The sequence below is a fragment of the Equus caballus genome, chromosome 16 (genome assembly GCF_041296265.1).
Source record: "Equus caballus isolate H_3958 breed thoroughbred chromosome 16, TB-T2T, whole genome shotgun sequence".
Lineage (NCBI taxonomy): Eukaryota > Metazoa > Chordata > Mammalia > Perissodactyla > Equidae > Equus > Equus caballus.
Window position 1 is genome coordinate 42,015,696 of NC_091699.1, and position 530,088 is coordinate 42,545,783.

General features: G+C 38.5%; 8 protein-coding genes, 2 long non-coding RNA genes and 2 pseudogenes across 24 annotated transcripts; 7 read left to right on the top strand and 5 right to left on the bottom strand.

Annotated features, from left to right (window-relative positions):
- Positions 1 to 336: 336 nt before the first annotated feature.
- On the top strand, positions 337 to 63,906 carry DENND6A (DENN domain containing 6A). Of its 5 annotated transcripts, XM_070237331.1 has the most exons (22): positions 357 to 689; positions 6,950 to 7,466; positions 12,006 to 12,085; positions 14,700 to 14,738; positions 14,837 to 14,879; positions 29,042 to 29,154; positions 31,979 to 32,059; positions 33,073 to 33,178; positions 34,258 to 34,337; positions 35,650 to 35,712; positions 36,507 to 36,562; positions 42,552 to 42,674; positions 43,162 to 43,257; positions 45,453 to 45,547; positions 56,124 to 56,189; positions 56,278 to 56,342; positions 57,172 to 57,261; positions 59,325 to 59,378; positions 59,485 to 59,594; positions 59,796 to 59,898; positions 61,113 to 61,187; positions 61,660 to 63,906. In XM_070237331.1, exons 3-22 carry the CDS (start codon positions 12,008 to 12,010, stop codon positions 61,789 to 61,791), a joined length of 1,668 nt encoding a protein of 555 aa, XP_070093432.1. In that variant the 5' UTR covers positions 357 to 689; positions 6,950 to 7,466; positions 12,006 to 12,007; the 3' UTR covers positions 61,792 to 63,906. The 5 variants fall into 5 exon arrangements, with proteins under 5 accessions (XP_023475979.1, XP_023475980.1, XP_070093432.1 ...); XM_023620213.2 differs by lacking the exon at positions 6,950 to 7,466 and having other exon boundaries at positions 374 to 689; XM_070237330.1 differs by lacking the exon at positions 6,950 to 7,466 and having other exon boundaries at positions 394 to 689; positions 31,982 to 32,059.
- A 2,533-nt stretch (positions 63,907 to 66,439) lies between these two features.
- On the bottom strand, positions 66,440 to 66,811 carry LOC111768484 (ATP synthase F(0) complex subunit C2, mitochondrial pseudogene; annotated as a pseudogene).
- A 17,425-nt stretch (positions 66,812 to 84,236) lies between these two features.
- Positions 84,237 to 104,631, top strand: ARF4 (ADP ribosylation factor 4). The gene is made up of 6 exons (XM_001489867.6): positions 84,237 to 85,531; positions 94,257 to 94,337; positions 94,810 to 94,919; positions 99,444 to 99,515; positions 101,149 to 101,274; positions 103,395 to 104,631. Exons 1-6 carry the CDS (start codon positions 85,465 to 85,467, stop codon positions 103,479 to 103,481), a joined length of 543 nt encoding a protein of 180 aa, XP_001489917.1. The 5' UTR covers positions 84,237 to 85,464; the 3' UTR covers positions 103,482 to 104,631.
- Positions 104,632 to 114,505: 9,874 nt separating this feature from the next.
- On the bottom strand, positions 114,506 to 121,348 carry PDE12 (phosphodiesterase 12). Its single transcript, XM_001489974.6, has 3 exons — positions 119,648 to 121,348; positions 118,029 to 118,107; positions 114,506 to 117,525 (listed from the first exon to the last, which is right to left on the bottom strand). Exons 1-3 carry the CDS (start codon positions 120,953 to 120,955, stop codon positions 117,083 to 117,085), a joined length of 1,830 nt encoding a protein of 609 aa, XP_001490024.3. The 5' UTR covers positions 120,956 to 121,348; the 3' UTR covers positions 114,506 to 117,082.
- Positions 121,322 to 342,463, top strand: DNAH12 (dynein axonemal heavy chain 12). 3 transcript variants are annotated; one of them, XM_023620217.2, is made up of 75 exons: positions 121,322 to 121,782; positions 129,614 to 129,755; positions 130,418 to 130,615; positions 138,181 to 138,262; positions 138,481 to 138,507; positions 147,364 to 147,553; positions 151,490 to 151,562; positions 152,162 to 152,320; positions 152,538 to 152,733; positions 153,521 to 153,709; positions 154,260 to 154,416; positions 155,082 to 155,173; positions 176,483 to 176,661; positions 179,873 to 180,008; positions 184,880 to 185,005; positions 185,957 to 186,091; positions 186,435 to 186,628; positions 187,160 to 187,403; positions 197,382 to 197,567; positions 198,253 to 198,453; positions 200,143 to 200,337; positions 201,807 to 201,928; positions 202,022 to 202,304; positions 210,051 to 210,170; positions 211,502 to 211,658; positions 211,891 to 212,063; positions 214,734 to 214,886; positions 215,166 to 215,405; positions 215,732 to 215,977; positions 216,295 to 216,414; positions 221,599 to 221,708; positions 224,656 to 224,839; positions 224,973 to 225,113; positions 228,011 to 228,094; positions 228,676 to 228,864; positions 233,973 to 234,092; positions 235,819 to 236,007; positions 237,611 to 237,762; positions 239,988 to 240,126; positions 241,238 to 241,404; positions 244,321 to 244,576; positions 246,266 to 246,565; positions 247,080 to 247,258; positions 248,601 to 248,793; positions 257,989 to 258,150; positions 260,426 to 260,620; positions 263,765 to 263,898; positions 265,186 to 265,348; positions 266,029 to 266,109; positions 266,467 to 266,643; positions 268,624 to 268,755; positions 272,924 to 273,013; positions 273,650 to 273,790; positions 275,698 to 275,939; positions 276,981 to 277,128; positions 277,433 to 277,578; positions 291,624 to 291,838; positions 292,594 to 292,786; positions 293,693 to 293,885; positions 297,452 to 297,624; positions 301,753 to 301,893; positions 313,134 to 313,292; positions 313,460 to 313,604; positions 322,646 to 322,796; positions 323,016 to 323,269; positions 323,478 to 323,618; positions 327,903 to 328,040; positions 329,383 to 329,616; positions 329,895 to 330,083; positions 332,131 to 332,234; positions 333,411 to 333,615; positions 338,582 to 338,719; positions 339,181 to 339,272; positions 340,828 to 340,895; positions 342,184 to 342,463. In XM_023620217.2, the coding sequence occupies exons 1-75, from the start codon at positions 121,746 to 121,748 to the stop codon at positions 342,372 to 342,374; spliced, it is 12,090 nt and encodes a 4,029-aa protein (XP_023475985.2). In that variant the 5' UTR covers positions 121,322 to 121,745; the 3' UTR covers positions 342,375 to 342,463. The 3 variants fall into 3 exon arrangements, with proteins under 3 accessions (XP_023475985.2, XP_070093433.1, XP_070093434.1); XM_070237332.1 differs by lacking the exon at positions 121,322 to 121,782 and having other exon boundaries at positions 129,656 to 129,886; positions 266,467 to 266,647; positions 268,628 to 268,755; XM_070237333.1 differs by lacking the exons at positions 121,322 to 121,782; positions 185,957 to 186,091 and having other exon boundaries at positions 129,656 to 129,886; positions 266,467 to 266,647; positions 268,628 to 268,755.
- On the bottom strand, positions 125,877 to 129,585 carry LOC138918028 (uncharacterized). The gene is made up of 3 exons (XR_011426846.1): positions 129,476 to 129,585; positions 127,513 to 127,626; positions 125,877 to 126,173 (listed from the first exon to the last, which is right to left on the bottom strand). It is a non-coding gene; the product is annotated as an uncharacterized lncRNA (long non-coding RNA).
- LOC102149020 (non-POU domain-containing octamer-binding protein pseudogene) lies at positions 192,374 to 193,791 on the top strand (annotated as a pseudogene).
- On the bottom strand, positions 326,047 to 343,003 carry LOC111768322 (uncharacterized). The gene is made up of 5 exons (XR_011426845.1): positions 342,897 to 343,003; positions 342,434 to 342,586; positions 337,478 to 337,802; positions 326,539 to 326,623; positions 326,047 to 326,364 (listed from the first exon to the last, which is right to left on the bottom strand). It is a non-coding gene; the product is annotated as an uncharacterized lncRNA (long non-coding RNA).
- Positions 343,004 to 343,819: 816 nt separating this feature from the next.
- ASB14 (ankyrin repeat and SOCS box containing 14) lies at positions 343,820 to 404,968 on the top strand. Of its 7 annotated transcripts, XR_011426842.1 has the most exons (12): positions 343,840 to 343,955; positions 344,546 to 344,687; positions 346,959 to 347,012; positions 347,420 to 347,553; positions 347,651 to 347,809; positions 350,479 to 350,724; positions 353,192 to 353,363; positions 353,832 to 354,375; positions 356,286 to 356,439; positions 357,155 to 357,355; positions 367,295 to 367,511; positions 372,221 to 373,526. XR_011426842.1 is itself a non-coding variant. In XM_070237337.1 (11 exons), exons 2-10 carry the CDS (start codon positions 344,566 to 344,568, stop codon positions 357,331 to 357,333), a joined length of 1,764 nt encoding a protein of 587 aa, XP_070093438.1. In that variant the 5' UTR covers positions 343,820 to 343,941; positions 344,546 to 344,565; the 3' UTR covers positions 357,334 to 357,355; positions 364,223 to 365,781. The 7 variants fall into 7 exon arrangements, 4 of the variants coding, with proteins under 4 accessions (XP_070093438.1, XP_070093437.1, XP_070093436.1 ...); XM_070237337.1 differs by lacking the exons at positions 367,295 to 367,511; positions 372,221 to 373,526 and adding an exon at positions 364,223 to 365,781 and having other exon boundaries at positions 343,820 to 343,941; XR_011426844.1 differs by lacking the exon at positions 356,286 to 356,439 and having other exon boundaries at positions 372,221 to 373,188.
- APPL1 (adaptor protein, phosphotyrosine interacting with PH domain and leucine zipper 1) lies at positions 360,287 to 394,181 on the bottom strand. 2 transcript variants are annotated; one of them, XM_023620227.2, is made up of 22 exons: positions 393,976 to 394,181; positions 389,148 to 389,246; positions 387,851 to 387,910; positions 386,997 to 387,068; positions 384,910 to 384,997; positions 383,378 to 383,419; positions 382,756 to 382,814; positions 379,803 to 379,949; positions 378,835 to 378,917; positions 377,938 to 378,096; positions 376,925 to 377,113; positions 374,522 to 374,564; positions 373,195 to 373,251; positions 370,351 to 370,442; positions 369,749 to 369,931; positions 368,351 to 368,403; positions 367,322 to 367,496; positions 367,189 to 367,225; positions 366,414 to 366,560; positions 365,780 to 365,830; positions 365,401 to 365,490; positions 360,287 to 364,300 (listed from the first exon to the last, which is right to left on the bottom strand). In XM_023620227.2, exons 1-22 carry the CDS (start codon positions 394,027 to 394,029, stop codon positions 364,154 to 364,156), a joined length of 2,127 nt encoding a protein of 708 aa, XP_023475995.1. In that variant the 5' UTR covers positions 394,030 to 394,181; the 3' UTR covers positions 360,287 to 364,153. The 2 variants fall into 2 exon arrangements, with proteins under 2 accessions (XP_023475995.1, XP_023475996.1); XM_023620228.2 differs by having other exon boundaries at positions 393,668 to 394,000.
- On the top strand, positions 404,867 to 415,671 carry HESX1 (HESX homeobox 1). Its single transcript, XM_001490323.6, has 5 exons — positions 404,867 to 405,022; positions 413,434 to 413,712; positions 414,214 to 414,413; positions 414,691 to 414,792; positions 414,889 to 415,671. Exons 2-5 carry the CDS (start codon positions 413,556 to 413,558, stop codon positions 414,985 to 414,987), a joined length of 558 nt encoding a protein of 185 aa, XP_001490373.3. The 5' UTR covers positions 404,867 to 405,022; positions 413,434 to 413,555; the 3' UTR covers positions 414,988 to 415,671.
- A 47,158-nt stretch (positions 415,672 to 462,829) lies between these two features.
- Positions 462,830 to 527,092, top strand: IL17RD (interleukin 17 receptor D). Of its 2 annotated transcripts, none has more exons than XM_023620232.2 (13): positions 462,830 to 463,118; positions 502,008 to 502,065; positions 506,198 to 506,323; positions 509,482 to 509,600; positions 510,157 to 510,277; positions 512,221 to 512,265; positions 512,372 to 512,523; positions 513,610 to 513,675; positions 514,898 to 514,952; positions 515,413 to 515,523; positions 516,319 to 516,503; positions 518,883 to 519,819; positions 520,809 to 527,092. In XM_023620232.2, exons 1-13 carry the CDS (start codon positions 462,993 to 462,995, stop codon positions 520,919 to 520,921), a joined length of 2,214 nt encoding a protein of 737 aa, XP_023476000.1. In that variant the 5' UTR covers positions 462,830 to 462,992; the 3' UTR covers positions 520,922 to 527,092. The 2 variants fall into 2 exon arrangements, with proteins under 2 accessions (XP_023476000.1, XP_023476001.1); XM_023620233.1 differs by having other exon boundaries at positions 462,841 to 463,118; positions 516,340 to 516,503.
- Positions 527,093 to 530,088: the final 2,996 nt, after the last annotated feature.

The window sequence follows — 530,088 nt, forward strand, 5'->3', positions numbered from 1 at the left end:
AAATGAGGTAATATTTGTAAAGTTCTTGCTTGGCACATTAATTTGGGATAGAGTAAGTGTTCAATAAACGTCTGCCACCGTCACCATTATGTTTTAATAATACCTTATAATTATGAACCGTGTCATTCCAAAAATAGTTCATTCCCTGGTCGTTCGACTGCGAAAGACGGTGCCCACCGTTTCAGTCTTGAAGAGCTTTAAGACAAGGAGGCCAGAGCGGGCTTCTCAATGCCTGAGAAGCGCTGGCGCGACGTCCCCACTCGGGCGAGCAGGGCACAGGAGGACCTGCACTGAGCCGGGCTCCCAGGGTCACGTGCGCCGCGGCCCCGCCCCGGCCCAGCCCGTCCCCCGCGGCTGCGGCTGCGGCAGCGGCGGCTGCGCGTGCGCGGAGCCGAGCGCGCTCTGCGGCGCGGTTCGCGGTGGAGGCGGCGCGAACGGCGAGGGGGCGGCCGATGGCTCTCCCGGGCCTGGCAGGCTCGGGACTCAGCTCCCGCGGGCCGTTGGACGAGGCGGAGGCGGCTGCCGAGGAGCACGAGGCGCCGGCCGTGGTGGCGGCGGGCGCCCTGCCGCAGGACGATGAAGAGGACGAGGGCCGCGGCCGGGGCCTGCTGCGCTGGGACGGCTTCTCGGCCTGGCTGCACTGCGTGTGTGTGGTGGGCTTCGACCTGGAGCTGGGCCAAGCCGTGGAGGTGAGCCCGGCCGCACCTTGTCCCCGCGCCCCGCCCCAGGCCCCGCGCCGGGGTGTCCCCAAGCCGAGCGCGTGGCCCGCGGGTCGGCCGGCCCGGACCCCGGCCGCGGCGCATCGGGGCGTGGCTTGCCGCCCCTCCGCCGGGCAGGGCCGGGCTGCGGTCCACTGGCAGTTCCCGTGGGAGGACTGTGGGCTGCGGCGGGGGGTGAAAAGTTCTCTCTAGGCTCCCCCTAAGTACTTGTCGATGTTCGTGGTGGTGGTGTTTTCAACCCAGTGTCCTAGGCATAACGAAAATAGCGGTACTCGGAGAAGGCTGCAGGCAGGATGTTTGGGATTTTTTTTTCAAGACGCGAACAATGCCTCTGACATATGGTGAACTCTAAGAGCCAAACGTCAACCAACTTTTTAGACTCATAGATTGTTTGGGTTACTTGCGGTAACTCTTAGAGCATTCCTCTGTGCCTGAGCCAAAATGCTTATTTCAGCATGCATTTTCTCCTTTTCCTCCTTTTGTTCCTCATTTCTGTTGTTTCTTGATGTTGCTTCTGAAACAGTTGGCCTGAAAGCTAATATCAAGGTGAACATGGGGGAAATGGTTTGCTCGTGAATCTGTCAAGTTTCCCACCTTTATGAAGCCTTATCGAAAGGTCTTCGAATCTTACCTATTCTTGACATTGTTTAAGGATCCCTTTCGTATCAAAAGATTGCTTGTCTTTATGTATACAAGAAAAACGTTATCAGATGGAAGTGTGTTCAGAAGGTTTTGTTTGTTTTGGTGGCGATGACAGATTTTAATGAGCCATCTCATTCTGACTTTAGTGGCATAAGTTGCCTACAAAAATTGGCCAAGGAGGTATTTCTTAATGCGAAGTTACTGCTTTTGTATTCAACCTGTGTTCTATGTTTTATCATTATGTGGTTCGATACACATTCAGTTTCCACTAAGATCTAGGCATTATGCTGGTTGCTGGGCATACTGATGTGAACAGTATACTCTAACCTGTGTTTATAGATTGAGACTACAATTTAGAGGACGACCAAGAATTAATCACGGTATCACATAGGGCCAAATGCAGTACCTGGCACCTAATGGTGTTCAATGAATACTTGTTGATATGGGCCCTGGTGGCATAATGGTTAAGTTTGCGCACTCTGCTTGGTTTGGATCCCTGTTGCAGACCTACACACTACTCATCAAGCCCTGCTGTGGCGGGGTGCCATATACAAAATAGAGGAGGATTGGCACAGATGTTAACTCAGGGCCAGTCTGCCTCACATAGAAAAAATACGTGTTGATAGAAGGAGTGAATACATGAACAGTTCTTTATCTTGCTGAGATAGGAACAACAGTTCCCAAAGACTTTGAAGAAGAGATTTATAAGCCATCTATCATTTACATCGACATGTTAACCTGAGGGTATATGTATAGCAAAATACAATTTAGCCAGAAAGCATAGGATTGGGTTGTTGTAGTTGATTGCATTTTTAAATAGCAAAAGGAGATCCCTGTGGGCTGTCATCATATGGGACATGGTTTATAACATGAGTGTTTTTCTGACCAAATAAACACCACTTAGCATAGTTGAGGTGCTCTGACTGTGAATCATTAAAGGACTTATTTGAATTTCACTTCTCATAGTATATGCTGCTATATGGAGTTTTCTTTAGGTCACTAGTTTTTAACCTTTTTTGCATCCTGGACCTTTTAAAAAATACGATGAACTCTGTGAACTCTCTCCGTTAGGAAAATGCTTACTAATACAAAATTATGTAAATGCTTCTGTGGACTCTGCGGGTCGTCTATGGCTTTTCCCCAGATTAAGAATCACTAATTTTAGAAGGTGTAGGTGGTGAAGATTCCCCAATAATGAATCTAAAGAAATAAATATGTTAAGTGAGATGCAACACAATTTAATTTTGTTTTGTTTTCCTGAGAAATGTAGAATATTACACCTTGCCACTTTTAAAATGAAGAAAAAGGAGGGGGCTGGCCCCGTGACCGAGTGGTTAAGTTGGCGTGCTCTGCTTCGGTGGCCCAGGGTTTCACTGGTTCAAATCCTGGGCATGGACATGGCACCGCTCATCAAGCCATGCTGAGGCGGCATCCCACATGCCACAACTAGAAGGACCCACAACTAAAAATATGCAACTATGTACCAGGGGGCTTTGGGGAGAAAAAGAAAAAATAAAAGGAACACAAATTAGTAATTAATGTAATAAAATAGCTGAAAAATATATTTCACTTCTGTATTATAGCCATATCCAGGTCAAAAATGGACTGGAGGATGGCTGAAATGGGACAAGAAGGTGAGTGTAGACTTGTGTTGGAGACGTGACATATAGTAGCCCCAGCCCTGCTTCCTATAATGCACAACCATGAGGACTCAATAGGGAAATTAATTGAAAAATAAGTAAAAAATTAAGTTTGGACAGTAATATCCTGGAATTCACCACCTGTCTTATCAAAAAGGCAGTCATTGAATCTTAGACTTGGGAGAGACTTAAGAGTCTATCCTGCCATGGCAGAAAGTACCGTTTGCAGATTTTAAACAAATGCATAAACGGTGCTGCTTATTTAAGCTTAAATCCGTACTACAGAGACAGTGTAGTATACTGATCAAGAACTCAGACTCTAGAGTTGGACTGCCTAGGGTTGAATATATGTGACTTTGGGCACGTAACTTAGCTTGTCTGAGCCTCACATTCTTCCTCTGTAACAGGATAACAGAACCTATATCATGGCCTCGTTGTGAGAGATTAGATAAGTTAATATTGGTGAAGCATTTGGAACAGTGCCTGGGACCCAGTAAGACCTATGTAAGTGTATTTGGGAAGCATTGAAATTCCCTTTTTTGTTTTCAATGGTGAGAACCCTTAACTTTTGTTTTGTGAATATACGGCCTTTGGATCTTAGTTTTCTCACTAGAAAATGAAGTTGAGGAGCTGGCCCAGTGGCCGAGTGGTTAAAGTTCTGCACCCTTGGCTTTGGCGGCCCACGTTCACAGGTTCGGATCCCAGATGCGGACCTACTCCACTTGTCGGCCGTGCTGTGGAGGCATCCCACATGCAAACACTGGAGGAAGATTGGCGCAGATGTTAGCTCAGCACTAATCTTCCTCAAGCAAAAAAAGAGTAAGATTAGCAGTGAGTGTTAGCTCAGGGCAAATCTTCCTCACCAAAAAAAAAAAGAGAGAGAAAATTAAGTTGAGGTGCTAGAATCTACTTTTTTCTAAGTAGGGGAACTTTTTTCCCAGTGTAAATAAAAATCTAATGTGGTACCTCACTGGCTGATCTGGTTGAAATGGGGCCTGTGTGTGTATATTTGGTTGTAGACCACTGAAACTAAGCTATAGCTCAAGCGGAAAGGGAGAACTTGCTGTAAGACCACAGAGGTGTTTCAAGATATCCAAGGTACAAACCTAGCGGGGCTTCAGAAAATGGCTAGAGGCCAGAACCAGGGAAGCCTCTTGTTGATGCTCTTGTTTTATGGATTTTGTTCATGCTTCATGCTCCCTGCCAATTGAGTTCCTCTGCTTCTGTGATCTTTATGGTGGAGAAGTTGGCAGTGAATGTCACTCTCATTCCAAATACCAGAGGAAGATACTCAGGCCTGGTTTGGGGCAGATTCTCACTCTCATACAGTCAGCTGAAGATTTGGGTCGTTGGGGGAGTGGTCTTTTGGGGGCCGTGTCCTAAGTGAAGGGGGTCTTTTGAGCTGGGAAGAGACTGCAAAAGGTGTTAACTGTGGGAGGTGTGCTCAGTGTCTTCATTTTCCCCCGAGAGGTGGTCTTAAAGCATTACCACGTAATACAAGTGTTCTCTGGAACAAGGTTGGAAATCCCCTGGATTTTATGTACTCTATGTCACTTCTAGCTCTGAAATTACCTGATTATATAGTAAAGCCTTAATCTTCTGAATCCAGAATTGCCTCATTTATTCAGTTTTTTTCCTGATTAATAATGGTTGCTCCTTGCTGTAAACTTGGCAAGAAAGAAAATTATAAACACCACTCATAATTATACTCAGAGACAAATACTGTTAATTAATATTTGGCATTTTGTTAATGCTTTTTTTCTTGACATAACTTCTTATCAGTCAAGGATTAATTTGATGGTTGGAATAGAAACTCTCTCAAATAAATTTCAGTAAAGAGAGATTGATTGTAGGGGTCTCTTGGAACCCAGTTGCAGGAAGCAGGGGTGAACCTCCTGGGATTTGGAAAGCCCCAGACTTTTGCCTCTGTCCCTCCCGAGCTGTGTGGTTTTTTGTCTCTGCTTCTCTTTGCATGTCTATTCTGTTCTCCATGCAGAGGCTGGTTTCCCCTGCCAGAGTCTCAGTTTCCTCTCCCCCACTTCACTTGACTTTGGGTTACTGTGGTACTGATTTTAGCCAAATTCTACTTTTGCAGATTCTGGAACCAGGCTGAAGCTTAAATCAGATACTGAAATTTCTGATCGGCTCAGCATGGGTCAGGCACTCCCTTTTGTTCTTTCAGCTGTGGTTAGGAGACAGGGTTTCCCTAACAGTAGTGGCCATTAGGCTCCCCCTGTAAAAGGAGGCGGGGACCCTGTTCCAAAGCGTGGGCTGGGCAGCAGTCTCTAAAACAGGTCTACTGTAAGAGTCTGCTTTGATTGGTAAACATTCTTGTAAACAGTGTGCCAGATCACTAAAGACTCTTCGTAAATATAATTTTATGGACCATAATCTAACCATTTTCCTTAATTTGGGTATTTAGTAGTTTCCTTTATTCCCCCTTCACATTGTAGAGTTATTTGATGCTTGTATACACATCTTAGAGATGCTCTGCATTTTTGAGGGCCTTTAAATCATGTGAACTCAGAGAATGTCATCAGAGGTTGCCATTTCTGTAATTTGAAGTCACCTCCTGAAGCTCTGCAGTCCTTGATTTTATAAGAATTGAGGCATCATTGGTGGCTTTCCCCCTCTTGAAGACTATGACCTATCAACTTTTGGGACAGAATTTCAACCTGTGAAAAGAGCATAAGCTTTGGGGTTTTGAACATCAACTAATTGTCTGATATGGGGCCAGTTTCTTCAATTCTCTGAGTCTCATTTTCCTCAACTATAAAATGGAGGAAATAATATCCTGAGAGTGTTGTTGGAGGTTTGAAGTGAGATAATGTGTGTAAGAATTAATGCCTGTCATTAATGCATGCCCAGTATGGTAGTCCCTTTTTATAGATAGTGAACTTGTATGTTTAATAATCAATGTGGGGCTCTTTTTGGCTATTGCCTCAATCCTATTATTTTGCCTTAAATTGATTAAAATATGTATATATACAGCTTTTGATGTGAATCACAAGCATTTAAAGCACTCCCTGAGAATCAAGTTTATTAGATTTCATTTTGCGGATAATCTATGGCGTAGCCTATTTGTATGTACGTATAGTTTGTATTTCACCTCTTACTGAAAAGAATTTCAGGCCAGTTAAATTACGTATAAAAAGCAGGACAGTTTATCATGAATATATTGTGTCATAGATATCATTCAGATTACTGATCCCCCTGTCCCCCTCCCCTTTTTTTAAACAAATTGAAGATAAAGCTCTGCTCTGGGGTGAAGGCAAACTTTTATGACCCCCCCCCCTTTTTTTTTTGCTGAGGAAGACTTGCCCCTAGCTAATATCCATTAAAACTAACATTGGTTACCAGTCTTCCTCTTTTTGTATGTGAGCCACTGCCACATCATGGCCACTGACAAATGCATGGTGTAGGTCTCTGCCCAGGAACTGGCACATTGAAGTGGAGCGTGCTGAACTTAACCACTAGGCTACTGGAGCTGGCCCATTTTTATGACATTTTTTAAAGAGTGGTTTTAGCAAAATTGACTCTCCTTTCTTTCCCACTTCTGCTTTTTTGAGTCACTGCTGGGTGGAGGCTAGAGTAGTCACCATAGTTTTCTTTATCTTAGCAAAGTTCCTTTTTATTTTTCTGAGAGGCATAAAGGCCGTTGTTTCCTTTGTTTCTTTCCCCCTTAAACTGGGTCATCCATAGCCTCAGTGTTGATCCTCAGCAGGTTTACTGTGTTTTTGTTTTTGTCTTGTTTTCGTTTTTTTTTTTTGAGGAAGATTAGCCCTGAGCTAACATCTGCTGCCAATCCTCCTCTTTTTGCTGAGGAAGACTGGCCCTGAGCTAACATCCGTGCCCATCTTCCTCCACGTTTTTTTTTTTAAAGATTTTATTTTTTTCCTTTTTCTCCCCAAAACCCCCCAGTACATAGTTGTATATTCTTCGTTGTAGGTCCTTCCAGCTGTGGCATGTGGGACGCCGCCTCAGTGTGCTTGGATGAGCAGTGCCATGTCCGTGCCCAGGATTCGAACCAACGAAACACTGGGCCGCCTGCAGTGGAGCGCTTGAACCTAACCACTCGGCCACGGGGCCAGCCTCAATTTTCCTCCACTTTTTATATGTGGGACGCCTACCACAGCATAGCTTGACAAGCAGTGCCATGTCTGCACCTGGGATCTGAACCAGTGAACCCTGGGCCGCCGAAGCAGAACGGGCAAACCTAACTGCTGTGCCACTGGGCTGGCCCCAACTACTGTTTTAATCGAAATGGGTGTTACGTGTAATTGTGTGTTGCTATACTGTCTTATTGAGACATTTACTCAGCAGATATTTATTGGGCAACTACCATGTCCAGGCACTGGTATGTTCTGGAGATAAAGTCCTGATCATTCCTCCCTTCATTGAATTTACAATCTAGAAGGGAAGGTAGTCCATTAAACAGTGAGTGCGTGATAAGAGGATTTGCAAGGTACTATTAATGGCCTTTCGATTTCCTTGTGAACTAGTAGCACTTTATAGTAGCTTGATGTCGTTCTATGATTTGAGATTTAAAACCCTGGTGACCTCTTGAGCTTATTAGGTGCCCAGATTTTACAAGGCTTCTTTGGTGTTATTAATCTCTGATTTGATTATGAAATTATGTAATCCCAATCTGGGACATTCTCCTGTCTGGTTAGTCCATTCGTAGACGTTTTATGTTTGTATTTACTGTGATGAATGATGTGAAACATGGACAATTGTATCTAAACTTTACTCTTTTTGTTGAGAGAAATGCCTCACTGTTCATTCCATGTTCACACTGATCAAGTTTTCTGGTAGCATAATTTAGATTAGATCTTGAGTGAGCCAGAATCTTAGCTGGAGGCTCAGCCTATCTTGATACTGTGATGTCAGGCTATTTTTTCCACTTTTTGAAATAACTGAACATTTTTATTGAAGTATAACATACACATAGAAAAGTGTACAAATCCTAAGTCTATAGTTTGGTGAATTTTCATAAAGTGGCTTTATCATGTCACTACCATAGAGATCAAGAAACAATATTAGCCCTGCCCCAGAAATTTCCCTTATGCCCTCTTTCAGTCGTGACCTATCCTTTTTTCCCCCAGCCCCTGGCAATAACTAACCTACTTTCTGTCTCTATGGAGTCTCCTGTTCTGTACATTTCATATGAATAGAATCATTTAACATGTGGCTTTTTGTGTCTGGCTTTTTTCACTTAGTATAATGTTCTTAAGGTTCATCCATGTTGTGCTATGTGTGTGTGTGTGTGTGTGTGTATCTCAGTACTTCATTCCTTTTTATGGCTGAATTTATATCATTATATGGGCATATCACATTTTGTTTATCCATTCATCATTTGATAGAAATTTAGATTGTTTCCACTTTTGGGCTGTTTTGAATAATGCTGCTGTGAACATTCATGTGCAAGTTTTCGTGTGAACATATGTTTTCACTTCTCTTAGACATATACTTAGGAGTGAGATTGCTGGGTCATACTTTACTCTATGTTTAATTTTTTGAGAAATTTCTAAACTGTTTTCCAGTATGGCTGCATTTTCACATTTCCATTGGTAGTGTATGAGGGTTCTAATTTCTCCATATCCTTCTCAGCACTTGTTATTGTCTGTCATTTTGACTATAGCTATCTTAGTGGGTATGAGGTGGTATCTTACTGTAATTTTATTTGCATTTCTATAATGACTCTTGATGTTAAGTATCTTTTCATGATGTTATTGGCCCTTTGTATATCTTTTTTGGAGAAATGTCTAATCAAATCCTTTGCCCATTTGAACATTGGGTTATTTTACTTTTATTGTTGAATTGTAAGAGTTCTTTCTATATTCTGTATACTAGACCCCTTAGCAGATGTGTGTATTTTCTCCCATTCTGCAGATTGTCTTCCCTTTCTTGGTAGAGTTCTTTGAAGCACAAAAGTTTTAAATTTTGATGAAGTCCAGTTTATGTTTTCTTTGGTTGGTTCTGCTTTTGGTATCTGAGAAATCATTGCCTAATCCATGGTCATAAAGATTTATTCATATGTTTTCTTCTAAGAGTTTCATAATTTAACTCTTACACTTGGATCTTTGATCCACTTTGGGTTACCTTTTGTACAATATGAAGTAGAGGTTTTACTTTTTTTTTTTGAGTTCATAATAGTTTACAACATGGTGAAATTTCAGTTGTACATTATTGTTGGTCCGTCACCATGTAAGTGCTCCCCTTCGCCCTTTGTTCACACCCCCAGCCCCCTTTTCCCTGGTAACCACTGACTGAACTGTTCTCTGTCTTTTTTTTTTTCTTTAAGATTTTATTTTTTCCTTTTTCTCCCCAAAGCCCCCCTGGTACATAGTTGTATATTCTTAGTTGTGGGTCCTTCTAGTTGTGGCATGTGGGATGCTGCCTCAGCGTGGTTTGATGAGCAGTGCCATGTCCGCACCCAGGATTCGAACCAATGAAACACTGGGCCGCCTGCAGGGGAGCGCGCTAACTTAACCACTCTGCCACGGGGCCAGCCCCTGAACTGTTCTCTTTGTCCATGTGTTTGTTTATCTCCCACATGTGAGTGAAATCTTATGGTGTTTGTCTTTCTCAATCTGGCTTATTTTACCTAACATAATACCTTCCAGGTCTATCCATGTTGTTGCAAATGGGATGATTTTGTCTTTTTTATGGCTGAGTAGTATTCCATTGTACATAAATACTACATCGTCTTTATGCAGTCATTGGTTGATGGGCACATGGATTGATTCCATGTCTTGGCTGTTGTGAATAATGCTGCAGTGAGCATAGGAGTGCATAGGTCACTTGGGATTGTTGATTGGTTTTACTTTTTTTTTACACCTCATTTTGAGATAACTTTAAACTTACATAGAGTTGAAAAAGTAATTCATTCAGCTTCCTCTAAAGTTAACATTTTACATAAACATAGTACAATAATCGAAAGTAAGAATATAACATTGGTATAATACTATTTACTAAACAACAGAAGTTATTCAGATTTCACCAGTTTTTCTACTAATGTCCTTTCTCTGTTTCAGGATCCAATCCAGGTTCTTACATTGCATATAGGTGTCATATCTCCAAAGTTCTCTCCAGTCTGTGGAAGTTCCTTACTCTTTTCTCTTATTTCATGACCTTGACACTTTGGAAGTGTACCGAACAGATATTTTTTAGTATGTCTGTCAATTTGGGTTTTTCTGGTGAGTTCTCATGATTAGTCTGAGGTTATGCTAAGAGTATCCCAGCTGTGATGTGCCCTTCTCAGTGCATAATATCAGGGAGTACATGATCCTAAAATGTCTTATTATTGGTGATTTTAACCTTGATCACTTGCTTAAGATGATGTCTATCAGGTTTATCCACTGTAAAGTTACTATTTTTCTCTTTGTAATTAATAAATATTTATTTTGTTTGAGATACTTTGAGACTGTGCAGTATCCTGTTTCTCAAACTTTGCCTGCTAATTTCAGCATCCATAGGTGGATCTTTCCTGCAGTATTTATTACTCTAGTGTTCTAATAATGATTTTCTATTTTCCTTATTCCTTCTACATTTATTAGTTGGAATTCTTTTATAAGGAAAATTTGTCCCTTCTCTCCCATCCATCCATCTATCCATCCATCTCTCTGTCTGTCTGTCTAACAGTATGGACTCAAGGATACTTATTTTATTATTCAGGTTATAATCTAGTATTATCATTATTTATTTTGTTGATCAAATTTTTTCAGCTTTGAGCATTGGCACCTTTTTTTAGGTTGGGTCCTTTGTCCTTTAGATATGCCCTTATCTTTTTTTTTTGAATACTTCCTTTCTTTCTGGTACCACAAGATGCACCAGCCTCATCTTATATTTTTTCCTGTCCCAATCCTGTAATCAGCCACCTCTCCAAGGAGCCCTGATTCTTTTTACTGCAGAATGGTATTTAGCAATCAACATCTGAGTATTAGGTGTACTCATTGCTACTGGGGTGTCATTGCTTTAATTTTTGTATTAAAAAGTCTTTTAAAAGAGATAGTGTATTTAATATATCTTAAAATGTTTTTCAGTCAACTTTTAAAAAATTACATGAGATAGAACCAATTAAAAAATATAGACTTGTTTTTTTGCCTGTAAACAGTTTCCCTTTTCACTTTGAAATGCACATTATTGTCTAGTCATTGAAGACATAATTCTCATTGGGTTTAGAATTCATCCTCTATTTAAGGTAATAATGATGTTTTTATGTGAGTTAATGTTTATATAGGAGATCAAGGCAGATCTTTCTGGGGAAATGTAGTCTCTGCTAGGCCTGGGACACTAGGTGGTATTGTGCATTGGAGACAGACACTGAGTCACATGGCAAGAGGCAGGCACTCATTCACGCACAGCTAGGGTGTGTGGCAGACATGAATTTTTCCCATGTCCAAGTGATGATAGCAGTAAGTTAACTGATATTCCTGATTTTCCTCTTCCTGGGACCGTGATTACTCCCACACTGAAGTGGGAATGTTGGGGTTATGCGGGGGCAAGTGGCAGACATACCTTTGAAGAGAATAGCTCAATTTAAAATGCTTTGTAATGTTTTTTCCCAGGATAGTCATGTGTCACTTAATGATGGGGATATGTTCTGAGGAATGCTCTGTTAGGTGATTTTGTTGTTGTGCAAACATCATCGACTATACTCACACAAACCTAGATGGTATAGCCTACTGTACACCTAGGCTGTATGGTACCAATCTTATGGAACCACTGTTGTGTGTGCAGTCCATCATTGACCAAAACGTTGTTATGCAGCACATGACCATGTATATGCTAATATGTTTGTGAGGCACATTTTTTCCTATCATATCGTGATGTGAAATATTTATGCTATGTTATCATTTTTAGGCCTTAATAATTATATCAAATAAAATGTAGTTTTTTCTTAGCCACCTCTCCTTTGTTATAACATGGGAGATCTAAACATAGGTAACAGAACCAGGGTGACATTAGCTGATGTTCTCTGTCCCCCTTTGATGCCTCCCAGGAATGCCAGTGTCCTGGGGGACAGAGATGCCTGGACTTGAGCTGTGGAGAGAGGAAACTTCAAGTGAGAGGCATCTCCAGGTACTGGGGCCAATCTGTAGTTGATTGATTCCTGCATAGGTATCAGGAGCTAGCTGACTAAACTAACAGTGATTGCCCAAAGTTATATTTAAACTTTTTTTTTTCAAAATAAAGTATATACATAGATAATAGTTCCAGTAACTGGCAATCTGTGCAGTTCGAGCTAACTTGGTAATGGTTACTTTTCTTCCTTTTGTTTTTTAAATAGGGAGTTTAAGGTTTTAGAATTAAGTATGGATTTTTCTGATCCTAAGTACAGTGTGGTCATTTAGATAGTTGTAGCATATAAATATGCATTGTTTCTTTTTGTGTATCATATCTATTCCAAAATAAAACACTGAGTAGTCCTAACAGTACATTAAAATGAAATTCTAGAATGGTGTTTGACAGTCTAGTACAATCAGAGTTTTTAAAAGGCAAATTTGATAGGTTTTGTAATTCTTATATCCTTTTAGCTTACTTAAATATCTATAGCATATATAAGCCCCTTAAATACACATGTATACACGTATGTTATATATATTTAAGTTATTCATATATATGGGTAAAATATACTGACACTTTTTTCTGTATTATCATGCTGGTATTTTAAACCATGGGACACCAAAATCCAAAGGAACCACTGTGATGTCTTTGTGTAACAGGAAGTGAAACTTTCTATATTTGCTTTTGATTTGATATTTTAATTGCAGAAATGAAAATCTGAAGGGCACTCACATAAAACTGATTTTAGAGTTTGAAATTAAGCTATTATAGGCCACTAAACTTACCAATATGTTTTAGACCAGCAAATTCCAGGATGACTTAGATGTTAGGAGATTTTCATAAAATATGGCTAAATAGTTTATCAGTTTGCCATTTCTACTTTAAATGTAGCAAGGTAAAATGGTCTCAAGGTGAGGCAGGGGAGCTCTGTGTACACATAAAGAATTACATATTATTAAATACTGAGTTGTTGAATATAACTAATTTGAGGGTATATCCACTGATTGAAGAGATTTTTTTTAGCGTCTACTATGCACAAGCGACTGTTCAGGTGTCAAGATAAAGAGTGGTGAACAAAACAGACCAGGTTCTTGCCTTCATGAATTGTGGAGACAGAGGTTAAGTCAGGTTGGTCAGAACATGGGATGCAAAGCAGAGTAAGTAGAGAGAATATTGGCTTTGCTGTCATTTTCTGTTCCAGGAATGGTGGGTGGTTTTCATGTAACATACAGCTCTGTAGATTCTTCCCATAGCCCTAGATTGAGAGGGATCGTGTGCAACATTATGACTAGGGGAGAAACAGGGCTGTGACTGCGCGTTAATGATTGCTACTGTGGGTGGAGTGAGGAACAATGGCTTATATACTTGGGAATCAGGCAGACCTAGGTTTAAATCCCAGCTCTGGCACTTAGTAGACAAATTTTGGGAGAGTTATTTAACTACTGTGAACTTGTCCACTCTTCTGTAAAGATGCGGAGAATTGACAGAGTTGTGAAAATTAAAAACTCCAGACAATATTTATTCTCCCCATGTTTTTTCTTGCCTTATTTTTACTTATGTGTAAAATGGGGATACCGCTGTTAGCTTTGTGTATTCTCATGGAAACTAAAATGAAATAGATGAAACTACTTCAATATGGTTTATGATGTGATATTACTATATGTTATTTCTGGAAATGGAAGATTTTCAGGCTCTTAGGCAGCTCTGGGGAATGGAAGAGCTCAGATTCTTCTAGAAGTGGGAAGTCTTGGATACCCACATTAGCAACCTAACTAATATAATTTAGCTACTCTTTTCTCTCTTCTTTGTTATCAGCTGATAGCTAACCTGCTGCTCATAATACCGTTTCTTCTTCACATTCCCAGGAGAATCTGGATTGGCCTTTTTGAGCACTGGGCAGTTTTGGGCAGAATTTTCACACCCACTCGCATCTAGGCAGTTGGTTGATTGACCTGTAGAGTGGGTCCCCTTGGGTCTGGTGTTTACCAGTGCTTGTTCCAACAGTAGCTGTTCTGTCTCAGTTGCTTCCTTTGCAGGGGCTGTGGGGCAGGGGTTTCCCTCAGAAGGTGGCTGTGGTCACTGCAAGCACTAAACCAACCTGTCTAGGAAAATGCAATGATTGTTTAAAGGTATTGGAGGCAATCAAGATGGGCTTTATGATGAGAGATGGCCTTTGAGATTTCTTAAACTGCAGATGATTATTTTTTCGTTTTCCCTTTTCTTTTAATAAGTAGTTAGTGATTTGTATTACTTCTTGGAATCAATTGAAAATTATTATTTCTTGAAGTAGCTCCCAGCTGATATATCAAGTTCTCGTTAGATTTTCAGCTTCTAAAGAAAAGATTCAATAAACTTTGAGTTATTAGTAATTTAGTTGGTAAATTATTCTTGATAACTCAAGATTTCACCAAGTTTTAGAGATAACTTTGACTCAAATTTTTTTTTTTTTTTGCCTAATGTAAATCCTACTCAGTTCTCCCAGCTTCTCGTAGATTTCATTGTTAAAGTTTGTGAACTGTTTCTTAAAACTATTTGACCACAACCAACTAGTATTTTAGAAGTACCTAATAATGTTTGTAATATACGCTCAATGTCTTTGTCTAACAAAATTTAACTCTTTTTCTTGCAGGTAATTTATCCTCAACATTCCAAACTTACTGATAAAGAAGTAAGTAAAAATATTGCTCTGTATAGTCTACTGTTGTACTTCTGTTTGTTTTTATTGGTGTGTTTGTCAGCATATATACCTTTTGTTTTCTTTTTCAGAAAACCAATATTTGCTATTTGTCTTTTCCAGATTCAAATTCAGGTAACTATTTTTTCATGTCGTTTTTCTGTTCAATCTTATACGAAGAATACTGATTATACTCTTAATATGTGAAAATCGATTGAAATAGCATTTAGAATAAAAACTCAATTTAGTCTAACAGATCAGTGATTTTGGTTAGTTCTATTTGGTTATTCATTAATAAAGCATTAGTTTTATTAATGCCTAGTCATGTCTTGTTGATTTCAGTTGGTTCAACTTTTAGAATAGCTGTTATGTTGTAATGAGGTAAAACATCTTGGAGCAATAAACTGTTGAAATAGTAAAAAGATTGATAATCAGCGACGTTGGTATGTTTGAAGAGTTATAGTAAGTAGTTTACTTTTAGTTCAGGATTTGGGAGCTTGCCAAGAACTATAAAGGCAGTGAGTTTAAAAAGAAAAACGGTGAATCTGGCTATGAAGCATGGCCATCAATTACTTGCGATAATTTATATGAGTTAATATATGTAAAGCACTTGGAATAGTGCTTGGGATATAGAACACACCATATAACTGTTGGCTGTTATTATTAAGCTTGTTTTCTGCTGGTCTCTTTCAAATTCTCCCTTTGTGTGGTCCTAATTGTTGAAATCTTTCAGGTTACTTCTTTTGTTTCCCTTTCAAAATAGCTTTTCAAGCTTATAGTGACCGGAACATTCAGCTTCTTAGACCACACACAGAAACCTCTGAAGCAAAGGCATTTCTGTTCTCTTTCCTTTTCTGGGTACTTCTATATCCTGTTAACTTAATTAAGTTAATCTGATTTTAGAGATTTGACATTTTAATTTTTTAAAGCATTTTCTCCATTCCTATATAAATGCTTTCAGAGTTTTTTCCTATACATTTGGAACTCAGTTTTCATGAAATATGTAAAAAAGAAGTGATATCTTGGTAAAAAAAAAAAAGATGCCTTTGAGAGATCCCAGTAGGGCTTTTGTTCTGACCTGGAATTAATGGAATCTTTTAGTATGTTTTGACTATTAATGAAATAGTGATAGAGAGGTCTTCTAGGATCTCTCCTCATTTCAGATAACGTTTTCCTTACAAAGGCCACACATGCAGTTAGTCCTAAATGTGATGAAGTTGGATTGGACTTGCAGGACTCAGGGTGAGCTGAACTGTGTGGATTGCAGGATGAACTGACTTTGTGTTGTTGGAGCCCTAGTAGATTATACTGTACACTCTTCTCTTTCAGATCAGAGTTGGTTTTCGTGCTTCTCTCTCTCTTTTCACCTCTCTACATGAACATCAAGGCTAAGAAGTTAATTATATGGTATTTGGATAGCCTTTTTAATTTCTACTTTTGTAGTTAGTCTCTCTGTGTATCATTTTCATGTTGGAAGTTAAACTCAATTGTAAATCAGTGTAAATCATAATTTTTTTTAATGGAAGGCTCTGCACAGACACTATTTATTTATGTAGTTTAACTAGAAAGAGTCCAAACATCCTAAACATAGATCCAGGGTAACAAACACCCTGATGAACATTAGTTTTTATTTTAAAAGCCAACTTTAGAGTGTATTCTGTATTGTCAATGTTGCAATAAAAGCGTCATTTTTAGAAACACGAATTGGTTGCTGAGAAGGATGCCTATACCATGTGCACTTCAACACTCCAACGATATGGTGGAGGAAAAAAACCAGCATAAAGGCCCAGAGCAGCTGCTGTAAATTAGTATTTCTTTTCCTCTCCTATTCCTTTCTTTTCTCTTCTCTTCTTAATTCTTCAGGTCAGTCATCACATTCAAAGTCTTACGTCCCCACGTAATCACAATGATCATGGCATTGAACAGCTGCGGTGTGGAAAATACTATTGAAATGAACATTCTCCTTGAATTGAAATCCTGGTATTTCGAAAATAATCTCCAGTTTATTGCTGCCACTTCAGTGATATATTCAGCACTTTAGACTAAAATTCTTGGCACAGGCAATGCCCAACCTGTTGTTTATACCTCTGGGATGAGGAATCACATGAGCAGCAGGCAGAGCGCGTGGAAGCCAGCCAGCCCTGTGAGCTACGGCTCCATCCAGTCTGTCTGCACGGTCATGGCGGGAATGGTGACGGGAAAGAGCTGACTGAGGGGCGGACCGCATTGTCCCTGGAAAGGCCTAGCCTTACCACCACCATCCAAATCAGAATTTATTCAATATTATAGGCATTTGAGTGACCTAAAGATGTTTTGTAATGCCTTTTTTATAAGCTACACATCAAATGAAATGTGGTTCATTTTATTTGAAGTATGGTTGGTACTTAGGAGTAAAATCGACAGAAGGTTTTAAAAACAGACATCTTGCCATCTTAACAGATGAATATTAATCTAGACAGCAAGAGACTGCATTTTGTATGTATTTGAGATCACTATTCTCAGTTGTGATTATCCAAACAGTTTGTTTCAGTTACATGTTTATTAAATGGAAGTTTGGGATTAGTGTGCCAACTTTGAAATGGATTTAATTTTTCCCAAAAGAGCTTTTATTGTTATGGAAGGAAATCCGGGCATACTAGAATGGTCTTTAGGAAAGAGTCATAATCTGAGTTTCGTTTCCTTGGCGCACACTTAAAAATAAGTAAAACAACATTTAGACTCTACGGCAAGCTATACAGATAAAGAACAATGCTTTTGGGATTCCCAGTGGAATAATTTGACAGTCCTCTGCCTCCTCCATCCTCTACTCACATACACCTTAGATCCTATGACTTTAGAAAAATTTTTGTTTGGTTTGTTTTTAGGTTTCAAGTTCTTGTTCCATTTGAATGGCTTTTATCTTTAGGAGCCTAAGTTTAAAGTAATGTCTTCTCTCTGATAAATATTTGTCAGATTTTTTTTCTCCTTCTTGTTTACCATTAACATAATATGGATGTAGGTGTTCCTGAGGCTTAAGCAGTGGTGGGTACCTAAGGACTGAAATCACTATGTTTTAATCATGTCCAGAGAGAAAACTCAGCATTAGTAGAGAGAGTTTCAAGTAATTATGAATCTGAGGAAAAGACTAATTCTTGCTCTGGATGGATTAGACATGCAGACAATATTTGTCTCACCCAGTTTCTTCTCTGTAAACAGCGGGAGCATCGTCATGTGCTTTACACTTCCCAGTGGCAAAAGCAGTGCTTCTGACACTATCTGTATTGAAGGGCCAGTTGGATTTTTTTAAGTTTCTAATCTGTTGTGGACCAGTGCTTTTATAAAATGCAGTTTAAATGAATTATTAGAAAAACGAAAGGGAGAAAAACCAAAGAAATGCAAAATAAAAGTCCACATTTGTCATGGCAATATCAAATTGCTATAAGGGTTTTTGATTGCTTAGTATCTGTTTGGATATCTATTTCATCATGATTTAGTAACAAGAGTTTGTGGACCGGCATCAGTCTGTGGACTACACTTTGAGAAGCTCTAGTCTAAAGTCCTGCTTTTCAGCAATTTCAGCTCAACCACTCTAGTCCTAGGGAGAGTGATTACGTAGAGCCGAAGACCAAGAGATGGGGCTAGCTCTTGAAGTCTCATGTTTTATTTTAGTATTATGCATTCTGATTCACTCTGTAGCTGTGTTTGTACTAATATAGAAGTAGTCTTTAAAGTTGTCTGTTCTCTTTAGGCAAAACATTTAACCTTTTTTCTTCAAATCTCTAAGTGATATTTTTGGTATAGGCACGTGCCCTCTGTTTACCTTTAGCTCTCCAGTCTTGGTTTGATTGGCAGATGTAAAAGAAGCTTGCAGAATACTCAGTACCCTTGAAAGTTTTAAAATGGGAGGAGAGCTCTTCGTGGCATACCACCTGACATTCATGTAGCAGGAGCCATGACTGAAAGGACTGGCTACTTACTTGAATGAACTGTATGGCACAGAGACCAGTGAGTTCAAGAACTCAGTGAGGGGTGTTTTTCAGGAGGACTTTTTTTTTTTTACTTTTTTATAGTAGTCTAAATAGTTTATAACATTGTGAAATTTCAGTTGTAAATCAGTATTTGTCAAATACCATGTAAATGTGCCCCTGTACCCCTTGTACCTCACCACCCTTGCCCAGTAACTGCTAAATTGTTCTCTTTGTCCATAAGTTTCTTTATATTCCACATATGAGTGAAATGATGTAGTGTTTGTCTTTCTCTGTCTGGCTCATTTTGCTTAACATGATGTCCTCAAGGTCTATCCATGTTGTTGCAAATGGGATGATTTTGTCTTTTTTATGGCTGAGTAGTATTCCATGGTGTGTATATACCACATCTTCTTTATCCATTCATCAGTCATTGGGCACTTGGGTTGCTTCCATGTCTTGGCTATTGTGAATGATGCTGCAGTGAACATAGGGGTGCATAAGTCTCTTTGTATTGTTGATTACAAGTTCTTTGGATAAATACCCAGTAGTGGGATAGCTGGGTCATATGGTAATTCTATTTTTAGTTTTTTGAGAAATCACCATACTGTTTTCTATAGTGGCTGCACCAGTTTGCATTCCCACCAGCAGTGGGTGAGGGTTCCCTTTTCTCCACAACCTCACCAACATTTGTTATTTTTTGTCTTGGTGATTATAGCCATTCTAAGGGTGTAAGATGATATCTAAGTGTAGTTTTGATTTGCATCTACCTGATAATTAGTGATGTTGAACATCTTTTCATGTACCTATTGGCCATCTGTGTATGTTCTTTGGAAAAATGTCTGTACATATCCTCTGCCTACTTTTTGATTGGGTCGTTTATTTCTTTGTGGTTCTTTGTGTGAGCTGTTTATATATTATGGAGATTAACCCCTTATGGGATATATGATTTGCGAATATTTTCTCCCAGTTGGTGGCTTCTTGTTTCATTTTAATCTTGGTTTCCTTTGCCTTCCAGAAGCTCTTTAGTCTGATGAAGTCCCACTTGTTTATTTTTTGTTTTCTTTCCTTTGAGTGGACATCGTATTTGTAAAGGTCCTTTGAAGGCTGATGTCCAAGAGTGTACTGCCTATATTTTCTTCCAGAAGTTTTATGATTTTCGATCTTACTTCAAGTCTTTGATCCATTTTGAGTCTATTTTTGTGTATGGAGAAAGAGAATGATCTACTTTCATTCTTTTGCATGTGACTATCCAGTTTTCCCAGCACCCCTTATTGAAGAGACTTTTCTTTCTCCATTGTATGTTCTTGGTTCCTTTGTCCAAGATTAGTTATCCATATATGTGTGGTTTATTTCTGGGCTTTCAGTTCTGTTCCATTGATCTGTGTGCCTGTTTTTGTACCAGTACCATGCTGTTTTGATTACTATAGCTTTGTAATATGTTTTGAAGTCAGGGATTGCAATGCTACCAGGTTTGTTCTTGTTTCTCAGGATTGCTTTGGCTATTCGGGGTCTTTTGTTGCCCTATATGAATTTTAAGATTCTTTGTTCTATTTCTGTGAAGAATGTCATTGGGATTCTGCTTGGGGTTGCATTGAATCTGTAGATTGCTTTAGGTAGTATGGACATTTTAACTATGTTTACTTTTCCAATACATGTACATGGAATATCTTTCCATTTCTTTATGTCATTATTGATTTCTTGCAGTAGTGTCTTATAGTTTTCCTTGTATAGGTCTTTCCCCTCCTTGGTTAAATTTATCCCTAGATATTTTATCCTTTTTGTTAGTATTGTAAATGGGGTTGTGTTCTTGAGTTCTTGTTCTGTTACTTCGTTATTAGAGTATAGAAATGCCACTGATTTTTGTACATTGACTTTGTATCCTCCAACTTTGCTGTAGTTCTCGATTATTTCTAATAGTTTTCCAGTGGATTCTTTAGGGTTTTCTATGTATAAAATCATATCGTCTGCAAATAGTGAGAGTTTCACTTCTTCAGTGCCTATTTGAATTTCTTTTATTTCTTTTTCCTGCCTAATTGCTCTGGCCAAAACCTCTAGTACTGTGTTGAATAAGAGTGGCAAGAGTAGGTACCCTTGTCTTGTTGCTGTTCTCAGCAGTATGGCTTTCAGTTTTTCCCCATTGAGTATGATGTTGGCAGTAGGTTTGTCATATATGGCCTTTATTATGTTTAGATATTTTCCTTCTATACCCATTTTATTGAGTGTTTTTATCATGAAAGGATGTTGGATCTTGTCAAATGCTTTCTCTGCATCTATGGAGGTGATCATGTGGTTTTTGTTCCTCCTTTTGTTAACATGGTCTATCACATTGACTGATTTGCAGATGTTGAACCATTGCTGTGTCCCTGGTATGAATCCCACTTGATCCTAGTGTATGATCTTTTTAATGTACTGCTGTATTCAAGTTGCCAGTATTTTGTTGAGGATTTTTTTTTTTTAAAGACTGGCATCTGAGTTAACAACTGTTGCCAATCTTTTCTTTTTTTCTGCTTCCTTTCCCCAAATCCCCTCAGTTTATGGTTGTATATATTTTAATTGTATATATTTTAGTTGTGGCATGTGGGATGTCACCTCAGCATGGCCTAATGAATGGTGCCATGTCTACGCCCAGGATCTGAACTGGCAAAACCCTGGCCGCTGAAGCAGAGCGCGCAAACTTAACCACTTGGCCACGGGGCCGGCCCTGAGGATTTTTGCATCTATGTTCATCAGTGATATTGGCTTGTAATTTTCCTTCTTTGTGTTGTCCTTGTGTGGTTTTGGGATCAGGGTGATGTTGGCTTCATAGAATGTGTTAGGAATATTTCCGTCTTCCTTAATTTTTTGGAATTGTTTGAGAAGAGTAGGTAACAAATTGTCTTTGAATATTTGGCAGCATTCTCCTGAGAAGCCGTCTGGTATTGGACTTTTATTCTTGGGGACGTTTTTGATTACTGTTTCATTCTCTTTTCTTGTGATGGGTTTTTCAGATTCTCTATTTCTTCTGTCAGTTTTGGCAGGTTGTAAGAGTCTAGGAATTTATCCACTTCTTCTAGATTGTCCCATTTGTTGGCATATAGTTTTTCATAATATTCTCTTGTAATCTTTTGTATTTCTTTGGTGTCTGTTGTAATTTCTCCTCTTTCATTTCTAGTTTTATTTGAGCCTTCTCTCTTTTTTCTTAGTGAGTCTGGCTAAGGGTTTGTGAATTTTATTTATCCTCTCAAAGAATCAGCTCCTTGTTTCATTGATCCTTTTTACAGTCTTTTTTGTTTCAATTTCATTTCTTTCTGCTTTAATATTTATTATTTCCCTCCTTCTGCTGCGTTTGGGCTCTGTTTGTTCTTTTTCTAATTCTCTTAAGTATAGTTTAAGATTGTTTATTTGAGCTTTTTTTTTTGTTATTGTGGGCCTGTATTGCTATGAATTTCCCTCTTAGGACTGCTTTTGCTGCATCCCATATGGTGTATTTTCATTCTCGTTTGTCTCCAAATATTTTTTGATTTCTCCCTTTATTTCTTCGACAACCCATTCGTTGTTCAGTAGCATGTTTAGTCTCCGTGTTTTTCTTCCTTTTCCAGCTTTTTTCTTGTAGTTGATTTCTACTTTCATGGCATTATGGTCAGAAAAGATAGTAGATATGATTTCAATCTTGTTAAATTTATTGAGGTTTGCCTTGTTTCCCAATATATGGTCTGTCCTCAAGAATGTTCCATGTGCGCTTGAGAAGAATGTATATTCTGTTGTTTTTGGATGGAGTGCTCTCTATATATCTATTAAGTTCATCTGGTCTAGTTTTTCTTTTAAGTCCACTATCTCATTGTTGACTTTTTGTCTGGATATCTCCTCTTAGGTTTGTTAATGCTTGCTTTGTACTTTGGTGCTCCTCTGTTGGGTGCATACATGTTTATTAAGTGTTATGTCTTCTTGGTGGAGATCCCTTTTATCATTATATACTGCCCCTCTATGTCTCTGTTTACCAGTTTTATCTTGAAGTTTCCTTTGTCTGATATAAGTATGGCAACCCTGCTTTCTTTTGTTTGCCATTAGCTGGGAGTATTGTCTTCCATCCCTTCACTCTTAGCCTATGTTTGTCCCTAGAGTTGAGATGTGTTTCCTGGAGGCAGCATATTGTTGGCTCTTGTTCTTTAATCCATCCCACCACTCTGTGTGTTTTGATTGGAGAATTCAATCCATTTACATTTAGAGTGATTATTGATATATGAGGGCTTAATACTGCTGTCTTATCACGTTTCCTGGTTCTCCTGCATTTCCTTTGTTTCTTGTCCCATATATTTTGTACTACCAATTTGATTAGGTAGTTTTCTCTGTTGGTTGTCTTCTTTCTCTCCTTGTTTATTGTAAATGTCTCTGTTCTTATTTTGTTTAATGGTTACCCTTAGGTTTGTGTAAAAAAATCTCATAGTTGAGATAGTCCATTTTCTGATAGCCTCTTATTTCCTTAGACTATACTGATTCTATCCCTTTCCTCTTCCCCTTCTAAGTTATTTCTGTCGTATCATTTTCCATCTTGTGTTGTGAGTTTGTGGTTAAAATGATGACATCATTTTTGTTTTGTTGTTTTCCTTTTCTTTATCCTTAATGTTAAAGTTAAGTGTTTACTAACCTGATCTGATAGAGAGCTACTGTTTTCTGATTATTGCCTACCTGTTCATCTCCTTGCTCAGGGCTTTGTAGCCTCTTTCCTGTTTTTTTTTCAGGTATGACAGCCTTCTTGAGGATTTCTTCTAGGCAGGATGATCTTCTGCCAGTGAACTCCCTTATCTTTTGTTTATCTGGGGAAGTTTTTATTTCTCCATCATATCTGAAGGAGATTTTCACTGGATAGCGTATTCTTGGCTGAAAGTTTTTCTCTTTCAGGATTTTGAATATGTCCTTCTACTCTTTCCTAGCCTGTAAGGTTTCTGCTGAGAAATCTGCTGAAAGCCTAATAGGGGTTCCTTTGTGAGTTATTTTCTTCTCCCTTGCTGCCCTTAGTATATTTTCTTTGTCCCTGACTTTTGCCAGATTCACTACTATATGCCTTGGAGTGGGTCTTTTTACATTGACAAAGTTAGGAGATCTGGAGGCCTCTTTCACATGGATTTCCTGCTCCCTCCCCGGATTTGGGAAGTCCTTAGCTGTTATTCCTTTGAACAAGCTCTCTGCTCCTTTCTGCCTCTCCTGCCTCTCTGGAATACCTATAATCCTTATGTTGCATTTCCTGATTGAGTCAGATATTTCTCTGAGAGCTTCTTTATTTCTTTTTAGTCTTAGTTCTCTCTTCTCCTCCCTCGGAAGCATTTCTGTAGTACTATCCTCTAACTGGCTGATTCTCTCCTCCATATTGTCAACTCTGTCATTTAGGGAATCTAGATTCTTCTTCATTTCATCCATTGTTGGTTTCATCTCTAGCAATTCTGATTGGTTCTTTATGGTTTCAATCTCCTTTGTGAAGAAGCTCCTGAATAAGTTAATTTGTCTTTCTGTGTTTTCTTGTAACTTGTTGAGTGTTTTTATAATAGCTGTTTTGAATTCTTTGTTGTTTAGGTTATGGATTTCTCTGCCTTCTGGGTTGGTTTCTGGGTACTTGTCACTTTCCTTCTTGATTGGAACTTTAATATACCTACTCATACTGCTTGGTGGGGTAGATTTTTGCTTCCTCATGGTGTTCTTATCAGATCACAGCTGCCATGTACCACCACAGGCTGGGGATCAGGCCCTGTGTATTCTGGGCCCGGCACAAGCAGGGGCTCTAGCCACTGACTGCTTTTCTCTCTGAGTGACTGATCAATGGCAGATCTGGAGCACTGGGCAGGCGGAGCGGTACTTTGCTTCCCCCAGCCCCTGCTTGTCTCTCTGAATGGAGCTCTGGGTGATTGCAGCACTGTGCACTTTCCCTTTCTCTGCCACTGCTGCCACACACTCTGCACCGTCCTCCGGACGATTCTGGAGCTGGAGTGCCGGGCGGGGATGGGGCGCCTCTCTCAGCTATGCACCTTCCCCTCTGGCTGCCACATTCTCCACACTGTGCTCTGGATGACTGGGGCTGGAGTACCAGGCGGGGATGCCTCTCTGGGCTGCACTCTTTCCCCTCTTGGCTGCCACACTCTCGGCACCATGCTTTGGATGAATCTGGGGCTGGGGTACTGGGTAAGGGCTGGGGCATCTCTCTCAGCTGCGCTCTTTCCCCTCCGTGGCTGCCACTCTCTCCGCACTGAGCTCTGGACAACTCTGGGGCTGCACACTTTCCCCGCTGCCATCGCCACGCTCACCACACCATGCTCCTGACGATTCTGCAGCTGGAGTACCAGGTGGTGAAGGGGTGCCCTTCTCACCTGTGCACTTCCCACTGCCACAGCCTGTCTCTCTCCATGGAGCTCCTGCGGATCAGCTTCTACTTCCTCCAGAGGATCCAGCCCCACCACCACCTTCAGGCATATGGTTGCATGGATCTCCCAGATGTCTTTTGTGATGTGTATATGTCCTCTGTTGGTGTATGAATGTCCTTTAGGTTATATGTTAGAGGGGAGAGTCCAGGGGAAGAGCTCACTCTGCTTTGATGCTGATGTCACTACCAGGACTTTTATTTTCTGAGTGAAGAAAAGAAGCTTTGGATCTCTGCTCCAATTGGCAGTGAAATAGCATTAAAAAGAAAGCAAACAGTTTTATTGAGAGATAATTCATGTAAAGTATACAAATGATTTTAAGCATATTCACAGAGTTGTGCAACTGTCACCACAATCAGCTTTAGAAAATTTTCATCACCCAAAAAGAAACTCCATACTCCATTTTCCTCCCACCCACCTCCATCCCCCCAGTACTAGGCAACCACCTATCTACTTTCTGTTCTCTATGGACATACCTATTCTGGATATTTCACATAAATCGAAGTAATCTTTTGAAGTCCATTTTGACTTGAAAGAACCAGTATGATGTAGTGGTCAAGACCACTAGCTCCAGAATCAGATTTCTTGGGTTTCTGCTGTTAAGCAGATTTGTTTGTTTGATGATTAAATAGCACTTCTGTGCCTTGATTTCCTCATCATAAACAGGAATAATAATGAGACCTACCTGAGAAGCATGAAGACCAAACGAGTTAATATATCTAAAGCGTTTAGAACAGTTCCTGGCGCAGAGTGAGCACTCAATGAATGTTAGTGCTGAACTTGTATATTGCAAGGGGAAAAAGTCACTTCTGAAATTATCACAAAATAATGAAAATAATTTTGACCTAGGATTCTATTTGATTTTTGTTGTAAGAACTTAGTTATTTGGAAAAGGATGATGGAGGAAGGTTACAGATTATCTTGGTTTAAAGAGTGTCGGATTATTAGTTCTGTTTTCTGGGCTAGTAAATGTTAGATTAATTAAAATGGAACTTTTCCTAAAGCCGAGCAGAGTTGCCGTTTCCTTAACAGCAACTTTATCAAGGGAAAGCATTTATCTTGCTCTTGATCAAGAACTCGTGTTAAGATCTGTTTTCCTTGGAGAGCTGTCATTTAATCTCAAAATTTGTGTAAGTTATTCCTTATATCTTGGTTTATATGAAGAAAAAATCATTTGTATTAAAAATTTTTCCCCCATTTTTGTGTTAATAATCAGAAGGTTGTGGTGTGCATAGCATAACTTCTAGATCCTTTTGGATCTTTGTAGATCTTTAATTTTCTTAGTTACTATATTGGGTAAGATGCTTGGAATTCAGTACAATTGTAGGTCAGTTGTGGAGTTTTATTTTAGAATCATTGAATATAACTGCTGAAAGTGATTATCTTATGATACTCTTTACTTTTGTTGACAAGGAAATTGAGACCTTGAGGTTAAGTGACTTCTGGAAGGCTAATTATTGATGGACCTGGGACTAAATCCTATTGATTGTAGCTCCTTTTTCTGCAGATCATAACTTTTCTCTTATGATCACATGTAATCGTTGCCATCTTTCACATGTAATCATTGTGTTGCTTATGTAGAGCTACAGTCTGTTGTTATATAGACAAACTGAATGGGTCATACTAACAATGTAGATTTAATTTTGATGAGGTTGTAGGGTTCAGGATTGCCCTGCCATTCCTAGGTATCGTTTTCCACAAGGCAAATGTACAAAATCTGGTTGCCAATCTTATCACGATAATGGTGAGGTCAGGATGGAGAACAAAGGTCCAGCCAGACCTTTATTTCTTTAGTAACCTTTAGTGTGTGAAGGGACAGAACTCTGAAACGTAAAATGGGAACCATTTACCTCAGTTCACGAAAACACTATGGCTAAAGCCTTTTTGACTTGGTGAACCAGCTTTCTGAACAATTCTCTACAGCTTGCGAGTGCAGCTGGTCACTGGAAAAGTCTCACAGCATGCCCATGATGTGGGAATGGAGCCAGGTGGATAGGGATTTAAGGCTATAGAAGCTTATTACTTTCTTTCCACAAAGCTCAGCATTCCTTACATTTTTCAGATCTGAACGTCTCTTAAAATCCATTGCATTTTCTTGTTCTATTTTACTATGTGTCTCAGAGAAATTAGTGTGTACTCCTTGGTGGATTTTTTCTGTCTTTCTTTCTTTCTTTTTTAAAAAGAAAGTTTTAAATGTCTTCTAAAGAGAAAAATTGAGCCATCAGTATATAAATCTGTTGAACTAAAACAATGTTAGGAGTGTTTTCCATCATCTCAGGTTTCATGTGTTTTCCTTATTTTTAGACTATCTGTTGTAACAAGAAACTGAATTGACCCACCCTCCAGTTCCCTTTATTTCTTCCCTCCACCACCACCACCAAAGAAATATTAGTTTTTATAATTGCATCTAGGTGTACATACTGACTTGCCTTTTAAAAAACTTTAACGTATTATTGAGTTTCTACTTCCTTTCTTGAGAATTTCGTCCCAATGAAATATAGGTACTTTTGTGTGTAATAAGTAATAATAACATCTTGAACACATTTTATATTTAATATAATCTTATTAGTTCTAAATATAGTAACTGGGAAGAATTTGAGTGACAAGCTTCTTCACGTGTCTCTTACTTTTTAGAGTATTTACATTTTTTTGTAATTATTGCCTGACAGTTTAGGTAAAGTTTACGTGTTTTAAAAGGTTCGCTAGTGGGCCGGCCCCGTGGCACAGCGGTTAAATTCGCACATTCCGCTTCGGCGGCCCAGGGTTCGCTGATTCGGATCCCGGGTGCGGACTGGGCACCACTCGGCAAGCTGTGCTGTGGCAGGCATCTCACATATAAGGTGGAGGAAGATGGGCACAGATGTTAGCTCAGGGCCAGTCTTCCTCAGCAAAAGGAGGAGGATTGACAGTCAATGTTAGCTCAGGGCTAATCTTCCTCAAAAAAAACCAAAAAACAAAAATCAAAAGGGTTTGCTAAAATGATTAAAATTTAAAAACTTTATTTTTAATGAAAATGATTAGAATATTATGGCTGTTACTTGGGCACTTTTTGAATCTGTTATATCTTTAACAGATTTCTTTAACAATTTTTTTTTTATGAGAAAGATTGGCTTTGAGCTAACATCTGTTGCCAATCTTCTTTTTCCTTGAGGAAGATTATCCCTGAGTTAACATCCATGCCAGCCTTCCTCTATTTTGTATGTGGGATGCCCCCATAGTGTGGCTTAATGAGCAGTGTGTAGGTCTGCACCCAGGATCTGAACCTGTGAACCCTGGACCACCAAAGTGGAGCACATGAACCCAACCACTACACCACTGGGCTGGCCCCTATTATGTCTTTTAAAAAAAATTGATTGTGAAATATAAAACATATGTTTTATACAAACACATTTGAAGGTCAAGAAATAGAACTTTGCCAGAACCTCAAAAGCTCCCTCATGACCCCTCTCAAACACTGTTTTCCTCTCCCCTCCAAATGTAACCACTGTCCTGATTCTTACAGTAGTGAATTTCTTTTCTTTGTAGTTTTATCACCCACTAATGCATCCCTAAATCCTATGGTTTAGTTTGCCTGCTTTTTGAAAAAAACTTTATATAAATGGATTCAAACAATATATGTTCTTTTGTATTTGGCTTCTTTTGCTCGTTGTTATGTTTGTGAATCGATATTACGTGCAAACAGTTTTCAAGAAATTTTAGTTACGTGGGGAAAATGGAATAGGAAAAATCATAAAGGGACTTAGGAGTTTAAGATGCATGTTTTACTAAGGACTCTGCCTCTAGCTAGCAAAGTTGGCTTTGAGCAAGTACTTAAACTCTCAGGATCTCTTTTTTCTTTTCTAAAACATGATTGAATGGGTTTAAATGTTTGATAGGACCCTTTCAGCTCCTACCTTTGATGAAACCAGATAAATAAATGTTATACTATGCTATCCTTAATTTCTTTCATTTTTGTTTTCATTAGGTTGTCTTGGAGATACCCAGTTTTGTTTCAGATTTCGACAGTCTTCTGGGAGGAGGGTGTCACTGCATTGTCTCCTGGATCAATTTGACAAAGATTTACCAGTTTACTTAAAGGTTGGAAAAGTAGTAATAGAAGAATGTCCGTGTGAGAGGAAAATTTAGAATTCAGTTACTCATGTACCTCATATAGCATTCAGAAATAGCTTGCTTTTGTTTTGATACTATATTATACCACTGAATTTCCTAAGTGCGTCTGATTCATAAGGATTAGGCATGTGAATGAAAGACTTTATAAAATTACTGTTCTTGAAACATATTGTAATGCTGTTGTGAATTATGGAAATTGATTAGAATGTTTAGGTAATTTTCTTTCATTTGTTAATAACTCTTTGTTTAGATGTGAAAGTGGGGGGGTACTCTACCAGTACATATCACCCAGAATTGAAGATTCTCTGTGGTAATCCCTACCTACTTTATGATAGAATTATAGTTGTCTCTTTCTGATTTTTTAATGAGCTTTCTTTTACAGTTATTGTTTATTAAAAACAATTTTAATAGTTCAGATGATTTCAGAGTGTAGGTTTCTGTTTGGTACTCTACAGTTACATCTCTGATTGCTTGAAGAACAGTTCTTTTTTTTTTTAAAAAGATTTTATTTTTTCCTTTTTCTCCCCAAAGCCCCCCGGTACACAGTTGTATATTCTTGGTTGTGGGTCCTTCTAGTTGTGGCATGCGGGACGCTGCCTCAGCGTGGCTTGACGAGCAGTGTCATGTCCGCGCCCAGGATTCGAACCAACGAAACACTGGGCCGCCTGCAGCGGAGCGTGCGAACTTAACCGCTCGGCCACGGGGCCAGCCCCAACTTGAAGAACATTTCTATCTGATGTTGTATCAGCACATCCAATATGAACTTGACATCATTTGCCTAAAATCAGCATTTGTAGTTTACCTCTCGGGTTCCACTAATGACAGGAACTCTCTTCCAGTTAGCAAAGATACTACCTTTGAAATATCTCTTATAGCTTTTTACTCCTTTCCATGATCTTCTGCGAATCACTATTGACATATTACTTCAACTGGTGATAAGTTACTACTTATTAGAGCTTTTTATGTCTAGGCACTGTATTAATGTGTACCTTATCTCATTAATCTTTCCTATGGAGTTCTGAGAGAGTTCCTTTTGCAGATGAGGGAACTGAGGGCTATTGAGGATAAGAAATTTGCCCAAAGACATCCTATCTCTTGTTTTTTCCAATGCAATATATCTTACTCAGTGTTGCCAGCTAAAGTGTACATATATATTATATAAAAAATAAATAATATCTAAAATGACTACCTATTGCTTAATGAATAAAGAGCTAATGATAGGTACCATTTCCTTGTTCTCACTTTTTGGGCCTTTCAAAACAAGACCTTTACCTTTCCAATTTCCAACTTCATCTCCTTTCTTTACATGTGCTGTATTTTAGCCAAACTGAACTATGTACTTTTTTTTTTTTTTTTAAATAGGAATCTTTTATTTTTTTTTTCTTTTTTCTCCCCAAAGCCCCCTGGTACATAGTTGTATATTTTAGTTGTGGGTCCTTCTAATTGTAGCATGTGGGACGCTGCCTCAGCGTGGCCTGACGAGCGGTGCCATGTCTGCGCCCAGGATTCGAACCAACGAAACACTGGGCTGCCTGCTACGGAGCATGTGAACTTAACCACTCAGCCACGGGGCCGGCCCCTGAACTATGTACTTTTTCCTGAGATAGCTTGTATTTTTCTCTCTCTGCATGTTTTTGCTCAAATTCCTGGCCCTCTAAATCTGGAATGTCTTTGTCTTTGTTTAAATCATATTCTTCCTTCAATGCCCAATTCAAAAACAGTGGCCTCCATGAAATCTTTACTGATTCCTGTAAGACTGAAGTAATCTTTTCCCTCTTGGCCTCCTCCTAACACTTTGTGCTTTCTTCATGGTACCCACCCCGCTATTATATAATAATAATTTTTGTCCTTTTCTTATCCATTCTTAGATTGTGGTCTCCCTAAGGAACTATATCTTAACGCATCTTTTTATCTTCTCTAACACAATGCCTTGTTCAAAGTAGGTGGTCAATAAATATTTGTTTAAATAATAACAGTCAGATAAGGAACTTGGTCAAAGTTTATTCCCTTAGGATATAAAAACTTCTTAAGTTTTTTGGAGTATAATTACCTTTCAAATTTTATGTTGACAAACATTCCAGTGTTTCATTATTATTGGGTAAAAATGTAACTGGCTATGCAAGATTCAGATTGGCATTTAACTCCTTATATTTCCTCTCTTGAAATTATACATTAGCATACCTCATTTTGTTAAGACTGATCCCTAGCCCAGAATTGTAGGCAGAATTAAAAAAACACTAAATAGGGGCTGGCCCCGTGGCCGAGTGGTTAAGTTCGCGTGCTCTGCTGCAGGCGGCCCAGTGTTTCGTTAGTTCGAATCCTGGGCGCGGACATGGCACATCAGACCACGCTGAGGCAGCGTCCCACATGCCACAGCTAGAAGAACCCACAACGAAGAATACACAACTATGTACCGGGGGGGCTTTGGGGAGAAAAAGGAAAAAATAAAATCTTTAAAAAAAAAAAAACACTAAATATAGCTTTGCGGAAAACATAGAATTTGTTTCATAACTTCTATTAACTAGTACAGATAGGGATAAAGAACATAAGCTGAGTAAGTTATAGGGAGAAAATCTGATTTAGTGCTTTAGTTGTGATTATTACATCTTTGGGCAAGTTAGCAGGTTTTTCTCTGGCAGTTAGTGTCATGAGTATTGTCTGTGTTGATGGAAAAGCGTAACTAGCTCTTTGTGTACACCTGATATCTCAGTTCAAGTTTATAAAGGAACCTGATGTTAATAACAAAGGATGGCAATATATGTATTTTTTGTATTTGTCACTTCTTTCATAGAAGGATCCTGCTTATTTTTATGGATATGTGTATTTCCGACAAGTTCGAGATAAAACTCTAAAAAGAGGCTACTTTCAGAAGGTAATTTTCATTTACACTAATAAAAATATTTTTATATTGTGGTTAGAAAAATAGAAACTGTTAGAATGAACAGTCTTTTAACAGTCTTTAAGTACAGATATTTTATCTGTAAACATACTAGAATTTATATTTTATCTTTGTTTTCTTAAGATTAAAGATACCTGTGGATTTTTAACTGCTATTGAATTTTGCCTTTCTTCTCTGTGCAAAAACCAGAAGAATCTGCTTAATTTTCACGTTTTAGAGTAACGGAAAGAATAAACAGACTGTAATATTGTTACAACTAACAAAAGCCTGCGGTATCTTTTTGAAGAGCCAATAAATATACTTCAGCAACATCTTAGTTACTGTTGTTTCCACTCTAAATGCATAATCCTTTTCTTTCTTAAAACAAAAAAATCAGTTGGTTCTGATTTAATCCTAGCTAACAGAGATGTGCCTTTACCTTCTGTAACCAGAATGTTCCCTGACCACTAGTTGATACTGGATAGAAGGGTAAAAAAGTAGTTTTCAAGAAAAATAGATTTAAAAAAAACGAATCAGCATAATCTATATCTGAAGTGATCAAACTATAAGGTCACAATTTCTAAATATGTGACTTTGACCATTGAACTCTAAAATATAAGTTATAGGTCTCAGTTTGAAACAGCATCACAATTTGCTCTTACTGGGAAGAGTTCAGCTGGCTAATTCCTGATATTGCTTTGCTAATGACAGTAGTAGCTAGGCTTTGAAAATTATCCATGACATTAGTCTGTTTATAGGAAATTCTTTTTCCTGGAGAGCAGGAAAATCTATGAATATGCCTTTATGCTCTTAAAGTATAGTAATAAGGTTAAGCTTTTTGTATTCTGCAACTGTAGTTTTGTGTTTGCTTTTAACCATCCATTGTAAGAAGCCTTATTTCAAAATCCACACGTTTTGCTAAATTTAGCTTGTAATTGATTATGTAAGAAATGACAAATAAATTTTAATCATTAGGAAATTAAAAAAACGTTTCTTTTTCCCTCTAGTCCTTGGTTTTGATCAGCAAACTACCTTACATTCATTTTTTTCACACCGTGCTCAAACAGATAGCACCAGAGTATTTTGAAAAGAGCGAACCTTATTTGGAAGCAGGTAAGTTAAACATTGAGTTAGGTGCCTTTATGTTGAGCTTTAAAAATTTTACTGGAAATGAGTGATAAAAATGAAGTTGGCTTTCTGGGGCCAGCCCCATGGTGTAGTGGTTAAGTTTGCTGTGCTCTGCTTTGGCAGCTCGGGTTCATGGGTTCAGATCCTGGTCACAGACCTACACCACTTGTCAGCCTTGCTGAAGCAGTGACCCACATACAAAGTAGAGGAAGATTGGCAGAGATGTTAGCTTGGGATGAATCTTCCTTAGCAAAAAAGTAAAATAAAATAAATGAAGTTGACTTTATGAAAAAATTACTTAAGAATTTTAAGGCTGTATGGTGGTCAAGAGATGTAAAACTATTCTTCTGGCGTCTTTACATATTAACACCAAAGATTATATCTTTTATTTTCTCCTTTTGTAACTTAGATGATGCCTATTTGTTAGAAAAATAATAAATGTCAAGTTGACATTTGTGATTCAGAGTACTACTAAACAGAAATCCTTATGTCGCTTGATACAGAGAGAGGCCTCTGCCAGGGGGTGTGCTTTTGTAGCTGATTTTAGTAGTAGTAAATGAATAGGAAAACTCCTTTTAAACCTATTATTTTGTTGCTTTCAAAAAATTTGTTAACCAGGGGCTGGCCTGGTGGCGCAGTGGTTAAGTTCTCACGTTCCACTTCTCGGGGGCCTGGGGTTCGCTGGTTTGGATCCCGGGTGCGGACATGGCACTGCTTAGCATGCCATGCTGTGGTAGGCGTCCTACATATAAAGTTGAGGAAGATGGGCATGGATGTTAGCTCAGGGCCAGTCTTCCTCAGCAAAAAGAGGAGGATTGGCAGTAGTTAGCTCAGGGCTAATCTTCCTCAAAAAAAAAAAAATTTGTTAAGCAATTTATATCTTAGACATAGGTGTATTTCTGGTGAAATGTAAGATATTTTCACTACTTTCACTTTTCTTTTACCTTTTATCTTCCATTCATCCCAATATATTTTTCCTGCTCTATGGAAAGTAGTTCTAATGTTCCATTTTTCATATTTTAATTTCCACTTATACTAAGAAAATATTTTATTATATTTTTCAGCTTGTAATGATGTTGATCGATGGCCTGCCCCAGTGCCAGGGAAAACACTACACCTGCCTATTATGGGGGTGGTAATGAAGGTAATAGCTTATATTTCATTTGTCTCCTTTTTAAAGAGCTCTAAGAAGTTCACACATGAGTTTTGCCTTTTAGCTTCCTGGTAACAGTCAGTCCTGTTACTGCTTTCACTTATTTGTCGTTGACGTGAAGAGTTACAGAGATACCACAGTTCATCTGGTTGCACAGAATCGTTAGTCACACAACTCCAAGTTCCACCAGTCCCATTTCACCCTATAGAGTTTGCGTGAAGGTGTCATTCTTATAGAATACATGTGAATGTAAATGCCACCTCCTAGAATTCTGCAACTTCATGGCCCTCCAGAGATGGGTGGTATTGCAGAACACTTGTAGAATTGAGTATGAATTAGTAAAAATTAAAAGAAATTAGGAAAACCATTGGTTCTTAGTCTTAAATGATCTTAACGTGTAATGTCAGACCCAACAGGTCCATCCCAGGGTGTTGTGCTCTATTAAGTTTTGTTGTTGTTTTTATTAAATGAATTAGCATTTTGCTCTCAGGCTTTATATGACATGTGCTCTAAGTGCTTTTGCAATTCATTTTCAAGTTGGACTTATTTTCGGCAATCTCTCTGTTTAGGTATACTCATTTCTGTAGGATCTTTGTTCTGTTTTTTCCCTGGGAAATTATAAAAAGTAGTACTCATAACTCTGGGTTGAGAATTCTCATGGTTTCCTGTGAGACTTATCCCATAGTTTGGCAAGCTTGAGAGGGTGTGTTTGGGTGTGTGTATATTAATGAAGCAAAGATGGGAACAATAAACAGGGAGTGGCATGAAGTTGATGTCCTTTTCTGTTTTTCAACACATGTGCTTCTCAGTGAGTTAGTGATTTCTATGTGTATGGGAGTACGGAGACCTTGGTTCACTTACCCTCTGCTGTGTTAAAAATAAATATGACATTAGTTAAGTTTTTTGTTTTTTTAAGACTTTACTTTTCCTTTTTCTCCCAAAAGCCCCTGGTACATAGTTGTGTATTTTCAGTTGTGGATCCTTCTAGTTGTGGCATGTGGGACGCCGCCTCAGCATGGCTTGATGAGCAGTCCCATGTCTGTGCCAGGATTCGAACTGGTGAAACCCTGGGCTGCCAAAGCAGAGCACGCAAACTTAACCACTTGGCCACAGGGCCAGCCCCTGACTTTAGTTTTTTAATCTGACCTAAATATTTTGTTTTTGTGGCTTTTTAGGCATTGCTGAGTATACCTTTTTAGTGGCAGAATGGAGCACTTCTGATTTTTCATTGTAGTAGGACTTGCAAATTAGAGAAAGGACGTTCTTTTGTAGCCAAGGTTAATTTTTTCTCTTTCTCTTTAAGGTACGGATTCCCACATGTCATGACAAGCCTGGGACAACTCAAATAGTGCAGTTAACTCAGCAGGTAGTATGGTATTACGGTAGAATAATCCAGCACATAAAGTCTCTTTTAACAGAATTTTTAAACTAGCAAATGCAGAGTTTCTTGGGCTTATGATATATTTCTGAATATTACTGAAATATCCCATTAAATAATTTCTTAGTGAATTGATAATAGACTTCCTAATGTTTCTCAGATTTTTTTTATTTTTCTTTCTCTGGTAGACACTGAAGAGAACTCAGAGTTTATACTGTAATTGTGAGGACAGGGGGAAAGTAAATATTCAACAAGGGTTAATTGTAACAAAACCTCTTATCTTAGAAAAGTAGTCAGCCAACTTCTGTTTTTAAGGAAACAGTCGAAAGGATTCTGTAGTTATGATTGCCTTTTGTTTTTCCCAAAGCTATATGTGTTTATGGGTGGGATTGAATTTTTCACCAGAAGTGTTTTGACTGGTGTATTAGCGCTTCCATTGGTCTTTGAATTGAATGAAAGTGGAGAGCAGTAGGTAAACTAATTTTGCCTAATATATATGTCAAGTAGTAGTATGGTAGTATTTCATGCAGTTGTGAGTTAATCTAGCATCTGACTGTTGGACTAATGCTTTATCTATGGGATCTGTGTTATCCTTCACCTTTTGCTGTCTTAGAGGAGACGAGTAAGACCCGTTCTCTTTGTGGATGCTCTTGGAGGAAGAGAATCTTAAAAGATACACAGGGCAGCATGGCTTAATGATCATGAGAAAGATAGGCATATTTTAAAAATCAATTTCTGTAAATTTTAATGACATCTTCTCTTTTTTCTTTTTTTCCTCTTAGGCGGACACACATATATCTGTTATTTTACCTACTGTTCATGAGGTGGATCTTTTCAGGTAAAGAATAAGAAATTTTGGTAACTGCCTTTTCTCTTTTGCTTTGTGATATTTCTGTGAATTTCTTTAGAAAATGAATGTTCTTATATGAAATGTGGAAGAAACTGGAAGAAAATAGTTATATTTGACATGTTATAAGTCAGTGGTTCATCCTTGACTTAATGTTATGAGCTTTGACAATTAGGGAAATTTGGATATAGATTGGATATTACATGGTAGAAACAAATAATTTTTTGTTTGGTTTGGTGTCAGAATGGTATTGTAATGATGTAAGAAAAATGCACTTATTTTTTTAAAGATCCATTTTAAAGTATTTTAAGGTGAATGCCATGAAGTTTGTGTTTTACTTAGAATACTTCAGTAAGAAAAAATATATGAAGTAAAAATGGCAAAATATTGTTAACTCTGGATGATATGTTTGTGGGGGTTCTTACAGTATTGTCTTTATTTTTTGTATGTTTACAAGTTTTAAAAATGCAAAATAAAAAGAGAGAGAATCTAGCACTGAAAAAAGAAAGAAGGAAAAGATACTAATATTTGTGCCTTAGCCAAAGCAGCTAAATAGGAATCTTTGGATTGGTGCCTGGGTTCGAGCTCCCAGATGTTCTAATGTGTAGCCCAGCTTGAGAAACCACTGCTCTAAACGAGCAATTACTGAATACTAATACATGTAATCAAGGGTCATGTGAAAGACTTAGAATGTGAGTTTTTTGTTGCTGTTTGGTTGTTTTTTTTGAGGAAGACTGGCCCTGAGCTAACATCTGCTGCCAATCATCCTCTGTTTTGCTGAGGAAGCTTGGCCCTGAGCTAACATCTGTGCCTATGAAAGTAGCTAACATCTACTCTCTATGCGGGATGCCTGCCACAGCATGGCTTGTCAAGCGGTGCATAGGTCAGCACCCGGGATCCAAACCAGCAAACCCTGGGCCACTGAAGTGGAACATACAAACTTAACTGCTGCGCCACCAGGCTGGCCCCTGGAATGGGTTTTTTTATTTGATTTTTTTTGGTGACCTTTAAACTTCATGGAATACTGCTTTAAAGATTGATTAGTTTTATATGCTAGATTTGTTTTATACACTTGGCCCTAGCACAGCCCAGTAATCCCACTTCTAGGTGTTTGCCCGATAAAAATGAAAACATATCCACACAGACTTGTATGCGAATATTTATAGCAACTTTTTCATACCAGCCTAAAACTGGAAACAATGCAAATGTCCATCAATTGGTAAATGGATAAACAAAGTGAGATACATGCATGTGCATGGAATACTTTATTGTTGGTGCCATTGAGTGGATTCTGACTCCTAGTGACCCTGTGTACAACAGAGCAGAACCCTGTCCAGTCTTTTTTTGGTGCCATCCTCTCACTTTCCAGCACTATATCAGATAGTACTCCACTGCTATTCATAGGGTTTTTGGGTTTTTTTAAGATTTTATTTTTTTCTTTTTTCTCCCCAAAGCTCCCCGGTACCTAGTTGTGTATTTTTAGTTGTGGGTCCTTCTGGTTGTGGCATGCAGGATGCTGCCTCAGCATGGCCTGACGAGCGGTGCCATGTCTGTGCCCAGGACTCGAACTGGCAAAACCCTGGGCCACTGAAGCGGAGCGCACAAACTCAACCACTCGGCCGCGGGTCGGCCCCTCATAGGGTTTTCATGGCCAATTTTTTTGGAAGTGGGTGGCCAGATCGTTCTTCCTAGTCTTAGTCTGGAGGCTCCACTGAAACCTGTCTAGCGTGGGTGACCCTGCTGGTATTTGAAATACCAGTGGCAAAGTTTTCAGTCATCCCGGTATGACAACTGACGGACGGATGGTGTGGTTCCCTTACCGGGAAACAAACCCCCAGCTGCAGCAGTGAGAGTGGTGAATCTTAACCGCTAGACCATCGCATGGAATACTGCTCAGCAATACAAAAGAAGAATGAACTGTTGGTACAGTCAACAACATGAATGACTCTCAGAAGCATTATGTTTAGTGAAAGGAGCTAGATTTTAAAGAGCTACTTACTGAATGATTCCATTTATGTAATATTTTGGAGAAGGCAAAAGTATAGGGGCAGAAATCTGATCAGTGGTTGCCTTGGGGTTGGGGAGGGAAATTGACTACAACGAGGATGAGGAATTTTTCGGGGTGATGGAACTCTTCTGTATCTTTGGTGAGGGTGAATTTTACTGTATGTAAATTATAAATCTTACTTAAAAACAAGCTACTTTTCTTTTAAAAAGTTAAATGTTGTAGCATTCTTAGAATGAAAAAGGGGAGTGTCCCTCAAATAAATGAATAAATATCACAGGAAAAATATACTAAGAGGGATGCATACTATTTATAGTTTTGATATTCGTTAAGGAGTACATTGAAGAATAAGTACAATTTGATTGCCAGACATGTTTTCTTTTGAACTACTGGGTCCAAGTGTTAATGCTTTTTTGTTTGTTATGAATTATCTTTGTTTTTGTGGTAATTAATTACTCCTACCACCAACACCTTTGATTAGCATTCGTCTCTTCTCCTGAATATGAATTACATGTTATTGTTTTTAAACTAGGACAAGTTAATTTGTTGTTTTTTAATTCTCATTGCTCAAGAGATGAGAAAACCAACCCTTGAAGATTAATAACCTCACAGAAAGATAGTACTGTGTCAAGCATTTAATATCTGATTATGGGGTTAACGCTTTCTCCGTGACAACACACTTTCACTTTGTGTGTAGAGCTTCCATCTTACATTTATTAGTATGAATGAGAGTTTAAATGTTTATCAGTTATATTGAAGGTGATATTTTTATACCGAGACTGAGCTTGAGAGCAAAGGACAGAGGCCTGGAAAGACGTGTGAGGTTGAATGACTGAGACACAGCTGAGTGTAGGGCCGCATTTCCCTTCTTTCCCCAAGTCAGGGCTTGTTAAGTTACTCCTGCTGCATGGACCATGCCTTCGGTTTCCGCTTGCTCTTGATCACAGGAGTAGTCTTCTCATTCAGTTTTTAAGTTGGGCATGGAATTGAAAGACAGTTTTCTGTCAAAAGAAACTGGCATTCGCTTGCCTAGAGTCAAGGACATTTTACCTCATGATATTTGCTGTTGGTTCTTTGCACAGCAAGAGGCATGAGTTATGTGTCCTTGTGTCCCCCATTCCCCACCTTGAGAATGAAGCAATCTTGGCTTTCTGCCCCACTGGCAGAGTGGACAACAGTTATGGGTGTTTCTGTGTTACAGAGACTGAGAAAACCTATCACCACATAAAATGTGCCTGATGCTCTTTGGTACGTGTTAGTTTCTTTTAGCTTTCAAGATTGTAATAACATGCTATATCTTTCAGAAAAGATTGAAATCATTCTTTCTTTTGAGTGAGTTTCTAATTTTTTTGTGGGGGATGGCTTTTTGAAGGAAGATGGAGCTTAGCATAAAGCATGGCACTACAGAGTTGGGGATCTAAAAATGGTGCTAAAAAAAGACCCTGTGATTTCCCTCCAGACCCCTCGTTTTAGTAATTCTACACTGCAGTTAATTTGATGCATACCACCAATATTTGTTAACGTTAGAGCTGGAGACAGGTTTCCTTTCTTTCTTTCTTTTTTTTTTTTTTTGAGGAACCTTAGCCCTGAGCTAACTGCTGCTAATCCTCCTCTTTTCGCTGAGGAAGACTGACCCTGAGCTAACATCCGTGCCCATCTTCCTCTACTTTATATGTGGGATGCCTACCACAGCATGGTGTGCCAAGTGGTGCCATGTCCGCACCCGGGATCCAGACCGGCGAACCCCGGGCCACTGAAGCGGAACGTGCGCACTTAACCACTGTGCCACTGGGCCGGCCCACCTTTCTTGAATATTTAATACTTACCTCCTCCCCAGTAAAAACTACTTTGTATAACAGATATTACTAGTTTAAATCAGAGGCTGCAGAGAATGCTTCATGTTGTAACTGTACTTTCTATTTGTGCCCTTACTGATAATATATTACTATACTCAAGAGAAAAAGTAGTTTGCAACTTTGATGCCTTAAGAGCATCCTACTATTAAAGTCAGTTGGTCAGATGTTTCCATATAGGTCTTTTTCATTTTACGTTTGCTTATTTTTTAATATTATATATATAAAATATATAAGATAAATGTGAATTATACATATTTTTAAAATTATGTATATACAGTACTGACCACTTTTCTGTAAATTTGTGATTATTTCAAAATTTTATATATATAATTATATATTATGTATGTGTATATATGTATACATGTATGTGTACATATGTGGGTGCGTGTACACACACAGCCTTAGAATGACACAGTGTAGACATCAAAATTGGGAAATTAACATTGACAAATTAATACCGTCTAATACTAAGAACACATTCAAATGTTACCAGTTGTCACGATAATATCTAGTTCAGAATCATCTGTTGAATTTAATTGTCATGTCTTTTTAGTCTGGAATAGCTCCTCAATCTTCCTTTCACTTTCACGACCCTGACATTCTTGTGGATTACAGGACAATTATTATGCAGGAAATCCCTCAGGTTAGGTTTGTCCGGGATTTACTCATGATTAGATTCAGGTTGTTTTAGTCACCATGGACAACCTCATCCACCCACTCTGACTCTGACACTCCACACCACGCTGCCCCTCCGTGCCCCTCACACTTCCTGGGCTCTGTCACCCCAAATCAGATCACCTCCACACATGTCCACCTTTCTCACCACATTTGGGTTCCAATAGCCCCACAGCAGGCCACCCACTTCATATGGGTGTCTGCCTTACCTTGCACAAGCCCTGACACCTGCTCTGGGCCAGCATAGCTCTCTTTCCCTCCTGGCAGAGATGCCTGCATGTTACCGTTTTCTGCTTTAGGATTAAATTGTTTAGGAAGGAAAGAGGAAGAAGAGCTGCTTTGCCTTATCTTTGAACTGTTTGTTGTATTTTTTGCACTTCCTTCTCATTTGTCTTCTTGCCTTTGAATAAAGTTAACTTTTCCTAATTTCCATCTCACAAATTTGTTTCATATTTTTGCACTTAAGTGTTGTTTTAATTTTTTTCATTTTCTTTCTGGTGTGTATATGTGTTTTCAGTCAGATAGAGTGGTTGTGATTTTTATGAATAGACAAGTATTTCTTTCTCTAATCTACTAGGAAAAATTGTTAACCTACCAGTAGGAAATGACTAAATAAGTAAAAGTTACCAAATGTCTGAAGTTAAGTAATGTTCCAGAGTTGTGTTCTGAGAGGCTTCCACCGAATTCCAGGGCTGCTATAAAAACGTGCAGCATTTCTGAAGGGGGAGGATCTGCCCAGGAAATCATTCTGTTGTTTGGCATTAGAACTCCCCCTTGTGATTTGTTTTCATCATTGTTTAATATTGAAAGAGTTCGCTTTTAAATTAAGTACATCCAGTCAACATCTTTCGGAAAATGATTTTTCTTGTTTCCTTCAAAGTATTTTGAATAGAAATGCAAATGTAACAAAGCATTATGGATAAAATAGATCTACCTTGTGGTACAACAACTTAATAATTATTTTATATGCTTTTACTATTTGTCAGTCATTCTGTGTGTCAATATATTGCATTTGATTTTGTAAAAATTGGAAGAAGTCAAGTTGATATTTTTATGTTGATAAAAGGGACTTAAATCTATATACCTCACCATATTCTAAATGAATTTGTATATCAAATCAAGGTACAAATAGCTGGAAGAATTTATATCAATGTGAAGTTTTTAGAATGATTATATAGGAACTTAAACAACAGGGTTAAGGTGCCAGACCGGTGGCATAGTGGTCAACTTTGTGTCCTCCACTTTGGTGGCCTGGGGTTTGGGGGTTCAGATCCCGAGTGCGGACCTCCACACCACTCATCAAGCCATGCTGTGGCAGCATCCCACATACAAAAAGTAGAGGAAAGTTGGCACAGATATTAGCTCACGGCCAATCTCCCCAAAACCGAAAAAAAACCCAGAGGTGAATAAATAACAATATTTCTGCTGTGTAAATACCTTTCAGGTGTTTCTGCCCAGTCTTCCTTCATAGTCAGATGCTTTGGGAGCTGGTGCTGTTGGGGGAGCCCCTCGTGGTCATGGCACCATCACCATCGGAGTCGTCAGAGACTGTACTGGCACTTGTTAAGTGAGTCTATTTGGTTCCTAATGGTTGCAGCACTTTCCCATCTGTGATATGTTTGTACACTCATTGCATTGATCCACACAACAACCCTGTAAGAAGGTAGTGCTCTTATAGCACCATTTTATGGATGAGAAAATTAATTCAGGCTCCATGAAGGCTGGAACCATCATTCATTCACTTACATGAAGTTGGCACTTGATAAATATTAGTTGTGTGAATGGTCAATGGCTAGCAAAAGTCATGTAACTAGTGAATGATAGAGTGAGAATTTTACCCCATTTTCTGCCCCGAGTTTGGTACTCTTTCAATATGCCATTCCACATTATGTATTTCCATTTGTCTTTTTAGTTTCTTGAAATGAGTTTACCATTTATAGAAATAGCTAAGTTATCCTATAGGGTGTATACTATGTGTACAGATGTTTTACAGTTATTGAGTAAGATTTTTAATTTCTGTGTCTTTTGTTTTATATGTTCTTCTTGCTCCACAGCTGTATTTCTCCGTTAAAGTACTTCAGTGATTTCCGTCCTTATTTCACTATTCATGATAGTGAATTCAAAGAATATACTACCCGTACTCAAGCCCCGTGAGTAAACAAAATAACTTTTATTGACCAAGTATTACTTTTATAACCAAATTGTGTAGAATTATGTTCGGTAATAATTTAGAAGTTTCAATTTTGAACTTACTGGCAGATTGATTTTGTAAAGGAAGGTTTGAGGAGGTGCTGGTAATAATTTCACATTTCAAGGGTCGGTATCTTACTTTCTTTGAATGATTTTCTTTATTAGTGGAAGGTGTACTGTTACTAACAGCTATCATCATGTACTTTCAGTTCTCTTTTCTTTCCTTACTTCAGGACCTCTTACAGCATCAGTTATCTCTTCTTGCTCTATAACTTCTTTTTCCTTCTTCCTCTTCATTGAATCAGCATATAAACATGAAAATTCTTCCCAATTTGTAAAAGGGGAAAAAATTATCTTACCCTTTCGCTTTTGGCTCCTGTTCTGTTGCTCACTTTCTTTTTCATAGCTAAGTTTCTAGAATAGCAACAAAAGTCTTCATTTGCTGTCTCTACTTTTTGCTTTTCTGGTTGCTTCTCAGTCCATTGCGGGTTGATTTCTCCATCCCCACTGAAGTTGCTCTTGCCAAAGTCATCAGACCTTTCTTGCTGCCTGACTCAGTGAGCACTTTATTTCCCTGTTTTTCCTACTTTCTCTTTCTTGTAATATTAAGCTTCAACCTTGAAAATATTTTAATCCTTGATACCACTCTCACCTGGCTGTCTGGTGGTGCATCTCAGTCTCCTGTGCAGACTTCTCTTTCTCTGCCAACCCCTTAAATGTTGGTGTGCTGCAGTATTGTGTTCTGGGTTCTGATTTCAGACTGATAATTCTTTCTGTACAATCTTATCTGTACCGATAGCCTCTGTTAACACCTCTATACTGATGACCGAAATTTATCTTCCTAGCCCAGATCTTTGCAAGGTTCAGACCTATGTATCTAGGTTTTTGTTGTTTTTTTTTTACCGCATTGCCACCCGGACATTTTAATGACACTCAAAACTAAACATGTTCAAACTGAATTCTTTTTGTCTCCTTTACTTCCCTGATCCCATGCCTCTTCCTATTTTCATGGATGGTACTGCTTTTCACTTAATTATCAAAAACCTAAATTGTCATAAATTTCTCCTTCTTAATATGCCCCACATCAAACTTTACAAAATTTTGTCGCTTCAACATCCTAAAATGTCTGTCGTAACATCTGTTTTCTTCTTGGGTCCAGCCCAGTGGCACAGTGGTTAAATTTGCTCGCTGTGCTTTGGCAACCCAGGGTTCGCCAGTTGGGATCCCGGGCGTGGAGCTACACAGCGCTTACCAAGCTATGCTGTGGCAGGCGTCCTACATGTAAAATAGAGAAAGATGGGCACAGATGTTAGCTCAGGGCCAATCTTCCTCAAAAAAAAAAAAGTTGTTAAAAAACAACATTTATCTTCTTTCCAAAGCTCTCTTCCCAGTCTTACTGTCTTCCGTCTTTCTCATATCTGCTGTTGCTTTTTCCTAAAGCCCTTTCCATCCTTCTAGGGCATCTTCCAAATTTCCCCCAGAGTGATCTTTCTAATAAGTACATTTTCATTTATGTGACATTCCTCCACTAGGTACTCTAGTAACTTGCATTTGCCTACAAGGTAACATCTAAACTTCTTAGCATATTAACTCGGTACTTAATGATCTGGCCAGCATCTGCTTATCTCCTTTCATTTCTGACTGTTAATTCTTCCTACTTTGTGCCCTAGGAATGCTAAACTGCTTGGAGTTCTAAAAAAAAGACCATGATCTCATGTCATTGCTTTGCACGTGCTGCTCGTTCTCCTGCATCACCTTTCCTTCCTTTATCCACTTGGCGAGAATCCCTACTCCTCTTTCATATCTTTGTGCACATGTCTCTCCTTGGTGAGGCTGTCCTTTAACCCCTGGTAGACATAGTTTCTCCTTTGTAATTATTGCACATTTTACACCACCTTCACTTTCTTGTAATTTCTGTCATCATAACTGGGTATGTACACCTTTCTTCCTGTGTACTTTTAGAAAGATCATGTCTTTTCATTTTTATATACCTAGTTCTAAACATGGTGCCTGGCATGTCGTTGGTGTGTGTAATATATTGAGTGAAGGAAAAGGTAATCTGTTTATTGTTCACTCAAAAGAAATTGTTAAACTATTCTCCACTGATGGAACGTTCATCTTTTTTTCACTTTGTTTTTGTTTTATTTTTATGTAGGCCCTCAGTCATATTAGGAGTAACCAACCCTTTTTTTGCAAAAACGCTCCAGCACTGGCCACACATTATTCGAATAGGAGACCTTAAACCTGCAGGTAAAGTATAAAGTTGGTGTTCTGTTTTTAGTATGTAATGTGGCTGAGCAGGTATATTTCTTCCCCTTTGTTTTCATCTGTTGGTTACTTTTTAATTATGTTGATAGAAGCCTTCTTTGAGGCAACCTGAATAAGAGCCTTTGGAGAAGAGCATAGCTTCCCACTAAAATATTCAGGTTCTTATGTGTAACCCATCATCCTCCTACCGTAAAATGCTCTTACAGTTTTATAAACATGGAATGAATTATACAAAATGAAACCTCAAAAATTGGAACTACTCTTTGTATATGTATAAGCCCAATTAAACAGGGATTTCAAACACTACTTGAATAAAACCTTATAGAAGCTCGAATTACTCAACTTAGCACAAAATTCTTGCATAGGTCTCAAAACAAGTATTATACATTTCTGTGCACTGATATTGATTAAGAAAGTCATCAAAAGGTCACGCTTTCCGTGCGAAAATGGTACATAATATCTTGCTCGTGGTAGCTATTTAACAAATGTTTTTTAAATGAGTAAACGAATTCTGAGGTTGGGAGTTTTGTTAACTTAGATGAGAATATAGTGGTACATCTGACATTCCTCGCTGGACATTCCTGAATTTTCCACTGAAATAGTGAGACGTGAGATATCAAAAATATTTTTTAATAACTTTACGATGTGTTACTTCTAAAGACTTTTCTTTTGGAATACACAGCTATGTTTAAAGTATTATTTAATAATAATATTTTATAAGCTATCCCTTCTGGTATATACATGAATCTAGATAGACATCTTAGAGTCAGGGAATAACATTTTTAATCACATTATTTACAAATATTGGTCTCAATCTTACACTGAAATCCTAAGGAGCCTTATGAAATAGAGGAAAGAACAAAGGGCTTTACCCTGGCAGTCAGATGTGTGGATCTGAGGCACAACAGCCCCTCTCAGCCTCAAATTCTTTGTTTGCTGGGAGGATTAAACACAGTGCCTGACTCGTGGCACTTTGTAAATGTCATGGTCCCCTGCCATTTTTCATTAGTGTACTGTCTGATTATTAATAATTCAGAGCTCAGCAGTCACCAGAGTCTTAGCTGTGAGAAGATAGGAAAAGAGGTTTTTTTTGTAAATCTTAATTTAATCTTGACGTTTACTTTCATGGTTTTGTCTTACTAATCTGGACTATTTGGTTAATAGTAATATAATAAACTACTGCTTATTGTTTCTTTCTAATGAAAAAAGGCTCTTTGTTGGGGATGTAAGTAGAGGAACTTTAGTGTAAAATCATTGGTAAAGTGGCATGATTGATAAGTCTAACTTTTTAAGAAACCACCGCACTGTTTTCCAGAGTGGCCCACCATTGTGAATTTTTACCAGCAGTATATGAGGCTTCCTATTTCTTCATATCCCTGTCAACATTTGATATTGTCTGTCTTTTTCATTACAGCCGTTGAGTGAGTTTGAATTGGTGGTTTTAATTTGCTTTTCTAGTGACTAGTATTGTTGAGCATCTTTTCATCTACTTATTAGTTGTTCATTATCCTGTTTGATGAAATGTTGATTTAAATCTTTTGCCTATTTTTAAATCAGGTTATTTGTCTTATTATTTAGTTGTAAGAGATTTTTATGTATTTTGGACACAAGTCTGTTCACAGATACCTGATTTGCAAATATTTTCTCACAGTATGCAGTTTGTGTTTTTGTTTTCTTAATGGTGTCTTTTGAAGCACAAGTGTTTAATATTTTTTCAGTTTTGTGGAGATATAATTGACAAATGGCACTGTATAAGTTTAAGGTGTACAGCATAATGACTTGACTTACATACACTGTGAAATGATTACCACAATAAGTTCACTTAACATCCATCATCTCATATGGATACAAAAGGAAAAAAGAAAAAGAATGTTTTTTCCTTGCAATGAGAACTCTTAGGATTTACACTCCTAACAACTTTCTTTTTTTATTTTGAAGCTTTTATTTTTCCTCCCAAAGCCCCCTGGTACATAGTTGTGTATTTTTAGTTGTGGGTCCTTCTAGTTGTGGCATGTGGGATGCCACCTCAGCATGGCTTGATGAGCAGTGCCATGTCCGCGCCCAGGATCTGAACCGGCGGAAACCCTGGGCCACTGAAGCAGAGCGCTTGAACTTGACCACTTAGCCACAGGGCTGGCCCCTCTTAACAACTTTCAAATATACCATACAGCAGTGTTAACTATAGTCACCATGCTGTACATTACATCTCCAGTACTTATTTATCTTATAACTGGAAGGTTTTTTTTTTTTTTAAAGATTTTATTTTTTTTCCTTTTTCTCCCCAAGGCCCCCAGTACATAGTTGTATATTGTTCGTTGCGGGTCCTTCTAGTTGTGGCATGTGGGATGCTGCCTCAGCGTGGCTTGATGAGCAGTGCCATGTCTGCGCCCAGGATTCGAACCAATGAAACACTGGGCTGCCTGCAGTGGAGCGAGCGAACTTAACCACTCAGCCACAGGGCCAGCCCCTGGAAGGGTTTTTTTTTTTTAAGATTTTTTTTTTTTTTTTCCTTTTTCTCCCAAAGCCCCCTGGTACATAGTTGTGTATTTTTAGTTATGAGTCCTTCTAGTTGTGGCATGTGGGGTGCTGCCTCAGCATGGCTTGAGGAGCAGTGCCATGTCAGCGCCCAGGATTCGAACCGTCGAAACCCTGGGCCACCGAAGCAGAGCGCACGAACTTAACCACTCGGCCACGGGGCCAGCCCCATAATGGAAGTTTGTATGTTTTGACCACCTTCATCCAATTCTCTCACCCATGACCCCCTGGTGACCACGCATTTAATTTTGATGAAGTCTGGCTTATAAATTTTTTTCTTTTATGGCTTGATCTTTTGATGTTTCTAAGAACTCATTGCCTAACCCAAGGTGACAAAGATTTTCTCCTACATTTTCTTCTGAACGTTTTATTGTGTTAACACTTACATTTAGGTCTATGATCCACTTTGAGTTGTTTGTTTTGTGTATGATGTGGATTAAGGGTCTAAAATCATCTTCTTTGCGTGTTGGTATCCACTTGTCTTAGTACCATTTGTTGAAAAGACTATCTTTTTAGCATTGAATTGGTTTGATATCTTTGTGGAAAATCAATTGGCCATAAATGTGAGAGTTTATTTCTGGTCTCTTGTTTCTGTTGCATTGATCTATATGTCTTGTCTTTACACCAAAATAATGTCTTGATTACTGGAGTTTTATAGTAAGTTTTGAAATCAGGTAATGTAAGTCTTCCAACTTTGTTCTTATTTTTCAAAATTGTTTTGGCTATTCTTAGTCTTTTGCATTTCCATATAAATTTTAGGATCAGTTTGTCGATTGCTGTGAAAAATCAGCTGGGATTTTGATAGGGATTGTGTTGAACACATAATCGATTTGGGAGATAATCACTATCTGAAAAATACTGAGTCTTCCATTCTGGGAACTTGGAATGTCTCTCCATTGTTTAGATCTTCTTTAATTTTTCTCAGCCATGTTTTGTAGTTTTTAGTATACAAGTCTAATTATGATGTTAGATATAGGATTTTCGTAGATATCCTTTATCAGATTGAGGAAATGCCTTTCTGTCCCTAGTTTGTTGAGAATGATTATCATGACTTGGCATTGAATTTTGTTAGATGTGTTTTCTGTATCTATGGAGATCATCATGTGGTTTTTCTTCTTTATTGATATGATATTAAATGATTTTTGGATGTTAAACCAACCTTACATTCCTCAGATAAATTCCATTTCGTCATGGTGTATAGTCCTTCTTTAACTTGCTGGGTTTGGTTTGCTAATATTTTTGTTGAGGATTTTTACATCTGTATCCATGAGGGATATTGGTGTGCAATTTCTTTTCTTGTGATGTCTTGCCAGTTAATATTCTTGCTCTGAGAAACCTCTTCAGGCAGGTGAAGTTAGCATTTAAAAGTAGGACCTTGGACCAAGGGAAGGGAGGGGACAATTTTTCTTTGTTAATTGGCCCTGATCTAGCATCTGCTGCCAGTCTTCCTCTTTTTTCCCCCTCCTCATAGCCCTAGTACATAGTTGTGTATGCTAGTTGTAGGTCATTCTAGTTCTTCTATGTGGGATGCCACTACAGCATGGCTTGATAAGCGGTATATAGGTCTGTGCCCAGGATCTGAACTGACAAAGCCCGGGCCACTGAAGCTGGGCACGCAAACCTAACCACTCAGCCATGGGGCCGGCCCCCAGGAGGGGACAGTTCTTGAATTTATTTTTCCAGATGGGGATGAGGGCAGATAGGGAATATTAATTACACTTTATTTTAAGCAGCCTACTTTAGAGAAGATATGCTGTGTTCTGATTATTTCTGTCACCAGCTTATTGGGACCATTTTGTCAGGTATCACTTTTCTACAGGAGAGTGATGGTGTTGTATGGAAACATTATGCTTTATAGATCCTTAGTAGTCATTGAGGAGTGGATGCTAGAGATTGTCAGTGTCCTCAGTTTGGTCCTTGTCCAGTTAGTAGAGGCGATACCTTGTGAGCAAAGGCACTAGGGGTGCTTCAGTGATGTTAGGCAAGACCATAGTGTCTGACTGTTTTGGGGACTAGTAGGTCATATGTTAGCACAGGTCTTAACAGAAGTGCAAAATTTCATTAAGTTTAGTGTGTTTGTGATACTTTTCCCCACTTATCTTAAAAATTGTTTTTATTGTAGTAAAATACATGTAATGTAAAATGTATCTTTTTAACTATTTTTAAAGATTGGCACCTGAGCTAACACCTGTTGCCAAATTTTTTTTTTCTGCTTTTTTCTTCCCAAGTCCCCCTAGTACATAGTTGTATATTCTAGTTGTGGGTCCTTCTGTCTGTGCTCTATGGGACACCGCCTCAGCATGGCCTGACAAGCAGTGCCATGTTCGCGCCCAGGATCAGAACCAGCGAAACCCTGGGCTGCCAAAGCGGAGTGCGTGAACTTAACCACTCGGCTGGCCCTTTTTTAACTGTTTTTAAGTGTACAGTTCATGCAGTGGCATTAAGTACATTCACAGTGTTGTGTGAATCACCACTTTCCCTTTCCAGAACTTTGTCATCATCCCAAACAGAAGGGTTTGGATTTAGTTCACCCAAATCCAAAATCCGTTAAACGATAACTCCACATTCCTCCCATCCCCAGCCCCTGGTAACCTCTGTTCTAATTCCTGTGAACTTGACTCGTCTCTGTACTTCATATAAATGGAATTATACAATACTTATCCATTGGTGTCTGGTTTATTTTGCTTTGCGTCATGTTTTCAAAGTTCATCCATGTTGTAGCATGCATCAAAATTTTATTCCTTTTTTTGAATTGTGATAAAACACATATAACATAAAATTTACCACCTTAATCATTTTTAAAGTGTACAGTGGCATTAATTATATTCACATAGTTGTGCTACCATCACCACCATCCACCCACAGAACTCTTTTCATCTTGTAAAACTGAAACTCTACACCCATTAGACAATAACTCCTTGTTCACTCCCTCCCCACCCCCCCCCCCACAGCCCTTGGCAACCACCTGTCTTTCTGTCGTTATGAATTTCACTCCTCTAGATATCTCCTATTAGTAGAATTCTCCTTTACTTGTCATTTTGTGACTGGCTTATTTCCTTAGTATAATGTCCTTAAGGTTTGTCTGTGTTGTAACATATGTCAGAATTTCCTTCCTTTTTAAGGCTGAATAATATTCCATCGTATGTATATGCCACATTTTATTTACCCATTTATCTGTCAGTAGATTCTTGGTTGCTTCCACCTTTTAGCTATTGCGAATAATAGTTGAATGAACATGGGTGTCCAAATATATATCTCTTTGAGTCCTTGCTTTTTATTCTTTTGGCTGTATACCCAAAAATAGAATTGCTGTACCATATAGTCATTCTGTGTTTAATTTTTGAGGAGCTACCGTACTGTTTTCATTTTCTGTTCCCGTTAACAGTGCACAAGGTTATCACTTTCTCCACATTCTCCCTCACATTTATTTTCTGTTTTTTTGATGGTTGCCATTCTGACGGGTGTAAGGTGGTATCTAATTGTGGTTTTGATTTGTATTTCCCTAATGATTAGTAATGTTGAACATCTTTTCACATGCTTATTGGTCATCTGTACATCTTCTTTGAAGAAATATCTTTTCAAGTCCTTTGCCCATTTTTTAATCAAGTTGGTTTCTTTTGTTGTTGTTGAGTTGTAGGAGTTCTTTATATATTCTGGATACTAATTCCTTATCAGATACATATGCTTTATAGATATTTTCTCCCATCCTGTGGGTTATCTTTCACTCTCTTAATACTGTGCTTTGATGCACAAAAGTTCTTAATTTTGATGAAGTCTACTTCATCTATATTTTCTTTTATTGCCTCTGCTTTTGGTATGACATTCATGAAAATCCATTTATCTTTTAATTATGAGTATTGGGTATATATCTTGGGGTGTTTATCTGCTCATTGATCTCTAGATGAGAACGATTGCATATGCTACACAAGTTATAAAACACTAAAGCTTCCCTAAGGATCCTGGCTTTGAAGAGAAGGTCAGTAAAACTGCAGAAAAGGTATGTTCTGCAGGACAAGCAGAGAAGGCACAGCAAAACTGAAATTGATAGCTTTACCAGAAACATATATTTAGTTTGGTTTTTTGGTGAGGAAGATTGTCCCTGAGCTAACAGCTGTGCCAGCTTCCCCTGTTTTGTATGTGGGATGCTGCCACAGCATGGCTTGATGAGCGGTGTGTAGGTCTGCACCAGGGATCCAAACCCATGAACCCTGGGCCGCCGAAGTGGAGTGCACAAACTTAACCACTACACCACTGGGCTGGCCCCAGGAAACATACATTTAGTTTTAACCTTGCAGAGGGATCATTCCTCCTGATATAAAAGGATTACTTCTGGTTGCACCTAATTTAAGTTCACCCAAATCTTACTGAGCGAAGGAATGTAATGTTAAGATGATGGTACTTAAGTATTCTTTAAAGAGAAAGTAATTCTACTAGTATGTATTGGATCAAATTATAAACTGATAATTTCTGACCAGAAATTGGGTTTGGTGATTTCACCAAAGATAAAATATTTGGCCTGAATGTGTAAGATTCTTATTCAAATAGGCAGAGGGGCAGTAATGATGTTTATTAATTTAATAGTGTTAAACCCCTTTCTAATGTGCAGTGTACATAACAAACATTGAATAAGTATTTTTCTTTTTAAAAATTGGCACCTGAGCTAACAGGCCCATCTTTTTTTTTGTTTTTTCCTTCTTTTCCCTGAAGCCCCTCAGTACATAGTTGTATATTGTAGTTGTAGGTCCTTCTGGTTATGCTGTGTGGGACGCCTCCTCAGCAGGGCCTGATGAGCAGTGCCGTGTCTGTGCCCAGGATCCGAACCGGCAAAACCCTGGGCCACGGAAGTGAAGCGTGCAAATTTAACCACTTGGCCACAGGGCCGGCCCCCTGAATAAGTATTTTTAATTAAAATAAATATCTGTAATTATAGGACTTTAGTTCATTTTCTGGCTTTTTTTCCCCCAGAGCCATCTGACCAGTATCTATTTAAATTTTTTTTTTGGTAATAGACAATGTATCTTTATAACTAATTTTCTTCACATCTATTATATACTACAGTATAAGAATTATGGTGGCTAGAGTTAGAGTTCAGTATGCGTCTTATACCTAATGAGGTCCACTGAATGAAAGGAGAATTGTGTGAATGAATGTTGCTGTACAAGTTGTGTTCTTGTCTTTTCCCTTTTTAAAAAAACAAATATAGATCCTACAAGTTTTTATTATTACCCAGAACTTATTGAATGCAAAGAGTATCTGAAACCTACTGCTCAGTTATTCTCCCCTCTGATATTCGTTTCCTTTTGCACAGTGAATTTCAGAAAATAATATGTTAATACACAGCTTTGGTACATGGAGGAGCTGAAAGTCCTTTGTGACTTGGAGCAGAGGGAAACAGAAAATAAGGACAGAAATACTTAGATTGATTGAAACCATTATAGTTTTGACACATGATATTCTTCAGGTTCTTGGAGTCAGAAGCAGATAAATGACTTGAATTTAGTTGTCTGTATAGTTAAATGTGTAAAATTTTAAAAAATTCTGCATTTACTAAGGGGAAAAAATTTTACAAATCTTGTGGTAAAAATCTACTCTGAAATCTGGAAAGCAAAACTACAAGGTAAGGTTCAAGATGAGAGAGACATTCTCATGGAATTAGTGCATGGGAATGGATAGAATACAATGACAAAGGAAAAACTGTGTGCTGATGAATCAAAAACATTTCGGAGTGTTTCTGGACTGTGTCCTGTTCCCTCTCAGTCTGTCCTAAAAGCTTCTTGGTTTTCTCTCCTTCACAGAGCTCCAGTAGCTCCCTCTCTTCTCTGTCCTTGCTGCACATGCCTTACTTCACGTTCTCTTTCTACCCAGGAACAATACTTTACAAAGCATATATTTTATCCTCTAGTATTTTCTCTCTTTCACTTCAGCCTCCTTTGTGCAGCACAGCAGCCCTGCTCAGGAGTCCTGTCCATCTGTGGCTCAGGCCTGTGGTTGTGGCATACACTGTCACCACCTGGTGGCAGTGAGTGTGTTAAATGCAGATTTGATCCTGTTATCTTATCATCCTCATCCACAACCCCCTATGCCCATGCTTTCAGTTTCTGTTACCGTATAGGTCAGACATCTTTATAGTTCCTCTTGGTCTGACCCTTGAATACCTCTCTAGCGTCATCTCCTGCCCCTTTTAGCATGCTCTCCATTCCTGCGTTTGTAGTGTAGTGGTTAAGAGTGATGGCTCTGGAGTTGGACTGCCTTATTTCAGATCCTGGTTCAAGCATGTTATCTATGTGTCCTTGGACAAGTCTTTCCCCTGTGTCTAGTTATGACAGAGCCTAACAACCTGTCTGAATGGGGCATGACCAAACAGAATGGATGATGGCAGTAAACAGCTGGAACTGGTGCATACCAGGTGAATATCAGTTTTGTCCATGCCTTAGTTTCTTCATCTGTGAGATGGTCATGATGAAACATACCTTTATTGTGAAGATTAAATGTGAAAATTTTTGCAGTGTTCTTAGACCACACACTTGCACAGATAAATATTGAATAAATGGTGACTGTTACAGTCCTTACCATTATTTACAACTCTTTAAGCAACATACTCTTGATGCTTCTAGATTTAACTCTTTATCTAAAAGGTCCTTTTCCTGTGGATAACTTTTTATTTCTCCTATAAGACTGCTTAAATATCACTTCCTTTAAGAATCCTCAGTAATGTTTCCACTCCTTTTTGGCCAGGATACCCTTCTCTGTCTCCACAGTATCTTCGTAATTCTATCCCAGCACATAGCCTTCTGTATTGTCATTTGTCTCTATTTGTCTTACTTCACCATTAGATTGTAAGCTTCTTAATACCAGGAATTAGTTGTTTTATTCTTTTGTACTTAGTGTCTTGCATTCACTAATATTTAGTGAATCAATGAAAAAATGTCTGTGTATCCATGATATTGACTTCTTTAACAAATGTCTGTTTAAAATTATTATTGGGACAATTGATAAAATTGGAGTGTTGACTGTATTATTCTGCAACTTTTCTGTAAGATTGAAATTATTTCAAAGTGAAAAGTTTATAAAAATATCTGTTTTAGCATAGTACATGCTCTTAATTTTTTTTTTAACAATATAGGATTGGAAGTGAAAATACTCTGTGTTCCCATAGTTCTACTTCCATAGATAACTGTAGTTAGTACTTGGATCTATGTAATGATTTAAACAAAAATGTTTTGTAAATTCAGAGGCTTGAATTAGATAACTCTAGATTGTTAGGTTCTCTTATGCAGAGAGACGGAGGATAGGGAAAGGAAAAGAGAAAGGAAGTCTATTAAATTTAGTGTGCTTATGACACTTTTAATTGTTTACCTTGAGGCATTTTTCTGACAGTTAGAAGGGTTGTTTAGATTGTAGCTTTTCTTGACCTCAAGACCAGAACAACTGCATATGCTCTACAGGTTGTTGGTCGCAGCCCTGCTCAGGAGTCCTGTCTGTCTGTGGCTCAGACCTGTGGTTAGGGCGTACACTGTCACTACTTGGTGACAGTGTAAGTTCCTACAATGCAAAAGCAGAATTTGGGGAGCTGTCAGAAGAAAACCTTTAAATACTACATCTGCATACTAATTTAGGGGTTACTTTCAATTCCATTTACTCTTAAAGGGTATTTTATTCATATTGGGCGCATAAATTTTCAATTTCGTGTGTTTGGCACAAAGATATTAAATTACAGATTGAGTGATGAAAAGGAAAACTTTTAAGTAATGGTGTATATTAATGAGAGGTTAAATACCCATTTTTAATATAATTTATGCAAATTGTTTCTATAATGCTGTAATAATCTAGTGTTCCTTTTATCCAGTTTTAAAGTACCAGGAATAAACTCTTGAATATTAATTGATATTAAGAAGAATACTTCAACTACAACATTCCCTGACTAAGAAATAAAGAGTCAATGGATTATTAATCTTATTAAATTCCAGTTTCGTGATATGTGAAATTCAAATAACTATAAGAATCTTTGTGGTGTTTCCTTCAGGTGAAATTCCTAAGCAGGTTAAAGTGAAAAAATTGAAGAACCTAAAGACTCTGGATTCTAAACCTGGTATTCACTTTTATCAATTTTTAAATATTTACTTAAATGGGTACTTGGGTCTTACTGTTTACCTTATTTTCTTATTTTTTTTCCTTAGGAGTTTATACTTCTTATAAGCCATATCTAAATAGAGATGAAGAGATCATAAAACAATTACAGAAGGTGATTGCTTATATTATTAATTTAAATTTCCTTGTTCAGGTATGCAATATCCAGTTAGGCCATATGTGCTTTCTGTATAATAATATGAAATAAGGTCTCTTTTTTGAACCAAAGCTTCATGAAAATCAAGAGACTAAAGTAGCAGCAGTTATGGACTTGTAATATGGGGCTGCAGCTACAAACTAGTGCCAATCTTCCTAGAAACTTGGGAGATAGAGTAAAAAGTCATGGACTCTATATGAGATAGCATCTAACAGTAGGGGATAGTTAGCATTTTGTTAAAAATATAAATAGTATTAATACACTAAATATGAAATAAAGATAGTCTTCGTTGTGAACTGATACTTTTAAGTATGGGATGAATGTCTTATGTTTTGCTCTGAGGATTCTTTTCACAGGATATTGCACAATAAACTTCAGATTAAATTACTTCAAAATCAAATTCTAGGGGTTTTTTTTCTTTTAAAGATTGGCACCTGAGCTAACAACTGTTGCCAATCTTCCTTTTTTTTTTCCTGCTTTTTTCTCCCCAAATCCCCCCAGTACATAGTTGTATATTCTAGTTGTGGGTCCTTCTGGTTGTGGCATGTGGGACGCCACCTCAACATGGCCTAATGAGTGCTGCCATGTCCGTGCCCGGGATCCGAACCCTGGGCCACCGAAGCGGAGCACACGAACTTAACCACTCGGCCACGGGGCCGCCCCACTAGGTTTTTTTAATATCAAGTAAAAATACATATATTTATGTAACAGCTGAACTTCTCTAATTATCCTTTGTTTTATATTCCCTGACACTAGAACATAGGTTCTCATTGTTTCCTCTTTTAAGGGTGTACAGCAGAAACGTCCTTCTGAAGCTCAAAGTGTTATTCTCCGACGCTATTTTTTGGAACTGACACAAAGCTTCATCATTCCGTTAGTAAGTTAACACATCTATTTGCTTAATTTAATGATTTCTTGAAGGATATATGAATGTTTTTCCCATTGACCGAAACCTTTTCTTCAGTTGTGTTTGGCCTGCTCGTGTGTTCAGAGATTAAAGTTAGAGCCCTTTGCAAGAGACCTAGACTCTTTGTTCTGGTATTAACTGTGTAACTTTGGGAAGTCACTTCCTCTCTCTGACCTTCACTTTCTTTAACTGTAAAATGTGGCTAATTGTGCTTTTCTTAAATACCTTTCGTGGTGGTTGTAAATCTTAATTGAGATAATTGTTGTGAAATATTATGTAATTATTGCATTTTGTACCTTAAAAGAAGTTTACCCTGGGGCTTCTTTCTCTGATGTTATTTTCTTGAGCACAATTTTATATAATATCAGTGAGACTGTAGCTCCATGATGACAGGGACCTTATCTATTCATTATCTTTTCTTCTGTCTGGCGTATGGTAGCACTTAGTAAATATTTATGGAATAAGTGACTAAATGATACGGTTTTCTATGAAATTTAGTGGAATCTCATATTAAAATACTAAAAGATAACTCACAGTATCAGGCAGTACCATGATATAGTCCTAGTCTGGAGACTGTATCAGAGAGATTCCGTGTGGTTATTAATGTAATCTATATAAACTATATGGGGGCAACCTAGAGATGTTTGCCATTATATTTTGGGCAGAAATAGTCTTTCTTGATCTGTGAATGTCAGTTTATTTTGTTCCATTTAAATCTGTTTAAGTAAATGAACTTTACGGTAGCGCTTAAGAGCATGAGCTGAAGTCATTTAAACCTGAATTCAAGTTCTAGCTGTGTGACCTTGGTTAGTTACTTAGCCTTTCGAAGCCTTGGTTTCCCAGTGACACCTGCCACATAGGATGGTTGCAAGGATTAAGAGATGATGCATATAAAATGTTGAGTACATTTTCTGGTACGTAGTTATTCAATAAGGTTAATTCTTATTATTAAAAATATAGTCTCTTGGATCAAAAAATGGGCTGGAGACATGAACAGACGTTTCTCCAAAGAAGATATATGGATGGCCAATAGGCACATGAAAAGATGTTCATCATCGCTGATCATCAGGGAAATGCAAATCAAAACTACACTAAGATATCACCTTACACCCGTTAGAATGACAAAAATATCTAAAACTAATAGTAACAAATGTTGGAGAGGTTGCGGAGAAAAAGGAACCTTCATACACTGCTGGTGGGAATGCAAACTGGTGCAGCCACTATGGAAAACAGTATGGAGATTCCTCAAAAAACTAAAAATAGAACTACCATACGACCCAGCTATCCCTCTACTGGATATCTACCCAAAGAGCTTGAAGTCAGCAATTCCAAAAGTCCTATGCACCCCAATGTTTATTGCAGCATTATTTACAATAGCCAAGACGTGGAAGCAACCTAAGTGCCCATCAACAGATGATTGGATAAAGAAGATGTGGTGTATATATATATATATATATATGCGCGCGCGCACACACACACACACACACAATGGAATACTACTCAGCCATAAAAAAGAGCAAAATCGTCCCCTTTGCAACAACATGGATAGACCTTGAGGGAATTATGTTAAGTGAAATAAGCCAGTTAGAGAAGGACAATCTCTGTATGACTCCACTCATATGAGGAATTTAAAAATGTAGACAAAGAGAACAGATTAGTGGCTACCAGGGGAAAGGTGGGGTCGGGGGTGGGCACAAATAGTGAAGTGGTGCACCTACAACACGACTGACAAACATTAATGTACAACTGAAATTTCACAAGATTATAACCTATCATTAACTCAATGAAAAAAATATATAGTGTCTTGGATTATCTAAGATTTAGTTAAATTTTTATTGAAAGTCTGACTTCTCAATTCAATCTAAATTCAGCTATATCTATGTGGGGAGTTTATATCATTGTTGATGTACACTGAAAGAGCATACAATGAAAAACTTGGAAACCCATTTCTTTTAAGTAGGTTTGTTTAAATGTTTTTGAAGACTCTGGGTGAAGACACCTAACCTTGATTGAGTTTTTTTTCTTGATTTTAGGAAAGATATGTGGCAAGCTTGATGCCTTTACAGAAAAGTATTTCTCCATGGAAGGTATAAATATATTCAATTAAATTCCTATTTGAGTTCTCTAACTATAATTGACTTCTGTGAATATATCCATTTCTAATTTTTAAATACAGTATGTCCTGTTTTCTAGAGTCCACCCCAATTAAGACAGTTCCTTCCGGAAGAATTTATGAAAACACTTGAGAAAACAGGACCTCAGCTGACCTCTCGAATAAAAGGTGATTGGATTGGACTTTACAGGTTAGTTGTTTTTTTTTCCTTTCTCACTCATCTGTAGAGCTTTATTTAAAAACAAAACAAAAGAAAAAACTGGACTTAAACTTACGCTTTTTTTAAAAAGTCCGTTGTTTCACGTGGTTCTCTGAGCTAGAGGTAGGAAAGGTATTGAGGAAAGGAAGTAAGTCATAATCAAACTTTGCTGTTTTTAAATTTATTTTTAAGGCATTTTCTAAAATCTCCAAATTTTGATGGTTGGTTCAAGACCCGGCGGAAGGAAATGACCCAGAAATTGGAGGCACTCCATCTAGAAGCTCTTTGTGAAGAGGTTAGAGAACAGTATGTTTGTGTGATGATTAATAACTTGAAAATAAGGACAAAATTATCCTTAGAGGTTAGAAGATTATACTCATATCCACTACTTATAAATAGTCATAGCTAACTTTCCTGGATCATGTGGTATGTGCCAAGGATGGGATAGGTGCTCTGTATAGATGATGTCTTTTAATCTTCACAGCAATTCATGGTAGTAGGTGTGTTATGATCTGCATTATGGGACATCTGGGATTATAAGTTAAGTGATTTGCTTCAGATCACATCACTGCTAAGTAGAGGAGCCGGCAGTGAGCTAGCCACTTGCACTGGCTCGTGAGAGCTCACTGTGTCCATCTCTTCCCAACTGTGCGTTCAGTGATCTCAGATTGGTAGCTTAAAATCAGCTACAGTGGGAGTATTACACCACAGAAATGCTACAAACCAGAGACTTTCCTGGAGAACCGGTTGTTGAATATTTACCAGCGTACCGCTGGATGGAGTCAGGATTCCAGTCTGAGCAGTCTAACTGCACATCTTTTCCAGTATGCCTTATTCACCTTTTCCAGTTACCATTAACAATTTTTTCCTGTATTTGGACTGACTTTTTATACTTTATAATTTGTTACCAGACTATTTTAAATTAAGCTACTTGTGGAAATATAAAGGATAGTCTCATTTTCATTTCTGTTTAGCTTGAGATGGGCTAACCTCATTGTTAACTTTCTAACCATAAACTGCTAGTGACTGTGATTTTGAGAGAAGGAATACGATGAAAGCAACCACAGATAAGCCCAAGGAAAGCTTATTTGAAGATGCAAAGTTTACATCCAGTAATATGTTCATGTTCCCTGTTATCTTGATTTGTTAGCTAATGTTCCTTATAAATTAAAGAACTCACTACTTGGGGTGGGGGTTAGTATTATACTTTGAATTGCAATTTTGTTTTTCTTGATTGATCTAAAAGGGCCATCTCAGAAAGGAATTTCTTACATTTTATTTTACTTTCAAATATCAGACAATGGTTCTGGCCAATATCGAAAATTATCTAATTAACATTGTTAGAGTAGCATGTATAGAATTATTCTTGTACTGTAATGCTATAACTAGGTTAAATACCCTGTTCTTTTCCTTCCTGTCCTTCCTTCTAAGTAGCCTCGCCTATTGAAATACAGGAGTTTGAAAATTATTTTGAGTATTTACTGATTTGGGATTTGTTTATTCTTCTAGGACTTACTTCTCTGGACCCAGAAACACACAGAAGTAGAAACAGTAGACCTTGTGTTGAAGCTGAAAAATAAGCTGGTATGTAGCCAAAACAGCCAAAGATCTGTGAAGATATTTTCCTCATATTTGAGGTGACAGTCCATGATGTATCACAGAGGTAGCTTTTTAAATGAGAGGACTTGAGATTGGTCAATTGATGGTAGATCTGACTGAAAATACTTGGTCACCCAAGCAGATCATAGATGCCATATTATTTCAGAAGTATTTACATGGAGTCTAATGAGCTCTACAAAAAACATTGTCAGTTATATTTAATACTACATGGTATGTGTAGGTATTATCTGTTAATTTACATAGAAACTTTTTTATTGAACTCCACATTATATGGTTTAAATGGCATGTTCTTTGCTTTTTTACAGTTTCTGTAAATTCTGGTCTGAGTCTGAAGTTTCCAAATCATTGGACCATTGAAACTGTTTATTTAGAGAATAAAATGTATTAATATAGACTCAGAGGATAACTTAAATGCTTGCAAATATTCTTTATGTAGTTGCAGGCGGATCGAGAGCATTTACCCGTGAAACCTGACACTATGGAAAAGTTACGGACACACATAGATGCAATTATCTTAGCGTTGCCAGAGGACCTACAAGGCATACTGCTCAAAACGGGCATGACGTGATATTTGCCAGGATATTCCAGCCAAAAAGGATTGTGCACCGTGATGCATACTGACATCTCAACAAGACGCACAAAGAGATCTCTCAGAGTGGAAAATAGCCGTGAATCCTGGCTACAGGGTGGAAAGACTGTACTGTATAAACAAACCTTTTTAGTGCATTATTTTTAAAAATAGATATCTGTGGTGGTTCCACTTTAATACTGAAACACCGAAAGGCATTTCTATATTTTTAATCATGTTCTAAAGTGCTCTTATGAGAGACCTGTGGGGCCATCAGTGTAAGTGATTCCAAACTGCAGTGCTGGCATTGCAGATATTTTTTTAAATTGGTGCTGCTTTGCCCAATCATGTTAAAAACTCAGGGGGATATAAAAATAACATTCACACTGGCTAATCTTCTTAAGCAGAAGGAGAAGACTGAACTGTCCAATTGTAATTAGAAGTAATTATTGCTTTTGTAGTGCCTTCCATTGTCCTATATGTTTCACAAAGCCCAGCTGCTAGTCTTGAAGCTTTTTCTTAACTTGATTGTCATAGTAATTTTATGAGGCATTCTTTTAAGTAACCATTGCTTAAAAATATGTTTCTTGCCTCCCACTGTGTTTATTAGTAGTAGCATGGTGTTTTGTTTTTTCTTCAATTGTCATGTAGGTTTCATTTCATTATTTCTGTACCATTTTCAAATTTAATCTTATCAGTTTGTCCAAAGGCAAGATGGCATCTAGTATTAATTATGGAAGAATTTATTTCGTGTTACCTTTTACTAATTGGGCCTGTTTAAGTTAATTAGCTTGGATGTCTTTCAAAGACATTCTAATTATAAACCTCATAATCAGCTATTTTTTAAACCGAACTATTCTTATTTCAAAGGCATTCATAAACCTTTTATGTGATAGTCATTTGAGTGATTATAAGATTGATTTCCAGCATTATTTGTTTGGTAGGGTTTTTTCTCCCAAATTAATATTTCTCAGAACACTTTCCCTACTGTTGTTTGACATGGGAACTTTTGCCTGAATCATTGTTATAGCTAGTTTTTTGTTGCTGTTTTTGTTTGTTTCTGTTTTGTTTAATCTATTCTACCTTGCCAAAAATGGAAGATTGTGGTTTGGTAGAGTAAGATTGTTTGATGTGTGTTTGAATAGGAGTATCCCACAGAAGCCACTATTTAAAATAGGCACACATGACACAGCATATATGTAAATAGCTGTGTCTTGCATTACCTTCTAAGTAACCAAATTCAGTTGTATGTGTTTGTGAAAGAAATGGCTTCAGAAGCTATCGTTGGTTTTCTGTTAATATAACTCTTAGGGGCGCCACTGACCCAAGAAAGGCACCTCGTGTCTGTAGCTGTGGTCTTATACCCAAGTGTGCCCTTTTCTCATGGATACAGTCTCTTGAAGCATACCTCACAGTCAGAGAGAGAATATGGCATTTGAAAGAAATTATTTGCCTTGGGTCATATAAGTTATTTTGTGAAACAACAGTTGTTCTTATGGAAAAGGGGCAACTACTTTTATATGCTAAAGTATTTCATATCTTCCTGGGGAACCTTATTTAGGTATAAATGGTCATCTTATTATTTTTCAAAAAGGTGTATTTTAATAATCTTACAGTTTATATGCAATTTGTGACCAGAATTTGAGTTAGTGTCATATCAAGGATCTTTTAAATTATACCACTACAGGATGTATCATTTCAAGTTTATTTTGCACAGCTAAAGAGTAGCAAAGGATGCCACTTACCATAATAATGGTATCTTCATAGTTACTATATTTAACTAAAACTTAACACCGTATCATACTTACTGGTTTATCTATTAATTCCAAATTATGTACCTGTAAAAATAACTGAAAATTTTATTGGGAACCTGAGAAAGACTGACCGGTAACTTAATTTTTGTGTTGTTTTCAGAGTTGTCTTTTTTTTTTTGAGGAGATATTGTTAAGATCTAAAACCTGCCACTTAATGTTTATCTGCACCAGCATCCGAAGAGATCATTGCTTTCAGGGTGTTACGTAATGCCTACTGCCTTCGTTTCAGTGAAAAGAGGTTTTGTGAAGGCATTTATGGTCATTACTGAAAACTGAATTAAAGGCCTTGGATTTTAAAGCACTTGGATGTCTTGTGTGATTTCTGAGTAAGGTTGGAATGCTTGAAAAAATGCATAGCAAATGAAACTTGTGCATTGTGTGATTGCTTTTCCTTCCTAACTTATTTTTTTTTTAGTTCAAATGAAAACCTTCTTCTGTTTACTTCACTATGAATGGATGAATAGTCCAGTTTAATAACAGACAGATCAATTAAATGATTTCATATCCTTCCTAGCAGTGTATTGATTTTATAAAATGTTCTGATGAAAATTTTCTAGCTTAGTAATCTAGGTATTGTTAAGTTCTCCTTCATTTGCTACTTTTTCCTTTTTAACCTTAAATCTCAAATTACTTTTATTTCTTCCTCTTCCTTTTTAAAAGTAGCAAGTGTATGATACTATTCTTTGAATTTTAATTTATTTAATATTAAAATATATTGGATGTTACTCCTCTTTGAAGTTACTGGTTAGTATCCATCAAAGTATACCATGAAATATTTCAGTACAGTTAAAAGAGATGCCATTAAAATGTATCCTTTGTTTCCATTTCCTCTTAATTTATTTTTGTTTTTTATACGCCCAAATTTTACTTTCTCCTTTTAGCATAACTTGGGGGGAAAAAGTTAATTGTTAGCTTTCTAATGTTAGTGTTCTAAAAACAGATAATTGAAGAAGACAAAAAGCATCTCTAATTATGGATAAATATCATTTAAATAAAATATATTAACTCACGGTAATGACTAAATTATTAATAATTTGATATCCCTTCATATATCTAAGATATAATACTTATTTGCCATCTACAACTTGGTTGAATTATGGTATTTATTATTATATCAATAGAAATTAGCGGGGCCAGCCCTGTGGCCCAGTGGTTAAGTTTGGACGCTCTGCTTTGATGGCCCATGGTTTCACAGGTGGGAATCCTGGGCGCAGACCAGATGTAAGATACAGAATGATGATTGCTAAAATTTATCCCACATTTAGCCATGTGTTAGAAAAACAAGTTTGAAGCTGATAGTTGGTTAATAAAATAAGCTTGTGACGTTTATTTTGCAGTTATACCAATGCCTGTCTCATGATACATAAGTGTTGAGGGAAGAACAAAGATGGCAGTAGAATTCTGCTATATCCTATTCTCCAGTGTTACTTCTGCACTTTTGGACACCAGCCCTTTTCTGTTTCCCATTACTTGAATGCCGTGCTATGCCTCTCCAAATTAAGATGATTATTGTCTGATAATCATAGGTTTCGTTTCATTTTACTAGTGCCAGCACTAGGCTTGTGGTCTTCTGTTTCTTTTTGCCTTGCCATTCTCTTTGTCATCATAATACCTTTTCTGCTTAGCCATTAGAAAGGTAAGCTTCGTGGATCTTTCATCTTTTTTCCTGTTCCTCATGTTTTTCCATATCAACCAGTATGAATACGTTGTAATATAAATTGCTTCTAGATTGATTGAGATACCTTTGAAAAATAGTAACTTTATATTCCAGAGTTGTCATAGTTGCTATTAAGTGAATAGATTTTTAAAGATTTTATTTTTCCTTTTTCTCCCCAAAGCCCCCTGATACATAGTTGTGTGTTTTTTTTTAGTTTTTTTAGTGGGTCCTTCTAGTTGTGACATGTGGGACGCCACCTCAGCATGGCTTGATGAGCGGTGCCATGTCCACGCCCAGGATCCGAAGCAGCAAAGCCCTGGGCCGCCGAAGCGGAGCGTGTGAACTTAACCACTTGGCCATGGGGCCGGCAATGTGAATAGATTTTTAGACTTCAGTAGGAAACGATTGATTTTGATTTAATGAAATGGGTAAATGTTTGTATAGCCAGAGGTTCTCGTGGTAGAAAAACAGCTTTATGGAGATATAATTGACATACAGTAAACTGAACACATTTAAATTGTACAAATTGATAAATTTTGACTTTTGAATACACCTGTAAAACCATCACCACAGTCAAGACAGGAACATATCAATTGTCACCCTCCAAAAATTTTTCCCATGCTCCTTTGCACTCTTTCCTGCTGAACAACCACTGATCTGTGTTCTGTCAATATAGATTAGTTTGAATTTTCCGGGGTTTTATATAAATGGAATCATACCATATGTCCTTTTTTTGACCTTTTTTTCTTTCTTAATGTCTTATTTTTTGGAGGAAGATTAGCCCTGAGCTAACTACTGCCAGTCCTCCTCTTTTTGCTGAGGAAGACTGGCCCTGAGCCAATATCCATGCCCATCTTCCTCTACTTTATATGTGGGACACCTACCACAGCATGGCTTGCCAAGCGGTGCCATGTCCGCACCTGGGATCTGAACCGGTGAACCCTGCTGCCAAAGGGGAACGTGCGCACTTAACCAATGCACCACTGTGCCGGCCCCTTAATGTCTTAATACAGTATATGTTTGTCTTCCCTCTGCCAAACCCTGAGCCAACCACTTTTCCCAGGCTGTCTGGGGATGTATAGGGAAAGGAACACATAGGGCAGATGAGACATGGGAGAAATAACTGTGGGAGGCGGAGAGGGCTCCTTAACATGGCGAAGAGGGTGGAAAAGGAGGGCTACCCTATGGCCTCTGGGAGGGCGAGGCCTGAATGGCATAGGAGAAGAGCTGTTCCTTCAGAAAAGAATTCCTGGCATAATGATGAGGTTTCCAAACATTCCCACTTCTGGCCCTGGAGGCAGCCATCCCAAACTGGCAGCCGCAGCCCCAGTGGACTTGGCTGCTATGTCAACGTCTCCTGAAATGGTGCTGATTTGGAAGTTATGGCTAGGGATAAGTGAGGTCGGGGCCGTGAGGCTGCCAAGCTCTTGAGGCTGTCATCTGTCAGTGTCTTGGGTCGTTTCGATACGGCTGCAGACAGTGGTTGGCTCAGCTGAGAGGTGCTCCTGACCAGGGAATGGGTGGAGACGAATTTGGTGTAGACGTACATTTTCAGGGAGTCAGGGGCTGTGGCAGGAGAGCTGCTCTCAGTGCGGAGTGGTCTGATTCCTTTCACTCAGCATAATGGTTTTCAGATGTCATGCATGTTGCATGTATCAGTAGTTCATTTTTTTAAGTTGCTGAGCAGTATTCCATTATATGGCTGTAACGCAAATTTCTTATCCACTCACCTGTTGATGGACATTTGGGCTGTTTCTAGTTTTCGGCTATTACAAATAAAACTGCTATGAATACTTGTGTACAAATCTTCGTGTGGACACACATCTGTTTCTCTTGGGTAAATGCGTAGGAGTGATATGAGTGGGATGGCTGGATCATATGGTAGGTGAATTGTTTAACTTTCTAAGAAACTGCCACACTGTTTTCGAAAGTGTGTGTACTAATTTGTCACCACCAGCCCTGTCTGAGGGTTCCAGTTTTTGCATATCTTAGCCAACACTTGGTATGGTCAGCCTTTTTAATTTTAGCCATTCTAATAGGCTTCTATTGTTATCTCATTTTGATTTTAATTTGCATTTCCCTAATGACCTGTGATGTTGAACATCTTTTTGTGTGCTTATTAGTCATCTGTAGATGTTTTTTGGTAAAATGTCTGTTAAAAATTTTGGTCACTTTTAAAATTGAGTTGTTTAATTTATAATGGTTGAGTTTTGAAAGTTTATGTATTCTTTTTCAGTGTTTTTTTTAATAGGGTTTTTGTCTCTAATTTACAATATTTCTTTTCTTTCTTTCTTTCTTTCTTTCTTTTTTTTTGATGAGGAAGATTGGCCCTGAGCTAACATTTGTTGCCAGTCTTCCTCTTTTTGCTGGAGGAAGATTGTCCCTAAGCTAACATCTGTGGCAGTCTTCCTCTATTTTGTACGTGGGATGTGTCCGCAACATAGCTTGATAAGTGGTGTGTAGGTCTGCACCCGGGATCCAAACCGGCAAACCCTGGGATGCTGAAGTGGAGCATGAACTTAATTGCTGCACCACTGGGCCAGCCCCACATGTATTCTTTTTTCTTTTAAAGATTGGCCCTGAGCTAACATCTGTTGCCCATCTTTTTTTTTCCTTCTTCCCAAAGCCCCCCAGTACATAGTTGTATATTCTAGTTGTAGGTCTTTCTAGTTCTGCTATGTGGGACGCTGCCTCAGCATGGCCTCATGAATGGTGCTAGGTCTGTGCCCAAGATCCGAACCGGTGAAACCTTGGGCCGCCGAAGCAGGGTGCGGGAACTTAACCACTTGGTCATGGGGCCGGCCCCAGAGATTTTATGTATTCTTTCATTTTTATTTTTATTTTTTTTTGCTTTTTCTCCCCAAATCTCCCCAGTACATAGTTGTATATTTTAATTGTGGGTTCTTCTACTTGTGGCATGTGGGATGACGCCTCAACATGGCCTGACGAGCAGTGCCATGTCTGCACCCAGGATTTGATCTGGCGAAACCCTGGGCCGCCACAGCGGAGCACGCAAACTTAACCACTCGGCCATGGGGCTGGCCCCCCCTTATATATTCTTGATACAAGTTCTTTTTCAGATAATATGGTTTGCAAAGATTTCCCCCCCTCCCAGTTTGTGACTTGTAGTTTTCATTTTGATAACAAGATCTCTTGAAGAGCAGAAGCTTATGAATTTTTACACATTCCTGCAGGGATTTTGATTGGGATTGTATTAAATTTATAGGCAAATTGGAGAGAGAAGTGGTATCCTAATAATAATGTCCTCTGATCCATGAACAAAGTATATCTCTCTATTTATGTCTTCCTTAAGTTGTCCCAGAAATGTTTTGTAGTTTTCAGGGTACAAGTCTTTCACATCTGTGAGATTTATCCCTAAGCCTATCATTTTTTATATTGTTGTAAATGATACCATTTTTAAAAATTCAGTTTTCAATCAAAAGTTCAGTTAAAAATGCTAGTATATAGTTGATTTTTGTGTACTGATCTTGTATCCCTCAACCTTACTAAACGTTATTAGTTCTAGTATCTGTTTTGGGGCAGATTCCATCATATTTTTGACCTAGAAGATCATGCCATCTGTGAATAAAGACTGTTTAACTTCTTTCCTTTCTGGATGACTTTTATTTGTTTATTTTTGCCTGATTGCAGAGGCTAAAACCTCCAATACAATGTTGAATAGCATTGGTGAGGGGACATCTCTGTCTTGCTCCTCATCTTAAAGGAAAGCATTCAGCCTTTTATTGTTAAATATGATAGTAGCTGAAGGTTTTTTGTAGATGTCCTTTATCAAGTTGATGAAGTGCTCTTCTATTCCTAGTTTGCTGAGAGTTTTTATCAGGAATGGGCTTTGGATTTTGTTAAGTGGTTTTTCTGAATCTATTGAGATAATCATATGATTTTTCTTCTTTGGTTTGTGAATATGATTGATGTGTTAACATTGACTGTCTTTTGAATGTTAAACCAACTGTGTTCCTGGGATTAACCTCATTTGGTCTTGATGTGTTGTACATTTAATTCAGTTTTGGATTTGATTTGCTAAAATTGTGTTTAGAAGTTTTGCATCTGTGTTCATGAGGGGTATTAGTGTGTAGTTTTTTAATAATATCATTGGCTGGTTTTGGTATCAGGCCTCACAGAGTGGGTTAGAAGAGTTTGTTTCAAGATGGCATTATTTCTTCCTTAAATGTTTGGTGGAATTCACAAGTAAAGCCATTCGGACCTGGAGTTTTCTTTGTGGGAAGGTGTTTTTACACTTTCAATTTTTTAAAAAAAGATACAAAGTTATTAAAGTTACCTATTTCTTCTTGAGTGAGGTTTTGGTAGTTTGTGTCTTTTAAGAAATTTCGCCTGAAATTTCACAATGATATAAACTATTATGAACAACAACAAAAAGAAATGTAAACAAATGTCACAAAACACAAAAGACTTTTATAAAATGTAGCAAAGAAGAACTCTCCTAAATAGCACCTAGCCCCAATGGATTAACAGCACAATTTCTCCCAAATTTTCATGAAGCTATAGAAATTGTCTCAGGACGTAATTCATTTTACAAGGCAATCTTGGTCTTAATAATTTGTGCATGAGAATTCTGTATAAAATGTCAAGGAATAAAATATGTATTGCTGAGGACCTAAAGAAAAAAGATACAAAGTTGTTAAAGTTACCTATTTCTTCTTGAGTGAGTTTTGGTAGTTTGTGTCTTTTAAGAAATTTGTCCATTTTGCCCAAGTTGTTGCATTTATGGGCTTTAAATTGTTCATAATATTCGCTTACTATTGTTTTAATATCTTTAGAACCTGTAGTGATGTGACCCTTCTCATTCCTGACACTGGATGCTTATGAATTTTGTTGATCTTCTCAAAGAAACAGGTTTTGGTTATATTGATTTTCTCTATTTTTCTATTTTTCAATTCATTGATTCCTACTTTTGTCTTTCCTTTCTTCTACTTACTTTGGTTTTAATTTGCTCTTCTCCTTTTTTTTTTTTTTTTCAGTTTCTCAGGTTGAAGCCGAGGTCATTGATCTGTGATCTTTCTTCTTCTCTATTATAGGTTTTTAGTGCTGTACATTTCCCCTAAGTACAGAGTCAGTGGCATTCCATAAATTCTGATATGTTCTATATTTTTATTCATTCAAAATACCTTATAATTTCCTTTTGTGTTTGATTCATGGGTTATTTAGAAGTGTTATTTACTTTCCAAGTATTTGTAGATTTTCCAAAAATCTTTTTGTTATTGATTTCTAGTTTCATTTTATTGTTGTCTGAGAACATATTTGGTATGATTTGAATCCCTTTAAATTTATTAAGGTTTGTTTTATGGCCCAGAATATGGTTTACCTTTGTAAATGTTCTGGGTACACTTGAGCACACAATGTATATTTTGCAATTGTTGGGTGGAGTGTTTTATAAATGTCGGTTAGGTCAAGTTTGTTGATAGTATTGTTCACTCCTTGCTGATTTTCTGCCTACTTCTTCTATCAATTATTAAGAGAGGGCTACTGAAATCTCTTGACTATAATTATAGATTTGTATGTACTTTGCTATGAAATCTATTTTGATATTAATAGAACTCGGGCTTTCTTTTGACTAGCAGGTTAGTTATGGTGTATAGCATGGTGTTAGCATGGTATATCTTTTCTGTACTTTTACTCTTAACCTATTTGTGTCTATATTTGAAATACTTTTCTTAGAGATGGCATATAGTTTGTTCCTGCTTTTTTTATCCAGTTTGACAAGTTTTGCCTTTAATTGGTGTGTTTATACCATTTACAATTAATGTGATTATTGCTGTGGTTAGATTTGAATCTGTTATTTTGCTATTTCTTTTCTGTTTGACTTATCTGCTCTTTGTTCCCCTTTTCCTTTTTATCAGGCTTTTTAAAAATTAATGGAATCTTTTTTATGATCTCATTTTATCTCCTTTGTGGGTTACTAGTTTTAACTCTGTGTTTTATCATTTTAGTGTAGTTACTTTACGGTTTATAGTCTACATTTTCAACTTAGTCTACTATCAAGTGATATTATGCCACTTTATGTATAGAGTAAGAACACTGCAATTGTGTACTTCCGTTTCTCTCTTTCCAGCCTTTATATTATTGTTCATGAATTTTATTTTTACATATGTTATAAATCCGATAATGCATTATTATTATTTTTGTTTAGTCAATTATCTTTTTAAAAGTTTAAATATTATGAAAATATTCTTACATGTATACTCTTATACTTAGCCTCTTTCAGTACTCTTTATTCCTTTGCATAGATCATTTGCCTTTTGCCTGAAGAACTTCTTTTAACATTTCTTGTAGTGCAGGTTTGCTGTTGATGAATTCTTTCAACTTTTGTATGTCAGAAAATGTTTTAATTTTGCCTTGTTTTTTTAAGATGATTTTAGATTTAGATTTCTCAATAGTCCTTTTTTTCTTTTAATATTTTAAAGTGTTGCTCCACTGTCTTCTTACTTGCATTATTTCCAGTAAGAAATATGATGTCATCTTTATCTTTGTTCCTATTTAGTTAATGTCTCTTTTTCTCTGGCTGCTTTTAAGATTTTTTTCTTTATCACTGCTTTTAAGTTATTTAATAATGGTATGCTGTAATGGAGTTTTATTCATGTTTCTTGTGCTTGGAGTTAGTTGAGCTTCTTGGATAGGTGGTTTTATAGTTATGATCAAATTTGGAAAATTTTTGGCCATTATTATTTCTTCAAATATTTTTTCTGTCCCCCGTCCTTTCTTTCAGAGACTTCAGTTACGCATGTGTTATGCTGCTTGAGGCTGTCCTAGAGCTAGCTCAGTGATGCTCTTCACGTTTTTGTTTTGTTTTATGCTTTTTTCCTCTCTATTTCATTTTGGATAGTTTCTATTGCTATGCCTTTAAGTTCCTTAGCCTTTTCTTCTGTATTGTCTAAGTGGTGTTAATTCCATCTAGTGTATTTTTCATCTTAGACATGGTAGGGCTTTTTTTATGTTATTGAGGTCATAATAGTTTATAACACTGTGAAATTTCAGTTGTACATTATTATTTGTCAGTCACCATATAAATGTGCCCCTTTACCCCTTATGCCCCCCTAACCCCCTTCTCCTCTGGTAACCACCAATCTGTTCTCTTTGTCCATGTGTTAGTTTATCTTCCAGATATGAGTGAAATCATAGGGTGTGTGTCTTTCTCTGTCTGATTTATTTCACTTAACGCAATACCTTCAAAGTCCATCCATTTTGTTGCAAATGGGATGACTTTGTCTTTTTTCATGGCCAAGTAGTATTCCATTGTGTATATATTTACCACATCTTCTTTATCCATTCATCAGTCACTGGGCACTTGGATTGCTTCCATGGATTGGCTATTCTGAATAATGCCTCAGTGAACATAGGGTTGCATAAGTCTCTGAATTGTTGATTTCAAGTCCTTTGGATAAATACCCAGCAGTGGGATAGCTGGGTCATATGGTATTTCTATTTTCAGTTTTTTGAGGAATCTCCATACTGTTTTCCATAGTGCCTGTACCAGTTTGCATTCCCATCACCAGTGTATGAGGGTTCCCTTTTCTCCACATCCTCTCCAACATTTGTTATTTTTTGTCTTGGTGATTATAGCCATTCTAACGGGTATAGTAAGGTGATAGCTCAGTAGTTTTTTGGTTTATTTTTTTTCTTAAAGATTGGCACCTGAGCTAACGTCTGTTGCCAATCTTTTTTCTTCTCCTCAAAGCCCCCCAGTACATAGTTGTATATCCTAATTAGGAGTGCCTCTGGTTGTGCTGTGCGGGACGCCACCTCAGCATGGCCTGATGAGTGATGCCATGTCTGCACCTAGGGTCTGAACTGGCAAAACCGTGGGCTGCTGAAGCAGAGTGCATGAACTTAACCAGTTGGCCACAGGGCCGGTCCCTCTCAGTGTAGTTTTGATTTGCATTTCCCTGATGATTAGTGATGTTGAACATCTTTTTAAGTGCCTATTCGCCATCTGTATATCTTTTTTGGAAAAGTGTGTGTTCATATCCTCTGCCCATTTTTTGATTGGGTGGCTTTTTTGTTGTTGAGCTGTATGAGTTCTTTATATATTTTGGAGATTAACCCCTTGTAGGATATATGATTTGCAAGTATTTTCTCCCAGTTTGTGTGTTGTCTTTTTGTTTTGTTTCTGGTTTCCTTTGCCTTGCAGAAGCTCTTTAGTCTGATGAAGTCCCCTTTGTTTGTTTTTTCTTCCGTTCCCCTGGCCCGAGTAGACATGGTATTCACAAAGATCCTACTAAGACCCATGTCAGAGAGTGTACTGCCTATATTTTCTTCTAAGAGTTTTATAGTTTCATGTCTTACCTTCAATCTTCAGTCCACTTTTTTTTTTTCTTCCTTTTTCTCCCCAGAGCCCCCTGGTACATAGTTGTATATTCTTTGTTGTGGGTCCTTCTAGTTGTGGCATGTGAGACGCTGCTTCAGTGTGGCCTGAGGAGCAGTGCCATGTCCGCGCCCAGGATACGAACCAATGAAACACTGGGCCGCCTGCAGCGGACCACGCGAACTTAACCACTCGGCCACCAGGCCAGCCCTATTAGTCCACTTTGAGTTAATTTTTGTGTATGGTGAAAGATAATGGTCTACTTTCATTCTTTTGCATGTGGCTGTCCAGTTCTCCCAGTACCATTTAGTGAAGAGACTTTCCTTTCTCCATTGTATGTTCTTAGCTCCTTTGTCAAAGATTAGCTGTCCACAGATGTGTGGTTTTATTTCTAGGCTTTCAGTTCTGTTCCATTGATCTATGTGTCTGTTTTTGTACCACTGCCATGCTGTTTTGATTACTATAGCTTTGTAGTATATTCTGAAGTCAGGGATTGTGATGCCTCCAGCTTTCTTCTTTTTTCTCAGGATTGCTTTAGCTATTTGGGGCCTTTTGTTGCCCCATATGAATTTTAGGATTCTTTGTTCTATTTCTGTGAAGAATGTCATTGGGATTCTTTTTTTTTTTTTTTTTGGAAGATTAGCCCTGAGCTAATGGCTGCTAATCCTCCTCTTTTTGCTGAGGAAGACTGGCCCTGAGCTAACATCTGTGCCCATCTTCCTGTACTTTGTATGTGGGATGCCTACCACAGCATGGCTTGCCGAGCAGTGCCATGTCCACACCTGGGATCCGAACTGGCAAACCCTGGGCTGGCGAAGTGGATTGTGTGAACTTAACTGCTGCACCACTGGGCCGGCCCCTGTCTTTGGGATTCTGATTAGGATTGCATTGAATCTGTAGATTGCTTTAGGTAGTATGGACATTTTAACTATGTTTATTTTTCCAATCTATGTGCATGGAATATCTCCATTTCTTTATGTCATCATCGATTTCTTTCAGTAATGTCTTATAGTTTTCATTGTATAGGTCTTTCACCTCTTTGGTTAAATTTATTCTACATATTTTATTCTTTTCATTGTGATTGTAAATGGGATTGTATTCTTGAGTTCTCTTTCTGCCAGTTTGTTATTAGAGTATAGAAATACAACTCATTTTTCTAAGTTGATTTTGTACCCTGCAACTTCGCTGTATATTATTTCTACTAGTTTTCTGATAGATTCTTTAGGGTTTTCTCTACATAAAATTCATGTTGTCTGCAAACAGCAAGAGTTTTACTTCTTCATTGTCAATTTGGATAACCTTTATTTCTTTTTCTTGCCTAATTATTCTGACCAAAACTTCCAGTACTATGTTGAATAAGATGGTGAGAGAGGACACCCTTGTCTCGTTCCTGTTCTCAGATGGATGGCTTTCAGTTTTCCCCCATTGAGTATGATATTTGACTGTTGGTTTGTCTTATATGGCCTTTATTATACTGAGGTACCTTCCTTCCAAACCCATTTTACTGAGTTTTCTTTTAACATCAGTGAATGCTGGATCTTGTCAAATGCTTTCTGTGTCTATTGCAATGATCATGTGGTTTTTATTCCTCATTTTGTTAATGTGATGTATCACATTGATTTGCAGATGTTGAGCCATCCCTGCATCCCTGATATAAATCCTACTTGATCATGGTGTGTGATCCTTTTAATGTATTTCTGTATTCAGTTTGCCAATATTTTGTTGAGGATTTTTGCATCTATGTTTGTCAGTGATATTGGCCTGTAATTTTTCTTCTTTGTGTTGTCCTTCTCTGGTTTTGGTGTCAGGGTGATGTTGGCCTTGTAGAATGTGTTAGGAAGTGTTCTGTCGTCTTCAGTTTTTTGGAATAGTTTGAGAAGGACAGGTATTAAATCTTCTTTGAATGTTTGATAGAATTCTCCAGAGAGGCCATCTGGTCCTGGACTTTGTTTCTTAGGAGGTTTTTGATTACTCTTTCAATCTCTTTACTTATCATTGGTCTGTTCAGATTCTGTATTTCTTCTTGATTCAGTTTTGTGAGGTGGTATGAATCTAAGAATTTATCCATTTCTTCTAGCTTATCCAATTTGTTGGCATATACTTTTTCATAGTATTCTCTTATAATCCTTTGTATTTCTGTGGTATCCATTATAATTTCTCTTCTTTCATTTCTAATTTATTTGAGCCTCCTCTCTTTTTTTCTTAGTGATTCTGGCTAAGGGTTTTCAATTTTATCTTCTCCAAGAACCAGCTTCATGTTTCACTGATCCTTTATACTTCTTTTTTTGTTTCAATTTCATTCATTTCTGCTCTCTTTTTTATTATTTCCCTCCATCTGCTGACTTTGGGCTTTATTTGTTCTTCTTTTACTAATTCTGTTAGGTGTAGTTTAAGATTGCTTATTTGAGATTTTTCTTGTTTGTTAAAGTGAGTTTGTTTTGCTATGAATTTCCCTCTTAGGACTGCTTTTGCTGCATCCTGTATGAATTGGTATGGTGTATTTTCATTTTCATTTGTCTCCAGGTATTTTATTATTTCTTCTTTAATATTTTAAATGATCCATTGGTTGTTTAGTATCCTGTTGTTTAATCTCCACATATTTGTCATTTTTGCAGCTTTTTTCTTGTAGTTGATTTGTAGTTTCATAGCATTGTGGTCAGAAAAGACACTTGATATGATTTCAATATTCTCAAATTTATTGAGGCTTGCCTTGTTTCCCAACATATCATCTATCTTTGAGAATGTTCCATGTGCACTTGAGAAGAATGTGTATTCTGCTGTCTTTGGATGCAGTGTTCTGTATACATCTATTAAGTCCTTTTGGTGTAGTTTTTCATTTAAGTCCACTATTTCCATGTTGAGTTTCTATCTGGACGATCTATCCATTGATGAAAGTGTGGTGTTAAGGTCCCCTACTATTATTATGTTGTTGTTAATATCTCCTTTGTCAGTAGTTGCTTCATGTACTTCGGTGCTCCTGTGTTTGGTGCATATATATTCATAAGTGTTATATCTTCTTGGTGGAGTGTCCCTTTTATTGTTATACACTGCCCTTCTTTGTCTTTCTTTACCTGTTTTACCTTGAAGTCTACTTTGTCTAATATAAGTATGGCAACACCTGCTTTCTTTTGTTTGCCATTTGCTTGGAGTATCATCTTCCATCTCTTCACTCTGAGCCCATATTTGTCTTTAGAGCTGAGATGTGTTATCTGGAGGTAGCATATTGTTGGGTCTTGTTTTTTAATCCATCCAGCCACTCTGTGTTTTTTTATTAGAAAATTCAATACATTTACATTTAGAGTGATTATTAATATATGAGTGCTTAATGCTGCCATTTTATCACTTGTTTTCCAGTTATTCTGTATATCCCTTGTTTCTCATCTTGTGTATTTTGGACTACCAATTCCATTTGGCAGTTATCTATTATGGTTTTCTCAGTTTTCTCTTTGTTTATCATTTGTGTCTCTGTTCTGATTATTTGTTTAGTGGTTGCCATGAGCTTTGTATGAAAAATCTTGTGGATGAGATAATCCATCTTCTGATAGCCTCTTATTTCCTTAGTCTAAGCAGCTTCCATCTCTTTCCTCTTCCACTTCTAAGTTATCATTGTCACAACTTATTCCATTTTCTGTTGTGAGTTCGTGGTGAAAATGACGAGATTATAGTTATTTTTTATGTTTTCCTTCCCTTTATATTTAATGTTATAGTTAAGTGTTTGCTAACCTGTCCTCCTAGAGAATTGCATCTTTCTCATTTTGTCTGCCTATTTATCTACTTTCTCAAGGCTTTGCAAACCCTTTCTTTTTTTTGAAGGCCTTCTTGATCATTTCTTCTGTGGGGTTCTTGTGGCGATGAACTCCCTCAGCTTAATTTACATCTTTCTATGTCTTCCATGTCTCTAATTATTTACGATACCATCTGTGTGAGTTCTGAGTTGGTTTTGATTGATTATCTCATTATTATGGGTTATGTGTTCCTGCCTCTTTACATGCCTGATAATCTTAGGTCAGATGTCAGAATTTTACCTTGTTGGGTGTTGGATATTTTTGTAGTCTTTCTTCTTGAGCTTTGTTCTAGAGTGCACTAAAATTACTTGGAAACAGTTTGGTCCTTTCACTTCTTTTATCATTTCTTAGGTGGGTCTGAAGCAGTGCTCAGTGTAGACCTAATTATTCTTCATTACTGAGGCTTGACCTTCTTGAGTACACTCCCCACTATGCCATGAATTATGAGTTTTTTCAATCTGGCTGATAGGAACAGGCATTGTTCCCAACCAACCCTGGACACTGTTCACTTTCATCCTTTCTGATTGTTCTTTCCTTGGCTTTGGGTAGTTTCCTCACATGCATGTGGTAATCAGTATGCTGCTGAATACTCTAGGGGAACCCTCTGCAGATCTCTTTCTGTACAAGAGTTTTTTCTTTCTGTGTTGCTCTCTCCTCTCTGGGATGTTTTCCTAAAGTTTGGTTACACTAAGCGACTTTTCAGCTCAATGAGTTCACCAGGTTACCCCTCTGTTCCCCTTTCTATGCTGTGGCCTGGAAACACTCTCAAGGCAGTAAACTGGTGCACAAGCTGAGGGCTCACTGCATTTGTTTTCTTTCTTTCAGGAATCGTCCTTCATTGCCTGGTGTCTAGTGTTTTAAACCATTGTTTCATATATTTTGCCTGGTTTTATTTTTGTTTTTGATTATTTTAGTTGAGAGGATAAATTTGGTTCTTGTTACTTGATCTTGACTAGAAGTGAGAGTCCTAGCAATCTGGTTTTAACAAGCCCTCCAAAGAATTCTGATGTTAAAGTTTGAGAACCAAATAGGTATATGACTTTTTGTGTGTGAAGAATACTGTCCCTGAGCTAACATCTGTTACCAATCTTCCTATTTTTGCTTGAGGAAAATTGTTGCTCAGGTAATATCTGTGCCAGTCTTCCTCAGTTTTGTATGTGGCATGCCACCACAGCATGGCTTGATGAGAGGTGTGTAGGTCCACAGCCAGGATCTGAACCGGTGAAGCCTGGGCTGCTGAAGTGGAGCATGTGAAGTTAACCACTACACCACTGGTCTGGCCCCAGAGATATATATGTTTAATCTTAGGTGTTTATTACATTAACACTATCAACCATCATTTACCATGAAGACAGGATTACATGAGTCAATAAATCTAAGTTTTGGAGTAAAAAGATTTTTGTAAATAAATTCTCTCATTTCTATGTTTTGTAGCATGGAAGATAGGTCATTAATTGTTAGATGTTTAAAGTATTTATACAGTCAGGATAGGTGGAGATTTGGTAAAGAGAGAAAGGTTTTGTGAAATAGCCATATTTCATTAATGTTGCTATGGTACATAGAAGCCTTTGACATTTAGCTGTAAGGTATCTAATAATTTCTTCAACTGTGAAACTTTTATAAATGTTAGATGGTATGTACAAATCTTAGTAGGATTAGTGGCCTCAAGCTATGTGCCCACCATAAAACCACTCTGCTTTAAAGCATCCAGAACACCCGAGTACCAGTACTGAAAGTTAGGAATGTGACTGCTGTAAATACTTTCAAGGAAACTAGTCAAGTAGTTGCATTCCTTAGTTTTAAAAAGTTTCCTGCAAGAAACTTTAAAATAGTTTAAGACTTAAGTATAAAATTGCTTAAGTAAGTGATGAAGGGAAGTGAGTAAGTAAGTGAATGTTGACTTAGTAAGTCAGGCAGACTTTATACTCTTCCAAGTGTGCAGTGTTTACCAAGATTATTAAAAAACAAACAAAACTCTGACTCCTAGGAAAGATGAGGGCAAAGATCCAGATATATAGACCCTCCCACAAAATCAAATGGAATAAATAAAACTTTTCTTTTTAAAGAAGACTTAATACAAGGCACCAAAGCTAAGGAAAGTTCTTAACTCCATGGCAGAGACTTTGAGTTGCTGAGAGGTAGCAGGTTGGGCCAAACTATCCAAAGACTCTGGGAATTCACATGCCACACCCTTCTGGAAGAGAAAGAGTATGGACAAGATTCTTTAATACTCTTCCTCTATTGCAGATAAATGACAGTGTTCAGTGAACGTGAACTTTAAGCAAGATCAGTGACAAACTAGAATTAGAGAATGAAGTCTAAATGGAGTTTACAGAGGTTGGGAGGAAATGAGAGCAAAAATTATATTATTGAACAACTAACAAGTGGACTAGAAACAGAACCAAGTCATTTTTGCAGAGAACAAAATGAATGACATGGATTAAATTGTTGAAAGTATTAAATGGGATAACGCACGTTAAGCACAATGCTTGGCCTAAAGTAAGTGCTCAATAACATTCATTGTTGCTGTTAAATATTAGCACTATTTATAGAATGCTTTGAAAATTTCAAAGGAGGTGATAGTTTCCTTAAGAAGTTTGCATTCTTATGGGACAATCAGCAAAAATAATTACATTATTAAACCTAAGGGACTGGAACATAAATATACACATGCATGACTGAAAAGATGTCATTTAAAAAAGTCAGAGATGAGGAAAACATAATACCTAGTGTAGTGTGTTGTTAATGAGCACATGCCTTATTTGGGGCAACCTTATAACACCTTCCTCAAAGTTGTTAGTATTAAATGAAGTATAGGACTTGGTACATGGTAAGCGACCAATAAACGATAGCAATTTTTTCCTTTGGGGCTGACTTTTCTCATATTTAAAAATAAGGCAGTAGCTATAGGGTTATGGGCATTGACATTAGAAGAAATGGTTTCTTACCCCAGTTGTACTGTTTCTTGGTTATGAGCCCTTAGGCAGGTTCTCTGTGACCCTCATTATCCGTATCTTTACAATAGAGACATTTCGTTCGTTCATCAACATCCTGTTTCATAGCCTCCCTTAGTTACTTAATGTGTAGCATATCTTAAATGGAAATCTGAAAAATCTATTCTAACCTTTCATTCGTTTTCTGTTTTTTTTTTTTGGTTTAGGTTTTGGAGGCTAGAGATAGACATCAGAATTTTTTCCATTTATTTTGCTTAACTAAACAGAAAACATGAATTAAGATTTGGAAGAAGTTATGAGGAAAGGGACCCATTTTCATTTGTCTTGAGGATTAAGAATCAATTTGAGAAGACCCTCAGAATCAGGTGAGCATTGTTTTAAGGAATTCTATATAAAACTCAAAACAGACATAAAGGCTACTTAAAGGCTACAAGAATGTTTTGTATCTAGCAAGCTTCCAAAATGCAATTTTAACTTATTCAACTGCTAAGCAAGCCTTTACATGTCTCTCCAATGCAAAGGAAGGTTCTTCTCAAGGGACATCGAGTCTTTAATTCCATTTAAGTTAAATCCTAGCAAAATGTGTGGATCTCTTAGGTAATTGCATAGACTTTAAGTTGTTACAAAATTAAATAGTATTTTGCTTCACGTCCGAAATAAACATTTCTATTAAATTACTTAAAGAGCAGAAAACCACTTGCTTTCCCCTTAAAAATCTCTGGTGTTCTTTCTTTCTTTTTCTTTTTGGAAGATTAATCCTAAGCTAACATCTGCTGCCAATCCTCCTCTTTTTGCTGAGGAAGACTGGCCCTGAGCTAACATCTGTGCCAATCTTCCTCTACTTTATATGTGGGATGCCTACCACAGCATGGCATGCCAAGTGGTGCCGTGTCCACACTCGGGATCCAAACCGGTGAACCCCAGGCTGCTGAAGTGGAATGTGTGCACTTAACTGCTGAGCCACTGGGCTGGCCCCTCTGGTGTTCTTTAAATGTTGTATATTTAATTACATTTAATTTCATCTTAAGAATGTTATTGGAATATTTTGATATTTTTAAAAAGGACAGATTAAACCTAGTCTATGAAATGGCTTTACCTTATCTACCTGAGTAAAGAAGTTTTTGCTCGTTTGTCCGAGGTCACTCCTGAGAAATTAGAATTTCTGAAGTGTTGTTCTACCAAATGGAGCTTTACTCGGCAGGCCTTCAACAATACAAAATAGCTTTTTTTTTTTTTTCTGGTGAGTAAGATTGTCCCTGAGCTAACATATGTGCCAATCTTCTGCTATTTTGTATGTGCGATACTGCCACAGCATGGCCTGATAAGCAGTGTGCAGGTTCGTGCCCAGGATCTGAACCCCAGAACCCAGGCTACCAAAGCAGAGCATGCGAACCCAACCACTACACCACTGGGCCAGCCCCAGCTTACTCTTTTTGAAACTTTGCAGATTTTTCTTTTTCATTCCCATCCTGAAGAATGCACCAGTTGGAATAAGCAACTACAGAACTGCCTAGGACAGCACTATTAGGAAATGAGATTAGATCTTTATCCTGTTAATGAATCTAATTACCGTCTTAATTTATCTTTGTTGTGAATTTATAAAACTGTAGCAAAGCAAAAGCAAAATTGGAATATCTGGCCTATGACCAGTGAGGGGAAGAGACAAAGGGGGATTTAAATATTTTTTTTTTTTAAATTGACTTTTCCAGTTTTCTCCATTACAAACAATGCTGTAATGAACATTGTTTGAAGATCTTACAAGTACCACATAGCAAATTTGAGGAAAAATTTTGTTATCATGAATTCCTGGAAGTAGAATTTTTGGATCAAAGAGTATGCACATTGGACAATTTGATAGATCAGTTAAATAAGTTATCTTACATGCACATGATGGAATGCAGCTCTTCAAAAGAATGTGTTAAGGGGCTGGCCTGGTGGCATAGTGGTTAAGTTCACATGTGCTCTGTTTCAGTGGCCCAGGGTTTGTGGGTTCGCATCCCGAGTGCAGTCCTATGCACCGCTCATCAAGCCACACTGTGGTGGCATCCCACATAAAGTATAGGAATATTGGCACAGATGTTAGCTCAGGGAAAATCTTCCTCAAGCAAAAAGAGGAAGATTGGCAACAGATGTTAGCTCAGTGCCAATCTTCCTCACCAAAAGAAAAAAAAGAATGAGTTAAATTTATAAGTACTGATATTTTTAAATGTCCAGGGTATATTATTAAATTGAAAAAGAAGTTGCTTAGTAGGATAAGATCTCATTAACATATATAGAGAGATGTTAGTATTTCACAGAGGAAAATCTGGAATAATCTATGTCAAACAGTGCTTAACTCATTCATCAAATTCAAAGATTATTTTTAAAATTATATAAGTAGTGCATGAATAAGTTCATCTTGTAAAAATAAATTAATACAAATACACAAACACTTGTACTCAAATCTTCAAAGATTTATTCATAAAAGCTCAAAATTTTAAACTCAAAGCCCATCCATTGGTGAATGGATAAAGAAATCATAGTATATCCAAACAATGGAATACTACTCAGCAATAAAAAAAAAGAATGAACTATTGATAAACACTGTAACATGGATGATTCTCAAAATCATTATGCTAGGAGATAGAAGCCACACACAGAAGATTACGTACTGTATGATTCCATTTACATGAAATTTTGGGTAGAGCAAAGCTATAGTGATTAGAAATCAGTAGTTGGCCAGGGGCTGGAGGTCAGGGAAGAGGATGACTACAAAGGAGTATGAGGGAACTTTTGGGGGTAATAGAAATGATTTTTTTTTTAATTGCTTGCTTCTTTTTTTTTTTTAAAGATTGGCACCTGAGCTAACATCTGTTGCCAATCTTTTCTAGGTCCTTTTGGTTGTGCTATGTGGGATGCGGCCTCAGCATGGCTTGACCAGTGGTGCTATGGTCTGCGCCCAGGGTCCGAACTGGAGAAACCCAGGGTACCAAGGTTGAGGGTGGGAACTTAACCGCTCAGCCATGGGGCCTGCCCCAGAAATGATGGATATCATGATTACGGTGTTGGCTACACTCCTGTATAGATTGTTAAAATTCATCAAATTGTACACTTAAAATGGTGGCTTTTATCGCTTGTAAATTATATCTCAATACAGTGGATTTTTAAAAGTACAGGTAGGGGCTAGCCTGGTGGCGCAGCGGTTAAGTGTGCACGTTCTGCTTTGGCGGCCTGGGGTCTGCCGGTTTGGATCCCGGGTGCAGATATGGCACTGCTCATCAAGCCATGCTGTGGTAGGCGTCCCACGTATAAAGCAGAGGAAGATGGGCATGGATGTTAGCTCAGGGCTAGTCTTCCTCAGCAAAAAGAGGAAGATTGGCAGCAGATGTTAGCTCAGGGCTGATCTTCCTCAAAAAAAAAAAAAGTATAGGTAAAGCTCTCTTTTGACTGTCACTTCAAAACGAGTTCCCTTACTCCCTGGGAAGCTCCTCCCTCTACACAGATTAAACAGGTAACCACTAACTACGACTATTGCAGATTGTACTCCAAAGTTCTTGTTCTGCATTTTTACACACACACCAAGGGAAATCTACATTTTTATATTACTTTACAGTAGTCACTATTTAGCTTCTTCTATTAACTGTACATTGCAAATCTTTTCATTAGAATTTATAGTTCTACATCATTCTACCTCCTGATAGTATACCATAGTATGGATATACCAGTTTATCAGGGCTCCCTCTTATTCCAGGAAATACAATGGAATATGAAAACGGACTAATCTTACCTTTCTAGCACTTTCGGGTAAGTGAGGGGGAGGAGGGTTGTCAATAGTAATATTAAATGTGAAATCATACCTACGAAGCGCAGTTACGGTTCTTTGAGCCTTAATTTAGCTAGTCAGGATGTCAATAAAGTATTTTTCACCAGTTAACCTTTAAAGAGAAAATGACATGACTAAGGTAAAGATGGAGGTTGGCGGCGCTACTAATCCTAAGCTGCACCAGCAGTGTGGAGGGAAAAGGTGGGAGGTGGCGAAGATTATGGGGAACTTGCTTTCTTATACCTTTTCTTTTTTTTACAAGAGGTATAGCTTATTTTGTAATCAGGAAAACATTAAGATCAGAAGTATTTCTAAAGTGAGGAAGTGGAAGGAATAAATCTTCTGTGCTGCTTCTGGGAGAGTAGAAGAAAAGCAAGCCTTCGTTGGGGGCTGCACTTCAAAAGCTGCAATAGTCGAAAGTCTCCCAGCTTTGTCGTCTTCACAGGTCAGGGATCTGACAGAGGATTAGACATGTGACCTGGCGTGGAGGTCGAAGGGTGTAGGCCTAGCTGCTTAATAGGTGGCCACAGCCTCTTCGCCTGCACGCTGGCTTTTAACCGCTTATCTCTTGGGAAAGCAGGGCACGCCTGCACCGCCGCGACTAGGGCAAGCGTCCGGCCCGCCGAGTGAAACGCGTCCGTGCGCAGGACCAGGGAAACGCCAACACGCGCTGCGTTTAACATGGGGGCGCCCAAAGGGCGGAAGGAACGGAGGTTCACGGCCTAACCCACAATGCACAGCCCGCCTTTCCGGAAGCAAGGACTACTGCCTCCTGGACGCCTTTACCCTGCGGCAGCGTCCCGCTTTGAGTCTGATTGGAGGTGACGAAGCGAGGCATTGTGGGATTTCGACTGTCTCCCAGTACGCATGCGTTCACTGGCCTCGCCCTACTCCCGAAGCCACGTCCGGGAGGCGGCGGCGGCCAGATACGCACGTCAGCGGAGCTGGCCAATCCCTTCCGTGCGCAGGCGCAGTGGTTCGGGCAGCACCGGAAGCGCAGGGGGATGGGGCAACGGTGACGCGATTCTGTCCGCGTTGGAGGGGCCGGGCCGCCGCCAGTCGCCGCGGCTGCCGCGTGACGTGGCACAGCCGAAGCCTTAACACCGGAGCCGGAGCTGCCGCGCCAGTCGTCCAGCAGGTCCTCGCTCCGTTAATTCCTGTCCCGGAGCTTCGTCTGACGCGCCGGCTAGCGAGCCGCCGCTGCAGCCCTCTCTCCCTAGCTCCTCTCCCCTCTCGCTCACTTAGCCAGGAGCTTGAAAGGAGGCGGCCCGGGGACGTCCCAGACCCCGTCTGCTCCTGCCCATCGCAAGTGCCACTACCGCCATGGGCCTCACGATCTCCTCCCTCTTCTCCCGCCTCTTCGGCAAGAAGCAGATGCGCATTTTGATGGGTGAGTGAGGGACCGAGAGGCGAGGCCAGGCCCCCGTGGGGATCGGGGAAGGCCGGGTGTCTACGCCTGGGGCGGCCTCGGGGCCTGTTTTCTTCTTCGCCCGCTGTGATGGGGGAGGGGCGGCGGGCAGGGGGTCGGGAGGAATTCTTCAGGGGGAACAATGGGGCGAAGGGGGGCTGCCGGCCCGGATCTGTCGAAGAGGCCGGGGACAGGGCCGGGGACAGATCTCCGCCTCCTGGGTTTGGCTTTCTCTCCTTATCTTGTGGAAAGCCGGACGAGACTGGGCGGAGATCTGGGGGAAGCGAACTCCGGGATCTCGCAGAGCCCGGAAGACACTGGCGAGGCTCGTTCTGAGAGCGCGAGCTGGCTCCCGTCTCCCGCGGGTGTGGGCAGCGGGCGGGCGGGAGGAGAGCGGCTGCAGCCTTCCTCCTCCCCCTTTCCCCCCTTTCCGTTCCGGGTGCGCGCTGCACACTCCAATGGTGTGTGAGCGAGCGGTCACCGGGAGCCGGGAGCCGGCTGGGGCAGGAAGTGACCGGCCCAGTGCGGTGGCAAGGGAGCGAGGAAGCGCCTAAGGTTTCGGAGGAGTCCGAGTCCTCCGCGCTCACTTCGCTCAACTTTCCTTCGCGCTGGATTCCGCTTCATGTTTTTTTTTTTTCCCTTATTAATATCCTTGAAAGCTGAGTTTATCATGAGTATGGTTTTTTGGGCCACTCTCAAAAACTAAATGTATTTGGTTTACTCTCTTTGGTTTTCAAACTAATTTTTATTTGGCTGGCTAAGTTTTAATGAAAACAAACTTTTAGAAACTAGTTTTTTTTTATTAAAGCCGATAACAGATTTTCATTAACTGAACATCGTAACGCTTAATTTTAGGGTAGTTTTGTTAAATGATAATCACAGAGATTTTTTTTTAAATTCTTTTGGAAAATAGGCTTAAAAAACCTCCCTGATTTTCAGGGTTGGTTTTGTGCTCAGCTGGGGAAGAAGGGGCTTGTCACTTGGTGATGTAAGCAACCCCTCCCCCATGTACTGTGCGCAGTGCCTACATCACAGCTGAGCTCCGTGGACCTCAATAATGCTAACAGGAGCCCCTCTAATTTTAAACATTGAAACTTGTTGGTTCATTAGTTTATTTTCTAGAGAGTGGGGAGGAGGTTTTATTTTCGAGTTCCACTACCACTGGAAGTTTCCCAAAGCAAAGTTCAGTAATATTTCAAGGTGTATAAAGGTATAGGTTCCTTTTTCACTTACTTGTTATTCTATCTTCTTCACAATTGATGAAACAATTATTAATGATTCATTCACAAGGATAAAATGTTTTCTCTTTCAGAGTTTCTCAGGTTTTATAAATGAGGAAAGAATTTAGGAGGGCAAGCATGTTATTTGAGCTTTAAAGTGGCCGAAAATTGGCAGTTTAAAAAAGAATCTGAAGTCAGTGGGAGGACTTTGGACTGTGGTAAATGAATTTCCAGCCCGTTCCTTAAAAGACATTAACTAGTATGTGGTTGTGTTCCTGGAAATGTAGCATGTTGGCTCTTTTACTTAAGATTTACTGTAAATGAGTTGCTACTTTTCATTTCCTTAGTCTTTTGTGATGGCTGAAAGTTGCAGAGGGAGAAGAGAGGTAGAATTATGCTATAAGCACTTTCCTATATTTACCGTATTAGGGGAACATTTCTCCCCCTACCCCCTCAAAATAATGATTGAAAGAAAACGGAAGAGAAGTATTTATCTTTGTGCATTTGTGCAGGGGATAGAAGTTATGATTTGGAATTATTCTTTTTATGTTAAATGTTTTATTTCTCAAGTTTGCTATTCTTATTTTGCACTTCAATTTCGGGATAATCAGGTTTCCTTGGTTAAAAACACTTCAGTCACACGGTCCACTTTTATAGTAACTCATCAAATGAACTGTAACCATATAAAGGGTATGTCCATAGATAGAGAAAGAGGTGATTTGGAAGTTTGGTAATTCTTAAATTTTTTTTGTCTAGCTTTAGGAGTGACAGCATAAATAATAGGTCACACTCTCTTGCTCTCTCTCTCTCTCTCTTTTTTTTTTTTTGAGGAAGATTGGCCCTGAGCTAACATCTGTGCCAGTCGTCCTCTACTTTGTATGTGAGAGGCTGCCACAGCATGGCTTTCAGAGCAGTTGTGTAGATCTGCGCCTGGTGTGCGAACCCTGAGCCACCCAAGCAGAGCATGGGAACTTAACCACTACACCACCAGGCGGGCCCTAGGTCACTCTTAAGGTGTCTGCCCCCATTCAAATATTAGAATTGCCAGTTGATGATTGTTTTTTCCATATTAATATTCTCTGGCAACTGTGTGTGCTTCCTTTTGCTTCATAAGGCTTAGATAAAATTTATGCCTTCTTGAGTTAGTGACTTTTTCAGACTGTACCATTTTAAAGTGTTCTTAAAAGGTAGCAGTTAGCTAATGAATCTGGTTTGCCAAATTACTGTGGAGGTGTTTTTAATTTTATTCCTATACTGGCTTTCCCAAAAGTTGAAGAAATTTAAAAAGGTGTTTGAAGTTACAGTTTGTGGTTAACTAATTAAAAAATTAAAAACCAACACAATGTGCCATTAATGTCATTTAAACTGTAGATTGACAGAAATTCTGTAGTAGGGTCTTTTAAAGAAGAAATCACTCATGTCAATGTTATTATTGTGCTTAAGTTCAAAGACAATCAGTTTTCACCTTAGTTTCTCATGCAGCCCTCTTTTATCCTATTTTAAATCTGATCTCTGTATCTTGATCCATGATAAGATATAATTTTGGTAAATGACTCCCCAAATTTTGTTTATATCTGAAATCACTAATGTATTCTGTAGAGGAATTATTAATTCCACTTTCTTTGAACTTGCAGGTTCTTTCCTGTTGCAAAGCTGAAAAAGCATTGCTTTCTAACTGATTGCGAGTACTAGTTATAGTTCTATATTGCCTTATATGTGACTGTGGTTTTTTGGGACCAGAGTAGTTCAGGAGAAAGGATACTTCATTTGCCAATTTGAAAAATATTATCAGTGTTTTAAATGAGGCTTTAAGCTAGAGTGGCATTTCATACTTTCCATACATTTTCCCTAGCATATTTGGTTAATTCATTTATTATGTAATTTTAAGTGTTTTGTCCTGATTCTAAAAATAGTATGTAATTTTTGTTAAATTTAGAAAACACAAAAAAGAATGAAGTGATAATTACCTGTAATTCCACCATTCCACTGTTATTAATATTTGTTATACTTACTCTCAGCCTTTTAAGAGAAGGCTTTTGTCCCTCCAAAATTTTACTTGTGATAATATAGTTTTGTTCTTTTGTTTGTTTGTTTTGCTGAGGAAAAGTAGCTCTGAGCTAACATCTGTTCCCAGTCTTCCTCTACTTTATATGTGGGTTGCTGCCACAGCTTGGCTGCCAACGAGTGGTGTAGGTCCACACCTGGGAACTGAACCTGGGCTGCTGAAGTGGAACACGCTGAACTCAACCTCTAGGCCACAGGGTCAGCCCCTAAGGGTTTTTTTTAATTAAGAAAAAAATTACATGGGGGCCAGCCTGGTGGTGTAGTGATTAGGTTTGTGTGCTCTACTTTGGTGGCCCAGGATTCACAAGTTCAAATCCCAGGTGTGGACCTACAACACCGCTCATCAAGCCATGCTGTGGTGCTGTCCCACATACAAAATAGAGGAAGATTGGCACAGGTGTTAGCTTAGGGCCAATCTTCCTCACCAAAAAAGAAAAAAGAAATTCACGTAATCCCAATTTAGTCGTTTTTAATATATTCACAAAGCTGTGTAGCCATCACCACTCTCTAAATTCTAGAACATTTTTTTCAGCTGAGAACAAAACCCCATATCCATTAGCAATCACTATCCCCTCAGACCCCCCCATTGCAACTGCTCATCTACTTTCTGTTTCCATGAGTTTGTCTATTCAGGATATTTCATATAATGAATTCATACAATACGTGGCCTTTAGTGTCTAGCTTCTTTCACGTAGCGTAATGTTTTCAAGGTTCATCCATATTATAGCATGTATCAGTACTTCATTTTTATGGCTGAATAGTAATCCCATTCTTAGGATATACCACGTTTTGTTTATTCATTCATCAGTTCATGGAAATGTGGTTGTTTCCACTTTTGGCTCTTAGGAAAAATGCTCCTGTGAACATTTGTGAACCAGTTTTTGTGTGGGCATATGTATTTAATTCTCTTGCATAAATAAATACTTAGTAGTGGGATTGTTGGGTCATATATTAGCTATGTTTAACATTTTGAGGAGCTGATAAACTGTTCCAAAGCAACTATACCATTTTACATTGCTACCAGCTATGTATGAGGGATCTAATTTCTCCATGAGACCTAGGGTTTTGAATATCTGTCATACTCCTCTGATTCTGGGGACATTTCTGAACTTCAAATGCTGTACCTGAAAAATGAAGGGTTATTGTGAAGATTAAATTAGAAAAATGTATGGAATCACTTAGTATTATCTTTGGAACACAGTAAGCACTCAACTTTAAATTATTTTTAAATTACCCTGGGAGCTGGCCCCCTGGCATGGTGGTTAAGTTTGGCATGCTCTGCTTCGGTGGCCTGGGTTTGTGGGTTCAGATCCTGGGCATGGACCTAGACTGCTCATCAGCCATACTGTGTTGGCAACCCGTATATAAAGTAGAGGAAGATTGGCACAGATTAGCTCAGGGCTGATCTTCCTCAAGCAGAATAGATGAAGATTGGCAGCAGATGTTGGCTCAGGGCTAATCTTTCTCAGCAAAAAAAATTATTATGAAGTTGTATTTCAGGCTTTCTTGTAGAAAATTTAAAAGATAAAGGAAAACAAGAAGAAAAATATCCTCTGAAGGTTTACCCATCTAAAAGGATACTTTTTTCCCGTAGTCTTTTTTGTTTCTGCATTTGTTTTTTCTCCAAGTTGAAATAATTGGAATCTGGCTTGTTTAACTTAAGATGTAAAGATTTCTTGCTGCCGTATTTTGGTAGACATACTTTTCAATGTTCGGCAAAGATTTTTGGGATCGTTTTGGTGCTAACACTTTGGTCAAAGTGCAGATCCAGTAAAGGAGAACAAGTAATTCCAGTATATCTTTGAATACAATGGCTTGTTTATGGGAGTGAAAGGGAGGGAGGACATTACTGCACTGTACAGATTAGAGTCTTATCTTGGCCAGTTGAGAATTGGTTATAGTTTCATTTTGTGGAGAAATCTCATTGCCAGATATTGCAACATTAAGGAAATGCATACTTAAGAAATGACTAAAGTGGCACGAAATTGTTAAGCCAACACAGGTTTGAGTAAAGAACTATCTAAAGAGTTTTAAGTGATGGTATACATTATTTTGTGCGTCTTAAATCTCATAATAGAAATACCTTTAAAAAAAAACTTCTGGTTTGCATTTATACAGCACTATTATTTTGGGTGCAACTCAAAAGATATCTTCGTAATTTTTAGAATTTTGTATGTGGCTGTGAGCCAATTAACTGTTTTCTTAGAATTTTCATTTTAAAAGTAATTTGTGGATGCTTAGAAAACCTATGGCTGCATTATTTTGTCAATGCTTTCTTCTTCTCTCTTTTTTTTTTTTCCAATAAAAGTAAGTATATAAAATATATTCAGGGGCTGGCCCGGTGGCACAGCGGTTAAGTGCGCATGTTCTGCTTCAGTGGCCTGGGGTTCGCCGGTTTGAATCCTGGGTGCGGACATGGCACCGCTTGGCACGCCATGCTGTGGTAGGCGTCCCACATAGAAAGTAGAGGAAGATGGGCACGGATGTTAGCTCAGGGCCAGTCTTCCTCAGCAAAAAGAGGAGGATTGGCAGCAGTTAGCTCAGGGCTAATCTCCCCCACCCAAAAAATAAATAAATAAAAGGATAAAATATATTCAAGGCTCTTAAGTGATTGTCTTTCTGATAGATAGGTGAGGAGGTGTAGCCAGCCCAACATTGTAATAAAGGAAATGGTGCTACTTGGGAAGTTTTTTCTTTTTTAATAGAAGTAACATTTATTGTGTTAAAAAAAAATCCTAACGATATAGAAGTAGAAGAATATTAATTCTGTGTACAAATTTAAAACTTTAATTAAAAGAAAAATTGGATTACCTATATTCTTTTTTATAACTTGGCATGTGAGTAGTTGTATAATCATAATTTGTCCTGGATTTCTTCCATCCTTGTTAATATTTTTGGATTTACATTATGTTTAAATGGTGGTATGAGGTACAGTTGGAGCTCCAGTGAGGACTTTCATATGCCATAGTTCTCCAGACCTAACTCTGGTGTTTTCTCTTTTCTTTTTTTTTTTTTTTTTTGAGGAAGATTAGCCCTGAGCTAACTACTGCCAGTCCTCCTCTTTTCGCTGAGGAAGCCTGGCCCTGAGCTAACATCCGTGCCCATCTTCCTCTACTTTCTATGTGGGTTGCCTACCACAGCATGGCGTGCCAAGCAGTGCCATGTCCGCACCCGGGATCCGAACTAGCAAACCCCGGGCCGCCGAGAAGCGGAACGTGCGAACTTAACTGCTGCGCCACCCGGCCGGCCCCTCTGGTGTTTTTTCTAATCAACACCTCAGTTTCTGTTCCTCTGACTTGAGCTTAATTGTACTTGGATTTAGTTAAAGCTGAGTTTTGCTTTATTTTAAAATTTGATCAAAATCACCTGAGGAGGACTTATGTTCTCAAGAGACTTAGCTTTTTCAAACAATGAAAAGATCATATCGTTCATCCCTGTTTTCCGTATTTTTACTGAAGATGCCAAACTTTAAGGTTCCTACTTTTGTTTCTTTGTCTATTTTTTAGAATTATGTTTTCTGATCTTTTTTTTTCTTTGAGGAAGATTGGCTCTGTGCTAATGTCTGTGCCCATCTTCCTCTATTTTATATGTGGGATGCCTGCCACAGCATGGCTTGCTGAATGGTGCCTAGGTACGTGACCAGGATCCAAACTGGTGAGCCCCAGGCTGCTGAAGTGGAGCACGCAAACCTAATCTCTATGCCTCTGGGCCATCTCCTGTTTTCTGATCTTTTTAATATTGTTCCATACTCAAAAAATGAAACACTTCCTTGTAACAGTTGGTTTTTCTTATGCCCATGGGTGAGGGTTTAGAGTGGGCTTCTGACTCTGACTACTAAATGTCATAGTTTTTTTGGAAGAATCAACCTGAATCCCAGTATGAAGAAGTGGGGCACAGAATTCGATTAGAGGACACAGGAATAAGAAGGCATAAAATGCCCGCGTTTCCAGAGAGATCTTCAAGCTACCTTTTTAGGGTACAGAGCAGAAATGGGTAAAAGGAGTCTGAATTGTCTGTGGCCTTTAGTTCTGTCTTGGACTAACTGATAAAAGTTAAACTTCTTTGCATAGGAATGTAAATTAGATAAGTGAGGTGATTTTGTTTTTGTTTTTTGTTTTTTTAAACTTGATAGATTTGGTTTTATGTGCCAAGTCATGCTTTGATTTAAATAGTAAAAAGGCATCCTTGCTGAAATCAATACTCAGTTGAATTGATTTCAAAATCTGTGATAGCATAAATCCAGGTGGCCAAATGTGATGTCCTTAAAATGGTGTTACATTCAATGGCATTATTAGATATTGACCTTCCATTTATGAAGGCTTTAGCAAACAATATAGAATATGCAGGTTTTGAGAGGTTCATACTTAAAATAAGTGTTTAATTTGCTTTTTGCTGTAATAAAAGAGGTATACCTTCTTGTTCTAGTATGGATTTTTTCCAAAAACAGGCACATTCCTCCCTACTTGTATCTGCTTCAAAGGAATCATTTTAAGAATTTAGACATTACTGACATTGGAGATGAATATGATAGGGCCATTTTTACAGCCCCAATTAACCACTCTTTTGTTCTCATTTCTGCACAGTTGATGTTGGAATGGATTTAGGTAGGGGTAAAATTGGCCTCACCTCCCTTGCTATATCATGTGACTAGGGCATAGTTATATATCCCCCCCTAAGCATCAGGACTTTTTACCCAAAATTTGCTCTTTATGTAAAAGGAATTTGAGTTTATGAATCTTAAAGATAATTCTTTACTCACTTGTTCTTATGTGTTCTGTGATCGAACTTCTTTTTCTTTTTTTGCTGAGGGAGATTCGCCCAGAGCTAAACATCTATGCCAGTCTTCCTCTGTTTTTTGGTGTGTGGGCCACCAGCACAGAATGGCTGCTAACAGAGCAGTGTAGGTCTGCACCTGGGAGCCAAATCTGGGCTGCCACATCAGAGCACGCTGAACTTAACCACTAGGCCACCAGGGCTGGCCCTGTGATTGAACTTATAATTTGTGTTTTTAAAAATGGTAGTACTTCATAGAATTAATAAGAATTTAGGTTGGAAGAGATCTTAGATTATTTGAGGCAGTCCTCTTATTTTGTAGTTAATTTCTTTGGCCTCAGTTTCCTAAAGTGAATTGTTTAAAGGCACTTGACTAGTTGGTGGCAGAACACATCTAGAGATTACAGCCTGACTAAGCCGGATACTCTCTTCTTTTCACTATACCTGCTGTCTCTAGGTGTAGAAAGAAAAATGGAAAGGTTTTCTATAGAAAATGTTGCTTTTGGGAATCAGAAATGAGGTAATTTCATTTCTAACTCGTTTGTGCTTTGACCAGTGAACTTTTGCTTTCAAACTATAAATTTGTTGTAAAATTATTCCTTAGTGTGTGCTTTGGGTCTAGATTTAAAAGCTTTAATGTCTCTTTCTAGTTGGATTGGATGCTGCTGGCAAGACGACCATTCTGTATAAACTGAAGTTAGGGGAGATAGTCACCACCATTCCTACCATTGGTAAGAATTTTACTGATGACTTTAATTGATATCATAATATATTGTAAAGTGAAATTGAACACAGTTTAATTTTGAAAGTCTCCTTTTCTTTTTTTAAGGCTTTTTTAAAGAGCAGTTTTAGGTTCACAGAAAAATTGAGAGGAAACAGAGATTTCCCACCAGCCCCCTGCCCCTACACATGCATAGCTTCTTCTCCCGTTATCAGTGTCACTCACTAGAGTGGTACCTTTGTTACGATTGATGAACCTACATTGACATAATCACCCAAAGTCCATAGTTTACCTTAGGGTTCGCTGTTGCTGTTGTACATTCTTTGGGTTTGGACAAATGTGCAATGACATGGATCCATCATTATAATATCTTAAGTTTGTTTATCTAGTAAGACTTTAAAAAAACAGTTCTGAGAGAATTGTATAAGAAAGACGTTTATTTTCTTAATGACATTATGCACAACTTTTTTTTTTCTTTGTAGGTTTTAATGTGGAAACAGTAGAATATAAAAACATTTGTTTCACAGTATGGGATGTTGGTGGTCAAGATAAAATCAGGCCTCTCTGGAGGCATTACTTCCAAAATACCCAGGTAAGCCATGCCATACATTTTTATAACTTTCCTTTATATGTTTCATACTCTGAAGTTTATCATCATCTACTGTTTAACTGGGTGTGTTGGTGTTTACTGTATGAGTTGGCATTCTTATCACTACTTCCATATTCTTCAGTGGACTCTCTCACTTCTGCCTCTGAAGGCTAAATTACCTAGGATGGAAGAGTTACATAGCCATCATAGTAATACTTTAGAAGATTGGGTGCAGGTGGAGGTGGTTCTCAAGATTGAATTAGATGTTTCATCAGTAGTTCTATTGGTTTCATTCTTAGCTTAGAAAATAAGATCTGTATAACTTTCTGTCTTTGTAGGTTTTAATGAATATAAGAAAATTAACAGTCCTTCATTTTGCCCAGTTAAGTGTTTACTTTATTAAAATACATTAAGAAAAAAATATTGAAGTAGATCTGCTTTGTTGATTTGTAAATTTTTAAAATATTATCGTGCAATATATATAATACCGGCATGGAAGAGACTTTAGTGATCTTGTAGAGCAAGAGTTCTCAAATCTGGCTGCACGTTAGAATCACCTGGGAAGCTTTAAAAATCCCAAAGTCCTGATCAGAACCCCAGACCACTTGAAGCAGAATCTTTGGGCATATAAACTAGGCTTCAGTAGTGCTTCTCAAACTTTAATATGCATATGAATCACCTGGGTATTTGTTAAACTATAGATAATTCAGTAGGCCTAGCTGAGTAAGGTCTGAGATCCTGCACTTCTGGCAAGTTGTCAGGTTGTGGTGCTGATGCTGCTGGTTCGGGACCTTACTTTGAGAAGCAAGGTTCTAGTACCATGTTTTTCAACACCAGCATTGTTGACATTCCGGGCTGAATATTTCTTTCCTGTTGGGTGAGGGGAGGGCTTTTGTTTACATTGTAGGATGTTTAGCAGCATCCTTGGCCTCTACCCCCCAAATGCCAGAAGCAAGCTACCCCCTCAACCCTGTTGCAACAATCACAATGTCTCCACATATTAGAAGATGTCCACTGGAGACAAAATTGCTCTGTCTCGAGAACGAGTGCTCTAGTCTAACTCTTATATATGAAGAAACTGAAGCTTGGAATGACTAGGAGAGCTGGTTCTTCTCCTCCATTTCTGTTTAACCTGATTCCAACTTAGTTGTGTTTTCTACCACGTGAGCGGTTTCTCATCAGTTTTTGTTTACTACTGGAGTAGATAAATTTTTTTTCTTAAGTAATGTGTGATATTACAAACATTTCAGGGGGCTGGCCCCGTGCCCGAGTGGTTAAGTTTGTGTGCTCCGCTGCGGCTGCCCAGGGTTTCGTCAGTTTGGATCCTGGGTGTGGACATGGCACCGCTCATCAGGCCACCTTGAGGCAGCGTCCTACATTCCACAACTAGAAGGACCCAAAACTAATAAAATATACAACTGTGTGCTGGGGGGATTTGGGGAGGAAAAAAGCAGAAAAAAGAAGATTGGCAACAGTTGTTAGCTCAGGTGCCAATCTTAAAAAAAAAAAAAAATTTCATATGTTTAAGATTTGCAGATGTCATTCTTGGTCTCCAATTATTATAACATTATATACAAGTGAGGTATATTTGTATGGCAATGAATACCCTAGCTGAGTGCTTGGAACAACCAGATTTAAGTAGTATGTCGGGGGCCGGCCCGGTGGCGCAGCGGTTAAGTGCGCACGTTCCGCTTCTTGGCAGCCCGAGGTTTGCCGGTTTGGGTCCCGGGTGCAGACGTGGCACCGCTTGGCAAAAGCCATGCTGTTGGAGGTGTCCCACGTATAAAGTAGAGGAAGATGGGCACAGATTTTAGCTCAGGGCCAGTCTTCCTCAGTAAAAAGAGAAGGATTGGCAATAGTTAGCTCACGGCTAATCTTCCTTAAAAAAGAAAAAAAATTAAGTAGTATGTCATGTTAAGTAAGTGGCATGCTTTTTTATTAAAAATTAGAATATTTCTGTTCATTAGCATAGCTGTGATAGAAAAGATGATATGAGTAACATGCTTTAAAAAACTTTATTATGGAAATTTGCATATATACACAAAAGTAGAATAGCATAATAAACTTGTACATATCTGTTACGGAACTTCAGTTATTAGGATATGGCCAGTATTGTTTAATTAATACTCCTGTCTCATGTACTTCACCTTTTAGGTTTATTTTAAAGTAAGTCATAGTCATTTCATTTAGGAAACATACTTTTGAAGTATATCTAGGTATGAAGTAAACCTTTGCTAATCTTAAGCTTTATAATTTTTGACCAAGAGTAACACTGGTCTTATCCTTAGGTTTGTTTAGAGTGCTTTGTAATTTACTTTGAGTTCTTGAGATTATGCCCATTCCTGGCCTCTGTGGATCACCTTAGAGTCAAAATTCCAACTTCTTCCTAAAGAGCTCATGCCTGCTGGCAAAAGCTTTATGTTACGTGGTGTAATCCCAGCCAAGCTCTTATAGCTAGCTGGTCAGTTCTTTTAGCTATAAAATTTAAAAGAAACTAAGTATGCCATTTAACCATGTTTCTTACTTATATTAACAATCCTGGACACAATGCATATTGTAGTAAATTCTTCTTCCCTCATTAGGTAATTCCAGTTATTTTGCTGTTTTACATAATTAAGTAAATATTTGGCCTTTACTCTTTTCTTATAATAATAGCCAGGCTTATCTTTGGAATCCTAGCTTTTCTACACTCTTTATTCTAGGCCATCCCAGGAAATGCATAATGTAGAATTTTTCTTTTGGAGGAAGATTAGCCCTGAGCTAACTACTGCCAATCCTCCTCTTTTTGCTGAGGAAGACTGGCCCTGAGCTAACATCCGTGCCCATCTTCCTCTCCTTTATACGTGGGATGCCTACCACAACATGGCTTTTGCCAAGTGGTGCCATGTCCACACCCGGGATCCGAACTGGTGAACCCTGAGTGCCTGAGAAGCGGAATGTGCAAACTTAACCGCTGCACCACCAGGCTGGCCGCCATAATGTAGAATTTATTCCTAAAATAAATCTCCCACTCAATAATGTTACTCTGGGACTGATAGCATTCTTTTTACATTTTAAAACAATAAAAATGAATTGTTAGTCCAAATAAAGTTAGATCCCTTTTAGAGGCATTACCTCTTCTAAAGGGGTACATCTAAAAAGGAATAGCCTTGGAATAGGAGGGAAAAGAGGATACAGCATTTGCTCAATGCCTGTGATAAGCCAAGCACAATGCTAGATTCTTTTATACCTCTGTGATTACATTTAATCTTTAATAAGCTCATAAAAAGTTGGTGGTATTTTTTATTTTATAGAAGAGGAGGCATGTTCAAGGATTAGGTAATTTATGTAACTAATAAGTAGTCCTAAGATGTGAATTTGGATATCTTTCCACTATGCGATACTGGCCATCCTAGCACCAAAAATTTTTTTCAAAGGTTGGGATGTTTCAAACGATGATTTCCAGTAGAGATAAAGGAAATAGGTTCGAAATTTGCTAAACCAAGGGAAGTTATGTCATTTAATGACTGTAGCCTAAAATAAGTGTTAGGTACCCTGCTAAGGTCAGTGCTGTGGTAATACTAAGGGGTAAATACAAAATGGTGCAGCTCTTTGCCTTCAGCGGTTTTAATTTAGTTAGTTGTATAAATAAGTAATAGTGTAAGAGTTTGTGATAAAGTGACAAATGATCAAAAATACTTCAGTGGTCAGGGTTGTGAGGAGAATAATATTTAGTCACTTTAGTATTAATAGGAATAGATTTTAGCAAAGTTTATAAAATTAATCTGCCCTCTCTTGCCAATTGAAAGTTCTACTTTCCCCTTTGAAAGTTTTTAGAAAAGTCTTAATTCAACTAATTCCTCCCCAATTCCATTTCTTTTGTAGAATAGAATTCTAATATTTGTGAATATCTTTAAGAATGGTTACTACCTTCCTTTTTGTTAAGAATTTTTTATTTGATCAAGTCAACCTTGAATTTTTCTTGATAAATTTTGCTTAAGACTTCCTTCCCCTGATTTTAGAGTTGGCAGTCAGCATTCTGGAGCAAGGCTGTCTTTTCCAGATGAAGCATATAAAAACTACTGTAGTATGGCCCCTCCTTCTTTTTATTTTTTTATGCTTTGTGCATAGCTTTGACTGAATAGCTAATTTAGTTAGTAAATTCATGAATCTTGAGGATCTTTGCTTTATTCTTTTTCCTTTTGTCCCCATTTTGTGACTCGTTACTTACACTTATCTGCACTTAGACATGCAAGGGCAGAGGGAATGAGAAAGAGATAAAATTTGTTCTTAGCGTAGTTGAGAAAAGTGATCAGTTGGTTAAGAGTAAATTTTTTTTTTAATTTGAAATAACATTGATAAATTACAGTCACAAATAGTGCCTCAGATCTGTTTTTGGTACTTAGAGCCCTGTTTTCTATTTTTTTTAGTAAGGAGACATTTTCTTTCTAAGATTTAACTCTTGATATGGTTTTGCTGCCTATACCTGTGTTTCATATTTAGTGTGTCCTTTAACTGTTATCATTTATTTAAGCAATTTTTCCCCAGGGTCTTATTTTTGTGGTAGATAGCAATGATCGTGAAAGAATTCAGGAAGGAGCAGAAGAGCTGCAGAAAATGGTAAGAATATGTTGAAAATGTATCCTTTCCAAGATGTGTTTTTCTGGGTGACAGTGGTAGTGTTAGTGGCTGGTACATTTTAACTGTGATTAGATTATACAAATGAACTTTTTGGAGTTGGAACCTTGAGGAACTATCATCACAGGTTCTTAAGAATGCTCCTAAAAATCACTTGTAGTGCTTTTTAAAAAGCTCACAGGAGAGTAGCTACTTCAGTAAGTTGGGAGGAAGGCCCAGCTTGATTTTAGAATGCTCTTTGGGTGATTCTGATGCATATCTCTGGTTGAGGATGTTTGTATTAGTCCGGTCTTTTATTTTGTAGATATAAAATCTATAGTTTTGAAACTTTTGTGACGTAGGAATCCTGGCTCAAATCTCTTGTTCCCAAGGTTATCGGGTTCCGTTTTCTCTATGCTGTGCCTGTAATATATACTTTGAAATGTTTTGTGATAGCAACCATGATAAAGAATGCCACCTGAAGGTAGTAGCATTTGGGTTGATGGTCGCATTTTGGTCTTCCCATATGTTGGATTAATGTTTTCATATATTCATATTGTTAAAAATACTGAGGGGGAAAGTTGTTGAGCAACCTTGCCATGGTTTCAGATATTTACTGAAGTGAGATCTTCTCCTTCATTGCTCCTAGGACTGGAGAGCAGTTTGTAAAACCATTGTGCCAGTGTATGAGTAATGAAGTCACTGGAGGTTTTTTGTCTAACAAGTTAAATATCATCCTTTCTACTCCTTTGTAAACAGCTTCATTGAGATATAATTCACATACCATAAACTTCACTATTTAAAATGTATAAATCAAGGGTTTTCAGTATACAATATTGTACAACCATTACCACAGTCTAATTTTAGAACATTTTCATCACCTCAAAAAGAAATCGTAGAACCATTAGTATTCATTTGCCATTACTTCCCCAACTCCAGCCCACAGCCCTAACAACCACTTACCTACTTTCTGTCTCTATACACATGCCTATTTGGACATTCATATAAATGGAGTCATGCAGTATGTGGTGTTTTTTTCACTTTTTGTTACTTTTCACTTAGTGTTCATTTTCCAGATTCGTCCATGTTGTGTCATGTATCAGTACTTAATTCCTACTGGCTTCTGCTCTTGGTAGTATTCTTGTATTTTTCATGATACTGCTGATGCCCTAATCATTTCATTGTTGTCCTGCTGTAGTCTTGTCCAGCTGGCTGGAAAGGATAAAAGTCCAAAAAGAATCATCATCTAAATACTTTTACTACTAAGTACCATAGATCTTGCCATAAGTATTTATTCCCATATGTGTTTGTTATCCTTGCCAGTCCTAACCGTCAATGAATGATCATGCAGGCTGAATGAATGACTTGCCTTAATGGAGTAGAGGATGTTTGGCTTGAAAAACAGTTTTGCATTACTTGAAGGCATGTGATTATTTGCTTTGGATTTAAAAATTGATGGATATGAGATTTAAGTTGTAAGAGTACCAGAACTTCATGTAGAGAAATGGGTTTGATATTTAATAATGTACTTAATGTTGAGTAAATGATATATATAGGAAGCCAATGTTTTACATAATTTGTTAGAATAATTGGATTCCAGTTTGGTAGTTGTTAATGTCTTAGTTTTTATTTCCAGCTTCAGGAAGATGAGTTGAGAGATGCAGTGTTACTGCTTTTTGCAAACAAACAGGATCTGCCAAATGCTATGGCTATCAGTGAAATGACAGATAAATTAGGTCTTCAGTCTCTTCGTAACAGAACAGTAAGTATTTGGAGGTTCAGATTAACCTCCTTACTCTTAGAATTTTAGGATAATTGTTTAAGCTTGTATTCAGTTTAAATATTTATTAACCAGTTGTCTCCATTTAACAGAGGATGTGCACATCATATAAAAAAATACAGTAATATATTCTTGCTTATACAAACATGAGCCCTTTCAGGCTTTATTTCATACCTTTATAAATGTATTCAATTTTACTTCAAAGTGTGTTGATATCGTCTCTATTTTAAAACTTTAAAAATATATCCTTTAAAAATCCAAAGGTTTAAATATCTATTTCATTTGATTTTTGTTAACTTTGTTCTCAAAATGTTTAGTATTGATAAAGATGTGGAAAACTACCATATGAGAATTGTAATATCTAAAGATTATTAATATTCTTACTTTTAAACCTTTTAGGTAGCTCTGCAGCAAATGTTTTGTAATTTGGTTTCCTTATTAAAACACCAATATTTAGCTGCCATATTTTAGATAATATTGTTTTCTATTGTTTACATGTTAACACCAAAAGCTTGTGGAGGGACCTATAATTATGGTATCAAACAAATTTTTTTTCAAATTTATTTTTTTGAGGAAAAGTAGCCCTGAGCTAACATCTACCCCCAATCCTTCTTTTTTTATTGAGGAAGATAGGCCCTGAGCTAACATCTGTGGCCATCTTCCTCTATTTTATATGTGAGACGCCTAGCACAGCACGGCTTGATAAGCAGTGCATAGGTCCGTGTCCAGGATTCAAACCGGAGTGCCCTGGGCTGCCAAAGCAGAGTGTGTAAACTTAACTGCTGTGCCGCTGGACTGGCCCTTAAACAAAATTTCAATTTAAAGTTATAAGAAATATTATACTTGTGCTCCAGTAGCTTATCATTTTAAATCAGTGATTTAAATATTGGCAAACACAATATACTGTTTTATATATGAAGAGGTATTATAAAGTATTAGTATGGCTTGTGCTTTACAAGTTTTTCACTAACTTGTCAACAAGGCAAATACTGTATTGTGGCATTAACTATGTAGACTGTTTGAGATGTCCCAGGACAATTTAAATAAGGTAAACTGTGAATGATACCAGTTTTCAATGCTGTGAAGATATGAATTCATGCTTTTTGGCAGCCTTCTAGATTACTGGGGTGTTTGGTATTCAAATAATAATTTGGCAGCATGGTATACTTGCAGTGGCCTTGCAACATTTAAAGCAAGGTCTTCCTACTAAGGCAAAGTACAACTGGTCAATAAAGAAAATTAATAAGAATAAGCTGTCCCTTAAAGGTAATTAAATTGCTTTCTAGGTCTTTTTCTTGGTACTTGTAACTTTTCATGGCATTTCATACAGTTACTGAAGATAAGAATCATTACCATTTTAAAAAGTGGAACATTTTGGGGCTGGCCTTGTGGCCTGGTAGTTAAGTTTGGCACGCTCTGCTTCAGTGGCCTGGGTTTAGTTCCCAGGTGTGGACCTACACCACTCGTTGGCAGCCATGCTGTGGTGGTGACCTACATACAAAATAGAGGAAGATTGACACGATGTTGGCTCAGGGCAAATCTTCCTCACTAAAAAAAGTGGAACTTTTTTTAATGCATGAGACTAAAGATAGTAAAATTATCTGAAAAGCTTGCCTTTAATCAGCAATCCCTGCTCTTTCAAAATTTTGCCTCTTCTACTCTGAACTTATTTTTATGGGAAACGAGGGTTATTAGGACCAGGGGGGTAGTTTATTAGTTGCCATGAATGTTCTTTTCAGATTAAATAGTGGTTAGTTGATTAAATCGAATCAATGAGTTGGAGTAGCTTTAAATATGAGAGGAGTTTTGTGAGAAGCAAGGGGTATGAAAACACTCCCAATCTGTACACTTACTGAGATCATTAAATATAAAACTAATGATTTGTGAGATGTAATACTTTAACACATTTATTTATGCTTAAGGTTGTATATATATATTTTTTGTTTCCTTTTTTCCTATACATTTATGGTAACTGTGGACTAAGTAATACCCCTGGGCAATTGGGAGAAAATATTTAGTTTATTTATTAAGAAATTTTAAACATTGTCGTTATACATAGTCTTATGTTAATCAAGTAATTTTGTGTTGTCCTTTCTTTACAGTGGTATGTTCAAGCCACTTGTGCTACACAAGGAACTGGTCTGTATGAGGGACTTGACTGGCTGTCAAATGAGCTTTCAAAACGTTAAATGAAACTGGATTCTCTAACCAAGGACATGTTTGATAGAATTGGTCTAGGCTTGTTACCACAAAATTAGTTTGCATCTTGGTTATTAAACAGTATCTGGGACTGGTTTGGGCAGAATATTACAGCGTTTCAACTTATTTTGTTGCCAATTATTGTTTACCAAGTATAATGTTGCTGTTTAGCAATATGCTTGGTTTTAAAGAAATTGTCCTGAACTTGGGAAAAAAAGTGTCCTCTTAATTTTACTTCCCTTAAGCCTAAATGCCTGGACATAGCTATTGTGACACCTTTAAATAAATCTGTTTTGAATGTTTTTTGAGCCCACAACAAATAATGTTTTAAAGTTATCCCCTTGCTACTTTACTGATACCTTTATCATTCCTGGGACAGTCTGCTGATTTTAAAACATGTAGCATTCCATTTGTATTTATTTTTCTCCCTTGCCAAAAAGATTTTCTAGTACTGCTTGAACCAGCCAGGGAAATGCTCCAAAACACTATTCAGATCTCTTGCACTGAGGAACTTATTTTTTTCCCCCATTATTGACTCTGGCTTCCATCAGCCAAGCTTACCTTGGTGTGGTTTGGATTTGATAGCTAATTAGTTTTGTGCTGGTTGCGAAGAGTTCATATTGAGATAATTTTTAATATTCAGCAGATTGTCTTCCTTTATATTATATCTTTTTTATGTTGCATGTTGCTTTTGGTATCAGCCTGACTCTTTGCCCAGTATATGATAGTTCTGCTGATGTTTTATTGTTTATTGGTGAACATATCTTCATTAAGAGTTTTTGGAAAACTCATCAAACTCAGTAAGTTTTCTTCATAATCCATTTGGAATTATTCCTAATAAAATGATAAAATATGTAATTGTGTGTGTTCTTATTGAGTCTTGAAAATGTTTGAAATAGATTTTCCTATTTAGCAAAGCTGATTTACATATTTTACATACTGTGAACAATAATGCAGATCCCAGAGAGTTTACTAATTGTTTAAATTGGAAATAAAATATGGGTTGCTGTCATGTGTATAACAAAGTGGGGTGCAACTTCAAAAATTTAGTTTTCTTCGATAAAATACCATTTTGATGCTGTACATTTCTAAAGTCAGATCAAGAGTAAAAAGCTGTAATAAAATGAATTGCCCAAAAAATATGTATGCATGTGTTTGTTTCACAGCTAATGGTAGTTTAAAAAAAAAGAAATTCAGGTGCTGTTTGCATGGCAGAATATAGACTGATGTGCTCTCCTACGTAGAAGAATAAAATTCACAAGTACTTTTCTTTTTAGTTTCACAAATTTCAGAACTTCTGCTGAAAGCTGCAGGTGACTAATTCTCAGTAAGGCAGTAAAGGTATATACCTCATGAATTATATCTATTAAGTTATTAGAGACTCAGCTGGACAGTCTTATGAGTATCTTAGTTTTTGTCTATAATGTTTTATGTATTTTATAAACCTTGCTTTTTTATGATTCTTAATTGCTTGTATGCATTGAGATAAATTTGTGGATTAAAATTTTCAAAACTAGATAATGCTTTTAAAATAAGGGACGTTTTTGAATTGTAAAAACAGACACTACTGGATCAAGTGAAAGGAAATTGGAATTAAGTAGTTGATGATTGTCAAACAGGTTACTAAACAGGTGTGTTTAACTTGTGTCATTTGAGGTCAGTGTACCTTTCCTCGCCCACTGGATGAATTCTCCTTTCTTCCCTTCAAATAAGAAAGGTCTCACTTCTTGTTGGATAAAACTAAGATACGGCATAGTATGTGTGGTTTTTATGGGGTTCAACTAGGAGATATAAGACTTCAGTAGGTTCAGTGTTAGGATCCTAGTTAAATTACCACTATTGTGTTCATTTAAAAAACTAAATCAGGTAAATCAAAGGTGCCTTCATGGGCTCTGAAGAGGGCATAAAGAGAATCCATATAATCTTACTTGTGACCTGAGGCAGCTCTTAGTACCATTGTTGGGAGTGACTACATTAAGAAACTAAAATTGCCTGATTTTCACTAAATGGGTTAAAAAAAAGATTTGCAGGATTTCTTAATCCTTTTTTTTTTAAGCATTAACTTGGCAACTTGGTGTGTTTTTTACCCCCAAGAAATTACTTTTTCTTTAGTCCTAGTGGTGGTAGTTTTTTTAAAGTCAAATTGAGAAGTTCCTGTTTTTTTTCAAATAGAAGTGAGTAAATGCTTTGGGGAAAAGTATAAATTTAGAGGTAACCCCTAGAATCCTTTCCCTGTTTTAACATTCTTTGCAAGCAATGCAAACATAAAATCACTGTCACTCTCCTGATTGATTGACATGTTCAGTACTCTTATGAAATACTTGACACTATCAAGAATGCTTACTGTTAACACAAATGTTAAACCTAGTGTTGGTCAATCAATAAGAGGTCTCTGTGACCTCCCCTATTATACAGAACAGTTGATTATATCCCTAGATTAAGAAGTATTCTGTCAAATAATTGCTAAGTATGTTAATAGAGAAACTGTAGAGGAATTGTTCCCCTCAGCATCAGAGTTGAGGATAGAGCCATTGTCTGGTTTCTCTCCCTTTTTCCAGTAAGCTTTTGTTGTTGTTGTTTCATAATGTTCCCCATTGTCTTTTGTCTAACTTAGCATTCATTTGCTTTTCTGTGATGTAATTTATTGCTATTTTGTTACATATTTCTATTTCCATGGGTTTTTTCCCCCTTTACCTTATCTATATTCTCTATTAAAAATAAAACTTAAGTAAAATGTTATCTTAATTTTCCAGAATATTAGTGTCTCATTCGTTGAGACTTTTCTTTAGCATATGTACAGAATTAGCTTCTATGTAGTAGTAATAACTTCCAGATCATTTACTGGAATCAGACTGTCTTAAAATCCATGATATCTGTAGCCATGTCCCCACTTTCATTTCTGATATTAGTAATTTGTATCCTCTCTTAAAGTCTGGCTAGAGGCTTATCAATTTTATTCATCTTGTCAAAGAACCAGCTTTTAGTTTAGTTGATTTTCTCTCTTGATTTCTTGTTTTTAATATCATTGATTTCTGCTCTAAGTTTTATTTTTTCTCTTCTTGCTTTGGATTTAATTTGCTCCTCTTTTTCAAGTTTCCTAAGGTGGAGGCTTAGAATGATTGGTTTTAAATCTTTTCTAATATATGAATTCAATGTTATAAATTTCCCTCTAAGTACTTCTTTAACTACATTCCACAAATTTTGATAAGTTGTGTTTTTATTTTCATTTAGTTCAAAATACTTTTAAGTTTCTCTAAGATTTCTTTTTTGACTTGTATTATTTAGAAGTGTGTTAATCTCAAGTGTTGGGGGTTTTCCAGCTATCTTTCTGCTGACTTCTCGTATACAGTCATGCTTCCCTTAATGACGGGGATACGTTCTGAGAAATGCTTCATTAGGTGATTTTGTTGTACAAACAAAATCATAGAGTGTACTTAGACAAACCTAGATGCTATGGCTTACTGCAAACCTAGGTTATATGGTACTAATCTTATGGGACCATTGTATATGCGGTTTGTCATTGACTGAAAAATCATATGGCTGATGACTAATTACATTGTGGTGTTAGAGCAGACTGTATGATTTCTATTTTAAATTTTCAGGGTGTGTTTTATGGCCCAGAATGTGGTCTGTCTTGGTGAATGTTCCATGTGAGCTTGAGAAGAATGTGTATTCTGCTGTTGTTGGATGAAGTAGTCTATAGACATCAATCATATCCAGTTGATTGTTGGTGATGTTGATTTCAACTATGTCTGTACTGATTGTCCGCCTGCTGGATCAGTCCATTTTGATAGAGGGGTATTGAAGTCTCCAGCTATAGTGGATTATTTCTCCTTGCGATTCTGTCAGCTTTTGCCTCACCACATGTTTGAAGCTCTGTTGAAAGGTACAGAGATTTCCCATATACCTCCCTGCCCCTACACATGCGTAACATCCCTCATTATCAACATCCCCCAACAAAGTGGTACATTTCTTACAGTTGATGAACCTATATTGACGTAGTCACCCCAAATCCATAGTTTACATTAGGGTTCACTCTTGATGTTGTACATTCTATGAGTTTGGACAAAGTATAATGATATGTATTCATCATTATAGTACATAGAGTATTTTCACTTCCCTAAAAATCCTTTGCTCCACCCATTCATCCCTTCCCTCACCCTTAAACCGTGGTAAACACTGATCTTTTCATTGCTTCCATAGTTTTGCTTTTCCCAGGATGTTATATACTGGAAATCATACAGTATGTAGCCTTTTCAGATGGGTTGCTTTCACTTTTTTTTTTTTTGAGGAAGATTAGCCCTGAGCTAACATCTGCTGCCATTCCTCCTATTTTTGCTGAGGAAGACTGGCCCTGAGCTAACATCCATGCCCATCTTCCTCTACTTTCTATGTGGGACACCTACCACAGCATGGCTTGACAAGTGGTGCCATCTCCACACCAGGGATTTGAACTGGCAAACCCGGGGCCACCAAAGTGGAATGTGTGAACTTAACTGCTGCGCCACCAGGCCAGCCCTTCTTTTACTTAATAATATGAATTTAAGGTTCCTCCATGTATTTTCATGGCTTAATAGCTCGTGTACCACAGTTTATCCCTTTACCTACTCAAGGACGTCTTGGTTGCTTCCAAGCTTTGGAAGTTGTGAATAAAGGAGCTATAATTCTGTGGACAGAAAGTTTCAACTGCTTTGGGTAAATACCAAGGAGCACGATTGCTAGATTGTATGGTACGAGTATGTTTAGTCTTGTAAGAAACCACCAAACTGTCTTGCAAAGTGGCTGTACCATTTTGTGTTCTCAGCAGCAATGAGTGAGAGTTCCCATTGCTCCACATACTGATCAGCATTTGGTGGTGTCAGTGTTCTGGATTTGGGCCATTCTGATAGGTGTGTAGTGGTATCTCGTTGTGTGTTTTCTGATGACATATGATAAGTATCTTTTCATATGCTTATTTGCCATCTGTGTATCTTTGGTGAGGTTTAGGTCTTTGGCCCATTTTTACTTGGGCTTTCTTATTGTGGAGTTTGAATAGTTCTTTGTCTATTTTGGATAACAGTTGTTCATCAGATAAGTCTTTTGCAGATACTTCCTTCCAGTCTTTGGCTTGTCTTCTCATTCTCTTGAAAACCATTTACTTTTAATCTATATATGTCTTTATATTTACAGTTAAAGTGGGCTTTTTGTAGACAATATATAGTTGGGTCTTGTTTTTTGATCCATCTGACAGTGTCTTATAATTGGTGCATTCAGACCGTTGACATTTAAAGTGATTAGTGGTTGCCCTGGAGTTTGTGATACACATTTACAACTAATCCGAGTTCACTTTCAAACCACTGTATGTTTCATGGGTAGTGTGAGTACCTTGTAACAACAAAGTAATTCTGATCCTTCCGGTTCCTTGTATTATTGCAGTCATTCACTTAAGCATATAAATATACATAAGTATACATAGTTAAATACACTGTTGCTATTCTTTTGAACAAACTATGTTAGATTAAAGTTTTTATTACACGTTTACTTAATCCTTCTTTGATGCCCTTCCTTTCTATATGTAGATCTAAGTTTCTGACTTGTGTTGTTTTCCCTCTCTTTAAAGAACTTAACATTTCTTTCAAGGACAGTTCTGGCAACATTCCCTCAACTTTTGTTTGAGAGTCTTTATTTCTCTTTCACTTTTGAAAGATAATTTTGCAGGGTACAGAATTCTAGGTTGGTGGGGGGGGGGGTCTTTTTCTCTCAATATTTTAAATATGTCACTTCACTCTTGTTTGCATGGTTTCTGAGACGTCAAATGTAATTATCTTTGCTCCTCTTTAGGTAAGGTTTTTTTTTCCTCTGGCTTCTTTCAGCATTTAAAAAATTTTATTGGCTTAGTTATTTTTAGGAAAATATTAGGAATGAAATACTAGCTTTGCATTCTTAATCTCATTAAGGTAATTAAATATTTAAATTTAAAGGCTAGGATATTAATATAAACATGGAATTGATTAGGACTTGGCTCTAAAATTACTCCTGAGTGTGATTTAAGCTCAAGTATATTCTTGATAAATTTCTTCTAGCATATATGTTGTGACATTATATTCAGGTGCCTAACTTAAAGGAAATTGTGACTACTGGAAGGTCACTTGGCTGCTTTTGTTTCTTACTGTGTTACTTTTAGGCAAATACCCCTTTATCTTAAAATTATTTCTAGAAACCGTATAAAATGTCTAAGTGATTATATTCTACTAACTGAAAAATGAATAGCAAAAGCAACAGTCTGGACTCAGGTACAGAATAATTAAGGCAGCTGTGCTAGACAGTAGATGCTTGCAAGGTCCTTCGTGTTTCCAGACAGTGGAGTCAGGTGCCTTCCTGACCTTGTTTTGGGGATTTCTGCACTGTTCTATGGTATGCTTTCGATTACACTGGGCATTTGAGTACTCACTTGGTGGTGTGGGGCTGAGCACTGCCATCTGCAGGCAGGGAGCTGGCTCTCAGGAATTAACCAGTAGTTTGGTGGCAGTGGTTCTTTTTTAGGCTGGGTTGAGTGCCATTCAGTAGGGATGTACGAAGCACAGACTGAGAAAGGTTTGCCTCCTGGATAGCCCTGAAGAGGGTGAGGGATGATGATGTTTAAAAACGGTGGGTACTCAACAATAGAAAGACAACTCAGTTTAAAAAGTAAGCTCCAGAGATAGACAAATGGCCAATAAGTACATAAAAAGCTGCTTAACATCATTATCCACCAGGGAAATGCAAATAAAAACCACAGTGAGATGCCACTTCACACTAGGCTAGCTGTAATCAAAAAGATGGTAAGTGTTGGTGATGATGTGGAGAATGCTGGTGGGAATGCAAAATGGTGCAACTACTTTGGGTAACAGTCTGGCAGTTCCTTAAAAGGTTAAACATTTTCCATAGGACCCAGCAACTCTACTCCTAGATATATGCCCAAGAGAAGTGGAAACCTATGTCCACTCAGAAACTTGTACACCAATGTACAACAGCATTCTTAGAAGCTAATAAGTGGAAGCAATCCTAATGTCAACTGATTAAATCATTATGAACTGATAAATGGATACATGTGGTAGTGTGTCCATACAATGGAATATTATTCATCATAAAAAGGAATGAGATACTGTTACATACTACAACATGGAAGAACCTTAACATACTAAGTGAAAGAAGCTAGTCACAAAAGACTACATGGTTGTATGACTCCATTTATATGAAATGTCCCGAATAGGCAAATCCATAGAGACAAAAAGTAGATAAGTGGTTGCCAGAAGCTGAGGGGGGAGGGGGAATGGAGAGTGACTCTAATGAGTATGGGGTTTCTTCTGGGGGGATGGTCCTTGTAAGTAGATTTGACATGCACAAAGAGCCCTTAAAGAGAATAAAGATCTATTTTGGATTGAAGAACCAAAGTATCATGGGATTCTTTCATTTAGGATGAAGAAAAAGGTCAAAAACCAGAATGCAAAAACCAGATTTCTTTAGGTATGTAATAAAAGGACAAAAAAGGGGTAATGTAATTCCATTATTTACAATACTTAAAAATTCTGCAGCTTCAGCAGAAATATTCTTTGGTTTAAGATACCCAAAACACTATACTTAACCTAGCTTCTCTGAGGAAGGCCAGTTTTATTTCTAAATTATTTTTATCCCTGGATACACCATTTCTCCAAACTATTCCACAGGGGAAATAAAGATTATATGCAATAAATTTCTTTTTACAAAGTGTATATTGTTCATCCAATATTAAAAAAATCCAACTAAATAAAGCCTATTCAATTCCCTAGTGAACCATTTTCAATTATAGAAAGAATACAAATGAAACCAGCAAAAATGCAAACTCGGAATACTTCAATACAGTAAGGAGAAGTACATTAGCAACACTAGTACATCATCAAAGTGATTTACTGGGCAAAATTGCTGGCATTATATAAACCCTTTGACAACACAAAATGGACAGAAGATGGAGATGAATGATTCAGTCTGTTTTTAGTGAAGTTTCTCAAAGAAATTGAAAATTGTAAAAACCTAACACTGACAATATGGACAGGGATTTTGACAACGTAGAGTTTGTCTTCATAGCAGAATGAATCCAGCTGGTAGCTCCTATTTATATTGAGGGTGGCATCAGCTAACTGAACTAAGATTGAGTATTTTTAAGGTCTACAACTTAAAAGTTACTTTATCACATATATAAAATGTTAATCATAGCAACTGGCTTCAATATGATTCAATACACTGTGAAGATGGCCAACTTGAAAATACTTTTTTCCATATTATAATTTTTAATATTATATTAACAATGGTTTTTTAAAGTATTTTTAAAGCTAATCTTGATTTTAAGGTTTTCTTTCCAAAACCTAACATTTTTAATAAGCAGAGTTGAGTCCTTTTTTTTTTTTTTACAATTATGCATTATAACTTGGTAAATCATCTTCAGCCACAGCTATCTCAGTTTCTCAGGAAGGAGTATTTAGGCATTCTTGCTGTCTGCTACTCTGCACCTAAACTGGAATTTAAAAAGTGGTAGGTAATAGTGGAGCCATGGCTAAGCCATTTAAAAAGCCAACGTTAATAAGCAAGTTCAATCTCTGAAACAAATCACTAAAGTAGACGTACATTTTTTAAAAATTTATTTTTTATTTTTTTGAGGAAGATTAGCCCTGAGCTAACATCTGCTGCCAATCTTCCTCTTTTTGCTAAGGAAGACTGGCCCTGAGCTAACATCCATGCCCATCTTCCTCAATATGTGGGACACCTACCACAGCATGGCTTGCTAATCGGGCCATGTCCGCACCTGGGATGCGAACCAGCGAACTCCAGGCCACCGAAACAGAACGTGCGCACTTAACCACTGCGCCACCAGGCCAGCCCCTAGATGCACATTTTTAAAGTGACTATTTTCATAGGCTTCTTATTCTGTCCAATTTATTTACAATCCAGGGCTTTGGTACTTTTTGCAATGTTTTTCTTCCCAAATCTCTTCAAAAGAAGCAATGAGACTGACCTTTCCAACTTGACACAAGCTTGTAAAAATAAGAAGGAATTGCTGAAGATGAGCTCTCTAGAAAAAAATAAAGGAGATTGGGTAATCCATTGTGAATAATGTAGTTCATGACTGCAACATAACTAGACTAAGCAAGTTAAAAATGCATTGGTAGGGGCTGGCCCGGTGGCGCAGTGGTTAAGTGCACACATTCCGCTTTGGCGGCCCGGGGTTCGCTGGTTTGGATCCCGGGTGTAGACATGGCACCGCTCCTGTGGCAGCCGTCCCGTATATAAAGTAGATGAAGATGGGCACAGATGTTAGCTCAGGGCCAGCCTTTCTCAGCACAAAGAAGAGTATCGGCAGCAGACGTTAGCTCAGGGCTAATCTTCCTAAAACAAAAACAAAAATAAAAACACTTCGGTAGAGATACCACTTCACACCCACTTGGATGACTATAATAATAATAATAAAAAAAATAAGTTGGTGAGGATGTAGAGAAACTTGAACTCTCTCATACATTGCTGGTGGAATGTAAAATGGTGCAGCTGCTGTGGAAAACATTTTGGCAGTTTCTCAAAAAAGGTAAACAGAATTGCCATATGGCCCAAGAATCCACCCCTAGGTATACAACCAAAAGAATTGAGAACAGGTGTTCAAACAAAAACTTGTACATGAATGTTCACAGCAGCAGCATTCACAATAGCCAAAAGGTGCAAACAACCCAAATACCCAATTGGATCAACAAAATGTGGTATAACCATACAATGGAACATTATTCAGCCATACAAAGGAATGAAGTCTTGATACATACGACATGCATGAGCCTTAAAAACATTGTGCTAAGTGAAAGAAGCCACACATAAAAGGTCATATATTATATGATTCCATTTATATGAAATATTCAGAATAGGGAAATCCAGTGAGGCGGAAAGCAGATGAGTAGTCGCCAGGGGCTGGAGGGGAGGAGGGAATGGGGGGTGGCTGCTTAATGAGTATGTGGTTTCCTTCTGGGGTGATGAAAATGCTTCGGAACTAGTTAGAGATGATAGTTGCACAGCATTGTGAATGACTAAACGCAAGAGAATCATACACTTTAAAATGGTTAACCGTATGTGAATTTCACTTCAATTTAAAAAATGCTTTGGTATTCTCATTTCAGAGTGTAGTACAGTTACTCTGAAGTTAGCGCTAAAAAAGTCACCCAAATTAATACAGCTCCAAAATCTTCAATAAGTTAAAGCATGTCCCTTCTCATAAAGTGGGACCACAGAATTTGATTACCCAAATCAATTAAAGTTCTTAAAATTTTCCTCTCCCCAAATAAAATCTAGATGTTTCCTTCTAGTACTATATTGAGCAAAATAATAAAATTTTCAAAACATTGAAATGTTTTTGAATTATGTTTAGAAAATTAGCATTGCTATAATTTTTTAGAGGAAAGATTTCCTCTATTGAGTTGTCATGTGGGTCGTGTGATAAACTAAGAGTGCAAACTTTTACCTTTCATTATGTATATGGGTTTTGGTTTTGTCTCAGTCAAATTAGTTTGCAGAGAATCTCTGCCTGTATTTTATAGCCGGAGAGTAAGAGATCTAACGGTGTCAGTTTCCGCCAGGGAGACCTTCCCACAGCAGTCTTCTCTGGACCCGCTCCCCTTGTATTATGTTCCTCGAAGATCGACCTCGGGACTGAAACCACCGCTTTCTAGTGATATCAGGCCTTAGTTCTCACAGAAAAAGTCATCACCCAATGAAATTCCTATAAATTTGAAACAACTGATTGTAGTATTCAGAATTTTAAAGAACATCACATTATAGCCAGAAATGATTTGTTTGCTAATGAATTATGTACTACCCATGTATATGTCTATAGTGGCAACTGTGCAAGGAGTTTATTTAATAGGATAATGTATGTTCTATAACATTCTTAGTTGTTTATAATCAATGATATAAAATTTTGGAATGTTAATTTCTACAGTAAGAACTTGTGACATCATAAAATGTCATTCACCATAGAAAGAGCTGCTAAACTTTCCATGTTTTATTAAAATTAAATGTACTAAAAAATCCAAATGTAATAGAAAAATTCAACTACACAGATGGCTTTAAACATTTAAACATTTCTCAATAACACTTATTCTGACTCATGGAAACAAGGAAATTTTGGTATGCTATTTATACAATTTTCTTAGTGTCCCCTACCTTTGGACTCCAATCATACTGACATGTTTGTATACAGTCATGTGTCGCTTAATGACAGGGATGTTCTGAGAAATGCTTTGTTGGGTGATTTTGTCATTGTGTGAACATCACGGAATATACTTACACAAACCTAGACGGTATAGCCTACTGTACACCTAGGCTGTATGGTACTAACCTTGTGGGACCAGTCCTATATGTGGTCCATTGTTGACCAAAACTCATTAAGCGGTACATGACTGCAATGGAGATTTACCAGAGTATATGGCACTTCACAATAATATTCTATTTCTAATATTCTGAAATGCCTCTATAAAATCTGATCAGTTTAGTCAGCAAATATAGGACCTGTATGTTTTTCTCATGAGTGAGTATGTCATGTTACAAGTTTTTCTTTCAAGATGTTTCTCAACTTTTTGCTTAGGAACTTTTTGTTTTCTCTCAAGAGTCCTGTCAACATTTTTTTTGAAAGCAGACCAAAACCAAATTTTAAAAAGGAAGAAAAAAATACATATTTTTCAAAAGAATGAGATTCTGGCTTTAATATATTATTTATGCATTTGTAACTGATGTTAAAACACTTTAAAGGAGCTGGCCTGGTGGTGTAGCGCTTAAGTCTGCACACTCTGCTTTGGTGGCCTGGGGTTCACAGGTTCAGATCTTGAGCATGGACCTATGCACTACTCATCAAGCCATGCTATGGTGGTGTTCCACGTACAAAACAGAGGAAGGGTGGCACAGATGGTAGCTCAGTGACAATCTTCCTCAAGCAAAAAGAAGAAGATTGACAACAGATGTTAGTTCAGGGCCAATCTTCCTCACCAAAAAACAAACAAACAAAAAAAAAACTTTAAAAAATGTTATTTAGGAAGGCACAATTCGGTAGCATCAATTTTTCATTTATAGCCTTTTCTAAACAAGATCCCAAGAAAGCGTCACCTTAATTTTTCCCGTCAAGTACTCTTAAGTACTTCAAGGTTCAATCTGAAGTACAGGTAAAAGCTTCTCAGTCTCAAACTTACTAAACTAAGAGTTAAAAATACATTGGATAGTGAGCAGAATATGAAAGTAAAGGCTACTTTATCAAACGAGAAAAGATCTTACAGCATTGGGTTTAGAGATTAAAGAAGTGGAACAAAGGCTCTTATGACTGGAAAATCAGAATTCTTCTTGAAGTGGGTAGGCTTTTAATATCTAAGCTAGAAATTAAATGAAATGCAGAAGTATGACATAACATTATGGCTATCCTGAACATCAAAAAAGCAACAGCTAAAGCATTGCAAATAAGGTATGGTGACAAGTGAATCAGAAAAACTTGCTGGGTAGGACACTAATCAGTAACTCTTTAACTTCTAATTTTAAAAAGTTTGGCTTCATATTTAAATTTTTACAGTATATAAATTATATATACAACGTTTTCCTGTAACTCAAACTATAACGCTCAAGTCTACAAAAAGAATAGTTTATGTCAAAAGCTCCACTACTCCTCTTTCTCCTATTTATAAAAACCAACAATTTTGAAAATATTGCTAGCATAGAAATGCTCAATGGTAAATCCAAAATTTCAAGCCCGTATCAGTACGCAGTTTCTCATAAAGTAACACATTGTGCTTTATTCTCTATCATATGGTCAAATACCCTGTTGATTTATGAACATTTTTCATGGGCAAGAGTAATTAAAGACAATGGGATCAAGTTGACTATGTTGCTATTCACTTTGAATACGAAATTGTGCTTACATCCTAAAAGTTAAAATGAGCTGCAATTAAGAATGACAATACAAATATGTCCATTTGTAACATCATGAAAAACTAAAATCCTAAAAATAAATGAATGAAAATACCTTATGTTAATTGAAAAATGAAAAATGAGAAGCAATAACAATGGATGATGGTATATTTTAAACTTCTGTTAAAGCTCCAAAAGTTCTATTAAATTACTAAGCAAATTGAGGTAGAAGTAGACCCTAATGTCAGCCTTCCATGTGTCGGAACTTCAGCCTCTCACCTTAACGTGTATGCATTTTCCCCTAATTATATAAACATGATTCAATTTGAAATGTGTGTTATGATAGAAAAACTACAGCATCATTCAAATTGTTTTTTACAAAATTCTTAATTACTAGCTAAAAAAAAAAGTACTTATAAAACATACACAATAATTCAACGTTCTTCCTGCCAGTCATAAATATATTTGTTTTTCCTCCAAGTGTAGGGGAAAAAAAGGGTAGAGAACTCTATTATGCAAACATTATAAACAGTCATGTAATGAAGACACTGGAACATAACTAGTAGGTTAGGATCACTTTACCTTAGTCTCTTGTTTTCCTCTTTGAAGGTTACACAGAAGCTTTGATTCATATGAAGTTTCCTACTAAAACTGACAAATTCCATTAAACACAAATCTACTTCCATTTTAAATCACATACAAGTGCTATGTGATCTGAGGGATGGGAAACACTGGGTAAGGCCTGGTGGGTGGTAACTTCTTCGTGACTAGGTAAGGGAATCACCTGTTCAACCTCTAAAGCATTTAAGTCAATGAAAATGTAATCCAGACATCCGTGAAAGCCACCAACATAATTCGTGTAAGCAGGTTCACCACAAGCACTTTTCAGTTTGAAGAAATGGGCAAGAGACATGTTGCATCGTTCTTCTTCCCCATTGGAAGCCCAGTCTTCATGATCCTCTGGAATGCTGCCATTGATGACAAAATGATACATTCCCGTTGATGGGGTACTATTAAAGTCCCCACAAAATATAACTGGTATGCCAGGATACAGATCACATGAGACATGTCTAATGTGAGCCAAGGCTACTGCCATTTGAATGAGACGAATGTACCCACCTATGAAAAGAACCAACATTAATGTAAGTACTTCTTAAAGTTGCTTTTAAGTAAAAAAATAAACTCACAAACTATAGTATCCAGGTGACATTCAAGACATATATTTGTGCGTGTGAGGGGGAATTGGAGGAAGGTGGTCAAAAGGTAAAACTTCCAGTTATAAATAAATATTGGGGTGTAATGCACAACATGATGACTATAGCTAACACTGCTGTATGGTATATTGGAAAGTTGTTAAGAAAGTAAATCTACAAGTTCTCATCACAAGGAAAAAACTTCTTTTTGTTTTGGTATCTGTTTGAGGTAATGGATGTTAACTAAACTTTCCGTGGTAATCATTTCCCAATATCTGTAAGTCAAGTCATTATGCTGTCAACCTTAAGCTTGTACAGTGCTCTATGTCAATTACGACTGAAAGAAAAAAGAGACACGTTAGTGTAAAACAGCTTTACTGACTTTAAGTTGTTATGTTTAAGTCACTTGTGAAAACCAATAAAACCTACCTTTGGGATGCCAGTAGAGATGGGTATTAGCAACACATATCTTTTTAGAAGAGTCCTGTCTCGACTGAAGAACTGAAACCTAAAATAAACAGAAAGTGCCATGAGTTCAGTTGCTATCTGCCAGTCTCCTGAATGCTTTTTTCCTTCCCTTACTGATAAACTAGGATTGCAATTATGAAATTTACCTTTGTTCTAAGTTTTAGAATATACATGAATAGGACTTAGTGTTAACAGTTTTGTTTTTGTTTTTTAAAGATTGGCCCTGAGCTAACATCTATTGCCAATCTCTTTTTTTTTTCTTCTTCTTCCCAAAGCCCCCCAGTACATAGTTGTATATGCTAGTTACAAGTCCTTCTAGTTCCGCGATGTGGGACACCACTTCAGCATGGCTTGACGAGCGGTGCCAGGTCCTCACCCAGGATCGGAACAGGCAAAACCCTGGGCCGCCAAAGTGGAGCACAAACTTAACCACTCGGCCACGGGGCCAGCCCCCTGAACATGTTTTAATAACAACCCAACATATACAGAAAAATGAAAAGAACACATTCTAGATGACAACACTAACGTCAGAGACAGTATTTTCACGTGGGTAAGCAAGCACAGGCTTCGGATTGAGGCAGGTCGCGGCTGGAATTTTCACTCTACCATTTACAGCAGTGGGACCCGGAGAGAGAGACTTTTTTTTCTAAATCAGCTTCCTCATTGGTAAAAAGAGACAATATCACCCACCTCAAGGGGGACTGCTGTGTGGATTCAATTAAATGAGCTTACACAGAAGTGTATGAAACACAGCAGGTGCTCAAAAAAGTGGTAGCTGCTCTTCTTACTATAAACAAGACCAATTACCTAAAAACTCTGGACAAGCACACAATGAACATGTTTTTAAAAACTAAGATAGCTTAAAATAGCTTAAGCTAAGTAGCATTTAACACCCTGTCCAGTGATGATGGAATATATAACTAACTGGGTAAGAATCCTGGCTCCACACTTGTGTGAACCTGGAAAAGTAAACTTGACCATTTCCCCATTTATAAAATGGGAAGAATGACATCTATAAAACGGGGATAGCAGGATTACTATGAGCCAAAAATTAAAATAATAGCACCTAGTAAAACATGCCAGACACTTAAATTTAGATATTTTAAAATGTGTCAAACAGTGCTTGGCAAGTAGTAAAAAAAATTAGCTATTACTGTTATTCTTGTATTTAGCATGTCTCTCCCACTAGATTGTAAGCACTATGAAAGTTCCTGTTTGCTTTGTTCAAGGCAACCTGCAGCATGCCTGCCACAGTGGAGATGTTCAGTAAGTATTTTCTCAAAGAATGAATGAAAGATAAACTTTGTGCTGAAGACAGGGCCAGCCTAGGTGGCCTAGTGGTTAAACTCAGCGCGCTGGGCTTTGGAGGCCTGGTTCAGTTCTCAGGCGGGGACATACACCGCTCTGAAAGCAGCCATGCTGTGCTGGTGGGCCACATACTAAAACATAGAGCAAGACTGGCATGATGTTAACTCAGGCTGAATCTTCCTCAGGGAAGAAAAACAAGCATCCCACCCCCCTCTCCTTCCAGGGCCCTAGAAATGGACAAGTATGTGAAGATACTGGCGCAGCCACTTTACCTGAAGGACAGATGATCTCTGGAGCACCCTCTCCTGCGCCGATGGGTACAAAACTAGTTTCTCCAGTAGTTCTTTGTGAAGCGGGTCGGACTCCAGGGCTTCATGGAAAGAAATGTCATGCTGGCTAAGGAGGCTGAACTTGGACTTTCGGTAGAAAGTGGCCAGGCCCTCGTGCTGCTTGATTCTAAACACGCCCTCCAGCCCAAAGGCCTCGAGGGCCGGTACCAAACTGTCTGTAAACACGTTGCGGTCAACCTCTTGCAAACAGATGAGGTCGGCATTGTAGCCCGTGAGTTCCTTCTGGATGAGGTTCTGGCGGTAGTCGAGCTCCAAAGCGTAAGGGGCACAGTACGGGTAAAGGACCGTCCGGGAGAACTCCGTCTGGGCGTACGTGTCGGCCAGGATGTTGTAGGAGACAGTCCGGATGAGAGCGTCGTCCGTCACCTTCTTGGTGTAGAGATGCCGGTGGTCAAAGGTGCAGGTGCCGGGCCCGGCCTCCACTAGACACACACTTTCCAACTCTCGGCTCGGCCCAAAGCGCTGCCCATTGCCTGGGGTGCAATGAAGCTTGAGCCGTAGCCCGATGTCGGCATTGGACGGCGTGTAGACGCGCTCGTCCACACCCGTCTCCGTCCAACCAGGAGAGGAAGAAGAGGGAGACAATGACGAGGGGCCCCCGCCCTCAGGCTCCGCCGCTCCGGGTTTGGCTTCCTTGTACCAGCGGAAGAGGGAGCTGGCGGGATCTCCAAATTCCAGGCTGAGCTTGGGGCACACCGGGAAGCCGGCCATGATGTAGCGTGGCAACTGCAGCTCGGTGAAGGCGGGCGGGTTGCGCTCCACCTTGTATTTGACGTCGCCAATCTGCAGCACCGCGCCATCCTGCCAGGCGTCCACATTGAGCACGTCTTCAGCCACTGCCTCCTCCCGGTAGTACAGCTTCACCACCGGCTCGCAGGCTGCAGCCGGCTCGGACCCAGGCCCCGCACAGGCCACGCCGCCGCTTGCGTTTGGCCGGTTCTTCCTGCTCTTCTTGGCGGCGGCCGCCTTAGCGTGGCCTTTGAGGGCGTTGGTAGCGATTCGGCTGAGGACCCGACCCAGCGGCTCGCTCTGGTCGCGCTGCATGTTCTTGTGGCTGCCGTCGGCTAGCGCGAACGACAGGCTTAGCTTAGGCTCCGAGGGCACACAGCGCACTACAGCGCGCTCCATCGAGCCCGTCCCGGTCTCCGTCGCCGCCTCGGCCCGACTGTGGCGCTCCACCGCCGTGCGGACCCCACGAAGCGCGGCGCGGGCGCTTGGGAGCCTCCACATGAACCTGGTAACCCAGCGGCAGACGAGACCGGCGGCCGAGCGGCCACCAAGCGTCAGGGGGAGACAGAGGAGCCGCAGCCGCCGGCTCCGGGACCCATTCAGTCCCACGACTTCCGGCCGGCGAGGAGAAAGCGCACGGTGCTTCCGCCACGCACTTTCGCCACCCGCTTACCTGCTCCTTTTTCCCATAGCCACGCCTATCTCCAATCCTTCCCAGAGAAATTTTTATTTTCAACTAGAGTCGCAAAGAGGGGAAATTAAGAAGATAGAAGTGCCAGAGGGAAATATGAGACGCAAGGGTTTTATCGAAAGCGCAGTTAGGGAGCGGAAGGGAAGGTGCTCCAAGCCGGAAGTGGCTGAGGCGGTGTCACGGGCTCCGCTGCCTGGAAGAAGGCGGGCGGCTTACCTGGACCGTGCTGCCTGCCTGTGTTATCCTCGCGCTGCGTGGGGCGAACAGCGCGAGGGCATAAGGAACTCCAGTCAGATCGCCGGCCGGCTCCAGGCGTGGAAGATGTTGCTCAATTCCTCCCCACTGCAGTCCCGACGCTGCCTGCCCTCTTCCGGGGTGTGGGTTGGCCGCAGCCCGGCCAGCGCCGACGCGCGGAGCTGAGCCTTTGTGGTAGCTAATAACGCGCAGTGTATAATAATTCGCACTTAGTGAGCGATGACTGTGCTTATATCGTCTTCTACAGATACGAGGTCTGGGCAGATTAAGTTACTTGCTCAAGGTCACACAGACGTTACTGAATGAATGGCTGGAGGCTGAGAAATAGCCAGTGAGTAGGAGGAAATGAAAAACGTAGCTTTACAGAAGCCAGGTGAAGAAGGTATTTCAAGAAACAGTAGTTTTGTGTTGAATATAATTAATATTCTGTGATTAACTGGAGGAAAAAAACCCTTGAAGATTCAAAGAACAAATTGAGAAGTTGCTTCTCTGGACAACTGATCTGCTTGTATGCACATTTTCTTGTCCTACAACTAGAATGTTTATTTATTGGGTATCCAATAATGAGCCATACCTTTTCCCCTGGCTTACGATGAGGAAAATAAGCCTTTTGAATTGTGTTCTAAAAGGATGAATTTTACCGTCATTTGAAATTTCTGTCCCCCTCTTCTCTCCGCCTGCCCACCAGGCATTTGACAAAGTGACTGGATATTGATGATATATATGTAGTCCAGGACTACAGTATAGGGATAGAAGTCATTACATTATACCAACTGACTAACTGATTAAGGAAGGAAGAAACTAAGTCTCAATACCTCAGTTTATTGTACCCACGTTAACAAATTTGCATTTTGGAATGGCATTTTTCTTATCCCCAGCATTTTCCTTCATGCAACTTTATAGAACTTAACCTTAAATCATCTTATTTAGAGAAAAGTAAAAGCACTATTAGAAAATGTGACTTTGGGCCAGACTCAGTGGCCTAGTGGTTAAGTTCGGTGTGCTCTACTTTGGCAGCCCCCAGCGGTTCCAGGTGCTGACCTACACCACTCGTCTCTCAGTGGCCATGCTGTGGCAGCGTCTCACATACGAAAAGAGGAATGTTGGCAACAGATGTTAGCTCAGGGCAAATCTTCCTCAGCCAAAAAGAAAAAAGAAAATGTGACTTTTCTTTAAGCAAGCTGATTTAACCCTGTGGCAGAGTGCTAATCCTGGGTGTAAGACAGATGCCTTAAAGGTCATACTGATACTGAACCTCTTAATCTCAAACTCGTGTGTCTGATGCTCAGTAAGCCAATCACAGAGACGTCAGTACCTGGAGATGGAGAAAGGTGTATTCAAATTGGCTGAAAGGAAAGGGTGGGAGGATAGGTTCTCTCAAATCCACTTTAACAAGAGAAGAAAGCAGGAGGTTTTATAGAGCTAAGGGGCTTGGCAGGAGGAGTTTTGGCATTTAAAGAAACAAAGGGGTAACCCCTGTTTCTTTCACTCCAGATAAGCCCTTGGGCAGTCTGACTTCTGGGGATCCATAGCAGTTGGGGGCTGGTTATCTGATGATGGTAACTTCCTTAAAGGCATTTTTTCTCTTCTGCAAAGCAAGTTCATAAATCCTTGTTAGCCTTGAGTCACCCTTCAGGTTAAACAGGAAAACAGCAAATTAATAAGATTAACTTCTTTTCATCTATGTTTGTGTCAGGAGCAAGATGAAAGGTAATCATTTTCTTATTGAATATTTACAGTAGTAATTAAATGCTTATTAAATTATTGAAGCCCCAGGTGCCTGGCTTCAATAATTCTTTTAGTTTTTTTTTCAATATTTTAATTTTTTTGAAAGGGTAAGACATACCCATAGTGAAAAAATTGTTCCACCCCTGACTCCTGTGCATACATGAACATTTATGAGTATATACACTTCCTCCCATTTCTTTACACAAATAGGAATGCAGTATATCCATGGTTCAGTACCTTCCTCTTTTCACTATCTTCTGTCAGTTCTTTCAAGAGAGGGTGTCTGAAAGTGTTCTGAAAGTGTCACAAATTCCCATAAAAAGTTTAATTTGAACTCAAGAGATTTGAAAATAATACATAAATGGTGAAGCTATATTTTTATGAGGGTAAATTATAGCATAATTATATACATTATAATTATACAATTAAAATTTGAAATTGGAAGACTGATCCAATACTGTGTTTTCCCTGATGCTAAAAGGAGAAGTGGCTAATAGAAATCATTTTATTCATCCATTCTTACTCCATTCCAAGAAACACAGGCTAACTTTCACTAGTCAAAAGTTATGATTGATAGAGTTCTTGTTACTGATACATATAGCTGCAAAGATTAGTGTGTGAAGACTAGTTTCTTGTGATTACCTTCACTTTGGTTAATAACATTGGCAGTTAACAGCATAGATCATTAATATACCTCTATCTTTTTTTACTTAAAGTCAGCATAATACTGTAGTTTTGAGTGATAGCACTCAGAAATTTTTGTAGTACCAGGTGATACCTCTTCAGGTTAATATGCTACTGCCTCATATATTCAAAATTTAATAATTTCCATTTGCTTTTTATTTAAGGGACCAATCTATTTTTTTGTTTCTTTAGAAATTTTTTCTAATTTTTACTTTTTCCCAGTTTTATTGAGATGTAATTGGCATATAACATTGTACTAGTTCAAGGTGTACAACATAATGACTTGATACATGTATATATTGCCAAATGATTACCACAGTGTTTAGTTAACATCCGTCTCCTCACATAGTTCCAAATTTTTTTCCTTGTGCTGAGATGTATTCAGCACAAGATCTATTCTCATAGCAACTTTCAAATATACAATATAGTATTGTTAATTATAGTCACCATGCTATCCATTATATCCCCTGAACTTGTTTATCTCAAAAACTGGAAGTTTTTACCTTTTTGATCACCTTCGTCCATTTCCTTCACCCCCTTCCTCCCCCCCACCTCTGACAGCCACCAATCTGTTCTCTTTCTATGAATTCAGTATTTTAGTTTCCACATATAATTGAGATCATACAATATTTGTCTTTGTCTGACTTATTTCACTTAGTATAACGCCCTCAATGTCCATGTATGTTGTCACAAATGGCAGATTTCCTTCCTTTTTTATGGCTGAATAATTTCCCAATATCTGTATATCTATATATCTCATTTTCTTTATCCATTTATCCATCGATGAGCACTTACACTTAGGTGGTTGTAAATAATGCTGCAGTGAACATGCAGGTGCAGATATCTTTTTGAGATAGTGATTTCATTTCTTTTGGATATATAGCCAGAAGTAGAATTGCTGGATATGGTAGTTCTATTTTTAATTTTTTTTATTGAGTTCATAATAGTTTACATCATTGTGAAATTTCACTTGTACATTATTTCTTGTCTGTCACCACATAAGTGCTCCCCTTCCCCCTGTCCCCACCCCACACGCGCCTTCCCCTGGTAACCACTGAACTGTTTTCTTTGTCTGTGTGTTTGTTTATATTCCACACGAATGAAATCATATGGTGTTTTTCTTTCTCAATCTTGTTTATTTTGCTTAACATCATTCCTTCCAGGTCCATCCATGTTGTTGCAAATGGGATGATTTTGTCTTTTTTAATGGCTGAGTGGTATTCCATTGTATATATATCCTATTTTTAATTTTTTGAGGAACTTCTATACTGTTTTCCATGGTGGCTGCACCAATTTACATTCCAACCAACAGTTCTATATGTTTCTTTTAATTTAAAACATTTATTGTAATTTATAATGATTACATTATGTGTTATATATTCAATCATGCATTGTTTAACAATGGGGATACATTTTGATAAATGTGTCATTAGGTGATTTCATTGTTGTGTGAATATCATAGTGTGTACTTACACAAATGTAGATGATATAGCCTACTACACGCCTGGGCTATATGGTACTAATGTTATGAGACCACTGTCATATATTCAGTTTGTCATTGACTGAAACATTGTTATGCAGCATATGACTGTATTTATACTACATAACATAGTATATATAATATATGATACAGTTATATCATTTAATGTAAGATATAATTGATGTTACTGTAACAGCAATCAAAAAATTAGTTGTTTTTTAAAATGTTTTGTCCTTTTTTGCTTTTAGAAATAAGATCTTTTTTTTTCTTTTTAAAGATTTTTTATTTTTCCTTTTTCTCCCTAAAGCCCCCTGGTACATAGTTATATATATTTTTTAGTTGTGGGTCCTTCTAGTTGTGGCATGTGGGATGCCACCTCATCATGGCTTGATGAGTGGTGCCATGTCCACACCCAGGATCCGAACTGACAAAACCCTGGGCCACTGAAATGGAGCACGCGAACTTAACCACTCAGGCATGGGGCCCACCCCAAAAAATTAGTTTGAAGAAAAGAAATTCAATCAAAGAACCTGTGTAAAACCTATCACGGTTTAGCTCCAAAAGAACTCAAGCATATGGACCCCTTTCTTTTCCCTGCACTCCCATTTTTAATTTGAAATGAACAATGAATAGTATAAAGCACAGTAAGTTAGTCTTGGGCCGGCCGGGTGGCGCAGCAGTTAAGTTCGCACATTCCACTTCGGTGGCCCAGGGTTCAGTGGTTCGGATCCCAGGTGTGGACATGGCACCACTTGGCAAGCCATGCTATGGCAGGCGTCCCTCATATAAAGTGGAAGAAGATGGGCACAGATGTTAGCTCAGGGCCAGTCTTCCTCAGCAAAAAGAGGAGGATTGGCAGCAGATTGGCAGGGCTAATCTTCCTAAAAAAATAAATAAATAAGTTAGTCTCATAAGTTCTATTAGCATCTTCAACATTTCTATGAAGAAGTAGAAGAAACTTTTTTTTTTATAATATTAGAGAATCACATTTTGGTGTCATATCCATAAGTGCTTTTAAATAATCAAGGCTTTGTGAAATAAACTTATCTGCTCTCGTAAATAATATTTCTAACCCTTAGACTCAGAAATAGAGCCTTTAAGGAAGGATTTTAAGTTGCAAATTAAATATGTTAGGTAGTTAACATATGTTTTCCTTTCTTTCAAACTAAACGATTTATTAAAATCCTGGCTGGCTCTTTTGCAGAAATTGACAAACTGATCCTAAAATTTATATGAAAATGCAAAAGACCTAGAACAGTCAAAATTACTTCTTTCTATAAAAGAAGAACAAAGTTAGAGGACTAACACTACCCAATTTTAAAACTATAACCAAAAAAAATTTTTTTTAAAAATAAAACTATAACCATTTGTACAAAAGGTAAATAATCAAGACAGTGTGGTGTTGGTATAAAGATAGACAAGTAGATGAATGAAACAGAATTGAGTGTCCAGAAATAAACCCTTACATTACGGCCAATTGATTTTTCAACAAAGATGCCAAGGCAATTCTGTGGGGAAAGGACAACCTTTTCAGCCAATGGTACTGGAACAATTCTATATTTATATGCAAAAAAATGAACTTGGATCCATATCTCTCACTACAAACAGAAATTAATTCTAAATGAATCAAAGACCTAAATGTAAAACCTAAAACTAGAAGAAAACAAAACATAGGAGAAAATCTTCATGATCTTATCTATCTTTCATAGATAGCAACCTCAAAAGCACAATCCATAAAAGAAAAAAATATCTTAAGTTTGACTTCATAAAAATTAAAAACTTTTGCTCTTCAAAAGACACCATTATGAAAGTGAAAAGAGAGGATATAGACCAAGAGAATATATTTGCAAATTATCTATCTGATAAAGGACTTGCATCCAGAATATAAAGAACTCTTACAACTCAACAATAAAAAGTTAAGTAATCCAATTTAAAAATAGATAAAATATTTGAAAAGACATTTCATCAAAAAATATATATTATCGGATCATAAGCACACAAAAAGATGTTCGACATCATCAGTATGGAAATACAAAACCACAGTGAGATACCACTATACGCCCACTAGAATGACTGTAATAAAAAAGACAGACAATACCAAGTGTTGACAAGGATGTGGAGAAATTGGAACCCTTATATATTGCTGGTAGGAATGTAAAATCTTTCAGCCACTTTGGGAAACAGTTTCACAGTTTCTTAAAAGGTTAAAGATAGACTTACCATTCAACCCAGTAATTCCACTTTAGGTTTCTGTCGATGAGAAATGAAAATGTATGTTCATCCAAAGACTAGTACAGGAATGTTCATGGCAGGATTATTCATAATAGCCCCAAACTGGAAGCAATCCAAATGTCCATCAATTAGTGAATGCATAAACCAAATGTGATATATCCATATAATGGAAGACTGTGCAGCAATAAAAAGGCATGAACTTCTGTTGCATGCTACACATGGATGAATCTCAAACACGTTATTATTAAGTGAAAGAAGCCAAACAAAAAAGACTACATAATATATGATTCAATTTATATGAGATTGCAAACCTACAGGGACCAAAAGCAAAGCAGTGGTTCCCAGGGGCTGGAGGTGGGAGTGGGGATTGACTCCATATGAGCCCAAGGGAACATTTGGCAGTGATGGAAATGTTTTAGAACTGGATCTTGGTAATCGTTGCACAACTCTTATAAATTTATGAAAAAAATTGTTGAATTGTATACTTTAAAATGGTGAATTTTACAGTATGTAAATCATACCTACATAAACCTGTTAAAAAAAGATACACATTGGGGCCAGCCCTGGGGCCAAGTGGTTAAAGTTCCACACACTCTGCTTTGGTGGCCCCAGGGTTTGCAGGTTTGGATCCTGGGTGTGGACCTACTGCACTCATCAGCCATGCTGTAGAGGCATCCTATGTACAAAGCAGAGGAAGATTGGCACAGATGTTAGCTCAGGGCTAAGCTTCCTCAAGCAAAAAAAGAGGAGGATTGGCAACAGATGTTAGCTCAGGGCAAATCTTCCTCACTCACACCCACAAAAGATAACATTATATTAGTCAGGGTTTAATGAGGGAAGCAGAAATAGTAGGTTATATATATTCCCTATATATCATATGTATGTTTGTATATATATGTGGATTCATTACAGGGAATTGGCTTAGGCAGTGGTGGGGGCTGGTTAAGCAAGTCCAAGGTCTGTAGGACAGGCTGTCAGGAACAGAAGATCCAGAAAGGGGACAGCAATTGTAGACCTAGCTGAACTGGGGCTCAGGGCATGTCTAAACCTTCTTTTTAAAAGGACTTTCACTGATTGAGCCAGGCCCACCCAGATAATCTCCCTAGATTAACAGTAGTTTACTAGAGACTTAAATTACATTTGCAAAATCTCTTCACAGCAGCACTAGATTAGTGTTCGATTGAATAACTGGTAGAAGGTGTGTGTATGATGTAAAGGACTGCTGTCCTCCCTTCAGTCCTTGTAGTTTAGCCTAACCAAATTGACATATCAAAAAACCATTACATACTTATGCAGGTATTTTGTTTTCTACAGAAAGAGCATTTGGATTTGAAAGCTATGATGATGTTTAATTTGTTCATTCAGTCAAATGATGTTTTTGGAGGACCTACTGTGTGCCAGACACAATAGTCTGGGCTGTACTCTCATTAAAAAAAATTTTTTTACATGGTGACTGGCACATACAAGAGGCTCAAATATTTGTTAAATGAATATGCCATCAATACACCACCAGGATTTATTCATCCTCCAATTTCATTTATGCACATAGTATTTGTATAGGCTATTATCATTTAGACGGAGTATCCATTGTGCAGCCTCAAATAGCAAAGTTTCACGTTTCTCTTTCCAAGAATACTCACAAAATTTACACACCTTAAACCTTTTTTGCCAAGGGATTGCTAAAGGAAAAGTGCTCTATAAACAAACACCACACGTAGAAACAAAATAAATTAGATTGTTGATTAGTTACAATATTTACAGGGAAGTACTATGGGGACGCTTGAAGACTTGATCCTCCTTTGAAAGCGAGTGTTTACGTAAATCTATTTTCCAACACATCCAAATTTCCGGTCTTGCGGTTTCCCACAATTTGAAGATTCTGATTCCGTGGACCCCTTCCGAGGATAGGCAGTTAGGTAAACAAAATCTCATTTACCCACCCTCCACTTACTTGAGCAATGAATTATTGTTGACAGGTAATCCTAATCTGTCGCAGCTCAGCAACTGCCTCTCCAGGCAACCTTCACGCGGTCTCTCCAGCTGCGATCGCGACCGTTCCCATGGCAACAACTTTGTTTCTTCGCTACAGGCGACCGCCAGGCTCGGCCGGGAGCCGCTGGGGTTTCTGAGGTTTCACTTCGTTTTCTGTCTTCCTTTCGCCAGAGAAGCAGCTCATTGAACGTTTTCCTCTTATCTGTGCAGCCGGGAAGAGGTGAAAAACAGCCACACAGGTACTTCCTTGTCCTCAGCTTTTCTCTTCACCCCTCTCCCAGGGCAGGAGATGGTGACTTCGGTGCCAGCGGAAATACTCTTTTTTCAGGCCAGGAATCTCCAAATTCTGTGGGCATCCACGACAAATGCGGTTGGTATCACAGCTGATTGTTCAGCATTTACATGACATTTGAGATTTCCTATGCGTTAAGAATGCCTATTTTTGCTTCATCGTAGTATCACTTTCTAGGAAGGTGGTAAGACTAAGATATGATACTGATGTTTAAAAATATTAATGATGTTAAATATCACCTTTTTTGGGAGAGGGATTGTGCCTCAACAACTGGATTTTGTTGTTGTGATTTGCATTTTAGGGAAAAATTTGAACCCAGAATTTGTAAGGCTATTTAGAAAGCATCGAATCCCGTTTCTTAGTTTCATCCATGAGGAAACTGAAGCCCTAATCAGGAGGTGACTGGCTTCATTTCTTCATAGCAAGTAGGTGGTAGAGCTCTGATGGAATCCTCCCCACTCATCTCAACTGCCATTCTTTAGACTAATACCATACTTGAGAGGAAAACCTAAAAAGGCCTAGAATTTTTGGCATTGATATGTAAGAGATGTTATGTATATATCGATGCCAGCTTTTCCAATAATGACTTTAAGGACTTTTTCTCCTCAGAGTATATTTTAATCTTCAGGGGACCAAGATGTCGGATTCAAACAAAGCTGCTATTGCAGCAGAAAAGGAGGCTCTGAACTTGAAGTTACCTCCCATTGTCCGTCCCCCTGAAGACATAGGTGTTGACACACCAACACAAAGTAAACTGCTGAATTACAGAAGATCCAAGGAGCAGCAGAAGACAATTAATCAGTTAGTGTAAGTAGCATAGTAGTAAATAATTCTCATTTGGAATTCAAGTGAAATGATTAGTGTTCAGGGCAAAATACCGCTTTCAAGTTCAATTAGGGACACAACTGAAAAAGTAATCATAATGGCTGTGAATGTTACATAGTGCTTATGCTAATCAGTGCTTACTCTAAGCATTGTTTTTATCGCTTCACCTGTACTTCTCACAACAACACTATAAGATGGGAACTATTGTTTTCTCTATTTTACAGATGAGTAAATTGAGGTGCAGAGAAGTTAAGTAACTTGCCCAAGGTACATAGCTGGGGTTTAGACCCTGACAGTCTAGTTCTAGAGTTCATATCTTTTTTTTTTTTTTTTTTAAAGATTTTTATTTTTTCCTTTTTTTCTCCCCAAAGCCCTCCGGTACATAGTTGTGTATTCTTCGTTGTGGGTCCTTCTAGTTGTGGCATGTGGGACGCTGCCTCAGCGTGGTTTGATGAGCAGTGCCATGTCCGCGCCCAGGATTCGAACTAACGAAACACTGGGCCGCCTGCAGCGGAGCGCGCGAACTTAACCACTCGGCCACGGGGCCAGCCCCCATATCTTTTTTTTTTGGAGGAAGATCAGCCCTGAGCTAACATCTACTGCCAATCCTCCTCTTTTTGCTGAGGAAGACTGGCCCTGAGCTAAAATCGGTGCCTGTCTTCCTCTACTTTATATGTGGGATGCCTGCCTCAGCATGGCTTGATGAGCGGTGCCATGTCCACACCCAGGATCCGAACTAACGGACCCTGGGCTGCTGAAGCGGAACATGCGAACTTAACCACTGCACTATCAGGCCGGCCCCTCTTGTGTTTTTTTAAAGATTGGGCCTTGAGCTAACATCTGTTGTCAATCTTCTTTTTTTTGTTTTTTTTTTCTGCTTTTTCTCCCCAAAGTCCCCCAGTACATAGTTGCTTATTCTAGTTGTAGGTCCTTCTGGTTGTGGCATGTGGGATGCCACCTCAGCGTGGCCTGATGAGTGGTGCCATGTCTGCCTCCAGGATCTGGACCTGCAAAACCCTGGGCCTCTGAAGTGGAGCACGCGAACTTAACCACTTGGCCGTGGGGACAGACCCTAGAGTTCACATCTTTAAGCACCACACTATTCCTCCTCTCAATGTGTTATAACCATACTGGTCCCTGAAAGTAAAACCAAGTAATTGGGCCTCCACAAACAGCATTGCATTTGAACAAATTCTTAATAACATATCGTGAAACTCTTGGACTTAAAATTTTTTCTATACAAAAGAAAATATAGTCCAACATCTTGCCCTTCCCCCCTTCAATTTGATGGAAATTAAAGCTAATTTAGGTACCAGTTCCAAAAGCTGTGATAAGGATGGTTTGGTTCAATTCGGCAATTACTGAGAATTTCCTAGGTAGTTGACGTGGGTAGGCTCTGGACATAAATAAGGAGAAAAAGACATTGATCTCATCTGTAAGATGCCAACCTAGCATTGAATTATAAAATGGGGAATTTCTCTATGGTGGATTTCTGCTTCTCTTTCTGCATTCTCTTTCCCTTCTTGGTCTGCCTTACTTATACATATTTTTACAACAGACTGTGTTTTACTGTCTGTTCCATTGTTGATGATCATATTGTTGCTAGTTTAATAATTTAAATTTGTGCTAATTTTACTTTACTTACAAATAAATGGGTCTGTTAATCATATAACATTTTTTCTTTTTTTTTTTAGATTTCTTTTTAATTTTTCCTTTTTCTCCCCAGAGCCCCCCAGTACATAGTTTTATTTGTTTAGTTGTGGGTCCTTCCAGTTGTGGCATGTGGGACGCCACCTCAGCATGGGCTGACAAACAGTGCCATGTCCATGCCCAGGATCCAAACCAGCAAAACCCTGCACCGCCAAAGCGGAGCAAGCGAACTTAACCACTTGGCAATGGGGCTGGTCCCCTCTTTTTTTTCTTGTGAGGAAGATTTGCCTGAGCTAACATTCGTTGCCAATTCTCCTCTTTTTTTGCTTGAGGAAGATTAGCCCTGAGCTAACATCTGTGCCAGTCTTCGTCTACTTTATACTTGGGATGCCTTCACAGCATGGTGGAGGAGTGGAGTAGATCTGCACCCGGAATCTGAATCTGCAAACCCAAATCACCGAAGTGGAGAGTGTGGAACCTTAGCCACTTCAGCCTTGGGGCTGGCCCCAATCATATAACTTTTTTAGATTTATATTTTTATTAGTCTGTCAATCATCTAATCATACTTAAAACCAAATTTATAAGATATGTTAACTAATGTCATTATATGTATTATTGGAGATCTTTATCCTCTCCATTTCTAAGACTCTACTCAATGTTTCAGTAGACTTAGAGAATAGAGAAGGGAGTTCCCTAGGAGTTACATATTGTTCTTACTCCAAAACCTTCCCTTATCTCACATTGCCATGTTGAACTACTTGCAGTTCTGTGAATATATTTTTCACAGTTTAGTGAAAAATAAATTTCACAATTGCTCTCTGCAATTTCCTTCACTGAAAAATATTTGTCTGCCTGCATATCTATACTAGTTCTCCCATGCTTAGTTTATGGATCACTTCTTCTGAAAAGCCTTCTCCTAATCTCCTTCCTGCAGCTTTAACTCTTTCTACATATTTCTCTCACATCAGTCAATTTATCAGATATTAAGTACCTACTGTTACACAGACACGTGTTACTGGGGAGACCATAGAGAACACAATAGAAAGCACTGTGTCTTTAAGAAGCTTATGTTGGGCCGGCCGGTGGCCCAGTGGTTAAGTTAGGGCACTCAGCTTTGGGGCTCAGGTTTCACTGGTTCAGATCCTGAGCTAGGACCTAGCACCGCTCATCAAGCCACGCTGAAGTGGTGTCCCACATAGCAGAACTAGAAGGACCTACAACTAGAATGTACAACTATGTACTGGGGGGCTTTGGGGAGAAGAAGAAGCAGAAAAGATTGGCAACAGATGTTAGCTCAGGTGCCAATATTAAAAAAAAAGCTTATATTCTAGTGGGAGGAGACAGACAGTAAACATGTTTAAAAAAAAAAAGAGTATGTTAACCTTTTAAATGATGATGAGTACTATGAAGAAATAAGATAGTGGGATAGAGAGTGACAGGGAAGATGTTCCTAGGAACATTGCAGGAAAGGCCTGTGGAGTTGATGTTTAAGTAGAGATCTAAAGAATAAGAAGCACATCGCTTAAATAAACATGGGAGCAGCACTCTAGCAAAGAAAATAGCAAGCATGAAAGCTTTCAAATCTGAATGCTTTTAGTGTGCTCTAGGAATTGACGAAGGCCCATGTCACTGGAGTATCAGGAGCCTGGGGAAGAGTGGTATCAGGCGAAGGTGGAGAGAAAGGTGGGGGGATTGTGAAAGGCTTTGTAGGCCATGATAAGGAATTCAGATTCTATTTTAAGTGCAATGGAAGCCACTGAATGTTTTAAACTGGGAAATGACGTGAAATCCAACTTAGGTTTAAAAACCATCACTCTGGGGGCTGGCCCCGTGGCCGAGTGGTTAAGTTCGTGCGCTCCGCTGCAGGCGGCCCAGTGTTTCGTTGGTTCGAATCCTGGGCGCGGACATGGCACTGCTCATCAGACCACGCTGAGGCAGCGTCCCACATGCCACAACTAGAAGAACCCACAACGAAGAATACACAACTATGTACCGGGGGGCTTTGGGGAGAAAAAGGAAAAAATAAAATCTTAAAAAAAAAAAAAAAAAAAAAAACCATCACTCTGGCTATTAGAAATAGACTGAGGAGGAGGGGAAGAGGACAAGAATAGAAGGAAGCAAGGAGACCAGGCAGGATGCTTTGGAAGTAGCATCGGTGGTTGGAGACAGACTGGAGACAGTGGAGGAGGAGAGAAATAGATTTAAAGGGATGTGTTTTGGATCCAGAGTCGATGGGACTTTCTGTTGGATTGGCTTTGGTAACCAGGTGGATGACAGTGTCTGTATTTATAGAGAATTGGAAGTCCAGGAGATGAGAGGAATAAAAGGCAGTAATTCTCTTTCGGAGTTGAGGTGGCTATGTGACATTTAAGGGGAAATATGTTAAGTAGGCAGTTGGACTTATAAGAGAAGACGTCTAGGCTAAAGATACAAATTTAGGGGTCAGCAGAATGTAGATGATTTTTAAAGCTATGGGGAATAGTTGAAATCACCTAGGGAGAGAGAAAAAAAATTGAGAGGAGGCAGAAGGAAGAGCAGAAGAGCAGGATGTCTTAAGCAGAGAGAACAGAGCATGTTGTAACACAATGTGTTGTCATTTATTTTCTTAGTTGTCGTTCTTTTCTACTTTAACATGCTTAAGGGCAGAGATCTCAACACAAAACACATTCTGGCATGTTATTCTTGGTGAGTGAATGAGCGAATGAAAGAATCTTTTTAAGGAGGAACTTTATCTCTTATTGTGTTTCATACAGATCTGCAAGTAGTACCTCTCTCATTTGGGTGCTTAATAAAAAATACTGCCTCAAAATTACCTGAAGCAGAGTGCTGTATTAATACTGAGATTAGAATTGTCATATGTTTTGTTTGAGAAAAATGCCTTTGGAAATAAAGGTTTTTATACCAGAAACACGTTTTTCTGGGTGGCCATGGATTTTGTGATTCTCTGTCCCTTGCTACCTCTACATGTTAGGCAATAGGAGTGTGGACTTGCCTGTTTCCAAGGCAGAGTGAGGTCTGTGGATAGTGAGACTTCCAGGGGTAAGGTAGGATGTAAGGAGTCGTGGGCAGAATTGGATCTCCTCCTGGAATCAGTTCCTGGGAACACTCGGCTGAGCCAAAATCATTGTGTAGCTTTCCAGAGTCCCAGGAATGAGCCACTTCTTCCGTGGTCACTACCTCCCTCTTGATTCAAACTAGCCTTTCTCTTCTTATGGCACATAGCCTCTCACACAGTCCTTTGAAATTATTTAGTTTTTGTGTGTTTATTTATTCTTGATATTTAACATGCAAAGCAAAAACAGAGTGCGAAAAGGCTCACTCTTATGTTCTTCTCGGTTCTTTTTATTTATAGCCATGCTCCAGAAAATTGTTGCTGTATTCAAGGGTGGCATTTATATAAAAAGAGATCAAGAAAGTCAGGCATATTTATATTGGGATAACTGCAGTGCAAGCCAACTGGTGCCAACTAGCATACCAAAGTATAAGGCAAATTCCTTGAAAGTATCCATCACTGAGAGCTGGGTTGTTGATGGAGATAATGACGCGTGAAGGGAAGTCTGGCCTGGGCCTTGATGATTAACAAAAAAAAAGAGAGGAAGGAGGATATTCCAGGCACAGTTTTTACTTTATGTGAAAAACTCTTTGGAATTTTAATTTAGTTGGGCTCAGAAAGATTCAGCAGGAAAATGTTGCTACTCAAACAAAGCGAATTCAGTTTTACGCTGCTTTAATAAATGTAGAATGTCTAGAATAGGGGAGAGAAAATTTTCACTCTGCACTGGTCAAACAACTCTGGAATTCTGGGATCACACTTTAAGAGGGACATCGATAAACCATAGTAGCTAGAAAGAAGAGTGACGAATTTTAAAACTACTTCATTTGAAAGAAGCTAATTCACTTAATGAGTGAGAGTATAGACTCTGGCATCAGACAGGCATGAATTCGTATCCCATCTCTGCAGCTTATTAGCCATGTGAATTTGGCAAGTCAAGTAACTTTACTTATCTTCACCTTCCTATATCTATAAGATGGAGATAAGAATAGTGCTTACCTCTTAGGATTTTTGTGAGAGTTAAATGAGGTCCATGCATATAAAATTCTTAAGCCAATGCCTAGAACATAATAAGGTCATCATAAATGCTAACTTATTGAGGGGAATAGTTGAAGGAACTGGATAGGTATCATTAAGTTTTGGAAGGGTAACATAGAAGAGGAATATGACTTTTTGTATATAGCTCCAGGGAATGGAAGTTACAAGGATACAACTCAGTATAAGGAATTTGTTTCTAAGGATATGAATTAGCTGACAGTAAATTGGGATACCTCAGAAAATGATGAATGCCATCCCCCCTCACCCTCACCTATCCCAGGGTACAACTTGATATTTTTGAGAGTATTCATGTATCAATTAAGGTACTGAACTAGACATGTGAGTTTTTTTCCAAATCCACTATTCTGATCATTCATTCCACAGATATTTATTGACCTTGATGGATGCTATCTATATAGTGTGGATAGAGCAGTGTGCAAAACAGACATGGTCATTAACTTTATGGAGAGTACCAGTCTATGCTTTTATTATTCCAGTGGCCATCTTTTCCCTGAAATTTCTTTTGCTTCTCCTCTTACCTCTCTGACCAAATCTCCTTTGCCTCCTTCAACTTTTCTTCATTCCTGTCATGCTTTGCATCATCCAATCTTCTTTCTCAGGTCTCTTTTCTTTTTCTTAGGTACTCTCTCCTTTGGTCATTTCTTCCAGTGTATTTAGCCTTTACCAACTTGTAGATTTGTCTTCCTAAAAATGTTCCTGTGCTCAGAAACTCTCAGTCACTCCCCATTGTCTATTGAATAAAAAAGCTTGCTATTTGAGGCTCTTAGCTGGGTATTCCAGTCCACTTCTCCAAACTTATCTCCATCTGGTCCCGTAGACTCTGGGAAACTGGACAACTCCCTACTCCTTGTCTTTTCCTTTGATCGTTCCCTTGCCTTCTTGTTTCCCAGGGTCTTTATTTTTTCAGATCCATCTACCCAGGAAAACCACATCTCAACCTGAAATTCTCTTCTTCATTTAAAGCTCATTGCAAATGCTAACTTTTTCACACAGCCTTCATAGATACCTCCAGGTGGGAGTGAACTTGTCTCTCCTCTGAACCATCAGGATCCATACCTTTCATATGGCACTCTGTTTTTTATCTTCTCACTCTTTTAGTTTATAAATTCCTTGAGATTTGTTGCTGCTGTATTTTAATAAAACCTAACCGAGTATCTTGCATAATATAAGCATTCAATAAATATTTGGTGACAGATGAATGGATTATGTGATGGTATAACTTTACTTAAAGAGGAAATTATATTTTATGGATGATAAATTCCTACATTCAGAACTGTTTATTGAGCCCCTACTATGTGCTAGGTACTGTTCTGGGCATTGGGGATAAGGTAATGAATAAAGCAGTCTACAACATGTAATATATCAAATGGTGGTAAATGCTATGAAACAGGCTAAGTGAAGGTAAAAGGGATGGATAGTGAAGGAAGTGCTGCTTAATATAAGTGGTAAGGGAAGGCTTTTCTGATAAGGTGGCATTTGAACAGAGAGAATACATAGAATGGCCCACTATATGTCAGGATTAATTTTAAAATTGTCAAGTTATAATTGACAAAATTTGATTTTTATTTTTAGTCTCATCCTTTTAAATTACACATGAATAACTTGAAAATTAAGGTCTCCTTGATAATGGCTATTGGGATTTGTTTCTCAGAAAATTCAGAAAGAAAGAATTCTTGAATATCTCTTCTTTAAGTATAGTTGAAAAAGTGTTCAAATTATAATGTTTTAATAATATATCCTAATGTTATATTCAAGAGTCATACATTTTTATAACTATAAATTTCAGAATTGATGGAGCCAAAAGAAATATAGACAGAACACTGAGTAAAAGAATACCTTCATCACCAGAGCCAGATTATCCTCCAACTGTAAGTTTATATTTTCTCTTTAAAAACTTTATCCTTATGATATTTCAATTCTTAATAATTTTGAGTCAATCTCAATATAATTCTTATTTTAAAAAGAATAATACATATATTTTATATTTTTACATATATTTACATATTTTTTTATATTTTTAATTAAAACAATTTAAATTACTTAAAAATTTCCATTTAATCATTTCTCATTTGTTTGCTTTTGACAGATGACCAGTGAAATTAAAAAGAAAGGAGTGAGTTCAATTTTTTATATTTCTTGTTTTGAAATTTCAAAGAAATTATTACAAAGTAGGTTCTTCTAAGAATACCTGCTAAGTCTCATTCTAGAAAGGAATGACATTTAAAAACTGAGGTTTTTATTTTCTCTGCCCAAAGGAACAAGCATGTCATGGATGACAATATGGGTTTTAAGAGTTATATTTTTGTTACCATTCCTTATTTGAGGATTAGTTATAAATATTTTAGTTCTTACTCCTAACAAATGGAAAAAAATGTTCAAAGTGGCAGTTATAAAGGAAATGCATCTCCCTTTTTATTGTCCTAATATTGATATAATGATAATTACTTATTGAGAATCGATTGTGTGCTAGCCACATGCTAGATGCTTTAAAAAGAAAAAAGACTGCATGGGTGACAACATGGGACTGTTGTCATATGATTGGTGGAAAGATGAAAACTTAACAGCAAAGGACATGGAAACTTGTGAAGCTGATTACTTAAAAGAGGAATTTATGTAGCATGTTCTCAGATGGGGGCACAGGGTTTCCAAGTTCCTTAAAGTTTCCTTTGGGGATAGAGGGCTGAGGATGCCTCCCTATGGACTGAGGATCTTTGGAAGAACCTCATTTTAGGTTCTCCAAGTTTTTTGTTTTTTTAAACTACTCTTTCTCCTCTCTCTGCCTCCCAACTTTTCTGGAAACTTTGGCTGTGAATTTGCCTCTTTACTAGGTGTAAGAATTGATACAAAATAATCCTAAAATATTTGTAAATATTTTATGTGACTGGTGAATTGCAAGACATGTTTGTGTGTATGTGTTTAGCATCCTCACTCTTCCTCCACAGTTCTTGCCTTCTAGTGTCTTGCAATCTAAAAATAGGTAGCTGAGGGGCCAGCCGGCGGCGCAGCGGTTAAGTTCGCACATTCCACTTCGGGTGGCCTGGGGTTCGCTGGTTCGGATCCTGGGTGCAGACATGGCACCACTCAGCAAGCCATGCTGTGGCAGGTGTCCCACATATAAAGTAGAGGAAAATGGGCGTGGATGTTAGCTCAGGGCCAGGCTTCCTCAGCAAAAAGAGGAGGATTGGCAGCAGATGTTAGCTCAGGGCTAATCTTCCTAAAAAAATAAAAAATAAATAAAAATAGGTAGCTGAGCATGAAAACAGTCATTCACTCCTGAACCCATTGCTTTTGGCATTCTGGCTTCTGGGAAGCCTTACCCTATTCCTGTGGGTTTGGATACATGACTTCTTTTTTGCTCCCAGTATACCTGTTCACCACTTTGTCATTAATGTCACCAGTGACCACTAATTTCCAAATCTAAAGGATATTTTTTCATTGCTTCTCTCAATAGACTTCCAGTTGACTTTTTAAAAACCTTTTTAGTATTAAGTAATTAGACACATGGATCAGTGGAACGGAATAGATGACCCAGAAATAGACCCACACAAGTACACCCAATTGGTTTTTGACAAAGATGCAAAAATCAATTCAATGGAGGAAGGCTAGTCTTTTCAACAAATGAGGTAGAGCAATTGGACATCCATAAAAAAAACAAAACAAATCAACAACAACAAAAAACCCCCAAACTTCAGACTAATCCTTGCACCTTGTACAAAAATTAGCTAAAAATTTATCATAGATTTAAATGTAAAATATAAAATTATTAAAAAACTTTTAGAAGAAAACACAGGAGAAATGTAAAGCTATAAAAATTTTAGAAGAAAACCAAGGGCTAGACAAAGAGTTCTTAGACATGCCACCAAAAGGCACAATCCTTAAAAGAAAAAAAACCCAATAAATTATTTCATCAAAATTAGAAACTATTGCTCAGTGAAAGATCCTAAGAAAATGAAAAGAGAAGCTACACACTGGAAGGAAATATTCACAAATCACATATCCACCAAAGGACTTGTATGTAGGATATATGAAGAACTCTCAACACTCTACAGTAAACAATAAAGACAAGCAATCCAAATATAAAATGGATAAAAGACATGAATAGACATTTTACCAGAGGACAGATGGATGGCAAATAAGCATATGAAAGATTTCAACATCATTAGTCTTTAGGGAAATGCAAATTAAAACCATGATGACTTATTACTACAGACCCATTAGAATGGCTAAAATAAAAAATAGTGACAATTCTAGCTGGTTTTTGGCATTGCTGACCATTCATTTCCTTTTTATTCCCTTATATTTATTCTTCTGGTCTTCTAACAATTATTCCTCTGTCATCTTCATGGATTTCTCTTCCCTGCCTGACTGTGGCCTGCCTTTCCTTGAATCTCCCTGGATTGTTCTCTCCTTTTCTGATTTCAACTACCTTCCATAAATTGATGACTCCCAGAGATTTTTATGCATAAATATGTCAAATTCAATTTGTCAAAAAAAAGAACTCATTAGCTTCCTTCATAAGACTCCTCTTCCTCTTTATTCTCTATTCTAGTTGTTGTTATCACCATCTATCCAGTCACTCATGCTTAAAACATCTGAGTCTTGACTTCTTTTTCTCCCTCCCTAACTACCCATCTGCCATGCAGTTGGTCCCCAAGTGCTGTGAATATTTCTCCAATCAGTTCTCTTCTTGTCTTAGCCTGAGATCAGGCCTTCATCTCTTCCCTTGACTACAGTAGCCATCAGTGGCTTCCCATAACCTATAGAATTAAAGCTCAATGTGGCATGCAAGGCTTTCTGTAATATGACCCCTGCCTATTCTCCAAATTCTCCTCTCACCATGCTCTGTATCATACTTTGTGCTTCACCAACACAGACTTGCTTATTAATCTTTGAGAATATATGACATTTCTCACCTCGCTGCTTTTGCCTGGCATATGTCCTCACCCTCTATGCTTCCTTGTACCTGGCTGTCTCTGATTCAGCTCAGTCATCACCCCCAGGAAGACTTACCCTTTTCCTATGGGTTGAGATATATGACTTCCTTTTTGCTCCAAGAATTTCTGTTCATTTTTATTATTTTACTTAGCACATTGTTTTAGGTATTCTGTTGATCCTCTTTTTTTGTTTTTTGGTGAGAAAGATTTGCTCCGAGCTAACATCTGTTGCCAATCTTCCTCTTTTTTTTTTTCTTGAGGAAGATTAGCCCTGAGCTAACATCTGTGCTAATTTTCCTCTATTTTGTATGTGGGTTGGCACCACAGCGTGGTTTGACAAGTGGTGTAGGTCTGCCTCTGAGATCTGAACCAATGAACCCGAACCACCAAAGCAGAGCATGCCAGACCCAACCACTCCGCCATGGGGCTGGCCCCTCTGTTGATCTTTTTATGTATTAAAGTGGTCTGTTTCCTAGTCTTGATGCTAGGAATTGCTTCCTAATCATCTCTGTATCTTTAGCAGCTATGGTGTTGAGTACCAGTAGTGGATACTCAATAAATGCTTGATGAATGAATAAATAGAAACACTTCAGTTTAGTACAATATAACAGATGTTGTGATAGAAGTATGAAGAGACTACAGTGAGGGCATAAAATAGGAAGTTTTCAAAAAAGACTTTGAAAGCACATAGTTTCACCCAGAATAGATGGATATCTTTTTGCTAAACGAAGAATACATACTTCAATTCTAAGGGTCAAATATAGATAGATAGATAGATAGATAGATAGATGGATATCTTTTTGCTAAACGAAGAATACATACTTCAATTCTAAGGGTCAAATATAGATAGATAGATAGATAGATAGATAGATAGATAGTTAGATAGATAGATATAATTGACATATAACATATATTTTTATTTTAGGAGATGAAAGAGTTAGAACACAAAAGGTGTAAGTTAAGGATGCGTAATTAGAATAATGAATTTCAAACTTCCTGTCACTATGTAGTCATGTAATAATTTTATTCATGCTTAGTTTTTTATGTATTTCAGAGCTTGACCCTGACCTACTTTATAGAAGTGCTGTAGATTTAGGGGATTGAGAAAATATCTTCCTTGTCCGTAATGAATTCATTTATTCATGAGATACTTAATAAATGTTGATTTATTCATCCTGTGCTAGATACTGAAGATTGATGAACGAGATGAACATAGTTTTTGCCCTTATGGAGCTTAAACTCTAAAGGGGAAGACATACAGTAATCAAGTAAACAAATAAATAACTAAAATAATTGTGATAAGTACTATGAAGGAATTACAGGTATTTTGATAGAGAGGGACTGGTGAGGGAGTGAGGCCGCATATAATGGGTGATTGGAGACGGCATCCCTGAGGTGGTAATATTTTGAGACCTGAATAATAGGAAGGAACCAGCAGTGAGAAGATGTGGGGTTGAGAATTTCCCAACAAAAATAACAGCTAAGTTTAAAATCCCCGAAAGAGAAAAAAATTTGTTATATTCCAGGAACTGAAAGAAGACCAGCCTAACTTGAGCATACTGACTTAGCTCATGGGAGGGTATAAAGTGAACTGAAGGGGGAGTCAGGGGACAGATTGTGAGGGCCTTGTAGGCTACGGTAAGAAGTTTGGATTTTTTTCAAAGTGCAGTGGGAAGTCATTGGAAGATTCTACTCATGGGAGTATTATAATTTGATTTATGATTTAATGATAAAAAACCACTTGACAGTGACATGAGAAAAACCACGTTGACACTTTAGAGAGTGGATTGTGGCCAGGGCAAGAGTAAAAAGCAGGAAGAGCCAGTTAGTTGTAGAAGACAGCAATCTAGGTGAGAGATGATTGTAGTTTAGACTAGAGTGATAGTAATAAAGCTAGAAGAAATTGATAGATTTAGGATGTATTCTGGATGTAGAAATGATAGGACTTGCTGACATATTGGATGTGGAGGAACCAAGGATGACTCTAGGGTTTTAGCCTGATTTTACAGGGTAATTGGTGCTGTTTATTGAGATAGCTAAGACTGAAGAAGGAACAGACTAGGAGCAGGGGAGATGGAGAGGTCTCGTTTGGCTGTTCTAGAGAGTTCAGGAAGAGCTCAGTTTTAGAGAAATAGATTTAGGACCTATTGACATATATAAATGATATTTATAGTCATGGGACTAGATGAGATCACCTAAGGAGGTAGGGAAGAGAAAGAGGGTGGAGGAGATCAAGTTCATTACTAGACAGATGTCAGTCCATTGATACAGTGAAGAATTGGGAACCATCACAGGACTTTTAAGATTGAGCAGCACATTAATGGAGTTGACATAGAAAATGACCCTCTGGAAGAATTTTGGAGGAAGCAACTAATTGAAAAAAAAAATTTAAGTAAGAGACAAAAGAAAAAATGTCCAATTAGGCCATTTGTTTTTTAAAAAAACTTTTTATTTTGAGTTAATTCCAGACTTACAGAAAAAAACATAAAAAGAGTACAAAGAATTACCCTATATGTTTTAACTATTCCCGTAATGTTAACATCTTGCTTAAAACAAGAATTACTATGGTGGTTGCCAAATAGTAATTTTTCCATCATTCCTTGTACATTTTTTACTTGGAATTTTGTAGTATGGAAGAACTTCATCCGTTCTATGTATGTATGTATGTATTTATATCAGTATGGGCTATGGAGTCTTATTTTAGCCATTGAGTTATAATGTGTTATAATTATTGTTGATTTTTATGTTTAATTGTCCCAGATTTGCCAGTGGGAGCCTTTCTGGTTGACTCTTGAGTTCTTTTTTACTTATCCCTTTTTTGCTTATTCTTTGAGCTCTGATGTTCTAACACAATAAGATGTTCTAGGCTTATCCTATACTTTTCCTGTTCTAACCCTGAAATCAGTCATTTCTCCAAGGATTCTTGGCTCTTTTTAGTAGAGTATGGTGTTTAAAAACCATGATATGAGCGTTATGTGTGTTCCTTGACACTGGATGTAATTATTTCTTGGCTCTCTCAACAGAAAGAGCTAGGAAATAATTTATTTATCAATCCTATCTATCTATCTATCTATCTATCTATCTATCTATCTATCTATCTATCTATCCATCCATCTATCCATCCACCCGGCCACCCATCCTTCTGTCATCTACCTATCTATCTTAAGAAACCGTGAGTTTATACTAATGCCTCCTATTCCAATTCAACATCACAGGGTTCATTCTAGTCTTTCCTCTTTCTGTATCTGTAGCTCCTTTCTCTGAGAATGAGAAATCTGGCTTTTATGAACCACAATATATACTTATTTTGTTAAATCCTAGAATACATATAAGCAGTTGTAAAATTGCTAAGTCATAACACCATGAAAAACCTACTCTCTATAGTTCAATATTTTTCTATAATTTTTTGTACTTTGCTTGAAGGTGTATAGTCAAAATACTATGTTCAAAAGTTACTTTGGTTAGTTCCACACCCCTTTCAGTGTGGCTATGTTATTAATTTAAAATCCAGTTAGGTTAATTTATTTCTATTTGTTTTTCATTTTTAGTTTCTTTCTTCCCCTCATCCTTATTGATTTTCTTTGCTTATATTTTGAACATGTGAAACAATAGCATGGTTTAAAAGTCAGAACTCCACCAAAAGGTATACTCAGAGAAGCCTCTCCCATCCCTTCTACCCTGTTCCCATCCCCGCATACTTTCTACCCATTCAAACCCACTCCCTTTATATAACCAATTTCATTAATTTCTAGTTTACCCTCCCAGTGTTTAATTTTTCATAAAGTAATAGAAATATTTTCTTATTTCCCTTTTATCTTACACACAATGCACCATACTATAAATGTTCTTTTGCATTTTGTTTAACTTAACAGTATATCCTAGAAGTCACTGAGTATTAGTTTATAGAGATCTTCTTTATTTTTTTTTCCAGCTTTATTGAGATATGATTGATGTATAGCATTGTGTAAGTTTAAGTTGTATAACGTGTTGATTTGACTTCCTCATTCTTTTTTATTGATGCACAGAACACCAATGTGTGGATATATAATAGTTTATTCAGCCACTCTCAAATGCTTCCAGTATTTTGCTGCAATGAATAACCTTGTGTACATGTGTTTTCATACTGTTAGAGGTGTATTTTCAATTTCTAAAAGTGGGACTTCTGGGTCAATATGGTCAATATGTAGTTTTATTAGAGGTTGTGAAATTTCTCCCCAAAAGAGTTGTGCCAATTTGCATTCCTACTCACAATTTATGAGAGTTCTTGCTTCCCCATAGTCTCACCACAGAATGTGGGGGTCATATGTTTTATTTTTTGTCAGTCTGATAGGTGACAAATGATTTCTCAGCATAGTTTAAATTTGCTGTCTCTAATTTTGAGTGAGATTAAATATCTTTTCATATGTTTAAGGGCCATTTTAATAAAATTTTTATTGTGAAATGTTGATTCATATCTTCTGCCCATTTTTCTGTTGGGTTTTTGGTCTTATTTTCCTCTAAATTTTAAAAATTGTAGTAAGATACACATAACATAAAGTTTACCTTCTTAACCATTTTTAAGGATACAGTTTAGTGTTAAGTATTTTCACACTGTTGTGCAGCCAATCTCCAGAACTTTTTCATCTTGCAAAACTGAAACTCTATAGTCATTAAACAACAACTCCCCATTTCCCTCTCCCCCTAGTCCTTGGCAACTACCATTCTATTTTCTGTTTCTAGGAAGCTGATTACTCTGCATACCTCATATAAGTGGAGTTATATACTATTTGTTTTTTGTCATTGGTTTATTTAACTTAGCACAATGTCTTCAAACTTCGTCCATCCCCTAAAGTTTTAAGCATTCTTTACAATTTGAGATATAGGTTGCAAATATTTTCTCCCAGGTTGTCAGTTGTCTTTTGACCTTTTAATTGTGACTTTTTTTTGCCATGCAAGCATTTTTATTTTTATGTAGTCAGAATTTGTCTATCATTTTTTCCCTTTTTTATGTGAAATTAGAATCATAGAAAGTTTTTCCCTATACTCAGGTTATAGAAGAATTTATCCATTTTTCTAGTCTTTGTATAGTTTTATTGTTTAATTTAAATTCCTGATCTATTTGGAATTTATTCTTGTGAATGGTGAAAGGTGTGGACTAAATTTATCTTCTTCCAAATGGCTAGCCAGTTGTCCCAGAACTGTTTATTGAAACCTTCTGCCTTTGCTCCAGTGATTTGAGATTCAGCATTTATCGTATGCTAAATTTTCCTGTGTACTCAATCTAGTTCTGGACTTTCTGGTTTTTTCCACGAGTCTATCTGTTCATCCACCTGTACCACACTGTTCTAGAGAGACTTTATAGTTTTAATGTCTTCTAGGGTTAGGCCTACCGTGTAGATTTTGTTTCTCAGTGATTTCTTGGCTGTTCTCGCATGTTTATTTTTCCACATGAACTTTAGGCTCAACTTGTCTAGTTCCATAAAAATGTATGTCAATATTTTTACTGGTCTTCCCCATTAAATTAATTTTTGGACAACTGAAATTTTCATGATGTTAAAATGTCTTTACCAAGATCAAGTGTTGTCTTTCCATTTGTTCATGTCTATTTTTGTCAGACTACTCATTGTTGTGGGGAAATTTATGAAATTATATCATACTGCTATTGTACCAGAATATAATCTCCAAGAGAGTGGGGGCTTTGTCTGTTTTGTGTACTACTATATCCTCAGCGTTTGGAACAATGTCTGAATATTTGTTGAATTAATGAGTATTTGTTGAATGAAAGAATATAGGTTAGACAAAGGATCCTTATTTTGCCTTGAGAAAATGAGGAGTATACTAAGAACATTAATTTGGTGAGAACTCATCACAAAGAAAAATGTAAAATGGTTTCTTTGTAGATTGTACTTTTGGATAAAATGTTTTTATTCTGAAAATGTTATTTCTCAGAATATTTTTATTCTCAAAAAACGTTGTCTTGAGATGACAGAGCTCAGGAGTTACTTTAAAATGCTACACCATTTAGAACATTTAATTTTTTCTTATTACGTTCTCAGTTCAACTATATTTATTTGAAGCAATGTGTAGAAAGTAGCCCTATAGTACCTATTCAGCAGGAATGGCTGGATCACATGTTAATGCTGATACCTGAGTCTCTGAAGGAAGGAAAAAACAGAGAAGAACTCCTTGAGAGTCTCATAGAGGAGGTGTCAAGTGACTTTGAAAAAAGCATGAAGAGATATTTGGGTAAGTAGCATTTAACACATGCTGAACTTCTCTTTCTCCCTTGCCCCTCCCAATCAAAAGTAGAAATATGAGTAATGAATAACGAACAATATATATTTAACTAATGTATTTCTTAGATATTATTTTTATTTATAGTCTTTAATTTGAGCCTATAATGTAGTCAAAATCTTTGTAATTTAAGGGCACTTTTTAAAATTACTTATGTGCTTATTAGCTACCAGCTTTTTGATTTTTCACTTTATCTTTGTGATTGTATTTATACTATTTACAGGATTGTAATAAAATATTAATGTAGTTGGGGAGATTTATTACGGATTTAATCTTTTTTTTAAATTTATTTTTTATTGAGGTAACTCTGGTTTAGAACATTATATAAATTTCAGGTGTACTTTATTATATTTCAGCTTCTGTGTAGACCACATCGTGTTCACCACCCAAAGACTAATTACCATCCTCATCTTACACATGTGTCCTATCACCCCTTTCACCCTCCTCCCTGCCCCCTTCTCCTCTGGTAACCACCAATCTAATCTCTGTATCTATGTGTTTGTTTGTTGTTGTTGTTTTTATCTTCCTCTTATGACTGAAATCATAGGGTATTTGACGGCTGACATTTCAATTTGCATAATACCCTCAAGGTCATCCATGTTGTTGCAAATGGCAAGATTTCATCTTTCTTTTTATGGCGGATTAGTATTTCACCGTGTATCTATACCACATCTTTATCCATTCATCATTGATGGGCACTTGGGTTGTTTCCAAGTCTTGGGTATTGTGAATAATGCTGCAGTGAATATAGGTGTGCAAATATCTTTTCAAATTTGTGGTTTTTTATTCTTCGGCTAAATACGCAGAAGTGGAATAGCTGGGTCATGTGGTTGTTCTATTCTTAATATTGTGAAGAATCTCCATATTGTTTTCCATAGTGGCTGCACCCGTTTGCGTTCCCACCAGCGGTGTACGAGGATTCCCTTTTCTCCACATCCTCTTCAACACTTGTTATTTCTTGTCTTGTTAATTATAGCCATTCTGTTGGGCATGAGGTGATATCTCATTGTAGTTTTGATTTGCATTTCCCTGATAATTAGTGATGTTGAATATCTTTTCATGTGCCTGTTGGCCATCTGTATATCTTCTTTGGAAAAATGTCTATTCAGATCCTCTGCCCATTTTTTAATTGGGTTGTTTGGCTTTTCATTGCTGAGTTATATGAGTTCTTTATATATTTTGGATATTAACCCCTTATCGGATATATGATTTGCAAATATCTTCTCCTAATTGGCAGGTTGTCTTTTTGTTTTGTTGATGGTTTCCTTTGCTGTGCAGAAGATTTTTAGTTTTATGTAGTCCCATTTCTTTATTTTTTCTTTTGTTTACCTTGCCTGGTGAGACATAGTATTCAAAAAAGATGCTGCTGGTGCTGGCCCCGAGGCCGAGTGGTTATGTTCGCGTGCTCCACTTTCGCGGCCCAGGGTTTCACTTGTTTGGATCCTGGGCGCGGACGTGGCATTGCTGAGGCAGCGTCCCACATGCCACGACTAGAAGGACCCACAACTAAAATATACAACTATGTACTGGGAAGAGTTGGGGAGAAAAGGCAAAAAAAAAAAAAAAAAAAGATTGGCAACAGCTGTTAGCTCAGGTGCCAGTCTTTAAAGAAAAAAATACTGCTAAGACCGATGTCAAAGAGCATACTGCTTTTTACTGTGTGTTCTTGGCTCCTTTGTGGAAAATTAGCTGTCTGTAGATGTGTAGGTTTATTTCTGGGCTCTCAATTCCTTTCCATTGATCCGTGTGTCTGTTTTTGTACCAGTACATGCTGTTTTGATTACTATAGCTTTGTAAGATATTTTGAAATCAGGGGGTGTGATACCTCCAGCTTTGTTCTTTTTTCTCAGGATTGCTCTGACTACTTAGAATCTTTTGTTTTCTCGTATAAATTTTAGGATTCTTTATTCTATTTCCATGAAAAATGTCATTGGGACTTTGATAGGGATTACTTTGAATCTGTAGATTGCTCTCGGTAGTATGAACATTTTAACTATGTTAATTCTTCCAATCCATGAGCACAGAATATCTTTCCATTTCTGTGTCTTTGATTTCTTATGGTTTTCAATGTACAGATCTTTCACCTCTTTGGTGTAATTTATTCCTAGGTATTTTATTTTATTTTATTTTTTGCTTTTGTAAATGGGATCGTATTCCTAATTTCTCTTTCTGCTATTTCGTTGTTAGTGTATAGAAATGTAACTGATTTTGTATGTCGATTTTGTACCCTGCAACTTTACTGTATTAATTTATTATTTATAATTCCTTTTTGGTGGATTCTTTAGGGTTTTTCATATATAAAATCGTGTCATCTGCAAATAGTGACAGTTTAACTTCTTCCTTTCCCATTTGGATCCCTTTTATTTCTTTTTCTTGCCTGATTGTTCTAGCTGGGACTTCCAATACGGTGTTAAATAAGAATGGCAAAAGTGGGCATCCTTGTCTTGTTCCTGTTCTTTTTTTTTTTTTTTAAAGATTGGTACCTGAGCTAACTTCTGTTGCCAATCTTCTTCTTCTTCTTCGTCCCCTCCTCCTCCTCCACCTCCTCCTGCCCCCCCCCCCCCCCCGCTAAAGCCCCCCAGTACATAGTTGTATATTCTAGTTGTAGGTCCTTCTGGTTCTGCTATGTGGGACACCACCTCAGCATGGCTTGGTGAGTGGTGCTAGTTCCGCGCCCAGGATCCAAACTGGTGAAACCCTGGGCCACCAAAATGGAGCACACAAACTTAACCACTTGGCCACGCGGCTGGCCCCTTGTTCCTGTTCTTAAAGGCATAACTTTCAGTTTTCACTGTTGAGTATGATGTTAGCTGTGGGTTTGTCATATATGGCCTTTATTATATTGAGATATTTTCCTTCTATGCCCATTTTATTCAGAGTTTTTATCATAAATTGATGCAATATCTTGTTGAATGCTTTCTCTGTGTCTATTGAGATGTTCATGTGCTTTTTATCCTTAATTTTGTTATTGGGTTGTATCCCGTTGATTGATTTGTGGATATTGAGCCATCCTTGCATCCCTGGAATAAATCTCACTTGCTCATGGTGTATGATCTTTTTAATGTATGTTGTATTCAATTTGTTACCATTTTGTTGAGGATTTTTGTGTCTGTGTTCATCAGTGATGTTAACCTCTAATTTTCCTTTTTTGTGTTTTCCTTGTCTGGTTTTGGTATCAGGGTAGTGTTGGCCTCATAGAATGAGTTAGGAAGCATATCCTCCTCTTAAATTTTTTGGAAGAGTTTGAGAATGATAGGTATTAAATCTTCTTTGAATGTTTGGTAGAATTCACCAGGGAAGCTGTCTTGTCCTGGACTTTTGTTTTTTGGGGAGGTTTTTGATTACTGTTTGGATCTCCTTACTAGGGATTGGTCTATTCAGATTCTCTATTTCTTCTTGATTCAGTTTTTGAAGGTTGTATGATTCTAAGAATTATCCATTTATTCCAGATTATCCAATTTGTTGGCATATAGCTTTTCACATATTTTCTTATAAACTTTGTATTTCTGTGGTTTCTGTTGTAATTTCCTCTCTTTCATTTCTGATTTTATTTATTTGAGGCTTCTCTTTTTTTTTTGATGAGTCTGAAGTAAAATTTCTTAAGTGGCTATGCCAGTGACCTTTGAGTAGATAGAATGTGAGAAACTGAGAACTTATTGAAGCTTTACTGTATCTGAGTTCACCTCCAAAGTAAGGCCAAAATAGTACTAAGAGCTTGATTTTGTTTCCAATAAAGAAATTTTTTTGTATACTCATTTTAATGCACAGTAAACTATACCATCGAATATCAAAAGTTAGAAACTTTGATTTGAGTAGGTTTTGCAAGGATTTTTCAAGAAGTATTCATTTATATATATATATATATATGTATATGTGTGTGTGTTTTAGTGCGGAGTGTTCTTGTGAAACCTCCAGTTAAATGGCTTGAAGATGAAGGTGGGCCTTTACCTGAATCCCCTGTGTAAGTAAATTATTTTAAAAACAGTATTGCATCTAGGGTTTGGTAGCAGATTGAAAATAAACTGATCTTACGTTCATGTCTACAATTGTGAAGCTCAAAGATATTTTGAACAAATCTAAAAACATAGTACTAATGTTTTTGTCGCCAAAGGTATCCTCAACACTGTACTTGTCTAGTGGTTGCTTAGACAGTTAGGGGAACCTTTATGGCTGTATAGTTCAACTTGGCCCTAAGTAAGCTTCACTGTATGCCAAACAGATTTCTCCATCTCTTCTCCCCACTCCTAAGGTCTAAGTTCGTTTATCTCTACCTGGGGTTACTGAGCCAGAAGTGGAAGTAAGCAGGGCATTCATGCCTGGCCCATCAGCCTGCCTTACCCTCAAATGATCTCTGTTCTCTCTGAAGAAAATTCACTTTTAAGATCTTGATGTATTTTTATTATATGCTTATCTCCCAAGGCTCCCATTGTTGACTACATTTCCCTCTTCTCAATCCCCAGTCTTTTCACTTTAATACTAATTTCATGTCATAAATATTATTTCCTAAAATTTAGAGTGTATTGTTTGAATCCTGTTTGACATGGTATTTTGCTTTTCCAGAGGCCTGGATTATTCTAATCCTTGGCATTCTAGCTATGTGCAGACAAGAAATCAAATATTAGCTAATTTGCACATTGTTCATCCAACTATGAAAATGTTACTGGACCTTGGTTATAAGACATTTGCCAATACAGTTTTGCTGGACTTAACAGGAATTAGGTAAAATCCCATGCTTATTAATTGACATTTGAAATTTGAATGTCTCCTGCTTGAGTTTTTATATTTTTGACTGTATAATTTTTAAAACTGATTGATAAATCTTTAGAACTTTTCTTTAGAATTAAAAAATTTTTTAATTTATCTTACTTGTTTCAACAATTGTGTATCAAGACCCATATCAGTTGCTTTAGGTCATTTTTATTTTTCTCATTAATAGAGCTAAAGGCCCAATTGATTGTGAAGCCCTGAAAACTGATCTATCACTACAAGCTAAAAAGGCAGAAGAGAAGATAATGAACACATGGTATCCAAAAGTTATAAGTCTCTTTACCAAGAAGGAGGCACTAGAAGGCATTAAACCTGAAAAATTGGATGCATTTTATAACTGTGTTTCCACACTTATGTCAAATCAGGTAAACACATTTTATATATTTTAAATGATAATGTTATTAAAATTAGTTTAATATTTTAAATAAAATTCTATTTAGACATAGTGATAATTATTTTGAAATAAATTAAGAAAAACATTTTTACTATAATTTTATTTACATAAAGTTAGCAGAAAAATGCTTCATTTCTGAAGCAATCTAAAATGAGAGGAAAGTCTAGAAGTATGTGTTAATATTATGAGGAATTATTGGGCTCATTCTTAAAAGCTATAAGGTAATTATCTGTAGCTTTATTGGAATATATTAATAAAATGACTATCCTAGTAAACATCTTTGAACTCATGAAATTGCAAGTTGATTGATTCTCATTTCATTCTCACTAAAATCTTGGTTTGAAATGTCATTGATCATCTTTAAATGACAAACAGAAAGAGAACATTAATTTTCTGCAATTATATTTATGGGCTCCTCAGATTTTTTCTATTGTAGAGATACAATTCTGGAAAAATAGTTTTGAATAAAAATTTTCCCTTGTGGTAAAGATCTTCAAAGATTTTCTGTGAATTTTGCAATGTATCTTTAAAAGGATAATATATATATATTTGATATCTAGTATGTGACACTGTAATTAATATACATGATTTTCTTTCTACCTTTATCCCCTTAAGAAACTATGATTATTTGAATGAAGATAATTTTCAGGACTAAATGGATTGATATTATGACTTAATTATAGACAATAGTTCACTGATTTTAGTTAAAGGTAGAATTTGTATTTTCTAATATAATAGTAATTTATGATGTCACGCAGCTAAAGGATCTCTTAAAAAGAACTGTAGAAGGATTTGTAAAACTTTTTGATCGAGAAGATCAACAAGGGCTGCCAATATTTAAGATGGAATTGACGTTTGATGATGACAAAATGGAATTTTACCCTACCTTTCAAGATTTGGAAGATGCTGTTTTGGGTTTGGTAGAGCGAATAGCTGAAACTCTGCAGGTATTCCTTCATCTTTATCCACTGGGTTTCTTTATATGGCTCTTTTTCAGAATTTTAAATTGAGTTGGAGCTCTATAAAGTGTATGTGTACATAAAATGTTATAACTTTTTGTTTTATTTTCATCCTCCAAGTTGTTTTAAGTTAAAAGTGCTTTCTCTTTGAGAAAATCTCCTGGCTGGAGATATAGTCCTTCTTAGAAATTTTATTATAGTTATGAGTTGATATTTTTATGTGTGTCTCATCTTCCCTACTGAGTTGTGAGCTTCTTAAGGACAAGATCCAAGTCATGTTTGCTCTTTCTAGAGCTTTCTAATATAATCACTTTGACGTTATAGTTATTCAACAAATATTTGTTGAATGATAGAAAACTAACCCAACTTAAGTTTTATATTAGACTACAAACTATACAATTTTAAATCATTATTTTTCATCAAGTTATCTTTTCTTGGGCCATTGAAATCTGAAAAGAATATTTAAAATAGAGTATAAGATCTACATATAGACCAATTGCACAATTATTTCATAAATTGTCATTTTTATTTATGTTAGAATGTTCAAACAGTACCCTCTTGGCTGTCAGGAACTTCAACACCTGTAAATCTTGACACGGAACTTCCTGAACATGTGTTACAGTGGGCTCTTGATAAGCTGAAGGTGGCAATACATCAGAACTTAGAAGGTGCAAGAAAACATTATGAGACATATGGTATATATGACATATAATATTATACCTTTTTTAATCATAAGAGAATGCCATTTTATTTTTACTAGAATTCGGTCAGATAATTGGTTGTTTGGGACTGTCATGAAAGAGCAGAGAGAGCCAGAAGTGAGAATAGGCATGGCTTTTGGTAGAGTCAAGGATCAAACCTGGGAAACTTGAATTCTATTGTCCAGTCCAAAGGGTGAATATTAACTGGAGCAGGATGATAAGGCCAAAAGGTAGAAAGAAGATACGTTAGAATAGGGAGAAAGCCAAATTGGGAGTGAAGGCAAGGTAATTTCTAAGAATAGTTTTGAAGAGCTTGCAGCTCAATTTTATAGTCTCCTCAAGTGTGTTTGGGGTCAGGATAAATAGTTATTTGAAGTTCTATTAACCAAAACCTTTTATTAACTGACTTACCTGTACCTATAACTTATTTTAAGATTATTACATACCCTATTATCTTTATTTTAAAATGTCTGTGTTTAACCTGGTTTGCTTGTTATGTCTATTTTATCTTATGCTGCCTATTCCTATTAACATATGTTAATACTTTATTAATAATAATACTTAATTGAATAGGCTACTCCATTCCATGACCATATAAAAAATACTTTATCTTTTTTAAAAGATATCATTGAGATTTAAATTAGGTTATTAATTTTCAGTTAAAAAATATAATTGGCTCCTTGATGGGACTGCAGTTGACCTGATAGAGACTTTTCAGGCAGAAGATCATACTTTTGATGAATACACAGAGGTAAGTGGTAATTCTTTTCTCATTGATGCCCTTTGAATTGCTTTTTAAAATTAGGCACTTTTTATTGTAGAAAATAAATGCTTCAATTAAAGTTAATAAAATTTCTTATTCAAAGCATTATTTTAGTAAACTTATAGGTTCACCTCATAATTTCTTTAGTCATTTATTTATTCATTCATTGATTCAGCAAAAATTTCTTTATCACATTGAGATACCTAGCAAGATTTTGGTGGTGCAAAAATAAATAATACATAAACATTGTCCTCAGGAGCTTATATTTGGCTTGTAAGCCAGACTTAGAAATAACAACTATAATATATTGCGATAAGTACTGGAATAGAGATATGAACAAAGTGTGGTGGAAGCACAGAAGAGGGAATGATTGCTTTTGTTTTGGGAAATTGGTGAAGGTTTCTTGAAGAAGTGAAAAGTGAGGTAGGGTTTGAAGTAGGTGTTTAAAGGTGGAGAAGAGAGGGAATGTAATGTGAACAAAGGCCAAAAGTGTTTAGAGGTGTTCAGAGAGCATCAAATGAACCAAAATAGCTGAAGAATAGATAACATAAGAATATAGTACACGGCAGGTTTAGAATATGAAATTGGAAATATGAGTTGAAGCCACATGGGAAAATCTTCAGGTATTTTTGCTTGAGAGTTTGTACTTTCCTTTAACGGTTTTTAGCCATGGAAGTAACATGCTTGGATCTGAAATTTGGAAAGATAATTCTGGCAGCAGTGCAGAAAAAAAACTGAATGAGAAAAGATTCCTACCTCATGAAGGGACCTTGTTCTATTGGTTGAAACTAGGCTTCTGTTTCATCATCTTCTCCCTTTCTATGACTGTTTAGATTTTATTCTTAATGTACAATTTAGAAATTCTAATTTTTTCCAACATTTCATTATGAAAATTTTAAACATACAAAGAAGTTGAAGGCATTTTATGAAGAGCACCACCTAGATTATAATATTTTACTATGTTTGCTTAATCGTATATTTATCCATCAATCCATCCCTTTTTCCATCTTTGATTAATTTTAAGGATGACTAACTTTTTAAAAATCTTTATTAAAGTTTAGTTTACATACAATAAAAAGTACCCGTTTTAATTGTACAGTGGGATGAGTGGTGACAAATTTATGCACTCATGGAACCATCACCAGAGTCAAGATACAGAAAATTTTAACCACCTCAGAAAGATTCTTTGTATCCCATCCCAGTCAATTCTCTCCAAACCTGACCTCAAACTGCTGACGTGCTTTCTGTTACTATAGAGTTTTTTTTTATTGAGGTAACATTAGTTTATAACATTATATAAATTTCAGGTGTACATCATTATATTTTGACTTCTGTATAGACTACATCATGTTCACCACCAAAAGTCTAGTTGCCATCCATCACTGTACAAATGTGCCTCTTTGCCCCTTTTGCCCTCACCCCACCCTCCTTCCCCCATGGTAACCACCAACCTATTCTCTGTATCTGTGTGTTTGTTGTTGTTGTTTTATCTTCCACATACGAGTGAAATCATATGATGTTTGGTCTTCTCCATCTGACTTATTTCATTTAGCGTAATACCCTCAAGGTCCATCCATATTGTCCCAAATAGCAAGATTTTATCTTTTTTTATGGCTGATTAGTATTCCATTGTATGTATGTACCACATCTTTTTTTGTTTGTTTTAAAGATTGGCACATGAGCTAACACCTGTTGCAATCTTTTGTTTGTTTGTTTCTTCTTCTTCTCCCCAAAGCACCCCAGTACATAGTTGTATATTCTAGTTGTAGATTTTTCTGGTTGTGCTATGTGGGAAGCTGCCTCAGCATGGGTTAATGAGTGGTGCTGTGTCTGCGCCCAGGATCCAAACCGGTGAAACCCTGGGCTGCTGAAGTGGAGCGCGAGACTTTAACCACTCCAGCCGTGTACCACGTCTTCTTTATCCATTCATCTGTTGATGGGCGCTTAAGTTGTTTTCAAGTCTTGACTATTGGGAATAATGCTGCAATAAACGTAGGGGTGCATATGTCTTTTTTTCTTTTTAAGATTGGCACCTCAGCTAAGAACTGTTGCCAATCTTTTTTTTTTCCTTCCCCAAACCCTCCAGTACATAGTTGCGTATTCTAGTTGTAGGTCCTCTGGTTGTGCTATGTGGGACGCCGCCTTAGCTTGGCCTGACGAGTGGTGCCATGGCTGTGCCCAGGATCCGAACAGGCAAAACCCCAGGCCCCCGTAGTGGAGCGCACGAACTTAACCACTCTACCACGGGGCCGGCCCCTGCATATATCTTTTTGAATTTGTGTTTTTGTGTTCTTTGGATAAATACCAAGAGTAGAATAGCTAGACCATATGGTAGTTCTATTTTTAATTTTTTGAGGACTCTCCATACTGTTTTTCATAGTGGCTACACCGGTTTATGTTCCCACCAGCAGTGTATGAGGATTCTCTTTTCTCCACATCCTCTCCAACACTTGTTATTTCTTGAGGTGTTATCTCATTGTGGTCTTGATTTGCATTTCCCTAATAATTAGTGATGCTGAATATCTTTTCATGTGCTTCTTGTGCATGTGTATGTCTTCTTTGGAAAAATGTCTATTCAGATCCTCTGCCCATTTTTTAAATGGGTTTTTTGTTTTTTTATTGTTGAGTTATATGAGTTCTTTATATATTTTGGATATAAACTCCTTATTGGATATATGGTTTGCGAATATCTTCTCCCAATTGGTAGGCTGTCTTTTTGTTTTGTTGATGCTTTCTTTTGCCATGCAGGGCTTTTTAGTTTGATGTAGTTCCATTTGTTTATTTTTCTTTTGTTTCCTTTGCCTGAGGAGAGGTAATATTCAGAAAGATACCGCTAAAACTGAAGTCAAAATGTGTACTGCCTGTGCTTTCTTCTAGGAGTTTTATGGTTTCAGGTCTTACATTAAAGTCTGTAATCCATTTTGAGTTAATTGTTGTGTATGGTGTAAGATAATGGTCTACTCTGATTGTTTTGCATGTGGCCATCCAGTGTTCCCACTACCATTTATTGAAGAGACTTTCCTTTCTGCATTGTATGTTTTTGGCTTTCTTGTTGAAAATTAGCTGTCCATAGATGTGTGGGTTTATTTCTGGGCTCTTAATTCTGTTCCATTGATCTGTGTGTCTCTTTTTGTGCCAGTCCCATGCAGTTTTGATTACTATAGCTTTGCAGTATACTTTGAAATCAGGGAGTGTGCTATCTCTTTGTTCTTTTTTCTCAGGATTACTTTGGCTATTTGAGGTCTTTTGCTTTTCTGTATAAATTTTAAGATTCTTTGTTCTATTTCCATGAAAAATGTCATTGGAACTTTGATAAGGATTACAATGAATCTGTAGATTACTTTAGATAGTATGAACATTTTAAATATGTTAATTCTGTCAATCCATGAACATGGAATATCTTTCCATTTCTTTATGTCTTCTTCGATTTCTTTCAACAATGTTTTATAGTTTTCAGTGTACAAGTCTTTCACCCCCTTGGTTAAATTTATTCTTAGCTATTTTAGATATTTAATTCTTTTTGTTGTGATTATAAATTGGATTGATTTCTTATTTTCTCTGTCTGCTATTTCATTGTTAGTGTATAGGAACACAATTGATTTTTGTATGTTGGTTTTGTACTCTGCAACTTTACTGTGTTTGTTTGTTATTTCTAGTAGTTTTTTTGTGGATTCTTTAGGATTTTCTATATATAAAATCATGTCATCTGCAAAGAGTGACAGTTTTACCTCTTCCTTTCCAATTTGGATCCCTTTTATTTCTTTTTCTTGCCTGATTGCTCTGACTAGGACTTCCAACACAATTTTTAATAAGAATGGTGAAAGTGGGCATCCTCGTCTTGTTCCTGTTCTTAAAGGGATAACTTTCAGTTTTTCACCATTGAATATGATGTTAGCTGTGGGTTTGTCATATATGGCTTTTATTATGTTGAGATACTTTCCTTCTATACACATTTTACTGAGTTTTTATCATAAATGGATGCTGTATCTTGTTGAGTTCTTTCTCTGTGTCTATTGAGATGATCATGTGATTTCTATTCTTCATTTTGTTAATGTGTTGTATCACGTTGATTGATTTGTGGATATTGAGCCATCTTTCTGTCCCTGGGGTTAAATCCCACTTGATTGTGGTGTATGATCCTTTTAATGTGTTGTTGTGTTGGATTTGCTAATATTTTGTTGAGGATTTTTGCATCTATGTTTATCAGGGATATTGGCCTGTAATTTTCCTTTTTTGTGTTGTCCTTATCTGATTTTGGTATCAGGGTAATGTTGGCCTCATAGAATGAGTTAGGAAGTATCCCCTCTCCTTCAATTTTTTGGAAGAGTTTTAGGAGGATAGGTATTAAATCTTCTTTGAATGTTTGGTAGAATTCACCTATAAACCCATCCAGTCCTGGACTTTTGTTTTTTGGAGAGTTTTTAAACTACTGATTCAATTTCATTACTTGAAATGAGTCTATTCAGGTTTTCTATTTCTTCATGGTTTTGTCTTAGAAGGTTGTCTGTTTCTGGGAATTTATCCGTTTCTTATAGGTTTTCCAATTTGTTAGTGTATAATTGTTCATAGCAGTCTTTTATGATCCTTTGTACTTTTGTGGTGTCAGTTGTAACTTCTCTTTCATTTCTGATTTTATTTATTTGAGCATCTGTCTTTTTTTTTCTTGATGAGTCTGGCTCAATAAAGATTTATCAATTTTGTTTATTTTTCAAAGAACCAGCTTTTAGTTTCATTGATCTTTTCTATTGTCTTTTTAGTCTCTATTGCATTTATCTCCACTCTGATTTTTATTATTTCCTTCCTTCTACTGATTTGGGGCTTTATTTGTTCTTTTTTTTCTAGTTCCTTTAGATGTAATGTTAGATTATTTGGGAATTTTGTTTGTTTCTTGAGGTAGATTTGTATTGCTGTAAACTTCCCTCTTAGTACCACTTTTGCTGTATCTCATAGATTTTAGTGTGTCGTATTTTCCTTTGTCTCCAGGTATCTTTTGATTCCTTCATTGACCCAGTAGTTATTCAGTAGCATTTTGTTTAATCTCTACATACTTTTGGCTTTTCCAGTTTTCTTCTTGTAGTTGATTTCTAGTTTCATACCATTGTGGTCAGAAAAGATGGTTGGTATTATTCCAGTCTTCTCAAATATATTGAGACTTGTTTTGTGACCTAATATGTGATCTATCCTTGAGAATGTTCTCTTTGCCTTCAAAAAGATTGTGCATTCTGCAGTTTTTGGATGGACTGTTCCATCTGTATCTCTTATGTCCATCTGATCTAATGTGTCACTTAAGGGCAATGTTTCCTTTTGATCTGTTTGGATGAACTATCCATTGAAGTAAGTGGAGCGTTAAAGTCCCCTACTATTTTGCTGTCAATTTCTCCTTTTATGCCTGTTAATAATTGCTTTATGTATTTAGGTACTCCTATGTTGGGTGCATAGATATTTACAAGTGTTATGTCTTCCTGTTGGATCCTGTTCCTTGTATCAATATGTAATGCCCTTCTTTGTCTCTTGTTAAAGTTTTTTTTAAAGTCTATTTTGTCTAACACAGGTATTGCCACCCCAACTTAGTTTTCATTTCTGTTTGCAAGGAGTGTCTTTTTTCATCCCTTTACTTTTAGTTTGTGAGTGTCTTTAGGTTTGAAGTGTGTTTCTCGTATGCAGCATATGCATTGGTCTTGTTTTGTTATCCATTCATCCACCCCTATTTCTTTTCTTTTTTTTTTTTTTTTTGAGGAAGATTAGCCCTGAGCTAACTGCTGCCAATCCTCCTCTTTTTGCTGAGGAAGCCTGGCCCTGAGCTAACATCCATGCCCACCTTCCTCTGCTTTATATGTGGGATGCCTACCACAGCATGGCGTGCCAAGTGGTGCCATGTCCGCACCTGGGATCCAAACTGGAGAATCCCGGGCCGCCAAAGCAGAATGTGCGAACTTAACCGCTGTGCCACTGGGCCAGCCCCTACCCCTATTTCTTTTGAGAGCATTTAGTCCATTTACATTTAAAATAGCAGTAGATAAGTATGTATTTATTGCCATTGTGTTATTTTTTTATGGATGTTTTTGTAGTTCCTCTCTGTTCCTTCTTCTCTTGACCTCTTCCCTTGTGATTTGATGCTTTCTTTAGTATTATATTTGGGTTCCTTTCTCTTGATTTTTTGTGTATTTATTATAGGCTTCTGGTTTGTGATTACCATGAGGTTCATTTATAATAACCTATGTATATAGCAATCTATATTAGGTTTATGGTCTCTTAAGTTTGACCTCTTGCTAAAAGCCCTATACTTTTACCTCCTCCTTTTTTATGTTTTTGATATATTTTTCTTCTTTTATTTTTGTGCGTCTCTTAACCGCTCATTATGGACACAGATAATTTTAGTACTTTTGTCTTTTGACCTTCATACTAGCTTTATAGGCTGATCTACTATTTACTGTATATTTTCCTTTACCAGTAACAGTTTTTCTTAGATAATTTCTTTATTCCTATTTGTGGTCTTTTCTTTTCCTCTTAAGAGGAAATGTTCCTTTAACATTTCCTGAAAGGCCAGTTTAGCGGTGATGAAGTCTTTTAGTTTTCGCTTGTTTGGAAAACTCTTTATCTCTTCTTCTGTTCTGAGTGATAACCTTGCGGGATAGAGCAGTCTTCATTATAGGTTTTTTCCTTTTGGCACTTTGAATATATTGGGCCACTCCTTTTTAGAGTGCAAAGTTTCTGCTCAGAAGTCAGCTGATAACCTTATGAAGTTTCCTTTGTATGTGTCTTGTTGTTTTTCTCTTGCAGCTTTTAGGATTCTCTCTTCATGTTTAATTCTTGACATTTTAATTATAATGTGTTTTAGTGTGGGCTTCTTTGGATTCATCTTGTTTGCTGCTCTCTGTACTTCCTGTACCTGAATGTCTGTTTCCTTCCTCAGGTTAGGGAAGTTTTCAGCAATTATTTCTTCAGATAGGTTCTCTACCCCTTTCTCTCTCTCTTTTCCTTCTGAGATATCTATTATATGGATGTTAGTATGCTTGATGTTGTTCCAGAGGTCCCTTTGACTGTCCTCGTTCTTTTTAATTCCTTTTTCTTTTTTCTGTGCAGCTTGGGTGATTTCCTCTACTCTTTCTTCCAGATTGCTGGTTTGTTTCTGTGTATCATCTACTCTGCTGTTGATTCCCTCTAGTGAATTTTTCATTTACATTATTGTATTCTTTGAGTTTTCATTGGTTCTGTTTATATTTTCCAGTTCTTTGTTGAAGTTCTCACTGTGTTCATCTATTCTTCTCCCAATATCAGGGAGCATCCTTATGACTATTAGTTTGTACACTTCATCAGTTAGATTGTTTATCTCTGTTTCATTTAGTTCTTTTTCTGAGAATTTGTCCTGTTCTTTTATTTAGAACGTATTCCTTTGTCTGCTCATTTTGCCTATTTATATTTATGTCTTAGGTAGATCAGCTGCATCTCCTGATCTTGGAAATGTGGCCTTATGTAAGAGATGCATTATGGGGCCCAGAAATGTCCTCCCCTCTCTTCACCTCATGCCAAATGTTCATGGAGTGCCCCTTGTGTGGACATGTGTGCACTTCTGTTGTCGAAGTGTTGCTTTTGCTGCAAGTGCATAGTTATGCTAGGCTGGCCCCCAGGCCATCTGGTTGTAAGGCTCAGCCATGTGCAGCTGCTACAGTCACTTTATTGGTTGGTGCAAGGGTGCAAGCCCCAGCACAGCTGGCTGCGAGGTCTAAAACACACAACCACTGCTGTTTTACTGTTAAGCAAGTCAGGCCCCCACTGTGGCTGGTTTTTAGGCTCAGGGGCTCATAATTGCTGCAGGAGTCCAGTGCAGCTCTCTGTGGCACATGGCTATTCTTGGTCCTCTCAGGAGCACAGATGGGTGGAGCTGGCCCCAAGCATGGCAGCGCACAATCATTTCAGGCATTGGAAGGTGGAGCATATTCCTTGTGTGGCTATTTGTGGTGGCCAGCAGCACAAGTCTGCTGTGGGCCCACATGCCCTGCCGATGCAGGCCTGTACACATGCATCACCAATAGGGACCCACTTACCCTGCCACAGAGGTCCCACACTCCCCACCTATGTGGGCCTAGAAGTTCACTGCAGGCTTGCTAATGGGTGGAGCTAGTCCCTTGGGTGGGCTGCCTGCTGCCTGACTGTGCTTGATTGCCTGAGGTGCTCTATTGGGAAAGGCAGACCCCTGTGCTAACAGGCTAGAGGAAGGAATCCAATGGCAGCTACCAATGTCTGTGTCAGCATGACTGAGCCAGGTCACAATAATGGCTGCCACCAGTGTCTTAGTCCCTGGGTTGGGGTTGGGGTTGGGCTCAGCCGCTTCCTGCATTTTCAAGATGCACTCCAAGCTTAGTAAGTGAGTCTCTTTTACCAATGGGCTGTGCACTTTTTTTTCTGGTGTTTTTGTGTTGGTTTCCAGATTGGGTGAATCTGCGTGTGGGCCATTTAAGAGCAGGGTGTTTTTCTCTGAAGTTCTATAGTTTTTCTGGGCATATTCCTCATTGATTTTCAAAGCCAGCAAAGCCAGGTATTATGGGATCTCATCTCAGTTCTGTTGAATCTAAGGCCTGGAATGCTTATTGTGGCATAGATCCACCACTGAGATTCCTGTTACTCCAGGAAAATCTTGGTACCTTTGAGTAGTTCCTGGCCATGAAATGCTGCTGCTAGGATGGATTTTTTTCCTCAGTGGAGCTGTATTTCTGCCTCTTCTACCTCTGTCAATGTTGTCCCTTGTTGTGGAGGTTCTTTTTCTTCAGTTTCCAGATCTCTCTCAGAGGAAATTGTTCCACAGGTAGTTGTAGATTTTTTGTGTCTGTGGGAGGAAGTGAAAAGATGCCCCTATGCTGCCATCTTCCAAACTCTCCCCCATGCACCTTCAGGAGCTTGTCCAGTTTTTCACAGTAAATATCAGAGAAAAATCCCCTAAGCTTCTGGCAAGGGGAGGGGAAAAGAAACAATTTTTGCTAATCTTTTTTATTTCTGTAAAGTCACTAGCAATGTCCTTCTTTCATTTCTGATTCTAGTAATTTGCATTGTTTCTCCTTTTTTCTTCATCAATGTAGCTAAAAATTTGTCCATGTTGATCTATTCAAAGAATCACCTTTTGGTTAATTTTTTCTATTATTTTTCAATATTCTATTTCTTTCATTTCCACTCTAAATTTTATTGTTGTTTAATTTGTTGTTAACTATGTTGTTTAATTTCTACAGATTTGTGAATTTCCCAAAGTTCTTCTGTTACTGATTTCTAATTTCATTTCATTGTGGTCAGAGAACATACTTTGTATTATTTCTATCCTTTCAAACTTATTGGGGGTCATTTTATGCTCCAGCGTATGTGCTATCTTGGAGAATGTTTTATGTGCACTTGAGAAGAATGTATATTGTTGTTGTTGAATATTCCCTACATATCTGTTGTCTAGTTGTTTTATGGTATTGTTCAAGTCTTCTGTTTCCTTGTTGATCTTCTGCCTATTTGTTCTATGCATTATTGAAAGAGGAGTATTCAAGTCTCCAGCTATTGTTGAATTATCTATTTTTTACCTTCATTTCTGTCATGTATTGTTTCATGTATTTTAGTACTCTGTTGATAGATGCATATATGTATATAAATGTTATATCTTCCAGATGGATTGACTTTTTTATCATTATGAAATATCCCTCTATATCTCTAGTAACGTTTTAAAAGTCTATTTCTAAAAAGTCTACTTTGTTTTATAATAGTATAGCCACACCAGCTTTCTTGTTGTTGGTTTTTCATGATATATTTTTTTCCAGCCTTTTATTTCAATCTATTTGTATCTTTGCATCTAAAGTGTGTCTCCTATAGCTGGCATATAGGTGGATCTTGGTTTGTTTGTTTGTCAAAAATCTTGTCTGATAATCTCTGTCTTTTGGTAGTTTTCATCTATTCACATTTAATGTTATTAATATAGTTAGATTCATGTCTGCCATTTTACTTTTTGCTTTTTATATGCCTCATGTCCTCTTTATTCTTCTACTCCTTCTTTACTGCTTTCTTTTGCATTAAGCAAATATTTTCTAATGAAGAATTTAAATTTCATTAATGATTTTTTTTCAGTTTTAAAGTTTTTTTAGTGTTTATTCTAGGGCTTATTGTAGATATCTAACTTAAATGTTTTTTAGATTTTTGCTAGCTTAATTCCAATGAGATATAGAAACATTCTTATATAGCTCTATACCCTTTTCCCACTTTTGGTGGTATTTATTGATATATATATATAACATATATTAATATTACAAACCCCAAAATACATTGTTATAATTATTACTTTACCATCTTTAGTCATCTCCTTAGTCCAATACAGGTTTGCTTCCACCCTTCACTGAGGGGCCCGAGTGCAGTGTTGCCCACCCTGGGGCACAGTGAAAAAACAGTGGTTTAAAAGGCACCCAGACTATATGTGAAGGAGATCCATTTACTAACCCTACAGTGTTTGCTAAACAGGCAGGGAACTGCCAGAACTCTCTCTGGGGTTGGAGTGCCACTTTTTGTGTTCTCCCTCTACCTTGATAGTGCAAGGAGGAGCATGGTCTAGGCATTCTAGATAGCCTGCCAAGGCAGTCCCAGTGCACTGTGAGCCCCTGCTCCATACCAGCTCCAGCCATCCCCCCAAGGTGGCCCCAGTGCAGCACACCCTAGGACCCCTCCCCCCAACCTGTGCCTCCTCCAGCTCCTGCTGTTCTGCCAGTCTGGACCTAGCCTGGCATGTTCTGGGACCCCCTGACCTGCATGCATACCAGCTCCAGCTGTCCCACTAGGGCAGCCCTGGCATGGAGTGCCCCTGAACCCCCCCACCCCCAGTTTGTGCCTCCTCCAGCTCTAGCCAGCTTTCCAAAGCTGCCCAGCACACACAGTCACATAGAGGATGCTCCTACATAGGCCACTCCCTCAAGACCAGGAGGGGTAGTTGCCTCATTCATAGAAACAAACACAGAAAGTCAAAAAAGAATTTAAGAGATAGAGGAATACATTCAAATGAAAGAATAAGATTAAACCCTGGGAAAAAACACAAGTGAAATGGAGATAAGTAGTTTACCTGATAAAGAGTTTAAAGTAATGATTGTAAAGATGCTCACCAAACTCAGGAGAAGAATGGAGGAACATAGTGAGAACTTCAAGAAAATGTTAGAAAATATATGAAAGAACCAATCATAGCTGAATAATATAATTACTGAAATAAAAAATACACTAGAGGAAATCAACAGCAGATTAGGTGATACAGAAGGACAGATCAGTGATCTGAAAGACAGAATAGTAGAAATCACCCAATCAGGACAGCAGAAAGAAGAAAGAATTTAAAACAATGAGGATAGTTTAAGGGACCTCTGGGACAACACAAAGCATACTAACATTTGCATTATAGGGTTCCCAGAAGGAGGAGAGAGAAAGGGGCAGAAAACTTATTTGAAGAAATAATGGCTGAAAAATTCCCTAACCTGAGGAAGGAAACAGACATCCAGGTCCAGGAAGCACAGAGAGACCCAGACAAGATGAAGACAAACAGATCAACACCAAGGCATTGTAATTAAAATGGTAAAAGTTAAAGGTCAAGAGAGAATCTTAAAGGCTGCCAGAGAAAAAACAACTAGTCACACACAAGGGAACCTACATAAGACTATAAGCTGCTTTTTCAGCAGAAACTTTGCAGGCCAGAAGGGAGTGGCAGGATATATTTGAAGTGCTGAAAGGAAAAAAGTACAACTGAGAGTATTCTACCTGGCAAGGCTATCATTCAGAATTGGAGTGATAAAGAATTTTCTAGACAAAGGAGTTCATTACCACTAAACTGGCCTTAGAAGAAATGTTAAAATGTCTTCTTTAAGCAAAAAAGAAAAGGCCATAACTAGAAACAAGAAAATATACAAATGAAAAAATCTCACTGGTAAAGGCAAATATATAGTAAAGGCAATGGATTGGCCACTTAAAGAGCTAGTGTGAAGGTTAAAATACACAATCAGTAAAATCAACTGTAACTACAACAAGTATTTAAAGGATACATAAAAATAAACAGTTATTAAATATGATGCAAAAAAATAAAACGTGGGGTGGGGTAATAAAATTGTAGTGCTTTTAGAATGTGTTCAGACTTGAGCAACTATCATCTTAAAATAGACTTATATATATGAACCTCATGGTAACAACAAACCACAAACTTATAATAGATACACAGAAAATAAAGAGAAAGGAACCCAAATGTAACACTAAAGAAAACCATCAAACCACAAGAGAAGAGAGCAAGAGAAGAAGAAAAGAGAGAAAAGCTAGAACAACAATCAGAAAACAATTAACAAAATAGCAATAAGTATATACCTATCAATAATTTCTTTAAATATAAATGGACTAAATGCTACAATCAAAAGACATAGGGTGGCTGCATGGACAAAAAACCAAGACCCATCTATATGCTTCCTACAAAAGACTCACTTCAGATCTAAAGACACACACAGCCTGAAAGTGAAGAGATGGAAAGAGAGAATCTGTGCAAATGGAAACAAAAAGAAAGCTGGAGTAGTAATATTCATATTAGACAAAACAAACCTTAAAATAAAGACTGCAACAAAAGACGAGGGCATTATATAATGATAAAGAGTTAAATCCAAGAAGAGTATATAACATTTGTAAATATTAATGCAGTAAACATAGGAGCACCTAGATATATAAAGCAATGAGTAAGAGAAATAAAGGGACAAATTGACAGGAACACAATAATAGTAAGGGACTTTAATACCCCACTTACATCAGTAGATAGATCATCCAAACAGAACAATAAGGAAACAGTGGCCCTAAATGACACATTAAACCAGATGGGCTTAACAGATATATACAGAACATTCCGTCCAAAAACTACAGAATACACATTCTTTTCAAGTGCACATGGAACATTCTCCAGGATAGAGCACATATTAGGCCACAAAACAAGTCTTAATAAATTTAAGAATACTGAAATAATACCAACTATCTTTTCTGACAACAATGGTATGAAACTAGAAATCAACTACAAGAAGAAAACTGGAAAAGCCACAAATACGTGGAGATTAAACAAAATGCTACTGAATAACTACTGGGTCAATGAAGAAATCAAAAAATATCTGGAGACAAATGAAAACACAACATACCAAAATCTATGGGATACAGAAAAAGTGGTACTGAGAAGGAAGTTTACAGCAAAACAAGTCTACTTCAAGAGACAAAAAAAACCCTCAAACAATCTAACATTACATCTAAAGGAACTAGAAAAAGAAGAACAAACAAAGCCCAAAATAAGTAGAAGGAAGATAATAATAAAAATCAGAATGGAAATAGGGCCAGCCTTGTGGCTGAGTGGTTAATGTTCCGCATACTCTGCTTTGGTAGTCTGGGTTCGAGTGTTCAGATCCTGAGCGTGGACCTACTCTACTCATCAGCCATGCTGTGGAGGTATCCCACATACAAAGTAGAGGAAGACTGGCACAGACGTTAGCTCAGGGCTAATCTTCCTCAAGCGAAAAAAAGGAAGATAGGCAATGGATGTTAGCTCAGGGCAAATCTTCCTCACACACACACACACAGGCAAAATCAGAGTAGAAATAAATGCAGCAGAGACTAAAAAGACAATAGAAAAGATCAGTGAAACTAAAAGCTTGTTCTTTGAAAAATAAACAAAATCGATAAATCTTTAGCCAGACTCATTAAGAAAAAAAGACATAGGGCCAAATAAATAAAATCAGAAATCAAAGGGAAGTTGCAGCTGACACCACAAAAGTACAAAGGATCATAAGAGACTACTATGAACAATTACATACTAAAAAATTGGAAAACCTAGAAGAAATGGATAAATTCCTAGAAACACACAACCTTCTATGATGGAATCATAAAGAAATAGAAAATCTGAATAGACTGATTACAAGAAATGAAATTGAATCAGTAATTAAAAACCTCCCAAAATCAGAAGTCCAGGCCTAGACAGCTTTATGGGTGAGTTCTACCAGACACTTAAAGAAAATTTGATACCTATCCTTCTCAAAGTAGTCCAAAAAATTGAAGAGAAAGAAACACCTCCAAACTGATTTTATGAGGCCAGTATTACCCTGATGTCAAAAGCAGACAAAGACACTACAAAAAAAGAAGATTACAGGCCAATATCCCTGATGAACATAGATGCAAAAATCCTCTACAAAATATTAGCAAACCAAATTTAACAATACATTAAAAGGATCATACACAATGTGAGATGCATAGATCAAGTGGGATTTATTCCAGGGATGCAAAGATGGTTCAAGATCTGCAGAACAATCAATGTGATTTGCCACATTAACAAAATGAAGGACAAAAATCATATGATCATCTCCATAGATGTGGAAAAGGCATTTGACAAAATTCAACACTCATTTATGATTAAAAAAACTCTCAACAAAGGGGGTATCAAAGAAACTTACCTCAACGTAATAAAGGCCACATATAGCAAACTCACAGCTGACATCATACTCAACAGTGAACAGCTGAAAGCTTTTCCACTAAGATTACAGACGAGAAAAGGATGCCCACTCTTGCCACTTTTGGTGAGCAAAGTGTTGGAGGTTCTAGCCACAGCAATTAGGGAAGAAAAAAGGCATTCAATTGGAAAGGAAGAAGTAAAACTGTCACTATTTGCAGATGATATGATACTATATATAGAAAGCCCTAAAGAATGCCCCTCAAAACTATTAGACCTAATAAATGAATTCAGTAAATTTTCAGGTTCCAAAATTAACATACAGAAATCAGTTTTGTTTCTACACACTAATAATGAGCTATCAGAAAGAGAAGTTAAGAAAACAATCTCATTTACAATTCCATCAAAGAGAATAAGGTACCTAGGAATAAATTTAACCAAGGAGGTGAAAGACCTGTACTCTGAAAACTGTAAGAGATTGATAAAAGAAATTGAAGACCACACAAATAAATGGAATGATATACTGTGCTCATGAATAGGAAGAATTAGTATTGATAAAATGTCCATACTACCTAAAGCAATCTACAGATTCAGTGCAATCCCCATCAAAATACCAATGGCATTTTTCACAGAACTAGAACAAAAAATCCTAAAATTTGTGTGGAACTACAAAAGACCCCTAATAGCCCAAGAAATCTTGAGAAAGAAAACAAATCTGGAAGTTTCATGCTCCCTGATTTCAAACTATACTACAAAGCTATTGTAATCAAAACAGTATGGTACTGGCATGAAAACAGACACATAGATCAATGGAATAGAATAGAGAGCCTGGGAAGAACCCTTGCATATGTAGTCAATAATCTATGACAAAGGAAGCAAGAATATACAATGGGGAAAAGACAGTTTCTTCAATAAACAGTGTTGGGAAAACTGGACAGCCACATGCAAAAGAATGAAACTGTACTGCTATCTTACAACACATGTAAAAATAAATTCAGAATGGATTGAAGACTTGAATGTGAGATCTGCAACCATAAAAGCTCTAGAAGAAAACATAGACAGTCAGTTCTTTGACATTGGTCTTAGCAATATTTTTTTGGACGAGTCTCCTTGGCCAAGCGCAACAAAAGCAAAAATAAGCAAATAGAATTACATCAAACTAAAAAGCTTTTGCACAGCAAAGGAAATCATAAGCAAAATGAAAAGGCAACCTATTGAATGGAGAAGATATTTGCAAATCATACATCCAGTAAGGAGTTAATATCCAAAATATATAAAGAACTTACACAACTTAATATCAAAAAAACCCAAACAGCCCAATTAAAAAATAGGCAGAGGATTTGAATAGAAATTTTTCCAAAAAGGACATACAGATGGCCAACAGGCACATGGAAAGATACTCAGCAGGGAAGTGCAAATCAGAACCACAATGAGATGTCACCTCATACCCGTCAGAATGGCTATTATCAAAAAACCAAAAAAATAACAAGTGTTGAGAGGATATGGAGAAAAAGGAATCCTTGTACACTGTTGGTGGGAATGTAAATTGGTGCAACCACTGTGGAAAATGGTATGGAGATTCCTCAAAAAATTAAAAATAGAACTACCATACGAGTCATTTCTGGGTATTTCTCCGAAGAAAATGAAAAGACTAATTCGAAGAGGTATATGCACCCCTGTGTTTATTGCAGTATTATTTACAATAGCCAAGTTATGGAAACAATGTGTGTGTGTGTGTGTTTGTGTGTGTATGTGTATAATGAAATCTTGCCATTTGTGACAACATGGATGGACTTAGAGGGTATTATGGTAAGTAAAATAAGTCAAAGACAGACCAATACCTTATGATTTCACTTATATGTGGCATCTAAAAAACAAAACAAATGAACAGAAACAGACTCATAGATAAGGAAACAAACTGGTGGTTACCAGAGACAGGATGGGTGGGGGATGGAAGAAATAGGTGAAGGGGATTAAGAGGTACAAACTTCTAGTTAGAAAATAAATAAGTCGTCGGGATGTAATGTACAGCATAGGAAATATGGTCAATAATATTATAATAACTTTGTGTGGTGACAGATGGTAACTAGACTTATCACGGTGATCATTTTGTAATGTATATGAATAGCCAATCACTGTGATGTACACCTGAAATTAATGGGATACTGTATGTCAATTATACTTCAATTAAAAAAAGGAAAAAAAGGGAACCTAACCTCAGCAACAGGTAAAGTCCTCCAGCTGGAAGCTGTGCGCAGAGAGAGCCCTGTGTTGTTGAGCGCACTAGTCTGCAGTGGAGTTTCCACCTTGCTGAGCTGAGAGCAGGGAGGAAGGGAGTAGTCTATGTTTAAACCCACAGATTCTCACTTTTCTTACCAAATTTTCGTAGATTTTCCTGAATAGATATTTCTTCATTTTTCTATACTCTTAGGACCATTTCCAGAGGCTTTAAATGCTTGTTTTAAAAATAATTTTCACCAGTTTCACTAGAGAGCAGGTCCAGAGGGCTTCTCATTTTGTCCTGTTAGAAGTTTCTTCCAGGTTTCTTTCTGTAATGTTTTTTGTCTGGCTGCTTTTAAATTTTCTTTTTTTGTTGTTGCTTTTCAGCTTTTGGATTGTGAAATGCTTTAGTGTTCTTTGTTTTGTATTTCTTCTGCTTGAGAAGAAGTAGTGTTGAGATTCTTGGGTCTGTGGGTTTATAGTTCTCATCAAACTTGGAAAGTATTCAGACATTATTTATTCAGTATTTTCTGTTTGTTCCTCTCCTCCCTCAGTTCTGGAATTCCAATTACATGTGTATTAGACTGCTTGATATTATTCCAGTGTTTACTGAAGCTCTGTTCAGAGTTTTCGGGTTTTTTCTCTCTATGCTTCATTTTGGATAGTTCTTTTGCATTGTTTTAAGAACTTATTTCTTCTCTGGTGTTAAGCTGCAGTTACTCAAGTAAAATTTTCATTTCGGATACTGTATTTTCCCAAATATTTTTGTGTTTTATTTTCTCTTTATTATTTTCATATTTTTTCACATCTTTGAATATATAGAGCTTTTTTGTTAGAGTATATTTCTAGTAGGTTACAGGGAGGCTAGCCTGCATCATTTCAGTCACCATATAGTGCTTTTCCATTTTTCCCCAACATTTCTGTGTTCTGCAAGTATTGCGCTTGTTTGGTTAAATTTAATTTCTAAGTATTTTATTTTTTGAAGCTATTATAAATTGAATTTTTTTCTTAATTTCATTTTTGGAGTGTTCATTTCTAATGTGTAGAAATACAGTTGATTTCTGTATATTGGTTTTGTGTCTTGCATCCTTACTGAACTTGTTTGTTAATTTCACAGTTTTATGTGTATATTACGTAGGATTTTTCTATATCCAATATCATGTCATTTGCAAATAGAGATTGTCTTACTGCTTCCTGTTGATGCGAATAATTAATAATCATTCTATAGCAGAGTTTTATTTGAGCCAAGCTGAGAACTATAGCCTGGGAGTCCAGCCTTCACTAAGGAAGGAAGCCCTTTGAAGAAGAGTTTTCATGTGGTTTTCAGCACAGTTATATACCATTTCCAAAAGAGATATATATCAAGCATGACAGGGGTACATTCTTTCAAGTGTTCAGGGAGATATTTTGTTACAGATCAGCACATACACAGCAAGTCAACATGGCCTTGATGCTGTTGGAAAGGAGGCATTCAATTTTATCATTAAAGATTGCTGATGTCAAAGGAAGGGAGGCATGAATTTTTTTATCTTCAAAGAGTACATTTTTTTGCTTTAGGCTAACGATTAAAGCAGGTGTGCAATATGTGTTTGATAGGCTGTAAGTCAGGCTGCTCTGTTTAAAATAAAATTCAGGCTAAGTCAAGTTCAAACCAGAATGGTTTCCCCATATACTTGAAAATATAAAATTTCTTGTATCGTTCCTTTCCAATATGGATGCCTCTTTTTTTTTCCTCTTGCCTAATTTCCCTACCTAGTACCCCCAGTACAATCTTGAGTAGAAGTAGTCAGAGTAGATTAGATATTTCTATCTTGTTCTTGATCCTAGAGGGAAGCATTAGTTTTTTAAACCATTGAGTATAATGTTAGTTGTAAATTTTTCCTACATTCTCCTTATCAAGTTGAGGATGTTATCTTCTAGTCCTTGTTGTTAAGGGTTATTACTATGAACGAGTGTTGGATTTTGTTAAATGGTTTTTCTGCATCTATTGAGATGATTACATGTTTTTTTTCTAATATGCATACTTTTTACCTTATTTGATTTTCTTTTCTTGTGAAGAAGATTGGCCCTGAGCCAACATCTGTGCCAATCTTCCTCTATTTTATGTGGGATGCCACCACAGCATGGCTTGATGAGTGGTGCTAGGTTCATGCCCAGGATCCAAACCTGTGAACCCAGGGCCGCCAAAGTGGAGCACACGAACTTAACCACTACATCACCAAGCCGGTCCCTTATTTGGTTTTTATGTGCTTATAAATCTATATTATGAATTGCTAAATGCATTACTTTCACAAAATCAGAGATTGTATATTCTCATTCATTTGTGTTTTACCATATTTCTCAATACAATGCTGAGCAGAAAATAGACACAATAAATGTTCTATGAGCTAACAGCTAAATTTTTTGTGATCGTGGCCATAGCTTGTAGTATCAATGGGCCCTAGATCTCTAGGCTAAGCTTGTGTTTCGTTTGGTTTCACAATGACTCTGTCCTTAGGTCTAGTATTTTGCTGTGAAATTTTCTTGAATTTTATAATTTCTGGATGGTTTATGTAACTATTTAAAAATTTACTTTTAGGGTTAGTAATATATCCCTGGATTTCTTTGTCAATTCTTGACATACTATGGTTCTGGTTGAGATGCCTATTTTGGTGAAATACAAAATTATGAACTATAACATATACGTAGATGAAATGATATGATACTTGGGATTTGGGTAGAAATAGAACAGGGGATTTGTTAAAGGTATAGAGAAAAAAAGATTTGCCATGAGTTCATAATTGTTGAAGCTGTATAGTGGGTACATTTTGCCTACTTTGGTATATTTAAAATATTCCATTAAAAAGTAATATAATTGTGAAATATAACATAATACGGAAAAGCATGGGGCCGGCCCAGCGGCGTAGCAGTTAAGTGCGCACGTTCTGCTTCGGCGCCCCGGGGTTCCCTGGTTCGGATCCCGGGTGCGGACATGGCACTACTTGGCATGCCATGCTGTGGTAGGCATCCCACATAAAAAGTAGAGGAAGATGGGCATGGATGTTAGCTCAGAGCCACCCTTCCTCAGCAAAAAGAGGAGGATTGGCAGCAGTTAGCTCAGGGCTAATCTTCCTCAAAAAGAAAAAAATTAAGAATTGATATACATTAAATAAAATTTTAAAAAAAGAAAAGAAAAGCATGTAAAGCATATATGTGCAGATTTATAGGTAATTATAACCTAATAACCACTTAGAGTAAGAATTAGAACTTTTAACTCTTCAGAAGCTATCCATGTGCCTCTCCCCAACCATAACTTCTCCCTTGTTTATTGGTAACTATTATCCTGGAATTTCTTGCTTTTCTCTATAGTTTTACCACCTATGTATGTATTCTTAAATAATATGGTTTAGTTTTGCTCATGATAAGTTTATATGAAAGATAGCATATTCTATTTTTTCTTATTTCATTCATCATTGTGAAATTCACCCATATTTTGCATATTGTCATAGTTTATTACACCATAGCACTTCATTGTATTAATATGCTATCCTTTCTACCTTAAATGGACATCTGTGTTGTTTCCAATATGCCATATTTTCTTTGATCCATTCAGCCCATTTTCTTTGCCATGTCTGTTAATTACATCCCAGAAAAACTGGATGATGGTACTTGAGAATAAGAAAACATCTATCTCCCTTCTCCAATGCCATCAGCGCTATTTACTCTCTATTTGGTATGATTCCAACTAAGAACCAATCAGGCACTCAGTGTAGTCTTTGAATTAATTAATTAATATCCTCAGCTCTCTTTAAGGCTTGAAAATTTTAAGCCAAATCTGCTAAATACTAGAGACACTAGAAAAATAGGATAGCCTTGAGAGAGAGGGAAATGAAGGGAACATCTCCTTAAGGAGGAAGAAACAGAATGGGGCATTTTGATGGAGGGTGGAGATGGGGTGAGGAGGAAAGTAGAGAGGAAACATTAAAGATGGGTTGTGAAATCAAGTCAAAGTTGCCCAAAGTTGGTAGGTATGTTTCACTATCACAAAATGCAACATAACTTGTTAGGTTTAATTCCATACTACTTAGTTTAATTTTTAAATGTATCCCAGTGTCTAGGTATTAAGAAGTTGTATAAATTCCAATATCTTGGATCTCTGGTAATGGCAGAGCACAATGTTTCTCTCCTTCTGGATTATTTTCACCAAAACAACAAAGTTCCTTATATTTCTTTTCCTGAAATTTGAATTAGAATCTTCAGCGAGGCATCAGTTATGGCACAAGCAAGTATTAGTCAGCTACACAAATTGTCACATGATAAAGGTTTGTTTCTAAACAGAAAGATCAGTTGACTTCAGGGATTTTTTTTTAATAGGTACTGAGGGAAATTTTACCTTCTGGAATGTCCAGATATTAATGCTGTAAATGGCATTGTATTGGATATTTATTGGTAGATTGGCAAATCCCTTAGTGAAAATGCAGGTGAAAAAAATGTTTATGCAACAAAGGGGAAAATTTTAGTCACTTAGCAAAAGGAAATGAATTTGCATTTATATTATACAATTAAGAATTTCACTGTAATACAGTACTATAAAATCACTGATGAATTTGAAAATTCTAAACATTTTTTGTTTTAAATGCTCTCTTCTTAAGTTTATAGAAAAATTTTTCAGTCTTGCCTCAGAAATAATGCTTTTGCCTCAGTGGGTTCATTACCCTATGGTACGTTTGGATTGTGAAGATTTGAAGACAGGCCTAACAAACAAAGCAAAAGCCTTTGCAAATATATTATTAAATGACATAGCTTCAAAACATAGAAAAGAAAATGAAAGGTAAGTAAAATTAATTGCCAAACTCAGAATTACAGGGCTAAAAGAAATTGTTTGCTAATAATAATTCTTATTTAAAAACAAAAGATTAAAATATAAGTACTTACAATTTTTTCTACATAGCTGCCTCTTAAGGAGATTCCTTTGTAGTCTCATTGGTCTGGTTTCTTTTTTGTTTGATACTGTTTGAGGCTAGTTTTTAGGCAACCTAGGATTTGTAAAGAAAAAAAGAAAAGAAAAGAAAGAAGCCAGTGTTTAGATACAGGTTGCGTGAAAATGGAAAAACTAGGGATTTTCAACATTCTTGGGAAGATCTGGGATCATTCCTGACTACAGGGTTTACTTGCTGTGTCACCTAGGTTGTTTTTCTCTTCTGTGAAATGGAGATGGTAATACTTATTTTGCAGGGTGGCTATAAAATTGAATTAATAAGCTAGTGGCCTGCTAGCTAAATGTGTCATGTAGATGTGTTTTACTTGTCTCACATTGTGTTTTATTTTATTTGAACAAAGTTTGAATTTGCCATCAACATTTCAAAATTAGATTTCACACACATACATGCACACAAAATCCCAATCTCTTGCTTTTCTTGAAAAAGTGGGAAGACTGTGCCATTCTGGGTCTGCAGTGATAAATGTTGCTGAGAAGTAGTTTCCTTTTTAGACAGGGAATGTGTCCTCTAGTTTGTTCACTCAGTGCTCAAGCAACTCATCATCCAGCTCATCTAACTCATTTATTACCTGTCTGGCTACCTCAAAGGAATCTTCATTTGTAACTTCTGTAAGGATGAAAACTAATATATATAAATAATATATATAAAGTACCTAGCACAGTGCTTGGAATATGGTACTCAATACAAGCTTTCTGCTACATTCTGCTTCTCTTCTCTATAATCCTTATGTTGCATTTCCTAATTGAGTTGAATATTTCTTGGAGAATTTCTTATTTCTTTTAGTCTTAGTTCTCACTGCTTCTGAGACATTTCTATATTTCTGTCCTCAAGATTGCAGATTCGTTCCTCCATAATATCAGCGCTATTGTTTAGGGAATCCATATTTTTCTTAATCTCTTCCATTGTGTTTTTCATCTCCAATATTTCTAATTGGTTCTTCTTTATAGAAGTTCCTGATTTCATTGAACTATCTATCTATGTTTTCTTGTAACTCATTGAGTTTTTTTTATTATAGCTATTTTGAATTATTTGTCATTTACATTATAGATTTCTGTGCCTTCTGGATTGATTTCTGGGTACTTGTGATTTTCCTTCTGGTCTGGTCTTTTTCCACATTGCTTGATGGGGTGTATTTGTGCTTCTGCATAGTGGTAATATGTGGTCGCAGCTTCCACCTGCAACCACTGGGTGGGGGTCAAGGGCTGTGTATTCTGAGCCCATCCTGATCTGCAGCTCAGCTCGCAGCTGCTGCTTTTTTGAATAGGGTGAACTGGGGTGCCAGGTAGGGCGAGAAGCACTTTCTTTTGCCTGCATGATCCCTGGAGCTTCTCACTCTGTCCTCGCTATCTGCTCTCCTGGGGTGCTAGCTTACTGAAGACACCCCCGCAATAGCTAGTCACCGCTGTGTGGCGCTTTCCCTCAGGCTGTGATGGACCTCGGAGAGCAATGGTGTTCCCATGGAGGGCCACCCCTTCCCCCCTTTCCTCTCCAAGCTGTGCACAGTCCCAGGGTCACTGCCATTCAGTATGTAGAGATTTCCTTACCTCCTTCCACTTCCTATGGGGAGTCCAGCACTCCACCTTCACACATATGGCTTCATGGGTCTCTTAGACATCTTTTGTGTTGTGTGGATGTCCTCTGTTGGTTTATGTGTATCCTTTTTGCTTATCTTAGAGGGGAGAGTTTAAGGGGTGTGCTCATTCTGCCATGATGCAGACGTCACTCATCCTCCTAAATGTTTGATAATTAAGAATTAATTATCAGCCCTACATGTTCTGAGTCCTGCTCACCTCTCCAACTTCATGTTTTGTCCTCTTCTTTGTATTCATACTGGCCTGCTTACCACTCCTAAAATATGCCAAGCTTATTGCTACCCCAGGCCTTTGTCCTTGCTGCTTTTTCTTCTTTGGAAGTTTTTTTCTTCTCTCACCTTGAATATCACCTTCCTAGAGAGCCCTTCCCTGGCTACTCTATATAAAATAGTGGCCCCTTCTCTACACTCCAACATTCTTTATCCCCTTACCTTGCTTTATTTTTCTTCATATCACTTTTTACTACCTAACATTGTGTTATGTATTTGTGTGCTTTTGTCTCTCTCCTCCGCTTGAGTGTAAGCTTTACGAGGGCAGGGACTTGTTTGCTGCTCTATCTCAATGTTTAGAACTTTGCTTAGCACATTGTAGGTACTCAATTATTTATTAAATGAATGATTAAGTATAATTACCCACAGAATATAAATGAAATACCTGCATGAGCTAAAATTTATTTTTAGAATCACTTAACCACTATTATATTTTGTTTTTTCATGGAGTTTTCTGATATTTCTGGTAATGGCCTGACAATACAGATATTGCAAAGCACAGGGAAAAATTCCAAGAAAAGTACCTTTAGTTAAATAATGGCTATAGAGTATCTAGGTTCATACTTACATACATAGGCTATCCTAAGAGAGTCACAGATTTTTTGAAATGTGTACAAGGGTTTGATTTTTTTACTTGCTATATTGCCTTGTTTCCCAAGAGGCACTAGTAATAATAAATAAACTAATGGCTAAACTAACAATTATAGTTACCAGTAAATGAGAATGTGCTAGGCCCTTTACATTCATTATTGTATTATGACAATCAAACAAGATGAATGTTCATGACTTCACTTTAAAGATATGGAAACTAAGCCTCAGAGATTTCCTTAAGTCACAAAGCTAGTAGCAGCTGAGGCAGGATTTAAATTTAAGGCTGCCTGATCCAAAGTATGCTCTATATCACACTGCTTAACTGGGTATTCAAGAGAGTTGAAGAGATTGGTAAAAAAAAAATTTTTAATATACCATAATTTCCACATGAAAATGTTACCTTAATTTTATAGATGTATGTTATATGCTGAGTTATCAAATAAGTTATGCTTAAATATTTTAAATCTTAGTGAATTATCCAATTATTTTTAGGATATCACAGTTCCTATTTTATAATAATCATAACACACTTACTGCATATGGTAAAGTATTAATTTCCATAACTATAGTAAAGGAGAGTGTTATGTCAGTATTTGTAGTGAATTTGAAGCAATTAAAGAGCATGCATTGAAAGTCCCTGAGACAACAGAAGAGATGATGGATCTGATATCTTATGTAGAAAAAGCCCGGACTGTAGGAATTCGGGACTTGATTTTACGGATCCAGGTAAGAATCTTTTAATTTACATATTTTAAAATAGTTTTTTCTTTGTGAAATATGATAAACATATTGAAAATGTATAAAACGTAGAGTTAAACAAATAGTTATAAAGTGACCACCTGTGTTGCCACTACCCAGGTCAAGAAATATGATATTGCCAGGACCCCAGAAACCCTCTGCATATGACTCTCTGATTGTAATTACTTCTCTCCCTGTCTTCCCTAGAGCTTTCTACAGTAATTGTATTTTTTCCTTTAGTTCTCAAACTATGTGTGCATCCCACAACTTAGAGTTACAAAAATATATTTTCTTTTAAAGTTTCTACATTTAGTAGTATGCTTATGCCTTCCCCAACCCAAGATTATTTACCTATTCACCTATATTGTACTCTAATTCTGTTTAAAAAGGTGAAATGTAAACATAAATTGTACAATTTAAAATGTTATAAAGTAAACACTCAGTAATTATCACTCAGGGAAAGAAATAGAACCTTGCCAATACCTTAGAAGCCCGTCACAATCTCCTGTCTTTTTCTGGATGTGAGCGCTATCCTGACTTTTATAGTAATCATTTCCTTGTTTTTCTTTATAGTTTTACCATCTCGATATGCATTCCTAATCAATATAGCTAATTTTTGTCTTATTTTGATCTTTATGTAAACAGCATCTTACTGTTTCTGTTCTTTTGCGTCTTGTCAACATTGTGTTAGTAATGTCATTGTTTCTTTAGTTTATTTTAATTGCTGTCTAGTATTCCTGTATAACTATGCAGTAATTTATTATTTTAATTTTATTGTTCTGGATATCTGGGTTGTTTCTACTAACAGCAATACTGCTGGGAACATTTCTGTATGTGTATCTTGGTGCATATATTCATGCATTTTTTTCCAGATGTTTTAAGATATACTTATTTACACCTTTCATAGCTAAGGCAAAACTCTTTTCTAAAATAGTTACAATTTTATACTCCTATCAGCAGTGTATAAGAATCTTATTATTTTACATCCTTGCCCCTACTTGCTATTGTGAGATATTTTAAATTTTGTCAGTCTGTTGGGTAGAGGTCATTATATATATGTATTTTTTAAAGATTGGCCCTCAGCTAACATCTGTTGGCACTCTTCTTTTTTTCTTTGCCCCAAAGCCCCCTAGTGCATAGCTGTATATTCTAATTGTAGGTTCTTCTAGTTCTGCTGTGTGGGATGACACCTCAGCATGGCTTGATGAGCGGTGCTAGGTCCGTGCCCAGGATCTGACCCCGTGCAACCCTGGGCCACCGAAGCAGAGTGTACAAGCTTAACCACTCAGCCACGGGGTTGGCCCTGAGGTCATTGTATTTTTAATTTGCATTTTCTTGAAAATAAATGAATTTGAATACTTTTCTTATGCTTGTTGACCATTTGGAGTTCCTCTTTTGTGAACTACCAGTATGTGTCTTTTGCCCATTTTTCTTTTGAGAGTTGTGTGTCTTTTTCTTATTGTTGGTGATAGATTTTTTAAAAATTGTGAAAAAATATGTATAACATAAAATTTATCATCTTAACCATTTTTAAGTGTATAGTTCAGTGTAGTACCTTTGAATATATCGTCAATAGGTATCCTTTCCTTCACTCTGTAATTTACATTAACTTTTTAATGGTGTTTTGACGAACAAAAATTCTTAATTTCAATGCAATCAAATGGAGCAATCTTTTCTTTTATAGCTAGTCCTTTCTGTGTCTTGTTTAAGAAATCCTTTCCTACCCAGGGTCATCAAGATTTTTTTCTTATATCCTTTTCTAAAAGCCTTTCAGGTTTTGCCTTTCAGGTTTATATTTTCAGTCCTCCTGGAATCTTATTTTTGTGAATGATGTGAGATCTAATTTAATTATTTTTTCATATAGATGAGCAATTATGTATTTATTTAAGAGATTATCCCTTCCCTACTGCTCTGCAGTGTCACCTCTATCATGTATTAGGCGTCCACATATGTGAGGGTCTGTTTTAAGACATTATATTCTGTTTCATTGACTTTCTTGTCTATCCTTGTAGCAATACCATACTGACTTAATTACAACAGTTTAATTGTAGTAGCAATAATAAGTCTTGATACGTGTTAGAGCATGTCCTCCCACTCTTCTTCACCAAGTTTCTTGCTTGTTCTTGGCCCTTAGCATTTTCATATATTTTAGAGTTAGCTCATCACATTCTGTGAAGTAACCTTTTGGAATTTTGATTGAGATTGGCTCAAATTGATAGTAAATTTAGAGAATTAGTGTCTTTCCAATATAAATTTTAGAATCAGTTTTTCACATTCTTCAAAAATCTCTGGGGATTTTGATTGGAAATGCATTAAATAGACGGAGAGAATTGGCAGATTTACAATATGAAGGCTTCCAATTCATAATATATCTTATTTATTTACCTCTTCTTTAATATCTCTCAATATTTTATAATTTTCTCTTTAGAGATTGTGTACATCTTTTGTTAGGTATATTTTCAGGTACTTAATATCTTTTACTGTTATGTTAAGTGATATCTTTAAATTTTATCTTCTCTTTGTTACTTGAATACAGAATACAATGAATTTATAAAAATGATTAATGAACTTTATTTTTCAGAACAGTTTTAGATTTACAGAAAAATTGAGCAGATAGTACAGAGTTCCCATATTACACTCCCCCCAACACACACACCCAATTTTCTCATTATTAACATCTTAGGATGTATGTTACCTTTAGTATGGTACATTTGTTACAATTAATAAACCAATATCTATACATTATTAACTAAAGTCCACAGTTTATTCAGATTTCCTTAGTTTTTACTTTATGTCCTTTTTCTATTCCAGGAACCCATCTAAGGTACCACATTATATCTAATTGTCATGTCTTCTTAGGCTCTTCTTGGCTCTGACAGTTTCTCAGATTTTCCTTGTTTTTGATGACCTTGACAATGTTGAAAAGTACTGGTCAGGTGTATGATAGGGTGGCCCTCTGTTGAAATTTGTCTAATATTTTTCTCATGATTAGACTAGGATAGTGGGTTTTTGGAAGGAGGATCACAAAAGTAAAGTGCTATTTTCATCACATCATATCAAGGGTACATATTATCAACGTGACTGATAAGTATTGATGTTGACCTTGATCACCAGACTGAAGTGGTGTTTATCAGGTCTCTTTATTCTTTTTCTCCCCCTTTCCATAATGTCCTCTTTGGAGATTTGTCTCTTCTCTCCCACTTATTAATTTATTCAATCATTCATTTATATCAGTATGGACTCATAGATATTTATTTTATGCTTTGGGCTATAATATAAAGTTTATTTTTATATAGAAATTAATATCTATCATTAATTTAAAAATTTTTTCTTTATTTAAAAATTTTAACTTTAAAATTTTTATTTATTTTTTATTTCTCTTCCTAATTGTAATAATTTATCTGAGGATTCTTTTGGAATGTGTACATATACCATCATATAACTTGCAAATAATGAGTTTTGCTTTTGTCCTCATCAAACATTACACATTTCCAAACCTTGTTTATTTTCTTTGCTACAGTGGACTGATTAAGATCTCTAGTACAATGGTGAATAGTGGTCATCTTGATCCCAATCTCAAAGAGAAAGCTTTCAAGATTTCACTATTAAGTATGACATTTGCTGTAGATTTTTTTTTATAGATACCTTTATCAGATAAGTAAGTTTTCTTCTTTTAGTTTTCTTTGGTCTATAGTTTATTCAGATTTCCTTAGTTTTTTTGTTTGTTTTGTTTTTCGGTGAGGAAGATTGGCCCTGAGATAACATCTATTGCCAATCTTCCTCTTCTTGCTTGAGGAAGATTGTGGCTGAGCCAACATCTGTGCCAATCTTCTTCTACTTTGTATATGGAATGGCACCACAGCGTGGCTTGATGAGTGGTTTGTAGGTCCCTGCCTGGGATCTGAACCCATGAACCCCGGGCCGCTGAAGCCGAGAATGCAAACTTAACCACTACGCTACCAGGCTGTCCCCTTTTAGTTCTTTTTTAAAAAATCATTATGAGTGGATGTTGAATTTTATCAAACATTTTGTTTTGCATCTATTGAGACCATCATGTGCTTTTTCTCCTTTAATCTATTAATATAATTAATTACAAGGATCAATTTTTATTGTTATATTTCTACATGCAATATAATACATATATAATGCATTTTGAATATAATACATTTTGCACATTATATATATATACACACACATATATATATCTCAAATCAAAAACCTTAAATTACCCTTTGAGTCTGTATTTCAATTCTTAAAAATTACAGTACTGCGTATGGATCAATGAAAGCTATAGCAGTAAAGATGTTTAATTTCTCTACTCAGGTAAATCTGTTGGTTTTAAAGGCTTTTTTCTTTCTCTTTGCCATTCACCCCTAATCTCTTCTGGACAATTGCTATATGCTAACAGTAGGCAAAAAAGGTGGTAATGTCACTGAAGGTGCAAAACAAAACAAAAGATGTTAAAATCTTTGTCACCAAGATTCAAAAATAAATACATAACAATGAAAATGTAAAATCCTTTAAAATCCAAAGTTTAAAAAGTTGCTGACAAAAGCTGAATATTTGATCACCTTTTTCAGTCATATACCAGGAGGATCAAGAGTACCTTTATGTTGTCAACTGCAAATGAAAACTTTTGAGCTTTATTTCCAGTATTGAAGTCTGCAATTGTGTGGTATGAAGCCAAATAAATAATCCTATAGCTATTGAAATACTCAGGTAATTTGGCTGATATGAAATAGGTAATACTATGAGTCAAACTGAAATTTGAAAGAGTGTTGGAAGTTGTTGGTTCTTCTCTTTTTCATAATGCCTTAGATTTTCTATATGATATATTGTATCTGGTGGTTCTTTTGTAGGAATCCAAACGCCAAATGAGTTACTTTTTAGATGTTTTTCTATTTCCTCAAGAAGACTTAGCTTTAAATTCAACTGTCCTTATGTGGCCTTGGAAAATAAATCCCATCTTTGATGAAAATGATGAGGTAAATATATTTTTCAGTACGTATTTTTGTATTCTGGCATTTTTAAGCACAATGTTTATTTAATTTTCATACATACTTACCATCTACCTTTAAAAAGTAACTTCATGTGTCAATATGAGTTTGGGGCTAGCGACATTTGTGGCCCTGCAGGCTTAGGACAGGCTGTTAGGCTTAACTCACAGGGTCTGGTAAGAAGTGGAACTGACATTAAAGAAGTCAGAACTATTATATAAATTTATAATAATAATAGTAAGCATTGCCCTCAGTGCTTTCCATTCATTAAATCATTTAATACTCACAAAAATCCCAGGTGCTCCTATTTTCCCCATTTCATAGATGAGAAAAATGGGTCTCAGAGAAGTTAAGTAACCTACCCAGTATCACAGAGATAAGAAGTAGCAAATTCAGGATTTTATATCAGACAGAATATAGTTCAGATTTTGAAAAAGTCCTAATGTAAACCAGTTTCTCCTAAATTAGGAAATGAGATGGTATGGTAATGAAAAGCACGAACTTCAGTCAGATAAACCAAAGTTCTAATCCCGACTCTTGAATTTGTGACATTGGACATGTCTCTTTCCCTTTGTAAGTCTGAATTTCTTCATCTTTGAAGTGAGATGAATAATACCTGTGGTGATGTAGGTAAGGTGTTTAATAGTTCTTGACACCTGGCACGTGCTCAGTAAATGGTAGCTTTTATTATTATCCTGGAATCTGTTAAAGTATCTAATTAATAAATAAGAATTATTATAGTCACTTTGGAGATCTAAGAAAATTTTTCTTTGTGGTTTATCATTCTTTGCATTTTACTGTCAACCAGTGTTTTACTTTTGTACTCATTTTTACTTCTGTGCTGATTTTTATTACCATACAAAACATTCACATTTCTGATTTGATAACTATTCCCTTTGTAACAAAGTAATTAACATAATCAAATTGTCTTTTGAAAAGCTCATAGAGTATGCTAAACATAAAAAAGAAAATGAGTTAATAGCCAAGAGAGAGAAACTGATTTTGGAATTAGAAAAAGAATCACGCCGCATGGAAGAGTTTGCAGAATTTGCAGAACTGGACCGCATGCAACAGGTCTGATAAATATATAAGATGGTAGCTATGGCAAGCGTGTATATTAATACAGGACACATTTGCATAAACTTAAAAATACAGAAAAACATGTTCTTACTATGGCAAACAGGGGCCTGACTCTTGGGCTTGGAACTGGTACTATTTATGTGATCTTTTTTGTGACTTAGTTTTCTATTTGTAAAATAGACATAACCATACCTTTTGCTCTCTATCATAGTAATGTTGTAAAGTTGATATTTAAAGTTGCTATATAAATGCAAGGACATAGCCTATGCTGTATCATATAATCTTATTTTTATAACGTTACTTGGATATTTCTTGAGATAAAATTATCCGCTTTCAGTATGTGACAGATGTAAGACAACTACAAAAACGTATTCAGGAATCTGAAGATGCCGTTCAGTTTATTAATAAAGAAGAGGAACTTTTCAAATGGGAATTGACAAAATATCCTGAACTGGATAAATTAAAAGTTAACATTGAGCCCTATCAGAAGTTTTTTAATTTAGTTTTGAAGTGGCAACGAACAGAAAAACGGTAATTTCTGATAATGTAATAAAAATTATGCAAATAATGTAGAAGGATTTGCAAAACATATTTTGATTTTTTTGTTGTTGTTGGCTAAGTGTTTAAAATTGGACTTATTCCTCTATTTGAAAGAAAACCAAGTATCACATAGGAGACGCATCAAATGTTGCTAACCTACCACCTAACCTTACTAATATAATATCTAAAGTCTCACTTGGGTTTTCTAGTTTTTTATGCAATTAATTAATTTGACTATTTACGCTAAAAATTAGAAGTACGAAGTCAAATCTGCATTTTATTTGGATACTACTAGTCGTCCGTTTATAGTCTGATACGTATTTTAGTACGTGCAGCATAGCTGAAATGATGATTTTAGTCTTCCCTCTCCACCATCGGCTCTACCTGTGTGACTAAGAAAAACTGTTACCCACTCTTGCACTCAGTTGTTTCCTTTATGAAAGAGGAGTCTAGCCTCAAAGAATCTCTAAGCCTTCACACTGCAAGTCTCTGAGGTTAACGTTATTGTTTCTTTCAATTCAGGTGGATGGATGGAGGGTTTTTGGAGCTTAATGGGGAAAGCATGGAAGCTGATGTAGATGAATTTTCCCGAGAAATTTTTAAGACACTGAAGTTTTTCCAAATGAAGCAAAAGAAGGAATTACAAGAAAAAAGAAAGGCGGCAAAAAGACGGTCTCTGGGAGAAGAGAAAGTTGAAGAAGAACCAAAAGAGAATCCTACTATTACCATGTGCTCTACAGTAATGGAGCAGATAAAAACTTTTAAGGTACAAACACATTCAATGACGTTTTAGAAAGCCCTGGTAGAGCTGTTTGTGTATCAAGTGCTAATGAGGAGAAATAGAAAGATTTGGAAACAAAACCGAAGCTGAATCTAGAAAACTTGATTTATTACTTAATTCATACTTCTTTCTTTCCTGATGAAGTCATCGAAATCAATCTCTTCCTAGAACAATGCTTGACAATTAGGAAAGACTATAACGACTAACCACAGTGATATAAAGAAGGTAAAAAATTCTTAGGACAGACCAGTTAGCCTCTACCAAGGGCAGTAGCACAGGGTAGCAGTTAGCTGGGAAAGCTTTGGAGTCACATTACCTAGTTTTATATCACAATTCTGCTCTTGGTTGTGGCATATCTTGGGCAAGACATTTAGCCTCTTGTGCCTCAGTCTCCTCATTTATAAAGAATGATAATAACAATTTTTTGACAGTTAATAATGCCTCCAACTTCCCAAGGCAGTAGTGGCAGTGGTTCTAGTGGTAGTGCCAAGTTTCCACTGTCCGCATGCTCAGAGCGCAAACTCTGTGATGAGATTTTGAGCATTGTTCCCCTCTGTGCCTAGCACTCGCAGAGATTCCATGAGCTACCTGAATTTTTTTAAGTAACTCCTTAAAATTATTTTCAATATTTAATATATTTTCATCGTTTAAAATATATAAAAAGATACACCTGAAAAGTCTCCTCCTCATGTTTCTCACCAGTATAACTCAGGTTATTAATGTTATTACTTTCTTGTGTATACTTCCAGAATTTTGTTACACATATAACAGTGTGAATATATGTCCTTATCCTTCCATCTTTTTGTATAAAATATAGCATATTATATATATTATTATCCCCCTTTGTTTTGATTAATTTATCTTGGAGACCTTTTCTCATTGTAAATAGAGCTTTTTCATTCTTTTTTACATCTATATAATGTTATATATTGGTATAAAATTTCATGTGTGTGAAGGTGTGACTGCAAGGTAAATGCCAGAAGAGTAAATGGTTAAAATCTATAGTCAAATTACTTTTCATATGGATTATACCAATATATACTTTCACCAACCTTGACAACTCTTCCCCCATCCTCATTTCTCAAACAAGCAGACCCTCCAGCCTGAGGGCCTTTTCTCCAGCTCTTACCCCTGCCTGCAATGTTCTTTTATTTCTTACTGAGATATAATTGACATATAATATTTTATTAGTTTCAAGTGTATAACATAATGGTTTGATATTTGTATATATTAGGAAATGATCACCCCAGTAAGTCTAGTTAACATCTGTCACCACACATAGTGACAAATTTTGTTTCCTTGTGGTGAGAACTTTTAGGATCTATCCTCTTAGCAACTTTCAAATATACAATACACTCATGCACTGTATAATGACCTTTCAGTCAACAACAGACCACATATATGATGGTGGTCCCGTAAGATTAGTACTATACAGCCTAGGTATGTAGTAGGCTATACCATGTAGGTTTGTGTAAGTACTCTATGACGTTCACACAGTGACAAAATCACCTAATGATGAATTTCTCAGAATGTATCCCCATTGTTAAGCAACACATAACTGTGCAGTATTATTAACTATAATCGTCATACTAAATATTATATCCCCAGGACTTGTTTATTTTATAACTGAAAGTTTGTACAAGGGATCTTTGTTTAATTTATTGATGTATCCTAATCATTAACAATAATGACTAGGACATTGTAGATGCTAAACAAATATTTGTAAATGAATGTAGAAAAATTGATAATGAATTTCATATATTCATTTTTGGTTAATTCCTTCTGGTGCTATTTTCCTTATATTCTTTTTACCATGAGAGTTTTCAGGACCTCACTCCTAGTATTACAGGGAGTTAATACTTTATACTTCTAAAAGATAAATCCACAGCAATGGACCAAGATAGTTAATGATTAAGTTTTTACTGGTAAATGGCAAAATAGGAAAAATAAGGACTATATAATGATTTTTTTTGTTGTTCACTATTCTGTCTCCTCTGACTGGAACTGAGCCTCACATGTGCTAGGTAATTAACACTTGTTGAGCAGTTGAATGGAGTTAGCCTGGTGTTTCCTCTCCAGCCTCCTACAGAGATGCTCTCCACACAGGCTAGCTGTACTACACTCAACTTCTGTCTTCTCACCTTCTACCAAATTTCTTTTTTTTCATTTTTAAGATTGGCACCTGCGCTAACAAATGTTGCCAATCTTCTTTTTTGTTTTTCCTGCTTTTTCTCCCTAAATTCCCTCAGTACATAGTTGTATATTTTAGTTGTGGGTCCTTCCAGTTGTGGCATGTGAGATGCTGCCTCAGCATGGCCTGATGAGCAGTGCCATGTCCACACCCAGGATCTGAACCTGCGAAACCCTGGGCCACCAAGCAGAGTGTGTGAACTTAACCACTTGGCCTCGGGGCTGGCCCCAACCTTCTACTGAATTTTTAATAAGGCTAAATATATTCACTTTGAGAGTAGGTTCTTTCTACTTTTTAAGTGTTAAAAATTCATTTATTTAACAAATACTTACTGAGTGAATGTTATATCATGTTCTGATGAATGATGAATATGATGATAAGCAAAAATAATGGAAGGTTAAAAAGAAAGTCCTTACTAGTCAAAATAAAAAATCGGATGTTCTATAGTCCTCAAATTTTTTAAAAAATTACTTTATTAAATTATCATTTACAAAAAATGAAAACATGACTCTCATACAAAGATAAAAATAAACCTGTCAAATATTTTATTCTACTTATTAATTAATGAGCAAACTAGTAAGATGGTAAGGCTGATTCAAAGAACATTTGAGGAGCTGAGTATTTATAGACAATTTAATAAAGGAATGTTAGAAAAAGATTGTTAGTATTGATATAAGGCTGGTTAATGTCACAGAAGCCAATAAACCATAACATTTGGAGTTATCTTTTTAATTAGACAGAAATTACTTGCATCTCTACTGGTCAGAAATCTACAAGTTAACGTGTAATTTTGCAAAGTCTGGGTCTTTGAGTAGTAAACAGTGAGTTGAACAAAATACAGTCTTTAAACAGTTAAATTTTACTTAGGTGGCGCTGTATCCCATATGACATTGAAAGGATATGACATTTACCTTTTTTTCTTTTTTCCCCAAGTTTTAAATAATTTTTATTAACATCTGTTGTGCATCTTTATCACTCCGAAAAGTAAGCCTGTAACTGTTAGTAGTCATTTTCCATTCCCTCCTCCTCCAAGGCCATGGCAACTGCTAATCTACTTTCTATCTCTATGGATTTATCTATTCTAGACATTTCATTTAAAAGTCATATGATATGTAGCCTTTGTGACTTACTTCTTTCACTTAGCATATGTTTTCAAGGTTTATTCATGTTGTAACATGTATCATACTTTATTCCTTTTTACTGATGAGTAATATTTCATTATATGGATACCATATCTTGTTTATCCATTCATCACTTGATGGACGTTTGCACTGTCTCCATTTTTTAGCTGTTATGAATAATGGTGCTATGAATATTCATGTAGGAATTTTTGTGTGGACATATGTTTCACTTCTTTTGGGTGTATATATAAGAGTGGAATTGCAGGGTCACATGGTAAAATCTATGTTTAACTTTTTGAGGAACTGCTAGACTATTTTCCAAACTATTTTACATTCCCACTGGCAGTGCATGGGGGTTCCAACTTGTCTGCATCCTTGTCAACACTTGTTATTGTCTGTCTTTTTGATTATGGCCATTCCAGTGGGTGTGAAGTGGTATCTCATTGTGGTTTTTATTTACATTTGCCTGATGACTGATGATGTTAAGCATCTTTTCATGTGCTTCTTGGCCATTTGTATGCTTTCTTTGGAGAAATATTTATTCAGACCCTTTGCCCATTTTTAGGTTGGGTTATTTGTCTCTTGTTATTTAATTGTAGAAATTGTTCGTATTCTAGATACAAGTTCCTTATTAGATATATGGTTTATGATTTACAAAAATTTTCTCTTGTTCTGTGGATTGTCCTGTTATTTTTTTGATGGTATGTTTTAAAGTACAAAAGGTTTTAATTTTGATGATGTCTCATTTATCTATTTTTTCTTTTGTTGCTTGTGCTTTTGGTGTCATATCTAAGAAACTATTGCCTAATCCATGAATATTTACACTGATGTTTTCTTCTAAGAATTTTATGCTCTTAATTCTTATATTTATGTCTTTGATGTATTTTGATTTAATTTTCGTGTGTGATGTGAGGTAGGGGTAGGATATGTGGATATCCAGTTGTCTTAGCACCATTTGTTGAAAAGACTGTTCTTTTCCCATTGAATTGTCTTGGTACTTTTGTTGAAAATTAGTGGACTGTATATGTGAGGGTTTGTTTCTAGACTCTCAGTTCTATTGCATCATCTATCTGTATGTCTAACTTTTTGCCAGCACCATATTGTCTTGATTACTATGGCTTTGTAATATGTTTTGAAATTGGAAAGTGTGAATCCTCCAACTTTATTCTTCTTTTTCAAGATTGTTTTGGCTATTCTGGATCCCTTGCATTTTCATATGGATTTTATGATCAGCTTGTTAATTTGTGCAAAAAAAAAAAAGGCAGCTGGGGGGTATGGTGGAGGCCATGTAGCATCACCATTACTCTGAGGAGAAAAAACAGTTGGTAGAAGGCTACAAAAATTCAAGGCAGTGAAACTTTTAACTTGGAGAAGCAAAACCTTGTTCCAAGGGAGCATCATTAGCATCACCATCAGCAGTAATAGCAGCAGCCACTGTCACTGCCAATACTTGCAAATGGGCAACAGGCCAGCAGCCAAAATGAAGGCTTGTTTGTTGGCCTGAAGAACTTTAGGAAACCAGGAGAGAAGACCCTCACACAGCATAGCCATCTTGCTTTCTCTCTCTCGTTTTTGTTTTTGTGTGGAAGATCAGCCCTGAGCTAACATCTGTGCCAGTCTTCCTCTATTTTGTATGTGGGATTCCACCACAGCATGGCTTGATGAGCAGTGTGTAGGTCCACACCCGGGATGTGAACTCACGAACCCCAGGCCACCAAAGCAGAGTACATGAACTTAACCACTACCTAACCACTATGCCCCAATATAACCATCTCTTTATGGGGAATCTTCTTCTTGACATTGCTGAGGAGGAAATGAGGAAACTGTTTGAGAAATATGGGAAGGCAGGCAAAGCCTTCATTCATAAGGACAAGGGCTTCATCCTTATTTGTTTGGAAACATAAAGCCTAGCAGAGATTGCCAGAGTGGAGTTGGACAACATGCTACTCCATGGAAAGCAGCTAAATGTATGCTTGGCTGGCCATAGTACATCCCTTATGTTCTGAAACCTTCCTCAGTATGTGTCCAACAACTGCTGAAGGAAGCCTTTTCTGTATTGGGCAGGTGGAGAGGGCTATAATCATAATGCATGATTGAGGAAGGTCCTCAGGAAAAGGCAAGGTTGAGTTCTCAGGGAAGCCATCTGCTGGCAAAACTCTGGACAGATGCAGTGAAGGCTCCTGACTGCTAACCACATTTCCTCAGCCTGTGACTATGGAGCCCATGGACCAGTTAGATGATGAAGAGGGACTTCCAGAGAAGCTGGTTATAAAGAACTAGCAATTTCACAAGGAGTGAGAACGGCCACCCAGATTTGCACAGCCTGGCTCTTTTGAGTATGAGTATGCCAATGTGATGGAAGGCATTCAATGAGATAGAGAAGCAGCAGCAGGAACAAGTGGACCTCAACATCAAGAAAGCTCATGGCAAACTGGAGATGGAGATGGAGGCTGCCCACTACAAGCACCAGGTCATGCTAATGAGGCAGGATTTGATGAGGCTTCAAGAACTTCAGAGGATGAATGAGCTGCACAACCAAGACGTGCAAAAACAAAAGCAGTTGGAGCTCAGGCAGGAGGAGGAGTACAGGTGTCATGAGGAAGAGCTGCAGCGGCAACAGGAAAAAATGATGCAATGACAGGAGGAGGGATTCAACGGGACCTTCCGTGATGCTAGAGATATGGAGGAGCCACATGGCAATGGAAGGTGCTGTGGGCATAAACAATAGAGGTACCATGCCACCTAGTCATGTGCCAGCTGGTACCCCAGCTCCACTAGGACCTGCTGCTGTGATGCTGATGGAACCTGGAGATTGACCCCACCCACAAGTGATTGCTTTGGCCAAGCTGCTACAATAGAAGAAACTGGAGCAATTGGTGGAACCTCTGCGGCATTCAACTATGCAGCCCCTGGAGCTGAATTTGTTCCAGACATCACTGATACTAATAAAATTACAGCATCTAGTTTCCAAAAATTCTTAAAAGAAGGGCCCTTTCTGGACTAGCCAGAATTCTACCTTGGAAAAGTATTAGAAATTCCTCCCAATAGTTAGGTCTTCCCTGCCTGTACTACCCTGGGGAGTATGCTGGAAGCAGAAGGAAATGAGGGGGTGGTATTTAACAATCAGTTCTGTGTGGTATATTTTTTAACTGATCAAATCTGTGTGGTGCATTCTTAAGTCTCATGTGATTGTAGAGGACCTAGGGGGAACCATGGCATTGTGGATCCTGTTAGAGCCCTATTAACCTGGATCCTTCCATTCTTTGTCCATTCGGTTCTCCTTGCCTTCTCATTTTTATACCCACTAAACCCAGAGACGCTGCCACATATACCACAAAAATCAAATATCCCCTAATGACCTTAGATCCATTGTTCTATTCACTCCCAGGTGAGAATTCAAGCAGATGTTCACAGAGGTCACAGACAACATACATAAATAAGATTCTGTTGTATCCCATACATGACCCCTTTATGTCCTAAGGAAGAAATGAACTCTCTTAGAAATTTTAATTTAGTATATCTTTAAAAAAAATCCTGTGTTCACTTACCTCCACATTTTTCTTGGGCAAAGACAACCCAAGAATGGCCCTTTTATGTCTATAATATTGCTGTTTATAGCTTTTCTTGATAGGCATAGTATAACCTTGGGAACAAGGTTGCTGTATGCTGAAGATCTGACAGCAGCTCTTAGCTGTGCCTATCTTAGTTAGTTATGCTCTGCATTTTTTACGGATGTATCATGCTTTATTTTTTCCTGATAACTTTGGAATTTTTTCTGAAAAATGGAGCAGTAATGCAGCATCAACTTATTAAAATGCATTTTTAATCTTAAAAAAAGGACTCTAGGATTTTGATAAGGATTGTATTGAATCTGTAGATCAACTTGGGAAGTATCACAATCTTAACAATATTAATTCTTCCAATATATGAACATGAGATGTCTTTCCATTTACTTAGATTTTCTTTAATTCCTTTTAACAATGATTTGTAGTTTTCAGTGTACAAGTCTGGCACTTCTTTTATTAAATTTATTCCTAAGTATTTTATACTTCTTGATGCTATTGTATATGGGATTTTCCCCTTCCTTTCAATTTTGGATTTTTTATTGCTAGTTTATAGAAATACAATTGATTTTTCTATATTGATCTTGTATCCTACAACCTTGCCAAACTCACTTATTAGTTCTAACAGTTTTTAAATGAATTCCTTACGATTTTCTATATACAAGATCACGTCATCTGAAAATAGAGTTTTACTTCTTCCTTTCCAGTCTAAATGCCTTTTATTTATTTTTCTTGCTTAATTGGCTTGGACATTGACGTTGGCTAGAGTCTTCTGGCTCAATATCTTTCTTGTTCATGTCACTCAAATTGACTTTTGCCCCTCAAGAGGAATGCAGGATGGTCAGAAAAATAGGCTGTGAACAACTGGTTGTAATAAGGCACATGAAGAAATTCTTAGGTAGAGGATAGCTGTATCTTGTGAGAGAAATGGCATGGAGCATTTATTTTGTCATTTGGAGAACAGGTAAGGCTTAACTAAGGAGATGACCAGAAGTATAAGCATGATTTTGATGGGCTTTGAATTGGATTGGAAAGAGGAAATGGTAAGTATTCTTTCTTTATCTTTCTTTCTTAACACATTTTAATTATATAATACTTGAAGAATATGTGTAACAAATATGTAAGTTATGAAGTATAACAAGAAAATGTACACCCATGAACCCTTCTCTCATTTTTAGATTAGAAGATTATCAGTGCTGTTGCATCTCTCTGTATATTCCTTCTCCCTATTTTACCCCTTTAGTCCCCCTTAAACATAAGTGTATCATAAATTCTGTTTGTGGGGCCGGCCCCGTGGCCAAGTGGTTAAGTTCGCGCTCTCCACTTGAGGGGCCCAGGGTTTTGCGGGTTGGAATCCTGGGCGGGGACATGGACCTGGGCGGGGATATCAGCACATGTATGCTTCTCTATTTATTTAGATTTTCTTTAACATTTTTTAATGAAGTTATATAGTTTCTCCAAAATAGCTTTTCACAGCTTTCGTGTGATTTATCCCTAGGTACTTTATTTTGTTATTACTATTGCAAATTGATCTTTTTGTTAATTATGTTTTCTATCTGTGGCTGGTATGTAGAAATTCTATTTAATTTCTTTATATTAATTTAATATCCAACCACTATACATAGACAATAATCTGTGAACAGTGTCAGTCTGACATCTGAGACTGAGGTGGCATCCCACATGCCACAACTAGGAGGACTTAACTAAAAATGCACAACTATGTACCAGGGGGCTTTGGGGAGAAAAAGGAAAAATAAAATCTTTTAAAAAAAATTCTGTTTGTAATTCCCTTGCTTTTTTGGTTTTATCACATCTGTATATAACAATTTATAAAAATATATCATCTATATGTAGTCTTCTGAGACTTGATTTTTTTCTCAGTCAACATTATGTTTCTCAGACTCATCCATGTTCTTGGGTGTAACTATTGTTACTTCATTTTCACTGCTATATATTATTTCTTGCTTACCTAATTTATTGATTTTCCTTCTTGTAGTCATATGAACAAAAATCCCTGCCCCCATAATATTTATATTCTACTTGCCTTTCCTATTTCTTCTTTTGTGAAATGCTTATTTATGCCTTTTGACTGTTTTTTTGCCATTGTTTCAGTTGTTTTTACTGTTAATTTATGGAATTTTTATAATATATTCTGGATAATAACCCTCTGTCATTTATATGATAATGAATCTATCAGCACATGTATGCTTCTCTATTTATTTAGATTTTCTTTAACATTTTTTAATGAAGTTATATAGTTTCTCTAAAATAGCTTTTCACAGCTTTCGTGTGATTTATCCCTAGGTACTTTATTTTGTTATTACTATTGTAAATTGATCTTTTTGTTAATTATGTTTTCTATCTGTGGCTGGTATGTAGAAATTCTATTTAATTTCTTTATATTAATTTAATATCCAACCACTTACATAGACAATAATCTGTGAACAGTGTCAGTTTTGTTTTTTTAAATTTCTCTTCCCTATATCTTTTATTTATTTATATTACTTCACTGGCTGAGACAATACGGTATTTATTAGAAGTAGTAATAATGGGTATCCTTATATTGTTCCTGATTTTAAAGAAAATGTTCTAATGTCAATATCAAGAATGATGATCTAAGTGTTTTTGTTAAATATTTAATTTTCATTTCCAAACAAAAGTTTTGTTTGGCATTTTGGTGCAGACTTTTTCCCCATTCACATTATGTGTGTGTGTGTGTACTTATAACTATGTATTATGTTATATTACATATTTCTACCTATAATATACATAACACCTTTGTATTTCTATAATAATACCATAGTTTTATCACATACTTTAATATCTTATAGAATATTTACCCCTCTTCTTTTGTACTCCTATAATTTTCTTGGCTATTTCTACATGTTTATTTGTGCAGATGAACTTTACAATAATTTTGTTAGTTTCTCTCCTCCTCGTAATCTAAATGGGATTTTGATTGGACTCATTAAATATATTAAATAATTTCATGAAATGTAATCTTTACAGTATCGAGGCTTCATCTCTAAAATCTATGTGTATGGAAGTCAAATGAGTGACTCATTATTGTTTATATTTTCACCATTAGGAATATATCCCTACTGTCTCCATCCTGTGCAATCCGGGAATGAGAGCACGTCACTGGAAGCAGATATCAGAAATTGTAGGCTATGACTTGACTCCAGACTCTGGAACTACAATGAGAAAAATTTTGAAATTAAACCTCGCACCATACTTGGAACAATTTGAAGTGATAAGTGCAGGTGCAAGCAAGGTAAATATGAAGATCAACTGAAATATTTTATGTGATGAGTTTGTTAATCGAGTTATTATAGTTTTTGTTGTGGTTGAATATATAGTACTGGATAGCAGTGAAGGGACGTGGGGGGGAAATGGTAGAAGATGACTCTTCTTTCTTCTTCATAAAGTGTGTGCTTCTATAGTACTTCCTTGTCCTGAATCCAGACTCCTTTGACCTCTTAATTCTGCCACATTCTGGTGTGCATGGATGATATGCTAGTCTTGATGCATAATTTTTCCATTAAGAATACTGGGTAAATGTGTGTGTGGCATGTGATGTTCGTGTGATCTAGAAGAATAAGTGTGGCCCTCCAGGGTTCTTGAAATACACAGCAAGCATTTTGGAGACTGTAGACGGCAGAAAGGCCACTTCAGAGAAAGTCCAGCAGGTATTTTATTCTACTGTCTATTTTCATAATGATAGCAGTAGTTTCCATAGCAATTTAATTTTTAAAAACTACATTATCATTCTCCTTGGGAACTTTTTAATTGTTTTAAAAACTTTCTAACTTAAAGACAATTACAATGTAGCCACAGATTATTTTAAGAAAATGACTGTGTAATGCATCAAATGCTACTGAATTCATAAGGAAAAGTCAATATGTTAAAAAAGGATTGTTTCTTCACCACCCCATTCTTTCTTCTTTCCTCCCTTTTAGGAATTTTCATTAGAGAAAGCCATGCATACAATGATAGGAACTTGGGATGATATTGCTTTTCATATAAATCTATATCGTGATACTGGAGTCTGTATTCTTTCTTCAGTAGATGAGATTCAGGCTCTCCTTGATGATCAAATTATAAAAACTCAGACAATGAGAGGCTCACCTTTCATCAAGCCATTTGAAAAAGAGATTAAGGTATGTTAAATATGATAGTAAGCTCCTGGTCATTTATAAAAATTGCAATCTTATTACATATATGCTCTTGTGGAAATTAGTTTGTTGGATAGCTTTGGTGAAAAACAGGAACAGATATTTAAAAATTAGTATGGAACTATATAGAACAGATCTGAGACTTTAAATCTAATGATTTTGAAAAGAATAAATTATGTTTTAAGGAATCTTCTCCAATGACAGCAATAGACTTGGAAGGAAAACAGTTGGTATTATTTATGCTAACTTTAGACAGCCTAGACCCTGTTTCATACTATATTCTTATAACTTGTGGTGAAGCTCTACATCCCATACTTTAATTATATTTGTGAAAAACTAGCTTGAGGATCGTTTAGAATAATTAATGAATTATTGTCTACTTGAGAAAAACAAATGATCTTTGAGACTATAAGATTATTTCATATCCTTGTAGCTGATGTGGGTAAATACAGCAAGCAAACAAATTGTAATAACTAATAGCTTCATAGGTAGTATCAAGATTCTAACTGGGGACTATGTAAAATGGGAAAAAAATGAGAGTTGGATTTTTCCCCTGATATTTATAGATTTCCAACTATATGTCAGATACTGCTCTAGGAGCTTTACATTTATTAACTCATTTAATCCCCATAGCTGACCTTGAAGGGAGGCACTGTTATTATCTGTATTCATAGATAAGGAAACCAAGGCATAGGTAATTTGCCCAAGTTCACCCAGCTAGTAAATGACAGAACTGGTGTTCAAACCAAGCCAGTCTGATTTTATTTTGAACATAAATAGTTTTTTTATAGAAGACTTTGGCTCTCAATATTTGGAGGAGACAAAGAGTGGTGTTCTTCCAAAAGGACCTAATGCTGACCCATTTTCCCATGAATTAGGCTGGCCTAGCCTTTCCTGATAAGATTTTTTTGTCTTTTTCAGGAATTTCTAGTCTAACAAGGGAGAAATTACAAGACAAATTTAAAAACTCTCTTAGAGCTTTTAAAACAATAAAAATATAAGGCCTAATCTCTTGATACATGGTACCTTAGGCCACATATTTAAAAACCAAAGAAAGGATATGTGAATGATCTTCAGCTAATGAAATATCTTGTTGATTCTAGACCTATGAGAATAAGAAGACTTTTGTTTGTTTTTTTCCAAATTGTGTTGGTTTAGAGCAGGGTTTCTCAACCTGGCACTAATGACATTTCGGGCTGAATAATTCTTTGTTGTGGGAGCTGTCCTGTACATTGTGGGAAGTTTAGCAGCGTCTGTCTCCTCTACCCATGAGATATTAGTGGCACCCTCACCCTATTAGTTGTGTCAAACAAAAGTGTCTCCAGACATTATCAAATATCCCTTGGGGTAGGGGGCAAAATAGCCCCTAGCTTGATAACCACTGATGTAGAGCAGGATATATTCCTGGATGCTTTTCAGACTTGGGATGGTTCACCTAGAGGTTAGGAAATTGGTCTAAATAACTATAGTCAATTCCAATTGTGAGTTCCAAAGGTTTAGGAAAACTTCACATCTCTTGAAGGTTTTCTAAGCCCATGTGAGATACTCATAAGTGACCTTAAGCTGTTTTGCATTGATTTAAAAATAACAGTAAATTTCAAACAAATATTCCTTGCTATAATTTATGAGTTTTCTTTAATAACTGGAATTTAGTACAGTATGCTTTTCATTAAGGCCTGGGAGGACCGTTTGATTCGAATACAAGAAACAATTGACGAGTGGTTGAAAGTACAAGCTCAGTGGCTGTACTTGGAGCCTATTTTTTGTTCTGAGGATATCATGCAACAGATGCCAGAAGAAGGCCGTCAGTTTCAGACAGTAGACAGACATTGGAGGGATATCATGAAGTTTTGTGCAAAAGATCCAAAGGTGAAGTGTTTGTTTTATCTTTTATAAATAAAGGGGAACCTTTATTTTTGGGTATTAAAGAGCATTTGGCTCTCTTTTTTTCTGATTACAAAAGTAAAACCTGTTAGTTGTATACAAACTGGAAAGTTCAGAAAAATATGAGAAAGCATTAAAATAATTTTTCAATTCATAAGATACACTGCATATAACTAATATATGTAGTGGAGCTGCTTCAAACGTACATATAACTCACTTGACTTCTACTGTGTATATTCACTGCTCCCTCTTCTTGTAAAATAAATAGTAAAATAAAGTAAAATGGAGAGTGAGAGAGAGAAAGAACGAGTGGTGCAAGTAATTCACCTGACATTCCCCTCAGTGACTCTATATGCTTAGGAGTGTTGGGGGAAACGAAATCTGCAGGTCTCTCAGTGTGTCTCTCCTAGTGAGTATAGCGCCTTCTTGAGTGAGATTGTAATGCTGAAAAAACATGCTGTGTACTTTTCATACACATATATGCATAGCCCATAGATATACGTCCACTTTTTTTTTTTTATCTAGTACTCAACTTAAGAAATAATTTGTTTCAATGCTAGATGAAAAAGTAGCTGTGCTGGACTTATTAAGAGTCAATGGCACACTGAAATTTATGAATTTCAAGGATTTCACCTTATACATTGACTTTAGAACCTTTGTGAGACATGATTTTTTATAGGTCAGAAGTCAGCAATTTTTTTCTGCAAAGGGCCTCATGGTAAATTTTTTAGGCTTTGTGAGACATATAGTCTTTTTCACAACTACTCAACTCTGTCATCACTGTATAAAGAAAGCAGCCAGAGATAATATGTGAATGAATGGCTGTGTCTGTGCTACAATAAAACTGTTTATGGACTCTGACATTTTCATGTGCCATGAAATATTATTATTCTTAGAATTTTTCAACTTTTTAAAAGTATAAAAGTAATTCTCAACTCATGGGCCATACAAAAACTGGCAGCACAATCTATGTGTTTATCAAAACATCAAGCTATATACCTTAAATATATACAATTTTTGTCAATTATATCTCATAAAGCTGAAAAAAAAAAAAAAGAAACTGGCAGCAGGCTGGATTTAGCCCTTGGAGTGTAGTTTGCCGACTCCTACTGTGTGTTGTTAGGTTTATAGTGGACAGTCGTAAATGTAAAAATTAAATCACACACCCAACCTAGTAGACTTCCCCACATCATCCAATATTGAAGACATGAAAACACGCATGACAGTCATGCATTTGTAACATTTGTAACTTCCATTTGTAACTAGCATCCTTAGATAAGAAGATTTCTGATTTATTGAATTTTAATAGTTTCACATTACAAAAAAATTTCAGGACAATTTTCATAAACCTTTTGACCTTTTAACATTTTTGACATATAATATAGATTAATGTTTAGGTCTTATAATTATATCTGATATATAAGTGCTGACCTGAACAAATGTATCTTTTTTAGGTTCTTGCCGCTACTTCTTTAACAGGTTTATTGGAAAAACTGCAGACCTGCAATGAACTTTTGGAGAAAATTATGAAAGGGCTTAATGCATATCTTGAAAAAAAACGACTTTTCTTCCCTCGGTATGATGGATAACCAACTGTGCTATAATCAAAAGCATTTTCTGATGTTTGATAAATTATAACTAAAGCTTTTATTCGCATGTTTTTCCCTAGTTTTTTCTTCTTATCTAATGATGAAATGTTGGAGATTTTGTCAGAGACCAAAGATCCACTTAGAGTTCAGCCTCATTTAAAAAAATGCTTTGAGGGCATTGCCAAATTGGAGTTCCTTCCTAATTTGGACATTAAGGCCATGTATAGCTCTGAAGGTGAGCGGGTGGAGCTGATTGCACTTATTTCCACATCTGCAGCGCGAGGTGCTGTGGAAAAGTGGCTCATTCAAGTGGAAGATTTAATGCTCCGGAGTATTCATGACGTGATCGCTGCAGCCAGACTGGTGTGTTTCCTAGGATTCAATGTGTGCCCTACATTCTGTAAATGCTTTCTTTTAGGAGGTTTTGAATGAGTTATCAGTAAATTAACACTTAAAGTTCTTACGATTTCAAACCGTTTATTATTTTCTTTACATTTTGTTTGTGTCTAACATTATTACTAAAATAATAATATTAGTAAGAATTGATAATAATATGTGATTAAGTGCCACAAAAGAGAAAAGAAAGATGTTATGAGAAAGAATAATAAGGGGTATATAATTTGGAATGGGGGTAGGGAGTGTTCTAGTGATAGGCTCTTAGGGGAAGTGAAATTGAAACTGAGACCCAAAGGATAAGTAGGAATTAACCAGGTAAAGAGCAAATGAGAGAGCATCTAGGTATCCTGTGTAAAGGCCCTGGGATCAGAAAGAACCTCAGACATAAGTGTCAAATGTATCATCTAGTTCACTTATTGCTGTTTACACTTAAATAATTACTTAAAACCTTGAAATGAGATGAACAAACATCAAAGGAGCATACATTAAAGGATATATAATTTTTGAAAGAAATAAAACACCTAGGCACTACATGTACCTCACTTATGCCAATTCAATTAACCTAATCTTGAATGATAAACTTTAGCATACTTCTGCCTTTAGGACCACAAAGGAACAGTTGTGTAGTAAAAAAATCATTTTAAAGGGCACTGCAGCCTTATATCCAGCAACTCGCTTTACATGAGTGAGGGATCCTTTTTCCTTCACCAAGAACCCTGTGAAGCTCATCATCGTGCAGTGGCTATTCTGTTCAGCTTCAATGTTCCTGCTGATGAATTTTTACGTTTTCTTTCCTTTTTCTATTTATGATTCCCAACAAACTAAAACACATAGGAAAGAATCAACATTATCCATGAAAATATTTCCTTAATCATTATAGAAATTTACCTTCTATGTAGCTAGTAATAGCTCATCCATTCTTTGAAACTCAGACTTCTTTGAAACTTAGGTTAGTTTGTCATTTGCATTTATTTCTAAATATTTCTAATAAAATGTGTTTTAATAATAATATGTAGTTATATCCTATATTTAATGTTCTTATATCTAAGATGATATTATTGTATTAAAAATATAGTTTCCATTAGCACCAACTTTAAAGTTTGTTCTGCAGGTGTTTTTTTCAATTCATAATTTGGATCTGTTATTATCATTAACTTTTTAAAAAAATTTTTATTGAGTTAATGATAGGTTACAATCTTGTGAAATTTCAGTTGTACATTATTGTTTATCAGTCGTGTTGTAGGTGCACCCCTTCACCATTTGTGCCTACCCCCCCCCATCTTTCCCCTGGTAGCCACTAATCTGTTCTCTTTGTCTACATTTTTAAATTCCTCATATGAGTGGAGTCATACAGAGATTGTCCTTCTCTAACTGGCTTATTTCACTTAACATAATTCTCTCAAGGTCCATCCATGTTGTTGCAAATGGGACGATTTTGTTCTGTTTTATGGCTGAGTAGTATTCCATTGTATATATATACCACATCTTCTTTATCCAATCATCTGTTGATGGGCACTTAGGTTGCTTCCATGTCTTGGCTATTGTAAATAATGCTGCAGTAAACATTGGGGTGCATAGGACTTTTGGAATTGCTGACCTCAAGCTCTTTGGATAGATACCCAGTAGTGGAATAGCTGGGTCGTTATGGTAGTTCTATTTTTAATTTTTTGAGAAATCTCCATACTGTTTTCCATAGTGGCTGCACCGATTTGCATTCCCACCAGCAGTGTATGAGGGTTCCTTTTTCTCCACAACCTCTCCAACATTTGTTACTTTTTGTTTTTCTTATTTTTTCCATTTTAATGGGTGTAAGGTGATATCTTAGTGTAGTTTTGATTTGCATTTCCCTGATGATCAGTGATGATGAACATCTTTTCATGTGCCTATTGGCCATCTGTATATCTTCTTTGGAGAAATGTCTGTTCATGTCTCCAGCCCATTTATTGATCGGGTCATTTGATTTTTTGTTGTTGAGTATGTGAGTTCTTTATATATTATGGATATTAAGCCTTTTTCAGATATATGACTTGCAAATATTTTTTCCCAGTTAGTGGGTTGTTTTTATGTTTCAATCCTGTTTTCATTTGCCTTGAAGAAGCTCGTTAGTCTGATGAAGTCCCATTTGTTTATTCTTTCTATTGTTTCCCTTCTCTGAGAAGACATGGTGTCCAAAAAGATCCTTTTAATACTGATGTCAAAGAATGTACTGCCTACATTTTCTTCTAGAAGCCTTATGGTTTCAGGTCTCACCTTTAGGTCTTTGATCCATTTTGAGTTTATTTTGGTGAATGGTGAGAAAGAATGGTCAATTTTCATTCTTTTACATATGGCTTTCCAGTTTTCCCAGCACCATTTGTTGAAAAGACTTTCTTTTCTCCATTGTATGTCCTCAGCTCCTTTGTCGAAGATTAGCTGTCCATAGATGTGTGGTTTTATTTCTGGGCTTTCAATTCTGTTCCATTGATCTGTGCACCTGTTTTTGTACCAGTACCATGCTGTTTTGATTACTGTAGCTTTGTAGCATGTTTTGAAGTCAGGGATTGTGATGCCTCCTGTTTTGTTCTTTTTTCTCAGGATTGCTTTAGCAATTTGGGGTCTTTTGTTGCCCCATATGAATTTTAGGATTCTTTGTTCTAATTCTGTAAAGAATGTCATTGGGATTCTGATTGGGATAGCATTGAATCTGTAGATTGCTTTAGGTAGAATGCACATTTTAACTATGTTTATGCTTCCAAACCATGTACATGGAATGTCTTTCTATCTCTTTATGTCGTCATCCAATTCTTTCAGAAAGGCCTTGTAATTTTCATTGTATAGTTCTTTCACTTCCTTAGTTAAATTCACCCGGAGGTATTTTATTCTTTTTGTAGCGATTGTGAATGCTATTGTGTTCTTGAGTTCTTTTTCTGTTAGTTCGTTATTAGAATATAGAAATGCTACTTATTTATGCAAATTGATTTTATACCCTGCAATTTTGCTGTAGTTGTTGATTACTTCTAAAAGTTTTCCAATGGATTTTTTGGGGTTTCTATATATAAGGTCATGTTGTCTGCAAACAGCGAGAATTTCACTTCTTCCCTCCCTATTTGGATTCCTTTTATTCCTTTTTCTTGCCTGATTGCTCTGGCCATGACCTCCAGTACTATGTTAAATAAGAGTGGTGGTAGAGGGCATCCTTGTCTCGTTCCTGCTTTCAGGGGGATGGCGCTCAGCTTTTGTCCATTGAGTATGATGTTGGCTATGGGTTTGTCATATATGGCCTTTATTATGTTGAGGTAGTTCCCTTCTAGGCCCATTTTGTTCAGAGTTTTTTATCATAAATGGCTGTTGGATCTTGTCAAATGCTTTCTCTGCATCTATTGAGATGATCATGTGGTTTTTATTCCTCAGTTTGTTGATGTGGTGTATCACGTTGATTGATTTGCGGATGTTGAACTATCCCTGTGTCCCTGGTATGAATCCCACTTGATCATGATGTATGATCCTTTTGATGAATTGCTGAATTCTGGTTACCAAAATTTTGTTTAGAATTTTTACGTCTATGTTCATTAGCGATATTGGCCTGTAGTTCTCTTTTTTTGTGGTGTCCTTGTCAGGCTTTGGTATCAGCATGTTGTTGGCCTCGTAGAATGTGTTAGGAAGTGTTCCATCCTCCCTAATTTTTTGGAATAGCTTGAAAAGGATAGGTATTAAATCCTCTCTGAAAGTTTGGTAGAATTCCCCAGGAAAGCCATCTGGTCCTGGGGTTTTATTCTTTGGGGTGTTTTTGATTGCTGTTTCAATCTCTTTCCTTGTGATTGGTCTGTTCAAATTGTCTGCTTCTTCTTGAGTGAGCTTTGGGAGATTGTAGGAATCCAAGAATTTATCCATTTCCTGTAGGTTATCCATTTTGTTTCCATATAGTTTTTTGTAGTATTTTCTTATAATCTGTTGCACTTCTGCGGACTCTGTTGTTATTTCTCCTCTTTCATTTCTGATTTTGTTAATTTGAGCTTTCTCCCTTTTTTCTTTGTAAATCTGGCTAGGGGTTTGTCAATTTTATTTATCTTCTCAAATAACCAGCTCTTTGTTTCATTGATCCTTTCTACTGCCTTTTTTGTTTCAATAGCATTTATTTCTGCTCTGATTTTTATTATTTCTCTCTTTCTGCTGACTTTGGGCTTTGTTTGTTCTTCTTTAATACGATTAGGTGTAGTTTAAGATTGCTTATTTGGGATTTTTCTTGTTTGTTAAGATGTGTCTGTATTGTGATGAATTTTCCTCTTAATACAGCTTTTGCTGTATCCCGTATGAGTTGGTATGGCATGTTATCATTTTCATTGTCTCCAGGTATTTTTGATTTCTTCTTTAATTTCTGCAATGATCCATTGCTTGTTCAATAGCGTATTGTTTAGTCTCCACATCCTTTTGCCTTTATCAGCTTTTTTCTTTTAATTAATTTCTAGCCTTATAGCATTATGATCGGAGAAGATGCTTGTTATTATTCCAATTTTTTTAAATTTGTAGAGGCTTGCCGTGTTTCCCAACATATGGTCTATCCTTGAGAATGTTCCATGCGCACTTGAGAAGAATGTGTATTCTGCTGTTTTTGGTTGAAGTGTTCTATATATGTCTATTAAGCCCAATTGTTTTAGTTTTTCGTTTAGCTCCACTATTTCCTTGTTGATTTTCTGTCTGGATGATCTGTCCATTGATGTGAGTGGGGTGTTGAAGTCCCCTAGTATTATTGTGCTGTTTTTAACATCTTCCTTTAGATTTGTTAATAGTTGCTTTATGAACTTTGGTGCTCCTGTGTTGGGTGCATAGATATTTATAAGCGTTATTTCTTCTTGATGAAGTGTCCCTTTGATCATTATATATTGTTCCTCTGTGTCTCTCTTTACCTGCCTTATTTTGAAATTTGTTTTGTCTGATGTAAGTATTGAGAAACCTGCTTTCTTTTGCTTGCTATTAGCTTGAAGTATTGTCTTCCACCCCTTCACTCTGAGCCTGTGTTTTTCCTTGCGGCTGAGGTGTGTTTCCTGGAGGCAACAAATTGTTGGCTCTTGTTCTTTAATCCATTTTGCCACTCTGTGTCTTTTTATTGGAGAGTTCGATCCGTTTACATTGAGGGTGATTATTGATGCATGAGGGCTTAATGCTGTCATTCTGTCGCTCATTGTCTGGTTTTCCTGCATTACCTTTGTTTCTCGTCCTGTGTGTTTTGGCCTACCCATTGACTTCTGCAATTTCTTATGCTGGGTTTCTTAGATTTTTCCTTATTTATGTTTTGTGTCTCTGTTCTGTTTTTTAGTTTAGTGGCTACCCTGAAGTTTGTATTTAGAATCTCGTGTATAATATAGTCCATTCTCTGGTGGTCTCTTACTTACTTGGCCTAGACTGATTTAGTCCATTCCTCTTCCCCTCCTAAATTATTATTTTCATCTCTTATTCCAACTCATGTTATGAGTTTGTAGTTAGAGTGATAAGATCGTCTTTGCTTTGGTGGTTTCCTTACCTGTATCCTAATGCTATAGTTGAATATTTACTATCCTATTCTGGTTCTATCTATCTGTCTCCCTACTCTGTGGTTTGTGACCCCTTTCTCCCTTTTTTTCTTTTTTCAAGTATGAGAGCCTTCTTGAGGATTTCTTGTAGAGGAGGACTTTTGGTTACAAATTCCCTTAACTTTTGTTTATCTGGAAAAGATTTAATTTCTCCCTCATATCTGAAGGATATTTTTGCTGGATAGAGTATTCTTGGCTGAAGATTTTTATCTTTTAAAGTTTTGAATATGTCACTCCATTCTCTCCTAGTTTGTAAGGTTTCTGTAGAGAAATCCGCTGAAAGTCTAATAGGAGTTCCTTTGTAGGTTATTTTCCTCTGTTTTGCTGCCCTGAGTATTCTTTCTTTGTCATTCATTTTTGCCATTTTTACTACTATATGCCTTGCAGTAGGTCTTTTTACATTGACAAATCTAGGATATCTGAAAGCTTCCTCCACACACATTTCTCCCTCAATCCCTAGATTTGGGAAGTTCTCTTCTATAATTTCATTAAGCACACTTTCTGCTCCATTTTCCTTTTCCATGCCCTCAGGAATTCTGATGATTCTTAAATTGGTTCTCCTCATTGAATCCACTGTTTCTCTGATATTTCCCTCATTCTTTTTAATCCTTAGTTTCTCTTTCTGGAGCCATTCAGCCTGTCTCTCTTCAGTTATGCTAATTTGCTCCTCTATGGTGTCTACACACGCATTCAGGGAATCTGTATTCTGTTTTATCTGATCCATTGTATTTTTCATCTCTAGTATTTCTTATTGATTCTTCTTTATAGTTTCAATCTCTTTTGTGAAGTAACTCCAGAACTCGTTGACTTATTTCTCTATATTTCCCTTTACCTCATTGAGTTTTTTGATGATAGCCACTCTAAACTCATTTTCACTTAGTTTACCTATTTCCAAGTCCTCAGGACTTAATTCTGTGTTTTTATTGTTTTCCTTCTGGTCTGGAGCTTTTATAAATTGCTGAATGGTAGAGGAGTGGTTTTTGTGCATGAGGGTAGTATTCGGTTGAAGTTACAGCTTGTTGCCACTAGACGGGGATCAAGAGCCACGCGTTCTGAGCCGTCTGCCTTCAGCCATGACGGCGGGCATGCAGCGCTGGTTGGGGGAGGAGGGGCACTTTCTCTCGTACGCCAATCTGGATTCCGATCAGCTCTCGCTCTCTGGTCTCCCGGGGCCCTGGCTTGATGGGGTCCCCGCATGCGGAAGCTTTCCCCTGTCAGCAGGTTTCCACTGCACTGGCAGTGGGAGTCCTGGAGATCCCCGGACGCACGTCCCCTCCCCTGCTCCTTCCCTCACCCGCAGCAGTGATCCCAGTCTCTAGGGTAGGGAGCAAAGTTCTCTCCTACCCTGTTCCAGCTCCTCTGAGGCCAGCTGCAGCCTCTGCTTCCTCCGTCGTCTTGCTGCTGTAGGTCTCTGTTGGTCTGTGTATTAGGGTTATTGGTTGAAATTCAGTTGTTCCGATTCTTTGGTTGTAGTTTGGAGGGCAGAGAGTCCTGGGTCAGCTCACCCTGCCATTTTGCTGACCCTTTCTGCCTCATTAACTTTTGAAGCAAGTTATTTTTTCAAGGATTAAAACTCCCCCAACTTAAATGCATTTTGAACATAAAAATGTTATATAATTGTTCAAATTATATACTTTGGTCAGACAAGTTATTGGAAAAGCTATGGATAATTAATACAATGGCTTTAATTTCTAGTCCACTTTTCCACCAGATTGTATAGTTTCCTTTTCAATTAAATCTTGGCATTGATATACATAATCTATTAGACTGATTTTTTATGATTTAATAAAGCCTTTATGCTTTATTTTAATAGAAGTAGTATGTATTCTATGTAGAAAACTTGACAATTCCCCACAGGAAAGGAACATAAAAATGATATAGAAATCAACTTCTGAAAGAATCAACAATCAAATTCTTTCAGAGATAACTGATTATTAACATATCAATGCTCAACTTTCCATTCTTTTATAAACAAACAAATATTTCAAAAATATAATTTACAAAAAATTGTTGGGTCTTTTACATAGTCATCTAAAATTTTCATGACTATATGATATACTATCATACGAATGTACCAAATATTGCACTTCTCTATTGTTAGACACTTAATGCTTTTTTTTTTCCTTTCCTGATCTTTTAAAGTTAATGATGCATTTTAATTCTTCAGGCCTATCCAGAATCTGCAAGAAGAGACTGGGTTCGAGAGTGGCCTGGCCAAGTTGTACTTTGTGTTTCTCAAATGTTCTGGACTTCTGAAACACAGGAAGTTATAAGTGGTGGGACAGAGGTAAAGCGTTATTTGATTTTAAATAACATTCTTTTCTACCTACTATGTTTCTTTCTTTTTTTTTTTAACTCTTCTGCTTAGAAGTTTTTTAAAAAATTTTTTATTGAGTTCATGATAGTTTACAACCTTGTGAAATTTCAGTTGTACACTATTATTTGTCAGTCATGTGCACCACTTCACCCTTTGTGCCAACCCCCCAGCCCCCCTTTCCCCTGGTAGCCACTAATCTGTTCTCTTTGTCTACATGTTTAACTTCCACATATGAGTAGAGTCATACAGAGATTGTCTTTCTCTATCTGGCTTATTTCACTTAACATAATGCCCTCAAGGTCCATCCATGTTGTTGTGAATGGGATGGTTTTATTCTTTTTTATGGCTGAGTAGTATTCCATTGTGTATATATATATATATATATATACTATATCTTCTTTATCCAATCATCACTTGATGGGCACTTAGGTTGCTTCCACGTTTTGGCTATTGTAAATAATGCTGCAATGAACATAGAGGCACATGAGACTTTTGGAATTGCTGATTTCAAGTTCTTTGGATAGAAACAATAGAAAGAATAAACAAATGGGACTTCATCAGACTAAAGAGCTTCTTCAAGGCAAATGAAAACAGGATTGAAAGAAAAAAACAACCCACTAATTGGGAAAAAATATTTGTAAGTCGTATATCTGACAAAGGGTTAATCGCCATAATATATAAAGAACACACACAATTCAACAACAAAAAAATCAAACAACCCAATAAAAAAATGGGCAGGAGACATGAACAGACATTTCTCCAAAGAAGATATACAGATGGCCAATAGGCACATGAAAAGATGTTCATCATCATTGACCATCAGGGAAATGCAAATCAAAACTACACTAAGATATCACCTTACACCCATTAAAATGGAAAAAATAAGAAAAACAAAAAGTAACAAATGTTGGAGAGGTTGTGGAGAAAAAGGAACCCTCATACACTGCTAGTGGGAATGCAAACTGGTGCAGCCACTATGGAAAACAGTATGGAGATTCCTCAAAAATTTAAAAATAGAAATACCATATGTCCCAGTCATCCTACTATATTTCTTACTTAGTTTATCTATCCTTTGCAAAGGCAATCTTCGCCCAATTTCTACATGTAGTATCAAAATTATATAATTCGTTGAAAACTTATTCTTAATATTTTACTAGGCTTAGAGAAAATGACTTTATTCTTTAATTCATTTTTATATTGAGATACATTATGAAATCAGAATTGTTTTGTAAAAGTAAATATATAAAATACATGTTTTAGGTACTATATAACCTTAGTGTAATTGCTTTTTTATTTTGTAGGGATTAAAGAAGTACTATAAGGAACTTCAGAATCAACTAAATGATATTGTAGAGCTGGTAAGAGGAAAATTGTCGAAACAGACCAGGATTACTCTGGGGGCTTTGGTTACTATTGATGTCCATGCTAGAGATGTGGTCATGGACATGATTGATATGGGTATGTGACTTTTTTCTTTAATATTAAACATAAAATTCAAGAGCTTCTAGAAGCAAAGATTTATACCATATGTCTTTTTCTCTCTCAACAGAATTTATTTTACATGATCTTTTCTATAAATAGGAAAATGAATTATTTTAATATTTGTTGTTATAAAAGATGATAAAATACATATTTTTCAAATTATTTCCATTTCAGGATTATGTGTTTTGTTTTACTTTATTCTTTCTAGGTGTCTCACATGATACAGATTTCCACTGGCTTGCTCAGCTTCGATATTATTGGGAATATGAAAATGCTCGAGTTCGTATCATTAATTGCAATGTAAAATATGCTTATGAATATCTTGGTAACTCACCTAGACTTGTCATTACTCCTCTAACTGACAGATGTTACAGAACATTGGTATGCATTTAAATTATTTTAATTCACACATTAAAGATTACTTTTTGGTGTGGTGTCATATTTTCTTGTCCAAATGTAACGTGGCTATCCTCATTTTATTCTCTTATCTATAGTAGTTGAATATGGCTATCCCTTCCTAATCCCAAATTCCCTTAATGTGAAATTATAATAATGAATATTTACTTTTGGGTACTTTTGTAGAATACAAGAGCGAATTCTAATGTTTGAAAATCATTACTATTAGGGATAATTAGAAAAAGGAAGATTCTGGAGATTTAAAGAGAAAAGCAGAGCTTCAGAAAATGGTATCAATTTTTGCGGTGAAGTTCTGGGAGTTATGACAAGAAGATGAGGAAAGTACATTTCTGCTTAGAATTCCAAGTTAGTTCTGTTGAATAGGAGGGAGAAAGCTGAAGTGTAGTGGGGCAGTGCTGAGGTCTCTGCTTGTTGGGAAGCTGTGGAAGATAGAGCTATAACTAAAAAAAATGAAAACAAAACAAAACAGAAAATATCAAACCCTGGCAGTGGGGTTGCCAGATAAAATACAGGGACGCCCAGGTAAATTTGAATTTCATAAAAACAATAATTTTTAGTATAGATATGTCTCAAATATTGCATGGGACATACCTATACTAAAAATAATTCATTGTTTACCTGAAATTCAAATGTAACCGGGCATCCTGTATTTTTATTTGCTAAATATGGCAATCCTGTCTGGGAATTGAGGAGGAGCACCAAGAAACATCAATCCACCTGTGCTGAGTGTGTAAAATTAAAGTGTCTTTGATTGCGTTCTCTAGAAGCAGAGATGAAATGGGGATTTGAGGGCAAATTTACTGGATAACCTAGATTTGCAAGGGAAGGCTCTCAGTAAAGACCTGTAAGGAAGTGAGGAAAGCAGGGGAAAAAGCTAAGTAAAGATGTGGCTTCAAAGGATATATAGCCTTACTTAGCCTGATCTCACAGGGAGTTTTGGAGCATGAATGGCAACACAGAGGTACCCCTCTTTAAGGCAAAGGGGTCTGGCTTTTATATTCCCTAATTGTCACTGCCTATGGGTCACCCCTGGGGTTAGGGGTGTGAGTAAAATTTCAGGTGCCGTATTTGCCAACAAACTATTAGTTGAGTACGATTCTCTGGAGAAAAGAACAGTTGAGAGCTACTTTGTAGCCAATTCTCACAGCAATTGGAGAATGGATGCAATGGCCAGTAAAGGGAATCTGGGTAGGGTGCCAATGCATCTACGATAAAATGTTTCACCAAAACCTCTGCTTTCTCAAAAAACTATCTGAGGATGGGGATCATGTATGTCTTGTTCTCTCCTGTAGTGGTAAACAAGTACATAGTTACTTCCTAAATATTTGTTGAATAAATGAATCTCAAGCTTCTATGTCCTATCTGGGACCTCAGTGAAATCAGAAGCTGTGAATACTTGTAAGGTGGAAGCTAACAACTTTGAGTTGTAAAATCAGAAACACATTGAACACTTGTATATAACACTAGACATCGAAAAAAAAGTCTCCTAGTATATTGATGATCCATAATAAAAAGAATACATTTGTAAGCATTTTCTTAAAATTGTAAAGAATGGAGAGCCTGAGGTTTCCATCAATCAAGTTAATGGACATTAGCAGTATAACATTTATTATAAATTTAAGATGGATAAATATCATTGATATTGCCTTTATTAATGAGTTGTCTCTATTGTTTCATTTTAGTAAATGTGAAAATATGACTTTCATAGGTTTGTTTATTATTATTACTTTTAAAAATAGGCTTTATTTTTTAGAGCGGTTTCAGGTTCACAGCAAAATTAAGCAAAAAGTACAGAGAGTTCCCATGTACCCCCTGCCTTCCCATATGTACAGCCTTGGTCCCTTAACCCTATTTTTCCTAAGAGGAGTTAAGTTTCACAAACTTATAGTGGTTTTCATGAAAAAAACTCCATAGTTACAGGGAGTTCACTGTAATTTATATGCTTCTAAAAATTCCCAACCAATATTTTAGTCATTGTGGCGACCCAGAGAGAATTCAGATACTGCTGATGTTGCTCTTAAGGAGCTTAAAAACTAATTGAGAGAGAAAACAGTGTACATAAATTAACTGTAATGCAAGGTAGAAAACGATACTACTGGTAAGAGAAGTACAGAAGAGTGTTATGGGAATGGAGGAAATGGAGAACATACCAAGGGTGGAATGCAATAGCCAGGGTGAATCATAGACAAAATTAAATAATAGGTCATTTGTTTCTGTTCCAACGATGGGCCCCCATTTATAGCACTCACTTTCAGGTGTTTCTTCTCTTTGCGGCTAGCCATGTAGACTGTCATTATTGATCTCTATGATCATCTCCACAACCACTTCTAATTAAACCCTTCTGACCAAACGTTAACACCGCAAGGCTAGATTCTCCTTATTTTTAGAGGCAAATAGGATACAAATGAAGTTTTAGCAGATAAGGAGATTTTGATACATTTTCACTTTTTTGGACCCTTTAAACTGCTTTTTCTTTGTGCAGCTAAAAAATTGTGTGCTAAAAATTAACTGAACAATATAATTGTATCACTGCCTCTCTGAAGCTACAAACAAGCCTAAATACATTTCGTAAGAAATTGTCCTTTTTTTTTCAGTTAAGCATGGATTTCTTTTCACATGTGTATATTTTTTCAGATAGGTGCCTTCTATTTAAACCTTGGAGGTGCTCCGGAGGGGCCCGCAGGCACAGGAAAAACTGAAACCACCAAGGACTTGGCTAAAGCTCTTGCTGTACAGTGTGTGGTGTTCAACTGTTCTGATGGGCTAGATTATATAGCAATGGGAAAGGTAAAGTTGCATATTAAATGTTACAATCTTACAGCTAGGTCTAACTGCAGAGACCGAAGCAAGCTCGTGTGTAAACATTATTTGAGCATGGTTTAAGCAGTTCCCTGTGGTTCCTGCTTGAGGTTCAAGCAGAACCTTGGTTTTAGGATAAAGACGTTGTTTTCATCCTTGGGGCTTTTATTAAGTTTAACTTTCAATTTTGACTTAAAAGTTTAAATATTTGTTTGAACAACGATGCCCTTTCCTAAGAAAAATCATCTCCTTTTTCCTTGTCCTTAGTTTTTTAAAGGATTGGCATCTTCTGGTGCTTGGGCTTGCTTTGATGAATTTAATCGAATTGAGTTGGAAGTGTTGTCAGTGGTAGCTCAACAGATCCTTTGCATTCAAAGAGCCATTCAGCAGAAGCTGGAAGAGTTTATTTTTGAAGGGACAGAACTAAAGCTCAATCCAAACTGTTTTGTAGCTATTACCATGAATCCCGGCTATGCAGGACGTTCTGAATTGCCAGACAATCTTAAGGTAATTTTTTTAAGATTACAAATTTGTTAATCAAAAGTAACAGCATAATACACTCAAAATGGTATAATTTTCTCACATCTTTGTAATTTCCCTTTTATTTTTTTCATTTGATATAAGGTAAATTATACCTCTAAAAACTTTTTAGACATCTAAGAAATATTAAAGTACATAAAAAGTGCTACTTAAAAAATTACAAAGTTAATGAAAAAGTTTTGCATTGGGGAAATAAACTCGAATATCAACATATTATCTTTGGATTCTTATGTTCAGCTTTAAAAATGATTTCTGTAAGGTAAATAATATATTTCATTTATTATATACTTCAGGTTCTTTTTAGAACAGTGGCTATGATGGTTCCAAACTATGCCCTCATAGCAGAAATCTCCCTCTACTCCTATGGATTTTTTAATGCAAAACCTCTGTCTGTGAAGATAGTAATGACCTATAGGCTTTGCTCAGAGCAGCTCTCATCACAGTTTCATTATGACTATGGAATGCGAGCAGTAAAAGCAGTTTTAGTGGCTGCTGGAAACCTAAAACTAAAATTTCCAGATGAAAATGAAGATATACTTGTAAGTATTAAATGTATACATTGTGAAAGCTTCAGTGGAAAGAAAAGTTTTTTAACAAGGTTGATCGGGAACTATAAATAGGCAATCAGGAGACTTGTTGCTTGAGTCTTTTTACATGGGGTTGAAATGATAGTTTTGGGTTACGTTATTCCTTATACTTTATATGAATACAAAGACCTTTTGGCTTGACAAGCATAGTATTGACGGTTTAGTATGGGGATTCCATGGAGCAATGTAAAAGAAACTGACTTTTGGCAGGTGAGGTGGGGGGCAAATACTGGCAAGTAACTTATATTGCCCTTTTTGGATGATTTTAGCTTCTTCGATCAATTAAAGATGTAAATGAACCAAAATTTCTATCACATGATATACCTTTATTTAATGGAATAACTAGCGACTTATTTCCTGGTGTTAAACTTCCTGAAGCTGACTATCATGTAAGTAAATCTGTGAGAATGAATTTTTCTGAAAATAGATTCATTTGATGACTCAATACTTTTCAAAGTTTTATTACATGAGTGAAATTATTCTATTTGGATGAGAAACCCCTATTTTGGCCACTTTAATTAATGAAAATGAGTAGATTTCTGTACCGTCTGTTCTATGATACCAGGGTTAACAAGATTCAGGTCAAAGATAGTGTCCATTGTAAGAGTATGTTATTTCCTATCTTATGATATACTTACTACTGTGTATACCATAATACTATTGTGTACTTCAGCAGGGAGAAAAGGTGGTAAACTGAAAGTGGCAAAATATCCTATAGTTAACATAAGGATTTGTTTCTCAAATGTAAGTAATATACTGACTTCTTTTTAAAGGAAACAAACAATGTGCATTTCCAATTTCATTTAAATTATAGACATTATAATTGGGGCCAGCCTGGTGGCATAGGGGTTAAGTTCTCGCGCTCTGCTTCAGCAGCCTGGGGTTCACAGGTTCAGATCCTGGGCATGAATCTACACACTGCTCATCAAGCCATGCTGTGGTGGTGTCCCATATGCAAAGTAGAGGAAGACTGACACCAATGTTAGCTCAGGGACCATCTTCTTCAAGCAAAAAGTGGAAGATTGGCAACAGATGTTAGCTCAGGGCCAATCTTCCTCACAAAAATAAATAAATGAATAATAGACATTATAATGAGGCCTACATATATGTACACATAAGAATAAATGCCTACTGTTTATAGCTGTTATATAATGTAAAATCAAAAGAAATTTTAAAATTAATTATAGACAAAACACCAATCTTGATTTAGTGAGATAGATTGTGTGTGGCCAAAACTAAATTGTCACTTTATGGCATTTTCTATGGTAAAATGTGCAGTCAACATTCTTTTGAGTTTGGCATGCATAAACCACCTTTTGCTGTGTGATAATTCAGTCCTTCCACCTCTTCTCTCTATTGATATTACTATAAAAAGTTTTCTTTGTTTGAGCTGTTATATCACTAAGGCATTACTTGGCTTAAAGGCATCATTTACTTTCTGTCCTTTTTTTTAATTTTCAAACTCAAATAGTACCATGCATCCTATGGTGGCATCAGATTAAGGTGATTCTAGAGTGTTTTCTAACACCAACAACGAATCCTCTGACTTTCTCAACACCAACTGGGTGTTCAACAATGCAATTCAATTCTGACACTAACTACCTGGAGTGTCGGATTCCACAGATTAAGGGCTCAGTCCTACCAGACTGCCCCTCACTTCAGACAGTAGTCTCAAGTCCTGGGCCACCTGTACTGACTGACTAACTATAAATCGGGGTTTCCACAACCCCCTGCCCCCAGGTTTAATAATTTGCTAGGACAGCTCATGGAATTTAGGAGCCCAGTTTACTTATGTTTACTGGTTTACTTTAAAGGATACAACTCAGGAACAGCCAAATGGAAGATACGTGTAGGGTGAGGTATTGGGAGGTGGCAGCATGGAGCTTCCATGCCCTCTCAGGGTGTGTCATCCTCCCTGCACCTTGATGGGTTCATCAAATCTGAGGCTTCCTGAATCTCATTGTTCGAGAGTTTTTATAGAGCTCAATCCTTGGCTCTCCCCTCCTCCTTCCCCAAAGGTTGGTAGGTGGGGCTGAAAGTTCCAACTCTCTAACCACTGGGACTTTCTGGTGACTGGCCCCATCCTGAGGCTATCTAGGGTCCCCACCCTAAGTCACCTCATTAGCCTAAACTCAGATGTGATTGAAAAAGGGCTCATTATGAATAACAAAAGATACTCCTGTGCCAGAACCAGGGGACAAAGACCACATATATTTTTGTATTGTACCACAGGTGACTATCAAGATGATTCAGGATATACTAATATGACTTTTTTTTAATCAAAATGAAAATACAAAATTTTAACATTCTCTTGGAGAACTCTTATACTCCCATGAATATAGCAATAGATCCATGAATCCATAGATTCCAGTTTGAAAAAAACTACTAGGAGTCAGCTCTAGGAGGTAGGCAGCTGAGCAGTTCAGTGTGCCCGCAGCCAAGCTGAGGCAAGCTGGGACCGTAGGAAAAACAACTACTACTCACTATACCATCTTGCTTTTTGATGTGTACTGTATGTTTGTTTTTCCTTTACTGACTTCTTTTGAGTTTCAGGTAATGTTTATTACTCCATTAATCTCTGTTGGCTTTTTAGTTTGACCTCAGTGGCCACTCCAGAGATTGCAATATACATCCTTGATTTATTATAATTTATCTTAAGTTTGTATTTCATAAACAATATAAGAACCTTAAATGGTGTAATTCCATTACCCACTCACCCCTGCCTATGATACCCTTGTTGTCATATATTTTACTTCTATTTGTTGTCAAGCAATGGGCTCACTCTGCTCACTGAGATCTGAGCCAATTAATCACGAGTTAGAGATCAAAAATGGAAGTTTAATTAGATTAGATTAGCCAGCAAATTGGAAGATGGGTGACTAATGTCTCCAAAACCCATCAAGGATCATAGCATCTTGAGACAGTTAAATCAGGAAAATGGGCAGCAAGGAGGGGATTTAGAAATGTACATGACGGATTCTTTTCTTCTGTCAATGATGATGAATATTCTACGAGTGTTCTTTCTTTCTGGAGGCCTTCTTATTCCCTGGGAAAATTCATTAAAATTGTTAAGAACAAAGCTATCAGAGTACCTCAGCAGGGGTATGTGCACAGAATCAGGGCCAGGAAATCATGAAAGCGTGCAGCAATTTATAATGATCACATGCTAGAAAGAGTTCAACTAGGAAAGGGTTATTGAGTGTAACAAGATGGCCTCACTTATGTTCCCTTACCAGATGGCCTTACTTACGTTCACTCACATACTCATATTATAAACTCCACAATACATTGTTATTTTTTGCTTTAGGTATTAGTATTTGAAAAAAATAGTCTTTTATATTTTCCCTTTCTAGTGTTTTTTATTCCTTCCTGCAGATATGTGCTTTCATCTGGAATCTTTTCCCTTCCACATTAAGAACTTCCTTCAGTATTTCTTGTGTGCATGTGGTTCCTGTGGCAACAAATTCTCTCAGCTTTTGTTTGTTTGAAAATGTTTTTATTTAGCCTTCATTTTTGAAGGATATTTTCACCAGATATAGAAATCTACATTGGTAGGGTCTTCTCCCACCCCTACATCATTTTAAAGATGTTATTCTGTTAACTCCTGGCTTTCATTGTTGTACTTAGAAGATCAGAATTTTTTCTTATTCATGCTTCCTGAATGTAATGTGTTTTTTCTCTCTGTTTTTTTTTTTTTTTAAGATTGGCACCTGGGCTAACAACTGTTGCCAATCTTTTTTTTTTTTTTTTTTCTGCTTTATCTCCCCAAACCCCCCTGATACATAGTTGTATATCTTAGTTGCAGGTCCTCCTAGTTACAGGATATGGGACGCCGCCTCAACGTGGCCTGATGACGGGTGCCATGTCCACGCCCAGGATCTGAACCCTGGGCCGCTGCAGCGGAGCACGTGAACTTAACTATTCAGCCACGGAGCTGACCCCTCTCTGGCTATTTTTAATATTTTCTCTCTTTCCTTGTTTGACTGTATGCCTAGTGTTTTTGTTTTGTATTTGTCCTGCTTGGGATTGGCTGCACTTGTTGAATTTGTGGATTGATGTTTTTCTCCAGAAAATTCTCAGTAATTATCTTTTAAAATATTTTTTCTGTTCTATTTTCTTTCTCTTGTCCTTTTGGAACTCCAATTACATGTATGTTAGACCATTTTATTTTGTCTCACATGTCTGTTATTATGTTTTTAATTTGTTTATTTCATTTTTTATTATTTATGCTTTAGTTTAGATACTTTTTATTGACCTGTCTTAAAGATTAATGGTCCTTTCTTTAGCTTTGTCCAGTCTGCTGACAAGCATATCCAATGAATTCTTAATTTCACATATTTTATTTTTTCAGTTTTAGTGTGTCCAATTTTATTTTATTAAGAGATCTCATTTCTTTGCTTAAATTCTTCACCTATTTTCTGTCATATTGTCTATTTTCTTTTATACATTTATAAAAGTTATTTTAATGTCAATGTCTGCTAGTTATGACATCAGGGTCATCTGCAAGTTTGTTTTGTTTACTGTTTTTTCTCTTGATCATCAGCTATTTCTTATGATTTGTAAATTTTGATTTTATGTTAAAAATGGTGTATAAAATACTTTAGAGGCTAAATTGGTATTATTTTCCTGCAGAAAAACCATCTTGTTCCTTTGTCAGATAGCTAGATTAAGCTGCTGGTCAATTCAATCAGGAGTTGACCTAAGCCAGAGTTTTGTTGAAGCATTATTTAGCTTTGGTTTACCTCTGGTTTTAAATGTCTTTAGAGTGAGAATTGTCCTGCTGTATTATAGGGGCCTCCCTCTAGCAGTGTTTTGGCATATAAACATCCCAAGGCTAAGGAAGTCTCTCTCTGTGTGCCTTTCTGCCTAAGCCCTTGATTTCTTGTGTCACCTCACACTCAGCAAAAGTGTAGGCAGTAGGGAGAACCAGCTTTGTGTTTGAGCCTCTCCAGATTCAAATCTGTCACACAAGCCCAAATGATTATTAAAATCTCTGTTGGAGTCTCCTTACTTCAGCAAAGTTCCTCTGCCTATAGCAGGCCCAATCCAGTGCCCTCCTATGTCCACACCTGGAAAATGCAACGGCAAGATTAGCTGTTGATTTGTGCTCACCTAGGAAATGTCATCCTTTTCTGAAATTTAGATCCTTTAGACTTATTTGTATCCCAAGTGCTCCTGTATCTTTAAAACTGTTGTGATTTTTTTAGCCTCTTTGTTTATTTCCACTTACTGCAGTGTGAAGGATTGTTTAGCATATCGTTCTATATCTTAACCAAAAGTGAAATTCTGCAAAACACTATTAAAAGGAGTGTTTTTTTCATGCAGCTTATACCCAATACTATGATGCTATGATTGTTAATAACTTATAATAAGGAATACTAATATTTTAAAGTATTTTAATTCTATTTGTTCCTCTTGTTAATTAAATAAATAAAGCTTTAAGAAATAATTTATCAATATAAGAAGATACAATTTTCTTATTTCTAAATGAAAAGTCTGCATTTATAAGGCATGTATGACATGGTTTATAATATCATTTTGTAGAAATGCATTCTATTTTTCTTTTATTTTAGGAATTTTTGGAATGTGCTCATGAAGCCTGCAAAGCACATAATCTTCAGCCTGTTAAATTTTTTATTGAAAAAATGATTCAGACATATGAAATGATGATTGTTAGACATGGGTAAGATTATAGATTATCATTGTCTGCCATAGTTAGATGTTATTTTTTATTAAACCATTAAAACAACTAAAATATGTGACCCAAAAGACTCAGCAAACTTTGTATGCTGAATAGGCTAGGGAGCAAACACTCCCCACACCCGAATTCCAATCCCAGTGGCTTAAAAACAAAGGTTTATTTCTCTCTCATGCTACAGATCTAACAAGGATTGGTAAAGAGTACTCATTCAATGATGTAGCACTAATTACCATCACAATTTGCCCTTTTGGTCATCAGATATTTTATTCACTCTCCTTCATGCACGTAAAATGCACTCTTCCCTTCCCAGGGAGACAACCTAAAAGTTCTGGTCAATCAATGAACAGACTCAAAGTCTAGAATCTCTGGGTGATGCATGATAGTTTCTGTGTCAGATTTGGAAGTTGTTCCTCTTGATCCTATAAACTAGAAAAACAAGTTATCTGCCCTCCACACATACAGTATTGTATTAGTGGGTTTACCAGAACAGAATTATCAGAGCTAATCTCCCACTCAGAAATTGAAGAATAGGAGACACAGCTAACACTGGTCGGTAGCAATACTGAAACCCAGCAGGGAATGTAGGGAGGGTCCCAATTCCAGAAAGAGATTGACTGTGAAGCTAATGGAGTTTAAATTTCAGGATCTGTCACTTGTAGGGGCCCCTCCAAGGAGTTATAATCATTTTGTACACAAAATTTATTGTATAGTGTGTCATTAAAGTGGCGGTGAACATTTCATAATTACATGAAATGCACTCATAATTACATTTTTTTTTTTCCCTTGGAAAGCCTCCCCCACCAATTGTATAAACTTAAAGCCACATAAAACCTGGATCCATTTATGCTTTATTTTGCTCCCTGGGAGGGGCTTTCCAATTAACTGTTCTCCATGGACCTTGGTTCAACCTCCTGAGAGGTCTTTCCATTTTCTTTCCTGGTCACACATGGAGTAGACAATAGAGAAAATGTCTTCAAGAGCTGAGAAATGTTTTTAGCCTGCTTCCTACCTAAAGAAAGTTGAGGTCTCAAAGGTCATGATTTTTTTTTTTTTTCCTTTTTCTCCCCAAAGCCCCCCGGTACATAGTTGTGTATTCTTCGTTGTGGGTTCTTCTAGTTGTGGCATGTGGGACGCTGCCTCAGCGTGGTCTGATGAGCAGTGCCATGTCCGCGCCCAGGATTCAAACTGACAAAACACTGGGCCGCCTGCAGCAGAGCGCACGAACTTAACCACTCGGCCACGGGGCCAGCCCCTCAAAGGTCATGATTTTTTTAAAGGCAGAATTTCTTTTTAAAAATCTTCGTATAATGTAAAATTTCAACATATACAAAAATAGAGAATAGTACAATCAACCCTCATGCATCCCATACCTGAGGATGATTTTTAAGTCTTAAACATTCACATGTATTTTAGCCTAAACATGTGGTTTCTTTGTCAGTAAACTCTCTCAAAAACTTAATAAGCTTCTTATCTATTTGGTTTCAGGCAGCTCCGTGCGCCAGTAGCCAAAACTACATCCTTATTATGTCATAGCTTTCTGTATTTCCATGTAGTATCCTTAAACTATCAGGCTTAATTGAGAGGCCGCACCCTTCATCTCTTTTCCCTGAATTATGTTATCCTTCTGAAATGATTACTAGGAACCATATTAATCTTTCGTAGGTTTTTGTAAAGTGAAACAGTGTCCCTTGATTTGATCCTTGATGCTAGGCTGAGTAGATGTTTGTTGTTCAAAGGTTTTTTCAATTCATCTTTCACAAATTGGAGATGAGAATAAGTTGCCTCGTTCAATCATGCAAATTCATGAATTTCTGGACTCCCTCTATTCTCTTTCATTCCAGCTTGAAACTCGCCATTTTTTTCTGGGCTCATTTCTTTCTTGTAGTTCCTTGTTAAATGCAGCCATCAGGTGCCATTATATACTAATAATATTCTGTTCACTCTCCTTTTCCCCTAAAACTACAATTTCATTAGGTATATTATCTATCTTCCAGGTTATCTCAAGGGATAAGTTTACCAAATGTTTCATCATTGTGTAACATTAATTGCTAATCTTTTAGCCTCTGATAACAATTAATTTGCCACCCATGACCTGGCCTTTAAGCCAATGCCATATATTTTCATCTTTTTTATTATATCAAGAATACCTTCCGCCTTCTACATACAAATTTGTGTCAGTAAGGATGGGCTAGGTTATTTTGTTGAGGCAATCAGCACTCAAATCTTAGTGACTTAAAAATGAAGGTTTATTTCTCATTCATGCTGTGTCCATTATAGATTAACAGCAAGGTTCTGCTCATCTTCATTACTCAGGGTCCCAGTCTGTTGGGGCAGCCACCATCTCAGCATTATGGGTCACAGCTGTGCTAGAGGGAAAAGAGAGAGCTCAGTAAGGTCCCTCCCTGGCAATTATCTATTCCCTCATAGAAGTAACACCCCTCATTTCCACTTATTACTCATTAGTCACCTAGTATTTCCATGAGAGGGAGAGGAATCCTACTATGTGCCAGGAGAGAGGAGATTCAGAAGTATTTGGCAAAGAGCACTAATAATTACTCTTGCAAGTGAAGACTTAGGGAAAGGGAATCCTTCCCACTCCTCTCCTTAGAAGGCCCCAAGTTATTTTTTTAATTTTATTTTAAGAGTATACAATTGTTAAGTTTTCATTTTCATTTGGAGATTTTTTATTATATTCTCTTTTATAGATAATGGTATTAATGTAGAGAATTTGATTTAGAGATCAATCAGTTCAGAAGTTAAATATATTTTCCTTGTGTATGAGAAAAATCCATATAATTTCAAAAATTACATGTAGTAACCATATAATTTATCATAGGGTAAAATTTTAAATACTAGTATGTAGGCAAATAATTTAATTTACAATTATTTTTTAGGATCTTATTGTACAATTATTTCTTTTCCTTCATAGTTTTATGTTAGTAGGAGAGCCTTTTGCTGCTAAGACAAAAGTTCTGCATATGCTGGCTGATACTCTAACTCTAATGAATGAACGTGGCTATGGAGAGGAAGAAAAGGTCATTTATAGGACTGTAAACCCCAAATCCATTACTATGGGCCAACTTTTTGGACAGTTTGACCCAGTGTCTCATGAGGTAATCCAAAGTGTAAACATTCTCAAGTCTTATTGACAATGCATATTAAACCAAGAAATTTGAAATGTTTTCTTATTATCACTTTATAGTTTTGTAAAGGAAGCTTTCCAACTCTTCCTTTTTTCCTCCTCAGTGGACTGATGGTATTGTGGCTAATACTTTTAGAGAATTTGCCTTATCAGAAACACCTGACCGGAAATGGGTTGTATTTGATGGTCCCATTGACACTTTGTGGATAGAGAGCATGAACACAGTATTGGATGATAATAAAAAGGTAAACCATGATGATTAAAAGCAAAACAGATGCACAATAGGAATATACCTAACACTACTGGATCATAAACTTAAAAAATGGTTAATATGGTAAATTTAATGTTATATGTTTTTTACCAAAATTTACAAAAGCAAAGCAGGGCCAGCCCCAGTGGCCTAGTGGTTAAGTTCAACAGCCCAGGTTGGGTTCCTGGGCTCAGACCTACACCACTTGTCTGTCAACGGCGGTGTTCTGGCAGTGGCTCACCTACAAAAAGAGGAAGATTGGCAGCAGACGTTAGCTCAGGGTAATCTTCCTCAGCAAAAAGAAAAAAAATCAGATAGAGACATGCTTAAGCAATTTTGTGTTCAACAATTAATTGACTATGACAATAAAGGCTGCAGCAAGTTGAATAAAGTTTATAAATTATCTTTTCAATGAAAACTATGCTGTCATAAATCTTTACTTAATTTTTTTATAGAATGAAAATATGTTGTATTAAAATTACTGTCTTGGGGCCAGCCCATTCGTGCAGCGGTTAAGTTTGCACGTTCCACTTCTTGGTGGCCCGGGGTTCGCCAGTTCGGATCCCGGGTGCGGACATGGCACTGCTTGGCAAAAGCTATGCTGTGGTAGGCGTCCCACTTATAAAGTAGAGGAAGATGGGCATGGCTGTTAGCTCAGGGCCAATCTTCCTCAGCAAAAAGAGGAGGAGGAGAGGAGTTAAGTGACTCCAGTCTTATGGCTTCTTACAAAACTTTGAGTTAAGATTTTAGGAGAAAATAAAAGGGCTTCATTCCTTTTTGAAGACATTGAATGCTTCAGTGCTTATATGTAGAACATTGCCTTAGAAGCTGTGAGATATACAAAAAAACTAGAAAATGGAAGTCTTCTAGTATTTATTTTAATTGAGAGGTAACATACATAGAGTATAAAATATGCACTAAGTTTAGATTTAGATTTTTTTTTACGTATGGGTATACTGACATAACCATCACCTAAAGATGTGTAAAATTTCTTGCACCCTACAAACTTCACTCCTGTCCCTTCCCGACTGATATACCCTCCCCCAGGAGAATCACTATTCTAACTTCTGCTGTGATAAATTAACTTTGCTGGTTCTTGAATTTCATGTAAATGGAAACCTACTCTTTAGTATTTTCCTTCTCTTCATCAGTATATTATCTGTGATATTCATGTTGTTGTAGTTCCATTTTATTGATTGATTTATTCTTTTTATATCTGTATTAGTATTCTGCTGTATGAATATATCGCAATTTATTTTCATACTTACGTGAAATAACTACACTACTAAATAAGCAAATTAATTTAATTAGCATTCAAACATATCCTCCCGTACTTTATAATAGATGGGTAGTCATTTTTTCATATTCTTTCTTTCATTTATTCAGTCATATTGATTGAGCTAAGGGGGGAAATTAAACAGACAAGAAGTAGTGATGATTCAGAAGAGAGGGGTTAATCAGTAGAGTCAAGTCTAAGGATTCAGAGCCAGGTGAAAGGATCGTCTCCTACTGGAGGAAAGGGAAGCAGGAGAGGATAGGGATAGATACAGGCAAATCTATGGATTTGATGGTGGAAATCTGAAGGGAAATCCTTCTGATGATTTATTTTTTCTTTGTGAAGTGTTAGGCCCTGGTTCTTTGCACACTTGAGGGAAAAGGGGAAGATTTAAATTAGCCGTTATTTAAATTTTATTTAATTAATTTATTAATTTTATTTTGTTAGCTAAAATTAAATATAAATAGCCACACATGACTACTGGCTAGCATATTGGAAGTTCCAGCTCTAGACCATTCATTTATTTTACAGATAAGAAACAGATTCAGAAATGTTAAATGTAACATTGTTGACATACAACTACATAGGGGCAAGACTGGGATGAGAGTGATGATTGTAGAAGCAGAGAAGAAACACTGAAAAATAAATGAAGAGGAAGAATTTAAAAGACTTAGTAATGAAATTAATTTGGAATATCAATAACTAATAATAATTATTAAAATTATTAAAAGTTAACGATAATTCCAAAGGTAGAAGTCAAGGAGATTGAGAAGATAGGATGGCTTTAATAATAATGGATAAGAAAGGAATTTGGTGGAAAGGGAGCAGTTGATAAATTCAGTTTTTTACATATTTGAGCAAAGAGGAACGTTTTAGATTAAAAGAAATCAAGGGGAGATAGCAAACATAATACATGGTCTTTGATTGGATTTTGGTTTGAATAAATCAGTTGAAAAGACATTTCTGGTACAACTGAGGAAATTTGTGTATTGGCTGAGCATTTGATGATATTAAGGAATTATTGATAATTTCGTTAGATGTGATAATGTTATTGTGGTTATATGGAAAAGTCCTTATTTTTCAGAGATGGATATTGACATATTTGGATGTGAAGTGCCATGATATGTGTAATGCTCTTTAAAAATGCTTAAAAAAAGATGAAGCAAACATGGCAAAATGTTAACATTGGTTAAATCTAGGAGATGGGTATTGAGTGTTCATACTATTCTCTATTTTCTATTTTCTTTAATAAAAAGGTCTTCTGACAGCTATATAAAATCAGAAGTATTTCATTTAATTTTATTGATAAAAAGAACTGAGATTTGGGTAGGGTTTTACAGTTTTTGCAGTATGTCATGTAGTTCCCCTCCCCCCTAACTCTATGAGAGAGAAATTATCTCTGTTTATAGATGAAGAGGCTGAGACTCAGGATGTTAAGTGTTTGCTTACCTAGTAAGTAATTGACAGAGCTAATCTAGAATTACAATTTTCTGGCTTCCATTCTAATACTTATTCATTATATCACAGGATATACATTATCTGATAAATAGAATAAAATTTTATCTGAGAAGTTTGAGATTTTTTAAGATAAACATTTGAAAAATAATTGCCTTTAGCTTTGCCTTATGAGTGGGGAAATCATTCAAATGTCTCCTCAAATGAGCCTCATCTTTGAAGCAATGGACCTTTCCCAGGCTTCGGTAAGTTCATAATTTAATATGAGTAGTTTGTTTATTTGTTCATTTATTCATTCTTTCATTTAATCAATAACTATTTTTTGTTGGGTGTCAGAAGATGACTTAGGCACTAGAAATACAAAGATGAATAAGGCAGTGTATGCTTATTTAGGGAAGATGAGAAGTGTGCTGATAAATAATCCCAGTATAGAGCTACATGTTAAGTGCCCTAAGAATATGGGGGGGGCGGTGAGCCTCCTCCATATATACAACAGGTGAATACAAGAGGGGAATGGGTAGAGGAGGACCATGGAAAATGTTTAAGTGTTTGATCTGGTTTTGAGGGATAACACTTCTCCAGGGAGATTGGTTGGGGCCAGGCGTTTCAAATCATGGCAAGATGGTATGTAAAGACCTGAAGCCATGACATGTCCAGGGAACTGTAACTGCAAATAGTTTCATCTAATGTGTGTGAGGCTGTAGAGGAAGACAGGAGCCAGATCATGAGGGGCCTTATAAGTCATGCAAAGAAGTAGTTAATAGCTTCCAGGTACTACTGGTATAAAAGCAACATTAGAAAAAGAAAACTTGTCTATTTTTTCTAGCCCGCCACCGTAAGCCGCTGTGGTATGATTTATTTGGAACCTTCACAGTTAGGATGGGAACCGCTTATGTCTTCATGGTTGAACTCACTGAAGGGACCGCTACAAGAACCAGATCATCAAGCTCTTCTGAAAGCACTTTTTCACTGGTTAATACCGCCCACTTTGAGGGTTCGTAAGAAAAAATGCAAGGTAACACCGTAATTTTCTGACTCACTCAAGTTTCTTTAGTTTCCCGTTCAAGTTTATGAAGTGTGAAGTCACAATGGTAGAATAAATAACTAAAATCAGTTTCACCTTAGACATTTAGTATCCACTTTTTAAAATTTGAAATATTTGTTGTGACAATCAGTGATTTACATGCAGTTGTAAGAAATAGTAGAAAGATCTCATGTACACTTCACCCCGTTTCCCCCAATGGTAACATTTGGAAGACCATATTATAATAGCACAAGAAGGATATTGACATTGATGCTATCGACTAATCTTATTCAAATTCCCTTAGTTTTGTTTGCACTCAGGTATATGTGTGTGTGTGTGTGTGTGTGTGTGTATGTGTGTATGTATGTTTATCCCTCTAGGTTGTTGTTTTTTTTTCTTCTGCTTTTTCTCCCCAGTACATAGTTGTATATTCTAGCTGTGGGTCTTTCTAGTTGTGGTGCGTGGGCCACCGCCCCAGTGCGGCCTGATGAGCAGTGCCATGTCCGTGCCCAGGATCGGAACCAGTGAAACCCTGGGCTGCCCAAGCGGAACGCATGAATCCAACCACTTGGCCTTGGGGCCGGCCCCTGGGTTTTATTTTTTTAATTTTTTAAAGTAAAAATTTTGCAACAACATGGACAAATAAAAATATTTGAAGTGTACAACATGATGATTTGATATACATATACATAGTGAAATGATTACTATAGTCAAGGTAATTAACATGTCATCTCCTCAAATAGTTACTGTATTTGTGTGTGTGTGAGAGAGCACCTGAAATCTACTCTCCTAGCAAATTTCCAGTACTGATACAGTATTATTAACTGTAGTCATCATGCTGTACATTAGATCTCTAGACTTACTCATCCTGCATAACTGCAACTTTATACCCTTTGCCTAATGTCTCCCAATTTCCCTGACCTCCCCACGCCTGGTAACCACTGTTTTATTCTCTGGTTTTATGTGTTCAACTTTTAGTTTCTCCACATAAGTGAGATCATGCAGTTTCTCCATTCGATGTCTGGCTTATTTCACTTATGATAATGTCTTCAAGGTTCATCCATGTTGTTCCAAATGGCAGGATTTCCTTCTTTTATAGGGCTGAATAATATTCCATTGTATACATATACTACAATTTCTTTATCCATTCATCCATCAGTGGAAACTTTGTTTTCATATCTTGGCTATTGTGAATAATGCTGCAATGAACATGGGACCACAGATATCTCTTTGAGGTACTGATTTCATTTCTTTTGGGTATATACCCAGAAAAGGGATTGCTGTATCATATGGTCGTTCTATTTTTAGTTCTTTGAGGATTCTCCATTCTGTTTTCAATAATGGCTGTACCAATTTACGTTCCCACCGACAGTGCAAAGGGTTCTCTTTTCTCCACATCCTCACCAAGACTTGTCATCTTTTATCTTTTTGACAATAGCCATCCTAACAGATGTGAGGTGATCTCTTACTATGGTGTTGATTTGCATCTCCCTCACGATTAGTGATGTTGAATGCTTTTTCATATACCTGTTGGCTGTTTTTATGTTTTCTCTGGAAAAAAATGTCTATTCAGGTCCTTTGCCTATTTTTAAATTGGGTTGTTTGTTTTACTGCTATTTGGTTGTATGAGTTCCTTGTATATTTTGGATATTAACCCCTTATCAGATATATGGTTTGCAAATATTTTCTCAATCCATAGGTTGCCTTTTCATTTTGTTGATTGTTTCCTTTGCTGTATAGAAGCTTTTAGTTTGATGAAGTCCCACCTGTTTATTTTTGCTTTTGTTGCCTGAGCTTTTGGTGTCATATCCAAAAAATCATTGTCAAGGCCAATGTCAAGGAGGTTTTTCCCTATATTTTCTTCCAGGAGTTTTATGATTTCAGATTTTACGTTTAATTCATTTTGAGTTGATTTTTGTGTGTGGTGTAAGATAAGGATCCAATTTCATTCTTTTACATGTAGATACTCAATTTTCCCATCATTTATTGAAGAGACTATCCTTTCCCCATTGTGTGTTCTTGTTGAAGATCAGTTGGCTGTATATGCTTGGGTTTATTTCTGGGCATTCCATTCTGTTCCATTGGTTTATATGTTTGTTTTTATGCCAGTACCCTACTGTTTTGATTCCTAGAGCTTTGTAATGTAATTTGAAATCAGGAAGTGTGATGCCTTCAACTCTGTTCTTTCTCAAGATTATATGCCATTGGAATTTTTGTAAGGATTGCATTGAATCTGTAGATCACTTTGGGTAGTACGCACATTTTAACAATGTTAATTTTTTCAGTTCATGAACGTGGGATAATCTTTCCATTTATTTGTGTCTTCTTCAATTTTTTTCATTAATATTTTATAGTTTTCAATGTATGATCTTTCACTTCTTTAGTTAAATTTATTCCTAAGTATTTTATTCTTTTTGATGCTATCGTAAATGGGGTTGTTTTCTTGATTTCCTTTTCAGATGGATCATTGTATAAACAAATGCAAGTAATTTTCATATTTTGGTTTTATATCCAGCAACTTTACTGAATTCGTTTATTAGTTCTAACAGGGTTTTTTTGTTTTTTGTTTTGCATGAGGTCTTTAGGGTTTTCTATATATAGGATCATGTTATCTGCAAACAGAGATAATTTTACTCTTCCTTTCTGATTTGGATGCCTTATATTTCTTTTTCTTGTCTGATTGCTCTTGTTAGTACTTGTTGAAGAGAAGTGGTGAGATTGGGCATCCTTGCCTTGTAACCAGATCTTAGAGGAAAAGCTTTCAGTTTTTCCCCACTGATTATTATTTTAGCTGTGGGCTTTTCATAAATGGCCTCTATTGTATTGAGGAGATTTCCTTTCATATCTATTTTATTGAGAGTTTTTGTCATGAATGAGTGTTGAACAGAAAATGCTTTTTCTGAATCTATTGAGATGATCGTGAGGTTTTTATCTTTCATTCTGTTAATGTGGTGTATCACATTGATTGATTTGCATATGTTAAACCAACTTTGCTTCTCAGGAATAAATCCCACTTGGTGTGATGTATAGTCTTTTTGATGTATTGTTGAATTCAGTTTGCTAGTGTTCATTGAGGATTTTTGCATCTATATTCATCAGAGATATTGGCCTGTAGTTTTCTTTTCTTCTGGTGTCTTTGTCTGGTGTTGGTATTAAGGTGATGCTGGCTTCATAAAAATGAGTTTAGAAGTATTCCCTCTACTTCTATTTTTTGGAAGAGTTTAAGAAGGATTGGTATTAATTCTTCTTTGAATGTTTGGTAGAATTCAGCCATGTAGTCATCTGGTCCTGGTCTTTTCTTTGTTGGGAAGTTTTTGATTACTACTTCAATCTTCTTATTTCTTATTGGTCTATTTAGGCTTTCTGTTTCTTGTTGATTCAGTCTTGGTAGGTTATCTGTTTCTAGGAATTTATCCATTTCTTCTAGGTTCTAGGTCTGATTAGTTTGCATGTAATTGTTCATGATGGTCCGTATGATTCTTTTTATTTCTGAGTCATCCATTGTAATGTTTTCTCTTTCATTTATGATTTTATTTGTTTGAGTCTTCTCTCTTTTTTTCTTAATCTATCTAAGGTTTATTGATTTTATTTATTTTTTCAAAACACCAACTCCTAGTTTTGTCAACTTTTTCTATTCTCTATTTGATTTATTTCTGCTCTGCTCTTTATTATTTCCTTCCTTATGCTAACTTTGGGTTTAGTTTTTTCTTTTTTTAGAGGTGTAAAGTTAGGTTGTTCACTTGAGATCTTTCTTCTTTTTTAATGTAAACGTTTATTGCTATAAATTTCCTCAAAGTACTGCTTTTAATGCATCTCATAAGTTTTGGTGTATTGTCTTGCCATTTTCATCTCAAGATAGTTTTTGATTTTCATTCTGAATTCTTGTTTGATCTAGAGGTTGTTCAAGAGTGTGTTATTTAGTTTCCATGTATCTGTGAATTTTCCTGGTTTCTTGCTGTTATTGATAACTAGTTTCATTCTGTTGTGATTGGAAAAGATATTTGATATAATTTCTATTGTAAATTTGTTGACTTGTTTTGTGACCTAACATGTGATCTATCCTGGAGAATGTTCCATGTGAACTTGAGAAGAATGTGTATTCTTCCGCTGTTAGGTGGAAAGCTTTGTGTATGTCTGTTAGGTCCGTTTGGTCTATAGTATTGTTCAAACCACTGTTTCTACATTCTGCTATCAGGATGAAGATTCCGAAACAAAAATTCATTCCATTTATTCCCCTACTTAAAACCCTCCATTGGAACCCTATTTCTCTTAGCATGAGATCCTTAATGCAGATGATAAATCCTTTCAGTATCTGACCCTTGTCTACTTTGCAAGCCTTATTTCTTGCCATTCCTCTTTCACACCCTATTTTCATATCCTACAGAATCCCCTTGATACTCTGTGTCCACTTACATCTCCATTTCTGTGTATATGCACTTTCCCCTGCCTTGAGCATCCTTCCCTTCTGCACCTGGCTAACTCATTTTCCTTCCAAATTCAGTTCAGCTCTTACTTCATCTGGGAAGCCTTCCTTGACTTATTTCTTTCCTGTTTCCCTCCTTGTCCTGCTCCCTAGGTCTGTACTAATTGTTTATCCCAAATACTTTAGTAGCCTCCCCTCACCCTGGGACTTCCTCTATTGTGTTATCATTATACCATATTATTTTTGTCTATTTAATTTCAATATCACTCCTTTTCAGAGATCATGTGGTTTTTTTCCCATATCTCCTAGCTTGGTATATAGGTACAGTATGTTTTTCATAAATGTTTGTTGACTAAATAATTGAATGAATGGCTGTTAGAGACTTCATTTCTGCTATCCTGAGAACATTATTTATTCTCTTACAGTAGCTAGTTTTCATTTCTCAGAGATTTTAGAATAAGAATATATTATCTATAATTGTGTGATATAACATGCTAAACTAAAATATTTGAGAGATGTTTTTATCAAGCCTGTGATTTAAATCCTTTAAATGTCATAAAGACCTTATGGAAACCATGTATGCTTTTATCAGTTTTTTAAATGAAATATTTATCTTTTTGTATTCTCCAAATAAGATGAAAGTAAAGAAAAAAGTATCATCCTTTTTACTTTGCAGGAACTGATTCCTACAAGTGATAGCAATGTGGTTGTATCTCTCACACGCCTCTTTGAAGTATTACTCTGTAACGTGGTAGAAAATGACCCTACAAGCAAGCACATTCGTGTTTGGATTATGGTTGGTTTTATACTTTATGTGGTTTATTAATTATAGAATCAAATATGCCCTTGGCCGATGATACTTGTATCGAGAAAGACATTCTAGGATCCAGAGCTGTTTTTTGGTGAGCACCAAAAGAATAGTTGAAGGTGTTAAAGTTGCCCTGACTTGGTATTCTGATTTAAAAAAATACTTCAGAGAAAGTACAGTATATCAGAATGAAGCAAAACTATCGTATTATTTATGAAAGAATAATTTGATAAACACTTACTAAGGTGACTTGATATTAATCCAGTACGGACTTTAGGTGAATTGACTTTGTCTTAATGTTAAGCAAGAATGTAGACTGCAACAAGCGGGCTACAAAAGACCAGGAGCAGGCAGCCACCAGCTGGGTGGAGCGTCACGGGCAGAATCCATAAAGCACATGGGTAGGGAGGAGTCAGTGGTCCAGTTTAGCTAACGTCTGGAGGTCAAGAAAGGCCAGAGAACATGGCTATAAGGGAACCAAAGGAAAAGAGTGTTTTATTCTCTTCCCTGGTCTATGCTACTTTCCATCCACCACCTTATTCCTGAGTGCCTCGATCTCCTCTACTCACTTCTGCTCTGTGGTAATAGCAGTTCCCTCCCATTGTTTTCCCTTCACCTTTTTGCCACAGAAAGTCTTCTACCTCAGACATCTCACATTCCAGGGTTCCCTGCTAACCATAATCTCTCCATTTTCTCCTCCCTTTTTGCCTTTATTTTCCTTCACTTTGGAAGAAATTGAACAGACATGTTTGAAGTATAATTTATTTGTATCCTTTTTCCTCCCTAAGTTTAGAACTGTCTTTCACAGAACTAGTTTTTAATATTTTTCCATACCTATCAGTGTTACCTTGTTATAAAATAAAAATATCCTAGGAATAGTTCACCTCTATAACTTTCACGTTGTGTACTTTCTGAAAATTTTCATTCTGTTGGTAAACCTAAACTCCTCTGAAATTTTTAACAGTTCAGAATCACTTTTAGCGACTCATGTAGATTGATACCTGCTTGAAAATTTCCTCTCTTCAAATATATTTGATATGTTTTTTTAACTCGATAAGGCATGTACCTAGAGCAAAATTCATAAGGCAACAGTAGATTTGCCCTCCATACCAGTTCCCCAGCCACCCTCACGGCCACCACTACTACCAGTGCCTTGTGTAGCCTGCTAGAGGCATTTGATGCGTACTCTCTTTTATTCGTAAACATTTTTTACACATTTTAACATACTATGCATCCTGATTTGCATCTTTTCTCACAGTATACCTTGGAGATCGTTCCGTATCAGTACTTATAGAGTTATCTTCTTTTTTAACAGCTACATGTATTCCAGTGTACGTAGCATAATCCAATTAAGCAGACCCCTATTGGAGAACAGTTGGGTTGCTTCTGATCTTTTGTGATCACAAACAGTGCTGTAGTGAATATTCTTACACATATATCATTTTAACAGATGAGGATACGTTTGAGGATAAATTCTTAAAAGAAAAATTCCTAGGTCATTTGGCATGGGCATTTTAAATTTAGATAGATAGTGCCAGAGAAATGACTCTTTATGTGACTAAGCTGTGTTCCATTTCACTTTGTTTATAAATCTGACCTTTTCCAAGTAGGTTAACCAGGACTTAACGTGTTAAATTTTAGTTAATTTGTTAAAAATTTCTTTTAAATAATTAGTTTAAATTAAACTTTTAAAAAAAATTTTTTTAACCAACAGGCTTGCTTTATATTTTCTTTGATTTGGTCCATTGGAGGAAGTTGTGATACAGATGGTCGTGTTGCTTTTGATGTTTACATACGATTAATCCTACTGGGAAAAGATGAAGACAACCCAGTGCCTGACTCTGTGGGTAAATGGGAATGCCACTTTGATGAAAAAGGCCTGGTCTATGACTACATGTATGAGGTATGACATACAATGCTTATCATAAGCTATAAAACATAAAATCTTAGATCAACAGACAAAATGGGGTTCCCATCCTAGAGTTATTTTGAGTCCTATGGTTAGTGTTTTAGTCCCTTCTCTTTAGTTTCTCCTCTTATAACTTGTGGACAGTATAGATAAACTTGCTTTAGCAATATTTTATAATTTGAGATTTAAATTAATTTTAAACAGCAAGCCTTTGAATAATCATTTGATTCATGCAAATTTTACTTCACAGAGCCATAAGATCTGGATAGAGCCTTAAACACAATTTTACTGAAATCTCAAGGTTTGTAGATAAAGAAGGAAACTCAGCAAGGCAAGTGGCTAGCAGAACCAGGACTTGAACCCAGCTCTCCTGACTGCCAGTGCAGAAATCTTTCCCCAAAACCATGCAAACACAGAATTTTAAGAATATGACCAGAAAGAGAGTTTCATCCTCATTAGTCACAGTGGAAAGTCAATAAAACAATCTGTAACACTAAAAAATCAAGAGGTAATAACTAAGCATATTCTTTAAGAATTGGAGGTGAATACCAAAATATCCAGCTTAAAGAGGTAAAAGTAGTTGCTACTAGAGAGGAGGAAATGAGAGTGAGAAATTGCTGTTTTTCTTAACCTTGTAAAACTTTTGTCTCTAAAATATGCACATGTATAACTTTGTTAAAATAAAAGCTAAAACCTAAAAAATTAAGAATATGAATTACTAAAAAACATTCACCCAAACTTGCAAAATTGCCACCATCCAGACAGATTATATCCATGTACGACTTGCTAGAAAGTAGGAAAAGACTCTTAGATGCCAGCCATAACACTGGAGCAGGGACCAAGAGACCTACTACTTTGCTTGTTGGTGAGAGGCCTTGGGATCTCCAGGGAAGGGCAGGACCACCTGCAGAGAAAGAGAAGAGTGAGGGGACGGGTGGATTAGGGAGGCACTCGGCGTGTCAGGACAGCAGCTATTTAGCCACTGGTTCAGAAGAATTTCAATATTGTAACAATGCCAGTATGCCCTGGCTGAATATCAGCCTGGATCAGAATGCCAAAGAGAATAATTTTAAAGAAAAAAATGTAGTGAGTTCATTCGATATTTTGCTTCTAGTTAGATTATTGCTCCTTTACTTTAAACTATGAAAACACGAAGCCAAAGTCCAGTAAATTGTAACTTGAGCTATATGAGAGTGGCTCCCAAATAAATACTTGACATATCAAAAGGATATCTTGAAGATATTTTGGGAAGATTAGAGTATTAAGAGGGCATAGAGGCAAAAATATCTGACATTCTAGATACGATGAATTTATGATAACTAAATTTCATTAAGTTCTTCAGGTTATCATTGAAAAGGAAAATTAATCTAAAGAAAAATGTGTATTTCTTAAATTGGGTGGTGGATTCATGGGTGCTTATTGATCTGCTTCATGACTTTAAAATGTTATAGTCATTATTTTGGATGAATCTAATATTTCATAATAAGAAAGGGAAAAGATTAAAGTTTTTAAAAGCAAATATAACAGTGTGTTAAAAAGAGCCTTTCAGATATCAAGTGCATGGTTATAATACTTTAAAACTTATGTTCTTTTGTAGTTGAAAAACCGAGGTCGCTGGCTCCATTGGAATGAATTAATTAAAAGTACTAATTTAGGAGATAAACGTGTCAGGATTCAAGATATCATAGTGCCTACAATGGACACAATTAGATACACATTTCTAATGGATTTGAGTATTACCTATGCAAAGTAAGAAACTCTGTTATAAACATGCATTTTAACTAGAACAGTGCCATTTTATTAGGATCATCGGGTTTTTGAAGTAAAGTTTGAGGTCATCCATCTTCAGATAACTGGGACCCTGGGGAACTAATTGACATGTCCACAGTGACATCTGTTACTTGTGGCACACCTTGAATCCAGGTTTCCTAGTGCCTACCCCAAGACCGTTTCCATCATACTTTCTTGCCTCATGAGCCACCTTGCATTTCTTTTATTTATAATAACAGACAAGAATTCAGTTGCAGTGTTATTGTTAAAAAGGTATGCATTCTATTGAAAGGTTCACTGCACTCCTGAGGTATCAGACTAACCGTGATCCACATTCTGCCACTATATTTAGCATTTTTCAAATATCTCCTATGCCAGTTAAGATTAAAAACTCAGACTTAAATCAAAAGAGCACATCAAAAAAGAGTACATGAAACTGATTAGAAGCCTAGCACGCACCATAGGCATATCTATACCAACTTTCTTAGTAACATTTTTGTAGTTAATTTTTCTTTTAAAACTTTAGGCATAATTTATCATTAATACTATTTAAGCTAGACGAGCTTACGTAATATGCATGAATGTCATGTTTTGTTTGTTTTTGATAAAGAACCTGGTTCTGAGTGAATTTTGTGACAATTTTATCTCGTTTAATTAAAAAAACAGGAAAAATAGCTTATGAGGGAACATTATTTTATCCCTATTTTGTACCTGTAGTTGCATTTTTGCATTTAGAAGCTAGTATTACAAACTTTCTTAGGGAAGAAAGGCACTTGTCAACTCTGGGGAATGCCTATTACAGGAGTTATTTTGTGCCATGAACCATTTGTCAGAATAATGGTTTTAAATGAATAAGTACAAACATAAGATTACAAGGAAAGCACATCATGAAATATATTTATTAAAATATTTAACAAATTTGGGCTAGAGTATTAATACATGTGCTTCTTTGTTAACACATTAAATAAGATCTAGCGGTCTGATGACTATCATAATTTTGAAGAAGTAATAGGTGTGTTATTTTAAGATATCTGTAGCAATTGTAATATTTAGGATAATGTCTTAAATATTTCTCTTGGTGACAAAGACACAGGTCCTATTAATACGACTGCTCCAATTTAGTTAAGAATAGTGAAAGTAAAGATAAAAACCTTTTGTCATCCCATTTCACATGTTCTCTGAATATTGTCTAAGAATGTCTTCAGTTTGTCCATGGACCCCAAGCTAAGGATAGTATTTATTTGATAAGATTATTTTAATAAATAGTTTTCCATAAAGCAAGTGTTACCAGACTGGGAGATGTAGATGAATTCTCAGGGGCCATTAGTTCTAAAAGAATTTTATGTTATGCTCCAGTGATAATTTTAAAAATTAGTATTAGCATAGTTTGGGTCACTTAGATGACCCCTTATAACTGAATACTGCTGCTCCGTTTTAGTGCCAGCCTTTGAGTTTATCTTTAAGGGTTTGGGGTGGTGCCCAGTTATCACTCAAAGTGACAGTGTTTAATTTTAATTCAGTATTTCTCAAACCGAGATTCCTCAGAGTTCTGTGAACATAAACTCATAGGATTTTTTTCCCTTTAAAACTGGTTATGATCGCTCAAGAATGAGAAACTCTGCTTGAAGCCTCACTGAATGGAGAATTTCTTAGAGTTTGCTTTTAGACAAGTATTTTTAGTTAGTAACTCTGTCATGATTCTAAAATGCTATTAACCGGTATACATAACTATTAGCTTTAGAATTCACTGTGATTTAGTTTCTCACAAAAACTTTATGCTATTGAGATAACTGTGAAACAGCCTAAACCTATCTTACTGTCATCATCTTATTAGTCTATTCCGCACTGCACCTGCTTGCCTGTATGTCTCACTAAAAAGTACTGCATCACTTTTCTGAGCAGACAAAGTCTGACTGTCTTTTGTGAAAGGTTAAGCATGTTATCACTTGTTTTATGAGTGTTTTTGCATACAGGAATTTACATCTATTCAAATAATGGTTTGTTAGTAATAGTAAGCAAAAATGTGTGCTGGTCATTACTTTTACTAGTCTTTCATGAAATAACAATGATAGATTAAAATGTGAGTTTTTAGATGAGGATGATTTGATTGTCATTTACGTTTTCAACTAATTCCAACCTCTTTTAGTAGGAATGTGTTCTGACTTTTTCCCCTTTTGAATGATGTGTTCATTGTTTTCATAAAGGCCACTGCTTTTTGTGGGTCCAACGGGTACAGGAAAGTCAGTGTATGTGAAGGATAAGCTAATGAATCACTTGGAAAAGGACCAGTACTTTCCTTTTTATGTTAATTTCTCTGCACGGACCAGTGCCAACCAGGTTCAGGTTAGTTTAAAGCCAGAAACATGGGTCTATAATTATTAATCTTTTTTGCCTTATTTGATTAGTATTTAAAATTGCATATTAAATGAGTAGCTGTGGAAATCTTCTATGAATTTAAATAAAACATCAAAACTTTTATTTTTGGTGGTACAAGTTTTAAAAATCAAGTTTAAAGGACAAAAGTTCAAGAAAACATTTTTGCATTAATACTGGATTATTGAGCTTTGTCACCTTTTTTTTAAGCTGGAGAAGAAGGAACAACTGATTTCTTAACTAGAGAAAGGTATGTAAGAGAAGGGAGGGGGAAGAGAGAGAAAGAAAGAGAGAACTTTTGATCGTTCTTTCTAGACTCTCTTAAATCGTTTTTAGGGACATTTACTGTTTACTGAAGTTCTGTCAGTGAAAGATCTTTCAAACCATAGACTATTACATGACCTTCTGTGACAGGTACCATGTGGCTATGCATCCCATTCTTTTTTTTTTTTTTAATTTTTATTTTTTTCGGATGTACATCATATTTCAAATTCTGGATACATTACATCATGTTCACCACCCGAACACTAATTATAGTTATGCATCCCATTCTTCACCCCCAAATGTTCCCAGATGAAAGTACTCCATGAGACCTTTCTAATCACCATTTTTATCATCCATTCCTAAATTTATGTGTGTACATTCTCTCCTGGCCTATAGAGTTCATTTCCATTGTTTTAAGCCTATAGAATTCCTTAATTTTCTTAATTTCAAAATCTTACAAATTTAGATTACACTTTTAGATATTGAGTAAGTTAAGGTTAATAGATATCTTGGGGTATCTAATGAAGAAATATTTCACGTATGTGCACATATATAAAAATTATAATATAAATATTATATAATATAAATATAATATGTATATATGTAACAATTTTGAATACATAGAAGGATTTCAATAAATGCTCTTTGAATGATATTGAACATGAAGTTTGGTATCACTCTAAAAAATGAGTAAACACACATGCACATAGTGCTGCTTGGCATTATTTCCTTACGTGATTAGACTGTTAAATGCCTTTTTTTTTTCTGGTGTTAAGTATGGCTTTAAATATACTACTCTTCCTTCTTTATATTTTAGAATATTATTATGAATAGATTGGATAAAAGACGCAAAGGAGTTTTTGGACCACCTATGGGAAAGAAGTGTATAATTTTTATAGATGACATGAATATGCCTGCATTGGAGAAATATGGAGCTCAACCTCCTATTGAATTATTACGACAATTTTTTGACTGCGGGAATTGGTAACTATTTAATTGAAGTTTTAATTAGCCATGCTGAAGTCATTTCTTTGTTCTCTTTTTCTATTTTATTTTACTTTTTTATCTTTTATTTTTTTTTAAGATTGGCACCTGAGCTAAAAACTGTTGCCAATCTTTTTTTTTCTGCTTATTCTCCCCAAATCCCCCTAGTACATAGTTGTATATTATTTAGTTGTGGGTCCTTCTAGTTGTGGCATGTGGGACGCCTCCTCAGCATGGCCTGATGAGTGATGCTGTGTCCATGCCCAGGATCTGAACCAGTGAAACCCTGGGCCACTGAAGCAGAGCGCATGAACTTAACTACTTGACCACAGGGCCGGTCCCCTATTTTTTTTCACCTTTAATCACAAATTTATTCCCAAATGTTATCAGTAAGGTGTTTTATCAACACAAATAATTCATAGTCAATCTACAAATCAAAATTGGGGTGAGTTTATTATGAGCCAGTTTTGAGAACTATAGCCTGAGAGAATGCTTCCACCAAGGCAAGAAGCACTCCAAAGAAGCGGGGTGTACAGAGTGGTTATATACCATCTTGAAACAAGGAACATACATCACATATGACAGGAATATCTCTTTTACTACTGTCACGAGATGCTTTGCTAGCACAGCAGGTCAGTGGTCACAAGATGAGCACAGCAAGCCAGTGGTCAGCAGATCATTGGTCACGAGATGAGGACAGTAGGTCAGTAATTAATTCTTAGTTTCTGGGAAGAAATGCCTATCTATAAGGAAGTGCTGATATGGAGGAAAGGCAACATCCCTATCTTTCAGGGCATCATTCTCGGCTTTGGGATATTGTATATCTCTTTTTCTGTTTTAGTTTCTCACATTAAAGGAAAACATATTTAAAGTTATTTGTGGAAGGAAATGGTTGCTCAGATTTTCCTATATGTTACAGAAATTTTTGGAAGACTTTTCTAGACCTTTTTACACCATTCTTTCCTGTGAATGTGTGAGTTAGATAAATGGGATAAATTATCCAGTATTGGAAATGTGTTTATTCAATAATATAGTAAATTCTTTCCTTTTCAACTGTTATTTTCAATTATTGGAAATAACTTACAGATTACATCTTTCAAAGTACCATTCCCCCAGGGCTGAGAATTTGTGGGTAGTTTCCAACCTAAGTAACCGTAATCAGTACCCTATGTTTCCACCATTTTCAATTCTCTGTATTTTCTGTGACTGTTTGGAACCACCATAGTTTTGAGATAGTTTGGTTTTGACGGCAATTTCATAGATAACTCTTCTGCTCCCTCCACCTGAATTTATGATGAGATGATCAGTTTCCAACATGTTAAGACATTGTATCTTTTAGTGAGGATTAGTAATTCTTCATTTACTCCTCTTAAATATACTTTCCTAATCCCCAATATGCCATGATTTTTATTTCAAGGTAAAGACTGACTAATTTTGAAGTGAATAAATTTTTGTTATTACTGAAAACCCTTAGAATCCTGCCTCCAGGAGATGACCACTGTTAATAGTGCATTCCCCATTCCTCCCAGGTTTTTTTTCTATATAAATATGTTTTTATTTTTTAAAAACATAGACTCATATTACACATAATGTTTTGCAACTTATTTGCACTTAAATGTTGATCTTGAACACCTATCCATATTATTTGTCTCATTCATTTTATTGGCTATTATAATACCGTTTAGTTGTGTGGATCTTGCCATAATTTATTTAACCAGTCCCCCATTGACAGTTATTAGCATTGTTGCCAAAAATCAAGTCATATTTTTATAATTCTAGCATACTGTAAGACTAAGGACTGGCTATATAGATTTCTCCCACCCCACTTTTTGCTTCAATATTAAAGGACTTAATGGCCTCTTGGATATAGGCACCTTTTCACTCTGAGTGGTTCTAACTAAAGTGAGCTATTTATAAAGTCCTTTCTGATGAAAACTTCTTTGGAGCATTGTTATTTCCTAATTGGTTCCTTTTTATATAACAAAAGTGTATAGGTACTACGTAGACATCCTTATGTGCTCTGAAGATAAGATTTGAAATGAGAAAAAGAAATCAGGACTTTGCTGTAAGTAGGATGACTATATGAGTTATTTTTCAAACTGGGACATTTATGAGAGTAGAAGGGGAGAATTATTAATAATTACTCCAGGACAAGCACAAACCAGAATTGTCCTAGGCAAAATGGGGCATATGGTCACCCTACTTATAACCAGCTACAAACAGGATTGATCTCTCATCCATGTTTATGGTGTTAGAGTGAGAAGAGAAAAAACAGAGAGTCAAATTGGAAAGAAGAATAGGAGAAAAGAAAGGGATGCACATGAGGAAGGGACATTCTAGAGACCCAGAATCTGGGCAACAGAATCAGTGTCACTGAAAAGAGAAATAGAATGCTGCTTTTAAAAAAGTTCCCTCCACAGATTGGTACTTGCCTTAGGCAGGGAGTGGGAAGTGGGTGAAGTCGGTCAAAAGGTACAAATTTCCAGTTATAAAATGAATAAGTCATAGGGATGATATGCATGGCCTGGTGACTATAGTTATTAATACTCGATTGCATATTTGAAAGTAGCTAGGAGAGTGGATCTTGAAAGTTCTCATCATACAAAAAGCAATTTTGTAACTGTGTATGGTGATGAGCGTTAACTGGACTTACTGTGGTGATCATTTTACAATATATATGAATATGAAATCATTACATTGTACATCTGAAACCAATATGTCAATTATACTTCAATTAAAAACAGAAATAAAAATTAAAGGAACCCTTTAAAAAACAGTTCTCTCCTACTCCAAGTATAATCTAAAGTTCTTCCTTTTAGACAAGGTAAAATTGGATTAAGTTTCTAGGGAGATCTACATTTCAGTCCATCTTATTGGCTTTATAACTGATTGTTTTGGAATCTTTATATTTTCAAGGTATGACCTTAAGGACACAAGTAAAATCACATTGGTTGACATAGAGCTGATTGCTGCCATGGGTCCTCCCGGTGGTGGAAGAAATCCAGTTACTCCTCGTTTTATTCGACATTTCAACATCTGCACTATTAATACTTTTAGTGATGAAACTATGGTTCGCATATTCTCATCAATTGTAGCATTCTATCTTAGGACTCATGAATTTCTTCCAGAATACTTTTTAATTGGGAACCAAATTGTCAGTGGGACCATGGAGGTGAGCAAATAATGCAATACAAAATGTTTTAGTATTTCATATTTCCCTTATTTGGTCCTTACTTTTTTTTTTTAATGTATTTTTCCTTAGCCATCTACTTAGGTCTTCAGTGTCACAGAAGGTTTTAAGAAGCCTTGAGAACAGGAAGATCATAGGCCTTGAAATTAGGGAATCTAACTAGGTTTGAGCCCTGACTGCTATTTCCTAGCTATATGGCCTTGAGCCAGTAATCTGACCTTACAGAAACTCAATTTTTTGATCACTGAAGTGGGAGATAATACCTGTTTCACGAGGTTGTTATAAAGAAATCATCCAGAACCAGTATCTGCCACATTGTAGGTGTTTCCCTGATTGTTAGTTTCCTACTCTGTCTGGTGTTTATCAATTTTCTCTTCTCTCTCTTTCCTTCCATTCTTCATGTTTGTCTTAAAAAAAAAAAAACTTAAGCAGCTTATGAATACATTATTTTCAGCCAGATGACATAATTTAGGAGTAGCAGTGAAAAAATAATAATAAGGAAACACAAGGGTGGGAACAAAAAACAAAACTGCCCATATGGCCAAAGAGCAGCTTGTAAATTATTCAAGGTGTATCTGCCTCTGCTCAGAGGCCAGAGCCAGCCTCATTGCTAATCGTAGAAGGAAGATAGGTATTTAAGGTAAATTAGTGATAATCTCATTGAACTAAGCTTTCTGGAGCCTTGAAAAAGTGGAATTCACTGTAACCAGAAGCAAAAATCTCCTTAAAATCATTCCATCAGTTTCCAAGAGCACTGTGTCTTTCTAAAGTTCTTTTCCCCTTGCTTCAGTGGAAAATTTGTGCTGTTAAAATAGAGAAACTAGAGCAAAGAGATAGTAAATTGTAACCGCTATACTTATTCTGATACAGAAAAGTGCTTTTACTTATAAAATATATTTATATTTCAGGCATCTCCTGGAAAGAGGGGGGAGTTGGTCAGGCAGAATGGGATACAGAAAGGATCCTTTTTTTTCCTGTCTTTGAAGCATCATAGACCTACCACGTGTGCTGGTTAGGGCAGGGGAATGAATCCTAGAACACATATAAATGAAAAATAATTTTATTTGGGGCTTTTTTCAGGTTATATTATAAAAGATTTAATTTACCTTCTTTAAAGATAATATTAAACTTCATTTGGTAAATTTAGCATATAGTAAACATATCTTTCATTTCCATATTATAGCCAATTAAGATAGAAGGTAGAAGAGGGGAGAGAAAATAAGAGAAAGAAGAGAAGGAAGAGAACACTTTGATTTATTTTGAAGTCAGTGGTAGTCAAAAGGAAATTGTTTCAGCCTTGTCTTCATTTGAAATGCTTCAGAGCAAGTTATCTGATTTCACTTTCTACTAAAGTTTTTGTTAACTACTTAATCCCAGGTCATTAACCTTTAAATGGAATAACCATAATAACTGGGAAATAAAAGCATTGTCACTTCTTGGGCTTGGATGGAATCAGATAATGTTAAGTTCCTTGAACTTCATGATGCCTGGTTGTGTGCTGTAAACCAAAATAGATAGATAGATGCTGTGCTAGGCTTAGTACTATACAATTCTCCAAGCCAATATAATCTGATAGGATAAATAAAATATTTTATATAATATACTATTTGTTACATGGCTTTGCTGATTATAAGCATTTTATTTTTGCTTTGTTGCCTTTTTCATATTCAGATATATAAACGATCCATGGAGAATCTTTTGCCCACTCCCGCAAAATCTCATTACACTTTCAACTTGCGGGATTTTTCACGTGTCATCCAGGGATGCTTACTCATTGAAAGAGATGCTGTGGAGAGCAAACACACTATGACCCGTCTGTTTGTGCATGAAGTTCTCCGAGTGTTTTATGATCGCCTCATTAATGATGATGATCGACGCTGGCTGTTCAATTTAATCAAAATTGTTATAAAGGACCATTTTAAAGAATCATTTGATAGCATTTTTTCACACTTGAGGAAAGAGAATGCACCAGTGAGTGTACTTAGTGGTTAAAAACAAATTAAAACAGTACAATAAAATGAATTGTTACAATCAACCTTTCTTTAAAAAATACTACTGCTTCTTAATGATCTTATTCTTTTAACTTTCCTGAAGATTTGTCTTCAGCAGAATTTTGTATGTAACGTAGAAGTTACTTAAAGAATAAATCCTTATATGATAGGGATTAAATGGTATAATAGCTATAAAGTGCTTAACATGGTGACCATCCCTTAGTAATTACTATAAATAGGAGTCTCTCAGAATGATTTCTCCAGGCTCTGGGGGTAGGGGATACTTATATGATAGAAAAAAGTTCTTTTATTTTTATTTCCTAAGGGTATAATATAGTTTCAGGTATTAATTTTACAAATATATTATTTATCACCCTAATGTTTAAAAGCATTATCTAATTGATAGCCATCTCATAACATGGACAAAAAAATTTTCTTAAATTTATTTTAGAAAAATTTTTAAGTTTTATAATTTGTTGATTTCCATTCTGTAGGTAACTGAAGAGAACTTAAGAAATCTGATGTTTGGTGACTATATGAATCCTGACCTTGAAGGAGATGATAGAGTTTATATTGAAATTCCAAATATTCATCATTTTAGTGACATTGTGGAGCAATGCTTAGATGAGTATAATCAAACTCACAAAACAAGAATGAATCTTGTCGTTTTTAGGTACCTACATTTGGTATTGATGGTTGAAATTGCTATTTTTAAGATTTTATTGTGAGATATTTAAAATGTACAAAAAAGTATAAAGAAAAATATGGTGAATAACCTTGTACCCATCACCCAACTTAAGACATAAAATATTAGCAATTTATTCGAAGTCCGTTGTGTAGCCAACCCTCTCTCACTGCATTCCCATCATAGCCTACAGAAGTAAAAAGAAACTCATGTGTTTCTTTGGACTTTAACTACACATATGTGTTCCTACAAATATATGCACAGTCTTATTTTGCATGTTTAAAACTCATATGAATGGTAGCATTCTGTACATATTCTTCTGCAAGTTGGTTTCTTCTGTATTGTTTGTGAGATTCACAAAAATGAATTTTTATTACTATATTGCATTCCATTATATAATTATAACACAATGTAGTCATTCTTCTGAGATAGGCTTTTACGTGACTTCTAGTTTTTGCAATTATAAAAAAGATTTGAATATTCAAGTCTCCTCAGGTACATGTATAAGAATTTCTCTAGGCTATATTCCCAGAAGTGGAGTTACAGTGTCATGGTACGTAAGCATCTTCTATTTTACTAAGTTTTGCCAAAGTATCTTCAAAAATGATTATTGTTTCTAAGAGCTAATATTGTTCCTCACCTTTGCCAACAATTAAGATTTTTCAGACATGGTAAGTTTTGCCAGTCTAAGGACAGTGAAATGGTATCTCATTGTGGCTCTAATTTTAATTTCCCAAATTACTAGTGAGGCCTAGTGTCTTTCCTGAATTTTTTATTTTGTAGATGACTAAGTTTCTATTTCTTACATAGAAATCCTAGTATTAAAAGATTGAAGACGTGTTTTTAACAAAAGGAATAATACACTTCCAATGTAAGCAATTACAATTTTATTTTGCTTCCATAATTTATATATTACATTTCTTGAATTTGTACTTTAGTTTTTCTTTGCATCAAATGATCCAGTTGTAAACGCTTTTGAAAAAAAATCACACTTTTTGATGATTACCTCTTAAAATTGGGATAGTGGGGCTGGCCCAGTGGAATAGTGGTTAAGTTCACGCACTCCACTTTAGTGGCCTGGGGTTCACAAGTTCGGATCCTGGGTGCAGACTTACACACTGCTCATCACACCATGCTGTGGCAGCATCCCACATACAAAATAGAGGAAGATTGACACAGATGTTAGCTTGGGGCCAATCTTCCTTACATACACACACAAAATTGTGATACTAACATATGGGACAGCAAAGTCCATCCTTCTAGGAAAGCAAAACAATAGTTATGTGTAAATATACATTTACTTTAATATAATAATATTGATGTTTCTTAGGTATGTACTGGAACATTTATCACGAATATGTCGAATTCTGAAGCAGTCTGGTGGAAATGCTTTGCTTGTTGGCCTTGGAGGAAGTGGTCGTCAATCTTTAACTCGTCTGGCTACATCCATGGCAAAAATGCAGATTTCCCAACCAGAAATTTCTAAGAGCTATGGTATGAATGAGTGGAGAGAGGATCTGAAGGTAAAATTATGTGTCTAAAATAATATCAGTGCATTCTTTTACCTGTGAAAAGAGAGCCAACCTGTATGGCTGTGTGCTGAATACCTTGGTGATGATGATGATGCTATCCGTAGAGCAGTTACTGTGTGTGTTGAGCACTCTTCTAGGTACAAACACGATCTCATTCTATAGGCACAACAATTCAATGCAACATATATGGTTGTCTCTGTGTTTTACTGATGAGGAAACTGACACTGAGGGAAGGTAGACACAGCAGAGCAGGATTTATAACTTATCCACCACACTATTACCACTGCTGCCATGGCTTATATCTTTATTCTAGTTCGGTGAGGCCTTATTTCAGATAAATATATGTTTTCCAGCAGACTGTTAAATAAGAATCTCAGTGATGATGATGATGATGTCATTACTGTTGTCCAGTCTCAATAGCTTCTTTGGAGCTGTGTTGCTGTTCCCAGTAACCAGTATTTTAGTGGAGTGTGTACTTGGGCTTCATCCTCATGTGCCTAGGGGTCTGCAGGCCCCAGAAGAGAGATGACCCAAAGTGAAAAAAAAGGAAGGGAAGTATTGCTGGACTTTTTCCCCTTTTACTGACCCTCACATACTAAATTTCTACATCCTAAAAGTTAGCCTAGAGAACTGGGCTTTTCTTGGCTACTTGCAGGTGGAAATGGTGAATCCAAGCTGATATCAAACACTTGGAAGGAAAAATTACATTGTTTCTTTTTCAGCTCTCACTTTAGAGGGAAATTTTTGATACCTTTACTACAAAATGAACAAATAGATTTAGCAAGCGGCATACTATAGTAGAAAGAACGTGGACTTTGAAGTTAGGCAAACTCAGTTTTAACTCCTGCTTTGCGTGATTTGTTGGTTAGATTATCTTGGGCGTGTTACTAAATCTTTCTGTCCTTTAATGTCTTCATTTGTTTTTAGGAATTTATCTGTTTCTTCTACGTTATACAATTTGTTGGCAGATAATTGCTAATAGTATGCTCTCACAATATTTTTAATTTCTATGGCATCCTTTGTAATGTCCCTTCTTTGATTTCTGATTTTAGTTATTTGAGTCTTCTCTCTTTTTTTCTTAATCTAGCTGAGATTTTACCAATTTTGTTGATATTTTCATAAAACCAACTCTAAGTTCCATTGATTTTTCTCCTGATTTTCTATTCTCTATTTCACTTACTTCTGCTCTAGTCTTTGCTATTTTCTTCTTTCTGCTAGCTTTGAGTTTAGTTCTTCTTTTTATAGTTCCATGAGGTGTAAAGTTAGGTTGTTGATTTGAGATCTTTCTTCTTTTTTAATGTAAGCATTTGCAACTATAACACTGCCTTTTAACACTGCTTTTGCTGCACCTCATAAGTTTTGATATCTTGGATTTTTACTTTCATTTGTTTCAAGAAACTTTCTATTTCTCCTTGTGATTTTTAATTTGACCTACTGATTGTTTAAGAGTATGTTGTTTAGTTGCCATGGATTTGTGAATTTTACAGTTTTCCTTCTGGTATTGATTTCCGGTTTCATTCCATTGTGATCAGAAAAGATGTTTGATATGATTTCAGTCTTCTTAAATTTGTTAACACTTGTTTTGTGGCCTAACATGTGATCTATCTTGGAGAATGTTTTATGTGCACTTAAGAAGAATGTGTATTCTGCTGTTGCTGGGTAGAGTGTTGTGTGTATATCTGTTAGCTCCTATTGGTCTACAGTATTGCTCAAATTCTCTATTCCTTATTGATCTTCTGTTTAGTTGTTCTGTCCCTTATTTAAAGTGGGATGTTGAAGTCTCCTACTTTTGTGTTGCTGTCTATTTCTCCCTTCAATTCTGTCAATGTTTGCTTCATGTATTTAGGAGCTCTGCTGTTGGGTACATAAATACTTATAATTGTTATATCTTCCTGGTAAATTAACCCTTTTATTATTTTTTTTGAAAAACAAACAGAAATTTATTAAAATGTGCATTGCACTTACACAGGGGAGCACTCAGAGATGAGTAATTCAAAGAAGTGGCTTAGAACTCTGACTTATATAGCATCTTTAACAAAGAACAATAAATTTGTGGAGAAATGACAGGACAAAGGAAAATGGTGTTAAGCTTCCAAAGGCAGCAAACCATGGGAAGGTAAATGTGTGGCAGGAAACAAATGGAGTAAAGTTTGTTTGCACATTCCTCTGGTGCCATCTCTGGGCTGATAAAGAGTCTAGAGTTGTCTCCAGTAAAGGAGAATTTATATTCTGCCTTACTGCAGAAAAAGGGGAGGGTAGCGAGAGCTTTTCCTGGGTTTGCTACTTCTTTGAGCCTTTAACTCAAAATAATTTTTATGTCAAAGAACCATATTTTTGGGTGACATATTCTGGTTTCCTAAATGGTGAGATACCACTAACTATGTGCTTAGCACTGTTCCAAATGATTTCTATATAATAATTCTTTTTATCTTTTATAGCACTGTGAAGTAGGTACCATTATTATCACCTTGGCCACGGTCACATGAAAATGGTAGAACTATGGTTCCAACCCAAACAGTCTGAGACCAGATCCAGTGCCATTCACTATCCCATCACAGCATTGAATTGTAATTTCCTGTCTCCCTCCAGTAAACCATATACTCCTTTGGTCAAGGGTGATGTCTTGTTATTTGGTGCCCAATCTTCAGCACTTAGTGGGTGCCCAATAATGCTTTTTGATCAGATGATTGTTTTCTTGAGTTTGATTTTCTTTCAGAAAATGGAGATAATCCCACCTCCATTTTAGGGCTGGGATTAGAGTAAGGCAAGTGAGGTACCTAGGGTGCAAAATTTAAGGAGACACTCACTCTCTGGAGGCAAGTGCCACAGGACCCTGCTCTATTTGTACAGAATTGTTAAAAGGATGAATCATACAAGAGATCTTTGGCTTTTCTTCTGCATTTCCACTGCCACTGCTCCAGTTTATGGCCCCATCACTTTTCTCTAAAATAGCATAGTAGCCCCCTAAGTGATTTTCCTCAACCCTTCAGTATCTCTACTTTCAGGTTCCTGCTACACACTGCTGCTGCATTCACTCTTCAATAAGATGTAGTTTGAGATTGGTTATTTGGGATTTTTCTTGTTTGTTAAAGTGAGACTGTATTGCGTTGAATTTCCCTCTTAATATGCCTTTTGCTCCATCCCATAGGAGTTGGTATGGTATGTTTTCATTTTCATTTGTCTCCAGATTTTTTTTATTTCTCCTCTAATTTCTTCAATGATCCATTGCTTGCTCAACAGCATGTTGTTTAGTCTCCACATCTTTGTCCCTTTCTCAGCTTTTTTCTTGTAATTAATTTCTAGCTTTATAGCATTGTGATCAGAAAAGATGCTTGTTATTATTTCAATCTTCTTAAATTTATTGAGGCTTGCCTTGTTTCCCAACATATGGTCTATCCTTGAGAATGTTTCACGCACACTTGAGAAGAATGTGTATTCTGCTGTTTTTGGATGCAGTGTTCTATATATGTCTACTAAGTTCAACTGGTCCAGCTTTTCATTTAATTCCACTGTTTCTGGGGCCGGCCCGGTGGTGCAGTGTTTAAGTGTGCATGTTCTGCTTCAGCAGCCTGGAGTTTGCCAGTTTGGATCCCAGGTGCGGACATGGCACTGCTTGGCAAACCATGCTGGGGTAGGCGTCCCACATATAAAGTAGAAGAAGATAGGCATGGATGTTAGCTCAGGGCCAGTCTTCTTCAGCAAAAAGAGGAGGATTGGCAGCAGATGTTAGCTCAGGCTAATCTTCCTCAAAAAAATTTTTTTTAATTAAAAAAATTAAGAATAAAAAATAATTCTGCTGTTTCTGTGTTGATTTTCTGTCTGGATGATCATTCATTGATGTGAATGGAGTGTTGAGGTCCCCTACTATTATTGTGTTATTATTAATACCTTTTTTAGATTTGTTAATAGTTGCTTTATGTACTTTGGCGCTCCTGTGTTGGGTGCATAGATATTTACAAGCATTATTTCTTCTTGATGGAATGTCCCTTTGATCATTAAATACTGACCCTCTTTGTCTCTCCTTACCTGTCTTATCCTGAAGTCTACTTTGTCTGATATAAGTATGGCAACACCTGCTTTCTTTTGTTTGCCATTAGCGTGGAGTATCATCTTCCATCTCTTCACTCTGAGCCTGCATTTGTCGTTGGAGCTGAAATGTGTTTCCTGGAGGCAATATATTGTTTGGTCTTGTTCTTTTATCCATCTCGCCACTCTGTGTCTTTTTATTGGAGAATTCAATCCATTTACCTTTAAGGGGGTTAGCAGTATATGAGGTCTTAATGCTGCCATTTTATCACTTGTCCTCTGGTTCTCCTGCACTTCCTTTGTTTCTCATCCTGTGTATTTTGTTAACTGTTTTATTATTATATAATGTTTCTTGTCCCTTGTGCCAATTTTTGACTTAAAGTCTATTTTGGGGAGCCATCCCTGTGGCTTAGTGGTTAAGTTATCACGCTCCACTTTGGCGGCCCAGCGTTTCGCTGGTTTGGATCCTGGGTGCTGACATGGCACCACTCGTCAGGCCATGCTGAGGTAACGTCCCACATGCTACAACTAAAAGGACCCACAACTAAAATATACAGCTATGTACTGGGGGGATTTGGGCAGGAAAAGCAGAAAGAAAAAAAAAGAAGATTGGCAACAGTTGTTAGCTCAGGTGCCAATCTTTGAAAAAAAAAGTCTATTTTGTCTGATATTAGAATAGCCACTCTGCTCTCTTTTTGTTACCAGTTGGATGGAACATCTTTTCCATCTTTTCACTTTCAGCCTATGTGTGTCCTTAGGTCTGAAGTGAGTGTCTTATAGGCAGCACATCGTTGGATCCTGTTTTTTAATCCATTCAGCTAATCTATGTCTTTTTATTGGGGGATTAAATTCATTTACATTTAAAGTAATTGCTGATAGGAAGGGATTTACTAATGACATTTTCTTACTTGTTTTCTGTATGTTTTATATCTTTTTTTGTCCCTCATTTCCTCTCTTACAGCCTTCCTTTGTGTTTTGTTGATTATTTGTAGTGACATGCATTGATTTCTTTCTCATTTATTTTTGTGTATATTCTATAGATACTTTCTGTGTGGTTACCATTGTAATGACATAAGACATCTTAAAGTAATGAAAACTTGCTTTAAACTGATAACTTTAATCACATACAAAAACTCTACTTCTTTACATATGCCCACACACACTTTATGTTATTGATATCACAAGTTACATCTTTATTGATTGTCTACCCATTAACATAGACTTATAGGGTTTTTCAGTGCTTTTGTCTTTTAGATTCTATACAAGAACTAAAAAAGGATTTATACACCAAAATTACAGTAATATAGAATTCTATGTTTGTCCATATATTTACCTTTACTGGAGAATTTTATACTTTTATATGGCTTTGTATTGCTGTCTAGCATCCTTTTGTTTTAACTTGAAGTACTCCCTTTAGCATTTCTTGAAGGGCAGGTCTATTGGTAATGAATTCCCTCAGCTTTTATTTACCTGAAAAGGTCTCAATTTCTTTATTTTTGGGGGTTGGCCTGGTGGTGTAGTGGTTAAGTTTGCATGCTTGCTTCAGCAGCCCAGGGTTCACCAGTTTGGATCCTGGGCATGGACCTACACACCACTTACCAAGCCATGCTGTGGCAGGCATCCCACATACAAAATAGGGGAAGATTGGTGCAAGTGTTGGCTCAGGGCCAATCTTCCTCAGCGAAAAGAGGAGGATTGGCAGCAGATGTTAGCTCAGGGCTAAACTTCCTCAAAAAAAATTTTCTTTACTTTTGAAGAATAGTTTTTCCAGATACAGTATTCTTGGTTGACAGTTTTTTTCTTTCAGCACTCTGAATATATCATTCCACTTCTCTTCTAGCCTGCAAAGTTTCTGCTGAGAAATATTCTCCTAATCTTATGGAAGATCCCTTGTATGTGCTGAGCTGCTTTTCTCTTGCTGATTTCAAGATTCACTGTCTTTGACTTTCAACAGTTTGATTATATGTCTTGGTGTGTGGGTCAATTTGGGTTTATCCTAGTTGAAGTTTGTTGAGCTTCTTGAATTTGTGTATCCTTTTCTATCCTCAGATTTGAGAAATTTTTAGCCATTATTTCTTCAAATAAGCTCTATGCCCCTTTCTGTCTCTCTTCTCCTTCTGGTACTTCCACAATGCATGTATTTGTTCATTTAATGGTATCCCCAAAGTCCCTTAGGCTCTGTTTGCTTTTCTTCATTCACTTTTCTTTTTGCTCCTCTGACTCAAGATTTCAAATGGCCTGTCTTTAAGTTCACTGACTTCTTTTTCTGCCTGATCAAATCTGCTGTTGAATCGCCATTGAGAATTTTTCAGGTCAGTTATTGTATTTCTCAGCTCCAGAATTGCATCTTAGTTATTTTTTTATAGTTTCTATCTCTTTGTTGATATTCCCATTTTGTTCATGAATTATTATCCTGATTTCCTTTAGTTGTCTATCTGTATTCTCTTTTAGCTTTTTAAGACAGCTATTTTAAATTTCTTGTCAGGCAGTTCATAGATTTGTTTCTTTAGAGTTAGTTTCTGGAGCTTTTTTTCTTCTTTGATTGGGCCATATTTCCCTGTCTCTTTGTATGCCTTGTGATCTTTTGTCGAGTTTTGAGCACTTGAAAACTGCCACCTCTCCCAGTCTTTATGCACTGGCTTCATGAGGAGGGAAAACCTCACCAATCAGCATGGCTAGATATTCTGGGACTTCTTAGAAATTTTCTGAGCATGCATTTTCTTTGGGGTCACATATGTACTTTTATTCTAGTATATACAGGTTCTATTGGCTATCTTAATTTCCTGTTTCTTCTTGTGAGCTTTTGGTTTTGGTTTCTCTTGTATTTCTCTGCCTTTAATCTCTTGCCCCCACCTCCAGCACCTTTCTATGGAATTTCAGAGTCTCTGCTGAAGGGGACTTGTGCTGGGGGACTTGCCTCTGTTTTTGGTGGCCTCCAACCTCATATCCAAACTAGGCCCTGTTCCCATCAGTGCCCTGAGTCAAGCAAGACAGAAATCAGTCCCTAAGGCATCCCCCAGACAAACCAGAATGCCAGATGTAAGTTCTACTCTATTCCTTCTGTCCTGAGGGAGGAGCCAGGAATTGATCCTATTCTCCCAATTGTGTTACTCTATGCTGAGGGTGGGAGGCTAGGGTGAGAAAAATGCAATGAATTCTCTTATTCTCCTTCCATTGTCCCTTCTCTTTTTTACTTGTAGGGGTGCTATGGCCCCTTAACTACTTTCTAGAGTTCTCACAAATGTATTTTGGTCTGTGTATTGATAATTTGGTGTCTCCATGGGAGAACAAGGGCCTGGAACTTCTAGTCTATCACCTTGCTGACAGCACTTCATTTTTCCTTCATTTGTAAAATGTAGATAATACCACCTATTTCATAGTTTTTTATGTTTAAATCATACAGTGTATGTAAGGTTCTTGTAATATCTCTGGCATATAGTTAGTATTTTGCAAATGTTAACTCTCTTTTCCTATTTGGAAACAGTTTCACACATTGTATGTTTGCATATGACTTTTAAATATAGCAATGCTTGTGGCAATAATTTAAATCTGTTTATTTATATTGTATTTGTCTATTTACTTTTATATAATGTTAATAATTATAAAGATAAACAGTATAAAAATAATTATAAAGCTGAAATGATTAGATATAATACCTCTTTAAAAGCTCGCTTCCCTAGTTTTGATGATAGAAAATTATTTCTAGGAACATGACAGCCTGCATATTGGAAGATGGCTTTAATGGAAAAAAGACATAGTTTGTATAATATTAAAACTCAACATTTATTTAAATGATATGGTTTATTTAAAAGATATGATTTTGAAATCAAATTTTACTTTAAAAATTATTTGCAGAAGTCCTAATACTGTTTTCACTTGAAATCTATCCAGTGATATGCTGACAACTGTTAACCAACTCTCCGGGGGTCAAGGGGAACTTTTGATTTGTAGCTTTGCCAATTTCTGTGGTGTAAAAACTCCCACCATGGATTATTTAAAGTTAGCAACATGATGTCACTGAAAACAGAGTTGAGAAGAGTTATATGCTTGAACAACATTACATGGTATTTTACTGTATAGATGCAATAGATTTAAATAATTGCCATAGCATACATAACAGTAAATATAATAAAATAGTTAGCAAGTGATGAGATTTATGTATTTGATAGCTTTGTTTTTAATGTAGTCTGTTTAATTATAAGTTTATATAATTTAATTTTTAATGCTGGCTGTGTTTAACAATCTGCTCACAAGTTTTTGAAATTTTAACAATCAGTTCTAAGACCCTAAAAAAGTCAGCTGCAGCATAGCACTGAGTCCATAACTTTATATTAGTTGGGAATCTTTGGTTGCAGTTGACAAAACAAAACAAAACCAGCTCAAACGAGCTTAAGCAAAAGATGGAGTTATTGGCTTACATAACTAAAGGGTCCAGAAGTAGATAGACTTTTGACATGGCTGAATTTAAAGGCTCAAATTGAGTCTTCGGTAATTACTCTTTCTATCTCCTGGCTCTGCTCTCCTTCATTTGTCTTCCTTCTTGAGCAGACTCATTCCATGAGGCAACACAGTTGGCCCCTAGCAGTTTTAGATTATTAGCCTTTATATCCTCCATCTCAGAACGACAGAGAATCTTTCTATTTTCGAGTCCCTCTCAGTCCCTCAAGTAAGACTGTGATTGGGCCCTCTTAATCATATGCCCTTCTCTGAATCAATGACTATGTTTAGGGGCTTGGGAAACTCTACCAGTTGGAGTCTTTCACCCAGGGGCTGGGAGAAATGAAGGCCCTGATTGACAGCCCCACCAAAATTGGGAAGGGGTACTACTATAAAATTGAGATGCTGTTATCAAAAGAAGGGGAGGGGCCAGCCCCGTGGCCGAGTGGTTAAGTTCATGCCCTCCACTTCAGTGGCCCAGGGTTTCGCTGGTTTGGATCCTGGGTGCGGACATGGCACTGCTCATCAGGCCACGCTGAGGCAGTGTCCCACATGCCACAACTGGAAGAACCCACATCTAAAAAATATACAACTGTGTATGAGGGGGCTTTGGGGAGAAAAAGGAAAAATAAAATCTTAAAAATAAAAAAGAAAGGGGGAGGGAGGGAAAGGAAAAACAACAGATTCTACCACATCCTGCTTAAAGTACATTTTTATTTTAAGGTTCTATTAAGGAATGTGGGCATGAAGGGCCAGAAGACAGTCTTTCTAATCACGGACACTCAGATTAAAGAGGAAGCTTTTCTAGAGGATATCGACAGTGTTCTCAATACTGGAGAAGTACCTAACATTTTTGCAGCAGATGAAAAACAAGAAGTGATGGAGGTAAATGCGTTTTAGGCAGTGCTAGTCCCAGCACAGAAATTTTCTTATCTCGAAATTTTTTCTCTGCTCTTCAAGATAAATATGGCTTGTGCAGTGGATTTTGGAAATTAAAAACTTGAAATATGTTATTTTAATACATCTTTTTTTGGTGAATTTTAAATTCCTTCTGTTATAGTTATGAGATAGGATTTTTATTCTATAATTCCTTCTTTCATAATGATGGCAGTTTCATCTGTTTTATCTTATTTAGCATGTTTTATAAGTGATTAGAGATTTTAAATTCTGTCTTAGACTTACAGTAATATGAGAAGACATAGCTTTAAAACACTACTTGATTAGCTTTTATGGTTTACCACTGGTTAGCAAATTTTTCAAAAGCTTTAATAAAAATACTTGTCTTAACAATTCTGGCATATCAGAGAGTCATGCTTTGTGATTTAATTGACAAAAAATACAATTGTGAAGCACACAGTATTTCAGATGTCCTGTCCTTGGACCGCCATTTCTAAGATCTTCCCACACAAAATCTCTGCTAGTAATTTCCTCTTTCTTGTTACCATAACTACTTTTACCCACAGAATATATTACTCACACTTGGATGCTTCATTCCAACCTCCAGGGACAGCATCTGGAGTAAAATGAATTCACCCTGGTAGTTAAAGCATCTTGCTTTTCTCTTGTATGGAAAGGAACTATTATATGCTATTACATACACATTCCTCCTACATACGGTTGTTGTGAAGTCTGAATATCAAATGAAATGAGGCACTTATGGAGTGTCAGGCACTTAGAAAGTCCTTAGTAAATGGTACATAACCACTTCGTAGCCTGAGGTGGGGAAGGAGAAAAGAAACAAAAAAGATCCCAAGTTCTCTGCTTTTGTCTGGCGATGTCAAAGATGTGGCCAAGGCTGCTGAAGAATAGTGATTGTCCTAATTCATAGGATAAAGTCATCCTCCATACTCCCATCCAAGGAATAGTCACCTTTGGGGAGTGGGATTTCCCAAGCTTTGCCAGGCTTTTTCACTTTAGCTATTGTTTATCTTTTCTTCTCGTCACTTTGCTACAAAACGTTTCCACTGCTTCACTGCTCTTTTATGGTATGATCCAACAGTGGACTTAAGAACTTTCCTTCACATTCCACCCAAGCCTAGGAACACCATGTCAATTTATCTACAAGGAAATAGCCATGGCGAGAATTCAGGGCTTCTGAAATGTATCCCTATTTCTGCTTGCTTCACATTGATTCTTTAAAATATGAAAGGTAATATGAAAGAAGTTATGTTATTTTCTTTCTACACTCTGCACCATCTTTGAAGACCATATCTTGGCCTTCGCTTATTTCATCCCTCTGACAAAGAATTTACTTTAAACTTCACTCCTGATAACTGACCTCTATCGCTTGGCCCTGGCACTGCCTAGAGGACACCTTTTATTGACTCAGCACATCTCTCTGACTTCAGCATCAGAGTTCCAGCCTCAGACCTCCATTTCCAGACTACTTTTAAAAGTGATCCATAATCTCATTACCAAACAACTCTACTGACATTTTTTAAAAATAAAAATATTATAAGAATAAACTTTGAGAATTCAAATGGCATAAGTGTCCAAAATGAAAAGAACAAGAATGATATAAACCAAGAAAAATGTCCAGAATAAAAAAGGAAAGCCTCCCTCTCACACTCTCCCTTAAGTCCGTCTCAGCAAGAGTAACCACGATTAATACTTATTTGTGACTCCTTCCATAAAAAGCTGTGCCGCTTTGTACTCACACACATGCGTCTATATATTTTTAATTTAACAAAGAGAGTCATATTATATATACTGTGCACAATTTGAGTTTTTTTCACTTATTTTATCTTGCTGCTCTTGCCGTTGCACGTACGTTGATATACCTCATTATTTAAACAGTTGTATAAAATTACAACATATAGATGTTTTCTAATGTTTTTAACCGGATATTTTAGTTGTTTAGATCTTTTTCCTCTTAAAAACAATGTTGAACTATAGTCCTATAAATATATTTTGGTGAACTTTTTGTATCTTCATAAGTTAAATTCTTGGAAGATACTGTTTTTAAATTATAGAATTATGACAGTGGAAGAAGTCTTCTAAGTACAAAATATATCAAAGCCATTCTATTGATATAAAAACAAAAGTTTAAAGATATTTACAAGAGGAGTAATAAAAATTCTTAAAATTCTAATCTCTACTAATCTCATTACCAGCTTATCTATTTTTATTTACGAGCTTTTTATTTTTTTATATTCTCTAGGGTGTTCGTCCTCTGGCTCAGGCTGGCAATAAACACAATGAACTCAGTCCCTTAGCCTTGTTCGCTTTCTTTGTGAATCGCTGCAAAGATAATCTTCATGTTGTAGTGGCCTTTAGCCCCATCGGAGATGCCTTTCGAAATCGCTTGAGACAGTTCCCATCCCTCATCAACTGCTGTACCATTGACTGGTTTCAGGTTTGTAATTTTGTTGGGGGGGGGGAGCACTAAATCTTTTGGAATTTTGCTGAACTCTTACTCAATCTACATTAATATACATTCAGTGTTTCTTGATCACTCGTTCTAATGACAGGCATAGTGCTTGGTGCCCAGGGACTGATAAGACTGTGATGCCTATAAGGAGTTCACACTCTAGACTGGAAGACAGAAAAGACAGTCAGCAAATGAGCAGTCACAATTATATAAAAGAGCCATAATCTTGGTGTGCAAAGGTGTGCTTACGGAGACAGTGAATCTCTGAAGTATGAAAGTGAATTAGTTACATAGAGGAGGGATGTATTAGGAACCAATAGAATGTATTATGTGTATATCTGTGAAACTCAGGAAGTAAGTGTAAATCACTATGTGTCACACAGTCAGGAAGGCATTGATTTTTTGGATAAATCCCTAGTCTCCAAAGTAGGGTGTACATGTAACAGGAGTGCCAAAACAATTCAGGGAATAAGGGAAGGAATTATTGGAATATTTGTTTTTGTATGAAATATTTCATATGGATTAACATTTACACCTTTACTCAGTTTCTGTGTCAGATGGCCATGTTTCATAGATGGTATGCAAAGTACCCTGAGGGATTCTTGCAATGAACTGAAAATTGAAGACATAATGCAGTAATAAGTGGATAGTGAGAGAATGGCAAAAACTAGCATGAGCTAGCTTGAGCTCTGTGTCAGCCACATCATGAGGCAAAAACAATGACCACTTCACAAGATCTGACAAGACATTGGTAAAAACAAATTTACAAAGGGTATTTGGAATATGGATTTATGTAGACTGTTTAAACAATAAACTTTATCCCCAAAGTACATCATGCCTTGCAATATTACCTTATGATGGCATAGGAGATACTAGTGGTTGCCTATCAACAGCCATTTTCTACCCACTCCATCCTTGCTGGCAGAATTCTGATTTTGTCTGGGGAACCACCCTCCATGTATCACAGGGATTGCTTCCTGGTTGGTCTAGGTCAATACTGGTGCTCTCATGTCTCTTATTATTGATTGGTCTATGCATGAGCCTATTCATGAACCATTCCTTGCCTATGGGTCCTGAGTTAAAGTTTGCTGGGTAGTTTCAGGGAAAACTTTTTTTCTAGAAAGAGTTACATGGTAGGAAAAGGGCCTTTTCTGTGTCTCAGCCTTGTTACTTGAGGATGTAATGTCCATAGCTGCAACAGTTGTTTTCCCACTGTGATGGGACAAACTCAAGGATGAAATAAAGTGCGCTGAAAATGGTAGACCAAAAAGGTGGAAAGAATTGGATCCTTGATGACATGTTTGAGCTTCTAAATTAAACAACTCTGGAAATACTCTGCTCCTGAACCTCTCATTTACAATGATACATTCCCTTTGTTTGAAGATGCAGTAAGACTAGTTTCTCTCACCTTAGCCATAAACCTTCTAACTGCTACAGAAAGTATTAAACCTTCATGATTAGCAGGATAATTAAAAATGCAGCACTCAGAACACAAAGACAAACCTTTGTAATGTTTTCGATGATGTATAAGTCATATGACACTTATTCTGGCACTTTACAAAAATTTACTGATCTCAATAATGAATCTTTAAAAGCCTCTTTTGAGGTTTGAAAAATATATTAGTACAATAATACAACATGAATATAATCTATTAGTAAATATGCATAAATTGGCATTCTTACTAATGGGGTGTTTGATCAAAAAGTTTGAATTTCACTAGAATAGAGGGCTAGACACTGAAAAATTGATCTTAAAATGCATATTGTCTGCTACAAAGGAAAAAAATTAAAGCATCTTGTTGAATATGAAGAAAGGAAATTTGGAAAATGCTCTAATGAGCAGGTGAAAATTAGTCATCTAACATAAATTATTTCATGGAATAAATATTTATTGACGTGCTGTTTAAGGCACTGAAGATAGCAGCAGTGAGAAAAACAAAGTCTTTGCTTTCATGGATTTTACATTTTAGTAGTTGGGGAGACAGACAATAAACAAATGAACAAATAAATCTATGTCAGGTATTAGTAAGTGCTAAGCTGAAACTTCAGGATAAGGGAAAGAGTAACGAGGGAAGGAATGTTATTTTTAGAAAGAGTTCTCTGGGAAGACCATGATAAATTGGCGTTTGCCTGGAGATGTAAAGGACTGAACCTCGAGATCCGGGTGAGGAGGGTTCTAGGGAGAGGCAACAGCAACTTTAAAACCCCAGAGGCGGGAGCACACTTGGCGTATTCCAGGAAAATCAAAGGAACCATTTCACTGAGATGAGGAAGACTGGAGAAGAAGCTAATTTGTGGGGAAGAAAATCAAAAGTTCAGCTTTGGATGGTATAACAATTAGGAGTTGTGATGGGCTGTTAGTAACAGAAACCCAAGCTAAACACGTTAGGGTCTTCTTTTCTCTCACATAAAGAAAATCTTAAGGTAAGTAGACTGGGGCTTTTGTGGCTTAACTAAGTCATCAGAACCCCAAGTTCTTTCTTCTTTACTGTCCTTACTATGTGGCTTCTACCCTCACTCATCTTATGGTCTAAGGTGGCTGCTGGAGCTCCAACTTTCACAATCTATGTTCCAAGCAAGAAGTAGAATAATGAAAAGTAAGGCAAAAAGGACACATACCAGTTCTATGTAACCCTCTAAAGAGCCTTTGCTGAAGTCCCCACCCAACAATTTCTTATGTGTCATTATCCGCTCTGAATTGCAAGGGAGTTTGGAAATGTAGTCTTTTAGCTGTGCATATTGCTATCTAGAATAAAGTTGGAGTCCTGAGGAAAAGGGACTGATAGGTATTAGGTGGGCAACTAGCAGCCTTTGCCATTGTCATGCTAAATTTGGGATGCCTACTAGAGGTCCTAGTGGAAGAGTTAGGAAAGCAGTGTAGTTTATCTTTGCTATGTAAAATTTCATTGACCTTTCTCTATATTGTGTTATCTTTAATTTTAGTATATAAGAATATTTATTAGATTTTTCGTAGATTTACTTGTGACCTCAGTCCCCGTAATTCTATTTTCCCCATTAAAGTTTTAATTTTCTCAACCTCAAATTCTTCTTGCATTGGAAGACACTTATATAGTTGGAGTGGGACTACTCATCTTAAATTTCATAAGTTTTTCTTTTTCTTATTTTTAGCCATGGCCTGAAGATGCCCTTGAACTTGTAGCTGTGAAATTCTTAGAAACACTGGAGCTTACTCAGGTTGAACGACGAGAGATAGTTCCAATCTGCAAACACTTTCACACTTCCATTATGGATCTTTCAGAAAGGTTAATATTAATAAATTTTAAAATGACAATAATGCCTTGTATTTTAAATCGTCTCTTTTTGTGAAAGCCCAAAATTTTAATAGGATGTCTACCTCTTCTAAATCTCTCTGATCATTTAATTAGTTAAGACCCTTAGCTTGCAAATAATAGAAAGCTACTTGATCTAGGTTTAACAAAAAGGGAGAATTTTATAAAGATACAGGGGTGTTTCAGAAAGTTTAAGGGAAAGAATATAGCTGGATCTCAGATGTGACTGGAAGCAGGAGTTAGAAAGTCATCCTAAATCTAGAAATGCTTTTTCTTTGTTTCTCATCCCTCTTTCACTCTGGGTATCTGCTTTCTTCTTTCTCTTTGCAGACTGAATTTTCTACTTCCCAGTGCATATGGAGGAAACTGGCTGCCTCTCAATTCTCAAGTTTACTTCTTACAATTCTAGCTATAGGCAGAGACTGATTGGCTGTTTCCAGCTGTATATGCCAAATTTATTCCAAAATGTGAATTGTCTCATTTGTGTCTAGCTCCCAACCCTGGTCTGATTAGCTGTGGTTAGGGTGGCAAGTTTTATAGCACAAACATTGCTCCTGGGGCACTAGATGGAAGTTCTCAGTTAAGTGGAGCTCCTTGTTGGGCTGTGGATGCCTGAAAAAGTATCTGTTTTACTTCTGTTCATCTCTGAGAGCCTCCTTTCAAAGTTGCATAAACCCAAGTGCCTATCCAGAGTCATGCAGCCAGCTAGCCTGGTTGGCTTGGACAGTTGTACCAGACAGTGGGCTCTAGTCTGCATTACTGGCCATGGAAATATCGTTGCTTCCATTGTTTCCACGTGTTTGTGTAGTAGTCTTATACTTCTGGTCACACCCCATTCAGCCAACATGTGACGCACACGTGCAAGGAATGATGACTTATCCTTGCTGTCCTGTCTGCAATCCCCTTTCCTACTACGCTTACCTAATTTACCCAATATCTTGGATGTTACAGGGTTAGATCCTCCTGGCTTGTGAAACATGTAAAAATGCCTATATCTTTCTTGGTATAGTTCACCTTTGATACACATCTTTGTTGATTTGTGCTTTTTAAATACATCATTGCTATTTGATATTTTGCAGACAAGAAATTAGGATGTAGTTATGTGTAGAATTCTAGAATTTTTAAAGTTCAAGCCCTCAGCAGCTTCTAAATAAAATTAACTGTTATTCTTAAGTATCTGTTGTTAATGCTGTTGAATTTACCTCTTAGTTTGCGAAACCCATTACTTTTGATAAGATATGTTATCTGCCTCTCTCTTAGGTTCTTGCACGAGTTAGGACGACATAACTATGTTACTGCTACTTCTTATCTTGAACTTATTGCCTCATTTCGACAGCTTTTGACTAGGAAGCGACAAGCTGTCATGGAGGCAAAACAGCGATATGTGACTGGGCTTGACAAGTTGGCTTTTGCTGAGTCTCAGGTAAGTTTGATGAACTGCTCCGAACAGTGATATATAACGGGAAATGTAAAAGATAATAGCAAGAGCTACAACTGATTGAGAAAATATTATGTGCCAGGCACTGTGTTATGTGCTTCACATGGAGTCCTTCAATTATTCCTCATAACTCCATGAGGTAGACACTTTATGTTTACTCATCTGAGTAAAGTGAGTTTTAGAGAAATTCACTAAGTTTCCCAGACCACATAGACTCAAATACATTTTGTTTTATTCTTGATTTTTTGGCATTTGGAGAGAATATAATAAGTCCGCGTTGACTTATTAAATGAGTCAAGTGCTAGTAATACTTATTAGCATTAGTTCAATATAAGCAACAAAGGTTTGGGTGGTCCATATGCATTGTATACCATGCACATAGTGTAGTAGGGAGATCCTGAGCTGACACCTTCTCTTCTATCTGCATTTCTTCCATGGCAACTGCATTCTCCCACTGCCCTGTCATATACTCAAGGAAGATAAAGTCTTTTGTAAAGAAAACTGGCCACACTCTCATAGTTTTTGTTTATCATGTAAAGAACTGGAAGAAAAAGTTAAGATTTTCTGGCCCCAATACCTTATGATATGTTTAAGTTTCGATTTTCTGTGCTTGGCTTCTGTAGCTTTTGTAGCTATGAAAACTTAATGACAAACTGTCTATTTAGGTTGGTGAAATGAAAATGGAGCTTGTTCAATTACAGCCCAAATTGGAGGAAGCTAAAATTGAAAATGCACATATGATGCAGGTAGGATACCCTGAATTTTTTTTTTAATTGATGTCAGCAGGCAGTTCAGTTATGTAAAAATAGCCTGGAAAATAAGCCTTAATTTTCTGCCACTAGATCTTAGGGACTTTCCTCTTTTCTAGTGACTGACTATCTCATTAGGTCCCATGTGGGTTCTGTTGTTTTTGAAGAGAGATAGGAAGCCTATTATCAAGTTAAATCACATGTATTTGCATTTCTCCTCATTTTATCCTGGGCCTTTCTATTCTTCAAAATGATGTGTTGGATTCCCTAATTTTCAAACATTTTCTTGTCTTTAAGATGGAGAAAGCACTAGAATGTTTGAGGAATTCTCTTTATTTCTCTTTCTTTTCTTAGATTATTGAGATAGAGTCTGCAGAAGTGGAAGCAAAAAGAAAGTTTGTGAAATTAGATGAAGAGATAGCCAGTGGAAAGGCTGAAGAAGCGCAAGCTCTGAAAAATGAGTGTGAAAGTGACCTAGCTGAGGCAATTCCAGCCTTAGAAGCAGCTCTGTCTGCACTGGATACACTAAAGGCAAGTGCATGAATTAGCTACCTTGTGTTTCGTCAACAAAGTAAAACTGTGTACAGGTACTTAGTTAATTATGTGTAGTTCTTTTTCAGTGAGGGGTATTATACTGTTTTTGTCCAGTCAAATGAAACTTGCCTCTTAACAGTTTTTCTCTGATACATTGTTATCTTATATTTTTGCTTTTCATATATTATTTGTAATTTTCATTCAGGATATTCCAGTGAGAATGGTACAGTCTCCAAGGGGCCAAAATGGTTCTGTACGTGTACCAGGAAGCATATATTAGAGTGTGGAGCTACCCTTCTGCAGCCTCCTGGACATGCTTGTACAGGAAAACTTAAAGATCATTCCCAATACAGATGTGGGTGGCACCTGTCTGCGTTAATGCTGTGTTGTATATAACTTTCTATAGAGTCTTTAGGCAAGACCAGAACAATCTCACCAAACAGGGCAGGAGAGGCAGCTTCTGTTGACTAGGGAGGCTCAGTGTAGCATGGTGGTTGAGGATATTCAAATCCCATTCTTTGCCTTTTTTCCTAATCAGTGCCCTAACTTTCCTGTAAGATACCTAGCAACATGGTGAGCTCAACCTAAGGGTAATTCAGCATCTCCCAGGATCAAACTCTTATCTGATTTTCCATACATCAGCCTTGTAGTTATAAGAGGTAAAGTTATTTGAGGGCATTTATAGAAACTTCCTAGTGCTCTCACTGTGCCGTGAACCAGGAATTAAAACTCTGAACTTATTATTTCCTTCCTGTTTGCTCTCTGACACATTTAAAATCCATGTGCTACCCAATGTTCTTTCTTCATTTTCTCCTTAGATGTTTATCACAGCAGCCAATCATTCTGAAAAGCTTGATTTAATAGACACTCCATTCTAGTCAACCATGAGTGTTAATTTAAGTGACTGTTTTATCACTGTGTACCACAGACTGTCAGCACTCCATCATCTGATACTCACAGGATTCTTGGTGCCTTCAAACCCCACCAGTTCAGGTCATCAATATTAGGTTCCCCTTTCATGGAGAGTCTGTTGCTTGTACCCTTCCTGGTATCAAATGTTGTATTATATGAGTTAGGGTTCCGTTGTAGAGAACAGAATTAACTCTATTTAGTATAAACAGCCAAGGATTCTTTAGGGAATTTTATAAATGAATTATGTAATTGTTGGAAGAGCTGAAGAAACAGATCCTAGGCTAAGCTGCCAGAAATGACTCACAAAGCCAAACTGCAGAAATAGTCTACCAGAGGAATGATCCCTCTGAGTCGGAAGTCTGCAGAGCCTTCCTACAGAGCCACACCACCTCCTCTGTAATCCATATCAGCAAAACAGGTGTCTCGTGTCCTGCCCATCTCCCCACTTATCCAGTCTGAATTCTAGTATCACTCAGCTGATCTGATGGTGGAACCTAACGACCTCCCACAGCTCTGGTTACATAGGGAACTAAGATAAATAGTTGTTAGCTTTGCAGCAATTGCAAGGGATGTCAGAGGGATATTGAAGTGGATAATGAAATGAATCTATTGTGTCCTTCATAACAATATATACTTTTTTGAAAAATAAGTTTGGAACTGGGACCTACTTCTTTAATTTTGGGGGAGTAAAATTAATACTATATATAGGCAAATGTAGAATTAAGTCTTTGTCTAAATTAGGATTCTTAACCTGGGTTCCATGTATGGGTTTGATTTGTGATTATATGCAAATTTTGTGTATATGTGCAAAAACATGTTTTCTGAAGAGTTCCTAGCTGTCATCAAATTCTTATAAGGATATATGAACTCTGAAACATTTGAGAACCATTGGTCTTCATCTGTCCTAAATCTCTTTTGTTAATTCTTTCATAACCACACAAAGCAAAACACAATTACAATTTCAAATGAAAATTGATGCTTTTATTATTCTCCAATATTACTTTAAAAACTCTCATTATTTAAAAATAAACGTTTCTGAAGATATCCTGTTTTCTTTTGATTTAGCCAGCTGACATTACAATTGTGAAGTCAATGAAGAATCCTCCGTCTGGTGTTAAACTAGTTTTGGCTGCTATTTGTGTAATGAAAGATATAAAACCAGAAAAAATTTCAGATCCTTCAGGAACTGGAGGCAAGGTAATAACTAGACACAGATTTAAATCATATTCATGAATGTGCAGAACACTTTACAGCAACTGGTATCAAGTTAAATGTCAACAGTACCCAGTCCAGAGAAGAAACACTGTTTTCCAGATTGAATGGATTCAGAATAAACTATGGAAAACACTATATATTTTTTCCAAGGTAAAGCTAAAACAGCATAGCATCAGAAAAATGTGGTTCCAATTGTTTCTATCTCCTTTTCTGTCTATGCAGGATTCCCTACTGTCATAGGGTGGGATCGAATGAACACTGAGATACCTGTGCTTTTCCAGCTAAGATTCTCAAGAATGTGATATGTAACTGTACAGGTGTTGTTTCAGAGTATTCAAAAAAGTCTACTGAGTTAAGCAGTGTAGTGAAGTTGTTGAAAGCATGTGCTCTGGAACTAGAATGTCCGTATTCAGAAGTCCTGACCCCGCTTGCAGTGCGACCTTGGACAAGATGCTTAACCTCTGTGGAACTCTGTAAAAAGAGGATTATCAAAGTACCTGCCTCACAAAGTTAGTGTGAGGATTATATTAGTTAATACATATAAAGCTCTTAGGTATAAAGCCTCACAAAGAGTAAGTTCACAATAAATGTTAGCTGTTACTATTATAATTATTATTCGAGGCTGTAGCCCTTAAAAAGGAAGGCATAATATCCATCCTAAATTAGTTTATAGACTTATTTTCTTTTCAGGTTTTTACAACATCTAGGTTTGAATTCCTGAATTCGAGAATTGGGTTTGTTTTTTTGGCCATTCTATACTTCATTGAGATAGTAAAGAAAATAGTCTCTTACCTTACCAAGTTATTCTTATTTACATACCCACACACCCCTATCAGGCTTCTGGAAATAGGAAAACAAATGTTAAGTTAGTTATTTAACATTTTTTACTAGCACAAGTACGATGTGCTTCATCTTACTGGCCGAGCGATGTGTGATCTTGGCCTTTCAGCTTTCTCTTCTTTATTTCACTTGGGGACCCTAGGTAGGTGAGGAGGTTGTATGTAAGAAAAGTGTTTACTCAGCAAATATCATTCTCAATGGAGAAAAACTGAAAGCTATCCCTCTAAGTACAGGAACCAGACAAGGATGCCCACTGTCACCACTCTTATTTAACATAGTATTGGAAGTCCTAGCCGGAGCAATCAAGCAAGAAAAAGAAATAAAAGGGATCCACATTGGAAAAGAAGACGTGAAACTGTCGCTCTTTGCAGATGACATGATTTTATATCTAGAAAACCCTAAAGAGTCTACTAAAAAACTTTTAGAAATAATAAAGGAATACAGTCAAGTTGCGGGACACAAAATCCATGTACAAAAATCTGTTGCGTTTCTATACACTAACAACGAAGTAGCAGAAAGAGAAATTAAGAATACAATCCCATTTACAATTGCAACAAAAAGAATAAAATACCTAGGAATAAACTTAACGAAAGAGTTGAAAGATCTGTACACCGAAAACTATAAAACATTGTTGAAAGAAATTGAAGAAGACACAAAGAAATGGAAAGATATTCCATGCTCTTGGATTGGAAGAATTAACACTGTTAAAATGTCCATACTTCCTAAAGCAATCTATAGATTCAACGCAATCCCTATCAAAGTTCCAATAACATTTTTTACAGAAATAGAACAAAGAATCCTAAAATTTACATAGAACAACAAAAGACCCTGAATAGCCAAAGGATTCCTGAGAAAAAAGAACAAAGCTGGAGGTATCACACTCCCCGATTTCAAATTATACTACAAAGCCATAGTAACCAAAACAGCATGGTACTGGCACAAAAACAGACACATAGATCAATGGAACAAAATTGAGAGCCCAGAAGTAAACCCACACATTTATGGACAGCTAATATTCGACAAGGGAACCAAGAGCATACGATGGAAAAAGGAGAGCCTCTTCAATAAATGGTGTTGGGAAAACTGGACAGCCACATGCAAAAGAATGAAAGTAGACCATTCCCTTACACCATGCACAAAAATCAGCTCAAAATGCATTAAAGACTTGAATATAAGACCTGAAACCATGAGACTTCTAGAAGAAAACATAGGCAGTACGCTCTATGACATTGGTCTGAGCAGCATATTTTCAAGTCCCATGTCTGATCAGGCTAGGGAAACAAAAGAAAAAATGAACAAATGGGACTACATCAAACTAAAAAGTTTCTGCACAGCAAAGGAAACCATCAACAAAACGAAAAGACAACCTAACAATTGGGAGAAGATATTTGCAAACCACATATCAGATAAGGGGTTAATATCCAAAATATACAAAGAACTCATACAGCTCAACAACAAAAAAACCAACAATCCAATTAGAAAATGGGCAAAAGATCTGAACAGAGATTTCTCCAAAGAAGAAATACAGATGGCCAACAGGCATAGAAAAGATGCTCAACATCATTAGCTATCAGGGAAATGCAAATCAAAACTACAATGAGGTATCACCTCACTCCGGTCAGAATGGCTATAATTAACAAGACAGGAAACAAGAAATGTTGGAGAGGGAGTGGAGAGAAGGGAACCCTTGTTCACTGCTGGTGGCAGCGCAAACTGGTGCAGCCACTATGGAAAGCAGTTTGGAGTATCCTCAGAAAATTAAGGATAGATCTACCATATGATCCAGCTACTCCACTGCTGGGTATTTATCCAAAGAACTTGAAAACACAAAGGCATAAAGATACTTGCACCCCTATGTTCATTGCGGCATTATACACAATAGCCAAGGCTTGGAAGCAACCTAGGTGCCCATCAAGGGACGAATGGATAAAGAAGATGTGGTATTTATACACGATAGACTACCACTCAGCCATAAGAAATGATGAAATCCAGCCATTTGTGACAACATGGATGGACCTTGAGGGTATTGTGCTGAGTGAAATAAGTCAGAGGGAGAAAGTCAAATACCATATGATGTCACTCATAAGTAGAAGATAAAAACGACAAAAAAAAACACAAAAAACACACAGCATTGGAGATTGGACTGGTGGTTACCATTGGGGAAGGGGGGAGTGGGGAGGGCAAAAGGGGTGATTAGGGTCACATGTGAGGGGATGCACTATAATTAGTGTTCAGGTGGTGAACATGGTGTAATGTATCCAGAATCTGAAATACGATGTACATCCGAAAAAAATAAAAATAAAAAAAATAAAAAGAAAGAAAGAAAAGTGTTTACTACCTGTCTTAGTCCATTTGGGCTGCTATAACAAATTACCGTAGATTGAGTGGTTATAAACAACAGGTATTTCTCACAGTTCTGGAGGCTGGAAAGTTCAAGACCAAGGCTTCAATAGATCCAATGTCTGGTGAGGGTCTACCTCTTGGTTTATAGATAGCCATCTTTTTGCTGTGTCCTCACATGGCGGAAGGGGGAGGGAGCTCTCTGAAGTCTCTTTTATAATGGCACTAATCCCATTCATGATCCAGTCACCTCCCAATGACCTTACCTCCAAGTACTATCACATTGGGTATTAGGTTTTAACACAAATCTGGGGAGGGGGCCACAAACTTTCAGTCTATAGCACTACCTTTCTGATTTGAAAGACTCAAGAATAAAGGAAAATAAAGTTGAAATGATAGAAATATTTTTTCTTGCATGAAATTGCGAGGGTGTTTGTTAGTTGCTTTTCTTGTTTTCTAAAGAGAAATAATCACATCATTTGCCTTTCAATGTTTAAATTATCATAAATTTATAAGTTCATGTTCATATTTTAAATATTTGATATGTTTAACATGTTCTTTTTGGGGGGAGGGTGGAGAATTGGCCCTGAGCTAACGTCTGTTGCCAATCTTTCTCCTTTTGCTTGAGGAAGATTGTGCCTGAGCTAACAGCTGTGCTAATCATCCTCTATTTTGTATGTGGGACGCTGCCACAGCATGGCTTGATGAGCAGTGTGTAGGTCTGCACCCAGGATCCAAACCTGTGAACCCTAGGCTGCCGAACTGGAGTGTGCAAGCTTAATCACTATGTCACCAGGCCGGCCCCTAATGTGTTGTTGAGGAAAAGAGTTTCTTTATTTCCAAGGAAATATAAGTTGATGTTTTGAAAATATAGTTTCTCTGGATAATATATCTTAAACTTCAAGAAGAAAAATTTTATATTGAGCATCTTTAATTGTAAATTTAATGTTTCCATAAATTTTATTTATAGATATTAGATTACTGGGGACCTAGCAAAAAACTTCTGGGAGATATGAATTTCTTAAGAGATTTGAGAGAATATGACAAGGACAACATTCCAGTGAGTTTCATTGGATTTTTTCTATAAATGTAACTTTGCCAGGATGTGTAAGATCTTTACTATTATGCAATATTATGTAAAACATAAGAAAATATTCCATTTTTAGGATTAAAATAATAGATAAAGAAATATTATATTTATTAATGATTATATTATTAATTCTCATAATGCATAAAACCACTTCTCTTTCAGACTATTGAAAGTCATTTAATAAATTACAATTTTAGTGGATTATTGACATGAAATTTCTGTTTCTTATAATAAATAGTTTGTTAATAAATCTGATACATAAATTTATGAGATAAAAAAGTATAGTGAATTCTTTTTGATCCAAACTTTTATTTATTTATTAATGTTTAGTTGTTCTTTTCCCTTGTTTCCATGTTTTCCAACCCACAGAAGTCTTTTAATTTTTTTAGAAGAAATATCTTGCCTCAATATATGTAATAAGCTTGCGTATTTTGCTCACAAATGACTTGTGTTTCTGCTACAATTATGCTTATTTTAAAATTATCTCAAAGTAACTACTTTGGTTTTTAAAGACAACGTAACTTTTTTGTACAAATCTTTTTACTATGTATGACCATTTTTTCATCTTCTGATTGTATGATATATGTTGAAATCTTTGTTGTTTAGGTGACTGTTATGCAGAAGATTCGAGGTGAATACTTAACAAACCCTGAATTTGACCCCCCTAAGATTGCTAAAGCTTCTTCTGCAGCTGAGGGTCTGTGTAAGTGGATCATGGCTATGGAAGTGTATGACAGAGTTGCAAAGGTATTTTGAGGATTAACACATCCATTTTCTATTGAAATATTCCCAGAAATTAAAATATATGCATATATTTACTAGTTAAGAAGTTTCTGAAAGTGATACTAGAAAGAATTTGTCCTGCTGTAGCATAATCATCAGACATTGATTGAGTGTGTGACGTAAACTGGTTGGGGCTAGTGTGAGTGGTATTGCTTGGAGAGCAGGCATGATCATTGGAATTCGCCAGACTGATCTATAGCTATAGGAATCTGAGGCAAAAGAGAATTAGAGTTTGATCAGGGAAGGGAAAAAGCAAAGAAAAATTTAAAAATCCAGGTTAAAGTGGTAGAATAAAAAATTGATTCAGAGAGTCAGAATTAAGAAGATCTAGTAGAGTTAAGAGGCAGAGTGTGGAAAGATCCCCTGAAGCAATGGCACACATTGATGGGGAACCTTTTATGGAGTACCCACTGAGGCCAAATTCCTTGGAGAGCAGAGAATGGCTAAGAGCATTTTGTAAATTTGGCTTGCAAAGGACCAGGGAAACACGGGCCTTGCCTCCTGTAGCTTACAGAATTTTACCCAGGGAAGAAAGAAATATAAATAAAAAGTCATATGAAAAAACATGGTAGCATGTGTTTAGAACAACCTCAGAGTATAGAATGAATGATCGGGCTGTAACAATTGGATGATATTCCTAGTAAAGTACATGTGTCTGTAGAGAGGGAGGAACTTCGTTGTTTCAGGGCAGTAGACCTGTATATACTCATTAAAGAAGTAAAAGTAATTTTATCTGGTATGTCCTTCCCTCGAACATCTTGTCCCTTCCCATAATAGTCTGTTAGCAGATCTGTGACCTCTCAACTCACCTAATTTCCACAAGTCTCATAAGGCGTGTGGGATCTTCTTTCTTTTCTACAGAGAACCCAGCATCAGGCTCTTTCCTGACTTCCCACTCTACACCTCCACACTGCCATTTTAATTCTGATACAGCTGCCCCATGTTGTTATGGAAGGGTTGAAGGGAGGTATCTTTCAATGTCTCCTCTGAAGTCAAAAGTAGAAAGTGGAGCTTCCTACTTTCTATTTAACATATTCTCCCTTCAGGATTTCAGCCCAGAGAAGAGAAGGCAGGATATTTGGTATCTTATACCTTGCCTTCCTCTTCCCCCTTTGCCTTCAGCGTCATTCATGGCAATGTACCAGAAGACTTAGGTCTCCCTTCTTTCAGACTGGCACATGCTCTCTTTGGTCATCTTCTAAATTCTTTCCAAAAGTGGCTTTTAGTACATACAACGGTAGAGTTAGCCAAACCCCATTCTTGTTATATTAATGAGCATAATAAAATAAGAACTTTAGAAAAGCCCTCATCTCTCAACAAAATGGGGCTTTTCAAGATTTGTTAAGGAAAATTCGATTTTGGTAGTAAAATCAAATGTCAGAACTTTCTTTCTCTTTGTATTTCTGCTATCACAAGTCTTAATCGCCCCAAGGCAAGTGTATGCACCTGCCGACTGGGAAGATCACAGATTTGGAGATGAAAAAAAGCACATTTATAATTCTTGTAACATGTTTTTCTGTGTTTTTGGCAACAGTTGAATGGCAACTTCTCATTATTTGGAGACATTTTGCTGCATATTGTGCCGTTTTGTTAGTCCTGAATAATTTATCTGTTTTATAGATGACGGTTTGCTAGTCCAGAATGGTTTATATGTATTATAAGATATATAAATATATTTTACTTTATTTGTGCATAAAAATATGATGTAGGATTTAAGGCAAAATGTTTATTTTGTATAATTTATCATTATAGGTAATAAATTTATTTATAATATTGAATAAACATTTTAAATTCATAATATCTGTAAAGGATTATATAGATGTCAGTTTTACATAGTATACATCATGGCTGTATATATTGTTCCCAAATAGGTAGTGGCTCCTAAGAAAGCACGCTTAGCAGAAGCTCAGAAGTCTTTAGCTGAGACAATGGAGCTTTTGAATCAGAAAAGAGAAGAACTGGCAGAAGTAGAACATCATCTGGAAAATTTACAAAGAACGTTTAGGGAGAAAACTGAGGAAAAGGCTCGTTTAGAAGACCAGGTGGAACTCTGTGCTAAGAAACTGGAAAGAGCCTCAAAACTAATTGGAGGACTAGGTGGAGAAAAATCGAGGTCAGATTTCTACTCATTTTGACAATATGTAAGAATGTCAGGCTTGAATATGTGACTTTCCTTGAGTATTGCGATTACTGATTTTAAAATGGCTGGTTGAGAATGTGGGACATTCTACAAGGCGCCTGGCCAGGTTTCTCTGAACAGAATATCGATGTCAAGAGTGGTGTTTGCAACTTGCTTTCAAATGTTTTTTAAAAAAAGGGAGAAGCAATAAGCCAAGTGATAATTTTTAATCTAAATGGTGAGTATGTGGGTGATCATTGTACAATTGTTTCCAACTTTATGTATGTTCAAAATTTTTCATAAAAAATGTTTGGGGGAGAGTAGTGGATATATGGTTCACTTTGTTAAAATTTATTTCTAAGAAGCTATAACTGGCTTGATCTAACACAGCCGGTTAGCTTTATTCTATGTATTAATTATAGATATATCTAGCTGACCAGCCAGCTATCTCATTTATTAATTGTATTTGTTGAATATATAACATGAAAAAGTAATATGCCTTTCTTGACAATACTTTGTAGTGCAGACTAGATGGTATTGGAATGCACTTTTTTATTGTAAAGGTTTCATTGAATATAAAAAATATCAACCTTAGCAACATTATGGCAGCTTCTATACAACTTAAATGTATTTGCTGGTAATGAGTTGCAAATGTTCCTATGTTTTACAGGCTAACAATAAATACTGAAACAAATAACATGGCCACTAGACCAAATAATCCTGGAGAAAATTATTAGATAAAATGTTTGTGTTTTATTGTTTTTGTTTTTGCTTATTCTGAAGGGCCAGTCCTGCAAAATATGCCTAATATTCTAATAAGGAAAGGTGGATTGCCATTCATATAACATAGATAGGTATTGTAGCATGTTAGAGCTAGAAGGGACCCAGCCTCCTCATTTGGTAGATAAGGAAGTCCTCAACATTTCATGGCTTTTTGTTATAGAATCTGGACTAGAATTTCTGCCCCTTGCCCTTTCAATTACTGTCTTCCATCATTCTCTTTTGTGAGTCTGTTGCCTTTGTTTGATATTACAGATGGTCTCAAGCTGCTGATGACCTTCAGATAGTGTATGAAAATTTAACTGGTGATGTCTTAGTATCAGCAGGAGTAATAGCCTACCTTGGTGCTTTCACTTCTGGCTTTCGACAAACATGTACAGAAAATTGGAGCATGTTGTGCAAGGTGATGGTTTTACATTTCATAAGTTTCTTTTTAGAATGTTCAAAGTATGTGTTAGGGTATTTTGAGGAGAAGATGCTAATAAGGACAGAAAGGGAAGAAATAACTGAAAATATGGGGTCTTTCTTTTTTTGCTTCTTGTTTGATCAGTAAAATACTTCTGTAGTCAAACTTTTAATTCAGTTTTTTTCTGTTCCTTAGAGCTATTAAATAATATCTAATGACAATTAAATCAATATTTTAATTTAAAAAATATTTCAATCAACAAAATGAAAGAAAATATCAGATAAATGTTTATTTCTTGCAGGAGAAAAAAATCCCGTGTTCAGAGGAGTTCTCACTGAGTAAGACCCTGGGTGATCCAGTAAAAATTAGAGCTTGGAATATTGCTGGATTACCAACAGATACATTCTCCATAGATAACGGAGTGATTGTTAATAACTCCAGGCGTTGGTAAGGAACATAAAGTATTTATTTTTCAATTGTTTCATTTGAAAATTTTCAGACATGGAAAAATGTTGAAAAGATTTTAGAGTAAGCACCCATATAGCTACCACCTCCTAGATCCTGCAATTAACATTTTATTATTTTTCCTGCTTTATCACATATTTATTTATCCATCCCTCTATCCATCCATCAACTCATCCCTTTTTACACATTTCAACATGAGTTGCAAATATGGTTATACTTCCTCCCAAATACTTCAGCATGCATATCATTAACTAAAGTTCAATAATTGTTTGTTTCTTTTGAGGTAAAATTCACATACAATGAAATACACAGAACTTAAGTTTATCATTCGATGAGTTCCAACAAAAGTATACACTTGTGCAACCCAAACTTCTATCAAGGTGCAGAACATGACTAACACCCAGGAAGTACTTTTATGTTTCTTCCCAGTAAATCCCTGCCCTCCCCCCACCATAGGAAATTATTATTCTGATTATTTTCCACCACAGGTTAGTTTTGCCTATTCTAGAACTTCATATAAATGGAATCATACTGTATGTGCTCCTTTGTGTAAGCTTTCTTCCACACAGCATAATGTTCCTATTTTTTGTTGCTGAGTAGTTTTCTATTGTATGAACATATCACTGTTTATGCATTTTCCTATTGATGGACATGTAGGCTTATTCTAGTTTTTGGCTATTCAATGTATTTATTTTAACTAGGTATTTCTTTTTTTATTTTTTATTGTTTTATTGGTTTATAAAGTTATATAAATTTCAGGGGCTGGCACTATGGCCAAGTGGCTAAATTCACATTCTCCGCTTCCGCGGCCCAGGGTTTCACTGGTTCAGATCCTGGGTGTGGATCCAACACTACTCATCAAGCCATGCTGAGGTGGTGTCCCACATAGCAGAACTAGAAGGACCTACAACTAGAATATAGAACTATGTACTGGGGGATTTTGGGGAGAAGAAGGAAAAAAAGACCGGCAACAGATGTTAGCTCAGGGCCAATCTTTGAAAAAAAAAATTCAGGTGTACATCATTATATTTTGATTTCTGTGTAGATTACATCAAGTTCACCACCCAAAGACTAATTGCAATTCATCACCATACACATATGCCTAATCACCCCTTTCTTTTTTTTTTTTTTTTTTTTTTTTTTTTTTATTAATGTTATGATAGATTACAACCTTGTGAGATTTCAGTTGTACATTTTTGTTAGTCATGTTGTGGGTACACCACTTCCCCCTCCGTACCCTCCCCCCACCCCCCCTTTTCCCTGGTAACCACCGATCAGATCTCCTTATCAATATGCTAATTTCCACCTATGAGTGGAGTCATATAGAGTTCGTCTTTCTCTGACTGACTTATTTCGCTTAACATAATGCCCTCGAGGTCCATCCACATTGTTGTGAATGGGCCAATTTCGTCTTTTTTTATGGCTGAGTAGTATTCCATTGTGTATATATACCACATCTTCTTTATCCAATCATCAGTTTCTGGGCATGTAGGCTGGTTCCACGTCTTGGCTATTGTAAATAATGCTGCGATGAACATAGGGGTGCAACGGACTCTTGAGATATCTGATATCAGGTTCTTAGGATAGATACCCAGTAATGGGATGGCTGGGTCATAGGGTATTTCTATTTTTAACTTTTTGAGAAATCTCCATACTGTTTTCCATAGTGGCTGTACCAGTTTGCATTCCCACCAACAGTGTATGAGGGTTCCTCTTTCTCCACAACCTCTCCAACATTTGTCGTTCTTGGTTTTGGATGTTTTTGCCAATCTAACGGGGGTAAGGTGATATCTTAGTGTAGTTTTGATTTGCATTTCCCTGATGATTAGCGATGATGAACATCTTTTCATGTGTCTATTGGCCATATTCATATCTTCTTTTGAGAAATGTCTGTTCATGTCCTCTGCCCATTTTTTGATCGGGTTGTTTGTTTTTTTGTTGTTAAGCAGTGTGAGTTCTTTGTATATTATGGAGATTAACCCTTTGTCGGATAAGTGGCTTGTAAATATTTTTTCCCAATTAGTGAGCTGTTTTTTTGTTTCAATCCTGTTTTCCCTTGCCTTGAAGAAGCTCTTTAGTCTGATGAAGTCCCATTTGTTTATTCTTTCTATTGTTTCCCTCAACTGAGGAGTTACAGTGTCCGAAAAGATTCTTTTGAAACTGATGTCAAAGAGTGTACTGCCTATATTCTCTTCCAAAAGACTTATTGTCTCAGGCCTAATCTTTAGGTCTTTGATCCATTTTGAGTTTATTTTGGTGTGTGGTGAAAAAGAATGGTCAATTTTCAATCTTTTGCATGTGGCTGTCCAGTTTTCCCAGCACCATTTGTTGAAGAGACTTTCTTTTCTCCATTGTAGGCCCTCTGCTCCTTTGTCGAAGATTAGCTGTCCATAGATGTGTGGTTTTATCTCTGGGCTTTCAATTCTGTTCCATTGATCTGTGGACCTGTTTTTGTACCAGTACCATGCTGTTTTGATCACTGTAGCTTTGTAGTATGTTTTGAAATCGGGGATTGTGATTCCGCCGGCTTTGTTTTTCTTGCTCAGGATTGCTTTAGCAATTCGCGGTCTTTTGTTGCCCCATATGAATTTTAGGATTGTTTGTTCAATTTCTGTGAAGAATGTTCTTGGGATTCTGATTGGGATAGCATTGAACCTGTATATTGCTTTAGGTAGTATGGACATTTTAACTATGTTTATTCTTCCAATCCATGTGCAAGGAATGTTTTTCCATCTCTTTATGTCATCGCCTATTTCTTTCAAGAAAGTCTTGTAGTTTTCATTGTATAGATCCTTCACTTCCTTGGTTAAGTTTATCCCAAGGTATTTTATTCTTTTCGTTGCGATTGTGAATGGGATAGAGTTCTTGAGTTCTTTTTCTGTTAGTTTATTGTTAGTGTATAGAAATGCTACTGATTTATGCACGTTAATTTTATACCCTGCTACTTTGCTGTAGTTGTTGATTATTTCTAATAGTTTTTCTGTGGATTCTTTGGGGTTTTCTATGTATAAGATCATGTCGTCTGCAAACAACGAGAGTTTTACTTCTTCGTTACCTATTTGGATTCCTTTTATTTCTTTTTCCTGCCGAATTGCTCTGGCCAGCACCTCCAGAACTATGTTGAATAGGAGTGGTGAAAGTGGGCACCCTTGTCTTGTTCCTGTCCTCAGAGGGATGGCTTTCAGCTTTTGTCCATTGAGTATGATGTTGGCTGTGGGTCTATCATATATGGCCTTTATTATGTTGAGGTACTTTCCTTCTATACCCATTTTACTGAGGGTTTTTATCATAAATGGGTGTTGGATCTTGTCGAATGCTTTCTCTGCATCTATTGAGATGATCATGTGGTTTTTGGTTTTCATTTTGTTGATGTAGTGTATCACGTTGATTGACTTGCGGATGTTGAACCATCCCTGTGTCCCTGGTATAAATCCCACTTGATCATGGTGTATAATCTTTTTGATGTATTGCTGTAATCGGTTAGCCAAAATTTTGTTGAGGATTTTTGCATCTATGTTCATCAGTGATATCGGCCTGTAGTTCTCCTTCTTTGTGTTGTCCTTGTCAGGTTTGGGGATCAGAGTGATGTTGGCTTCATAGAATGTGTTAGGGAGTTCTCCATCTTTCTCAATTTTCTGGAACAGTTTGAGGAGAATAGGTATTAAGTCTTCTTTGAATGTTTGGTAGAATTCTCCAGAGAAGCCGTCTGGTCCTGGACTCTTATTTTTGGGGAGGTTTTTGATTACCGTTTCTATTTCCTTACTTGTGATTGGTCTATTCAGATTCTCCATTTCTTCCTGATTCAGTTTGGGGAGATTGTAGGAGTCTAGGAATTTGTCCATTTCTTCCAGGTTGTTCAATTTGTTGGCATATAGTTTTTCATAGTATTCTCTTATGATCTCTTGTATTTCATTGGTATCTGTTGTGATTTCTCCTCTGTCATTCCTGATTTTATTAATTTGCGATTTCTCTCTTCTTTTCTTGGTGAGTCTGGCTAGGGGTTTGTCAATTTTGTTAATTCTTTCGAAGAACCAACTCTTTGTTTCATTGATCCTTTCTATTGTCTTTTTTGTTTCAATATCGTTTATTTCTGCTCTTATTTTTATTATTTCCCTCCTTCTACTGACTCTGGGCCTTGTTTGTTCTTCTTTTTCTAGTTCTGTTAGGTGTCGTTTGAGGTTGCTTACGTGAGCTTTTTCTTGTTTAGTGAGGTGAGCCTGTATTGCGATGAATTTCCCTCTTAGGACTGCTTTTGCTGCATCCCAAATGATTTGGTATGTCGTGTTCTCATTTTCATTTGTCTCCAGATAATATTTGATTTCTTCTTTAATTTCTTCAATGATCCATTGTTTGTTGAGAAGCGTGTTGTTTAGTCTCCACATTTTTGCACCTTTCTCTGCTTTTTTCTTGTAGTTGATTTCTAGTTTAATAGCGTTATGATCAGAAAAGATGCTTGATATTATTTCAACTCTCTTGTATTTATTGATGTTTGCTTTGTTTCCCAAAATATGGTCAATCCTTGAGAATGTTCCATGTGCACTTGAGAAGAATGTGTAACCTGCTGTTTTTGGATGAAGTGTTCTATATATATCTATTAAGTCCATCTGGTCTAATTTTTCATTTAATTCTATTATTTCCTTGTTGATTTTCTGTCTGGATGTTCTGTCCATTGGTGTTAATGGTGTGTTGAGGTCCCCTACTATTATTGTATTGTTGTTGATGTCTTCTTTTAGTTCTATTAAGAGTTGCTTTACAAATTTTGGTGCTCCTGTGTTGGGTGCGTATATATTTATAAGTGTTATGTCTTCTTGGTGGAGAGTCCCTTTTATCATTATATACTGTCCCTCTTTGTCTTTCTTTATCTGTTTTGCTTTGAAATCTACCTTGTCTGATATTAGCATAGCGACACCTGCTTTCTTTTGTTCATTATTAGCTTGGAGTATTGTTCTCCATCCCTTCACTCTGAGTCTGTGTTTGTCTTTGGGGCTGAGGTGTGTTTCCTGGAGGCAGCATATTGTTGGATCTTGTTCTTTGATCCATCCTGCCACTCTGTGTCTTTTGATTGGGGAGTTCAATCCATTTACATTTAGAGTGATTATTGAGACGTGGGGACCTACCACTACCATTTTGTGTCTTGTTTTCCAGTTTTCTTCAGTTTCCTTTGTTTCTCGTCCCATGGTTTAATCTGTTCTGATGTAGAGCTGCTACTCTCTGTTGTTGTCCTTCTACTTATCTCCTCTGCTCTTGGTTTTGTAGCCCCTTTCCTTTTTTGGATTTTTCAGGAATGAGGGTTTTCCTGAGGATTTCCTGAAGAGGAGGTTTTGTGGCAATGAACTCCCTTAATTTTTGTTTATCTGGGAAAGTTTTTATTTCTCCATCGTATTTGAAGGATATTTTCGCTGGGTAGAGAATTCTCGGCTGTAGGTTTTTGTCCTTCAGATTTTTGAATATATCATTCCACTCTCTTCTAGCCTGTAAAGTTTCTGCTGAGAAATCTGCTGATAGCCTGATGGGGGTTCCTTTGTAGGTTAGTTTCTTTTGCCTGGCTGTCCTTAATATTTTCTCCTTGTCGTTGACTTTTGCTAGCTTCACTACTATATGCCGTGGAGTTGGTCTTCTTGCATTGATAAAGTTTGGAGATCTATTGGCTTCTGTCACCTGAAGATCCATCTCCCTCACCAGATTTGGGAAGTTCTCAGCCATTATTTCTTTGAATAGGTTTTCTGCCCCTTTCTCCTTCTCTTCTCCCTCTGGTATACCTATAATCCTTACGTTGCATCTCCTAATTGTGTCTGATAATTCTCGGAGAGTTTCTTCATTTCTTTTAAGTCTTGCTTCTCTCTCCTCCTCTGCCTGCAACAATTCTATATTGCCATCTTCCAAATTGCTAATTCTTTCCTCCATATTATCGGCCCTACTGTTCAGAGCATCTAGATTTTTCTTAATCTCCTCTATTGTGTTCTTCATTTCCAATATTTCTGTTTGGTTCTTCTTTATCGTATCAAACTCTTTTGTGACATAGCTCCTGAACTCGTTGAGTTGTCGGTCAGAATTCTCTCTTAACTCAGTGAGTATTTTAATGATGGCTGTTTTGAAGTCATCATCATTTAGGTTATATATCTCATTTTCTTTGGGATTGTTTTCTGTGTATTTGTTACTTTCTTTCTGTTCTGGAGATTTAATGTATTTTTTCATATTGCTTGATGATGTTGATTTGTGCCTCCGCATGGAGATAGAGTTTAGTTGCTCCTTTCACTTGTTTCAGCTGCTGCGGTGGGGGGAGCAGCTGTTTATACTTCACCAACCAGGAACCCTGTCCGTAGTTGCTAACTGGGCCTGGGCCCCTCTTCGTAGCCACAGTGGCCCTTTGGATTCCCTCCTCTGCCGTGGGGGCCGTCACGGGGGGCTTCAGGCTGCAGGGGCCTACTGTTGTTGCCCACCTAGATGCGCTCTCTCCTTGGGGTCTGCAACGGTGTTATGGGCTTTTCCAGCGGCCAGGGGTGGGATCACTTATATTTGTCGCTCCGTTGCTGTCGGCACCCACCAAATCTCACTTGTCCTCTATGGGTCGCAGGAGAGCTATTGGCATCTTCTACAGTCTGTGGTTAGTACACCTAGCTATGCTGCTTTTGCCCTGGGGTCTTCCAGCCTTGTGGCTGGCGGCTGGGTGCCTTCTACTGGTGCTGTGCAGAGGCTTTCCCTAAGGCTTCTGTGAGCCTGTAGGGTTTCCCCCTAGGCTACTAAGCTGGGTCTCTGGAACTCTCTCCAGCCCCAGTCCTCTCCGAGATCTCCGGCAATCCCTAGCCTCACCGGGTGGGCAACGGCAGCTGGGGGTCGCCCCGTCCTCTGGGCTTCTCTCCGGGCCTCTGCCGGGAGCTCTGAATGCTCAGCGTGGCCCCTCTGCTACCGGCAGACAGAGAGTTTTGTCTGCTGCCTGGCGGAGCTCCGGCGCTTCCCCTCCGGGTCGCCGGACCCGCCTTTGAAAGTTCCCCCGCCCCGGTCCTCTCCGAGATCTCCGGCAATCCCTAGTCCCACGGGGCGGGCAACAGCAGCTGGGGGACGCCCCGCCCTCTGGGCTTCTGTCCGAGCCTCTGCCGGGAGCCCTGAATGCTGGGCGTGGCCCCTCTGCTAATGGCAGACAGAGAGTTTTGTCTGCTGCCTGGCGGAGCTCCGGCGCTTCCCCTCCGGGTCGCCGGACCCGCCTTTGAAAGTTCCCCCGCCCCGGTCCTCTCCGAGATCTCCGGCAATCCCTAGTCCCCCGGGGCGGGCAATGGCAGCTGGGGGTCGCCCCGCCCTCTGGGCTTCTCTCCGGGCCTCTGCCGGGAGCCCTGAGTGCTCAGCGTGGCCCCTCTGCTACTGGCAGACAGAGAGTTTTGTCTGCTGCCTGGCGGAGCTCCGGCGCTTCCCCACCGGGTCGCCGGATGCGCCTTTGAAAGTTCCCCCGCCCCGGTCCTCTCCGAGATCTCCGGCAATCCCTAGTCCCCCGGGGCGGGCAATGGCAGCTGGGGGTCGCCCCGCCCTCTGGGCTTCTCTCCGGGCCTCTGCCGGGAACCCTGAGTGCTCAGCGTGGCCCCTCTGCTACTGGCAGACAGAGAGTTTTGTCTGCTGCCTGGCGGAGCTCCGGCGCTTCCCCACTGGGTCGCCGGATGCGCCTTTGAAAGTTCCCCCGCCCCGGTCCTCTCCGAGATCTCCGGCAATCCCTAGTCCCCCGGGGCGGGCGTCTCTCTGGGACCCTCCGGGCGCCCCGAGCACCAGGCTGGGTCTCCCCGCCAATGGCGGGGAGAGACTCTCCCCGCGGGCTCAGGTGTGCAACTCCAAAGTTTCCCTCTGCGTTTAGGAGTAATTGCAGGGGGTTTAAGTAGGGTTCTGGTCACCTGTTTCCACCGTCGCTCCTCTGTTGTGTTCTCGCTCCTGCCCTAGATGTGTGTGGATCCTCTGGGGGCGTCCGTTGGAAGAAAGCCGCTTGCGGGTACTAGGCTGCCCGTCGGGGTCGGAGAGTTTTCACCTATTTCCACATCCTCCCGGAGGAAAGTCCGTCCGCCTTCCGATGTATAGTCGCGTGGGTGTCTCAGACGTCCTGAGATGCTGTCTGGATATCCTTTGTCAAGCGATAAGTGTCCAAATAATTGTAGACTCGAAGGGCGAGAGACAAAGAGGACTACTCACGGCGCCATCTTGGAATCCACCAGAAAAGAAAGACCTAATCACCCCTTTCACCCTCCTGCCTCCCCACATCCCCTCTGGGAACCACCAGTCTAATCTCAGTCTAATCTCTGTTTCTATGTGTATGTTTGTTGTTGTTTTTATCTTCTATTTATGAACAAGATCATATGGTATTTGACTTTCTCCCTCTTAATTATTTCGCTTAGCATAATACCCTCAAGCTCCATCCATGTTGTCACAAATGGCCAGATTTCATCCTTTCTTATGGCTGAGTGGTATTCCATCGTTTATATATACTACATCTTCTTTATCCATTCATCCCTTGATGGGCACCTAGGTTGCTTCCAAGTCATGGCTATTGTGAATAATGCTGCAGTGAACATAGGGGTGCATATATCTTTATGCATTCGAGTTTTCATGTTCTGTGGATAAATACCCAGTGGTGGAATAGCTGGATCATTTGGTAGCTCTATTCTTAATTTTTTGAGGAATCTCCATACTGTTTTCCATAGCGGCTGCACCAGTTTGTACTCCCATTAGCAGTGTATGAGAGGTCGTTTTTCTCCACATCCTCTCCAACACTTATTATTTCCTGTCTTATTAATTATAGCCATTCTGATGGGTGTTAGGTGATATCTCATTGTAGTTTTGATTTGCATTTCCCTGATAATTAGTGATGCTGAACATCTTTTCATGTGCCTGATGGTCATCTGTATATCTTCTTTGGAGAAATGTCTGTTCAGATCTTTTGCCAATTTTTTAATTGAGTTGTTAGTTTTTTTGTTATTGAGATGTATGAGTTCTTTATATATTTTGGATCCATTAACCCCTTATTGGATATATCATTTGCAAATATCTTCCCCCAGTTGTTAGGTTGCCTTTTCATTTTGTTGATGGTTTCCTTTGCTGTGTAGAAGCTTTTTGGTTTGGTGTAGTCCCTTTTGTTTATTTTTTTCTATTGTTTCCCCTGCCAGGTCAGACATGGTACTTGAAAATATGCTGCTAAGACTGATGTCAAAGAGCATACCGCCTGGGTTTTCTTCTAGAAATTTCATGGTTTCAGGTCTTACGTTCAAGTCTTTAACCCATTTTGAGTTAATTTTTGTGTTGGTGAAAGACAGTGTTCTACTTTCATTCTTTTGCATGTAACTGTCCAGTTTTCCTCTCACTGTTTATTGAAGAGACTTTCCTTTCTCCATTGTATGTTCTTGGTTCCCTTGTCAAAAATTAGCTGTCCATAGATGTGTGGTTTTATTTCTGGGCTCTCAATTCTGTTGCATTGATCTGTGTGTCTGGTTTTGTGCCAGTACCATGTGTTTTGATTACTATAGCTTTGTAGTATATTTTGAAATCAGGGAGTGTGATACCTCCAGCTTTGTTCTTTTTTCTCAGGATTCCCTTGACTATTTGGGGTCTTTTTTTGTTTCATATAAATTTTAGGATTATTTGTTCTATTTCTGTGAAAAATGTTTTTGGAACTTTCACATAGAGATTGCATTGAATCTGTAGATTGCTTTAAGAAGTATGGACATTTTAACTACGTTAATTCTTCCAATCCAAGAGCACGGAATCTATTTCCATTTCTTTGTGTCTTCTTCTGTTTGTTTCAACAATGTTTTATAGTTTTCGGTGTAATTAAGTATTTAAACCCATTTCCAAGATACTACAACTTGATAATTTGTGCCATTTCACAGATATCTTTTCCAATTGCTATCACTGATAGTGTGATAACTATATGAACTTTCCAAGTGGTTTTAATTATTATCCTTTTATTTATATCACTTTGAGAAACTTCAGAAAGTACTCTCATCTGAGAAATAGTTTCCTATAAATGGCTGTTTAGTCATGTTGTCATCTAATTTTAAAAGTCTTTTCATGGGACTGAACTCAAACATACTATGACAGATACTATTGAGCTGTTACACTCAGGAGATACTGTTGTAAGTGCCCTATATCCTCACAAACGCCTATGAGTTAGATATTATTATTCCATTTTACAGATGAGGAAATTGAGGCCCAGAGTGATTTAGTAATTTGAAATTTAGTAAGATAACTGAGCTAATAAGTAGTGGAGTCAGAATTTGAACCCAGGCAGTTTAACTCCCCAATCCTTTTTCTTATTTACTATGTTAAGTTAAATGTGGAATAGGATGTCACATTCACTGGCTTTAAAATTTTAATGGAAATATCAGTCTTCTTTTGGAATAAGAGATACATTAACTATATAAGGAAATCTTGCATTCTGAAAGTTTGAGTTATTGTTTGTTTATATTCTTTGAAAACCTTACTAGATACTTCAAGACATCTATATCTCCTTTATAGTGATAGTATTGTTTTAATAAAATAAGGATGTGTGTAATCATATTTTATCTACTCAAAATTTTACTTGAGAGTGAACATCCCTAGGTTGAAACTTCTAGGCAATTAGTAAAATTTTTAATAATCCAAGAAAGTATATTTAGCTATTGAAAAAATGTTCTCTGGTAGAGCAGGGAAAATTCTATTTAACAGAATATTAGACCCTGAGTCTTCTTTAACTCTGCTTTCGAATTCTTTTCCATGCATTTGGTGGCCATTCAGATTTTTCAAATTACTGTTCAGAAAATGCTGTTGGGATATCTATAAGTCTTACTTGAAATTCAAGGAAACTAGAGGTTTCAGAATTGTATGTGAATTGAGGAAAATAATCTGTCATTTTCTGGCAGAAATCTGACTCTTCTAATAAAGTAGTATTCCAATTGAGTTACCCTTTCTACCTGTTATTTTTGGACTAGCTAATCAATAGGCCATGGACTGGGTGAGTTTTGCAGGATGAGTCTCCATCCTTGTAGCCCAAACTTCACTTCTGGCCAGTTGGGCCCACTGTGGTCATGTATGGCTATCGTCCTTCTTGACACCAATGTAAGTGGCCACAGAGGCTTAGTCTCCTCTCTGTACCTCCTGACAGCAAAACCCAGTAATATAGCTAATGTTCACTCTTGGTTACTCACTTTGACTATCTTAAGTATACCTGAGAGAAAAACTGGGCCACCAGACCTCTGGAAGGTGAAAATTGGTGTCTCTCTCTCTCAGGCTGTAGGACCTATCTCCTGTGTTATTCTCTGCACAGCTGCTTCATTAGTTGTTGTGCAATTATTTCAAAGCCTTGTCAAACTTTATATTTTGTTATTATAAATTAAATAATTATATAATCCTTTAAAATAGCTGTTCTGTAACAAGTTATAAGCCAACCATGTTATCTTGGGTTCTTGGTGTGGGTAGTAGGATTCAGGCGAAATTCCATGACTTTTGACTTGTATCTGATTTTTAAGCCAAAAAATTTCACTCCTAGGAACGTATGCTATGGATAAAATAAAAAATGTGTTTCAAAAGTTATATTAGGGGCTGACCCGGTGGCGTAGTGGTTAGGTTTGCATGCTAATCATGAGTTGAACTGGGTTTGGGTTTTGTTGTTGTTATGGTAAAGATTAGGAGACCTTCAAAAAAAAGTTCAGGGGCTTCAAATTAATCTAGCTTTGGGTCTATACTTAGAATGAAGGCTAAGGTTCTGGAGTGTTTTTCTCAGTGTTAGAGTTTTACTTTCAGCTTTCAAGCATTCCTGAATGCCCATGACACAGAGGTGGTCTTTCTCTACATTTTTGCTCTTCCCCTGGAGGAAGGTTGCTGTTGCTCGGCACTCTGTGTTAGGTTGTTTTGGGGGCAGAGTGGGAATTCTGTTATTCTGATTCTTACTCCATCTTAGGAAGGCCCTGTGCACGTGGGCCTTCAGGGTAGGACTTTTTCATTCCTTCTGCCCCTCCTTCCTATGACAGCTAAATTCTGCCTTCTACCTGTGATTGGTCTTGAACAGAAGTTTCCCACCCCTTTCCTAGAGTAAAAGACCTCTGCTTGGTAAAGGTTGATAAAGGTATAATATTTTTAGCTCAAGACATTTTCCTGAGAAAGTGCCAATACATGATAAATACTCAATAAATTTTAGTTTTTTATAATTATCATCTTCAAATACGTCATTTTAGTGTCTAAATCTTAAATTCTGACTTTGCTTACCTTTTAACCATGATGAAAATACTTACTGTGCTGCTTTATTATTATTTATTAACATATCACTTTGGCTACTTAACAGCAGATCTTTGTTTTCCCCACAATTACTACCTCTGTGAGAAGCATAGATGAGTAATGCTTTCTTGTTCAGACTGCCCAGGGATCTCAAATGTCGACTAGTGATCCTTTCATACCAACAGTCAGGTAAACTTGGAATACAAATACTATGGCATGGCCTTATCTCTCTGATGTACGACTCAGTTTTCCAATTGTATTTGTAATACTTTCATAAGGCTACATTAGGTAGGACTTGGATTTCTTTTGGAATAAGCAGAAATCTCTAATTATTGCATTACCAAGACCATTGATTTAGGTATTACCAAGAAGACTGATTAGCATTAAAATGTTAATTTATATAATTTGTTACTTTTTGCAAGAGAATGAACAAATATTGCATTTTTCCAATAATAAGGATACATAATGAAGAAAAAAAGTCCCTTAAGCAGTGCCTTGAAAGGTATTAAAAGCATCTAGTCTGATTACTAGGCAACTTTTAAGTAGCTGTATGCAAAATAACTTTCTCATTTTCAAAACACTTTTCTTCTGTTTGCTGTGATAGCACAAGTAAATTTTAACTAGTGTCTGGACATTTTTGTGCTTTCAGTAGGATTTCAGCACAATTTGAGTTGAGAAAGAAAACAACCAGTCAGCTAGTCTTGGATTGTTTCGTCTTTTGGAAAGGAAAGAAAATAAGAATAGAGTTGTCTGGGAGTAGTTGATTAAAGAGCTTCTCTGTAGGTAAGGGGAAAAGGGATTTTATCTTTAGAAGCTGATGAAACAGAAAGAGAATGTCTGAGAAAGCCAAAGTGACATGGGATGAAAACTCCCCTTTCTGTGCTAATATTTTTTAAAGATAGTTTAATGCACTGTACTGAATACAAAAGGAACCTAGGACAGGGCTGGCCCCGTGGCCGAGTGGTTAAGTTCGCGCGCTCAGCTGCAGGCGGCCCAGTGTTTCGTTGGTTCGAATCCTGGGCGCGGACATCGCACTGCTCATCAGACCACGCTGAGGCAGCGTCCCACATGCCACAACTAGAAGGACCCACAACGAAGAATATACAACTATGTACTGGGGGGCTTTGGGGAGAAAAAGGAAAAAATAAAATCTTTAAAAAAAAATTAAAAAAAAAAAAAAAAAGGAACCTAGGACAGTCAGCATCATCACTGAGGAAGAGGAAGGGAAAGCACATAATATTTTGCATATCTTAAACCATGAGTCATAAGCTCTTGAACACAAAGTTTTTACCATACTTACATAGAAAAAATTCCTAAATAGACCTCAAATATATACCACACTAAATTTGGAAACTTAGTTTATAGTTCCACTCATAATCTGAAGAAATCCATTGTAGGCTAGTGGATCTCTTATTTTAAGTTTTTATCAAATAAATAGGAGTATTTTTCATATTATGTTAACAGATATCATGTATTAAAATTACCATGAAGACAATATGTTATATTGGAAAGAGCAGAGCTTACAGGATCACATGATCCTACTTCTGTCATTGAACTAGTTTTGGAACCTTGGAACCTTGGGCAAAGTACTCTTCAGGACCAAATTTGTTCATTTCAAAAATAAATGAGAATAAAACTCCTTTTCACTTTTTTCTTATAGGACTTTTGTGAAGATTAGTCCTGATAGTGTATGTGAAACACTTTCTATCTGTACAGCTTGATGGTGATGTTTATTATTTAAAGTAAATAATTTTAAAGAAATTGCAAATCTGTTTATTCCCCTCTGATTTTTTCTTATTATATTCTAGGCCTTTAATGATTGACCCCCAGGGTCAAGCCAATAAGTGGATCAAAAACTCTGAGAAAGAAAATCAGCTTAGTGTTATTAAGCTATCTGATTCAGACTATATGAGAACACTGGAAAACTGTATTCAGTTTGGAACTCCACTTCTATTAGAAAATGTTGGTGAAGAACTGGATCCATCTTTGGAGCCTTTACTACTTAGACAAACTTTTAAACAAGGTAGAAGTCAATCACTATTAGTTGATAGAACTGAAAGATGATTGGATTGTCTTTGAGGCATATGTTTGAGGTATATCTTTGAGGCAAGAAAACCACAACATAAATTTAATAATAATGTTAATAACTCAGAACTTGTATGTTATTGTTACGCATGAAAGGAAGTTTGGAACAAGTATCAGGGTTGAACTTTGGTCAGATGTTCCAAAATAAATACCTTGCCCTCCCTTCAGTGCCTTAACCACTGTTATCTAGACTGTTGTTCGCTAGGGAACATGAAGTTGAAGCCAGCCTTAAGTTCCTTTACCTTGTGACTATGGATCACACAAAGTCCATTTTTATGAATAGTAATGGTTAACGTGGACCAGAGTTGACTTCAGGCAAACATTGCCCACCTTATATCTTTCTGCTTATAAAAATTTTATCTCTGCCAAACTCACATACTTTTAAGAGCTTTAGTCATATACAAATAATTTTGGAATCATGATTGACAATTGATAGAGGAAGTAAGATCAAAAGAAATCTTGATTTAGAAGTTTCTGTGGTAACCAGAGAAAATGTTGTATAGCACTTCAGAATAAATGAGTCCCACTGTATAATTGCTTACTTGCCTCTGTGTCTGTGACTTTTGTCACACTTGTATTCTATTTTAAATTACTTTAGGACCTTTTGCTTGTAACCTAAGAAATGCCTTAACATTGGGGGAGGGGCTATGTATCTTTGGTTTACTTCTCATGCATTTGTTTTCTAAAATATAGGTGGCATTGATTGCATCAGACTTGGTGAGGTCATTATTGAGTATTCCTTTGATTTCAAGTTTTATATCACCACAAAACTGAGAAATCCACATTATATGCCAGAGCTGGCTACAAAGCTGTCTTTGCTCAATTTCATGATAACTCCAGAAGGACTTGAAGATCAGTTACTAGGTATTGTTGTGGCAAAGGAGAGGTATGTATTTTCTTAGCTGCTTCCAGATGCTCTCAAGAGGAATATTTGTAAGCCATTAATACTTTTGTTGTGTGATTATTTCAAAGCCTTGTCAAATTTTATATTTTGTTATTATAAATTAAATAATCATATAATCCTTTAAAGTAGGCATTCTGTAACAAGTTATAAGCCAACCATGTTATCTTGGGTTCTTAGTGTGGGTAGTAGGATTCAGGCGAAATTCCATGACTTTTGACTTGTATCTGATTTTTAAGCCAAAAAATTTCACTACTAGGAATGTGTGCTATGGATAAAATTAAAAATGTGTTTAAAAAGTTATATACAGGGGCTGACGCGGTGGCGTAGTGGTTAGGTTTGCATGTTCCACTTCAGTGGTCTGGGGTTCACTGGTTTGGATCCTGGGAGTGGACCTACAAACTGCTCATCAAGCCATGCTGTGGTGGCATCCCACATAAAAGAACTAGAATAACTTACAAATAGGATATACAACTATGAACTTGGGCTTTGGGGAGAAAAAAAAGAGGAAGACTGGCAACAGATGTTAGCTCAGGGCCAATCTTCCTCTCCCCCTCCCCCCCAAAAACCCCTATATCTTCTAAAAAAATTCACTGTTTAAAAAAACACTTATAAATAGGATGTTAATGAAATAACGAAACACTTAGGATAATATTGCCACATTTTACATATATACAATTAATACTTTTTTTTGGCTTGAATTTCTTGAATTATTATTTGTATGGAAGTAATTTTTTTCCTCAGGTTAAGGATAAAGAGATTAATCATCTTGGTTTGTGTTACATGTCTACAACATTATTTAAATGTCTACAAAATTTTGGTATCTAATATTTAGATATGAATTTAGATAAAATATTACAAATTTAGACTAAATGTTTCTATCTTTTTTAGACCAGAATTAGAAGAGGAACGAAATGCTCTTATTCTTCAGTCTGCAGCTAATAAGAAACAACTGAAAGATATAGAGAAAAAAATTTTGGAAACGTTATCATCTTCAGAAGGGAACATTTTAGAAGATGAAAGTGCAATTAAAGTCTTAGACTCTGCTAAAATCATGTCCAATGAGATAACAAAGAAACAGCAGGTGAAAAAAGAATCCTAGAAATATTTCGATTCTTAAGATTCCAATTTGCTCCCAGTCCCTGAGGGAAGTGATGTGCTAGGGTTACTGGAAAAGAAAAAGAAGTCATAAAATACCAAAACATGGAAACTAATTTTAAACTCACGAGAGAATCTCACTTACTATTGAATTATTCAAAGTCTAATCTATATGATATCTACACAAAAGAAATAGATTTAGAATGAGTTTTAAACATATATTTTTTATTATTGCATAGGTAAGGCAAGTTAGTCAGGTTCATTCAAATTTTAGTTGATTCTTTACCTACAAATTGAGTTCAAGAATTTGGCTCACCTCTATTCCTGGTTGGAGCTTAAGGTGTGTGGAGATAATTGCTGGTTAATTGGATGGTAAGTGATTCTAGGAAGGAATAAGGATGTTCTTCTCACATACGTTGTCCGTTGTCAGGGAGAGAGGTATAATTGTTGGGAGTGCCAAGTGGAGGAAGCAAGACAAGTGCTCCACAGCCAATAATGTATTTATTCATCTAATACAGCCAAATGGTATTTTTATATTACATCTTTTTTTTTAATAGCATCCTACAATGTTATAGGTGGCAGAGGCCTTAGCTATCAGTCATCTTTTACATTTCATAGTTAAGAAAACTAGGGCCCAAAAAGAGTAGTTGAGGCCCAAGATCACACAATTAAATGATACTACAGAATGATTTCTGTAGGCTAGCTGTATTGATTTTCAGATCTTTCAATTCTCCTTGGCCCACTCAATGAATTAACCACATCTTAATACTGGGGTAATTAAAAAATGAAGAGAAACCAAAATAGAAATTGCACTAATTGCTCAGCAACCTTCCACTGCTCCCCACCCCATGTACTCAAGCTCTGAGGTAGAACTTTCAAAAGGTCTAGGCACCCTTCCGCTAGGGATGACTTTAGGTTTTCATGACTGTGATGGTAATGACTCTTACTGGTCAAGCGTACTTTTGTTTGTTTGTTTGTTTGCATTTCGAGGGAGCCAAAGGAGTAGTGTCTTAGAGTAATATCCTACAGTAGCCCCTATCTGGGGACCGTGGCTGAGGTATTCCATGTCTCGCTTCACAATTGCTGTCAATCAGAGCAGAACCAGCTTCTATTGTCCTCTTACCACAATGTTTTTTCAAAAGGGGGAAAGGATAGGAAGCATTTCTCAGCTTATTTCCTATTAAGACTCAAGGAAGAAAGGAGATATAAATATTTATTGGTTCAAGTACTTTTTCTTACAGTTACAAATTTAATGAAATTTAATTTAATCATAATGTCTATCTGACTGGGTCCCATTGATCATTATGAACATCATTTAAATTCATTATACATTTTGATCCAAAACATGCTCTGTATCTGGCCCTGATTCTATTCCACCTACCCAATGTGAAAAAAGCCATCTTCAGAGGCAAGTTCCCCCAAATAGTCTAAAACCTGCTTTTTACTTTTATGCTATCCCATAAGATTAAACAAACACAAACAAAATTTTAGGAATTTATTCTATAGGTTTCAAAGCCTTCCCTCCCCCCAAAGTTTTCTTAAGTTTAGTCTTTTTGATTCTTGAAAAGTATAAAATATATAATATCACAGCCGAGGAAATTCTTAAACATAACGAATTCTCCTCTTTTAACATCATATGATCACAATGTTTATTTCTTAGAAAATATCTTGTACTTTGATTTTAGGCTATTGATGGTAATTAATCAAAAAATGTACTTATATTTCTTGAGTTTAGCATTTCATACTAAGGAGCCAAGTTTAGCAAACACTATTTATAAATATACTGCAGATCAAGCCATCGAACCTGAGTTAAATTATTATTTACTGTTTAAAATTAATAACAATATTTGCTGATTATTTTTGCTTGCTATTGCCATTAATAGTAAAAGGCATTTGAGCTAAAAAAAAAACAAACTTGACTTAACATAAGGTTTAAATGGGAATGTTAAGATTATGCTTTCTTATGTAAAATGTCATTAATTTCCACTGTTGATAACTTTGTTTTATTTACTTATAGTCACAAGTGAAGGGGCTGGCCCTGTGGCTAAGTGGTTAAAGTCTGCATGCTCCACTTTAGCGGTCCGGGTTTGTGGGTTCAGATCCTGGGAGTGAACCTACTCCACTTGTCAGCCATGATGTGGAGGCGTACCACATACAAAATAGAGGAAGATTGGCACAGATGTTAGCTCAGGGCTAATCTTCCTCAAGCCAAAAAAAAAAGAAAATGAGGAAAATTGCCAACAGATGTTACCTCAGGGTGAATCTTCCTCACCAAAAAAAAAAAAAAAGATTAAAGTTCAAAACTTAGTTATAGTTATACTGTATAATTTTGGAGAAAGTTTGCAAGGAACAGAAACCCACTCAAATTGGCTCAAACTTGAAAGCTACAAGGTGATATTTTATTTTCCCAATTATAGGATATACATACAGCCCTCAGGAATGAATGGAAAGTATTAAGTTTCTATGCTCTTTGTCTATCCCCCTCTCTCTAAGGTTGTATGGTCCTCATTTGTGCTTCTCTCTGCTCCATCTGAAGACAATTTCTTCTGTAAAACTTTTGTATCTTCCTTTGTACATTTATCTTTTCTGTAGAAACCAACTCTGGTCCCATCACCTTTTAGCACTAATACCCAGTACTACCTGACTTCTGTTTCTGAGGTTCTTAAAGTTCTAATTCTCAGGGGGGGGGGGGGGGGAGGGGGGGTGGGAATTGATTAGTTTGTCTTGGTTCTAACTATCCCTACCACCTGAGTGAGTCAGCTACAAACAGGATCATTCAATACAAACATGACTGCATAGGCACACTCATGCAGCAGAGTCTGTGGACAGCATTTCCAAAGAAGGAAGAGTAGGCTGGAAAAGTGCTGTACTCATTTTTCCTATAGAGCATCAACCTGTCCAGATTGAGTTGTCAGCTGAAGAGTGGTTATCTTGGAGAAATTTTTTCTTTGGGAGTTGAATATCTACACCAAGTTACACATATGAGAAGTAGTTGAAAAAGGTATTCTTAATGTATGAAACCATCAGCCAACAAATATTTCTGAATACCTACTTTGCCAGATTTTGTGCTGGGTTCTGGTGCACATGTTGACACCTTAAACATAAACACGTACACACTTGCTCTCTCTCCTTCTCCCTCTCTATCTCTGAGCTATTAAGATAAAAGAGAGTGAGTGACTATAGTAGACACATGTCAGATTCAGGCAAAGAATAGAAAAATTGACAGCTCTGGTATTCCTCAAATAAGAAAGAGATGGTTGGTGGATAATCACACCTTTAATCTACAAAGCTATTTTTCTTTCTTTTTTCATTCCTCCTTTCCACCCTCTCTTCTTCCTCTTCCCTCATTCCCTAGTTCTTTCCTTCCTTCATTTCCCTTTCTTTCTTTCTAGCTTTTAGCATAATAAAGTACCTTCTTGTAAACTATGCTTCTCTAATTTTGTCATTGAGTTGGGGGGGGGGTGTTTTTTAAAATCTAAACTTCATTATATGAAAAATACATAGTTAAAACACATTTCCTATTTCTTAATCTTAATTTTTCTCTTCTTCTAGATTGCAGAAAAAACAGAACTCAAAATAGCAGAATCTCGAGAAGGCTATAGACCCATTGCTAAACATTCATCAGTATTATTCTTTAGCATTGCAGACCTGGCTAACATCGATCCCATGTACCAGTACTCTCTCACCTGGTTCGTGAACCTTTATATCAACTCTATTCATGACAGGTAAACGTTCTCTAGCTTCACTCATCCTTCTTATATTGGATTTTCACCATCCTTTCCATTAAAAAATAACTTTTTTCTTAATATTTATGTAATACATATTATTATAGAACATTTAAAACTATGGAAAAGTAAAAGAAAGAAAGAGGGATGGAGAAAGCAAGCCTCCATCCTATTTTAAATCCTACTTAAGATTTAGGCATACAGGGGCCAGCCCAGTAGCACAGCAGTTAAGTGCGCAAGTTCCGCTTCGCCGGCCCGGGGTTCACCAGTTCGGAACCCTGTGCGGACATGGCATCGCTCAGAAGGCCATGCTGTGTTAGGCATCCCACATATAAAGTGGAATAAGATGGGCTCAGGGCCAGTCTTCCTCAGCAAAAGAGAGGAGGATTGGCAGCAGTTAGCTCAGGGCTAATCTTCCTCAAAACAAAACAAAGCAAAAACAAAAGATTTAGGTATACAGGGATTAGCTTTAGTCCTTTTCCCCTGTCTCTTTTAAATATTTCAATAAGGCACATGACTTATCTTTGCTGACAACTCCAATATATCTTTCTCCAGCCTTGAGGTCTCTAAAAAGCTTCAGTCCCACTGAGGCTAATAATTTGCCAGATATTTTCACTTTAATCAATTAATGAATGTACACAGATTTTGGAGTCCTTAAATCTCAGTTGTGCCACTTACTAGCTGCATGAATAAAGGCAATTAACCTTTCTGTAATTGCCTCAATTTTTCTTATCTGTAAAATAGGGATAATACTACTACCTACCTTTTAGAGTTGTCCTGAGAACTTAAGATATTTGTAAAGTGTTCATAACAATGTCCGGTATTTAGTAACTGCTGTACTTTTTTTTTTCTTCTCCCCAAAGCCCCCCATTACATAGTTGTAAGTCCTTCTAGTTCTGCTATGTGGGATGCTGCCTCAACACAGCTTAATGAGCAGTGCTAGGTCCGTGCCCGGGATCCAAACCAGTGAAACCCTGGGCCACCAAAGCAGAGTGCAAGAACTTAACCTCTCGGCCACGGGGCAGACCCCATAACTATTGTACTTACTAAGTAGAATAAAAATATGATTTGAGACTACTATGTATTTTCTACATGGGCTCTTGGTAGAACAATTTTTCTTGAGTGACTCAAATCCCTGAGCTTTTCCAGTTGGGATTTGGAATTTGAATTTACGCAATCCATACAATGAAGGAAATTCAAGTTGAGGAATTGACATAAATGTCAGTAATAAGTGTCAGCAAGGATGTAGAGTCACCAAAACCCTCATACACTGCTGGTGGGATTGTAAGATAGTGCAGCCACTTTGGAAACATTTTGGAAGTTCCTCAAAAGATTAAATATAGATTTGCCATATGATCCAGCAATTCCAGCAAATCCAGCAATTCTTGGGCAGATACTGAAGAGAATTGATTGCATATGTCCACACAGAAACTTACAGTCATTTTGTTTTTAGACACAAAAAACCATATTCAAAAGTTACTTGGGTTAGTTTTTTACCCCCTTCAGTGTCGTGATGTTAACATGTGAAGTACAGTTAGGTTCATTTGTTTATTTTTGTATTTCATTTTAGGGTTGTCCCCTCATCCTTGTTGATTTTGATTTTATTATGTTTTTGAGCACATAAACCCTTAATATGACTCCAAAAGTAAATCCTGTACAAAGAGGTCCACTTAGAGAAGTATCACTACTCCCTACCCTTCCATCCCACTCCCATGGACCCAAGTGTTACTTTTCCAAAGTAAACTTTTAATTTTGAGATAAATGTAGATTTACATGCAATTATAAGAAATAATAACAGCAATCTTGTGTACTCTTTACCCAGTTTCCCTAATGATGACATTTTGAAAATCTATAGTACAATATCACAGCCAGGATATTGATGTTGGTACAGTCAAGATCCAGAACACTTCCATCACCACAAGGATCCCCTTGTTGCCGTTCATAGCCACATCCACTTCCCTCCCATCCCCACCCTCTTCTGAACCCTTGGCAATCACTAATCTATTCTCTATGTTTGTAATTTTGTCATTTCAAGAATATTATACAAATGGAATCATACAGTATGTAACTTTTGCGGATTGGCTTTTTTCATGCAGCATAATTCTCTGGGGATTCCTTCAGGTTGTTGGGTATATCAATAGTTTGCTCCTTTTTATTGCTGAGAAGTATTTCATGATGTTGAGGTACTATGGTTTGTTTAATCATTCACCTGCTGAAGGACATCTGGGTTATTTCTAATTCTTTGGCTGTTAGGAATAAAACTGCTATACACATGGATGTACAGGTTTTTGTGTGAACATGTTTTCATTTCACCGAGATAAATGCCCAGGGGTGCAATTGCTGAGTCATGTGGTAGTTGCTTGTTTATTTTTTTTAGAGTAACTGCTAAACTTTTCCAAAATGGGTGTATCATCTTACATTCCCATAGGGACTACTGAAAAAAAAACTGAACTAAAAAAATGAAAGCAATATATGCTTATTGCAAAATTTTTAAACATATAAGAGTATAAAGAAGAAAATAAATATGGGTCATAAACTCCACCAGAAGTAATCATTTTTGTCCATATGTTTTCTGACTTTTCATATATTTTTGAAATATATAGATCTTGACCTAGATTTTATGCTTCTTTGGGGCAGAAAAATGTTTCATAACTCTTTGTCTCTGACAGTTCCCTTCTCAGCATAGATCCTCACACTAATAGAGATTCAATAGGTGTTTTTAAATTAACTGATTGTTTTCAGTCATTTTGGAGTATAATAAGAAATTTAGAATTTTAAAAATAGAGAGATGGCCCACTAATTGGGAAAAAATATTTACAAGTTATTTATCCAACAAAGGGTTAATCTCCATAATATACAAAGAACTCACACAACTCAACAATAAAAAATCAAACAACCCAATTACAAAATGGGCAGGGGACATGAACAGACATTTCTCCAAAGAAGATATACAGATGGCCAATAGACACATGAAAAGATGCTCATCGTCACTAATCATCAGGGAAATGCAAATCAAAACTACACTAAGATATCACCTTACACCTGTTAGAATGGCAAAAATATCCAAAACCAAGAGTGACAAATGTTGGAGAGGCTGTGGAGAAAAGGGAATCCTCATACACTGTTGGTGGGAATGCAAACTGGTGCAGCCACTATGGAAAACAGTGTGGAGATTCCTCAAAAAGTTAAGAATAGAAATACCTTATGACCCAGCCATCCCACCACTGGGTGTCTATCCCAAGAACCTGAAATCACCAATTCCAAAAGTCCCATGCACCCCTATGTTCATCGCAGCATTATTCACAATAGCCAAGTCACGGAACCAACCTAAGTGCCCAGCAACTGATGATTGGATAAAGAAGATATGGTGTGTGTATATATATATATATATATATATATATATACAATGGAATACTACTCAGCCATAAAAAAGGACAAAGTCGTCCCATTCACAACAACATGGATAGACCTTGAGGGTATTATGTTGAGTGAAATAAGCCAGACAGAGAAAGACGAACTCTGTATGACTCCACTCATAGGTGGTAGTTAACATATGGACCAAAAGAACTGATCGGTGGTTACCAGGGGAAAGGGGGGTGGGGGGAGGGCACTAGGGGTGAAGTGATGTACCTACAACATGACTAATAATGATGTACAACTGTAATTTCACAAGGTTGTTAACTATCATAACTTTAATTAAAAAAAATAGAGATGGTGTAAACCATATTTCATTTTCTCATAGAATTATACCCTGGTTGTTAACATATAGATTCACAAGAAATCGCACACACAGAAAACTAACTGTACAGGGAGGTCCCACGTACCCTTCACCCAGTTTGTCCAGGGGTAATGTCTTGCATAACTATAGTACAATATCACAACCAGGAAATTCACATTGGTACAATCCAGAGAGCTTATTCAGATTTCACCAGTCTTACCTGCACCCATTTGTGTGTGAGTGTGTGTGTGTGTGTGTGTGTGTGTGTGTATGTGTGTGTGTGTAGTTTCATATGTCTAACAGTGGCTACTTTGATGAAATAAAAAGAACTTATATGTTGACTCAAATGTTAGTTATTTTTTCTTAGTTTTGTTTGACTCAATATATTTTCCTTTTTTTAAACCTTTCAGTAACAAATCCAAAATTTTGGAAAAGCGCCTACGATATTTAAATGATCACTTCACATACAACTTATATTGTAATATATGCCGATCACTATTTGAGAAGGACAAGCTTTTGTTTTCCTTTTTATTATGTGCCAATCTTCTTCTGTAAGTTACTTCCTTTTTAAAAATTTATTTCTCTTAAAAACCTACCTGGAAAATCTAATCTATAAAGATGACTTTTCACATAAGAATATCATGCTTTTGTTCTGCTTAATTCATGATTTTACTTGCATGTTTCTCTACAATAGTATTGGTGTTTTGATGTTTATTTGGTTTTTAAAATTTAGATCATACAGAAGAATTCACAAAATATTCATGTACAGTTCAAGAAATTCTTACAAAGCAAATTCCTGTGTAACTGCCACCCAGGTCAAGAAATAGGGCCTTTTCATATTGGCTTCTTTCATTTAATAATATGCATTTAAGGTCCTTCCTGTCTTTTCATGGCTTACTAGTTCATTTCTTTTTAGCACTGAAGAATATTCCATTGTCTGGATGTATCACAGTTTATTTATCTATTCAGCTACTGAAAGACATCTTGGTTGCTTCCAAGTTTTGAAAATTGTGAATAAAACTCATAAATATTTGTGTGCAAGTTTTGTGTACAGATAAGTTTTAAAGTCATTTGGTTAAATACCAAGGAGTGTGATGGCTGAATCCTGTGTTAAGAGTAGGTTTAGTTTTGTAAGAAACTGTCTTCCAAAGTAGCTGTACCATTTTTCATTTTACCAACAATGAATGGAAGTTCCTCTTGCTCCACATCCTTGCCAGCATTTGGTCTTAAAGTGTTCCGGATTTTGACCATTCTAATAGATGCAGTGTTATCTCATTTTAATTTGCAATTTGCTAATGACGTATGATGTTGGGAATCTTTTCATATGCTTATTTGCCATCCTTATCTCTTCTTTGGTGAGGTGTCTGTTAGGTCTTTTTTCCATTTTTTATTGGTTTGGTTGTTCATTTTTTATTGTTGAGTTGTATGACAGTGCTTTATCAGATATGTCTTTTGCAAATATTTTCTCCCAGTCTGTGGCTTGACTTCCCTCTTGACAGTGTCTTTTGCAGGGCAGAAGTTTTAAATTTTAATGAAGTCCTCTATATCAATTCTTTCTTTCATGGATCATGCCTTAGTGTTGTATATAAAAAATTGTCACCATACATAAGGCCACCTAGATTTTCTCCTGTTATCTTCTGGGAATTTTATGGATTTGCTTTTTTTTTTTTTCTGGTAAGGAAGATTCACCCTGAGCTAACATACATTACCAATCTTCCTCTTTTTACTTTTGCTTGAGGAAGATTAGCCCTGAGCTACCGTCTGTGTCAGTCTTCCTCTACTTTGTATGTGAGATGCCTCCACAGCATGGCTGGTGAGTGGAGTAGGTCTGTGCCTGGAATCAGAACAAACAAACCTGGGCCACTGAAGCAAGCACTTGGAACTTTAACCACTAGGCCATGGGGCCGGCCCCCTATAGTTTTGCATTTTAAATTTAGGTCTGTGATCCATTTTGAGTTAATTTTTGTGAAGGATGTAAGGTCTCTGTCTCAGTTCATTTTTTTGCATGTGGATGTCCAGTTGTTCCAGCACCATTTGTTGAAAAGATCGTCTGTGTTCCATTGTACTGCCTTTACTCCTTTGTCAAAGATCAGTTCACTGTATTTATATTAACTGTATTTATATGGGTGTATTTACAGGTTCTTTATTCTGTATCATTGATCTATTTGTCTATTCTTTTCTCAGTACTACACTGTCTTGATTACTTGATATAGAAGTATATTTTATTAGCCTTATAGTAAGTCTTGAAGTCAAGTAGTGTCAGTCTTCCAACTTTGCTCTTCTCCTTCAATATTGTGTTGGCTTTTCTGGATCTTTTGCCTCTTTGTATGAAGTAAACTTTAAAATTAGTTTGTCAGTATCCACAAAATAATTTGCTAAGATGTTGATTGGGATTGTGTTGAATCCATAGATCAATTGACTGTATTTATGTGGGTCTATTTCTGGGCTCTGTGTTTTGTTCCACTGATCTATTCGTCTCTTCTTTTACCAATACCACACTGTCTTGATTACTGTAGCTTAGTAAGTCTTGAAGTCTAGTAATGTCACTTTTCCAGCTGTGTTCTTCTCCTTCAATATTGTGTTGACTGTTCTTGGTCTTTTGCCCCTCCCTATAAACTTTAGAATCAGTTTCTCAATTATACACAAAATAACTTGCTGAGATTTTGATCGGGATTGCATTGAATCTATAGATCAAATTGGGAAGAACTGAGACCTTGACAATATTGAGTCTCCTTATCCATGAACATGGAATATCTCTCCATTCATTTAATTCTTCTCTGATTTCTTTCATCACAGTTTTGTAGTTTTCCTTATATAGATCTTGTATACAATTTGTTACACCTAGGTATTTCTTAGTATTCTTTTTGGTGGCAATGCAAATGGTATTGTGTTTTTAATTTCAAATTCCACTTGTTTGTTACTGCTATATAGGAAAGTGACTGACTTTTTTTTTTTGAGGAAGATTAGCCCTGAGCTAACTACTGCCATTCTTCCTCTTTTTGCTGAGGAAGACTGGTCCTGAGCTAACATCTGTGCCCATCTTCCTCTACTTTATATGTGGGATGCCTACTACAGCATGGCTTTTGCCAAGCAGTGCCACGTCCACACCCAGGATCCGAACTGGTGAACCCCGGGCTGCCGAGAAGCGGAATGTGCGAACTTAACCTCTGTGCCACTGGGCCGGCCCCGTGAATAACTTTTGAGTATTAACATTGTATCTTACAATCTTGCTATAATCACTTATTAGTTCCAGGAGTTTTTTGGTCAATTCTTTTGGGTTTTTCTACATAAACAATCATGTCATTTGCAAACAAAGTTTTATTTCCTTCTTTCTAAACTCTACATCTTTTATTTCTTTTTCTTATCTGATTGTACTTGTTAGGACTTATAGTATGATATCGAAAAGAAGTTGAGAGGGGACATCCTTGTCTTGTTTCCAATCTTAGTGGGAAAGTTTCTAGTTTCTCACCTTTGAGTATGATGTTAGCGATAGGTTTTTTGTAGATGTTCTTTATCAGGTTGAGGAAGTTCCTCTCTGTTCCTAGTTTGCCGAGAATTTTTATCATGAAAGGGTATTGGATTTTGTCAAGTGCTTTTTCTGCCTCTACTGATATGATCATGTGATTTTCCTTCTTTAGCTTGTTGATGTGATAGACTACATTAACTGATTCGTGAATGTTGAACCAAGCTTGCATACCTGAGATAAATCCCACTTGGTTGTGGTGTATAATTCTATTTATACATTGTTGGATTCAATTTGCTAATATTTTGTTGAGGATTTTTGCATACATGTTCATAACACATATTAGTCTGTGGTTTCTTTTCTTGTAATGTCTTTGTCTAGTTTTGTATTAGGGTAATATTGGCCTTATAAAATGATTTAGAAAGTATTCCTTCTGCTATTTTCTGGAAGAGATTGCAAGGAATTTGTATAACTTCTTCCTAACTGCTCAGTAGAATTCTCCAGATCCCATCTTCGCATGGTGCTTACTGTTTTGGAAAGTTATTAATTATTGATCCAATTTCTTTAATAGATATAGGTCTGCTATGGACTGAATATTTGTGTCTCCTCCAAATTCATATATTGAAGCCCTGACTCCCAGTGTGCTTGTATTTAGAGATGGGGCCCCTAAAGAAGTAATTCAGGTTAAATGAGGTCATTGCTGCCCTGATCTGAGGGGATTAATGTCCTTAAAAAAGAAAAGAGGGAGAGACACCAGAGCTCTCTCTCTCTCCGTGCATAAACAGAGAAAGGCCATGTGAGGACACAGTGAGAAGGTGGCTGTCTACTAGCCAAGAAAAGAGGCCTCACCAAAAACCAAATGAGCCAGAACCTTGATCTTGGACTTCTAGTCTCCAGAACTTTGAGAAAATAAACTTTCATTATTTATTCAACCCAGCCTCTGGAATTTTGTTAAGGCAGCACAAGCAGACTAACACAAGTTCTATTCAGATTGTCTATTTCTTTTTGTGTGAATTTTAGTAGGTTGTGTCTTCCAATGAATTGCTCCGTTTCTGCTAGGTTATCAAATTTGTGGGCATAGAGTTGTTTATAATATTCCTTTATTATCTTTTTAATGTCAATGCAATCAGTAGTGAAGCTTCCCTTTCATTTCTGATATTTGTAATTTGTGTCTTCCCTCTTTTTTTCTTAGTTAACCTAGCTACAGGTTTAACAATTTTATTGATCTTTTCAAAGAACAAGCCTTTGGTTTCATTGATTTTCTGTATTGATTTGCTTTTAATTTCATTGGTTTCTGCTCTGATTTTTATTATTTCTTCACTTTTGCTTACTTTGGATTTAATTTGCTCTTCTTTTCTAGTGTCCTAAGGTGGAAGCCTAGATGATTGATTTTAGATCTTCTTTTCTAGTACATGCATTCAATGCTATAAATTTCCCTCTGAGTGTTGCTTTTGCTGCATCCCACAAATTTGGATAAGTTGTGTTTTCATTTTTATTTCATTCAAAATATTTTTTTATTTCTCTTGAGACTTCTTCTTTCACCTATGTGTTATTTAGAAGTGTGTTGTTTAATTGCCAAGTGCAGTGGAATTTTTCCAGCTGTCTCTCTATTATTGATTTCTATTTTAATTCCATTATAGTCTGAGAGCATATTTTGTATGATTTCCTTTCTTTTAAATTTGTTAAGCTGTGTTTTATGGTTCAGATTTTGATCTATCTTGGTGAATGTTCCACATGAGATTGAGAAGAATGTGTATACTGACGTTGTTTGATAAAGTATGCTATAGATGTCAATTGTATTCAGTTGATTAGTGGTACTGTTTAGTTCAACTATGTCTTTACTGATTTTCTGCTCCAGCTTTCTTTTGATTAGTGTTAGCATGGTATATCTTTCTTCATCTCTTTTCTTTTAATCTATCTGTGTTTTTATAGTTAAAATGGGTCTCTTATAGACAACATATAGTTGGGTCTTATTTTTTGTGGCCACTCTGACAGTCTCTGTCTTTTAATTGATATATTGAAACCATTGATGTTTAAAATGATTATTAATATAGATGGAATGATATAGATGGATTATTGTCTACTATATGTGTTACTGTTTTCTATTCATTGTCCTTGTTCTCTGTTGTAGTTGTTGACTTCCACTCTTTTTCTGCTTTCCCTGGTTTTAATTAAGCATTTTGTATGATTCCATTTTTTCTCCTCTCTCAGCATATCAATTATACTTATTTTTTTAAACTTTTTAGTAGCTGCCCTTGAGTTTGCAATGTACATTCATAGTTAATCCAAGTCCTCTTTCAAATAACACTATACCACTTCCTGGATAGTGCAAGTGCCTTATTAATAAAGTATTCTCAGTTCCTGCTTGCTGTCTCTTATAACATTGATATCATTTCATTTCACTTATCCATTAGTTATATTTCATCACGGAATACATTGTTGCTATTATTACTATTTTGAACAAATTATTACCTGTTATGTCAATTAAGAATAAGAAAAAAGATTCTACGTTAACTTCATTTATTCCTTTTCTAGTGCTCTTCCTTTTTTATGTAAATCCTACTTTCTGACCTATATAATTTTCCTTCTTTCTGAAGAATTTCTTGTGAGGCAGGCCTACTGGTGTCAAATCTCTCAATTTTTTTCTGAGAACAATCTTTATTTCTCCTTCACTTTTGAAGGATAATTTAATTGGATACAAAATTCTAGGTTGGTAGCTTCTTTCTTTCAACACTTTCAGTATTTTACTCTACTCTTATCTTGTTTGCACTAGCTGAAGAAAGTCTAAGGTAATTCTTATCTTGCTCTTCTATAGATAAGGTGTTTTTTCCTCTTTTGGCTTCTTTCAAGATTTTCTCTTTGTCTTTGATTTTCTATGCCTAGTTGTAGATTTTTTTTCTGTTTATCCTGCTTGGTATGCTTTGAGCTTCCTAGATCTGTGGTTTGGTGTCTATCATTAATTTTGGAAAATTCTGTCATTATTGCTTCAAATACTTCCTTTGTTCCTTTTTTTCTTTCTTCTCCTTCTTTTGTCCCCTTTATGTGTATATTACAGATTTTGTAATTGTCTCCCAGTTTTGGATATTTTGTTCTGCCTTTTTCATTCCTTTTTCTCTTTGCATTTCAGTTTTGGAAGTTTCTATTGACATTTCTTCAAGCTCATTGATTCTTTCCTAGACCACATCCAGCCAACTGATGAGCCCATCAAAGGCTTTCTTTATTTCTGTTGCAGTGTTTTTTATTTCTAGCATTTTTTTGGTTTATTTTTTAGAGTTTCCCTCTCTCTGCTTGCATTATCAATCTGTTCTTGTATGTTTTCCACTTTTCCCATTAGAGCTCTTAGCATATTAATCATAGTTGTTTTAAGTTCCTAGTCTGATGATTCCAACATCTCTGACATATATGAGTCTAGTTCTGATGTTTGCTCTGTCTCTTCAAACTGTGTTTTTTGTCATTTTAATTTTTTTGTTGAAAGCCAGATATGGTGTACTGGGTAAAAATAACTGAGGTAAATAGGCCTTTAATGTGAGATTTTATGTATCTAACTAGGAGGTAGGCTGTGTTTACTGTTTTCTCTGGTTGTAGGTGTCAGAGGCTAAAATTTCTTATGACATCCTTATTTTTGCCTCCTTTGTTGTGTTTTGATTTACCTAGAGACTTCTTCTTAAATAAGGTCTGAGACATACAGTTCTTTCAGTTGTATTCCCCTGATCCTTATTGATGTAGTGGTAAGGGGTACAGGAAGAGAAAGTGTTCTTTAGTCCTATGATTAGGTCTCAGCTTTTTAGTGAGCCTGTGCTTCTATGCTGTGAGCTTAACAAAGACTTCTGGTATTTTTACCTCTTAAGCAAGACAGAAAGCCTAGAGAGGGCTCTAGTTAGGTATTTCCCTTTCACTATGTGGAAGCCTAGAGGGGGCTGGAGTTGGGTATTTCCCTCTCCCCAGGATCTAGTCAAATAGTTTCTCTTAAGAGAAGGCCTTGTTAAGAAGAAAAGATGCTCTGGGCTTCTTTCAAAATGACTACTCTTCCCCTTTTGCTGCCAGAGCAGTAGGGGATTTTTCTCCGATCTTCACTGTGAGAACCTAGCAAGGCTTCTGGAGGTAAAACTTACAAAAGTACAGAGGCCACCCTATGACTGGCTTCTCCTGGAGTTTTAACTCTCTAACTTCTCCACACTGAACCTCTAGCAATTTGTCAATTACAGCTTAAGTTTTCCTTCCAAGGTAACTGGTTCCCGTGAAAGCTTCTGCTCCAATAATTTGTGATTCTCTGTGTCCTCCTGTCTGTCTCTCCAATTTTGGCACTCATAATTTGTCCTATGACCTTGATCCTCTGATGGATTTAAGAAGAGTTGCTGATTTTTCATTTGTTCAGCCTTTTTCTTGTTGTGAGGACAGAGTGACACCTTCCAAGCTCCTTACATGCCAGACCAGAAACCAGAAGTCCCTTTCTTACCTTTTTATGAAGTTTATTTTTAACTTTTTTCATTTCCCTCCTCTTTTGTCTTTGCAGTTGTACCCTCTTTTGCTCTTCTTTTAGTAATTAACACAGAAAGTACAACATGCATCCTTAAAATACCAGAGTCTAATTATACTCGCTACTTTTACCCTCTTCCCAGACATGCAAAGATGTAGCACATTTTAACTTCGTTTACCCCTTCCGTTTTATTTGCCATGTATTTCAATATTCTCTATATTTTAAACTCTACAAGATATGTTTTTTCTGTATAATAAATCTTCATTTAAAATTACTCACATTTTACCCTTTTTGTTGCTATTAATTCCTTTCTTCATTTTCAAGTTTCCATGTGAAATTTGGTTTTTTTCCACCTGAAAAACACTCTTTAGTACTTCTTTATGTCTGCTGATCATGAATTCTCTTAGTTCTCTTCTGTGTGAAAACATTTTTATTTTACTTTCAGTCTTTAAGGGTATTTTTGCTGGGTATAGCATTTTCTTTCAGCATTTTGCAACTAGTCATTATCTTCTGGCTTCTATTGTTTTAAATTATTCTTCCTATGAAAATAAGGCATTTTTAAATCTTGGGCAGTTTTTAAGATTATCCTGCTTGGGATTCATGGGGCTTCTTGAAGCTGTGATCATTATCAACTATTTTGAGAAATAATCATAATTTTTTCAAATAATGCCTTTTCTTCATTCTCTCTCTCTTTTCTAGTTACACATATCTTAGACTTTCTATTGTGTCCCCTATGTCTTTTACCCTCTCATCTGTATTTTCTATCCCCTTTGTCTCTCCATGCTTTATTCTTCTAGTCCATTAATTTTCTCTTCAGATGCATCTGATCTGCAACCAAATCTATCCATTTAATTGTAAGCTTAAATTATTGTAAAAATAAGCCAATATATGTATGTTTTTTAAAATTTTCTTTTTTTACACAAAGGTAACACACTCTAAATGCTATTTTATACCTTTTCAATTAATATAAATGGAAGTCACTCAATAGAGATCTCTTTTATTCCCTTTTTTCAGCTTTATTAGGTATAATTGACATATCATGCAATTAATCCATTGTAAGAATACAGTTAGATGGTTTTTATTACATTTAAACAATTGTGCAACCATCACCAAAATCCAGTTTTAGAACACTTCCATCATCTCAAAAAGTTTCCTTATGCCCATTTAGTCAATTCCTGCTCCTTCTCCCAGCCCCAAACTACTGATCTTTCTGTCTCCATAGTTATTCCTATCCTAGAAATTTTATGAATGAGACATTATATGGCCCAGAATATGGACTACCTTTATAGATGTTCTATGTCCTCTTAAGAAGAATGTGTATTTTTCTGATCTTGGATAGAATGTTCTATAAATGTCAAGTAGGTCAAGCTGATCTATATATCTTCTGTATCCTTATTGATTTTCTGTCTACTTGTTCAATCAGTTATTGAGAGAAGTTTGGAATCTCTAACTATAGAGATTTCTCCTTGCAGTTCTAGCAATATTGCTTTGTATTTTGAAGCTCTTTATTATATGTATAAATGTTTATGACTGTTATGACCTCTTAATAAATTGACTTGACTTTTTTAATCCCTGGTAATATCCCTTGCTCTGAAATCTACTTTGTTTGGTATTATTATAGCCCCTCCAGCCTTCTTTTGAACGGTGTTAGCATGGTATATATTTTTCCATACTTTTAACCTATTTGTGTCTTTCTATTTAAACTGTATTCTGCTGATAGCATGTAGTTAGATCTTGCTTGTTTTATCCAATCTGTTAATCACTACCTTTAATGGCATTGTTTAGACCATGTAGCTTCAGTGAGATAATAGATAGAGTTATGTTTAAATCCACCACCTTATAATTTATTTTCTGTTTTGCCCATCTGTTTTGTTCCACTTTTCCTCATTTTCTGCTTTTCTTTGAATTGAGTAGTTTTTATGATTCTGTTTTATCTCCTTTCTTGATTTATTAGCTATAAATTTTTGTTTTACTATTTTAATAATTTTTTAGAGTTATAGTGTACCTTTTAACTTATTACAGTCTATTTTCAGTAAAATTATACTATTTCATATGAATATAGTATAAGAACTTACAACAATATGCTTCCATCTCTTCCCTCTTAGCCTTTGTTTTATTGTTCTCATTCATTTTACTTGCACATGTGGTATAAATCCCATAGCACATTGTTATTTTGCTCTAAATAGTCAATTATCTTTTAAAGAGACTCAAATAATAAGAAAAAAGTCTTTTATGTTTACCCACACAGTTACCATTTCTGGTGCTCTTTATTCTTTTATGCAGATCCAAATTTCCATCTACCTGAAACTTCCTTTAACTTTTCTTATAGTGTAGATCTGCTGGTAATGAATGAGTCCTTTCAATTTCTATACATCTGAAAAGAAATCAGTGAATTTTTCTTCCAGATTTTGTATTTTTTATCTCTAGAAGTTGCATTTGGTTATTTTTTTGTATTGCCTATTCTTCTCTTCTTTTTTTTTTAAATAAAGTGAAAGGATGATAAGTAAGATTTTTTTCTTCTCAAAGATTGGCACCTGAGCTAACATGTGTTGCCAGTCATTGTCATCTTCTTCTTCTTTCTCCCCAAAGCCCTCCAGTACATAGTTGTATATTTTAGTTGTAGGTCCTTCTAGTTGTGGTCTAGTTGTGGCATGTGGGATGCCACCTCAGGATGGCCCGATGAATGGTGCCATGTCTGCGCCCAGGATCTGAACCAGTGAAACCCTGGGCCGCCAAAGCGTAGCACACAAATTTAACCACTTTGCCATGGGGCCGACCCCTATTTTTCTCTTCATGTTCATGTTTTGCTTTTAACTCTTTCAGCATATTTATAATAGTTCTTTTTTACATTCTTATGTGCTTGTTGTATCATCTCTATCACTTCTATGTCTGTGTGTATTGACTGATTTTTCTCCTGGTTATGGTGTTGTGAATTTTACATTGGTAAATACTGGGTTTTTTGGTATTCCTTTAAAGAGCATTAGACTACTTTTGCAAGTAGTTAAATTACTATTGGGTCAGTTTGATCTTTTCAAGGCTTTCTTGTGGCACTTTTAGAGTAAACTTCATTCTAATGTTAGATTAACTTCACTGCTAAGCTGTGATTCCTCTGGTGTCACCACTGAACTCCTCTGGTGTTCAACAAAGATTCAGCTCTAGTTGGCAAGAACTCATATCTCCAGTCCTATGTGAGCTCTGGTAGTTACTCAATTTGTAGCTCCTCAAATATTCTTTGCCTGGCCTCCTGGAGTTTTACCCTACTCATATATGACTTAGCATTTAGCAATAGAATCAGAGGATGTAGATTTCTAGAGCTCCTTTTCCATGCACCTCCCTCCTCTCTGGTACTCTGCCCACAAATTCCAGCGACCTCAGCCTTGCTTAACTCTGATCTCTGTCTCTTCAACTCAGCAGTACTGCCAAGCTTTGATTTTGATCACCTCCCTGCTTTGTGTTCTGGAAAATGCCTCCAGTCTAATTATACCTTTTCAATTAATATAAATGGAAGTCACTCAATAGAGATCTCTTTTATTCCTTTTTTTCAGCTTTATTAGGTATAATTGACATATCATGCAATTAATCCATTGTAAGAATACAGTTAGATGGCAGATAGCTGAGACAATCACAGGGATCAACTTATTTGTCTCTCTTTTTTTCAGGGACCACAGTCCTATTCTGGCTATTGTATACTTTCCAAAAACAATTGTTTCATTCATTTTGTCCAGTTTTCTAGTTCTTAAAGCAATACAGTAAGTCAGTGCTGATTATTTCATCCAAAGTATAGAAGCACAGATTGACCTCATTCAGTTTTTAATCAACAATTTACAGCAGTTCTTATTTTGGGAACACAGGGCAAGAAAAGAGATTGAATACCAGGAACTGATGTTTCTTTTAACTGGAGGAGTAAGTCTTAAAAGTGCTGAGAAAAATCCTGATCCATCTTGGCTACAGGATAAAAGCTGGGAGGAAATTTGCCGTGCAAGTGAATTTCCTGCCTTCAAAGGACTCAGGTAATTGTTTAAACTTGATGACTTAGCATTGAATAATGATGGGTAAATTTGTAATCTAGTGACTTTTAAATGGTTCCTTAGCTGTCTTGACTCTTGCTCAACAATCTCTTCTTAAATTTTTTCCCAATGAAAGCATAACTAAAGCTTTTTTTTTTTTTTTACATTAGGGAGCATTTTTGTGAATATATAAATGAATGGCAGGAAATCTATGACAGTAAAGAGCCACACAATACTAAATTTCCAGCACCAATGGATAACAATCTAAACGAACTACAGAAAATAATAATTCTTCGGTGCTTAAGACCTGATAAGGTAAAAGACAAATATGTTCCATTTGGAACCTGGATAATTTGCCATTTATGAAGTACTAGGTTTAAAGCTATTGTTATTTGGTTCTTTAACCCTTATTTCAGATGCTCAGAGGCATTCATTGAGCTCCTTAGATTTGTAGGTTTATAGTTTTTCTCAACTTGGGAAAAATTTTGGCCATTATTTCTTTAAATATTTTTTGCCACTCCACCCATGATTCCAATTAAATATACATTAGACTGCTTGATATTATACCATAGGTGACTGATATTGTTAATTATTTCTAAATCTTTTGTATCTCTGTGCTTCAGTTTGGATAGTTTCTATTGGTATCTTTAAGTTTGCTGATTCCTTCTTTTGTAGTGTCCAATCTGCTATTAATCCCATGCAATTAATTTTTGTTTCAGCTATTATATATTTCATCTGTAGAAAAGTCATTTGATTCTCTTTAATATATTCTATTTCTCTTTTCATTCTGTTTATATTTTCCTTTAAATACTTGAAGACAGTTATAATAAGTGTTTTTAAATCCTTGACTGTTAATTTCATCATTGCTGAATCTGTTTCTATTGACTGATTTTACTCATGGTTGTAGATTATATTTTCCTGCTTCTTGGCATGCCCAGTAATGTTTGATTGGATGCTGGACATTTTGATGATTTGGATTTTGCTAGCTTCCTTTAAAAAGTGTTGAGTTTTGTTCTGCTGGTTTGGGGGTCAGCAAACAACGTCTGTGGGCCAAATCCAGCCCATGACCTGATTTTATCCAGACCATGCACTAAGAATGGTTTTTACATTTTTAAAGGGTTGGGTTAAAAGAAAGAGAATACGGCAGCAGAAATTGTATGTGGCCCACAAAGCCTAAAATAATTATTGTCTAGCCCTCTGTAGAAAAAGTTTTCTAACCCCTTTGGCTACATAGTTAAATACTTAAGTTCAGGTTGTTCCTTTCAAACATTGTTTTAAGATTTGTTAGGGCAGGTGTAGAATAGCCTTTACTCAATGGATAGTTTAGCCCCACCTCTAAAGTTGGCCCTTCTGAGGCCTTTACTGAACACCCCAAGTGATCCAATGGCTCTCCACTGTGGCTATTGGGAAATTGAATGATTCCCAGCCTTGCATGAACTCTGGTAGCTCCTCAGATCCCCAGTTCACAGCTCCCCAAGTTACTCTTTGCTTGGCCTGTGCATGCACACCATAGTATTCAGCAAAGATTCCAGGGTACTATTATACAGATTTCTGAGCTCTTTTTCTGCATAGTTCCCTTTTAATTTGAACTCTGTAATCCCCAGGAGCCTCAGCCTCCTTGAACTCTGATTCCCTTCTTCCAAACTCAGCAACGTCTTGTGCTCTACTTTCAATTGCTCTCCCTGTTCCACAGTCTGGAATATACCTCCCTGAAGAAAGCCAGGGAAATAAAAGATCTCACTTGTCCGTTTCCTCTTTCTCAGGGCTCACAGTCCTGTACCACCTATTGTCTGAATAGCCCCAATGTCTGAAAATAGTTGTCTCAATAATTTTTCCCATTTTAAAATTTATGATGGGAGGATGAATCAGGTCCCTGTTATTCCATATTGGCTGGAAGCAGAAGATGGTAGACAATCTTGTACATGTCACAGTTTTATTTATTCAAACATGCACAAATTCTTTCTATAGGTAAAATAAGTAGGCTGATACCAGTTGTCACACATTCAAGAAAGGGGATTATGGAGTTACCAGTGGGAAAATTTTAAATAGACAGAAAACGAAAAACTATGCTCATTCATGTAGTTTAAACTTTACCTATGGCACTTCACCGTTCTGAGCCCCAATTGTTTTGTTTTGTTTTGTTTTTGGTTAATGCTGTCAAGTTAATTGTGACTCCTGGCAACTCTGTGTACAGCAGAGCTGAGCCCTGCCCCAACCAACAGACAAGTAGTGAGGCATTTGGTTCCCTGACCAGGAAACAAACCCAGGCCATGGGGATGACAGCACTGAATCTTAACCACTAGACCACTAGAGCTCCAGTTACACTATGTATAAAATGAAGATGTTAAAAGTGATTGCAATGATCCCTTCTTTCTTCCTTCCTTCTTTCCTTCCTTTCTTCCTTTCTTCCTTCCTTTCTTTCTCTCTTCTTTCTTCCTCTTTCTTTCTTTTACATTTTATATTTTTAGTAAAGTTTCACAAGGAGGATTATCTAATTCTTCATTCAGTCTCTGAATAAGTTCACACAGAGGCCTACGTAATTACTTGACTCCTGAGTATTTTTCCTTACTCTAACTCCCAAAGGCCTCTGCACATTGTTGAAACTTACCTCATTCTTTCCTACTTGATAGTTGTATGTATATATATGTTCCTATCACTAGACAGTAAGTCCCTTGAAACCCAAAACAATGCTTTATTCATTATTTGATCACCAATAGCCTCCCTTGTTCATGGTAAACTAAGGAATGAGTAGCTCTGAATCGGGAAAACACCTGCCTATTTGCACTCCACTGAATTGCTCCCTGATGGACAATGGACCAATGAAGATGTTGCTTCAATGCCACGTGTGGGGCTATTGCTTTGTCTGCTGTGCTTGGGAGCCTTTGCTTAAACACCACAGCACTTACCACAATGGAATATAGAATAATTGTCTGTTTAGTTGTGAGGGTCTCCTGCTAGGCTGTGAGCTTCTTGAGGTCAGAACCTACATCTTATTTTGCTCTATATCTCTGCGACTTAAAGCAGTACCTGGCAGACGGTAAGAGCTCAGTAAATGTCTGTGAATTGAGTTGAACTGAACTGAATTAAACTAAATTCAATTAAAGCCTGTATTCGTCAGGATTCTCCAGAGAAACAAAACTAATAGGATAGGTAGAGACAGAGATAGAGATTTTAAGGAATTGGTTCATGTGATTGTGGAGGGTTGCAAGTCCAAAATCTGCAGGCTGGAGACCCAGGGAAGAATTGATGTTGCACCTCAAGTCCAAGGCAGTCTGCTGGCATAGTTCCCTCTTCCTCAGTGGGAGTCAGTCTTTTTTCTTTTAAAGCCTTCAACTGATTGGATGAGGCCCACTCACAGTATGGAAGGTAATCTGCTTTGCTCGAAGTCTACTGATTTACATTTTAATCTCGTCTTAAAAATATCTTCACAGCAGCATCTAGACTAGTATTTGACCAAATATCTGGGTCTTGTGCCCTAGCAAAGGTGACACATGAAATTAACCATCACAAAGCCCATTTCCAGGTCTGCTCAAGTCTCCATAATATCTTCTCTGAAGTATGTTACATGAAGGTTAAAAATCTTACAGAAAAGTCTTATGACTTTTTCTCATACTAAATTACTGGAACAAAGTACTTTTTCTGGAAAACTGTCATACTTGATTACAGTTATATCATCTCAGGGAGCTTTGGCCCTAGCCAGAGTGTAGAGTAATGGGAAGCAAGTTCTCTGTCCTCAGCACCTCCCTTTCCTTAAAATGTATACTGAAGATCTACTCTGCTAGGTAGAAATTATACATGGTGTTAATGGTGAAAGGATGAAAAAGATTTCATCATTGCTCATGTGACGTTATTAAAGAAAGAAAAAAAAGATGCTATATCATTGTGAGCTCCTTATTGAAAAACCCTCAGTGGTCTTTCAATATCTATAGAATAATGACAAAAGTACAGCTTGGCATTCTTGTTACCTTGGCTAAGCATACCTCTTTCTTGCCATTCTGTTCTTATCTTTTTCCTAAAACTTCCCCTGTTTCAAACTACGGAGGTGCTCACAACTACACTGTAGAAGGCTCCATCCTTCCTTCCCATCTGTTCCACAAACCTTCCAGGACTGCAGAAGCCTATGATGATCTCTCCTCTCTTCATTGAATTCCTAGTTTTCATGTTAGAAAGTCGTTTGCCATTTAGATGATAATGTCCAGTATCTCTTTGTACTTATTTTCTGCTACTAATGTTGATAATTAGCATTCTTTTATTTTTAAATTTAACTTAATTTGAATCACATGAATATGTGAATACAGTGAAAAATATACCTCCAATCTCCTATCTCAGTCATTCAACCTCCTTCCCTTCAGGCAATTAATATTATCTGCTTCTTTTTATCCTTTTATGCACACATAAACAAATTCTTTTTGCATTTATTTTAACACAAATGGTAGCATACACTGTTTTGCATATTGCTTTTTTCCTTATCAGTTCATAAAGAGCTTTCTCATTCTTTTTTACAATTGAAAGGTATTCTATTGTACAAGTATACCACTTTTTTTTACTGAGGTCACATTGGTTTATAACATTATATAAATTTCAGGTGTATATCATATTTCGACTTCCATATAGACTGCATTGTGTTTACTAGCAAAAGTCTAATTGTCATCTGTCACCATACACATGTGCCCCTTTACCCCTTTTGCCCTCCCCTGTTCCCTTCTCTTCTGGTAACCACCAATCTGTTCTCCATATCATGTGCTTGTTTCTTTGCTCATCTTCCATATATGAGTGAAGTCATATGGTAATTGTCTTTCTCCATCTGCCTTATTTTGCTTAGCATAATACTCTCAAGGTTCATCCGTGTTGTCGCAAATGACACGATTTCATCTTTTTTTTATGGCTGAGTAGTATTCCATATATATATATATATATATACCACATCTTCTTTATCCATTCTTCTGTTGATGAGCACTTAGGTTGCTTCCTAGTCTTGGCTATAATGAATAATGAATAATAGTGAATACATAATAAATACAATGAATAATGAATATATAATGAATAATGTTGCAATGAACATAGAGGTGCATATATCTTTTCAAATTAGTGTTTTTGCATTTTTTGGATAAATACCCAGAAGTGGAATAGCTGGATCATATGGTAGTTCTATTTTTAATTTTTTGAGAAATATCCTTACTGTTTTCCATAGTGGCTGTACAATTTACATTCTCACCAGCAGTGTACAAGGGTTCCCTTTTCTCCACATCCTCTCCAACACTTGTTATTTCTTGCCTTGTTAATTATAGCCATTCTGATGGGTGTGAGGTGATATCTCATTGTAGTTTTGATTTGCATTTCCCTAGTAGTTAGTGATATTGAACATCTTTTCATGTGCTTCTTGGCCACCTATATAGCTTCTTTGGAAAAATATCTATTCCTATCCTTTGCCATTTTTGGTAAGGTTGTTCATTTTGTTGTTGTTGAGTTGTATGAGTTATTTATATATTTTGGATATTAACCCCTTATCAGATATATGATTTGCAAATATTTTTTCCCACATAGTGAGTTGTCTTTTTGTTTTGTTGATAGTTTCCTTTGCCATGTAGAAGCTTTTCAGTTTGATATAGTCTCATTTGTTTATTTTTTCCTTTGCTTCCCTTTCTTGAGGAGACATGATACTCAAAAAGATAGTGCTAAGACCAGTATCAAAGAGTGTACTACCTATGTTTTCTTCTAGGAGTTTTATGGTTTCAGGTCTTACCTTCAAATCTCTAATCCATTTTGAGTTAATTTTGTGTGTATGGTGTAAGATAATGGTCCACTCTCATTCTTTTGCACGTGGCTGTCCAGTTTTCCCAACACCATTTACTGAAGAGACTTTCCTTTATCCACTGTATGTTCTTAGTTCCTTAGTCAAAAATTGGCTATCCATAGATGTGTGGGTTTATTTCTGGGCTCTCAGTTCTGTTCCATTGATCTGTGTGTCTGTTTTTCTGCCAATACTATTATGATTTTGTGCCGGGGCGGGGGGGGGGGGGGTGTTGTTTTTTAGTGAGGAAGATTGTCCCTGAGCTAACAGCTGTGCCAATCTTCCTCTACTTTTTGTATATGGGATGTCACCACAGCATGGCTTAGTGAGTGGTGTGTAGGTCCACACTTGGGATCAGAACCAATGAATCCCTGGCCACCAAAGTGGAGCATGCGAACTTAACCACCATGCCTCCAGGCCAGCCCCAGTACCATGCTGTTTTGATTACTATAGCTTTGTAGTATATTTTGAAATCTGGGAGTCTGATGCCTCCAGCTTTGTTCTTTTTTCTCAGGATTGCTTTGGCTATTCAGAGTCTTTTGTTGTTCTATATTAATCTTAGGATTCTTTGTCCTATGTCCGTGAAAAATATTGTTGGAATTCTGATTGAGATTGTGTTGAATCTGTAGATTACGTTAGGTAATATGAACATTTTAACTATGGTAATTCTTTGACTCCATGAGCATGGAATATCTTTCCATTTCTTTATGTCTTCTTTAATTTCTTTCAATAATTTCTTACAGTTTCAGTGTATAGGTCTTTCACTTCCTTAGTTAAATTTATTCCTAGGCATTTTATTCTTTTTTGGTGATTGTAAATGGAATTGTATTCTTGATTTCTCTTTCTGCTAGTTCATTGTTAGTGTGTAGAAATGTGACTGATTTTTGTATGTTGATTTTGTACCCTGCAACTTTACTGTATTTGTTTATTATTTCTAATAGTTTTTTGGTGGAATTTTTAGGGTTTTTATATTTAGAATCATGTCATCCACAAATAGTGATGGTTTTACTTCTTCCTTTCCAATTGGATCCCTTTTATTTCTTTTTCTTACCTAATTGCTCTGGCTAGGACTTCCAGAACTATGTTGAATAAGAGTGATGAGAGTGGGCATCCTTGTCTTCTTCCTGTTTTTAGATAGTTTTCAGTTTTTCACCATTGAATATGATGTTGGCCATTGGTTTGTCATATATGGCCTTTATTATGTTGAGGTACTTTGCTTTTATACCCATTTTATTGAGAGTTTTTATCATAAATGGATGTTGAATCTGTCATATGCTTTCTCTGTAACTATTGAGATGATCATGTGATCTTTATTCTTCATTTTGTTAATGTGGTGTATCACATTGATTGATTTATAGATGTCAAATCATCCCTGCATCCCTAGAATAAATCCCACTTGGTGTATGATCCTTTTAATGTATTGTTGTCCTTGATTTGCTAATATTTTGTTGAGGATTTTTACATCTATGTTCATCAGTGATATTGGCCTGTAATTTTCTTTTTTCGTCTTGGCCTTATCTGGTTTTGGTATCAGGGTAATGTTGGTCTCGTAAAATGAGTTAGGAAAAGTTTGAGAAGGATAGGTATTAAAATCTTCTTTGAGTGTTTGGGGTAGAATTCATCAGAAATGGTGTCTGGTCCTGGATTTTTGTTTTTTGGGAGGTTTTTGATTACTGTTTCAACCTCTTTTACTTGTGATTGGTCTATTCAGATTCTCTGTTTATTTTTGATTCAGTTTCAGGAGGTTGTATGATTCTAAGAAAGAATTTATCCATTTCTTCTAGGTTATCCAATTTGTTGGCATATAGTTTTTCATTGTATTCTGTTATAATTCTTTGTATTTCTGTGGTATCCGTTGTAATTTATCCTCTTTGATTTCTGATTTATTTGAGCCTTCTCTCTTTTTTTCTTAGTAAGTCTAGCTAAGGGTTTGTCAGTTTTGTTTATCTTTTCAAAGAACCAGCCCTTAGTTTCATCGAGCCTTTCTATTGTCTCTTTTGTCTCTACTTCATTTACTTCTGCTCTTTTATTTCCTTCCTTCTACTGACTTTAGACTTCTTTTGTTCTTGTTTTTTCTAGTTCTTTTAGATGTAGTATTAGATTGTTTATTTGAGATTTTTCTTGTTTCTTAAGGTAGACCTGTATTTCTATATACTTCCCTCTTAATACCACTTTTGCAGCATCCTATGTTTTGGTATGTTGTGTTTTCATTTTCATTTGTCTCCAGGTATTTTTTGATTTCTTCATTGATCCACCAGTTGTTCAGTAGCATGTTGTTTAGTCTCCATATATTTGTGACTTTTCCAGCTTTCTTCTTGTAGTTGACTTCTACTTTCATACCATTGTGGTCAGAAAAGATGCTTGATATGATTTCAACTTCTTAAATTTGTTGAGACTTGTTTTGTTTCTCAACATATGGTCTGTCTTTGAGAATGTTCCATGTGCATTTGAGAACAATGTGTATTCTGCTGCCTTTGGATGGAATGTTCTACATATATCTGTTAAGTCCATCTGGTCTAGAGTTTCATTTAAGGCCACTGTTTCCTTGTTGATTTTATGTCTGAATGATCTATCCATTGATGTAAGTGGGGTGTTTAGTCCCCCGCTATTATTGTGTTGCTGTCAGTTTCTCTCTTTAGGTCTGTTAATAGTTACTTTATATACTTTGGTGCTCCTATGTTTAGTGCATATATGTTAATAAATGTTGTCTTCTTAGTGGTATGTCCCTTTTATCATTATATAATATCTATCTTTGTCTCTTGTTATCTTTCTTGGCTTAAAGTATGTTTTGTCTGATATGAGTAGGGCTATACCCACTTTCTTTTGGTTGCCATTTGCTTGGAGTATCATCTCCCATCCCTTACTCTGGGCCTATGTTTGTCTTTAGAGATAAGATTGGGTCTTCTTTTTTAATCCATCCACCTGCTCTGTGTCTTTTGATTGGAGAATTCAATCCACTTACATTTAGAATGATTATTGATATATGAAGCTTAATATTGCCATGTTATCTTTTGTTTTCCAGTTCTATATTTCCATTGTTTCTTTGTCCTTGTATTTCTGTATACCATTTCAGTTTGGTGGTTTTCTGTGATGTGTTTCTCATTTCCCTCTTTTTTAATGTTTTGTGACTCTGCTCCATATATAATTTCTACTTGTATCTCTCTGGCCAAAACTTAGTTGCATGGCCACATCTAGTTGCAAGAAAGGTTTGGAAAACTTGGGATTCTGTTACCAAAAGGAGACAAAGAAGGGGGACAGTTTGCAATCTCTGCTATATTGAATGAGGTTGAGCATCTTTTCATGTGTTTAAGATCCACTTCTATTTCATGTTTTAGAAATTGTTCATCTCCTTTGCCCATTTTTCTTTTGGGTTGTTAGTCTTGTTCTGTCATTTTATAGACACTTTTTATGTATTGGGGAAATTAGTGCTTTATCTATGATATGCTGCATGCTCTTCTTGGCCATTAGACTCATATTTTACTCTTTGTTGTTTTTCAGTAATAATCAAAGTCATTCTGTAAAATAAAAATTACTCTAAAGATCATGTCTATTCTCTCTTCAACAGATAACTCCAGCTATAACAAATTATGTAACTGACAAACTAGGGAAAAAGTTTGTAGAGCCTCCACCATTTGATTTGACAAAGAGTTACTTGGATTCAAATTGCACCATTCCCTTAATTTTTGTGCTATCTCCCGGAGCAGATCCCATGGCCAGTAAGTGCATATACTGTAAACTTTTAAGAAATTAAAAATAAATCATCTTTCTCAATGTCCATTTTTTGTCCATATGATTGTACATCAGTTAGTAAATCCAGTATTTATAAGGAAAGGTAACTCGAATTTTCCACAGCTAAAAACCTATAAACCTGAAACATAAGGCATGTTTTATAATTTTAGAGTAAGCAGTGAAACCATTTTTTTGTGCCCTCTTAGGACTGCTAAAATTTGCAAATGATAAAGCTATGTCTGGAAATAAATTTCAAGCTATTTCACTGGGACAGGGACAAGGACCAGTTGCCACAAAAATGATTAAAGCAGCAATAGAAGAAGGAACTTGGGTTTGCCTACAGAATTGTCACCTTGCTGTCTCCTGGATGCCTGTATTGGAAAAAATATGTGAAGATTTTACCCCTGAAGTCTGTAACTCATCTTTTAGGCTTTGGCTCACAAGTTATCCATCTCCAAAAGTATGTTTATTTCCTATAGAGTTCAGTACATTTATTGAGTTATCTGTTACATTGTATATCCTAGTCAAGCTTGAAATACTTAATTTTAAGAGGCTTTAAAAATATTTCTGGAGTCCTCTTTTATACCTATTTTTAACCCAGTAGTTTATGCATTTTTAGGACTCAAGCTGGTTATCTTGAGTAATGCTCTTTGTTTATTCTGTCTTAGTTCCCAGTAACAATTCTACAGAATGGAGTAAAAATGACTAATGAACCTCCCACAGGTCTTCGGCTAAATCTCCTCCAATCATATCTCACTGATCCAGTTTCTGATCCTCAGTTTTTCAATGGATGCCAGGGAAAGGAACTGGTAATATTCAGCCTCTGGAACTTTTAAAATATGTTTTTATAGTGAGAAAATATGGAAATATAAACATTTTACTTAGTAATGTTAAACTTTAGGCGTTTCCTAAGAAGACAGAAATTGTACCATCTTGTTCATTATTTTTTCCCAGTAGTTTGTGTCTGCTTCCCATGTAGTAGACACTCAAAAAGAAATTTGTGGAATGAACCGAAGTCCAATAGCATGTTTGATTAAGACCCAAGAGTAGCAATCTATTTTCACATCATTTATTCATTCTTTCAACAAATGTGTGTTAGGCGTTCTTCTACGTACTAGATATTAAGCAGTGAGAATAAAAGAGATCCCCTCCAAAAAAAAATCTACCTTCATGGAACTTAAATGTAGTAATAATGTTTTGACATATTAATAATGCTTTTCCATGTATCCATGTAAAACAGTTTTGCACATGGTATTGGGGGCACTGGTCCCAATAAATAGCCCTCCTTTTCTCTGCCTGAATTCTTACCAGTTAAGAAACAGAAAAAAGTATAAACATATGGGAACCAAATTATAACCTTAATTGCTGATGGAGACCAGGTTGAAAGATGTAGTTTATATCTGTGAACAAATGGGCTTCATATTACTAAACCCAGAATTAATTAGATTTATCCACCCAGAGGAATAGAAGAATACTTCCTTCCCTGAGGATGCTCACTTCTAAGAGAGAAAAGGGAGAAGCTGAGCAAAGCATATCTGGTTAACTTTTCCCAAATTTACCAATCAGATAGGTTAGTCTCCTCTCCTGCAGTGAGTACAAGGATATAGAGAATCCAGGATGCTACATTAAGGTCTCCCCACATGGAAGGAAACCTCAGTACCAAGGGAAATCATCTCCTCCCTCACCCCCAACACATGCTATTTATCATAATTGTCTATTTGTGCCAGAAAAAGAATAATATTGAAGATAAAGGATTGAATTCTTTGGAAGCCAGCTAGTTTCTCCCTGCTTACTGACACTTTCTGTGTGCCCCTAGTTCTGAGGAATAATTTTGTTTGTAACTCGGGGAGAAAAGGGGGATATTTGGTGGTTTTAGCTAGAAAGAGAGCTTAGTAGAATGGAGAAGATGGTATGGTGTCTGATGAGAAATGAGTGAAGGGGGTCAAAAAGATGGAAAAAAAAAGGAATATCTTAGCAAAACTGGCAAAAATATATAATGCTCTGATCCAAAAGCCACTGTGTGTAAAGTCCACAAAAATGAATATTTGTGGTAATCTAATAGAATTAAATATTGTTAATGCCAATCTTTAGATATGCAGGGAAGATCAAGTAGAGAGAAGCTAAGTGACTAAAAAGGTGCAAACACACATATACATACACACAAATCTGATGCCAAGCACTAATTGTTTATCAATGAGGGCGAAAGTAAGAAGGAATTAAAAAAAGATAAGGAAAAATAAGAGGAAACAGAGTAGCAGAAAAGAAGACATATTTTATGGTTAAATGTTAGTTAAGTAAACAAAAGAAAAAAATACTAAACTTATCTATTCATCTGAACTTACCTTTTCTAGTGAATTGTTAATTATAAAGACTTGGTATACTAGATCATAGTAGTAATTTTCCATTGGTATATTTTTCCCTTTTTGGTCTCTAAAAACATAAAGAAATAAAAAGAGGGCAGGAGGGAGAGAGAGAGAAAGAAAGAAAACACATGCACTACAAAATAAAATAGAAATATTAATAACCTTAGAATTAGGACAATTAAAAAAAGTAAAGAATTCACTCGAGGTCACACTAAAGCTCTGAACCTCATTCTGTGCTTTCTATACACCATACTGTCTATTTTTACAAAAAAAAACAACAACAACTAAGGTGTATATAAAAAATTAATTTCTATAAATCACCATATTTTCAAGGATAATATTTTTCCTCTCCACCCCTAAACATCTCTTTATAGGTCATAACCACCCTTTTGCCCCAAACAAACCACCTCATCCTTCAACGCCTCAAGGAAGGCCTGTTACTGCTTGTGCCTATGGGCTTGGCGGTGTGCTTGGGAATATGTTTCAGTGCGTTCACATGCACCATGATTAGGTGACCTGAGTTCAAATCCTGACTAACTTCTGTGGTAGCCACAAACTCTCTGAGTCTCAATTTCCTCTTCTGTAAAATAAGAGTAAAATATTTACCTCATGGAGTTTTTGTGGAGATTAAATGTGAAATGCATAGAAAACTTATAGCTCAGTGCCAGGCATTAATTCTCATTAGTGCTAATATTATTATTTACATGCCTTTTCTTTTGCTTACGTTGCTTAAAGTTTCCACATTTTATTTCTAAAACAACAACAACAAAAACCCAAGCAAACAAGTAACAAGAGAAATTCAAATGTTAAGTAGGTTGAGAACCGCTGCCTTGATACTATGATGAACTATGAGAGGACAAAGAAAGGAAGGAAGGAAGGGAAAAGGCATTTATTGAGCATTGCAGGTTCCAGGTAGTTTAAATACATAAATCTTACAACAACCCTGTAGTATAGATGTTATTATCACAACTTTGTTTTTTAAATAAGGAAACTGAGGTTCAGGTAAATCAAGTAAATGATCAAGGTCATACAGCTTGTAAGTGTTAGAGGTGGGATTTGGTACCCAGTTCATTCTGTTTCTTCCCACTTGTGTGTGACTAACTCTTGGTTACGTTGAAAAAACCTTCACTGAGGAACTGACATTTGAAGTAGGCCCAAGACGTATGTGTAAAGGCACAGGATTATGACAAACCTGTTGAAAGAGCAATGAGTAACTCATTTTGGCTAAATTAGTAAGACATAACAGTGGGAAGGAATATTGGGGCAAGACTGTGTAAACTGAAAATCTTCATATGCCTTGCTAAGGAGTTTGGATGAGTTAGCACAATCCAGCACCACATCATAGAAAACAAACCAAAAGGCATACCCCATTGATGCTGGGTCCATGGTATCATCTTTAGGTAGAGAAGGCAGCATCCTGCTGCCCCCTTGGCTTAGTCACAAAATGTACCCTGGAAAACATAATTCAGAAATTAGTTGGAAGAAACGCTTACTGGAAAACAAACAAACACCTGCCTTCAGAAAAGACATTTTTGTTTGTTTTTTAAGAAAATATTTCTTAATATTTGTGTTTTTTAGAATATATAGTTTGTTTCTTTTTTAAAAAGTCTAAATAACAGGACTGTGGCAAATTCTTCTGATGTCCCTTGTCACATCTCCTCAGCTCATATTTAATTTCAGCCACAGCTGTAGAAGGCAGTTCTTTGTGAGTTCAGATTAATCTTCAGCTGAGAGCATCTCACCCCAACTATGCATGTTTCTGCTTTCTGTCTCCAAGATTTCTCTGATGCCACAGGGGCCTTCTTGGCCCACAAGCATAGACCAAAAATGTGGAAGGATTATCACTTCCTTAAGAAAACCCAATTATGTGAAAATATATGTAAATTATGTTATTACTCTCATTGCCAAAAAGTTTTTCCCCTATTAAATGTTTCACAACAGCATTCATCCAGTATATTTAAAATATGCTTTGATTTATGTACAACATTTAAAGAATATAGCTATTCAGTAAAGCCATGGTGTACTTGCATTTTAATATTATAGAAAAAATTTCTACTACTGCATCACATGAAAATAGCTGGATGGATTTTTTTCTGCATTTGGAGCTATGTCTGAGATAGTCTAACTTAAACCATCAAGGTAGCATCCTTGAAATTTACATGAGGGGATCTCAATGAGATGGATGGCCATCCTCCAGAGCATCACTCCAAGCTTAGTGAGAGGCCCACGTGACATACATATCACACATGTAAAGATGTCAGAACAGAGTAAATAAACAAGGGTTTCAAAAATGATCTCCAAATGGAAAGTCACAAAATCAGGAACTATATATTGGGATTTATTCTTATTATAATGATTAATTATTCTCCTGCAGTTGTAGTCTCAAGCATATGCTGGTGAGTCTACAGGATAACGTTAAAGTATTGAAGTTGTAAATATCTATGAACAATACCCAAGTATTGTTAGCCCATATTTTGGTAAATGGTGGCATTATTGCATTTTAATAAAGTGTAACATAATTGCAGTTTGTCTAGCTTTGGAGGTTTTGATTAAGTCATAAGATTAATTCTTTTTATAGTAAGCATTATTTTAGATAGCATGTCTTTTTAAAATAGAAGTTTGTAGAGATATATGATCATAGAATCTTATATGAAAAAGGTCATTGATTCGTTTCATTTTATTGATGGAAATATGATCAGAATTTTTTCTTGTATAACTTTTATTCTAAAGGCATGGGAGAAGTTGCTGTTTGGAGTTTGTTTTTTTCATGCCCTTGTGCAAGAGAGGAAGAAATTTGGTCCTCTTGGTTGGAATATTCCATATGGATTTAATGAATCAGACTTACGCATCAGTATTCGACAACTACAGGTAAAATTAGAAAGGAACTAGCATTGGTGAAGGATCGCTATGTATCAAGCCCTAGGCAATTCTCTTTGCTTGGAATAACTTATTCAATTCCCCCAACACCACTAAATAAATAAGTGGGTAGATAGTAATAATAATTATGATCCATGAAGCACTGTCTCCCTCTGGATTTTTTCTGCTACAAATAATGGAAACCCTGATTCAAACTGGATTAAACCATAATGAAACCATATCTCACATAAAAAGAAGTGCAGAGAAAGGACAGGTGCTGGAGTTGGTTGATTCAGCAAAAGTGTCATTAAGGACCCTGGTTCTTTCTGCCTTCTTGCAGAGCCCTCCATAGTGTTGGCTTTACATAGGTCCTCATTAACCTCCACTCTTCTCCTCCACTCAAATTTACACTTTAGCTCTATCAGTCAACAGAAACAGACTGTAGAAGAGGAATTTATTGAAAGAATATTGGGTAGGTCACAGACTCACCAGGACGGCTGGAGAGCCCAGGCATCCAGAGTCATATCCAGAGTCATAGCATGTCTGGTACGAGCAGCCCCTCTACCCTTGTTGAGCATTAGACACCACAGCTCACATGGCTGCCACACAGACTCTGGTCTACTGCAGGCACTCTGATGTCATCACAATAGACTCTTTACTGTTCCTGCTTCTTCGCACACTAAACGCCAGTTCAGTCTGGGAGGGATGCACCTGAGTAACCAAGCCCAGGTCATGGGCCTAGGCTTTACTGTAAGAGATGCTGGGAAAGTGAGTGGCCAGCTTTTTCAGTTTTTCTAGACTCACAATGTGAGACTTTCACTCGGTCAGCAGCTCCCCTCCAAAAAATAAAAATAAAAAGGATAAATATCCACAGTAAACTCTACCAACTCACACTTTGAACTAGGCACATTACTTATATTAATTCTAATCCTCATAGCAGCCCTGTAAGGTTGGTATTATCCCTATTTTGGAGAAAAACCAAAGCTAAGAACTCAACTTGCCCATTGAGGTAGGATTTGAACTCAGGTCTGTCCAACTCCAATACTTTTCGATTATTTCTGTAATATTTTACCAAATATATTAATCCAACTAGACAACCACAGAATATTAGTATTTTTCTGCTTCTTTTCAGTGATGAGGGCCTTTATGACATGAAGCCCCATAAAGGTCACCCAAAGACAACTATGATGATAATTCCTTCAACCCCACTTCTATGTGTCTACACACATAGATAGATGATTGATAGATAGATAGATGGATGGATAAATAGATAGATATTTAATCCCATTTTAAAATGGAAATGAAGTGAAAGACTTTAAGGTTTTTCCATTATTTCATTTTTCCTTTGTTTCAGTTATTTATAAATGAATATGATACAGTTCCATTTGAAGCCATCTCTTACCTGACTGGGGAGTGTAACTATGGAGGAAGAGTGACAGATGATTGGGACAGACGTCTCCTCTTAACCATGCTGGCTGACTTTTATAATTCACATGTAATTGAAAGCCCTCATTATAAGTTTTCTCCTAGTGGAAACTATTTTGCACCTCCCAAAGGCACCTATGATGAGTACATTGAATTCATTAAGGTAACTAATGTCACCAAAAATAGACTTAGATTTAAGTGTGATTTTTCTAAAAAGCAAATTGAAATAGGGACATTAAGATATAGGGTCAGACAAGTATTATGGTTTCAATCAACTTCCAATATCTTTTGTTTCTAGTAATTACTGAAAATTGGAAAAGTTTGATTCCTCCGTTGTTTGATGTTTAGTTGATTTTTAACCTTTTTGGTCTGCCTGTGTCTACCTTATGAATTGATCTATCCAGTGAAAACGTGATGCTTGCTGAATCTGTTTTCTGGCAGAAACTTCCATTTACTCAACACCCTGAGATATTTGGATTACATGAAAATGTTGATATCTCCAAAGATCTTCAACAAACGAAAATCCTCTTTGAGTCCTTGCTGCTCACCCAGGGAGGCTCCAAACAGACAGGATCCTCAGGAAGTGCTGACCAGATTCTATTAGAAATTACCGGAGATATTCTCAACAAGGTAAATGTTTAGCTTAAAATATGTTGCTTATAATATAAAACAAATCAAAGTGGCACTGAAATGGCAATCTGAAAGCTCCATTTGGCAGCATTATGACCTTGAGTAAGACATTTTTGCCTCTCTGAGCATTAGTTTTCAAATCTGTAAAGCGATGAAAATAGTACCAGCTGTTTAAGGTTCTTGTGAACATTAAAGAGATCATGACTTTAAAGTGCTTTGCAAAATGCCTGGCACTTAGTAACTATAGCTGTGGATGAGCTAATGAACATATGACTTACTATCAGTTCTAAACAAAGATAATGGACCTACTTTTTAAAAATGGAGGGGGGGCTGGCCCGGTGGCACAGCAGTTAAGTTCATGCACTCTGCTTTGGCAGCCCTGGGTTTGTTGGCTCAGATCCCAGGCGCAGACCTAGCACCACTTATCAAGCCATGCTGTGGCAGGCATCCCACATATAAAAAAATAGAGGAAGGTGGGCACGGATGTTAGCTTAGGGCCAATCTTCCTCAAAAATAAAGAAAGAAATAAAAATGGAAGAAATGGTGTGAACTTGCTGATTCAAGGAGTGAGTGGCTTTTAATCTATACCTTAGGAAGAAGGAGGCATGGGGAGATAAGATCAGCACTAAATTAGCTGCTACAGCTTTTTTTTTTTTTTTCATAATACAGCCCAATGTACTTAGTCCTACTAGGTAAAGAGGAATGATACTCTCTATTCTCACCTCTTTTTCTGTGTCATAAATTCAATAAAGAACTACTAAGGGGACTTTTAAAAAGATTATGGTCCCAATATCTTCCCAATTCCTAAATTCCTAAATACTATAACTATCCCCATATTTCAATGTCAGGCACTCTGACAGAGCAGAACCTGACCCATAGTCCAACTGCCTTGAAAGCCCAGGGACAGTGCCTCTCCTCTGCTCTCACAGTTGGTGGCCTTACCTTACACCACTCCTTAGGAAGAGCCTACTCACCACACGCCTGGCCACGGCCAGAGGGGAGCAGCACGGCCTGCGACCCCGGGTGAAAGCAAACTAGGCTCCTCCCACTTATACCCCTAGACTGCTGCTCCTGCTGTTTGCCTCTCTCACCCTGGCCCCTTACTGTTTCTGTGGTTTATCTCTGTGGGGAAAGTTTCTCACCCTCGCAGAATGGTGGCTCTTACAAGATCCTTAACAGAAAGTTACCTGGCAGTGGCATTTGGGACTTATCTGGGGTAGGAGGGTTGTGCTAAGCCAAAGGGTCCTTGAGTGACACCATCTGCTGTGCCTTAGAAGACTTCTTTTGCACCATCCAGGGGCCATCACCTGGGACACTCTGGGCAGTTCAACATTCTTAGTTTGGGACCTCCCTAATTGGGAAACTTCTTTGCCCCTTTGAGCAGTGTGAATTCCAATGTCTTGGGGCTTGATCATCAGTCCCAAGTCCCCTTCATTGCTTCCCCAGCATCTCAGAGACGCCTCATAGAAATCAGACACTTGATGGCCTTCTCTTTCCCTATGTCCTGGAACCTTGCTACATTCACACATTAATTATTTGACAGCAGGGTAAGTAAGCTATTTGGAGCCAATTGGTAACTGACTGGAAGTAAATATAAAACAGTTATGAAATGGGCACTCGGTTTTATCAATGGAAAATAAGATTCAATTTATAAAAAGAAATTACAAAACTTTTCAAAAATGTCTATCATCTGCAAAACACTATATCCTGTGGTGGAGAGCATGGGCCTTGGAGGTAGATACCTGGACTTAAACAGATCACTATGTAAACAGCTAGAGAGTGGATTTAAACAGATCACTTTCTGGCTGTGTGTCTTTGGGCAGTTATTTAACCTCTCTTTTCTTAAATGTCCTAACCTGTAAAATGGAGATAATGGTCACTTAAGAGTGTATGGTCAGGATTAAATGAGATAATGTATGGGAAGCAGTTAGCACAATGCCCAGGACATAGTAACTGCCTAGTGTTAGCTATTAGTGATATTATAGCCGAATGAAACCAATGATCCATTCTGAAAGTAATATGAGTTGTTTAAAATCTATTTTCTTAGCTACCAAATGATTTTGACATTGAAATAGCACTATTGAAGTATCCTGTGAGATACGAAGAGAGCATGAATACTGTTTTAGTACAAGAAATGGAAAGATTTAACAGGTAAGGATCTGTATCCCCAGTGATTCAGAGGGCAACCAACCAAAGTTGATAAAAAAGATACTAGTATTGAATTAAAATTTTAAGAAAAAATGATCAAAACCTCCCATTTCATTAGAATTTTCCCCCTTTTTTTAAAAGTTGTGTAACCTTCTGCTCCAGAAGTGAGGGTATCTTTTATACTGTAAAAATGATAATGAAAAGGAGATCTGCTTTCACTGGTTAAAAATATTCATTCAGCTTAATTTCTCACCCATCTATCACTATTCTCCTCAGGAACTAAAGACAGAATGAGATTAATTAGGCCTATGTGTAGTCACGCTTATCGTTGTTTTTCTGCCACTTGACCTATATACACCTCCCTTTTCTTCTTGAGTCCAATCTAGGTTAATTAAGTACCCCATGATAGCAAACAAATTCAAACCCCACGATGCTTTGACTTTTTTTAATTGAATTTTCTACAATTCAATACTGGCTTAACAAATGGAGAATTGTTTTGGTTATGAATTTTCTAAAGTGTTTCCAAGTTTATTTGGGTTTCCAGACTTGCTGACATTTTAAAACAAAACATATCAAAACACTATTACGCCTTAACTAATTCAGTATTTCTTATACAAAGACCATATATTTTTATATATAGTAACATATTATCTCCTGGTTGCTTAGGCTTCTAGCCTAGAGCCCTCACTTCAGGTGTCTTTATGGTGTTCTTACCAGTCTGGGCCTCAGTGGGAAGCAAAGTACTTGCAAGTACATAAATGACATATTCGCTTTATGTTTTAATGCAGCGTTTCCCAAGTTCCAGCCAGTGCATAACACCTTTATAACTTTTTCCATATTTGCATGTCACCTTTAACATTATTTCCTGATATTTTCCTTAAATCGTTCTCTTCTTAAATTAGCCTGGTCCTAAGCAATAATACCCAGAAGGCAACAATTTTGATATGCTAGTTGTATTATTTTCTGTATTTTAAAATATGAGTGTAATGACGAAAATGAAAAATGTTCATCTAAGTATCATCTAAAATGACCTTACGTTACTAAGTGGGAGGTGACCACACTTTGGGAAACACTCCCACAAAGCTGTGCATGGTATCCTGCTATTTCTTCTTCTGGAAAGACTGGATGTTGATATTTCCTACCATATATATGTTGATGACATAATTTCTTTACTTGCAGTTTAATTAGAACTATATATAACACTCTATTGGACCTTGAAAAAGCTATTAAGGGCGTGGTCGTCATGGACTCTGCGTTGGAGGCACTCGCAGGCAGTCTGCTTGTTGGAAAGGTTCCGGAAATATGGGCCAAACGATCCTACCCAAGTCTTAAACCCCTAGGAAGTTACATCACAGACTTTCTAGCCCGGTTGAACTTCCTTGAGGTAAAAGATTGTACATAATATATACGTAATTTTATTTTTTTGGTTGACTAGGGAGATATTAGAAACTGGCAATGGTCACTTGAATGTCTCCGAGTTGAATGGAATGTGATTAGTAGTTTCATGGTAATCTAACCAAGGGTTTAGAATATTGAAAATTATACACCTTTCAAAGTACTGAGTAGAAAATTAAAATTTTACTTTACCTAAACCCAAGTAATATATGACATTTATATTTTTGAAGATTCTAAGTTTGTGGTTCTCTGAGATCACAAACTTGGTCTTGTGATTTTAACACTGATAGTAAATCACAAAAAGAGCCTGAGGCTTGGATTTATCAATAATTGGCCATTGTCTTAAAATCAGAGTTTCTCATCTCTTATCTCATAAAACAGAGAAAAGATGAGTGCTTTGAAATCTGGCCCCCCCCCCACCCCCCAACACACACATAAAGGATGTTCAGGGCACAGGAAAGCATGGGGCAGGGCACTATTTTTCCTCCCCAATCCTTGGCTTGCCCCCATCCTATGGTTGTTGTTTATGAGAGAGTAGCGAGTGGGGAGACCCCAAAAATACTTTTGGAAATTCACATAGGTATATGACCTTTCAGTGTTCAGTTGCCTTTTCATTGCACAAAAGCATTATTTGTTTCACTGCAGAAACTAATCATAAAATATACAGTGCTTGTGAAGATGTGGACAGACAGGCTTTCCCATACATCCTTTTTTTTTTTTTTTTTTTTTTGGTGAAGAAGATTAGCCCTGAGCTAACATCTGTGCCAGTCTTCCTCCACTTTGTATGTGCGATGCCTCCACAGCATGGCTGATGAGTGGAGTTGGTCCACACCCAAGATCCCAACCCATGAACCCGGGCCGCCAAACTGGAGCACACAGAACTTAAACCACTTGGCCACAGGGCCAGCCCCATCTCATACATCCCTTTTTAATTTTTGCCAGTCTGATAAGTCAACCATATCTTGTTGTTTCAATTTGAGTTTCTTGGATTATTAGTGAGCCTGTGCTTCCTTTGGTATGTGTGCTTGCCATTTGTATTTTCTTCTGTGAATTGCCTATTTATCTCTTAGGCCCATTTTTCTTTTGGACTTAAAAAAAAATTAATTTATAGGAGCTTTTTATGTAGATTATGCATCTAACAAAAGAAACAGGGCCTTGCTCCACGGCCAAGTGGTTAAAGTTCCATGTGCTCTGTTTCAGCAGCATGGGTTTGCAGGTTCAGACCCCAGGCAGGGGCCTACTCCACTCACTAGCCATGCTGTGGTGGTGTCCCATAGACAAGATAGAGGAAGACTGGCACAGATGTTAGTTCAGGGCTAATCTTCTTCAAGCAAAAAAAAAAGAAGAAGAGGAGGATTGGCAACAGCTGTTAGCTCGGGGCAAATCTTCCTTAGCAAAAAAGAAAGAAAGAAAGAAAGAAAGAAACAGTATAAAATAGGGCTTTTAAGTGTTTAGGCTCTAGAAGAGTTGCCACTTAATAGCCTCAGTTTTCTTATCCATAAAATTGGCACTTTTATCTCAGTCTGTGGTATGTGGTAAGCATTCAGTAAAAGTGGACTGTTCTTTTGTAAAAGCAGAAACTATTGAATTTTATCAAATGCCTTTTCAGCATTTGTTGCTGATGATGTGATTTTTTTTCTCCTTTAGCTTATTATTGCATTGAATAAAATCACTAGTTTTCCAAGGGTAAAATCATTCTTGTGTTCCTAGAAAAATTCCTCTTGGTCAGTGGTTCCTTATTCTTTTAATACTTTAACTGATTCCATTTGGATATTTTTAGGGCTTTTAATATACGCTGCCTAATCACTCTCCAGACAAATTATTCAATTGCATCCCCATCAATGGTGGATAGGAGTTCCTGTTTCTCAGTAATTAGCGTTCTTTTTTATCTTTGCTAATTTGATATGGGAGAGTGTGTATACCTGGTGATTCCTAGCCATGTCTACAACATGTCTTTGACTTCTTTCTGTGTGTACCAGCCTCTTCCTGTCCCTTATCAAAAGCATCTGACATATAGGTAATTACATCCTCCCCTTGCCAGAGTCTTCCTTTTTTTTTACATTTCAGTTCATTCCCCAAACTTTGCTGAAACTTTTATTGGGACTGGTTATACTTCCCATATATTGCTTTGTCCTGAAGGGCCTTGAAGAGTCTTTAGCTTGGTTCCTTAGAGTGGTCCTGGCATGGTGCCAGCTGGGACTCTAGGAAATATTCTTTTTGTTGTTATTGTTAGTATAAAGTTCAGATCATACTCTCTAGTTTCTGAAATTTGGATTTCCTCTTGGAATCATTCCATTTGAAGCAGTAAGAAAGGTCTTACTTATTACTGGGCACCTTTATGATCCTTCACCACCAATCTTCCCCTGCATGGATCTCCCCCATTCTCCTCTTACCCTTACAGAAGCTGTACAGTTTCCCCATCATCTTTCTTTCTCCTGGACTCTTGACTTCACCTCCTAATGGTTCTTAGAGTTCACAAATTAAGCAAATGAGTTGTCCGGTGTTCTCTATCCTTTTCCATCTGTCTCTCACCATTCACCCTATTTATCTTCCCTTTCTCCTTCTTTTTCTTTTTTTTGTACTTTTGGCACACTGGCTAAGATCTCAGTTTAAATTCAGGATCTGACACTTAGTTTCTGTGTGACTTTGAGCAAGGTACTCATCTTTCTGTACTCCAATTTTCTCATCTGTAAAATGGGAGGAATAATATCTAACTCACTGAGTTACTTTGTGGACTAAATGCGGTGATGCATGTAACATTCTTAGCACAGCGCCTGGCATGTACTAAGCACTCAGTAACTGATAGCCGATTCAGAGACAGTAATTAAGTAGCTGACCCAGACACTCATGACATTCTTGGCTAAATGGAGCCCTGGGGTGAGCAAGGTGTTTCCACACACTTTGTTTCTTGTGCTTGGTTCTGGTTCTCCCTGGCTCATGCCCTCGCCCAGTGCCATCTCTTTCTCTACCTCTTCTTGATCTAACACCTCTACTGTTGCAACGTCTCCGGCAGTGGTTTGTTCTCTTCTTCTCGGGAAGGAAAGCTGGCTTCTTCCCATAGTGTGCTGTTCACTCGGAGACAAAGTTCATTTTATTGATTCATCTGTTCATTTAACAAATGTAAATTGAGACCTCACTTTGTCTAAAACACCTTGTTGTGTGCTCTGCGAGGTAAAAAGGTGATTACAACATGAGTCCTGCCTTCAAGTTGCCAGTAGCCTACAGGGAGATAAACTGTGTATCTAAGAAAAAACTAATACGGGGGCCAGCCCGGTGGTGCAGCAGTTAAGTGCGCACATTCCGCTTCTTGGCGGCCCGGGGTTCGCCAGTTCAGATCCCGGGTGCGGACATGGCACCACTTGGCAAAAGCCATGCTCTGGTAGGCGTCCCACATAGAAAGTAGAGGAAGATGGGCATGGATGTTAGCTCAGGGCCAGTCTTCCTCAGCGAAAAGAGGAGGATTGGCAGCAGTTAGCTCAGGGCTAATCTTCCTCAAAATAAAAAACTAATATGGCATAGTAAGGAATATGTCATAAACAACCACCACGCAAAATGATCTGCGAATTCAAAGAAGGAAGAGAGTTCGTTTAGCTCAGGAAAGCAGAGTTTGTTTACTGGATGAGGTAGCATTTGAGCTGCGTATAAAGGATGAATGGTTTAGGCTACTGCAAAAAAAGGAAGAGAGGACTTAGAGATAGCTGTGGGATGAAAGGCACTCTATCATTTAGGATTGATTTTGTTGTAAAAATTTTGACGTAAGCAAAAATAAAGCTTGTTCCCTCATGTAGCTGAAAAGTCCAGGGGATAAAGTGACTCCAGGCAGGATTTGACCTGGGGGCCTACATGGTTACCTGGTCCCGGCCTCTTGTACTTCATCTCTTGGCTCCATTTCTTTGTAGGTTAACTTCATTCTCACTTAGGTTCTCATCTGATGGTAGTAAGATAGCAACAGCAGTTCTGGCCTCACAGCCACACACCTTCAAAGAGTTGAGAGTGAGCCTTTCCCCCAAAAGTCCCAGCAAGAGTCTCTGCATCTCTGACCTTGTGTGCATGTCCATTCCTGAGTCAATCACAAGACTGGAGCTATGAATGGCTAGGCACGAATCACTTGCCCACCCCAGGAGCTGGAGTTCCACCACCAGAAGGGCTTGGATTGAGAGCACAGGAGGATTCATTCTGCAGAGGGATAGAAGAGTAGTGGCACTTTAAGATAAGCAGAAAAAAAAACAACAGATGTACACCCAATGCAGAAAAGAGACCAGCAAAGAGTGCAGTCTGATTAGAATCTCAGATGCTTGAACAGGAATTAAAAGGGATAGAGCTGGAAATACAATTTGGGGCCAGATTGTGAAGTATCTTGAAGAGGAGACTAAGGTATTTAGGCTTTAATTTGCTGGGGCAGTACAGTATTATGCAGGATGCTAAACCTGATCCAAACATGCATGGTGAGGTATAGTCTCAGAGCATTGTGCTGGGTGTATTGAGTGGAATAGGGGAAGAAGCAAGGATATGTTCACAGTGGTACAGAAAGAAGACCATGAATATTTGAACTGGCGTGGGGGCAGTGAGCATGGAGGAAGGGAGTTTAAGAGGGTTCAAGAACTGGAATCAATACGTTAAGCCTATAGTTAAACAATGTGTAAGATGTCTAAAGATGGTTGCTTTTGAGTGGGACCAAATAATTTACATTTGGCTTTTTGCAGAAGATCTGAATCTTTCAAACTTTGTTTTATTCTGGTTCATGTTAAAATTAGCTTGTATTTTCCAAGAAGAGTAACTAGAAGGCAAAATAATTAGGAGGGCCAGGATAGGTTGTGTGTTTGGTGTCAAGGAAGGGTGTCCTGTGATGGAAAGTGTACGTAACACACACAAAAAGCAGAAGCAGGAATTGTATGTCAGGTGACACTTGTGTAAATTGAAAAACGAACATAATGCATTTTGTTTTTCCTTTATAGGACTGGTATAATTCAGGAAAACCTTGTGTGTTTTGGCTCTCAGGTTTCTTTTTCACCCAAGCCTTTTTAACGGGAGCTATGCAGAATTATGCCAGAAAATATACCATCCCTATTGATTTACTGGGATATGAATTTGAGGTACGGTAACTCCTTAAACTACACAGTGTATCGTTATATAGAAGTCATATATTTAAGCAAGGAAGATGTGCAGAATTTATATCTGTATAGCCCATTATAAACAATTTGACTTCTTTCCATCCTTTGCTTTTCATGAAGAAAGTATTTAGTATTCATCTTTCTATCTCTATGATAGAACTTATATATAAATTCAATTCAATATTCAATTCAAATAACCCAATGCTGCTCTTCTGCTTTAGCAAAAACTAATATGAGGTACAGTAAAACTTGATAAATGCTTCAAAAAGAACCGTACTATACATTTTTACATTTATATTTTACTGAAAAAAAATGTATAGTTTAACAGGCTTTTATATGGTGGAATTTCCCTGAATGTGTTCTGAAGATTTAGCTACTATTTTCCTTATGAGATGAAGTTGTCTGGGGAGAAGATCGTTACTGGGGTGTGCCTCTGCCTTCAGGTCATTCCTGCTGATATATCTGAGACAGCACCGGAAGATGGCGTTTATATCCATGGATTATATCTCGATGGAGCGCGCTGGGACAGAAAAAGGTCAGTAATGTCAACTGCAAAGACCTCTTCAGTTGTAGCTGAATCATGGGCAAGATAAGCTGTCTGCTGCCTTTTCTTTCCCCGCAACCAAAAGGCCTCTTCTAGGGAATACGGCAAGTATTCCCATAAATCATCACTTGCCGTAAATCGTTACTTAGGCTGGAGCAATTGAAGAGTGAGTATTTTTAGGTCCTGAACAATTTTTAGTTAATATTTCAATGATCTCACTATTAGAAAAGGAGGTTGAAAGTATTTCCTGCTGCTTCTGTTTTGTAAGATACCGTGCATTTTGTAATATGTGGGAGTGCCTCAGGGGTTTTTTTTTGTTTTTTTTTTTTTAAAGATTGGCACCTGAGCTAACAACTGTTGCCAATCTTCTTTTGTTCCCCCCTGCTTTTTTCTCCCCAAATCCCCCCATTAATAGTTGTATATTCTAGTTGTGGGTCCTCCTGGTTGTGGCATGTGGGACGCCGCCTCAACACCGCCTAATGAGCGATGCCATTAGGTGCCATTAGCAGTGCCCCGGGATCCGAACCCTGGGCCGCTGAAGCAGAGTGCGCAAACCTAACCACTCTGCCACAGGGCCGGCCCCCCTCAGTTTAAAACAGTTTACAGTTTCAGTAAAGTTCTCATTTCTACTGGTGAACAGAAAACTTTTTTGTGTATTTTGATGACATAATACACATTTAAAATAAATACTGACTTTTAGCTTAGGAAACTAAGCAATGTTGTACCTGTTTGAAATGCATAGGAGTAAGAGAGAAGGGGCGAGACTGTTTCCCTGGGAGCCCTGCTCTTCAACGATCCCATTAATAAGCAGAGTCATCTATTTCCAGAGTCAGGGTTAGACTACGCTCTCAAGGGAAGGTTAAAGGCCGAGGCAGGTAAATCATTTAAGAAGAAGCAAGAAAGTGGTTCCACAGAGATAATTCTAAGACAGGGTTATGAGAAGACTTAGCTTCACATAGCTCATTTGATTATTTCTATCGCTTTTCGTCTCATCACTCTACTGACATTTCTTTTAACTTACTTTTCCTTATATATGTATTAATCTTTCCCTTCCTTTCTTTCCTCCTTCTTTCAAACAAACAAGCAAACAATGTAGCATAGGAAACAAAACCATATTTTCTAGATAGGCAGATCTATGAATCCTGACACTGGTGCTAAAGAGCTGTGTTACTGTGAGAAAAGTACTCAACCTCTCTGAACCTCCACTATTAATCTATGAAATAGGAATAGGAATGGGGACAAGATCATTATGAGGCTCAGATGTTATCACATATCATAGTGTCTGCCTCTTGGACAGTACTTAAAAACTGGCAGGAATTGATATTGGTCCAATGTTTGTACACATTGCCTTTCCATAATTTTCTTTTGTTTTTCTAAATTCTTCTTTGCCTCTTGCTTGGTTTTGTTGTTGGTTTGGTTTTTTTACATTACTTTTCCTGCATATCTCTGGTCCTCTCTTGTATTAAAAACTAATATCTAAGTAGCAATTTCTAAGAAGCAAATTTCTTCTCGTTTCTAATAAACATCTGTTAATTTCTCTTCACAGTGGATTGCTCGCTGAACAATATCCCAAACTTCTGTTTGACCTGATGCCCATCATATGGATAAAACCAAGTAAATATACATCTAACATAATTTCTTGGAGTTTTAGGGAGGATAACGATAGCTATTTTTAACTGCTCCCCGAAATAAGTCTCTGCTCCAACCCATTAGGGTTTTGTTCAATTATAATAAATAGTGACAATGTTTACATTGGAAATATATTGTTCCCCCTTTTATGTGCTGCATTTGTATTATTTGAGGAGTATCATTCTGCCTCTTTTTGCTCTTGTCCTGTGAGATGTAACATTTTCTTTGCCCCTCCCCCACACTTCTACTTTTTCAGTCTAGAACTTCCCGTCAATATTTTGATTCTGAAGTGCCTTTGCACACTTCTCAGAGACAAAATAGTCTTGACATAGTCTCCAGCTAGCGACTAGAGCTTCCTGGCTATAAGAAACTCCTAGGCCTGGAAGCCAGCAAGTGCCCCAAGGCATAGGCTTTGCAAGCCACACGGGATAGAGGTCGGTTTGCCCCCTGGGAAAGTTACTTGTGCATTCTCTCCTACTGTCATCATTTTTCCACAAGTCTGAACAACTGAGGCTCATTCTTTTGTTTTCTATCTCTTCTCTAATCTTTTTTTTCTCAAATAACTAGAAATGAAAACATTTATAAACCACCCACAATCACCACCCAACCCATTAAGTATTTTTATTATTAATGCAGTTCAATTATAACTATGAGAAATGTGGCCTTAGTTTAGAAAGACTCCTAATATCTCATATCTGGTTTTTCAAGGATTGTATATAGATTTTTCTGTGAGTAGGTAAGAGTTGGTGTGTTTTTCTTAGGAATAACCTGCTGAAAACAAATAGTAACTTCAGCTTCTTCTAATTTATGAGTCTCTTGTAGGAGAGCTCTAGGCAGCTGTGTTTCTTTTTGCATCTCCTCCATGATCTATGCTGTGTTTTATTCCTTCTTTCCTACATTCTTCTTTTCTTACTTCTTGTCTCCCAAGTCTGCTTGAGTGTTTTCATGCCTGCTAAGTGATCAGGACTTTAAAATCAATTCCTCATGACCTCAAGTTCCTCTGTCCAAAAAAATAAATAAATAAATAAAAATAAAGTGAAAAAAATAATCAACTCCTGTCCTCTAGACCTGAAATCGTGCACCAGATGAGATCACTCGCCTTGTTTCACAACCACAATTATAAACCAACTGTAAAAAAACAACTTTAAAATGTTCAAATATCGTAGTCATGATCCTAGATTTAGTACTGGTCATTTTATTACAAGATAAATAGTTGTTCTTTTAGTACCAGTGGCTGTTTTTCCTTTATCAAATGAATTTTTTTTTTTTCAAGCTAAGAAGTCTCAAATTGTGAAGTCGAATGCCTACACCTGTCCCCTTTACAAGACAAGTGAACGTAAAGGAACTCTTTCCACTACAGGACATTCTACTAACTTTGTCATCGCAATGTTGTTAAAAACAAACCAACCCACTCAACACTGGATCAAGCGTGGAGTCGCTCTGCTTTGTCAGTTGGATGACTAAATTGGACAAATTAAGAAAACATCTGAAAGAGATTTAAAAAATGTATTGTTTTCACTTACTTCAAAATATACTTATATTATAAAACGAAATATTTTGGTGTCATTCTTTGAAATGGTCTTTGTGAAGGGTCTTTGCCTTGTTCTCCCTGATGCGCCACTCCTGAGTGGAGTACAGCCTTCTGGACGGACTCCTCTGGGACCTCAGTCAGACACCTGTGGAAGGAAAACGTGAAAAGAAATATTTCTTTGAAGCATATGAAAAATCTTTGAAACTTTTATTTAGTTCCTTTTTTTTTTGGTTTGATATGTATGTGAAAAGCCGATTTAGGGAGACTAATTGGATAAAATTTAACTAACATCAGAAATTATCTCTTTTCACAAATAAGTCATTTCTTCAGCTTCAGTCATGGTTTACTTTCCATTCACCTACCTGAAGTGATTATACACGAACATTTCAAATACCTAAGTAAATAAATTGCAAACAAGGAAAATATTAAAACAATTCCAGAACTAAACCCTTTACCTCATATTTTTAAAACATTAGTTCTGTTTCTCGCAGAACCCTCGTGACAAGGAAACTCTGAGCGGTAAAGCTGACATACAAAAGCAGTAAGATGGGGGCCAGCCAAGTGGCAGAGTGGTTAAGTTTGCTTCGGCGGCCCAGGGTTTGCTGGTTCAGATCCTGGCGTGGACCTAACTACCATATCAAGCCACACTATGGCAGACATCCCACATATAAAGTGGAAGGAGATGAGCACAGATGTTAGCTCAGGGCCAAGCTTCCTCAGCAAAAAAGAGGAGCCTTGGTGGAAAAGGTTAGCTCAGGGCTAATCTTCCTCAGGGAAAAAAAAAAAGGAGTAAGATGGCTGGAGGGCAATCCTATGTACCTGAGGCAATATTGTGCTTCTCGGCATTTACTTCATCTTTAATTGGAAATGCCAAGTAGTCTATTCATTATTTTTAGTAGTTAATATTCTTATTTAGTATGCACTTATTAGTATACATTAGCAATTTTAAAACATTTCAACAAAACAAAATTATAGTCAAAATTTTATTATCTCGCGTGGAGTTAATTCCTTTCTTAGGATTCCCAGGACACTTTAGGGTGCAGCTCTATAACCCAAAGAAAATGTAGGTGCAGCTACACAATGAATGAGGACCATTGGGACAGTCACTTGTGATAATTCAGTCAGAACAAAATGTTTGGCCTCTCAAGTGGAAAACTGCTTCTGGTTTGCAGTGGCTCTGAGATGAGTCTTAAGAGAATGAACTCACTTCACATGGCCAGCTCCCTGCCAAAGCACTCTACTCCAGGAATAAGATGTTTAATCCTTTCAATTCAATGACTATAGTAGCGAAGAAAAGAGACAATGATTCCCAACAGAGCTAAACCACATGTAAAAAACAAGGAGAATGTGCCAGGCTGTCTCATGATCAAGTATTTATAGTAAAGCTATTAATGGAATGGCAACTCCAGGGGAGTGGAGATCCTAAATAGAAATGAAAATTCTGATGCACTCATCTTCAACAGCAAGAACTTCAGTGCCGTCCTAAAGGACATAACAGAGGTAAAAAGCCTTTGGTATGTGATCAAACCTATTCTCTGCTAAAACAAATGTTCTTTTAAAACCATTGAGATATTGTCTAATAAAATACATCGTGTTTTACTACCACCATTCCTGTTACATGTTGTATTACGATAGTCCGTTTATTCGTATAACACATTTCTTTTTAGACTCTACTAACTAAATACAATATTATTTTCAGTATAACACTCACTGTGTGTAGGAAAGATGTTCTTTTCGATGAGTGCTACAGTCACTGAGAAAAACTCATAAGCCAAGTCTAAAATAGATGAATCTGAGCATTTTCATAGTTACAATGGCACTGACCTAAGTTTTATATGAAAGGCTGTTTTCCCTGAATAAGCTTTAAGTAAATGGCTACTCATGGAAACTTCTAATTTATATTGAATCTGTGGCAGTTCAGAAAACTGTTTTAAGTTTATGGAAAAAAATTTTAAGTGAATATTTTGTTTTCTAAATTCTGTATTTTCTTCATTTATCAGTCCTATCAATTTTGTGTTTCTCTGAATTTCATTTGTAATTTTAAGCAGTTGATAATCTGTGTTCACAACGGGAAAAATAGTTTTAATTCTTTCTAACTTTAAAGGAAGTCTGTCCTCATTTCACATGGATAATTACACCAGCGACGAAGACGGAGATGATGACTTTGACACCCAGCTCATCATTCAACAGAGTTTACAGGATATTCACAAGCCAGGAACTACACAGCAGGCACCTGAGGAGGAGAGGTAATGGTCCCATTGGCAATGTGGTATAAGTATCCAACAGTTGAGACTTGTCCAACCAAGACACATACAAACTTATCTGCCACCTCAGTCAGGTGGATGGGGTAGGGTCCAATCTTTAATCTATCAAATCAAGAGGAAGAACTATGTAAACTTAAACCCGGAAGAGACTAACTCCTTCTGAAGGGTGTGGATTCAGAGTTCACTTATGATAACACTAGAGAAGGACTCCGTGTGTTCCTCAGTGGTGTGAGAGAATTGCCCTGGATATGGGCTATCTGCAGCCAGGCGCACCTAGTCCAGTGCCCTCTGGCTGCTCAGCATCCACAGCCCTCTGAGTAGTTACTGTTGTTTTTCAGGGGTGATAAACCCTATTTGCTTGGGATGGTGACCTCTATATGCCTGCTGAGAGGTAAAACTGGATAAATATGTTTTAACCCCAAGAGATTTTACAATTAAATAGAGAAGTTGAAGTACATCAAACTATAGTATTTTTTAAAAGTAACAAAGTCAAGGAGTGATCACTGTATGCCACATTATTTCAAGCATTTCATAATTATTACCCCATTTAAATTCTAATTCAAATTACCTCTCTATGTGGCAGGTACTATTATTATCCCCATTTAGAGATGAGGAGACTGAGGCACAGAGAAGTTAAGTGACTTACCCAAGGTCACAGAGCTAGTAAGTGAAGAGCCAGGCAGCCTGGCTTCAGAGTCGGTGCTCTGTACCATACTATTCCTACACTTTTGTGTTAAATTTAGGAATAATCTTTAAATAGTTAAAGTTTTGTAAAGAAATTGGGTTCATTAGATTATCTGTTATATTAACTTTGTGATTAAAAATTTTAAAGTTCATTGAGTAATTGACTTTGAAGTCATGATTTTAGGCTAAAGGGCGTAAGAGATTTTGATCAAGAATATTGAAAGTTATCAGAGAAATTAAAATTGACTATATTATAAATTTCAATTCTTAGACTTGCAAGAATTGTATGATATTCAGGAAGGCTTGCTGATTTGGTCAGGCACCTGAAGGAATTAGGAAACTAGAATATACTTGAGACAGGTGGGAAAATGCCCCCGATGCAACAAAAAAAGCCCCCGTCCTAATCGCCAAAACCTGTGACTATGGAACCTTCCATGGCGAGGGAGCATTAAGGCTGCAGGTCGAAGTAAGTTTGCTACTCAGTTGACTTTACGATAGGGAGAGGAGCCCGGATTTACCCAGGTGGGCCCGAAGTAATCACCAGGGTCCTTAAAGGTGGAAGAAGGAGACAGAAGAGAAAGAATCTGAGAGATGGTAGGGCCGTGGCCCAACATTGCTGGTTTTGAAGATGGAGGAGGCGTCCATGAGGCTAGAAATGTGGGAGGCCCCCAGGAGCTGGAAAAAGCAAAGGAGTGGATTCTCCCCTTGGAGCCTCCGGAAGGCGACCCTGCTGACACGTTGAGTTTAGTCCAGTGAGCCCATTTCATGCTTCTGAACTGCAGAACTGTGATAGATTTGTGTTATTTTAAGCCACTAAGTGTGTGGTAATTTCTCACAGCAGCCACAGGAAACCAATACAACATTAAATCTGTAAGTACAGTTTTAAATGTTTAAAAGAATTTAATTGACGACCAACTTGTAAATAGTACAGATTGTCTAAGGGAATTTATTCTCCTCAAGCTGGGTGCATTGAATAGTCAAAGATAATAGGAAGGAGACAGTCTTTATTTACTGTATTTAAAAATAATATAAGATTCATAAGTTGAGCTGCAAAACTTTATTTTTAAATCTTTTAATAAAAACATTACTTAAACAAAACTGCTAATAGTGTTTTCTGAGCACAAATTCTGACCATGAATATTTTGTGAAACTCGCACCATGGTTATTTACCATTGTTAATAATTTTTGTTACACTCACATTATAGAGTGGCCGTTAAATTTTACCATATGATAATGTGATATTTCAGTCCTAGGCAGGTTTGATTCAGTTCAGCAAACATTGATTGAGGGCTTACTGTGTTCCAGGCTGGCTTACGGTCTTTGCCGTAGAGAAGCTAACAGTCCAACAAGGGAAGACAGACACGGGAGAGGAGATTCCTCAGAACGCATTAAGGGCCACACTACATTTTGGAAGTATTTCTCTTAAGCCCCAGTCATTGCCTCAAACGAGAGTTCATCTCATGTGAACTACTTAACCACTGCTGCCTTTACCCTTCCTTTTGTTTCATATCAGATGCCTCAGTTTTTCCCTCAGCATTGGAATTGCATATATATTTTTTTCCTTTGCAGCTTCCATTCCTTTGTGAGCACTGACTGGAAGAAGATAGTTGAAACAATAGAGACAGTTAAGTACTCTTCCTATTCTATCCCCTTCAACTTGTGATAAGATGTGTTGGTAACAACAGGAAGCCTAGAAGCAGGTTCTCCTCAATGCTTAAGACCATGGCATCCACAGCTGCTGTGGCCTTTCCTGGGAGAAAATGCTTCAGCACAACCTAACTAAGAGCTCCTGACTCCTGCATGGACAGACTTTTTTTCTGAATGTGACACGATGATGGGTATTCACAGGGCTCGGTGGTGTAGAGTGCTAGATAAAAGGCCTTACTGCTTGTTTGTCCAATGCCATTTAAATTTGTCTTTCATAGAAAGTGGTGCTAGAATTCTGTTGTCTCATGCCTAACCTTAATGGCAATATGGGGCTGCCATTTATGTGTGCCAAATGTGAATCTGTTTTCATTTGGCTTATTAATAGGTAAGGAAGATGCCTTGTCACACTTGACCAAGTACCGTTCTGCTTTTGATGAAGCAGATAGGATAGGCTGGCTTCCTCTGCATAAGGCTGCAGTGCAATTAAATAAGAACATTTTGGAAATAACTCTGAAAGGTAAACTTCCTTTATAACTCTTTGTGATGCTTCTGAGAAATCGATTTAACATTTATTTCTGTATCCTAAACTGTTTGGTCTAATGGATTTATTTCAGCTTCGAAACCCAGTGTGTGGGAGCAAACCACCCACGATGGTGAAACGCCACTTTTTTTGGCTGTCAGCAATTGCCTTTTAGAAAATGCCAATTTTCTTCTTCTCAATGGCTGCAATCCGAATGCCAAGAATTTCGAAGGCAATTCTCCTCTTCTTACAGGTAAATTAACCCCTTGTCTCTGGAGAAGAGTCTGTGGCTCTGAATCTCCTCCATGTCCACGGGTTTCAGAGGCAACTTTTTTTTTTTTTTAAGCTTTTAAAGATTTTATTTTTTTTTCCTTTTTATCCCCAAAGCCCCTGGTACATAGTTGTATATTCTTAGTTGTGGGTCTTTCTAGTTTTGGCATATGGGACACTGCCTCAGCGTGGCCTGATGAGCGGTGCCATGTCTGCACCCCAGATTCAAACCAGCAAAACCCTGGGCCGCTGCAGTGGAGTTCACAAACTTAACCTCTCAGCCACGGGGCTGGCCCCCAGAGACAGCTTTTTGTGCATAGTTGTAGCACTGTCACTTTGGTCCCAAGTGACCAGACATGGGTACTTGACTCTCACAAAGATTTCTAGAGCTGGCCTGATGCAAAATCTATGACCAATTAAGAGTTGATCATTTTGCTTGGTGCCTTAATTGAACCAGTTAATTCTGGTGTAAGAAATAGAGGAGCAAAGTAGGAAGCAGCAGCCAATGGCTGGGTAAAGACAGCATATTGAATACAAATGACTAATCTTGCTCCCTCCTGAGTCTTCACTAAAATTGCAGTTAAGCAATTGTTTTAAAGCGTTAAGATACAAAAGAATGGGAAGAAGAGGAGAGGAGACAACAACAACATGATTTTTTAAACCTGGAGAGCAGATGGATGAGTAATAAGTGACAAGAAAGCCAAATCTTAATTGGTAGTGGGGAAAGCCAAAACCTAGCACAATTATATCAAAAGGTCTGGAAATCATTGGCAATAGTTACCTCATGGAACATGGGTGAAGGATGGGCAGCTGAAATAGGAGGATTGGTTGAAAACTATTAAGGAACAAGTAGTCAGATCTCTAGATCACTTCTCCCAATCCACCTGCTGGGACAGACTCCTCCCCGGCCCCAGGAGAGTTCTGGAAGCTTATTCTCTGGATAGTTTAAGCAGAGGCTCCCTGGACTGAAGGATGTTAGGTGAGGGCAGGAGTACTGGACTGAAAACACTGGAGGAACTAAGCAAACATAAACCTCCCAGCCCTCCTCCACCACCAGGATCCTAGAAAGCTGGCAGCCACAACTTCACCCTCCAAGAGGAGGTTTCTCTGGAGAATTTGATCAGCCCAAGAAAAAAAAAACAAAGATAGTGAAATTGGGTGTTCCCCAACAAATGCCCCAGGCATATCAACCTACAGATAAGATCACAGTCCAGGGGCCGGCCTGGTGGTGTAGTGGTTAAATTTGCACGCTTGCTTCAGTGGCCCAGGGTTTCGCCAGTTCAGATCCTGGGTGCAGACCTAGCACCACTCATCAAGCCATGCTGTGGCAGCCTCCCACATAGAATAAGTAGAAGGACCTACACCTAGGATGTACAACCATGTACTGGGGCTTTGGAGAAAAAAAAAGTCACAGTCCACAAGCCTCACCCAATGTTTAGAATTTCCAATTAGCTTTTTAGTTCCTAACTCTTAACATGAGCAGGTACCCAAGGACTATCTGAGGAAAGTTCTCAACAAACCAATAGAGATAGGCAACTTGGAGGAAGCAGATTATTTAGGGAAAATAAAATGTAGGGGAAAATTATCATTAATTTCATCAGAGAAATTAATGAAAATTGAAATAATAGGATACTATCAAAAAACAAAACACATTCTTAAAAATTAAAAATATGATAGCAGAAATATAAAGCTCTCAAAACAAATGCTGGGAGATAGTTTAGGAAAGCTTCCAGAAGAAGACGGTAAGAAATGGAAAATAGGAAAAAAAAAAAAAAAAAAAACGAGGAGTATCTAAGAGGAGCAATGTGTGAATAATAGGAACGCTGGGAAGAGGAGAGACGAGATGGAACAGTGTACCCTCAATGAAATAAGTCAAGAAAACGGTTTCCTAAAACAAAGGACATGTGTTTCCAGAATGAAAGGGCACACTAAGTGCCAGCTCAATGAATTAAAGAAGACCCAACCCCCTTGGCACTCTATACTTCCAGTCTGAGAGCAATTAGAGCACTTTCTACAACACATTATAAGTGGTTTTGAGCAGAATTCATATTGATTCAGGGTCTGGCACCAAGCAAGAGTCCTCACACACAGTAGGTGCCAATAATTAGCAAACAGACAGGGAAATAGGGGTTTTAGGATCTTGAAAGACTGAAGATCATCATCCAAATGTGAATCGACAGCATAAATAGAGAAAAGCCAATTATTGGAGAATTTTGATTAACAAAATGTGAGGTTAAAAATAATATCCTAATAAATAATTCCTAATAGTTTAAAAATAAATTCCTAATTAAATTCCTAATGCTGTTTTTGTTTTTCTTCATTTAAAGCAGCTACAAGCATATCTAGGTCTGTACTGCATACTTAAATTCCCATTTTCTTGGGAAAATAAAGATGATAAATGAAAATTTTTTTTGCAGCCAATAGACAATAATTGGTCATGGCTTACAGAAAAGCCAACAGCCTACTGATGTAAAACACTATTAATATTGATAGATGCCTCATTTTGCAATCTGTTTTCCTAAACACAAAATGCAGGCACATGAGGGGAGGTAGGAAGAGGTCCTTAGGAAGCCTGAGGGACACTAGCTGATAAGATACTCTGGCCTTCACTTCCTGTTGAAAATAATGCCCACCTCACTTCTGATTTCCCAGCTGTGTTACATGATTCCTATGACATGGCCTCCTTGCTGATCAGTTATGGGGCGGATGTCAATCTGCGGTGTGCCAATGAGAGGACAGCGCTCCACGAAGCAGCCAAACTGGGCAGACGGGATATGGTGAAGCTTATGCTGGTTTCGGGGGCGCACCCTGACCCACGGAGCTCCTATGGATTCACTCCTCTGGCTCTTGCTGCCCAAAGTGGACACACTGAAATCATGGAAATATTACTGCAGAAAGGCAAGATTTTCCATACAGTCAGTACACTACAAAGGGGTAACATGACCCTAGCATTCTCCTCTTCAGGGAGAGCTTCAAAATAAGAGAAGTTAATATTTTATTTAAGCCTAATACAAAAAACACATACTTTTGATAAAAGTATGTGTTAATGTTGACTACTGAAAAGCCTAAAACAGTCGGAGACTGAATTTATTTGGTGTGAAATAAGTTTCCTAAAATTACTAGGATGCAGGTTCCTCTTTTACTTAATGTTCCCTGACCATGTTAAGAGGATAGTTGTTTTTGGGTTTTTTTTAACGTTTTTTGGTGGTGGTGTCCTTTTCTAGATTCATAGAATCAAAGACCCTGCAACGCCCCCTACACGTTGTCTCTGCTTAAACTAGGTCATGGTCATGAGGCAGTCCCAGCTCTTATCTGATGACTTCAGTTGTTAAGAGATTCTTCCTGATTTCTTCTCTTTGGGTCCCAGTTCTCCCCTCTAGTAATAACCAAAACTCTGAGAGAAGGGGAAGCCAAATTATATTTCTCAAGTACTTTCTAAGTACCAGGCATTGAGCTACCTATGTTGCCTCATGTCATCGTCTAAAAACTCTGTGAGGTAGGCATTGTCCTCATTTTGCACTTGAGGAAAGTGAGGGTCAGAGATGGTAGCAGTTGCAACACTTGCCTTCAAACATGCCTCTGCCTGCCACCAATGCTGTAGCTGTGGCCATTTTAGCTCCTGGTTTAACTGGCGGAGACTTTGGCTCAGAGAACGTCAGCATTTATTGTCTTTGCGGAGAACTCCACTGATGACACTGTTAGATGAAGCAATGTAGTATCTAAAGCTTTTTGGTTTTCAAAGAAACAAACCTTTACCAAGATTTAATAAAGTCCCGATATTCGAATTATTTTCTTTATTCTCCTCCCTGTTTGTGTCCAGAAGCCTTCTTTCTTTAACAAGATATAGTCCTGATCTCCAATATTCCATACAGCAAAGACTCCGAACAACCTTAAATCTAAATCATAGAGGGAAGGCTAGTTTCCAATCAATGGCTGTTAAGATATTTTAAATGAGTGATATCAGAGATGTCTAAAGTCATTAGTTGGAATAACAAAAGTAAACACTGGATCCTTTATCTTTAAGGAAAAAGTAACCTTTTGTGTACATCATTGATTAAAACATAAAGAGGCGAGGCAACAGATTTTAAATCCTTAACCTTTCGGAGAAACCAGCATTGTTGACCTCAATGAGGTCAGTGAGTGAGCATTTTCCTTAGGTAACCCACTTACAGAGTAATTTGCACAAAGTGACATAACTAGTAAATGGCAGAGCCAGGATTTGAACACACATCTGTTTGATTCCCAAGCACATTACTTTACCACCCTGCATTGCTAGAGGCAACATGACATCACAGAAATAGGCCCTGGGTCTGACCCGCCTGCCCATGAGTCCTGACCACCTTGCTTGCTAGCTGTCCATCTCTGCGGAAGTCATTTAACCTCAAGGATCCTCAGTTTCTTCATCTTTAAAATGAAGATATTATCATCTACTTCTTATGGTTGTTGTGAGGTTCAGAAATTATGATGCACATAAAGGAACCAGCACATAGTGAGCACTCATTCCACGGAGGCTCATAAGACATTTGTTAATGCGTTCTAGGAATAGAGTTCGTAGGCAGGCACTAAACTCGGATGACTATGGAGTCTGTACTAAATTAAAGTCACTACATCCTTTTTATACGAGCTGTGAATGTGCCCTGAATGCCCTCCTTTCGTTTATTCAAATGTTACTCTTTCTTCAAAGCCTGTTTTACTGAAAGGTCTTCCACAACTGATCCAACACTCCTTCCTTCACTTCCCAGCCCCTCACAGTCCCGGCCCTGACATCTTCTAGAGGACATTTTGCCTATACCTGTACTCTTACTATCCACCCCACTCACGATGCTTAATGTACAGGGTACTACAATTTATCCTTTTAACTATCAGCAGTCCACAACTTCAAATAAAAACTACAGGGTCTCTTACTATGAACAACCCCCTAAGAACCAGTGAAAACAGAACAAATGCCCTTTTCCACCATAACGTCATCATTAGATGGCATGGTGAGAGAGTTCGACAGGATTGTTAGTACCATCCTATATATAAGTGTGTTATGAGTTAAGTAGGCTTTTGAAGGCTGGTCTGGAAATAAAATCACCTTTTGTAAAATTATTTCTCCTGCAATTTTCAAGTTCAAACTAACAACATAAAATTACTCTGAAAGCCAACCTACTCATAACTTAGAGACTGCACCATTTTTTTCCTTCTCAACTAGATTATAAGCTGCCTGAGAGCAGAGACATATATTTTATTTCTTTGATTCTTAGTGCTTTGCTAAAGTGGCTGCTCAATAATTGCTTTTTGGAGGTGGTGGTATATTTTTTTAAGGATGCTTAAGCAATACAGTGGAAAAGACTTTGCATAACAAGACTCTCTCTTCTCTTAGGAGCTAATGCTCTTGGTCAGGCCTCTGATTCTTCTTCCATCTTACTTGAAGCCGCTCGTGGAGGAAATCCAGACTCTGTGACTCTCTTGCTGGAGCATGGAGCTGATGCCAACATCCCTAAGAATTCAGGCCACCTGCCCATTCATGTGGCAGCTGACAGAGGCCATTTATTGTAAGTTCAATTACATTATTGCAAATAATAGAAACAGTAATAGCTACTTTATTTATTTTTGGAGCAGCTTCTCAGAACTTTATAGCCTTCATCCCTGATCTTATAACTCCAACACCCCTTTTAAAGCTAAAAAACTCTTGACCAGCTAGAGAGGTAGAGTCAGCATATTCTGTAGCCACTGAAGAGACATAAAACTGTTTTATCATCAGCTCTTTAGGCAATAATGGGGAGCCTCAGATCTCACTGATTGGACTAATTCTGAGTTTTATAATCTAGACAGGAGTTTCATTTAGCCTTACTTGGTATCTGAGCTTTTGGATGCAGGAATTACGCTTTTTTTTGGTTGGCGGTTCTAAATATACCACCTAATACTAATACCGTCCAGTGGAGTATAAAACAATCATGAACAGGTTAATGCTGCACCTTAACAAAAACTATTTTTAAATGCACCTTGAAATTTTTTCTCAGAGCTCTAAAGACTTTGGTTCCAGTTACGGATTTTGCTGCCATCAAGCGGAGTGGCATCAGTCCAGTTCACTGTGCAGCAGCAGGAGCACATGCTCAATGCCTGGAACTTCTCATTCAGGCTGGATTTGATGTAAATTTCATGCTAGATCAGAAAATTCGCAGACACTATGATGACCACAGGAAGTCAGCTTTGTATTTTGCTGTATCAAATGGCGACCTCTCTTCAGTTAAGTTGCTTCTGAGCGCTGGAGCTCTGCCTAATCAAGATCCAGTTAACTGCCTCCAGATAGCCCTAAGGATGGGCAATTATGAGCTGATAAGTCTGCTGCTGCGGCATGGGGCCAACGTCAATTACTTCTGCAGAGTCAACCCTTTACATTTCCCATCAGCACTGCAATACACACTGAAAGATGAAGTCATGCTCAGGATGCTGTTAAATTATGGGTATGACACAGAGCGATGCTTTGATTGTCCTCATGGAGACAAAGTACATCCCTCCTATACTTTTGAAGGCTGGACATCTACAGTTATCAAAGATACTATGGTAAGTCCACAGTATCGACTATATCACCTTACACAGTCATTATCGGCGGCCCTGAACTACAGCAATAGAAAAGACTCTAGGAGCCAGCCTGGTGGCACAGTGGTTAAGTTCGGATGTTCTGCTTTGATGGCCCAGGGTTCGCCAGTCCAGGTCCTGGGTGCAGACATGGTACCACTTGGCAAGCCATGCTGTGGTAGGTGTCGCACATATAACGTAGAGGAAGATGGGCACAGATGTTAGCTCAGGGCCAGTCTTCCTCAGCAAAAAGAGGAGGATTGGCAGTGGATGTTAGCTCAGGGCTAATCTTCCTTAAAAAGAAAAAGATGAAAAAGACTATCCATTCTCTCCAGAAGCTCATGGTTGGGAAAATTTTAATACGTTATATAAAAAATAAACACAATAGTAGAAAGATATAAAAGATATAGAAAAAGTGACAACTCGACCTAGAGTTTCACAATGAAGCAACACCTGAGCAATGTTTTGAAGAATGAATGCAGTCTTTTATACCAGTAATGCTTTTTCTTTGAAAAAATGAGTTATCTAGCTAAAATCCTTCTGGTTTCCTGACACCCGTACCCCTAGGTTTTCAGCTCTCTCTTTTGGCTCTAACATTTGGTTAAATGGTTTTCTCTAATTACTTTTTGATGAAAAAAGAATCCCAATAAGTACAGTTGACCACTCCCTGCTTCTTGAGACTTTTCTCTTGGCTTTCATCAACCACAATCTCCTATTTTCCCCCTATCTCATCAGTCTCTTCTATTTTGCCAACTTGAGCACTTCCCCCAACTTCTCAAATAGCTGCCACCCTTCAGATTTCATTTCAAGTGTTACCTCCTCAAAGAGGCCATTCCCTATCCACCTTATCTAAGGTAGTTCCCTTCCCTGATCATTCTGTTATAATGCTGTTCATTTCTTTTATAGCACTTATCACTTTCTGAAATTATCTTTTTAATATTTTACTGATTATGTCTCCCCACAAATACATGAATATAAGCTCTTGTTCACCATTTTCCTCAGCTTAGAGATCTGTGCTTAGCATACAGTAGATGCAGTATAAATACTTCAATTCATATTAAAATCTGAAAATAGAAAGGACATGAAGTGGAGAAAGCACTTTGAATCAATTCTGAAAAGTGAAAGGGAAAATATTTTAATACTGCATGTTTATTATTTTCGGGTTATGTTTAATGTGGGATTTGGCATTTAGCATATATCACCTTGCATTATTTCCTGATTTTTCATATAGCATTACTTGACTTCTTACACAGGCATCTTATCTAAGAGCATGTAAATTACTTAATAACAGAAACTATCATATCCCTCAAGTATCAGGGTGGGAGCAGGTTATGAATGATAGAAAACCTCAAATAAGAGTGGCTTTATCAAGATGGCTCATTCCCCTCTCATTTAAACAAAGGTCAAAAGTAAATAGCCTTCTAACTGGACAGCTCCATGAGTCACAGGAGAAATTCAAATCCACATTCCAGCCAGTAGGAAGGCAGGCAGGTGGAAGGAGCACACACCTTGCTCTTCTTCAAGGGCATTCTGGGAAGTGCTCACACTTCCACTTACATCTCATTGGCTAGAACTTAGGTGGGCACATCTAGGTGCGAGTGAGGCTAGAAAGTTAATCTTTATTCCAGACAACCACGTGGCCAATCAAAGGGGCTAATATTCTGTAACAGTCTCTCTCACACCCACATTACATCTTACATAGTTCTGAAGACAAGTAGTATCTTTCCAAATGTCAGACCTAAGAAAGAGGTTTTTCTCGTTGGACACCTTTGCTTACAAATGAAGCACCTGAGACCTTGGTTCCTGACTCTGAGTTGAGTGCTCTTTTGATTGCTATTTAAACCATAGATACTTAGTTTTTCATTTACTTTCATAGTTCTGATTTTCTTCCTCAGTTCTGTGAAGTAATAACTTTGTCATGGCTGCAACATCTGTCTGGAAAGGTTGTTCGAGTGATGCTTGATTACGTTGATCAAGTTCGGATCTGTTCAAAGTTGAAAGCTGTGCTCCAAAAACAGGGACTCTGGTCAGAAATCCATTTTATCTTGAGTGAGTTTCTTTCTTGTAGAAGATTCTTAACGAAAATACTAATTGTATTCTTATTTGTTTTGTAGAACATTCTTTTTTGCCTAAAGAAACCAAGAAAAATACTATTCCTATCTAAAAAATGTTACTGTTTATAATTACAATTAATTTGTACTTATTACCAAATCTGTTTGGTAACTCTTTATTATATAGGTAGGTAGTAATTTTCTCCTAATCTCATGGAACACTGTAGACACAGGAATTAAAAGCTATGATATGGCAATAAAAACAGAGATGAGAAAAACCTACGATCTAAGCCTGTAGAGGATATCAAATGCCCTTTCAAGCCAAATTCTTTCACAGTAGCACATAAGTCAAATTAAGAATTTCTTTTATCTCATTTCCCCCTGGGTAGCGATCTTTAGTTTTGAGCCTGACCCTGATGGGCAGGATAGGGGGTTAACACATTCAGAGTTAAGAACTTTAGGTCTCACAAGCCAGACCCACAACTGATGCTAGTCTTTAGTCTCTAACCTGATGTGGCTCTGGGAACGTCTACGAGAAGGGCTGCAATGAGAAACGCAAAGCTGTTTCCCTACTAACTTTCCCACGTGTCACAGCAAGTGAAAATCTTGACGGCTTAAGCATAAAATACATCTGCTAACTAAACCCCAAGATCACTAAGAAATACAGCAATTCTTTTTCCTTTTGGATAATGTGCCTGTCTCTTTCATTTTAGCAAACCCTCGCTCCCTAAAACATTTGTGCCGCCTAAAGATCCGGAAGTGTATGGGACGTTTACATTTGCGCTGCCCTGTCTTCATGTCATTTCTTCCTTTACCCAATCGTCTAAAAGCATATATCCTTTACGAAGAATATGACCTTTATGGACAAGGAATTTTCACAGGAACCTGGTAATCCAACCATTTTGGATGAAAAGGTATAATTCTGCAATTGTGTTTCTTAAAATTTGCCTTGCTACATGATTCATATTTCTCAACGCAGTCTACATTCTTTAGAAAGTTGCTCTGAACAGAGCCTCTCAATATATAAATGGCTAGCATTCTGAAAGGCAGTTAAAAAAAGAAAAAAAAACCCAAACAGTAAAAATTTCAATTAACTGAAATACAACAGTTCTGACTCTGTATTGATCTTACATTACGTATACGAATCCACATGGCTACATGGTCAAAAATACCAGCTGCCACCTCTGATAATTCAAGGTAATGCTTAACAGTATTCCTTTTTATAAAGAAGTACATATATAAAATATCTTAGTGATTGCACTGAGTAAATATTGATTCCAGCACATGACCTAGAAGTTAGTTCTTGTGCAAAAGTCTCAAGGCCAGCTTAGCATCTGTTTACTTGCAGAATCCAATACTGAGGTGGGGTAATTAACTTAATTGAAATAGACATTCAGTTGCAATTTCATCATTAATGGGAAACAAGTGTCCTGTCCCTTTTTTCCACAAAACCCTGGCTAAGGGTTACCATTTATCGGTTAATGTGATCACTGGAACAGAAATTAAAAATGTGTTCAAATAGACGACGGTTTATGATTTCTGTATTGAACCTACTAGCCCAGTTCTGGACACATAGGAGGGGCTCACTGATAGAAGCAGTTACAGGACGTTTACATGTTTTTTTTAATTGAGCTTACGATAGTTTACAATCTTGTGAAATTTCAGCTGTACATTATTTGTCAGTCATGTTATAGGTGCACCACTTCACCGTTTGTGCCCACCCTCCACCTCCCTTTCCCCTGGTAACCACTAATCTGTTCTCTTTGTGCATGTGTTTATCTTCCACATATGAGTGCGGTCATACCAAGTGTGTCTTTCTCTATCCAGCTTATTTCGCTTAACATAATACCAAGGTCCATCCATGTTGTTGTGAATGGGATGACTTTATCCTTTTTTATGGCTGAGTAGTATTTCATTGTGTGTGCGTGTGTACGTATACCATATCTTCTTTATCTAGATAGGCACTTGGTTTGCTTCCGTCTTGACTATTGTGAATGCTGCTGCAATGCACATAGGGGTGCATGAGTTTCTTTGAATTGTTGATTTCAAGCTTTGGATAAATACCCAGTAGTGGGATGGCTGGTCATATGGTATTTCTTTTTTAAATCTGAGGAATCTCCAATTTCCATAGTGGCTGCACCAGTTTACGTTCCCACCAGCAGTGTATGAGTGTTCCTTTTTCTCCACAACCTCTCCAACATTTATTTTTTGTCTCGGTTATTTTAGCCATCCTAATGGGTGTAAGGTGATATCTTAGTGTAGCTTTGATTTGCATTTCCCTGATGATCAGTGATGATGAGCATCTTTTCATGTGCCTACTGGCCATCTGTATATCTTCTTTGAGAAATCTCTTCATTCTTTGATCAGGTTGCTTGATTTTTTGTTGTTGTGTTAGTTCTTTATATATTATTGAGATTAACCCTTTGTTGGATATATGATTTGCAAATATTTTTTCCCAGTTGGTGGGTTGTGTTTTTGTTTCAATCCTGTTTTCCCTTGCCTTGTAGAAGCTCTTTAGTCTGATGAAGTCCCATTTGTTTATTCTTTCTATTGTTTCCCTTGTCTGAGAAGACACAGTGTCCAAAAAGATCCTTTTAAGACTGATGCCAAAGAGGGTACTGCCTATAGTTTCCTCTAGAAGTCTTATGGTTTCAGGTCTTGAGTTGATTTTTGTGAATGGCATAAAGGAATGGGCTATTTTCATTTTTTTACATGTGGCTGTCCAGTTTTCCCAACACCATTTGTTGAAGACACTTTCTTTTCTCCATTGTATGTTCTCAGCTCCTTTGTCGAAGATTAGCTGTCCACAGATGTGTGGTTTTATCTCGGGGATTTCAATTTGTTAGTTTAAATTTTTATTTCTGTATATTCTATGCTGCATGAAAGTACAGGTTTCTATATGTGGAAAGTGAAGAAACTGCGTAGACATTCATTCAGCCACACCTGTGTAGCATTTAGATGGCATATCAACAGGGAGAACAGAGAGGGAGGATGATGTAGTCCATTTTCACCACAGGCCTAGTCAGCTACAGTCTTGATTTTTGTATGTTTATTCTTAGTATATTTTTTTAGCATAATATAGTCCATCTTAGGGAAACTGAAGTTACGTGATTTCTTTCTGATGTAGGGATTCATGGCTATATAGACTACTTCTGCAAGCACAGACTTAAAATTACTTTTAATGATACAGTTTTCACATAAAACAATTTGCAGAACTAGCTAGCATAAATATTTTTATTTTTTTAATCAAATGTTAGTGTCCGTTTATAAGTAAGTGGTGGATTATATGTATGTCAACATACAAATATATTTAGGATACACACACACTTAGATAAACTACATAATTCTAAAGTTAGTTTCACCCACTCCCTGGACCTTCTAAAAGTGTGTACATTTTATAAAATTCAAAACAAACTAGAAGAGAAACTCCCAGGAGAAGAAGAAAACTTGCTAAGTGCTATAGGAAACTATAAAGAGCACATGGGATAAATATGCATTAGTATTAAAACTACATCCCAAGCCACTTATGCCGGAGTACACAATAACCTGCCCCTTTAAATTATAGGAATTTCTGTGAATAGAACCAAACATAGCAAGTACACATTGTCTATAACATGTTAATTACTGAAAAATCGCTTTATTTTTCTAAAAGAGTCACTAGTGATGAATCAGTATTACTTCCCAATAAGTGACTCTTTAAAAAATTTTAGCTGTCATGGAACTGCAGTGGGCTAGAGGTGTAACTATAGTGTCACAACAGATTAGGAAAAAGTCCAACTCTTTTATAAGCATCATTTGAAATTACTTGGAGAAAAAATTCAAAGTATCATATTTCATACAAAAGAGACTGTACAAAAATTATGAACTTTATTATACATTAAAAATCTCCTAACAGCATATTTCCTGAAGCCATGTCAGGGAATACCTATTTCGACAAAATGAAAAAATAAGTTCTCCACTCCACATGTATGCCACCATTACATAAAGTCGAGCTCTTCAAATCCAATTCTAAAGGGAAATGTAGCATGATCTTTAATTTTATACTGCATGATTAATAGTATCAGTGAAAGAAGAATTAACCAATTCACTTACATTACAAAATCACTAAATATACAAAGCAGTTTCGCACATTAGTTATAACTTAATCCCCAGTTCTCATATTAACTGAAGTTAATTACATAGGAGTATAGCCACAAGAGATTGGTTAAAAAGTATAGTTCCAGTTTCAAATCTTTATGTATTAATTAATTAATGTAGAACAAAATCTCATGAAAAAGTAAGTCAAACTTGCTAAAGATAAAATGAAAGGGTTGCTTGCTACAATCAGTGTGTTTTAATATTTAAAGTACAGTTTGAATGCTAGGAGGTTGTTGTCAAAACCAATGTTAATATTTTCACTTTATTAAGTCAACTGGCAGAAGGTTTTGTAACACACAAGCTCTTAGGACCTGAAGCATTATTTATATAAGATTTAAATCTAAAATACTTGTAGTTCCTATATATAACTCAAAATTAACTCAGATGCCTCTACCACATAAGATATGTTATGTAGAATGTTATGCACACCCTACTATCTTTTTCTCAAGCATAAAGGTAACACAAATTTACCACCCCTAGATTGTGGAGCCTGAGAATTCTTTTGAAATTAAACACAAAGTAATCATTGTAGACATGGCAAAAACTAGACTGGCTTTGAGGATTCTGCACAAGGTAACAGTTTCAGTCCCTTGTTAGAAAGTTTTCAAAATATTAAAAGGGAGAAGGAATAATAGGTTTCCTACCTATTTACTTCACTACTAGAATTATAAAAGTACTATTCATATGGGTAGCAGAGTGCCTAGCAGAATTAGGTAGACAACTTCTTTCATTTTAAAGAATCAGCTTTGTTAATCTCTAAAAACCACAAAATGTAAGACTGAATCTGAGAAAGGTATTCCAAAATCTAACAATTACCACTCAAGCATTCCAGAGCTAGAAGGGGTTTCAAAGAGCAACAAAGATCAGCTTCTTCCCTAAATAAAAAAGAGAGTTTATTAAAGTTGATGCTTAAATATCTGCAGTAATGGAATAGTTCATATAGTACGATAGTAATGGAACAGAAGTTACATCATCGAACATTGTTAAACCCATACACAACTCCTATTTGGTGCTGGAATGCGCTTTGGTCTGGCCTGTGGACATGAGTGTGTTACTGTGGAGATTCCTATCAAACATGACTTAACAGCAACTACAAATCTGTCCAGAATCCCTAAGTTTGCCAGTACCCTTAAGTCTAGCCTCCACTTTGACCCAGAGTGCTAACAAAGGGCAGCACTTTGCTACCAGGCAAAGCACCAGCCTAGTAAAACTGCCTCCTCATGCTGACCACCCTTGTTGGGTGACAAGTTTCATCTGAACTAAGCAAGGTGACAACTCACTAATATAAACAAAAGACTTAATGAAACAGAAAGCTTAACTAATTCTCAAAAAGGTCTTAAAAGCAGGACTTGCCATGACTAATCAGGTGTTGACCACAGAAGAAATTTCAACTTCTACAGAAGGAATGATACACAAACTACTGTGAATGCATTCCCTTTAGTAAGCAAAAAATAAACTTTTTAGAAAAAGTATTCCATAAATTTCTCCCTTTTTACTAAATGTTTTGGTAACACAGGGCTTCAAAATAACGATTATCAAGTAATCATTATTCCCATTTGGCACATGGATAAAATGAATATCATGATCCTATATATAATTATCTATCCCATTCCTACAGAAAATAGTGTATATACAGTGTGAAACAGCCAAACTATATTGTGAGAAAAAAACAGATGCCATTTCTACTCAGAACTAAGAAGAAGAAACTATATATCAAAGAACAAAAGGCTTTTTTTCCCTTGTAAAATTAGTCTTAGTCACTAATCTCTTGAAAACTTTAAATCCATGACTATGTAAAATAGTTTATTCAATATATTTAACTTGTCTATAATATACTTTTACATGCGAAACATAAGAACATAATTTCTATCGGCAATGTTAAAAATCCAAGTAAAGAGGGGCTGGCCCCGTGGCCGAGCGGTTAAGTTCGCGCGCTCCGCTGCAGGCGGCCCAGTGTTTCGTTAGTTCGAATGCTGGGTGCGGACATGGCACTGCTCATCAGACCACGCTGAGGCAGCGTCCCACATGCCACAACTAGAAGAACCCACAACGAAGAATACACAACTATGTACCGGGGGGCTTTGGGGAGAAAAAGGAAAAAATAAAATCTTAAAAAAATAATAAAATAAAAAAATAAAAAAAAAAAAAATCCAAGTAAAGAAAAAAAAAATCAAGTTTTGACATAGAAGTAGGCAGTAGAGAAATGTCATTTTAACCTTGGCACCAGGCTAAAATCCTTCCTTGGTTAACTCTCCTACACCAAGCATTCAATTTCTTTTCAACCTTTCATGGAATCAGACCTTTTACTCATTTGAAGAGTACAAGTATTTACAATAATTAGTGCAAATTATTCTCATATATTAGTTATTTGCCTTCGTGGATATAAAGTGGTGATGAGCATTTTATCAAAACACGGGATTATGAAAATACTGTGGATATTAGTCTGAAATTTAAAAGACTACATTTTCTAAACTAAACTCTGGGAGTTTTTACTTTAAGCAGGAAACATACTTGTTATAGAACTTCTTTTGAAATATCACGTGTTTTTCAATAAAAATTATTTCACGCAATGCAGAAAATATGGTGTATTATTTTGTATCAATATCTTTACACGTTAAGTCCTAATCTAAAACAAACAAAAATCCTTTTAATAAATTCCAAAATCTTCTTTTAACCATTACTGCTCTGCAGCAATAATTCAAGTCCCAACCTGAGAACTAAGAATGTGATAATAAAATGCCAAGGGCTCTATCAATCTTGAACTGAAGACACGTAAACTTCTTTCCTTGGCATCAGGAGTAGTACATCAGGGAAACGTAGCAATCCAAGAAAGTGCCCTGAAATCAACAGTACCGTCTGCCACAATTTGAAGTCTAAAACCTCTGTCCTAATTATTTTATAAAAGTTCTATTGCACATTTTATATTGTTAAAATATATGCAAACTTATACAATTCTCCACATAAAGAGTTTTGAACCTATTCAGTCGCAAGCTTCCTCAGTGCCAGCAAAATGTTCCGAATAAAATAGAGGGAGCATATCCATGAATGTCGAAAGCTGAAGAATAAATGACTCCCTACGGTCACAGTCGATTACAATGAAAGACAATTCACAATGTGAAGGCACAAGGCTTAATGAAGAATAAATGATTCCCTATGGTCACAGTCGATTACAATGAAAGACAATTCACAATGTGAAGGCACAAGGCTTAATGAAGAATAAATGACTCCCTACGGTCACAGTCGATTACAATGAAAGACAATTCACAATGTGAAGGCACAAGGCTTAATGAAGCAAGCGCAGTTCCTCAGCGACCGACTTCAGGGAGAGGAACAGGTTGCTTTTAGACACGTGCAATCTGATGTTACTGCATAGGGTTTTATTTTGAAGGAAAGAAAAATCAATGCAAACCTAAGTCATTCAGGTCAATCATTTTAAAAAATGAAGTTAAACAAGGCAATATAAACTTTAGTCTCCTCCTTGATATTTCAACATAGTTGTTACCTTGTGCCATTTCATCACAGAAATTATCAATAAATTCCAAGGGGGGATATATCAACCAAAATCAAGGATAAGTTTATGCTTCTGACTCTCTCTTCTTTCCTTCTTCTCCCAAATCACTCTCTTCTGACTGGCTGCTGCTAAGGACAACAAACTGCCCCTCGCTACTGGCTTGGTTTGGTCTACTGGAAGCAGCTATCAACCGACTCTGTTCTTCTAAGTCCTAATGGAAAAAGAGAGAAAAGAAACTAAGTTAATTGTTTGCACCCAGATGGAAAACTATGTAGTTAAAATACACACTTGAGAGCCACTTCAATTTTTCTGTCATAAATATGTATGCATAATTTTGGCCGCTTACTAAAAAGAAAGGCTACTCACAACCAATGCAACAACAAAGTGAATTTTGGCACCATCCTAGAAATCCTATAAAAGCCAACATTTCCCTCTTCTCCATTTTTACGGTCAAGAACCACGTTCAGGCCATCATTATCTCTTACCTTTTGCCAGGAAAAGGCTCACAATGGATCATTCCACATCCCCTTTGTTCCCCATCTCCAGCCCTCTTCTCCATCTTTGTCCAATTTATCTTCTAAATTAGTTGTCATCTATCCTCAGCCTAATCTATCAAGGAAGTCTTGACTTCAGTGTCATCGTTGCCACTTTCCCCCTCCTTTGTCCACACATCCAATCCACTGTCAACTCTTGCTGGTCTGTTCTCATTAAGTATCCCACAGTGATCTCCTCTTTTTCATTGCTACTGCCACAACCCCTAACAGCTCTTACAATCTCATGGATCACTTATCTAATGCATTCTCCAGATTTTGCTCTGAAATTCGTCTAGCTTAAAATTATCCTGTTGGATGGACAACGATTTGACACTCCTGGTAACATTAAATATTAATAAGTATATATATATATATATATACACACACACACACACACACACATATATATTCCTAGAAGCCAATGTGGCTTTCAGCAATGACAGTTAAATCTAAATGTATATATACAGCATTTCAAAAAACCTGCTCTGACAGAGACAACCTTCATTGGAATATGGAAATATGAAACTTCTGGTATGTTTGCCAAACAGCAAGTCATACTACATGTTAATCTATATTATAGTTATACTTAGAATGTAAAGATATCAGGAGACAGACGTCACCCTTTTCTACTGTGCTATGAATCGTCCGGTTATGAAGCGGCCGATGAAGCAGAACAGACCTTCATTTGGAAACTAAACTCTGAAAGTCACAGTGCTGAATTAAAGAAACTCTTCACAAACACCACATCAGAAAAGATCTCGACGTTAGGGCCGCATACCTTTTCAATCTGTTTTTGTTTACTGAGTTCTTTCTGTTGCTTCTCTTTTACTCTCTCTATTTCTTTTTGTTTTTCTGATGCCCTACGATCCTGAAAAACAGATGAATACAACTAATTAATTAAATATGAAATATTTTAAATTTTAGACTTTTCAATTAATACTACCTTTGTAACTTTTCAATTTTTTGCTTTTATATTAGAAAGCACGCCAAAAATTTACATTCTGTTAGCCATTTATCCAAATCCTAAATGCCATATCAGCAATAGCATTCACTGTCAACCTTGCTTAGCAAAATGATTTTATTTACTTGCTAATATGAAAGAATTTAAATTATTTTAGTTAACATTCTTGGATAATTAAAGTGTCTTGGATTCTTACCAGTTCTGCATGCAAAGCTATCTGTTTTGCCAGTCCAACAGAATCACAAATCTAAAAGGAGAAAAAGCAGAAAAAATTCACAGTTCTCACATCAAAGTAATAATTTCAAGTATCCAAATGGCTGATGTAACTCGCTTTATAACTCATTATAATACACTGCTTCAAACAAAAGCTGATGTAAGAATGTTGCAGCCCCCAAACCAAGCTCTTGTGTATTTCCTTCAGGGGCTGTGGGCTTTCACTGCTAGCTCTTAGCTCTCCCGGAACCTAGTTCCTGTCATCTCAAATGCATTACCAAGACAATAATAAGGTCAGCAAAGGATGAAGCAAGCAGCTTTTGATGCTACTTTAAGCTAAAGACATCTGAAAATGGCTGATTATGGGAATATATTGCATCCGCAGGATAAGTTAATGAGGTCAGAAGATTGCACCAGCTATCAATGGCCAGGAAGATACAGGTCTGTAGAGTCAGAAGGCCCAACTCATCAGCTCAGCTCTGTCCAGAGCAACAGGCTTTGGTCAAGCAACTCAGTTGGACTAGGCAAAGTCTGCGAGTTTTTCCCAGAAATCTTACTAAGAACTTTGACTATAGGGTGTATTTTACAATAGGAACACATTTTGAAAAGCCACGTACCTTTTCTCCCTCATTGTTTGATTCAAATATATAACAGACTGATGATAGATTACTTTCACTTCTCCCTCCTGATGTCCGAAGAACAAATCCAAAAAGCCTCTTATTTTCCTGGTGTGTAGCATACAAAACTACACTTGGTAATGGAAACTACCACAGAAAACATCAGAAGCAAACATGAGATTTTTCAAACCATTATATCAGCAGTCTTATACATGACAAACTCATGTGCTAAGTTATAAAAATATCATAAACAGAACATTAGAGCCAATTTTTTTTCTTAACAGAATGGTAATCCAAGAACAAATAATGTCATATTTAGTTTGGATTGCCAGGCAGAATAAGAGGTTGTTGAATACTGAATTTATTTTATTAGTCATTAACACATTTTACAAACTCAAATTCAGTAACAAAAATAATCTATATTATTAAATGATTAAATAAGAGCAAATATTTGCAGCTATTTCAAAACAGATAATTATAAACTCAATCATAGTCGCTTTATAATTCCTACTGTTAGTTTCTTTAGTGTATAATACATGCTCCCTAAAGGATAAACATTAAGTGTCACACCAGAGTGCACATTCTTTAAGTTACATGGAATGTTCAATTATAACCTTTTTGGAGAGAGAGCCATAGACTTAATTATAACAGCTGAAGGCCACTCATAATTGATACTACTATATCTGAATATACACAAGCAGGGTTATTATAAAAATGTAAGATGTGAATATCCTCAAAGAGACTTAAAATAAAGCTTTAAACATGTAGAACTCACCGTGAGCCTTGTAACTTGTGTTTGTGGATCAATTAACCTATAATAATTAAAAATTTGGAAAACAAACTTTAAATAGGCTGAAATTATGTAAACATTTTTCCTACAGTTTTTTGAAGGAGAGGTTACTACTTACTTTAAACAATCACAAGTGACTAATAAATGTGATTCTGTCATACGAAAGATGTTATGGATGGCACGGGCAGCTAAGATTTGGCGCATTGTTTCATAAACAACATCTGGATTGTCGTCTGATTTCACCTCCATAGAACCAAGGAATCGGACAATAAACAACTGATGAAGAATAGAATCTACAACAGAACAAGGTACACTATGTATTTTTAAATCCCACATTTTTTTCCCTAAAGAATAAAATACACTGCCTCCTTTGAGATTTCCAGTGAAAAGTAAACATAGCAGAAGTATTTAGAAAAAAACTCCTAACTACAGTATTCAAGTTCCACGAAAATTAAGGTGTCAAATTTAAACAGCAAAAGGTTATACTTCAAAATTAGTGGTTCTGAGTAAAAAGAATTCCTTGTACTAATCTTACATCTTTTCTATAACTTTGAAATTATATCAAAATAAACAGCTACTAGAAAAAGAAAAAATAAGTTATGCTCCCGTATCAGAAGAAAACATCAGCTGTCAGGAAAAGCTTAAAAGATATAATACACATTGAGACTTTGACTATGAGGCCAAAACTAGGATACTCTAGGGCCAGCCCAGTGGCATAGTGATTAAATTTGCATGCTCCACTCCGGTGGCCCGGGGTGCATGGGTTTGGATCCTGTGCACAGACCTATACACCACTCATCAAGCCATGGCGTCCCACATACAAAATTGGAGGAAGACTGGTGCAGATGTTAGCTCAGGGACAATCTTCCTTAAGCAAAAAGAAGAAGAATGACAAGAGATGTTAGCTCAAGGCCAATCTTCCTCACCAAAAAAAGAAAGAAGAAAAAAAAATACGATATCCTATAATTGTGTGAATAACAAAACCTTAAGTCCAATTAAGTTGTTGCTTTAAGTGTACTATGAGTAAAAAGAGAAAATTGTGAAGTAAAGATACCATTAAAACAGCATAAGCAGAACAAATGTAAACAAATTCTTCACAGTTTACTGCTGAGAATTTCTAAAATAGAATACTGAACATCTGTTTTACCTTCAGTTTCAGATTTTGTACCTCCTCCAGATTCTCCAAATGGATTTGTACGCCTGAAAAGTTTTTAAAAAATTATGAGCCAATGGTCAGTTACCATGAGCCACATGAAAGGCATCTCAATCATGGAAACCAGAGTTAAACACTAAGTCACAAAACCTTGTACATAGATTTAAAAAAAAAAAGCTCTAAGTATTCCATCCTGTTAAGGAATACTACCGATGACCAGCTTACAGATAGAGGCCCTGCCCTCACTCTGAGTTAACAGGCTGAACTCAAAGTTGCTGCATTTTAGAAGATGCAGATGGACTGGAGGTTTAGCTACACGCACACAGAATCAACATCATCATAAATCATGTTGCAAAAGTTCCTGAATTTAAATAAACTAGGACACAGAAACAGCTGGTTTAGGTTCAATTTTAGCTACCTGAGAAAAATGCTAAGGACTTCCTGAGACTGTAAAAATCTCTCTTGAGGTTCTCTAATTATATATCGCAAGTTAACTATGATAATTTGAACATTTTCTAGTTTTAAACTTGTATTTCTCAAAGGCATATATAATAGAATACAAGAAGAAAAGCTAACTATAAAAGGAGACTACCTTCCTCTTAGTGTGCTTGGCTCTTGGCACACCCACAATGAAGGAAGAATAGTACAATTTAAAGTAGGTTTTGTAAGCAAACTGAGAGCTAAACGGTTCTAAAATAACACTGGCATTAAGATAACATGGAATTGATCTCCCTAATACATGTCTGACCTATTACATTAAATGCTAAGTATATTTCTGTGATCAAATGTAAATTACTTTTTCTGGGTCACAGCCACGTATATCAAAATTAATGTTATCAATTTATTAGGTGTCTAACCTACTTGATAAATGATTTGCCTTAAGTCATGTTTCCTTTGTCCACAGCTAAAGAAACATTTTAACTTTAAGGATATTTCTCATTATATAAACAAAAGATGATTCATTAATAATTCATAGCATGATAATGTTTCAGTACCTTCCTGGAGATTTCTTCTTCTGATACAAGATAATATTTTCTAATAAACCTATATCACATGTATTACTCTCAAGAATTTTTAAAATATTGTCATGACCCAAAGACAAGACTGGCAACTTCCTTCTGCAATTTTAAAAGCAAATATCTAACCAGTAGATCTGATAAGCAAATCAGAATTAAATATTTTTAAAACTAAATTATCTTAACTTGTTCGAGGCAGAAAACAAAGAGAAAAAACTGCATGATTCTTCCCCAACTATCAAAATTATGTTAGGTAATTAAACAGAGTACAACACAGCTGATGCACATGACACGTGAGAGATGACTCTCAAACACAGAAATGGAATCATAAACCTTAGAGACCACAGCACAATATCCCTGTGATGCCATCACCCACCTGTTTCCCTGACTAGAGGCTTTTGCCTGGCCAGGCTGATCTTCACACACGGGAGAAATGATGTCAAACTGTATTGGGGTGTCTGGGGCGACAAGAGAATCTAGAGAAAGGGCAGCCAAACTTGTGGACTCAGATCCTAAGGATCCCGAACTGCTGGTTCGAGCTGTCGGTGGCCAAGATTGTCTAAGCACAGAAAAAAACAAGGAGGCCTTGCATTTAGTTTTCTCTTTTGGAAACTGAACACTTAAACTAGGAGAAAAGAAAATATAATTTTATAAGTCAACAAGAAGGGGAGAACAAATTTTAATAAACACTATCCCAAATCATAGCTACTTATTTCACAACACATTTCTTTCTTTCCAACTATTAAATTTAAAAACATAAATCACCTCAATCTAGAGATCAACACTAGGGAAATTTGGAATCATTATTTTACTTAGCACTTTTACTGGTATATTTATCAATTTGAAAATAATACACTTTCTATGTTGTTTGAAGAACTAGTTCGTACTCATATAAGTAGCACTGCTAAAATCGAAGTGTTCGCTACCACTTTCAACAGCCCATATGGTTCTTTAAATACCCACAGTCTGGTATCTCACCCTGCTGGCCGCAGGCTCTCGTGCCTCTGCTGGAAAGATGGGGAAGGAGTGACAGCTTCCAAAGCTGACTGATTTACTCGTGCAGCAATTTCCTATTTTATTTTAAAAGGACTAATATTAGTAAAGCAAGAAAACCAAAAATCTGAATATAACTCTCTGAATTGTCAGAATGTTCTTGAGTTACTTAAAATGCAAATTGGAGTTACTAAAGTAGTTCCACATTCTCTTGTCTTAATATTAAGACACATAATTGACTTTACAACATTATAACTTAAGTTTCCTCTTACTTCCTGTAGATCTAGGGGGGAAAAAAATCTGATTTTTTTCCTGCTAATATACATAATAGGAAATACTGTTTTTTCTTTAAATTTTTAACTACCAGATTTTTTGGATTAAAGTTTGTATTGCTAGCACCTAGTACAGTGCCTGGCATAGTGGGCACTCAATACATTTGCTAAATAAAGAAATTTAGAAGGAGTAAGAAATAGTCATAAAATATTAAAAGTATTTTATAACTATACTGCTAAAGTTTTCATATTTTCCAAAATATATTTATGGTCAGAAATGTCTATATATTTATTAACTGATAAAGTTATCATGGATATTTTCAGACCAAAATTTGAAAGAAAGCTTTCTACAAGAATTATTTTTAAACTTACTGTTTTTTTTTTCTTTTCTTTCTCCCCAAAGCCCCCCAGTACATAGTTGTATATTCTAGTTGTAGATTCTTTTGGTTGTCCTACGTGGGATGCCCCCTCAGCGTGGCCTGATAAGCAGTGCCATGTCCGCGCCTAGGATGCGAACAGGCGAAACCCTGGGCCACCAAAGCGGAGCACACAAACTTAACCACTCAACCACGAGGCCGGCCCCTAAACTTACTGTTTTATTTAAAACACTGGCTAAATAAAATAATATTTACTATTAAATAGTATTAGAAAAATAATGACAAAATATTTTTGCTTTTTTTTTTTTCTTAAAGGTCGGCACCTGAGCTAACAACCGTTGCCAATCTTCTATTTTTTTTTTTTCTGTTTTATCTCCCCAAACCCCGCCCCCCCATACATAGTTGTATATCTTAGTTGCAAGTCCTTCTAGTTGTGGGATGTGGGATGCCACCTCAACGTGGCCTGACAAGCGGTGTCATGTCTGTGCCCAGGATCCGAACCCTGGGCCGCTGGAGTGGGGCACGTGAACTTAACCACTCAGCCACGGAGCCGGCCCCCGCAATTCTGTGTCTCATAGTTAGCAAACATACCAAGACAATGCCACAAATTGATCAAAATTTCTTTTCTCATTAATATAGATAAAATAATTCTAGATAATCCAGCAAATATTAATTAAAATTTAGAGAGTTTTAATAATTGGCAGGAAAGTACATTAGGCCTGAATTATTCAAATCCAAACATTGCATTCTCTATGTATTCCCTAGGTATTAACAAGTCATCTAACTAGCACTTTAAATTTTTGTTGCTCCCAATTAACATAACAGAAAGGAAAAGCTAGATTGGCAGATCAAGTTACTAAAAGCAAAAGGCTTCTCTACAGTTAGCACTGATTTTCTTAGATTAAACTCACAAGATTTTTATAAAACTATGAGCAATCACTAATATTCTGGAGGTCATGAGATTTTAGTTCTTTGGTTCAAAACTTTTTCGTAGGCATCTAAATCATGTCTTTGGCTGGTACCTCAAAGCCATTATGATAAAGACAAGAAGTCTTGTTATTTTCCAAATTATTCTTCCCTTCAGTTGGACTTAAAACCTGGAAGTCATCTTTAACTAATCTGTAGCCTTCATCCTGGCTACTAACTAGTCCAGTCAATTTCTTTTTACCGGTTTCTATGACTCATTATTTCTTTTCTCTTCCTCAGCTACCACCCTGTTCAGACCCTCAGTTCACGCCTGAACTATGAGAATGGACTCCTACACTTCCCCAGATACTGCCATCTAGTCAACCATTTCCTAAGACAAGTCTTCTCCCAACCACACTGCAGTACAGACCCACCTGATTCCTTCGAGTCCTCTGCACCCTTGGGTTCTGCCAGTGTCTAGACTGCACCTATGGTTACATCTACACTGCGGAATTTATCTGGTTTGATACCCTTGCTACTCAAAGCATAACTGGCAAAACTAAGAGTTCAGGCCACCTCACCCCAAACCTACTGAATCATAGTACATATTTTAACAAGATCCGCAGGTTGTTTGTATGCACATTTCAGTTTTCTATTATTCTCCATCAAGAACATTCAACTCCAAGTACACTACTAGTTTCATAAACATACCATTTCTGCATATGTGCTTTTGTTTTTATTGTCTTATGTGCAATGTCCTCTCTTTTCCTCAAAACATGGACACATCCCACCTGGCTCAGGTTTCCACCATCTCCACAGTTTTCTCTAAAAACTAAAGTCCACGCTGATCTTAATGTTCTCAAATCTTAAGCTTTTAGTCATTGCCATACACTTTCAATTACATACTGTTTTATATGAAATGTTACTTAAAGTTTTAGTTTTTCTTCCTATACATAGGCTCCTGGAGGGCAGAGGCTATGGCTTATTTTTCTTGTGCATCCCCCTTCTCCATGGTGCTCAACACAGAGCTGAACACAAGGTCGATGCCCAGTAAATATTTGTTGGTTGACTGAGTTCAGTACCTTTTGAAATAATTCCTTGTTCTAGGAAGAACAGATATTCATTATATACATGATGTATTAAAGCTACCCATTCAAGGGCAAATTAAAAGATTAGAGAACTTGAGAAACTATGACTGACTTAATAAAAGTCATATAAACCACAGAATTATTCAATTTTTGCTAGGTCTGGATACTATAAAACAAAAATATTACCTCTGGATTTTCACTTAAATATATTTGTTTAGATATGTTGTTTATTGTACAGATCCACTGCAAGGGGAAAAAACAGAAAAATATGATTAATATTTTTTTCTATAATGCTTCTCTTCTAAAAGAGAATGTTCCATATTTAACTGAAATAGTTTCATTAGACAAAGTAATGCATAATCTTTCTTATAAGATAAATACCTTCCAATATACACAGCATATATATGTATAATATTTGAGGGTATAACATAACAGAGCATTGAACAGGTTTACCAATTGTTTTTAAACCTCAAACTTATTTCATAAAAGGAAATAAAAAATATAACAATCATGATAAATTATAATTTAATAGTCTGTATTTATCTTTTTATATCATTTCCCTCCTTAATCCCCACCAAACGAGACAGTCTAGACTCAGATATCATGATTAACTCCAATACAAAAAAATTCAAGAGCTAAATATATTCGTGGTGAATATATTTGACATACTTCCCTTCTTCCAGGTTTATAAATAATTAGTATAGAAAATGCTCTCTGCTCCACATCTTCTGCTTCACTCTCAAGGATTCCAGTCCTGAGGAGCCTAACTAAACTAAACTAATATTCTGTTCGGTAAACCCTGCAGAGAGCAGACATTTGTCTGTGTTCCTCAGAGACCAAAAAGCAAGTTTTAATACCTACTCTTCTCTATGAGATCACCACACAACTTTTAACTTTGTCTTTTACCAACACAATTATAATACCAGATAAAATGGCTCAAAATTTTCATTGAAGACTATTTCTCAAGACAAAGTTTTTCAAGCGTCAGTTCTTGATAGTAACTTACCTTCCACATTTGGTGTACTAGAAGTAAAAATGGAGCCAAAAATAAAAGACTTGTGAGGAAGAACAGACATTCCCAAATTTTTGTTTTTCTGTCTTTCATTTCCCCAAGGTTTAGTTGCTTCCTGCCATGCTACATCTGCTGCCACTACGTTCTTAATGCAACAAATACTGTCTCAGAGGGTTGGTGAGAGAAGGGAATAAATTAAACTGCCATCTCATGATACTAACAGCCTGCCAGAAAGCAACAGTCACAAGGTCATTTCTGAATTTGAGCCTTTAAAAAGACAGCAGAGAGACAAGCTCTAAGGTCTCTCCTTAAAGGTCCAGCTATAAAATTCTGTTGAAACTTAAGAATACTGCTTAAAGACAATAGACTTTTATGAAAAAAAAAAACCTTTTTAATTAACTAGAATTTTTCAAATTTCTATGATGAACACATTAATATGCGTTCTGTCATCAGAAAAATATCTTAAGATGTTGCTAAAAAGCTAACTAGATAAAATTTTACCTCTTCATGGTCTTTTTTACTTTCTGCTTGCAAAATTGAAGATCTGAAAAAGAAAAGATTTGACCCTCAATATTTTTTTAAAGTACTTTCAACATTATCTGATAACATTTTTTATCTTTGAAGGTATGTATAAAACCAATCAGCATCAAAAAACAAACCCCAAAACACACAAACAACCAGTATCTTCAGAAAAGAAGACCACCAGAGGCATCAGGACTCAGATTTTCACAACTCTTGACCTTGGCTATCTAGGCCAAGATGTGCTAAAAAAAAAAAAAACAGGTGCTGGTTTCCAGAAGACAGCCTATAACAAAGGTACACTGCAACAAAGACGATGCAATTCAACTTTCCAACTCTTACCATATATTTCAACACACTAATTTTACTTCATTGATTATTGTCCTTGAATACGGTTAAATAAAAATTTTCAATACATTAATCACTAACAGGGAGATATTTTAGCTTTTCTATAGATGTTATTTTTAGAGTTAGAGAAAAAAATAATCTTCACTAATTTTGATCATACCAGGAAGGTGTACTGGGAAATCATGTTAAGCATTAGCAAAAAACTGAAAATACAAAAATGTAAGTACTTGTAGAAACATATTAACAATGTGGTAATTCTGGCAAATCAACAGAGATTCCCAATATCTAGCGTGAAAACTGACACACGGTAAGTGGCATTCATTATATGTTTATAGAAGGAATATGTAATTAAAACAACCATTTTGCTAAAAGACAGTGAGTCGGCCATAACATCTTAATGTACATAAATAGAGGGGAAAAATGACTTTCAGGGAACCAAGAAGCTGCTTCTGAACGCTAAGAAAGATCAAAAATAATATTTTCATTAAGTAGGAAAAAAATTGCAGATAAACGTCTATCATTAGGAAAATTTTTAAATTATGGTGTACATCCTTTAAGTGGATTACCATGGAGCCATTATGAAATGTTTTTAATAAACGGATGCAAATCCAAATTATAGATACAGCATTTCCTCAACTATTTAAAAATGTATTTAGAAAAGAACTGTAAGGCAACAGACCAAAAAGTTAATTGTTGTTTCTGTTTAGTAAGATAATAGCTTTTTTCATATTCCTTTCTATATTTTTCTGTGCTTTTCAAAAATTTATCCTAAAGGCTATTCTATGAATTCTTATTTAACGCAAAGGTCATAGAAGTTTTAAAAACAGCATATAAACATTAATGGACTAAATAATTAATTTGATCAGAAACATTTGACTAATACTTAAAAATAACATTACTTTTAGCACCTACTACATGCTAAGCACATTACATGTGTTAGATTTCTGTTCTTCATCAACAATTTATGAAGTGGGTATCATGAATCCCTCACCCCCATCTTACATGTAGTAAAAATGGAGCTCAGAGAGGTTATGTAACTTGTCTAAGACCACACTGTAAGTAGCGGATCCAGAATTTGAACTTTTGGACCCCAACCAAGGTTGGGGCTCTTTCCACTAACTTGTATTGCCTTCCCCATACCATGCAGAATTTTCACTGACCAGTCTCTTAACATGAAATCACAGGTCTTTACCATATGGCCTTGCTTTGATAACCTCAAAATACTAAGACATCATTTAACCAAGTCAGAAGGAAAAATTGAACTCATTTCTACAAGATTAAAAAGAAAATTATCTTATCTAAAACTAATAGCAACAAATGTTGGAGAGGTTGCGGAGAAAAAGGAACCCTCATACACTGCTGGTGGGAATGCAAACTGGTGCAGCCACTATGGAAAACAGTATGGAGATTCCTCAAAAAACTAAAAATAGAACAGCCATCCCACTACTGGGTATTTATCCAAAGAGCCTGAAGTCAGCAATCCCAAAAGTCCTGTGCACCCCAATGTTTATTGCAGCACCGTTTACAATAGCCAAGACGTGGAAGCAACCTAAGTGCCCATCAACAGACGAATGGATAAAGAAGATGTGGTACATATATACAATGGAATACTACTCAGCTGCAAAACAGAGCAAAATCATTCCATTTGCAATAACATGGATGGACCTTGAAAGAATTATGTTAAGTGAAATAAGCCAGCAAGAGAAAGATAATCTGTGTATGACTCCACTCACATGAGGAATTTAAAACTATGGACCAAGAACAGTTTAGTGGATACCAGGGGAAAGGTGGGGTGGGGGGTGGGCACAAAGGGTGAAGTGGTGCACCTACAACATGACTGACAAACATTAATGTACAATTGAAATTTCACAAGATTGTAACCTATCAATAACTCAATAAAAAAAAAAACTGAAAAAAAAATTATCTTAATACATAACACATAAATATCTATGAAATATCTGAATGAAAAAGAATTATTCTGCATTTCAGTAGTTTAAAATGTTACAGATTTTATTAGTACTACGAAAAAATACTAACTTTTTTCCATCAAAAGAGGTGATCTGAAAACAGTATCGCCTGTCTTCGCAGTCCACAGCCATTACTGAACAGTTGTCTATGTCCATGGCCAGGCCTCCCGCTACGTCCCCACGGGCCTGACTCATTAAGTTTCCACCCTGCGTGAAGTAAAACTGTCTGTCCCAGGTAGATGACACCAAGCCTGTTTTACTAAATGAAGAAAGTACATTCACTGTTAAATAACAACATACCGAAAATCTCATCATAAACCAGACACAAAATAAAGTACATCACAAAGAACCAGCTTGCAAAAAGGCACCATGGTGCCTAGAATATCAATTTTTCAGTCTCTAAAATCAATTCATGTACACTGCCCCACTTGAGTGTGTGTGTATCCAAAATGAGGCTGGAAATTATCAAATTGCAGCTGTTATAATGATGCTCCATAAAATATAGTTCAACTTGCAAGGGAATAAATTCAAAACAAAAGAATTTATTTTACTCCCATGGTTAACTTGTTTTATCCTACCTTCAGCTAAAAACTAAAATTTGACTTGATGGTATAATTATGTATATTTTAAAGTATGATAAATGATATTTAATAACATTCACATGTTATGCTAGATTTATTTAAACTCAAATTGGTTTTTTTAACTGGGTGTTTCATTCATTTATTCACCAAATATTTAAGAGCCTATATGTGGCCAGCACTATTCTCTTCACTGGGGATACAGAGAGCAACACAGCATACCTGTCCTCCTGGAGCTGACATTCTAGTGGGGAGTCAGACACTCTGGTTTCACTTTTTTAAATAATTCTAAATTATTCAATAAATGTCTAAATAGGATTTTACTTTTGAAAATTATTCATGTACCCCATCTGTCAAAAAGTTGACATTAACATCACTAACTAAAAAGATTCAACCTTTAGTAAAAATCAAAACAATTTGGCAGACAACATCAATTATAGATTATATTCACCCCCTATTACCTAAGATAATATACAATATATGAAAATAAGAATAGTTTTCTTACTTCCTAGCATTAAGGTATCCAGCCTTTCGGGTTAAGTTTCGATTAACAGGAAATTTCATGGGATCTGGGTCAGGCACATATAAAGGGTCACTGGCTACTTCCAAATCCTCTATTGTCTGCTGCATGGTCTCGACATCACTGTCCATCTCCCTGCGAACACTATCACAGAGAACAGATTATGTACTACCAACCACAACAGAAAAAGAACTCCCTACCCATCACATTTATTGGTATATTTGTTTCGTACATATTTTCTTAAAGAGAGCAGCAGTGGCATGAGTGGTTACAGTAACATGAACACATTGTGAAACAACTTTACATTTTATTTGAAACTTAGATATTCTGGAAACATACGAAATTCAAAACTAATGAAGCCACACTGAATGTCTGACTTTGGAAGAATTTTCAAACTGCTCTGTCCTGTACCTTTAAAACAACAATCATTTTCACCTCTCTCCATATCTCAGATTGACCACATCACTGCTCAGACTTTTGAACCTGATTAGAAGTGCTTTCTCTCTCTGTCTTCAAGCTTTCCTGGCTTGGAAAGCAAGATTTATTTAGTAATCTCCCATCCGTTCCTCATAATTCAGATAATTGTGAAGATAATTCACTTATGAATTATTACATTTCCATTATATTCTGATATAAAACCTAGTTTATAATCAATAAAATAGCATCAGATTTGACACTGTTAGAAATTTCAGAGTTCAGATTCTGTGGAAAAGATGGTGAAAAACTCAGGAGGCATCCATGAGCCATGCAAGAAATACTCTCATGGCGGGGAAAATAGCTCCTCAGGAAATTAAATGGTAAATATTTTTAGTTTATGGCATTTAGCTGTTAACTTATCATTTGCATAACTTTATTTTCAATTTTAAGCAAGAAAATACTTACTTCTGTACGCTTGTTCCAATATTAGTTAAGAATTCTTCCAGTTGTTCACTGAGATTTTCAGAACCCATCTTAAAGAAACTTATCTGGGGCAAGAGGGTATGGGAGTGGCAGGATGAACAACAAAAACACAAAGACACAAAATGCTTAAAGTAAATCATACAAACAACCTCCAAGATACATGGTTATTCCAATTTGCATAAAAATAGGCTGTAGTTTACAATGACCTACTGGGCATGAAGCCAACAAAGAAACTAGACTTAAATCTTGTTGTACATTCTTTTATATATTAAGACATGCATAGGTAAGCAATTTTTAAAAACTGGAAAACAAATTTTAAAACATTTCAAATAAGTCATATGGATGAACTATTTCATATTTACTACCAAGATAAATAAGGTTTATATCTAAGGAATAATAAGCACTCATATTTGAAGAAATAATCAAATTTCTTTAAACTTGATTTTTGGGGGACTACCATGTCCTCTTATATTACCCAAATTTAATTTTCTAGGCTCCTTCCTGATGCACACCTTTTGGGATACTCTGAAGTTCATTTATTATTTGTAACTCAGGAAGTGTGCAAGGAACATGACACAAATTCAAGCTGTCCATTCTCTTTCAGATCTATTACGAAGCAAGAGAGAGTGGAAGCTCCAGCAATAGGCATAACTCTAGAATTCATTCAGCTTTCTGTTCCCTGTCCCCAACTGTGGTGGACAAGATGTAAATATGAGGCAAAAAGTTTCATTTACCCTAACATATCTGAAATCTTAATTTGCAAGGAAAACCATTCTCCCTATCTTCCTTAAAATAGCACTCTGATGACATATTTAAAATTACTTTTTAAAACATAGGCATAAAGGAGTATTTTGACCTTAGTTTGTAATACCCTTATTCTTAACATAAATATCAAACTTAATATAAAACTTTTAGGACAGTTATGATCGAAAACATAGTACAGTATTCACCTGAGCTTGCATGTACCCAAGTAGAGGTTCTAACAACGCTATTTTCTTTTTGTACTGAAGAGTATTTAATGCACAAAAATAATGCATCATGGTCTGGTGTTGTTTTTTTCTGGAAGTGTAGACATCTTCTATTACTTCATACTTCACCTTTGAGTGAAAAGATTAAAAATACTATTATTTATTTAATATTCAATTATCTTTAATAGTAGCTGTGGGGAAGGGCCCACCCACAGAAAAAGGTGCATCACCAGCAACTGTGCATAGCTTTCTTACTTTCTGAGATATTAGAAATTCTGCAAAATATCGATTAAGATAGCTTCCTGTTTTACTACCAACCACTTCATTTAAAAAATGCATATTAAAAGCAGAATTCTGCACATAACTAAGAATGGTAACTAAAATTAGTTAACTTAAACAATAACTAAACTAAGCATGGCAGAGAAAGTCTACCACACAGAGGAAAGGCAGACACCATTTGGTATTAACTTAGCCATTAGTCTTTGACCTTAGTCAGTACACAGCATAACACTTTCTCCTCCTGGTTTTCTCCCTACTCCTTCTCCTCTCTTGTACTTGTTTGTTTTCCTTCACCCACACTTAAAATATGTGTGCTCCCTTGAATTCTCCTACTCAGACAATGTTTACTGAGCACCTATCATATAATATACACTAGGCTCTTCTCTCTTCCTGCTTTCCTTAGATTACCAAATCAAATACTAAGAATATTCCACTACACCAATGACTCCCAAATTTTCATTTCCTGCCCCTCACTTTCCCAAGTGTCAGAGAAAGCACAACTCCAGCTGGGCTTTGTGTGTCTGTGTGTGTGAATGTACTGGAAATGTACAAGACTGCAGAGAGTATCCAGTATCTTCCCCATAAAATCTGCCCCTATACTTTGCTTCTTAGCTCTCTTAATTATCCCAAGATCCATCCTGTCATCTAAGAATTCTAGGACTCATTTCTGATTCTTCCTCCCACCGTAAGTCTTGTCAATTCTACTTAGGGAATATCTTCCAAAAGCACTCCTTCCTCTCCACTTTCAATGTACACTTTAGTTGAGACTCCCCTAATGTCTTTCCAAACTATTCCGATACTTTTTCATTGGATTCCCTCCTCTGGTTTTGTCCCTTTCACATTTCCATTAGTGTTTTTATTGGGTAACACAATTGCATAGCGTTACCTACTTAAGAATCCTTTGGTGGCTGCCCGCTCCCTCTAACACAAACTTCAAAGTTACTAACATAGTAATCTGGCCCCAAACTACTACTTTCTTGTCATATCTGCCATACTTCCCCAAATACATCCTATGTTCCAGATACACTAAAATGATTATCTTTCCATTATCCTAATAATAATTATTGCTAGAATTTAATGAAAACTCGCTATAAGCCAGGTTATAAGCATTAAGCTCGCTATAAGCATTATCGCATTTCATCTTCACAACCACTGCGTTTTTTTGGTAGAGAAATAAAGGCTTGACATTAAGCAACCAGTGTGTGACCTCAGGCAAATAAGTGGCAGAGCTGAGATTTGTCCCCAAGCAATCTGACTCCAGAGCCAGTTTTCTTAACCTTTACACTCTCCAGACGCCACTATGTACATATACAAAGGCTGTTTTTCTTCCAGGAATGCCTCTCCCTTGTCCCAACCAGTGACATCCACTCATCTTCGATGCAAATCTCACCTCTAAAAGTGCAACCTTTCCCAATTCACCAAAGTTAACTGCTGCCCTCTCTGTGCTCTCCCAGCATTTTGTTAAGACTTCTATTGCTGCACTTAACTCAGCGTTAACTCATGCGTTCTCTTCATCCTTGTACTCTGGCATCTAGTCCAGTCACAGGCCTTGACAACTGTGGATTATCCACTCCTTGAGGGCAGAAGTAAAGCCTATTCATAATTCCCCCATGGTATCTGACATACAGTAGGCGCTCAATAAATTCTTTAAATAAAATAAAACTGGAGACAGAATGTTTTTAAAAATACCTAGAACAGCCAGAAGTAATGTAAAACATGCCAAAATTCATACCTAGAGCTTTTAACTACTTCTCTAAGGCAAAGAACAAAGTAATGTAAATCTAAAAAGGTATGTATTTTATCAATATTTGCACCAATAAGTAATTAGTGAACTAAAGTTAGAAATGGAAAGATTTTTGTCCTGAACTTTGTGTGAGAAACATTCCCTTTACTGTGTCACAGTAGCTGTTGCACAGTAAATCCTACTCAGTCATGGATTCCCACAAGTTGTCACTGTGTGCCTCCTAGCAGGTGCAGCCAAGGCTGCAGACACCAAAATCCAGGCACAGAGATCACCTCCCTCACAAACATCTAGTGCAGGCCTACTCATCAAGACTTGGATTAGGGGCTGAGAGAGAAATGATCTTAAGGAGCATCCGGATGAATTTGTTAATATTCTGTTCTTTGTTCTTTACTTAAATGCATTTATACTCAAATACAGTATAATATTTCTGTGTTTCACTCCTTGAAGAAGTATCAAAAAATATATGTACATATTCTCTGTAAATGAGGAGGTCCTCATAAGAGAATTTCATTGAATTATGCAACAATTCAACTTTTTATCTAAGTATTAAAAGACACTTTTGAATCCATATATGGTCAAATAAAAATAGAACAAAAGCAATGTTAAGAAAATACAAAGCAAAAGGAGGCAATGTTGTATACTGGGCATCAATTACATTTTTTGAATAGTCATGTTTACTTAGAAAATTTTGTCAGCAGAAAAATATTTTGCTTAAAAAGATAATTACTAATTTTCTGATAATTAACAATTATCAGAAAGGCCTTGAAACAACTAGAAGGAAAAACTAAACTAATGGCAATACAGCAAAACAGACAAAGTAACTCCTGGATACTATTTCTAAACAGGAAAAACTAGACCACCCAATCTAGCAGTTGTTAATTGTGATACTGAAGGAGTAAGTATGTATCATACCTTGTCATTTTCTCTTTTTTTTGATAATCGGCTGTATCTGTTAATTGCAGCATCATGATCTGGAAAAGAGAAACGACTTTTAACAACAATACAACAGTACTGTGCAAAATTTATAAATGCTGTGAATGGTCTTCACGTGTGCAGCTCCCATCAAATGTACTAAAGCAAGATAAGAACTCTCTACTATACAATCACTGCACCCAAACGTCCCCACAGCCAAATTTCCCCTAAAGTTTGTGTCTGCTTATTAAATTGGGAAATATTTAATTCAAAGGAAACTGAAATCCACTAAAAGCTTTTTAAAGTATTTTTTAGTACAAAAATAGAAAATTCTCATTAAAGAAAATTTGGAATTTATAGGAAAACAAGGAAGTGAAAAAAATTATTATACCATCTCCTTAGGTTTTATGATGATAGCAAACCACAAGATTTGATTTAATTTCCTTTTAAATTTTTCTTGTAGCAGAAACAGTGCAACTTAAATAACACTGATTTAAATAATGTTCACTTAACTTTTAATTAGGTTCATTTTTTCAATTATTACATAAAATCTGGCCACAGATATGTGTTGATAAAGAAATGCATCATTACAAGAAATAACTGTAAAATATTCAGAGCTTACCATTACTAGCAATCTGAAACACTTCCTTTAATGTCAATATCTCTGGAAAAGTTCAAGAATAATTTCAGGTTAGCATATTTATGAAATATCTTGAATTTTGTTCAGAAAACAGTAACTGCCAGTTAGCTATAATTAAAATGCCAAATAATATTTCATACTTCAACAAAGTGAAAAAATTATTCTGTGTTTCAGCTAGTCTATGGAACATTTACTAATAGCAACAGTTACACCACAAGAAAATCTCCTTGACACAAATTAGTGATATGACACAAAAACAAATTTTAAAACCACTGCACATTCTAAGATACGCAAATATCTGACTTAGTACCAGAATCCAACTTACTAATTCATTTTTTGATATTAACTCTAATCATTAAAGTTCAAATGCTGAATGAGAAACAAAAAACATTTTCTTAATAAGATTATGACATTTAGTCAATGTAAGGATTGAGAAAAGAGATGTTTCTTATCTTAGAAAGGACTATTCTTGAGGATCACCATCACAAATATAACTCCATCTCTAAAATACATTAGTCTTGATTCCAAATATAATTTAAATGCTTTACGATCCACTGATACATTAGTTCAATGTTTTTCTTCTATCTACATATTTTGTAAATAAGTCTGTATGATTGTCTGAGATTGTAAAGTATAAGATAGCAAAGCCAATTCTATAAAACTCATTTTATCACCTAATAATCCTAAACAGGGAAAAAATAAAACACCATAAATTACTAAGTCATGGGTTGCCAGATGTGCCAGCACCCCTACCTCCCACCACTCCAGCCTATTAAACACACCTCCACCTCCTGTGCCACTGTCTCAGTTCGGGCCTTGGTCATACCTCACTGGACTCTCACAACTTCCTAATCCGTTCTCCTAGATGTCAAACCACTCTATTCCACCCTCCAAAAACAAAGGGATTGTGTCTCTCTACTTCTTAAAGACTTCCACTGGCTTCTCTTTGCTTATAAACTCACGTCCAATATCTTTAGCATGATCCAGTCCCCAACAACCTACTTCTAGATTTGTCTCCTGCCACACCCCAAGACATCCAACATTGTGGCTATACTGAATTTCCCATCATTCTCAAAACAAGCCACGTTATTTCTACAATTCATCCTTTGGTGTTTTCTATTCCCTCTAACAGAACAATGACTCTTCTGGCAAATTCCTCATCATTGCTCAATGCTCATGTCACATCCTTAGTGAAGACTTTCTGACACCCTGGTCTAAGCCCCCACAGCATACCTTGCTTATTCCCTAATTATAAGAGACAGAGTATCATAATTATCTGTTCACCCATCTCCTTCTCTGGGCTTTCTCAAGGGAAGTGACCTCTTATTCATATCCGTATTCCTCAGCATCCAGTTTAACATCTAGCAGGAGCTCCTGTAAATGTTTAGTGACTAATTAAAGTGAAAGTGGCACAAGTTGTAGTTAGAAATGGTTAAGGTAAAGAGTTATATGCATTTTACAAGCAATGATCTTCTGATAGCTAATGAATGTAAACATAAGCTTGACCTCAATACCTTTCAGATCTCTTTCTTTAAACTGGGTAATGGGGAACATCATGGCATCAGCAAGCTGCGTCGAAAGTACCGCATGACAAGAGCTAAGCTAGTAAAAGAAAGACCAAAAAGGCCAAATAACTAACTGTACAGAGAGATTTAACCAGTGGTGTGTAAATTAAACAAAATCTAGTAAAATGGTGTTGATACATTTTACATGAGAACACTAAAAATTATGCGAGACAGTAAAAAATATACAGTCAAAAAATTCCATTTACAATTCATAGAAGAAAACATAGGATAACCTTGGATTTGGCAAATGGTTTCTTACATATGACACCAAAAGCACAAGCAACAAAAGAAAATATTAAGTGGACTTCATCAAAACTAAAAACTTTAGTGCATCAAAGGATACTATCAAGAAAGTAAAAAGACAACCCACAAAATGGGAGAAAATATTTGCCAATCACATATCTGATAAAGGACTTGTATCTAGAATAAAGAACTCAAATTCAGTAATAAAAGACAAACAAGCCAATTAAAAAATGGGCAAAGGTCCGAATAGACACTTCTTTAAAGATAGATAAATGGCCAATCAGCACAGAAAAAGATGCTCAACCTCATTAGCCATCAGGAACACGTGCATCAAAACTATAATGAGATACCACTTCACACCCACTTACATGGCTATAGTAAAAAATATAAATAAAAATAACAAGTGTTGGTGAGGATGTGGAGAAATTGGAAGTCCCCTACATTACTGGTGAAAATGTAAAACTGGGCAGGAGATGTGGAAAACAGTTCGGCAGTTCCTCAAAAAGTTAAACATAAAATTATCACATAACCCAGCAATTCCAATCCTGGGTGTAGACTCAAAAGAACTGAAAACTGGTGTTAAAAAAAAAAAAAAAAACTTGTACATGAATGTTCACTGCAGCACTATGCGCACTAGCCAAAAGGTAGAAAACCACCCAAACGTCCATCAACTGATGAAGGGATAATTTTATTCAGCCAAAAAACAGAGTGAAATTCTGATACATGCTACAACATGCATAAACCTTGAAAAAATTATGCTAAGTGAAAACAGACAGGCACAAAAATCCACAAATTAGCGGCCGGCCCCGTGGCTAAGTGGTTAGGCTCTCACGCTCTGCTTCGGCGGCCCAGGGTTTCGCCAGTTTGAATCCTGGGCGCGGACATGGCACCACTCATCAGGCCATGCTGAGGCAGCATCCCACACGGCACACATAGAAGGACCCACAACTAAAAGTACACAACTATGTACCGGAGGGCTTTGGGGAGAAAAAGGAAAAATAAAAAAAAAAATCTTTAAAAAAAAAAAAAATCCACAAATTGTATGAGTCCATTTATATCAAATATCCAAAATAGGCAAATCCAGAGAGAGAGAAAGCAGATTTGTGGTTGCCAGGAGCTGAGGGGCAAGGACATGGGGAATGCCTGTTAATAGGCACAGAGTTTCCTTTGGGAGGATGATGAATATGTTCTGGAACATCAGTGGGGAAAGTTGCACAACATTGGGAACATACAAAACGTCACTAGTGGTAAATTTTGTTACATATATTTTACCACAATAAAAAAAATTTCATTTCTTACAAATATTTCTTCATATTGATCCCTTGGGACAAAATTTTGCTAAAATGAATTATTAAAATATATCAAAAAATTACTTTTCCAGTTAGACTAGAAAAGATAGAAGTATCTAATGGTTCATGTGAAAAGAAGAGCATTCGTTGCACTAGTGGAAAAAAGTTATGGACTCTCCAAACATCTCTTACCACCTTTCTTCCTCCTAGCTTCTAGGGCTTTCTTAATGGTTTGTTCTGATGAGTGGTTAGAGAAATTGGACTGGGAGTAGAAAAGACCATACCTATATGTTTATTATCTGAAAACAATTTGTTTTAATCAGACAAAGAAAGTATTGTTTTTACAATACAGCCACCAACATGTGTAAATAAGGTCCTTCTTTAAATAGTAATCTTTTATAATAGAACTTCACTCATATAATAAAACTTCCCAATAAAAGCTAAACAACTTGAGTAACTTAATTATAAGACCTCTTATTCAAGAAAAATAAAATAAGCACTTACCTCATCTATAACTTTTGAAAACTGTTGCAAAGTAGAGCTCATAACTTCATCATCACCCCCCAATGGAAAACGCTGAAAAGTGAGAAACAGAGGTGAGGTAAAGGTCCAATGGTGCATGTCTTTTGTGAATAACATTTTATAATTTACATTTTTAAATAACTTCAGAAATTTTTAAAATTTTGAATAAGTTTTAAAAATGTCATTTCAATAAAACAATGTAATTCATATAATTAAAAAACATTAATTAAAATGTTTGCTAAGCAACCAACTAACATAGTATATAGGAATGCACACCCTTCTAGGAGTTCAAAGATTTGGTGTCTAGCTCCAGTTCCTCCAATAACCAGCTGTGTAACCTTGACCAAGCCTCAGTTTCTTCATTTGTAAAAAGAAGAGAGGTAAATTAGATAACCTCTGTATCTAACATTACATCATTAAAATTAGGGACTGGCCCTGTAGCCGAGTGGTTAAGTTTATGTGCTCGACTTCAGTGGCCCAGGGTTTCACTGGTTCAGATCCTGGGGGCAGACATGGCTCCACTCATCAAGCCATGCTGAGGTGGTGTCCCACATAGCACAACCAGAAGGACCACAACTACAATATACAACTATGTACTGGGGGGCTTCGGGGAGAAGAAGAAGAAAAAAATAAGACTGGCAACAGATGTTAGCTCAGGTGCCAATCTTTAAAAAAAAAAATCATTAAAATTAGATATAAATGCTGTAATGGAATTTCAATGGCATATCAAAATTCAAAAAAGCTTAGGATTCTTGATGAGAAATTCTATTTATCTATACAGATACTGTACCACTGCATGTTTTAAATTATGCTTTTAAAAGTTTCAGACACAATACCTGTTTTTCATATTCTTTTAAAAGTTTTGAAGTCAGGTGTGTTGCTGCACTTAATTCATTCTATGGGAAAAAATTGGCATTCAAATTAAAACAATATTACTGATTAAGAAAATACTTTTAGATGAAGATACCTACGCCACTTTTATTTATCACTTAACATAACTACTGTACAACATGTTTTCTAAAACTCATTAAATCACTGGAAAGGGAACTATCATTAAAGCACTTTAAAGGGAAACTCAAACCATGAAACATATACCATCAAGAAATTCAGCAGTGTTCCAAGTGTGTGCTTCTTTTAGCTAATAAAAACTAAACATTAAATTTTGTTAAAGCTTTAAAGCTAGAAGTAAACTGTACATAATCGTAGCAAAATCTTAAGAGATTCTAGATTGATGACTGATTATCCTTCTCTTTAGATACTAGATCATGATAAGCATTTAATAACATACAACTGAACCATGGTCAACTTAGTCATATAATACAGCAACATAGCCATATGAAGGAAATACTTTTTTAAAGTGTTTTTTTCAGTAAGAAATATAATGACAAAAATAAAATTTCTTTTACATATTAAGCTCTGTGGTCAGAAAGTAAATCTTGAGAGATCACAAGGAAAAGAAATAATGATCACAGCAACTTGTAAGTACATAATGAAACTGTGATCCAGAAAGGAGAGAAAATGAGGAGGAAAAAAATACAACTTGTAGACTTAATTAATCCCAAAGAAAGTTTATCATAGAACTCAGGTTGCTATTAAGGCTTATAATTAAGTTACATAAACAGCCTTAAATCTTACGCCTATTCAAGAAAAAAAACTAGTCACATCCTCCTTAAATCCCTCTCCTCATACCCCAAAGCTACATCTACTTCTTATTACCTTCTTCTAACTAGAGATACATTACTTTCAAATCCTCCACTCAAAAAGGGGAAGTATTCCGTAAGATTAAAAGCACGATTACAGAACATACCAATAACAATATGGGATTTTCAGTCAAAACTTAGGCAAATATGACTATCAGTGAATTTCAAAAGAAAGCTGTTACAGTATTTGGGGAAAATGGGCAGATGCTTCTATCTTCATCACTTTTGTAGTGCTACAAACTATACACTAGTAACTGAAATGTGAGCTCTGCAATACAAAATACTTAGTGTTCTTTCATCCATTCAACAAATATTTATTACTATGAACCCAGAACAGGGCTAGACACCAGCAAATAAGACAGATACTATCTCTGTCCTCAGGGGCTTACAGATTCATTTTTAAAAAGCACTGACTCAGCCTTTAGCTTTTTACCTGTGCATCATAAATCCGATGCATAGCTTGATACAACTGGTTCATATAATTGGAAATAGCTGTAGCATCTTCTTCAAATACACCCAGTAAAGACCTTGTCTGTATAAAATAAAAGCAGTATGTTTATGTTAACCATTACATAAATCAGATGGAAAAAATTTTTAAAAATCTTAAAAAAGGAAAACTCCTAGGATATTAAAGCCCTAATAATACTGAGTTGTAATCTAGTCTCTCTCTTTGATAGTAATGCCAAGATGTTGGGGTTCTTTGTTCTCGATTTCACTTCATTAAAACAGAGGGATTTTCCAATTACATCACATAAACTTTAGAAAGAGCAACAAAGGTATATTTTCATGAATTAAAAAGTCTGTAATTAAACTGAAAACAAATCAGTAGAAATGTTCAGGCCTAAATTAACAGTATTCCATGTCTAAATATTTGAAATGTCTTATTTCAGGATAACTTAGTATGATTTCTCTTCTTCTATGGTCTCTTCTAGTAGTGCCAAACCCCTCCCATCATAATCCAAAATAATACCATAGTACCCCTCCCCAACATGGCCTATAAAATGCTAACTAGATTTTTCTGAGTGCAGAATTTCAGGTTGTTTCTTCTTCATCTTCTTCTTCTTTATACATTTTTATATTGTTAGGCATTTTTTTTTCCAAATAGCATGTAAAAAATATCTTCATGTTAAGGGGGAAAAACTTGTCAGTAAGTAAATGTTAAGACGGTCAATAAAAAGGATCAGAGATAAGGAAACTCAGCGTATCAAGGCAAGATATGCTTAGCTTTTTATATACCAAAGGCATGGGAAAAATTAAAATAACTATTGAGATAACTGTAGCTTAAAATCTAAAAGATGACCTTGTATTTTTATTCTACAAATAGTTAATTTATGCCTGAGCCTTAGAAGTTGGTTTTTAAAAATCAACTTATTCTTTAGCTTCCTATTTTCAGAAGAGGAAGCTAAAAAAACCCATGAAATCATTATGCCACTATATGAGGTCCACATTCTCAGTCCTCTACTTCCCCATGCCCCAGAGATGGAGATCTAACAGAATCTTTTTATTTTTTAGCTCTAGTGCCCGACTCCCATTCCCCCAAAGTGCTGTCTTAAGATGCAGAAAAGAAAGCATCAAGAAATCTTGCCTGGCTAGTGCCACTCTTAAGAAAAACCTGCCACTTAGTTTTATTTTTTTTCCCCAAAAATTATCATTCGAATTCAAGGAATTACACATTTATGCAATAAGCTGTAGTGGAACTAAATTTAAAAGATCTTCTCAGCCCTGAATGAGGTTGAAACAGGTTCCCTATTTAAAGCTAATGTCAAGTTCAACACTGTATATGACCATTTAAAGTTAGCAGCTTACAAAAAACACCATCAATAGGGTACCATTTCTTTGAACCTATGATGGCATCCTCTGAGAGCTGCACCATTTTTTTATACTACTAAAACAAACAAAACAATGCTGGCAATTAAGCTATGATTGAAGGTTTGCTTATGTCTTGAAACTTTATATTTATGGAAGCAGATCTTTATATAGAATTTCATATAAAACTCTCATATAAACATAAAAAGGAAAACACAAGCAGCATAAATTTAATACAATCCTAAAATTTCTTCAGAGTTCAACTCTTGTGCGTTACTTTTTAACACAAAAGTCATCAATATCCATGTTTTCTTAGCCAATGTTATTCTGTGCCATGAGGAAGTGACAAATATTCCTTAGAAGTGCTTCACTTTTGCCCCCAATTATTTTCTTCCAAACCATCAATACCCATTCAGCAGGTACGATGGTGGCACTCGCTTCATCTCATCAGGTGTCAAAGGAATATTTTCAGACAACACACAGGACTGATACATCCTTCAAGTGGTTGTTAAACTGATCTGTTGGCTGAACACTGAGAGGGTACAATTGGGTAGTTATGCCACTAGGAGAAACAATCAAGTGTGTACATCTGCAACCGATTACGAGTAAAACATTATCAACTTTTAGGGTCATCTCAATATCAGTGATGTTAAAATGTGGGGAAAAAAGCACGTCTCATAATCTATGAGTATTTCATTTTATGCCAAAGAAACAAGCCTCCATGTGGGATTGGAGTTTGTCTTCACAGTTCTAGCACGGATGAATCATTGATAAGATATATATCTACACACAAAATCAATTATTTTTTAAAGATCATACCTGTTAATAATTAGGAAGCGTCATTTTGTTTCTGATTTTTAACACAATATATAAGCATGGACAAGGCATCTAGTGTAGTCTTAAAATTTTCTGCCTCAAAAGATGCTATGATCTTTTGCAGAATGGTATGGTTTGGGCAAGATAACTCTAAAGCTGTTTATGTTCCAATAGGTGGATTTAGACTTGCAAATTTCCCCCTATTTTAATACTTAGTTACTGTAAACCAAGACTAAAAAAGGATAACTGTAATTCAAGTTAGTCTTTCATGGTTCCCAGGCTCTAACTTTTTTACATAGCAACTGGCAGGCTACTTTTGACTAGAATCAAATGATCTAATAGAAACTTAGCCATATCAGGAGTTTTAAAAGTTTTCATGCTCTTCATTACTCAATTTCTTGGACTCTACCCTAGATAAACAGTCCAATGAGAACAAAAATTTATGCCCAAAAGCATTAATCTCAGCCCTATACATAAAAAGCAATACTTGAGAAAAACTCTAAAAGTCCAACAATAGGACAACTGTTAAGTCAGTTAAGGAAACATGCAATCTTTAAATTTTTTTATTCAGAATGTAATAATATGTGAACATACTTAAGCTAAAATGTTAAGTTAAAGCCAAATAGAAATTGTTATGCACAATATAACCTCAATTACATTAAAATGTGTAAGAGAAAAAAAACCTAAAAAGAAGAAAGCAAACCGTTAACAGGGTTTGCTGCTGGGCGCATGCCAGGTAACTATGTTTTCTTTTCTGTACCTTTCAATTTTTCTGGAGCAAACAACTCTGTTTTTATAATCAGATACAAAAATAAAAACATTCACTATCTATGACAGGTCAGGTTCAGAGAAGTTGAGTAACTTGCCCTAAAGCAAAGGGTACTAAGTGGCAGTGAAGACTAAAACCCCTTATATCCTGAATCCCAGATCCAGCGCTTTCCATCCTGCCACAGGTTCTCGGTAAGAATTACAAGCGTCTTCCCTTTCTAAATCCCAGTGGTCCCAACTAATTTTCCCAAGTAAATATTACCTAGTTCAAATTTATTACATCTAGAAATTGAAAGAATACCAATGTGGCTATTTCATTAAAAATTACTGCAAAACTGATACTAATACAGTACACGCTTGTAAAAAAACACAATTAATGCTCAAATTGTAAATTCTTGCGTGAAAAGTTCATCAAAATAGATAAGTCAAGAGATTATATCCTCCTCAGAAGTCCTGGGTGGGGCACTGTCAACCCGTTCTGAGCTGTGTAGTCTTTACCGGCTATAAAAACCAGGCCAGATAACAGGAGAAAAGCAAGGCAATCTGTTGAGTCTTAACATAATAAAAAAGTGAAATGACACAGGGAACCTGACCAATACATCCCACAACATTTTTGCAAAACATCTGAAACAAACAGCTTATAACTTTATACTATAGAAATCATTAAGAAGTTGAACTGGCTATTCTGGCGGTCAAGACAAGCCAAGATGTAGGTTTCTGTGTGTCAGTAGAGGCTGATAAGAGTAAATTACCAGCAGGCAACTGGTATGCGAAGATAACTTTCAGCAGGAAAAAACAAATCAATTCCACAATCAGAGCCCAATTTCAACTCTGCAGTTAAAACTGGCACAAAATCCATGGCAGATGTGTCATCCAGAAGACGGGGATGTAGCCTATTCCTCCTAATTTTGGGGGCCATACCAAACAGTTACGACACATGAAATCGTGCAATTCTATTTCTAAATGAGCATTTCAGAAAATTTACTTCATTCTAAGTGGTAGCCAATCAACAACATCGTCTTAAATTGCTTAAATTATTGTGTAAAAGACAGGCTTAGGGATGAAGTGTCTCAACGCAAGTTACAGCCCCCACTAATATTGCTGATTTCATTCTTTAGTATTGAAAACCTAACAGTTACGTTTTCCTCAACTGTCTGAGGCTAGAGCAACCCCACTAGCATCATCCCCAATGCACAGAACACAAAACATAGGGCTTTTATTTTGATGAGTTTATTAGGGCCAAGTCTGCAACGAGCTGGAGCCGCGAGGCCGCCGTCCATCACCCGCCGCGCACAGCCCGAGTGACAGCGGCTGCAGTCGCGGCACGACACCAGGCACACTCGGCGGGGAGGCTCCGGGACCCACGACGGGCTTCGCCGATGACCCCCCCACACGGGCAAATCAACAGCCTTTCAGCATCTCCCGAATGAAAACTATCCGTTTCCTTCCCTAGCTTGTTCAGAAATTATTAAGTCTACCGGGCTTTATTCTCCAAAGAGGTTTTCGGGGCGAAAATTCCAAGATCAGGATTTATTACCTCACCTCACGGCGATAAAAACGCACCTTTGGTCAAATACAAGGGAGCCCCGCGCGCGTGCGTGAACGCTGGGCCCACGAACCAAGGCGGCGGCGGCTCGGTCGCCGCCCGCCGACGTTCCAGAGTCGGCGCGCAGCTCTCCGCCCAGCCGCGCAGGCCCACGCGGGCCTCGGGCGACCGGCCCGGCCTCGGCGGCTCGGGGTGCGGCCCGCGACGGGCGGGGGCGCTGGGCGGCGAAGCCCACCTGGGCCGGGGCGGGCACCTGCGGCCGCGACGGCGCAAGGCCTGGAGGCGGCCCGCCCCGCCCCCTCCCCGGCCGCCGCCTGCACCTCACCTGCGGGCTGTCCTCCAGCGTCTCCTCGATGGGCAGCTTGTCGATCCCCGGCATCGTGGCGGAAGGAGGGCGGCGGCAAGAGACGCGCCGGCCCGCCTGCAGCAGCTGACCCGGGCCCGCCCTCTCTCGCAGGCGCTGCCGCCGTCGCCACCCGTGCCGCCCTAACCAGGCGCCGAGCGGCCCCGCGGGAAATCCCGCCCCCTCGTCCTCCCTGCCCCGCCTCCCGGCGCGCCCATTGGCTCGCGGCGACGCCCGTCAGCGCGGCGGGGCCGGCCGGGAGGTTACCGTGGCGAGCGCCGGCCTCGGGGGTGGCGGAGGCGGCGCGGCCTTCGCGCAGCTAGCACCTACTGTGTGGGCCCGCGTCGGGAGGTAGATGGTAGGGGAACGTCTGTCTCTCCGCACGGCGTGTGTCTCCGAGAACCAGAGCCTCGAGTGAGGACCAGCCTGGGGAATTCGGGAGGGTCTTACGTCTCCGCCACGTTTTTCGTCGGAGACCTTGGAAGAGGCTCTACGGCTGGCGTCTTTCTTTAGTATCCTCAAATTAGAACCTTCCCAACCCTGCCCGAAGCGTCCAGTACCCACCTCCCCCACCCCCACCCGCAGCAGAATGGTGCCGGCTAACTCAGATGTCTGTGGGATCCTACATTATGTTCTTAAGAGGATTTTCCGGTAAATTCGTGGACCGTGGACTCGAAATAATTTTTCTCGGCACTTGGATTTCAGTATATTCAGTTAAAAACACGTGATTTTGTGGCCGATTCATCAATTCTTACTGGCCTGGAAGGACTAGCACGCCGCAATTCAGACTTCTATATTTCTTTATGTCGCCATTGAAAACGTTTTTTGAAAAGTCAGGGTACATTGGTTAAGTATGTTGGTAACTAATTAGCATTTCTGTCAGGTGAAAAAGTTTTGAAAGAAGCTTGAAATAGCTTCTTCAGCCTCTAAAGTGAAAGCTCTACTTCCAGAACCTCATCTGGATTAGAACACCTGCCTCTTTGCCCGTCTTCCCCAACCTCACACTGACTCGTTTATTTCTCTGTAGAGTTATAGGAAGTTTTCGTCAGTGTACAGGGAAAATGGCAAAATCACCAGTGGCTTCTAAAAATCTAGCCATTAATCCCACCAATCCATCCTATTTTCATTCAAGAAATAGAAGAAATGCCGAGTATAGATTATTAGTTGCCTGGTTCTACAGGTGTACTGGAACAAATCAAAATACAGTACCAGGAATGGAAGTTACATCTTTTAATCTAGAATACTAGATTTTCCCATGAGCTCTTGAAGGTTGGATAAAATCAGGTTTGAAAAGTTTTATTAGGTAGACTTGCAATATAGTTTCACAGAATTATCCTTAGTGTTATAAGCTTTAAATAAGAGCTCTCCCCTTAGAGTGTTTATCAACTGGTCACCCTCTGGAAGAGATCTCTAGTCTTTGAAAGGTGGTTTGGAGTCAGTTCTTACATAATGTTACTGGTTCCCAGCTGCTTAGATGTACCCAGCATTGTACAGATCCTAGCGACCTTACTCTGCCCTTTGATATTTCTTTTCTACTCCGTCAGCACAGTGGCATGCAACCTGGGTCTAAAGAAGGGAGACTTTCAAGGTACATGACCTCATTGGTTGAAGGTTGTGATTCAGATTATAAGTGAAGAAGAAAGGTCATGGCAATTGATAAGAATGAGTAAGTGAAAACAGAAGTAAGAAAACAAAGTGTAAGAAAGCAATTATATGGTGAAACTGAAGGGGTTTGGCCAGTTAACCTGGCCAAACCAAGTAATTTGAGTGAAAAATTCTGTTAGGTATCTGAATTATCTGGGTAGGGTATTATCATCAAGTTAAATGGTTTCCTTCCTTGTATGTTATGTGCATCTGACCTGGATTTTTGTAAAAGATCTCAAGAGACTATTATATTATCAGAGAGGGGCAAGGAATTCTTGCCGGGCTCGGCTGGTTAAAAAACAAAACAAAAACAGGTTGACATTCAACTGGATGGAGAGGCAGTTTAGTCAAATTATAAAACTAGAAAGGATCTTAAAAGGCCTTCTATTTGGATCCTCTAGCTTTAGGTTACTGTACAATCTGCTCATCCGAAAAGATGATCATATTTCCTATTCTAAAACTGCAGAATTATCATCTCCTTTGGTAACCACTTTAGGTCTAATCAACCTCAGTTCTGTACAGTTGACCAAACTGAGGTCCTTTCATACAGGAAATGAGGCTTGTTCAGAGAGTGCCTCAGGGGTTACTGGAGACTTGTGTGGGTAGCATAGTAAAAACTTTGGCGAGCTGGTTAATTTTATGGAAGGCAAGGCAGGATTAAACAACATCCACCAAAGAATTCTTTGAGATGTTTCACACATATAATTCATTGAGATGTTTCGCACATATAATTTACAACAAAAGGACATACAATCTTGTAAATAGATTTGATAATTATTAGTCTCCTAAAATTATATTTGATCTTCTTCTAATTAGGTTTTTACATGGTACTCCTTTAAGTTCTAGTCTGTGGTCTATAGTAGGAAGGAATCCAACAACCCAAATGACACTGGTGCTTTACTTTTCAAAATTATCCCCCTAGGTTAGTGGTTACCCAACTCATGCACACGTAAAAGTCATCTGGGGCGGGTTGTTAGAATACAGATTCACGAGCCCAGCTGGAAGATTCTGATGCCATTGGTCAGAGATGGGGTGGGAATCTCCCCAGGTGAGTCCAAAGCAGGTAGTCCTCAAAGCACATATTGAAAAGCTCTACCCAATGTGGAGAATAACCATTTTGCTTCCCCCAGATAACCTTGTGTTTTAGAAAATTTGAAGAGTCAAGTAAACATTTAGGAAAGGAGTTCTAGCTTCCAGCTGAGGACAGTGAGAGGGGCACCATTTCCAGAATCACCTGGAGAGCCTGGGGAGCCTCCTACTCAGAAATATCCTCTGAAAGTCTCCATCATTCTGAAATTCTGCGGAATTCATACTCCTTTTAAGAATACAATGTATAACGCAAACAGTTCTACCTGTTACCTAATAAAACTCTCCTTAATGGGATTCACTTTAACAGATAATTCAATTGTTTTCTTAACATCCAGATGAGATAAACCAAATTAAGGAAATTAGTGTATTTATTGGTAATTTGGGAAATTGAGTCCCTTCCAACCACTTTAAAACATTAGAGCCAGTGGTAGAGGTAGTGGGGAAGCTTTGGGCAATTGGTGGACAGAATCAAAAGTTCTGAGGAGGTGGTTGCAAAAAGAGGTTGCAAAAAGGACCAACGAATTCTTCATTGTGGCACTGCAAACTATCCTCTGCCTTTGACTGTGATATTAATGTTGCTTCTGCTCTTTGCAACAGCATCCTTAGAATGAAAGCAATTTCTGTAGCTTCTACTTTAACTATAAAAAGAATAAAACTTTATTTCTAAAATATTGTATATGCCTTAGTTTCTTTTATGGTTGCCTTGATTCCTTTTTTGGAAGAAGATATTAGTATATGAATTTCTTTGGCCAGGCCAAGAACTTTGAAACAAAGCAGCATCTTTCCTGTTTCTGTGGGAGGTGGATGAAAGCGTGGGCATGAGCTCATGGACATGGACTGTGGAGCCATCCTAGCTGGCTTTGAATCCTGGCTCCACTTTTTCCTAGTTCTGTGACCTTAGTCAAGTTACTTCACTTGTCTGTTTCTCCATTCCATCATCTGAAAAATGAGCCTTAATATGGAGAACCTACATTATAAGGTTATGAAGATGATGAATGAGTTTTCAGAATAGTGCTGGGTACAATAAGCATTCAATAAAAATTAGCTAGTTATTCTTTTCATTATTTACAGTTAAATATTTAATGCTTTTAAGGCAGCTTTCATTTTCTTCATTTTTCCCTTTTTATCATTTCTAAACAAACCAATATTTTCTAAATAAGAAGATTGTGCTGATTATCTTAGAGAATCCTCATACTGTTTTAAGCAATATTACCATTACCCTTGTTAGCGTTTTATCAGTTTGATTCGGGGACTTTTTGTGGCCAAAACAAAAATTTAAAAATCAATAAGTATGTATTTTGATATTCTGGAGAAAAGATAAAGGTGCCAAAACAGCAACGGTGGGCTGGCCTGGTGGTGCAGGGGTTAGGTTCACAGGTTCACTTTGGCAGACCAGGGTTTGCCAGTTTGGATCCTGGGTGTGGACCTACGCACTGCTTGTCAAGTCATGCTGTGGCAGGCATCCCACGTACAAAGTAGAGGAAGATGGGCATGGATGTTAGCTCAGGGCCAGTCTTCCTCAGCAAAAAAGAGGAAGATTGGTGGCAGATGTTACTCAGGGCTAATCTTCCTCAAAAAAAAAAAAAACAACAACAAAAGCTATTACCCTGTTTTTGTTTTTTGTTTTTTGGTAATGGGGAGGGGAGATACCCTAAGGTTAAAAGACAGAAGACCTTCATGACACTCCTACCCCGACAGGAATTCTGGGGAGCAACAGGCAGCTCAGTGGAGAATTTGCTCTTAGAGAAGTCAATGTGTCCTATGACTGTTTAATCTTTGAAAACATTTTAATTTTTAGAGAACCACAGAGAGCATTAAAAAACAGAGTAACTGAGAATTAATTAAACCAATACTGTTTATCCCATGGCTAATGCACATAAGTCTGAGCTAATCAGCACATCCTTCCAAGAACACTAGATGGTGCTATGAATTTAATTTTGGGATTCAAAGTACCTCAGGAAATGGCTGTCTTCATTCAACAAATATTTGTTAGGTAGTGAACAGAATATTACAAATCTCTGCCCTTGGGGAGCTACAGTTTAGTGGGAGTGGTGGGGAGAAAGAAAGACAATAAGAAGCAATAAGAAGTATTGGAAGTATAGTATATTAGAAAGTGATCAGTACTGTGGAAAACAGAGCAGGGAGAATGGGGTAGGGTGCAGTTGCGACTTTAAATAGGCTCCTCAGAGTGGGCTTCATTGAGAAGGTGACATCTGAACAAGAACTTTAAGTAAGGGTGGGGACATCTGGGGAGAAAGCGTTTGAGAAAGAGGAACTACCAGGGCAGATGGCCTTAAGCCCTAAGGCAGGAGTGGCCTGGCCTGTTTTAAGAATTGCATAGAGACCAGGGTAGCAGGAGAGGACGGAAACGGGGAGAGAGTCTGATGGGGAATAGGGAGGAAAAGGAGGCCAAATTGTGTAAAGCCTTGTGTCCTATTGTGAGGACTTTGACTTTTATCCTGATTTTGGATAAAAACACCTTTAATAGAGATTGTGATTTAACAAATGTTGGGTAAGCTGAATTAATTAGTGATATGAGATATCATAAACTGTGGGCAAATTAACATTGTCTTAAGTAAAGTTGGTAGTTTGTGTTTTTTTAACGTAACTATAATCATGTTATCACACCTAACAAAATTAATATTAATTATTATCTTCTTGCAGTGAGTTTCTTGAGGGCAGAAATCATTTCACCTCCTGGGTACCTAGTGCACCCTCTGATATATGCTGGAGTTTAATAAATGTTTTTTGTGATTCAAAAGTTTGTTTTTAAGTTGATAAGAACCATAACATTTATTCCCCAGAAACAATGTTATAAATAACAATCAGATTCTACAGTTAACTGACAACTCCTATTCAATCTACAATGATTAAATTAAATGGCACTAAAGTGTAGACCTGAGCCCCTCAGAGCCCTAAATCCTCAACCGTTTTATGTTTGAATATTGAGTCTGGGGAAAACCGGAGTCTAATTGTAGCCTATCCTGACTTGTCTTGTTCCCACTGTCACTCTGGGGAGGACATAAGGACAAGGCTAGACTGCATGAGAGTGTTCGTTGATAAAGATTGCTTAGAAGGAAATATGGCAGCATCCACCAAAAAATAACATTCATTGCCATAATGTTTGTTATAGTAAAAAAATTGGAGACAACCCTAAGTGCCCATTATCAGAGGTGTAGTTCAATAAATTATGGTTCATCCACTTGACATAGCACCAAGCAGCTGTGGAAGAATGAAGTAGAGCTATACATGCTGGCATGGCTGGGGGGTGAGGGGCGGGGGGAAGCGGGGACCACATTGCAGGACAGTACACATGTCTGACTCCATGTAAATAAAAGTATGTGTGTGTATATCCACCTGTTTATGCCAAAACATTTTAAAAAGACAGGAAGGAGAAGCACTAAACTGTTAGTAGTGGTAGCCAGTAGGTTGGGGAGTAGAAATAGGGTAGAATTGAAGGAGACTATCACATTTTACTCTATGAACTATGATACCGAATGAATCTTTTTAAAATAAGAATGCATCTGTGTTTCAGATGATTTTATATCAAAATTTTTTTTTTAAAGATTTTATTCTTTTCCTTTTTCTCCCCAAAGCCCCCTGGTACATAGTTGTATATTCTTCGTTGTGGGTCCTTCTAGTTGTGGCATATGGGACGTTGCCTCAGCATGGTTTGATGAGCAGTGCCATGTCCGCGCCCAGGATTCGAACCAACGAAACACTGGGCCGCCTGCAGCGGAGCGCGCGAACTTAACCACTCGGCCACGGGGCCAGCCCCTTATATCAAATTTTTAAAATCAAGGGCCTGATATGTACAAGGCACTATGCTTCACTGAAGATGATTTTAACTGATTTGAAAATGTAAAAATATGAAACTGTACTCTTGAGATTCTAAAAGAGCAAAGGCTAAAATGTTTTTTAAATGTTATAAAGTGAAATTATTCAACAAACCTTTATTTAACATCTTCTGTGTGATGGCCAGGATTTTTAAGTTTTAAACTCAGATTTTTAAAATGAATCCCCTATCTCACTTTTTAAACAGATTTTAGTTACAGAATGCCATAATGTCTTCTAATCTGTAGATTACCCTGGAGTGATACATACATAGTTCATAGAAAACTGGGATTACCTTTACACATTAAAAACCAATGGCAATGATAGTAAAGTCACAGCATTACATTGTTCAGTATTCAAATGTCACCTCTTGCTAGTTCCATCCATCATCCATCCATTTATTCACTCATTCAACAAATATTTATTGAATGTCTACTATGGCATTGTTCTGGGAGACATTGAAGGTACGGTAGTAACAATAAACTTTTATTTTAGAAAACACGTTTTAATATTTTAAAATGCTATCTCAAATAGAGCAGTGTAATTCCTATGCAAAAGTAAGAAAGGGGCAATGTCATTCAAACTTTGCTTATTGCATTTTCTTTCTTATTATGCTCACAAAGCATGAGCGTAATAATTGTATGGTTGATTTATAAAAAATCTCTGCCAAAACACTGAAGACTGGGCATTTTTCCTGATGTTAATAATTTAGGTCATAATTGACATACACAATTAGAAAATAAATTCTCGAAACTAGGTGGATTTACAAGTTACTAAAACAAAACATAAACCTCTCAGTTTTTACTTCATCTCATACATATAGATGTTTAAGATATAGACTGTCCAATTTTATGATTCTGAGAATCTCTTCTCTTCAGTGTCAATGTGTCAGACTTTTATTTCTCATATCAAAATAAGTGTTGAAAGATAATTGATGATATATCATATGCAAGTTTTCACATTGATCAGTACACTTTGATGTTTATATTGTGAGATCTTTAGTGAAGATATTACAGTGGCCTTTAATTGACAAAATCAAAAGAACAGAGAATTTGGAGATAGAAAATTCGAGTCAAGGCTCTCTCACCTGCTAGTTGGTGACTTCCGCAAATTACAACTGAACTCTCAGTTTCTGATTTCTCAGCTACAAAATAGTGGAGGATTTGTGAGAGGATTAAATAAAAATATGTTAAAATGCCTTAGAGGTTATGATGTACTATAGATATTTTGTGTTTGTATTCATTGTAACACTGCTCTAGATAAATAGCATTTATTAGAAACCAACAGTAGACATTTTATTATTGGTGAAACACTATTCTCATGTGAGGAACAAAACAAGGATGCCTGTTTTCATCATCACTATTTTCAGCATTGTTCTGTACTTCCAGACCAGCATTGTCCAGCAGAACTTTCTGCAGTGATGGAAGTGTTTTCTGTCTGTGCTATCCAATATGGTAGCCACTGGCTACACCTCTAGCTAAGTTTAAGTAAATTACAATGAAGTTAAATTTAAAATTCACTTCCTCAGTTGCACTAGCACATTTCAAGTACTCACTAGCCACGTGTGGCTAATGGCTACCGTATTGGATAGAGCAGATATAGAACATTTCTGTCATCTTAGAAAACTCTATTGCATTAAAAATTCTGTTGGTCTACAATTGTAGAATAATGTCTAATAATAATCACATAATTTGTTTTGTTTTTTATGCATTTTAAAGTAAGTTGTAGATATCAATATACTTCTCCTCTAAACTCTTTAGCATGCATATTATTAACTTTGGTTCAATACTTGTTTACACTTTTATAGATAAAATTTTATATATAGTGAAGTGAATACATCTTTTTTATATATATTTTTCTTTCCCATCTTCTCCCCAAAGCCCCCCAGTACATAGTTGTGTATTTCAGTTGGGGTTCCTTCCAGTTGTGGCATGTGGGACACTGCCTCAGGATGGTTTGATGAGTGGTGCTAGGTCCATGCCCAGGATCCAAAATCGTGAAACCCTGGGCCATCAAAGCAGAGCACGTGAACTTAACCAGTCAGCCACAGGGCCAGCCCCATGAAGTGGACAAATCTTAAAGAGTATATATCAATGAGTATTAACAAATGCGTACATCTGTATAATCCAAACCCCATCAAGATATAGAACATTACCGTCACCCCCAATTTTCCTGATTCTTCTTCATTCAGTCCCCACCTCCACCCCTATTTTCTGATTTTTTTCAATATAAAGTAGTTTTGTCTATTCTAAAACTTCACATAAATCAAATCAGACTGAACGTGTTCTTTTGCATAAGTGTTCTTTGACTGAGCATAATGTTTTTGAGATTCATCAATTTTGTTGCATATTTTGGTAATATATACCTTCATATTGTTGGGTTATGTTCCATTGTATAATCATACCATAGTTTATCTACTTTCCTGTTGATAAACACCTAGTTGCCAGTTTTTGCTATTATGAAAAGAGCTTCTATGAATATTCTCATGCAAGTGTTTTTGTGGACATATGTTTTCATTTTTCTAGGAATGAAATTGCTGGATCATAGCATAGGTATATGTTTAATTGTTTGCTGCTAATATGTAGAATTAAATTGACTTTTGTATATTTACCTTTATACTATGACTTTGCTAAATTCCCTTATTAGTTTTACTAGCTATTTTGTAGATTCTTAAGACTTTTCTACATGAAAAATCATGTCATCTGTGAATAGAGACAGTTTACTTCTTCCTTTCTGATCTTTATGACTTTTATTTCTTTTTCTTGCCTTATTACTCTGGCTTAGATCCAACATATGAATAGAAATGCTGAAAGTGAACATCCTTGCCTTGTTCCTAATCTTAGGGAGAAACATTCAATATTTCACCATTAAATATTATGTTAGCTGATTTTTTCTATAGATGCCTTTTATCAGGTTGACGAAGTTACTTCTAATCCTAATTTGCTGGAAGATTTTTTAAAGTGCTGAATAGGTATTTTTCTGCATCTGTTAAAGTGATCACATGATTTTATTCTTTTTCTCTGTTAATATGATGAATTACATTGATTGATTTTTTAATATTAAACCGTTCTTGCCTTTCTGGGAAAAGCCTCACTTAGTCATAATGTGTTATCCTTTGTGTATGTTCTATATTCAATTTGTCAATATTTTAAGTTTTGTGTGTATATGTTCATCAGGGATATTTGTCTATCTTTTTGTTTTTATTTTCTCATTATTGGGGTTTTTAGGCCTCATAATACAAATTTAAAAGTGTTCCTTTCCATTTTCTGAAAGAGTTTATGTAAGATTGGTGTTTGTATAAGACTATTCTTTAAATGTTTGATAAATTTCACCAGTGAAGTTATCTGGACCTGGAGTTTTCTTTGTGGGAAAGAATTTGATAACCAATTCAATTTCTTTAATAGATAGAAGCCATCATATTTTCTACTTCATCTTATCTCAGTTTTGATAATAATATTTTTCCAAAATATCTGTCTATTTTGTCTAAGTTTTTGAATTTAAAGTATAAAATTGTTTATAATATTCTTTTATCTTTTTAATGTCTCTAGTCTTTGTAGTGGTATCACATCTTTATTCCTAATATTGATAATTTGTGTTCTCTCTTTTGTTCTTTGTCAGTCTACCTACAGGTTTATAATTTTTGTTGGTTATTTCAAAAAATAGACTTTGTTGATTTTTTCCATTGTTTTATATTTCATTGATTTCTCCTCTTATTTTTGTTTCCTTTGATCTACTAACTTTGATTTTATTTTGTTCCCCCTCCTCCGGGTTCTTATTATGGATAAATTATCTAGTGCTGCGTAACAAATGACCCAAAATTTAGTGGTTTAAAACAGCAGTATTCATTTAATACCTCACTCAGCGTCTCTACATCAGGAATTGATGCAGACTTCTGAGTTAGATACCCAGTCCTGTCTTTGGGTCTCCATTAAGACTGTCATTAGATGTCAGTTGGGGCTTCAGTCATCTGAAGGCTTGACTGGGGCTGGAGGATTCACTTCCCAACTGGCTCACTCACATAGCTGGCAAGTTGGTGTGGACTGTTGACAGGAAGCCTCAGTCCTTCTCCATGTGGGCCTCTCTGTGAGTCTTGTTGCTGATGAAATGAAGAAGGTTGGGGCCCCAAAAAAGAGACGGACACCAGTGTTGACAGTGGAAGGAAAAAAGCCCCATCTTGCACGGGCTGTTTATTTTTATATCCCCCTAGACAAAGCTGGCAACTAGCCAAAGGCGGTGACTCAGCATACATGCTTCTATGCAAGCGCGCTCATGTGCCTACAATGCTGTGTTTGTTTCCCATCCCTAGGCTGAATTCCAGGATCTGAGAACATTCCTGTTTGCAGGCAATGTTCTCCCCAGAAGGGCCATAAGAGGACTGGGCAGAACATCCTGTTTGCAAGCAAGCTCAGCCGCAAGTCAGCTCCATGAAATGTCCTGTATGCAAGCACATTCATGTTCTCAGGCAAGATCTCCTTCAGAGTCTACTTAAAGTGTCCTCATAGCATGGTGGCTGGCTTTCCCTGGAGAGAGTTATCCAAAAGATCAAAGCAGAACCTGCAATGCCTCATAACACAACACTGGAAGTCACACATGGTCACTTTATTGTAGTACAGGTCTACTGATGATAAATTATCTTAGTTTTTGTTTATCTTAAAATGTGTTTATCTTGCCTTCATTCTCTGAGATATTTTTGTTGGATACAGAATTCTAGGTTGAAAGGCTTTTTTTTTTTTAGCCCTTTGAAGATGTTGTTCCATTGTCTTCTGGTCTCCATTGTTTCTGATGAGAAGTCCCCGTCAAATCATATTATCATTCCCATGTACATACAATAAGGTGCCATTTTTCTCTGAATTCTTTCAAAGTTTTCTCTTTATCTTTGGTTTTCATTCGTTTGACTATGATGTGCCTAGGTATAGTATTCTTTGTGTTTGTCTTGCTGTGGTTCTCTCAACTTCTTGAAGTTCTGTAAATTTGTAAATCTGTAAATTTATGTCTTTCACCAAATTTTGAAAAATTTCAGCCATTATTTCCTCAAATACTACTTCTGCCATATCTTCTCTATTTCTCCTGTAATTCCAATTATACCTATGTTAGATTTTTTAAAATATTGTCTTACAGGTCACTGAGGTTCTTTTAATTTTATTTTTAATGTTTTTTCCTATGTATTCTTCAGATTAGATAATATTTACTGTTATATCTTCAAGTTCACTTGCTCTTCTGTCTTCTCAATATACTGTTAAGCCCAATCAGTGAATTTTTTATTTCTGATATTTTATTTATCAGTTCTAGAAGTCACATTCAGTTCTCTTTTATGGTTATTATTTCTCTGATGAGTATAACATTTGTTCATTCATTATGAGTATATTTTCAATAGTCTTTGAGTATATTTACAATATCTGCTTTTAATCCTTGTCAGCTAATTCCAACATCTGTATCACTCCTGGATCTCTACATTGATTGTATTTTCTTGTGACTATGGAATACATTTTCCTGTTTCTTTGTCTAATAATTTTGGGTGGTATCCTGGACATTGTAAATGATATTTATGGAGTCTCTGGATTCTATTTTATTCCTTTGTAGAGTGTTGATTTTTCATTTTTTGGGTTTTATTTTATCAGGCTGGGCTTAAACTCTAAACGCTGTCTCCTTTGTGGTTGTCATCAGCTGAAATTTTTGTTTAATCATTTTCATGTTAGTTAAGATGTTTAGTGTTTTCTCTGTGCATGTAAAGTTCAAGGGTCAGCCAGGGATTTGGGCAGAATTTGGGGCCCTTCTCTGTATCTCTTTCCTTTCTAGGATTCTCTCTCAAGCTGCTATGGTCACTTTGAACTCTTTCCTTTGGTTCTTTAAGCCAGTAAGACCATGGATCATCCCATATCGTGCTGACTAATGCCTGCCTTCAAACAAAAAGCCACGAAAATGGAAAACTCACCCAGTGCTATTCACATCTTCCAAGTATCTACTCTTCTTCAGTTTCTGCCTCCTTTTGGCTACTTTCTAGTATTTTTGAATAGTTTTTTCAATATTTTGTCCAGAGTTTATAGTTTGTACCTTTGGGAGAGTAGGTACAATAGAAGCTACTTCACCATTACTGTAAGTAGATCCAGAAAGGCCTTTTTTAAGGGCCAGAAACCATAAAGGGTGAGATATACACATTTTACTATATCAAACTTCATATGACAAAAGACAGCACAATTAAAGTCAAAACTTAAAGGGCAAAATATTCTATATACAAAAGATTATTATCTTTAATATATGAGAACTCTTATTCATTAGGAAACAACAAGAAAAATTCATCCTAATAGAAAAATGGGCTAAGGACATCGTATGGTCTGAATGTTTGTCTCCCCCCAAAATTCATATGTTGAAATCCTAATGTCCAGTGTGATGGTATTAGGAGGTGGGCCTTTGAGAGGTGATTAGATCTTTAGGGCAGAGCCCTCATAAATGAGATTAATGCCCTTATAAAAGAGGCCCAAGAGAGCATCCTTGTCCCTTCCACCATGTGAGGGTACAATGAGAAGTATGCAGCCCAGAAGAGGGCCCTCACCCAACCATGCTAGCACCCTGATCTCAGACTTCAAGCCTCTAGAGCTATGAGAAATACATTTCTGTTGTTTATAAGCCACTCAGTCTGTGTTACAGCAGCCTGAATGCACTAAGTTTGTTATAGCAGCCCAAATAGACTAAGACAGAACATAAACCATCATTTCACAAAACAAGGAACACATATTGGCCAATAAACATATGAAGACACAAATGCTCGACCTTACTTGAAGGAATGCAAAAAGAAACGATGAGATTCTTTTACCTATAAGATTGGCAATAATTGAAAATGTTTTTAATAACAAGTGTTGTCCACGGTGTAGATAAGGGCACTCTCATGACTGTCGAAAATGCTGTTTAACTTATCCACTGGATATATTTCAAGAACTATATACATTTTTAAATTTTATCAGTTCCATTTGGTTCTTTTTAAAATCTTCCCAGTTATTTCCGATAATTTCTTTTTACTTGTCCCTATTTATGCTTCTAACCTCTAGTTCCTTAAACTTTGTTTAATAGCTATTCTATATTTTATATCTGATAATTCCAGTATCTGAATTTCTTCTGGAGCTGTATTAGGATGTGGATTTGACTGCTACAGTGTAGAGACCCCAAATAACAAGACAGATATTTGTTTCTCCATCGAAGTACGTAGTCCAGTGCTGGTGTGGAAAATCCAGTCCACAATCAAGTGTTCCAAGCTCCCTCTCTTATTACACTGCCATCCTCAACATTTCTTCAGCTCCCACCATCTTGTCTGTAGTCGAGATAGCAGGAAAGGGAAAATGGGAACAGGAAGGGCACACCCCTTTCTTTTGAAAGCAGGACTTAAAAATTATGCCCATTGCTTCTGCTCACATCTCATAGGTGAGAAGTCATATGACCACACCAACATCCAAGGCATTCTGGGAAATGTAGTTGTTAATCTTTATGTAAAAAAGTATATTGCTACTGAGGAAGCATAGAATGGATATTGGGAGACAGCTAGCAATCTCTGCCACACAATGTAAATCTGATTATTTCTGCTTATTTTCCCTCATAGTGTTTGGCCTCATATGCTTGATGTTCTTGGATTGTGAATTTATATTTGCTTACTCTTAATCTGTGGGAATACTTGGACCTAAATTAGGGAAGCTTTCCTCTAGAAAGAGTTTGATCTGCTTTTGCCCAGACCCAAGATTGACAACGGTCCTGGCCTAAAGTAGGCGTCTTCAGTTCAGCTCCCCTACCTACTGCTAGCCTGAGGATTAGTATCCTGGTTTCAGTGATGCTCAAGATTTTTGCCCTTGTGGATGACTGCGTGTTTACCATTTGGTTACTGATCACTGCTCCCAGTTCTGATTTCAGTTCTTGGTTATTGGTCTTTTGTTTTTGTTTTGCTTGGTGAACAAGCAAAAATTCCCATATCTGAGCAATTGCATTTGAAGGTATGTTTTAGCCAGGATCTAGTTGTTTTGTAGTAGAAGGGTCTTTCAAGGAATATGGCCCAGCATATTGCTAGACCAGAAAAGTCCCATTCACTTTTCATTTTACTTCAAATTACTTCAATTTATTCAAAGTCTGGCTCTTTTCTCTACCTTTCAGCTTGCCAAAGTTGCCAGTAACCTGCTTGTTAATAAACCTAGTGGATACATTTCTGTCTTCATCTTACACAACCTCTCAGCAGCATTGACACAGTTGATCATTCGTTTATTCTTTCCTCTGATATGAGCTAGGCACTGTTTTGGATATGAACAGAATAGGACAAAAACCCTAGAGACAGTAAGCAGATAATAAATAATAAACACAATAAAATATATATTATGTAATATGCAAAAGGCGGTAACTGCTATGGAGCAGAAATTGGAGCAGGGCAAGGGGCATCAGGAGTCTTGGGAGAGTTTGCAATTTTAAAAGGGGCATAAAGGGTAGTCTCCATTGGGAAGGTGATATTTGAGGAAATAATTGAAGGAGGTAAAGGAGTGACCCATGAGGATATGTGGAGGAAGAACATTCCAGAGAGTGAAAACAGCCAGTGTAAAGGCCTTGAGGCAGGATTGTGCCTGTTGTTTTCAGGAAGATAAATCCAATATAGCTGAAACAGAGTGAGCATGGGAGAGAGTAATAGGAGATGAGATGAGATAGGGAAGTGGGGCAGGCAGATCACAGAGGACCCCGTAGACCACTGTAAAGACTGGCTTTTACTGACATAGGAAACCATTTTTTGAGTGGAGTTGAGGCGTGAACTGACTTATGATCCCTCTGGCTGCTTGTTGTGTTGATGGAAAACCATAGGGGGTCAAGGATGGAGAAGGAAGACCACTTGAGATGCTATTGTAGCCATCCTTCTCCTTGACCCTTTTTTCTCTATTGAGTTATTATCATATCTCCTGAATTTTCTCCTGACTTACTAACTGCTCCCTCTCAACCTCGTTCTCCAGCACTTCTTCTCCAACTCCCAAATGTTGGGACACCCCAGTCTTGGTGCTGAGATGCTTCTTGTATCATGAGGTCACCATTCACTGGGTGATCTCATGCAAACTTATGGCTTTTAATGGTTTTAATACCTATGATTTGAGCTGGTAATGCACAAACTTAGAGCTCCAGTCCTGACCTCCCACTCATAAATCCAATAGCCTACTTGCTCTCTAAACTAGAGCTCTTCATTTCTCCCCAAACCTTTCCTCCACTAACCCAGGCTTCCACACCCAGTAAATGGCACTATATTTGCTTAAGCCAAAAAACAAAGCCATCCTTATTGCTTCCCTTTCATCCAATCCATCCACAGCAAGAGCTGTTCATCTATCCCTTAATCAGTGATCTATTTCCTCCAAAATGCTGTGTACCAAATAACCTCAAAAATCTCAGTGGCTTACATAATGAATATTTATTTTTCTCACAAAACTGCAGGTCACTTGGTGTTTGGCTGAGCTTGGCTGAATTTGACTGACTTTACTGCAGGCTGCAGGATGGTTTGGGGTCTGTTCCATGTGTGTTCATTCTGGGGCTCAGGCTGAGGGGCACAGCTACCCCAGAGATAATCACATAATGATGTCAGAAACTCAAGAGGGCAAACCAGTCATGCTGGTACATTTCAAGCTTCTGTTCATTTCACTTCCAATTGGCTGAAGCAAGTCACACAGACAAACCCAAAGTCAAGGATTATGAAGAACACTGTGTCCACCAGGCCATGGCAAGGGGATGGCTATACACTATATTATAGAGATTAAAGAATTGGGAACAATTATTCAATTACTCAATCTCCCACACCCTCCTAAAGAATTATACCTCTCTACAAATCTACTATTACCCTTTTGTCCAGGAGCCATCATCTCTTGCCCCTAGATGATGATTGTGTTTTTGCTGCTATATCCCTCACACCTAGAACAATGCCTTAAATGTAGTATATACTCAGTAAATATGTGCTGAATAAATAACTCCCAACTGATCTCGATTACACTCATCTCCCTCCAATCTCTTTCCACATAGCAGTTAGGGTGAGGTTTTAAAAACATAAATCTGACCTGTAATATAATAAGAAATATATTTTTGGCCTTTATCCCTGGTTCCAGGCACACAGCTCCTAAATCTCTTGGAATTTCCTGAGTAATAGGAATGATAGGAGCATCTTTCATTCTAATGAGGTGACTCTTGGTGGGCCCCTAGATAGCTTCAGGATGGGGGGTGGTCACCAGAAAGACCAAACCTTGATTAGAAGTTTAGAACTTTCAGCTCCACCTCCCAACCTCAGGAGAGGGGAGGGGGCTGGAGATTGAAGTTAATCACCAATAGCCAACGATTTAATCAGTCAAGCCTATGTAATGAAAATATCCATAAAAATCTCTAAACAACGGGGTTTGGAGAGCTTCCAGGTTGGTGAACGCATTGAGGTGCTGGGTGGTGGTCTGCCAGAGGGGGCATGAAGCTCTGTACCCCTCCCCCCATACCTTGTGCTAGGCATCTCTTCCATATGACTTTTCCTGAGTTGTGTCGTTTGTAATAAACTATTAAACCTAAATAGAGTGCCTTCCTGAGTTTTGCGAACCATTCAAGCATTCCTGAACCTGAGGAGGGGGTCGTGGGAACCCTAGATTTGGTCGGAAGTACAGGTGGCAACCCAGGACTTGCGACAGGTGTCTGAAGCCGGGGCAGTCTTGTGAGACTGAGCCCTTAACCTGTGGAGTCTGTGCTAACTCCAGGTAGTTAACGTGAGAATTGACTTGCATCACAGGACACCCAGTTGGTGTCTGCAGAGAACTGGAGAATTCCTTGGTGTGGAAAACCCATACACATTTTGTGTCAGAAGTTTTGTGAGTAAAAACAGCTCAAATTATCTTATCACTCCCAGCTTAAAACCCTACCCTGGCTTCCCTTTGCGCTTGAACTCCTTACCATGGTCTTTATAAAGGCCACCCATTATCCAGCCAGGCCTGGCCTTCCAAACAGGGAAGTGAGTGAATATATGAGAAAACATTTTCCCCACATTTGTAAAGAAACTCTTTCTTACCTTTTATTTTCATCTACTCATCCGTATATAAGATGGTACTATGTAAGTCCATATGAAGTCACCTCAAGTGGAATAAAAATATTGGAATGTATTTGTTAATAAAGAAGAAAGTGGAGACTAGAGTTGCCTCAGCATGTGCTGTAGCATCCTTGCAACTTGCACCCCTCAGGCACTAATCTGTGGGGGAAAGGGTCTCAGCGAGGCCTCCCTCCATCTCCTAGCTTACCTGGCTCACCTATTTACCTTTTCCATTCTTATCACCAGTTAACATATGAGATAATTTACTTATAATTATTGTTTGATGCCTGTCTTCCCCCCCAACCCCACCTGCACCTCTGTGAGGGCAAGGATCCTATTCTGTTTTTTCTGGTAAAGAGTAGAATGAATGGATGAATGAATAAATGTCTCAGGGAGAGAAAGGAATTTGGGAAGGTCCTGAATTCTCTCTCTTCTTCCAAGTCTTCCCAGATTGTCACCCCCATCTTTGCACAATCTACATCCCAGGATGCTATGGGCAAAACTTCCATGAAGTATAAATGTTTACTAGTTTATTCCTTCTCAGCATGGCTTCACTTGTCTATGTATAAACCCATCCTTCTGCATGCCTGTTGGTGTTTTATATGTGAAACTTTTATTCACTCTAGAGCTTGCGTGAGGAGGAATTTAGCTTAATATTTGTGACATCACGATAGGACAAAATCTGATGAAGTTGAGCTCCATCCTGTAGAGGCTATTTCCTCTGTGAGCTCAAACTACTTTTCCTCTTCCCTGAAGAAAAGTCTTGTAGTTGTTTAAATGAGGATAAAGCTGAGCACTTAAATTTTTCATCAAGAAGGTACCAAAAGAAGAAAAGCAGCAGAGTACGAGAACTAAAAGCATCACTCCTTTTTGAGGGAGTGGCCACTTTAAAATCTTCCCAGTTAGCAGCTATATTTCTCTTTTAATTTCAAGTTTTCTTATGAAATTAAAACATTCTGTTCTTTTATTTTTCACAAACCTTACTGTCTTCATGAAAACCCCCCAGTCCCTCAAATGATCAACAGAGGGAAATTTTTCTTTAAAAATACAGTAAACTCTGTTCTTTTCTTTGAAACACCGTGGTGGGGAGAAAAGGTCTTTCCTTTAGTTTGAAGAGTCATGCTTTTAAATTGCTTGGAGGTGGTTACATATGCATCTTCATATAAGCTTGTATCCCTTTCATTTAAAAGAAAAGATGAAAGAAGGGAATTAGCTCATTAATTATTTAAAATACTTGGTGCAACTGTTCCTTATGAATTAATCCAGCACTTGGAAGACAATTACACTCAGTGTTAATAACATTGCCAACCCTTTCCAGGAGGCTGCACTCCAAATACTATTGTGTTTTCCCTGACAACATTTACTATGACATATGCATATGAAAAACAGGCATTTTCATCAGAATTACTGTAATAGCATTAAGAGATTATTATTTTTTTCCAATTTCCATGGAAGAAAATTCACTTAAATTAGATTATTTATTCCTTGACTGCTCTTCTATCTTGCCTGTATGTTTAGGTAACTGGAGTCCATGAAAGTATAAACTTCAGAATGAAAAGCATGATTTTATACATTAATGATTTCAAATAAAAGAGGAGTGCTAGTTTGTGCATCGCTTCTTTCGAGAAAGTTAAGTCTGTGTTCTGCTCGGGAGAGATAACACTTTTTGTCCCTGTAGGTGGCCCCCCTGGTGTAGCCATTAGTTGCTAATTACTTGCAAACAAATAAACAATTAACTTCTCAAGCTGCTGGCTGGGCGAGTGTTCATTGACATGCTAAAACTTTCTAAGACAGGATTTTAATTAGTGACGTTCTAAATCCAGCCCCCTTGTCAGCGGAGCCCTAAGGTGAACTGCAGGAAGATCCCAGCCCTGTACACGGGGGGCAGAGTCAGCCAAGAGGCACGGAGTGGCCAGAGCTGTTGCTCTGTGCAGACCACTCGAGGATGACTCCCAGCCTTCAGGAAGGTGCCCGGCTTGGGGAAAGCAAACCCTCGCCCTGCTCCTTTTCGATTGAGAGCATCTTAGGACTGGACCAGAAGAAAGACTGTGCTCCATCAATGAAACCCCACAGGCCCTGGGTAGACACCTACGGCTCTTCAGGTAGGTCACAACCTCTATTATTTCATTTACATTGTTTAATTTGGCCTTTATTTCATACTACATAGAATTGGAGAGAAACTGCAGTTTCACCCAATTATGAAACTGAGGTAGCTAAGGCTTTTAAGGCCTCCAGCTGAGACCTATGGGAGATGACAAGAATATCAGCCTTAGATCCAAGTGGGTATACAGTTCTTTCACAGGAAATGCCAAGAACCCACATTTACTTCAGAAGATCTCTGTTTATTTGACACATCGGATATTCTGTCTTTTTTCACTGAAAAATAAATGACATTCAGAGACCAAAATGTTCTCTATCACCAAGGCAAGATCTTCGTTTTTGTTTGCTTTTTGGTTTTTGGTTGACGAGAGGTCAGTTCTCTTGTGAAACCCAGAAGAATTCCACTAGGAAAATTAAAGACAAGTTCTTGAAATTACTTCTTGTAGAATTTTGTGGAATATAGGATTGGACATCTAAGATGGGGCTTATTTTTCTGTTTTTAGGGAAAGATGTTAACCTATGTCTGCACGTCGCAAGCCTTCCTAATGGGATCTCATTCCCTTGTACTGTGGATCACCCAGCACCAGAAAAAAGAGGTTTGAAACATGAAAATTACTTTTCAGCCTCAGAAAGACAGTCTTTGAAAAGAGAGTTGAGTTGGTATAGAGGCCGAAGACCAAGAACTGCTTTTACTCAAAACCAGGTGGGAAGTTTTTTCAACCAATAATGATCTTACAAAGGCTTTAACTGACGCCCCGTTGAGCAAAATCCCGTTCACTTTGGGATCTCAGTTTAGAAGGCTTATTAATGAAACAATAGACTGTATCTTTTTTAGCAGTTTCTGGATAGTCATTTTACAAAAGGCATTTGGATTAATTGCCCAAGATTTAAATGCAATTATTTTACTATGCAAATTAAAGTCCATTTTATGATGACACACCAAATATCAACATTTTAAATAACTTTTTCCTTATTGTTAGATTGAAGTGTTGGAAAATGTTTTTAGAGTAAACTGCTATCCTGGCATTGATATCAGAGAAGACTTAGCTCAAAAATTGAATCTAGAGGAAGACAGAATCCAGGTAATTTTCAAATTTAGTTGTTACTCATGATGATTGAAATGTTAAGAATAATAAAATAATGTTTCTGAGATCTATTTTATTTTTCCTTAATTTTAGATCTGGTTCCAAAATCGGCGTGCAAAGCTGAAAAGGTCTCATAGAGAATCTCAGTTTCTAATGGCGAAAAAAAATTTCCACACGAATCTCCTGGAATAGACAGAAAACTAAGCGTGTGAGATTGTCTTCCCATTGCAGAACGTGAAGAATCAATGGAAATATCAAGTGTTAAAAATGTGATCTTTTTTTTTCTGCATTTAATCTAAATAATGTCTTTTTTTTTCCCCCGAAAATATGTTGTAAATAGTTATTACTACACTATGGTACCTATTCTATTTGGGCACTTTTAATTACAATAAAAGCTTTTCCTATATATTTTGATAAGCATTTTCAGAAAAAGCCAGTTATTTTTAAGTGAGCAGATTTAACCTAATTAAGTAGTTTGCTAAAATAGGTAAACTCATGACTAAATGACTCCACAAACTGGATTCCATTTACAAAATAATTCAAGTAAAATAATCTGAAGAATGGCACAAATGTGTGATTTGTTTCAGTTAGTTTCCTTCAAGTGCATTTTGAAACAGGATTATGCTTCAATAGATTATAGAATATGATTTAGTCATGAATCTTTAGTTTCTCTTGCTTTCTGGCAAAAAGCAGTGAGAATTTCTCATCATGTGTATCCATACAAATCCTTATGGCATCCCAGTTTCAAGGTGTTTTTTTAAGCAAAGTCATTATGCCAAAGTAGAGATATAAAAGCATCAATTGTCATATTCCTACCATTGGTATTGCATTGCACAAAAGAATTGAGTTGCAAATAAATGCAAATTTTAAAATGTTTTTCTAGTTCATTTAATGTTGTGCTTTACTTTCATTCATTAAAGTAATAATGATCATCTGCCTTTTATCTATTTCCAGTTAGTAATTTCCAGTCAACTGTGTATTTTGTTACAGTACTATGTTGACTGAGAAGGTAGGATAACTGACATGTCTTTTGTGTGTGCTGTGACATGGTTGCCGGAAATAATCAGGGCACTTTCTGGGACAAAAACTATGTACTTTGCATTTGCCATTTTACCTGTCACTTAAAGATGGGAGTAGGATAAGATGCCTCACAAGAAGGAGTCCTACCATTGGAAGGGTATTTGTTTTCCGGTTATTTAATGAAAGGCCAAAGTGAGTGTTTTTGAAATGTTAGCTTGAGGACTCTGACTTTGTCTCCTGGAAGACGTATTTCCCCTTTGCCCATTTGAATTGAATTCTGCCTGGCTTCCCTCTTCTTTTTTTCCTATTCTTCTGTCCTTCTTTTCTGTCCCAGTGATGACCAGAGTAGAAGGTCTTGTTAAATTATTGAATCTACACCCACTATGTACGTTTTATTTCTTCCTCTTTTTTTTTTATTGCATGAGAAAGATTACAGGGAATTTACATGTTAATACTAAGGAAAAGTAGCATAACTCAGATTTTGGAGATTTTTAAAATCATTTGCTGAGAGCACATTTTGGATAGAGAGCTCTGTGTCCCAACAACTGGCCAGCAATGTTCTGTGCTTATTCTGTTCCATTATTGCTGAGATGAAGAGGGAAGAGGAAAAGAGGGACAGCAAGGGCAGTAACTGGAAGACCAGAGATGTTAAATGTTTTCCAAGGAAGTCTCTACTGTCAGGACCACTTTTTCCAATATGAAGAGTGCTTTCACTAATATAAAGTTTGACGTACTATTTATAAAATAGTGAAAATTTATCCACCAGGAGCTTTCTTTGCTCTTCATTAGATTCCCCTGAAATTATATTAAGTTGGAGGACTGGAAGTCACCAGGAGTGGGTTAGAGGGGAAACTGTCGTGTGATGGGTAAGCTTTTTCAAACAGCTTTTTATTTTAATCCCCAAGTCCACGCATACATATATACTTGAATTGTTTACAGTATGTAAACATATATATTTATTGTTATTGCGGCTATTTTTTTAAATGTCATCACACTTGACATTCTGTGCATCCCTCCAACATCTTGCCATGTCGGACATATAGCTCTGTCTCCTTCTTAATACTTACTTAGTTTAGGATAAGATTTCAAGTCCTGTACATAACGAATTATTCCACAATATTAATATTAATATTTAAGTATTTTTGAAGTAGTACCTTTCACAAATTGAGATTTTTCAAAGAATAATCATAGTTAACCTAGAATTTGTCTAAAATTAGACCTAACCCCCAAATCTCTGAGATGTATGAGGATTTTGTATAAAGTTATATTTAGGAAAAAAATGAAATAGTATCACAAACATTGATCAACAACTAGTAATGTACTTAATATTTTTTTAAATTATAAAAAGTGATCACACCTACAAAAAGTCTGGTAAGGAAAGAAACATAGTAATTCTAGAATATCATTATCTCAGTATTTTCCAGTGACAATTTAATATAACTGATTTACATGGTTCTAAAATTCAATTTTGTCTATAATTGAGATAAGTTGTATTTATAACCGAGGTTATATATTTATAACTGAGATAATTTATAATAGAAATAATGCATTTATAACTGAAACAACATTTAGAAGTAAGAAAGAAATTAAATAATACTAGTATTTGTAATATTAAAGAAATAACTGAGAATGTAATATGTACATCTTTTTATATTTTCAGATACTAATAACAATATCATTAAATGTTGTGAAGTGAGTCCATAATATATAAGAATATTCAAGAAGCAAGATGATATACAAAATCACTAGTGTATTTCCCCTAAAATCATTTCCAAAAACCGAAAAGATAAAGGCTGATCTTATTAAAGGAAATAATGAGTCAGTAACTTTTTTTTTTAGCAATTACAACTGTTAGTAATTTGGAGAGAATATATGAATATTCAGGGAAAACACTGGACTTTAACTTTGAGGCAAAATCAACTGAGATGAAGATGGAAACAAAAAACCAAGATGAAATTATCTTTCTCTGAAAACACACAGGCTCTAATCCACAGCTTATCTCTGCTCCTGGTAATTCCAAGCCTTTGTCTCCATTAATGCCCAGGACAAAGTGAACAGTAGTAACAAATCAAACTAATGCGGTCAGGCTAATACCTGGAGCGTCTCTATTATCTGATGACTGCCTAAATAAGGTTATTTGGTCTCCCGTAATGGCATTTGTCTCTTGTGAAGCCAGCCAAACAAAGCCCATCACTAAAGAGTGCTGGTGGAAACAATGGCTGTGTGTGCTGGTGGTCACCTTTTGAGTTAATCAGGGTTAATAGCTGCTTTCACTCCTTGCGTCTTATCACACATCATGAGAGTGGCATAAATCCCCCATTACCGAGCCCAACACACAGCATCACCTGGACCTTGTGCTTACTTGTAAAGGCAGGGAGCTGTGTCCTAGTCCATTTACTCGATATGGAACCCAAATCAAAGTATGACAATTGGTGACTGGCTATCTCCATTTTACTGAGCCCCATAGGACCAAAGACCCCTCCACATGCCTTTGGCTAAATTTAATGCTCAGTTTGTCTGTCTCCTGCTGGGGCACCAGCCCTCAGCAGCTGAACAACCAAGGCAGCTCTTGGTGACTCCCACCACCCATATCCCGTTAGACTCACCACTTCCCATTTTCTTATTCCCACTCTTTTCCTTTTTCCCTGCTGACACCTTGGCAAGCTTGTTGATGTCAACAGGCATTATTGAGTCCCATAAATGAATCTCCAGCTGAAAAAAGTTTATTGCTTACCTTCTGTCTAGTAAAGAGTTACCAACATTTAGGAACTTCTGTGTTCTCTTCCTCCAGGCCTCCCAGGATGGCCTAGGGGGCCATCTCCCTTATTTAGCATTTTATGACCAGGTGATTTCAGTGAAATAAATGATACCATAGTTTATGTCCTATTTATCACATCATAAGCTTGCAAAGAGTCATGCATCTGTTATATCTAGTGTTGGACAAGAAATTGCATAACAATGTGTCCTTTTTATAAGGCATAACTCCTATTTGGTGGATATTTATGGATTTGTTTTGAGCCACCAACGCTGCTCTTTCTTGATCTTTTTAGTTCAATCCTGTCAGTCAATCAAAAAGTACTCATTTGAGGCAGCCTAGCAATGGAGTCAAGAGATGCAGCAATGGAGACTTGTCATGCCAGTTCAAAACCCAGTAGCTATTTGACTTTGGGCCAGCTAATCTCTTTGAGCCTTAGTTTTCTTATCTTTAAAATGCGGATAATAATGGGACTTATTTCATAGAATTGTTGGGGGAATTGAATGAGTTAATGGATAAGGCTTAGATTAATGCCTGGCGCATATAAAATACTTGGTAAACGTTAGCTCTTATTGTAGTAATGTGGCTAGAGATGATGTGCTAGGGAGTATAGAAGAAGTAAAGGAAGGTGTCTGGAACAGTGTTTTCATGTCTGGAACAACGTGGCACAGTTGGGTTCTCAATCAACAGTCATAGAACAAATGAAAACAGTTCTTGGTCTCTAGGAGCTCACCATATGATGGAGAGAAAAGACTATTCAACAGTTATTCAACAAATATTCATTCAGTGTCTGCCATGAGCCAGTCACTATGTGAGGCCCTGGGGATGGATGGTGAACAAGTCAAACAAGGTCTCTGCTGTTTTGGGACTTACTATACCCAGTGCTTCACACAGCCACGGCAAATAGCTGGCCCACAATAGGTGGTGAATGAGTGAATGAAACAGGAAGAAAATAACATAGGGAAGTATATAATTAAGGACTAAATTAATGTGTGTAGATCCTCAGGACTACTGTAGGCTATAGGCGGGGAAGGCTCAGAGAGATAGGTAAAGACCAACTCTCACTTTGTTGCCTCCACATGGATGGGTCTGGGAAAAGGCTAAAGCTGAATGTGGGCAGGAGTTGGGTGTTGGTGGATGAATGCTCCAGGTGAGGGAACAATATGTGAGAAGACTCGGAAGATGGACAGCTAGAACAGCGGCCTCCCCAGGGTGGCAGATGCCTGTTGGCAGGGCCAGCTTCATGGGCATGCAACCCCAGCAATTACACAGGCACTGTGCTCAGAAGGGTCTGCACATGGTTTAAAGCTCTACTGTTGCCATTTTGAAATTCTTAGTAATTTTTGACCAAGGGGCCCCACATTTTCATTTTTCACTGAGCACCCAAAATTATGTAGCCGGTCCTATCTGTTGGGGGTGGATACAGATTCTGAAGGACCTTAGGAAAAGGCCAAGGAAGTAAAATTGGATATGGTGGGAAATAGTGAACCATGTTTGGTTATTGAACTAGGATTGTAGCATGACTTAAGAAGAAGAAGCAGGATGCAGGGAGAAGAAAGAGGGTGGATTGAGGGGATTAACCTACTTGCAATTGCAGTGTGTGCTTTTTTTTTTTTTTTTTTTTGCTAAGGAAGAGTCCCCTGAGCTAACATCTGTGCCAGTCTTCCTCTATTTTGTATGTTGGTGGCCGCCAACAAGTGGTGTAGGTCCACACCCGGGAAGCCAAACCTGGGTCGCTGAAGTGGAGTGCACCAAACTTAACCACTAGGCCATGGGGCCGGCCCCTGCAGTATCTGCTTTGGAAGTGGTTGATGGCCTGGGTGAGGGTAGGGGCAGTGGAGACGGAAAGAAAGGAAGAGATTCTAGAGAGACAGAACAGAAATTTGGCAGATTTTGAAAACCAAGTATGTGAGGAAAGGAGAAGGCAGTGAATTAAAAGTGCTGCAAACTTCGTGACATTTGAAAATTGCTAAATATGTAGGAACTGGATCACATTTAGCCCTGCAACTTACACACTGAAGCAGGGGGATTTATTTACCTACTTACTTCTGATGCTATCATGAGAAATTTTTTCTTAATCGATTTGCAAAGTAATCCCTGCAAATAATAATTTTGCAATAATAATAATCCCTACAAGTAATAGCAATAACCACTCTAACAGATTTTCCTCATGATCTACACTTCTTGGATTGCTGCATGGTTTTCCCACTTTGCTCCAGCTTTCCAATAGAGTTCCAAAGCTTTAAAATATTTGAAAATCACTATTACTAGGAGATGTACATTAGGAAAAAATGTTAGAACTATTTTAGCAAGGCAGAAAAATTCTTGCAAAATTAAATGTGATCCAAAATGACTGGGTGTGGGTGCCAGCCCCGTGGCCGAGCGGTTAAGTTTGCACACTCTGCTTTGGTGGCCCATGGTTTCGCAAGTTTGGATCCTGAGCATGGACCTAGCACCACTCATCAAGCCATGCTGAGGCAGTGTCCCGCATAGCACAACTAGAAGGACCTACAACTAAAATATACAACTACGTACTGGGGGGCTTTGGGGATAAGAAGGAAAAATAAAAAATAAATAAAATCTTTAAAAAAAACCCGTGTGTGTGTATAAGATATAATAGGCATAGAAATTGAAATTTAGGAAAAGTTTTACCTTTTTTGATGAATTATTTCAAAAATTTAAACCACACCCTGAAAAATAAATAAGAAAGCTTTTTTCTTCTTCTTCTCCCCAAAGTCCCCCAGTACATAGTTATATATTCTAGTTGTAGGTCCTTCTAGTTGTGGCATGTGGGATGCTGCCTCAGCATGGCTTGATGAGTGGTGCCGTGTCCACACCCACGATCTGAACCAGGGAAACCCTGGGCCACCGAAGCAGAGCGTGCAAACCTAACCACTTGGCCATGGGGCCGGCCCCTAACAAGGCTTTTAAACACCTTTACAGATGACATTGCTTCTTTGCACTATTACTGCAAAAATGAAAATCTCATAGTCATTGCTTGTTATATCTCATCCTAACTAACACTGAGTAGAATCTTTTTTTTAAAAAAAACTTCTGCTAATTTCGCAGATGAAAATTGGTTTCTCATTGTTATTTTAACTTAATTTTTTGAGGTTCAACTTTTGGTGTGTTAACTGATAACGTATTTTCTCATTTGGTCAATCCTACTTCACCTATTTCTTTCTTAACAGTCTGTGGTACATTATTGAATCATTGTTTACAATTCTTCGTGCCCTCTGTATTTTAAAATTATACATCCACATTCTTTGCTATGTGGCATTTCAGTACCACCCATTATTGAGGGCAGAGTATATTTTCCCACCCTAGTGGTGTTGGGTTTGGTCATGTGATTTTCTTTAACGGATGTGATGTGGACAGAAGTGACGCTACCAGTTCTGGGAGGCCGGAGGGGAGGCCTCCAGAGACATTGTATCTTTCCGCTTGCCTATTTGCACTTCTGCCATTGCCAAGAAAAGAACATACCCTCAACAGCTTCTGCACCTTTAGGCTGGGCTCCAGATCGAGAAACATGAAGCAGTTGTGAACCCCACCTGCAGTCTGGAGCCCAGCTCAGCCACACCACCTACATTCTCTTCAACCCACACCTGGGAGAGAGTTTTCAACCACTGAGTTTGAGGGCTTATAAAAACAGCATTGCCGTAGCAATACAGGGTCTTAGAGTTTTTCTTGTTGATTTGTATCAGTTCTTTACATAGTAAACTTTTTTTTTGAGGAAGATTAGCCCTGAGCTAACTGCTGCTGCCCATCCTCCTCTTTTTGCTGAGGAAGACTGGCCCTGAGCTAACATCCGTGCCCATCTTCCTCTACTTTATATGTGGGATGCCTACCACAGCATGGCTTGCCAAGCAGTGCCATCTCCGCACCTGGGATCCGAACCTGCAAACCCCCAGCTGCCAAAGTGGAACATGTGAACTTAACCGTTGCGCCACCAGGCTGGACCCTAAACATTTGATTACCATATTTTGACTAGTAATTTCTTTTTTTTTTTTTTTTTTAAAGATTTTATTTTTTCCTTTTTCTCCCCAAAGCCCCTCGGTACATAGTTGTATATTCTCCGTTGTGGGTCCTTCTAGTTGTGGCATGTGGGACGCTGCCTCAGCGTGGCTTGATGAGCAGTGCCATGTCCGCGCCCAGGATTCGAACCAACGAAACACTGGGCCGCCTGCAGCGGAGCGCGCGAACTTAACCACTCAGCCACGGGGCCAGCCCCATTGACTAGTAATTTCTTAACATTTTTCTTTTAATATTATGATTTTTGTATATGGAAATTTAAATTTTTTTTTTTGAGGAAGATTAGCCCTGAGTTAACATCTGCTGCCAATCCTCCTCTTTTTGCTGAGGAAGGCTGGCCCTGAGCTAACATCAGTGCCCATTTTCCCCTACTTTATATGTGGGACACCTACCACAGCATGGCTTGCCAAGCAGTGCCATGTCCTCACCCGGGATTGGAAACGGTGAACCCTGGGCTGCCAAAGTGGAACGTGCACACTTAACCACTGTGCAACCGGGCTGGGCCCAAAGAAACTTAAATATTTTTAAGACAAATCTTAGTCTTTTCCTTTGTGATTTTTTTTCTGCAGCATTAACTAACACCTTCCCATTCCTGTGATCACCTATATGTTCTTCTAGTGTATTGATAGGTTATTTCTACGCTTTATGGGACTTTATTACATTTTTTTAGCATAATTAATAGAACCAGCCTCTTCACCAAAGTCACAAAGATAAAGATGATGAACCTAATAATAAAAACAGTAATTAATAACACCATTTATGAGGTGTCCACCATAAGCTAAAGCAATATGGTGCTTCACATGAATTATCTCATTGAATTTTCACAGCAGCTCTGCAAGGTGGATATAGTCAAACCATGTTAAAAATAAGGAAACCTAACTTTAGATATTTTTATGCTAATGACTTCTCTCCATTTTACAGATGAGCAAATTGAGGGATACAGGAAGACGAAATAAGCTGAGCAGGGCCAAAAGCTAGGAAGTGGCTCAGCCAGGATTCAGGCCAAGTTCTGTCCAACTGCAGAATTGCCTCTTCCCATGGAGCTTCCAAGAGACGTAATCACCAGCTGTCACGGCGGTACCTAGAAAAGCGCACTGAATGTTTCTTTCCTTCCTTTCTTTTTCTTGGTGGGGGGAGGATGCCGAGAAGTCTGAGAGTTGATAGCTAAGACAATCAACATCTCTGAAGTTCTAAGAACGCCTTAGAAATAATATAGTGTCTAAATATAAGTGATATATTGGCTAGAGAATACGTACATCCTTGTCTATATAAATATTAAACCTTACAATTAATATTTAACAAAATCACTAGATTTAAGTCCTTTTCCATTAAAATAGGCATTAGAAATTTGTCGAAGAAATTTAGCTGTACTCATTCATCTGGAAGATGCCAGTATTCCACTTACAATAATTCTTATTTACATGATACATGCTAATAGATTTTTAAAAATTAGAATGTTGAATAAAAAAGAAGCAAGTTACAGAATATGCATATTATGACCATTTCTGTACAAAACAAAAGTAAACTACAATAATTCTGAGTGTGTTTGAATCAGGGACAAGGTCTGGAAGGATATATAGTAAATTGTTGAAGCTGTAACAAGTGGTTAGTATGGGGAGGGCATCAAGGGGCAGGCCAAAGGGATTTTTACTTTTAACTCTTTATGTGGCTGTATGTTGTAGCATAGGGATTAGGAGTAGGGGCTTTGAAGGGGGGTTGGGTCAAAATCACCACCAGGAAGAGAAAGTCCAAAAATGCAAATCAAAACCATGATGAAACACCATTTTACATCCACTGGGATGGATACAATTTTTTTAAAAGATAGATAATACCAAGTATTGATAAGCATGCAGAGAAATGAGAACCTCAAACATTGCTGGTGGAAAGGTAAAATGGTGAAGCCACTTTGAATGTTGTCTGCCAGATCCTCAAAAATTTAAACAGAGTTACCATATGACTCAGCAATTCTACTCCAAGATATATACTCAATAAAACTGAAAACAGATCTCCACACAAAAACTTGTATGTGAATGTTCATAGCAACACTATTCATAATAGCTAAAAAGTGGAAACAACCCTAATGACCATCAACTGGTGACTGTATAAACAAATTGTGGTATAGCCATACAATGGACTATCATTCAGCCATAAAAAGGAATGAAGTGTTGATACATTCTACAACATGGGTGGACCTTGAAAACATTATGCTAAGTGAAAGAAGCCAAATACTAAAGAGCACATATTGTATGATTCCACTTACATGAAATGTCCAGAATAGGGGAAACCATAGAGACAGAAAGTAGATTAGTGTTTGCTAGGGGCTGGGAACATGAATGGGGAATGACAGCTAATGCATGTGGGGTTTTTTGAGGGGTAATGAAAATGTTCTGGAATTTATGTGGTAATGGTTGCACAACCTTGTAAATATACTAAAACCCACTTAACTCTACACTTTTAAAGACTGAATTTTATGGCATGTAAATTATATTTCAAAATTTTTTTTAAAAAAAGGGAAAGTCCACCTTAAGTGTGAAAAGAATCTTGATAGATCAAAGCACTGATTACAGGGACTAAGAAGTATGCATGAGCAACCTTTGGAAAGGCAGTGCTTTGGGGGGAGAAAAGGGTAAGAAGGAAGGGAGAGGAGATTGCATGGTAAAAGGGGAAAAGGAACAGGAGGGAGAAACTTAGGATTCTGCAGGGCAAAAGAAAAACAAGAACATCTGTGTTAATTACGTTAATTTCCTTATTTCAATGCCTGTATTGTGGTTATGTAGGAAAAATATCTCTGCCTGAAGGAATTACGCACTAAGTATTTGAGATGATTAAGGCTACAAGTTGATAACTTACTCTCCAATGATTCAAGAAAAAATATTCTTTGTACTGTTCCTGCAACTTTTCTGTAAGTTTGATATTGTTTAAATATGAAGAGTCTTCCACCTGGAAATTTAAAAACCTTCTATAAACTCTTGGGAGAAAGGCGAAAGACAAACCAAAATCACAGAATCTCTAAAGAATGATAATGAAACTATGTATCAGAATCATTGGAATATATATAAAGCAGCGATGAGAGGAAAGTTCATATACCTAACCACATATGTCAACAAAAATGAAAGAATGCTAATAAATTAAATTCCAAATCCACAAAGCCAGAAAAGAATTACGGAATAAGTAAACAAACCACAGCAACAATAAAACACAAGGGTGGAAACATTAAAGATAAGATAAAAGCAGAAATTAGTAGACAGAGAATAGGAAAATAGTATATCTGAATAAGTCAAAATTCTGATTTTTTGTGGAAAAAAATTAATAAAATGGACAAGCCACTTGCTAACTTAGTTAAGAAAAAAGGAGAAAAAACACAATTATGCAAAATAAGAAATGAAAAGGGGAAATAGTAATGGTGATTGACACACAAGAAAATTTTAAAATCCTAAGAGATTATTTGGCAGACCTTTAAACAAACACATTTAAAAACTTAGACAAAATGGTGAATTTCTGTTTAAAGAAACCCCAGAGTTTACCAAATTTGACTCCTATAGAGATAAAAATCTTAAATACACCAATTTCTGTAGAAGAAACAGATTATTCCACAAAAAAGCACCAACTCCAGATGGTTTCACAGGGGAATTCTACTAAACCTTCAAACACCACATAGTCCCAATGCTACATAAATTATTGTAGAAGATAGCAAATGAAAGAAAATTTCCAAGTTATTTTTTTTTAAAGATTTTATTTTTTTCCTTTTTCTCCCCAAAGCCCCCTGGTACATAGTTGTATATTCTTCGCTGTGGGTCCTTCTAGTTGTGGCATGTGGCATGCTGCCTCAGCGTGGTTTGATGAGCAGTGCCATGTCCACGCCCAGGATTCAAACCAATGAAACACTGGGCCGCCTGCAGGAGGGCGCAAACTTAACCACTTGGCCGCAGGGCCAGCCCTCCAAGTTATTGTTATTGCAGCAAGTATAACATTGATATCTAAACGAAATGAAGTTTAATTTTTTAAAAATAATTTTAAAGGGGGCTGGCACCATGGCCCAGTGGTTAAGTTTGCGCACTCCGCTGCAGGCGGCCCAGTGTTTCGTTGGTTCGAATCCTGGGCGAGGACATGGCACTGCTCATCAAACCACACTGAGGCAGCGTCCCACATACCACAACTAGAAGGACCCACAACAAAGAATATACAACTATGTACCAGTGGGCTTTGGGGAGAAAAAGGAAAAAATAAAATCTTTAAAAAAATAATAATAATAATTTTAAAAAGGAAAGAAAATCACAAAATTATTATCACTTATGAATATTAATGCAAAAAATACTAAATAAAAGATTAGCAACCAAGATCGAACACCATGTTAAGAAAATGATATGCCATGACCGAGTATCACTTATTCCAGGAATGCAAGATTGGTTCAATATTAGGAAATCTATTTATATAATATACCATAGTAACAGCTCTTAGGAGAAAAATCACATGATTATCTCCATAGATCCAAAAAAAGCCTTTGTCAAAATTTCACACCTATTTTTGTTATAAAAAAAAAAACCTGAAGAAAATAGAAATTGATTCATACTTTCTTAACATCATATATTTTATTTCAGTTGGAAACACTAAGGACATTCCCACAAAGATCAGGAACACGGCAAGTCTATCCCCATCTCTCCTACCAAACATACCAAGAAAGTCCTTTCTGGAGCTATAAAGTTAATGCTAAAGTTCATATGGAAAAATGAAATGAACAGTAAGGGAAATGCCAAAGGAGAAAATCCACAACAGCCCCACCAGATGTTAAGACATTCTATAAAAACTATAAAAAGTATACTATTGGCACATGAATAGTCAAATAGATTTGTGGAATAGGATAGAAAATTCAGATATACTTCCAAATACTTATAGAAATTTAGTAAATAAAGTTCAAAGATGGACTTTTAAATAAATGGTCATAGGAAAACTGGATAGCCATTTGGAAAAACATTAGATTTATGCCTCATACCATACTCAAATGGGTTAGAGATTTAAATTTTTTCTTTTTTGAGGAAGATCAGCCCTGAGCTAACATCTGCTGCCAATCCTCCTCTTTTTGCTGAGGAAGACTGGCCCTGAGCTCACATCTGTGTCCATCTTCCTCTACTTTATATATGGGACACCTACCACAGCATGGCATGCCAAGCAGTGCCGTGTCCACACCCGAACCCTGGGCGGTCAAAGTGGAACGTGTGCACTTAACCGATGCGCCACCGGGCCAGCCCCGAGATTTAAATATTAAATGAGACCACATGAATAGTAGAAGAAAATATTAGTGAATTTCTTTATAATCCATGTGTAGAGAAAGAAAAGTTTCCTAATTTTGATTCAAAATCCTGATTCAATAATTAATTACATAAAAAGAAAATCTTTTTTTCATGGTTCAAAAAAAGCAAAGTAAAAGATGAAAAACTAGGAGAAAATATTTGCAGCATATATCACTGATAAATGCCTAATATTCCTTAAACATTTCAAGGTAAAAAAGACCAAAAGTCCAATAAAAAAATAAGCAAAAGATGTGAACAAACAATTAATCAAAAAGTCATTTTCATACGGACCTTAAAGATTTGAAATGGTGCTAAATTCATTTATAATATGAGAAATGCATATTATAAAATCATACCCATCATCGTCATACCAAGAGCCTTCCAATTCCAGTTAAGATGAAGTAACACACTCTTTGTTGCGTTGTAAATCTGAAACTAATATAATGTTATATGTCAATTTTAAAAAACATCTTTGTCAGATATTTCCAATATCTGAGTTGTCTTGGGGCTGGTGTTTGTTGATTTTCTTTTTTCACGAAAATCGGTTAGACTTTTGTGGTCTTTTGTATGTCTTCAGTGTATACAGCACACTTGGTCTTCACGCTCAGAGTGAAGGTAGTCCTTTGCTCTGACCAGAGGAACTATGGTCCAAAGAGGGCAGAGGGAATCCCTGTTGCCTTTTTTATCTCCCTGTCTTCCCATTGCTTGGCTGCAGAAGCAGATACCGTCACAAGACGTGCACAGCAAAGAAGGCGACTAAAGCCCTGGCTGGCCAGAGGATTGGAAAGGGGAGCCCCTGTGAACCGGAGAATGTGGGGAGATCACAGAGAGGAGGAGGCTTGAGAAGGTAGAATAAACTCCTGGGCTCCCCCTGTGCTGCACATGCATCTATCTGATCCTAAACAGAACAGCAAAGCCCTTGAGAACTAAACAACAAGATAGATAAGAGCTTAGATATCAGCTGGCCTCTGAGTGGCATACATGCAAGAGAGATCTAAATGCACTCCAAAGTCTTTGAAAATTGAATTGTCATTGAAAACAGACGACAGAAAGCAGGTCAGAACTGGTAGCCTATACCTTACCAGGTCAATTGCCTACTTAAAGAAAAAAATTATCCCTAGGAATTAAACAAGACTCAGAGTATCATAACGTAATATTCAAATGACCAGGATGCAATCTAAAATTACTTGACATCCAAAGAACCAAGAAAGTCTGACTAATTCTTATGGTAAAAGAAAATCGACAAACACCAGCCCCAAGATAACTCAAATGTTAGAAATAACTGACAAAAACTATTTCCCCTTTTTTAAATTGAGATATAATGGACTAACGTAATATTCAAATGACCAGGATGCAATCTAAAATTACTTGACATCCAAAGAACCAAGAAAGTCTGACTAATTCTTATGGTAAAAGAAAATCGACAAACACCAGCCCCAAGATAACTCAAATGTTAGAAATAACTGACAAAAACTATTTCCCCTTTTTTTAATTGAGATATAATGGACACATAACGTTATATTAGTTTCAGGTGTACATATAATGATTCAATATTTGTATATATTGTGAAATGATCACCACAATAAGTGTCGTTAACATCCATCACCATACATAGTTACAAATTATTTTTTTCTTCTGATAAGAACTTTTAAGATTTACTCTTTTAGCAACTTGCAAATATACAATACAGTATTATTAACTATAGTCACCATGCCGTACATTGTGTCCCTATGACTTATTTATTTTATAATTGGAAGTTTGTACCTTTTGACCCCCTTCACCCATTTTGCCCACTGCCCACCCCCTGCCTCTGGCAACCACCAGTCTGTTCTCTGTATCTATGAGTTCAGGTTTTTATTTTTCAGATTCCACATACAAGTCAGATCATACAGTATTTGTCTTTCTCTGTCTGACTTATTTCACTTAGCATAATGACCTTAAGATTGTTCCATGTTGCCTCAATTGGCAAGATTTCCTTCTTTTTATGGCTGAGTAATATTCCATTGTATATATATTCCACATTTTCTTTATCCATTCATCCATTGATGGACACTTAGGTTGATTCCATGTCTTGGCTATTGTAAATAATATTACAATGAGCATAAGCGTGCATGTATATTTTCTAGTCAGTGTTTTCATTTCCTTTAGATAAATACCCAGAAGTAGAATTGCTGGATCATATGATAGTTCTATTTTTTTTTGAGGAACCTCCATACTGTTTTTCAATTGGCTGTACCAATTTACATTCTCATCAACAGCGCATAAGGGTTCCCTTTTCTCAACATCCTTGCCAATACTTGTTATTCTTGTCTTGTTAATAATAGCCATTCTAACAGGTGTGAAGTGACATCTCAATTGTGGTTTTGATTTGCATTTTAATGACGGTTGGTGATGTTGAGCACATTTTCTTGTACCTGCCGGCCATCTGTGTGTCTTCTTTGGAAAAATATGTATTCAGTTCCTCTGCCCATTTTTAACCAGATTGCTTGGTTTTTTGTTTTTTGGGGTTTTTTTGCTATTGTGTCGTATAAGTTTTTTATGTATTTTGGATACTAACCCCTTATCAGATATATGATTTGCAAATATTTTCTCCAATTTGGTAGGCTGCCTTTTCATTTTGTTGATGGTTTCCTTTGCTCTGCAGAAGCTTTTTAGTTTATTATAGTCTCATTTGTTTATTTTTGCTTTTGTTGCCTTTGCTTTTGTGTCAAATCCAAAAAAGATCAGCAAGACTGATAGCAAGAGGCTTACTCGCTGTATTTTCTCCTAGGAGTTTTACAGTTTCAGTTTTTTATAAAGTTAAACATTTGTTTACCATATGACTCAGCAATCCCACTTTTAGGTATTTACCTAAGAAACTGTACACAGATATTTATAGAAGTTTTATTCATAATCACCAAAAACTGGAAACAATCCAAATGTCTTTCAGTGGGTGAATGGATAAATGAGCTGTGGTGCATCCATACAATGGTATGCAACTGGGCAGTAAGAAGAAGCAAACTATTGGGGCACACACAACACGGATGAATCTCAAAGATATTATGCCAAGTGGAGGCAGCAAGTCTCAAAAGGTTACGTACTGTGTGATTTCACTTGTGTGTCACTGCACAAGTCACAACTATAGGAGTGGAGAACAGATCAGCGGTGGCTAGGGTTTATGGGTAGAGAGAGTGTTTGACTTAAAAGGGGGCAGCATGAGGGAATTTGGGGGGGTCATGGAAATGTTCTATTTCCTGATTGATTACATGAATTTATACATATGTTAAAACTCACGGACTGTACGCCAAAAATTCTTTTACTATATAGAAATTTTTTTAAAAACTGCATTGAGGGGCCAGCCTGGTGGCACAGCAGTTAAGTGCACACATTCCACTTCGGCGGCCCAGGGTTTGCCAGTTCAGATCCTGGGTGCAGACATGGTACTGCTTGGCAAGCAATGCTGTGGTAGGCGTCCCACATATAAAGTAGGGGAAGATGGGCACTGATGTTACCTCAGGGCCTGTCTTCCTCAGCAAAAAGAGGTGGATTGGCAGCCGTTAGCTTAGGGCTAATCTTCCTCAAAAACAACAACAAAAAAAAAAAAAACTGCATTGAGATACCATTTCTTCCCTGTCAGATTAGCAAAAATTTTAAAAATTGACTAAGTATTTGGTTGGCAGGCTGTGGAGAAATAGGCATTTTCACACATTGCTGGTAGGTATGCAAACAACTAGTACTCCTATAAAGGGACATCTAACAACATCTAAGGAAACTACATATATGTTTAATTTTTGACTCAGCAATGCAACTTCTAGGAATTTACTCTAAAGAAACATTTCCAATAACACAAAAATCTTTATGTAGAAGATTATTCCCTGAAGCACTATTTGGTATTGCAAAATGTTGGAAACAACCCAAATGCCCATACATAGGAGAGTGGTTGAGTAAACCATAGTACATGCACACAATGGGATACTACACAGCTGTAAAAAAGACCAAATACTCTGTGAACTGGTAAGAAGTGATGTCTAGGGTATATATCATTAAGTGAACAAAGAAAAGTGCTAAAGAGTGTCTATAGTGTGAAAAGAAGGAAAATTAAGAAAACAGATGTATCTGCTTATTTTTGAGAGGAGAAACACAGGAAGAATAAACAGGGAATTGACACTGATAACTTTTAGGGAGTAGGGTCAGGTGGAGGGGACGGGGGCATAGGAACAGAGTGGAAGCGATTGGAGTAGGGGTTACACCTCCCTGAGTATACCGTCATGCAGGGTTTCACTCTCAGAACTGTATTCATGTTTCACATACTCAAAAATTAAAATCAGTAAAGATGGAGGGAAAAAATCCCTTAAATTTGATTATAAGCAGAAACAACAAACAATTTTATTTCAAATGAATAACGTAAACATACTGAAGTAGGGCAGGACTACCTTTTGCACACTGTGTTTTGACTATACCCCCTCAGACTAATGATAAAGAAATATAAACAAATACAGAACTCTAGTTAGTAGGCTTGCCTTTTGTGGTGGTATGGATTAGCAATTCTGAAACTATTTTCTATGCATTATGGGGTTGAACAGGTAAGTACGTAAGTATGTTGAGGGTAATGGGAGCTGGGTTTCTCACTGTTGGGGAGGGGAGTTACAAGTTTGGAAAGAAGGAAGACTGGAATGAACCCCGTGGCGCTGGGTTAGAATTGGAGTCATCAGTGTGGATTCATGGTGTATGAGAGCAGAGCGTTTGGTGACGTTCCCACACAGGAGAACAGCTTCCGAGAGCAGTGAAGGGTAGAGTGGTGCCTGGCCCAGTACTTATAGAAGCCCCACACCCTGTAGGATTGTAACACTGCCCATCTACATTCCAAGACTGGCCTCTCTATTACATTACAAAGAGGACTTTCTGCCAATAGCACATTTTCTATTTGGAAACTTGGAACAATAACGAAAGAAACAGTCTAAGGCCTGTGCATTAGTCAGGCCTCTTTCTGTTGCAAAAGAAGAGACTCAGCTCAAACTAATGGAAACAATAAGGGGACTTATTCGTGCCTACAGTGGAAAGACTAGAAGTGGATTTAGCTTCAGGTCTGCCCAGATCTAGAGGCCTGGATGATGTCATTAGGGCTCTCTCTTTCTTTTCATCACTCAGGCTTTCTCTGCTGGGTGGGCATGATGGAACTGGACAGGACAAGGCTCACCTCTGGCCAGTTTAGCAAGCCTGGCAGAAAGATAGCCTTCCCCTCAGAGTCTGGCAAGGAGACCCAGGGAGGACTGTGATTGGCCCAGCTCCCGGGGTGGGAGAAATGGAGCCACTTTGACTAGCAGCACCCCAGAACCACAGGGAGGGAGGGAGGCGTTCCTAAAAGGAACCACAGAAAGCAGAGGCCAACAAAGAGTAATGACTCTCGTTTTTCCTGCCACATCCACCCTGTAAAGTTCTGTTTACGCCCACCAGGTGGGACTAGGTAAATTTCTCAAAAACAATAAGGCCAGCCTGGTGGTGCAGTGGTTAAGTGCACACGCTTCCCTTCGGTGGCCTGGGGTTCGCCAGTTTGGATCCTGGGTGTGGACATGGCACCACGTGGCAAGCCATGCTGTGGTAGGCATCCCACATATAAAGTAGAGGAAAATGGGCTCAAATGTTAGCTGAGGGCCAGTCTTCCTCAGAAAAAAGAGGAGGATTGGCAGATGTTAGCTCAGGGCTAATCTTCCTAGGGGAAAAAAAAAACCAAGATGAGCCCTGTGGCCTAGTGGTTAAGTTCAGCATGCTCTGCTTCGGCAGCCCAGGTTTGGTTCCCGGGTGTGGACCTACACCACTCGTCAGCGGCCATGCTGTGGTGGCGACCCACATACAAGATAGAGGAAGATTGGCACCCATGTTAGCTCAGGGAGAATCTTCCTCAGGCAAAAAGAGAAAGATGGGCAACAGATGTTAGCTCAGGGCCAATCTTCCTCAACAACAATAACAACAACAAAACAATAAAAAACAAAACTACCCGAACCACTTTGCATTATGACAAGCTTCTGTGGGGGACTGTAAGCCCTCGTGGGCAGGCTGGCAGGCAGACCTGGGCGTGTCTTCTTGTGGCATCCTCCCTCCCACATGCTGTGCCTAACATAGGAGCTTGCCCCAAGCATAAGCTCAGAGAGCGTTTGCTTAATGTTTCCAGTGTCTTCCAAGGGGGCCCCTTAATCTGACCCAGATCATCTGTGTGTCCTCCCCGAGCCCTCTGGCGTGCACCAGTTCTCAGGGAGTAAATGTCTGAGACAGGTATCTGAAAATGCCTGCTTCAGAACTCTTCCTGGCCCAGTCTCCAAACCCTGCCTTAAAGGAAGGACTAATTTGTTGTAGATATTTTATGTTTAATTTACTAATAGGTATCTAAAAAGCGGTCACCACTAAAAAGTTTTCCTAGCTAAAATTTTGGCCATCATGGCCTTGGGTGGAGGAAATTTGAGACCCTAACTCCCATTCTTTTGTGAGCCGACACACCCAGGTCCTTCCTGAGGAACGTCTTGGCTCACAGGATCCACGTGGCCTCACAAAGCGTTGAGAGAGAGTAACTGTACTCCAGGTATCTGTCAGAAGTTTGTTCTTGGACTCCCTGCTCCTTGAACACTCATCAAATCCAACGCTTTAGAACAGGGACTTTTAAACATGAATTGCATGAGAAGCATGTGAAGTACATATGTAAAATGCACCTTCCTGGCCCCCATCCCTGGAGACTTTGAGGAGCAGGGGCTGACCATGTGAGGAGCTGAGGGAAGAGCTGTCTGAGCACAGGGAATAGCAAGTGCAAAGGCCCTGGGGCAGGAAAGAGTGCTCCAAGAACTATCAACCAAGTGAGGAAAGGCAAACAGACAGACAGGAGACAAAGGAGCAAGGGCCAGAACAGGCACAGCCCTGAGGTTGGGACAAGGAGATTGGGTTTTTATGTAAGTGCCGTTAGAAGCCACTGAAGGTCTTACTTGAAGGGAACCACAGATCAAATTTTCACTTTAAAAAAATCACTCTGGTTGTTCTGTAGAGGCTGGATTATTGAGAGGCAAGAAGGTAGGCAGAAGGACCAGACAGGAGGCTTCTTCTGGAGGGATGCAGGCCAAAGGGATGGTGGCCTGGCAGGAGGGTGAACAGCAGCTGAAACTGAGGATTCTGAGTGCTAACCACAATCCTGGTTTTACTGTTCCTGTTCGCATTGTCTTCTGTTCCAGGTTTTTTTTCCCCTACTCCCCTTTATTTGTTTTTGTTTCAAAATGAAAAATTTTTTATTATGAAAATAATATATTCTCAATATTGAAAATGTAAACAATAAGAAAAGTAAAAAGAAGAAATTAATCGCCGGCAATCCCAGCACCTGGAGATACTACTGTCCCTCCAGACGCTCTCCACGTGCGTGCATGTGCATTTTGCACAAGGAGAGTCACACCACATGAGCTCCTTTATAGCGTGCTTTTCTCTCTGTATAAAGTAGCATGATTCCAGGTGTAGGCATGGTCTTCATTCGATGAGGCGAAGTTCAATCTCACTCAACAGGATTTCTTTGCTGTTTGTATGAATTTTCTAAGTCAAAGAGAGACTTTCAAAAGGTATAAAGTTAGAAAATGCAAGTAATTTTCCTAAAAGGCAGGAGAGGGACTAGGGGATTTAAAAATTAAAATACCAGAAAATATACTCCACACAGAGGAGCTAAAAACGAACGGAGTAATTTCCTCCCAGAAGGGAATGTGACGCCTGGGCAAAATTCCGTTGTTTATTTTGCATGGTCTTAACCCAAGCTACACAAAAAAACAGAAAGCAGTGGCAGGAAGTGCCTTTCTGTGTCCTGGCGGGGATGGGGCTCCCCATGCGAAGCCTCTGGATGTCTCAGGATTAGCCAAGAATCCTCAGAGCAACTCGCCCAAAACACTAATTGTATTTGTGTTTCTGTCTTTGATTAGTGGCTTAGTCAGCTTTCTGGCTCGTTATCATCTTAATCTTCTTTTTTTTTCCCTAATGTAATAAGGCTAAGACTCTAGTTTTATTTTCCCCCAGAGGAAAGTAATTTAAATACAAACTTGAAGGTATTTTATTTAATCTTGATCTTTAGTAATATATCTAACAACCTTGATGTGGGAATGCTAAGTCTCCTTTCTCACTGCAGTCATCAAACTGTTGAAATAGAAAGCGAGGGCTTGAGATCCTGGACTCTGTCCTCAGCCATTAGTTGCTTTGCTCAGGTCCAATATCCATCCTACAGCTCTGCAAAGAAAAGAATCAAAGCAGACCATGTATACTGTGAGAAATGGGGTTTTACATTTCAGTGATCTAATGCGAGACAGCAGGACTAGTCAAAGGTGTGCAGGTGGTGGGTACATGATGTTCACTGTAAATCTAGATTTAGATCTTACATTTGCAAACCTCTAGATTGAGGTTATTGAGTTTCTTACATTACTTGATTTTATTAGCAGACAGCAAGCCTTAGTGGCAGGCAACTTGTAGAAAAGGATTCTTACATTTTAGGGGGAGAGGAAGAGGTAGGGTTCCTTGTCATTTTCCAGAATTTTCTATAGGAAGGGCAGATACTAAGAGTTTGAATGTGTTACCTACTTCCACAATAAGTTGTGGTCCCTTTATAAGGGTTTTAAGATTTAGCTAATGTCATCAACATTTTGATTATTTGTTTTTAATTACACAAACAATACATGAACACATTAATATTGAAAAAGTGAATACGTTACAGATAAAAGTTCCTTTTGAAATCCTCCTCTCCAAATCTCCATTCCCTTCTTCCCCACCCCACCAAATGATGCCACTTTTTTCAGTTTGATATACATGCTTCCAAAACTTTTTAATTATTTTATTGAGGTAACATTGGTTTATCACACCATATAAATTTCACATGTACATCATTATATTTCAATTTCTGTGTAGATTACATCATGTTCAGCACCCAGAGACTAATTACCATCCATCACCACACATGCACTGAGTCACTCCTTTCACTCTCCTCCCTCCCCACTTCCTCTCTGGTAACCACCAATCTAATCTCTGTATCTATGTGTTTGTTTGTTGTTTTCATCTTCTATTTAAGAGTCAGATCATATGATACTTGACTTTCTCTCTCTGACTTATTTTGCTTAGCAAAATAACCTCAAGGTCCATCCATGTTGTCACAAATGGTAAGATTTCGTCTTTTTTATGGCTGAGTAGTATTCCATTATGAGTATATACCACATCTTCTTTATCCATTTGTCCCTTGGTGGGCACTTGGGTTGTTTCCAAGTCTTGGCTATTGTGAATAATGCTGCAATGAACATGAGAACATTCGTGTTTAAATACCCAGCAATGGAATAGGTGGATTGTATGGTAGTTCTATTCTTAATCTTTTGAGAAATCTCCATACTGTTTTCCATAGCAGCTGCACCAGTTTGCATTCCCACCAGCAGTGGTATGAGAGTCCCCTTTTTTCCACATCTTCTCCAACACTTGTTATTTCTTGTGTTGTTAATTATAGCCATTCTGACGGGCATGAGGTGATATCTCATTGTAGTTTTGATTTGCATTTCCCTAGTAATTAGTGATGTTGAGCATCTTTTCAGAGATATTTCATGCTCTTAGATTGGAAGAATTAACATAGTTAACCACTTGGCCACAGGGCCAGCCCCAGGATTCTTTGTTCTATTTCTGTGAAAAATGTTGTCGGCACTTTGATAAGGATTGCATTGAATCTATAGATTGCTTTAAAGAAGCATGGACATTTTAACTATGCTAATTCTTCCAATCCAAGAGCATGGAATATCTCTCCATTTCTTTGTGTCTTCTTTGATTTCTTTCTATAGTTTTTAGTGTCTGGGTCTTTCACCTCTTTAGTTAAATTTATTCCTAAGTATTTTATTCCTTTTGTTACAATTGTAAATGGGATTGTATTCTTAATTTCTCCAAAACTTTTTCTTATGGATTTTTATGTATATATATGTACCCACGTAAAATGCGTTGCATTATTTTTTGGTTTTTCATAAATGATATTATACCATATTTATCATTCTATAATTAGCTTTCCACTCCCACTCCTACTCATCAATATGTCTTAGAGATTTTTCTAAGCTCCTCATAGCTCTACTTGAACAAACCTGTTTCATTGTGTAGTATGCTAGGTTGGCTATTTCATAGTACGTTTTTAGCCATTTCTCTATTGATAGACATTAAGGTTGTTTCTGTAGGGTTTTTTCTTTCACTATTAACAATAATGTTACAGAAAACAAATCTGTATACATCTACCTGTGCAAAAATGTGATTTTTTTTCCTGAGGTTAAATATCAAGTAGAATGGCTGTGTGGTGGAAATTGAAAATTATTCATATGTTTTATTTTAGTAGAAATCACCAATTTGCCCTCCAACATGATTTTCAGTGGTCAGCTCCAGCAAATATTTTTTATTAAGCTTTGGCATGGGTTCACCCTGGGCTCCAAACAAAGCAGGGATGAGAGGAATATGAACCTCAGTCTTTGCCGTCTAAGGCTTAAGGCTCATCTATAGGCTCCCATATACCAACTGGTAAAAGAAATCCAGAAGACTCAACCAGAAGCTGAAAAGACTGGTTACTTATAGAGCGTGGGTGGATGGGAACGGGAAGGAAAGGAGGAGGGAACAGATTATGGGAATGGGGGCCACAACACTGTTCTGAGTATACCTAAACTCTTCTATGTAGCTGTCACTCTTAAAACCAGGGTAATGGTTCACATACTCCCAGAATACATAAATCATTCAAATCAACCAAGATGAGAAGAGAACCCAAAATGGAACACCAACAATAAGGAATCTAAGTGTATTACAAATAAATAATATAACCAGACCAGAGAAGGTATGAAAAAAAAGACCTAACCTAAGTAACTCTGGAAAACAATATTTTGACTGGATACTCCGAGAATAAAGATGAAAAGGACTGTACACAAAGATTGTAGGTTAGTTAATAAATTCCTCTCTACGGCTCTCACAGGGGAACGAGTTAGCAATTCTGGAAGCACTTATGTGCAGACTAGTCTGGGTCCAACCAGGAGACAGAAACCACATGGTAATTTGAACAGGAAAAGTTTAGTGTAAAGAATTACTAACTATAACAAGGGATCAGAGAAATGAGGGATTGGCTGGTAAGAAGTAAAGAGAACTCTGAAGAATATAGGAATAGCATTTATAAGGAGCAGCCACTGCCTAGAGCTGAGAGAGACAACCCAGGGAAGAGCCTCCCTCCCTCAGGGCAGAGACCCAGACCCTGTTGGATATGGCATGGCCACGGCTCACTGAATGGCAGAGGAGTTGCTGTGGCGCCATGTTGTCAGAACTTGCCAGAAATCCACCTACTATGGTGCCAGGAAAACTATTTATGGGGGGATAGCTCATTGGAGGCACTCTACTAGGAAACTGGCTAAAAAAGGTGCCAGGGAAGCTACTGGGCAGTGGTGCTTCTTGCTGCTCTGCACTGTAGGAGCCAGCAGCTAGAATGTGGTACTGGAGAAGCTGTCTACACAGCAGGAGCCAGACACTGGAGAAGCTGATGCACTGCAGGTGCTGGAAAAGCCACCCACGCTACAGGAGCTGGGTTCTGGATAAGCAGCCCATACGGATGGAGCCTGCCCGAAGCAACACACCAGACCAGATCTTCCTCCTTCCTCCTGCAGTGTTTCTCCATAGCCTTCTACAGACAACATTTAACAGAGTGCCAGCTGACAAAGGAAAATATTTAAATGGACCAACTCCATTTTTGCATGTCAGAGAATGAAAGATGAATTTGGATTTGAGAGGCAATAAATTGGTAACTGGCAGAGGCCACTCCTTTGTCTACTTGCCTTCCATGTGTTCCCTTCTACACACATGCGAACTCTTATACAACAAAACCTCTCTATAATTCCACCCAACAAGATACAGCTTTTTATCTTAGAAATGAAGAAGTTGCTATGCTCTCTCCAAAAGAGGAGACACATAATCCCAACAGTTATTGTATCCATTGCAGGCTGTGTTAATTATTCCTTAAATTCAGTCAGAGTCCCACTGAATATTCTATTACCTAAAGACTAAACTGTAAGGTTAAATAATACATAAAATAAAAATGAGAAGAAGGAAAAATAAGAAGAAAATGGTTAGCATAGACAAATAAACACACATGTATAACAAGCGAATAAAATTTAGTTTCTCTAATTGGTCAACTGTAACTGAGATCTATGACTTCCTTCTTCACTGCCCATTCGATATTTCCCTCACCCTCAGGCAGAACCTCAGTTGGTTGGGGTTCTTTACGTGGTAGAGTGACCCAAACCTTAATTCCCAAAGACTCTAAGTAGTTCATTGTTCTGCCTTTCTTGGTTGCTCTAGTTTTCCATGAACCTTTACTAATAGACAGCGAAGTACTTAGAGGTGGCCTGGAGAACCCCTGGGTGTATTTGATACATAAATAAATAAATATAGCTGAACGTAGAAGTGTGGGTTAGTGTACAGGTATATATTCCCAGCTCTATCTGCTGAGAGAGCCTAAAAAGCAATGACACTCCAGGGGCCAGCCCTGTGGCCCAGTGGTTAAGTTCGCGTTCTCCACTTCAGAGGCCCAGGGTTTCGCCAGTTTGGATCCTGGGCACAGACCTAGCACCACTCATCAAGCCATGCTGAGGCAGCATCCCACATAACAGAACTAGAAGGACCTACATCTAGAATAAACAACTATGTACTGGGAGGCTTTGGGGAGAAGAAGAAAAAACAAATAAGATTGGCAACTGATGTTAGCTCAGGGCCAATCTTAAAAAAAATAAAAATGACACCCCAGTAGCAATGAGCATACTTGGTGCCCAGACCTTCATTTCTAAATATGATTCTCCAATAAAAAGAATGAGAAATCCTAGGAGAAATGATTGATTCCAGGACTGGTACAGGGAAAATACAAGATGACCCCAGGGAATTTTGTGTACCAGAAAGTAAGGACATGCTCAAAAAATGATATGAGCATGTTGAAAGGACACAGGACCCATCTTGAAGTGGCTCTCACTGGCCAAATCTGAAACAGTTTGAGCAACAAAATAAATAACGGTAGTATTGGAATAAAACCCACAATATAAAATAAATACTAATGAGCTCATAATTATGTGGATAAATAATTGAATAAATAAATTAATGAGGGAGAAGGGATAGGAGAATTCCAATTAATAAATGTAGAAGGAATAAGGGAAATAGAGAAATTACCAGTAGAACACCATCATAATAGTTGTTGCATGTAAGATCCACTCATGGATGCTAAAATTGGCTAGCAAAAGTTTGAGGATAAATAGGATATTTGTACCATTTAGATGTATCTCCACCAAGCTATTAATTAATCACAAGGGGAAAACAGTAATTTTACAGTGAAGAAAACTGGCGTACCCCATCTTAACTAAGTGATCAAGAATAAAATAAGACATGGTGGCATCGTGTACCCCCAATATGATACACAATATCATTTCTCTGGCATTCTTACCAAAATTTCATAACTTCAATCCAGTCATGGAAACACATCAGCCAATCCAAATTAAGGAACACTTTTGAGCACTCTTGAAAAGTCTCAAGGTCGTGAAAGACAAAGACTGAAGAATTTTCAGAGATTGGAGGAGACTTAGAAGTCGTGCAAACTAAACGCAAGGTGGAATTCTGGATTGGATCCCGGACCAGAAAAAGGACATTAGTGGACCCTTGATAAGATGCGATGAGAAGGGCTCTTCACCTCTGTGGTCTTCCTCTCAAAACCCTATAACTCCAGTCCACTCAGGAGAAAAACTTTGGACAAATTACTGTTGAGGTATAGCCTACAAAATATCTAGTCAGTGCTCCTCAAAACCGTCAAGGTCGTCAAAACCAAGAAAAGTCTGAGAAGGTCACAGCCAAGAGGAGCCGAAGGAGGACATGACAAGTAAATGTAATGTGATAATTTGGATGGGAGGGATCCTGGAACAGAAAAGTGACATTAGATAACAATGAAAGAAATCTGAATACAGTATGGGCTTTAGTTAATAATAAGGTATCAATATTGTTTCATTTATTGTGGCAAACATACCACACTAATGTAAAATGTTAATAAAAGAGGAAACTGGGTATGAGGTATATGGGAACTCTTTGTACTGTCTTCCCAATTTTTCTATAAATCTAAAACGATTCTAAAATTTAAAAAGTTATCTTTTTAAAAACGGACATTAGTAGGAAGACTGATGCAATTCCAGTAACATCTGTAGATAACTCAGTAGCATTATCTTAATTTCAAGTTTCTGGTTTCGATAATCGTGCTATGGTTACATAAGAGGTTAACATTAGGGAAAGCTGAGTGGAGAGTATATGAGTACTCCTGGAACTATTTTCATGACTTTTCCATAAATTTAAAAATATTTCAAAAACATTTTTTATAAATGAGCTTGAAATGTTGCAAGTTTTTTAAAAAAGAATCCAGTCTATGGCTGTGCACACCATTCTCAACATTGGCCTTGCAACGATATATGCATACTTTTAAAGGTACAAACTATGTCGAGAGTAGCCAATGTACATATGGCTCATTTTTATGGAAAGCAGTTTGGAAGTCATGAACAAAGCTGGAAGCACAACCAAGGCAGTAAATGAAGTAGCCTGGAGAGTCCCAGGGAAACATTGTGAGACATTACATAATGGCAGCCAGCAGCGATGGAAGAATTTATTCTAGGTTTCCAGTTTAAAGATATATGTATATCTATTTATGTGCACTGGGGAAGGCCAGTGGAAGCCATCGTCTGACCTCTCCAGTGAAGGGAGAGCGAATCGTTCTTCCTCACACTCCCCAGGCCCCCAGCCTGTGCTAACCTGCTGGGGATTCCACCTGTCCCTGGCGCCCTCTCACTGAATCCTCAGAGCCACGCCCCCAGGAGGAGGAAGGGGCTGGGCTGGGAGGGCACTGGCGGGCCGCTCCGGGCTCTCTCTGCGTTTTTGTTTCTGGTGTGAGGCTGACTTATTTTGCTCATGAACTTGGCTTAATGCCTTGCTCTGCTGATGTTTTTGCAATCTGTCAGTCGCTTGCTCCGACTCTAGCAAAATTTGGCTCTACAATTTCTAGCTCAAGGGGCCTTAGATTGGGAGAGAGATCAGCATCAGGGCGCACAACTGGTTTTTTCACAACTGGTGCTGGTCGGCCATCCCACGGTAATGGAGGGCATGCCCTATAAGACTGACACATGGAGTTGCTGGCCACTTCTTGTAGGTGTGCAAGTCGCTCAACTGAGAACTTTCCCACCCTGGGACTAACTCCAGAGGAGTAGAGAAGATGTGCCCTGCAGCTGTAAAATGAGCCAGGTGTGTCTCTTCGACCTCTTCTGTCCTGTTTTCCCCAGGTGTGTCGGTAGCCCCTGTTCCTGGCTACTGCCCTGAGCTAGTCGCTGCTAAAATGTAAACTGGGGTGGGAGGGGACGGACAGGATGGACTAGAGCCTGAGAAAGTACTTTGAAACTCTTTTTTTCCTTGGATGCTGTTAATTTTATGTGTCAACGTGACCGGACTGAGGGATGCCCAGATAGCTGGTAAAAGGTTACTTCTGGGTGTGTCTGTGAGGGTGTTTCCAGAAGAAATTAGCATCTGAATTGGTGAACTGAGTAAAGCAAATGGCCCTCTCCAGTGCTGGTGGTCATCATCCAATCATTCAGGGCCGAATAAAACAAAAAGGTGGAGGGAGGGCAAATTTCCCTCTCTGCTTGAGCTGAGACCTCTGTCTTCTCCTTCCCTCAGAAATTGGGTCTCCCGGGTCTCTGGCTTTCAGATTCAGATTGGAAGTTATGCCATCAACCCCCAATTCTCAGGCCTTCAGGTCCAGACTGAATTACATTGCCAGATTTCCTGGTTCTCCATCTTGCAGACTGCCAGATTGTGGGACTTCTTGGCCTCCATAACCATGTCAGCCAATTCCTATAATAAATCTCCTCTTAGCTTTATCTATATATCTACATATATATCCATATCCATATCTATATCTATATCCTGTTGGTCTGTTTCTCTGGAAAACCGTGACTAATATAGCTTCCTCTTGGTTCTCTGCCTGTCTCTCTGAACCCTCCTTTCAGGGTTCATTTTCTCCAGCTTCTCTTTATACCCTAGCCTTTGAAACATACCGTGTGGGAGAGGAAGATTTGGGTTCATGATGCAGTGTAGGCTGCAAATAGCTGTGTGTCATCAGGCAAATCAGGGAACGTCCCTGATCCTCAGATCCTTCATCTGTTACGGAGCTTGCAGTGGCTGCCTCCTAGGCTCAGTGGGCTCTGCAAAGGGTAGGGCACTGCCCTGGAGAGTGAGTTCCTGGAGGACAGGGATCTCATTGTCACCATCAAAAGGGGTCTTCTACTCACTGCAAAGACAAGCCCACAGTCCAGAGGCAAGGTGGTAGGAAAGAAAGGGTGTTTTTATTACAGCTTGCCAGCAAGGGGGAAGACAGCAGACTAGCGTCCTAAAGAACCATCTTAAAACTGCAAAATTTTGAAGCAGTTACATAGGGCAAATGGACTGAAGCGGGGGGTGGTCTCTGAATGTTGACCATCTGGTGTTGGAGTCCTTGGGATGCCAGCTCATCCCTTCCTCTTGTCACCGGTGATGGATACCCACAGAAGGCTTTTTCTCAGAGGTCATTACGTCCCTGGGAAAACTTAGAGAACAAAGTTGTTGCCTTATCACAATAGGGAGGTCTAGGTGTAAGCCAAGGCTAGGAAAACAGCAGAGCACGCATATTTCTCACAAGCAGGTGCATACTTATCTAGGCTACGTGCAAACTAAAGCATTGCTGACAAGGAAAGGGGGTGTCTTGCGGGTCAGGGTCATTTACAGTTTCAACATGGTTCCCCTCTATAAGGTGGCTTCCCTTATGCTAACCTATGTTGACCCTTGACTGTATTTATCTTAGCTGTTTAGTCAGTGCCAATAAGGTCCATCTACCTCCCCCAACCCACCCTGGCATAATCATATGCTGGAATAGGGACTAGGGCAGTCATGTCCAGTCTGGCTACTTCCTGCTGAAGTTGAGTGATACGAGAGGACCATCTCGTGGAAGAGTTTTACTCTCTTTTTTAAATGAGGAGGGGCAGGGTTGGGGGGCCTGGTGGCCTGGTGGTGTAGTGGTTAAGTTTACGTGCTCCACTTTGGTGGCCCAGGGTTTGCAGGTTCAGATCCTGGGTGCAGACCTAGCACTGCTCGTCTAGCCATTGCTGTGGCAGCATGCTACATAAAATAGAGGAAGACTGGCACAGATGTTAGCTCAGCAACAATCTTCCTCAAGCAAAAAGGGGAAGATTGGGAACAGATGTTAGCTTAGAGCCAATCTTCCTCACCAAAAAGAAAATAGAGCCAGGTTGAGGAGAGTGCCTAAGGGGAAACTGTTGCACTATTGACTTGGAAGCCTTGGTGATTAAGGTGGGAATGCATTTTGTTCCAATTTTAGTGGCTAAATATATTAGTAAACCTATTAATATTAATGTTAGGCCACTTCTTATGATACCCACAAGAATGGATTGAATTCCTGCTGGTATCCGGGAGAAAAGGTCAGTAAACCAATCACCTGTTTCTGACAGGAAAGGGGTTTGACGATTTAAGGTCGTTTGTATCCAGGCGGCTTGTTCTCTTCTTTTATTAATCCTGGCTTCTACTTGGGAAGAAGTATTGACATGAGCACGGCAGCTGGAGTCAGCCGCCACACATGCGCCGCCTTGTTCCGCAAGGATGTTGTCCAGAGCATTCTGTTATCCAAGGCTGCTTCCGCTAAAGAGAGGCTTGTGAATTAGCAGGAGAGTCAGCAGTTTCATTAGCTATCATTTCAAGAGCATGAGATAGTTTCGAAGAACATGTTGGCGGGCTGCCACTCCCCACCAAGGCAGCAGACTATCCCCAAAGAAGTAAGCGTCCCCATCAGGAATTCCACCAGGCAACCTCGGCTGACTCTAGTGAGCAGTTTCAGGGAGTTTGTCTGATGTTTAGTTTCTTCATTAAAATATAAGCGAAAAGGTACTATTTAAGGTGTCCGATAAACATTGTCCAGAGTCCACTAGGCTCCACAGACAGTTGTGTGCCCAGGGTATTCCATTATGACTGCATATGAATACATATCCTTTAGGGGGACAAAGCATATGGTCAATGTCTGTGCCGACAGCCAGTGCAGCTTTTTCCACCCCATTGTGACCTGAAAAATTTGAATCTGTAGGTTCTCCAGGGGTGATTTGGATTACAGAAGAGGATGGTTTGGTGTCTATAGTAAGTTGTGTACCTATGCTGGATTTAATCATAATATCTGGGTTGCTCTTTTGAAACTTTGTACAGAAATACAATCTGGCATCCAGGGAGGTGACATTGGTAATATGGATTGAAAAATCGAAATTATTTCTTTTAGTGCTATCTATAACATTTGTGACCTGAAAAAAATGGCACCCATTAAAATGGAAGAACAGGGGCCGGCCTGGTGGTGCAGTGGTTAAGTTTGCATGTTCCACTTCTGGGGCCTGGAGTTTGCTGGTTCAGATCCCGGGCGTGGACCTACCCACCACTTGTCAAGCCATGCTGTGGCAGGTGTCCCACATATAAAGTAGAGGAAGATGGGCACAGATTTTAGCTCAGGGCCAGTCTTCCTCCGCAAAAAGAGGAGGATTGGCAGCAGATGTTAGCTCAGGGCTAGTCTTCCTCAAACAAACAAACAAAAAACAGAAGAACAGTTCTCAGCCCATTTCAATTTCTCTAAACCAGATAATGGGGCCCACTGGGGAAGTGAAGTTGAAGCAGAATGTAGGGTGACAGTGTTGCCAGGTATTACGTTAAGCACCCTTTTTTGTTGAATTATCCGGGGAGACTTAGTGTCTGATATTTGAGTCCATGGATGAGAGCTCTTGTTTGAAAACAACAGCAAGGAATTTCTTAATTCTTGCTGACCAAATCCATTTGCTGGGATTTCAATTGGGAAAGTTGCACATATGGGCAACATATTGATTTCTGGAGAAGACATAACATATTTGTGTTGTTTTCTCCTTAAGGATATAATGAGGCAGGGAAGAGACCCCTGTCTTTCAGTGGAGACCTGGGCTATTCTGACCCGGTATATCACTCTTTTGGTTTTGGGCCTTTGGGTCCAACCTGGAAGAACCTGGGAAAAATTATATATAGGGGCGAACCAAAGGATCCCCATTTTCGAGAATGGAAGAAGTGGACCTGGCCCTGTGGCCCAGTGGTTAAGTCCACGCGCTCCGCTTCAGCGGCCCAGGGTTTCCCTGGTTCGGATCCTGGGTGTGGACATGGCAAAGCTCATCAGGCCATGTTCAGGCGGCGTCCCACATGCCACAACTAGAAGGACCCACAACTAGAATATGCAACTACATACTGTGGGGATTTGGGGAGAAAAAAGCAGAGGGAAAAAAAAAGATTGGCAACAGTTGTTAGCTCATTTGCCAATCTTTAAAAAAAAAAAAAAGAATGGAAGAAGCCTTCCGATGGTAAATCCAGCAGTTAGTGTTGTTACTAGAGGATGCAATAGCTTGAGTGATATGGACTAAAGCATTGTTTTTCCAGGCTAGGGTGGTAGTAAGAAAAGAAAACAAATATAAAAGGTTAAGGTTTTCTTTTTTTTCAATTTTCTGGTTTATTTATTTATTTATTGAGGAAGATTAGCCCTGAGCTAACATCTGCTGCCAATCCTCCTCTTTTTGCTGAGGAAGACTGGCCCTGAGCTAACATCATGCCCAACTTCCTCTGCTTTATATGTGGGATGCCTACCACAGCATGGCTTGACAAGTGGTGCCATGTCTGCACCCGGGATCTCAACCGGCAAACCCTGGGCTGCCGAAGCAGAACGTGCGCACTTAACCACTGTGCCACCAGGCCAGCCCCAAGGTTTTTTCTTGAATACGTATTTTAACTCTGTAAGGGGCTCGATTTGCCAAGTATTCCTTTTATTACAAGGTGTACTTTCCTGTGACATTGGAGCCGCCTTTATCTGAGAATGACGTACCCACAGTTTTATTCCAGTGAGCTTGACAGACAAGTGTGTGGTCAGCAGTATGTCTGAAGGGCCCTCCATCTGGCAGCTAGTTGATTTTCAGGTCCTTGTCCCTTCCATGCCTTCAGCAGTACTTGGTCGCCAGGACAGAAAGGATGGAAGGGCACATCAGATGGGTGAGCTAACCTGTTAGAGGCAAACTCATGAATAGAAGTTAGTATAGCACTGAAAGATTTGACAGAAGCTGCGAGTGCGACATCCTTTAGAGCCTCAGGTGATGCACCTGAGTGAGAAGGAACTGAAAAGGATGGCCATATAAAATTTCCGAAGGGCTCAGTTTAGGCCTGTTTCGGGGAGCCACCCTCATCCGCAGCAGGGCAACAGGCAAAGGCTTGTCCCAGGTGAGATGAGTTTCTTGACAGATGTTAGCAATGTTTTTTAGAGTATGATTCATCTTTTCCGTTTTTCTGGTGAATTGGGGTCTCCAAGCTGAAGGTAGTGTGCATTTAATATTTAACACCTTGGAAACCTACCGAGTGACTTGAGAAATGAAAGCAGGTCCATTGTCACTCTGTGAGGTTTTAGGCAGGCCGAATCCGGGAATGCAATACCAGTAAATTTCGGTCATTTCCAGCAGCTCGGGGCACGTGGGTGAAGTCCATCTGCCAGTCTTCCATTGGCCATTCCCCTTTGTGTCATGTTCCCAATTGTGGAGGCCCTGAAGCAGTTTGGGGATTATTTTTTGTACAAATCGTGCAATTTTTAGTTACCTGTTGCACAGTCTTTTTAAAATTAGGTCCCACGATGTATTTTTGAACCCAATGTATTGTCTGTCTTGTAATAGGTGCTCTCAGGCACCTGTTTAGGAGTGGCTAGAGGAGGGTCTCAGGCACAAGAATTGTCTCTTGGTCATTAATCTTCCAGCCTGTCTGTGGGTCTGAGGTTAAGCCCCAGTCTTTTGCATGCTCTGCATCCCTTTCTGAGCAGGTTGGCTGGTATTCAGACAAGTTTATTTGAGGAAGCAAAGGGCCAATCAGCGCAGAGCCGTTTGTTCTTGCCGCTTTCTTGGCCGTGTGGTCGGCCAGCCGCTTTCTTTTAGCGATAGGGGCTTTATCCTTTTGGTGACCAGGCCAGTGCATCATGGCCCTTGCGAGGGCTCATTAATTGCCTCTAATAACTGTAATATTTCTATGGCATATTCAATTTTTTTTTTGTCAGTGGCTAAAACTGCCCTTTCTTTCCATATCGCACCGTGGGCATGGGCCACTGAAAATCCGTACTGGGAATCTGTGTAAATATTCACCTTTTTCCCCCAAGATTAGTGGAAGGCTTGGGCTAGGGCTGTGATTTCTGCCTTCTGAGCTGAGGTTCCTGGAGGTAGGGCTTTGGCTTCGAAGGTCTCATGTAAAGTCACAACTACTTATCTGGCAGCCTCTTACCTTGATCTTATCTTAGGGATCCATATCTGACAGAAGCCGGCCATTCCCAGAGACCCTCACAATTGTTGGCAGGTTTTGGGAAGGTCCAGGGAGGCAACTGCCTTTTTCCGATTGGGCAATAATTCTCTTTGCCCCTTGGAAAGAATGAACACCAGATACGTGACTTTTTCTTTGCAGAGTTGAGCTTTTTTTATTATTATTATTTTTTATGCTTTTTGGTGAGGAAGATTGGCCCTGAACTAACTTTTGTTGCCAATCTTCCTCTTTTTTTTTTCTCCCCAAAGCCCCAGTACGTAGTTGTATATCCCAGTTGCAAGTCATTCTAGATCTTCTAGGTGGGATGCCACCACAGCATGGCCTGATGAGCGGTGCGTAAGTCGGTGCCCAGGATCTGAACCAGTGAACCCCCCGGGATGCTGATGTGTGGAGCACATTAGCTTAACCACTTTATGTCTGCCTTTGGCCAGGTGATTTAGACTTTCCATGGTATTTATTAAACATAGCTCATGAGAGGGGCTCACCACTAGCAGGTCATCCATATATTGTAACAGTAAGCTGTCCTTTAGTTTTTGTTTTTTAAAAATTTTTATTATTATTTTCAAGATTGGCACCTGAGCTAACAACTATCTTCTGCAAATCTTCTTCTTCTTTTTTTTTTTTTTTAAATTCTTCTTCTCCCCAAAGCCACCCAGTACATAGTTGTATATTCTAGTTGTGGGTCCTCCTACTTGTGCTATGTGGGACACTGCCTCAGCATGGCTTGGACTGGTGCTATATCCACACCCGGGATCTGAACCTGCAAAACCTCGGGATGCCAAAGTGAAGCGCATGAACTTAACCACTCGGCCATGGGGCTGGCCCCCATCCTTTAGTTTTAAAGTTTTGTTTATTTTTTGAGGAAGATTAGCCCTGAGCCAACTACTGCCAATCCTACTCCCCCTGCCGAGGAAGTCCGGCCCCGAACCAACATCCATCCCCAGCCATCTTCCTCTGCGCTATACGTGGGACGCCTACTACAGCATGGCTTTTGCCAAGCAGAGCCATGTCCGTACCCGGGACCCGAAGCCCGGGCTGCTGAGAAGTGGAACGTGCGAACCTAATCGCTGCACCACCGGGCTGGCCCCATCCTTTAGTTTTAAATGACTTAAATCTCTAGCCAGAATTTCCCTGAATAAAGTGGGGGAATTTTTAAACCCCTGGGAGAGGACAGTCCAACAATATTGTTGTGTTGTATGAGTGTCTGGATCAGGCCATTCAAAAGCAAACAGTGGCTGGGCTTCCTTAGCCAATGGTACATGGAAGAATGTGTCTTTTAAGTTTAAAACTGAAATCCAACCATATTCTCCCGGTATATTTGTCAATATAGTATAAGCCTAGGTACCACAGGGTGTCAGGCCTAAACTACTTCATTTATGGCACGTGGGTCTTGGACAAAGCGGCGCTCACTGGAGTCAGGCTTTCTCACTGGGAGAATGGGTATACTGTATGGAGACGGACGGACAGGGCCTAATCAGCTCGGCCTCCAGGAATTTCGTAAAAATGGGCTGTATGCCTCTTTGGGCTTCTTGTTTGAGCAGATACTGTTTTAAATTAGGCTTGACTGTCCTTTCCTTTAATGGTATTGGATTGCCTGGGCATTCTTTGCTTTACCCGGGGTCCTGTTTGCTGGTACATTGGGCCTTACCTCCCCATAGATTTCAGGCGGTAATAATTCTGGCCCCAATTCTGAGATTCCCAGCAAGGCGACCTGTAATCTCAGATTGTTCCAGAGGGGCTTGTATGTCTAGCTGTCCTGGAGCAAAAGTTACCTGTGCGTTTAGTTTGTAAAGAAGATCTCGGCTCAAAAGTGGGATGGGGCGTTCTGGCACGAACAGGAAACTATGTTTTACAATTTGGTCTCCCACTTGGCATTCTAATGGCTGTAAAAATGCCCAATCTGGGGCTGGCCCGGTGGCGCAGCGGTTAAGTTCGCACGTTCTGCTTCGGCAGCCCAGGGTTTGCTGGTTCGTAATCCTGGGTGCGGACATGGCACCGCTTGGTAAGCCATGCTGTGGTAGGTGTCCCACATATAAAGTAGAGGGACATGGGCATGGATGTTAGCTCAGGGCCAGTCTTCCTCAGAAAAAAGAGTAGGATTGGCAGCAGATGTTAGCTCAGGGCTAATCTTCCTCAAAAAACAAAAAAAAAAAACAAAAAGAGACCAATCTTGAACTTCACCAGGAACCCTAGTTACGGGAGTTGACCTCGTTGATTTTTTTGTCACTCTTGTATGTAAAATAGAATAGGTGGTGCCAGTGTCCACTAGAAAAGCAATCAGTTTGTCCACCACTGACAACTGTACCCGTGGCTCCTGTGGGGGAATGTGAATAGGTTGTTTTAGGTTCAAAGGACCCCAGGGCCCCGTCAGTCTTCGTCAGAACAAAGATCAGGGGGGCATTTTCCTTAGTTTCCTCACCTGAGGGGGAGGTTTTGTCTCTCTTAGGACACTCTCTTTTCCAGGGTCCTTCCTCCTTACAATAGGCAGATTGGTTTTTCCTGAGGGGGCCCTTACTGTCTTCCTAACATCCAGGTTTCTTCTTCCGGTAGTTTATAGTCTTGCCATTTAAGGGTCGCACTTCGCCTGGCATCCTCTTGTTTAAGTCGGCGTTCTTGGTTATTACAGACCTGGAAAGCAATATCTGCATGCTGAGAAAGGTTCATTCCTAAAGCCCCATCCAATTTTGGTAGTTTCCTCTTAATGTCTGGGGCGCTTTGCCCTACAAAAGTCATGTTGACCATCCTGAGGTTTTCATGGGCCTCAGGATCAGTGTTGGTGTAACGCCTGTAGGCCTGGCAAACTCTCCAGAGATTCAGAGGGGCCCTCATCAGGTTTCTGGTGGAATCCTTGAATCTTATTTAGACTCTTCTGTTTGGGAATCCCATTTATGAGACCCACCAGGATACACCATTTCTAATGTTCCAGCCTGGCTCCATCCCCAGCTTCCTTGGGGTCTCAATCTGGTTCTACTAATGGGACAGCCACAGTAGATTCAAAGGAGTTATTGGTGTCTTCCACATGGAGCCTAGTGGCTTCTTCTCTGGCTTTATCTGATACCAATCTCCTTTCATCCCCGGTTAACGGCATGTTTATCAGAATATGAACGTCTGCCCCTGACGGATGATAGGTGATAAAAATGGAAGAGAACAAATCAGTCATCTGCTGGGGGTCCTACCAGTAGGGTGGTTTGTTATTTTTCCAGTTGAACAGATCAGAGGTGGAGAAGGGGTTATGCATCCAAATGAAACCAGTGGGTTGCCCTTCAGCATTAACTCCCATCGGATATCGCCTTAAGGGAAATTGCCCAGCTCCAGGGTTAGCTCCCTGGCCAAACTGTGTTCCCTGTCGAGTCCGGGAGGGTGAAACCTAGCTGGCTGGCCCTGTGTCCTTTTCAGCATTTCCCTCATAAGATGTTGGGGCCTCAGCTCCCATGGTGAAAGGTGCCTCTGGGGGCTGAGGTGCAAGAGGGGCAGTGGCAGCTGCTTGTGCTTGTGCTGCCAGGGGAGGGTTGAGGGTTTGAATGATTGTCATATCTTCTTCAACCTCCTGAGTTTCCTGTAAAACTGGTCCCTTCCCCTTTTATCTTTTGTATATAAGTAAGTCTTTTTCCTCCCTTTTCTTTTCCTGACATAACAGCGTAAAGGCCTGGACACCTGGGGTCTCATCTTTTTTCTTTTTTTTTTTTAGGAAGATTAGCCCTGAGCTAACATCTGCTGCCAATCCTCCTCCTTTTGCTGAGGAAGACTGGCCCTGAGCTAACGTCCGTGCCCACCTTCCTCTACTTTATATGTGGGATGCCTGCCACTCAGTGCCATGTCCATACCCGGGATCTGAACCGGTGAATCCCAGGCTACTGAAGCAGAACGTGCGAACTTAACCACTGTGCCACCGGGCCAGCCCCTGGGATCTCATCTTCATCAGCTTGCTTATAGAACAATTCTGGCTGTAAGATGGTGTAACAATACATTGAGCCATTAATCGGCCAGTTTTTGCCTGACCCTAGGGAATATTGTGTCCAGGCCATGTTGGAATAAAAAAATCATCTTTTTCTTAGTTGTTGGCTCATAGCTATAATCAGACCAATTATTCAAAATTTGTTTCAAGGGGCTTTTTTGGAGAACCGATGGTGAACTTCCCATTATTATTACACAAAGTTGATGTATCCCACATGTACACATGTAGACACAGAAACACAAACGAGCACCAGATAAACTGGACACCAGTGAACTAGTTCCCAGATTTTGGGTAAAGTCCTACAACTATTCCTGCTCCAAATGCATGCCCAGATGACCCTACTGTAAATGGCAACACCCCAGATGGAGGGGAAGGGAGTTCTCAGGTGTCCCCGAGGTGACTTGCTCTATTCCTGATTGAGCCTGTAGACTTGCCAGTTGTAGCCATTTCTCTCTTTACCACAGTCAGCGTAAGTAAGGAGGCAGCCGGCACTGGTATGGGAAAGCAGGAAAGGCAAATCTCCAAGACAAAAGGGCCTCAGCAGCTGCTAGGGACTTGACCACCATGTTCCCCTCCCATGTTGACTAGTCATGAGCAGGACTTATAGTCCCACCTGGGTCACCAAATTTGTTACCGCCAAAAGGGGTCTTCTCGCCACAAAGACAAGCCCACAGTCCAGAGGCAAGGTGGTAGGAGAGAAAGGGTCTTTTTATTACAGCTTGCTAGCAAGGGGGAAGATGGGAGGCTAGTGTCCTAAAGAACCATCTTAAAACTACAAAATTTTGAAGCAGTTCTATGGGGCATATGGACTGAAAAAGGAGGGAGGGGTCTTGGAAGGTTGACCATCTGGTCTTACAGTCCTTGAGACTCCAGATCATTCCTCCCTCTTGTCACCGGTGATGGATACCCACAGAAGGCTTTTTCTCAGAGGTCGTTACATCCCTGGGAAAACTTAGAGAACAAAGTTGTTGCCTTATTGCAATAGGGAGGTCTAGGTATAAGCCAAGGCTAGGAAAACAGCAGAGCACGCATATTTCTCACAAGCAGGTGCATACTTATCTAGGCTATGTGCAAACCAAAGCTTTGCTGACAAGGAAAGGGGGTGTCTTGTGGGTCAGGGTCATTTACAGTTCCAACCTGGTCCCCCTCTATACGATGGCTTCCCTTATGCTAACCTATGTTGACCATTGGCTGTATTTATCTTAGCTATTTAGATGGCGTTAACATCATGACCTTCAGCATGTCCTTTTCCAGTGCCTTGCCCAGTGCCTGGCATACAGTAGGTACTCAATAAATGCTTGCTAAATAAACAGTTGAATATAAAAATGCTAGTCATTATGATTACGCATTCATGTATGTCACAAGCCATATCATTTATGTTCAAGATGCTACTGGAGAAAACAAAAAACCAAACTGGTGGTAGAAAGGGAATAGATAGCTAAAAATTACAGGTACAATAATTTGAGAAATAAAATGCCTAAGAGTTGGCATGGTTGTTCCACATTGTTTATTGACAGTGTCTCATTTGAGTGGCCCAATGAGGCCTCTTTCCTCTTGACATCTGTGACCTGTCTGGGATCTTTGTTTCTGGATTTTGATTACCCAGTTTAAATCCTAACCTGCTGACATAGCATGTTCATTTCCTTAAGCATGATTTTAGAGAAGCCAGGAAAAGCTGATTCCATTTGAAAAGTTCAAACAAACTAAAACAAGGCATTTGGAGGAAACAGAAGAAAACTTCAATAAAACTATTCCTCAGAGAGATAAGAGAAGGCATTACTTCCTTTAAGCCATAATGAGATGTACTGCAGAAGGGACAGTCACGAAACAAAGGAATAACTGCTCTTGGATGTTAAGAAATACAACAGTTGAAATAAAAATTCATTAGGTTTTTAAGATCTAGTTGAAGAAGTGTTCTAAAGCATGGAATAAGGTGACAAGGAGATGGAAAATAGTTGATAATGATGAGAAAATTGGAGGACAAGCTCAGGATGCCTACCATTCAACTCAGGATTTCCAAAAAGAAAGTGAGCAGAGGAAAGGAAGGGGAAGGAATTACCAAAGAAATACTTAAAAGAACTTCCCAGAACACAAGGACATGCGTCTCCAAAGTGTAGGGCCGCAATGAATGAAGAGACTTGTCCTTTCAGGACAACAGGGATAAAGAGAGCAGCATAAAAGCTGAGACTGAGAGAGAGAGAGAGAGAGAGAGAGAGATTGACTTTCCAAGGACCAGGAATAAAAATGCCATCAAACTTCTAAACCACAACCTCGAGAACAGAAAGAGAGAGGGGCAATGCCTTCAACATTCCAGTGGAAAATTAATTTCAACATAAAATTCAATACCCAGTCAAATTACTAATCAACTGTGATGTTTAATAAAGATGTTTTTCAGACATGCGAAGTCTCACAAAATTTACCTCTACATCTTTTCTCAAGAAGCTAATGAAGGATATGCCCTACCAAAATGAGTGAGAAAACCCAGAAAGAGACAGAAAATAGGATTCCAACACAAGAGAGAAGGAAAGGGAATGACAGCTGGGCAGCAGACCTGGAGAACCCCCAAGCCGGACTGGGGCAGGAGCATCAGGACTCCAGGCGGAATTCTCTTGGAATAAAATGAAACTGAGAGAAAAGCTAATGCCCCTGACCATGTGGAAGGTTGTGTGGGAAGAGTTAACAATGGGGATACACAAAACAAAGCAAATGTTTTTTAAAAAGCAGAAAAGTTGTCACAAGACAATAGTGTCATCAAACACTATTTGTCTTAAGGTGAATAATGTTTATATGGTCATAATGATGTAAACACTGAATACTGATTTAACTAAAATTGTAATAAATATATCAGTCAGGATCCCAACAAGAAACAGCTCTCAATGGGGGTAATTTGAGTTTTCATAAAAGACAGTGTGTGAGCAGGGTGAAAAGAAGCTACAAGGGAAGGCGCAGTACCAGCACGGGGGGCCATTACTGCGCCCCCCCCCCCCCCGCCCCCAGACCTGAGGAGGCAAGTGGGGGAAGCAGTTGTGAGAAATGGGAGAGAGCTAAATGGAGAGGGTGCCTGAGAGCAGAGTCAGGGATGCAGCATCCACAGCAACCTAACAGGAAGGTCACTGAGGGCATAAATACCTCTGCTCACTCTCCCCAAGTGCCAGCCTGTGCCTCACATTGGCCCAACCCACCTGGAAGCCTGAAGGGTAAGAGATCCCAGTGATGTGGTCTCCACAGGTCAGAGTGATCCTGGAAGGGCTAAGGGAGGACAACCTGCACAAGCCTGAGTAGGTAGCAGGAGGAAGGGAATTGAAAGACAGCACAATTCTCATGTGTCATAAGGAGCAGGAAGTTAGGAGCCAGTGTCTAAACTGGTCAGTCCAGAAAGGCAAGATCAGCAAAGGATTTAGAAATATGGCAGCACATGCCAAGAAAACAGCTGGAGGAGTTGAAGGAGGGTGCTCTGGGGAGCAAGAGCGAGAAGCCACAGGTCAGAGGCCTGCTGGTTTTCATTACACATCTATTACTACTAATATGACTTTTAACACTTTGTAGATGTATAACTTCGATTAAAGTAAAAAATAACAATATTGGGTCTAATCATGAGAAACACATCAGACAAATCCCAATAGGGACCTCCTACAAAATATTTAACCAGTGTTCTTCAAAATTGTCAAGGTCAGCAATACTACAAGGGAAGTCTGAGAAACTGTCAGTCAAGAGGACCCTGAGACATGGCAACTAAATGTTATGTGGTATCCTGGATGGGATGCTGGACAGAAAAGGGACACGAGATAAAAACTAAGGAAATCTGAATAAAGTTTGGACTTTATTAACAATAATCTATCAGTATTGGTTTATTAGTTGTACCTAATGTACCATACTAATGTAATATGTTAATAATAAAGGAACCTAGGGTCAGGCTGTATGGGAACACTGTACTATCTTCTCAATTTTTCTGTAAATCTAAAATTATTCTAAAAAAATAAAGTCTATTAAAAAATAATGAAGAACTTTACAGTAGAAATAACCTTAAAAGGCAACAAGAAAACTTTGTGTATTTTATTTGTATTATTTGGAGCTTAAGTAGAGTTGGATGTTTTTCTAGGCTTTTATATAATTTCTGTGATGAAATCTGGCCATTTGTGACAACATGGATAGACCTTGAGGGTATTATGCTGAGTGAAATAAGTCAGAGGGAGAAAGTCAAATACCATATGATCTCACTTATAAGTAGAAGATAAAAACGACAAAAAAACCCCACATAGCATTGGAGATTGGACTGGTGGTTACCATCGGGGAAGGGGGTAGGGGGGAGGGCAAAAGGAGTGATCAGGCTCCCATGTGAGGGGATCCACTATAATTAGTGTTCGGATGATGAACATGATGTAATGTACACAGAATTCAAAATATGATGTACATCCGAAAAAAATAAAAATTTAAATAATTTCTGCATTCAAGACATTAAATCTCTGAATTTCAACAGTGGTCCTGGTTATGCAGTCATTCAACAAGTGTGTATTAAATGCTGACAATATGCCAGGCAGTACCCTGTGCTCAGCATTTGGGATACAGGGACCTTTTCAATACAGCCCTGCCATTGCCCTTAAATCCCTCAGAGGCTGCTGGCTACTCTCAGGTTCAAACCAAGGCATAAAGTCCTGCCTGCCTGCCCCTGCAGGCCCCTCTAGCTCACCTTGCAACACCTCCGCCCCTCTCTGCTCTCCAGCCACACAGGCCTCTTTTGGTTCCTTGAACATGTCATGCTCCCTACTGCCCCAGGGCCTTTGCACATGCTGTTCCTTTGCCCAGAACACTCTTCCTCTATCTCTTCTCCTCCCTTTTTCCTAGGTAACTCTTATACTTGGAAACTCTGTTCGGGTATCACTTCTTTAGAGACAGCCCTTCTACTTGTAATTATCCCCTGGTCATATGGTTATTTGAGTAATGCCAGTTTCCCCCATGGAATGTTTGCTTTTAGATTCTATGACAGCTGGGACAGTGTCCGGTTGGGGATGGTGTCCATGTTGTTCACACTGGTCCCCAGCTCCTGACATAATGCCTGATATGGTGCAGGGACTCCATGAGTGCTTGTTGAAGCAATGAATGAATTAATGGTAAACAGGATATGGTCCACGGCCTTTCAGTCTAGTGCAGATCCAAACCAGGGTGTTAGCTCCTGAAGGATAGAGGTGGCTATCTCTCCAGCTACCGTCTGGGTTCCAGCTACCTCTGGGCCTGGCTGCATCAACTCCTGGTCTACCTGACTGCAACAGTGATGTTCACTCACCCTCATAGCCATTTGCTTAGTTCAGATTCACAAAAACCCACTGAAGTCTGCATCCACGTCATTCCTGTGTGGCCTTTGAGAAAACTGACATCCAGAGAGATTAAGTAAATTGCTCAAAGCCACACGGTTACTGAGAGCCTGTATTTAACCCTGTTTTCTTACCGCCTCTTGGACTCTACTTTCCCCAAACTTAGCACCAGCTCTGGGTAACAGCAAGCATTTGCGCCTCCACTGGAGGCTTTTCCCTAGAATGATACGCAATCCGGCTGGTTTCGGCGTCTCCGAACTGGACCGCGCGCGCCCCCTCGCGGTCCTCGGGGAAACGGGACGTCCCGCGCTTCATTTCCTCCTGGAAAAGAAATGGGAAGCGGCAGGGGACGCGTGAATTGGGTGTAGCGGCCGCGCGCGCACCGCCCCAGCACTTTGTGGGGCACATCTGGGGATTCTAGTACGCGGGGTTGGATCGTCCTTCCCAAGTCTTTCGTCTGCCTCCACCCTGGGCCTGTAAGCAGGCCAGTTTGGGAAGGCTTCCGCACTGGTGCCCGAGGCAAAGTCTGGGAGGAGATTAGATGAGTCTGGCGTCTCTTGTCCCCAGCAGGGTGACCACGGTCGGGTTTGAAGCCCGACTCTACGACCTCGAGTAGACTTCGCCTCGCTGAGTCTCAGCTTCCCCAGCTGTGAAATGGAGATGATGACAACTACCCTGTTGGAGCCAAGACTGCCCCGGGGCGCGAACTGGCATCCAGGCAGCCTTAGGGGGCTCAGACAGAGGCTGGGGGCTTTCAGGAGAGTGCCTGTTCTCCGAATACTGCTCCCCACAAAGCCCTAGGAAACTTGCTCCCTGGGCCTGCTGAGAGACTCGGGGCGCGGGTGGGGGAGCATCCTTTACCTTTAATATCTTGATTAGTACATAAAACATACTACTTGATCACAATACCAAAAATAAATTAGAATTTCGGACCACTGCTTCTAACTGCTGTTCATTAAAATGGTCTTTAGTTATTCTCAGCTAAAAATGATTCAGGATACAAATTATTTCCATGATCACTTTTTCCTTTCTTATGTTTCAGGGGATAATTTGACTCCTAACAAAATCCAATCCTTAAGTTAAGGATTTTTCTTATCTGTTTAGGTAAATTGGGGAAATATATTTGCATTTCATCAGCAGCTTATTTTAAGGTGATTTAATCTGTTTAATCTCCAGCTTCATTCCAAACAGGGATGGAGGCGGCAACAGTTTCGTGCCCACTGGTGTATGCCAGGCAGAGTGCCAAGCACTGGAGGCATAGAGTGGATCAGACAGGATGGCGAGGGATGGCTGAAATTGTGACTGGCCACAGGCAATCCTGGCCTTGATGGGTGGGACCATGTGTTGTGTTTGGGGAGGGCTTCATCCTCTGGTCATACACAGTTGGTCTCGGCTGTGCCTGAAAGAAGATACGGTCCACGGAGGCTGTGTGGGGACCTGGCTCTCTCATTTTATGTCAGCTCCCAGTACAAAGTTCACTTCCTGCAGCCTCACAAATATTCTGAAGGGTCAAGATAAAAAGAAGGGATGAGAGGAAAAGAATCAATGGAGAAGACCAGAATGAGAAGGTTGATGCTAAACGCCAATTTATTACCTTGATTTCCTGACCAAATTTTACCCTTTGATGTATGTGGCTCTCCCACCCCACCCCACCCCACCCCCACACGCATGCTTATGGCTTCCTTATAAGGTAGGAGGAGGGCCTCTCAGTCCCTGGTCCTAAGGGATGTCATTCTAACCATGTTTTAGAGTGGACACAGGGCTTTTCTTTCTTCTGTCCTCCATTCTCCTTAGAAAGGTTGGAGCACTCTCTGAACTCTGCAGCATTTCAGAGGCTGTCACAGAGAGTGTCACGATTGGGCACTGAGCTGTGGGTGGGAGGGACATCAATAGTGGGTGGGTGTGGAGACTACAAAGGGAGCAAGATCAACACTCTGCCTTCCTGGGTCACTCTATCATATGGTGATGTCAGTAAAACCCAGGAAGAAAGGCTCTCCTCTCCCCCAGTGACCTCCCTAACGCTCTCCCTCTGTCATAAGCTCCGAGTACTGATCCTTTTCCTGGAGTCTAAGTCCAGAACAAAGGAAGAAATGTAAATGGACACTAAATACAAGAGAACCTTATTAGCAACCGGAAAAGCCAATTAAGACAGCAATGAGATATTGAGCAGTTTTAAATATGTATAATTCAGCAGTTCCAATTCTAGAAATGTATCTTAAGAAAATAATAGTTGAATAAATGCATCAAGATAAATGTGTGAGGATATTTTTGAATCACTGATTATAATAGAAATCCTTCAGCGGGGGATTGGTTAATAAGTTATGGAGCATATCTAGGCTGGAATATCATATAGATTAAGGAGCAGACAGCCTCATGGTTTTCTTGGTCTTTCACCAACACCCATGTGGCCCTGGCCTGGTCTCAGCCCCTGGCACCTCTGACATTCATGGCCAAACCCCTGACACCCTCTGCTGTGGGGGTTGGGAATGACCCAGAGATGGGTACCAAGAGTGTCAGAGAGGGTGGGCAGAGATGTAGAAGGAAGCAGAGCATTGAACCAAGAGCTCCCCCAGACGAACAACATGCTGCATGAGGTTCATTTGGAGAATGCTACTCCAGAGGGGGAATACTGTGGATCCTGGTCTTTTGGATGACAAAAGAAGTTGTGGTGCTTGTCCTCACTTGATCTGGCTGAACTCCTGAATATCCTGGCAGTGAGATGCAAAATAAAACATTTCTGTGCAGTGGTGCACATGGACAGGAAATCCTCGCCCCTGGGGCTTCTGGTGGATGCTGTTGTCGTCCTCTCTTTCTCTGGCAGCAATGCCAGTTTTCCTTGGACAACCACTGTCTCCCACTTCCAGCCTCTGTGGTTCAGGTGAAGCTGGCTCTGCTCCCTGGTCCCAAAGGTTCCTTGTCAGAGCCAATCCCTAGGACTTCTGCTAGCCTTATTGAGGAGAGTCTTCTTTCTCCATGGGGGTAGCATGCAAAGCAGGGGCCATCTCTGCTTCTGCAGAGGGTTTAAGCACAAGGTATGGGCAGGGCTTACGGAGCCACAAGGGAAAGTACAGAAACCCAGTGTTAGCAGCCCCTGAGCTGTCATCGCACTTAGGCCAGGCAGACAAGGAGAGGAAGGGATTCTGGGCCCTGGAAGGAGAGAGTCATGGAGGCTGCCTTGTCTGATGGATGGAGGTAAGAGTCTCCAAGGTTTGCTGAGACAAGAAGACTAGGATGGGATCGAGTTTGAGATCAGCATAGCTGAAGCTGGGTAGTGAAGGCAGAGTAGGCAGAGATAATGTGGGAGAGGAGGAGGTCAGTACAGATTTTATTCTAAATGGCTACTGAATAAAAGCCACTGCAGGAGATTTTTAATCAGGATAAGTCAGGGGTCTGATTTACCTTTTTAAGATCACTCTGGGTCCAGGGTGCTGAAATGCACTGTATTTTGGGACAAAAGTGGAAGCAGGAAAAGCCCTTGGGAAGATGTTGTGGAGGAGGAGGTGGTAGCAGGGATGCGGGATGAGGCAATGGAGAAGGGGGAAGAAGTGGGATTCAGGTGCACAGACATAAGTCAAAGGGGGCAGGGGTTTGCGGTGAAGTCATAAGACTTTGGGTACCCCACTTCTCTGAGCCTCAGCTTCCTCTCCCAAGCAGAGATACCACCCACTTCACAAGAGTAAGTTTGACAAATGTAGTGGTTAAGAGTATTTTTGTCAGATCTGGATTTTAATCTCAGGTCTGGCGGGTACCCGCTGTGGGACTCTATGCAAGACAGGTAAGCACAGACTAGCTTTTATGGAGCGCTTGCTACTTGTTCGCCAACAGAATCCTCCCCAGACTAGGTTGCTTACTCTTATTGTTATTCCGGTTTACCAGGGAGGGAACAGTAGCTTGGAGAAGGCAAGTCATTTGTCCGAGGTCCAGCCAGGATTTCTCTAACTACCGTATTACTCTAACTTTTCTGCACCAGAAACGGGGATACCAAAGATACCGCCACTTCCCTCTGTGGCTGGGAGGATTCAAGAAGAGGCCTGGCAAAGAGTGGGTGCTTATTAAATTATTATTATTAAAACTATTATTATATTCTTTGTGTTTTCCCGAGTTTTTGCAGGGGGATGCTTCCCATGGGCAAATCCTTTGGATTAAAAAAGAGATCTCAGGTGAGAGAAAAAAACTGCAGCTGCCGACTCCTTAGCGGTCACTCGGGGCGGAGCCATAGGGGCGGGGCCTAGAGGGCGTGGCCAGAGCACGAGATTCGGGGCTGGGGGCGGGGCCAGGGGAGAAGGGGCGGGGCGCGGCCGGTGGCGCATGCTCGGCTGGACCGGCGGCTCCGCCGCCGCCGGCGCCACCGCCCACTCGGGGCTGGCCAGCTGCAGGCCGCCGAGGCTCAGAGTAGGGCCGGGCTGGGCGAGCGCACGGCCATGGCCCCGTGGCTGCAGCTCTGTTCCGTCTTCTTCACGGTCAACGCCTGCCTCAACGGCTCGCAGCTGGCCGTGGCCGCGGGCGGCTCCAGCAGAGCGCGGGGCGCGGACACCTGCGGCTGGAGGGTAAGGAGAGGACGGCGACTTTCTCGCTGTCCCCAACAGCGCGGGGGGCGCGGCAGGCGCGGCGCACACAGGTGCTCGCTGGCAGCCGAGTCCGCTCCGACGTGCCTGCTCTCTGTGGAGTCTGCGGCCGGGCTGGGGTCCCTGCTGCTCCCGCCCGTCCTCCCTCCCTCCTGGGGCGCGCGTCCGCCAGCCCCGGCCGGGATGAAAGGGGCCGCCCGGCCCCCGGCTTTGTGTTGCTAATGAGGCGCAGCTACCGGCCGGGGTCCGGTTCCCCGAGGGCGGGCAAGAGGGGCGCTCAGTGGCGGGCGGGAGGAGGGCGCCCCACCCTTTGTTCCCGGCTCGGGACCTCCTCCGCCTGAGAGCTGCGCGCCCCGGGGCTGGGATCCTCCGAGCTGCCCGGGCGGGGAGCGCTTTGGAGCGGGAGTGGGCATCTTTCCCTGAACCTCTGGTTCACAGCTCTGCAAAGGCCCGGGACTGCCAGGGAGGGGACCCGGAGCGCTGGGGAGGGATGCGCCCTTCTCTCGGGGCCGCTTTGTTTCTTCTAGGCTGGGCCGTCTTCCCCCACTTTCACCCCACCCCCGTCTCCTGACTTGCTGGGAAAGTTTGCTCTCCTGTTCAGCCCTTCGTCTAGCGAGTGGTCTCACGGATGGTCTCCCACCCACACTCATCCCGTGCGTTGGGAATATTTTTCACAGCCAAAGGGAGGCATGAGTTTGTCACCTCGGTCAGGTGCCCGAGATGAGACTGGAGAGGTGCACAGACTTTGACGTGTACTTGGAGCCCTGTCCCCATAACCGATCGCTTCTGTGACGCGGTCTGGGCGGTGGGGCATGGGAGGAGGGTGGTGTGCGTGGTCCCCGGTCCCCACCAGGGCTCCTGGGCTTGGACGGCCCCAGGACCCAGAGATCGCATCCGTCTGCTCCGCGCTTCCTACAGAAGCCTACAGGGTTGATCTGGCGGCAGTTCACTCATGATCTTCAGCCTTGTAGAGAAGACACCGGCTTGCGCTCAGGCAGCCACGGACATGACCTTAGCTCTGCTCCTGAGTAGCCATGAGCCTCAGTTTCTTCACCTGGAAAATGGGGATTTCCTGGTTTCTCTAGCACTGCTGCTCTGAGGGATGAGTATGGCGTAGTTCACGTAGAGCAATACTGACCCACATCTTCTGGGGTGCTTTGAACGGCCTCAGTGCAGTCAGGGCCTAGGACCTGACACCCTTTTAGGGGCACAGGCTGGTGCCTCCAGCTCTCTTGCCCCACTTTCGGAGAAACAGTGCAGAAAACCAGGTACGAGCTAGGCAGCTGGGATGTCTTTAAACCCAATAGCTGCACAGCTGTAACCCAACATCCCACCAGCCCCAGAGTGAATATAACATCCTTCCTATTTGAGTAAAACACCACATTTTCCTGCTTTGTCCCATTTTAGTAAAGTATCACTGTTTTTTTTTAGATAGATAGTTTTCCCCAGGTTTTAGATAACAAAGTTTTCCTTAAGGCTATCTCATGTTGACTTATTGATCCTCCTACATTTTTTGGATCTAAACTGATATGTTGGCTTTGAATAACTGTGGCGGCATCACAGGCATTTTATTCAGAGTTTTCATTGATGGCATAGGTGGATCAGTCCAGTTTGTTGTTTTTCTGCACTTGCCTAGGTGGCTTCATGTGTCAGTGGCCAAAGCTTGTGAAGTTTTAATGTTGTGGGCATAGTAGTTGCCCCAAAGGAGCCAAGCTGGTGGTTTTGTTCTCTTTGCTTGTCGGAATGTGTTCTCCCCTAAACCTGCACCTTGTGCACCCCACAGAATTAGTGGCGGCCCCTGCCTGAGTGACTGGACGCTCATGCTGACCTCCTTTCTCCCACCACAAATCCTAGTTGTGGTGACTTTCTCAGCAGCTCCTCGCTTGGCCCCACCCATCGTGCCCTTAGGTCATCTTCATCCCCTTCTTGAATGAGCATGGAAGCCTCTGGGCCATGTCCCGGATTCCAGGTTCTTTCCTGATGCATGGCTCCTTCCCTCCTGGACTTTCCTTTTGGTGCATCTGATGGAGCCACCAGCTCTCTCTGACCCAGCTTGCCCACCTGCTTCACATACCCACCTTTCCAGCCTCAGCCCCTCCCACCCTGCTCCCTAACTCCTGTGCCCTTTATGCTGCTGTGGCATGCTTTCCCTTGCCACCCCCCAACCCCCCACTTGGCCTAAGACTCAGCTCAGGTGATGCCTTCTCAGGGAAGCCCTCCCTGAATGCCATTCCCCTTGCTTTGCCTTCTCATGCAGGTCCTTGCACTTTGGTTCTCGCTAGACTACATCATCAGTATTTTGTTCACATCTGTGCCTTCAGACCAGTTTCTTTAGCCAAGCACTTAACCTCATCTTGGTGGCCTTAGAGCCTGGAGCCCTGTAAATCTTGGCTGAACCCAATTAGAACCTGCAGTCTTCTGCTAAATCCTATATTAAGTGATAGATTTTAAGTGGGGGGAGAGATCAGAGCTCCAAGCTCCAGTGTCCTCTCCACAGCAGGCTTTTGCACGTGCTGTCTCTGGTGCTGTCTCTGCCTGTGTTCCTTCTCTTTACACCTCAGCCTCCCCTCTCAGCTCCAGCATCACTTCCTGCAGGAAGCCTTCGTTGCCCCCACTTTTCTAGGTAAGTTCTTCCAGAAGTTGCTGTGTCAGAGGACTGGCCAGTAAGTACTGGTGTACAGTGACTTGAGTATTTGGTTCATGTGTGAGTCCCCTACCACATAGTGGGTGTTCACGCCACAGATGTTGGTCTCAGTTCTTAGGTTGCTTACGGTCTAGTTGAGGCTCTGTGAGCATAGAAGTTTCGATTATGTGTTATGCAAACAGGAGAGGGCTTCTTGTGGGTCCAGGTCACACAGAACCTAAGAGGGGGACGGCAGGGTAGAAAAGTGAGCCCTGGAGGAGGGGCAGGATCTGGGTGCTAGAAGGGAGCTGAGCGAATGACACCCTTGATCTCCAGGGAGCATTTTGTTCCAGGAACTCTTGCCCCCGCAGGAATGTGCATTTTCCCAGGACTTGCAAGGTGACTGCAGCCGGCCCACCCTCAGGTGGCTCTGCTAACACACCCTCCGGGGCTGCTCTGGTTTAAGTGGTCAGATTTCACAACCTCTCCATTATTAGTGGGGCAGTTAAGGGGCTGATACCATCTTGAACACAGCTCAGTGTTTTAGAAATGAGTTGTGGGCACACTTCCTCGACTACTTAAAAAAAAAAACCTCTTAGGGCCCTTGCCAGGTAAAGTTGCTCTTTGAGTAATAAATACAGTTTTCCCAAAGAAGGAACAATTTGTAAAACTTCCAGAGGGGCCACTATCCTCATGCCCACTGGGTCTTAACTCTTGCTTCTTGATCGTGGAGTGGTTTTCTTCTGTGAGGGGTGTCTTTGTATCAGTCACTTGTGCTGAGGTTTTTATCACCTCTGGTCTTGTTAGTTGTTTGAGAAGCCTCTTTATGCAATGAGGAATTAGGAATTTACTCCCACAGGATTTTACTTAAGGCTTTTCCTGCAGTGGGGGAGGAGGGACATTGCTTGCCTTCCTACCTAAGCCAGGTACATCTTCTCTGGTCTCTTATCCTCGAAACACAATTTCTACCTCCCCAAAAGTCTGCTCCTTTAGGAATTAAGGAAGCCAGAATGCTGGCATTGTCTTTACAATGAAGTGTGAGTTTCCCATTTAAGGCAAATACTTCGTCTCAAAAGGTAGGAAGGAATAGGGTGGTACTTGGAAAAGAAGAAGTTCCAGCTGGTTAAAATTTAGGTCCCTGATAAAAGTCCAGTCCAAGAACTCTCCTTGGCTGTGGGCCCAGGCATGTTTATTTGATTCTCAATTGGATGCGTTTTCATTCACTTGCAGCTCATGGCTCCCAGGCCTGCATCTGGTCTGCCTGTCCTGTGGCCATGTTGTCCATGTTATACATGCTTTTGTGTCCCTTACAAAATTCTTGGTTAAAAATGACTCAGCCTGGTTGACACGTTTTTCAGAGACATTTTTATAATAAGTGCGATGCTTTCTTCCAGTGTGTTTTGCTGTGTTAATTGGGAATCCTGGCCTCTGTCTGTCTCCCTTGAGCAGCCCTCCCCTCTCTCCCCACCCCCATGCATCTACCCCCCTCCCCCACCCCGCCCCCGCCGCCCCTGCAGTGCCTGAGGCATTGCTAGTTATTAACTCGGGAATACAGCTGGGTGAATGTGACCAGCAGCTAAGTACTGTCTGTGGCACTATTTCCTTGTTCCAAACATGCTTTCTCAGAGTGATGTCCAGGGGCTTTCAGTATCGGGATTGCCTTGGGAACTTGTTAAAATGCAGATTCCAGGCTAATGGGACCAGAGTGGAAGTGAGGTGGAGCCCAGGAATGGGCATCTTAACAAGTTCCTCTGGTACACTCTCAAGGATGAGAGCCACTGCTTTAGGAAACAGGGCTTCTGTGATCTGGAGAAGGGGCTGGGAAGCCATGTTCTAAACATTTAAAATCAGAGTTTGACTTTAAATTACTTCACTGAACTTAAAGAGGAAAGTGGAGACTTTGTCAGAGCTGTCACTAACAGACGCGGTCAGGCTGGCTGAAGGGGGAGCTGGGGAGCCAGCTGGGCAGAACACCCCAGTTTGGGGGGGTGCCTGTGGTGTGGGGTTGAAGAGGAGGCCGGGAGTGAAGGGGACCTGACGCTTCCACTGGGTTCCTCCCCAGAACAGCTGGGCTTGTCTGGAAACCGGTCTCAGGAAAGAGTAGAGTAGGATCCAAATCATATTCTCAGCAGTTCAAAGCTTACAGACGGCTTCCCCATCAAGGAAAGAACTGCTAATGCTTTTCTAAGTCTTTATTTTAAGTTGGGTTTTCTTCATGCTTCATTTGGCCTAAACTGTGTTGGGTTTTGGGTTTTTTTTTTTAAGCTTTTAAACACTCTTTTGCCCCATAGGTGCCTGAACTTTTCACATACCGTGCCCCAGCACATGTCTGCTGCGGCTGGGGCCACCCCATCAACAGTTAATTGTCCCTTTCATTCCTCTCTGGCTCTTGCGTCTGCCTCTGATGGATGGGTTTTTAGGCTTCTGCTTGGGCCCCCTACCCTCAATTTGTAAGAGTATGGGCTGAGGCGGGGGCTCAGGTCCCCCAGAAGCTTCACAGGCTGGGGTAGGGGGCAGCACCCTTGGAGCAGACCTCTCTCCCGCCACTCTACCCTGGCAGCTGAGACCTTTCCTGTTTCGCATCACCCTCAAATTTGGAGGGTCTCTTGCCCTCAGCAAGCCCAGGGGGGCTGCCTGTGCTGGTGCCATGAGCCCCATCTCCAGGCAGCCTGACTTGCCCGGCGGTGGGAGGCCATGTCCTCCTGGGTAATGTTTGTCTTGGCTGCTGGGATGTTCTGAATGGGCCTGACACATGATTAGGTGACTGATGGCCCTGCAACACATTGTCTCCTCCAGGGCCCGGGGCCTTTGAAGCTCTTCCCGGTGGGAAGTAAAGAGACTATTTGCTCTATTAAAATGCCTTGGTATTTCCTCTGTTTAACCACAGGCCACTTCCTCTCCGCCACTCTAAACCCGGCAGGGCCACCGCTGATTGAAAAGACACAAGCCCAAGAAGTGATCACATCCTATTGAAACAGATAGTCTTACTGCAGATTAAAGCTGGGGCAAGCCTCTAAGAGGAAACCAAATCTAAGGGGGAATCCTTGAGATGGCTCCTTATCTTGCGCAAAATTTAGCCTGTTGACATAATTCACACTTGAAGTCGTGAATGCATAAACGGGTCCTATTTTTTTTTTTAAAGGGAAGCCTAAATTGCAATTAAATCAGCGTGTGTTTTATCTACCTAGGGCAAGTTAAAAGGATTCAATCAACTGAATTTATTAGTGTGTGAGTAGGAAACTCTTCAGTGTCTGGGAAGGGCATGATGTCTGTTCCTAGAAAACCGTTGTTGGCTTATTCTGGACTTGCACATTCTGTCTGCTTGGTCTCGTGTTTAGAAGTCCAGGGAAGAAGCTTGTAGCTTAAATAGTACCAAGAATATCTTCCGAGAGACTGTCTCTTATCCTTTCCCAAGCAGTATCTTAAAAGAAGGTTTGATTAATGACACCAGGCAGGAAACTAAAAATTGAACAATTAAAAAATTTCTGAAGCATCAAAGATTGAAAATTTAACCTCTGTAACCTGCACCCTGTTTTTGTGAAGGGGCCTAAAAAATGAATGACTAGTTAGTTTCTGATGGAGACTATTATTTTAACATTTACAACTCCGTTGTTCAAAGTATCCGTGATAAAAACAGCTTCCCTTTTCTTTGGTTCCTTGTTTGGAAATGTTGGGGGAAGGTGGATGTAGCTAATTAAGGCTACAACATTTAAAGGGAGGCCTTAATAGGTACCAGCTGTCCTCAACAAATCACTGGGTGGATGACAAAATAAAGATGTGATGTGAACACACATGTAATTCTCTTCTAAAACGGAAGTTGGCTTATAAATTGTCTGATTTAATAGTGTAAATGAAAACTCCCTCTACTGTGCACTTTTAAGATGCATTTGTTTCATAGTAAACCTAACGGTAAATGTTTTATTTGCATAAGGCTGGTATGTTGAGTTGAAAGGGAAGTGGATGGCAAGTATTGTTGGAAGTTTAATAAATTGTAATTTCATTATATGTTTCTTCATCCCAAACCTGATCTAATAGACATTAATCATGAGGCTTTTCATTAAAAGTACTACATTGTAGGGAAACTTGCTTGAACTTATCAGAAATGCTATAGAAAATTGAAGCAGCAACTTTGAAAAGGGAATGGAAGTTGATAGCATTAATTAAAATGTTTAGATGGATATTTACATTTCACACATTAAATGAATACTTCAAATGGATCCGTTTGAAATCATGAGGTAGTAGGTTTTAAATATAGCTTTTTTAGATTTAAAAAATATTTCATTCCTTTAAAAACTAGGAGTTTTTCCAAGTGTTCTGTTTTGTCAGTTTTGTAGGGCCCCCTCCCCACCCCGAATGGTAACCCTTTAAAAAATGCTGGCTATGGCCCCAGACTTCTGTTCTGAGATGGACTGTTTCACTTGGGAGTGGGAGGGTTGATGGGGATAGAGGGAGGGTTTCCTTGGAACGGAGAGGTACATTTTCCTGAGACAGGCCATATGGTTTAGAAACTCTTTGTGATTTTATTCTGTCCAGGTGATTTCTGGTTTCTCCTCTTCTGAAATGGCCCCTCTTTTATCTCAGGAGAATGCAGTGCAATCCAGACCAAATGCAGGAGCAGGCAGCCTGAGCATGGGACCAACTGTTGAGTGACACAGTTTATCGCTTGCTTCCTCCGGAGTGAGCACGTTTGCTCTGGGTGGGGCACAGGCACTCACATGGTTAGGATTTACTCTCACAGCTCCATATCTGAAGTTCAAAAAGGCTTATTTGGAGTGAGGAGACAAGAGACGGTTCTTTGAGCAGCTACTCTGTGTCAAGTCATGGTAACTTGCCCAGGGGGAAAAGACAAAGAGGAGTGAGGTTAGGCGCCTGTCCGCAGTGGCTTCCCACCCTGGCTGGTGTGCAAGACAAAGACCCAGGGGCTCAGGGAGACACAGGAAGGAGTCCATGGTACAGTGAACTCTCTCTCCTCTCTCCGCACTTCCCCACTCCTCCCAGAAAAACATGAACCACGGTTCCTGCTGCTCCTCATCCTAGAACATTCCTCCTTGTGCAGTTGCCTATGTGAGAAGCAGGGTAATGACAGGCAAGGGCCTGAGGCGCTGCGAGGCACCCACCTTTGGAGCTCTGTCTCAGTCGGTTCCCAGTCACTGGCTTCTTGTCTGCTTCAGTTTCCTCTGCCTTGGCAGAGGCCCACCTTTCTCTGTGGGGTTTCTCCACACCAAAGCCAGCCACCCAGCCTCCCATCCTCCCCATGTGAATCTCACCGGTGCCAGAAGCCCTGCATTTAGTAAAGTCAGACCGACCCCATCGTGCCTGCAGATTTAGTGAGGATGCATTCAGCCGTGTTTGCAGCAATGCAGTGAAGCAGCAGCGGAAACTTGGTTTGTATATGAAGAAACTTAATTTGAATGATTCAGAGGAGGCTTAGAGGACAGGACTGGGATGGCTGAAGAAGGCAGGCCTCACCAGGGAGACCTTGAGCAGGGCCTCACTGCGAGTGGAACCAGGAGGTGAGAGGACGGTTGGGGCAGGAAGAAGCATGTGGGCCCAGGTGGAGGAGGATGGCTCATCGGAGGGGCTGGGAACAGGAAGGCCGAAGATGTAGGCTGAGACTAGACAGTAGGATGCCTTGGCTTTTGCCTGCGTGCACCCTTTGAGGAATGGTGAAGCTAGGAACATTTCTCCAGCGACGGATGGCTTGCTAAGAGTGACCTTCAGTGGCCGTTCATTCATTCAGTGAGGATTTGGTGCTTTCCATGTGCTAGGCCTGATTTCTGGAGCTTAGATTGTAGTAGGGGAAACAATAAGATACCAAAATACCAGACCTGACCCTCCCTACTTAGAATAACAACCCGCTGCACTCTCTCCTCTTTTCCTCACTTTATTTTTCTCCACAGAACTTTTCACCATGAGGCACATATAGTATTTTCTTGTCTGTCTGTCTGTCTGTCTTCCTCCCAGTGCAATGTCAGCTCCACAAGGACAGGGCCTTTATCTGTTTTGTTCTCTGCTGCGTCAGGAGAACAGTGCCCAGCACACAGTAGGTTCTCCCTACATGTTTCTTGAATGACTGAGTGCTCTGCAGGAAATTAAAATGGGGTGATGAAAGCCGTAGCTGCACAAGCAGGTGATCCCGGGTGGCCTCTCTGAGGAGGTGACATGTAAGGCGAGCAGTCGTAATAAAAATTTCCTCTGAAGTTCTGTAGTTATGTTTTCTTAACGTTGGCCCATCATGTGGCACTAGGTGCTGAGAGTAGCATAAAAATATGCTCCCCGTATTCATTCACACCAGATTATTGGCAGTCTGCCGCATGTTAGCCACCTGCTGGGCTGCAGGACAGGTTCCCAGGGAATGGTACAGGTGGTGCTTGGGCTGGTAACGGATGGGAATTGCACTTTGCAAAATGCTGGTTGCTTGAAGAGGGGATGTTTGGACTGTCCACGTTACCCTACTCTGTGGACGAGAAAAATGTGAAAAGTTACCGCTAAGTACTGACTCAGCATCCTGGTTTGGACGTTATGAAACTATGTGAATGAAATGAAACTTACTCCCTGGCAGCAGCCCTCAGTTGGTATGAAAACCTTGTCTTTTTAACAGAGATACAGGTCTCATTTTGTTACATTCCCCTCTGGTTTTGAATGCATTTCATTTTCTGAAGTCACCAGACGCTCCATCCAGAATCAAAGATGCTCTTTGCCTTCTTTCCGGGGCTGTGGGTTTGCAGGCCAGCTGTGCTAATGAGTTTTTGCCTGGCTTTGATTTTTGTGCCTTGCCTCCCTGTGGGAGGAACTAGATATTTCTGATCTTACCTCTGCTCATATTCAGATCCAGCCAAGCAATCAGTGACTTCCCGGGCTTTTTTGTGGGAGACTGTGGGAAAAGTCCTGGTTGGCTGGCTATGAATTAATGAAATCCTTAGAAGGCTTCACTAAAGATAGCTCCTGTGGTTTAAAAAAATAGCATTGCCTTTTTAATTTGAGAAAGAGGTCATGGAGTTTTACTGGAATGAAGCAGAGAAAATGTAACATCTGGTTTTGCAGGCCAAAGACTGCTTTGGGGCGACGGGAGCAGTGGGTTCCCAGTGTCCGAGGCGCCCCAAGGTGACCATCACCCAGGTCCCTCATAGGGCTGCTCTGGACATGCTCCCTCTCTCATTGTTCTCCCTGGGCTTTGAAGTCCTCGAGAGACAGAAATTCTACCCCCCACATCTTTTCACTTGAGCACATTTTCCATCTACTAAACTTTCTTCCTCTTACTTAAAGGGTCACACTTTTTTTTTTTAAGCGCATAGTTTTTCGATCAAGACTAGTGTAATCAGTGCTTTTATTTCATTAAAAAAGGATGGGGGTTGATAATGGGGGAGAGTTTGAGTGGAAGGCAGGGAAGTTTTAAAGAGCCCTTCTAAAAAGTTTTTAAATTAGTAGGAATTCTGACAAGAGGAGAAAGAGAATGATAAATTGCAGGAGAAGAGTTTTAGGCAAAGGCATAAGGGAGATTTTAAAGGGACCTGTGACTTTTTTAAAGGCAGAAACATGAATGTCTTAAATGTCCACTGTGTGCACACCCCTTCCCCCCGTTAAGTGAATAATGTCATGTTATGATGTTGTTTTTAATTTATTTTTATCCTGGATCTATTCTATAGTAAGACTTTATATAATTTTCCTTTAAGAAATATTAGTAATATTTTGAGGCATATATTTTCTGAAACTAAACAGAAAAATGAAGTTGTTGCTGCCCGGCCCCCACCCGCCCCAGCGGATAGCCAGTCATCTGTCCCTGAGGCTTCTCTTTACTGTACTCCATCTCCCATATTTTGTATTCTGAAAATTTTCAAACCTATGCAAAAGTTGAGAGAACAGTAAAATGAACACCTATTCCTGTTTGCCTAGAGCCACCAGTTCTTACAATTATGCCACATGTACTTTGATTCTCTTCCTGGCGTCCTTCGTGATTTCGTTCTGAATCACATCCCTGGATTCAGACAAGGATCACTCGTTGCTTTTAGACGGAACTGTCTCTTTAGTCTCCTTTAATCTAAAACAGTCTCTCCACCTGTTTTTTGGGTCCTTTATAACATACACATTCTGAAGTGTCAAGGTCACTTTTGTAGACCATCCCACAATTTGGATTTCTGATTGTTTCCTCATGATTAGGGTCAAGTTAAGTATTTTGGCAAGGTGCCTTTCCAGGTGATACTGTGACACGATTGTATTGTAGACATCGATAGGGAACAAATAGAGATACAGTTTTAGCGATGAGCAAAATTTTTTTTCTGTTTGAAATTGTTGCACTTAAAGAGACCTAATGGTTTGACCCAATTTAGTCTTGTGTTGTCTTTAAAAAAAACACGATGCTTTCTATTAAGGCTTCCTTTTCCTTTACTGAGAGTCCAAAAGAAAGTGCAGGGTGTCATTTGTGCTATCCCATAATATAATCTCTTTCTTTAAAGATTATTTGAAATCAACTGTACTCTCAAAATTAGGAGTGCGGTGTCGCAAGAATGCACAAGGCTTTGCTATTCACATGGTCTTGTTACAAACAGTTGTAGATGTCGCCCTCAGCGACTGGGAATGAGTTCCTATTAAAACCTCTATTTGGCCAAGGCAGGTTTACGGTTGAGTGCTTCCTCACACCAAAATTCAGTCATTTCTTTCCTTTGTGCTAAGAAAACATTGAACTTTATTTCCAGTAAAGGCCACTTCACTCAAAACATGTCTTCAAAGTCAGTTTCCAGCCTTTTGGTTCTGTGATTGTGTGTTGCCTAAATTATTTTATTAGAGTCTCTTATGGACAGTTTCATTAGTTTAACTTGAATTACTATCTTCTACCTAATTACATGGCGTTTCTTTCTTTTATTTGCCCCAGATTTAAGGGCCAAGACATGTGAAGTTAATATTGATTATTTTTCAAAGTAAGTTAAAACGTCAAAAAGCGACAAGTTGTTATTCTTACAGGGTACCAGGGAAACGACAGAGACAAAACCTCCATCTTTTATTCATAAGTCCGGGGAGACTGCGAGGGCGCTGGCAGGCCTGTGTGCCCGGCATTTGTTCAGCTTTCAGGACTGGGCCTCCTCCCCTGCTGGCCGTGAAATGTCATGCCGAGATGTAATAGTGGGAGATTCAGCATCCAGAGAATGGACTGCAGAGGTTCAGCTTCACTTTTCATTTTCTTTTCTGGCACCGAGTCCATGGTCCCCTCCGTGGCCTGACAGTGAAAGGCCAGAAAGCAGTGATCTGGATGCTGGCAGGGATGCAGTGCAGCCAGCCCATCGGGCCAGGCCTCCTGTGCTGGAATGCATGCCGGACACAAAGGCCAGGCCAGGGTGCACCTCGGGAGGGGTGGCCGGTTGCCTGTGCTTAGTTTAGTTCGCTCTGGTCTCAGGAGAGCAAGTTTTCATTTCCATAGCTCTGCTGCCATTGGTTTTGGTGGAAGAGGGAATGCAGAACACTTTTGATTTCAGCAATCACTCGGGGTTAACTATCCATGTGTAGAGGGAGGCACTGAGGCAGAGAGCTGAGGCTACGAGACTCCTCCGGCTCTGACATTTTCTTTGGATAAAGAGAAATCAGACAGCATTTTGTAAACAAGCCTAGAGTTTGATTTAGAGCAATGGTTCTCAAATGGGGGTGATTTCGGACTCTCTGGAGGCATTTTTGGTTGTCACAACTGGGAGGAGTGTGCTACTGGCATTTAGTGGGTAGGCTAGGGATGCTGCTCAACATGCCTCAATGCACAGGTGGGCCCTCCCCAGTAAGGAATTATCTGGCCCAAAATATAAATAGTGCTGAGGTGAGAAACGCTGATTTAGGGGTCCCATTTTAGTATTTGAATTTCTTAGCTCACTTAGCCTCCTAATAGTTTTCAACTTCCTTTCTGTTTAATAGAAGCTGCTGGTTCTATAAATCTACACTCAGGATGAGTTTCCATTAATCTGTCCAAGACATATGATTAAACTATTGTGGTACTCCTTGAAGATAGGCCCTGAATGCAACTACTATTTTAAATGCAAAAGATGATTTTTTTTTTGCCATAATTTGATCAAAGTAGCATAACCTGTGCCTCTGTTTTTGTTACTCACTGATGGTCTGTGGATAACATTACATTTTTTCAGCATGAAACCCAACACTTCAAATCCCTAAAGCAGTCTCAAATTTATGGTTAATAAAAGCATTTATTGTACTGGATGTCATCTGTTATATCACTCTGGGGCTAGAAACTGGCAAGCAGTGGACAGGAAATATTTTCATTTCAAATCGCTTCAATCTTATGGTCTAGGGGCAAAAGTGTCTGATTTCAGGAAAGCCGCGGTGAATAGCATAGTAATGAATGCATTTTTAGTTGATTAAGCAGGCATTCTCTCCCTTTCAAACAGTCTTCTCTCTTTGGCTTGGTGGGGCTAAATAAACATGTGATGTTAAATGATAGCATTTCTCGTGTTGGCCTTTCTTTTCCTTTGATCATCGTAAACTTTTCAAAGTGTTTTCCAGGAATCCTCAGCAGAGCAGAAGCAAGCTGGGGAAGAAAAGCTAAACTCAAGTGTTGACCCTCTTTGTAACTGTTTACTTTCTGAGCCGAGGAAGTTTTCTGAGATGATGCTGACTCTTACGAATTCCTCTTTAAAAATGGAATTTGGTACTTTGCCTTTGGGATCCTGAATTTAGAAGGAAAAAAACATTTTGATTTTTTTTAAAGGCTGCAATTTTATTGTAATTTGAGTCCTGATACCATATCCCACATCCATCAAGTAAATAGTCAGGATGAAGAGAGTTCCATCCCGAGGCAACCCTGTGTGGTGATGATCTATGGAGGGCAGGGTGCCTTTCGTCCTGGCTGCCCGGTACCTTTGAACGTGGTATCTAAGTCATCACTTCCCAGTGAGCCTCAGAGGTAGGCAGTTATTTCTGATGTGGTTCCTTTTTTTTTCCAGATGAGGATTCCATGGCACAAAGAGCCAGGAAGGGATTAGGATGGGCGGCCACGTGACTCAAGAGAGGGCGCTCTCTGCCAGAAACCAGAGCCACAGAGTTCTTACCCTGCCGGTGCCCCCAGCAGTCGAGCTTGCCCTGCCTTCCAAGTACCCAGCCTGAGATGGACGTCTGCCATGTGCAGCAAAGCAACTAATGGGGGTGGGAAGAGAGCAACACCAGATACCAGAAAACACATTGCAGATAATTGAATTAAACTCAGATTCGGCATTTACCCCAGAGGTTCCCAGTCCTGGCTGAATACCAGAATTACCTGAGGAACCTTCTAGGAGGGGTGGGAGATTCCGGTCCTCATCTCAGACCTGCTTAAGTGGGATTTCCAGGGGAAGGCCAGGAATCGGAGTTTTTTAAAAAGCTGCCAGATCAGCAGTTGCCAGGATTTTTGGGATGGGGGAAGGGTTTGACTACAAAGGGACAGTGCAAGGGAATTTCTGGGGGATGATGGAACTGTTCTGTGTGCTGATTGTGGTGGTGGATATACAAATGTGTACATGTATACATTTAATTATACATTTATACATGTATAAACTCAAGGAACTGTACACTAAAACCCATCCATTTTACTATGTGTAAATAAGAAAAATGTTGCCTGGGTGAAACTGAGTTGCACTTAGGTGTCAGATGAGGTGACAGATGGTGCCTGGTGACAGCTGGGAACAGTTGTCCAGCTGTGGGAGCACGTTGCCTGGAATCGCAGAGGCAGGTGGGCAGGTGCTGAATTATCTTAGTCCAGGGCTATCCAGTAGAACTTTGTGATGATGGACATGTTCTTTGCACTGTCCGATTCAGTAACTGTTAACCACTTGTGGCTGAAATGTGGTTAGTGCAACTGAGGAACTGCATTTTAAATTTTACTCAAATTAATTTAAGTTTAAATAGCTACACGTGGCTAGAGGCTACCATGTTGAACAGCCTGCCCTTGGAGGCAGGCATTGCCATGTTGGGGGGGTTTGACTCTGTGCCACGTGCACACTGAGTCCAGTGGTCCCTTATCCTTGAGGGACGATAGTAAGTCATCCCAAATACAGGGCAAAACGGGAACATGGGCAGGATGTGTGGGTTGATAAGGACAGAGAACGAGAAACCTTGGAATGAAGACTGACGTGGGATCTGCCCAGGCAGAGGACCGTCTTGCCGAGTGGAGGAATCTGCTTTGCCTCCCCTAGTGTAGAAGTCAGTGCCGACGTTGGCACAGTTCCTTGTCCAGCTTCCCAACCTCATTTATCTTCAGAGATGCGGCAGCTAGTTCAGATGCTTTTAAATTGTGCTTCTGTTCCCTTGAGGTGACAGGACATACAGGAAGCCATTGGAGATTCCAGGGGAGCAATATACAGCCAGGTTTAGGGGGATGTCTGTGGTCTGGCTGAGGGTGTGCTGGGCCCACCTGCCTCCCTGGACAGAGTGTGATGAAGAATCTGCGTGGGCATATCCTGCGTGGCCATGGGGATCGAGAACCTATAAAAACAGCAACTAGGCATATATCTCCCACTTCATGCAAGTCCATGGCCTCCATCTTGGCTTGTGTTCAGACACTCTTAAACCGACCTCCCCCAACCCCCATGGATTCATGTTATCTTAAATAGTGTTACTTTTCCAAATGTGTTATAAAAGAGTGAGATTCTGAGAGTATGGTCTTTTATTAGTGCAAACCAAATGGTGACAGAAGTAATGTTCCAATTCATAAATGTATTTGTTCTTAAATAAATTTGCTAAATGGCTAACAAAAAATTTCATGAGCCATGGGCTTATAACTAAGGAGGTTTTGTTAATCTACTTTAAAAATAAGACTTACTTGGAAGCCCAAGGGGGGGGGGGGTTTAAAATTCATGGAACTATTCCTGTATTTTTTTTTTTTTAAAGATTTATTTTTTTCCTTTTTCTCCCCAAATCCCCTCGGTACATAGTTGTATATTCTTCATTGTGGGTCCTTCTAGTTGTGGCATGTGGGACGCTGCCTCAGCGTGGCTTGATGAGCAGTGCCATGTCCGCACCCAGGATTCGAACTCACGAAACACCGGGCCGCCTGCAGCGGAGCGCACGAACTTAACCACTCGGCCACGGGGCCAGCCCCCTATTCCTGTATTTTTATATGAAAACTTCAATTCTTTGGATCAGGAGGAGAAGGACATTCTGAATCAAAGCATATTTAAGCAGGGTTTCCTTTACAGATTGGTAACTTCAACCTAATGCAAAAAAGGGAGCTTAATGAATATTAAATGCTGGTTCTTTCACTTTTGAACATGCAGACACATCTTGCTGCAGAGTTGTAATCACTGTATTTATGTTTTACTTAAATTTGTTTTCCAAAGATATTTCCATGTATTGACATAGTTCACAGATGTGTCACTTTTAGTGGCCATATGATATTTTCATGTTGCATACCCTCCCACCCTTGTCAGCCCTTTCCCCTCACTGATGAAACATTTGGACTGTTTCCAGGTTATTGCTGTTATAAAGCTGCTGTGAAATCTTCATACAGATTGGTTTCCTGCCCACCCCCCTCACCATTTTGGTTTGTTTCCTTGGCATAGACTTCCCAAAGTGGGATTACTGGGTTTTGTAGCTCTTACTACATGTTTACCAGCTTGCCCTGTGTCATGACGGCCGATTTACTGCAAAGAACGTTTTGGGAAGAGAGCAAATTTGGTCCATAATTCCTGGCTTTACCATTTGCCATCATTTACTGTAACCTTGGGCAAATTTCTTCATCTGTAAAGTGGGTTAATAATAGTTTATCTCCCAGGATTGTTTGGAGACCTAAATGAGATACTGTCTTTTAAAACATTTAGCTCTGTGCCCGGCCACATAGGAAATGCTTGGTGATTAGTAGCAGTCTGTCATCAAAGAAGTGTGCTCATTTTTCCACATCCTAAAAAATATTGACATTTATAATTTTTATTTATTCTGTTATTTTGGTGGTAGCTTTTACTTGTTTCATTCCGAACTTAATAGAGAAGGACTGAATCTTTCCATCTGGTGATTTATTTTCTAAGTTTTAGTCCTTTTAACTCTGGTAGTGTTAAAGCAAGGTGTGGCTGAAATGTTACTTAGTAGAGAGTATTAGGGAAGATGTTTAAGTGAATAAATGAAGGCTTTAAAATAAAAATATTGATTAGGTGGATCTTTTGGACTTAGCAGCATATTATGAAAACAGCTGAATCTAAGCATTATCGTGGGGATTTTCTTTGTATCAGTACTATGGCTAGCAAACTTTTGTTCATATATATATTTTCGAAGGTCAAATGTGGATTGACCACACATTTCCCATAAATAGAACATAAATAATCCTGTTTTATTGGAGTTTTTACAAATCTGAATCTTGGCTAGAAGCCACTCTCTTGGACTGTCTCATTTATGTCAGTGTGACGTGCAAGATGAGGGCATTCCAGCCAGCTGACTCTCTGTGACTATGCACAGGGCAGGTGACCTCTGTAGCTCTCAGTTTCTTTACCTGTAAAACGAAAGACAGTAGAATTGTTCTTAAGAATTTAACAATTATTTTTATTGAGATAACTTGAACCTTTAATTTGGAGGGTGTAATTTTTCTATCTTACCCACTCCATCTCCTTAGTGTGTTGATCACTTCCATTTCCACCTACACTCTGGCCCCTGGGTGTCTGTTTTTGATCTCTCTCCAGAAAGAACACCCAACCTGTCGTCGTTTTTGCAGATCTTTCTCTAATTAAGGTAGTGTTTGTCCTCCTCAGAGGTTTTGATTTTTTAACATTTTGTGTACAGTCACTTTATTTTTACAAAGTGTGCCCTCTCTTTTCCACTGGTCATGGTTGATTTGCCTGTGTTGGTGTTTACTCGGAGGTGCCCAATGTGCCCATCTGCCTCCATCCTTCGCATTTCTGTGCACTTGTCCAGCTTGTCCACACGGCCAAAGCTTGCCTTGAATCTCTTGTTTTTTAACATGACACTACTGTTAATGATTGATTTCAACCCATTTAGTCTTCTGGGCCAGGAGCTTTTAGGGCCCAATCAATCACTGGATCCATAAACAAGAGCTCTGCCTCAGACCCCCCGTGAGCTCTGAATTATGTTGGGGTGTTGACAGTCCTGGAGGCCTGGACCGCTCTGTCAGCGACTGTCCGGGGAGGAGAGGATTCGGAACATGTGCTAGGTGGTGGCGGGGGCAGGAGGAAGGCAGCTGCAGATAGAAATTGATCAGAGATAAGAAATTGTTTGGCAGATAATCTGCATGTGAGTAACTGCAGAGCTGCAAGATTAATTTTTTGTCTCCTTCCCACCCCTATTTGCATCAAGCTGTCTTCTTATTAGGAAAGCTAAAGAGGTTAGAAGTGATACACACACACACACCCACACACACACACACACACGCACACGCACACCAGCCTGTCACCTGGGGATTGCTGTCCCTCAGGTTTCCTCTGGGTCCAGGAGCCAACATCCTGAGTGATTGCCACCTGCTCGGGTTGAAGTTTCTTTAGTGGGTCCCGAATGAGGGTCCCTTGGATACGACGAGAACTTTCTGGAAGAGCCCCATGAAAGCACCCTCTTCCTCTCTACAAAGGTGAGTCTAGGCCCCCCCCTCAACAGATAGAGCGAAGGACCTGGACTTACAGACCTTGGTGGGTGGCCGTAAAGGGACCAGGTAGAGAGAGAAGATAAAAGCAGAGTCGTGCTTTAAGAAGATAAGGTGAAGGCTTGCGCTGGTGTGCTCTGATGGGCAGGAGGGGAGACAAGAATGCCTGATAGGCTGACAGGAAGATGGTCACCTTCAGAGGGGTCTGTGACACAGGCCAGAGGAGGAAGGGATGGTGAGAGGCTGGGGAAGAGGTCACCCATTCGGAGACCAGAGGGGCTGCCCCGTGCAGTAGCAGGGCCTGCTGCTGAGGGCACCAGGAAGGCTGGCTTGATGAAGAGCCTTATCTCCAGGGGTCACGTCCTCTAGAAGCTCTGAGCTTAGGCAGGAGTGATGACAGGTTGCCCTGGGAAAGCACAGGGTGGTTTTAAGCTCGAGTCCTCCGGCAGTAGCAGAGCAAACGGTGTCTTAATTTCCTGCAGAAAGGACTGAGTGTGCAGCTTGTACCTCTAAATACACTCACCCCAAGTAAAGCTTGGATATGAACATCTTCCCTGCACCTTTCCCAACACCCCACAATTTGGCAGTCCCTGTTCTGTAGCCTGTGGCTGGTGGTGCTCTGCCAGAAGAACACTGGGCACCATGGCCAGTCCTTTATGCTTGCAAGAGCCTTTGAGGGTCCCCTCAGTGCCATCAGTGGTCACTCACTGAGTGACCATTCATGTGCTTCAGTGGCATCAGTCAGACTGCTGCCATGAGGCCAGGAGGTAGGGAAGGCAGGGTAGGGGCAGCCTCCTTGGAGTCCACTCATTGCTGGGGCTGGTTGAAGCTTCAGCCTTTGCAGAAAGCTCTTGGCTTGGTGAAAACATCTTGAAAAGGGCTTCTTATCTGTGGAAATTGAAAAGGAGATAAATGGCAGGGACCATTTCTCCTATTCTGATGTGCCTCCTGCTTCTGTAGGTACAGAAACATTTAACTCCAAATAAGTAACTTGAGATGTAACACTGTTCTAATTTGGAAATGTGAAGCGGCCCACTTCTAAAAGGTACCTCCTCACTCAGTCTTCACTCAAGTAACACGGGGGTGTCACTTCCGCCTGAATGTCACTTCTCTGGGCGGTTGGCCCCCATCTCAGTCACTCTTAGACCCTTTGCCACAGCCTAGCCCTGCACTCTGCATGTCCTGGGTGCTCTAGGAATAAGAGCTAGATTAACCTACTGAGTACAGAAATTCAGCTTACACACTTTAGGGCTTTTGGTTAAAGGGGTTATGTGGGGTCAGCATTTTTGGGGAGTATGTGGTGCCTGGAGGATCTTAGTGACTGGGCAGGTCTGCATGTCTCATGGCCTCGGAGCCCCTGGCCTACTTCCCATAGGGTTCCTGGCAGCCTCTAGGGACTAATGACTGTTCATCCCAGACATAGTCCTCTGATTCCTGGGAGGCAGTAGGAGGTCACCCCCAGGGCTGCCTCTCTGATGGGGTCATGGTTTTCACCCTCAGGAGACTGATGAGGGTGAATTGGCCTTTGTCAGGATTGTCTGGGAATAGTGGAGATGAGGTCCTTCTAGTACTGAGACAGTTCCATGCCTTTGCAAACAAAACACTTCAAAAAGGATACCGCCCCCACCCCCATCCCGGTGTAAGGTGGCGGAAGGAAGCGGTGGCTGACAGCGGAGTTAAACAAACTTGAAGGTAGGTCACATTTTTGACATACCATTTTCCTCTGCCGTACCAGCAGCTGCCCTCTACTTTGAAAGGAGGCTTAGCTGCTCATATAAACTTTGGTTCATGATAATGTAAACTATTATTAGGATTATCTTTTTATTCATAATATATGCCTGGATCTCTGTCTCCCTTATTTATGCTCTGTTTGAAACACTCATTTACCTTCAGTACCTGGAGCCAGTGTCAACCCCTCTGAAAACGAAGGAACACTTTATAACAGACTATTTAAATCTCTCTGTGGTTAACAAGGACTCTGGGAATGAAAGCATTGGGTTGAGGAAGGCTCAAATCTCAGCAAACCTTCCAGGTTCAAACTGGGATGTGATGTTGACAAAACATTTCAGTTAAAAGAGAATTTTTTTTAATGAAGGTTTGTCCCGAGGATGGTGGTTTTAGTACAAAAATGCCTGATTCTGAGAATCTTTGGCTTTCAGAGTCTCTTCCCCCATTTCATCACCACCTGGTAGAACTCTTTACCACTCAGGGCATTCTGGAAGTTAGAGAAGCTCCCAAGGCTGAGGCTGTGGTCAGCCATGCACTCCCTCCCTGCAGCCTTGGCCAGAGGGATGCTGCGATGGTCCGGCCTCAGGGCTCCTGTGCAGTTTGTCAGCAGAGGGTGGGTTAGTGTGCAAGCCAAGAAAAACCAATAACCTTTTCAATTTTTAATAAAATGTCTCTCCCACCCTTTGTTTCTCCCTCCACTCCTCCCCAGAAGAAAGAACAGACTGAGTTTTTAAGCACATCTGGACACTGTTTTTGTAAAGCGCTTACCCTAAATTCCCAGAAGGAATGTATTGGCTCCCATTTTTCCAAGCAAAAACTGAAATGACTTCTTTGTTTATAAGTACCGTGCTTGCGTATTTTAATAAAACTGTAAAGAAAGAAATTGCACTGGTTTGAGGGCCCTTAGTTAGGCCAACACATTCTCCTTTATGCCTCTCTTGAAGTCTTGGAGAGGTGCTAAAAGTTTATGGTTGGTTATTTTTGGTGGGAGTGGGGAAGGAAGGAGTAAGGGCTCCATGTGTCCCTTGTGAAATGACTTTTTCTGCTTTCTGTGGCTGTAAGAGTATTGGCGCGGGGGTGCTGGTCCATCTGTTCTGTTCTCTCTACCATGCAGTAATGCTCCCAAAGATCTACAGTGTAATTTGTCTTTCTCTTATCAGATAGCGTTTGTTTTCTTCTTAGACGGGCGAATCTTCTAGTAGCTTATTGTTGCTAAGAACATGAGGTTAATCGTTCATTAATATCAGTCTACTAGGATGTTGGCATGGGGTTCTTCTAGTGTGGGGAGAATTTCAAAAGAGTGTCAAACTAAAAGATGAGATAGACATCTGCTCTGCTGGGGGAACTTGTGAGATGACATGGTTCTTTTCAAACTGGTGATGGCACAAGTTCTTTTTTTTTTTTAATTTTTTTAAAGATTGGCACCTGAGCTAACAACTGTTACCAATCTTCTTGTTCTTTTTTTTCTTTCCTGCTTTTTTTCTTCCCAAATCCCCTCCAGTACATAGTTGTGTATTTTAGTTGTGGGTCCTTCTAGTTGTGGCATGTGGGATGCTGCCTCAACATGGCCTAATGAGCGGTGCCAGGTTTGCGCCCAGGATCCGAACCCTGGGCTGCCGAAGCGGAGCATGTGAACTTAACCACTCGGCCACGGGGCCGGCCCCCACAAGTTCTTTTTTATGCCCTTAAAAATTACGTTTATGAATTGAAATTGTGCTTTAAGGAAGACATGAGTTAGTGTTAAGTTATGAGGGTCATTGCTCTGTTACTATCCAATACAAGTCCGTCCGTGATGAACATTTAACCAGTGTAGTAGTCACTGCTTCCTAGAATACACCCTTCTCTAGGCCTGTTCTGGGTGTCTGGAAATAGACTCAAGAGATATAATATTCCTGTAGGCCTCTTCTCAGAGATGAATCAAATTTCAGAGATGACCACAACTCAGCTTTATTCCCCTACTTTTGGGGAAGAAGTTTGTTAGCCACGAAGCTATAATTGATTCACTGAGCCTGTCCGTGTTATGGATGTGCATGTGTCAAATGGCACAAACGTTGAATAATGTCCAAAACAAGATGGTCTGAAGATTAATATTTGTATTTGTACCTCTGTGCAAAAATTCACCATTTTCATGAGCTTTGGACGAAAAGAGTTTGCATGAACTGAAATTTATCTTGATAACTTTGAGTCATACCAATAATGTTCTGGCTTATTTTTTGAACTTTTATTTCTCTTTGAGTTCTGGGAAATTGTCAGTTATTCTGAGTGCTAGCTGTTAGACCAGTTGGTTAGGAGTATTTGGTTTAAAAAATGACCAGATTTAGAACTAGTAGATAGTTTGGTGTTGGTTGCCTCATTTTTCAGATAACATGGCTTCAAAAACTGCAAAAAGGTTTTACTAATTTAGCAATGGATCAAAATATAAAGTGCTGAGCAGATCTTGGAACACCGTGACTTGGGGTCCCTGTGTTCTTCTCCATAGCGAGGGAGGTCGGAGCGCTGTCCTGGCGGGTTGACCTCTGAGGGTAGCTTTGCCTCTGACGTGCTGGGCATGGTACCCACACACAAAAGCCTGCCAGGGAACCTGTAGTCTTTCAGCCCCTCTTCCCGTGCCAGTGTCACTTTTTTTTTTTTTTTAAGTTTTCAAATGTATGAAAAGATTTTATTTAGATGGTTCTTATAATATGCTTCCCACTTTTGTAGGAAACTGGGGGATGAACCTGAATGCAGCAAAAGACTTGGGAGTTGATACGGAGGCGCGATTCTAAATGATCCATCAATCTAATTATTTGCTCAGGGATTTGTATAATCAAAAAGGTGGTTTTCGTGTTGAAAATATCCATCTTGCTATTCTTTTACATGTAACCTGTTTGATATTCTCTATTTTAATCCTCTTTCGTTCTCCTTTGCCTCATGACCTTTCCTTGGTTTCTCTTCCACTTTGCCAACCTCACTTTTTCTATCGTCTCTTCCTCCTCACGTGCGCTGACTGTGGGTAGTCCCGCACGACCTGATGTGTTCTTTCTTATACCTCCTGTTAATTAGCCCACTTGTCCTTCGGGTTCTGTAGCGTGCCTTCATATGTGACTTCCTGCTTTCTAGTCCTACGTTTCCAAAAAGTATGGTAGCCTGTAGTCACCTCACCTTGACTAAGTTTTTTACTACATCCCCCTTAAAAAAGAAAAGATTCTCCTTCCACAGTGTTCTCTTTATTGCTGTAAAATCACTAATCTTCCAGGTTCCCCAAATAGGAGTCCTTAAATTACCTTTGAATATATCTGTCATCACCTGTGTATCACATTTGTCACGAAGGCCCTGCCATTTTTCTTAAAAATGCCCCTCAGACTCTTCCTTCCCTCATCTTCCCATCATTGTCAGCCTCATCGCCTCACATTCGGACGCCTGCAGTTGCCGCCTTTCTGGCTGACTGAGCTCCAGTTGTCCACCCTCCTAATTCTTCCTGCAAACATGGCTGCAACACTATTTTGTTACTGTCGCTTTCCCTCACAAAATCCTTCAGTTTCCTTTTTTTAAACATTGTTTTCCTGTTTTACTTTTATTGTGGTAAAATATACATAACATAAAATTTACCACTTTAGCCATATTTAAGTCTTTAGTTCAGTGGTATTAAGCACATTCACATTGTTGTGCAACCATCACCACCATCCGTCTCCAAAACTTTTATCTTCCTAAAACTGAAACTCTGTACCCATTAAACAGTAGCTCCCCACTCCCCCTCCCCCCACCCAGCCCCTGGCAGCCCCCTATTCAACTTTCTATCTGTATGAATTTGACTACACAAAGTACTTATATAAGAAGAATCATACTGTATCTGTCCTTTTGTGCCAATGTCAGATTTCTAGAGATTGTACTCAGTGATTCTGATCATTAAGAATTTTGATGAAGAGTTGGTAAAAGCTAACAAAACGCCTTTGTCTCCCAGTCTTCTTCTTTCTCTCTTAAGTACCTGGTGAGCTCTGCCTGGGAGCATGGCACTGGTTCGCCCCAAGTGTAGGAAAGTCAAGGTACATAGGAGTGACTGGGGAAGATTAGAGAGATGCTGATGGGGACTCCCACCTTGGGCCTCCATGGCACTAATGTCAAAAGTTAGTGACTTTTTTGTCATGAAGGGAAGATAAGGTAAAAATTGGAAGTGGATGGTGACCAGGACTCCCCTTCCTCCTTCTGAAATGCCTTTTATCTGTATGAGGGGCAGGGAATCAGGCCCATCTTGAAAATAGTGGATGTATGTATGGAAACCCAGCTCCAGTCTTTTTCTGTTTTGTCAGTGGCATCTCCAGTCTGCAGGCCCTGGGATCTGACTTATCCTTTGATTCAACTCTCTGGTCCTTTTGGTTCATCCTTTGAAGTTGTTGTTTTATTGCCTCTTTCTTCTCTCTTCCCCACCCCCAGCCTAGCCCATTGCCACGTTGGCTTGGATCAGAGACCCTTCCCCTGAGCTCCTGTCTGCCAGATCAGGCTGTGCTCCCATCTGTAAGGACCACTGTGTTTAAGTCTTGCCTGACTCCAAGATGCGCCGCATGTAAAACTGAGCCTACTTGTCCATCCCAACCCTATGGTGCCCATCCTTTCAAGCCAGTTGGGGGTGTTGTTTAACATGGAAAGGATGAGGGTTTGGGGTCAGTTACTCCAGGGTTGCCAGAGCATGTGTTCTGGCTGATGACGAAGGCCCCACATCATCCTTGAGGAGTGTTGGCCATTTACTGAATGCTCGCCATGTGGGCAGTGTAGTTGGTTACATGTGCTCACCTGTCTGCATCTGCTTGAAATCGTCTTCCCCCTACCCCCCACCCACCCCCAAGATCTTCATGCCCTAGGGTCCAGCTAGAGACCTGTCTCCTTTCTGAAGACTCTTCTCTGGGATGTCTTCCTCTGTTCACTCCCCTTTCTGGGAAATCCTATCACACTTCGAGCTCAAGTGCATAACTTAGCACATTCGTTCTATAAGGTATAATGTTATTGACTCTGATTTCATGTCTTTCAGCTTTGTTTTCCAAAACAAATTGTGAACTTCTGGTGGAGGCTTATTCTCAGTCACGCAAAATGGCCTTCCCGGTGTAAAGCTTGTTTCTGTCCCTTGAGATATCTGTTGATAAATTTTGGGTCATTAGCTGAGGGTTTTCATGAATAAACAAGGAGGAGAGAACCTCAGGTACAGTTAAATATTGCTTTTAGATTGGGCTAACTTTTTTGAGGCAAAGTTCATTCTTTCTCCTTCAATATCCAAGCTACACGTGTGTTGTGGTTCTAATCACAAAATGGAATTTACGATTTTTATTAGCGAGTTGTTTTGTCTCCTCAGCTTGGCTCTGTGGAATCTGCTCACCCTACTGTTCTCCCAGCCATGTGACTCTGCAGGGTTGGAGCTCCAAGGTTCCCACGTGGCTGTGGGAACGTGATTACCATGCCGATGGAGAGTGTTGTCAGCCTGCTTCCTGGATTTGCCAGTTTCCCTTTTAATTTTACACAGTTCTGTTATTCACATGAGAGCAGCCAATTAATCATAAAATCCTCTAAATTTGTGTAATTTTTTTAAGCATACAGGAAAAATTATACAATTTGGTTACCCTACAGAACAGCATTCAGGATACCTGTGTCAGCAGGCAACCTACCAAAATAGCAACATGTGTGCTGTACACACTGAGAGACCTTCTCCATGCATCTGTCCTGTTGTCTTTTCCATGGACACAGTCAGTTTCACAACAGGTGAAAGGGCCTGCTTCACTAATTTTTTTTTTCTTTTTGCTGCTGAGGAAGATTAGCCCTGAGCTAACATCCATCCCAATCTTTCTCTATTTTTTAGTATGTGGGCCACCAGCACAGCATGGCTGCTAATAGAGTGCTGTAGGTCTGTGCCCAGGAACTGAACCCAGGCCACCAATGTGGAGTCTGCAGGACTTAACCACTAGGCCACTGGGGCAGGCCCATTCACTACTTTTTAATAGTGGTGGAAATGATAGCTAATTAGAGCTGCCTGGACCCTTGGAAAGAATTTGGCCCAATGGTTCTAATTTGCACCTCATTCGGATCTTTTAGATATTTTTCCCATTGGTCTCACATGGCTTCTCCAAAATGAACTGCATTAGCTGTAAAGATTCATGAGAACAAACGTTCTGTATATTAGGATCTAACTTACATCATCAGAGTCCTTGTGATGCACGCAATAGAGACAGTTTGGAAGGATCTTCAAAATGAAGGGAAGGGGAAGAGGTTTGGGGAGGATTTTCTTTTCTTTCCCCACTTCTTATTTTCTTTTTTTGGTGAAGAAGATTGGCTCTGAGCTAACTGTTGCCAATCTCCCTCTTTTTGCTTGAGGAAGATTGTCCCTGAGCTAACATCTGTGCCAATCTTCGTCTATTTTTTATATATGGGACACTGCCACAGGATGGCTGGATGAGCGGTGTGTGGGTCTGTGCCCAAGATCCGAACCTGCGAACCCTGGGCCACTGAAGCAGAGTGCACACACTTAACCACTATGCCACTGGGCCAGCCCCTCTTTTTTTGTTGTAGTTGAGATATAATTGATGTAACATTGTATAAGTTTAAGGTATACAGTGTGTTGATTTGATACACTTACATATTGCAATGTGATTACCACCATAGCTTTACCCAACACCTCTACCCCGTCAGGTGGTTATCATTTCTTTTTTTGTGGTGAGAACATTTGAGATGTAGTCTCTTAGCAATTTTAAAGTATATAATGTAGTATTGTTGACTAGGGAAGATTTTCATATTCTTCTTTGTACTTAAATTTTCTTTGCCTTGAATTTGTTATATTTTTAAAGATAATAAAGCTCTCTTCAAAAGAAAAGCCTATGATTTTCCTAGAAACTTGAAAACCTACTCATAGGCTTTGCTGTTTGACCACTGAATGTAGCAGCCCTCCTGGGCAGTGGGGGAAGTGGCAGACATGACATCGTACGTGTCCCAGCCTCCTGCCCACCGGCCCTGGGCCAGCTGTGCCTGTCTGGGCTCCTCCTCCCCTGGGCTCCTCCTCCCCGGTGCTCCTGCGAATGCGCTGGCGCTGTGTCCCACACAGCAGCGCTGCACCTCACAGCCTGGCCCCCCATCCACCCAGCTCCTCATTCTTAGTTTGAAATTGTTTTAGGCAGAAACTTCGGACCTCTCTTTTTTTATTTTATTTTTTTAAATACTTAATCACTGCTTTTAATCTTTTCTGGTGAGTCTCTGTTTCACCCTGACTTCGTGACAAAACATTACAGGCTTCTAATTTACTTCTGCCTTATTGCTTTGATTTTGTAAGCATTTCTCCATGGGAAGCCTAAGAAAGGGGACCTGGGGCATTGATTTCTTCCTGTTGCCTGGGCAAGAAGGTCGTGTGTGCCGCTTGCTTGCCTCAGCCCCGTTGGAGAAGAACGGGAACCCAGCGCCAGGGCCGCTTCACCAGGAAGGAAGTGTTCGCCTACCTGCTGTTCCGTTTGCCTTGTCTGCCTCACACGAACTTGCTGTCCAACTGACTCCTCTATACCAGTCCACGCCAGGAGGCCCTGGAGCCTTCACTCTGGTGAAGTGCGGGGAGCCCTTCACTCCAGAGCGCTGCACTGCTCCTGCACCCATGAGGGGCATTTATCTACATCTGAAATCAACCAAGACAGCAGTACTTCATTTTTACATCATTCTTTGCCCACCTTCCCGGAATGACATTTTAGCTGTTTAAGGAATTTAAACAAAGCTGAATACTTCTTGGCAAACACAATTATTTCCTGGCCTAAATCACACAATGATTTAATTGGTATGTGTGTGTGTGTGTTTGCGTGTGTGTGCTTTAATGGGAATTCCATGTGGTATCATTGAGAAATTAGGAAAGAGAGTCTTCTAGATTTATTGCTTATAGTTTAAGGGCAGACTGCTGGCTTCCACCCAAGAAGTGAGGAGACGTAAAGTTGCAGGGACCATTAGTGTTTGAGTCTATCCTTCCTACTGCCTACTATTTTAAAACCAGTTGGGCAAAAGGTAAAAATCAGAACCAATAGTGCAATGATTTACTCTTTGAAACTTGTAAGGTTCATCAAAATGAACTTGTGAGGGACTTGGCATCGTGGAAGCGATGGTATCCTTTCTCTGCTGTCCACCAACATTTTATTTTTGAAGCTTGAATAAGTTTTGGTATGTCTGGAGTAGAAGTCAAAGCCATAGATTATTCCTTATTTTGAAAAATTGGGGTTTTAGATTGTCCTCCCTAGTGGCTCTTGGGCAAATATTTAAAAATGTATCCAAAACCTAACCCAATTTTGTGTGCTGACCACAAACACCATAGACGGCAAAGGCAGTTGAGCAGGAGTGGGAAAATCAGCTGTTCTCTCTCTTCATCTTCTAGATACTATATGTTCCTCCCCATTCAATAACGACAAAAAAAAAGGAATAAGAATTAGCCACATTGTAGTTTATTTTTTAACTTGATCCAGAGAAACTGACTTGACTGCAGACGTGACTGTTGTCACCTGCCATCTGAGGAATGACAGACATGTCTCTTTTAATGGGCTCATGTGCTAGACAGCAGAAATAGTTGCCTTTTATGTAGCTACTTTGTAAAGTTCATGAGCCCCAACATCTTGGACAAAGTGTTCAATTACTGAATTGTAACAGATACTGCCTATAAAGGATTACAGTTGAAGCATTAATGCAGAGTTCTATTTAAGACTGAGATCTTACTTCCAACTACCTCTCTTTGCTGTTTGAATTTTCTTTTTAATTGTCAAAGTTTCCCTCGGATCGCTAAACCACTCACGGAGTCCGTCTACAGATGTAGTGTTAAGCTATTAAGCTATTGATAAGGCAGGCAAGTCAGGGGTCCAGAAGCCTCCTGAAAATACTGTGTGCAAACTTGTGTGGGTGCACATGTGCCACAGCCCTCACCAAATTCTCAAAGACATCTTTGTCCCCAAATAAAAAGCCGAGACTCTCTGTTGGGAGGGATGAGGAGTAAATGAGAGGATCTCAGTGATTCTGGCCCTGGTGCTGCTAGTACGGCTGGGAGAGTGATGGTGACAGTAGGGCTGCAGCTATAGAGCAACTCATGCTTCCCCCATTTTTAGATCTGACCAGTGTGAAAGCCTCAAGATATTACTCAAACCTTCAGCTCATTCTTGCATCTTGAGACCATCTAGCCTGTCTCTCCCTGAGCACATGTGAACGGGATGGCTGTGCTTATGGGGGACACTGGGCTGGGTGTTGCACCACCTGGACTCATGTTGTCTGAGCGCTTTCCCCTCTGTTCATTTTCACCCTAGTTACTGCAGGACAAGTGACACGACCCTGGTAACCAGCGAGCACTGGGGAAATGGGAATGGCATGATTGCAGGGGACCAGCTCTAGGAAATTGACATGGAGACTCCATATTGCTCTCAAGTAACTCAGATTCCCACAAGTTGGGGAGAACAAAGCCTGTTGGGAATTGCACCCCTGCCCCCCCTCAGTGTTTGGTTGGCTGAGGAGTGGCTGAGGTGGGCCTGGAGGAGGAGGGGGAGCTTGTTCACATACTTGTTAACATTTGAGGGTCTTTGACAAAGGAAGTCTAATGCCCTGCCCCGGTCAGCCGGCGATTGCCCCCCAGGAGGCCCTGTTGTGCACAGGAAGTCAGACACTAATGATGTTAGTGAGGGGACAAAGGCGCCCGGCCCGGGAAGGGCCTAATTGCTGTGTCCGGCTCCCAGGCGGCCAGCCTCAAGCTGGAGGGGGCTGGGCAGGATGCTCTAAGTGTTAACACCTGGAGCCAGAGCTGCTGACTTCCTGGTGCCTTTTAAATTTTTTGCTGTGTGGCTGGGTGCGTGTGCGCTCTCCCCCCCACCCCCAGCCCCCCGCCTTTCACCCCAGCTGCATCTCAGGGGGACATTTTCGGATGTGGTATCTAAGAGATTAGATGGAAATGAGTCAATCAGAAGGTCATACTGAGCAGGGCAGAGCCAAGAATCAGGAGGCTTGAGCCCCCTCCATCTGCCCATGGGGCTTGGTGACTGCTGCTTCACCTCTGGGCGGCCGATTCCATCCTTGTCCCCCAGGAAATCTTCTAGGAAAGGCCTGACTTTGCAGAGAGGCAGATAAGGATTAGAAGGGTCACTGTTGCTTTGGCTTGGAACATTTGAGTCAGAACTGATGGGAGAATGCTCTTGGAGAAAGACAGATGAGGGTCCTGACCACTGTTTTGAGTTAGCTAGGGTCCAGGGGAGGTAGGAATAGGGTAGGAGGAAGAGTGATGGGGGACCGCTGTCAGCGCCCAAGGCGGGTTGCATTGCTTAAGTGTGTATCTGAATCCACACTGGAGGGTTTGGTGGGGTGGTTGCATCCCAGGGAAGCCCAGATGCATCCCCTCATTTCTAAGTGGGGTCTCTGGATTCTTCATGTCTAAATGTGGCTTTGGACCGGGTCTGTGAAGCCTTCAGTGGCCTCTGGGAATGCCCTGAAATTGTGTAACAGATGTTTCTAGGGGAGATTGGGTAAGGAATAGTTTCTCACAGGATCCTCCTGGGGGTTCTAGAAACCTTTTCCCCTTAACAACTACAACAGAATCATCAACAATAAACGATGGAGACCCCCCCCCCCCCCCGCCTTGGGCAGTAACCCTGTCAGGATGGCGTTAGGCGCTCATTTCTGGTGACCCTGGGGCCTGAGCCTGGGATCCCTGTTATAGGGGGGCAATGGAGGCAGCTTTGAGCACAGGTTGACTCAGTTGGATTTTTGCAGCCAGAGAACAAGAGTTGAAAAAGGGTGCTTGAAGCCGGTCTCCCTCTTAGAGGAAGAGGGTAAAGCCACAAATAACTTTTGAAAAGGGGTCTAATGTTGACTTGCTGCTTCCCACTATTATTTTAAGGAGGTTTTTCTGTCCAAGACCACCATGTGGACAGAAATAATAGGTTGACAGAAGGGGTCGCCTTGCTTTCCAGCATAGCCTGTGATGTTTCGATTAGCACTAAAACCTAAAAGGGGGCCCTCCATAATTTTCAAATATGTGAAATCCACCTTGAAGGAAGCACATGTGTGGGGCACGCTGGAGACCTGCCTGGCTGGAGGAGGCTGGGTCCCCATGGCAACATCACAATCCCCCATTTCTGCAGGCATTTGTGCTGTAAAAGCAGAATTCCAGATGTGATACAGTATTTGGAGACTCCGTCCCCGGGCCTCGGAAACGGTATTTGAAGTCAGCACAATTCAGTGCACGCTCTCTGTGTGGTCCTAAGGCTTTTTATTAGTAGTTTTGTTTTGATCCGAACATTTCCTCTGAGCTTAGGCGTAACAATCATGTTTATAGCTTTAAGTTTTCCTCTATTGTCTAATCACTATTTTGCCCTCTCAGGAAGATACTTTCTTGGGCTTCTAGAGCAAACTCTTTGTAACTACCTTCAACAGCTAAGTGAGAGCAAGCCAGTAGCTGATTTGCTGGGTGCGTTTGGATGGTTGGATGTTTGCTTCCTCTTCATACCCAGTATTTACAGAAAACCAGTTAATCTGTGTCTGTGAGTTGTCTGTATGTGCTTTTGAAACTGCAGATGGGTTGACTGTTACCTTAAAGATGCCAGTTCTCTAACATGCGGTTCTCATTTGAGTGGATGGGAGTGGTCTGTGCAGTGGAGGGGAAAGGTCTGGCTCTCCATCCAGAGGCATGTTTTATAGCTTGCTTTTAACGTTTTGAGAATTGGAAAAATGGAACAATCCTGTCTATTTGTGAGCATCAGCCATGGGAGAACACACAGCCCAGATCCTTAACAGACTAATTGGAAAAAGTACTTGGGCTTTTGCTTTGTGAAAACCAGGGAGGCTACAGAGCTTTGTTGTGTTCTGTTTTTAAATATAGGGAAAAAGTCAGCTTTGTGTGTGTGTGTTGATATCTCTGGGCTTTAACTACATGTACGTGTTCCAGTGGCAAAGCAATAAGAAAATCATAAAGTCTGGAGCAGGGAAGGCCATTTTAAAATATATTGATTTCCAGTTAGGCTACTACCATTTAGATGAGTTGCTATCATATTGCATTATATAAATGTATCAAATGAACACGTACACCTTAAACTTACACAGTGTTATATGTCAGTTATATCTCAATTTAAAAAAGAAAGGTTGCTGTCTGAGGCACAACTCATATAAATGCCCTGATGCATCTTTATCTTTAGTGAATGGACTTCCTTGGTGGGGTGGGGGGAGGAGGGGCGGGATAGTAAAAAGCAATGTAGATGAAAAGTGGAGCTCTCAGTTTGATAAGTAGGACACATGGTAACTTGGCATAGGTTGGCTCCATGTTAGAGCTCAGAAACAATTGTCCCTTCAGCTTTCCTTTGGGGAGCGTGAAATTAGGAACATGTGTGTGCTGATTAGCAACATGTCAGAGATGAATCATGATTACGGCTTTGGTCTGGTGCACAGGCAATGCTTTGGAGTAGTGATTTCCTACCTCCTCGAGCAAATCTCTCTAATTAGCTTAAGATCTCCGGGTCTTTTTGGGCCGACGTGGTAATTGCTGGTGGGAACCCACCGGTACTACCCAGAGCTTGTGTGTTCCCCTCTAGACGTCCAGGACCTCACCTCCCCAAATCAGACAGCTGGTTGGCACCCTCCATTTCTGAAGTCGGTTGCATCTAGATGGGGGGTGGGGGAGAGAAAGAGAGAGTTCCCGGGAATGTGGAGCGAATATCTTGAATAGATCCAGGCCCAAGATGGCTTTGTGATTTATTTTCCTTGTGTTTGGGGTCTGCCAGCATTCTCCTCGGCTTACATCACCTGGGGCTTCTCTGCCTTTGCCGACCTCTTTTTTTTTTTTTTTTTTGATTTAAAGGTTTGAACTGAAGTAAGTGGGATCTGTCTTTCTTTATGAAACCAACCAAATCTGCATGGAGTAAATTGACCCCATGTTCTGCCTCTTGCCCTCCCCGTGTCCACTGGTCATAGGGAAAAATGCCAGTCCTGTTGTGCATTTTAAACCTCACAGAGCTGTCTGCTGTCTTTTTAATCTCATTGACACACTGGAAACCCAAGATGGAGGAAATGCTATGGAAAATAGAAAGTAGGAGTTGGCCTTAGTTCTAAGTAGTTACTTGATGTACCTTTAAAAAACCCATCCTCTCAGTTCTTTCTGATGAATGCTCTTATTTCAATTTTCATGGAAACTCAGTTTGCTAAAACATTACCAGCTTTCTGAAAGGTCCCTAATTGATCTGCTAACAGTCTTGTTTAGACCTCGCTGTCAGGCCTGCCTTCCATTGGAAAAGGGAGCACCAGAATTAGCAGGTTTTTTCAAAATGCATCTTCCCAAAATGGTAGTTAAGCTATTTGGGAGCTGGACTGGAAATCTTGCTCTGGGAAGTTGAGGTCTTCAAATGGCCCAGAGTCCCTAAGGGGCCCTCAGGAAACTGGCCGCTGATGGCCCCTGGCTGCTGATGCTAGCGGCATGGGGTGGGATCCCGCCTGTGGCAGTCTCTGTGTCCAGGCGTTTGCGGCTTTGCCATGTGGGTGGAGCATGGTGTGGGTTTTTGCCTTTTGAATTTTATTCCTTTAGAGCACTTGAGGGTTATCCTTCTCCCCTCTCCTTCCTGCGTAAAAGATGTTTTCTCCATTATGCTCCCATTAGCTCTGTGTCCCAGCTTACTGTGGAGCGCTTGTAGCAAGCTCCAGGCCTGCTGGCTAGCTCACATTGGAACGAATGAAAAGCGGCCATAGTGCAGCAAATGGGAGTGGTTAATTAACTGAGAATGTGACACCCTGAGGCCACAGCATTGGCATTTATAGTTTTTAAGTAACAGGCAACAAACAAGTATTCTTAATTGTCAGCTCATTAAATATCAAACAGTGTAGTAGCTAAAAGCTTGGAATCGTTTCCTGAAGAACAGCTTCCAGAGCCGTTGACCAGCTTTGTAAGTTGCCTTGTCTGTGTTCTCTTAGTGTGGGCCCTGATTCTAAGCCCCAAATCACCGTGTCACATGAAGCTAGGTACTCCTGGGTTCTCTGTATGTATTACCTGGGTTAATCATGCATTCATTCATTCATGCAGAAAGAAAACTAGTATTTATCAAGGGCTGACGATGTGCCAGGCCCAGGACTGTGGGGTGAGTGTTGAGGGGGTTGGGAGCTGCCCTTGTCGCTTTTCCTTCAGTCTCTCTGCTTCTGGTCCAACTTGAGTACTTATCACAGGTGCAGTCACTGGGTCGCCCAGTTCCCACCCAGACCATCAGCAGAACACGTTCCTTAGTCTGGTGGTTAGTGCCTTCTGCCGCCTCGTTCTGACCTGACCTGTCCACCTGCCTCTTCTCCCACTATACCCCCAAAATCTGGATGCTGGAGACAGATCATCCCCGAAGACGCTACTTCCTGTGAGCATTCCCCCGTCTACCTCATGTATCCCCTTGTAGCACAGCTCTCACCTTATTTATTAGGGCAGGAATCTTCTCAGGAAAGTGACATAACCATTTCTGGGTGTGAAATAACCATTTCAATATGTGTCAGATGCTGTGCAAAACACTTGATGTATGACATCTCACATGGTCCTCACACCAATCCTTTCCAGGAAGTTTTATTCAAACACTTTATATATAGCTCAGGGAAATGAGGTTCAGGAAGGCTTAGAAGCTTGCCCAAGGTCACACAGCTGGAAAGTGGGAGATCTGAATGCATCTGTGCAACTCCAAAGCCCGTTCTGTTAACCACTCTTCTACTCCAGATAAGCCCCAGGCTAGCCCACAGAAGCCTATATCTAGGATGGCCAAATCTCAGGCAGCATGTCTGATGGATCAGTGTTCCATGTCTGCCTGAAGCTGGTGGGGGAGGGTGTGGTGACAAGTGACCAGTCTGCTGTGGGTGTGAGGGGGAAGAATGATAGCACGTGACATCGAGATCATTTCATCCATATTGCAGCTGAAATTATATGTGTGTATTAGCTTTCAATTGCTGCTGTAATAACTTAGCACAAATTTAGTGCCTTCAAACAGTACAAATTTATTGTCTCATAGTTCTTGAAGTCAGAGTTCCAAAATGAGTCCTATAGGGCTAAATTCAAGGTGTTGGCAGGGCTGGCTCCAAGCTTCTGGAGGCCCATTCCTTCATCTAGAGGCTGCCTGTATTCCTTGGCTTATTAGCCTCTTCTTCTGCCATCTCCAAACCCAGTAGCTTAGCATCTTTAAATCATTGCCTGTCTGTCTGTCTGTCTCTGCCTTCTGCTTCCATTGTCATATCTCCTTCTCTGACTGACCTTTCCTGTCTCCCTGTTATAAGGCCCCTTGTGATTACATTGGGCCCACCTGGATAGTCTAGAATAATCTCCCCATCTCAGGATCCTTAAACTTAATCACATCTGCATGGACCTTTTTGCTATGTAAGGTGACATTCCTAGGTTCTGGGAATTATGTTGTAGACATGTTTGCGGGGGGGTTATTTTTCTGTCTACCACAAAGTATAAAGAAAACAGTCATGCTCTTTGGGCCATCCCGGGCACACCATTTCTCAGGCAGTTTTTGAGGGCTCTGGAGCAGCTAAAGCGTTATTTGGGTATAAGCTGAGGACAGCCCAGGGGAGTGTCTGTCTGGTGCGTGTGCTGAGAAGCTGTGCACTCTGCGACTTCCAAGAGTGAAGGTCTTTACAGTACACACAAGAGCTGGTACCTGGAATGGTGTCTCGTGCGTCTGAGCTCCACGACCAGTTTGGATGGTCACAGGGTCTTTTGGTCTCTGATTTTCTGTGGAATTAGAATTACCATTTTGTGTCTACATCAGCAGAAGTGCCATGCCAGTCAAATTGTGGGGACGGATTACTCCCCCATCAGGTGAGTGTGCTGGCAGACTGGTGTGGCAGGAACACAGTGTGATGGGGCTAGACTAAGGCAGGAAGCCCACGGGGAGCACAGGATGTGCTGATGGGAAGGGCATTCTGGGACCATGAAGTGCTCGAGAACATGTGCTGAACTGTAGTGTGGTGTCTGGCAGGGTTTGGAAGGTGGGAAGGGGAGTGGCTGAGGAGGTAGGCAGGGGTGCTGTGTCAGGAATGGTCTAGCAGGGACAGGGAGCCAGTAGTGGGCTTGGTGCAGAGGAGTGAGGGCAGATTTGCACATTAGGAGGTTACCTGGTTGGCCAAGGTCCCTTGAGGTCAGGACCCGGATCTAGCTCCTGGCCGAGTGCTAAGCCCTGTAGGGCTTAGGCCAAAGTGGAATGTTCAGTGGGTACTGAATGGATGCCACATGCAAGCCTCCCTGTCCTTTGAGGCCAGATCACTGGGCCCCCCCACCTAGGAACAGCTCCACATACATCATAGAGACCTTACTTAGAGGGATTTGGGTTCTTTTTTTTTTTTTTTGAGGAAGATTAGCTCTGAACTAACTGCTGCTAATCTTCCTCTTTTCGCTGAGGAAGACTGGCCCTGAGCTAACATCTGTGCCCATCTTCCTCTACTTTATATGTGGGATGCCTACCACAGCATGGCTTACCAAGCAGTGCCATGTCCACCTCCGGGATCCGAACCGGCGAACCCTGGGCCGCCGAGAAGCGGAACGTGTGCATGTAACCGCTGTGCCACTGGGCCAGCCCCGGATTTGGGTTGTTTGTATAATATAGCACATCTCACTGTCTTGGGCTCCTTTCCACAGTGCATTGCTCATTGCAAGTGCCCAATAAATACCTGTTAAAAACATGGTGCGATAGAAACATAGGGAGAACAAGAACAAAATGAAATGCCAACAAAGTCCTACTGGTAAGGTGACGGGTCACCAGAGTCCATGTGCCTCGGAGCTTGCTGTTAAATGGAATGCATTTCCTTTTTGAAAAATGCTTGCTCTCCATGGCTTCATGTGGTCCTCCTCAAACCGCCGTCCCAGAGGAAAGTTGTGCAAATTATCTTTTGAAGCAGTTGAGGAGACTCGGACCCTGTGGAGTGAAGTGGTTTGCGCTTGGTCACTAGCTGGAGGATGGAAGGATTAAGGCACTTACCTTGGCCCCCAGATTGCATTTTTGTTTCCCTATCATGACGCTCCCTTTTCCTCTCCACTCCAGCCCAGTTATCCTTCCCTCTTTTAAGCTTCTGGCACATGTCATCCTGACCCTTGGTTCAGCCTTACTGGGGTGATGCCTGTGGCACTTCACTTCATATACCCTGTGCTTATTTATGGCTGGCTCTTTCACCCCAGCTACATATACCTTGTATGCCATCTACACTGAGAGTTCTGGGAGGGCCAGGAGGTGATTTGAGATTTGTCTGTGCCCTGCGTGTGATCCATGTACCCAGTTACTCTTCTTTGAAAGAATGAGCTTCTTTGCTCCTGAGGACAGGGACAGTCTGTTTTGTGCACCCTCCATAGCTAGCATAATGTTTGGCTTATAATAGATGGTGAATGAATTTATGTCCAGGGGGTTTGTAGGGGTTGAGAAGGGTGTGGCTTGGGTGTCTTGGGCATTACTGAAGGGTTGGGGGAGGATTGCATTGTCTCCTGCTTGGTCTCCTGTTTGGTCGTATTGCTCTGGTTCTGGCCATCTGGAAGTTTGACATCCTCTGTTGCACAGACTGTGGCCTTGTCCCTAAGAAGTTGTGGAGGTGTTTAGGATTTTAGTAAGGTCACAACCCTTTCCAAAGGGATTCAGTTCAGGTGAGGAATTCTGGAATCTCGTGTATGTGGGGAAGGGAGCATGGAAGAAGGAAAGCTTGAGAAGGAAGGTGCACCAGGAAGAAGGGGAGCCCCAGTAGATCATGGGCTGGTACGCCATGTTGATTTAGATTTTCTGTTACTGCTTATTCCTCACTTTAGTTAGAATGGGGTGTGTGTGTGTGTGTGTGTGTGTCTGTGTGTGTCTGTGTCTGTCCCCATCCCTTTCTGCACAGCTGTGCTTTCCCAAAATCCATGTTTATCTGAGCTGAGGGATACAGTTTCAGTGGGCGTGCCTGGCTTCAGGATAAGCAGCGTGAACATGCCTGTAGCATATGGATGTGCTGGGGCTGTGGTCTGAGACCCTGGGCTCCATCAGAAGTGTTCTGCGCATTCTGTCTCAGTGTAACATTTGCCCATTAAATACCAGGCCGCCACCATGTGGTTTTCCCCAACATACCCCTTGTTGAGTGGAAACTTTAGCTGTGTGGTTAGAATATTTTCCCATCATTTAGCATTTTAGAATTAACATATTCTGGAGAATTCTGCAATTAATGCTGAATGGCACATTTGCAGATTATTACAGAAACAGTTAAACTGGAGTCGGTAGATCTATAGCTGCTCTTTCCCATGATGGGTAAGTGGTGGGTTAGGAGCAGGCGAGGCCGACGGGAGGGTTCCAGGGCTCCCTCTGTGGATGCTGTAATTAAAGTGGGAAGTCTGGCGGAGTGTTGTTATCCCTGCTATTAAGAGTGCAGCTGGCTAACAGCCATATCACCAAGAGTTAGAGTTAGACCTTTTAAAGTCTTTTTTCTTTTTCTTTTATGACCCACCCTATATATTCCAAGCATAGGTATGGATGCAGGGAAGAATTTTCTCATTAAAAGTAACAGCTTATTCCCACACTCATTCCCAGTCTTGGAATGAGAAACCTGTTTCCTTAGACTTGAGGAATTGCCTATCTGTTGTGGCTTAATAGAGCTTTTGGACGAGAGTGTCTGGTAGGCGAATTTTATAACCAATCAGTGCTCAAAGCGGATCCAACTGGAAGGGCTCCAGCTGGCAGCTCATGGTCCCTCTCCCAATTTTACTGTTAATGAATTATTATTTAACCCCCAAACAAGGAACAGCCTGCTCCTATTGTCTTAGAGGAAGTGAGTGCTCCTGATCCCCGTGGCCTGGCAGTTAGGGATCTCCTAGGCTGGAGGGAGTTGGCAGCTGGAGGGGCACAGGGGGCGGGGGGTGAGCAGGGAGCTGGTAGAAAGAGCATGGGTGTTGCTCAGCGACTGGCATGACCCTGGGGCTCTGCAGTCATGTGTGCATTTTGACTCCTTGGGAATCTGTGCTGAAAAAGCAAATTGGCTTCACTTCTCATCATGTTCTCTTGTTTTCTCACAGGGAGTGGGGCCGGCCAGCAGGAGCAGCGGGCTGCACAACATCACCTTTAGATATGACAGTAAGTAACTGACTTGACTGCTGAAGAATGGAGCCTTTTCAGGGATCTAAAGCTTGCACAGTCATGCTTAATCAAGGGCACTGTAGGTCCTGGGGTTGAGGAATTTTCTGAACCTGCTCAGGTTTGTCAACAGAGCTAAAGCTTCTCAGTCTCAATTAAGCCACTCAAGCATTTGGGAGCTTGGATGGGTCAAGAGTCCTGCACAGTGTTCAGAGAAGTTGTATATGAAGACCTACCCTGATTTCCTCAGGACATAGCCATGTCCTTAAGGACAAACACAGATAGATGCGTGTAGGGCCCAGCAGGGGACAGATGAGTGAAGCTGCCCAAGTGCAGAATGCTAGGGAATGGTTGGGGCTGTGCAAACTGGGTAGCCTATGTCCGGTCTGGAAGGAGCGCTGGCTCCTCCGTTCCAGCTTGTTGTGGCCTTGATGAATTCCCCCTGAATGTAGCCAGATGTGATTTCCAAGGAGAGTGGGAAATTTGCATTTTTTGGTATGAACGTTTTTTAATATTGGCATTTGTTTTAAAATGTACACAAATGCAGACTGGGCCAAGTGAATCTGTATCCCAGATTGGCCCAGAGGTCTCCAGTTGGCCATCTCTGACTTAGGCCTGGGTTTCAACCCTGGTTCCCCACCTATCAGCTGTGAATGGTGGCAACTGACTTGACTTCTCCAAGCTTCAGTTTACTTATCATATAAAATAAAGATTAGTTTCTTCCTCAGCATCATTTTGAGGGTTAAATAAGATAATGCTTATAACTGCCCAACTTGGTAGCTGGCCTGTGGTGTGTGCTCAGTAGTTGATATCTATTAATATTAGAAGTCATTCCAGCTAGAGCTGGAATACAACCACCTTTTTGGCCCTTTCTCTGAAGGCTGTGTGTTTTCTGGCTGAACTGTTTTCTAAGGGCAGGGTGGGGGTACTTTTTCTGATTAAGCATGAGGAACCCCCTCTCAGCATCTGCTTTCATGCCTAAGAAGGTAATTACAAAGAATTGTGAACATGTTAGCCTTATAAGCCATAATTTATAAGTAAAACTGTTGACAGGAAGGAGCTTGACTCATATTTAGTGACTCCTGACATTCGATGCATGTCGTGGAGAGGGTTATGAGTCTGTGTGAGTAAGGCGTGTGGGTCACATTGAGGCCTCTGGAATGATCCCTGCTAAAGCAAGGTTTTTGAGGTTGTGTACACAATCTAACAGTTTTAAGATACAAATATGTGTGTCAGATTCACACCCACCGTTGCTGATGTGGGTCCTTCAAGTTAACCGACAAGGACTTGCACCCGAAGCTCAGACGTTCGTGGCGTGGGCACCTTCTGGGTAAATGCTGTGATGCTATTGAAAGATTTGCGAGTCCATGATACTTAATTCAGCTAAGTAAAGACATGTGTAAGGGACCTTTCTTTGAGTTAGAAAGTTAATTTCCAATATATGTTCTTGGTCCTGGCAGATCTTGTATTACATTCGAGAGTTCAGAATTTTCCGGTCAGCTACAAACAAGTATTTGCATCTGTAATTTAATATGGGATTTTGTGAAAGAGGATCTATACCTGTAAAACTTAAAAGTATCTTACTGTTTTCTTCATGAGACTAGATATTTGGCTCACGTGCCAATGCCTGTCTCTAAGTCGTTATTTTCTTTATAATTCTTCAGTATTTAATTAGAATTTAATTCACAATTCAAATTGACTCCTGAGACATCTGAAGCTCGATTGCATTTTGGCAAAATGTCATTTGGGCATAATTTTTTCGTAATCAGAATCCAAAACATTAGAGTTTCTAATAATTGGATCCAGGCTATGTAAAAAACTTATTCATTGTTGTCCACTGAAAATGGTATTTCTCTCTTCCACAAGGAAGTTCCTGTTATTGCTCAGTTAACTGGTTACTAGTTCTGTTTGAAATAGCTAAGAATCAATTACCAAGTTTTCACCACCAGTATTAAACTACAGAACCTTATTTTTACAAAGAAAGAAAATGTCTTGCCATTAAGTTAAAACCAGATTTCACAGATCTGCTTGCTTCCTTTCACGTTGCATTTCTCACTTCTTCTTCAGGCTCTGAAGGGGTAATGCCTGAGTAGGTTGTAATACGTTTTCTCAATTCTTAGACTTTATATTTGCATAATTGTGTTTACAGAAACCCACAGAGTGCTAATTTTGGCATTAGGAATGAACAAAGAGAAAAAGCATGATATGCCCTTGTTCATGCCTCTCTTCCTAAAGCTGTTGAAGTCAAAGGTTGCTCTATTTCATTAGCGACCTCAATAAATGAAAATGTTTGAACTTCACAAGTATGAGGGGATCTTGTCGTTTTTATATTGGGAAGCTGGTTTCAGCCAGGCTTTTGCAGATTGAATACCTCTGATTCAGAACTTATTTTAGTAATAAACTCTGTGCCGAGGACAGAATGGCAGGAGCCCTGCGTGAGCCGCTTGAGGCTGCTCTCTGTCCCAACTCTGGGCTGGTCAGCGGTGGCATTCTCAGCCACCCAGAGGCTCCCTCTAGCTGCAGTTTCCTCATTTGTTCAATGTGGGTGTTAAACCAGATGTTTAAAAAAATTATTTTCCTGTTCTAAAAGTCTCTTCTGCACTCAGAGAACGTATGTTGAATGCCTTGAGAGTGACTTTCTTCAGAAGTAGAATTCCGTTTTATTAACTATTAACATCTTTTCAAAAGAAGTAATATTGACATGTAGAGGTGGCTGTTTTTGAAGCAGATGGAGTTTACAGAAGGGACTATGCCTAATGTGGTGAAGTAAGAAAGCAGGATGCAAAGCAGCGAGGAGGATGGAGTTTTAAAGGGAGGTTGCACGTCAGTGCGTGTGTATTATACTTTAATAAGAAATTTTAAAAAGAGGAATATTATGTGCACATTAAGAGGCTTGGGAGGGTATCCATTAGATGCTCCTTCTGTGTGGGAGGAGATTAAGAATGACTTTTGCATTTTTCTTATATTCTTTTGTGATTTTCAAATATCTAATGAACGCTTTTAGTCATGTGGTACAGTTTACAGGGGAAAAAAATGCAGCAGACTCACTGAGCTTTTTAGAAAATGCCCCTGAAGACTTCACCTCACTTCAAAGGGGTAGTGGGCGGGTCTGGGCATTTGATGGAACTCAGGACCTTTTGCAGCAGATACTCAAGAGAGTTTTCACATTTAATCATCGAGGAAGAAATAGAGATGAACCAGTATAAGAATTATGAGTTGGTCTCTGCCAAGGATGGCTGGCGTTCTCCCTGCACGAGTGGCCAGAACAGCCTGCGGCCATTCTCTGAAGTCCCAGCCCAAGTCTGGCTGGAAGCTTCTGGCAGCCTTTTAGGATCTTGCAGACTTTGAAGGTGTGTTAGCAATGCCAGGTGGCACAGGTGCTCATATAGTTGTGGCTGCATTGACAGGTGGCAGTGAGTAATGCCCTCAGACAAAATCAAAGAATCGGTGGTTTTCATTTTTTGAGCAATGTGGGACTTTTTGGATTTGGTGGATGTTGTGGGTGTCTTTGATGACACCTGGTGTTTGGGAACAACAGTTTTACCTTTGACAGTGCTAGTTAACATCGAGGTTCTTTGCTTATCACTGAGTCAGTTAGTAGCTTTGCAGATACCAAGTGGATTGTCCTACAGTCTTGCTGTCAGTCACTCTCCTGTGAGTTCACATCCCTGTGTTAGTTCCTTCTCCCTGGTCACCTTGCCCTCTAGGTTTCTTTTAAAAACAAAGAGACTCCAGATTATTTAGCCATTGCTTTGTTTCAGATCACTTTCTAATGCCGAAAACTGATTGAATTAACATAAATAATTATTGATTTAGGTAAAATGTGATAGTAAAAAAGTTAATGCCAGATATACACACAAACGCCAGACCGCATATGATCTTCCCAAAACCATCCTGGAATTTCACTCAAGGAGTGGGTGGTGGTGGTGATGCTATAAATAAATTCCACTGCAGTGTCTTAATGGTTTTCCAAACATCAACCTTTGATGTCCTATTTGGCCTTTTGAGGCACATGTCTTTATATAGAATGGATTTGGCCACCTCCAGATGTGCTCGGTGTAATTGAGAAGATAAACTTGGAAATAAAAACCGAATTTTAAATGTAACTGTTCTTATTCTCCCAACTCTCTAGACTGCACCGCTTACTTGAATCTAGTGGGGAAGCACGTGGTTGCCGATGCCCAGAACATCACCATCAGTCAGTACGCTTGCCACGACCGAGTGGCGGTTACCATTCTTTGGTCCCCAGGGGCCCTTGGTAAGTGGTCAAAATGGAGTCCACCGGGGTGGTCTGGGTAGGCAGTGCCCCGTGCCAAGGTCCCAAACGTGACGGCCTCCAGGGGCCAGGTCTTGATGTGAGTGTAGCTCAGCTTGGCTTGGGCACAGACGCACTCCCTACTTTGTTGCATGCACTTGCTGGGCATGCGCACAGCTTGATGCTGTGTCCCATGGCTCGTCTTTTGTTCCCTTGGCTGTGACTGAGAGAGATGCGGGTTTGAAAAATGATAGTCTGTGAGTGATAAATGGCACTGAGGCCTTAGCCTCTGTGTCTCAGCAGTAGCGTGGGGACAGGTGACCCATCCAAGGGTGTAATGGCTTCAGCATCCAGCATTAGAGCTCTTTGTGGCCACATAGAGATTTGCAGGCCCTCCATTGGCACATTTTGTGGGTTTTCAGGAAAATTCCAGTTTTCACGAGAAACCATGAAATCGATAATTTTAAAATGTTGGCAACTAATTGAATTTTTATTTAAACTGTGTGGGCTGAAAAAACCAAACTAAAACAGAGAAACAGAAAAAAGCAAACCCACATTTGGCCAGATTCAGGTTTGGGCTGAAACTGCTTGTCCTCTTTAATGAATTGCTGGTACACAGGAGAGGGTCAGGTAGTTGAGTGTGGGACCTGGGGAGAGCCATTTGTTCAGATTGGCCCTGGGTTTGAACCCAGAATCTATCTTTCACAACAGGCATTTAAACCTCGCTGAGCCCCAGCTTCCCCATCTATAAAGTACAGTATCTTGGTTCCCAAATGCCAAAACAATGCCTCTTGATTTGTTGTAAGAATTAGAGACACGCATGGTACATTTCTAGAATGAGCTCTTAAAAGACAGGGGCTGTTGTTACCATCATCAGAACCTGGTCCTCAGGCTGGCTCCTTTGTCTTAGAATTTTTAAAAATCTGGCCCAGAGAAAAGTAAAGTGAAGTCTGAATTTCTCGATCTGAATGGTTACATCTCAGGAGAATCAGATTGCAGGAGAAGCGAGCGCAGAGAGACGGGGGATGCATCAGACCCACGAGCCTCACTCACTCACCCATGTAAATACTCTGGGGCTGAAGCCAATGGGCTTTCCAAAAATAACACTATCTTAACATTTAAAGATAAAAACATTCTGTGGATAAAAGGGAAGTGGTCATTCCACATAAGGCTCAGTGGTTAAGGGATTGGCCTGACAAATTGCAGCCTCCCTCTTTAGAATGAAAGTAGATGTGAGCTGGTGGTAAGAGAACTAACGTGTGGGACAGTGAGGGCAGAAGGTTGTGCTTGTCCTGCATGATGATCTGTGGGTGGGGATGGCTGGACAGGTTCTCAGTTTCTGTCAGGTTCTATCAAGGAAACTCCTTGGGAGACAGAAAAGCATATGGGTTAAGAGCACTATGGCTTTGAATCCCGCCTCTGCCATTTAATTCCAGTGTGACCATGGGCAAGTCTTTTAGTGTCTTTATACCTCAGTCTCCTCATCTGTTAAATGGGGATATTTCATTCCTGCTGTAGATGTTAGGAGGATTTAATGAGTTAAATATGGAAAGGAGTAAATAAGTTCCTTTGTGGGAAGCTGCCCTATAAAATTACTAAACATTGTATAACGACAAGGTGTTAGTAGTATTGAGATATAGGTGTCATTATGATATAAGAGTTACATTTCCTGCCTCCACCTCCAACCCCAGACTTGGTGTAGTGGTTTTCAGGCAGGTTTTGGAAATAAGAACTAGAACCACATACTCACACTCTAGCTGATGAGTTTTTATGTAATTGTGAGATGTATGGTCTTGAATCATATTAATCACCTGGCTTTTGTTAAACAGTAGTTCTGGGAACATTGCATGAATTAAATCTTAATATAAATAATAAGGATTTGTTCAAAACTCTTTTTTTTTTTTAAATCTCAAAAGACAGGTTCCTCTGAGATCTACTAAATAGTTGCTGGTCACAGACCTTGCATCTTGTCAGCATGTTTGAATCTCGGGCTGTGGGTCAGCTGGCTCTTATCCCCACAGGAAGCTTTGTACTTGAAATACAGCATGGCAGAGTCAGTGCCTGCACGTTCGGTACTCTGGCCCCTAACACGCTAAGCTCTAATTGTAGCTCTTTTGCCCTACCCACCATAAAATATGTGTTCTTCATCCAATAATTACAGGATTGGAGAACCTATTCGAAAGAGAAAAAGATTTCCCTGGCCTTTGCCATCAATAATTTTCCCACCTGGTTAATTGCATCCCGTGTAATTACTTTTGCCCTGGGAGGGGAAGGGTTGAAAATGTCTCCTTGTCTAGTGTTCAGAAAGAATGCGAAATCGATATCACCCCAGTGGAGGTCAGCTTTGGGGATCTCCAGCTGCAGTTGGACCACTCCGGTCTCCATGGGATACAGAGCCTGGGTACTGGCTCTTGTGGCCATCAGAGCTTAATCCTTTTGAAAGCATCTAGTCGGACGTGCAGCGGGGGAAGCTCAGGTGGCAGGAGGCTGGGCTGGCGCCTTTCAGCAGCTCTGTGGGCATCTCGGGGCCTCCGAGTGCTGTATGAAGAGCCCACACTGGGCAGCTCTTAGGTGTCTGCCTTTCAGGCGTGATTAGAGCAAGAACTGCTTTGTGAATCACATAGGCATTCTCCTAAGCTATTTAATCCCAAGCCTAGGAACCCCTTGGGTGTAGACGCATACTTTGTTGGGAATTTTGTACTTTGCTCAGTGAAACATGTCAGCAAATATAGGACCAAAACTTCAAGTGGAAACATGGTTTGGGGGGAGTCTCTAGTCAGCATTGGGAATTATCATCAGCTGAATACACTCTGTTTAATGATCTAGAAATTATATATTCCACAGCAGACATTTATGATCAATTGTGGCTTGAATCTAACTATTTGAACCCTAATGCCACAGAGGCAATGGGCATTTGTGAAATGGGTGGCTAGATTAGAGATTAATTAATTAGTAATGGTGGGACAGCGAAAATCTCCTGGCCTGTACCAGAGGAAAGCAGGATACGCATTTTTCCTTTCAGTAAACTCAGATATTCTGGCCAGAGTAAGAATTCCTTTAACTCTGTTGTGTAGGTGGAGAGGGCAGTAATCTTGGAGGAAGGAAAGTGTGATCAAAAGTAATTAGGTCCGCTTTTAATAAAAGCATTCTGCTTTGCTTAGGCATCGAATTCCTAAAAGGATTTCGGGTAATACTGGAGGAGCTAAAGTCGGAGGGCAGACAGTGCCAACAGCTAATTCTAAAGGACCCAAAGCAGCTCAACAGTAGCTTCAAAAGAACTGTAAGTCACACACGGGAATGTGCTCCTGAAGACACGCCATTGTTCCGGGGGTCTGAATGGTCTATTGAAAGCCTGTGAAACTGGAGAAGGAGGGGCTATGGGGTCCACCCTGCCTGCCAAGGTGGGCGAGAATGGCTCGGCAACACCACGAGCCTGCTCCACGCTCCCTGAGAAACTCTCCAGCACCTCTTGCTGGTAAACACACCTCTCAGGTTACACGTCCTGGAAGGTGGTTTTGTGCTCTCAAGAATGTATGTGGGCTTGGCCCACCACCTCTGAGGTTCAGTGTTAACAAGCCATGGCTTCCTTGCCAAAGAACAGACAACGTGGTCGATCTTCATTTTCAGTTAGGGATCCAAACGTAAACTTGGTCCAGAAAATAGACTTGACTTCCTCCTCCCCTGGGACATGTCCTTCAGCTCTGGAACTATGTCTGGGTGGCTGAAGCTCTGGGACTGCGTCTGGGCTACCGTCAGGGAGCACTGGAGCTCTCGCATGTTGGTGGAGGGCTGGGTAATTTCTCCATGACGTCACGTGTGTTTTTGTTCCCTTTTAGGGAATGGAATCTCAGCCTTTCCTGAATATGAAATTTGAAACGGATTACTTTGTAAAGATTGTCCCTTTTCCTTCCATTAAAAACGAGAGCAATTATCACCCTTTCTTCTTCAGAACCCGCGGTGAGTATGGTCTTTCTTCCCTGGTTCCCCTGAGGAGACTTCTGCTTTTAATGACTTTTGGCAGAGATGTGCTCAAGAGCACACCAAATACTGGTAGGAAACCAGCGTGGTGAGGAGAAAAGCAACATTAGAATGATGGTTTGGCCTCGGTGGTATTCATCTAACCAGAGCCCTCATTCCAGGCTTGTTCTAGAGTAGACGTGATGATTAATTTTGTTTTGTTTTTAAAGGTGCTGTAAGACAGCCATGTATTAAAACCATTTGATTAAAAAAAAAAAAAACTCACAAAATCCAGGACTAAAAAAGGTGAAGTGTGGAGCATGAAATGATTCCATCTTTGACCTGTCATCAGTGGGTGGCCTCTCTGAGTGAGCCTGTCATTTTCAGGATTCAATTAAGAAAATTAGGCAGTATCCCCTGAGATCCCCTCTTTCTAGAAAGCGTACTTACTTATTTAACATTTGTGTGCCAGGCCCTGTTCTAAATGCTTTCTAAATATTAACTCAGTTTACCCCCGTAACAACCCTGTAAAGAATCTAATCTTACCATCCCTGCTTATTAGACGTGGAATCACACACAGAGAGGTTAAAGGGCTGGCTGGGAGCTAGGATTTGAACCACAGAAGTCCGACTCTGGCATCCACACTCTCAAACCACCAACCGTGCTGGCTTTCCTTTTCCATCTTTTCTGCTCACGGTGTAGTTTGTCCTTCATCAGCCTGAAACTCTGCTTTCAGATTTGGTGCCCAGGAACCCTGAAACCCGCAGCAGTTCCCTCCTGCCTCCCTGGTCAGTCTTTCTGGCTGGCATTGCACGCCGTGGATGGGCAGCCGTCAGTCCATTCCCACATCCCTCCTGTGTGGTCTGGTTGCCATCCTCATCCTCTGTGATATTTTCCTTCTCAACTCCAGCCGGCATTAATGTTTCCCTTTGCAGAATTCTTACTCTGGTTGTTTTCTTTTTGTATTTCTTTCTTTTTTAAAAAAAAACTGTAGTTTTCTATGCAGCAAGATTATTATGTAACGATTAGTCTCATTTTCTTAATTAAAATAAGATGCCATAGGGCAAAGACCGTATGCATTTTACCACATCTCTTGATGCCTGCACATAACAACTAGATACAGGAGTCAAAGAATGTGTTTATGAAAAGCTTGCCTAAATCAAAACTAGCATAATTTAAGATTAATGTTTCCCATCGGAATCAGTGTGTCTGTCTGGAGGTGAGGTGGAGACAGGAGAGTGTGTATCACTGTTGCAGTGCACTGTGCCCCTGGTGCTGCCTTTGATTTTCTTGGCATCGTGTGGACATTTTCCAGAGGGTTCTCCCTGGGTTAGCAACAGGGCATATTGGACTAGCCGTTTGGTCTCTCTTACTGTGTTACAGCATTTAAATCCCGTTTCAAAGCCACTGGCTTTGGTGCCTGGTTTTCAGCTCTGGTACTACTACTTAGTAGATGCCTGGATGTCATTTTCAGACTCCATCAAAAGGATTTTAAATTAGAATGCTACTAGTGAAGGTTAAAATAACCCAAGACAGTTAGCAGGATCACTCCCAAGTTCTCTTTTGCCTAAACGCCTGTACAGTGGGGCAGGGGCTGGCATTATTTCTGTTTACAGTTGAAACAGAGGCCCCATGTGGCACTAGTAGCATGAACACAGTCCTGCTGCCCTTGGCCACCGGCCTTGAGACTTGACAAGCTTTTAAAATCTGACTTTACACTGTTTCCATTTATTTGGCATAAAGTGGACTGCATGAGTGTTTTTATATTGTACAGTATAAATTTTCATAAGATACAACTGTGCTGTACTGAAAATCGTTGTTGAATTGATGTATTTTATACTCTTCCCAACAGCACCCAGTGCTGTATTTATGTTTTATTGAATTATTGAATGAGGAAAATGTCAAACTGTCCTAAAACTAAAAATATACATCTTTCTTAATAGCCTGCGATCTGTTGTTACAGCCGGACAACCTGGCCTGTAAACCCTGTAAGTACAGCTGTTCTTATCTATAAGAATCAAAGTGTTGCCACCCCCGTGGTGTCGGGGTGGCCTCGGGTGCTCACTCCCCTTCCTCCCTCTTCTCTCCTCCCAGTCTGGAAGCCTCGGAACCTGAACGTCACTCAGCATGGCTCGGACATGCAGGTGTCCTTCGACCATGCGCCGCACACCTTTGGCTTTCGTTTCTTCTATCTTCATTACAAGCTCAAGCACGAAGGACCCTTCAAGCGAAAGACCTGTAAACAGGTGAGCGGCTAGGTGTCCATAAAGGAACACTGCATGTTTTAGAGTGACCCCTGTGCACCTGGAATTGGGATGGCTCAGTGTGACTTTGTTGACTCTTATCAGATGGTAGAAATTCCAGAATGTTGTCACTGGGTACGTTTCAGGGCCATGATGCTATCGTCCTCACTTCACAGGTATCTCCACCCCAGCTGTCCCCTGGTGATGTATAGCCTGGTAAAACTATTACCAAGGAACCAAAATAATTAAGTATTTCTGGTTTATTCTTCTATATTTAAATATTGTGCTAGTCACTGAGCTTTAGGCTCATTGAATCCTTAGAACCCTATAACACAGAGTCTGCTGTCATCTCCACTTTACACATGGGGAAGCTGAGGCTCAGGGAGGTCACCTGGCTTACTCAAAGTCACACAGTTAGTAAGTAGAAAAACCACATTCAGGAGCCCAGCCACTAGCATTTCAGTGAGGACTGAGTTTACACGTAGTTCGAGGTTAAGCAGAAACTCAGTAATAAGCTGTTAAACTGGAGGTGGTCGGAGAGAGTGAAGCATTTTGTGGAAGCCACAGGACTGCTAGATCGCTCCACATGAGCACCAAGAGAGGCTTTTGGTCGTGATGACAGAACCGAGCTCCCTTCTAGACGTGCTCCTTTTGTAGGGAGGGTTTGCTTTTCTGCTGGCTCTCACCTCTGTCATTGACTTTCTTTGACCTTCTGCTCAAGTTTAAAATTATGGCAAATAAAATATGCACAGACACGAAGTGGTAAATTTCTTTCCCCACCTTTTTATTAAGTAAAGGGTAGTCTAATTAGTTTCTTTGTCTTCAAATCAAACATGCCTGCTGAGGGCGCCACCAGCTAAGCATAGGAATATGACAGGGGTCCCAGGCTCTTCTGGGCCTTTTGTTAAAGTGCAGTTCAGATAACATGTGGCAGATAAACACAGTTGTTTCTCTTCTACTCGACATCTTCTGAAAACATGGTTGAGACTCGTGACAAGTCTCCTTCAGCTCTAGGGGACAAGAGGGGTCCTGATGACTTTTATCCAAGAAGTGAGTTTTAAAACAAGTGAGTTGTTTGTTTCTTTGCAGGAGCAAAATACGGAGACAACCAGCTGCCTCCTTCAAAATGTTTCTCCAGGGGATTATATAATTGAGGTACGTATAGCTCAAGAAAGCCCTGTTATTAATTCTACAGAATGAATCCAGTTCATGTAGAATTCCAACTGTTTGAAACACCTAAAGCTTCAAGACCTTGAAGGTATGCACAGTTATATTGTTACGTGGTCCTTAACATGCTTTTTACAAAGTTTATATGTACTTGATCTTTGATTTTTTTCTATTAAATATTTCAAATAAATATTTTTATGTAACCGTGTGTAGTCATGTGCTGCATAATGACGTTTTGGTCAGTGACGGACCACATATACGTTGGTGGTCCCCTAAGATTAGTACCAGAGAGGCTGTACCATCTAGGTTTGTGTAAGTACAGTCTGTGGTGTCCACACAATGATGACATCACCTAATGACACGTTTCTCAGAAGGTATCCCTGTCATTAAGTGACACAAGACTGAAGTCTACATAACCATGATTTAAAATTTCTGTGTAATATTCCTTCATACTGCAAAGTTATATTTTTAAAATTTTAGCATTACAGTTTTGTTTTAGTAATAAAACAGCAAAACAAAAGTTATGCCCATTACATCTGCCTCTACGTCTCTGGGTTTCTGCTGACATTCTTCTGTATAAGTATACATGAGTTCTAAATACCACTTAAAAGAGCATGTAAATGATACATTTTTTCTTTTCTTCTTTTAGATGACTTTTCCAGTATCAAAAATGCCACAGAAATAGGAGAAAAAGAAAAACAGAAAGGGAAATTAGAAATTTGTCCCTAGCCCCACTATTCACAGACAACCAACATGGCCTAACATTTTGGTAGAAACATCTACCAAATTCTTGCATTCTTGCAAATTTCTTGCATTACTCGGTAGTAGTATGTGGTTTTGAAGTGACACAGCCTCTTAAAGCATTAATGGAGGCCCTGTAAGATCAGTGGTAAGATGCCCTTTTAATTGAGAATTGTTATAGTGGAACTTACTAGCTGAATTCATCAGTGAATAAAGAACCTTTTGATTCATGAAAGGCAAGGTGATGAAGTTGAGAGTTTTAAGTTAGTAAAGCAGAGATGTATCTGACTATTACTGTCTAGTCTCGGCTCATAAATGATCGCAGGCAGCGGCAGCTCCCCTTTCTCTTGCCCTATTCACTCCCCCCCACCCCCCGCTGACCCCCACTATCCACACATGAAAAAAATAAATGAAATCTGTTGAGATACTATTACTTAAAAAAATAATACATCATCTTCCTGTTTTGCAGCTGGTGGATGACACGAATACAACGAGAAAAGTGATGCATTATGCCTTAAAGCCAGGTAAGGATTTTTTGTTTGAAATGTTGGCACCTTCTGTATTTCATGGTTTACAAAAGCGAAACACAAGAAAACTTGAGCTCCTCTCTCTTAAATGATGTTCCATCAAATCTGACTTTCCTTCTACCCTGATGTTGATGCCTGGAAGATCAAAGCCAGAGCCGTGTGTGTCTCTGGGACTAAACAAACAGTCAGTTGTCCCCGCAAGAAAAGTGGTGGGAGGGGAGGTTTCCTTAGGCAGAATTCTCACTCAGTGGTATTTACGTCCCAGCAGACTCTGTTGAATTGTTTTCTACAACCCTTTAAAATGAATGCTTTTATCATCACCAAAGTGGTTCTAGAGGAAGATGGTCAAGGAGTCCTTAACACCTATTTATGTGGTTGTGTTTAAAAAGAAAAAAATTATTTCTCTTTGAACCTATTATGCTGCTTAGTGTAAAAGCATCCCTTTGAAATTTCCCAGTGCATTCCCCGTGGGCTGGGCCCATCAGAGCTGTGGCTATCACCGTGCCGCTGGTCGTCGTATCGGCCTTCGCGACGCTCTTCACTGTAATGTGCCGCAAGAAGCAACAAGGTATCTCTGTGTGGTGTGTCCCCCCAGGGGCAGGGCTGGGGCTGCTGCCAACAGGTGGACACTGGGAGTACTGGGTCCCTCCCAGCAGGCGTCTGAGAAGCCACCCAGCTCCTGTAGTCAGTTCCCTGCCTACTGTAGTTCCCAGAATTAAAATACTTGACTCAACCTCAGGAGCCACGAAAAGGACAGGCATACTTCTGTTCTCATACTCAGGATGGTAAATTCAAGAGCATAAAGGAAGTCTAAAAGTATAAGTAAGGATCTAGGTAGGGCTTGATCACTTATGAAAGTCAGGTGTCAAGAGAGAACCTTCTGGGGAGCTGGAAATGTTCCATATCTTGATCTGAGTGGTTACACAGTGTGTACTTAGATAAAAATTTATTGAGATGTACTCTTAAGATTTATGCACTTTACCTTTGTACGTTATAACTCAGTCAAAAAATTTTTTTTGAGAAAAGGTCAGTTCTGCCAATGCTTAGCTCATCTAGTAGGTGCATTGGCTGCAAGAGCTGGTTCTGGGCGCTCTCTGCTGACTGGGGGGTTTCTGCAGTGTTCTTGGCTTGCCAGGAGGTCCATTTCAGGTGAAGAAAGCTTTGGCCGTTTGTTGCTCCACTGGAGAAATCAGCTGTCCTATTCCCACTGGTGACCCAAGGGGCTGGTGGGTCTGTGGAACTGGGAGTGCTCTAGTGGACATGTCATCTGTTGTTTCTTCAAGATAGCATTAGGTCCCGAGTCTTGGGGAACAGGACACAGCATTGCTCGTAGGCGTCAACCCTATCTTCTTTTCCAATTTAGAAAATATATATTCACATTTAGATGAAGAGAGCTCTGAGTCTTCCACCTACACCACAGCACTGCCCAGAGAGAGGCTGCGGCCACGGCCCAAGGTCTTCCTCTGCTATTCCAGTAAAGATGGCCAGAATCACATGAACGTCGTCCAGTGTTTTGCCTACTTCCTCCAGGACTTCTGCGGCTGTGAGGTGAGGAATCTAAAGTCTTTCTTTTATCCTGGGCAGGACACACGCTCTGTACTCTCTCCTTGCCACCTTCTCCCTGCCTCCAGGCCTCCTCCTGTGACACCTGCCCTCAACTAGTGCCTAGCTTCCTAATTGGGGTCTGTCTTGCAGTCTTCTTTCAGTCTCTCCCGCCCATCACCAGCACCAAATGTGTTCTAACACTTAGTTCTAACCTTAACACACTCCTGCTCAAAAGCCTTCAGTGGCACCCACCTGGCAGGAAGTTTTATAAGTATTTAAAAGACCATGCAGTTGTATGGGGGGAAATGACAGCTGCCTGGGAGCATGCGATGGGGTGAGAGGAGGTGATCACTCAAGACATTCTAGTGAGCATTGGCTCAAAGAGAGAATGGCAAGTAAAGCAAAGAGTTTAGACAGTTCTTTGGGGGAGCTTTGCCAAGGGGAAAAACGTATCAAGTGCTCACATGGTCTGCTCTGGTTTCTTACCTGTTCTCTTGAATTAGCTTTTAATGTGTAGATTTTCTGTAATGTCAGAGTGTTAATTTTAGAGTGAACTTTGAATCTCTCATGGAAGGCACACTGTTTCTTACAAATGCAAGAACTGTACAATATTGTATAATTGAAAGTTATTTGTGTTTTGGTGGCTGGTGGGTTTCTCAGAATCTGTCCACGTGGTGAGACTGCCCCCTAGTGTCAGAACAGTGTATTTACAAGGCTGGCCGGGTTTCCTAACATGCATGCTCAGAGGTTGGTGGGTGGGCTCTAGTGCTGAAAAACAACTCCAGACTCTCGCTGGTGGCACAGGCTTTTCAGATACAGACAGCCTGTTTGCTCTACTTTGTAAGTAACTAGCCTCAGGGGGAAAAGTCTTCCAATTATGAGTATAGTACTTACTATAGAAAATCTGGACACTAGAGAAACGTGACAAATAAAAAATGGCCTGTAATCTCAACCTGGAGAAAAGAAGAATCACAGTTAATATTTGGTGTATTTCCTTCCAGTCTTTTTCTACATGAATGAACTCATACATAAAGGTTTGCATTTTGGGTGGATTGGAATGATTCTTCTCTGTCTCTTCATTTAGTAACTTTTCATGCTATTAGCAGCTCTATGTAAACTGCAGTTTTCAATAGCCATGTGACCCATAATATTGATTCACCATAAGTGAGTTATTTCAAATTGTTAAACATCTCAGTAGTTCAGTTTTGCCTCATTTCTGATGATTTTCCAAAGAGAGACATATAGAAATGGAATTGCTGGGTCAAAGGTGGGAACATTTTTTTAAATGCTTGGTGTGTACTCCCAATTAGCTCTTAAAATATATAATGTTAGTGAGAATTAAGGAAAATGTGAGACAATTCAGGATTATTTTCAGCAAGTGGGTGGATGTTGAGGCTTTTCTCCCCTTTGGTAACACCTTAGAGCCGAAGAGGAGACAAAGGCATTTCAGAACCCCCTTACCCGTAAGAGACTGTGGCTGCCACGTTCAGGCATAACCCTTGGGAATTAGTTTCTGAACTGTAGAAAGAAAGAGGCTGATACATTGCCAAGAGACATTTTCAGTCAAATTGGATGAAAATAGCCTGAGAAGGTAAAGCCCTCTGAGAAGGCCACGCATGCCTGGTTTTCTTTCCTTTGTCAGTACCCGCCCCCTTGGGGTTAAAGGTCCTGCAGGGATGTGACCCTGTAGACGCTGTGAAGTCATGGTGGGAGGTGCCGGTCACTCCCAAGTGAGTTAACCAGAATGGCCGTGTTACTGCAGTTCACCCCTCTTCTCTGCAGCTATTGACCAACTGGTAAACAGCAAGGCTGGCCCTAGGGCTATGAGAATGGCCGGGGAGGTCTGCTTAGTCAGTCACACGCTCTGGATGTGAGTCATCGATCATTGTGGGCGACTCTAACATCCAGACCTAAGCCCCATTTCTCAGCCCGCTCTGGGGTCCCTCACCCGCGTCTTTCCATCATCGCCTTCCAGCTTTCTCTCCAGAATCGGCCTTTCTATCCAGGCAGCCTCACTCATCAAATAGATTAACCCCAGTGCCTCCGTTTTCCATGCTTACTACCACACTCGAAGTCCCTTGAGGATCTCACGTGTGCTATGTGACAGGAAGGTTGCTAGAAGCTCTGTACTTCTACCTCTTCACTTGTAGGGTGGGAATGGTCATGATCCCATCTTATGCTAAAATGAAGGCATGATGCAGGGGGCCTGGTGTGTGACTGTCACGCATGGAATGTTAGCTGTGCCTGGGCAACCTGGAGCCTGCATAGTGGTGCTGATAAAGATTAAGAGACAGATGAGGTGACCTGCTTGTGACATTCTTGTTCTTGTTACTTGACTCTCCAAGCTGTCTAGGTGAGTGAGGTTCCCCATTCTCTTTCCAGGTGGCTCTGGACCTGTGGGAAGACTTCAGTCTCTGCAGAGAAGGGCAGAGAGAATGGGTCATCCAGAAGATCCAGGAGTCCCAGTTCATCATCGTGGTGTGTTCCAAAGGCATGAAGTACTTTGTGGACAAGAAGAACTACAAGCACAAAGGCGGCGGCCGCGGCTCGGGGCAGGGGGAGCTCTTCCTGGTGGCCGTGGCAGCCATCGCCGAAAAGCTCCGCCAGGCCAAGCAGAGCTCGTCAGCGGCGCTCAGCAAGTTCATTGCCGTCTACTTCGATTATTCCTGCGAGGGGGACGTTCCCGGCGTGCTGGACCTGAGCACGAAGTACAAACTCATGGACAACCTGCCCCAGCTCTGTTCGCACCTGCACTCCCACGACCGCGGCCTCCAGGAGTCGGCGCAGTACTCTGGGCGCGTCAGCAGGAGAAACTACTTCCGAAGCAAATCGGGCCGGTCCCTTTACGTTGCCATTTGCAACATGCACCAGTTTATCGACGATGAGCCCGACTGGTTTGAGAAGCAGTTCGTTCCCTTCCATCCTCCTCCACTCCGCTCCCGGGAGCCAGTGCTGGAGAAGTTTGACTCCGGCTTGGTTTTAAACGACGTCCTGTGCAAACCAGGAGCTGAGAGCGACTTCTGCCTCAAGGCCGAGGCAGCCATCCCTGGGGCGCCTGCCGACCTGCCCTCAGAAGGTCAGCAGTTGGGCCTGGACCAGGACGCCGAGGCTGGGCCCGGGCCCGGGGGCAGCTCGGCCCTGCAGCCTCTGCTGCACACGGTGAAAGCCGTCGGCCCCTCGGACATGCCGCGGGACTCGGGCATCTATGACTCCTCTGTGCCCTCCTCCGAGCTGTCCCTGCCCCTGATGGAAGGGCTCTCCATGGACCAAACGGAAACGTCTTCGCTGACGGAGAGCATGTCGTCCTCCTCAGGCCTGGGTAAGGCGCGGGGGGGTGGTCGGGTTCCTGATGCGGCCACACCGTTTGTCTGTAATCCTGAAATACGTGAAAGTGTTTTTCTAATTTTGGTGCAACCTTACTTGGCAGTGAAACCTGATGGGAAGTAGCACAACTCCATTGATAGTCTTGATTTATCCCAGGTATTGGGAACATTCACATGTGTGAGCTGCAGAAATACTGATATTAAGGGGCCAACCTGGTGGCACAGTGGTTAAGTTCGCACGTCTGGCTTCAACGGCCCAGGGTTTGCCAGGTTGGATCCTGGGTGCAGACATGGCACCACTTGGCAAGCCACGCTGTGGTAGGCGTCCCACATATAAAGCAGAGGAAGATGGGCACGGATGTTAGCTCAGGGCCAGTCTTCCTTGGCAAAAGGAGGAGGATTGGTGGCAGATGTTAGCTCAGGGCTAATCTTCCTAAAAAAAAAAAAAAGAAATACTGATGTTAAATTATGGTGAGCTGTCATGTTATGTAATATACAGTATGTGCATTATATCACTCACCTTGCTAAACTCCCAAAATGTCTGAAGGTCCAAGGTCCAAGGGTGTTAGATGAGGGACTTTTAGTGTTCACCACCCCACACCCTCCCAATGTCTTTAAAGCCACATCTGTTAAACCTGGGTTCACAGTGCAGTTTTCTCTCCATCGTTGCTCAGCACAGGTTCCAGGGAGGAGAGCTTTGTAGGAGGACCCTGCTTCCCTAGGGAGCCCCTCCCGGGTACGAACTCGGGCTGCTCTTTACTGTGCCTGTGACTAGCTGGAATCATGAATACAAACCCTAGACCCTCAACTAGGGGGACTAGAACCTGTCAGCTGTTTGAGAGTGCCCCATCTTGAGCTGGTTGGGACGCCTGCCTCACTTGTGCAAAGCCCGTCATTCACACCCAGGTCTAGCCACGTTCTGGCCTGAGCGCCATGTCCAGTGAAGTGCAGTGATGTGTGGCTCTGCCCTCTCTTCTTTCCTTAGGTGAGGAGGACCCTCCTGCCCTTCCTTCCAAGCTCCTCGCCTCCGGGGCGTGCAAAGCAGAACCTGGTTGCTGCAGCTACACTGGTGAACTCCACGCGGTCGCCCCTTTGTAACGAAACGGAAGAGTCTAAGCATTGCCACTTTAGCTGCCGCCTCTCTGGTTCCCCAGCTCATCTCTCTGGCTGCATGGCCCACTTGGAGCTGAGGTCTCCTACAAGGATATTTGGAGTGAAATTTGGGCCAGTACTCTCTCTCCTTGCCCCTACATTCTACCAGATATCTTGGCAAAGTCTCCAACTTTCTGTAACCATATGGAGCTCTGAGAGGCATGTCCGTAAGGTCTGACAACAGCTTGTCACATTAGGTCAGACCTTGGATTAGAGCCAGTTCTGGGATGTAGGGAGGAAATATGTAAAGAGAAATAGGAAAGTACTCACCCTGATCATTCAGACTTAGTTTGTCTGCACAAACCTTGCCTATTCGCTGTTGGCTACTTTGATTGGAAATGCTTCGTGGGAAAAGCACTTTTGATGCTGTTACAGCGACAGAAGTCAAGTGCCAGTCTATCTGGAATGTATGTCGTTACAGATGATGTTCCTGTCCACTTTTGGTGTGGAACTTACGATGCCATGGGTATTGAAAAAGCTCTGAGTCAGAGGTCAAGGAGGTGGCTGACTACGGTCGCCTTCATAAAACGAGCCTTTGTGTGTTAGTAGGCGTCATGCCTGGCTGAGGTGGGGGCTGCGGGGCCAAGCTGACCATCTAGACCATTCTTTCTGAGATGGGTTGTCATTGTGTAGGAGGCACCAGAGCTCAGCACCCAAGGCCACCTCTTGGTCTGAGTAGGCATCATGTGAGGGCCAGAGCTGCCTGCCGAGGCTCCCTGGGTTACATTTACTGTGCTGTATCTCAGATGCTCATGTCTGGAAGCTTATTTTTAAGAGACTGATCCCGACTGGGCTGCGTTGCTGGATGTTGCAGTTCGTACTTTGGTTGGCCTCTGATCTAAAGCTACGTCTGGAATATTAGGGATCAGGATCCACTGAAACACGGCGGCCTGGAGGTAGTGGCCACTTAATCTGCTGAACTTGTTTTGACTAATGACAAACCTCTTTTTAAGAAGGTGAAAAGGAGGGGTCTGTCACAAAGGATGAATGTGCTCTTCGAGTGTCATCTAAAGAAGACATGGGCCCTGAAATCATTAAATTCTCGAATCTTAAAGCACTCCCCCCACAACCCAGCCTGTGCATCATGTTTTTGAGTTTCTGTGGTGGTACTTACCCAATGAAAGATTTGTCTCTTGTGCTCTATCCTACCAAAAATAGGTATTTAGAATTTAGGAGGAAAGAATTGGCTTTAAAAAGGAAAAGTAAGTGTTCTCTTTTTATCAATGACTTCTCTATAGAGTTTCTGTTTCCAGAGGGAAAACAATTGTTCCCTTCTCCTCCTCATGCCCTTGAACGGGTGTGAGTATCTTTTTCCACCATTTTCACAGGTGCTCTTAGATTTTGGCACCCTCTTTTCTCAGCACTCACACCAGGGACTGGTTTTCACTCCTTCAGCAAATAGGACCAATATTAAGGGGGACACTGAGAAACATCCCAAGACAGGGTGAGAGGTGCAACGGGGCAAGACTTTTCCTTCCCAGCACAAGTTTGGAGGGTGGGGAAGGGAAAGTTTGCACCCTTATCGGAAAAAAGAGGTTTGTGTGTATTTTTGATGCAAATGCCATACTCCCTGCTCTGTAAAGGCAGCTGCTAGCTTCTCGGGAGAAGAACGTGTTCGTCTGTTCTCTGGCATCAGGTTTCCTGCAGCTGCTCTGAGGGAGAGACAAGTGAGCTATAGAACTGTCTCCCCCATGAAGCCAGGCATCTTGATGGAGAAGAGACATTCCGTGTTGTCACCGTGGAATTCAGGATGAGCACAGAGCTCCTGCCGCAAGAGACTGTCCTGCTGCTCCATCGTCACCATCCGTTCTTTGGAGGAGATCGGTCTGTCCAAACTTGCTAACATATGAAAATTCACTTTGGAGCATTTTTAGAGAGATTTCTTATTGAAGCCAGGAAATGGTGCGTGCCCCTAAAGGAACCAGGAGGAGCTGTTTTTAGGATAGATATTCAGCTTTGCAGTGAAATGAGGCATCTCTGAGAAAGTGGCCCCAGGGAGAGCATGGAGGCCTGGAAGGGAAACGTCAACTGGGCTCCAGGAGCATGGGCCTCGAGCTTGCTAAATGGACTCATTTATTATGCAGATGGAAGGGGAAAGTGTGCTAGTCCAAGAATCAGGTGATGTTTTAGTTTGGATTTAGGGTTTGGGTACTTATTTTGAAATACTAATGTTGGTGATAGACAACAAAATCAGTCTCTGTTGTGCCAAGTAATGAAACCACAGCGTGAATGCCTGGTTCAGAATAAGCTGAAAGGTCTGACTTGATGATTTTGCCTTATTAGTTTTACTTTTTGTTTTTTACCTTTCCCAGCTCATGCTGGGAATGGAAATGGTTGCCTTGTAGATTAAGGCAAAACATCTGGTTTAAGCAGAGCTGCGTCTTTTGGCTCACACATTGTCTCCGACAGTGGAAATGGTAAGACAGAATTCAGATAAAGGTTCTGCCAAGTTGCAGGCTTTTAGACATTGGGGATACAAGAATTACGATAAAGGATAGTCTCAATGAAAAGCCTTGATCCTGAGAGTAAAAGGCTTGTGGGGCTAAGTTAGATGGTGTCCTTTGGACGGGAGACCAGAGGTAAGTCCAGGGTTCCAGGGAACCAAGAAGCCTGCAGTTAGTTGAAAGTAGGGGTCTAGTTGTTTATCTTAACTCACCAACACCCTCCAGAAGGGGCTTAGCATCTGAGATGGTCAGCTTTGCTAGGAGAGTGGTCAGGGAGATGAAAGCCCAGTTAAGGTGTGTTCTTCTCTCAGAGGTCGGCTCCAAGCCAAAGGGACCACCTGCATGGACCCAGCCCAGCCACACAGGGGGCAGAAGGTCCTCTAGAGGTCCGAGTCCTGGGCCTTTGAGGCACACTCTTCTCCAGAAAGAATCAGAAGTCATTCGGGTCCAGGTCCAGGTGTTCATGTGCATGACCAAGCCAGGTAATAGTATTTTGAGCCAAAAATAAGAAGGGGCCATAAAGTTATGAGACAGTTTTTGGTTGACACATTAGCAATAATTGAAGATAGTCCCAGATCAGAAGATCAGAAAAATGTCTTTAGCAATGGTGACATGTGTGTTTGTTTGTCAAAGTTGGGTCTTGCTACTTCGTAGCCACAAGTGTCTTTTTTTAATTTTTTACCCCTAGTCTCAGATTCCCCCTCTTAAGCACAAATAAAGAGGAAACTATCCCTCCAAACTTGGGGTTATGTGATTTTCAGAAGTTTTCCTTTTTTCAGAGTTGAGCATCTTTTCCTTTAAAAGAAGCAAAGGAAGAAAAAAAGCTGTTTTATTCCTGGAGAAGAAATGGCACACCCTCCTCCCCAAAGAGAGAAAACCTGCAGTCCCCAACCACCTCAACACTAATTTGGCCCTCTTAAGGAGAGAAGAATTACTCTTGTGTCTTTATTGGAGAGAGGTGGACAATGCCAAGGTGGAGGTTCTTAGGTTTTTCTGTTTTATTTTGGTGAAGACTACTGCTCTTATTTAACAGATGTTATGCCTTCAGGGGGCACCAGTGGAGCAGGCCAGGTGTAATGATAAATAAGGTGTGAAGATAAATGGCAATGGTATGCCTTCTCAGTGTCAGGGAGCAGTAGGGCATGGTGGGGACTGTGGCAAACTGAAGCGCTCCTGTCCCACCTATAGAGGGCAGCCATTCCAGCCAGTTGTGGCCATGCAGTGTTTCCTGATGTTCCCATTTTTCAAGGGAAGCTGAGAATCTGGAGTTTTATGTGCAAAATTCTGATTTTTTTTTTTAGTATTAGTAACTAAATTTTTTTAAATGTCTATTACAGAAAAATTGTTTACAACAGAACACATGGGTGGACCTGATTTGGTTCACCAGCTGCCGGTTTGCCATCTCTGCTTTATAATATTTGAAATAAAAGGCATCCACGCTAATGACCAAATGCAGCCAGTGGTGGGATTGCTTCTTTCCCTCTTGCTCCCCCAAAGAAATTTGATATGATTCTGAATGTATTTGAAATGTTTTGATTGCTTCTACATTTAATGGGGTCTTAAGAGAAAGGCAAGCCAGTTTTTAATTTTAAAACCAGATTTATGTTCTCTCAATTTAAAAAATAGGACACTTGGAACAATTTGATTTAAACTCCGCAACCTGAAGGACACTGTGTATGGTTTCAGCTCCTGGCGTCGTCACTGTTTCAGATGATGTGCAGTGTTCTGAGCTCAGGCCTGGACTTAATAAGGAAAGCAGGCATTGTGGGGAGGATGGCAAGGCTGCCCGAGTGTCCACTCGAGCTGGGTATTTGCCTTGTCTTGTGTTTTAAACGATCTGTGAATCGACTCTGTTCTGGAGGTGTGAAACGTGCACGGAGAAAAGCTCTTCTCGATATCGAAGTATCAGATAGGAGTCCACATGGGGTGTCAGGTCATCCTTGCTGTATCACCACCTTTCCAGGCTCAGGGTGAAAATAAACAAAAGGAAGTCTGCCTGTAAGCCAATAGCTTTGATTCCAATTTCAGAGTTTTGGGGGTGGGAGAAAGTTTGGATTATCTGGCGTGTTCGCCTCAGTGTCAGACAGGGCTGCGCCTGAATTATTTCAGACATCTGGCTGTGGGTGGGATTCTGGATTTTCAGCGAAGGAGATTCTGTAACCTGCCCTGCTGATCAGATAGTTCTTTGTATGTCTTCCTTATACAAATTCAAACCAGGCTTCTTTTGTTCAGTGTGTGGTGGAAAAAGAACAGCTGGTCACCTTCCTTGTATTTGAAAACCACAGTGAAGTCATCCCACTGGTGTTCTTATTTCAGTGATAAATAACCCCACCTACTTCAACCATGCTTCATAGCTCTCGTTTTCCAAGGGCTTAATAATTTTCACTGCTGTTCTGTTTCTCAGCTTCAAACTCAGTTGAGTCGCCCAAATAGAATGTAGTGCCTTATTCACATGAGTGCCTTGTGAAGGCCAAGCTCAGGATGGGGATTACAGGGAAATTCTTCTGTGCCCAGCTTCTTTTACTACTTAAAAATATAATGGCACTTTTATAAAATGGTATATCCCCTGTATTCATTTTGAGGATTATTTGTCACGCATTTGGGGTTTTTTTCTTGGCAATAGTCTTCTATCAGATGTGTCGTTTTCCCCTCTTTTGGTCAAATACTTGGTGCTTGTTCCTGATGTGTTTAATGACATTCCTGAGCTTCTTCAAGATACTCTTCAAGACCAGCTTTTACCTTCTGAGTGGCAGCTACCCCTCCCTCCCAGTTTTGGATTCTATTTTTATATATGTCTAGACATCAGCCTTAATTCATGATGCACAATATTTTTAAATGGTGCAGATTTCAGTTTAACCACTGTCGAGATAGATAGCAGTTGCTAAGGACTAATTTGTAAAGAGACTGAGTGAGGACCTCTTGGGAATTTTGATCAGTCGTCTTCCCTCCTGAACTTTGGTTCCTCTCCAAAATTCATCTGGGACCACAGACTCCTCAAGGAGCTTTCCATGTTCTGAAGGGCTGGAGTCATGTCTCTGAATTGACCAAGCACTGTGTGTTGCGCAGTTGGGAGTCTGACAAAAGCAAACCGTTATGACTGCATATGGTACGTTTATATCAAATAAAATTCCGGTCAAGAAGATTCGAAGACGCGATCTTCTGTTTGTACGTAACGTAGACAAAGTTGGCTGCTCCATTTGTTACATAAAATAATTACCATTGGATTATGCTAATGTGTAATCGTCTGTTACTTTTAAAAGTTTTTTTCTGTCTCAAGGAAAAACCGTAGTGAGTCTGGACAGAGCAAAAACTTTTGTAAAAACCAAATGTGTTCATTTAGAGAGTAGATAACTTCTATTTTCACCATTAGGTTTTCCTTTTTTTTTTTCACTACAGAAGCTCCCTGTCACTACGTTCTAGGGGGAAAGCCTGTGGAACACGGTGGTTGTTGCCGCTGTCTGTTTCCTCTTTAGGTTTGTCCTTTGTGGGGTCTGGGGGAAGAGTGAGCACTGACAGACTGTAGCAGGGTTCTGTATTTGTACATTGAAAACATTAACATCTTATTTGATTTGTACATAACTGTAAATAGGTGACAGTAGATCACAACTGACATTTGCAAAAGGTTGTTTTTGTACCTTAGAATTTCTACATCAAATAAAATGTTTTGTTTTAATATTGTGTAGTTCATTATTCTAAATCATCTTTCCTGGTTCCGGAATCGCTGGGGTTCCCAGCATGGTTTGCTGGGGGCTCTTCCTTTGAGAAGGAGAGAGCTTAGCCGGGGGTAGGAGGCGAGGATGACTGGCATTTCTTGCACTTTAGAAAAGGGGAACCTGCTGTCCTTGGCCGTTTACCTCACCTTCCAACGGGAAGGCACCTGTTGTCTGTGTGGCGTCTGGAGCAGGGACGGGGTACTCGGATCAAGAAGAAATTTGATTCTCAGAACAAATGGACTTTGTTTGCAGAAGTTTGACAAGAGCCACTGAAATTTGGGAGCCACAACAAGTTTCCCGTCATTCAAAAAGAAAAAGAGGGGCCTGTCCATTCTTCCAACGGACGTTCCCTCCCCTCCTGTGTGCCCTGTGCTCTGTGGGTTAATTCTTGGTGCCCAGCAACTTCGGGGTCAGTTCCCAGCTCTGCTCTTGTCACTGTGACCCTGCAACTGCCCTCTAGGCCTCAGTTGCTCATCCTAGAAGGGACCAGTCAAAGGCCCTGCTTCTCAGGAGTGAATTGAACAGGGTCATGAATGGAAAGTGCTTACGGGCACATAGTTTGTGCTCTGGGAATGCCCGGTGTCCAGGAGAGGACAATGAGTGGTAAGAAATGGCAAGGACGCAGAAAACAAGCCTGATGGCCGTTACCCGAAAAGGATATGGTAGGTGTTTTAGGTCTTGGGAACATTGGATTTTCCTTGTTTACTTGGTCCCTCCCCACAGGAGGATTGGTAGAAACAGCTCTGAGCCAAGCACTGTTGGTTGCTGAAAGGAGGGAATTCTGTCAAGTTCTTGCCTCCTGTCCTTGATGTAGCCTTCATTTTTCCTGTTCATATTCACCCAGGACACTACTTGTCATTTTGCTCATTGATTTCTTCTTTCCCATGCTCTCTGCCGATTGTCCTTAGTTCTAAGAGCCAGCATTTGAGTGCCAAGTGCTTTACATGCCATCATCTCATTTATCTTCACAGCTACTCTGTGAGGTGGGTAATCTTACCGTCCTCATTTTGCAGTCAGGGAAACTGAGTCTGAGAGAGGTTGTCACTGACTCCTAATCTCACGGCTGGTTAGTAGCAAAGCTGGGCTATGAGCTGCAGCAACCCCTACCTGTACTGCTCCTGTTTCCCCTCTGTAAAGGTCTAGCCATCCAGGTAGCAGTGGGCTGGAATGTGTCCGTGTGTGGTCAAAGGCAACAGAATGCTTTCCCATAACTGCAGTGGTGACAGAGGAAGTGATGACGACCTTGGAGTGTTAGCGTGGCTACTTGCTGCTCTGAGTGCTCTTTGTGTCTTTTCTCACCACAACCCAATATGGAAGGTACTTTTAGCATCCTCGTTTTTGAGATTCTGAAGCCCAGAAATCAAGTAGCTTTGCCAAGGGCACAAACAAGAAATCAGCAGCACTGGGATTCAGATGTCTGAATCGTCCTCACTTCTAACCAGCGGGCTGCACTGTCCCTCCATATGATTTATAGGGGGAAGAAAGAACCGTGAGTAGCAAGTTGTGCTGAGTTGGTTCCCTTCTCAATCCAAATATTGAGAGTAAATCTGGCTCAGAGGTTAAGCAAATGGATCTAAAAGGACTCGATTGGAAGAATCTCATTAGGCAGATGCTGCAGTAAGTGAATTCCTCTTTTCTATTAGTGGGAAAAAAAATCCTTTTTGGACAGCATGAGAAGCCCTAATTTTTGCCGTGGTATTAGAAAGCGGAGTCCATTCACAGCTGCCTGGGGTTCTTATAGTCACCATCTGTGGGTCTTTGCCATTGGTTTTACATGGTTTTAGAAATGCAAACCGTAGAGATAGCAAAGACTGGTTTCCCCTTGCAGGCTTTAATTAGAAAAAAAGATTTCGTTTTGGTTAATTGAGTAAGAGACTATAGGCAATAAGCTAAGCAGGTGTAGGAAGGAGGAGACATAAAATACATCTTTGCTGTCCTGGGCAGAGTGGGTCCTCAATAAATGTCTGTTTTCCTCTCCTGCCCCCAGCATATCCTGTCCTCACTGTCCACAGGGGCAAAACCAGAAGTGGTCCAGGAATAGGAGCTATAGAGGGTGTAATGACGAGAGGGATAGGTATAAACATGGGGTAAGGCCTTTTGCAATGACAAAATTCAGATGGGGTCTTTAGGATTAGGGGAAAATAATGCAAGATCAGTGGGGTAGGCTCCCTGGCCTCTTTTTGGAGAGGATGTTGCACTATCTTTCACGTTTATAGATGATGCAACCTTTTCACAGCATTTATTTGAGAGTGTAAAGTGTGTACTGGGGACGTAGTAATGGATAAGATGCACACATGATCCCAGCCCTCCAGACCACCTCTTTATATGTCTGGAATGTCTGGGAATACAGGCAAATCACCTAGTTGCTCTGAACCTCAGTTTTTTTGTCTGCAAGATGGGGCTAATACCCACCGCATAGGGTTATTTTGAGGATTAAATGAGATGGGGCCTATACAGCACTCGCGACTGTTTGGCAAGTGCTAGGTTCTTCGTAAATAGTGGCTATTAATTATTCTGTGGAAGAGCAGATCTTGGGCTCTTTAGGGGTTATATGGGGATGGGTGGGAGATAGCTCCCTGCTCATAGGAGTTTCAGCCCAGGGACTTTGGCAGGTGCTAAGTTAAAGCATCTCTATGCCCCAGGAAAGAAGTGTGGGTCCACGCCTGGCTGTTTTGGTGTTGGTCCAGGAAGGAAGAGATGGGGGTTGGGAGGAGGAGATGCTCCTAGCAAAGTTAAATTAAGGCAGTAACTCCAGGGGTTCTTAATAGTTGACTGTACGTAGCCTGTGACAGTTGACCGCTTACTCTGAGATCTGATAATGTTCGATTCACCATGCTCCTTTATTCCTGGTCATCTTTCAGCTCCATTAGAGACACATTTTTCTGGACTTGTTGCTTCAAGGTCCCTGTGCCAGGCAGATGGCCACGCCCCTGTACATGAACAAAAGCAGGGATTG

Coding starts and splice junctions, on each gene's coding strand:
- DENND6A (XM_023620211.2), top strand. CDS start 453: ATGGCTCTCCCGGGCCTGGCAGGCTCGGGACTCAGCTCCCGCGGGCCG. Junction 29,155..31,978: donor ATTTACCAGTTTACTTAAAG/GTTGGAAAAGTA, acceptor CTTCTTTCATAG/AAGGATCCTGCTTATTTTTA. Junction 36,563..42,551: donor CATGAGGTGGATCTTTTCAG/GTAAAGAATAAG, acceptor AATACCTTTCAG/GTGTTTCTGCCCAGTCTTCC.
- ARF4 (XM_001489867.6), top strand. CDS start 85,465: ATGGGCCTCACGATCTCCTCCCTCTTCTCCCGCCTCTTCGGCAAGAAG. Junction 94,338..94,809: donor CACCACCATTCCTACCATTG/GTAAGAATTTTA, acceptor TTTTCTTTGTAG/GTTTTAATGTGGAAACAGTA. Junction 94,920..99,443: donor ATTACTTCCAAAATACCCAG/GTAAGCCATGCC, acceptor ATTTTTCCCCAG/GGTCTTATTTTTGTGGTAGA.
- PDE12 (XM_001489974.6), bottom strand. CDS start 120,955: ATGTGGAGGCTCCCAAGCGCCCGCGCCGCGCTTCGTGGGGTCCGCACG. Junction 118,108..119,647: donor AGAGATCATCTGTCCTTCAG/GTAAAGTGGCTG, acceptor TGTTTATTTTAG/GTTTCAGTTCTTCAGTCGAG. Junction 117,526..118,028: donor TCTCTACTGGCATCCCAAAG/GTAGGTTTTATT, acceptor TTCTTTTCATAG/GTGGGTACATTCGTCTCATT.
- DNAH12 (XM_023620217.2), top strand. CDS start 121,746: ATGAAAAACGTAGCTTTACAGAAGCCAGGTGAAGAAG. Junction 197,568..198,252: donor TAAGTGCAGGTGCAAGCAAG/GTAAATATGAAG, acceptor CCTCCCTTTTAG/GAATTTTCATTAGAGAAAGC. Junction 260,621..263,764: donor GTACCATTGACTGGTTTCAG/GTTTGTAATTTT, acceptor TCTTATTTTTAG/CCATGGCCTGAAGATGCCCT.
- ASB14 (XM_070237337.1), top strand. CDS start 344,566: ATGGATAATTACACCAGCGACGAAGACGGAGATGATGACTTTGACACC. Junction 347,013..347,419: donor ATAGTTGAAACAATAGAGAC/AGTTAAGTACTC, acceptor TGGCTTATTAAT/AGGTAAGGAAGATGCCTTGT. Junction 354,376..356,285: donor CAGTTATCAAAGATACTATG/GTAAGTCCACAG, acceptor TTTCTTCCTCAG/TTCTGTGAAGTAATAACTTT.
- APPL1 (XM_023620227.2), bottom strand. CDS start 394,029: ATGCCGGGGATCGACAAGCTGCCCATCGAGGAGACGCTGGAGGACAGC. Junction 374,565..376,924: donor ACCTCTTTTGATGGAAAAAA/GTTAGTATTTTT, acceptor TTTCTTTTTCAG/ATCTTCAATTTTGCAAGCAG. Junction 366,561..367,188: donor CACAAGTTACAAGGCTCACG/GTGAGTTCTACA, acceptor TTTCTGTGGTAG/TTTCCATTACCAAGTGTAGT.
- HESX1 (XM_001490323.6), top strand. CDS start 413,556: ATGACTCCCAGCCTTCAGGAAGGTGCCCGGCTTGGGGAAAGCAAACCC. Junction 413,713..414,213: donor AGACACCTACGGCTCTTCAG/GTAGGTCACAAC, acceptor TTCTGTTTTTAG/GGAAAGATGTTAACCTATGT. Junction 414,414..414,690: donor CTGCTTTTACTCAAAACCAG/GTGGGAAGTTTT, acceptor CCTTATTGTTAG/ATTGAAGTGTTGGAAAATGT.
- IL17RD (XM_023620232.2), top strand. CDS start 462,993: ATGGCCCCGTGGCTGCAGCTCTGTTCCGTCTTCTTCACGGTCAACGCC. Junction 509,601..510,156: donor ACAGTAGCTTCAAAAGAACT/GTAAGTCACACA, acceptor GTTCCCTTTTAG/GGAATGGAATCTCAGCCTTT. Junction 514,953..515,412: donor GCATTATGCCTTAAAGCCAG/GTAAGGATTTTT, acceptor GAAATTTCCCAG/TGCATTCCCCGTGGGCTGGG.